The 460430-nt window shown below is 51.4% G+C and overlaps 2 protein-coding genes across 4 annotated transcripts in view; both read left to right on the top strand.

Moving 5' to 3' along the window:
- Nucleotides 1-157050: 157050 nt before the first annotated feature.
- On the top strand, nucleotides 157051-402634 carry acsf3 (acyl-CoA synthetase family member 3). 2 transcript variants are annotated; one of them, XM_085991957.1, is made up of 10 exons: nucleotides 157051-157089; nucleotides 164959-165735; nucleotides 177152-177307; nucleotides 248608-248771; nucleotides 250097-250242; nucleotides 289653-289765; nucleotides 346474-346600; nucleotides 389751-389885; nucleotides 399989-400100; nucleotides 402045-402634. In XM_085991957.1, the coding sequence occupies exons 2-10, from the start codon at nucleotides 165010-165012 to the stop codon at nucleotides 402169-402171; spliced, it is 1806 nt and encodes a 601-aa protein (XP_085848083.1). In that variant the 5' UTR covers nucleotides 157051-157089; nucleotides 164959-165009; the 3' UTR covers nucleotides 402172-402634. The 2 variants fall into 2 exon arrangements, with proteins under 2 accessions (XP_085848083.1, XP_085848084.1); XM_085991958.1 differs by lacking the exon at nucleotides 157051-157089 and adding an exon at nucleotides 163408-163440.
- Nucleotides 402635-453733: 51099 nt separating this feature from the next.
- Nucleotides 453734-460430, top strand: part of cdh15 (cadherin 15, type 1, M-cadherin (myotubule)) — a 92365-nt gene continuing 85668 nt past the window's right edge. For both annotated transcript variants that reach the window (XM_085991959.1, XM_085991960.1), the window contains exon 1: nucleotides 453734-453928. In XM_085991959.1, coding sequence (XP_085848085.1) covers nucleotides 453854-453928 — 75 coding nt within the window. In that variant the 5' untranslated portion in view covers nucleotides 453734-453853. The remainder of the gene's footprint in view (nucleotides 453929-460430) is intronic.

Here is a 460430-nt window from a genome sequence, read left to right on the forward strand (position 1 = left end):
ACACGACCAATGGGAGTTCCACAAGACAAGCAGCTCGGCCAATGGAAGCCCTAGTTAATTAATTATTCGTCGGCTGGCTGGGGTGGGCGGGGCTGCGGCAAGAACGCCCGAAGCCGGGAGAGAGGGAGAGAGGAGGGGAGGGAGAGGGAGAGAGGAGGGGAGGGAGAGGGGGAGAGAGGAGGAGGGAAGAGAGGAGCGGGGAAGGAGGGAAGAGGAGGGGAGAGGGAGGAGGAGTGGGAGGAGGAGGGAGGGTGGAGGAGGAGGGAGGAGGGAGCGAAGAGGAGGATGAGGGAGGAGGGAGGGGGAAAGGGGGAGGGAGGAGATGGGGGAAGGGAGGAGATGAGGGGGGAGAGGAGGAGGAGGAGGGGGGAGGAGGAGGGAGCGAAGAGGAGGGGGGAGGGAGGGAAGGAGGAGGAGGGAGGAAGGAGGGGGAGGGAGGAAGGAGGAGGAGGGGGGAGGAAGGAGGAGGAGGGATGAAGGAGGATGGGGAGGGGGAGGAGGAGAGAGGGGGAGGGGAGGGGGAGGAGGAGAGAGGGGAGGGGGAGGAGGAGAGAGGGGGAGGGGAGGGGGAGGGGGGAGGAGAGAGGGGGAGGGGAGGAGGAGGGGGGGAGGAGGAGGAGGGAGGGGGGGGAGGGAGGGAGGAAGAGGGGGGAGGGAGGAGGTGAGGGAGGAGGAGGGGTGAGGAGGGAGGGAGGAGGAGGAGGGGGGAGGAGGAGGAGGGAGGGTGGAGGGGGAGGAGGAGGGAGGGTGGAGGAGGAGGGGGAGGGTGGAGAAGGGGGAGGGAGGAGGAGGAGGAGGAGGGAGGGTGGAGGAGGAGGGGGCGAGGAGGGAGGGAAGGGAGGAGGAGGGGAGGAGGAGGAGGGAGGGAGGAGGAGGGGGAGGAGGAGGAGGGGGAAAGAGAGGAGGGAGGGAGGAGGAGGGGGAGGGGGGGAAGAGAGGAGCGGGGAGGGGGGAAGAGAGGAGTGGGGAGGGAGGGGGAGGGAGGAAGGAAGGAGGGAGGGGAGGAGGGGGAGGGAGGGGAGGAGGGGGGAGGGAGGGGGGAAGAGAGGAGTGGGGAGGGAGGGGGAGGGAGGAAGGAAGGAGGGAGGGGAGGAGGGGGGAGGGAGGGGAGGAGGGAGGGAGGAGATGGGGGAGGAGGAGGATGGAGGGGGGAGGGGGAGGAGGGGGAGGAGGAGGATGGAGGGGGAGGGGAGGAGGAGGGAGGGAGGAGGGGGAGGGAGGAGGGGGGGAAGAGACGGGGAGAGGAGGGGGGAAGAGAGTAGCGGGAAGGAGGGGAAGAGAAGAGGGGGGAGCGAGGAGGAGGAGGAGGGGGAGGGAGGGAGGAGGAGGAGGGGGGAGGGAGGGAGGGAAGAGGAGCGGGGAGGGAGGAGGAGGGGGAGGGAGGGGGAGGGAGGAGGAGAGGGAGGGAGGGAGGAGGAGGGGGAGGAGGAGGGAGGGTGGAGGAGGAGGGGGATGGATGGGGGAGGGAGGGGAGGGAGGAGGAGGGGGGAGGAGGGAGGGAGGAAGGAGGAGGGGAGAGGGAGGAGGAGGGGAAGAGATGGGGAAGGGGAGGAGGAGGAGAGGAGGAGGAGGGGAGGGAGGAAGGGAGGGGGAGGGAGGGGGGGGTAGAGAGGGGGGAGGGGTGTGGGGAGAGAGGAGGAGGGGGAGGGAGGAGGAGGGGGGAGAGAGGAGGGGGGATGGCGGGGGGGAGAGAGGGGGAGGGGGGAAGAGAGATGGTGTTAAGCTAGAAAATACCGCAAATGGGTCCAAAATGAAAATTAACACACCAGGAGACAGGGCAACCACGACTGTCAACGTATACAATACCGGAACAATATTAGTGCAAGGCAACCTCGACAAATTTGTAACGGCCTTCAGAACACTGAAAAGATTAACTAAGAGGGGAAGGAACAGCCTCAGAGTGGCCCGCACTCCCCCCAACATTGACAACTTAACAGGAGGAAATCTGCCTGGTCAGGAGGTGAACGAGCCACACAGTTCAAACCAGACACTAACCCCGGGGACCCACAGCCACACGATACAACTGACAAACCCCAGCATAACTACCAGGGAGGAAGCCACACATAGTCCCCCTACCAATTCCAGCTTACCAAGAGAAGAGCAGCATAGCCAGGAAGTGAGTTAGCCTTCCAGGGCCGACCAGACACATACCCCGGGATCACACAGCCAGATACAACTAAAAGATAAATTTAATCAATTAGAGATAGAGATGGTTAAACTTAGAGAGGAGTTCCTCAAAATGAATCACGAACAAAAGCAGGAGAGGGAGAGACACAAGAGAGAGCTGAATCTACTTGAGAACCAGGTGAATCTACTTGGGAATCGGGTGAAAGAGCTGCAGGAAAAAGAAGAGAGCCATAGAAGAGAGATAACACCATTAGACCAGCAACCAGAGGCTAGAGATAAGACAAGACAGAGCCGGACGGAACGGCTGCACTCCCACACGGAACAAACGCAGCAGACACACAATACAAGGGGTGCCACACAGACCGACCAGCATACTGATTCTCAATCTTCCCCCACCACCGTGGAACCACAAGCGAGCCGCTCACAAGAGGAACGCACACACCAGACACCCCAGCCCAGCACACACACTATGAGTCCAGGCGAAAGCCACCAGACAGTAACCACAAACAAGGCTGACATCGTAATACTCATAGACTCAAATGGGAAATTTCTATGGGAGAAAAAGCTCTTCCCTAGAAGTAAAGTAGAAAAGATCTGGTGCCCAACAACAGACAGAGCCATGGGATGGCTGACCAAAGCCCGATTAGGCTCCCCCCAACACATAATAATACACACGGGCACAAATGACCTAAAGGCCCAACAGAAAGAGGTAGCAACATCGCTCAGAGCAATGATTAGGAAGGCAAGCAGTACATTTCCAAACACTAGAATCACTGTTTCCACAATATTGCCGAGAACAGACTTTAACAGCAACACAATTCATGAGATAAATGCCAGCATAGCAAGAGACTGTGAATCAAAACACAACGTGCACCTGGCCCAACACCCCACCCTCGATGAGGAATGTCTTTACGACCACGTCCACATCCAAAGGAAAAGAATATCGATCTTTGCTAAAGCCCTGAAGGACGTCGCTTTTAACCGGGTCCATACCCAGACTCCAAGAGGACCCCCCCCCCGACCACCAGAGATCAGCGGGGTACATATCAGGACCACTACAAAGACCACCACCACACCAACCGAGACCAGAGAGGATCCCCATGCAAAACAACAATATCAGACCTGCACCACTCCTGTCCCACAGGGGAACAGGACCGCTCCCAGCCAGACAGAGGGAGAGATGCACAGGACGTACGCAATACCTCAGACAGAGACAATCCATTAAGAGACAATAAGCAGATGTGCAGCAGCATCTACTTCCGCCTTATGGATCAAGGACTAATTAATAGAAAGAATTGTAACCAAATAGTATTAACTTTTATAGACAACTGAAGTGATCTTTTTTTCCCACACTTAGACACGACAAACACATACCACTCTTTAACCTATCATAGTAAGAGATCAAACTTAACATGAAATCCTTATATATTTCGACCTGGAATATCCAAGGTCTACGCTCTTCGGTGCTAGACGTGAAGAGTAGGACCCCAGAGTTCATAGATGAAACTAAAGATCTAGATATTATCATTTTACAGGAAACTTGGTATAAAGGAAAAGGACACACTGGCTGTCCCCAAGGGTACACTGAGCTGGTGGTCCCCTCCAATAAATTACCAAGTGTAACCCAAGGCAGAGACTCCGGAGGCATACTGATCTGGTTTAAAACAGAACTTAAGAATTACATCAAACTTATAAAAAAGGGCAAAAACCACATGTGGCTAAAAATTGAGAGGGAGATTATCTCAAACACCCAAGATGTTTACATTTGCGCACTTTATATCCCTCCAATTGATTCCCCGTACTTTAAAGAGGACACCTTCTCCAACATAGAGGGGGAAATTATCCAATACCAGGCCCAGGGGAACGTGTTGATCTGTGGGGACCTCAATTCAAGAACGGGCGAAGAACCAGACTTCACCAATAATCAGGGAAACAATTACGTATTCGGGAATAACCACTTTGACATCCCTTCCCTTCCATACAGGCATAACTGCGACAAGCAGACAAATACCAACGGAAAACAGCTACTACAGCTCTGTCGAAACCTGGGTCTGTACATTGTCAATGGTAGGTTCATAGGAGACCTCCTCGGAAGATCGACCTATTGCTCACCTCTTGCCTGCAGCACAGTAGACTACATGATTACAGATTTGGACCCATCCTCTTTCAGAGCATTCACAGTCAAACCACAAACAACACTGTCAGATCACAGTCAAATTACTATGTATCTCAAAAAGACAGAAACAAACAACATAGAAACACAACCCAGTAAACTGTACAACACCAAAAAATCGTACAGATGGGCCAAAAACGACACGGAAAAATACCAGAAAACAATTAGCAATGCATCAACTCAAGCTCTCTTGGACACCTTTCTGGATAACATATACACTCACAATAAAGAAGGCGTAAACCGGGCAGTTATTAACCTAAACAATATTTTTGATAATTTGGCAACAAGTGCAAACTTGAAAGCTCGCAAGAACAAACCCAAAACAAAAAACTATGAAAAATGGTTTGACCCAGATTGCCATAACATGAGGAAAAAACTTAGAAAAATATCAAACCAAAAACACAGACATCCAGAAAACGAGGAATTACGCCTTACTTATTGTCAGACACTAACACAATACAGAAACACACTCAGAACCAAAAAAGAGCAATATATTAAGAATACACTCAGCTCCATGGAGGAATCCATTGATTCCAATTGTTTCTGGGACAACTTGAATACACTACACAAAAAACAACATGACGCATTGGCCATTCAAAATGGGGACACATGGGTAAACCACTTTGAAAAATTATACCAGAAAAACGCACTAAGACCAGAGCAACACCAAATATGCAAAAAACTGGAAAAGCTAGAAATGGCCATAAAAGATAACCAAAACCCGCTAGACTCCATAATAACAGAAAAAGAACTTTATGAAAAACTCAAGGACCTGCGACCAGGAAAAGCTTGCGGGACAGACGGCATACTAAACGAGATGATTAAACACACAGACGACAAAATGAAACTGGCTATCCTAAAACTCTTCAACTTGGTTCTGAGTGTCGGTTATTTCCCTGATATCTGGAACAAAGGACTCATAACGCCCATATACAAAAGTGGGGACAAAATCGACCCAAACAACTATCGAGGCATCTGTGTAAACAGTAACCTGGGGAAGGTATTCTGTAGCATCATAAACAAAAGACTTATAAACTTCCTTGAGGAGCACAATGTCTTGAGTAAAAGCCAAATTGGATTCCTGCCAAACTATAGAACATCAGATCATATCTTCACCCTACAGACCCTAATTGACAAACACGTTCACCATAACAAAAGCAAAATCTACGCATGCTTTATAGATTTCCAGAAGGCTTTCGACTCCATCTGGCATGACGGTTTATTCCTGAAACTTATCGAAAGCGGGGTAGGAGGAAAAACATATGATGTAATTAAATCAATGTATACAAACAACAAATGTGCAGTTAAGATTGGAGACAAACAAACAAAATACTTCCCACAGAGGCGGGGGGTGACGCAGGGCTCGCCAATCTCACCGACACTCTTTAATATTTACATAAATGAATTGGCAAAACTACTTGAACAATCCACAGCACCCGGCCTCACCCTATATGAATCCAAGGTTAAATTCCTCCTCTATGCAGACGACCTGGTTCTGCTGTCACCAACTAAGGAGGGTCTACAGCAGAACCTGGACCTGCTGGAGTCGTACTGCCAGACTTGGGCCCTGACAATAAATCCCCAAAAAACCAAAGTCCTTGTGTTCCAGCAAAGATCCAAACATCAGGGACCCAAAATAAATTTCACACAAGGAACAACCAAAATTGAACAAACCACTAACTACACATACTTGGGCTTAAAAATCAGTTCTACGGGAAACTTCAAACTGGCTGTGAATGAACTGAAAGACAAAGCAAGAAGGGCTTTCTATGCCATCAAAAAATCAATCCAAATAGAAATCCCAATTAGCATTTGGCTCAAAATTTTCAAATCAGTAATTGAACCAATTGCACTCTATGGCAGTGAGGTATGGGGACCGCTAACACAGCAAGAATTTGCGAAATGGGACAAACACCCAATTGAGATCCTACATGCAGAATTCTGTAAAAGTATCCTCCGGACTCAAAGGAAAACAGTAAACAATGCATGCAGGGCAGAACTAGGCCAATATCCATTAATAATCACTATCCAAAAAAGAGCCACCAAATTTTGGAATCACCTACAAATGAGCAACCCCCAATGCTATCACTACGACGCCCTGAAATGCCAAGAGCTGACCATAAAGAAGAATACCCTCAGTCAACTAGTCCTGGGACTCAGTGAAGTAACTACTAACAATACGAACAACAACCAGCCCCAGGACAGTGACTGGGTAACACAAAGAATTCGACCCAACACAATCGTCGCTAAGCAAAAGGAAAAATATCTGACATATTGGGCAGAAACAACAAAAACCCAAAGCAAACTCAATTGCTACTTGGCCCTAAACAGACAATACAACATAGCTGATTACCTGACCATGGTAAAGGATAACAAACTGAGAAGAACCTTGACAAGGTACAGACTTAGCAAACATAGCCTAGCGATCGAAAAAGGCAGACACAGGCAGACCAGGCTGCCAAGAGAAGACAGGATATGCTCTCACTGCAGTCAGGGAGTAGTGGAGACAGAGATGCACTTCCTCACAGCCTGTGGAAAATATCAGGGCATCAGGGAGAATTTCTACCAAAAATTCTCACAAATATGCCATGAATTCAGAAATCTGAATGACAACCAAAAACCCCCATACCTACTGGGGGAGGAGAGAAGCTGTGTAACACTGGCGGCACACTATGTTACAGCTTGCCATGAACAGAGGAACAACCAGTAAACTAAGAAAAGAGTATATATAAATAATGCGATTGTATATTTATACACTCAGGGATACACCTGTTTATACACTGTATGAATAGAACTGCGTTTATGTGTTCAACCATAAATGTATTATGATGCTTTGGCAACATAAGATGTACCTTATCATGCCAATAAAGCGATTTGAATTTGAATTGAGTGAAGAGGGGGGGAGAGAGGAGGGGGAGAGAGTGGGAGGAAGGAGGAGAAAGGAGGAGGGGGGAGGGAGGGAGGGGAGCGAGGAGGGAGGGAGGGGGAGAGAGGAGGCGGGGGGAGGGAGGAGAGGAGGAGAGGGAGGAGGGGAGGGGGAGAGAGGAGGAGGGGGAGGGGGGAGGGGAGGGGGGAGAGAGGAGAAGGGGGAGAGAGGAGGAGGGGGAGAGAGGAGGAGGGGGAGGGATGGGGAAGAGGAGGGGGGAGAGAGAGGAGGAGGGGGAGAGAGGAGGAGGGAGGGAGGGGGAGAGAGGGAGGGAGAGGGAGGGGGGGAGAGAGGAGAGGGAGGGAGGGAGGGGGGAGAGAGGGGAGGGAGGGGGGGAGAGAGGAGAGGGAGGGAGGGGGGAGAGAGGGGGGAGAGAGGGAGGGAGGGAGAGGGAGGGGGGAGAGAGGGAGGGAGGGAGGGGAGAGAGAGGGAGTGAGGGGGAGAGAGGAGGGGGAGGGAGGGGAGAGAGGAAGGGGAGGGAGGGAGGGGGGAGAGAGGAAGAGGGGTGAGAGAGGAGGAAGAGGGGGGAGAGAGGAAGGGGAGGGGGAGAGAGGAAGGGGAGGGGGAGAGAGGAGGGGGAGGGGGTTGAGAGGGGGGAGGGGGAAGAGAGGGAGGGGAGGGAGGGGGGAGCGAGGAAGGGGAGGGAGAGAGGAGGGGGAGGGAGAGGGGAGAGAGGAGGGGGAGGGAGAGAGGAGGGGGAGGGAGAGAGGTGGGGGAGGGAGAGGGGAGAGAGGAGGGGGTGGGAGAGAGGAGGGGAAGGGAGAGGTGAGAGAGGAGGGGAGAGAGGAGGAGGAGGGGGAGAGAGAGGAGGGGGAGGGAGAGAGGAGGGGGGAGGGAGAGAGGAGGGAGAGGGGAGAGAGGAGGGGGAGGGGGAGCGGAGGGAGAGAGGAGGGAGAGGGGAGAGAGGAGGGGGAGGGGGAGCGGAGGGGGAGGGAGAGGAGGAGGAGGGGGAGAGGAGGGGGTGGGGGAGGGGAGAGGAGGGGGAGGGACAGGGGACAGAGGGGGAGAGAGGAGGGGGAGGGAGAGGGGAGAGAGGAGGGAGAGGGGAGAGTGGAGGGAGAGGGGAGGGGTAGGAGAGAGGGGAGGGAGTGGGGGAGTGGAGTGGAAGGGGAGAGAGGAGGGGAGGGGAGTGGGGAGAGAGGAGGGGGAGGGAGGAGGGGGGTAGGGGAGAGAGGAGGGTGGGAGGGGGAGAGGGTGGTGGGGGGTGAGGGGTGGGGAGGAGGAGGGGAGGGTGGGTGGGTGAGGAGGGTGTGGGTGGGAGGAGAGGGGGAGGTGGTGGGGTGAGGTGGGGGAGTGGAGTGGGGAGGGGGAGGGAGAGGGGTGGGGTGTGGAGTGGGAGGGGTGGGGGAGGTGGAGGGAGGGGGAGGGTGGGAGGGTGGAGGGTGGGTGGGGGGAAGGGAGTGGAGGGGGGGAAGGGAGAGGAGGGGGGAGGGGGGGAAGGGAGAGGAGGGGGAGGGGGGGAGGGGAGGGGGAAGGGTGGGAGGGGAGGGGGGAGGGGAGGAGAGGGGGGAAGGGAGAGGAGGGGAGGGGGGAAGGGAGAGGAGGGGGAGGGGGGGAAGGGAGAGATGGGGGGGGAAGGTGTAGTGTTCTACCTTTAAGAGAACTATTGTATGTAACCGTCCACCTTTAAGAGAACTATTTTAGGTGTGGCACTACTTTATCCTGGCTGCTGTATACTGTAATACCGACGGTGACCACACCGGTATATAAGTGCTGTGGCAGAATTTATTGGGCAGATTCGCCCTGACCTTCGAATAGTAAAGTCCTGTTTAAGTTACTCTTGTAGTCTGTGTATTACTTCGCTATACAACCCACAGACTTTACAGTGGCGACGAGTTCGATCTTACCCTGCGGCAACAATACTTCTGAAGAAGTAAACGAGCGTCGAAAAGAGGCACCCGCCCTCGTCGTTTTGCTGAGAGAAAACTCGAGTCTGCAGACCAAGAAAGGAGGAAGATTTCAAACACGAAGTCTTCCATCAGCAACAGGCACGGATTGTCCATTCTGCCACGGTGGTGAGTGAGCCGATCAACACGAGAAGCAAGTCGGCCACGGTGACTGTGAGTAAAGGGAAAATAAAAAAAAATAAACGGAGGATAAGGGCAGTGAACTCGACCACGGTCGAGGGGGAAAGGAGCCGGACAGAAGTCGGGCCCAGAGGCGCTGAGACGGGGCAGCGTGGAGCACGGAAGCCGCGGTACAAGCGGGCTGGGGAGCGTTGTGAGACGACTAGACCGCGACGGCGAAAAAGGCCGGACAACTACCGCGACCACGAGGCGCTGCGACCGGGATCGTAAGGCACGGGAAGATATAAAAATAAATAAGCCACGGAGAACTCAGCCGCAGCCGGGGAGGAAAGCACCGGACTGCGAGAGGGCTGGGAGGCGCAATTGGAGCGAAAAAGGCCGGGCACCTACCGAGGCCGCGAGGCGCTGCGACCGGGATCATAAGACGCGGAGGCAATAAATAAATAAATAACTAAATAACCCGCGAAGAATCAGCCGCAGCCGGGGAGGAAAGGACCGGACTGCGGGAGGTCAGGGAGAGGCGTTTAAAGCCGCTGAGGGAGAGCCGCGCGAGCGGGAGAGACAGAGCCCGAGAGGGAGCAAGCGAGAGCCGAGCGAGCGGGAGAGACAGAGCCCGAGAGAGAGACCGAGCGAGGTTCCGGCCAGCGGCTTGCAGCAGCTGCCGTAAAGGACCAGGAGCTGGATCTGTCTGACGCCAACTGGTTGTCCCCAGCGCCGGTTGCCCCTGCCAAAAAGAAGAAGGGGGGGGGAACAAGGAACGCGATTGGCTTTTCTAGCGCGCGCTTCAGAATAAACTGAAGCCGGCGCACAGGCTACAAACCCCGTAAACCAGCGGTCGTCGCCCGAGGGCAAAGCTTACCCCTCCCACCAGAGGAAGAAGTCAGGAGCGGGAAACCGCCATTTTGCCAGTAGGCGGGGAAGAAGACAAGCGCGGGAAACCGCCATTTTTGAAAAAAAAAGGAAAAGTTAAAAAGTTAAAGAGAAATCCTGTTGTTTCGCAGAAAGATAGTGGGAGATAGTGAAGATGCCTAAGCATGGTAACATCAACAACTTCGATGCCGAGGTGGAAGATTGGGCCACGTACGTAGAACGTATCGAGATATATTGTGAGGCCAATAAAATAGAAGATGATGATAAAGCTATAACCTTGCTAAACTCGATGGGCGCGAAGACATACGGGTTATTGAAGCATCTTCTATCACCAGCTAAACCGGCGGATCAGACTTTCGATAATATTGTTGCTGTTCTGAAGGATCACTTGAACCCCACACCGCTGATGTTGGCGGAACGATTCAAATTTTATGCGAGAACGCAACGGAAAGAGGAAAGCAACGCGGAATACTTGGTCGAACTGCGTAGACTAGCGAAATACTGCCAGTTTGGAGGAAATCTGACAGAGGCATTGTGAGACAAGTTCGTGTGCGGGCTGTCGAAGGAAGGAACGCAAAAGCGACTACTCGAAGAGAACGACCTTACACTTGAGAGGGCTGTCCTTATTGCAGCATCGCACGAAGCCGCAGCGAAAGGAACTGCGGAAATGCAGCTAAAGGCAGCGGTACTCAGTGTGGATCAAATTACTTCGGGTACAACGAAATGTTATCGTTGTGGGAAGACAACACACGACCAGAACCAATGCTGGTTTAAAAACCAGGAATGTAGAAAATGTGGCAAACTGGGTCACATAGCTAAAGTATGCCGGTCAGGAAAGAAGATCAACAACCAAAAAAAGCCATCACAGGGAAAGTACAACAAAGTACACAAGGTGGCTGAGAAGAGTTCAGACGAACAGAATTCGGATTCAGACCCAAACGGCCAGGAACTGGGTAGTCTGAGAATTCACAATGTGAGTAAGAAAGCTGACCTACAAACTATCTGGGTCATGCTAAAAATAGCCGGAGTCCAAGTGAAAATGGAGTTGGACACTGGATCAGCCCTATCAGTCATAAATCGAAGGGATTACAACCGGCTATTCTCACATATACCCTTGAGAGATACCAAGTTCGTATTGCAGACATACATGGGACATAAAGTATACCCCATGGGGAAGATAAGAGTCAAGGTGAGAGACAGGGGCAAAGAACACCCAGGAATGGACTTATATGTACTACCTGAGGGAGGACCACCACTTCTAGGACGGGAGTGGATCAAGAAAATAGACATGGAATGGCACTACCTAAAAGCAATAACGAGTGAGGACTCGGTGCAGACAATCAGCTCAGACTCTGAAACGGATGACGATGAGACCAGCCCAAGTATGAAAGACAAGTCTAAAATGAACTTGCTGACTGAGGTTGGAAAAACGAAGGCGTGCATAAAGGCTTATGCTCCAGAGGAGAACAAAGTTTCAGAACAGAATTCCACTGAACAACAACAACATAGTTTGACAGAGAATTCTGAGTCTGTCCAGTTTACAGACATATACATTACTGAGGAACACCGAGCTCAAACTCAACTTTATTTCAAATTACAATAGCAATTAGAACAATTGAGTTGCCGTCTTGAGCAAGAGACAACAGCAATGAAAAAGTTCTTGGACACAGAGTGGGAGAATCTGGAAAGACAACAGAAGCAGCTGGGGGAGAAAATGGAGCAGGAGCACACAAACCGTCTGCGCGAGGAGGCCAAACGAATCAAAGCTGATTCGGTCTCTGAAGGTGCGTGCTCTAATCTGGTGGAGCAAGCTGTTCAGCAACTGAAGGCGCTTGTTAGCAGGTTGCAGGCAGAAAAGGCTGATTTGGTCGCCATGAATTCCGAGCTCCTACTGAAGTCGGGTGCAGCATCACCGGACGATTCATTTGTGGAAATTCGAATGGTGGAGGCTGCGGATGATGGCGAAGTAGAAGCAGCAAAGGGACCCCAGTGCAAGGTTCTAAACAGCCCTGCAGCTAATGGGAAAGGGATGGTGGCAGAAGAGTTAACAGTCAGCCAACTCATTCATATGCTGAGGGATAAAACTCTAAAATGGGAAAAACTTAAATACGAGCCTCAATCTTCAAAGGGAAGGGAGCTCTCAAAAGTCATTGTAAGAGCTGAGGTGGCAACCCAGACTGAGAAGTCTGCAGCAGAACAGCCCTTGGATGCCAAAAGTACGCTGACGCACGGCAATGTAGAACAACAGAATACTGAAACAGCTACTTCAGTAGAGGGATTGAATAGTCGATCAATCAATCTCCGAATGAAGTTGAAGTATTGAAATCACAAATGAGGTCATTAGTAAAAGACTTGCAGGAAGCCCAGAAAAAGCGGGATGAATCTGAATGCATGATGAAGTCTCTTCAGGATAGATGTCGGGATTTGGAACAAAAGTCGGCTAACGTCCAGCTGGGTAAGGAGGAAATAGAAGACCCTCTCGCTGGCCTAGCTCAGGACGACACCGAATATTACCATGATCTGTTGAGTGACACTGAATATTACGAGGACCTGGTCTGCCCAGCTTGTGCCGAGAACTCCCAAAGTGCCGAAATCAGGATGAATCACTTAAAGTCTAAGGAACATAGGGAGATGGTGGCGTTACAGCTGGCAGCTGACAATGGAGCTCCGAGAGTCTCCAAGAAGCAAAAAAGGAAAAGACGAAGCAGAAGATGATAACCATCTAAACCATTATTACCTCTACCCGATCACACACGTGGTCCCCCGAACGGAGCCAAATCAGTTGGAAGGTAGGAAAATTTCCCAAGGCAATCCAACTGTTTTTTGTTTGTTTTAAAAAGTCAGCAATGCTGGTTCAGAAGTGATGGAAATAAAGCTGTTAAGTCTAGGGAAGGACTATGGGATGAGTCCCTCTAGCAAGGTGACCCGACTACACCACGGAGGCGTGGTCCGGACCGAGTCAAGAAGATCAGAGACTGAATCTGTGAACTGTTTCCCGCAGAGACTGAATCTGAACTGTTTCCGCAGAGACTACCTCTGTGAACTGTTGTAACATGAAGTTCGATATGTTATGATGTTATGTTAATGGGGAATAAGTATGTTGTAAGCTAAAAAGGGAGGATTGTAGTGTATGTAACTGTTCTACCTTTAAGAGAACTATTGTATGTAACCGTCCACCTTTAAGAGAACTATTTTAGGTGTGGCACTACTTTATCCTGGCTGCTGTATACTGTAATACCGACGGTGACCACACCGGTATATAAGTGCTGTGGCAGAATTTATTGGGCAGATTCGCCCTGACCTTCGAATAGTAAAGTCCTGTTTAAGTTACTCTTGTAGTCTGTGTATTACTTCGCTATACAACCCACAGACTTTACAGAAGGGAGGGAGAGGAGGGAGGGAGGGGGGGGGAGAGAGAGGGAGGGGGAGAAAGAACATAAGAAATAGGAGCAGGAGTAGGCCAATCGGCCCCTCGAGCCTGCTCCGCCATTCAATAAGATCATGGCTGATCTGATCCTAACCGCCAATCTACGATCACAGAACCATCTCCTGAATCTAACAGAATTAGACACCCGAAATAGGAGAAAGATCAGGCTACACGGCCCCTGGGCCCACTCCGCTACCCACAGGGCCATGTCCGATCCGAACCTAGACTCATGTCCAAATTCCTGCCCGCTCCCCGTACCCCTTAATTCCCTTTACTTCTAGGAAACTGTCTATTTCTGTTTTAAATTTATGTAATGATGTAGCTTCTACAGCTTTTTGGGCCAGCATATTCCATGGACCTACCACCCTCTGAGTGAAGTAGTTCCTCCTCGTCTCAGTTTTGAAAGTGCAGCCCCTTATTCTAAGACTATACCCCCTAGTTCTAGTTTCACCCATCATCGGGAACATCCTCCCCGCATCCACCCGATCCAACCCCTTCACAATCTTATATGTTTCAATAAGATCGCCTCTCATTCTTCTGAACTCCAATGAGTAGAGTCCCAATCTACTCAACCTCTCCTCATATGTCCATCCCCTCATCCCCGGGTTTAACCGAGTGAACCTTCTTTGTACTGACTCGAGAGCAAGTATGTCTTTTCTTAAGTATGGACACCAAAACTGTATGCAGTATTCCAGGTGCGGTCTCACCAATACCTTGTACAACTGAAGCAATACCTCCCTATTTTTATATTCTATCTCCCTAGCAATGAAAGCCAACATTCCATTGGCCTTCTTACTCACTTGCTGCACCTGCATACTAACCTTTTGAGTTTCGTGCACCAGGACCCCCAGATCCCTTTGTACTTTAGTACTTTCCAGTTTCTTGCCATTAAGATAATAACTTGCTCTACGATTTTTCCTGCCAAAGTGCATAACCTCACACTTTCCAGCATTGTATTCCATCTGCGAAATCTCTACCCACTTACTTAGCCTGTCTATGTCCCCTTGCAGGTTTTTTATGTCCTCCTACTTTCCCTCCCATCTTAGTATCATCTGCAAACTTTGATATGTTACACTCGGTCCCCTCCTCCAAATCGTTCATATAGATTGTAAAGAGTTGGGGACCCAACACTGACCCCTGTGGAACACCACTAGTTACTGATTGCCAGTCTGAGAATGAACCATTTATCCCAACTCTCTGCCTTGTTAGATAGCCAATCCTCTATCCATGCCAGATTATTACCCCCAGTCCCGTGATTTTTTATCTTAAGCAATAATCTTTTGTGTGGCACCTTGTCAAATGCCTTTTGGAAGTCTAAATACACTACGTCCACTGGTTCCCCTTTATCCACCCTATATGTTACTTCCTCAAAGAACTCCAGCAAATTTGTCAAACATGACTTCCCCTTCACAAAACCATGCTGACTTTGTCCTATTAAATTATGATTATCCAAATGTCCTGTTACTGTCTCCTTAATAATGGACTCCAAAATTTTACCTACCACAGATGTTAGGCTAACCGGTCTATAGTTTCCAGCCTTCTGTCTACTGCCCTTTTTAAATAAGGGTGTTACATTAACAGTTTTCCAGTCTGCCGGGACCTTTGCCGAGTCCAGGGAGTTTTGGAAAATTATTACCAATGCATCCACAATCCCTACTGCCACTTCCCTCAAGACCCTAGGATGTAAGCCATCAGGTCCAGGTGATTTATCCGCCTTGAGTCCCATTATTTTACCGAGTACCACTTCCTTAGTGATTTTGATCATGTTTAGCTCCTCCCCCCCTTTAGCCCCCTGTTTGTCCAGTGTTGGGATATTCTTAGTGTCCTCTACTGTAAAGACTGATACAAAATATTCATTCAGTGTTTTTGCCATCTCCATATTTCCCACCATTAATTTCCCGGTCTCATCCTCTAAGGGACCAACATTTACTTTAGCCACCCTTTTTCTTTTTATATAACTATAAAAACTCTTACTATCTGTTTTAATATTTTTTGCTAATTTACTTTCATAATCTATCTTCCCTTTCTTAATCAATCTTTTTGTTATTTTTTGCTGTCTTTTAAAGTTTTCCTAATCCTCTATCCTCCCACTAGATTTGGCTACCTTATATGCCCTTGTTTTTAGTCGAATACTATCCTTAATTTCTTTACTTAGCCACGGATGGCTGTCTTTTCTTTTACACCCTTTTCTTCTCAGTGGAATATATTGTTTTTGCAAGTTGTAAAATAACTCCTTAAATGTACACCACTGATCATGTATCATCTTACCCTTTAATTTATTTTCCCAATCCACTCTACTCAATTCCGCTCTCATACCTTCATAGTCTCCTTTATTCAAGCTTAGCACGCTTGTTTGAGATCCAACCTTCTCACCCTCTAATTGAATATGGAATTCAACCATGTTATGGTCACTCATTCCAAGGGGATCCTTTACTAGGACATTTTTAATTAATCCTGTCTCGTTACACAGGACCAGATCTAAGGTTGCTTGCCCCCTGGTCGGTTCAGTTACATACTGCTCAAGAAACCCATCCCTAATACACTCAATGAACTCATCCTCAAGGCAGCCCTGCCCAATTTGATTTGTCCAATTAATATGATAGTTAAAATCCCCCATAATTATAGATGTTCCCTTATTACAAGCCTCAACTATTTCCTGATTGATACCCCGTCCAACAGAATTGCCACTGTTCGGAGGCCTATAGACTACGCCCACTAGTGTTTTTTTCCCCTTATTATTCCTTACCTCCACCCAAACTGTTTCATTATCCTGATCTTTTGACCCAATATCATTTCTCTGTATTACAGTGATTCCTTCCTTTATTAACATAGCCACCCCACCTCCCCTTCCTTCCTGCCTGTCCTTCCTGATCGTTAAATAACCTGGTATGTTTAATTCCCAGGCATTGTCACCCTGCAGCCATGTTTCTGTAATGGCCACAAGATCATACCCATATGTAGTTATTTGTGCCATTAACTCATCTATTTTGTTACGAATGCTACGTGCATTCAGATAGAGAACTTTCAAATATGTTTTGTGACACTTAGTTCCTGCTTTTGCCCTTTTTATTACTTTACCTTTTACTCCATACCTTCTGCCCCTTCCTGACACGCTCTAGTTTTTAATTTCCCCACTGCTACCTAAGTCTATGACCTTCTCTGTTGTCATTTTTATTATTTGCTCTCTAGGAACCTACCCCCCACTAGTTAGTTTAAAGCCCTCTCTACAGCCCTAGTTATATGATCCGCCAGGACTCTAGTCCCAGCACTGGCCAAGTGAAGCCCGTCCCAACGGAACAGCTCCCTCCTGCCCCAGTACTGGTGCCAGTGTCCCAGGAAGCAAAACCCATTTCTCCCACACCAGTCTTTGAGCCACGCATTTAACTCTCTAATTTTATTTGTCCTAGCCAAATTCGCTCGTGGCTCAGGTAATAATCCAGAGATTATTACCCTTGAGGTTCTGTTTTTTAATTTGACCCCTAGCTGCTCATACTCCTTTAACAGAACCAGCTTCCTAGTCCTATCTACATCGTTTGTACCAACATGGACCACGACAACTGGATCCACCCCCTCCCACTGCAAGTTTCTTTCCAGCCCAGAGGAGATGTCCTTAACCCTGGCACCGGATAGGCAACACAGCCTTCGGGACTCTCGTTCTCGGCCGCAGAGAACTCTATCTATCCCCCAAATAATACTATCCCCTTCCACTACAACATTTCTATTTACTCCCCCCTCTTGAATGGCCCCCCATTCCACGGTGCTGTGGCCAGGTTGCTCATCCTCCCTGCAGTCCCTGCTCCTGTCCCCACAGGGAGTAAGAACCTCGAACCTGTTGGACAAGAGCAAGGGCTGCGGCTCCTCCAGCTCTACCTCCTGGATCCCCGTACCTGCCTCACTCGTAGTCACACCGTCCTGTCCCTGACCATGGGCTACATCTGAATTAATTAACTTCATAGGTGTGACCACCTCCTGATACACAGAGTCCAGGTACACAGGGGCAGCACGGTGGCATAGTGGTTAGCACTGTTGCCTCACAGCGCCAGAGACCCGGGTTCGAATCCGGCCTCGGGTGACTGTCTGTATGGAGTTTGCACATTCTCCCCGTGTTTGCGTGGGTTTCCTCCGGGTGCTCCGGTTTCCTCCCACAGTCCAAAGATGTGCGGGTTAGGTTGATTGGCTATGATAAATTGACCCTTAGTGTTAGGGGGATTAAATACGTGGGGTTACGGGGATAGGGTGGGATATGTGATGGTGTAGGGGTTATGGGGATCGGGTGGGATATGTGTCGGTGCAGGCTCGATGGGCCGAAATGGCCTCTATCTGCACTGTGGGGTTTCTGTGATTCTGTGATTCTCCCCCTCCCTGATGTGTCGCAGTGCCTGAAGCTCAGACTCCAGCTCATCAACACGGAGCTGGAGTTCCTGTAGCAGCAGACACTTGTCACAGACGTAATCACCGTGAGCCTCAATGGGGTCCACCGGCTCCCACATCTCGCAACAGTAACACATCACCTGCTCCATTCTATGTAATTAATTAAATTTTTTATTGTTAGTTATGGACATCCTCTGCCCGATTTTAGATGCTAGCATCCCCCTTAATTAATTGAATTTAAATTAAATCAATCCCTCTAATTACACCAGTTAAATGGTTTACCAACAGTCACTCTGCACCAGAAAGGCCTTATTAACTACAACCCACAGAGTTAAAGTTTGAAAAGAGCACCTAACACCCCACTTACCCTAACTCACACTTACCCAAACTCATAGCACTCTCTGCTGACTCGCACTCTTGCTCACACTAGCCTGGTCTTTTTATACTGTTTGTTTGTTTACAGCCAAATGAGTCACCCCTGCTGATTGGGTAGAAAACTGGTTTCCACTGCCTGCTGTGCCAATTTACTTCTACTGCAGTGTAACCTTGTTTTACTCTTCTTAAACCAACAGAATCCCAAATATTTAACTTTTCCCCTTTACTTAAACTGCTTAAGTAATCTTATCAAGAATGATTTAAAGAGAAATAACAATTAAAGAACTCTCACACTTACCCAAACTCACAGCACTCTTTGATGACTTGCACTCACACAGAGAGGGAGGGGGAGAGAGAGGGAGGGGGGAGAGGGAGGGGGGAAGGGGGGAGAGAGGGAAGGGGGAAAGAGAGGGAGGGGGAGAGGGAGGGGGGAAGGGGGGAGAGAGGGAAGGGGGGAAGGGGGAACGGGGAGAGAGGGAAGTGGAGAGGGAGGAGGGAGGAAGGAGGGAGGGGGGGAAGGAGGGGGGAGGGAGGGGGGAAAGGGGGGGAGGGAGGGGGGTAAAGGGGGGGAGGGGGGGGAAAAGGGGGGAGGGGGGAAGGAAGGGAGAGAGGGAGGGGGGGAAAAGGGGGGAGGGGGGAAGGAAGGGAGAGAGGGAGGGGGGAGAGGGGTAGGATAGGGAGGAGGGTCCGAGCCCAGACAGAGGGAAAGGGAGAGTCCGAGCCTAGACAGGGGGAGTGGGGTGGGGGAGAGGGAGCTGGACCCTGGACATGCTCTTTTTTAGTAGTTTAGCTCCCAATGCCATGGCACTAAATGCATTAAATGCCAGCCTTCCTGTGAATGAATAAAAAATAAAAACCCTGCGCAGCTGCGGCTAATTGACCAGCTGCCCGTGGAAGGGAGCCGCTGACTGCTGTCTGATGGCTGGTAAATGCAGTGGGTCCAGACATCCTATCTTGGAGCAGCTCGGTGTGATAAAGGACGCGCTTCTGTAAATGAGACTTTCAGTGGGAATGCGGACTCCAGGATATAACCGGGACTCCACAGTCTCGGTCACTGTGGGCTTCCTCACCAGTCATACAGCAGTTCCACCCCGCCAGATTCCAAAAGGTGGGATAATTTACACAGTTTTAATAAACTCCCTGCATGATTTCCTCACTTAGAGCTTGAGCCACCTGGCAGGGGGCTGAACCAGGAGCACAGCAGCTCTTAAAGGGCTGCTGACCTTTTTTTTTTAAAGAATTGCATTTATTTAGCGCCTTTCACAACCACCGGATGTCCCAAAGTGCTTTACAGCCAATGAAGTATTTTTCTGAAGTGTAGTCACTGTTGTAATGTAGGAAACACGGCAGCCACAGCAAGCTCCCACAAACAGCAATGTGATAATGACCAGATAATCTGTTTTTTAGTGATATTGATTGAGGGATAAATATTGGCCAGGACACTCGGGATAACTCCCCTGCTCTTGTTAGAAATAGTGCCATGGGATCTTTTACGTCCACCTGAGAGAGCAGACAGGGTTTTAACATTTCATCCGAAAGACGGCACCTCCGACAGTGCAGCGCTCCCTTAGTACTGCACTGGAGTGTCAGCCTAGATTTTTGTGCTCAAGTCTCTGGAGTGGGAATTGAACCCACAACCTACTGACTCAGAGGCAAGAATGCTGTCCACTGAGCCAAGGCAAGGGAGGCAGCAGCATTTATTTCTCAGGCTGACTTTCTGGCAGCATGTTTGGAGGAGCAGCCAGGAATGTCCCATTCAGTGAAGAGAGTCTGGGGGTTTAATTGGAGGAGGTGGCCATTTTTGGGGCCAAAGGGAAATCCTCCAATCAAAGCTGGTGTACAACAGGTATCACAGGAGGTGGCTGTAATGTATATACCTTTAAAGGGGGAACTATCTTTTACAGCTCATGTATACTGTAGTACCGGCAGTGACCACACTTGTATATAGCACTGAGTGGTAATCTGTACAGATCAGTTCTCGTGTGAGCCACATTGAGTAAACACCTGTTGTACCGTTCTCCTGCAGTCTGTGTCTTATTATACACAGACACAACATTGGTGACAAGGCAAGTTCGAACCTACCTGCAACTCTGCATCACCTCCTGGGGATTCATTCCTGGAGATCAGTGGGTTGGAGGTCAAGGCCAGAGACTCGGGCGTCGACCACGGGCAACCGCCCAGTCATCCAGCAGAGACTCGAGAATTGCGGGAGAGGCTGTCGAGAGCCAGGCTTGGCTTTCCAGTCGAGGTGGTCCAGCGAAACGTGCTGGCAACAGGTAGTGCGCAGACCCTTCCCGGACAGCGGCGGGTTAGAGCCCGACCGAGCGGCACAGAAAAGGGCCGAGCAGCATCGACGGGGGAGAGAGAGAGAGGGCAGCAGCGCAGGAGAAGCGCGCGAAACCTACAGGGCGCCGCCATTGCCACGAGAACCGCCGGGAGCGGCATTGGCAGCAGCGCAGGAGAAGCGCGCAAAACCTACAGGGTGCCGCCATTGCCACGAGAACCGCCGAGAGCGGCGTTGGCAGCAGCGGGGGAGGAAGGGAAGCGCGGGAGACGCCATTTTAAGCCATTGGGAGACGCCATTTTAAACCACACCCAAAATGCCGAAGAGTGGCAGTATCACCGCATTTGACAATGAAGTCGAAGATTGGACTACATATGTCGAACGAATAGAGGTATACTGCAAGGCAAATGAGGTATCAGATGACAAGAAAGCGTCGGTATTGTTAAATTTAATGGGTGCAAAGACGTATGGTTTATTACGAAATCTAGTAACCCCAACGAAGCCAATGGAAAAGAGTTTTGAAGACATAGTAACGATACTAAAGGAACATTTAAACCCCACACCGCTGCTGATAGCAGAAAGATTCAAGTTTCACAAACGGAACCAGCATAAGGATGAAAACAATGCTGATTATTTAACAGAACTGCGCAAACTATCGAAACACTGCCAGTTTGGAGTGGGACTGCCAGATACCTTAAGGGACAAGTTTGTGTGTGGGCTTCAACGTGAAGGAACCCAGAAACGGCTTTTATCTGAAAAGGACCTTACGCTGGAAAAGGCTTTCAGCATTGCGGTATCATATGAAGCAGCAGCACAGGGCGCTGCAGAGATACAACAGACACCGCAAGAATATGGCACAAACGAAATGTCATATGGAACAGAGAAGTGCTATCGCTGCGGCAGAACAACACACGACCAGAATGATTGCTGGTTCAAAGGCAAAGTGTGCAGACAGTGTGGAAAAGTAGGACACATAGTACGAGTCTGCAGGTTGGGAAAGAAAACCAGCAATAAGAAACCTACCAAAGGTACATAAGATGACGGAGAATAATTCAGACGAACAAAAGAGTGATAACGACTCCAAAAGCAGGGAACTGAGTTGTCTGAAACTACATAATGTGATCACAACGGAGGATCACCGAACCATTTGGGTCACTCTCAAGATAGCAGGAGTCCAGGTAAAGATGGAATTGGACACAGGATCAGCCCTAACAGTCATAAACCAACGGGACTACGAGCGGCTATTCTCACACATACCCTTGAGAGACACAAAAATTATTTTGAAGACGTACACGGGGCAAAAAGTCTACCCCAAAGGAAAAATAAGGGTGACCGTTATATATAACGGTAAGGAAACACCAAAACTAGACCTGTATGTATTGCAAGATGGAGGACCACCATTACTGGGACATGAATGGATCCCGAAAATACAACTGGATTGGCATTCCATACAGGCACTGACTGTGGCTGACAAAAAGGATGACGATGTCACACCTGGGCGACTGTCAAAGATCCTAACTGACGCGAAAGAAGTGTTCCAGCAAGGACTCGGAACACTAAAAGGCATGACAGCGATGATTAAAATTGAAGAAAACGCAAGCCCAAAATGTTTTAAGGCCAGACCGGTACCTTATGCGATCTGCCCAGCCGTCAAAGCAGAGCTGGAGAGTCTGGAATGTTCAGGTGTACTGTCCAAGGTAGACTGGAGCGAGTGGGCTATACCCATCGTCCCTGTGATGAAAAAGTCATTGAGCAGCACGCCTGGGGAACCAAGGAAGGTTTGCATCTGAGGGGACTTTAAGGTAACAGTGAACCCGGTCCTTCACACTGTACAATATCCACTTCCGCGGATTGAAGATATTTTCGCCTCGCTATCTGGAGGGAAATGCTTCACTAAGATTGATCTGGCCCAGGCGTATCTGCAAATGGAGGTAGAAGAAGCATCAAAAAAATACCTCACAATCAACACCCATAAAGGTCTCTACCAATACAACTGGCTGGTATTCGGGGTAGCATCAGCTCCGGCTATTTGGCAGAGGGCAATGGAACAAGTCCTGCAAGGGATCCCAGGGACCCAGTGTTATTTGGACGACATCCTGGTCACAGGCGAAAATGACAGTGATCACCTTGCCAACCTGGAGCAGGTGCTCACTAGGTTGCAGGAATATGGGCTCCGAGCTAACCGCCCCAAATGTGAGTTTTTTAGAAAACAGATCTCGTATTGTGGCCACGTTATCGATAAAGAGGGGTTACATAAGCCTACTGCGGAGGAAGCACCAGCAGTGGATCCTGTCGAAATATTCCATTCAACTATAGTTGAATACCTACCGGTAACTAACGCATGTATCGAAAAGGAAACCCGAAATGACCCGACAGTGTCTCGGGTATATGATTTGACAGTGAAGGGATAGCCAGCACATGGCGACTCACTGTTGCCAGCATTCTCGACAAGGAGAGAACAGCTGTCAGTGTGCCGGGGGACCTTGATGTGTGGATCCCGAGTGGTAATTCCACCCAAGTTAAGGGATAGAGTGCTCAATGAGCTTCATGAGGGTCATCTGGGAGGGGTAAAAATGAAAAGCCTAGCCAGGGCTTATGTGTGGTGGCCAGGAATCGATAAACAAATCGAGGACCTGACCAAGAGCTGCTCAGGATGCCAGAAAGTCCAAAATGCACCACCACAGGCCCCTCTACACCCATGGGAGTGGCCCTCATCTCCATGGCAACAGGTGCATATTGATTTTGCTGGTCCATTCATGGACTCAATGTTTTTAATAGCCGTGGATGCGCACTCGAAATGGCCTGAGGTCATCAAAATGTCCTCCACCACCACAGAGAAAACTATTGCAGTCCTACGGACCATTTTTGCCAGGAATGGCTTGCCACAACAGATTTGCTCCGACAACAGACCACAGTTTGTGTCCGAACAGTTCCGGAGGTTCTTGAAAAAGAATGGGGTAAGGCATTATACATCCGTCCCGTATCATCCAGCCACAAATGGATTGACTGAGAGGTTCGTACAAACCTTTAAGAAGGCAATAAAGGCTATGTACAATGACAACATTCCGCTGCAGCACAAGGTGGACAATTTCCTGTTCGCCTACCGGAATGCGACACATGCAGTCACCAACCAGGCCCCAGCCATGATGTTCTTTAACCAAAGGTTAAGATCTCGCCTGGATTTGCTCAGACCAAACGTACGAAGAGATGTTGAGAGTAAGCAATTCCAGCACATCCATGAGAAGCCAACAAGGAGCTTCAATGTAGGGCAACCAGTCTTGGCCCACGACTGCTGAACAGAAAAATGGCAGCCAGGAACGATATGCACACGGCAGGGCCCACTAATGTACACAGTGGACGTTGGGGAGAGCATCGTGAGACGCCATGCTGACCAGATCCTAGAGTCACAGGAACAAGTCAACCCCATGCCTTGCCCATACGTACCTGATGATGAACCCGATGTACAGGTCGCATCTACCCGAGAAACAGTAGCATCGGAAGCTGATGAACCAACCGACGACAGGGGGCCAGAATCGCCTCCGCACCAAGAGCAAGACACTCAGGAAAGACGCTATCCAGAAAGGATCAGGAAGCCTCCCCAAAGACTGAATATATAAATGGACTATTTTCAGCTAATGTTGCATGTTAAAAGTGTTAATTGTAATTAGTTTGATATTTAATTGTTAAATGAGTGTTATGGTACTGTTAATCTAAAAGGGGAGGAATTGTAATGTATATACCTTTAAGGGGGGAACTATCTTTTACAGCTCATGTATACTGTAATACCGGCAGTGACCACACCTGTATATAGCACTGAGTAGTAATCTGTACAGATCAGTTCCCGTGTGAGCCATGTTGAGTAAACACCTGTTGTACCGTTCTCCTGCAGTCTGTGTCTTATTATACACAGACACAACAGTGGCCAATCATGTGAACACTGTCTCCTCTGATCCAAGCAAGGGAATGGCTGGACTTTGCATGGAGCACACACTCAGCCCACACGATGCTACCACATCTGCACTGGAGCCGGAAAACAACTGGCCCCAACTCTCATTGCTTAAGCCTCCCAAATATCTACAGATGCACCTCCAACTTGGTGCAGTCAAAGGGATCGATGTCTTCTCACTCACAGCTCTGCCATTATTTGCCTCCCAGATCTCCTTGCACACTCTCTGACAATCCTTTCACACAAGCTGCATTATAGGCTGTTTATTGGAGTGCTCCTCCTGTTATGTTTCAATGCTCAAAATGCACTCTTTGTTCTTTTTAAATACACATAATATAGCAGTCTAATCCCGCTCTCCTGCTCACTCCCCATACCCTTTAATATCCCGCTCTCCTGCTCACTCCCCATACCCTTTAATATCCCACCCAGTCTAATCCCGCTCTCCTGCTCACTCCCCACACCCTTTAATATCCCGCTCTCCTGCTCACTCCCCATACCCTTTAATATCCCGCTCTCCTGCTTGTTAAGTATGTGTATTGTATTGAACAATTAACACAAAGACTTAAACGTATAACTCAAACAGGTCTTTACTGGTTGGAGGTAGGGACTACACGTAGGTCTTTACTTCATGCCCACAGGCGGGAACTGAGGGGAGATCAGTACCCACAGTACTATTTATACCCCTATGGCCAGGAGTGGTACTGCGTATCACTACGCCCTACAAGTAGTGCAGTCCTGTCCATAGGTTTAAAGTAGCACACATATTACATACACAACATTCCTCCCTTCTTAGCTTTACAGTCATCTCCCCATTTAACATAACGTAATAACATATATACATATATAACTTCAGGTTTACATAACAGAATAACATAGATACATAGACAACTTCATGTCAAAACAGATCACAGATTCAGTCTCTGCGGAAAACAGTTCACAGATTCAATCTCTGCGGAAAATAGTTCACAGATTCAGTCTCTGTGGTGTAGTTGGTTCACGTTGCTGGAGTGACTCATTCAATAGTCCTTCCATGGATTTAACAGCTTGAACTTCCGAACTGATTTGGCTCCGTTCGGAGGGACCACGTGTGTGATCTGGTAGAGGTGATAATGGTTCAGATGGGTCATCTTCTGTTTTTACTTTTCCTTTTCTGCTTCTTGGAGACTCTCTGGGCTCCATTGTCAGCTGCCACAGCTGCCAGCTGCATGCGCAGTTCCTCCTTCTCTTCCTCCTGTTTCCGTCGTAGAGCCAGCTTCTCCCGATGTTCCGTAGACTTTTGGTGCTCCTCCATGATTTCTGCACTTTGGGAGTCGAAGTTACAAGCTGGGCAGGACAGGACATCGTAATATTCGGTGTCGTCCACCAGGTCATGGTAATATTCGGTGTCGTCCTGAGCTAGACCAGTGAGAAGGTCGTCTATTTCCTCCATACCCAGCTGGACGTTAGCCAGCTCTTGTTCCAAATCCAGACATCTTTCCTGAAGAGACTTCTTCATGTGTACCTCTGCACCCAGCTTTTTCTGGGCTTTCAGCAAGTCGTTTACTAGTGACCTCATTTGTGATTTTAATACTTCAACTTCCTTTGGAGATTGATTGATCGGACTATGCAATCCCTCTACCGGAGCAGCTGTTTCAGCGGTCTGTTGTTCTACATTGACGTGAGTCAGCGTACTTTTGGCATCCAATGGCTGCTCTGTTGCAGTCGTTTCAGTCTGTGTCGTCACATCAGCCATCTCAATGACTTTTGAGAGCTCCGAACCCTTTTCCTTTGAAGATCGCAGCTCGTGTTCAAGTTTTTCCCATTTCAGAGTCTTGTCCCTCAGCATATGAAGGAGTTGGCTGACCGTTAACTCTTCTGACACCAGATTATGGCACGCACCTTCAGAACCTGAATCAGCTTTGATTCGTTTGGCCTCCTCGCGCAGATGGTTGGTGTGCTCCTGCTCCATTTTCTCCATCAGTTGCTTCTGTTGCCTTTCCAGATTCTCCCACGCTGTAACAAAGAACTTTTTTATTTCATTCATCTCTTGCTCAAAACGGCGAATCATTTGTTCTAATTGCTGTTGTAGTTTGAAATGGAGTTGAGTTCGAGCCCAGTGTCCCTCAAAAATGTGCATATCAGTAGACTTGACAGACTCAGAATTCTCTGTTAAACTATGTTGTTGTTGCTCAGTGGAATTCTGTGCTGAAACTTTGTCTTTTGCACATGGGTTGGTCTTACCATCATCAGTTCTAGAGTCTGGGCTGATTATCTGCACCGAGTTCTCACTCTTTATGGCTTTTAGCGAATGCCAGTCCATATTTATGTTTCTAAACCACTCCCGGCCTAGTAGTGGTGGACCTCCCTCCGGTAGCACATATAAGTCCATTATTTGACTTCCTTCGCCCTTGTTGGCCACTGCAACCTTTATTGTCCCGATGGGGTACACTCTCTGCCCCGTGTAGGTTGTCAATATAATCTCCGTATCCTGTAGGGGAATATGTTGGAATAACCTTCTGTAATCTTTCTGATTCATGACCGACAATGCCGATCCAGTGTCCAATTCCATTTTTACTTGGACTCCTTCTATCTGAAGAGTAACCCAAATTGTCTGGAGGTCTGCACCCTTACCAACGTTGAGTACCCTTAAGCTAGCCAGTTCAATACTGCTTAAGCCAGCCAGTTCATTACTGCTAGCGTCTGAATCGGACTCCTGTTCGGCCACCTTGTGTACTTTTGCGTATTTTCCTTGCGGTGACTTCTTGTTGCTGGTCTTCTTCCCTGACCTGCATACTCTAGCTATGTGTCCAAGCCTACCACAAGTTCTACATTCTTGGTTTTTAAACCAACACTGGTTCTGATCATGCGTTGTCTTTCCACAACGATAACATTTGCCAGAACTCACACCCAATTTGTGTGCACTGAGCTCCGGTGACCGTAGCTGCATTACTGCCGTGCCTCTCGCTGCGGCTTCGTGTGCTGCTGCCATAGTGACCGCCTTCTCAAGCGTCAGCTCATTCTCCTCAAGCAGTCGCTTTTGTGTATCCTGTTTAAATAAACCACACACAAATTTGTCTCGTAGTGCATCTGTCAGTCCCGTTCCAAACTGGCAATATTTCGCTAATTTACGCAATTCCAGCAAATATTCAGCATTGCTTTCATGCTGTAGCTGCCTTCTGTCGTAAAATTTAAATCGTTCCGCTAGCATCAGCGGCGTGGGGTTTAGATGATCTTTCAGGACAGTAACAATCTCATCGAACGTCTTATCCGCCGGTTCATCTGGTGATAACAGGTGTTTCAATTGCCCGTATGTCTTCGCACCCATTAAATTTAATAATGTTAGAGCTTTATCTTGGTCACGAATTTTATTGGCCTTACAATAATTTTTTACTCTTTCAACATATATGGCCCAATCTTCGAGGTCACTATCAAAGGTGCTAATATTCCCGTGTTTAGGCATTGTAGATTTGCAATTTCTCAGATTTTCTTTTCTTTACTTGTTATCAAAGATGGCGGCTTCCCGCTCTTGCCGTCGTCCTCCGCCCACAAAATGGTGGTTTTCCCACGCTTGGCGGTCTTCACCCGTCCCCCGACGCCGTCTCCCTTCAGCCCCCGAGTGCGGCCCTTATCAGCGGATGCGATCGCTGGATCGCGAAGTGGCTCCCGACCGAAGCGGCTCTCGGCCCTTATCTTCTGTGCGATCGATAGCCCGCGCTGTGCACCGCGGCTCTCGCACCTTGAGCTTCTGCAGCCGCCGCGCCTTTCAGTCCGAGTGCGGCCCTTATCTTTGGTCCCGATCGCTGGCCCGCGCTGCGCCTCGCACTTGAAAGCGGCCCGGCCTTATCTCCGATCGCGATCGATGGCCCTTATCTCCTCCGACTTCCCCAGCCCTGTCTTTGCAGCCAACGCTGCACGGCTTACCCCACCACCTAGGTTGAACAAGGAAACTGCAGAAAGACTTCTGTCAGTCGCTGGAAGCTGTCAGGATGGCTGCTGCACTCCAGTGCTCAGTCGCTGATGGAGGCTTCAGAGTCCTAAAGCCTGTCGCTTCTAGTGGGGTGGTGAGGTTTGAAACCTCTCTTCAACTGCCGCAGGGTAAGAACCTGACTCATCGCCAGTGTTAAGTATGTGTATTGTATTGAACAATTAACACAAAGACTTAAACGTATAACTCAAACAGGTCTTTACTGGTTGGAGGTAGGGACTACACGTAGGTCTTTACTTCATGCCCACAGGCGGGAACTGAGGGGAGATCAGTACCCACAGTACTATTTATACCCCTATGGCCAGGAGTGGTACTGCGTATCACTACGCCCTACAAGTAGTGCAGTCCTGTCCATAGGTTTAAAGTAGCACACATATTATATACACAACACTGCTCACTCCCCATACCCTTTAATATCCCACCCAGTCTAATCCCACTCTCCTGCTCACTCCCCATACCCCTTAATATCCCACCCAGTCTAATCCCGCTCTCCTGCTCACTCCCCACACCCTTTAATATCCCGCTCTCCTGCTCACTCCCCATACCCTTTAATATCCCGCTCTCCTGCTCACTCCCCATACCCTTTAATATCCCACCCAGTCTAATCCCACTCTCCTGCTCACTGCCCACACCCTTTAATATCCCACCCAGTCTAATCCCGCTCTCCTGCTCACTCCCCACACCCTTTAATATCCCACCCAGTCTAATCCCACTCTCCTGCTCACTGCCCACACCCTTCAATATCCCACCCAGTCTAATCCCGCTCTCCCCCTCACTCCCCATACATAGGATATACAGCACAGAAACAGGCCATTCGGCCCAACCAGACTATGCCGGTGTTTATGCTCCACTCGAGCCTCCTCCCGTCTTTCCTCATCTAACTCTATCAGCGTAACCCTCTATTCCCTTCTCCCTCATGTGCTTGTCCAGCCTCCCCTTAAATGCATCGATACTATTCGCTTCATCCACTCCCTGTGGTAGCGAGTTCCACATTCTCACCACTCTCTGGGTAAATAAGTTTCTTCTGAATTCCCTATTGGATTTCTTGGTGACTATCTTATATTGATGGCCTCTAGTTATGCTCTTCCCCACAAGTGGAATCACTCTCTCTGTATTCACTCTATCAAAACCTTTCATAATTTTAAAGACCTCTATTAGATCACCCCTCAGCCTTTTTTCAAGAGAAAAGAGACCCAGCCTGTTCATCCTTTCCTGATATGTACACCCTCGCATTTCTGGTATCATCCTTGTAAATCTTCTCTGCACCCTCTCCAGTGCCTCTATATCCTTTTTCTAATATGGAGCCCAGAACTGTACGCAGTACTCCAAGTGTGGTCTAACCAAGGTTCGATACAGGTTTAGCATAACTTCCCTACTTTTCAATTCTATCCCTCTAGAAATAAACCCCAGTGCTTGGTTTGCCTTTTTTATGGCCCTGCTAACCTGTGTCGCTACTTTTAGTGATTTGTGCATTTTTACTCCGAGATCCCTTTACTCCTCTACCCCATTTAGATTCTTATTTTCCAAGTAATATGTGACGACCTTATTTTCTTACCAAAATGTAATTCCTCACATTTATCTGTGTTGAAATTCATTTGCCAATTATATGCCCATTATTATGCAAGTTTATTAATGCCTTCTTGTAATGTGTTGCAGTCCTCCTCAGTATTGACTATCCCCCCCAATTTGGTATCATCTGCAAATTTAGAAATTATGTTTTTGATTCCAAAGCCTAAATCATTAAAATAAACTGTGAACAACAGTGGTCCCAGCACTGATCCTTGTGGGACCCCACTTTCCACCTTCTGAATAGCCACCCTTTACCCATACTCTTTGCTTTCTGTCTTGCATTCTGCTACTTGTCCCCTGATTCTGCATGCTCTGACCTTATTCATTAATCTATTATATGGCAACTTACTGAAGGCTTTTTGCAAATTACTAAATAAATTACATCTACTACATTACCCTTGTCTACTCTCTCTGTAACCTCTTCAAAGAATTCAATGAGGTTGGTCAAGCAAGACTTTCCCTTTTGAAATCCATGCTATTCATTATTATATTTTTGGTTTCTAGATGTTTTTCTATTTTCTCCTTTAGTAGGGATTCCATTATTTTTCCTACCACCAATGTTAAGCTGACTGATCAATAGTTCCTGGAACATGTTCTATCTTCCTTCTCAATAAATATAGATATAATGTTAGCTGTCCACCAGTCCTCTGGCACTATACCTTGTTCTAACTAATTATTAAATATGTGTAACAGTACCTCTGCTCTCTCTTCATTAGATTCTTTTAAAATGCACTCCCCACACCCTTTCTCCCACACACAGCCCCTAGATCCTGGTCCACTGCTCAGTTGTCAGTGCGGATTTTTTTTTAAATCGTGCATGGGATGGGCATCGCTGGCAAGGCCAGCATTTATTGCGCATCCCTAATTGCCCTTGAGAAGGTACTGGTGAGCTACCTTCTTGAACCGCTGCAGACTTTGTCGTAGTGGTTTGGTACAACTGAGTGGCATGCTAGGCCATTTAAGAGTCAACCACATTGCTGAGAGTCTGGAGTCACATGTAGGTCAGACCTGGTTTCTGTTAAATCCGTGAATCTTAAGGTATGGTGTTCTTCAATAAATAGACGGAAACTGCAGATGAACAATCAACAGGTGTTTACTGGATGAGGGTATTCTAAAAACTAACAGTACAGATCCCTACTCAGGGTTTATATACAGGTGTGGTCACTGCCGGTACTACAGTATACAGGAGCTGTAAAAGTAGTTCTCCTCTTAAAGGTACACACACTACAATTCCTCCCCTTTTAGATTAACAGTACCGTAACATTCAATTAACAGTTAACACTTTTAACATGCACATTAACTGAAATAGTCCATTTATAGATTCAGTCTTTGGGGCGGCTTCCTGATCCTTTCTGGATAGCGCCTTTCCTGAGTGTCTTGCTCTTGGTGCAGAGGCGATTCTGGCCCCCTGTCGTCGGTTAGTTCATCAGCTTCCGATGCTACTGTTTCTGGGGTAGATGCTACCGGTATGTCGGGTTCATCACCAGGTACGCGAGACATGGGGTTGACTCGTTCCTGTGATGCTAGGATCTGGTCGACATGGCGTCTCACAATGTTCTCCCCAACATCCACTGTGTACATTAGTGGCCCCTGCCGTGTGCATATCGTTCTTGGTTGCCATTTCTCTGTTCGGTAGTCGCGGGCCAAGACTGGTTGTCCTACACTGAAGCTCCTTGTCGGCTTCTCATTGATGTGCTGGAATTGCTTATTCTCAACATTTCTTCATACATTTGGTCTGAGCAAATCCAGACGAGATCTCAACCTTCAGTTAAAGAACATCATGGCCGGGGTCTGGTTGGTAACTGCATGTGTCGCATTTCTGTAGGCTAACAGGAAATTGTCCACCTTATGCTGCAGTGGAATGTCGTCATCGCACATGGCCCTTACTGCCTTTTTAAAGGTTTGTACAAACCTCTCAACCAATCCATTTGTGGCTGGATGATACGGGGCGGATGTGTAATGCCTTACCCCATTCCTTCTCATAAATTTCCGAAACTCTTCGGACACAAACTGTGGTTCGTTATCAGAGCAAATCTGTTCTGGCAAGCCATTCCTGGCAAATATGGTCCGTAGGACTGCAATCGTTTTCTCCGTAGTGGTGGAGGACATTTTGATCACCTCAGGCCATTTCGAGTGCGCATCCACTGCTATTAAGAACTTTGAGTCCATGAATGGACCAGCAAAATCAATATGCACCCGTTGCCATGGAGAGGAGGGCCACTCCCATGGGTGTAGAGGGGCATGTGGTGGTGCATTTTGGACCTTCTGGCATCCTGAGCAGCTCTTTGTTAGGTCCTCGATTTGTTGATCGATCCCCGGCCACCACACATAAGCCCTAGCAAGGCTTTTCATTTTCACCCCTCCCAGATGACCTTCGTGAAGCTCATTGAGCACTCTATCCCTTAACTTGGGTGGAATTACCACTCGGGATCCACACATCAATGTCCCCTGGCATACTGACAGCTGTTCTCTTCTGGATGAGAATGCTGGCAACAGTGAGTCGCCATGTGTTGGCCATCCTTTCACCGTCAAATCATATACACGAGACAGTGTCGGATCATTTCGGGTCTCCTTCTCTATATCCGCGTTAGTTACTGGCAAGCGTTCAATTATAGTTGAATAAAATATTTCGACAGGGTCCACTGCTGGTACTTCCTCCGCCGTAGGCAGTGGCAGGCGTGATAGCCCATCAGTGTTTCCATGCTGTTTCGTGCCCTTATACTCTATTTCATATTGGTTCGCCCCTAGAAAAAGGGACCATCTTTGTAGCCGTTGCGCAGTCATCACCGGAACGCCCTTCTTTGGATTAAAGATGGAGACAAGTGGTTGGTGGTCAGTCAGCAAGGTGAACTTCTGCCCGTGCAGATAGTGGTTGAACTTTTTCACTCCCCATACTAGGCTGAGGGCCTCCCTGTCAATCTGGGCGTAGTTGCGCTCGGCTGAGGTTAGTGACCGAGACGCAAAGGCTACTGGCCTCTCCAACCCGTCTGGGAATTTGTGCGACAGCACCGCTCCAATACCATAGGGTGATGCATCACACGCCAACCGAATTGGTAGTGCTGGGTTGAAATGAGCCAACACCTCTTTTGATGTGATCAATTCTTTGCACTTCTGGAAAGCTCGTTTACATTCGTCATTCCACTTCCATGGTACCCCCGTTTGCAGTAGGGTGTTCAGTGGGTGTAATACTGTAGACAAATTTGGTAAGAACTTATGGTAGTAGTTCACCAGCCCGAGGAACGACCTCAGTTGTGACACATTTTCCGGTGCTGGAGCCTTGACTACTGCCTCAATCTTTTCAGGGGACTTATGTAACCCCTCTTCATCAATAACGTGGCCACAATACGAGATCTGCTTCTGGAAAAACTCGCATTTGTGGCGATTAGCTCGGAGCCCATATTCCTTCAATCTAGTGAGCACCTGCTCCAGGTTGGCGAGGTGATCACTGTCATTTTCGCCCGTGACCAGGATGTCGTCCAAATAACACTGGGTCCCTGGAATCCCTTGCAGGACTTGATCCATTGCCCTTTGCCAAATAGCCGGAGCTGATGCTACCCCGAACATCAGCCGGTTGTATTGGTAGAGACCTTTGTGAGTGTTGATCGTGAGGTATTGTTTCGAGGCTTCTTCTACCTCCATTTGCAGGTACGCCTGGGCCAGATCAATCTTAGTGAAGCATTTTCCTCCAGATAGCGAGGCAAAAATATCTTCAATCCGCGGAAGCGGATATTGTACCATGTGAAGGACTGGGTTCACTGTCACCTTAAAGTTCCCACAGATGCGAAACTTCTTTGGTTCCCCAGGCGTATTGCTCAATGACCTCTTCATTACAGGAACGATGGGTGTAGCCCACTCGCTTCAGTCCACTTTGGACAGTACTCCTGAACGTTCTAAACCTTCCAGCTCTGCTTCGACGGCTGGGCGGATCGCATAAGGCACCGATCTGGCCTTAAAAAACTTTGGGCTTGCATTTTCCTCTATTTTGATCGTCGCTGTTATGTCTTTTAGTGTTCCGAGTCCCTCCTGGAACACTTCTTCTGCGTCAGTTAGCATTTTTGACAGTCATCCAGGTGTGACGTTGTCATCCTTTTTGGCATCTACAGTCAGTGCTTGTATGGAATGCCAATCTAACTGTATCTTCCAGATCCATTCACGTCCTAGTAGTGGTGGTCCTCCATCTGGCACTACATATATGTCCATTTTTGGTATTTCCTGGCCGTTGTATATCACGTTCACCCTTATTTTTCCTTTGGGGTAGACTTTTTGCCCCGTGTACGTCTTCAAGACAATCTCTGTATCTCTCAAGGGTATATGTGAGAATAGCCGCTTGTAGTCCCTTCGGTTTATGACTGTTAGGGCTGATCCTGTGTCCAATTCCATTTTCACTTGGACGCCGTCTATCTTGAGCATGACCCAGATAGTTTGGTGATCCTCCATTTTGATTACATTATGTAGTTTCAGACAACCCAGCTCCTTGCTTCCGGAGTCTGTATCACTCTTCTGTTCGTCTGAACTACTCTCCGTCACCTTATGTACCTTTTTGTACTTCTCCTGTGGAGATTTCTTGCTGCTGGTTTTCTTTCCCGACCTGCAGACTCTTGCTATGTGTCCTGCTTTTCCACACTGTCTGCACACTTGGTCCTTGAACCAACAATCCTTCTGGTCGTGTGTTGTTCTGCCGCAGCGATAACACTTCACTGCTCCATATGACATTTCATTGGTGCCATATTCTTGCAGTCTCCGTTGTATCTCTGCAGCGCCCCGTGCGGCTGCTTCGTGTGATACTGCCATGCTGAAAGCCTTGTCCAGCGTAAGATCCTTTTCTGATAGAAGCCGTTTCTGGGTTCCTTCACTTTGAAGCCCACACACAAACTTGTCCCTTAACGTATCTGCTAGTCCCATTCCAAACTGGCAGTGTTTCGATAGCTTGCGCAGTTCCGTTAAATACTCAGCATTACTTTCGCCTTTATGCTGGTTCCTTTTGTGAAACTTAAATCTTTCTGCTATCAGCAGTGGTGTGGGGTTTAAGTAGTCCTGTAGGATTGCCACTATGCTTTCAAAATCCTTATCCACTGGCTTCTCTGGGGTTACTAGGTTTCGCAGTAAGCCATACTTTTTTGCACCCATTAAATTTAACAATACCGACGCTTTCTTGTCATCTGACACCTCATTTGCCTTGCAGTATACCTCTATTCATTCGACATATCGTGCTTCACCCGCTCTCTCTTTTTGTTTTCCGTCAACGCCGCTCGGTCTTCAACCCCGGCTGCGCCCTGTGCGCTTTACCCTCTCTCTTACCCCGTCGACGCTGCTCGGCCTTTTCTGTGCCGTCGGTCGGCTCCAGCCGCCGCTGTCCGGGAAGGGTCTGCGCCGTACCTGTTGCCAGCCTGTTGCGCTGGATTGTCGTGACTGGAGAACCAAGCCCAGCTCTCAACAGCCTCCCCTGTGATGCTCACTCTCTGCTGGATGACTGGGCGGTTGCTCGTGGTCGACACCCGTGCTTCTGGCCTCGACTTTCTTCCACTGTCCTCTAGGAGCGAATCCCTGGGAGGAAATGCAGAGTTGCAGGTAGGTTCGAATCTGCCTCGTCGCCACTGTTAAATCCATGAATCTTAAGGTATGGTGTTCTTCAATAAATAGACGGAGACTGCAGATGAACAATCAACAGGTGTTTACTGGATGAGGGTATTCTAAAAACTAACAGTACAGATCCCTACTCAGGGTTTATATACAGGTGTGGTCACTGCCGGTACTACAGTATACAGGAGCTGTAAAAGTAGTTCTCCTCTTAAAGGTACATACACTACAGTTTCCTTCCATAAAGGACATCAGTGAAACCCGATGGGTCTGAGTTCATTACATATTCAAATCAGAGTGCCTGCACTCATTACAGATTCAAATCAGAGTGCCTGAGCTTATTATATATTCAAATCAAAGTGCCTGAGCCCATCGCATATTCAAATAAGTGTCTGAGCTTCTTCCATATTCAAATCAGTGACTGGGCTCATTACATATTCAAATCAGAGTGCCTGAGCTTATTACATATTCAAATCTGAGTGTTTGACTAAGGTGGCAGTGTGAGAGAGCATTCCATGCAGTAAGGTCTTTACAGGATAGGATTGAAATAAATTCCATCTGTTGAGGCATCTGGAGCCAGTGTACCGCGACACAACAGATGTCTTCTAACCACTACCACTGGCAGTAATCTCCTGATTAACTTGGGGTTGTCATATAATGTATTGTATTTGAAAATATGATCTTTATCTTCCAATATATTCATTATAATTTAAACCTGCCTTCTCAGTGCACATACCTACTTTTAAGAACATAAGAATTAGGAGCAGGAGTCGGCCATACAGCCCCTCGAGCCTGCTCCGCCATTCAATAAGATCATGGTGTGGAGATGCCGGAGTTGGACTGGGGTGGACAAATGTAAGAAGTCACACAACACCAGGTTATAGTCCAACAGCTTTATTTGAAATCACAAGCTTTCGGAGCGCTGCTCCTTCATCAGGTGAAGTGGAGAAATGCATAAAGACACAGTTTATATAGTCAGAGAATAATGTCAGATGCTTACAGGTAATATTTCCAACTGCCATTTATCACACTTCGGCAGAGAGATAATCACAGCAATCAAAGGTGTGAATGGTGTCCAAACAGGTCAGTCAGGAAAACATTACATCAAAGAACAATGAGGTGGGGTCACAAGGGGTCAAATATTGCAGATGCTGGGGTCTGTATGAAAAACAAAAAAAAAGACAAAAAACATTTTTTTTGCTGGAAGTCACAGCAGGTCCGGCCGCATCTGTGCAGCGAGAACAAGCCAATGTCGACTCGAGTCTGGATGACCCTACGTCAGGTGGGGTTACATGTAGCGTGACATGAACTCAAGATCCTGGTTGAGGCCGTCCTCATGGGTGCGGAACTTGGCTATCAGTTTCTGCTCGACGATTTTACGTTGTCATGTGTCTTGAAGGCCGCCTTGGAGAATGCTTACCCGAAGATCGGAGGCTGAATGCCCTTGACTGCTGAAGTGTTCCCCGACTGGGAGGGAACACTCCTGCCTGGTGATTGTTGCGCGGTGTCCGTTCATCCGTTGTCGCAGTGTCTGCATGGTCTCGCCGATGTACCATGCTCCGGGGCATCCTTTCCTGCAACGTATGTGTAGTGTATGTGCCTTTAAGAGCCCCTGTGTACTGTAATGCCGGTAATGGCCACTCGGGCTATATAAGCCTGTATATTGTGTTGTATCAGTTAGTCGACCTCCAGACTTTGTTCAGTAAACACCTGTGAAACCAACTCCTGCCTTCAGTGTCTCTATTAACACACGGACACAACAGCGGCGACGAATTGGAAACTGACTTACCTGCAATTTGGCAGCACCTCAAGGACATTGATTCCTCAGACGTCCAAAGTCGAAGAAAAGCAAGAAAAAGAAAAAGCTGTGGTTTCACCAGCTAGCCAGGCTGGTGGCAGGTACTGCAATAATCCTTCCTGGGCGTCGGGCTGGGGCTCCATCGGCTGGCTCTGCAGGTAGGCCAAGCAGCGAAGGCGGAGGCAAGCAGTAACAGATGGGAAGGGAGCACTCGGGAGACGGCCGGTGCTGCAAGCAGGTCGGCGTTCAGACCTAGCAGAGAGAGTCCAGCGGGAACGAGTCTCCACCTGTAAATAAATTTATTTTTTTTAAAACGCGGAAAACAGCGTTGTCATCAGCAGCAGCGGCGGGGAAGCGCGGGAAGCGCCATATCTTTTCTGCAGGAAAGAAAGAAAAGCGCGGGAAGCGCCTTTTTTTCCAGGATGCCTAAGGCTGGCAATATTGATGCTTTTGATAACGATATAGAGGATTGGACCACATATGTGGAAAGAATGGAGGTATATTGCACTGCAAATGGAATAGAAAATGATAAAAAAGCGTCAGTACTTCTAAATCTAATGGGCGCAAAGACATACGGGCTGTTACGAAACTTAATCACTCCAGCCAAACCAAAGGACAAGAATTTTAAGGAAATTGTTGATACCCTACAGGAGCACTTAAACCCAACACCGCTGCTGATAGCGGAACGATTCAAATTCTTCAAGAGGAATCAACACAAGAATGAAAGTAACGCTGATTACCTCACTGAATTAAGAAAGCTATCAAAGCACTGCCAATTCGGGACAGGACTAGCAGATTATCTTCGAGACAAATTCGTCTGCGGTCTCCAAAGTGAAGGAACACAGAAAAGGCTGCTTTCTGAGAAAGATTTGACACTGGACAAGGCTTTCAGTATGGCTGTATCATACGAAACAGCCGCAAGAGGAGCTGCAGAGATACAACAAAAGGCACAGGACTTCGGCACCCATGAAATGACACAGGGTTTCGAGAGATGTTATCGCTGCGGCAGATCCACCCATGACCAGAGGGACTGCTGGTTCAAGGGCAAAGCATGCAGGCAATGCGGAAAGATTGGACACATTGCACGGTTATGCCGATCTGGACAAAAAAAATCCACGGACAGGAAAAAAAAATCAATAAAGAAAAGTACAGAAAGGTACAAATGATGACGGACAGTAGCTCCGAAGACCAGAAGAGCGATAGCGACTCCGAAAACAAGAGACTAAGCTGTCTCAAATTACATAATGTAATTGCCAAAGAAGATTACCAGACCATTTGGGTTACCCTCACGATAGCAGGGTCCCCAGTTAAAATGGAGCTACATACAGGATGAGCTCTGACCGTCATAAATCGACGGGATTACGAGCGGCTATTTCCGCATATACCTTTAAAAGACACATCCATTATCTTGAAAACATATACGGGGCAGAAAGTATACCCCAAAGGAAAAATAAGGGTACCTGTTGTATACAACGGCAAGGAAATACAGAAGTTGTATTTATACATTCTACAAGATGGTGGTCCACCGCTGTTGGGACGTGAATGGATCAGGAAAATACGTTTAGACTGGCACTCCATTCAGGCACTGACGGTGACCAGTAAGGAGAAAAATGAGGATGACGTCATACCTGAACGATTAAAAGACATCTTGGCCAACGCCAAGGAAGTGTTTCAAGAGAAACTAGGAACCTTGAAAGGCATCACTGCCTCAATAAAAGTGGAAGATGCGGCAATTCCCAAGTTTTTTAAGGCAAGACCGGTGCCATACGCAATTCGTCCAGCAGTCGAGGCAGAGCTGGAGAATTTGGAAAAGGCAGGCGTGTTATCCAAAATAGATTGGAGCGAGTGGGCAACACCCATCATCCCGGTCATGAAGAAAACGTTGAATAATGATAAATCTGAAGAACAGAGAAAAATTCGCATCTGTGGAGACTTCAAGGTGACTGTAAACCCGGTCCTTCACACGGTACAGTATCCTCTTCCGAGGATAGAAGATATTTTCGCCTCACTATCCGGAGGGAAACGTTTCACCAAAATTGACTTGGCACAGGCATATCTGCAGATGGAGGTTGAAGAGGCCTCTAAAAAGTATCTCACGATAAATACACACAAAGGCCTGTACCAGTACAATCGACTGGTTTTCAGAGTAGCATCCGCTCCAGCTATCTGGCAAAGAGCTATGGAGCAAGTCCTCCAAGGGATTCCGGGGACTCAATGCTACCTAGACGACATCCTTGTAACAGGAGAAAACAACAACGAGCACCTTGCCAATTTGGAGCAGGTGCTCACTAGGCTGAGAGAACGGGGCCTACGAGCAAATCGCCCCAAATGTGAATTTTTCCAGAATCAAATATCCTATTGTGGCCACATAATTAATAAGGAAGGGTTGCATAAGTCACCTGAAAAAATTGAAGCGGTCATAAAAGCCCCAGCACCTGAAAATGTTTCACAATTAAGGTCGTTCCTGGGATTAATAAATTACTATCATAAATTTTTACTGAACTTATCAACTCTTCTGCACCCTCTTAATGAACTGCTACAAACAGGAGTAATTTGGAAATGGAGCGAAGACGGTAAACGTGCCTTCCATAAATGCAAAGACTTAATCACGTCCAAAGAAGTTTTGGCTCATTACAACCCATCACTGCCAATCAGACTGGTGTGCGATGCATCCCCTTACGGCGTAGGAGCGGTATTATCGCATAGATTCCCTGATGGCTCGGAACGGCTGATAGCTTTTGCGTCACGCTCATTGAACTCAGCTGAGCGTAACTATGCCCAAATCGACAGGGAAGCACTCAGCCTGGTATGGGGAGTGAAGAAATTCAACCATTACCTACACGGACAAAAATTTACCTTGTTGACTGACCATCAACCCCTCATCTCCATATTCAACCCTAAAAAGGGTGTTCCCATTATGACAGCGCGAAGGCTACAGAGGTGGTCCCTTTTTCTAGGGGCACACCAATATAACATACAATACAAAGGATCAAAACAGCATGGGAATGCTGACGGTTTATCGCGCCTACCATTGCCAACGGTAGAAGAGGCACCTACCGTAGACCCAGTGGAGATTTTCCACTCTACCATAGTCGAATGTCTACCAGTAACAAATTCTGCCATTGAAAGGGAAACTAGAAATGACCCGACTCTCTCGCGAGTCTACGATTTAACAGTGAAGGGATGGCCAGCACATGGCGAACCACTGTTGCCAGCATTCTCGCAAAGAAGAGAACAGCTGTCAGTGTGCCGAGGAACCTTGATGTGTGGATCCAGAGTGGTGATTCCACCCAAACTCCAGGATAAAGTTCTAAAGGAGCTTCACAAGGGGCATCTGGGTGGAGTGAAAATGAAGAACCTAGCCAGGGCGTTTGTATGGTGGCCAGGTATCGATGGAGACATCGAAGAAATGACCAAGAGCTGCCTAGGATGCCAGAAGGTCCAAAACGCTCCACCACAAGCCCCTCTACATCCATGGGAGTGGCCCTCATCTCCATGGCAAAGGGTACACATTGACTTTGCTGGTCCATTTATGGATTCAATGTTCTTAATCGCGGTTGATGCACACTCCAAGTGGCCGGAGGTAATAAAGATGTCCTCCACCACCACGGAAAAAACCATCACAGTATTAAGGACCATATTTGCCAGGAATGGGCTGCCTGAACAGATCTGTTCTGATAATGGACCGCAATTTGTGTCCGAAGAATTCAGGAAGTTCTTAAAAAACAATGGGGTTAAGCACTACACGTCCGCCCCATACCATCCCGCCACCAATGGATTGGCTGAAAGGTTTGTCCAGACCTTCAAGAAGGCCATAAAGGCCATGGGTAATGAAGACATAAAACTTCAGCACAAGGTGGATAACTTCTTGTTCGCATACAGGAATGCAACACATATGGTTACAAACCAAACTCCCGCCATGATGTTCTTCAATAGAAGCCTAAGATGCCGGCTGGATTTGATCAAGCCAAACATCAGAAGGGACGTGGAGAACCGGCAATTTCAAGGCATGAATGAAAGGCCAACTAGAACCTTCCAGATAGGTCAACAAGTTTTGGCCCGGGACTACCGTACCGAGAAATGGCAGCCTGGAACTATCTGCACACGACTAGGACCGCTGATGTATACCGTGGACATTGGAGAAAGCATAATAAGGCGCCATGCTGACCAAATTATAGAGTCATCCGAAAAGGGACAACCTACATCACAACTCTATACGCCTAATGATGAAGTAGAGATACCCATAGTATCTAGTACGATAGCAAAATACTGCAGATGTTGGAAATCCGAAATAACAACAGAAAATGCTGGAAAAACTCAGCAGGTCAGGCAACATCCGTGGAGAGAAATTTGAGTTGACGTTTCGGGTTGGACCCTTCTTCAAAACTGGAAAGAAAAGAAACTAGATCGGAGGCAGGGCTGCAATCGGACAAAAGAATAAAAGAAACAAAAGAAGTAAAAGAGATTAGAAGCTAGACGAGATGGTAATAGGCTGGGATTAGGTGTAAAGTGTGCTGGCAGGGCAAAAGATAGCTGCCAGGTGTGAGAGAGAAACAAAAGGAAAGGGGGGGGGGGGGAAAGGAGTGGAACAATTACAAGAGAAAATGAAATGGGGGCCGAGCTTATGATCTGAAATTGTTGAACTCGATATTGAGTCCGGAAGGCTGCAGACTGCCTAATCGGAAGATGAGGTGCTGTTCCTCGAGTTTACGTTGAGCTTCCGTGGAACAATAGAAGAGGCCAAGGACGGTGAGGTCCGAGTGGGAATGGAGCGGTGAATTAAAATGACAGGCGACCGGAAGCTCGGGGTCACCCTTACGGACTGAACGGAGGTGTTCTGCAAAGCGGTCACCCAATCTGCGTTTGGTCTCCCCAATGTAGAGGAGACTGCATTGTGAGCAGCGAATACAGTATACTAGATTGCGAGAAGTACAAGTAAATCGCTGTTTCACCTGGAAGGGGTGTTTGGGGCCCTGGACAGTGGGAAGGGGGGAGGTATAGGGGCAGGTGTTACATCTCCTCCGCTTGCACGGGAAGGTGCCAGGTGAAGAGGAAGGGCTGTTTGGGGTGATAGAGGAGTGGACTAGGGTGTCTCGGAGGGAGCGGTCCCTGCGGAATGCTGAAAGGGGAGGGGAGGGGAAGATACGTTTGGTGGTGGGATCACTTTGGAGGTAGCGGAAATGCCGGAGGATGATCCGTTGAATGTGGAGGCTGGTGGGGTGAAAGGTGAGGACAAGGGGAACCCTATCGTGGTTCCGGGAGGGAGGGGCAGGGGTGAGGGCAGAAGTGCGGGAGATAGAACTGACACGGTCGAGGGCAGTGTCAACCACAGTAGAGGTTCCTCGACTTCTCCGTCTCCATCTCTGGGGATAGGTTATCGACCAATATTTACTACAAGCCCACTGACTCCCACAGCTACCTGGACTACACTTCCTCCCACCCCGCTTCCTGTAAGGACTCTATTCCATTCTCCCAGTTTCTCCGCCTCCGCCGTATCTGCTCCGACAACGCCACCTTCCACACCAGTGCTTCAGACATGTCTTCCTTTTTCCGCAACCGAGGATTCCCCTCTACTGTGGTTGACACAACAGTATGTGGTAGACAACGTTGGCCGAGTCACATGAGCATGTACCATGTACCTGGTGGGTGGTGTCCTCACGTGTGATGATGGTATCTGTGTTGATGATCTGGCATGTCTTGCAGAGGTTGCTGTGGCAGGGTTGTGTGGTGTCGTGGTCGCTGTTCTCCTGAAAGCTGGGTAATTTGCTGCGAACGATGGTCTGTTTGAGGTTAGGCGGCTGTTTGAAAGCGAGTAGTGGAGGCGTGGGGATGGCTTTAGCGAGGTGTTCGTCGTCATCGATGACATGTTGAAGGCTGCGAAGAACATGGCGTAGTTTCTCCGCTCCAGGGTGTAAAGTCTGTGGGTTGTTTAGTTAATTAATACACAGACTCCAAGAGTAACTTAAAACAGGACTTTACTATTCGAAGGTCAGGGCGAATCTGCCCAATAACTCCTGGCACAACACTTATATACTGGTGTGGTCACCGTCGGTATTACCGTATACAGAAGCCAAACAAAGTAGTGCCACACCTAAAATAGTTCTCTTAAAGGTGAACGGTTACATACAATAGTTCTCTTAAAGGTAGACTGGTACATACACTACAATCCTCCCTTTTTAGCTTACAACATACTTATTCCCCATTAAACATAACATATAATCAACTTCATGTAAAACAATTCACAGATATAGTCTCTGCGGGAAACAGTTCACAGATTCAGTCTCTGCGGGAACAGTTCACAGATTCAGTCTCTGGTCTTGACTCGGTCCAAACAACATCTCTGTGGTGTAGCCGGTTCACATTTCTAGCGTGACTCATCCAATAGTCTTTCCCTTGGCTTAACAGCTTGAACTTCCGTCCTGCTGAACCAGCAGTGCTGACTTTTACAAACAGCTGGACTGCCTTGGTAATTTTTCCTACTTTCCAACTGATTTGGCCCCCTTCATGGGGCCCACGTGCATGATCTGATAGAAGTGATAATGATTTAGATGGTTATCGTCTTCTGCTTCGTCTTTTTCTTTTCTGCTTCTTGGAGACTCTCGGGGCTCCCTTATCCGCTGCCAGCTGTAGCGCCACCATCTCCCTATGTTCCTTAGACTTTAAGTGCTTCATCCTGATTTCTGCACTTTGGGAGTTTTCATCACAAGCTGGGCAGACCAAGTCATCGTAATATTCCGTGTCACTCAACAGGTCATGGTAATATTCGGTGTCGTCCTGAGCTAGTCTAGCGAGAGGGCCTGCTACTTCTTCCGTACCCAACTGGACGTTAGCCGACTGTTGTTCCCTCCCTAGACATCTTTCCTGAAGAGACTTCTTCATGCGTTCATATTCATCCCGCTCTTCCTGGGTTTCCTGCAAATCCTTCACTAATGACCTCGTTTGTGATTTCAACACTTCCCCTTCCCTCGGGGATTGATTGATCAGGCTATTCAATCCTTCTACTGGAGCAGCTGTTTCAACATTCTGCTGTTCACAGTGACGTGATTCAGCGTACTTTTGGCATCCCTGTAAAATCTGTGTTGCAACCTCAGCTATTTCCATAACTTTTGAGAGCTCCGAACTCCTTCCCTTTGAAGATTGAAGCTCGTGTTCAGATTGTTCCCATTGTAGAGTCTTGTCCTTCAGCATATGAAGGAGTTGGCTGACCGTTAACTCTTCCACAGGAACACTGTGGGTCAGAGTCTTCTCCATTTCATCCACCTTTTCCTCCAATGCTTTCACCTTCTTTTCCTCTTGTACTTTGGCTTCCAGCGCTCGGAGAAGTTGCGCCTTGATGCTCTCTAGCTCATGTTCAGAGGCCATTCTTACAGTCTCTGTGTTTCTTACAGTTCCCTTTTCTTCCACTGAACGGATTCCCAGTTGAATCTGTTCTTCAAGTTGTTGAATCTCGGTCATTGCCGCCCCATATTTGTCTTGGGTTTCCTTTAATATTTTTATGAGTTCTTGTACATCTTGTCTTTCATGTTCTGCCATGTCTTTCACCTCTAATTTCTCATCTATGGATGGAACTTCTACCGATGAGTCTGTCTTGGCCTTGAGCTCATCAAGAATTTCCTGCAGCCTTTGGACTTCTTGCTCATGTTCAACCTTCAGTTGCTCATATGCTTCCACTGAAACTAGCTTTTCGGAGGTTGCCGAGTTAACCCCTTCCAGAATTGTAGCCTGGGCCTGTTCATACTGTTCTTTCAACTTCTCACACTCTGCTTGTAAGGAGTCGTAGAGAAGAACTGGAATAAAATCCTGGCTTCCTGAAGATTCCTCTTCATTTGCTTCTTCCTGCAAATATTCTAACTCCTGAACAGCATAAGGGAGATGTGATCGGTAATTGGTCACGATGGCTCTATGGTCGCTCTCTGCTTGAGCTAGCTGCTTCTGTTGTCTTTCCAGATTCTCCCATTCGGTGTCATAGAACTTTTTCATTGTTTTCATCTCTTGTACGAGACGGTAACTCAATTGTTCTAATTGTTGTCGTAATTTGAAATAAGTTTGAGTCCGAGCTCGGTGTTCTTCCGTCATGGATATGTCCGTAACTTGAACAGGCTCAGAATTTTCTGTCAAACTAGGTTGTCGTTGTTCGGTGGAGTTCTGTTCTGAAACTTTGTTCTTCTCTGGAGCATAAGCCTTTATGCATGCCTTCGTTTTTCCAACCTTCGTCGGCAAGTCCATTTCAGCCTTGTCTTTCATATTTGGGTTGGTCTTATCGTCATCCGTTTCAGAATCTGAGCTGATTGTCTGCACCGAGTCCTCACTCGTTATGGCTTTTAGATAGTGCCATTCCATGTCTATTTTCTTGATCCACTCCCGTCCTAGGAGTGGTGGTCCTCCCTCATGTAGTACGTATAAGTTCATTCTTGGGTGTTCTTTACCCCTATCTCTCACTTTGACTCTTATCTTTCCCATGGGGTATACTTTATGCCCCGTGTATGTCTGCAATACGAACTTGGTATCTCTTAAGGGTATATGTGAGAATAGCCGGTGGTAATCCCTTCGATTTATGACTGATAGAGCTGATCCAGTGTCCAACTCCATTTCCACTTGGATTCCAGCTATTTTTAGCATGACCCAGATAGTTTGTAGGTCAGCTTCCTTACTCACATTGTGAATTCTCAGACTACCCAGCTCCTGGCCGTTTGGGTCTGAGTCTGAATTCTGTTCGTCTGAACTCTTCTCAGCCACCTTGTGTACCTTGTTGTACTTTTCCTGTGATGGCTTCCTTTGGTTGTTGGTCCTTTGGTTGTTGGTCTTCTTCCCTGACCGGCATACCTTAGCTATGTGACCCAGTTTGCCACATTTCCTACATTCCTGGTTCTTAAACCAGCATTGGTTCTGGCCGTGTGTTGTCTTCCCACAACGATAGCATTTTGTTGTTGTCGAGGTAATTTGATCCACACTTAGTGCTGCTGTCTTTAGCTGCATTTCCGCAGTTCCCTTCGCTGCGGCTTCGTGCGATGCTGCAATAAGGACAGCCCTGTCAAGTGTAAGGTCGTTCTCTTCGAGTAGTCGCTTTTGCGTTCCTTCCTTTGCCAACCCGCACACGAACTTGTCTCGCAATGCCTCTGTCAGATTCCCTCCAAACTGGCAGTATTTCGCTAGTCTACGCAGTTCGACCAAGTATTCTGCGTTGCTTTCGTCTTTCCGTTGCGTTCTCGCATAGAATTTGAATCGTTCCGCCAACATCAACGGTGTGGGGTTCAAGTGATCCTTCAGAACAGTCACAATATCATCGAAAGTCTGCTCCGCCGGTTTAGCTGGTGATAGTAGATGCTTCAAGAGCCCGTATGTCTTCGCGCCCATCGAGTTTAGCAAGGTTATAGCTTTGTCATCTTCTTCTATTTTATTGGCCTCACAATAGATCTCGATGCGTTCCACGTACGTGGCCCAGTCTTCTACCTCGGCATTAAAATCGTTGATGTTACCACGCTTAGGCATCTTCCTCTCTTTCTGATAACACCCCGAATTATTTCTTTAACTTTTTTTTTCTAAGATGGCGGTTTTCCCGCGAAAATGGCAGTTTCCCGCGCTTATCTTCTCTCCCCGCCCACTTCAATGGCGGTTTCCCACTTCTGTCTTCTTCCCCGCCTAATGGCGGCTTCCCGCGTTTCTTCCCTAGCGGGAGGGGTACACTTTCCCCCACAGGCGACTGCCGCTGGCTTTCAGATTCACAGCCTGCGCGTCGGCTTCAGTGCTTTCCCTTTTCTCGGCAAGGCAACCGGCGCTGGGTACACCCCGTTGACGGCGAACAGGTTCAGCCGCTGGGCTAGCTCTCGCTCAGTTCCCCTTGCTCGGGCTCGGTCTCTCTCCCGCTCTCTCGGCTCTACCGGCGCTGGGTACACCCCGTTGACGGAGAACAGTTTCAGCCGCTGGACTGGCTCTCGCGCAGTCTCCCTTGGTCGGCTCTGCCTCTCCCGCTCGCTCGGCTCTACCGGCGCTGGGTACACCCCGTTGACGGAGAACAGTTTCAGCCGCTGGACTGGCTCTCGCGCAGTCTCCCTTGGTCGGCTCTGCCTCTCCCGCTCGCTCGGCTCCCAAACGCCTCTCCCAGCCGTCTCGCAGTCCGGTGCTTCCCTCCCCGGCTGCAGCTGAGTTTTTATATCTTCCCGCGCCTACGCTCCCGGTCGCAGCGCTTCGTGGCTTCGGTCGCTGCCCGGCCTTTTTCGCCGGTCGCGGTCTAGCTGTCTCACGACGCCGTTGCGTCCCCAGCCTGTCTGTACCGCGGCTTCCTTGCTCCACGCTGCCCCAGTCTCAGCGCCTCTGGGCCCGACTTCTGTCCGGCTCCTTTCCCCCTCGACCGTGGTCGAGTGCACCGCCCTTATCCTCCGGTTATTCTTTTTACTTTTCCCTTACTCACAGTCACCGTGGCCGCCTTGCTTCTCGTGCTGATCGGCTCACTCCTCACCGTGGCAGAAGGGACAGTCAGTGCCTGTTGCTGATGGAAGTCTTTGTCTCTGAATTCTTCCTCCTTTCCGGCTCTGCAGACTCGAGTTTTCTCCCAGCAGAATGACGAGGGCGGTTGCCTCTTCTCGACGCTCGTTAACTGCTTCGGAATTATTGTTGCCGCAGGGTACGATCGGACTCGTCGCCACTGTAAAGTCTGTGGGTTGTTTAGTTAATTAATACACAGACTCCAAGAGTAACTTAAAACAGGACTTTACTATTCGAAGGTCAGGGCGAATCTGCCCAATAACTCCTGGCACAACACTTATATACTGGTGTGGTCACCGTCGGTATTACCGTATACAGAAGCCAAACAAAGTAGTGCCACACCTAAAATAGTTCTCTTAAAGGTGAACGGTTACATACAATAGTTCTCTTAAAGGTAGACGGGTACATACACTACACAGGGAAGTACTGGACGACGAAGGGTACTCTGTTGGTTGTGTCCCGTGTTTGTCTTCTGAGGAGGTCGGTGCGATTTTTCGCTGTGGCCCGTCGGAACTGTCGATCGACGAGTCGAGCGTCATATCCCGTTCTTACAAGGGCGTCTTTCAGTGTCTGTAGGTGTCCATCGCGTTCCTCCTCGTCTGAGCAGATCCTGTGTATTCACAGGGCTTGTCCATAGGGGATGGCTTCTTTAACGTGGTTAGGGTGGAAGCTGGAGAAGTGAAGCATCGTGAGGTTGTCCGTGGGCTTGCGGTAGAGTGAAGTGCTGAGGTGTCCGTCTTTGATGGAGATTCGTGTGCCCAAGAATGAAACCGATTCTGAGGAGTAGCCCATGGTGAGTTTGATGGTGGGATGGAACTTGTTGATGTTATCGTGTAGTCTTTTCAGTGATTCTTCGCCGTGGGTCCATAGGAAGAAAATGTCGTCGATGTATCTGGTGTATAGCGTTGGTTGGAGATCCTGTGCAGCGAAGAAGTCTTGCTCGAACTTGTGCATGAAGATGTTTGCGTATTGGGGTGCGAATTTGGTCCCCATGGCTGTTCCGTGTGTTTGGGTAAAGAACTGGTTGTCGAAGGTGAAGACATTGTGGTCAAGGATGAAGCGGATGAGTTGTAGGATGGCGTCTGGAGATTGGCTGTTGTTGGTGTTGAGTACTGAGGCTGTCGCAGCGATGCCGTCATCGTGGGGGATACTGGTGTAAAGTGCCGAGACGTCCATCGTGGCGAGGAGTGTTCCTGGTTCAACTGGTCCGTGGGTGCTGAGTTTCTGTAAGAAGTCTGTAGTGTCGCGACAGAAGTTGGGGGCTCCCTGTACGATGGGTTTCAGGATGCCCTCAACATATCCAGAGAGGTTCTCACACAGGGTTCCGTTGCCTGATGCGATAGGACGTCCGGGTGTGTTGGCTTTGTGTATCTTTGGGAGGCAGTAGAAGTCTCCCACGCGGGGAGTACGTGGGATGAGAGCATGTAGGATGCTTTGAAGGTCTGGATTGAAGGACTTGATCAGTCTGTTGAGTTGGCGGGTGTGTTCTTTGGTCGGATCTGTGGGTAACTGTCTGTAGTGTTCCTGGTTGTCCAGTTGTCGGTATACTTCTTTGCAATAGTCCGTTCTGTTCTGTATGACGATGGCGCCTCCTTTGTCTCCTAGTTTGATGACGATGTTGCGGTTGGCCTTGAGAGCGTGGATGGCATTGCGTTGTGCTCGGGTGACATTCTGGACTGTCTTGTGAGTGCGGCTGATGAATCTGGCGTTGATGCATCTCCTGACAGCTTGAGCATACATGTCAAGCTTAGGGCAGCGACCCTCCGGAGGGGTCCAATTTGACTCTTTCTTCTTCGGTTGCTGCACTGCGGATCCCTCTGTCTGCTGTTCCGGATCATTGATTGTCTCATTGGGTTCGCTGCTGACATCTTGGGATTTGTGGAAGAATTCCCGGAGCCTCATTCTCCTGATGAATTCCTCTGTGTCTGCCGCGAGACCGATGGGGTCCATTTTGGTGGTGGGGCAGAAATTGAGCCCTCGGCTGAGAACTTCAATTTTGTCTGGTTGAAGGGTGTGGTCGGACAGGTTGACGATGGATTTCCCTGTGGTTTCAACCGTGGTACCGGGGGAGGCTTGGTTGCTGCTGCTGGTGATGCCGAGTTTCTCAAGCTTCCTGTTCTTGGTGTGCATGTAGGCAGCGTAGTTCCGTTGCCTTGTTTGTTTGGCGGTGTCTCGTAGCTGGTCTGCTGTGTCCTGAGCACAGGCTGAGAACATGGACTCCATCTTGGTTTCGAGGTTGCGGCATCTGCTGTAGAGCTGGTGTACGAGATGGTTGAGGAGTGTGCGAGAGGTGCGACGGCAGAGTCTCTCAGCGTAGTCTGTGTTGTAGGTCAACTTGAGTGGGTTCGTGATCTGTAGTCCTTTCGGGATCTTGTCTGCTTTCTTGCATCTCTGTAGAAACTTGATGTCTGTGTCGATATGCGCGATCTTCTTGGAGAACCTCTCCACTTTGAGCCGGCAGTTTGTGGTGTTGATAGTAGCCATGGTGTGGAGATGCCGGAGTTGGACTGGGGTGGACAAATGTAAGAAGTCACACAACACCAGGTTATAGTCCAACAGCTTTATTTGAAATCACAAGCTTTCGGAGCGCTGCTCCTTCTTCAGGTGAAGTGGAGAAATGCATAAAGACACAGCTTATATAGTCAGAGAATCATGTCAGATGTTTACAGGTAATCTTGCCAACTGCCATTTATCACGCCGAGGTGTGATAAATGGCAGTTAGAAACATTACCTGTAACGATCTCAGCCTTGAATCTACTCAACGACTGAGCATCCCCAGCCCTCTGGGGCAGAGAATTCCAAAGATTCACAACCTGAGTAAAGAAATTCCTCCTTATCTCAGTCTTAAATGGCCGACCCCTTATCCTGAGACTATGCCCCCTAGTTCTAGACTCTCCAGCCAGGGGAAACAACCTCTCAGCATCGACCCTGTCAATCCCCTTCAGAATCTTAAATGTTTCAGTGAGATCACCTCGCATTCTTCTAAACTCCAGAGTACAGCCCCAATCTCCACAATCTCTCATCATAGGACAGCCCTCTCATCTCAGGGATCAATCTAGTGAACCTTCGTTGCACCGCCTCCAAGGCAAGTATATCCTTCCTTAGATAAGGAGACCAAAACTGTGCACAGTACTCCAGGTGTGGTCTCACCAAGGCCCTGTACAATTGTAGCAAGACTTCCTTACTTTTGTACTCCAATCCTCTAGCAATAAACGCCAACGTGCCGTTCGCCTTCCTAATTACTTGCTGTACCTGCATGCTAACTGTAAAGTCTGTGGGTTGTTTAGTTAATTAATACACAGACTACCAGAGTAACTTAAAACAGGACTTTACTATTCGAAGGTCAGGGCGAATCTGCCCAATAAATCCTGACACAGCACTTATATACCGGTGTGGTCACCGTCGGTATTACAGTATACAGAAGCCAACAAAGTAGTGCAACACCTAAAGTAGTTCTCTTAAAGGTGGACGGTTACATACAATAGTTCTCTTAAAGGTAGACGGGTACATACACTACAATCCTCCCTTTTTAGCTTACAACATACTGATTCCCCATTAAACATACATTATAACATATATACAACTTTATGCAAGACAGTTCACAGGTTCAGTCTCTCTGGAGGTTTCCGGACTCTGTCCAGATAACGCCTCAGTGGTGTCGTAACTCCCGGCGGGGTAGTAGGTGCTTCTGGCAAGGTCGATTCAGCTTGAAGGACAGTGTCAGGTTCATCTGATTCCAGTATTACCAGATCGGAGGTAGGTGTTCTGGGTATCTCTGTCTCAACATTAACCATGTAAGGTGGTGGAGTAGGTTGGCCATTTGTGGCTGACCCTATGATCTGGTCAACATGGCGCCTTATTATACTGTCCCCAATGTCCACCGTATACATCAACGGCCCTAGCCTTTTTCCAATAGTTCCAGGCTGCCATTTCTCGGTACGGTAGTCCCGGGCCAAAACTTGTTGACCTATCTGAAAAGATCTAGTTGGCCTTTCATTCATGCCCTGGAATTGCCGGTTCTCTACGTCCCTTCTGACGTTTGGCTTAAGCAAATCCAGCCGGCATCTTAGTCGTCTATTAAAAAACATCATGGCGGGAGTTTGATTTGTGACCGCATGTGTTGCATTCCTGTACGCCAACAAGAAGCTATCCACCTTATGTTGTAAGTTAATGGCTTCATTACCCATGGCCTTTATGGCCTTCTTGAAGGTCTGGACAAACCTTTCAGCCAATCCATTGGAGGCGGGATGGTATGGGGCTGACGTGTAGTGCTTAACCCCATTGCTCTTTAAGAATTTCTTGAATTCTTCGGACACAGATTGCGGTCCATTATCAGAACAGATCTGTTCCGGCAGCCCATTCCTAGCAAACATGGTCCTTAACACTGTGATGGTTTTTTCCGTGGTGGTGGTGGACATCTTTATTACCTCCGGCCACTTGGAGTGTGCATCCACCGCTATTAGAAACATTGAGTCCATAAATGGACCAGCAAAGTCGATGTGTACCCTTTGCCAAGGAGATGAGGGCCACTCCCATGGATGCAGAGGAGCCTGTGGTGGCGCGTTTTGGACCTTCTGGCATCCTAGACAGCTCTTAGTGATTTCTTCGATGTCCCCATCAATGCCTGGCCACCACACAAACGCTCTTGCTAGGTTCTTCATTTTCACTCCACCCAGATGTCCCTCGTGCAGCTCCTTTAACACCTTCTGTTGAAGTTTGGGTGGAATCACCACTCTAGATCCACACATCAGGGTTCCTCGACACACTGACAGCTGTTCTTTTCTCTGCAAAAATGCTGGCAGCGTTGGTTCGCTCTGTGCTGGCCATCCCTCCACCGTTAAATCATAGACTCGTGAGAGAGTCGGGTCATTTCTTGTTTCGTTTTCGATCATCAAATTTGTTACTGGTAGACATTCCACTATGGATGAGTGGAACATCTCTACCGGGTCCACTGTAGTCGCTTCTTCTACTATCGGCAATGGCAAGCGCGATAACCCATCAGCATTTCCATGCTGTTTGGACCTTTTGTATTCGATGTCATATTGGTGTGCCCCAAGTAACACGGACCACCTCTGTAACCTTTGCGCTGTCATGGTGGAAACGGCCTTGTTAGGGTTGAATATGGACACCAACGGCTGGTGGTCTGTCAGTAATGTGAACTTCTTGCCCTGCAGGTAATGATTGAATTTCTTTACGCCCCACACAAGGCTGAGGGCCTCCCTATCTATTTGAGCATAATTTCGCTCCGCGGAGGTCAATGATCGGGACGCGAATGCCACTGGCCTTTCCGAGCCATTTGGTAACTTGTGTGAAAGTACTGCTCCAATTCCATAGGGGGAAGCATCACAAGCTAGACGAAGAGGTAACGTTGGGTTGAAATGAGCCAACACTTCTTCAGAGGTAATCAACGCCTTGCTTCTGCGAAAGGCCTTTTTACATTCCTCACTCCACTTCCATGGTACTTCTTTCTGCAACAGAGCATTCAGCGGATGCAGCACCGTGGATAGATTCGGCAGAAACTTATGATAATAATTAATCAACCCCAAGAATGATCTTAACTGTGATACATTTTCCGGAGCGGGGGCCTTCACGACAGCTTCTATTTTGTCAGGTGACTTGTGCAGCCCCTCTCGGTCAATGACATGACCGCAGTACGAGATCCGTTTTTGGAAGAACTCACATTTCTTGCGATTAACTCGAAGGCCATATTCCTTCAACCTAGTGAGCACCAGTTTCAAATTTGTGAGGTGTTCTTCCTCGTCTTCTCCCGTAATCAGGATATCGTCTAAGTAACACTGCGTGCTTGGAATTCCTTGTAATACCTGCTCCATGGCCCTCTGCCAAATTGCTGGAGCCGAAGCTACCCCAAAAACCAGTCTATTATAACGATACAAGCCTCTGTGTGTGTTGATGGTGAGGTACTGATGCGACTCTTCCTCGACTTCCATTTGTAAGTATGCCTGTGCCAGGTCTATCTTGGTGAAGTGTTTCCCTCCAGCCAACGAAGCAAAGATATCTTCAATCCGCGGAAGCGGGTATTGTACCGTGTGAAGCACCGGATTCACTGTGATCTTGAAGTCTCCGCAGATGCGGACATTCCCCGGTCCCCCTGGCTTGTTACTTGGTGAAGACTTCATGACGGGAACAATGGGTGTGGCCCACTCACTCCAGTCCACTTTTGACAGTACCCCTGATCGTTCAAGTTCTTCCAGTTCTGCCTCCACAGCAGGTCGTATCGCGTAAGGTACCGATCTGGCTTTGAAAAATTTTGGGCTTGCATGTTCTGCAATCTTAACCTTTGCTTTAATTCCTCGCAGTGTTCCCAGTCCTTGCTGGAATACCTCTTTAGCTTCGTCCAATATTCTGGACAACCGTTCAGGTTTGACATCTTCCTTTCCGGAATCTACCGTCATGGTGTTTAGTGAATGCCAGTCTATCTTTATTTTCCTGATCCACTCCCGTCCCAGAAGTGGTGGACCTCCCTCAGGCAACACATACAGGTCCATCCTTTGGTGATCTTTGTCCTTGTATCTCACCTTGACTTCTATCTTTCCGATGGGGTATACTTTGTGCCCCGTGTATGTCTGCAATACTAGTTCCGTATCCCGTAGGGGAATATGCTTGAATAACTTTTTATAATCATGCTTATTCATGACCGTCAACGCCAATCCGGTGTCCACTTCCATTTTCACTTGGACTTTTGCAATCTGTAGTGTGATCCAGATAGCTTGTCGGTCAGCTTCATTACTCACATTGTGAATTCTCAGACTATCCAGTTCCTTGCAGTTGGAGTGTGAGTCCGAATTCTGTTCTTCCGGACTCTTCCTAGTCACCTCATGTACCTTTCTGTACCTCTTTTGTGGTGACTCATTATTGTTGGTCTTCTTTCCTGACCGGCATACCTTAGCTATGTGACCGAGCTTGCCACATTTTCTACATTCCTGGTTTTTAAACCAGCATTGGTTCTGGTCGTGTGTTGTCTTCCCACAACGATAGCATTTTGTTGTACCTGAGGTAATTTGCTGCACACTGAGTGCCGCTGCCTTTAGCTGCATTTCCGCCGTTCCTTTCGCTGCGGCTTCGTTCGATGCAGCAATAAGGACAGCCTTATCAAGTGTAAGATCATTCTCTTCGAGCAGTCGTTTTTGTGTTTCTTCCTTCGACATTCCGCACACGGATTTGTCTCTGAGTGCCTCTGCCAGATTTTCCCTAAACTGACAGTGTTTCGCTAGCCTACGCAGTTCAATCAGGTACTCCATGTTGCTTTCCTCTTTCCGTTGCGTTCTCGTGTAAAATTTGGATCGTTCCACTAACATCAGTGGTGCGGGGTTAAAATGATCCTTCAGGACAGCAACAATATCATCGAAAGTCTGATCCGCCGGTTTAGCTGGTGCTAGTAGATGCTTCAAGAGCCCGTATGTCTTCGCGCCCATCGAGTTTAGCAAGGTTATGGCTTTGTCATCTTCTTCTATTTTATTGGCCTCACCATAGATCTCAATGCGTTCCACATACGTGGCCCAGTCTTCTACCTCGGAATTAAAATCGTTGATGTTACCACGCTTAGGCATCTTCCTCTCTTCCTGATAACACCACGGATTATTTCTTTAAATTTCCTTATTTTTTTTTTCTTCAAGATGGCGGTTCCCGCGAAAATGGCGGTTTCCCGCGCTTAGCTTCTCTCCCCGCCCACTTCAATGGCGGTTCCCCGCTTCTGTCTTCTTCTCCGCCTAATGGCGGCTTCCCGCGTTTCTTCCCCTGGCGGGAGGGGTACACTTTCCCCACGGGCGACGGCCGCTGGCTTTCAGGTTCACAGCTTGCGCGTCGGCTTCAGTGCTTTCCCTTTTCTCGGCAGGGCAACCGGCGCTGGGTACACCCCGTTGACGGCGAACAGTTTCAGCCACTGGGCTGGCTCTCGCTCAGTTCCCCTTGCTCGGGCTCTGTCTCTCTCCCGCTCGCTCGGCTCTACCGGCGCTGGGTACACCCCGTTGACGGCGAACAGTTTCAGCCGCTGGACTGGCTCTAGCTCAGTCTCCCTTGGTCGGCTCTGCCTCTCCCGCTCGCTCGGCTCCCAATCGCGCCTCCCAGCCCTCTCGCAGTCCGGTGCTTCCCTCCCCGGCTGCGGCTGAGTTTTTATATCTTCCCGCGCCTACGCTCCCGGTCGCAGCGCTTCGTGGCTTCGGTCGCTGCCCGGCCTTTTTCGCCGGTCGCGGTCTAGCTGTCTCACGACGCCGTTGCGTCCCCAGCCTGTCTGTACCGCGGCTTCCTTGCTCCACGCTGCCCCAGTCTCAGCGCCTCTGGGCCCGACTTCTGTCCGGCTCCTTTCCCCCTCGACCGTGGTCGAGTGCACCGCCCTTATCCTCCGGTTATTCTTTTTACTTTTCCCTTACTCACAGTCACCGTGGCTGGCTTGCTTCTCGTGCTGATCGGCTCACTCCTCACCGTGGCAGAAGGGACAGTCAGTGCCTGTTGCTGATGGAAGTCTTTGTCTCTGAATTCTTCCTCCTTTCCAGCTCTGCAGACTCGAGTTTTCTCCCAGCAGAATGACGAGGGCGGTTGCCTCTTCTCGACGCTCGTTAACTGCTTCGGAAGTATTGTTGCCGCAGGGTACGATCGGACTCGTCGCCACTGTAAAGTCTGTGGGTTGTTTAGTTAATTAATACACAGACTACCAGAGTAACTTAAAACAGGACTTTACTATTCGAAGGTCAGGGCGAATCTGCCCAATAAATCCTGACACAGCACTTATATACCGGTGTGGTCACCGTCGGTATTACAGTATACAGAAGCCAACAAAGTAGTGCAACACCTAAAGTAGTTCTCTTAAAGGTGGACGGTTACATACAATAGTTCTCTTAAAGGTAGACGGGTACATACACTGCACTAACTCTCTGTGTTTCCTGTACGAGGACACCCAAATCGCTCTGAACACCAACATTTAATAGTTTCTCACCATTTAAAAATATTCTGTTTTTCTATTCTTCCTACCAAAGTGAATAACCTCACATTTCCCCAGATTATACTCCATCTGCCACCTTACTGCCCACTCACTTCACCAGTCTATATCCCTTTGCAGCCTTTGTGTCCTCCTCACAGTTTACTGTCCCACCTCGCTTTGTATCGTCAGCAACTTGGATACATTTGTTTTTAAATATTATTTCAGTAAATAACACAACTTTATGAGACATTTAAAATCCTTTTATATTGGAAACAATCTCCCAATGACAGGAAACAGGCCTCTCCCTAACTTACCACCTACATTCTATAGATGAGGGCTCTGTAAGGGGAGGGGTACCAACCCCAACCCAGCCACCCCCACAACCTCAGTCTGTAGTTCTGAAACTGTGAAACGGGAGCCATATCCTTCAACCACTGTGTCTCCGCCTGCACCCTGTGCTGCCTTGTATAGCACAACATGCCAAACCCATGTGCTCCTGACAGTCGTGAACTTCAGGCTCCTTCTCTAACCAAACAAAAAGCACGGAACACAACTGGGTGTAACCACGTGGGTGTGTCAGGACACCGACTAAAAACAAGGGCATATAAGGTAGCCAAATCTAGTGGGAGGATAGAAGATTGGGAAGTCTTTAAAAGACAGCAAAAAATAACTAAAAGACTGATTAAGAAAGGGAAGATAGATTATGAAAGTAAATTAGCAAAAAATATAAAAACGGATAGCAAAAGTTTCTATAGTTATATAAAAAGAAAAAGGGTGGCTAAAGTAAATGTTGGTCCCTTAGAGGATGAGACTGGAAAATTAATGGTGGGAAACATGGAGATGGCAAAAACGCTGAACAAATATTTTGTATCAGTCTTTACGGTAGAGGACACTAAGAATATCCCAACACTGTACAAACAGGAGGCTCTAGGGGGAGAGGAGCTAAATACGATTAAAATCACTAAGGAAGTGGTACTCGGTAAAATAATGGGACTTAAGCTGGATAAATCCCCTGGACCTGATGGCTTACATCCTAGGGTCTTGAGGGAAGTAGCGGTAGGGATTGTGGATGCATTGGTAATAATTTTCCAAAACTCCCTGGATTCAGCAAAGGTCCCGGCAGATTGGAAAACTGCTAATGCAACACCCTTATTTAAAAAGGGTAGTAGGCAGAAGGCTGGAAAGTATAGACCTGTTAGCCTAACATCTGTGGTAGGTAAAATTTTAGAGTCCATTATTAAGGAGAGAGTAACGGGACATTTGGATAAACATAATTTAATAGGACAAACTCAGCATGGTTTCATGAAGGGGAAGTCATGTTTGACAAATTTGCTTGAGTTCTTTGAGGAAGTAACATACAGGGTGGATAAAGGAGAACCAGTGGACGTAGTGTATTTAGACTTCCAAAAGGCATTTGACAAGGTGCCACACAAAAGATTATTGTTCAAGATAAAAAATCACGGGATTGGGGGTAATATTCTGGCGTGGGTGGAGAATTGGCTCTCTAACAGAAAGCAGAGAGTTGGGATAAATGGTTCATTCTCAGACTGGCAATCAGTAACTAGTGGTGTTCCGCAGGGGTCAGTGCTGGGTCCCCAACTCTTTACAATCTATATTAACAATTTGGAGGGGGGGACCGAGTGTAACATATCAAAGTTTGCAGATGATACAAAGATGGGAGGGAAAGTAGTGAGTGAGGAGGACATAAAAAACCTGCAAAGTGACATAGACAGGCTAAGTAAGTGGGCAGAGATTTGGCAGATGGAATACAATACTGGAAAGTGTGAGGTTATGCACTTTGGCAGGAAAAATCATAGAGCAAGTTATTATCTTAATGGCAAGAAACTGGAAAGTACTGCATTACAAAGGGATCTGGGGGTCCTGGTGCACGAAACTCAAAAAGTTAGTATGCAGGTGCAGCAAGTGATCAAGAAGGCCAATGGAATGTTGGCTTTTATTGCTAGGGGGATAGAATATAAAAACAGGGAGGTATTGCTGCAGTTATACAAGGTATTGGTGAGACCGCACCTGGAATACTGCATACAGTTTTGGTGTCCATACTTAAGAAAAGACATACTTGCTCTTGAGTCAGTACAAAGAAGGTTCACTCGGTTAATCCCGGGGATAAGGGGGTGGTCATATGAGGAGAGGTTGAGTAGATTGGGACTCTACTCATTGGAGTTCAGAAGAATGAGAGGTGATCTTATTGAAACATATAAGATTGTGAAGGGGCTTGATCGGGTGGATGCGGTGAGGATGTTCCCAATGATGGGTGAAACTAGAACTAGGGGGCATAATCTTAAAATAAGGGGCTGCTCTTTCAAAACTGAGATGAGGAGAAACTTCTTCACTCAGAGGGTGGTAGGTTTGTGGAATTTGCTGCCCCAGAAAGCTGTGGAAGCTACATCATTAAATAAATTTAAAACAGAAATAGATAGTGATGCGCTATCAATTACTGAGAAAGACTGGAAATTAAGAGAGTAACAAACAGGCTTTTATTAGCTAAAGAACGAAGGCATGCCTCTAGTGGTCGACCGGTCCTGAATGCCTGGGGAACTGCAGAGCAGCCGCCTTTATACCAGGGCATATGGGTGGAGCCAGGGGCGGAGCCAGCTGAGGCATGCACAGACAGGTACAACAATGGGCAAGAGTGAACAACAGTGAAGTGAACAACAGTGAACGACAGTGGAGTGAACAACAGTGAACAACAGTGGTTTACCACATTCACCCCTTGCTCAAAAAATGAGTCCGACGGGGTGAAGTGTATTAAAAGTTCGTATAATGAAGTCTTTCTGGGGGTCTTGTATGCTGTCGTGATCGTCGTGGCGACGGCTGAGGTGGTGCAGCTTCCGACGCCGAGTCCCGCGTGGGCCGGAGCACTGGCGTGTCATCCTCATGGGTGTTGAGTTGGTTGGTGATCAATGACGGGTCACGGGGCCACGGCGTGCCGTCTACAGGGGTTAGGTATGGGTCCGTTGCTGCCGGTGCATTGTGGGTAGCGGTGAAGGGCAATGGTAGTGGGTAGTGGGTGATGTTGGTTTCAGGGTCCCCCGAGGGTGCGAGGTCTCGTATGGAGACTGTGTCCTCCCGCCCGTCCGGGTACGCAACGTAGGCATACTGAGGGTTGGCGTGGAGGAGGTTGACCCTCTCAACCAGGGGGGCCGTTTTATGGGTCCTCATGTGCTTCTGAAGTAGGACGGGCCCTGGAGACATCAGCCATGGTGGTAGCGAGGTCCCCGATGTGGACTTCCTAGGGAAGCCGAACATTTTTTCGTGAGGGGTGGCGTTAGTGGCAGTACAGAGCAGTGACCGAATGGAGTGGAGCGCATAGGGGAGCACATCCTGCCAGCGGGAGGTTGGAAGGCCCTTAGATTTTAAGGCTAGCAGGGCGGCCTTCCAAACTGTCGCGTTCTCCCTTTCTACCTGTCCATTCCCCCGGGGGTTGTAGCTGGTGGTCCTGCTCGTGGCAATACCTCTCACAAGCAGGTACTGGCGGAGTTCGTCGCTCATAAACGATGAGCCCCGGTCGCTATGGATATAGCTGGGGAAACCGAACAAGGCGAAGAGGTCATTCAGGCATTCAATGACCGTAGCACTGGTCATGTCTGGGCAGGGGATGGCAAACGGAAAACGGGAGTACTCGTCGATGATAGTGAGGAAGTACGCGTTGCGGTCAGAGGAGGGGAGGGGCCCTTTAAAATCGACGCTCAGGCGCTCAAAGGGGCGAGTGGCTTTTATCAGGTGTGCTCTGTCTGGCCTATAAAAGTGCGGTTTGCACTCGGCACAGACTTGGCAGTTCCTGGTCATGGTCCTGACCTCCTCGATGGAGTAAGGCAGGTTGCGGGCCTTGATGAAATGGAAGAACCTGGTGACCCCCGGGTGGCAGAGGTCATTGTGGAGGGCCCGCAGTCTATCAACCTGTGCGTTGGCACATGTACCTCACAATAGAGCATCCGGGAGCTCATTGAGTTTCCCGGGCCGGTACAAGATATCGTAATTGTAGGTGGAAAGTTCAATTCTCCACCTCAAAATCTTGTCGTTTTTGATTTTGCCCCTCTGCTTGTTATTAAACATAAAAGCAACTGAACGCTGGTCAGTGAGTAGGGTGAATCGTTTTCCGGCCAGGTAATGCCTCCAACGTCGCACAGCTTCCACAATGGCCTGGGCCTCCTTTTCGACAGAGGAGTGTCTGATTTCGGAGCCTTGGAGGGTTCGTGAAAAGAAGGCCACGGGCCTTCCCGCCTGGTTAAGGGTAGCGGCCAGGGCAAAGTCGGACGCATCGCTCTCCACCTGGAAAGGGATGGACTCGTCCACCGCGTGCATGGTGGTTTTAGCAATGTCCTCTTTGATACGATGGAAGGCTAAGCGGGCCTCTGCCGCCAGGGGAAAAGAGGTGGACTTGATAAGTGGATGGGCTTTGTCCGCATAATTAGGGACCCACTGGGCGTAGTAGGAGAAAAACCCCAGGCATCTCTTCAGGGCCTTGAGGCAGTGGGGCAGGGGAAGGTCCATAAGGGGACGCATCCGGTCGGGGTCGGGGCCGATGACTCCGTGTTCCACAACACAGCCAAGGATAGCGAGGCGGGTTGTGCGGAATATGCACTTCTCCTTGTTATACGTAAGGTTTAGGAGTTGGGCAGTGCGGAGGAATTTGTCGAGGTTGGCGTCATGGTCCTGCAGGTCATGGCCGCAGATGGTCACATTGTCCAGGTAGGGAAAAGTGGCCTGCAACGCATTCTGGTCGACCATCCGGTCCATCTCCCTTTGGAAAATGGAGACCCCGTTGGTGACGCCGAAGGGAACCCGAAGGAAGTGGTAGAGGCGGCCGTTTGCCTCGAAGGCAGTATACTGGCGGTCCTCATAGTGGATAGGGAGTTGGTGATATGCTGACTTAAGGTCAATGGTGGAGAATATGCGGTATTGTGCGATCTGATTGACCATATCAGATATGCGGGGGAGGGGGTATGCGTCCAGTTGGGTATATCGATTAATTGTTTGGTGTAGTCAATGACCAGGCGCTGCTTCTCGCCGGTCTTGACGACCACAACCTGGGCTCGCCAGGGGCTGGTGCTAGCTTTAATAATCCCCTCCTTCAGGAGCCGCTCCACCTCAGATTTAATAAAAACTCTGTCACCAGCGCTGTATCGCCTGCTTTTGGTGGCGATGGGCTTACAGTCGTGGGCGAGGTTAGCGAACAACGGGGGGGGGGTGACTTTAAGCGTGGAGAGGCTGCAAAAGGTGCGCGGCGGGCAATTTGAAAACTGCTGGTTGCAGACTGTGAGTGGGGGAAGGGGTCCACCGTACGCCATCGTGACACTCTTAAGGTGGCACTGAAAATCCAACCCCAGTAGAACGGCAGCGCAGAGATGGGGCAGGACAAGCAGTTTAAAGTTTCTGTACTCTGTGCCCCTCACCGAAAGGGTCACCATGCAGTAGCCGCCGACGTCCGCTGAATGGGACTTGGAGGCCATAGAGACCCGGTGGCGCGCTGGCAGGAACGGGAGAGAGTAACGCCGCACCGTGTCGGGGTGGATAAAGCTCTCTGTGCTCCCGCAGTCGAAAAGGCAGGTCGTGGCGCGGCCGTTTACCTTAATGTCCATCATGGACCTGGCTAGTTGGTGAGGTCTAGATTGGTCCAGTGTAACGGAGGCCAGCGTAGGGTCAGGCGTGTCGCTGCAGTCATCAGGTGAGGCGGTGGGTGAGTCGGGGGCCCGTTGCAAAAATGGCGGCCGGAACGGATCACCCACGGTCGAAGGCGTCCAAGATGGCGTCCAAGATGGCGGCGCCCATGATCCACACGCGGCTGGAGGCGTACAAGATGGCGTCCAAGATGGCGGCATCCAAGATGGCGGCCCGCTCGGCCCACACGCGGCACTGCTGGAGTTTGGGGTAGGTTTAGCCTTGCAGACGCTGGCGTAGTGCCCTTTCTTCCCACAACCAGAGCAAGTAGCGTTTTTCGCCGGGCAGCGCGCTCTGGGGTGTTTGGCTTGGCCACAGAAGTAACACTTTGGGCCCCGGGACATCGCTGCAGAAGTTGGGCCGTTGGCGGGATGTGACGGGGGTGGCGCGGCGCAGGGTGGCGGTCCTACCGTGTCCCAGGATGGCGGCGCCCGCGCCATCCACGATGCAGCCGCGCGGTCAGGGGAGTAGGCGTCCATATTCCGGTGGGCCACGTCTAGCGAGAGTGCGAGGGCCGTGGCCTTCTTCAGGTCGAGTTCACCCTGCTCCAACAGTCTCTGCCGGGTGTAGTTGGACCTGAGGCCCGCGACGAAGGCGTCCCGGACAAGTTCCTCCGTGTACACCGCGGCCGACACCTGTTTACATTTGCAGGCCTGGCCGAGCACCTTCAGCGCCCGTAGGTATACCTCCATCGATTCCCCGGGTTGCTGTTTGCGGGACCCCAGGAGGTGTCTGGCGTAAACCTCATTTACCGGGCGTGCGTACTGTTCTTTAAGGAGGTCGAGAGCACCCTTGTAGGTAGTCGCATCTTGGATGAGCGAATAAGCTTGGTGGTTCACCTTGGAGGTCAGAACCCTTAGTTTGTCGCCATCATTTTGAACAGTTTCGACGGAGGCTTCTAGGAAAAATTCGAAGCATCGCAGCCAGTGTGTGAACTTGGTAGATGAATCCGCCTCTTGAGGGTCTAGTTCCAGGCATGCTGGTTTGAGGATTTGCTCCATCGAAAAAAAAGTTTAGCTAATAAAATTGATGCGCTATCAATTACTGAGAAAGACTGGAAGTTAAGAGAGTAACAAACAGGCTTTTATTAGCTAAAGAACGAAGGCATGCCTCTAGTGGTCGACCGGTCCTGAATGCCTGGGGAACTGCAGAGCAGCCGCCTTTATACCAGGGCATATGGGTGGAGCCAGGGGCGGAGCCAGCTGAGGCATGCACAGACAGGTACAACAATGGGCAAGAGTGAACAACAGTGAAGTGAACAACAGTGAACGACAGTGGAGTGAACAACAGTGAACAACAGTGGTTTACCACAGATAGTTTCCTAGAAGTAAAGGGAATTAAGGGTTACGGGGAGCGGGCAGGAAATTGGACATGAGTCTAGGTTCGGAATGGTCATGGCCCTGTGGGTAGTGGAGCGGGCCCAGGGGCCGTGTAGCCTGGTTCTGCTCCTACTTCTTGTGTTCTAATTCTGTGTTAGATTTCAGGAGATGGTTTTATTCCTGTTCCTGGCTGGGGTGGAGATCGCCTTTACAGAAGGTAAGTACTGTAGAAAATATAGGGACAGAGTGATCTCCTGGAAGAGTTTCGATCGTCTAGATGGGTCGGAGAGGAATTTCCCAGATTTTTTCTCCCAAATTGGCCATTGGGTTTTTATCTGGTTTTTCGCCTCTCCCGGGAGATCACATGGGTTCGGGTGGGATGGAGAGTGGTAGAAGATTTGAGGTTAGGATCAGATCAGCTATGATCTTATTGAATGGTGGAGCAGGTTCGAGGGGCCGATTGGCCTACTCCTGCTCCTATTTCTTATGTTCTTATAGTGCAGTGTCAGAGTTGCTCAGCCTGGTGCACGAACTCACACCCGTGCAACAGGGCCCTGGGTTGGTGCACACAGGAAGACACAGCTGGGGAGCTCAAAACAGCAAAGACTTGAATGCATTAAATGCCCAAGGCATTTCCAAGAGGAGACCCAGATGCTGAGTAGCAGCAGGATAGTTAGGGCCAATGTCCTATTACACAGTTGTAGGATTTGAGGAGGTTCTTGGAAGCGGGGAGAGAGGCAGCAAGATGTTGAGGGAGCGAGTTCCAGATGGTTGAGATGGTTAAGGCTCTGCCAACAACCGGTGGGAACTCAAGATGGAAGACTGAAGGGTAAGGGCCGGGATGGGGCTGGAAGGTGTTGCAGAGATAGGATAGGGTGAGCTTGTAGAGATTTGAGGTTGCAGGCAATGTTACCCCTAATTTTTTTTTGGGTGCGCGTCCCTTTAAGGGACTGTATGGCCCATTCAAAATTTCACATTCGAAAAGCCAGTCCCGGGCTGCACGGGACCAGCAGACAGCTGTGCAGCCACGATGCTTAGAGGGAAGGTGGTTTCATGAAAAGGACCCTGGTAGGACAGGATGAAGGGCGAGAGCATGGGACGGGACGGTGTTCAAGAGGTCGAGTCTGGACATAATGTAGATTCATTCCTCATCTAATCGATGATGTACCTGCTCTGGGAGTGTTGAATACATGAGTTCCAACAACAACAGGAACTTGGTGGCAAAACAGGAAGACAGATTATTATCTGAACGGCAATAGATTGGGAAAAGGAGAAGTGCAACGAGACCTGGGTGTCCTTGTGCACCAGTCGCTGAAGGTAAGCATGCAGGTGCAGCAGGCGGTTAGGAAGGCAAATGGTATGTTGGCCTTCATAGCGAGAGGATTCGAGTACAGGAGCAAGGATATCTTGCTGCAGTTGTACAGGGCCTTGGTGAGACCACAACTTGAGTATTGTGTGCAGTTTTGGTCGCCTTATCTGAGGAAGGATGTTCTTGCCATGGAGGGAATGCAGCAAAGATTCACCAGGCTGATACCTGGGATGGCAGGAATGACGTAAAATTGGGTTGATTAGGCTTATATTTGCTAGAGTTTAGAAGAATGAGAGGGGATCTCATTGAAACTTATAAAATTCTAACAGGACTAGACAGACTAGATGCAGGAAGGATGTTCCCGATGGTGGGGGAGTCCAGAACCAGGGGTCACAGTCTAAGGATAAGGGGTAAGCCATTTAGGACTGAGATGAGGAGGAATTTCTTCACCCAGAGAGTGGTGAACCTGTGGAATTCTCTACCACAGAAGGCAGTTGAGGCCAATTCATTAAATATATTCAAGAAGGAGTTGGATATATTTCTTAAGGCTAAAGGGATCAAGGGATATGGGGAGAAAGCAGGGACAGGGTACTGAATTTGGATGATCAGCCATGATCTCATTAAATGGCGGAACAGGCTCGAGGGGCCGAATGGCCTACTCCTGCTCCTATCTTCTATGTTTCTATGTAACAACATTGCATTTATATAGCGCCTTTAACGTAGTAAAAAGTCCCTCTCCCTCTATCTCCCTCTCTCTCTCCCTCTATCTCACTCTCTCTGTCCCTCTATCTCAGTCTATCTAGAAGGTATGAGGAGTGAGTTGGCTATGATAGATTGGGGAGCTTCATTAAAAGGTATGACAGTGGATAGGCAATGGCTAACATTTAAGGAACGAATGCATGAATTGCAACAGTTATACATTCCTTTCTGGCGCAAAAACACAAAAGGAAAAGCGGCCCAACCATGGCTAACAAAAGAAATTAAGGATAGTATTAGATACAAAGAGGAGCCATATAAAGTTGCCAGTAAAAGTAGCAAGCCTCAGGATTGGGAGCAGTTTGGAGTTCAGCAAAAAAGGACCAAGAGATTGATTAAGAGGGGAAAAATAGAGTATGAGAGTAAACTTGCAAGGAACATAAAAGCGGATTGTAAAAGCTTCTACAAGTATGTAAAAAGAAAAAGATTAGTGAAGACAAATGTAGGTCCCTTAGTCAGAAACAGGAGAATTTATAATGGGGAACAAGGAAATGGCAGAGCAATTAAACAAATACTTGGTTCTGTCTTCACGGAAGAGGACATAAATAACTTCCCAGAAATGCGAGGGAACCAAGGGTCTAGTGAGAAGGAGGAATTAAAGGAAATTAGTATTGGTAAAAAAATAGTGCTGGAGAAATTAATGGGACTAAAAGCTGATAAATCCCCAGGGCCTGATAATCTGCATCCCAGAGTACTGAAAGAGGTAGCCATGGAAATAGTGGATGCATTGGTTGTCATCTTCCAAAAATCTATAGATTATGGAACAGTTCCTGCAGATTGGAGGGTGGCAAATGTAACCCCACTATTTAAAAAAGGAGAGAGAGAGAAAACTGGGAACTACAGACCGGTTAGCCTAACATCAGTAGTAGGGAAAATGCTAGAGTCTATTATAAAGGATGTGATAACAGGACACTTAGAAAATATCAACGGGATTAGACAAAGTCAACATGGATTTATGAAAGGGAAATTGTGTTTGACAAACCTACTGGAGTTTTTTGAGGATGTAACTGGTAGAATAGACAAGGGAGAACCAGTGGATGTGGTGTATTTGGATTTTCAGAAGGCCTTTGATAAAGTTCCATATAAGAGGTTAGTGTGCAAAATTAAAGCACACGGGATTGGGGGTAATATACTGGCATGGATTGAAAATTGGTTAACAGACAGGAAACAGAGAGTAGGAATAAATGGGTCTTTTTCGGGGTGGCAGGCGGTGACTAGTGGGGTACCGCAGGTATCAGTGCTTGGGCCCCAGCTATTCACAATATATATCAATGATTTGGATGAGGGACCCAAATGTAATATTTCCAAGTTTGCTGACGACACAAAACTAGGTGGGATTGTGAGTTGTGAGGAAGATGCAAAGAGGCTTCAAAGCGATTTAGACAAGTTGAGTGAGTGGGCAAATACATGGCAGATGCAGTATAACGTGGATAAATGTGAAGTTATCCACTTCGGTCGGAAAAACAGAAAGGCAGGGTATTATTTAAATGGTGATAGATTGGGAAATGTTGATGTACAAAGGGGCCTTGTATACCAGTCACTGAAAGCAAACATGCAGGTGCAGCAAGCAGTTAGGAAGGCAAATGGTATGTTGGCCTTCACTGCAAGAGGATTTGAGTACAGGAGCAAGGATGTCTTCCTACAGTTATACAGGGCCTTGGTGAGACCACACCTGGAGTACTGTGTGCAGTTTTGGTCTCCTTACCTAAGAAAGGATATACTTGCCACAGAGGGAGTGCAGCGAAGGTTCACCAGACTGATTCCTGGGATGGTAGGACTGTCGTATGAGGAGAGATTGGGTCGACTAGGCCTGTATTCACTAGAGTTTAGAAGAATGAGAGGGGATCTCATTGAAACGTATAAAATTCTGACAGGGCTAGACAGACTGGATGCAGGGAGGATGTTTCCTCTGGCTGGGGGATCTAGATCGAGGGGTCACAGTCTCAGGATACGGGCAGGACATTTAGGACTGAGATGAGGAGAAATTTCTTCACTCAGAGGGTGGTGAACCTGTGGAATTCTCTACCACAGAAGGCTGTGGAGGCCAAGTCACTGAATATATTTAAGAAGGAGATAGATAAGATTTCTAGATGCAAAAGGCGTCAAGGGGTATGGGGAGAGAGTGGGAATATGGTATTGAGATAGAGGATCAGCCATGATCATATTGAATGGCAGAGCAGGCTCGAAGGGCCGAATGGCCTACTCCTGCTCCTATTTTTCTATGTTTCTATGTGTCTATCTCTCTCTGTTTCTCTCTCATTCTCTCTCTATTTCATTCTCTCTGGCTCTGCCTTTCTCTGTCTCTGTCTCTCTCTCTCCCTGTCTTGGACTGTCCCTTTCTCCAGTGCCTCTGCTTGCTGCAGCATCGAATGCCAGACACACGCTCTCAGTAATTAATGGGCTGCCCAGCCGGAGATTGACCGCTCGGCTGCAATCACATCCCCATTAGTTCCCATCAATCGCCTCTGACAGGTATGAACTAAACCTGCAGAGCAACTGTGCAGCAGTGAACAGCTGACATCTACTGATTAATGGCTTTTGAATTTGAGTTAATTATCCTGGAAGTGAGAAAGAGCTCGAGATGAAGAAATGCCGAGGCGGAACGATTCAGCGGAGAGGAGCCGTCATTGCCCCACCCCCCCAGACCCCGCGGGGACTATTAGTGTAAAGCTCAACTCCCCCTCCAGTCAGTCTGCTCACAAAAACAGACATTGGCACTGACAGAGCTCCCATCACCACACTGAACAAGTGTGGGAATAACAGGGGGGTTAGGAGTGAGAGACAGAGAGAGAGAGAGGGAGAGAAATTATGAGGTTAAACTGAGGACAAGTTGCGTAATTTTGGCTTGGTCTTCCTTGAGTTTAGATGTGTAGTGTATGTACTTTGCAGAAGGAACTATATTCTGCAGCCCCTGTATACTGCAGTACCAGTAGTGACCACCCCTGTATATAAGCCTGTGTAGTAACTTTGCATAGTAGTTCCAGTTTGTCTCCACTCAGTAAACACCTGTTGTAACCAGCTCCTGCAGTCCGTGTCTCAATTACACATGGACATAATACTGGCGACGAGCAGATCCGAACTTACCTACAGTCTGCACCACCTCATGGGGATCCATCCCTGAAGCGAAGTTGTCAGAGGTCGAGGCCAGAAGGAAGAAGGAACGAAAGAAAAAAAAACAAACAAACAGAAGAAACGAGCGTCGACCGTGGGCAACCGCCTCTGATTCATCGGAGTTGAAGATTGCAGGAGAGGCTGTCGAAAGCAGGGCTTGGTTATCCTGTCGATGGTGTTCCAGCTAATCGGGCTGGTGGCAGGTAGTACACTGATCCTTCCTGGGCTGCGGCGGGCTAGAGCTCGATCGGGTGGCTTTTCAACGGGGCCGAGTAGCGTTGTCAGGAAGAGGAGAGAGAGAGAGAGGGTGGAGCACACAGGGCGCGGCCGGTGCTATGAAGCCGGGCAGCGTACAGACCCGAGAAGAGGGAGGAAAGTGTCCCGTAGGGTTAGCTCTGACGATGGGAAAATAAAAGAAATTAGAAGCGCAGAAAGCCGCGAGGAGCTGCAGTTGCCACGGGGACCGCGAAGAGCGGCGTTGGCAGCAGCGCGGGGGGGCAAGTGCGTGAAGACCATAGGGCGTCACCATCAAGGCATAAAAACGCCAGCAACAGCGCTAGCAGCAGCGGAGAAGACAGAAAGCGTGGGAGGCGCCATCTTAATCCAGCGGGGAAGAAGGCAAAGCGCAGGAGGCGCCATTTTGTTAAATTGGGGAAGAAGGCAAAGCGCGGGAGGCGCCATCTTAGATTTCCAAGATGCCGAAGACTGGCAATATCATTGCCTTCGATAATGCAATAGAAGACTGGACCACGCATGTGGAAAGAGTCGAAGTATATTGCAAGGCAAACGAAGTAGCCGATGAGAAAAAGGCATCGGTACTACTAAACTTAATGGGCGCAAGAACGTACGGCCTATTGCGGAACCTGATCACTCCAGCCAAACCAATGGCGAAGAGTTTTAACAAAATTGTTGATATCCTACAGGAACACCTAAATCCTACACCGCTGCTGATAGCAGAAAGATTTAAATTCCACAGGAGAAATCAGCATAAAGATGAGAGCAATGCTGATTACCTTACGGAACTATGCAAGCTATCAAAGCACTGCCAGTTCGGAGCAGGACTGACAGACACTCTACGGGACAAATTTGTCTGTGGACTTCTGAGTGAAGGAACCCAGAAGAGGTTACTCTCAGAGAAAGAGCTGACGCTGGATAAGGCTTTCAGCTTGGCAGTATCGTATGAAGCAGCAGCAAGGGGAGCTGCGGAAATACAGCAAAAGCCACAGGAATACGGCACCCATGAAATGACACGGGGTTTGAAAAATGTTATCGCTGCGGCAGAACAACCCATGACCAGAAGGACTGCTGGCCCAAGGACAAAATATGCAGGCAGTGCGGAAAGATGGGACAGCAGAGGCCCGGCTTAAAAACCGGCGCCAAAGCAGAAGCCCGACCAGTTCGGGCAGGGAGCAGCAGCGGAGAGCAGCAGAGGCCCGGCTTAAAAACCGGCGCCAAAGCAGAAGCCCGACCAGTTCGGGCAGGGAGCAGCAGCAGAGGCCCGGCTTAAAAACCGGCGCCAAAGCAGAAGCCCGACCAGTTCGGGCAGGGAGCAGCAGCGGAGAGCAGCAGAGGCCCGGCTTAAAAACCGGCGCCAAAGCAGAAGCCCGATCAGTTCGGGCAGGGAGCAGCAGCGGAGAGCAGCAGAGGCCCGGCTTAAAAACCGGCGCCAAAGCAGAAGCCCGATCAGTTCGGGCAGGGAGCAGCAGCGGAGAGCAGCAGAGGCACCGACCAAATCAACATCAGAGGAGAGAGGTAAAAAATAATCAGAGTGTGACGTCACCAGGGAGCACGTAAGTGATTGGTTGGTGAGTATTTCTCTCTTTTCAGTACAAGCTTGAATTCTGTGGTGTTAAATTTCTCGGGATTAAGGTGTAGTGGGGACAGTTGGTAAATAAAGCGCCCTAGAGTATACCTGTAACTGGGGTATTGAATTAATTTTTAAATTAATTAAAGGAGTAAGTCATGGCAGGAGAGCTCAGACCCGTGTTCTGCTCCTCTTGCTCCATGTGGGAAATCAGGGACGCTGCCAGTGTCCCTGACGACCATGTGTGCGGGAAATGCATCCAGCTGCAGCTACTTGTAGACCGCATTGCGGCGCTCGAGCTGCGGGTGGATGGGTTGTGGAGCATGCGCGATGCTGAGAGGCTCGTGGATACCACGTTTAGCGAGTTGTGCACGCCTCAGGGTAGGGCAGCACAGGGAGTGACCATCAGGCGGAGCAACAAAGGCAGGCAGGTAGTGCAGGAAACCCCTGCGGACATCCCCCTTTCAAACAGGTATACCGCTTTGGATACTGTTGAGGGGGATGACTCACCAGGGGAAGGCAGCAGCAGCCAACTTCCTGGCACTGGGGGTGCTCCTGCTGCCCAGGAGGGGGGGAAAAAGAGTGGGAGAGCAATAGTGGTAGGGGATTCTATAGTAAGGGGAACAGATAGGCGTTTCTGTGGCCGCAAACGTGACTCCAGGATGGTTTGTTGCCTCCCTGGTGCCAGGGTCAAGGATGTCACTGAGCGGCTGCAGGGCATTCTGGAGGGGGAGGGTGAACAGCCAGTGGTCGTGGTCCACATTGGTACCAACGACATAGGTAAAAAGAGGGATGAGGTCCTGCATCAAGAATTTAGGGAGCTAGGTAACAGATTAAAGGGCAGGACCTCAAAGGGTGTAATCTCTGGATTACTCCCGGTGCCACGTGCTAGTAAGTATAGGAATGGGAGGATAGAGCAGATGAATGCGTGGCTAAAGAGTTGGTGTAGGGGGGAGGGTTTTACTTTCCTGGATCACTGGGCCTGCTTCTGGGAAAGGTGGGACTTGTACAAGTCGGACGGGTTGCACCTGAACCAGAGCGGGACAAATATCCTTGCGGGGAGGTTTGCTAGCACTGTCGGGGGAGGTTTAAACTAACTTGGCAGGGGGATGGGATACAGAGGGGAGCTGAAATAGGGGGGGATGTGCTGCCAATTATGGAGGAAAAAACAAGTCAGCTTGGTAGACAGGGCAAATATATAAGGGCAAGGCTGGATGGCATCTATTTTAATGCAAGGAGTCTTGCAAATAAGGTGGATGAACTGAAGGTGTTGATAAACACATGGGAGTATGATATTGTTGCTATCACGGAGACATGGTTGAGGGAGGGGCAAGACTGGCAGCTCAATATTCCGGGGTACAGAATCTTCAGGCGAGACAGAGGGGGAGGTATAAGAGGAGGGGGTGTCGCAATATTAATTAAGGAGTCAATTACTGCACTAAGGAGGGATGATATATTAGCAGGGTCCTCTAATGAGGCCATATGGGTGGAGCTTAAAAACAAAAAGGGGGCAAGCACTTTGCTGGGAGTGTACTATAGGCCTCCAAACAGTCAGGGGGAGATAGAGGAACAGATATGTAGGCAAATCTCAGAGAAATGTGCAAATAATAGGGTAATAATAATGGGGGATTTCAACTTCCCCAATATTAACTGGGATAGTCAAAGTGTGAAAGGCTCAGAGGGTGTAGAATTCTTAAAGTGCATCCAGGAGAGCTTTTTGAGCCAGCATGTAGAAAGTCCTACAAGAGAGGGGGCGGTACTGGACCTAATTCTAGGGAATGTGGCCGGCCAAGTGGAAAAAGTGCTAGTAGGTGAGCACTTTGGTGATAGTGACCATAATATGGTAAGATTTAAGGTGGTCATGGAAAAGGACAGGGATGGGCCGGAAATAAAGGTTCTAAATTGGGGGAAGGCCGATTTTAATAGGATAAGGCAGGATCTGGCCAAAATGGACTGGGATCAGCTACTTGTAGGAAAATCCGCATCGGAGCAATGGGAGGCTTTCAGAAGGGAGATTGAGATCATACAAGGGCAACATGTTCCCATAAAGGTCAAGAGTGGTTCCAAAAACCACAGGGAACCGTGGATGTCAGGGGATATACGGGAATGGATTAGGAAAAAAAGGAGGGCTTTTGGTAGATACAAAAGGCTAAAGACAGAGGAAGCCCTAGAGGAGTACAAAAAGTGCAGGGGGATACTTAAAAAAGAAATTAGGAGATCAAGGAGGGGCCATGAAATAACACTGGCGAGCAAAATAAAGGAAAATCCGAAGATGTTTTATAAGTATATTAAGGGTAAAAGGATAACTAGGGAAAAAATAGGGCCCATTAGGGACAAAAGTGGCAATCTGTGTGTGGAGCCGGAAGATGTAGGAGGGGTTCTAAATGAATTTTTTGCATCTGTTTTCACTATGGAGAAGGACGATGTAGACATAGAAATAGGGCGGGGGGACTGTGATATGCTCGAACATATTAACATCGAGAGGGAGGAGGTATTGGCGGTTTTAGCTGGCCTAAAAATGGATAAATCCCCAGGCCCGGATGAAATGTACCCCAGGCTGCTGTGTGAGGCAAAGGAGGAGATTGCGGGGGCTCTAACACATATATTCAGGACCTCTCTGGCCACAGGGGATGTGCCAGAGGACTGGAGAACCGCTAATGTCGTACCATTATTCAAGAAGGGTAGTAGGGAAAAACCGGGGAACTACAGGCCAGTGAGCCTAACATCAGTGGTAGGAAAATTACTGGAAAAAATCCTGAGGGACAAAATTTGTCTCCACTTGGAGAGGCAAGGATTAATCAGGGATAGTCAACATGGCTTTGTCAAGGGAAGATCATGTCTGACTAATTTGATTGAATTTTTTGAGGGGGTGACTAGGTGTGTGGATGAGGGTAACGCAGTGGATGTGGTATACATGGATTTCAGTAAGGCCTTCGATAAAGTCCCGCACAGGAGACTGGTCAAGAAGGTAAGAGCCCATGGAATCCAGGGTGCCTTGGCACATTGGATACAAAACTGGCTTAGTGGCAGAAGGCAGAGGGTGATGGTCGAAGGTTGTTTTTGTGACTGGAAACCTGTGGCCAGTGGGGTACCACAGGGATCGGTGCTGGGTCCCTTGCTGTTTGTGGTCTACATTAATGACTTGGATATGAATGTAAAGGGTATGATCAGTAAATTCGCGGATGATACTAAAATTGGTAGGGTGGTAAATAGCGAGGAGGGTAGCCTCAGTCTGCAGAACGATATAGATGGGTTGGTCAGATGGGCGGAACAGTGGCAAATGGAATTTAACCCGGAAAAGTGCGAGGTGATGCACTTTGGGGGGTCTAACAAGGCAAGGGAATACACAATGAAGGGAAAGACCCTAGGCAAGACGGAGGGTCAGAGGGATCTGGGTGTGCAGGTACACAGATCCCTGAAGGCGGCGGAACAGGTGGATAAGGTGGTAAAAAAGGCATATGGGATACTTGCCTTCATTAGCCGAGGCATAGAATATAAGAGCAAGGAGGTTATGATGGAGCTGTATAAAACACTGGTTAGGCCACAGCTGGAATACTGTGTGCAGTTCTGGTCGCCACACTACAGGAAAGATGTGATCGCGTTAGAGAGGGTGCAGAGGAGGTTCACCAGGATGTTACCAGGGCTGGAGCGCTTCAGCTATGAAGAGAGACTGGGCAGATTGGGTTTGTTTTCCTTGGAGCAGAGGAGGCTGAGGGGGGACATGATTGAGGTGTACAAAATTGTGAGGGGCATAGATAGGATGGATGCTGAGGAGCTTTTCCCCTTAGTAGAGGGGTCAATAACTAGGGGGCATAGATTCAAGGTAAAGGGCGGGAGGTTTAGAGGGGATTTGAGAAAGAACTTTTTCACCCAGAGGGTGGTTGGAGTCTGGAACTCACTGCCTGAAAGGGTTGTGGAGGCAGAAACCCTCACAACATTTAAGAAGCATTTGGATGAGCATTTGAAATGCCATAGCATACAAGGCTACGGGCCAAATGCTGGAATATGGGATTAGATTAGACAGGGCTTGATGGCCGGCATGGACACGATGGGCCGAAGGGCCTCTATCCGTGCTGTATTACTCTATGACTCTATGACATTGCACGAGTTTGCAGGTCTGGAAAGAAGACTAACGACAACAAAAAGGCTACTAAGGAACAGTACAAAAGATGACGGACAGTAGTTCCGAAGACCAGAAGAGCGATAGTGAATCCGGGAACAAGAGACTAAGCTGTCTCAAACTTCACAACGTAATCACGAAAGAGGATCACCGAACCATTTGGGTCACCCTCACGATAGCAGGGTCCCAAGTCAAAATGGAATCGGATACAGGATCAGCCCTGACCGTCATGAATCGACGAGACTACGAGCGGCTATTCTCACACATACCCTTGAAAGAGACATCCATTGTCTTGAAGACGTATACGGGGCAGAAAGTATACCCCAGTGGGAAAATAAGGGTGCCTGTCGAATACAACGGCAAAGAAATACAGAAATTGTATCTGTACATGCTGCAAGATGGTGGACCACCGTTATTGGGACATGAATGGATCAGAAAGATAAGTTTAGACTGGCACTCCATTCAGGCACTGACTGTGGCTGGTAAAAAGGATGACGACGTCACACCTGGACGATTGTCAAAAATCTTAGCTAACGCTAAAGAGGTATTTCATCAAAAACTGGGAACTCTTAAAGGCGTAACTGCCTCGATAAAAATAGAAGAGAATGCAATCCCCAAGTTTTTCAAAGCAAGACCGGTACCGTATGCAATTCGCCCAGCTGTCGAGGCAGAGCTGGAGAATCTGGAGAATGCAGGCGTGTTATCTAAGGTAGACTGGAGCGAGTGGGCGACACCCATCGTTCCTGTCATGAAAAAAATGTTAAACAATAAGTCTGAGGAGCCAAGGAAGGTTCACATCTGTGGGGACTTCAAGGTGACGGTGAACCCAGTCCTTCACACAGTACAGTATCCTCTTCCGAGGATAGAAGATATTTTCGCCTCACTATCTGGAGGGAAACGTTTTACAAAAATTGACCGAGCACAAGCATATTTGCAGATGGAGGCTGAAGAATCCTCTAGGAAGTATCTCACGATAAACACTCACAAAGGTCTTTACCAGTATAATCGACTGGTATTCGGAGTAGCATCAGCTCCGGCAATATGGCTAAGAGCGATGGAACAAGTCCTGCAAGGGATTCCGGGGACCCAGTGTTACTTGGACGACATCCGAGTGACAGGTGAAAATGACAGTGAACACCTTGCCAACCTAGAGCAGGTGCTCACTAGACTAAGAGAACACAGGCTACGAGCCAATCGCCCCAAGTGCGAGTTTTTTAAGAAACAGATATTGTATTGTGGCCACGTGATTGACGAAGAGGGGTTACATAAGTCCCCTGACAAAATTGAAGCAGTAGTTAAGGCTCCAGCGCCTGAAAATGTGTCGCAACTGAGGTCATTCCTAGGATTGGTGAATTACTACCATAAGTTTTTGCCGAATTTGTCCACAATTCTGCACCCACTGAACGCTCTACTACAAACTGGAGTAACTTGGGAATGGAGTGATGAATGTAAGCGGGACTTTCAGAAGAGTAAAGACCTAATCACTTAAAGAGAAGTATTGGCTCACTACAACCCATCACTACCGATAAGACTGGCGTGTGATGCGTCTCCCTACGGCATTGGAGCGGTACTGTCACATAAACTCCTTGATGGTTCAGAGAGGCCGATAGCTTTTGCGTCACGCTCGTTAACTTCAGCCAAGCGTAACTACGCCCAGATTGACAGAGAGGCCCTCAGCCTGGTGTTGGGGGTGAAGAAGTTCAATCACTACCTGCACGGTCAGAAATTTACACTACTAACTGATCATCAACCTCTTGTCTCCATTTTCAACCCTCAGAAGGGCGTCCCGATAATGACAGCACAACGGCTACAGAGGTGGTCCCTTTTCCTAGGGGCACACCAATATGACATCGAGTACAAAGGAACTAAACAGCATGGGAATGCTGATGGATTGTCGCGCCTACCGTTGCCGACGGTGGAAGAAGCACCTGCAGTGGATCCTGTGGAGATATTCCACTCGACCATAGTCGAATGTCTACCTGTGACGAATGCAAACATAGAAAAGGAAACACGAAATGACCCGACACTCTCCAGGGTCTATGATTTAACGGTGAAGGGATGGCCAGCACATGGCTGACCACTGTTGCCAGCATTCTCGCCAAGAAGAGAACAGCTGTCAGTGTGCCGAGGAACCTTGATGTGTGGATCCAGAGTAGTAATTCCACCCAAATTGAAGGATAGAGTGCTCAATGAGCTTCATGAGGGTCATCTGGGAGGGGTAAAAATGAAGAACTTAGCCAGAGCGTTTGTGTGGTGGCCGGGAATCGATAGAGAAATCGAAGAGATGACCAAGAGCTGTACAGGATGCCAGAAGGTCCAAAACGCCCCACCACAAGCCCCTGTACATCCATGGGAGTGGCCCTCATCTCCATGGCAAAGGGTACACATTGATTTTGCTGGTCCATTTATGGACTCGATGTTTTTAATTGCGGTGGATGCACATTCAAAGTGGCCAGAGGTAATAAAAATGTCCTCAACCACCACAGAAAAAACTATCACAGTCTTACGAACCATATTCGCCAGAAATGGGCTGCCTGAACAGATTTGCTCCGACAATGGACCACAGTTCGTGTCTGAAGAGTTCCGGAGGTTCTTAAAGAACAATGGTGTTAAGCATTACACATCCGCCCCATATCATCCAGCCACCAATGGATTGGCTGAGAGGTTCGTTCAAACATTCAAGAAGGCTATCAAGGCAATGTGTAATGAAGACATACCCCTACAACACAAGGTGGATAACTTCTTGTTTGCCTGCCGGAATGCGACACATGCGGTTACCAACCAAACTCCAGCCATGATGTTCTTCAATCGAAGACTACGATGCCGCTTGGATTTGGTTAAGCCAAACATCAGAAGAGATGTGGAGAACAGGCAGTTTCAGAATATGAATGAAAGGCCAACCAGGAGTTTTAAGATAAGTCAACCAGTTTTGGCCCGGGACTACCGCACAGAGAAATGGCAGCCAGGAACGATCTGCACACGGCAAGGACCTCTAATGTATACCGTGGACGTTGGAGAGAGCATTGTAAGACGCCATGCTGACCAGATTCTAGAGTCACTGGAAAACGTCAATTCCACACCACAATCCGATACACCTGGTGATGAAACCGAAGTACCAATTGCATCTACCTCAGAATCGGTGATATTGGAAGCAGACGAACCAAACAAGGACGTTGATCCCGAATCAACTTTGCCAGAAGAACCGGATACCCCAAAGAGGCGTTATCCAGACAGAATCAGGAAGCCTCCTCAAAGACTGAACTTATAATTGCTTAACTTCAGCTAATGTATCTAGCAACTGTAATTGTAAATATGTTATTTAATTATTAATCGAATGTTATGTACTGTTTAGCTAAAAGGGGAGGAATTGTAGTGTATGTACTTTGCAGAAGGAACTATATTTTGCAGCCCCTGTATACTGCAGTACCAGTAGTGACCACCCCTGTATATAAGCCTGTGCAGTAACTTTGCATAGTAGTTCCAGTTTGTCTCCACTCAGTAAACACCTGTTGTAACCAACTCCTGCAGTCCGTGTCTCAATTACACACGGACATAATAAGATGGTTGCGGGGTGGTCTAACTGAGGGGTTTAAAATTATAAAAGGATTCAATAGGGTAGACAGTGAGAAGCTACTTCCTCTGGTGGGGGGGAGTCCAGAACAAGGGGACAGAACCTTAAAATTAGTTCAGGGGTGAAGTCAGGAAGCACTTCTTCACACACAGGGTAGTGGAAATCTGGAACTCTCTCCCCGGAAAGGCCGTTGAGGTTGGGGCAATTGGAGCTTTCAACACTGAGGTAGATAGATTTTTGTTAGATATCAAGGGATATGGAGCAAAGGCGGGAAAATAGGGTTGAGATACAGAGCAGCCATGATCCAACTGAATGGTAGAGCAGGCTCAAGGGGCTGAATAGCCTCCTCCTGTTTACTACCCAAGCCACGTGCTAATTGGCATAGGAATAAGCAGATTAGGGAGGTGAACACATGGCTCAATGGAAAAGAGGTGTTCCATTTCATGGGACACTGGCACCAGTACTGGGACAGGAGGGAACTGTTCTGTTGGGACAGGCTCCATCTGAACTGGACTGGGGCCAAGGTCCGAGCAGGAAGGATCAATAGGGCGGTCACAAGGACATTAAACTAGTAAATGGGGGGGGTGCTCAGGTGGAAAAAGTAGTATAAATAATCATTCTAAAATAAATGAAAAGGAAGAGAGTAGAGAAATAGTCAGAAATTGTGCGGTAGGCACTGCAGGTAAAGGGAAAACTAAAATATGTAAAGTTATTAAATCAGGAGAGAGAAATAAGAAATGTGTGAGAAAAACATTCAGGGCAGAAGGACAGGTTCGGGTGTGTGGCCCAAATAAGTGTTTTTTATACAAATGCACAGTCTATAAGGAATAAATTGAATGAATTGCAGGCTTAGAGGGTACAACTTGGTTGCAATTACTGAGACATGGTTATAATGTCTACAGGAAGGATTGAAAATCTTGCAGAGGGGGAGGAGTAGTATTAATGATTAAGGAAGACATTACTTCTATGATAAGAGATGATATAACAAGAGGTAAGCAGGCCGTGAAGACGTTATGGGTAGAATTAAGGAATTGGACAGGCTCAAGGGGCTAAATGGCCTACTCATTTCCTACATCCTTATGTTCTGATGTACAGTACCACTCTACATTCCAGCAAAAGTCTTCAAGGCGGTGTCTGAGATCTGATACATTCTCCAGGTGTAGTGTCAGGTATTTCAGGCCAGTGACATTCACAGACCCAACCTGATAGGTCGGTTGGTCAGGACACAAACCACAGCCCTGGCTCTGGAGCTGGGAGAGGTCCCACAGACAGTGCGATACTGCTAGCTTCCGCGGGACAGACATCTACTGTCAGGGAAAGGTCACCTACCCCACAGCAGCAAACTCATCATAATACAGGCACGATCCCACGCATTATTTTCACCAATCCCCTTCAATCTCCAAATCACCCCCATCAAACACTACCAATCACAAAACCCGCAGCAGTGATAGGGTGGTGAAAGAAACATGAGGGAAAAACCTACTTGACCTCATCCTCACCAATCTACCTGTCGCAGATGCTTCTGTCCATGACAGCATTGGTAGCAGTGACCACCGCACAGTCATTGTGAAGACAAAGTCCCGTCTTCACACTGAGGACACCCTCCATCGTGTTGTGTGGCACTACCACCGTGCTAAATGGGATAGATTCAGAACAGATCTAGCAGCTCAAAACTGGGCATCCATGAGGTGCTGTGGGCCACCAGCAGCAGCAGAATTGTATTCCACCACAATCTGTAACGTCATGGCCCGGCATATTCCTCACTCTACCATTACCACCAAGCCAGAGGACCAACCCTGGTTCAATAAGGAGTGTAGAAGAGCATGCCAGGAGCAGCACCAGGCGTACCTAAAAATGATGTGCCAATCTGGGGAAGCTGCAACACAGGACTACATGCATGTTAAAAAGCGGAAGCAGCATGCTATAGACAGGGCTAAGCGATCCCACAATCAACGGATCAGATCAAAGCTCTGCAGTCCTGCCACATTCAGTCGTGAATGGTGGTGGACCATTAAACAACTAACGGCAGGAGGTGGGTCCATGAATATCCCCATCCTCAATGATGATGGAGCCCAGCACATGAGTGCAAAAGACAAGGCTGAAGCGTTTGCTACCATCTTCAGCCAGAAGTGTCAAGTGGATGATCCATATCGGCCTCCTCCCGAGGTCACCACCACCACAGAAGCCAGTCTTCAGTCAATTCGATTCACTCCACGTGATATCAAGAAACGGCTGAGCGCATTGGATACAGCAAAGGCTGTGGGCCCGACAACATCCCGGCTGAATACTCCAGAATGAGCCGCGCCTCTAGCCAAGCTATTCCAGTGGCATTTATCCGACAATGTGGAAAACTGCACAGGTATGTCCTGTCCACAAAAAGCAGGACAAATCCAATCTGGCCAATTACCGTCCCATCAGTCTATTCTCAATCATCAGCAAAGTGATGGAAGGTGTCGTCGGCAGTGCGATCAAGCAACACTTACTCACCAATAACCTGCTTACTGATGCCCAGTTTGGGTTCCGCCAAGACCACTCGGCTCCAGATCTCATTACAGCCTTGGTCCAAACATTAGCAAAGGAGCTGAATTCCAGAGGTGAGGTGAGAGTGACTGCCCTTGACATCAAAACAGCATTTGACCGAGTGTGGCATCAAGGAGCCCTAGTAAAACTGAAGTCAATGGGAATCAGGGGGGAAACTCTCCACTGGCTGGAGTCATACCTAGCACAAAGGAAGATGGTTGTGGTGGCTGGAGGTCAATCGTCACAGCCCCAGGACATCGCTGCAGGAGTTCCTCAGGGCAGTGTCCTAGGCCCAACCATCTTCAGCTGCTTCATCAATGACCTTCCCTCCAACATAAGGTCAGAAATGGGGATGTTCGCTGATGACTGCACAGTGTTCAGCGCCATTCACAACTCCTCAGATAATGAAGCAGTCCATGCCCGCATGCAACAAGACCTGGACGACATTCAAGCTTGGGCTGATAAGTGGCAGGTAACATTCGCGCCACAGAAGTGCCGGGCAATGACTATCTCCAACAAGCGAGAGTCTATCCACCGCCCCTTGACATTCAATGGCATTACCATCGCCGAATCCTCCACCATCAACATCCTGGGGGTCACCGTTGGCCAGAAACTTAACTGGACCAGCCACATAACTACTGTGGCAACAAGAGCAAGTCAGAGGCTGGGTATTCTGTGGCGAGTGTCTCACCTCCTGACTCCCCAAAGCCTCTCCACCATCTACAAGGCACAAGTGAGGAGTGTGACGGAATACTCTCCACTTGCCTGGATGAGTGCAGCTCCAACAACACTCAAGAAGCTCTACATCATCCAGCACAAAGCAGCCCGCTTGATTGGCACCCCATCCACCTCCTTAAACATTCACTCCCTCCACCACCAGCGTACCATGACTGCAGTGTGTACCATCTACAAGATACACTGCAGCAACTCGCCAAGGCTTCTTCGGCAGCACCTCCCAAACCCGCAACCCCTTCCACCTAGAAGGACAAGGGCAGCAGGCGCATGGGAACACCACCAACTCCAAGTTCCCCTCCAGGACACATGCCATCCTGACTTGGAAATATATCGCCGATCCTTCATCGTTGCTGGGTCAAAATCCTGGAACTTCCTTCCTAACAGCGCTGTGGGAGTATCTTCACCACATGGACTGCAGCGGTTCAAGGCGGCGGCTCACCACCACCATCTCGAGGGCAATTAGGGATGGGCAATAAATGCTGGCCTTGCCAGCGACGCCCAGATCCCTTGATCGAATTTAAAAAAAAGTGATAGGGTGCGCAGCCTTTCAGATTTCTTACAACAGTGCTGCAATATTCACTGTACCAGCAGAGGGAGACATAGCAATGTGAGGGGGTAAATCAGGGTTTTCCGAGAGTGAGGTGTGTTGGGGTATATCAGAGTGTTACAGTGAGGGGTGTGGAGTATATCAGAATGTTACAGTGAGGGGTGTGGTGTATATCAGAATGTTACAGTGAGGGGTGTGGAGTATATCAGAATGTTACAGTGAGGAGTGTGGGGTATATCAGAATGTTGCAGTGAGGAGTGTGGGGTTTATCAGTGTTACAGTGAGGGGTGTGGAGTATATCAGAATGTTGCAGTGAGGAGTGTGGGGTATATCAGAATGTTACAGTGAGGGGTGTGGAGTATATCAGAATGTTACAGTGAGGAGTGTGGGGTATATCAGAATGTTGCAGTGAGGAGTGTGGGGTTTATCAGTGTTACAGTGAGGGGTGTGGAGTATATCAGAATGTTACAGTGAGGGGTGTGGTGTATATCAGAATGTTACAGTGAGGAGTGTGGGGTATATCAGAATGTTGCAGTGAGGAGTGTGGGGTTTATCAGTGTTACAGTGAGGGGTGTGGAGTATATCAGAATGTTACAGTGAGGGGTGTGGAGTATATCAGAATGTTGCAGTGAGGAGTGTGGGGTATATCAGAATGTTACAGTGAGGGGTGTGGAGTATATCAGTGTTACAGTGAGGAGTGTGGGGTATATCAGAGTGTTACAGTGAGGGGTGTGGTGTATATCAGAATGTTGCAGTGAGGAGTGTGGGGTATATCAGAATGTTACAGTGAGGGGTGTGGAGTATATCAGAATGTTACAGTGAGGAGTGTGGGGTATATCAGAGTGTTACAGTGAGGAGTGTGGGGTATATCAGTGTTACAGTGAGGAGTGTGGGGTATATCAGTGTTACAGTGAGGGGTGTGGGGTATATCAGAGTGTTACACTGAGGAGTGTGGGGTACATCAGAGTGTTACACTGAGGAGTGTGGGGTACATCAGAGTGTTACAGTGAGGGGTGTGGGGTATATCAGTGTTACAGTGAGGGGTGTGGGGTATATCAGAGTGTTACAGTGAGGAGTGTGGGGTACATCAGAATGTTACAGTGAAGAGTGTGGGGTATATCAGAGTTCCAGTGAGGGGTGTGGGGCATATCAGTGTGTTACAGTGAGGGGTGTGGGGTATATCAGTGTTACAGTGAGGAGTGTGGGGTATATCAGTGTTACAGTGAGGGGTGTGGGTATATCAGTGTGTTACAGTGAGGGGTGTGGGGTATATCAGTATTACAGTGAGGGTTGTGGGGTATATCAGTGTGTTACAGTGAGGGGTGTGGGGTACATGAGTGTTACAGTGAGGGGTGTGGGGTACATCAGTGTTACAGTGAGGGGTGTGCGCTATATCAGAGTGTTACAGTGAGGGGTGTGGGGTATATCATTGTTACAGTGAGGGGTATATCAGTCTTACAGTGAGGGGTGTGGGGTATATCAGTGTGTTATAGTGAGAGGTGTGGGGTATATCAGTGTTACACTGAGGGGTGTGGGATATATCAGTGTTACAGTGAGGGGTGTGGGGTATATCAGTGTGTTACAGTGAGAGGTGTGGGGTATATCAGTGTTACAGTGACGGGTGTGGGGTATATCAGTATTACAGCGAGGGGTGTAGGGTATTTAAGTGTTATAGTAAGGGGTGTGGGGTATATCAGTGTTACAGTGAAGGCTGTGGGGTATATCAGTGTTATCGTGAGGGGTGTGGGGTATATCAGTGTTACAGTGAGGGGTGTGGGGTATATCAGTTTTACAGTGAGGGGTTTGGGGTATATCAGTCTTACAGTGAAGTGTGTGGGGTATATCAGTGTTACAGTGAGGGGTGTGGGGTATATCCGTGTTACAGTGAGGGGTGTGGGGTATATCAGTATTACGGTGATGGGTGGAGGGTATTTAAGTGTTATAGTGAGAGGTGTGGAGTATATCAGTGTTACAGTGAGGGGTGTGGGGTATATGAGTGTTACACGGAAGGGTGTGGGGTACATCAGTGTTACAGTGAGGGGTGTGGGGTATATCAGAGTGTTACAGTGAGGGGTGTGGGGTATATCATTGTTACAGTGAGGGGTATATCAGTCTTACAGTGAGGGGTATATCAGTGTGTTATCGTGAGAGGTGTGGGGTATATCAGTGTTACACTGAGGGGTGTGGGATATGTGAGTGTTACAGTGAGAGGTGTGGGGTACATCAGTGTTACAGTGAGGGGTGTGGGGTATATCAGAGTGTTACAGTGAGGGGTGTGGGGTATATCATTGTTACAGTGAGGGGTGTGGGGTATATCAGTGTTACAGTGAGGGGTGTGGGGTATATCAGTGTGTTACAGTGAGGGGTGTGGGGTATATCAGTGTTACAGTGAGGAGTGTGGGGTATATCAGTGTTACAGTGAGGGGTGTGGGTATATCAGTGTGTTACAGTGAGGGGTGTGGGGTATATCAGTATTACAGTGAGGGTTGTGGGGTATATCAGTGTGTTACAGTGAGAGGTGTGGGGTATATCAGTGTTACAGTGAGGGGTGTGGGGTATATCAGTGTTACAGTGAGGGGTGTGGGGTACATGAGTGTTACAGTGAGGGGTGTGGGGTACATGAGTGTTACAGTGAGGGGTGTGGAGTATATCAGTGTTACAGTGAAGGGTGTGGGGTATATCAGTATTACAGTGAGGTGTGTGGGGTATATCAGTGTTACAGTGAGGGGTGTGGGGTATATCAGTGTGTTACAGTGAGAGGTGTCGGGTATATCAGTGTTACAGTGACGGGTGTGGGGTATATCAGTATTACAGCGAGGGGTGTAGGGTGTTTAAGTGTTATAGTAAGGGGTGTGGGGTATATCAGTGTTACAGTGAAGTGTGTGGGGTATATCAGTGTTATAGTGAGGGGTGTGGGGTATATCAGTGTTACAGTGAGGGGTGTGGGGTATATCAGTTTTACAGTGAGGGGTTTGGGGTATATCAGTCTTACAGTGAAGGGTGTGGGGTATATCAGTGTTACAGTGAGGGGTGTGGGGTATATCCGTGTTACAGTGAGGGGTGTGGGGTATATCAGTATTACGGTGATGGGTGGAGGGTATTTAAGTGTTATAGTGAGAGGCGTGGGGTATATCAGTGTTACAGTGAGGGGTGTGGGGTATATGAGTGTTACACGGAGGGGTGTGCGGAACATAAGTGTTACAGTGAGGGGTGTGGGGTATATCAGAGTGTTACAGTGAGGGGTGTGGGGTATATCATTGTTACAGTGAGGGGTATATCAGTCTTACAGTGAGGGGTGTGGGGTATGTCAGTGTGTTATAGTGAGAGGTGTGGGGTATATCAGTGTTACACTGAGGGGTGTGGGATATGTGAGTGTTACAGTGAGGGGTGTGGGGTACATCAGTGTTACAGTGAGGGGTGTGGGGTATATCAGAGTGTTACAGTGAGGGGTGTGGGGTATATCAGAGTGTTACAGTGAGGGGTGTGGGGTATATCATTGTTACAGTGAGGGGTGTGGGGTATATCAGTGTTACAGTGAGGGGTGTGGGGTATATCAGTGTGTTACAGTGAGGGGTGTGGGGTATATCAGTGTTACAGTGAGGGGTGTGGGGTATATCAGTGTTACAGTGAGGGGTGTGGGTATATCAGTGTGTTACAGTGAGGGGTGTGGTGTATATCAGTATTACAGTGAGGGTTGTGGGGTATATCAGTGTGTTACAGTGAGAGGTGTGGGGTATATCAGTGTTACAGTGAGGGATGTGGGGTATATCAGTGTTACAGTGAGGGGTGTGGTGTATATGAGTGTTACAGTGAGGGGTGTGGGGTATATCAGTATTACAGTGAGGGGTGTGGGGTATATCAGTGAGTTACAGTGAGGGGTGTAGGGTATTTAAGTGTTATAGTGAGGGGTGTTGGGTATATCAGTGTTACAGTGAGGGGTGTAATGATCAATAACATGTCATTCTGGAGTGGTACACTAGATGGAGCCGTAGAGCTGTATAGAGCTGTATATTTAGTTGTATGTGTTTAAGACTACACTACCCATGATGCACTAGGCTACCCAGAAGGCAGTAGTCAAGATGGCTGCCTGCACATAGAGCACACATGCTGGATCTCCACAGATGCTGTACCTAGAGAACGTCGACTGAATAAATGTCTAGCTAGAAGCTAGCTGTTCATAATAAGATTGTCTAGTTATTAATGAACATAACATGGTACCAGGATTGGTGAAGATCTGCTGAAAATTGTGAAACGCGACATGGAGTCTTTGAAGCTACCAGGAGGTTTGAATCTCACGGGAAATGTCGACTACAATTGGCGGGCCTTCAAACAACAATTCGAACGCTACATTGCTGCCATCGGGTTCGGTACGAAGCCAGACGCAAGGAAGGTAGTGTTGCTGCTCACGGTTGCAGGCCCACAGGCGATAGAGGTATTTAATACATTTGTATTTAATCCAGAGGAGAACAGAGAAAATTTAGACGATGTGCTAAAGAAATTTGATACACATTGTTCTCCCAAAAAGAATGAGACCTATGAAAGATACGTGTTCTGTTCAAGGACACAGCAGCAAAATGAGACTTTTGATAGCTTTGTGACTGATCTGAAACTGAAAGCACAGACATGTAATTTCTCTGAGCTGAAAGCATCCATGATTTGTGCCCAAATTGTGTTTGGTATTCATGGTAAAAAGGTCAGGGAACGTCTGTTGAGAGAAACCGAACTAACATTGGAAAATGCTGCGACAATATGCTAAGCCAGCGAGCTAGCTCAAAAGCATGCGAAGACTTTCAGTGAAATCAATAATGATGCGATTGTAGTAAGTGCTGCTGTCGGTGCTGTGTCCTACAAAGGGAAGAAACATGGGCAGAACAGACATGAAAAGCAATCGGAGGAAGGAAATTTTAATTGTAAACGCTGCGGTTACAAACACCAGTTAAGACAATGCCCAGCGTTTGGAAAAATGTGCACAAAATGTCATGGAAAGAATCACTTTGCCAAACAATGCTTTTCAAAAGTAATAATAAAGAAAGGGCAACAAGTCAATATGATTGAGGACACTGATTTAAGTGAGACATTTTTTGTAGGAATGGTGTCATGTGACAATATAGAAAAGGATACAGAAAATGTGCAGCCCTCAGGAATAAACAATGCTGAACATAACGTCAATGCAGTAAAAGAGGACAAATGGATGATCCCACTGCAGGTAAATGGAGCATTAGTAACATTGAAACTGGTCACTGGGGCGAAAGCAAACTTAATCAATATGAGTGACATTAAAAACATGAAAGAAAAGCCCAAAATACAGAAAAAGTCAGTACTACTGAAGAGCTATAATGGACAGAAAATAGATAGCTTAGGTGTATGCAGACTTAAAGTGACAGTCAAAGACAAAGTGCATCATCTCATGTTTTCTGTTGTGGCTGAAGGACTTGATTCACTACTGGGTGACAAAGCTTGTGAGGACTTAGAACTGGTCAAGAGAGTCTACCATATAAACTGTGCCATAAGCAGACCAGATGACTCAGTGGATTCTGTAGTGAGTAATTTCCAGGATGTGTTCAAAGGATTTGGAGTTCTACCATTCACATACAAGATCCAGCTAAAGGAGGATGCTCAGCCAGTGGTACATGCTCCACGAAGAGTTCCAGCACCCCTGCGTGACCGGCTCAAGAAAGAACTGGACAGAAAAACCACACTAGGAGTCATCAGGAAAGTCGAAGAGCCAACAGACTGGGTTAACTCCATGGTATGTGTAAAGAAAAAGAACAATGATCTAAGAATATGCATGGATCCAAAGGACTTAAATGCAAACATAAAACGTGAACACTACCAGATTCCCAAGCGAGAAGAAATCACCAGTGAAATGTCAGGTGCCAGATACTTTACAAAGCTCAATGCCTCACAAGGATTTTGGCAACTAAAACTGGATGAAGAGAGCACCAAATACTGTACCTTCAACACACCATTTGGCTGGTATTGTTTCCTCAGAATGCCTTTCGGGATAATATCTGCATCTGAAATCTTTCATAGAGCGATGGAACACATAATTGAAGGTCTGGAAGGAGTCCGGGTCTATGTTGATGACATCATCATCTGGGGCTCCACACTGAAAGAACACAATGAGCGACTGACTAAAGTGCTACAGAGCATACGCCGGAATGGACTGAAGCTCAACAAAGCCAAGTGTCAGTTTGGTGTCCAGGAAGTCACTTTCCTAGGAGATATTCTATCTGGTAAAGGAATAGAGCCAGATATGGAAAAAGTAAACGCCATACTCAAAATGCCCCGACCCACTGACAAAATAGGAGTACTACGCATCATGGGGATGATAAACTTCATTGGAAAGTTCATTCCTAACTTGTCAGCCAAGACAACCTGTCTGCGAGACCTGTTACATAAAACAAATGAGTTCACATGGACAGAAAGACATGAACAAGAGTGGATGAATCTCAAAACAGTGCTGACAACCACACCTGTACTCACCTTCTTTGACCCAACAAAGAGAATCAAAGTGTCAACGGATGCATCAAAGGATGGCCTAGACGCAGTCTTGCTACAGGCAGAGGGTGAAGATTGGAAGCCTGTTGCCTATGCCTCCAGGTCTATGACTGATTCTGAGTGTCGATACGCCCAGATTGAAAAGGAATGTCTAGGCTTGGTAGTTGGACTAGAAAAGTTTCATGGCTACATATATGGACTTCCCACCTTCACAGTTGAGATAGACCACAGACCACTGGTTGCCATCATAAAAAAAAAATCTGAATGAGATGTCTCCAAGGATTCAACGACTCATGATGAAGCTGCAAAGATATGACTTTGAACTGATCTACACACCAGGCAAATACATAGTGTTAGCAGATGCACTATCCCAAGCACCCAGAATGAGTCATGTGAGCTCTACTGAAGAAGACGTGGATGTTCATGTGAGTATGGTCACTCCTGCGCTGCCCGTGTCAGACACAAAATCAAAGCAAATAGCAGAAGAAACAGTAAAAGATACAGTGTTACAAACAGTAATAGAAAACATTCATCATGATTGGCCAAAAGGTTCCTGTCCAAAATACTTTCACATCAGGTCAGAATTGAGTGTCGCAAGTGGACTATTACTAAAACAGAACAGAATAGTCGTTCCACAGGCTCTACGTCAAGACATGCTCAAAATGATTAATGAGGGACACCTCGGAATTGAAAAATGCAAAAGGAGAGCAAGAGACACTGGCCTAGAAATTGAGTTTTGGCGCAGCCAGGGCTTTAGCGCCAGAAGTTAGTGCCGGCGCTAAGTCCCCCTGCGCGCGCCAAAAATTCAGTAGCGCCGCGCCCAAACGGCTGCCGGCGCTACTGGAGGGTTTCAGCGCCTCCCAATGGGCGCTAACTGCCCCATTGCGGCGCTGTTCCGGCGCTGCGGCACCCGATGCGGTGCAGCAGGCTGGGGACGTGCAGGCCTCCTCCTCCCGTTAAGGAGGAGCTGCCTGCACCCGGCCGCGGCCCGCGCAAATCAGCTTAAAAATGAGCCCGGCACCTCGGACAAGTGCCGGGCTTGCATCTGTTCCGGGGGGGGGGGCGGGGAGAAGTCCGGGGAGGGAGCTGCGGGCAGGCGGCCGGCGGGAAAGTGGCTGGCCGCCGCGGGGCCTTTAATGCGCCGGCGCAAACTGGAGTAAGGCACCTCTGACAGAACGTTGCTTGCGGCTGCCACGGGCGAGGCGGCCGCAACTCAATTTCGGAGTTCGGGCGGGTTACCACGGCAACCGGGACGCTGCGCACACCGATGACGTCATCGGTGCCGGCGCAGCGCTACCGGTGCAACGCCGATTTAGGGCCCCAGGGAATTTTTAAACTGGCCATAACTCTGGCGCTAGTCCCTCTAGCGCCTCAAAAGCGGCGCTAAGGCAACTGAATTTCTAGGCCACTGTTTATTGGCCTGGCATAAATAAGGACATTGAGAACATGATAGGCAAATGTGAGACATGTCAGAAACACCAAAACAAACAAACAAAGGAACCAATGATAGTAGCTGACTTACCAACAGCACCATGGCAAAAGGTTGGTGTGGACCTCTTTCATTTAAATGGTAAAGAATATCTAATAGTGATTGACTACTATTCTAACTATCCTGAGATGGCGCTGCTCTCAAGCACATCAGCAAGCAGTGTCATAATGTGAAATCCATCTTCGCCAGAGATGGAATTCCCAGGATTGCCATTAGCGACAATGGTCCGTGCTTCAACTGTAAAGAGTGGCAACAGTTTGCAGCACAGTATGACTTTCAGCACATCACATCCAGTCCTTTGTATGCTCAGTCAAATGGTAAGGCAGAGAAAGGTGTTCAAGTTCTCAAGCAGCTACTGAAGAAAGCGACAGAAAGCAAGTCTGATCCTTATCTCGCCCTGCTGAGCTACCGAGCCTCACCTTTAGACTGTGGTTCTTCACCTGCTGAACTACTAATGGGTCGCAAGTTGCGCAACACGCTACCCTGCTGTGCAAAAGAACAGCAAAGTAAGGAACTGAGACAGAGACTTCAACTGTTAAAGCTGAAACAGAAATCATACTATGACAAGTCATCCAAAACTCTAAAACCATTGACAAGGGATGATGTCAGGATTGAGGATCCAGATGCATGGAACAGAAAAGCTACAGTTCTTGAGGAAGTATGACCAAGATCATATACTGTTAGAACTGAGGAAGGACAGATTCTCAGGAGGAACCGCCGTTCCCTCCTGAAAACACAAGAAACTATCCAAGAGCAGATTGATGACAATGCCGCAACTGAATCTTGTCATTCACCACCAGAACAATCTCATGAAAACACATCAGACTTACCCGTGCTGAGAAGACCCACATGTGTAGTAAAAAAGCCTGATAGACTTAATGTTTGAGTACAAAGAAAAACTATATTGAAAGTGTATTGACTGTTGTGAAAATGTTTATGTTTATAGAGCACCAACAAAAGTGTTACTGATATCATCTTTATCGTTTTTCTTGAAAGTTGATTGATATTGATTTTGTTAACCTCAAAGAAAGGGGGATGTAATGATCAATAACATGTCATTCTGGAGTGGTACACTAGATGGAGCCAAAGAGCTGTATAGAGCTGTATATTTAGTTGTATGTGTTTAAGACTACACTACCCACGATGCACTAGGCTACCCAGAAGGCAGTAGTCAAGATGGCTGCCTGCACACACAAGCTGGATCTCCATAGATGCTGTACCTAGAGAAAGTGTACTGAATAAATGTCTAGCTAGAAGCTAGCTGTTCATAATAAGAATGTCTAGTTATTAATGAACATAACAAGGGGTGTGGGGTATTTAAGTGTTACAGTGAGGGGTGTGGGGTATATCAGTGTTACAGTGAGGGGTGTGGGGTATATCAGTATTACAGCGAGGGGTGTAGGGTATTTAAGTGTTATAGTAAGGGGTGTGGGGTATATCAGTGTTACAGTGAAGGGTGTGGGGTATATCAGTGTTATAGTGAGGGGTGTGGGGTATATCAGTGTTACAGTGAGGGGTGTGGGGTATATGAGTGTTACAGTGAGGGGTGTGGGGTATATGAGTGTTACAGTGAGGGGTGTGGGGTATATCAGTGTTATAGTGAGAGGTGTGGGGTATATGAGTGTTACAGTGAGGGTTGTGGGGTATATGAGTGTTACAGTGAGGGGTGTGGGGTACATCAGTGTTACAGTGAGGGGTATAATCAGAGTGTTACAGTGAGGGGTGTGGGGTATATCATTGTTACAGTGAGGGGTGTGGGGTATATCAGTGTTACAGTGAGGGGTGTGGGGTATATCAGTGTGTTACAGTGAGGAGTGTGGGGTATATCAGTGTTACAGTGAGGGGTGTGGGGTATATCAGTGTTACAGTGAGGGGTGTGGGGTATATCAGAGTGTTACAGTGAGAGGTGTGGGGTATATCAGTGTTACAGTGAGGGGTGTGGGGTATATCAGTGTTACAGTGAGGGGTGTGGGGTATATCAGTGTGTTACAGTGAGGAGTGTGGGGTATATCAGTGTTACAGTGAGGGGCGTGGGGTATATCAGTGTTACAGTGAGGGGTGTGGGGTATATCAGTGTGTTACAGTGAGAGGTGTGGGGTATATCAGTGTTACAGTGAGGGGTGTGGCGTATATCAGTATTACAGTGAGGGGTGTAAGCTATTTAAATGTTACAGTGAGGGGTGTGGGGTATATCATTGTTACAGTGAGGGGTGTGGGGTATATCATTGTTACAGTGAGGGGTGTGGGCTATATCAGTTTTACAGTGAGGGGTGTGGGGTATATCAGTGTGTTACAGTGAGGGGTATATCAGTGTTACAGTGAGGGGTGTGGGGTATATCAGAGTGTTACAGTGAGGGGTGTGGGGTATATCAGTGTTACAGTGAGGGGTGTGGAGTATATCAGTGTTACAGTGAGGGGTGTGGGGTATATCAGTGTGTTACAGTGAGGGGTGTGGGATATATCAGTGTTACAGTGAGGGGTGTGGGGTATATCAGTGTTACAGTGAGGGGTGTGGGGTATATCAGTGTTACAGTGAGGGGTGTGGGGTATATCAGTGTTACAGTGAGGGGTGTGGGGTATATCAGTGTTACAGTGAGGGGTGTGGGGTATATCAGTGTGTTACAGTGAGGGGTGTGGGGTATATCAGTGTTACAGTGAGGGGTGTGGGGTATATCAGTGTTACAGTGAGGGGTGTGGGGTATATCAGTGTTACAGTGAGGGGTGTGGGGTATATCAGTGTTATAGTGAGGGGTGTGGGGTATATCAGTGTTACAGTGAGGGGTGTGGGGTATATCAGTGTTACAGTGAGGGGTGTGGGGTATATCAGTGTTACAGTGAGGGGTGTGGGGTATACCAGTGTTACAGTGAGGGGTGTAAGGTATTTAAATGTTATAGTAAGGAGAGCATCAGACGGGTGTCAGGCAACGTTTGCCTGTGTGTTTATTCCATGTTACAATTCTGCCAGTCTGAGCAGTGCCGAATTTCTGAGGTTTTGTGGCAGATGTTCATGGCTCACAACATTGCTCTGCTAATTAAAAATTCATGCACACACTATTTGCTACATGATGGCCTTTTGCAATTTCAGAGCCAGTCGAGTTTTTCCATTCGTGACTTGTTTCTGAACGAGCTGGGGGGCTGGAGGAGGATCTGGGGTACTTGGGGACGGGAGAGGACTGGGGAAACGAGGGGTACTGGGGGGCCATGGATTTGGGGGGTGGGGGAAGCTGAGGGGACAGGGGGAGGACACAAATAACCTCCCAGAGATGTCGGGGAACATAGGGTCTAATGAGAGGGAGGAACTGAATGAAATCAGTATTTGTAGGGAAATGGTGTTAGGGAAATTGACGGGATTGAAGGCGGATAAATCCCCAGGGCCTGATAATCTACATCTTAGGGTACTTAAGGAAGTGGCCCTAGAAATAGTAGATGCATTGCTGGTCATCTTCCAAAATTCTATACACTCTGGAACAGTTCCCATGGATTGGAGGGTAGCTAATGTTACCCCACTGTTCAAAAAAGGTGGTACAGAGAAAATGGGGAATAATAGACCGGTGAGCTTGACATCGGTAGTGGGGAAAATGCTAGAGTCCATTATAAAAGATGTAATAGCAGAACACTTGGAAAACAGTGACAGGATCGGACAAAGTCAACATGGATTTACAAAAGGTAAATCGTGCTTGACTAATCTACTGGAATTTTTTGAGGATGTAACTGGTAGAATCGATACGGGAGAACCAGTGGATGTGGTGTATTTAGACTTTCAGAAGGCTTTCGATAAGGTCCCGCATAAGAGATTAGCGTGTAAAGTTATGGCACAAGGGATTGGGGGCAAGGTACTGACTTGGATAGAGAACTGGTTGGCAGACAGGAAACAAAGAGTTGGAATAAACGGCTCTTTTTCCGAGTGACAGGCAGTGACTAGTGGGGTATGCAGGGATCGGTCCTAGGACTCCAGCTATTCACAATATATATTAATGATCTAGACAAGGGAACTAGATGTAGTATCTCCAAGTTTGCAGACGACACAAAGCTGGGTGGGCGTGTGTGCTGTGAGGATGCCGAGAAACTCCAGTATGATTTGGACAGGTTGGGTGATTGGGCATGGCAGATGCAGTATAATGTGGATAAATGCAAGGTTATCCACTTTGGTGTCAAAAACAAGAAGGCAGATTATTATCTGAACAGCAATAGATTGGCAGAAGGGGAAGTGCAATGAGTCCTGGGTGTCCTTGTGCACCAGTCGCTGAAGGTAAGCATGCAGGTGCAGCAGGTGGTTAAGAAGGCAAATGGTATGTTGGCCTTCGTAGCGAGAGGGTTTGAGTACAGGAACAAGGATGTCTTGCTGCAGTTGTACAGGGCCTTGGTGAGACCACACCTTGAGTATTGTGTGCAGTTTTGGTCACCTTATCTGAGGAAGGATGTTCTTGCCAAAGAGGGAGTGCAGCGAAGATTCACCAGACTGATACCTGGGATGGCAGGAATGACGTATGAGGAGAGATTGGGTCGATTGGGCTTATATTCGCTGGAGTTTAGAAGATTGAGAGGGGATCTCATTGAAACTTATAAAATTCTAACAGGACTAGACAGACTAGATGCAGGAAGGATGTTCCCGATGGCGGGGGAGTCCAGAACCAGGGATCACAGTCTAAGGATAAGGGGTAAGCCATTTAGGACAGAGATGAGGAGGAATTTCTTCACCCAGAGAGTGGTGAACCTGTGGAATTCTCTACCACAAAAGGCAGTTGAGGCCAATTCATTAAATATATTCAAGAAGGAGTTAGATAGATTTCTTAAGGCTAAAGGGATCAAGGGATATGGGGAGAAGGCAGGGACAGGGTACTGAATTTGGATGATCAGCCATGATCTTATTAAATGACGGAGCAGGCTCGAGGGGCCGAATGGCCGACTCCTGCTCCTATCTTCTATGTTTCTATGGAACTGGGAACAACGGGGGGAGGGGTGACTGAGGGGACGGGGGAACTGGGAACAACAGGGGGAGGGGTGACTGAGGGACAGGGGGGAGACTGAGGGGACGGGGGAACTGGGAACAACGGGGGGAGGGGTGACTGAGGGACAGGGGAACTGGGAACAACGGGGGGAGGGGGGTGACTGAGGGACAGGGGAACTGGGAACAACGGGGGGAGACTGAGGGGACGGGGGAACTGGGAACAACGGGGGGAGGGGGGTGACTGAGGGGACGGGGGAACTGGGAACAACGGGGGGAGGGGGGTGACTGAGGGACAGGGGAACTGGGAACAACGGGGGGAGACTGAGGGGACGGGGGAACTGGGAACAACGGGGGGAGACTGAGGGGACGGGGGAACTGGGAACAACGGGGGGAGGGGTGACTGAGGGGACGGGGGAACTGGGAACAACAGGGGGAGGGGTGACTGAGGGGACGGGGGAACTGGGAACAACGGGGGGAGGGGGGTGACTGAGGGGACGGGGGAACTGGGAACAACGGGGGGAGACTGAGGGGACGGGGGAACTGGGAACAACGGGGGGAGACTGAGGGGACGGGGGAACTGGGAACAACGGGGGGAGACTGAGGGGACGGGGGAACTGGGAACAACGGGGGGAGGGGTGACTGAGGGGACGGGGGAACTGGGAACAACGGGGGGAGGGGTGACTGAGGGGACGGGGGAACTGGGAACAACGGGGGGAGGGGTGACTGAGGGGACGGGGGAACTGGGAACAACAGGGGGAGGGGTGACTGAGGGACAGGGGGGAGACTGAGGGGATGGGGAACTGAGAACAACGGGGGAGGGGGGGTGACTGAGGGACAACGGGGGAACTGGGTGAGCAAGGGGGGGGGACAGGGGACGAGGGACTGGAGGGTCCCGGGAGACCGGGGGCCGGGGAGAGTGGTGCGGGGTGGAAGCGGGAACTGGAGTATGGTGGGTCGGGGTCTGGCAGAGAACTGGGGCTCTCTGGAACTGGGGGACGGGGAGACTGGGGGCTCTTACTTGTCAAGAGCCCAATGTACCCGAGACAGGACTGGGGGGAACGAGCAGTCAGTGGATCCTTGGCACTCTCAGGAAAGTCTGAACAGAGGGGAAAAACAGCGGGAATACCGACCAAGAAAAAGCATTATATACCTGTCCCAATATCTCCTGATGTGGCTCAGTGTCAAATGTTGTCTGATAACGCTCCTCTGAAGCACCTTGGGATGTTTTACTACGTTAAAGGCACTATATAAATGCAAGTTGTTGTTGTTTTTGTACTCTATGTCTCTATTTATAAAGCTAAGTATCATGTATGCCTTTTTAACAGCCTTATCAGCTCTCTTTTCCTCCGCCCCCTTTAAAATTGTACCATTTAGTTTATAATGCTACTCCTCATTCTTCCTTCCAAAATGAATCACTTCGCACTTCTTTGTATTAAATTTCATCTCCCATTTTTCCTGTCTGTGTCCTCCTGAAGTCTGTTACTATCCTTCTCGTTGTTGACTACATTTCTGAGTTTCATGTTAAACTTTGAAATTCTACCCTGTATACATAAGTCCAGGTCATTAATATATATCAAAGAGCAGTGGTCCTAATACTGACCCCTGGAGGACACCACTGTACACTTCCCTCCAGTCTACAACCGGTCACCACTACTCTCTGCTTTCTGTCCCTTAGCCAATTTTGTATCTACACTGCCACTGCCCCTTTACTCCCAATTTTGCTAACAAGTCTATTATGTGGCAGTTTATCAAATACCTTTTGAAAGTCCATATACACAACATCAACCGCACAACCCTCATCAACCCTCTCCATGACTTCATCAAAGAAGTGTGTGTTCGACAGCACTGGGGTGAGAGGTCTGTATTAAACCCTGAACACATGCAGCGATGCACGAGAAAAACGTAATCTTTCAACATTGGAGAAGGTCTGGAATTATGGAGTGTTGACCTGAGCTAGCGGTTGGAGTAGGGTTGACACTTTAAGCGTTGGGAGATTGGATTTGGGAACAGCACCATCTATGCCCAGCTCCTGCCCGGCACCTTGCTGCAATCTGTATGTAAAAGGCATTCCACTGGGAGAGGCTGGACAGACTACAGGGAAATCACATCCGAACAGAAATTGCTTCAATGGCTGATGACTTGTACGGAAATAAAAATAATTGGGCAGAGAGCTGATATTGGAGCGAAGTGCGTGATGTAGAGGTGGAAGGAGGATTCAGGTCTTGGCTACAAGTGTCATTCATTTAAATGAAAGCACAGCTCTTATAGGTCAGGTGTTGCTGCTGATTATTTCAATGTTCAGGGGAAGGAGGAACCAAGATTTTGAACAGAGCTTATTGGCACAGGACTTGGTTCACTGTAGAACCTGAGCAAATCCCAAGTAACAGTCCTGCAACTTGGAGCAACCAGGCACTTCTCATCAATCAGACTGCAAGCCAGCGATCAGCTCCTGCACCAATGGGTGAATGGTACAGTGCCTGGATGTACCAATGGGTGAACGGTACAGTGCCTATGTGTACCAATGGGTGAACGGTACAGTGCCTGTGAGCACCAATGGGTGAACGGTACAGTATCTGTGTGTACCAATGGGTGAACGGTACAGTGCCTGTGAGTACCAATGGGTGAACGGTACCGTGTCTGTGTGTACCAATGGGTGAACGGTACAGTATCTGTGTGTACCAATGGGTGAACGGTACAGTGCCTGTGAGTACCAATGGGTGAACGGTACAGTATCTGTGTGTACCAATGGGTGAACAGTACAGTGCCTGTGTGTACCAATGGGTGAATGGTACAGTGTCTGTGTGTACCAATGGGTGAATGGTACAGTGCAAGTGAGTACCAATGGGTGAACGGTACAGTGCCTGGATGTACCAATGGGTGAACGGTACAGTGCCTGGATGTACCAATGGGTGAACAGTACAGTGCCTGTGTGTACCAATGGGTGAACGGTACAGTGTCTGTGTGTGCCAATGGGTGAATGGTACAGTGCCTGTGTGTTCCAATGGGTGAACGGTACAGTGCCTGTGTGTACCAATGGGTGAAAGGTACAGTGCCTGTGTGTACCAATGGGTGAACGGTACAGTGCCTGTGTGTACCAATGGGTGAACAGTACAGTGCCTATGTGTACCAGTGGGTGAATGGTACAGTGCCTGTGAGTACCAATGGGTGAACGGTACAGTGCCTGTGTGTACCAATGGGTGAACGGTAGAGTGCCTGTGTACACCAATGGGTGAACGGCGCAGTGCCTGTGTGTACCAATGGGTGAACGGTACAGTGCCTGTGTACACCAATGGGTGAACGGTACAGTGCCTGTGTGTACCAATGGGTGAACGGTACAGTGTCTGTGTGTACCAATGGGTGAACGGTACAGTGTCTGTGTGTGTACCAATGGGTGAACGGTACAGTGCCTGTGAGTACCAATGGGTGAACGGTACAGTGCCTGTGAGTACCAATGGGTGAACGGTACATTGCCCGTGTGTACCAATGGGTGAACGGTACAGTGCCTGTGTATACCAATGGGTGAACGGTACAGTGCCTGTGTGTACCAATGGGTGAACGGTACAGTGCCTGTGTACACCAATGGGTGAACGGTACAGTGCCTGTGTGTACCAATGGGTAAACGGTACAGTGCCTGTGTGTACCAATGGGTGAACGGTACAGTGTCTGTGTGTGTACCAATGGGTGAACGGTACAGTGCCTGTGAGTACCAATGGGTGAACGGAACAGTGCCTGTGTATACCAATGGGTGAACGGTACAGTGCCTGTGTGTACCAATGGGTGAAAGGTACAGTGCCTGTGAGTACCAATGGGTGAACGGTACAGTGCCTGTGAGTACCAATGGGTGAACGGTACAGTGCCTGTGAGTACCAATGGGTGAACGGTACAGTGCCTGTGTGTACCAATGGATGAACGGTACAGTGCCTGTGTGTACCAATGGGTGAACGGTACAGTGCCTATGTATACCAATGGGTGAACGGTACAGTGCCTGTGAGTACCAATGGGTGAACGGTACAGTGCCTGTGTATACCAATGGGTGAACGGTACAGTGCCTGTGTGTACCAATGGGTGAACGGTACAGTGGCTGTGTATACCAATGGGTGAATGGTACAGTGCCTGTGAGTACCAATGGGTGAACGGTACAGTGCCTGTGAGTACCAATGGGTGAACGGTACAGTGCCTGTGAGTACCAATGGATGAACGGTACAGTGCCTGTGTGTACCAATGGGTGAACGGTACAGTGCCTCTGTGTACCAATGGGTGAACGGTACAGTGTCTGTGTGTACCAATGGGTGAACGGTACAGTGCCTGTGAGTACCAATGGGTGAATGGTACAGTGCCTGTGAGTACCAATGGGTGAACGGTACAGTGCCTGTGTGTACCAATGGGTGAACGGTACAGTGTCTGTGTGTACCAATGGGTGAACGGTACAGTGCCTTTGAGTACAAATGGGTGAACGGTACAGTGCCTGTGAGTACCAATGGGTGAACGGTACAGTGCCTGTGAGTACCAATGGGTGAACGGTACAGTGCCTGTGAGTACCAATGGGTGAACGGTACAGTGCCTGTGAGTACCAATGGGTGAACAGTACAGTGCCTGTGTATACCAATGGGTGAACGGTACAGTGTCTGTGTGTACCAATGGGTGAACGGTACAGTGCATGTGTGTACCAATGGGTGAACGGTACAGTGCCTCTGTGTACCAATGGGTGAACGGTACAGTGTCTGTGTGTACCAATGGGTGAATGGTACAGTGCCTGTGCGTACCAATGGGTGAACGGTACAGTGCCTCTGTGTACCAATGGGTGAACGGTACAGTGTCTGTGTGTACCAATGGGTGAAAGGTACAGTGCCTGTGTGTACCAATGGGTGAACGGTACAGTGCCTGTGTGTACCAATGGGTGAACGGTACAGTGCCTGTGTGCACCAATGGGTGAACGGTACAGTGCCTGTGAGTACCAGTGGGTGAACGGTACATTGCCTGTGTGTACCAATGGGTGAACAGTACAGTGCCTGTGTGTACCAATGGGTGAACGGTACAGTGCCTATGTGTACCAATGGGTGAACGGTACAGTGCCTGTGAGTACCAATGGGTGAACGGTACAGTGCCTGTGTGTGTACCAATGGGTGAACGGTACAGTGCCTGTGAGTACCAATGGGTGAACGGTACAGTGCCTGTGAGTACCAATGGGTGAACGGTACAGTGCCTGTGTGTACCAATGGGTTAACAGTACAGTGCCTGTGTATACCAATGGGTGAACGGTACAGTGCCTGTGTACACCAATGGGTGAACGGTACAGTGCCTGTGTGTACCAATGGGTGAACGGTACAGTGTCTGTGTGTACCAATGGGTGAACGGTACAGTGTCTGTGTGTGTACCAATGGGTGAACGGTAGAGTGCCTGTGAGTACCAATGGGTGAACGGTACAGTGCCTGTGAGTACCAATGGGTGAACGGTACAGTGCCTGTGAGTACCAATGGGTGAACGGTACAGTGCCCGTGTGTACCAATGGGTGAACGGTACAGTGCCTGTGTATACCAATGGGTGAATGGTACAGTGCCTGTGTGTACCAATGGGTGAACGGTACAGTGCCTGTGTACACCAATCGGTGAACGGTACACTGCCTGTGTGTACCAATGGGTGAACGGTACAGTGTCTGTGTGTACCAATGGGTGAACGGTACAGTGTCTGTGTGTGTACCAATGGGTGAACGGTACAGTGCCTGTGAGTACCAATGGGTGAACGGTACAGTGCCTGTGTATACCAATGGGTGAACGGTACAGTGCCTGTGTGTACCAATGGGTGAACGGTACAGTGCCTGTGAGTACCAATGGGTGAACAGTACAGTGCCTGTGAGTACCAATGGGTGAACGGTACAGTGCCTGTGTATACCAATGGGTGAACGGTACAGTGCCTGTGTGTACCAATGGGTGAACGGTACAGTGCCTGTGAGTACCAATGGGTGAACAGTACAGTGCCTGTGAGTACCAATGGGTGAACGGTACAGTGCCTGTGAGTACCAATGGGTGAACGGTACAGTGTCTGTGTGTGTACCAATGGGTGAACGGTACAGTGCCTGTGAGTACCAATGGGTGAACGGTACAGTGTCTGTGTGTGTACCAATGGGTGAACGGTACAGTGCCTGTGAGTACCAATGGGTGAACGGTACAGTGCCTGTGTATACCAATGGGTGAACGGTACAGTGCCTGTGTGTACCAATGGGTGAATGGTACAGTGCCTGTGTGTACCAATGGGTGAACGGTACAGTGCCTGTGATTACCAATGGGTGAACGGTACAGTGCCTGTGTGTACTAATGGGTGAACGGTACAGTGCCTGTGTATACCAATGGGTGAACGGTACAGTGCCTGTGTGTACCAATGGGTGAACGGTACAGTGCCTGTGTGTACCAATGGGTGAACGGTACAGTGCCTGTGAGTACCAATGGGTGAACGGTACAGTGTCTGTGTGTACTAATGGGTGAACGGTACAGTGCCTGTATGTAGCAATGGGTGAACGGTACAGTGTCTGTGTGTACCAATGGGTGAACGGTACAGTGCCTCTGTGTACCAATGGGTGAACGGTACAGTGCCTGTGTGTACCAATGGGTGAACGGTACAGTGTCTGTGTGTACCAATGGGTGAACAGTACAGTGCCTGTGTGTACCAATGGGTGAACGGTACAGTGCCTGTGTGTACCAATGGGTGAACGGTACAGTGCCTGTATGTACCAATGGGTGAACGGTACAGTGCCTGTGAGTACCAATGGGTGAACGGTACAGTGCCTGTGTGTACCAATGGGTGAACGGTACAGTGCCTGTGTTTACCAATGGGTGAACGGTACAGTGCCTATGTGTACCAATGGGTGAATGGTACAGTGCCTGTGTGTACCAATGGGTGAACGGTACAGTGCCTGTGAGTACCAATGGGTGAACGGTACAGTGTCTGTGTGTGTACCAATGGGTGAACGGTACAGTGCCTGTGTATACCAATGGGTGAATGGTACAGTGCCTGTGTGTACCAATGGGTGAACGGTACAGTGCCTGTGTACACCAATGGGTGAACGGTACAGTGCCTGTGTGTACCAATGGGTGAACGGTACAGTGTCTGTGTGTACCAATGGGTGAACGGTACAGTGTCTGTGTGTGTACCAATGGGTGAACGGTACAGTGCCTGTGAGTACCAATGGGTGAACGGTACAGTGCCTGTGTATACCAATGGGTGAACGGTACAGTGCCTGTGTGTACCATTGGGTGAACGGTACAGTGCCTGTGAGTACCAATGGGTGAACGGTACAGTGCCTGTGAGTACCAATGGGTGAACGGTACAGTGCCTGTGTATACCAATGGGTGAACGGTACAGTGCCTGTGTGTACCAATGGGTGAACGGTACAGTGCCTGTGTATACCAATGGGTGAACGGTACAGTGCCTGTGAGTACCAATGGGTGAACGGTACAGTGCCTGTGTATACCAATGAGTGAACGGTACACTGCCTGTGTGTACCAATGGGTGAACGGTACAGTGCCTGTGTATACCAATGGGTGAACGGTACAGTCCCTGTGAGTACCAATGGGTGAACGGTACAGTGCCTGTGTGTACCAATGGGTGAACGGTACAGTGCCTGTATGTACCAATGGGTGAACGGTACAGTGTCTGTGTGTACTAATGAGTGAACGGTACAGTGCCTGTGTATACCAATGGGTGAACGGTACAGTGCCTGTGTGTACCAATGGGTGAACGGTACAGTGTCTGTGTGTACCAATGGGTGAACGGTACGGTGCCTGTGTGTACCAATGGGTGAACGGTACAGTGTCTGTGTGTACCAATGGGTGAACGGTACAGTGCCTGTGTGTACCAATGGGTGAACGGTACAGTGTCTGTGTGTACCAATGGGTGAATGGTACAGTGCCTGTGTATACCAATGGGTGAACGGTACAGTGCCTGTGTGTACCAATGGGTGAACGGTACAGTGCCTGTGTGTACCAATGGGTGAACGGTACAGTGCCTGTGAGTACCAATGGGTGAACGGTACAGTGCCTGTGTGTACCAATGGGTGAACGGTACAGTGCCTGTGTATACCAATGGGTGAACGGTACAGTGCCTGTGTGTACCAATGGGTGAACGGTAGAGTGCCTGTGTACACCAATGGGTGAACGGCGCAGTGCCTGTGTGTACCAATGGGTGAACGGTACAGTGCCTGTGTACACCAATGGGTGAACGGTACAGTGCCTGTGTGTACCAATGGGTGAACGGTACAGTGTCTGTGTGTACCAATGGGTGAACGGTACAGTGTCTGTGTGTGTACCAATGGGTGAACGGTACAGTGCCTGTGAGTACCAATGGGTGAACGGTACAGTGCCTGTGAGTACCAATGGGTGAACGGTACATTGCCCGTGTGTACCAATGGGTGAACGGTACAGTGCCTGTGTATACCAATGGGTGAACGGTACAGTGCCTGTGTGTACCAATGGGTGAACGGTACAGTGCCTGTGTACACCAATGGGTGAACGGTACAGTGCCTGTGTGTACCAATGGGTAAACGGTACAGTGCCTGTGTGTACCAATGGGTGAACGGTACAGTGTCTGTGTGTGTACCAATGGGTGAACGGTACAGTGCCTGTGAGTACCAATGGGTGAACGGTACAGTGCCTGTGTATACCAATGGGTGAACGGTACAGTGCCTGTGTGTACCAATGGGTGAAAGGTACAGTGCCTGTGAGTACCAATGGGTGAACGGTACAGTGCCTGTGAGTACCAATGGGTGAACGGTACAGTGCCTGTGAGTACCAATGGGTGAACGGTACAGTGCCTGTGTATACCAATGGGTGAACGGTACAGTGCCTGTGTGTACCAATGGGTGAACGGTACAGTGCCTATGTATACCAATGGGTGAACGGTACAGTGCCTGTGAGTACCAATGGGTGAACGGTACAGTGCCTGTGTATACCAATGGGTGAACGGTACAGTGCCTGTGTGTACCAATGGGTGAACGGTACAGTGGCTGTGTATACCAATGGGTGAATGGTACAGTGCCTGTGAGTACCAATGGGTGAACGGTACAGTGCCTGTGAGTACCAATGGGTGAACGGTACAGTGCCTGTGAGTACCAATGGATGAACGGTACAGTGCCTGTGTGTACCAATGGGTGAACGGTACAGTGCCTCTGTGTACCAATGGGTGAACGGTACAGTGTCTGTGTGTACCAATGGGTGAACGGTACAGTGCCTGTGAGTACCAATGGGTGAATGGTACAGTGCCTGTGAGTACCAATGGGTGAACGGTACAGTGCCTGTGTGTACCAATGGGTGAACGGTACAGTGTCTGTGTGTACCAATGGGTGAACGGTACAGTGCCTTTGAGTACCAATGGGTGAACGGTACAGTGCCTGTGAGTACCAATGGGTGAACGGTACAGTGCCTGTGAGTACCAATGGGTGAACGGTACAGTGCCTGTGAGTACCAATGGGTGAACGGTACAGTGCCTGTGAGTACCAATGGGTGAACAGTACAGTGCCTGTGTATACCAATGGGTGAACGGTACAGTGTCTGTGTGTACCAATGGGTGAACGGTACAGTGCATGTGTGTACCAATGGGTGAACGGTACAGTGCCTCTGTGTACCAATGGGTGAACGGTACAGTGTCTGTGTGTACCAATGGGTGAATGGTACAGTGCCTGTGTGTACCAATGGGTGAACGGTACAGTGCCTCTGTGTAGCAATGGGTGAACGGTACAGTGTCTGTGTGTACCAATGGGTGAAAGGTACAGTGCCTGTGTGTACCAATGGGTGAACGGTACAGTGCCTGTGTGTACCAATGGGTGAACGGTACAGTGCCTGTGTGCACCAATGGGTGAACGGTACAGTGCCTGTGAGTACCAATGGGTGAACGGTACAGTGCCTGTGTGTGTACCAATGGGTGAACGGTACAGTGCCTGTGAGTACCAATGGGTGAACGGTACAGTGCCTGTGAGTACCAATGGGTGAACGGTACAGTGCCTGTGTGTACCAATGGGTTAACAGTACAGTGCCTGTGTATACCAATGGGTGAACGGTACAGTGCCTGTGTACACCAATGGGTGAACGGTACAGTGCCTGTGTGTACCAATGGGTGAACGGTACAGTGTCTGTGTGTACCAATGGGTGAACGGTACAGTGTCTGTGTGTGTACCAATGGGTGAACGGTAGAGTGCCTGTGAGTACCAATGGGTGAACGGTACAGTGCCTGTGAGTACCAATGGGTGAACGGTACAGTGCCTGTGAGTACCAATGGGTGAACGGTACAGTGCCCGTGTGTACCAATGGGTGAACGGTACAGTGCCTGTGTATACCAATGGGTGAACGGTACAGTGCCTGTGTGTACCAATGGGTGAACGGTACAGTGCCTGTGTACACCAATCGGTGAACGGTACACTGCCTGTGTGTACCAATGGGTGAACGGTACAGTGTCTGTGTGTACCAATGGGTGAACGGTACAGTGTCTGTGTGTGTACCAATGGGTGAACGGTACAGTGCCTGTGAGTACCAATGGGTGAACGGTACAGTGCCTGTGTATACCAATGGGTGAACGGTACAGTGCCTGTGTGTACCAATGGGTGAACGGTACAGTGCCTGTGAGTACCAATGGGTGAACAGTACAGTGCCTGTGAGTACCAATGGGTGAACGGTACAGTGCCTGTGTATACCAATGGGTGAACGGTACAGTGCCTGTGTGTACCAATGGGTGAACGGTACAGTGCCTGTGAGTACCAATGGGTGAACAGTACAGTGCCTGTGAGTACCAATGGGTGAACGGTACAGTGCCTGTGAGTACCAATGGGTGAACGGTACAGTGTCTGTGTGTGTACCAATGGGTGAACGGTACAGTGCCTGTGAGTACCAATGGGTGAACGGTACAGTGTCTGTGTGTGTACCAACGGGTGAACGGTACAGTGCCTGTGAGTACCAATGGGTGAACGGTACAGTGCCTGTGTATACCAATGGGTGAACGGTACAGTGCCTGTGTGTACCAATGGGTGAATGGTACAGTGCCTGTGTGTACCAATGGGTGAACGGTACAGTGCCTGTGATTACCAATGGGTGAACGGTACAGTGCCTGTGTGTACTAATGGGTGAACGGTACAGTGCCTGTGTATACCAATGGGTGAACGGTACAGTGCCTGTGTGTACCAATGGGTGAACGGTACAGTGCCTGTGTGTACCAATGGGTGAACGGTACAGTGCCTGTGAGTACCAATGGGTGAACGGTACAGTGTCTGTGTGTACTAATGGGTGAACGGTACAGTGCCTGTATGTAGCAATGGGTGAACGGTACAGTGTCTGTGTGTACCAATGGGTGAACGGTACAGTGCCTCTGTGTACCAATGGGTGAACGGTACAGTGCCTGTGTGTACCAATGGGTGAACGGTACAGTGTCTGTGTGTACCAATGGGTGAACGGTACAGTGCCTGTGAGTACCAATGGGTGAACGGTACAGTGCCTGTGTGTACCAATGGGTGAACGGTACAGTGCCTGTGTTTACCAATGGGTGAACGGTACAGTGCCTATGTGTACCAATGGGTGAATGGTACAGTGCCTGTGTGTACCAATGGGTGAACGGTACAGTGCCTGTGAGTACCAATGGGTGAACGGTACAGTGTCTGTGTGTGTACCAATGGGTGAACGGTACAGTGCCTGTGAGTACCAATGGGTGAACGGCACAGTGCCTGTGAGTACCAATGGGTGAACGGTACGGTGCCTGTGTGTACCAATGGGTTAACGGTACAGTGCCTGTGTATACCAATGGGTGAATGGTACAGTGCCTGTGTGTACCAATGGGTGAACGGTACAGTGCCTGTGTACACCAATGGGTGAACGGTACAGTGCCTGTGTGTACCAATGGGTGAACGGTACAGTGTCTGTGTGTACCAATGGGTGAACGGTACAGTGTCTGTGTGTGTACCAATGGGTGAACGGTACAGTGCCTGTGAGTACCAATGGGTGAACGGTACAGTGCCTGTGTATACCAATGGGTGAACGGTACAGTGCCTGTGTGTACCAATGGGTGAACGGTACAGTGCCTGTGAGTACCAATGGGTGAACGGTACAGTGCCTGTGAGTACCAATGGGTGAACGGTACAGTGCCTGTGTATACCAATGGGTGAACGGTACAGTGCCTGTGAGTACCAATGGGTGAACGGTACAGTGCCTGTGTATACCAATGAGTGAACGGTACACTGCCTGTGTGTACCAATGGGTGAACGGTACAGTGCCTGTGTATACCAATGGGTGAACGGTACAGTCCCTGTGAGTACCAATGGGTGAACGGTACAGTGCCTGTGTGTACCAATGGGTGAACGGTACAGTGCCTGTATGTACCAATGGGTGAACGGTACAGTGTCTGTGTGTACTAATGAGTGAACGGTACAGTGCCTGTGTATACCAATGGGTGAACGGTACAGTGCCTGTGTGTACCAATGGGTGAACGGTACAGTGTCTGTGTGTACCAATGGGTGAACGGTACAGTGCCTGTGTGTACCAATGGGTGAACGGTACAGTGTCTGTGTGTACCAATGGGTGAACGGTACAGTGCCTGTGTGTACCAATGGGTGAACGGTACAGTGTCTGTGTGTACCAATGGGTGAATGGTACAGTGCCTGTGTATACCAATGGGTGAACGGTACAGTGCCTGTGTGTACCAATGGGTGAACGGTACAGTGCCTGTGTGTACCAATGGGTGAACGGTACAGTGCCTGTGAGTACCAATGGGTGAACGGTACAGTGCCTGTGTGTACCAATGGGTGAACGGTACAGTGCCTGTGTATACCAATGGGTGAATGGTACAGTGCCTGTGTGTACCAATGGGTGAACGGTACAGTGCCTGTGTACACCAATGGGTGAACGGTACAGTGCCTGTGTGTAGCAATGGGTGAACGGTACAGTGTCTGTGTGTGCCAATGGGTGAACGGTACAGTGTCTGTGTGTGTACCAATGGGTGAACGGTACAGTGCCTGTGAGTACCAATGGGTGAACGGTACAGTGCATGTGTATACCAATGGGTGAACGGTACAGTGCCTGTGTGTACCAATGGGTGAACGGTACAGTGCCTGTGAGTACCAATGGGTGAACGGTACAGTGCCTGTGAGTACCAATGGGTGAACGGTACAGTGCCTGTGTATACCAATGGGTGAACGGTACAGTGCCTGTGTGTACCAATGGGTGAACGGTACAGTGCCTGTGTATACCAATGGGTGAACGGTACAGTGCCTGTGAGTACCAATGGGTGAACGGTACAGTGCCTGTGTATACCAATGAGTGAACGGTACAGTGCCTGTGTGTACCAATGGGTGAACGGTACAGTGCCTGTGTATACCAATGGGTGAACGGTACAGTCCCTGTGAGTACCAATGGGTGAACGGTACAGTGCCTGTGTGTACCAATGGGTGAACGGTACAGTGCCTGTATGTACCAATGGGTGAACGGTACAGTGTCTGTGTGTACTAATGAGTGAACGGTACAGTGCCTGTGTATACCAATGGGTGAACGGTACAGTGCCTGTATGTACCAATGGGTGAACGGTACAGTGCCTGTGTGTACCAATGGGTGAACGGTACAGTGTCTGTGTGTACCAATGGGTGAACGGTACAGTGCCTGTGTGTACCAATGGGTGAACGGTACAGTGTCTGTGTGTACCAATGGGTGAATGGTACAGTGCCTGTGTATACCAATGGGTGAACGGTACAGTGCCTGTGTGTACCAATGGGTGAACGGTACAGTGCCTGTGTGTACCAATGGGTGAACGGTACAGTGCCTGTGAGTACCAATGGGTGAACGGTACAGTGCCTGTGTGTACCAATGGGTGAACGGTACAGTGCCTGTGAGTACCAATGGGTGAACGGTACAGTGCCTGTGTGTACCAATGGGTGAACGGTACAGTGCCTGTATGTACCAATGGGTGAACGGTACAGTGCCTGTGAGTACCAATGGGTGAACTGTACAGTGCCTGTGTGTACCAATGGGTGAACGGTACAGTGCCTATGTGTACCAATGGGTGAACGGTACAGTGCCTGTGTGTACCAATGGGTGAACGGTACAGTGCCTGTGAGTACCAATGGGTGAACGGTACAGTGCCTGTGTGTACCAATGGGTGAACGGTACAGTGCCTGTGTGTACCAATGGGTGAACGGTACAGTGCCTGTGTGTACCAATGGGTGAGCGGTACAGTGTCTGTGTGTACCAATGGGTGAACGGTACAGTGCCTGTGTGTACCAATGAGTGAACGGTACAGTGCCTGTGTGTACCAATGCGTGAACTGTACAGTGCCTGTGTGTACCAATGGGTGAACGGTATAGTGTCTGTGTGTACCAATGGGTGAATGGTACAGTGCCTGTGTGTACCAATGGGTGAACGGTACATTGTCTGTGTGTACCAATGGGTGAACGGTGCAGTGCCTGTGTGTACCAATGGGTGAACGGTACAGTGCCTGTGTGTACCAATGGGTGAACGGTGCAGTGCCTGTGTGTACCAATGGGTGAACGGTACAGTGCCTGTGTATACCAATGGGTGAACGGTACAGTGCCTGTGTGTACCAATGGGTGAACGGTACAGTGTCTGTGTGTACCAATGGGTGAACGGTACAGTGCCTGTGTGTACCAATGGGTGAACGGTACAGTGTCTGTGTGTACCAATGGGTGAACGGTACAGTGCCTGTGTGTACCAATGTGTGAATGGGGATGATGGGTGAATGGGATGCTGTGAGTTAGGACACGGGCAGCAGAGTTCTGGATGGGCTCAAGTTTAAGAGTCAAAGATGGAAGGCCAGCCAGGAGAGCTTTGGAATAGTCAAGTCTGGAGGTAAAAATGGATGCGGGTTTTAGCAGCAGACGAGCTGAGGCAGGGGCAGAGATAGACGATGTTACGGAGGTGGAAATAGGCGGTCTTAGTGATGGAGAGGATATGGGCTCGGAAGCTCAGCTCACGGTCAAATATGACACCAAGGTTGCGAACAGTGTTGTTCAGCCTCAGACAGATGTTAGGGAGAGGGATGGAGTCGGTGGCGAGGGACCGGAGTTTGCGGCGGGGAAAGAAGAAAATGGTCTTCCCAATATTTAATTGGAGGAAATTTCTGCTCATCTAGGACTGGGTTAGAGACAGTGGAAGTGTCAAGAGAGGTGGTGGTGGGTAGAGCTGGGTGTTGGCAGTGTACATGTGGAACCTGACATTACGTTTTCAGATGATGTTGCCGAGGGGCAGCATGTAGATGAGAAATAGGCTGCTTGGGGATTCTGAAAGACCCTTCTTCGAATAAATTAATTAGATCAGAGTTTGTCGAGCGATCACAGGCCACTCCCAAGCAGACACTCTGACTGTAACAGCATATTAGACCATGCTAATATCTTCATAATTGCCCCTTGCAGCTGTTAAACAAAGAGCGGCCAAGACAGGCTGTAATTATTTCTTGTTATCTTACATTAAATATTAAACGCGTGTCCTGTCTTCCGGCAGATTTACTGTCATTTCAGATAATGTCAAAGGACGCGATTTAAATGTGTAAAGTCATTCACATTCCAGCACTGCCTGAGCTCTGCAATTAGTGTCAGATATTATTGTGCTCCCTCTAATCTTAAAGGTACAGAAATACATTAAAAAGTTGCTCTGATCTAATTGAAATGTGAAGTGAATTGCTTGTCTAGTTGCAGGTCTCACTTCCGAAGTGCAGACTCCAGTATCTCCCCTCAATCTTCATTGAGCCCATCACCCCTGGTGTTCGGGCCGAGAGAGATCACTTCAAGCTTGCAGGGACGTTTCACGTTATTGCCATGGCTTGCTCCATCTGCGGTGTGGGCTCTCAAGTGTATGGTGTAGTCTACTGGGTCTTCTCTGCTGATGCGCCTTTACCAGCTCTGGGAGATTGTTCTCACTCTCACTGGGCAGGAGGAAACTCAAATTGCTCATTCAGCACAATATTGAACAGGGATCTCCAGTTTGGCAGTGTGTGCACCAGGGACTGCAGGGCTGCATGGGTGCTGAGATATCGATAACGTTCCTCACTGCACTCTTTCTCTGACTCTCAAACCCTTCCTATAATGGGGAGCCCAGAACTGCAGACAATACTCCAACTGCATATCTTGTCCAAATTCAACGTCACTTCCTGGTACACTCCAGATACTTGAGCACATAATCCAGGCCAACACACCAGTGTAGTACTGAGGGAGCACTGCACTGTCAGAGAGGCAGTACTGAGGGAGCACTGCACTGTCGGAGGGACAGTACTGAGGGAGCGCTGCACTGTCGGAGGAACAGTGATGTGCCTCAATAAATCCGAGACTCAATGTTAGCGGAACAAAACAAGGCTTTTATTAACTTAGAAGGTAACACACAGTGGAGAGGTATCTTCCATCCAGCGGTCTGCTGTACTGGATGCAAGGCAGGCTGAGCCAGCTTACATAGGGGCCAGGTATGGGCGGAGCCCTACACACAATACATTACAATACAATACAATGGTGAGGAAACGGAACTGAGGTAAGGGAAATGAAACCGAAACTAAACCACAGTCACAGGCAGAGAATACTGTGAGTGATGAATGGCATATTTCATCACAAACAGTACAGAGGGAGTGCTGCACTGTCAGAGAGGCAGTAGTGAGAGAGCGCTGCACTGTCTGAGGGGCAGTACTGAGGGAGCACTGCACTTTCTGAGGGGCAGTACTGAGGGAGCACTGCACTGTCAGAGGAGCACTACTGAGGGAGCATTGCACTGTCGGAGGGTCAGTACTGAGGGAACACTGCACTGTCAGAGAGGCAGTACTGAGGGAGCACTGCACTGTTGGAGGTGTAGTACTGAGGGAGCGCCGCACTGTCAGAGCGGCAGTACTGAGGGAGCGCTGCATTGTTGGAGGGGCAGTACTGAGGGAGCGCCGCACTGTCGGAGCGGCAGTACTGAGGGAGCACTGCACTGACGAAGGGTCAGTACTGAGGGAGCGCTGCACTGTTGGAGGTGCAGTACTGAGGGAGCGCTGCACTGTTGGAGGGGCAGTACTGAGGAAGCACTGCACTGTCGGAGGATCAGTACTGAGGGAGCGCTGCACTGTCAGAGGGGCAGTACGGAGAGAGCGCCGCACTGTCGGTTGGTCAGTACTGAGGGAGCGCTGCACTGTCAGAGGGGCAGTACGGAGAGAGCGCCGCACTGTCGGTTGGTCAGTACGGAGAGAGCGCCGCACTGTCGGAGGGGCAGTACTGAGGGAGCGCCGAGCTTTCGGAGGGGCAATACTGCGAGAGTGATGCACTATCAGAGGGGCAGTACTGAGGGAGCAATATACTGTCGGAGGGTCTCTGGAGTGAGACTTGAACCCACAACCCTCTGACTCAGAGGCGAGTGTGCTAACAACTGAGCCACAGCTGACACTATTACAAGAAGAGCAGGGGAGTTTTCCCCGATGACCTGGCCAAAGGTCAGAGAATGCGGAGTCAGGGGACAAGTAGCAGAATGGATTGCTGGCTGGCTTCAGGACAGAAAGCAGAGAGTAGGAGTAAAGGGTAGCTACTCACAGTGGCAGAAGGTGGGTAGTGGTGTTCTAGAGGGATCAGCGCTGGGACCACTGCTGTTCACAATTTACATTAACGATTTAGACTTTGGAATCAGAAATACAATTTCTAAATTTGCGGATGACACCAAATTGGGGGTTATAGTCAATACTGAGGAGGACTGCAACAAATTACAGGAAGACATTAATAAACTTGCAGAATGGGCATATAATTGGCAAATGAAGTTCAACACAGATAAATGTGAGGTATTACATTTTGGTAGGAAGAATAGGGAGGTCACTTATCACTTGGAGGGTGGGAGTCTAGGTGGGGATGAGGAACAAAGGGATCTCGGAGTACAAATACACAAATCACACTTCTCTTCTTAGGCAGTCCCTCGGAACTGAGGATGACGTGCTTCCACATTAAAAATGAGCTCGCAGGTGGCTGATTAGTCCAATGCGGGACCTACAGTCTCTGTCACAGGTGGGGCAGACAGTGGTTTAAGGGGCGGGTGGGTGGGGTGCTTGGGTTGACGTGCGCTCCTTGCGCTTGGCTTCCGCTTGCTCCCGGTGAAGAGACTCGAGGTGTTCGGCGCCTTCCCGGATGCTTCTCCTCCACTTTGTGCAGTCTTGGGCCAGGGATAACCAGGTGTCGGTGGGGATGTTGCACTTTTTCAAGGAGGCTTTGAGGGTGTCCTCGAAGCGTTTCCTCTGCGCACCTGGGGCTCTCTTGCCATGTTGGAGTTCCGAGTAGAGCGCTTGTTTTGGGAGTCTTGTATCGGGCATGCGGACAATGTGACCCGTCCATCGGAGCTGATTGAGCATGGTCAGAGCTTCGATGCTGGGGATGTTGGCCTGAGCAAGAACACTGACGTTGGTGCGCCTATTCTTCCAATGGATTTGCAGGATCTTGCGGAGGCAGCGTTGGTGGTACTTCTCCAGTGCTTTGAGGTGCCTGCTGTACATGGTCCATGTCTCTGAGGCATACAGCAGGGCAGGTATCACTGCTGCCCTGTTGACCATGAGCTTAGTGCCGGGTTTGAGGTCCTGGTCTTCAAACGCTCTCTTCCTCAGGCGACCGAAGGCTGCACTGGCACACTGAAGGCGGTATTGGACTTCGTCGTCGACGTCTGCCCTTGTTGACAGTAGGCTCCCAAGGTATGGAAAGTGGTCCACGTTGTCCAAGGCCTTGTCGTGGATTTGCGTCGATGCTTAAGAACATAAGAAATAGGAGCAGGAGTAGGCCAATCAGCCCCTCGAGCCTGCTCCGCCATTCAATAAGATCATGGCTGATCTGATCCTAACCGCCAATCCACTATCACAGAACCATCTCCTGAATCTAACAGAATTAGACACACGAAATAGGAGCAGGATCAGGCTACACGGCCCCTGGGCCCGCTCCGCTACCCACAGGGCCATAACCGATCCGAACCTAGACTCATGTCCAAATTCCTGCCCGCTCCCCGTAACCCTTAATTCCCTTTGCTTCTAGGAAACTGTCTATTTCTGTTTTAAATTTATGTCTGTGCTCACTCGGAGGTCGAACTCCAAACCATCGTAAACACCTTCACCGAAGCATACGAGAGCATGGACCTTACACTAAACATCCGTAAGACAAAGGTCGTCTACCAACCTACCCCCGCCACACAGTGCTGCCCCCCGATTATCAAAATCCACAAATCACTAAAAGTTGCAACACAGGTTAGCAAGGCCATAAAAAAAGCAAACCAAGCACTGGGGTTTATTTCTAGAGGTATAGAATTGAAAAGTAGTGAAGTTATGCTAAACCTGTATCAAACCTTGGTTAGACCACACTTGGAGCACTGTGTACAGTTCTGATCGCCATATTATAAAAAGGATATAGAGGCACTGGAGAGGGTGCAGAGAAGATTTACAAGGATGATACCAGAAATGCGAGGGTATGCATAGCAGGAAAAGATGGACAGGCTGGGTCTCTTTTCTCTTGAAAAAAGGCTGAGGGGTGACCTAATGGAGATCTATAAAATTATGAAAGGTTTTGATAGAGTGGATACAGAGAGAGTGATTCCACTTGTGGGGAAGAGCATAACTAGAGGCCATCAATATAAGATAGTCACCAAGAAATCCAATAGGGAATTCAAAAGAAACTTCCTTACCCAGAGAGTGGTGAGAATGTGGAACTCGCTACCACAGGGAGTGGTTGAGGCGAATAGTATCGATGCATTTAAGGGGAGGCTAGACAATCATATGAGGGAAAAGCGCCAGAGCGGAAGATTGGGAACAGTTTAAGATAGAGCAAAGGAGGGCAAAGGGCATGATCAAGAGGGGCAAAATAGCTTACGAAAACAAGCTGGCGGAAAATATAAAAACTAACTCCAAAAGCTTTTATAAATATATCAAAAGGAAAAGACTGGTGAAAACCAAAGTTGGTCCATTGCAGTCAGATACGGGGGAATATATAATGGGAAATAAGGAAATGGCAGATCAACTAAATGCATACTTTGGGTCAGTCTTTACGAAGGAAGACACAAAAAACCTCCCTGGGATATCGGGAAAAATAGGGACATTGGCAAAGGAGGAACTGACGCAAATCAATATCTCTAAGGATATGGTGTTAAGGAAGCTAAAGGGATTGAAGGTGGACAAATCCCCAGGGCCTGATAACATGCATCCTAGGGTACTGAAGGAGGTGGCCCTAGAGATAGCGGATGCACTAAGGATGATTTTTCAGAATTCATTAGACTCGGGAACAGTGCCGATGGATTGGAGGGTAGCTAACGTTACCCCACTATTCAAGAAGGGGGGTAGGGAAAAAGCAGGTAATTACAGACCTGTAAGCCTTACATCAGTTGTGGGCAAAATGCTGGAGTCCATCATTAAGGATGAAATAGCGGAGCACTTAGCAAATGGGGACAGGATAGGACAGAGTCAACATGGATTTACAAAGGGTAAATCGTGCTTGACTAATCTATTGGAATTTTTTGAGGGAGTAACTGGTAGAATAGATGGGGGAGAGCCAGTAGATGTGGTGTACCTGGACTTCCAAAAGGCCTTCGATAAGGTCCCACATAAAAGATTAGCATGGAAAATTGAGGCTCATGGGATAAAGGGGAAAGTTTTGGCGTGGATAGGGAACTGGCTGTCAGATAGAAAACAGAGAGTTGGAATAAACGGCTCATTTTCTGAATGGCAGGCAGTAACAAGTGGGGTACCACAGGGATCTGTCCTGGGCCCCCAGCTGTTCACAATTTACATTAATGACCTGGATCAGGGAGTCGGATGCAGCATTTCCAAATTTGCAGACGACACTAAACTAGGAGGTGGGGTGGGCTCAGAGGAAGAGACCAGGAAGCTCCAGAGCGATTTGGACAGACTGGGCGATTGGGCGGATAAATGGCAGATGCACTATAATGTGGACAAGTGCGAAGTTATCCACCTTGGGTGCAGGAACGGGAGGGCAAATTATTATTTAAATGGCAATAGATTGGGAGAGGGGGAAGTACAGAGAGACCTGGGTGTTCTTGTACACCAGTCACTGAAGGCGAGCATGCAGGTGCAACAGGCGGTCAAGAAGGCAAACGGTATGCTGGCCTTCATAGCAAAAGGGTTAGAATACAGGAACAGGGATACCTTGCTGCAGCTGTACAGGGCACTGGTGAGACCACACCTCGAGTACTGTGTACAGTTTTGGTCGCCTCATCTGAGGAAGGATGTTCTTGCCATGGAGGGGGTGCAGCGGCGATTCACCAGGCTGATACCAGGAATGGCGGGAATGACCTATGAGGAGAGACTATGTAGTTTAGGGATGTACACACTGGAGTTTAGAAGATTGAGAGGGGACCTCATAGAAGTGTATAAAATTCTGACAGGTCTAGACAGACTGGATGCAGAAGGAATGTTTCCCTTGGCGGGTGAGAACAGAACTAGAGGACATAATTTAAGGATAAGGGCTAAACCATTTAGGACAGAGATGAGGGGGAATTTCTTCACTCAGAGAGTGGTGAACCTGTGGAACTCATTGCCACAGAGGGCAGTGTACGCCAGCTCATTAAATATATTTAAGAGGGAATTAGATATATTTCTACGGGCAAAAGGGGTTAAGGGTTACGGAGAGAAGGCGGGGACGGGATACTGAATTAAAGGATCAGCCATGATCTCATCGAATGGCGGAGCAGGCACGAAGGGCCGAATGGCCTACTCCTGCTCCTATCTTCTATGTATCTATGTATCTATGTAAGGGAATAGAGGGTTACACTGATAGATTTAGATGAGGAAAGACAGGAGGAGGCTCGTGTGGAGCATAAACGCCGGCATAGACTGGTTGGGTAGAATGGCCTGTTTCTGTGCCGTATATCCGATGTAATATTTATCCCTGAATCAACCAAAACAGATTATCTGGTCATTATCACATTGCTGTTTGTGGGACCTTGCTGTGCGCAAATTAGCTGCCGCGTTTCCTACATTAGAACAGTGACTACACTTCAAAAGATCTTCATTGGCTGTGAAGCGCTTTCGGAAGTCTGGAGGTCGTGAAAGATGCTATATAAATGCAAGTCTTTCTTATTTTTTTTTAAATGGCCCTTTGTACAAAACCCAGAATCCCATCTACCATTTTGCAGCCCATACTCCCTGCAGTCCCATCTATGTTGGATCACAAAATATAGATTTAAATTAGTAAATATTATAGTTAAAGCTGATATCTTTACTCAAAGAGTGAGAAATGTTTGGAATAATCTGACAGCCAGGGTAATAGGGACAAAACATTTGGACCATTCAGAATGCAGCTGGATATATGAGAGAATTAGGGTACCCCAGAGGGATGGGCTTTGATAGGGCGGGGGAGGTTGAACTTGGATGTTCTAATCTATACAGCTGTCTTGTACACAGAGTGGTGCTTCCTCTCCCTGGGACAGCGAAGAAGTTCCAGCACAACAGCTAAATATAGCAGGAAGTCCCGAGTCACTGCTCCTCTCTGTATTACGCAGTGTCGTGGTCCATTAACACACTGCTCACACATGGTGCTGTGTGTCAGGATTGCCCAGTCTTGCTGAAGATGTACCTTCTTCTTCTTAGGCAGTCCCTCGGAACCGAGGATGACTTGCTTCCACATTAAAAATGAGTTTGCAGGTGACTGATGAGTCCAATGCAGGACCTACAGTCTCTGTCACAGCTGGGGCAGACGGTGGTTGAAGGGGTGGGTGGGTGGGGTGCTTGGGTTGACGTGCGCTCCTTGCGCTGCCTGCGCTTGACTTCCACTTGCTCCCGGCGAAGAGACTCGAGGTGTTCGGTGTATTGATTTCTTTGTGGGTTCAATAACGAGACATTTATGAAAGAGAATGTCTTTTAATCTAAAGCTTGTTCAACTCTTTATAACAGCATTTACAGGAGACATCAAGCTAATGATGCATCTAGAATGAAACTGAAACTAAACTAAACTGCTTGTCTCTGTCACATGACCTCTGCTGGTCAGGCATAAGTAATCAATCAGGCAACTATGCTGGTAAGACATGATAATCAAACAGGCAAATAACATCACTATTTGCTGATATCATTACATCTCCTTTTCTTAAAACAAAAGTATTTTACTTTTAACTAACAACATGTTTTCTTTATATTAATCTGCATTTTAACTGTAACACTGAATGAACTTACATTATCATGATCAAGATTTTTTTTAACCTTGCTTTGTGTGTTCACATGAAATATGTCAATACACTAGAACTTGAAGAAAGAATAAGATAACATTACTTCCTTCTATAACAATAGTCCTTAAATTTGCTCAATGAGTCTCTCAGGAGGCTTCACGTGTCTTGAGGATTTTCTGATTGATTGTCCTTGAATCTGAGTTGTTGCCTCAGATGGTTGGTTCTCAGCTGTGTGATCAGGTTGTTCAACAGTATCAGTCTCTTGACCTGCTGTGGCTGATCCCATGAGAAGATCTCGACGATTTCTTCTCAGAACAGCACCCTCATCTGTCTGAATGGTGTATGATCTTGGTTGAACTTCACTCAGGACAGTTCCCTTCTGAGTCCATGTGTTTGTTTTGTCTTTCAACCTTACTTGGTCACCAGTGTGGAGTTCAGGTAGGTTTTGTGTTCCTCTGTCATAGTAGTACTTTTGCTTTTCTTTCTGTTCTCCTTTGAACTTCCTCACTTTCTCCCCCTCTTTTGTTTTCAGGAGGTTCTCCGGGATGGGTAGGTTTGACCTTAGCCGACGTCCCATAAGGAGTTGGGCTGGTGACATACCACACTCGAGCGGCGTTGTGCGGTATACAAGCATGCTCTGGTAGAAGTCAGTTCCACTGTCTTTTGCCTTGTACATCAGTCTTTTCACTGTGTTTGCGGGCTCTCCTGGGTCAACAGCTCTGGACAACGTGTCTGCTGTATACATCAGCTTACCCGGTGTGTACGCAACATTCCGTTCATCATAGACTTTCTCTCCTTCGCTTTCCACAACGAGGACTCTCTTTACCAGGTTCAGTCTCTCACAGGCTTTTAAACCTAGTATGGCTTGCACATCCTTTGGCACCACGATTAATGCTAGCGTGTGCTCTCTGTCCTTGTGTGTTACTTTGACAATGCATCTTCCTTTCACTGGTATATCAGTACCTGAGTATCCTGTCACTTTCACTTTTATTACATGTATCTTTGGTCTGGGTCTAATTTTCTTAAAATCAGTCTCTGATATCACATTAACTTGTGCTCCAGTATCCAATTTAAATGGAATGTGTATGTCATTCACTTTTAGTGTCAACATCCAGTCTCTTTCTTCTTTTTTGTTTTCAGACACAACATCTACATAGAACTCCTCTATGTCGCTTTCATCTACTGCATGGACCTTGCTTTGTTGCACTTGGTTCTTGCAGCAACGGGCATAATGGTTGTTTTTGTTGCAACTGTTGCATGTTTTACCATATGCTGGACACTTTTTTGGTGGATGCTGTGTACCGCATCGACTACATGACTTTTGATTGTCCCTTTCATTTTCGTTCGCTGGCCACGCCTCTTTTTTCACATTGGCGCTCTTTTTGTTAAACGGTTTGTATCCGTTCTTTCTCACTGCATCCACGTTGCAGCTATTGTCACTGAACAGCTCCTTTGCCTGCAACTTCACAGTCTCTGTAGCCCTACACAGTGCTATGGCTTTTCCCAGGTCTAGATCTTGCTCTCTTAGCAGTCTTTCCCTTAGACCATTAACCGGAATACCACACACCAGTCTGTCTTTTATCAGCGAGTCTGCCAGTCCCCCAAATTCACACGATTTGCTTCTGTTTCTCAGTTCAGTCACATACTGATCAATAGTCTCACCCGTTTTCTGTACACATGTGAAAAATCTGTGCCTCTCAAACGTCACGTTACGTTTAGGTATGCAGTAGGCCTCAAACCGTTCCATTATTTTATCTAGTTTCATTTTGTCTCCATCAACAGCGAATGTGAAGTTATTATACACCTCCAGCGCTTCATCACCCACGACATGCAAGAACAGTGACGATTTCCTTTTATTACTTTTCTCGTCAGCTCCGATTGCTGATAAATACAACCCCACACGTTGTTTGAACTTTCTCCAATTTTCAGCCACATTACCTGTCAACTGAAGCGTCGCCGGTGGGAGTAAACCTTCCATTTTTCATTTCGTTAGCTAGTCTCTAATGGTAAGTAACGATGTTCTCTTTTGGCTTGCTAATATGTGGAGAGCTGATTTAGCTTCAGATTTTTTCTCTTCATCTCTTTCAATCCCACTTCTGACACCATGTATTGATTTCTTTGTGGGTTCAATAACGAGACATTTATGAAAGAGAATGTCTTTTAATCTAAAGCTTGTTCAACTCTTTATAACAGCATTTACAGGAGACATCAAGCTAGTGATGCATCTAGAACGAAACTGAAACTAAACTAAACTGCTTGTCTCTGTCACATGACCTCTGCTGGTCAGGCATAAGTAATCAATCAGGCAACTATGCTGGTAAGACATGATAATCAAACAGGCAAATAACATCACTATTTGCTGATATCATTACATTCGGCGCCTTCCCGGATGCTTCTCCTCCACTTTGTGCGGTCTTGGGCCAGGGATTCCCAGGTGTTGGTGGGGATGTTACACTTTTTCAAGGAGGCTTTGAGGGTGTCCTTGATGCGTTTCCTCTGCCCACCTGGGGCTCTCTTGCCGTGCCGGAGCTCCGAATAGAGCGCTTGTTTTGGGAGTCTCGTATCGGGCATGCGGACAATGTGACCCGTCCATCGGAGCTGATTGAGCGTGGTCAGAGCTTCGATGCTGGGGATGTTGGCCTGAGCAAGAACACTGACGTTGGTGCGCCTATCCTGCCAATGGATTTGCAGGATCTTGCGGAGGCAGCGTTGGTGGTACCTCTCCAGTGCTTTGAGGTGCCTGTTGTACATGGTCCATGTCTCTGAGGCATACAGCAGGGCTGGTATCACTGCTGCCCTGTAGACTGTGGTAAACCACTGTTGTTGTTGTTGTTGTTGTTGTTACACACTGTTGTACCTATGCATGCCTCAACATGTCTCGGCTGGCTCCACCCACACAGGCCCAGGTATAAAGGTGATTGACCTGCAGCCCCCTGCCTTCTTGGAACCCAGTCAACCACGAGAGGCATGCTCTGTTCTTTGCTAATAAAAGCCTTTAGTTACTCTCTTAACTCTCAGTCTTTTATGAGTAATTGATAGCGCATCAATTTTATTAGCAAAAACAAAATGTCGACATTTGCTGAACAGCAGGCTGCTGCACCAAACGCTGAACAGCAGGCTGCTGCACCAAACGCTGAACAGCAGACTGCTGCACCAAACGCTGAGCAACAGGAGCTGCTGCGAGCCCTCAGACCAACATGCCTGGACCTAGACCCCCAAGAGGCGGGTTCGGCTACCAAATTCGCGCATTGGCTGCGTTGCTTCGAAGCCTACCTGCAAGCCTCAACTGTGACCCTGGACGAAAACAAGTTGGAAATCCTGGCCTCAAAGGTGAGCCACCAAGTTTATACAATAATCCAGGACGCGACGACCTATGCGGCGGCTATTGGTCTGCTAAAAGGGCAATACGCACGCCCGGTAAATACGGTCTATGCCCGGCACCTCTTAAGATCCCGCAGACAGCAGCCCGGGGAATCGGTGGAGGCCTTCCTACGGGCACTACGGATACTCGGCCGAGACTGCGACTGCAAAGAAGCATCAGCCGCAGCACACACGGAGGGACTGATCCGAGATGCTTTCGTTGCGGGTCTAAGGTCCGACTACTCCCGGCAGAGACTGTTGGAAAAGGGAGAAATGGACCTGAGAAAGGCAGTGTCCCTTGCGCTCTCGCTCGACGCGGCCCACAGGAATATGGACGCCTTCTCCCCTAACCGCTCCGCAACGTGGACGCTACAACCTTGGGTTATGGGACCGCCACCTTCAACTGCTGCTGCGATGTCCAAGGCACAGAAATGTTATTTTTGTGGCCAGGCAAAACACCCCAGAGCACGCTGCCCGGCGAGAAACGCTACCTGCTCCGGCTGCGGGAAGAAAGGACACTATGTCAGCGCCTGCAAAGGTAAAACCGCTAACGCCAGCAGCGCCGCGTGCGAAACGTGGGGGCAGCCATCTTGTCCGCCATCTTGGGCTCCCCCAGCCGCGTGGGGATCGGGACCATGGGCGCCGCCATTTTGTCCGCCATCTCGGACGTCTCCAACTTCAACCACGGGGGACCCGGACTCAACCACCGCCTCATCTGACGACCACATCGACTCGCTCGACCATACGCTGGCCTCCGTGACGCTGGACCAATCTCTCCCTCATCAACTGTCCAGGTCCATGATGGACATTAAGGTAAACGGCCGCGCCACTACCTGCCTTTTTGACAGCGGGAGCACGGAAAGCTTTATCCACCCCGACACGGTGCGGAGTTACTCTCTCCCGGTCCTGCCGACGCGACATCAGATCTCTTTGGCTTCCAAAGCCCAGTCAGCGGACGTCGGTGGCTACTGTGTAGTGACACTTTCAGTAAGGGGCACGGAATACAAAAATTTTAAACTCCTGGTCCTGCCCCATCTTTGCACTGCCGTTCTACTGGGGTTGGATTTTCAGTGCCACCTTAAGAGTGTCACATTAGCGTATGACAGACCCCTCCCCCCACTCACGGTCTGCAGCCAGCAGCTTTTAAATCGCCCGCCGCGCACCATTTGCAGCCTCTCCACCCTTAAATTCCCCCCCCCCTCCTTGTTCGCTAACCTCACCCGCGACTGTAAGCCCATCGCTACCAAAAGCAGGCGTTACAGTGCTGGGGATAGGAGCTTCATTAAATCCGAGGTAGCAAGACTCCTGAAAGGAAGGGATTATTGAAAGTAGCACCAGCCCATGGCGAGCACAAGTGGTGGTAGTGAAGACTGGCGAAAAACAGCGCCTAGTTATTGTGGTAAACCACTGTTATAGTTATCACTGTATATTGTTCTCACTGTTCTCACTGTCACATCACTACACGAGGTCGCCTCTTGTCGCACTGTTATACCTGGGCTGACCACCTCCGACTCCGCCCATTACCTGCCCAGGTATAAAGGTAGCTGACTGGCTAGTATTCCTCCCTGTTGGATCGGATCACCCACGAGGGTGGGCTCTGTTATTTAGCCAATAAAAACCTTCAGTTACGTTCTTAACTCGTCGCCTTTTATTGGACTAATTGATAGGCATATCAATTTTATTGGCTAAATTTTAAAGATGTCTGATAATGAACAGCAACAGCAAGGAGCTCACCCAGCAGCACAGCAACAGCAGCCTCCAGACAACGGGCCACACCAGCCGGCTTGGCTGCAAGCCTTGAAACCACCATACCTGGATCTAAACCCACAGGCACCAAACGCAGCCCTCAACTTCAAACACTGGCTGGACTGCTTCGAATCCTACCTGGAAGAATCCGGCGCCCCGCAGAGATCCAAACTAAGACTTCTGAACGCCCAAGCGAGCCCGAGAGTATACGCACTCATACAGGACACGACTACGTACGAGGCCGCTATCAACCTACTGAAACAGCAGTACCGCAGCCCGGTAAATTACATGTACACCAGGCACCTCCTAAGATCCCGCCCGCAACAGCCAGGAGAGTCTGTAGCTGAATTTTTACGGGCGCTAAGAGCACTCGGCAGGAACTGTGACTTTAAAGCGGTGACGGCTGTTGAAAATACGGAAGATAATATCCGCGATGCCTTTGTGAAAGGCCTACGGTCCGACTACTCACGTCAAAGACTGCTTGAAGCTAAAGACCTCGACCTGGACAAAGCTGAAGCCCTCGCTCTCTCCCTGGAGGTGGCCCATCAGGACCAGGAGGCGTTTTCCAGGTACTGCTCGCGACCCTGGGACTCGGGCCCGACCCCTACCGCAATACCCTTCGCAGCGCCGCCCCCGGGACCTACCTCAGCGTCGGCGTCCCGGACCCGACCGGGCCCGCCACCGGCTCCGACATCGGGCACCCGCGATCGGGCCGCCGGCTGCTTCTTTTGCGGCCAGGAGAAGCACCCGAGGTCGCGCTGCCCAGCCAGGAACTCTACCTGCACAACCTGCAGGAAGAAAGGCCACTTCTCTAAGGCCTGCAGGAGCGGATCTTCAGAGGCCAGCAGTGCCTCATGCGAACTGTGGGGGCGGCCATCTTCTTTCACGGCAACTGAGGCCAGTATCCCCACACGTGAGTCATGGGGGCGGCCATCTTTGATCAAGGCAACCGACCCCAATAGTGCCTCATGTGAGTTATGGGGGCAGCCATCTTCTCCGCCATTTTGTCCTACCTCGTGGGAGACGCCATTTTACACACCACGCCCGACTGCCACCGGGCCCCCGGACCCGACGACCGCCTCGCCCGCAGACGACAACGACTCGCTTACCTACACGCTAGCCTCCGTCACTCTGGATCAAGCCCGCCCACACCACCTGTCCAAGTCGATGATGGACATCAAAGTAAACGGCCACGCCACGACCTGCCTGTTCGACAGCGGAAGCACGGAGAGCTTCATCCACCCAGACACGGTGAGCCACTACTCCCTCCCTGTCCTGCCAACGCGCAACCGAATCTCGATGGCATCGAGGTCCCACGCCACGGACATTAGCGGCTACTGTGCTGTGACCTTGTCGGTTAAGGGTACAGAGTATAAAAACTTTAAACTCCTCGTCCTCCCCCAGCTCTGCGCTGCCGTCCTACTAGGGCTGGACTTCCAATCCCACCTCCAAAGTGTAACCCTAGCATACGGTGGACCCCTCCCCCCACTCACAGTCGACAACCAGCGAAGGTTAAACCGCCCACCGCGTAACACCTGCAGCCTATCCACCCTCAAGGTGCCGCCACCTTCCCTGTTCGCTAACCTCACCCCCGACTGCAAACCCGTCGCTACCAAGAGCAGGCGGTACAGCGCTGGGGACAGAGCTTTCATTAGTTCTGAGGTGCAGCGTCTCCTGAAGGAGGGCATCATCGAGGGGAGCAACAGCCCCTGGCGTGCCCAGGTCGTGGTCGTTAAGACCGGCGATAAAAATCGCCTGGTCATCGACTACAGCCAGACCATAAACAGATACACCCAGCTGGACGCATACCCCCTTCCCCGCATATCTGACATGGTCAATCAGATTGCACAATACCGCGTATTCTCGACCATCGACCTTAAGTCGGCCTACCACCAACTCCCTATCCACCCCGAGGACCGCCAGTACACCGCCTTCGAGGCGAATGGGCGCCTATACCACTTCCTTAGGGTCCCCTTCGGTGTCACCAACGGGGTCTCGGTCTTCCAAAGGGAGATGGACCGGATGGTTGACCAGAACGGACTGCAGGCCACATTCCCCTACCTAGATAACGTCACCATCTGCGGCCGCGACCGGCAGGACCACGACGTGAATCTGGAGAAATTCCTCCGTACGGCCCAACGGCTGAACCTCACCTACAATAAGGAGAAATGCGTGTTTAACACAGCGCGCCTTGCCATCCTTGGCTGTGTAGTAGAGAACGGAGTCATCGGCCCCGACCCCGAAAGAATGCGCCCCCTCATGGAGCTACCCCTCCCCCACTGTCCAAAAGCACTTAGGAGAACCCTGGGGCTTTTCGCCTACTATGCCCAATGGGTACCCAATTATGCGGACAAAGCCAGACCCCTCCTGAAAACCACATCCTTCCCCCTCACGGAAGAGGCGTGCGCGGCCTTCTCCCTCATTAAGGGAGACATAGCCAAGGCCACAATGCACGCAGTGGATGAGTCAATCCCCTTCCAAGTGGAGAGCGATGCATCCGACTTCGCCCTAGCCGCTACCCTTAACCAGGAGGGTAGGCCGGTAGCCTTCTTCTCAAGGACCCTACAGGGCCCCGAGACCCGACACTCGTCGGTCGAGAAGGAAGCCCAGGCAATTGTGGAGGCAGTACGGCGCTGGAGGCACTACTTGGCAGGCAAACGATTTACCCTCCTCACCGACCAACGCTCGGTTGCCTTCATGTTTAATAACAAGCTGAGGGGCAAGATCAAGAACGACAAAATCTTGAGGTGGAGAATCGAGCTTTCCACCTATGATTATGAGATCTTGTACCGGCCCGGTAAACTGAACGACCCCCCTGATGCTCTTTCACGCATTACATGCGCCAGCGCGCAAAGTGATAGACTTCAGACCCTCCACAATGACCTCTGCCACCCCGGAGTCACCAGACTCTACCATTTCATTAAGGCCCGCAACCTGCCATACTCCATCGAGGAGGTCAGGACCATGACCAGGAACTGCCAGATCTGTGCTGAGTGCAAACCGCACTTCTATAAGCCGGACAGAGCAAGCCTGATCAAGGCCACCCGCCCCTTCGAGCGTCTGAGCATCGACTTCAAGGGGCCCCTACCGTCATCCGACCGTAATGTGTACTTCCTCAACATCGTTGATGAGTACTCCCGTTTCCCCTTTGCCTTCCCCTGCCCAGACATGACCAGTAACACGGTCATTAAATGCCTGAACAAACTCTTCGCCTTGTTCGGGTTCCCGAACTATATACATAGTGACCGGGGCGCCTCCTTCATGAGCGAGGAACTCCGTCAGTTCCTATTGGAGAGGGGTATTGCAGCAAGCAGGACCACCAGCTACAACCCCCGAGGGAACGGCCAGGTGGAAAGAGAGAACGCGACGGTATGGAAGGCCACCCTCTTAGCCTTAAAGTCTAAGGGCCTCCCAACCTCCCGCTGGCAAGAGGTCCTCCCGATTGCGCTGCACTCCATCCGGTCACTACTTTGCACTGCCATTAACACCACCCCCCATGCCCGAATGTTTGTCTTCCCCAGGAAGTCGACTACGGGAACCACCCTACCAACCTGGCTGACCTCTCCGGGACCCGTCTTGCTGCGAAAGCACGTGAGGGCCCATAAAACGGACCCCCTGGTCGAGAAGGTGAACCTCCTGCACGCCAACCCCCAGTACGCCTATGTGGCTTACCCAGACGGACGGGAGGACACTGTCTCCTTACGAGACCTCGCACCCTCACCCCCCCCTCCCAACCCCCCGAGTCCAGCCGAGGTAGACGGCATGCCGGAACCCCACGAGCCTTTGCCGACTACGCAGACACCAGCTTTAACACCGGATAATGTAACACCGCCGCTGCGACGATCGGAGAGGCTAACGAAGCCTCCGGACAGACTGACATACCAGAGCTGGTAATACACTTCACCCCGCCGGACTCTAATCTAAACAAGGGGTGAATGTGGTAAACCACTGTTATAGTTATCACTGTATATTGTTCTCACTGTTCTCACTGTCACATCACTACACGAGGTCGCCTCTTGTCGCACTGTTATACCTGGGCTGACCACCTCCGACTCCGCCCATTACCTGCCCAGGTATAAAGGTAGCTGACTGGCTAGTATTCCTCCCTGTTGGATCGGATCACCCACGAGGGTGGGCTCTGTTATTTAGCCAATAAAAACCTTCAGTTACGTTCTTAACTCGTCGCCTTTTATTGGACTAATTGATAGGCATATCAGTTATTGACTACAGCCAGACGATCAATCGCTACACCCAGCTAGATGCATACCCACTCCCCCGCATATCTGACATGGTCAATCAGATAGCACAATACCGGGTGTTCTCGACGATTGATCTGAAGTCGGCATACCACCAGCTCCCCATCAGGGCTGAGGACCGCCAGTACACAGCTTTTGAAGCTGACGGTCGTCTCTACCACTTCCTCAGAGTTCCCTTCGGCGTCACCAACGGGGTTTCAGTCTTCCAACGGGGGAGGGACCGGATGGTCGACCAGAACGCGCTCCAGGCCACTTTCCCCTATCTAGACAACGTCACCATCTGCGGCCGCGACCAGCAGGACCATGATGTTAATCTAGAGAAATTCCTCCGTACGGCCCAGCGGCTGAACCTAACATACAAGGACAAATGTATGTTTCGTACCAAGCGCCTTGCCATTCTTGGCTGTGTAGTGGAGAACGGAGTCATCGGCCCCGACCCCGACAGGATGCGCCCCCTTATGGAGCTCCCCCTCCCCCACTGCCAAAAAGCACTGAAGAGATGCCTGGGGTTTTTCTCGTACTATGCTCAGTGGGTGCCCAACTATGCGGACAAAGCCAGACCCCTCATCAAGTCCACCTCCTTCCCCCTGACAGCAGAGGCCTGTGCAGCCTTCACTCTCATAAAAGGAGATATTGCGAAGGCCACAATGCATGCAGTGGATGAGTCCATCCCTTTCCAAGTGGAGAGCGACGCTTCTGACTTTGCCCTAGCTGCAACCCTTAACCAGGCGGGGAGACCCGTGGCCTTTTTCTCAAGGACCCTCCAGGGCCCCGAGATTCGACACTCCTCTGTCGAAAAGGAGGCCCAGGCCATTGTGGAAGCTATGCGACATTGGAGGCATTACCTGGCCGGAAAACGATTTACCCTGCTCACTGACCAGCGTTCAGTAGCTTTTATGTTTAATAATAAGCAGAGGGGCAAAATCAAGAACGACAAGATCTTGAGGTGGAGAATCGAACTCTCCACCTACAATTACGATATCTTGTACCGGCCCGGGAAACTCAATGAGCCCCCAGATGCCCTATCACGTGGTACATGCGCCAACGCACAGGTCGATAGACTGAAGACCCTCCACAATGACCTCTGCCACCCGGGGGTCACCAGGTTTTTTCACTTCATCAAATCCCGTAACCTGCCCTACTCCATCGAGGAGGTCAGGACCATGACCAGGAACTGCCAAATCTGTGCCGAGTGCAAACCGCATTTTTATAGGCCAGACAGAGCAAGCCTGATCAAAGCCACGCGCCCCTTTGAACGGCTGAGCGTCGATTTTAAAGGGCCCCTCCCCTCCTCCGACCGCAATGTGTACTTCCTCAACATAATTGATGAGTACTCCCGTTTCCCGTTTGCCATCCCTTGCTCAGACATGACCAGTACCACGGTCATTAAATGTCTGAATGACCACTTCGCCTTGTTCGGTTTCCCTAGCTATATTCATAGCGACAGGGGCTCATCCTTTGTGAGCGACGAACTCCGGCAGTGCCTGCTCTCGAGAGGTATCGCTACAAGCAGGACCACCAGCTACAACCCCCGGGGGAATGGCCAGGTGGAAAGGGAGAATGCGATGGTCTGGAAGGCAGTCCTTTTAAACTTGAAATCTAAGGGCCTCCCGACCTCTCGCTGGCAGGAAGTCCTCCCTGCGGCGCTCCATTCCATTCGGTCACTGCTCTGTACAGCCACCAATGCTACCCCCCACGAGAGAATGTTCTCCTTCCCCAGGAAGTCCACATCGGGGACCTCGTTACCGACATGGCTGACTTCTCCAGGACCCGTCCTACTGCGGAAGCACGTGAGGTCCCATAAGACGGACCCCCTGGTCGAGAGGGTGAGCCTCCTCCATGCCAACCCTCAGTATGCTTACATGGTGTACCCGGACGGGCGGGAGGACACAGTCTCCATACGAGACCTCGCACCTTCGGGTGCTCCCGAAACACCCCCCTCGCCATCCACCACTACCCACGCCTACCCCCAGTACGCTTACGTAGCGTACCCGGACGGGCGGGAGGACACAGCCCCCACACGAGATCTCGCACCTTTGGGTGCCCCTGAAACACTACCATTGCCATCCACCACTACCCACAACCCAACCCCGCTAGACGGCATGCCGCAGCCCCAGGACCCGTCATTGACCACCCAACCACTCAATGAGACGCCAGACTCAACGTTGGATGCTGCACCATCACCGCCGCCACCACGACGATCAGGACGGCATACAAGGCCACCTGATAGACTTACTTACACGAACCTTTAGTACACTTCACCCCGCCGGACTCAATTTTAAACAAGGGGTGAATGTGGTAAACCACTGTTGTTGTTGTTGTTGTTACACACTGTTGTACCTATGCATGCCTCAACATGTCTCGGCTGGCTCCACCCACACAGGCCCAGGTATAAAGGTGATTGACCTGCAGCCCCCTGCCTTCTTGGAACCCAGTCAACCACGAGAGGCATGCTCTGTTCTTTGCTAATAAAAGCCTTTAGTTACTCTCTTAACTCTCAGTCTTTTATGAGTAATTGATAGCGCATCATAGACCATGAGCTTAGTGCCGGGTTTGAGGTCTTGGTCTTCAAACACTCTCTTCCTCAGGCGACCGAAGGCTGCACTGGCACACTGAAGGCGGTGTTGGACTTCGTCATCGACATCTGCCCTTGTTGACAGTAGGCTCCCGAGGTACGGAAAGTGGTCCACGTTGTCCAAGGCCTTGTCATGGATTTTGATAATTGGGGGGCAGCACTGTGTGGCGGGGGCAGGTTGGTAGAGGACCTTTGTCTTACGGATGTTTAGTGTAAGGCCTATGCTCTCGTATGCTTCGGTGAAGGTGTTTACGATGGTTTGGAGTTCGACCTCCGAGTGAGCGCAGACGCAAGCATCGTCTGTATACTGTAATTCGATGACAGAGGATGGGACGACCTTGGATCTGGACTGGAGGCGACGGAGGTTGAACAGTTTCCCGTTTGTTCTGTAAATTAGCTCCACTCCAGTGGGGAGCTTACTGAGGGTGAGATGGAGCATTGCAGCAAGGAAGATTGAGAAGAGCGTTGGTGCGATGACACAGCCTTGCTTGACCCCGGTTCGTACGTGAATTGGGTCTGTGCTGGAACCATTGGTCAGGATCACGGCTTGCATGTTGTCGTGAAGCAGGCGGAGGATAGTGTCAAACTTTTGAGGGCAGCCGAATTTGAGGAGGACACTCCATAATCCCTCACGGTTGACAGTGTCGAAGGCCTTTGTGAGATCAAAGAAGGCCATGTACAGCGGTTGGTGCTGTTCCCTGCATTTCTCTTGTAATTGACGTGCGGTGAAGATCATGTCCATTGTGCCCCTTAGTGGGCAGAATCCGCATTGCGACTCTGGGAGGAGCTCTTCGGCCACTGGGGGAAGGCGATTGAGGAGGATTCTTGTGATGACACTATGCTGCACCGTGGACTGATCTACAAAACAACACTCCCTGCGGGGGATTTCCAACTCCCGAACCTTGTGCAGTGATAACTTTTCAATCACCCCCACCTGATGTGCTTCAGCTAATTGATCAGGAGTCACGTGACACCCAACTCGCAAGCTCTGTGGATGGGCCTTTGCCCCAGAGATCTGAATAAAGTGACATATGTTCAGGAGCACAGCCTCTATGTATCACTCTGTCTCTCTCTCCTTCTGTGCATCTCTCAGTCTCTTTGTCTCTCTCTCTGGGCGGGGTGAATGATAACTGCATGTAATCTCTCACCCCCTCATTTCCCTGTGGGGAGTGAAACGGAGTTAAGGCAGGAGGATCAGGCGGTGAAGCTGAAGGATCAGCAATCAGATCCCTGGTGTCTGTGGCTCGTTGGTTTGATGCAGTCCCAGGAGAGGGTGAGTCACTGAAGTGCGACTGGTCCAGCTGTACAGAGACAGCATTCCGCCACATAACTCTCTCACCAGCAGAATGCAGCTCCCCCCTGGGCGGTCAGAGCAAATCCCCAGGGGAGAGTGTCCACGCCACAATCTGTTCACACACGCACTCACCGTTAAAGGGACGCCTCTCACCCTCACAGGCACTGTGCAATTCTTGAAACAGAGAAGAATGATTCTGGGAATTATTGAGGAGATAATCCCAGCTCTGAGACTGTTTAAATGCTGCTTCACGCCTCTCCCCATGATTATTCTACCTCAGTCCACAGTCAGGTTTAATCTGGTCCCAGGCCTCTGTAACTGGCTGGGGGAGTAGCAAGGCTGCGGCACATTCCGTGGGTTCCTCATTGTACAGTCGGGATCCGGATCTAACGGGCTCAAGAGCCGAATGTCTTCCTCCTGTTCCTGTGTAGAAACCATCAAACATTATCTTTAAAAATCTCGACACCAGAAGCCTGCGGGGACTGAGAGTTGCAGAAAGCACTGAATGTTGGGGGAGGGGGGGAACAAGGCTCAGGAGAACCCCCACCTCTAAATTCATGAGTATTAATAATTACAGGATTAAAAGCCTAAATGCCATCACCACTCCTGATGTTACAGTTTTCATCTGTCTGCTGTTGGCACGAGGAATGTGTGTTTAATTGCCCCCCGGTCACAGCTGGACTGCAGCCCTAACCCGATTCGATTCTATTTTACATTAACACATTTGGTTAATACAGGCCTGTTAAATATTCATCTATTTTGTGGCAGAACCACTGAATGACTCTGGCTAACTGTATATAATTCTCTTTAATGATGTTCTAACACCAGCCTAAACCTGTACCATCGTGTTAGGCATTACTGTGTTTTGTATATAGAGTTTGCATGTACGGGGCGTGGCCCCTTTAAGAGCGCGGGCAAACGCGATGACGTCACGTCGCAAACCATGGGACTGCCCAGCCAGTCCTCGTGGCATCTCCTTTGAGTAAAGACCTGTTTGATTGTTCTCGTGTCGATCTCCGTTATTCGTAGGAATCCATTAATTCCTACATTGGTGACCCCGTTTTTGTGAACGTTTTCACAGAAGAAGAGCACAGCATGGAAGCAAACGCCGTTTCGCTAAAGCTACCGCAGTTCTGGGAGCAGCAAGCGCCCTCGTGGTTTATTCAGGTTGAGGCCCAGTTCGCCCTGAGGAACATCGATGCGGATCAGACCAAGTACCTTTATGTGGTCTCCGCACTCGACAGCTCTACCGCCTCTCGGATCGTCAGCCTCCTCGAAAACCCCCCAACGGAGCGCAAGTATGAAACCCTCAAAGCGCGGTTACTGCAGGTTTTCAGGCTCACAAAATCAGAGCGTGCCCGTCGATTACTCGCTATGCCCGGGCCCGGGGACGCCAAGCCTTCAGAGTTGATGAGCCAAATGCTCACATTCCTGGGCTCAGAACAGGAATGTTTCCTATTCCGCGAGATTTTCCTCAGCCAACTGCCTGAACAGGTACAAGCTGCCCTGGCCAGCTCTGAAATTGAAGACTGCGCAACACTCGCTGCTGAGGCCGACAACATTTTCTCTGTAACTCGGCAGTACTGCGCCGCCACAAGGCACCCATCCCCCGCAGACACCGCCCCAGCTCGTCCGCCTGCTGGGCTGTGTTTCTACCACGCGCAGTTCGGCGCGAAAGCGAAGCGTTGCCGCCCTCCCTGCAGTTTACCCCAAAAAAACCAACGACTGACACTGCGACCACCGAGGAACGGGTCTAACGGGCACCCCACGGTCGCGATGGCGATCGGCAACGCGGGAAAATTGCTCTTCATCACTGATACTCTCTCCGGTCGTCGTTTTCTGTGCGACACCGGAGCGCAGTGCAGCATTTTACCCGCGTCCGCCCTCGATGTGCAGACAGGGAATCACGGCCCTGCCCTTGAAGCGGCCAATGGCGGAACAATTTGGACCTTCGGCAGACGGCGAGTGGAGTTGTGCCTTGGGGGGCAACGTTTTCACTGGGAGTTTGTTACGGCCAAAGTTTCCCAGCCCCTCCTCGGCGCGGATTTCCTGTGCGCCAACAGCCTCCTGGTCGACGTTAGAAACCGGCGGCTGATCAACGCAGCAACTTTTCATTCTCTTCCGTGTTACCGCAGTAACACTACGTCACGCACCGTCTCCTGTGCGTTCCCGACTCCTGATGAGTTCGCTCGCCTGCTCAGCGAATTCCCCGACCTGACAAGACCCACGTTCTCCTCCACAGCCACGAAACATGGTGTGGAACATCACATCACCACCAACGGCCCCCCGGTCTACGCGCAGGCCCGGCCCTAGAACCTGGCAAGCTGGTGGTCGCAAAGGCGGAGTTCGCAACCATGGAACGGTTAGGGATTATTCGCCGGTCGAATAGTCCCTGGTCTTCACCCCTCCATATTGTCCCGAAGCCTGGCGGCGGATAGCGGCCATGCGGCGACTATCGACGACTAAACAACGCCACCACTCCTGATCGGTACCCGATCCCCCACATTCAGGATTTCTCTGCCCATTTGGCAGGGAACACCGTGTTCTCAAAAGTCGACCTCGTCTGGGGCTACCACCAGGTCCCAGTTCATCCACAAGACGTCCAGAAGACCGCAGTCATCACCCCATTCGGCCTCTTCGAGTTTTTACGGATGCCGTTTGTGATAATAATAATAACCTCCGGGAAGTTATGTGTCACTTCCTGTGAACTGTGAACTTTGTACATACATCACTTCCTGTCATACGTCACTTCCTGTTGGACTGGTATAAATACTGAACTGCTCAGTATTGCAAAGGGGCTTCTACCAGAGGCATGGTGAAGACCTCTCTTGTATATAGTGTGATTATAAGTTGCTTAAAACTTACTTTAAAGTTACTTGATGTGTGAGACTCCTTTTTCTTACATCACCGTTTGGGTTAAAGAATGCCGCCCAGGCTTTCCAACGCCTGATGGATTCCGTGCTGCGGGACCTCAAGTTCCTCTTCGTCTACCTGGACGATATTCTAATTGCCAGTCCTACTAAGGAAGAACATACCTGTCACCTACGCACCCTTTTTCGACGCCTCAGCCAACATGGCCTGATTATCAACCCGGCCAAGTGTCAGTTTGGCATGCACCAAATTGACTTCCTGGGGCATCGCATCACCTCAGAGGGAGCGGTTCCTTTACCTTCGAAGGTAGAGGCGGTGACATCCTTTCCACGCCCGCAGAACATAAAGGCCCTGCAGGAATTCCAAGGCATGGTTAACTTTTACCACCGTTTCGTGCCTAAGGCGGCACTGCTCATGCGGCCCCTGTACGAGGCCCTCAAGGGCAAGACTGGCAAGAACCCGGTAGACTGGACGGATGACATGGCCCGAGCGTTCCCCGACACCAAAAGCGCCTTAGCCAATGCGACTATGTTGGTGCACCCGCTGCCAGGAGCCACCATCGCCCTCACCACCGACGCATCGGACTACGCAGTCGGTGCCGTGCAACAGCATTCTTCAGCCGTCAACTACGGCAGAACGAGAGAGCATACAGCACGTTCGACTGGGAGTTGCTCGCCCTTTTTCTGGCCATCTGCCATTTTCGGTTCCTTCTGGAAGGACGTCCTTTCACTGCTTTTGTGGACCATAAGCCGCTGACCTTTGCAATGTCCAAGACCGCCGAACCGTGGTCAGCCCGACAGCAGCGTCAACTGACCTACATATCCGAATTCACCACGAATATACGGCACGTAGCCGGTAAGGACAACCTGGTGGCAGACTGCCTCTCCCGCGCGATCATCAATACGGTTCATTTGGGCATCGACTACGCCCTCATGGCAGCGGACCAAGCCTCAGACCCGGAAGTCCAAGCTTACCGAACGGCCATCACTGGCCTCCAGTTGGCCGACGTCAAGTTCCATTCGGCAGGTACCACGCTGTTGTGTGACGTCTCCGTACAGGATCCTCGCCCTGTCGTGCCGGTCGTCTGGCGCCGCAAAGTGTTCAACGCCATACATGGGTTGTCACACCCTGGAATGAAGGCCTCTCAGAAACTGATGTCAGCGAAATTTGTATGGCATGGCATGCATAAAGATGTCCGCGACTAGGCCAACACCTGCGTGGTCTGCCAAAAGGCCATGGTACAGCGCCACATCAAAGCTCCGTTGGCCGCCTTCACAGTTCCGGAGCGACGTTTTGACCACGTCAACGTGGACCTGGTAGGACCACTCCCACCCTCCCATGGTTTTTCACACATCCTGACCATGGTTGACCGCACCACCAGATGGCCAGAGACGGTCCCCCTGTCATCCACTACTTCGGCGGACGTGGCCAGGGCGTTCATTTCCTCCTGGATCGCCCGTTTCGGAGTACCTGCCGATATTTCGTCAGACAGGGGACCGCAGTTTTCCTCCGAACTCTGGAATGCAGTGGCCCAAGGACTTGGTGTCAAATTACACCGCACCACAGCCTACCACCCACAGGCGAATGGCCTCTGCGAACGCTTCCGCCGGTCAATGAAGGCCGCCCTGAGAGCCAGCCTCCAGGACGCTGGATGGGCAGACAAGCTATCGTGAGTCCTGTTGGGCCTTCGCACGGCCCCCAAAGAAGACCTTCACTCTTCATCAGCGGAGCTTGTGTATAGTCAGCCGCTGCGGGTCCCAGGGGACATCCTACCAACATCGACGGAGCAATGGTCCGCGTCTGCCCAGCTTGCTAGTCACCAAGCGGCGGCCAGATGTTTCGCACCGGTGCCCACTTCGCACCACGGGCCACAGAGGTCACACGTTCCCACGGAGCTTCACAAGGCTGAATACGTTTTTATTCGCCATGACGCACATAGGGATCCGCTCAAGGCCCCATATACCGGTCCCTTCCGCGTGTTGGAAGCAGGGGACAAAACCTTCACGGTAGATGTCGGTGATAAACCGGACCACATTTCGGTCGATCGCTTAAAGCCAGCACATTTGGACCTCGACCGCCCCGTCGAGACAGCACAACCGCCGAGATCGGGTCAGCCACCCGTCGTCGTTACGGCAGACCAAGTGCGACCGCCCACCAGACCGCCAGCCGTCCAGCAGCCTCCGCCTCAAGAGTACAGGAGTCGTTCTGACAGGCTCGTCAGACCCCCTCACTGTTTGACTTTGTCCGTTAAAGCGAATTCTGGGGGGGCGCATGTGGCAGAACCACTGAATGACTCTGGCTAACTGTATATATTCTCTTTAACTATGTTCTAACACCAGCCTAAACCTGTACCATTGTGTTAGGCATTACTGTGTTTTGTATATAGAGTTTGCATGTACGGGGCGTGGCCCCTTTAAGAGCGCGGGCAAACGCAATGACGTCACGTCGCAAACCACGGGACTGCCCAGCCAGTCCTCATGGCATCTCCTTTGAGTAAAGACCTGTTTGATTGTTCTCGTGTCGATCTCCGTTATTCGTAGGAATTCGTTAATTCCTACAATTTAACAGATACCTGTTCTTCAATTTGTTTTGGGGATGTGGACAACACTGGCAAGCCAACATTTATTGCCCATCCCACACAGGACAACCACACAGTGTGGGCCTGGAGTCACGTGGAGACCAGACCGGGTAAGGGCAGCAGCTTCCCTTCCCTGAAGGACATTAGTGAACCCGTTGGGTTTTGACGACTATCTGACAGGTTTCATTGTTATTTTTTCTGGTGCCAGCCCACAAATCGCCAGATTTATTTAATTTAATTTAATAATTTAGGATGGTGGAAATTGAACCATAACCATAAGGCTACTGAACCCTGTTTAATATTCGTCTATTAATACACGCCTGTTTAAGATTTGTCTATTTAATACACCTGTTTAATATTCATCATTCAATATACACCTGTTTAATAAACACCTGTTTAACACATGCTTCTTCAATGCACATCTGTTTAATACACATCTGTGCAATGCACCTGTTTAAAACATGCCCGTTTACTGGAGACTGTCACTTTGTAAAGATCCTTTGAGATAAATGAGCAGGGATTTCACTTTTAAACACATCCTTCATGCCAGCCAGTGTACAGATACAGTAAAGTGTGACGTGGAAAGGTTTAACTAATGAATGAGCCATGAACATTAGCACGGCCCTTTCTTTCAGCCAGTTTGAGAGTAAAAGCTGCCAAACATTCAGCTAGTGACTAAGATCATTGCTTCCTAATGGTGCCAAAGATCTGCACTGCAGATGGGAAAAGAATTGAGAATATATGCTTGTGTATATCACACCTGACATCTGCTGCGATTCTGAGTGTCACAGATTCTGCCTGCTCTCTGCACTTCACACTCATTGAGTCAACGATGGGATTAACAGCATCGTCAGCAGCCTGCGGTCAGTGTCAAACATTGACAGGCACTAAAGGCCTCGATTTTCCCTCCATTTACTGTCCATTTTGTGTTGGATTTTTGTGGCTGGAAGAGGAAAATGGACTGGGGAAGGGGAGCACTGAATCCCCGTCTGTGAACCCCCCAATCCCTGCCTGTCCGCCCGATTGAAATCATCCTGCGCCCGAGGTGCGTGCACACCACCACGAACCCCACTACAAACCCGCACACCACCGCGACCCCCACCACAAACCCCGCACACCACCACGACCCCCACCACAAACCCCGCACACCACCACGACCCCCACCACAAACACCGCACACCACAACCCCCGCCCACCACCACGACCCCCACCACAAACACCACACCACAACCCCCGCCCACAACCCCCACCACAAACCCCGCACACCACCACGACCCCCACCACAAACCCCGCACACCACCACGACCCCCACCACGACCCCCACCACAAACCCCGCACACCACCACGACCCCCACCACAAACCCCGCACACCACCACGACCCCCACCACAAACCCCAGCACGACCCCCACCACAAACCACGATCCCCACCACAAACCCCGCACACAACCACGACCCCACCACAAACCCCGCCACAAACCCCGCACACCACCACGACCCCCACCACAAACCCCGCACACCACGACCCCCACCACAAACCCCAGCACGACCCCCACCACAAACCACGACCCCCACCACAAACCCCAGCACGACCCCCAACACAAACCACGACCCCCACCACAAACCCCGCACACAACCACGACCCCACCACAAACCCCACCACAAACCCCGCACACCACCACGACCCCCACATCAAACCCCGCACACCACCATGACCCCCACTACAACCCCGCACACCACCATGACCCCCACCACAAACCCCGCACACCACCACGACCCCACCACAAACCCCGCACACCACCACGACCCCACCACAAACCCCGCACACCACCACGACCCCACCACAAACCCCGCACACCACCACGACCCCACCACAAACCCCGCACACCACCACGACCCCACCACAACCCTCACCCACGACCCCACTACAAACCCCGCACACCACCATGACCCCCACCACGACCCCCACCACAACCCTCACCCACGACCACGACCCCCACTACAAACCCCGCACACCACCATGACCCCCACCACAAACCACGCACAACACGACCTCTGCTTCCTAATGGTGTCAAAGATCTGCACTGCAGATGGGAAAAGAATTGAGAATATATGCTTGTGTATCTCACACCTGACATCTGCTGCGATTCTGAGTGTCGCAGATTCTGCCTGCTCTCTGCACTTGACACTCATTGAGTCAGCGATGGGATTAACAGCATCGTCAGCAGCCTGCGGTCAGTGTCAAACATTGACAGGCACTAAGGGCCTCGATTCTCCCTCCGTTTACTGTCCATTTTGTGTTGGATTTTTGTGCTGGAAGAGGAAAATGGACTGGAAAAGGGGAGCACTGAATCCCCGTTTGTGAACCCCCCAATCCCTGCCTGTCCGCCCGATTAAAATCATCCTGCGCCCGAGGTGCGTGCACACCACCACGACCTCCACCACAAACCCCGCACACCACCGCGACCCCCACCACAAACCCCGCACACCACCACAACCCCCACCACAAACCCCACCCACCACGACCTCTGTACTGAGGAGGATTGGGAGGAATACGCAGGGCCACCAGGCTGATCATAGGTGCAGATGCCCACACCTCCGTGTACACAGACCCAGGCGGTCATATCTGAACCTTACGACGCGGCATTGTTTGAGAAAGCTTTGCTTCCCTCGCGAGACTCAGAGCTCTAGCCATGGAGCCCACCTCTACCACAGCTTGCAAATGGTTCCTTTCAGGTGGCATCCGCTGCTGAAACCCTCATCATTGCCTTTTTTATTTGTTCTTTGGATGTGAGTGACGCTGCAGGGCAATAGTTATTGGCTATTTCTAGTTGCCCGGGTGGAATGAAGAGTCAGTGTGGTACAGGAGTCAGCGTGGTACAGGGGTCAGCGTGGTACAGGGGTCAGCGTGGTACAGGGGTCAGCGTGGTACAGGGGTCAGCGTGGTACAGGGGTCAGCGGGGTACAGGGGTCAGCGGGGTACAGGGGTCAGCGGGGTACAGGGGTCAGCGGGGTACAGGGGTCAGCGGGGTACAGGGGTCAGCGGGGTACAGGAGTCAGCGGGGTACAGGAGTCAGCGGGGTACAGGAGTCAGCGGGGTACAGGAGTCATGTGTAGCTAGACTGGGCAAGGGATGACAGGTTCCCATCAGGTTACCAGTTGGCCTTGTACGACAATCCGGCAGCTTTCATGGTGCCACCCACAAGAGGTCAATAATCAGGGGGCATAGATTTAAAGTTTACATCAGATATACAGCACAGAAACAGGCCATTCGGCCCAACCAGTCCATGCCGGCGTTTATGCTCCACTCGAGCCTCCTCCCGTCGTTCCTCATCTAAATCTATCACCATAACCCTCTATTCCTTTCTCCCTCATATGTTTGTCTAGCCTCCCCTTAAATACATCGATACTATTCACTTCAACCACTCCCTGTGGTAGCGAGTTCCACATTCTCACTGTTGTGTCTGTGTATAATAAGACACAGACTGCAGGAGAACGGTACAACAGGTGTTTACTCAATGGGGCTCAGACTGGAACTGATCTGTACAGATTACTACTCAGTACTATATACAGGTGTGGTCACTGCCGGTACTGCAGTATACATGAGCTGTAAAAGATAGTTCCCCCCTTAAAGGTATATACATTACAATTCCTCCCCTTTTAGATTAACAGTACCATAACACTCATTTAACAATTAAATATCAAACTAATTACAATTAACACTTTTAACATGCAACATTAGCTGAAAATAGTCTATTTATAAATTCAGTCTTTGGGGAGGCTTCCTGATCCTTTCTGGATAGCGCCTTTCCCGAGTGTCTTGCTCTTGGTGCGGAGGCGATTCTGGCCCCCTGTCGTCGGTTGGTTCATCAGCTTCCGGTGCTACTGTTTCTGGGGTAGATGCGACCTGTACGTCGGGTTCATCACCAGGTACGTATGGGCGAGGCATGGGGTTGACTTGTTCCTGTGACTCTAGGATCTGGTCAGCATGGCGTTTCACGATGCTCTCCCCAACATCCACTGTGTACATTAGTGGGCCCTGCCGTGTGCATATCGTTCCTGGCTGCCATTTTTCTGTTCGGTAGTCGCGGGCCAAGACTGGTTGCCCTACATTGAAGCTCCTTGTTGGCTTCTCATGGATGTGCTGGAATTGCTTGCTCTCAACATCTCTTCGTACGTTTGGTCTGAGCAAATCCAGGCAAGATCTTAACCTTCGGGTAAAGAACATCATGGCTGGGGCCTGGTTGGTGACTGCATGTGTCGCATTCTGGTAGGCGAACAGGAAATTGTCCACCTTGTGCTGCAGTGGAATGTTGTCATTGTACATAGCCTTTATTGCCTTCTTAAAGGTTTGTACGAACCTCTCAGCTAATCCATTTGTGGCTGGATGATACGGGGCGGATGTGTAATGCCTTACCCCATTCTTTTTCAAGAACCTCCGGAACTCTTCGGACACAAACTGTGGTCCGTTGTCGGAGCAAATCTGTTCTGGCAAGCCATTCCTGGCAAAAATGGTCCGTAGGACTGCAATAGTTTTCTCCGTGGTGGTGGAGGACATTTTGATGACCTCAGGCCATTTCGAGTGCGCATCCACAGCTATTAAAAACATTGAGTCCATGAATGGACCAGCAAAATCAATATGCACCCATTGCCATGGAGATGAGGGCCACTCCCATGGGTGTAGAGGGGCCTGTGGTGGTGCATTTTGGACTTTCTGGCATCCTGAGCAGCTCTTGGTCAGGTTCTCGATTTGTTTATCGATTCCCGGCCACCACACATAAGCCCTGGCTAGGCTTTTCATTTTTACCCCTCCCAGATGACCCTCATGAAGCTCATTGAGCACTCTATCCCTTAACTTGGGTGGAATTACCACTCGGGATCCACACATCAAGGTCCCCCGGCACACTGACAGCTGTTCTCTCCTTGTCGAGAATGCTGGCAACAGTGAGTCGCCATGTGCTGGCCATCCCTTCACCGTCAAATCATATACCAGAGACAGTGTCGGATCATTTCGGGTTTCCTTTTCGATACAAGCGTTAGTTACCGGTAGGTATTCAACTATAGTCGAATGGAATATTTCGACAGGATCCACTGCTGGTGCTTCCTCCGCAGTAGGCAGTGGCAGGCGTGATAGCCCATCAGCATTTCCATGCTGTTTCGTGCCCTTATATTCAATCTCATAGTGGTGCGCCCCTAGAAAGTGACCATCTTTGTAGTCGTTGCGCAGTCATCACCGGAAGGCCCTTCTTCGGATTAAAAATGGAGACAAGAGGCTGGTGATCAGTCAGTAAGGTGAATTTCTGCCCGTGCAGATAGTGATTGAACTTTTTCACTCCCCACACTAGGCTGAGGGCCTCCCTGTCAATCTGGGCGTAGTTACGCTTGGCTGAGGTTAGTGATCGTGACGCAAAGGCTATTGGCCTCTCTGAGCCGTCCGAGAATTTGTGCGACAGCACCGCTCCAATGCCGTAGGGTGATGCATCACATGCCAACCGAATTGGTAATGCTGGGTTGTAATGGGCCAATACCTCTTTCGATGTGATTAGTGTTTTGCTCTTCTGGAAAGCTCGTCTACATTCGTCACTCCACTTCCATGGCACCCCAGTTTGCAGTAGGGTGTTCAGTGGGTGTAGTATTGTAGACAAATTTGGCAAGAACTTATGGTAGTAGTTTACCAGCCCGAGGAACGACCTCAGTTGTGACACATTTTCTGGTGCTGGAGCCTTGACTACTGCCTCAATCTTCTCTGGGGACTTATGTAACCTCTCTTTATCGATAACGTGGCCACAATACGAGATCTGTTTTCTAAAAAACTCGCATTTCGGGCGGTTAGCTCGGAGCCCATATTCCTGCAATCTAGTGAGCACCTGCTCCAGGTTGGCAAGGCGATCACTGTCATTTTTGCCCGTGACCAGGATGTCGTCCAAATAACACTGGGTCCCTGGGATCCCTTGCAGGACTTGTTCCATTGCCCTCTGCCAAATAGCCGGAGCTGATGCTACCCCGAATACCAGCCGGTTGTATTGGTAGAGACCTTTATGGGTGTTGATTGTGAGGTATTTTTTTGATGCTTCTTCTACCTCCATTTGCAGATACGCCTGGGCCAGATCAATCTTAGTGAAGCGTTTCCCTCCAGATAGCGAGGCGAAAATATCTTCAATCCGCGGAAGTGGATATTGTACGGTGTGAAGGACCGGGTTCACTGTTACCTTAAAGTCCCCACAGATGCGAACCTTCCTTGGTTCCCCAGGCGTGCTGCTCAATGACTTTTTCATTACAGGGACGATGGGTGTAGCCCAGTCGCTCCAGTCTACCTTGGACAGTACACCTGAATGTTCCAGACTCTCCAGCTCTGCTTCGACGGCTGGGTGGATCGCATAAGGTCTGGCCTTAAAAAATTTTGGGCTTGCGTTTTCTTCAATTTTAATCATCGTTGTCATGCCTTTTAGTGTTCCGAGTCCTTGCTGGAACACTTCTTTCGCGTCAGTTAGGATCTTTGACAGTTGCCCAGGTGTGACATCGTCATCTTTTTGGCAGCCACAGTCAGTGCCTGTATGGAATGCCAATCCAGTTGTATTTTCTGGATCCATTCATGTCCCAGTAATGGTGGTCCTCCATCTTGCAATACATACAGGTCTAGTTTTGGTGTTTCCTTACCGTTATATATAACGGTCACCCTTATTTTTCCTTTGGGGTAGACTTTTTGCCCCGTGTACGTCTTCAAAATAATTTTTGTGTCTCTCAAGGGTATGTGTGAGAATAGCCGCTCGTAGTCCTGTCGGTTTATGACTGTTAGGGCTGATCCTGTGTCCAATTCCATCTTTACCTGGACTCCTGCTATCTTGAGAGTGACCCAAATGGTTCGGTGATCCTCCGTTGTGATCAGATTATGTAGTTTCAGACAATTCAGTTCCCTGCTTTCGGAGTCGTTATCACTGTTTTGTTCGTCTGAACTATTCTCCGTCATCTTATGTACCTTCTTGTACTTTTCTTTGGTAGGTTTCTTATTGCTGGTTTTCTTTCCCGACCTGCAGACTCGTGCTATGTGTCCTACTTTTCCACACTGTCTGCACACTTTGTCTTTGAACCAGCAATCATTCTGGTCGTGTGTTGTTCTGCCGCAGCGATAGCACTTCTCTGTTCCATATGACATTTCGTTTGTGCCATATCCTTGCGGTCTCTGTTGTATCTCTGCAGCGCCCCGTGCTGCTGCTTCATATGATACCGCAATGCTGAAAGCCTTTTCCAGCGTAAGGTCCTTTTCAGATAAAAGCCGTTTCTGGGTTCCTTCACTTTGAAGCCCACACACAAACTTGTCCCTTAAGGTATCTGCCAGTCCCGCTCCAAACTGGCAGTGTTTCGATAGTTTGCGCAGTTCTGTTAAATAATCAGCATTGCTTTCATCCTTATGCTGGTTCCGTTTGTGAAACTTGAATCTTTCTGCTATCAGCAGCGGTGTGGGGTTTAAATGTTCCTGTAGTATCGTTACTATGTCTTCAAAACTCTTTTCCATTGGCTTCGTTGGGGTTACTAGATTTCGTAATAAACCATACGTCTTTGCACCCATTAAATTTAACAATACCGACGCTTTCTTGTCATCTGACACCTCATTTGCCTTGCAGTATACCTCTATTCGTTCGACATATGTAGTCCAATCTTCGACTTCATTGTCAAATGCGGTGATACTGCCACTCTTCGGCATTTTGGGTGTGGTTTAAAATGGCGTCTCCCAATGGCTTAAAATGGCGTCTCCCGCGCTTTCCTTCCTCCCCCGCTGCTGCCAACGCCGCTCCCGGCGGTTCTCGTGGCAATGGCGGCGCCCTGTAGGTTTCGCGCGCTTCTCCTGCGCTGCTGCCAACGCCGCTCTCAGCGGTCCACGTGGCAATGGCGGCGCCTCGTGGGTTTCTGTGCGTCTCTCTCTCCCTCTCTTCGACGCTGCTTGGCCCCTGAACACCGGCTGCGCCCTGTGCGCTCTGCCCTCTCTCTCTCTCTCTCCCCCCCCCCCCCCTGTCGACGCTGCTCGGCCCTTTTCTGTGCCGCTCGGTCGGGCTCTAACCCGCCGCTGTCCGGGAAGGGTCTGCGCACTACCTGTTGCCAGCCCGTTTCGCTGGACCATCTTGACTGGAAAGCCAAGCCTGGCTCTCAACAGCCTCCCCCGCAATTCTCGAGTCTCTGCTGGATGACTGGGCGGTTGCCCGTGGTCGACGCCCGAGTCTCTGGCCTTGACCTCCAATCCACTGATCTCCAGGAACGAATCCCCGGGAGGTGATGCAGAGTTGCAGGTAGGTTCGAACTTGCCTTGTCGCCAATGTTGTGTCCGTGTATAATAAGACACAGACTGCAGGAGAATGGTACAACAGGTGTTTACTCAACGGGCCTCACACTGGAACTGATCTGTACAGATTACTACTCAGTGCTATATACAGGTGTGGTCACTGCCGGTACTGCAGTATACATGAGCTGTAAAAGATAGTTCCCCCCTTAAAGGTATATACATTACACTCACCACTCTCTGGGTAAATAAGTTTCTTCTGAATTCCCTATTGGATTTCTGGGTGACTATCTTATATTGATGGCCTCTAGTTATGCTCTTCCCCACAAGTGGAAACATTCTCTCTGTATCCACTCTATCAAAACCTTTCATAATTTTCAAGACCTCTATTAGGTCACCCCTCAGCCTTCTTTTTTCAAGAGAAAAGAGACCCAGCCTGTTCATCCTTTCCTGATATGTATACCCTCGCATTTCTGGTATCATCCTTTTAAATCTTCTAAGCACCCTCTCCAGTGCCTCAATGTCCTTTTTATAATATGGCGACCAGAACTGTACGCAGTGCTCCAAGTGTGGTCTAACCAAGGTTCGATACAGGTTTAGCATAACTTCCCTACTTTTCAATTCTATACCTCTAGAAATAAACCCTAGTGCTTGGTTTGCTTTTCTTATGGCCTTGCTAACCTGTCGTAACTTTTAGTGATTTGTGTATTTGTACTCCGAGATCACTTTGTTCCTCTACCCCACCTAGACTCGCACCCTGCAAATAATATGTAACCTCCCTATTCTTCTTACCAAAATGTAAAACCTCACACTGATCTGTGTTAAACTTCATTTGCCAATTATTTGCCCATTCTGCAGGTTTATTAATGTCCTCCTGTAATTTGTTGCAGTCCTCCTCAGTATTGACTATCCCCCCCAATTTGGTGTCATCCGCAAATTTAGAAATTGTTTTTTTTGATTCCAAAGTCTAAATCGTCAATGTAAATTGTGAACAACAGTGGTCCCAGCACTGATCCTTGTGGAACACCACTACCCACCTTCTGCCACTGTGAATAGCTGCCCTTTACCCCTAATCTCTGCTTTCTGTCTTGAAGCCAGCCAGCAATCCATTCTGCTACTTGTCCCCTGGCTCCGCATTCTCTGACCTTGTTCATCAGTCTATTATGGGGTACCTTATCGAAGGCCTTTTGAAAATCTAGATAAATTACATCTACTGCATTACCACTGTCTACTCTCTCTGTTACCTCTTCAAAAAATTCAATGAGGTTGGTCAAGCAAGACTTTCCATTTTGAAATCCATGCTGACTATTCATTATTATGTTTTTGGTTTCGAGATGTTCTTCTATTTTCTACTTTAGTAGGGATTCCATTATTTTTCCTACCTCCGATGTTAAGCTGACTGGTGTATAATTTCCTGGACATGTTCTATCCCTCTTCTTAAATATCGGTATCGTTAGCTGTCCACCAGTCCTCTGGCACTACACCTTTTTCTAACGAATTATTGAATATGTGTAGTAGTGCCTTTGCTATCTCTTCCCTAGATTCTTTTAAAAATGCGTGGATGCAATCCATCCGGACCAGGGGTTTTATCTTTGAGTTTGATTAATTAATATATCCCCTCTTTTTATTTTAAATGCACTTATCTCATTACTAATTTCATCATCCAATGGCATGTCCACCTGTTCTATCTCCCTGGTAAATACTGAAGCAAAATAATTAAGTAGTATTTCTGCCATCTCTCTATCGTTACCTGAAGTATTATCCTGTCTGTCCCTTAATGGTCCTATTCCAATCCCAACCTTCCTTTTTTTATTGATGTGCCTGTAAAATATATTCCTTGATAATTTAATTTCCTAGTTCCTCTTTGCCTTCCTATCTGTTTTTTTGATTTCTCTCATCTCTTCATATTCTCCCTTATCATGCATGCCCCTGCTGTCTGTGTACTTAATGTATGCCTCAATGTATCGAAATCAGTATTTGTAGGGAAATGGTGTTAGGGAAATTGATGGGATTGAGGGCCGATAAATCCCCAGGGCCTGATAATCTACATCCTAGGGTACTTAAGGAAGTGGCCCTAGAAATAGTAGATGCATTGCTGATCATCTTCCAAAATTCGATAGACTCTGGGACAGTACCCATGGATTGGAGGATAGCTAATGTTACCCCACTATTCAAAAAGGGTGGTAGAGAGAAAACGGGGAATTACAGACTGGTAAGCCTGGCATTGGTAGTGGGGAAAATGCTAGAGTCCATTATAAAGGATATAATAGCAGAGCACTTGGAAAAAAGTGACCGGATCGGACAAAGTCAACATGGATTTACAAAAGGTAAATCGTGCTTGACTAATCTACTGGAATTTTTTGAGGATGTAACTGGTAAAATAGATAAGGGAGAACCAGTGGATGTGGTGCATTTGGATTTTCAAAAGGCTTTCGATAAGGTCCCACATAAGAGATTAGCGTGTAAAATTAAGGCACATGGGATTGGGGGAAAGGTATTGACTTGGATAGAGAATTGGTTGGCAGACAGAAAGCAAAGAGTTGGAATAAACAGCTTCCCCCCCCCCCCGAGTGGCAGGCAGTGACAAGTGGGGTACCGCAGGGATCGGTCCTTGGACCCCAGCTATTCACAATATATATTAATGATCTGGATGAGGGAACTAGATGTAATATCTCCAAGTTTGCAGATGACATAAAGCTGGGTGGGCATGTGTGCTGTGAGGAGGATACCAAGAAACTCCAGTATGATTTGGACAGGTTGGGTGATTGGGCAGAAGCATGGCAGATGCAATATAATTTGGATAAATGCGAGGTTATCCACTTTGGTGTCAAAAACAGGAAGGCAGACTATTATCTGAATGGCAATAGATTGGGAGAAGGGGAAGTGCAACGAGACCTGGGCGTCCTTGTGCACCAGTCGCTGAAAGTAAGCATGCAGGTGCAGCAGGCGGTTAAGAAGGCAAATGGTATGTTGGCCTTTGTAGCGAGAGGGTTTGAGTACAGGAACAAGGATGTCTTGCTGCAGTTGTACAGGGCCTTGGTGAGACCACATCTGGAGTATTGTGTGCAGTTTTGGTCGCCTTATCTGAGGAAGGATGTTCTTGCCATGGAAGGAGTGCAGCGAAGATTCGCCAGGCTGATACCTGGGATGGCAGGAATGACGTATGAGGAGAGATTGAGTCGATTGGGCTTGTACTCGCTGGAGTTTAGAAGAATGAGGGGGGATCTCATCGAAACTTATAAAGTTCTAACAGGACTAGACAGACTAGATGCTGGAAGGATGTTCCCGATGGTCGGGGAGTCCAGAACCAGGGGTCACTGTCTAAGGATAAGGGGTAAGCCATTTAGGACAGAGATGAGGAGGAATTTCTTCACCCAGAAAGTGGTGAACCTGTGGAATTCTCTACCAAAGAAGGCAGTAGAGGCCAATTCATTAAATATATTCAAATCAAAATCAAATCAACTTTTATTGTCATTGTTAGTGCACAAGTGCAGTACAACGAAATGTAGGCTTGCGGCTCCCGAGAGTGTACAATTTGGATTAGGACACTTAAACATTTCAACATACATTTGTACATATATATTAGCATAAATATGACCATAATAAAGTGCATCGGCAGATGTGCAGGCTTTAGTGTTTATTTGTGGAGTTCAGTAGGATGACAGCCCTAGGAAAGAAGCTGTTCCTAAATCTGGTCGTACAGGTGCGAATGCATCTGTAGCGTCTTCCAGATGGTAGGAGGGCGAACAGACTGTGGCTGGGGTGGGTAGGGTCTTTGATGATGGACCGTGCCCTCCGTAGGCAGCGTTTCTGATATATATGTTCTATGGTCGGTAGCCGGGTGCCGGTAATGCGTTGGGCAGTTTTGACTACCCGCTGCAGGGCTTTCCGGTCATGGAGTTCAAGAAGGAGTTGGATATATTTCTTAAGGCTAAAGGGATCAAGGGATGTGGAGAGAAGGCAGGAACAGGGTACTGAATTTGGACAATCAGCCATGATCTCATTGAATGGCGGAGCAGGCTTGAGGGGCCGAATGGCCTACTCCTGCTCCTATCTTCTATGTTTCTATGTTTCTTTCCTTACCCTTAGTTGTTGCCTTATAGCTTTATTCATCCATGGAGTCTCATTAGTGTTTAGTTTGTTCTTTCCTTTTAGTGGAATATATTGTTCCTGCGCTCTGTTGAACACCATTTTAAATGTTCCCCATTGCTGTTCTACATCGTTGTTTGCCAATATTGTTGCCCATTTTATTTTCGCAAGTTCTATTCTCAGCCCCTCAAAAATCAGCTTTTCTCCAATCTATTACCCTGGTTTTTAGTCATACTTATGTCCTTCTCAATTATCATCTTAAAGCGTATTATATTATGGTCACTTGCCTAGATGTTCCCCTACTTTTACTTCTCTTATCTGCTCTGGTTCATTCCCCATTACTAGATCTAATAGCGATTCCTCCCTCGTTGGGCTTTTTACATACTGGGTTAGAAAGGAGTCCTGTAGACATTGTAGGAACTCCATTCCCTTATCCCCTTTACCTACCTCTTCTGTCCAATTAATATCGGGGTAGTTGAAATCCCCCATGATTATTAGTCTATGTTTTTTACTCATTTCCCTTTCACTATTAGGTGGTCTGTAGACTACCCCTATTAGTGTGATTGATCCTTTATTATCTTTTATCTCGATCCATATGGATTCTATTTTTGTCTTGCCGATACCTGCGTCACTTTTTTCTCCTGCCGTTATGAACAGCTGCTCCACCTCCCCTTGTTCCCTCTCTATCTTTTCTAAATATGTTATACCCTGCAATGTTCAGTTCCCAGTCCTGATTTTTCTATAGCCATGTCTCAGTAATCCTTACTATGTCTGGTTCCTTGCAACGCATGAGTGCCTCCAGGTCCCGTTTTATTACGGACACTGTGTGCATTGCTGTACAGACAGTTTAATTCATTTTTAATAGGATTTCCTCTCCCTTTATGTTTAACCAGCCTTTTAGACTCCTGTTCTATAACTCTATTTATTCCCTTGCCATCAATGTCCTCCCTTACTTTATTCTTTCTTATGCTCTCTTTTCCTGTTTTGTTTATAATTAGGCTGGTTACGTTTCTTGTAGATCCCTCCCCCCCATCTGACTAGTTTAAAGCCTTTGCCACCTCCCTATTTACCCTTTCTGCTAGGACACGTGTCCCATCTCGGTTCAGGTGGAGCCCGTCTCATCGGTACAACTCCTTCCTGTCCCAGAACTGGTGCCAGTGTCCCATGAAAAGGAACCCCTCTTTCCCACACCAGCCCTTTAGCCACGAGTTAATTCTCCTGATCTGTCTGCTTCTATGTCAATCTGCACGTGGCTCAGGCAATAATCCAGAGATTATTACCCTCGAGGTCCTGCTTTTTAATTTAGAGCCTAACTCCTGATACTCTTTCAGCAGGACCTCCTCCCTGTTCCTACCCATGTCGTTTGTTCCAACATGGACCACGACAACTGGATTTAGCCCCTCCCTTTCCAAGTTCTTCTCCAGCTGCTGTGAGATATCACTGTAGGACAGAGAATAAATGAAGAAATAATAGAGGCTTGTAAGAAAGGTACGGCTATAATCGTGGGAGATTTTAATTTTCATATTGATTGGACAAAGCAAATTGGCAAAGGTAGACTTGAGGAAGAGTTCTTAAGAGTGTATACGGGATGATTTCTTGGAACAATATGTTGTGGAACCAACCAGGGAGAAGACTATTTTAGATCTGGTAATGTGTAACGAAGCTAGATTAATTAATGATCTCGAAGTGAAGGATCCTCTTGGGAAGAGTGATCATAGCATGGTAGAATTTCAAATTCAGTTTGAGGGTGAGAAAGCTAGGTCTCAAACTAGTGACCTGAACTTAAACAAAGGTAATTACAAAGGTATGAAGGCAGACTTGGTTAAAGTGGACTGGGAAAATATATTACAGGGTAAGACTGTAGAAAAGTAATGGCAAACATTTAAGGAGATATTTCATAACTCTCAGCAAAGATATATTCCAGTGAGAAAGAAAGACTCGAAGAGAAGGATAAACCATCCGTGGCTAACTAAGGAAGTTAAGGATGGTATCAAATTCAAAACAAAAGCATACAATGTTGCGAAGAATAGTGAAAGGCCAGAGGATTGGGAAATTTTAAAAACCAGCAAAGGACAACTAATAAAATGATAAAGAGAGAAAAGATAGCTTATAAGAGTAAGCTAGCAAGAATTATAAAAACAGACAGTAAGAGCTTCTACAGGTATAAAAAAAGGAAGAGAATAGCTGAAGTAAACATTGGTCCCCTAGAGAATGAGTCTGGGGAATTAATAACGGGAAACAGGGAAATGGCGGAGACCTTGAACAAATATTTTGTATCGGTCTTCACGATAGAAGACACTAAAAGCATCCCAATAATGGATAATCAAGGGGCTATTGGGGTGGGGGGAACTTAAAACAATCACTATCACTAGAGAGAAAGTACTCGGTAAACTAATGGGACTAAAGGTGGACAAGTCCCCTGGACCCGATGGCCTGCATTCTAGGGTCTTAAAAGAAGTGGCTGCAGAGATGGTAGATGCATTGGTTGTAATCTAACAAAATTCCCTGGATTCTGGAGAGGTCCCAGCGGACTGGAAAACCGCAAATGTAACGCCCCTATTCAAGAAAGGAGGGAGACAGAAAGCAGGCAACTATCGACCAGTTAGCCTAACATCTGTCATTGGGAAAATGCTGGAGTCCATCATTAAGGAAGTGATAGCAGGACATTTAGAAAATCATAATATAGTCAAGTAGAGTCAGCATGGTTTTATGAAAGGGAAATCATGTTTGACAAATTTGCTGGAGTTCTTTGAGGATGTAACGAGCAGGGTAGATAAAGGGGAACCAGTAGATGTCGTGTATTTGGATTTCCGGAAGGCATTCGATAAGGTGCCACATAAAAGGTTACTGCACAAGATAAGAGCTCACGGGGTTGGGGGTAATATATTAGCATGGATAGAGGATTGGCTAACTAACAGAAAACAGAGTCGGGATAAATGGGTCATTTTCTGGTTGGCAAACTGTAACTAGTGGGGTGCCGCAGGGATCAGTGCTGTAGCCTTGAAATAAAGAGATTTGCCTTTCTAAATCTAGGCTTTATTAACCTTAAAAACCCAGCAGCACATCTTCAACACCCAGTCCCAACCAAGGCTGTAGAGAACTGAATTTAAGATGGCCACCACAAATCACATGACATCAACTACCAATGAGTTTACAGCATATATCTCAAGGCAGGAAACAGGCAACCAATTACAACGCTTCTTACGAAACAAGAATAATCACCACAAGCCTCAACTATTTACAATCTATATTAATGACTTGGATGAAGGGACCGAGTGTAATGTAGCCAAATTTACTGATGATACAAAGATAGGTGGGAAAGCAAATTGTGTGGAGGATGCAAAGAATCTCCAAAGGGATATAGATAGGCTAAGTGAGTGGGCAAACATCTGGCAGATGGTGTTTAATATGGGAAAATGTGAGGTTATCCACTTTGGTAGGAAAAAAAAGCAAATTAGTATTTAAATGGGGAGTGATTACAAAATGCTGAGGTACAGAGGTATCTGGGGGTCCTTGCACATGAATCACAAAAAGTTAGCATGCAGGTACAGCAAGTAATTAGGAAGGCAAATGGAATGTTGGCCTTTATTGCAAAGGGAATGGAGTATAAAAGTAGGGAAGTCCTGTTACAACTGTACAGGGCATTAGCGAGACCACACCTGGAGTACTGCGTACAGTTTTGGTCTCCTTATTTAAGGAAGGATATACTTGCATTGGAGGCAGTTTAGAGAAGGTTCACGAGGTTGATTCCGGAGATGAAGGGGTTGTCTTATGAAGAAAGGTTGAGCAGGTTGGGCCTATACTCATTGGAGTTTAGAAGAATGAGAGGGGATCTTACTGAAACATATAAGATTCTGAAGGGGCTTGACAGGGCAGATGCAGAGAGGATGTTTCCCCTCATGGGGGAATCTAGAACTGGGGGCATAATTTCAGAATAAGGTGGCACCCTTTTAAATCGGAAATGAGGAGGAATTTGTTCTCTCAGAGGGTCATGAATCTTTGGAATTCTCTTCCCCAGAGAACTGTAGAGGCGGAGTCATTGAATATATTTAAGGTGGAGATAGACAGATTTTTGAACGATAAGCGAGTGAAGGGTTATGGGGAGCGGGCAGGGAAGTGGAGTTGAGGCCAAGATCAGATCAGCCATGATCTTATTGAATGGCGGAGCAGGCTCGAGGGGCCGAATGACCAACTCCTGCTCCTACGTCTTATGTTCTTACCCTGGGACCGGGTAGGCAACACAGCATCGGGATTCTTGTTTTTGGCTGTAGAGGACACTATCTATCCCCTTAATTATAGAGTCCCCTATCACTACCACACCTCTATTCTGCTCTTCCCCCTCTTGGATAGCCTTCTGAGCCACGGTGCCTTGGTCTGCATTGTGGCTGTCCTCCCTGCAGTCTCTCCTTGTCCTCACAGGTAGCGAGTACTTCGTACCTGTTGGACAAGACCAGGGTCTGCAGGACCTCCTTCTCAACCTCCCCTAAATCCCCACTACTCGGCTCCCTAGTAGTTACACCCTCCCCTTCCTGAACCTGTGCTTTCCTCTGGGGTGTGACTGCATTCTGGATAAAACCATCCAGAAATTCCTTCCCCTCCCTTATATGTCAGAGTGTCTCCAACTCGCACTCCAGCTCAGTGACTGAGATGGAGAGATTCAAGATGGAGACATCCCCTGCAGATGTGTTCGCTCGGGACAGTCTCGCTGTCCACAAACTCCCACATACTGCTGTCCAGACACACAACTTGCCCTGCCATATCTTAGTCTAGCCTTACTTTATTTATTTAATTATTTAAAGCCTTTATTCAATGATTATTTATCGTTATATTAATTAGTTCAACTAGTTAATCTAAATACAGTACTTTGTAGTTTCCCGCATCTAGTTTAAACCACTATCCTCGGTTAGAGAAAAAAAACCTTAATACTCACCAACCAATCACCTACCTGCTGTCCTGTGATGTCACTCCTTGTTTTTTTTTTAATTATCGAAGGTTCGACCGCAGCTGATACCGCCTCCAATTAAGTAATTGGTCGGAGGTTTAGAGGGGATTTGAGGAGAATTTTTTTTCACCCAGAGGGAGGTGGGGGTCTGGAACTCACTGCCTGAAAGGCTGGGAGAAGCAGAAACCCTCACCGCATTTAAAAAGTACTTGGATATGCGCTTGAAGTGCCGTAACCGACAGGGCTACGGACCAAGAGCTGGACAGTGGGATTAGGCTGGAAAGCTGTTTGTCGGCCAGCACAGACACGATGGGCCGAATGGCCTCCTTCTGTGCCGTAAATTTCTATGATTGTGTGAGTGACCAAAATTATTGGAGTCAACTTGAAACTTGCCTCGGTTGGATTGGATCTCCTGTCCTTTGGGACCCGGTTCCCGCGAGCACCCGGTGTCCTGGACCAATAATTATCCCTCAACCCACATCACTAAAACAGATGATCTGACCTTTATCACTTTGCTGTTTGTGGGAGCTTGCTGTGCGCAAATTGGCTGTGCGTTTCCAACATTAGAACAGTGACTACACTTCACAAATATCTGTTGGGCTGAGCCGGAGGATGCGCCCGGCGCTGCAGGAATGCCGAGTCCTCGTTCGCCAGACCTTGCTGAAGGCCCCGAGCCTCCCTGGGCTGCGGCACCGAGGCCTGGACCCTGTCGGCGGGCCCCGGACCCCGGACACTGTCGGCGGGCCCCGGACCCCGGGCTCTGTCGGCGGGCCCCGGACCCCGGGCTCTGTCGGCGGGCCCCGGACCCCGGGCTCTGTCGGCGGGCCCCGGACCCCGGGCTCTGTCGGCGGGCCCCGGACCCCGGGCTCTGTCGGCGGGCCCCGGACCCCGGGCTCTGTCGGCGGGCCCCGGACCCCGGGCTCTGTCGGCGGGCCCCGGACCCCGGGCTCTGTCGGCGGGCCCCGGACCCCGGGCTCTGTCGGCGAGCCCCGGACCCCGGGCTCTGTCGGCGGGCCCCGGACCCCGGGCACTGTCGGCGGGCCCCGGACCCCGGGCACTGTCGGCGGGCCCCGGACCCCGGGCACTGTCGGCGGGCCCCGGACCCCGGGCACTGTCGGCGGGCCCCGGACCCCGGGCACTGTCGGCGGGCCCCGGACCCCGGGCACTGTCGGCGGGCCCCAGACCCCGGGCACTGTCGGCGGGCCCCAGACCCCGGGCACTGTCGGTGGACCCCGGGTACTGTCGGCGGGCCCCGGGTAATGTCAGCGGGCCCCGGGCACTGTCGGCGGGCCCCAGACCCCGGGCACTGTCGGCGGGCCCCAGACCCCGGGCACTGTCGGCGGGCCCCAGACCCCGGGCACTGTCGGTGGACCCCGGGTAATGTCGGCGGGCCCCGGGCCCCGGGCACTGTCAGCGGGCCCCGGGTAATGTCGGCGGGCCCTGGGCCCCGGGCACTGTCGGTGGACCCCGGGTAATGTCGGCGGGCCCCGGGCCCCGGGCACTGTCGGTGGACCCCGGGCACTGTCGGCGGGCCCCGGGTAATGTCGGCGGGCCACGGGTAATGTCGGCGGGCCCCGGGCACTGTCGGCGGGCCCCGGACCCCGGGCTCTGTCGGCGGGCCCCGGACCCCGGGCACTGTCGGCGGGCCCCGGACCCCGGGCACTGTCGGCGGGCCCCGGACCCCGGGCACTGTCGGCGGGCCCCGGACCCCGGGCACTGTCGGCGGGCCCCGGACCCCGGGCACTGTCGGCGGGCCCCAGACCCCGGGCACTGTCGGCGGGCCCCAGACCCCGGGCACTGTCGGTGGACCCCGGGTACTGTCGGCGGGCCCCGGGTAATGTCAGCGGGCCCCGGGCACTGTCGGCGGGCCCCAGACCCCGGGCACTGTCGGCGGGCCCCAGACCCCGGGCACTGTCGGCGGGCCCCAGACCCCGGGCACTGTCGGTGGACCCCGGGTAATGTCGGCGGGCCCCGGGCCCCGGGCACTGTCAGCGGGCCCCGGGTAATGTCGGCGGGCCCCGGGCACTGTCGGTGGACCCCGGGTAATGTCGGCGGGCCCCGGGCCCCGGGCACTGTCGGTGGACCCCGGGCACTGTCGGCGGGCCCCGGGTAATGTCGGCGGGCCACGGGTAATGTCGGCGGGCCCCGGGCACTGTCGGCGGGCCCCAGGTAATGTCGGCGTGCCCCGGGCGCTGTCGGCGGGCCCCGGACCCCGGGTAATGTCGGCGGGCCCCAGACCCCGGGCACTGTCGGCGGGCCCCAGACCCCGGGTAGTGTCGGCGGGCCCCGGGCACTGTCGGCGGGCCCCGGACCCCGGGTAGTGTCGGCGGGCCCCGGGCACTGTCGGCGGGCCCCGGGTAATGTCGGCGGGCCCCGGACCCCGGGTAATGTCGGCGGGCCCCGGGCACTGTCGGCGGGCCCCAGACCCCGGGCACTGTCGGCGGGCCCCGGGTAATGTCGGCGGACCCCGGGCACTGTCGGCGGGCCCCGGGTAGTGTCGGCGGACCCCGGGTAGTGTCGGCGGGCCCCGGGCACTGTCGGCAGACCCCGCGTAGTGTCGGCGGGCCCCGGACCCCGGGTAATGTCGGCGGGCCCCAGACCCCGGGCACTGTCGGCGGGCCCCGGTGACAGGTGGTCCGCGCCGATCCGCCTCCCCCGGACCGTTTCTCCGGCTCCTTTTTCCGCCCGGACGCTCGGTGGCGGTTTCACTTCCGGTCCGACGGATTCTGAGGTAAATTAATTCGCGGAAAATAACCAAAAAGAGGAGTGAGGGAGCATCGCCAGCACTGCTCAGCCCGCACTCTCCAATTGCAGTCTCCGATATCATGGAGGGGTTCCTGTAAATTTATATCCCCGCCCCAAATCATTCCTCCCCTCCCGGAGGTTGTACCCGATTTGTGCACAGCAAGATCCCAGAAATGGAATGAGGGATAAATATTGGCCCGGACACTGGAGAAAACTCCCTTGCTGCTCTTTTGTTAGGAAAAATGAGGAGAGACCATACACACTAAATGGTACAATTTTAAAGGGAGTGCAAGAAGAGAGAGACCTGGGGGTGTTTGTGCACAAATCTTTCAAGGTGGCAGATCAGGTTAACAAAGCAGTTAATAAAGCAAACGGGATCCTGGGCTTCATCAATAGAGGCAGAGGCATATAGTGCAAAAGGCAGAACGATGTGCTAAACCTGTATAAAACACTAGTTCGGCCCTATATTTCCTAAGGAGGCTGAAGGGATATAACCTGTCACCCCTGATCCTCTCTAACTTTTACCGCTGCACAATTGAGAGCATCCTGATGAACTGTATCACAGTATGGTATGGCAGCTGTAGCTACTATGACCGGAAAGCCCTGCCCAGTCAAAACTGCCCAACGCATTACCGGCACCCGGCTACCGACCATAGAGCACATCTACCAGAAACGCTGTTTACGGAGGTCACGGTCCATCATCAAAGACCCTACCCACCCCAGCCATAGTCTGTTCGCCCTCCTGCCATCTGGGAGATGCTACAGATGCATTCGCACCCGAACGACCAGATTTAGGAACAGCTCCTTTCCCAGGGCTGTCATCCTACTGAACTCCACAAATAAACTCTAAAGCCTGCACATCTGCCAATGCACTTTATTATGGTTATGTTTATGTTAATGTATTACAAGCCAAATGAATGTTGAATGTTTAAATGTCTTAATCTAAATGTACACTCTCGGGAGCCGCAAGCCTACATTTCATTGTACTGCACTTGTGCACTAACAATGACAATAAAGTTGATTATTATTATTATTAGCTGGAGTATTGCGTCCAATTCTGGGCACTACACTTTCGGAAGGATGTGAAGGCTTTGGAGAGGGTACAGAAGAGATTTACTAGAATTGTTCCAGGGATGAGGGACTTCAGTTACGTGGATAGACTGGAGAAGCTGGGGTTGTTCTCCTTCGAGCAGTGAAGGCTAAGAGGTGTTTAAAAAATGAAAGGTTTAGATAGAGAGAAACTGTTTCCAATGGCTGAAGGGTCCATAACCAGAGGGCACAGATTTAAGATGATTGGCAAAAGAACCACAGGCACCATGAGGAGAAACATTTTTACACAACAAGGGGTTCGGATTTGGAATGCACTGCCTGATAGGGCGGTGGATACAGATTCAATAGTAGCCTTCAAAAGGGAATTGGATAATACTTGAAGGTGAAAAAATTGCAGGGCTATGGGGAAAGAGCAGGGGCGTGGAAATAACTGGATTGCTCTTCGAAAGAGCTGGTGCAGACTCAATGGGCCTTCCTTCTGTGCTCAATGATTCTATGATTCTTTGAATAGTGATCTTTTACAAATATAAACAGAAAATGCTGGAAATACTCAGCAGGATTGTCGTAAAAACCCATCTGCTTCATTAATGTCCTTTAGGGAAGGAAATCTGCTGTCCTTACCTGGTCTGCCTATATGTGACTCCAGACCCACAGCAATGTGGTTGACTCTTAACTGCCCTTTGAAATGGCCGAGCCAGCCACTCAGTTGTATAAAACTGCTATGAAAAACAAGAATAATAAAACTGGATGGACCACCCGGCATTGACCTAGGCACCAGCTACGGACACGACAACGGCGCACCCAGCCCAGTCAACCCTGCAAAGTCCTCCTCATTCACATCTGGGGACTTGTGCCAAAATTGGGAGAGCTGTCCCACAGACTAGTCAAGCAACAGCCTGACATAGTCATACTCACAAAATTATACCTTTCAGCCAATGTCCCAGACTCCTCCACCACCATCCCTGGGTATGTCCTGTCCCACCGGCAGGACAGACCCACCAGGGGTGGCGGCACAGTGGTATACAGTTGGGAAGGAGTGGCCCTGGGAGTCCTCAACATTAACTCTGGACCCCATGAAGTCTCATGGCTTCAGGTCAAGCATGGGCAAGGAAACCTCCTGCTGATTACCACCTACTGCCTTCCTTCAGCTGATGAATCAGTACTCCTCCATGTTGAACACCACTTCGAAGAAGCACTGAGGGTAGCAAGGGCACAGAATGTACTCTGGGTGGGGGACTTCAATGTCCATCACCAAGAGTGGCTCGGTAGCACTACTACTGACCGAGCTGGCCGAGTCCTGAAGGACATAGCTGGCAGACTGGGCCTGCGGCAGGTGATGAGCGAACCATCACGAGGAAAAAACCTACTTGACCTCGTCCTCACCAGACTACCTGTCGCAGATGCATCTGTCCATGACAGTATTGGTAGAAGTGACCACAGCACAGTCCTTGTGGAGACGAAGTCACGTCTTCACACTAAGGACACCGTCAATCATGTTGTGTGGCAATACCACCGTGCTAAATGGGATAGATTCAGAACAGATCTAACAGCTCAAAACTGGGCATCCATGAGGCGCTGTGGGCCATCAGCAGCCGCAGAATTGTATCCCACTACAATTTCTAACCTCATGGCCCAGCATATCCCTCATTCTACCATCATCATGCCAGGGGACAACCCTGGTTCAATGAGGAGTGCAGAAGAGCATGCCATGAGCAGCACCAGGCGTACATAAAAATTATGTACCAACCTGGGGAAGCTGCAACACAGGACTACATGCTAAAAAGCGGAAGCAGCATGCTATAGACAGGGCTAAGCGATCCCACAACCAACGGATCAGATCAAAGCTCTGCAGTCCTGCCACATCCAGCCGTGAATAGTGGTGCACAATTAAACAACTAATGGGAGGAGAAAGCTCCATGAATATCCTCATCCTCACTGGTGACGGAGCCCAGCACGTGAGTGCAAAAGACAAGGCATCTTCAGCCAGAAGTGCCGAGTGGATGATCCATCTCAGCCTCCTCCTGAGGTCCCCACCATCACAGAAGCCAGTCTTCAGCCAATTCGATTCACTCCACGTGATATCAAGAAACGGCTGAGCGCACTGGATAAAGCAAAGGCTGTGGGCCCCGACAACATCCTGGCTGTCATGCTGAAGATTTGTGCTCCAGAACTAGCTGCGCCTCTAGCCAAGCTGTTCCAGTACAGCTACAACACTGGCATCTACCCGACAATGTGGAAAACTGCCCAAGTATGTCCTGTCCACAAAAAGCAGGACAAATTCAATCTGGCCAATTACAGGAAACTTTCTGGTATCCGGCACTGACGGGACCGAGCTGGTGCCGTACCATCAAAACTGCCGTAGAAACCAGCGCTAATGTTAAAACATACGGAGCTTTTGAGCTCCATGTGAATCAACAAACCCTGTTGCTTAGCAACAGCTTCAAAACAGTCGGCTGCAGCTTAAAAGCGTCTCTGTAGCTAAGCAACAGCTTCAGCGAGACCTTGCAGAGCCTGACTGGAAAAAAAAAGCAACGAGAAATAAAAAAACTTATAGGAAACGGCTCCTGAATTTTGCCGGTAGATAGAGCTTTCCGGACATTTAACCTCCGGTTAAACGAAAGTTTCCTGTATTACCCCATCAGTCTACTCTCAATCATCAGCAAAGTGATGGAAGGTGTTGTTGACAGTGCTATCAAGCGGCACTTACCAATAACCTCCTCACCGATGCTCAGTTCGGGTTCTGCCAGGACCACTCGGCTCCAGACCTCTTTATAGCCTTGGTCCAAACATGGACAAAAGAGCTGAATTCCAGAGGTGAGGTGAGAGTGACTGCCCTTGACATCAAGGCAGCATTTGACCGAGTGTGGCATCAAGTAGCCCTAGTAAAATTGAAGTCAAAGGGAATCAGGAGGGAAACTCCCCACTGGCTGGAGTCATACTTAGCACAAAGGAATAACAACAGAAAATGCTGGAAAAACTCAGCAGGTCAGGCAACATCCGTGGAGAGAAATTTGAGTTGACGTTTCGGGTTGGACCCTTCTTCAAAACTGGAAAGAAAAGAAACTAGATCGGAGGCAGGGCTGCGATCGGACAAAAGAAGCTTTGCGGAACACCTCCGTTCAGTCCGTAAGGGTGACCCTGAGCTTCCAGTCGCCTGTCATTTTAATTCACCGCTCCATTCCCACTCGGACCTCACCGTCCTTGGCCTCTTGTATTGTTCCACGGAAGCTCAACGTAAACTCGAGGAACAGCACCTCATCTTCCGATTAGGCAGTCTGCAGCCTTCCGGACTCAATATCGAGTTCAACAATTTCAGATCATAAGCTCGGCCCCCATTTCATTTTCTCTTGTAATTGTTCCACTCCTTTTCCCCCCCCCCCTTTTCCTTTTGTTTCTCTCTCACACCTGGCAGCTATCTTTTGCCCTGCCAGTACACTTTACACCTAATCCCAGCCTATTACTATCTCGTCTAGCTTCTAATCTCTTTTACTTCTTTTGTTTCTTTTATTCTTTTGTCCGATCGCAGCCCTGCCTCCGATCTAGTTTCTTTTCTTTCCAGTTTTGAAGAAGGGTCCAACCCGAAACGTCAACTCAAATTTCTCTCCACGGATGTTGCCTGACCTGCTGAGTTTTTCCAGCATTTTCTGTTGTTATTTCGGATTTCCAACATCTGCAGTATTTTGCTATTAGCACAAAGGAAGATGGTTGTGGTGGTTGGAGGCCAATCATCATAGCCCCGCTGCAGGAGTTCCTCAGGGCAGTGTCCTGGGCCCAACCATCTTCAGCTGCTTCTTCAATGACTTCCTCTCCATCATAAGATTGGAAGTAGGGATGTTCGCTGATGATTGCACAGTGTTCAGTTCCATTTGCAACTTCTCATAATGAAGCAGTCCATGCCTGCATGCAGCAAGACCTGGATGACATTCAGGTTTGGGCTGATAAGTGGCAGGTAACAATTGCGCCACAGAAGTGCCAGGCAATGACTATCTCCAACAAGCGTGTGTCTAACCATCGCCCCTTGACATTCAATGGCATTACCATCGCCGAATCCCCCACCATCAACATCCTGGGGGTCACCATTAACCAGAAACTTAACTGGACCAGCCACATAAATACTGTGGCTACAAGAGCAGGTCAGTGGCTGGGTATTCTGCGGTGAGTGTCTCACCTCCTGACTCCCCAAAGCCTTTCCACCATCTACAAGGCACAAGTCAGGAGTGTGATGGAATACTCTCCACTTGCCTGGATGAGTGCAGCTCCAACAACACTCAAGAAGCTCAACACCATCCAGGACAAAGCAGCCCGCTTGATAGGCACCCCATCCACCACCGTAAACATTCACTCCCTCCACCACCGGCGTACCGTGGCTGCAGTGTGTACCATCTACAAGATGCACTGCAGCAACTCGCCAAGGCTTCTTCGACAGCACCTCCCAAACCTGCGACCTCTTCCACCTAGAAGGACAAGGGCAGCAGGCGCATGGGAACACCATCCCCTCCAATTTCCCCTCCCAAGTCACACACCATCCTGACTTGGAAATATATCGCCGCTCCTTCATCGCCGCTGGGTCAAAATCCTGGAACTCCCTCCCTAACAGCACTGTGGGAGCACCTTCACCACACGGACTGCAGCGGGTCAAGGCGGCGGCTCACCACCACCTTCTCAAGGGCAACTAGGGATGGGCAATAAATGCCGGCCTTGCCAGCGACACCCACATCCCAGGAATGAATAAAAAAAGTCAGGCAGCATCTGTGGAGAGGGAAACAGAGTTAATGTTTGAGGTCAGTAACATATCGTCAGTGATCTTTTATGTCCACCTGAGAGGGCAGACAGGGCCTTGGTTTAACATCTCATCCGAGAAATGGCATCTCCGACAGTGCAGCAGTGTTAACTTAGTTTTTCTACGCAAGTCTCACAGAGTGGGCCTCGAAGCCACAACTGTTTGACTCGGGCGAATGTGCTGCCCACTGAGCCGCGGCTGACACAAGGTTTTTCATACATTATTGTAGATAGATATGGGAATGTGCTGATACTACATTTTTTCTATGAATATGTATTTCTACCATTCATTTGTATTTGTCAGTTATTCCAAATGTTTGGAATTCAGTCGAGGGCTGAGTCGCCCGATTATTCATTTTTTGTCAATTCAGCTCCCACTTGCCATGAAGAGTGGATAGTGAGACTCTCTGCCGAGCTGTGCTTGTGTTTGTTCAAGCGAGAGATTGTCATACTCGGGACTAAAATCTTTATTTCCTTTACATCACCAGGGAGCGTCAGGAGCCACCAGGTGAGCTGTCATGGGATGGATGCTGCACAGAGACCACCTCCCCCGCATCAGCTGACTGTGCAATGTCCCAGCCTTAGAGCAATGGTCTGATTGTATGAGGCTGAGCTGCTTTCAGATCTTGAGGGCTGTGAATGTCTCCCTTGGGAGGCACGTTACGTTTGTCCAAGTACATTTGAGTTAGGACCGTGAATGAGCTAGACTGTGAGACGAGACTTTCCTCCATTCAAGCTAAGGTCCCAGAGGTCAATGGGCAGCTCCTGACCCACTGCCCAGCTCCTGACCCACTGCCCAGCTCCTGACCCACTGCCCAGCTCCTGACCCACTGCCCAGCTCCTGACCCACTGCCCAGCTCCTGACCCACTGCCCAGCTCCTGACCCACTGCCCAGCTCCTGACCCACTGCTCAGCTCCTGACCCACTGCCCAGCTCCTGACCCACTGCCCAGCTCCTGACCCACTGCCCAGCTCCTGACCCACTGCCCAGCTCCTGACCCACTGCCCAGCTCCTGACCCACTGCCCAGCTCCAGACCCACTGCCCAGCTCCTGACCCACTGCCCAGCTCCTGACCCACTGCACCCTCCAGCTCCTGACCCACTGCCCAGCTCCTGACCCACTGCCCAGCTCCTGACCCACTGCCCAGCTCCTGACCCACTGCACCCTCCAGCTCCTGACCCACTGCCCAGCTCCTGACCCACTGCCCAGCTCCTGACCCACTGCCCAGCTCCTGACCCACTGCCCAGCTCCTGACCCACTGCCCAGCTCCTGACCCACTGCCCAGCTCCTGACCCACTGCCCAGCTCCTGACCCACTGCCCAGCTCCTGACCTACTGCCCAGCTCCTGACCCACTGCCCAGCTCCTGACCCACTGCCCAGCTCCTGACCCACTGCCCAGCTCCTGACCCACTGCCCAGCTCCTGACCCACTGCCCAGCTCCTGACCCACTGCCCAGCCCCTGACCCACTGCCCAGCTCCTGACCCACTGCCCAGCTCCTGACCCACTGCCCAGCTCCTGACCCACTGCCCAGCTCCTGACCCACTGCCCAGCTCCTGACCCACTGCCCAGCTCCTGACCCACTGCACTCTCCAGCTCCTGACCCACTGCCCAGCCCCTGACCCACTGCCCAGCTCCTGACCCACTGCCCAGCTCCTGACCCACTGCCCAGCTCCTGACCCACTGCCCAGCTCCTGACCCACTGCCCAGCTCCTGACCCACTGCCCAGCTCCTGACCCACTGCCCAGCTCCTGACCCACTGCCCAGCTCCTGACCCACTGCCCAGCTCCTGACCCACTGCCCAGCTCCTGACCCACTGCCCAGCTCCTGACCCACTGCACCCTCCAGCTCCTGACCCACTGCCCAGCTCCTGACCCACTGCACCATCCAGCTCCCAAGAGAAAAGAGATCTTCACCCCCTGTGTCTGAGTGGATTTAGGCTCAGAGCCCTGAGGTGAACAGACACATTCAGATTCCCCATCCGTCAGTATTCTTGTAAATCTAACTCGTCTTTTTCTAACTCAGCAGAAAGGGCGTGTTATCCGAGGCCCGAGACAGCTGAGGATCGTGGATTGTAGAATGCTGTCCAGTTTCCTGCGACGCACTCCTGGATCAGTATTTCGACTCTGTGTCTATTGTTGGGGCCAACACACTTGTGCTTTCAGGAGTGTAAAGACGCATAAAAGTTTATGGAGGAACCTGGGTACAACAACATCCTCATTCACAAGAACAGAACAGGTCTTCACCAGAGCTGCCAACTTCGCAGACAGACTTGCAATTGTAGATGATAATGGGCAGCACACATACAGGGATCTGTACATACACAGCCTGCGCCTTTCAAGGAAGATTCAAAGTGCATTGGGATGTTCTGATGGCGACATCAAGGAGCAGAGAATTTCAATCCTGTGTCCCAATGATGTTTCTTATGTGGTTGCCCAGTGGGCCTCTTGGATGAGTGGTGGTATAGCAGTGCCCCTGTGCAGAAAGCATCCGGCTCCAGAGCTGGAGCATGTTGTTCAGGATTCTCAGAGTGCTTTAATCATTGTGGAGGAAGATTACGTGGAGCTGGTGACTCCAGTCGCTGACAGACTGGGTGTGAAATGCCTTCTGTTACCGAGTTACAGTCTGTCCCAAGAATCTTCCCCTGATACTGTACAACCGAAGCGATGTGCTGATGTTCCTGTGGCAGATGCCGGTTATGTTGTCACAGACTGGAGTTCCAGAGGAGCCATGATAATGTACACCAGCGGGACAACAGGGCGGCCCAAAGGTGTCCTCACCACCCATGGCATCATACGCAGTCAGGTGACTTCCTTCCTTCGCTGTTTTCTTCCTTCCACAATCCATTGCCTGAGCTTTTCAGCTGGTTACCAGGAGGTGTGTTCAAACACACGGCCCTGATTCAGTAGCCTCCATATTAATCCCTCCACCACGGGCGGGAGAGGGTAAAAATAAAAAAAGGGGGAACGCGACCCCAACCTGCCGCATACACAGCCATTGCCGATTTCATGGTGCCGAGGCCTCCATGGTGGGGCAATTCATTAACATATTTAAATCGGGCTCTCACAGTGCAATTGGGAGTCTGATTTAAATGTTACAGTTGCGTGGGATTCCCAGGTATCGGGAAACCTGGCAGTGAAAGGGAGGCGGGAGCTGCCTTTTACAGCACTCCTTGGGGACCAGGAGGCCTCCCCTTTGCCGATTGTGGCCTCTCCCTCCCCCTTGCTGCGATCGCCAACACCCCCCACCTCCCAAATCCCAATGGCCTCTCTCAACAAGTCTTGATTGCGGCCAACAACCCTGCCTCCCGATTTCCAGGAACCGTCCCCAGCAGCGACCTCCTGCCGCTGGTTTTCCCACCCGAATTTGGCAGGTTACTGGGCGGGAAACGGAAGATAAACTGTTAATGAGTTCCTGCCATTAAATTCAACTGTATCTCCCCACCCCCCCCTCCCGTCCCATCCCCAGCCTTGCCGGGTTCCTCAGCCTCTCTTCCCCCGCCCCCCATCTTCTGCCTTGCTGGGTTCCTCAGCCTCTCCCCCGTCCCGTCCCGTCCCATCCGTCCCCAGCCTTGTCGGGTTCCTCAGCCGTTTTCAGCCTCTCCCGCACCTCCCTGCAAAAATTGGAGCTAATGTGTCTGTGCTAAAATACCATGTCACTGGCAACCCACTCCCGGGTATCTGTTATTCTATATATAAACCCCCCCGAACTCGATTAGATTCCAGCCTGTAACTCACTCCCAGGTATCTGTTATCTATTCTATCCTTCCGTCTGTCTGTCTGTCCGGCTATACACTCAAAAGTTATAGAGCGTACCTACACGTGCGTTACATCAAAAGAAAGCTTACCATTCCGGAACGGTCATAAGCGTATTTACTTTTTGGTCGGACAAAAATTGTGCCCACGGTATCAAAAAAAGTTCAAAATTCCGCTCATTATCCGCTCATTAGCATCGAGTGACGTCAAGGTCGACCAATCGTACAGTCGAGCGACCCGACGGTCGACCAATCGCTGCATCGCAGGGGCGGGTTCATGGCGCGTGCCGTCCTAGAGTCGAGTGACAGGATGATTGAACAATCCTACACTTCAGTGACCTGACGGTTGACCAATCGGTGCATGTGTAGGCAGGCCTAATCATTCTGAACCGAGGTGAGTGGCCACCATCTTGATTCCAAACTCTTCATTTCTTTTTCCCGCTTTCTGCGTGTTTCTTTTCAAATCTACATTTCCAGCAAAAAAAAAGTTGCTTTTAAAACACAAATTGTTTTAAAAAAAAGTTAATTAATTTGTACATCTTTTCTCTAACCTCTATAATTTTCCTACCATTCACCGTTTTTGCAGGCCTGGAAGCCTGGGCCTCTGTTGCCCAGCCACGCCCGAGCTAGGCACCGCCCCGCGATCGCCGCCATCTTGGTAAAGGCTGGTGGCGCAGGACTGGGCCGAGCGTAGCCATCACCGCCATTTTGGTAAAGGCTGACGGGGCGGGCGGGAGGTGAGTTGCGGTCACCGCGGGGCTTGGGCTCAGCTGATCGGGCGCTCATCAGGGGTCGGCCCGCAACACATCGACCGGAGGAGCGGCGGCTCACTCTCTCCTTCCCCCCTGCGGCTCGGGCGGGCGGGGCTCGGCAGGTCGGGGTTCGGGAGAGCGGGAAGGGGGGGGAAGGGTTACCCCGGCAACCGTGCCCGGCCCTCTCTCACAGCCTCAAGCCGGCTCACGCCCATTCCCGCGGCTTGGCTCCAGCGCAGGCCCAGCTGTAATCGGCGGTCTTGAAGCCGGGGCTCGGGAGAGCGTGGGGCGGGGCTCGGCTGGGCCATGTCAGTGCGTGGGGCGGCACGGAGCTCCGCGGAGCCATCGCCGGCAGAGGGGAGAGGGTCTGCTGGCTCCCTTTCTCCCCCCCTCCCTTCCTCCCTCCCTTTCTCCCTTCCCCCCGCCCCCCTCCTTCCCCCACCCTTTCCCCCCACACCCTTCCCACCCCCCCTTTCTCGCCCCCACACACCCCCTCCCCCACCCCCCTTCCCCCTCCCCCCCTTGCCTCCCCTCCCTCCCTCCACTCCCTTCCCCTCCTCCCCCTTCCCACTCCCCCCCTCCCCCCTTTCCCCTCTCCCCCTCACCCTCCCCCTACCCCCCCAGTCGCTCTCTCTCTTCCCCCCCCAGTCGCTCTCTCTCTTCCCCCCCAGTCGCACTCTCTCTTCCCCCCAGTCGCTATCTCTCTTCCCCCCAGTCGCTCTCTCTCTTCCCCCCAGTCGCTCTCTCCCCCCCCCAGTCGCTCTTTCTCTTCCCCCATCGCTCTTTCTCTTCCCCCCGTCGCACTCTCTCTTCTCCCCAGTCGCTCTCTCTCTTCCCCCCAGTCGCTCTCTCCCCCCCGTCGCTCTTTCTCTTCCCCCCGTCGCTCTTTCTCTTCCCCCCAGTCGCTCTCTCTCTTCCCTCCAGTCGCTCTCTCTCTTCCCCCCAGTCGCTCTCTCTCTTCCCCCCAGTCGCTCTCTCTCTTCCCCCCAGTCGCTCTCTCTCTTCCCCCCAGTCGCTCTCTCTCTTCCCCCCCAGTCGCTCTCTCTCTTCCCCCCAGTCGCTCTCTCTCTTCCCCCCAGTCGCTCACTCTCTTCCCCCCAGTCGCTCTCTCCCTTCCCCCCAGTCGCTCTCTCCCTTCCCCCCAGTCGCTCTCTCCCTTCCCCCCAGTCGCTCTCTCTCTTCCCCCCAGTCGCTCTCTCTCGTCCCCCCAGTCGCTCTCTCTCGTCCCCCCAGTCGCTCTCTCTCTTCCCCCCAGTCGCTCTCTCTCGTCCCCCCAGTCGCTCTCTCTCGTCCCCCCAGTCGCTCTCTCTCTTCCCCCCAGTCGCTCTCTCTCTTCCCCCCAGTCGCTCTCTCTCTTCCCCCCAGTCGCTCTCTCTCTTCCCCCCAGTCGCTCTCTCTCGTCCCCCCAGTCGCTCTCTCTCGTCCCCCCAGTCGCTCTCTCTCTTCCCCCCAGTCGCTCTCTCTCTTCCCCCCAGTCGCTCTCTCTCTTCCCCCCAGTCGCTCTCTCTCTTCCCCCCAGTCGCTCTCTCTCTTCCCCCCAGTCGCTCTCTCTCTTCCCCCGAGTCGCTCTCTCTCTTCCCCCAGTCGCTCTCTCTTTCCCCCAGTTGCTCTCTCTCTTCCCCCCAGTCGCTCTCTCTCTTCCCCCCAGTCGCTCTCCCTCTTCCCCCCCAGTCGCTCTCTCTTCCCCCCCAGTCGCTCTCTCTTCCCCCCAGTCGCCCTCTCTCTTCCCCCCAGTCGCTCTCTCTCTTCCTCCCCAGTCGCTCTCTCTCTTCCTCCCCAGTCGCTCTCTCTTTTCCCCCCAGTCGCTTTCTCTTTTCCCCCCAGTCGCTCTCTCTCTTCCCCCCAGTCGCTCTCTCTCTTCCCCCCAGTCGCTCTCTCTCTTCCCCCCAGTCGCTCTCTCTCTTCCCCCCAGTCGCTCTCTCTCTCTCTTCCAACAACAACATGCCCTCAAAAAAGCCTCGGCACCGCCGGGCACTCCAGCTAGTATATATAAAACGGTATGTCTCTGTCTGTCTGTCCGGCTATACAATCAAAAGTTATAGAGCGTACCTACACATATGTTATATCAAAAGAAAGCTTATCATTAGGGGACTCTCGTAGGCGTATTTACTTTTTCGTCACACAAAAATTGTTAGGACAATATACAAAAAATATTAAAAAATCCTACCTGTGATTAGCATTGACTGACGTCCTGCTTGACCAATCCTACAGTTCACTCACCTGATGGTTGACCAATCAGTGTGTCACGGGCGGGTCCTAATCCTCCACTCTCCCTAAACTTTGCTGCCATTTTTTCCATCCCCACAGTGACAGCAGCACCAAAACAAACCCCCACATTCCGGCTCCCGATCCTGCTCCCGCCCCGCCGGAGCGGCAGGTAAGTTTGGCTCACTCGGGCCGTGCCTCGCAACCGCTCGGCCCGACACACACAGCGGTCGGGGGAGCCGCAGCGGCCGGCCATCAGCCGCGCGATCCGCTGGGGAGCTCAGCTCGGGTCCGTCTCGGCCCGACAGCCTGGCCGCGCCTCAACCACTAGGCCCCGCACGGCCGCTATCACAACGGCACCGGGGCCTCATGCGCTAGACACGGAGAGGGGAGGGAGGGAGAGGATAGCACAGGGAGACCAGGAGAGGGACAGAGAGGGGGGACAGACAGGGTCACGGAGACCGCACGGCTCAAAATTGCCCTGGCAACGCCGGGCTCCCCTGCTAGTGTTTCTATATATAAACTACCCGAACCCCTCGATTAGATTCCAGCCTGTAACTCACTCCCAGGTATCTGTTATTCTATATATAAACTACCCGAACCCCTCGATTAGATTCCAGCCTGTAACTCACTCCTGGGTATCTGTTATTCTATATATAAACACCCCCGAACCCCTCGATTAGATTCCAGCCTGTAACTCACTCCTGGGTTTCCGTTGATTTTTCAAGCGCATTGATGGCATGAATCCTGCCTGCCGGGTGTGTAGATCGGGAATATAGGAACAGGAGGAGGCCATTCAGCCCCTCAATTCTGTTCTGCCATTCAAGTAGTTCATGGTTTATCTGTACGTCCACTCCATTTACCCGCCTTTGCTCCACATCCCTTGACCTCTTTGTGTCTAAGATTGAGACCATCTGTTCAGCTGCCTCTGCCACTTTCCTTCCTTCCCCTAGCCCACTGGGCCAAACTTCCTCTAAGGTTCCCCCCTGCCCTAGCCCTGAACTCACATCTTTCTCCAGTTTCTCTCCGATCTCCCCTCATGACCTCTCCGTGCTCATCTTGTCCATGAGACCCACTTCCTGCTCCCCCGACCGTATTCCAACCAAACTGCTGACCACCCAACTTCCTTTTCTGGCTCCCATGTTAGCTGACATTGTTAACGGTTTTCTCTCCTCAAGTAATGTCCCCCTCTCCCTCAAATCTGCCATCATCACCCCTCCTCAAAAAACCAACCCTTGATCCCTCCGTCCTTGCAAACTTCCGCCCCATCTCCAACCTCCCTTTCCTCTCCAAAGTCCTTGAACGTGTTGTCGTCTCCCAAATCCGTGTCCACCTTTTCAGCAATTCCATGTTTGAATCGTTCCAATCAGGTTTCCGCCCTTGCCACAGCCCTCCTCGTCCTTCTAGACTTGTCTGCAGCCGCTGACACAGTTGACCACTCCATCCTTCTCCAACACCTCTCCACCGTCGTCCAGCTGGGTGGGACTGCACTCGCCTGGTTCCATTCTTATCTATCTAATTGTAGCCAGAGAATCAACTACAACGGCTTCTCCTCCCACTCCCACACCATTACCTCTGGGGTCCCCCAAGGATCTATCCTTGGCCCTCCTATTTTTCATCTACAATTGTTCTTAGAAAGAGCCGGCGCAGACTCGAAGGGCCGAATGGCCTCCTTCTGTGCTGTACTATTCTATGAATCTATGAATTCTATGAATTTATGTTGTCCCTTGTTGACATCATCCAAAAACACAGTGTCAGTTCCCACATGTACGCTGACGACACCCAGCTCTACCTCACTACCACTTCTCTTGATCCCTCCATGGTCTCTAAATTGTCAGACTGCTTGTTCGACATCCAGTTCTGGAAGAGCAGAAATTTTCTCCAATGAAACATTGGGAAGACCGAAGCCATTGTTTTCGAACCTGCCACAAACTCTGTTCCTGAGTCACTAACTCCATCCCTCTCCTTAACATCTGTCTGAGGCTGAACCACACTGTTCGCAACCTTGTTGTCATATTTGACCCTGAAATAAGCTTCCGACCACATATCCGTGGCATAACAAAGACCGCCTATTTCCACCTCCGTAACATCACCCGTCTCCACCCTTGCATCAGCTCATCCGCCGCTGGAACCCTCATCCATGCCTTTGTTACCTCTAGACTTGACTATTCAAATGCACACCTGGCTGGCCTCCCATATTCCACCCAACGTAAATTTGAGGTGATCTAAAACTTGGCTGCCCGTGTCCTAACTCGCACCAAGTCCCGTTCGCCCATCACCCCTGTGCTCGCTGCCCAGTGTCCTAACTCGCACCAAGTCCCGTTCACCCATCACCCTCTGTGCTCGCTGCCCCGTGTCCTAACTCACACCCAGTCCCGTTCACCCATCACCCCCTGTGCTCACTGCCCCGTGTCCTAACTCACACCCAGTCCCGTTCACCCATCACCCCCCTGTGCTCACTGCCCCGTGTCCTAACTCTCACCCAGTCCCGTTCACCCATCACCCCCCTGTGCTCACTGCCCAGTGTCCTAACTCGCACCAAGTCCCGTTCGCCCATCACCCCCTGTGCTCGCTGCCCCGTGTCCTAACTCACACCCAGTCCCGTTCCCCCATCACCCCCTGTGCTCACTGCCCCGTGTCCTAACTCACACCCAGTCCCGTTCACCCATCACCCCCTGTGCTCGCTGCCCCGTGTCCTAACTCACACCCAGTCCCGTTCACCCATCACCCCCTGTGCTCACTGCCCCGTGTCCTAACTCACACCCAGTCCCGTTTACCCATCACCCCCTGTGCTCACTGCCCCGTGTCCTAACTCGCACCAAGTCCCATTCACCCATCACCCCCTGTGCTCACTGCCCCGTGTCCTAACTCACACCCAGTCCCGTTCACCCATCACCCCCTGTGCTCGCTGCCCCGTGTCCTAACTCACACCCAGTCCCGTTCACCCATCACCCCCTGTGCTCACTGCCCCGTGTCCTAACTCACACCCAGTCCCGTTCACCCATCACCTCCTGTGCTCGCTGCCCCGTGTCCTAACTCACACCCAGTCCCGTTCACCCATCACCCCCTGTGCTCACTGCCCCGTGTCCTAACTCACACCCAGTCCCGTTCACCCATCACCCCCTGTGCTCACTGCCCCGTGTCCTAACTCACACCCAGTCCCGTTCACCCATCACCCCCTGTGCTCACTGCCCCGTGTCCTAACTCACACCCAGTCCCGTTTACCCATCACCCCCTGTGCTCACTGCCCCGTGTCCTAACTCGCACCAAGTCCCATTCACCCATCACCCCCTGTGCTCACTGCCCCGTGTCCTAACTCACACCCAGTCCCGTTCACCCATCACCCCCTGTGCTCGCTGCCCCGTGTCCTAACTCACACCCAGTCCCGTTCACCCATCACCCCCTGTGCTCACTGCCCCGTGTCCTAACTCACACCCAGTCCCGTTTACCCATCACCCCCTGTGCTCACTGCCCCGTGTCCTAACTCGCACCAAGTCCCATTCACCCATCACCCCCTGTGCTCACTGCCCCGTGTCCTAACTCACACCCAGTCCCGTTCACCCATCACCCCCTGTGCTCGCTGCCCCGTGTCCTAACTCAAACCCAGTCCCGTTCACCCATCACCCCCTGTGCTCACTGCCCTGTGTCCTAACTCACACCCAGTCCCGTTCACCCATCACCCCCTGTGCTCACTGTCCCGTGTCCTAACTCACACCCAGTCCCGTTCACCCATCACCCCCCTGTGCTCAATGCCCCGTGTCCTAACTCGCACCCAGTCCCGTTCACCCATCACCCCCTGTGCTCACTGCCCCGTGTCCTTACTCGCACCCAGTCCCGTTCACCCATCACCCCCTGTGCTCGCTGCCCCGTGTCCTAACTCACACCCAGTCCCGTTCACCCATCACCCCTGTGCTCAGTGCCCCGTGTCCTAACTCACACCCAGTCCCGTTCACCCATCACCCCTGTGCTCACTGCCCCGTGTCCTAACTCACACCCAGTCCCGTTCACCCATCACCCCTGTGCTCGCTGACCTACATTGGCTCCCGGTTAAGCAACGCCTCGATTTCAAAATTCTCATCCTTGTTTTCAAATCCCTTCATGGCCTCGCCCCTCCCTATCTCTGTAATCTCCTTCAGCCCCACAACCCCCTGAGATATCTGCACTTCTCTAATTCTGCCCTCTTGAGATTCCCTGATTTTAATCGCTCCACCATTGGTGGCTGTGCCTTCAGCTGCCTGGGCCCTAAGCTCTGGAATTCCCTCCCTAAACCTCTCCGCCTTGCTACCTCTCTCTCCTTCTTTAAGACGCTCCTTAAAACCTACTTCTTTGACCAAGCTTTTGGTCACCTGCCCTAATTTATCGTTATCTGGATTAGTGTCAGATTTTTTTGTCCTATAACACTCCTGTGAAGCGCCTTGGGACGTTTTACTACGTCAAAGGCGCTATATAAATACAAGTTGTTGTTGTTGATACCCTTACCTGATAAAAATCTCAATCTTGAACATTTCCATTGACCCCCAGCATCCACAGCCTTTGGGGGAGAGAATTCCAGGTTTCCACTGCCGTTTGTGTGGAAAAAGTGGGGAATTCCAGATGCAATCTCCATGATTTTCCAAGCTCAGTGCCCCTCAGTCAGTGACAGTGGGGCTTCTGTGAGCACCTGTGTTTTGCTGGAACATCTCCAGTGGTTGCTGCACAGATTGGGGAGTTTGCAATATTCCCCGTGTGGACTTGTTATCAGAGGTATCATTTTCATTTTGTCCTGATGACTTATTCCAAAGTGTTTTTATGGTGAAGTTCCTTTAAAGGGTTCTGTCCGGTCAGAGTTCCAGGTAAGGCTTAGCCCCAACTATCCCAGTGCAGAATCTGCATGTGTAGTACGTGTGAAGTTTTGCTGTGAAATCAACCTATTCCACAAGTTATCTGTCCTCAATTTTACCCTGGGGGATGACAGTGGTGGCCAGCGGTTTAAATATGTCGGGTACTGGCCTCCCCACAGCCTCCTCTCCCCCTGGGCAGTAAGTGTAAAGATCACATTACCCCTATCGACCGCCATAACATCTTGTCTGCTGAATAATTTACGCTCTATGATGTACAAAACCACTACCCCGCTACCTAAAAATCAAACCATCGCAGTTTCTGATCTTGGATCGAACAATCGGCATGTCCTTCAATATTCATGACATCGTGAATCCTCTCGTCTTTTTACTGCTTTTGTGGCTACTGGTGATATCACACCTTCAGTGCAGCAAATGAGTCCAGAGAGAAGAAGGTGTGAATCTTTGCGCACAGTATGTTTTTAAGGCTGAGAGGTTGTGAGCTTTCATACATGTGTGCTGTGTATTGTCTGAAGTCAGGTTCTAACTGATAACCAAGTGACTATATCACTGATCATGTTGAGAGCAGATCAGACACTTACCGTCAGCTTAACCCTGGGGGTCTCATTAATATTCATCACATTATCCACGCTCCTGAAAGCGATGTTCCAGCCGAACAGTCACAGCACGGAGCCCTCACACAACCTGACTACACAATGGAACTGCAGATAGAGTCAACACAAATCCCTCGCATATTTTATGCAGTGAAATGACAGCTGAACACAAGCTGTACACACGAGCTGGTATTACAGTGTGTACACGAGCTGGTATTACAGACTGTACACGAGCTGGTATTACAGACTGTGTACACGAGCTGGTATTACAGTGTGTACACGAGCTGGTATTACAGTGTGTACACGAGCTGGTATTACAGTGTGTACACGAGCTGGTATTACAGTGTGTACACGAGCTGGTATTACAGACTACACGAGCTGGTATTACAGACTGTGTACACGAGCTGGTATTACAGACTGTGTACACGAGCTGGTATTACAGACTGTGTACACTAGCTGGTATTACAGACTGTGTACACGAGCTGGTATTACAGACTGTGTACACGAGCTGGTATTACAGACTGTGTACACGAGCTGGTATTACAGACTGTGTACACGAGCTGGTATTACAGACTGTGTACACGAGTTGGTATTACAGACTGTACACGAGCTGGTATTACAGACTGTGTACACGAGCTGGTATTACAGTGTGTACACGAGCTGGTATTACAGACTGTGTACACGAGCTGGTATTACAGACTGTGTACACGAGCTGGTATTAAAGTGTGTACACGAGCTGGTATTACAGACTGTGTACACGAGCTGGTATTACAGACTGTACATGAGCTGGTATTACAGACTGTGTACACGAGCTGGTATTACAGACTGTGTACACGAGCTGGTATTTCAGACTGTGTACATGAGCTGGTATTACAGACTGTGTACACGAGCTGGTATTACAGACTGTGTACACGAGCTCGTATTACAGACTGTGTACACGAGCCGGTATTACAGACTGTGTACACGAGCCGGTATTGCTGACTGTGCACGGGCTGGTATTACAGTGTGTGTTTTGGGGCACTAACAGTGTGTGTTGTGGGGCACTAACGGTGTGTGTTGTGTGACACTAACGGTGTGTGTTGTGAGGCACTAACGGTGTGTGTTGTGGGGCACTAACGGTGTGTGTTGTGGGGCACTAACGGTGTGTGTTGTGAGGCACTAATGGTGTGTGTTGTGAGGCACTAACGGTGTGTGTTGTGGGGCACTAACGGTGTGTGTTGTGGGGCACTAACGGTGTGTGTTGTGGGGTACTAACGGTGTGTGTTGTGAGGCACTAACGGTGTGTGTTATGGGGCACTAACGGTGTGTGTTGTGAGGCACTAACGGTGTGTGTTGTGAGGCACTAACGGTGTGTGTTGTGAGGCACTAACGGTGTGTGTTATGGGGCACTAACGGTGTGTGTTGTGGGGCACTAACGGTGTGTGTTGTGGGGCACTAACGGTGTGTGTTGTGAGGCACTAACGGTGTGTGTTGTGAGGTACTAACGGTGTGTGTTGTGAGGCACTAACGGTGTGTGTTGTGGGGCACTAACGGTGTGTGTTGTGGGGCACTAACGGTGTGTGTTGTGAGGCACTAACGGTGTGTGTTATGGGGCACTAACGGTGTGTGTTGTGAGGCACTAACGGTGTGTGTTGTGAGGCACTAACGGTGTGTGTTGTGAGGCACTAACGGTGTGTGTTATGGGGCACTAACGGTGTGTGTTGTGGGGCACTAACGGTGTGTGTTGTGGGGCACTAACGGTGTGTGTTGTGAGGCACTAACGGTGTGTGTTGTGAGGTACTAACGGTGTGTGTTGTGAGGCACTAACGGTGTGTGTTGTGGGGCACTAACGGTGTGTGTTGTGGGGCACTAACGGTGTGTGTTGTGAGGCACTAACGGTGTGTGTTGTGTGACACTAACGGTGTGTGTTGTGGGGCACTAACGGTGTGTGTTGTGAGGTACTAACGGTGTGTGTTGTGGGGCATTAACGGTGTGTGTTGTGAGGCACTAACGGTGTGTGTTGTGGGGCACTAACGGTGTGTGTTGTGAGGCACTAACGGTGTGTGTTGTGAGGCATTAACAGTGTGTGTTTCTCTTAAGGTGACCTGCCTGGTGAAGGAGTGGGAATGGAGCAAGGACGATGTGATTCTACACGTGCTGCCACTACATCACCTCCACGGAGTCCTCAATAAACTGCTGTGCCCTCTCTGGGTGGGGGCTACCTGTGTGATGCTACCAGAATTCAATGCCCAGCGGGTAAGTCAGAAACAATGCAAGCACAATTGTAAAAGAATGAAGTGGAACGAATGTTTGGGGAATGAGTTCTGGAATGGAATTCACTAATGGTTAAAAAACACTGTTTGCTTTAGTAATCGACTTTCCTGGAGCATGTCGAGCGCAACCAGCTACGCTGGAGGAAGTGACAGTGCATCAAATATAGTGCAGTGAGGGTTCGCTCTGTGTCACTGGGTGAATATTGTGCAGTGTGTGCAGTGAGGGTTCGCTCTGTGTCTCTGGGTGAATATTGTGCAGTGTGTCCAGTGAGGGTGCGCTCTGTGTCTCTGGGTGAATATTGTGCAGTGTGTGCAGTGAGGGTTCGCTCTGTCTCTGGGTGAATATTGTGCAGTGTGTGCAGTGAGGGTTCGCTCTGTGTCACTGGGTGAATATTGTGCAGTGTGTGCAGTGAGGGTTCGCTCTGTGTCTCTGGGTGAATATTGTGCAGTGTGTGCAGTGAGGGTTCGCTCTGTGTCTCTGGGTGAATATTGTGCAGTGTGTCCAGTGAGGGTTCGCTCTGTGTCACTGGGTGAATATTGTGCAGTGTGTGCAGTGAGGGTTCGCTCTGTGTCACTGGGTGAATATTGTGCAGCGTGTGCAGTGAGGGTTCGCTCTGTGTCTCTGGGTGAATATTGTGCAGTGTGTGCAGTGAGGGTTCGCTCTGTGTCTCTGGGTGAATATTGTGCAGTGTGTGCAGTGAGGGTTCGCTCTGTGTCATTGGGTGAATATTGTGCAGTGTGTGCAGTGAGGGTTCGCTCTGTGTCTCTGGGTGAATATTGTGCAGTGTGTGCAGTGAGGGTTCGCTCTGTGTCACTGGGTGAATATTGTGCAGTGTGTGCAGTGAGGGTTCGCTCTGTGTCACTGGGTGAATATTGTGCAGTGTGTGCAGTGAGGGTTCGCTCTGTGTCACTGGGTGAATATTGTGCAGTGTGTGCAGTGAGGGTTCGCTCTGTGTCTCTGGGTGAATATTGTGCAGTGTGTCCAGTGAGGGTTCGCTCTGTGTCATTGGGTGAATATTGTGCAGTGTGTGCAGTGAGGGTTCGCTCTGTGTCTCTGGGTGAATATTGTGCAGTGTGTGCAGTGAGGGTTCGCTCTGTGTCTCTGGGTGAATATTGTGCAGTGTGTGCAGTGAGGGTTCGCTCTGTGTCTCTGGGTGAATATTGTGCAGTGTGTGCAGTGAGGGTTCGCTCTGTGTCACTGGGTGAATATTGTGCAGTGTGTCCAGTGAGGGTTCGCTCTGTGTCACTGGGTGAATATTGTGCAGTGTGTGCAGTGAGGGTTCGCTCTGTGTCACTGGGTGAATATTGTGCAGTGTGTGCAGTGAGGGCTCGCTCTGTGTCACTGGGTGAATATTGTGCAGTGTGTGCAGTGAGTGTTCGCTCTGTCTCTGGGTGAATATTGTGCAGTGTGTGCAGTGAGGGTTCGCTCTGTGTCTCTGGGTGAATATTGTGCAGTGTGTCCAGTGAGGGTTCGCTCTGTGTCTCTGGGTGAATATTGTGCAGTGTGTCCAGTGAGGGTTCGCTCTGTGTCTCTGGGTGAATATTGTGCAGTGTGTGCAGTGAGGGTTCGCTCTGTGTCTCTGGGTGAATATTGTGCAGTGTGTCCAGTGAGGGTTCGCTCTGTGTCTCTGGGTGAATATTGTGCAGTGTGTGCAGTGAGGGTTCGCTCTGTGTCTCTGGGTGAATATTGTGCAGTGTGTCCAGTGAGGGTTCGCTCTGTGTCACTGGGTGAATATTGTGCAGTGTGTCCAGTGAGGGTTCGCTCTGTGTCACTGGGTCAATATTGTGCAGTGTGTGCAGTGAGGGTTCGCTCTGTCTCTGGGTGAATATTGTGCAGTGTGTGCAGTGAGGGTTCGCTCTGTGTCTCTGGGTGAATATTGTGCAGTGTGTGCAGTGAGGGTTCGCTCTGTGTCTCTGGGTGAATATTGTGCAGTGTGTGCAGTGAGGGTTCGCTCTGTGTCACTGGGTGAATATTGTGCAGTGTGTGCAGTGAGGGTTCGCTCTGTGTCTCTGGGTGAATATTGTGCAGTGTGTGCAGTGAGGGTTCGCTCTGTGTCTCTGGGTGAATATTGTGCAGTGTGTGCAGTGAGGGTTCGCTCTGTGTCTCTGGGTGAATATTGTGCAGTGTGTCCAGTGAGGGTTCGCTCTGTGTCACTGGGTGAATATTGTGCAGTGTGTGCAGTGAGGGTTCGCTCTGTGTCACTGGGTGAATATTGTGCAGTGTGTGCAGTGAGGGTTCGCTCTGTCTCTGGGTGAATATTGTGCAGTGTGTGCAGAGAGGGTTCGCTCTGTCTCTGGGTGAATATTGTGCAGTGTGTCCAGTGAGGGTTCGCTCTGTGTCTCTGGGTGAATATTGTGCAGTGTGTCCAGTGAGGGTTCGCTCTGTGTCTCTGGGTGAATATTGTGCAGTGTGTGCAGTGAGGGTTCGCTCTGTGTCTCTGGGTGAATATTGTGCAGTGTGTGCAGTGAGGGTTCGCTCTGTGTCTCTGGGTGAATATTGTGCAGTGTGTGCAGTGAGGGTTCGCTCTGTGTCTCTGGGTGAATATTGTGCAGTGTGTGCAGTGAGGGTTCGCTCTGTCTCTGGGTGAATATTGTGCAGTGTGTCCAGTGAGGGTTCGCTCTGTGTCTCTGGGTGAATATTGTGCAGTGTGTCCAGTGAGGGTTCGCTCTGTGTCTCTGGGTGAATATTGTGCAGTGTGTGCAGTGAGGGTTCGCTCTGTGTCTCTGGGTGAATATTGTGCAGTGTGTGCAGTGAGGGTTCGCTCTGTGTCTCTGGGTGAATATTGTGCAGTGTGTGCAGTGAGGGTTCGCTCTGTGTCTCTGGGTGAATATTGTGCAGTGTGTCCAGTGAGGGTTCGCTCTGTGTCTCTGGGCGAATATTGTGCAGTGTGTGCAGTGAGGGTTCGCTCTGTGTCACTGGGTGAATATTGTGCAGTGTGTGCAGTGAGGGTTCGCTCTGTGTCTCTGGGTGAATATTGTGCAGTGTGTGCAGTGAGGGTTCGCTCTGTGTCTCTGGGTGAATATTGTGCAGTGTGTCCAGTGAGGGTTCGCTCTGTGTCACTGGGTGAATATTGTGCAGTGTGTGCAGTGAGGGTTCGCTCTGTGTCACTGGGTGAATATTGTGCAGTGTGTGCAGTGAGGGTTCGCTCTGTGTCACTGGGTGAATATTGTGCAGTGTGTCCAGTGAGGGTTCGCTCTGTGTCACTGGGTGAATATTGTGCAGTGTGTGCAGTGAGGGTTCGCTCTGTGTCTCTGGGTGAATATTGTGCAGTGTGTCCAGTGAGGGTTCGCTCTGTGTCACTGGGTGAATATTGTGCAGTGTGTGCAGTGAGGGTTCGCTCTGTGTCTCTGGGTGAATATTGTGCAGTGTGTGCAGTGAGGGTTCGCTCTGTGTCACTGGGTGAATATTGTGCAGTGTGTCCAGTGAGGGTTCGCTCTGTGTCTCTGGGTGAATATTGTGCAGTGTGTGCAGTGAGAGTTCGCTCTGTGTCAATGGGTGAATATTGTGCAGTGTGTGCAGTGAGGGTTCGCTCTGTGTCTCTGGGTGAATATTGTGCAGTGTGTCCAGTGAGGGTTCGCTCTGTGTCACTGGGTGAATATTGTGCAGTGTGTCCAGTGAGGGTTCGCTCTGTGTCTCTGGGTGAATATTGTGCAGTGTGTGCAGTGAGGGTTCGCTCTGTGTCACTGGGTGAATATTGTGCAGTGTGTGCAGTGAGGGTTCGCTCTGTGTCTCTGGGTCAATATTGTGCAGTGTGTCCAGTGAGGGTTCGCTCTGTGTCTCTGGGTGAATATTGTGCAGTGTGTCCAGTGAGGGTTCGCTCTGCGTCTCTGGGTGAATATTGTGCAGTGTGTGCAGTGAGGGTTCGCTCTGTGTCACTGGGTGAATATTGTGCAGTGTGTGCAGTGAGGGTTCGCTCTGTGTCACTGGGTGAATATTGTGCAGTGTGTGCAGTGAGGGTTCGCTCTGTGTCTCTGGGTCAATATTGTGCAGTGTGTCCAGTGAGGGTTCGCTCTGCGTCTCTGGGTGAATATTGTGCAGTGTGTCCAGTGAGGGTTCGCTCTGCGTCTCTGGGTGAATATTGTGCAGTGTGTGCAGTGAGGGTTTGCTCTGTGTCACTGGGTGAATATTGTGCAGTGTGTGCAGTGAGGGTTCGCTCTGTGTCTCTGGGTGAATATTGTGCAGTGTGTCCAGTGAGGGTTCGCTCTGCGTCTCTGGGTGAATATTGTGCAGTGTGTGCAGTGAGGGTTCGCTCTGTGTCACTGGGTGAATATTGTGCAGTGAGGGTTCGCTCTGTGTCTCTGGGTGAATATTGTGCAGTGTGTCCAGTGAGGGTTTGCTCTGTGTCTCTGGGTGAATATTGTGCAGTGTGTCCAGTGAGGGTTCGCTCTGTGTCTCTGGGTGAATATTGTGCAGTGTGTGCAGTGAGGGTTCGCTCTGTGTCTCTGGGTGAATATTGTGCAGTGAGGGTTCGCTCTGTGTCACTGGGTGAATATTGCGCAATGTGTCCAGTGAGGGTTCGCTATGTGTCTGGGTGAATATTGTGCAGTGTGTGCAGTGAGGGTTCGCTCTGTGTCACTGGGTGAATATTGTGCAGTGTGTGCAGTGAGGGCTCGCTCTGTGTCACTGGGTGAATATTGTGCAGTGTGTGCAGTGAGGGTTCGCTCTGTGTCACTGGGTGAATATTGTGCAGTGTGTCCAGTGAGGGTTTGCTCTGTGTCTCTGGGTGAATATTGTGCAGTGTGTGCAGTGAGGGTTCGCTCTGTGTCACTGGGTGAATATTGTGCAGTGTGTGCAGTGAGGGTTCGCTCTGTGTCTCTGGGTGAATATTGTGCAGTGTGTGCAGTGAGGGTTCGCTCTGTGTCACTGGGTGAATATTGTGCAGTGTGTGCAGTGAGGGTTCGCTCTGTGTCTCTGGGTGAATATTGTGCAGTGTGTCCAGTGAGGGTTCGCTCTGTGTCACTGGGTGAATATTGTGCAGTGTGTGCAGTGAGGGTTCGCTCTGTGTCTCTGGGTGAATATTGTGCAGTGTGTCCAGTGAGGGTTCGCTATGTGTCTCTGGGTGAAGATTGTGCAGTGTGTGCAGTGAGGGTTCGCTCTGTGTCTCTGGGTGAATATTGTGCAGTGTGTGCAGTGAGGGTTCGCTCTGTGTCACTGGGTGAATATTGTGCAGTGTGTGCAGTGAGGGTTCGCTCTGTGTCTCTGGGTGAATATTGTGCAGTGTGTGCAGTGAGGGTTCGCTCTGTGTCTCTGGGTGAATATTGTGCAGTGTGTCCAGTGAGGGTTCGCTCTGTGTCACTGGGTGAATATTGTGCAGTGTGTGCAGTGAGGGTTTGCTCTGTGTCACTGGGTGAATATTGTGCAGTGTGTGCAGTGAGGGTTCGCTCTGTGTCTCTGGGTGAATATTGTGCAGTGTGTGCAGTGAGGGTTCGCTCTGTGTCTCTGGGTGAATATTGTGCAGTGTGTGCAGTGAGGGTTCGCTTTGTCTCTGGGTGAATATTGTGCAGTGTGTGCAGTGAGGGTTCGCTCTGTGTCTCTGGGTGAATATTGTGCAGTGTGTGCAGTGAGGGTTCGCTCTGTCTCTGGGTGAATATTGTGCAGTGTGTGCAGTGAGGGTTCGCTCTGTGTCTCTGGGTGAATATTGTGCAGTGTGTGCAGTGAGGGTTCGCTCTGTGTCTCTGGGTGAATATTGTGCAGTGTGTCCAGTGAGGGTTCGCTCTGTGTCACTGGGTGAATATTGTGCAGTGTGTGCAGTGAGGGTTCGCTCTGTGTCACTGGGTGAATATTGTGCAGTGTGTGCAGTGAGGGTTCGCTCTGCGTCTCTGGGTGAATATTGTGCAGCGTGTGCAGTGAGGGTTCGCTCTGTGTCACTGGGTGAATATTGTGCAGTGTGTGCAGTGAGGGTTCGCTCTGTGTCATTGGGTGAATATTGTGCAGTGTGTGCAGTGAGGGTTCGCTCTGTGTCTCTGGGTGAATATTGTGCAGTGTGTGCAGTGAGGGTTCGCTCTGTGTCACTGGGTGAATATTGTGCAGTGTGTGCAGTGAGGGTTCGCTCTGTGTCTCTGGGTGAATATTGTGCAGTGTGTGCAGTGAGGGTTCGCTCTGTGTCTCTGGGTGAATATTGTGCAGTGTGTGCAGTGAGGGTTCGCTCTGTGTCACTGGGTGAATATTGTGCAGTGTGTCCAGTGAGGGTTCGCTCTGTGTCTCTGGGTGAATATTGTGCAGTGTGTGCAGTGAGGGTTCGCTCTGTGTCTCTGGGTGAATATTGTGCAGTGTGTGCAGTGAGGGTTCGCTCTGTGTCTCTGGGTGAATATTGTGCAGTGTGTGCAGTGAGGGTTCGCTCTGTGTCTCTGGGTGAATATTGTGCAGTGTGTGCAGTGAGGGTTCGCTCTGTGTCACTGGGTGAATATTGTGCAGTGTGTGCAGTGAGGGTTCGCTCTGTGTCTCTGGGTGAATATTGTGCAGTGTGTGCAGTGAGGGTTCGCTCTGTGTCTCTGGGTGAATATTGTGCAGTGTGTGCAGTGAGGGTTCGCTCTGTGTCACTGGGTGAATATTGTGCAGTGTGTGCAGTGAGGGTTCGCTCTGTGTCACTGGGTGAATATTGTGCAGTGTGTGCAGTGAGGGTTCGCTCTGTGTCACTGGGTGAATATTGTGCAGTGTGTCCAGTGAGGGTTCGCTCTGTGTCATTGGGTGAATATTGTGCAGTGTGTCCAGTGAGGGTTCGCTCTGTGTCACTGGGTGAATATTGTGCAGTGTGTGCAGTGAGGGTTCGCTCTGTGTCTCTGGGTGAATATTGTGCAGTGTGTGCAGTGAGGGTTCGCTCTGTGTCTCTGGGTGAATATTGTGCAGTGTGTGCAATGAGGGTTCGCTCTGTGTCTCTGGGTGAATATTGTGCAGTGTGTCCAGTGAGGGTTCGCTCTGTGTCTCTGGGTGAATATTGTGCAGTGTGTGCAGTGAGGGTTCGCTCTGTGTCTCTGGGTGAATATTGTGCAGTGTGTGCAGTGAGGGTTCGCTCTGTGTCTCTGGGTGAATATTGTGCAGTGTGTCCAGTGAGGGTTCGCTCTTTGTCACTGGGTGAATATTGTGCAGTGTGTGCAGTGAGGGTTCGCTCTGTGTCTCTGGGTGAATATTGTGCAGTGTGTGCAGTGAGGGTTCGCTCTGTGTCTCTGGGTGAATATTGTGCAGTGTGTGCAGTGAGGGTTCGCTCTGTGTCACTGGGTGAATATTGTGCAGTGTGTGCAGTGAGGGTTCGCTCTGTGTCACTGGGTGAATATTGTGCAGTGTGTGCGGTGAGGGTTCGCTCTGTGTCACTGGGTGAATATTGTGAATTGTGTGCAGTGAGGGTTCGCTCTGTGTCTCTGGGTGAATATTGTGCAGTGTGTCCAGTGAGGGTTCGCTCTGTGTCACTGGGTGAATATTGTGCAATGTGTGCAGTGAGGGTTCGCTCTGTGTCACTTGGTGAATATTGTGCAGTGTGTGCAGTGAGGGTTCGCTATGTGTCTCTGGGTGAATATTGTGCAGTGTGTGCAGTGAGGGTTCGCTCTGTGTCTCTGGGTGAATATTGTGCAGTGTGTGCAGTGAGGGTTCGCTCTGTGTCACTGGGTGAATATTGTGCAGTGTGTGCAGTGAGGGTTCGCTCTGTGTCTCTGGGTGAATATTGTGCAGTGTGTCCAGTGAGGGTTCGCTCTGTGTCTCTGGGTGAATATTGTGCAGTGTGTGCAGTGAGGGTTCGCTCTGTGTCTCTGGGTGAATATTGTGCAGTGTGTGCAGTGAGGGTTCGCTCTGTGTCACTGGGTGAATATTGTGCAGTGTGTGCAGTGAGGGTTCGCTCTGTGTCTCTGGGTGAATATTTTGCAGTGTGTCCAGTGAGGGTTCGCTCTGTGTCATTGGGTGAATATTGTGCAGTGTGTGCAGTGAGGGTTCGCTCTGTGTCTCTGGGTGAATATTTTGCAGTGTGTCCAGTGAGGGTTCGCTCTGTGTCATTGGGTGAATATTGTGCAGTGTGTGCAGTGAGGGTTCGCTCTGTGTCACTGGGTGAATATTGTGCAGTGTGTGCAGTGAGGGTTCGCTCTGTGTCACTGGGTGAATATTTTGCAGTGTGTCCAGTGAGGGTTCGCTCTGTGTCATTGGGTGAATATTGTGCAGTGTGTGCAGTGAGGGTTCGCTCTGTGTCTCTGGGTGAATATTGTGCAGTGTGTGCAGTGAGGGTTCGCTCTGTGTCACTGGGTGAATATTGTGCAGTGTGTGCAGTGAGGGTTCGCTCTGTGTCACTGGGTGAATATTGTGCAGTGTGTGCAGTGAGGGTTCGCTCTGTGTCACTGGGTGAATATTGTGCAGTGTGTGCAGTGAGGGTTCGCTCTGTGTCTCTGGGTGAATATTGTGCAGTGTGTGCAGTGAGGGTTCGCTCTGTGTCTCTTGGTGAATATTGTGCAGTGTGTGCAGTGAGGGTTCGCTCTGTGTCTCTGGGTGAATATTGTGCAGTGTGTCCAGTGAGGGTTCGCTCTGTGTCTCTGGGTGAATATTGTGCAGTGTGTGCAGTGAGGGTTCGCGCTGTGTCTCCGGGTGAATATTGTGCAGTGTGTCCAGTGAGGGTTCGCTCTGTGTCACTGGGTGAATATTGTGCAGTGTGTGCAGTGAGGGTTCGCTCTGTGTCTCTGGGTGAATATTGTGCAGTGTGTGCAGTGAGGGTTCGCTCTGTGTCACTGGGTGAATAGACAGAGTGAATATACACACTGAAGATGGGCTGCTGAATTTTTAGTGTTTTTAGTGTTTAAAGTGGGGGAAAAAAAGGTTCATTTCAAGTTTAAAAAGGTTTTAAAGTTAAATTTAGTTCTAGTTAAGTTAGTTTAGTTTGTTTAGTTAAGTTTAAGTTTAGTTTAGTCTAGATTAAGCAAGGAAGGAAAAGACCACCAAAGAGACCACCAAAGGAAAAAAAACCCAGAGGAAATTAGAAAAAAAAAGCCAAAGAAAAAAAAGAAATAAGGGAAGAAAAAAAATATACAAACCAAAGAACAGCGGCCGCACGGGGCCACAGCAGCAGCAGAAGCGAGGTGACTCGGCCGCATCGGGAACCAAGGCGCGAAGGCCGCACGGAGACGCAGCGGCAGCCGGAGCGAGGAGACTCGGGGAGGCCGCTTCGGGAAACGAGGCGAATCGGGGAGGCCGCACGGAGACGCAGCGGCAGCCGGAACGAGGTGACTCGGGGAGCCTGAGCGGCGAACGAGACACGGCCCGATCGGCGGCCGCAGTCCAGCACCCGAGCGACGACCGCAGTCCAGCACCCGAGCGACGGCCGCAGTCCAGCACCCGAGCGACGACCGCAGTCCAGCATTCGAACGGCGAACGAGGCACAGCCCGAGCGGCGGCTGGGCTAGAAAGCCCGGGAAAGGCCCGAGGAGCCAGGCCGAGACAGAGGCACAGAGACCTCTGAGGGGGAGGGGAACAGCCCGAAGGCACCGGGAAACAGTGGCTCACAGACCCAGACCTGAGAAGGGTGAACCCAGAAGCCGAGGCCCAGGGACCACGGGGTCGGAGAGGGGGACCGGGAAAGTTCGCGAACAGGGAGAGGGAAACACCAAACCCGGGGCCCCAGAAAAGCTTATTCTAAGATCAACAATACTTTACCAAAAATGAGCGAATCAGAAGATCCACAACAGCCCCGCTTCCAGATTCCCCCCAACACCGCAAAAAAAGCTATAAAAGCGATCAAGCATGAGCAGATGAGAGAAAAACCAGAAACACCTTTTGCTGACTGTTACAACAATGGGACAAAAAGTAACCTCATTTTCTACTCAGATCAGCCAGTGGCTTGGATCACAGCAATAAAATCACACTATACCAATGTTAAGCTAGAAAATACCGCAAATGGGTCCATAATGAAAATTAACACACCAGGAGACAGTTCAACTACGACGGTCAACGCGTACAATACCGGAACAATATTAGTGCAAGGCAACCTCGACAAATTTGCAACGGCCTTCAGGACACTGAAAAAATTAACTAAGGGGGGAAGGAACAGCCCCAGAGTGGCCCGCACTCCCCCCAACATTGACAACTTACCAGGAGAAAATCTGCCTGGTCAGGAGGTGAACGAGCCACACAGTTCAAACCAGACACTAACCCCGGGGAACCACAGCCACACGATACAACTGACAAATCCCAGCATAACTACCAGGGAGGAAGCCACACATAGTCCCCCTACCATTCCCAGCTCACCAAGAGAAGAGCAGCATAGCCAGGAAGTGAGTGAGCCCTCCAGGGCCGACCAGCCTAGCCAGGAAGTGAGTGAGCCTTCCAGGGCCGACCAGACACATACCCCGGGATCACACAGCCAGATACAACCAAAAGATAAATTTAATCAATTAGAGATAGAGATGGTTAAACTTAGAGAGGACTTCCTCAAAATGAATGACGATCAAAATCAGGAGAGGGAGAGACACAAGAGAGAGCTGAAGCTACTTGAGAACCAGGTGAATCTACTTAGGAATCAGGTGAAAGAGCTGCAGGAAAAAGAAGAGAGCCATAGAGGAGAGATAACACCATTAGACCAGCAACCAGAGGCTAGAGATAAGACAAGACAGAGCCGGACGGAACGGCTGCACTCCCACACGGAACAAAAGCAACAGACACACAATACAAGGGGTGCCACACAGACCGACCAGCATACTGATTCGCAATCTTCCCCCACCACCGTGGAACCACAAGCGGGCCGCTCACAAGAGGTACGCACACACCAGACACCCCAGCCCAGCACACACACTATGAGTCCAAGCGAAAGCCACCAGACAGTAAACACAAACAAGGCTGACGTTGTAATACTCATAGACTCAAATGGGAAATTTCTATGGGAGAAAAAGCTATTCCCTAGAAGTAAAGTAGAAAAGATCTGGTGCCCAACAACAAACAGAGCCATGGGATGGCTGACCAAAGCCAGATTAGGCTCCCCCCGACACATAATAATACACACGGGCACAAATGACCTAAAGACCCAACAGAAAGAAGTAGCAACATCGCTCAGAGCAATGATTAGGAAAGCAAGCAGTACATTTCCAAACACTAGAATCACTGTTTCCACAATATTGCCGAGAACAGACTTCAACAACAACACAATTCATGAGATAAATGCCAGCATAGCAAGAGACTGCGAATCAAACCACAACGTACACCTGGCCCAACACCCCACCCTCGATGAGGAATGTCTTTACGACCACGTCCACATCCAAAGGCAAAGAATATCGATCTTTGCTAAAGCCCTGAAGGACGTCGCTTTTAACCGGGTCCATACCCAGACTCCAAGAGGACCCCCCCGCGACCACCAGAGATCAGCGGGGTACATATCAGGAACACTACAAGGACCACCAACACACCAACCGAGACCAGAGAGGATCCCCATGCAAAACAACAATATCAGACCTGCACCACTCCTGTCCCACAGGGGAATAGGACTGCTCCCAGCCAGACAGAGGGAGAGATGCACAGGACGTACGCAATACCTCAGACAGAGACAATCCATTAAGAGACAATAAGCAGATGTGCAGCAGCATCTACTTCCGCCTTATGGATCAAGGACTAATTAATAGAAAGAACTGTAACCAAATTGTATTAACTTTTGTAGACAACTGATGTGATCTTTTTTTCCCCACACTTAGACACGACAAACACGTACCACTCTTTAACCTATCATAGTAAAAGATCAAACTTAACATGAAATCCTTATATATTTCGACCTGGAATATCCAAGGTCTACGCTCTTCACTGCGAGAAGTGAAAAGTAGGACCCCAGAGTTCATAGATGAAACTAAAGACCTAGATATTATCATTTTACAGGAAACTTGGTATAAAGGAAAAGGACACACTGGCTGTCCCCAAGGGTACACTGAGCTGGTGGTCCCCTCCAATAAATTACCAAGTGTAACCCAAGGCAGAGACTCCGGAGGCATACTGATCTGGTTTAAAACAGAACTTAAGAATTACATCAAATTTATAAAAAAGGGCGAAAACCATATGTGGCTCAAACTTGAGAGGGAGATTATCTCAAACACCCAAGATGTTTACATTTGCGCACTTTATATCCCTCCAATCGATTCCCCGTACTTTAAAGAGGACACCTTCTCCAACATGGAGGGGGAAATTATCCAATACCAGGCCCAGGGGAACGTGTTGATCTGTGGGGACCTCAATTCAAGAACGGGCGAAGAACCAGACTTCACCAATAATCAGGGAAACAATTACGTTTTCGGGAATAACCACTTTGACATCCCTTCCCTTCCATACAGGCATAACTGCGACAAGCAGTCAAATACCAACGGAAAACAGCTACTACAGCTCTGTCGAAACCTGGGTCTGTACATTGTCAATGGTAGGTTCATAGGAGACCTCCTAGGAAGATCGACCTATTGCTCACCTCTTGGCTGCAGCACAGTAGACTATATGATTACAGACTTAGACCCATCCTCTTTCAGAGCATTCACAGTCAAACCACAAACAACACTGTCAGATCACAGTCAAATTACTATGTATCTCAAAAAGACAGAAACAAACAACATAGAAACACAACCCAGTAAACTGTACAACACCAAAAAATCGTACAGATGGGCCAAAAACGACACGGAAAAATACCAGAAAACAATTAGCAATGCATCAACTCAAGCTCTCTTAGACACCTTTCTGGATAACATATACACTCACAATAAAGAAGGCGTAAACCGGGCAGTTAGTAAACTAAACAATATTTTTGATAATTTGGCAACAAATGCAAACTTGAAAGCTCGCAAGAACAAACCCAAAACAAAAAACTATGAAAAATGGTTTGACCGAGATTGCCATAACATGAGGAAAAAACTTAGAAAAATATCAAACCAAAAACACAGACATCCAGAAAACGAGGAACTATGCCTTACTTATTGTCAGACACTAACACAATACAGAAACACACTCAGAACCAAAAAAGAGCAATATATTAAGAATACACTCAGCTCCATGGAGGAATCCATTGATTCCAATTGTTTCTGGGAAAACTTGAAAACACTACACAAAAAACAACACGACGATTTGGCCATTCAAAATGGGGACACATGGGTAAACCACTTTGAAAAATTATACCAGAAAAACACACTAAGACCAGAGCAACACCAAATATGCAAAAAACTGGAAAAGCTAGAAATGGCCATAAAAGATAACCAAAACCCGCTGGACGCCATAATAACAGAAAAAGAACTTCTTGAAAAACTCAAGGACCTGCGACCAGGAAAAGCCTGCGGGACAGACGGCATACTAAACGAGATGATTAAACACACAGACAACAAAATGAAACTGGCTATCCTAAAACTCTTCAACTTGGTTCTGAGTGTCGGTTATTTCCCTGATATCTGGAACAAAGGACTCATAACGCCCATATACAAAAGTGGGGACAAAATCGACACAAACAACTATCGAGGCATCTGTGTAAACAGTAACCTGGGGAAGGTATTCTGTAGCATCATAAACAAAAGACTTATAAACTTCCTTGAGGAGCACAATGTCTTGAGTAAAAGCCAAATTGGATTCCTGCCAAACTATAGAACATCCGATCATATCTTCACCCTACAGACCCTAATTGACAAACACGTTCACCATAACAAAAGCAAAATCTACGCATGCTTTGTAGATTTCCAGAAGGCTTTCGACTCCATCTGGCATGACGGTTTATTCCTGAAACTTATCGAAAGTGGGGTAGGAGGGAAAACATATGATGTAATTAAATCAATGTATACAAACAACAAATGTGCAGTTAAAATTGGAGACAAACAAACAAAATACTTCCCACAGGGGCGGGGGGTGACGCAGGGCTCGCCAATCTCACCGACACTCTTTAATATTTACATAAATGGATTGGCAAAACTACTTGAACAATCTACAGCACCCGGCCTCACCCTATATGAATCCAAGGTTAAATTCCTCCTCTATGCAGACGACCTGGTTCTGCTGTCACCTGCTAAAGAGGGGCTACAGCAAAACCTGGACCTGCTGGAGTCGTACTGCCAGACTTGGGCCCTGACAATAAATCCCCAAAAAACCAAAGTCCTTGTGTTCCAGCAAAGATCCAAACATCAGGGACCCAAAATAAATTTCACAGTAGGAACAACCAAAATTGAACAAACCACTAACTACACATACTTGGGCTTAAAAATCAGTTCTACGGGAAACTTCAAACTGGCTGTGAATGAACTGAAAGAGAAAGCAAGAAGGGCTTTCTATGCCATCAAAAAATCAATCCAAATAGAAATCCCAATTAGCATTTGGCTCAAAATTTTCAAATCAGTAATTGAACCAATTGCACTCTATGGCAGTGAGGTATGGGGACCGCTAACTCAACAAGAATTTGCAAAATGGGACAAACACCCAATTGAGATCCTACATGCAGAATTCTGTAAAAGTATCCTCCGGACTCAAAGGAAAACAGTAAACAATGCATGCAGGGCGGAACTAGGCCAATATCCATTAATAATCACTATCCAAAAAAGAGCCACCAAATTTTGGAATCACCTACAAATGAGCAATCCCCAATGCTATCACTACGACGCCCTGAAATGCCAAGAGCTGACCATAAAGAAGAATACCCTCAGTCAACTAGTCCTGGGACTCAGTGAAGTAACTACTAACAATACTAACAATAACCAGCCCCAGGACAGTGACAGGGTAACACAAAGAATTCGACCCAACACAATCGTCGCTAAGCAAAAGGAAAAATATCTGACATATTGGGCAGAAACAACAAAAACCCAAAGCAAACTCAATTGCTACTTGGCCCTAAACAGACAATACAACATAGCTGATTACCTGACCATGGTAAAGGATAACAAACTGAGAAGAACCTTGACAAGGTACAGACTTAGCGAACATAGCCTAGCGATCGAAAAAGGCAGACACAGGCAGACCAGGCTGCCAAGAGAGGACAGGATATGCTCTCACTGCAGTCAGGGAGTGGTGGAGACAGAGATGCACTTCCTCACAGCTTGTGGAAAATATCAGGGCATCAGGGAGAATTTCTACCAAAAATTCTCACAAATATGCCCTGATTTCAGAAATCTGAATGACAACCAAAAACTCCCATTCCTACTGGGAGAGGAGAGAAGCTGTGTAACACTGGCGGCACACTATGTTACAGCTTGCCATGAACAGAGGGACAACCAGTAAACTAAGAAAAGAATATATATAAACAATGCGAATGTATATTTATACACTCAGGGATATACCTGTTTATACACTGTATGAATAGAACTGTGTTTATGTGCTAAACCATAAATGTATTTTGATGCTTTGGCAACATAAGATGTAACTTATCATGCCAATAAAGCTATTTGAATTGTGAATTGTGAATTGTGTGCAGTGAGGGTTCGCTCTGTGTCACTGGGTGAATATTGTGCAGTGTGTGCAGTGAGGGTTCACTCTGTGTCACTGGGTGAATATTGTGCAGTGTGTGCAGTGAGGGTTCGCTCTGTGTCTCTGGGTGAATATTGTGCAGTGTGTCCAGTGAGGGTTCGCTCTGTGTCATTGGGTGAATATTGTGCAGTGTATGCAGTGCGGGTTCGCTCTGTGTCTCTGGGTGAATATTGTGCAGTGTGTCCAGTGAGGGTTCGCTCTGTGTCTCTGGGTGAATATTGTGCAGTGTGTGCAGTGAGGGTTCGCTCTGTGTCTCTGGGTGAATATTGTGCAGTGTGTCCAGTGAGGGTTCGCTCTGTGTCACTGGGTGAATATTGTGCAGTGTGTGCAGTGAGGGTTCGCTCTGTGTCTCTGGGTGAATATTGTGCAGTGTGTGCAGTGAGGGTTCGCTCTGTGTCTCTGGGTGAATATTGTGCAGTGTGTGCAGTGAGGGTTCGCTCTGTGTCTCTGGGTGAATATTGTGCAGTGTGTCCAGTGAGGGTTCGCTCTGTGTCACTGGGTGAATATTGTGCAGTGTGTGCAGTGAGGGTTCGCTCTGTGTCTCTGGGTGAATATTGTGCAGTGTGTGCAGTGAGGGTTCGCTCTGTGTCTCTGGGTGAATATTGTGCAGTGTGTGCAGTGAGGGTTCGCTCTGTGTCTCTGGGTGAATATTGTGCAGTGTGTGCAGTGAGGGTTCGCTCTGTGTCACTGGGTGAATATTGTGCAGTGTGTGCAGTGAGGGTTCGCTCTGTGTCACTGGGTGAATATTGTGCAGTGTGTGCAGTGAGGGTTCGCTCTGTGTCTCTGGGTGAATATTGTGCAGTGTGTGCAGTGAGGGTTCGCTCTGTGTCTCTGGGTGAATATTGTGCAGTGTGTGCAGTGAGGGTTCGCTCTGTCTCTGGGTGAATATTGTGCAGTGTGTGCAGTGAGGGTTCGCTCTGTGTCTCTGGGTGAATATTGTGCAGTGTGTGCAGTGAGGGTTCGCTCTGTCTCTGGGTGAATATTGTGCAGTGTGTGCAGTGAGGGTTCGCTCTGTGTCACTGGGTGAATATTGCGCAGTGTGTGCAGTGAGGGTTCGCTCTGTGTCTCTGGGTGAATATTGTGCAGTGTGTGCAGTGAGGGTTCGCTCTGTGTCACTGGGTGAATATTGTGCAGTGTGTGCAGTGAGGGTTCGCTCTGTGTCACTGGGTGAATATTGTGCAGTGTGTGCAGTGAGGGTTCGCTCTGTGTCACTGGGTGAATATTGTGCAGTGTGTCCAGTGAGGGTTCGCTCTGTGTCACTGGGTGAATATTGTGCAGTGTGTGCAGTGAGGGTTCGCTCTGTGTCTCTGGGTGAATATTGTGCAGTGTGTGCAGTGAGGGTTCGCTCTGTGTCTCTGGGTGAATATTGTGCAGTGTGTGCAGTGAGGGTTCGCTCTGTCTCTGGGTGAATATTGTGCAGTGTGTGCAGTGAGGGTTCGCTCTGTGTCTCTGGGTGAATATTGTGCAGTGTGTGCAGTGAGGGTTCGCTCTGTCTCTGGGTGAATATTGTGCAGTGTGTGCAGTGAGGGTTCGCTCTGTGTCACTGGGTGAATATTGCGCAGTGTGTGCAGTGAGGGTTCGCTCTGTGTCTCTGGGTGAATATTGTGCAGTGTGTGCAGTGAGGGTTCGCTCTGTGTCACTGGGTGAATATTGTGCAGTGTGTGCAGTGAGGGTTCGCTCTGTGTCACTGGGTGAATATTGTGCAGTGTGTGCAGTGAGGGTTCGCTCTGTGTCACTGGGTGAATATTGTCCAGTGTGTGCAGTGAGGGTTAGCTCTGTGTCTCTGGGTGAATATTGTGAAGTGTGTGCAGTGAGGGTTCGCTCTGTGTCACTGGGTGAATATTGTGCAGTGTGTCCAGTGAGGGTTCGCTCTGTGTCACTGGGTGAATATTGTGCAGTGTGTGCAGTGAGGGTTCGCTCTGTGTCACTGGGTGAATATTGTGCAGTGTGTCCAGTGAGGGTTTGCTCTGTGTCACTGGGTGAATATTGTGCAGTGTGTGCAGTGAGGGTTCGCTCTGTGTCTCTGGGTGAATATTGTGCAGTGTGTCCAGTGAGGGTTCGCTCTGTGTCACTGGGTGAATATTGTGCAGTGTGTGCAGTGAGGGATCGCTCTGTGTCTCTGGGTGAATATTGTGCAGTGTGTGCAGTGAGGGTTCGCTCTGTGTCTCTGGGTGAATATTGTGCAGTGAGGGTTCGCTCTGTGTCTCTGGGTGAATATTGTGCAGTGTGTGCAGTGAGGGTTCGCTCTGTGTCTCTGGGTGAATATTGTGCAGTGTGTGCAGTGAGGGTTCGCTCTGTCTCTGGGTGAATATTGTGCAGTGTGTGCAGTGAGGGTTCGCTCTGTGTCTCTGGGTGAATATTGTGCAGTGTGTGCAGTGAGGGTTCGCTCTGTGTCACTGGGTGAATATTGTGCAGTGTGTGCAGTGAGGGTTCGCTCTGTCTCTCTGGGTGAATATTGTGCAGTGTGTGCAGTGAGGGTTCGCTCTGTGTCTCTGGGTGAATATTGTGCAGTGTATGCAGTGCGGGTTCGCTCTGTGTCTCTGGGTGAATATTGTGCAGTGTGTCCAGTGAGGGTTCGCTCTGTGTCTCTGGGTGAATATTGTGCAGTGTGTGCAGTGAGGGTTCGCTCTGTGTCTCTGGGTGAATATTGTGCAGTGTGTCCAGTGAGGGTTCGCTCTGTGTCACTGGGTGAATATTGTGCAGTGTGTGCAGTGAGGGTTCGCTCTGTGTCTCTGGGTGAATATTGTGCAGTGTGTCCAGTGAGGGTTCGCTCTGTGTCTCTGGGTGAATATTGTGCAGTGTGTCCAGTGAGGGTTCGCTCTGTGTCACTGGGTGAATATTGTGCAGTGAGGGTTCGCTCTGTGTCTCTGGGTGAATATTGTGCAGTGTGTGCAGTGAGGGTTCGCTCTGTGTTCCTGGGTGAATATTGTGCAGTGTGTGTAGTGAGGGTTCGCTCTGTGTCACTGGGTGAATATTGTGCAGTGTGTGCAGTGAGGGTTCGCTCTGTGTCTCTGGGTGAATATTGTGCAGTGTGTTCAGTGAGGGTTCGCTCTGTGTCTCTGGGTGAATATTGTGCAGTGTGTGCAGTGAGGGTTCGCTCTGTGTCACTGGGTGAATATTGTGCAGTGTGTGCAGTGAGGGTTCGCTCTGTGTCTCTGGGTGAATATTGTGCAGTGTGTTCAGTGAGGGTTCGCTCTGTGTGTCTGGGTGAATATTGTGCAGTGTGTGCAGTGAGGGTTCGCTCTGTGTCACTGGGTGAATATTGTGCAGTGTGTGCAGTGAGGGTTCGCTCTGTGTCACTGGGTGAATATTGTCCAGTGTGTGCAGTGAGGGTTCGCTCTGTGTCACTGGGTGAATATTGTGCAGTGTGTGCAGTGAGGGTTCGCTCTGTGTCATTGGGTGAATATTGAGCAGTGTGTCCAGTGAGGGTTCGCTCTGTGTCTCTGGGTGAATATTTCTTTTAAAATTTGTTTATGGGATCTGGGCATCGTTGGCAAGGCCAGCATTTATTGCCCATCCCTAGTTGCCCTTGAAAAGGTGGTGGTGAGCCGCCTTCTTGAACCACTGCAGTCCCTGTGGTGATGGTACTCCCAGAGTGCTGTTAGGTAATCAGCACCAGTGAAGAGACGCTCGGTCACTCGACCAGGAAACACCAAGACTGGTTTGACGAGAATGACCAGGAGCTAATAAGCCGCAAGTGCAAGGCGTTCCTGATCTGGAAACAGCAACACAACTCGAGAGCAAGAAAGCAGCTCTACAGACGCGTGAAGGCCGAGGTCCAACAAAAAACTCGCGACCTAAAGAACAGATGGTGGGTGGAGGCTAAGGATAAGGGGTAAGCCATTTAGGACAGAGATGAGGAGGAATTTCTTCACCCAGAGAGTGGTGAACCTGTGGCATTCTCTACCACACAAGGCAGTTGAGGCCAATTCATTAAATATATTTAAGAAGGAGTTTAGATATATTTCTTAAGGCTGAAGGGATCAAGGGACATGGGGAGAAAGCAGGGACCGGGTACTGAATTTGGATGATCAGCCATGATCGCATTAAATGGCGGAACAGGTTTGAGGGGCCGAATGGCCTACTCCTGCTCCTATCTTCTATGTTTCTATGAAAGCGCAGGAGATCCAGCAGCTAGCCGACAACCACGACGTGCGTGGATTCTTTAGCGCAGTCAAGACCGCCTACCGCCCAAGCACCCAAGGTCCTACCCCACTGTGAGATAAGAATGGAGACGTACTAATCAAGGACAGGTAGGCAGTCAGTGCGCTTCGAAGATCTCCTTAACCGAGACTCTGTCTTCGACGCGAGTGTCCTCAACTCCATCCCGCAGTATGCTATCCGCCACCATCTCAGCACAACCCCAGCCCGGCATGAGGTTGAAAAGGCCATCCGACAACTGAAGAACAACAAGGCCTCAGGGGCAGATGGAATCCCTGCCGAGGCGCTAAAGCATGGCGGAGAAGCACAACTGGCGCAAATTCATGAACTCATTTCTCTTATCTGGAAGGAGGAGAGCATGCCAGGGGATCTCAGAGATGCTGTAATTGTGACCATCTTCAAGAAAGGTGACAAGTTCGATTGCGGTAATTACAGAGGAGTTTCCCTGCTGTCTGCCACAGGGAAAGTCATCGCAAGAATCCTCCTCAATCGCCTTTTCCCAGTGGCTGAAGAGCTCCGCTCAGATTCGCAATATGGATTCCGCTCACTAAGGGGCACAATGGACATGATCTTCACCGCACGTCAATTACAAGAGAAATGCAGGGAACATCACCAACCGCTGCACATGGCCTTCTTTGACCTCACAAAGGCCTTTGACACTGTCAACCGTGAGGGATTATGGAGTGTCCTCAAATTCGGCTGCCCTCAAAAGTTTATCACCATCCTCTGCCTGCTACACGACGATATGCAAGCCATGATCCTGACCAACGGTTCCACCACAGACCCAATTCATGTATGGACCGGGGTCAAGCAAGGCTGTGTCATCGCACTAACGCTCTTCTCGATCTTCCTTGCGGCAATGCTCCATCTCACCCTCAATAAGCTCCCCACTGGAGTGGAGCTAATTTACAGAACAAACGGGAAACTGTTCAACCTCCATCGCCTCCAGTCCAGATCCAAGGTCGTCTCTTCCTCTGTCGTCGAATTACTGTATGCAGACGACGCTTGCGTCTGCACACACTCGGAGGTCGAACTCCAAACCATCGTCAACACCTTCACCGAAGCGTATGAGAGCATGGGCCTTACACTAAACATCTGTAAAACAAAGGTTCTCTACCAACCTGCCCCCGCCACACAGTACTGCCCCCGATTATCAAAATCCACGACAAGGCCTTGGACAACGTGGACCACTTTCCATACCTCGGGAGCCTACTGTCAACAAGGGCAGACATCGATGACGAAGTCCTACACTGCCTTCAGTGTGCCAGTGCAGCCTTCGGTCACCTGAGGAAGAGAGTGTTTGAAGACCAGGACTCAAACCCGGCACTAAGCTCATGGTCTACAGAGCAGTAGTAATACCCACCCTGCTGTATGCCTCAGAGACATGGACCATGTACAGCAGGCACCTCAAAGCACTGGAGAGGTACCACCAACGCTGCCTCCGCAAGATCCTGCAAATCCATTGGCAGGATAGGCGCACCAACATCAGTGTTCTCGCTCAGGCCAACATCCCCAGCATTGAAGCTTTGACCACGCTCGATGAGCTCCGATGGACGGGTCACATTGTCCGCATGCCCGATACGAGACTCCCAAAACAAGTGCTCTACTCAGAGCTCCGACACAGCAAGAGAGCCCCAGGTGGGCAGAGGAAACGTTTCAAGGACACCCTCAAAGCCTCCTTGAAAAAGTGCAACATCCCCACCCACACCTGGGAATCCCTGGCCCAAGACCGCACAAAGTGGAGGAGAAGCATCCGGGAAGGCGCCGAATACCTCGAGTCTCTTTGCTGGGAGCAAGCAAAAGCCAAGCGCAAACAGCGGAAGGAGCGCATGTCAACCCAAGCACCCCACCCACCCACCCCTTCAACCACCGTCTGCCCCACCTGTGACAGAGACTGTACATTCCACATTGGACTCATCAGTCACCTGAGAACTCATTTTTAATGTGGAAGCAAGTCATCCTCGGTTCCGAGGGACTGCCTAAGAAGAAGAAGTAGGGAGTTCCAGGATTTTGACCCAGCGACGATGAAGGATCGTCGATATACTTCTAAGTCAGGATGGTGTGTGACTTGGAGGGGAACTTGGAGGTGGTGGTGTTCCCATTCGCCTGCTGCCCTTGTCCTTCTAGGTGGAAGAGGTCGCGGGTTTGGGAGATGCTGCCGAAGAAGCCTTGGCGAGTTGCTGCAGTGCACCTTGTAGATGGTACACACTGCAGCCACAGTGCGCCGGTGGTGGAGGGAGTGAATGTTTAAGGTGGTGGATGGGGTGCCAATCAAGCGGGCTGCTTTGTCCTGGATGGTGTCGAGCTTGTTCAGTGTTGTTGGAGCTGCACTCATCCAGGCAAGTGGAGAGTATTCCATCACACTCCTGACTTGTGCCTTGTAGATGGTGGAAAGGCTTTGGGGAGTCAGCAGGTGAGATACTCGCTGCAGAATACCCAGCCTCTGACCGGCTCTTGTAGCCACAGTATTTATGTGGCTGCTCCAGTTAAGTTTCTGGTTAATGGTGACCCCCAGGATGTTGATGGTGGGGGATTCGGCGATGGTAATGCCATTGAATGTCAAGGGGCGGTGGTTAGACTCTCGCTTGTTGGAGATAGTCATTGCCTGGCACTTAGAGTCATAGGGGAAAAATTCAGTTGGTAGCGCCACCCGTTAGCGCCTTAAGAGGGCGCTAAGTGGGGCGCAAACCAACTAGCGCCCGGGCGCGGCGATATCTGCGCCTCTCGCAAAATTGACCGGACATTTTGCGGCGGCGCTAAACACTACCACCACGATCTCCTGCGCCGGCAGATCGTGACGTCAGTCGAGGGCGCAACGCCCCGGTAGTGCCCCGGATTGGAAATTGAGTGGCGCCCCCTGCCTTACCACCTGCCGCTAGCAACAACAGGTTGAGGGGAGCGTTTTGCAGTCGGGAAGGGACTGGGGGAGCGCTATTTAAAGGCGACCGCTTCCTGCCTTTTTTTGTTGGTGACATTTTTGCACCATGCATTCTGAGAGAGAGAGAGAGACTTCGGGAGAGATTGAACGCTGTGTGAAGGAGTTTTGCCTACTGAGCAGCACTTTGCAGGTTGGTTTTGATTTGCCCTTGTATCGATTTAGAAGAGACTATGGGGGCTGCACTCTGAGCTCTTTCCCTGGGCCTCTCCATTGTTCTTTCCAGCAGATTTGATGTACAGGTCTCTCCAGGTCGAGACTCAAGGCTGCAATGAACAGGATGTGGATGGAGACCAAGATAAACCCTCCCCTTTAAGATAAAAACAGAAAATGCTGGAGAAACTCAGCAGGTCAAGCAGGAGAAACAGAGTTAACGTTTCAGGTCGATGACCATTCATCAGAACTCCCCTTTAAGAATTGGCCGGTGCCAGTGTGTCTGTGTTCCATTGCTGACTGACATCACATGAGATTTGCCAGCGCTGTGAGGTAACGCCTCGCTCCTTGGCCTTTGCGCCTTAAGACAGATGTGAAGCGCCTGATTTAGCGCTCCAATCACCTCCAGGGGCGATAAAAGCCAAGTTTGCAGTCGGAGGCGATAATTAGCGCCAGGCACTAATCTTTGCGCCCGGCCGATAATTGTGCCCCAAATGGGGCGATACCGAATTTCTCCCCCATAGAGTTATACAGCATAGAAAGAGGCCCTTTGGCCCATCCTGTCCACGCCGGCCATCAAGCCCTGTCTATTCTAATCCCATTTTCCAGCACTTGGTCCGTAGCCTTGTATGCTATGGCATTTCAAGTACTCATCTAAATGCTTCTTGAATGTTGTGAGGGTTCCTGCCTCTACCACCCTTTCAGGCAGTGAGTTCCAGATTCCAACCACCCTCTGGGTGAAAAAGTTTTTCCTCAAATCCCATCTAAACCTCCTGCCCCTTACCTTGAAACTATGCCCCCTGGTTATTGACCCCTCTACTAAGGGGAAAAGTTACTTTCCATCTACCCGATCTATGCCCCTCATAATTTTGTACACCTCAATCAGGTCCCCCCTCAGCCTTCTTTGCTCTAAGGAAAACAACCCCAGCCTGTCCAGTCTCTCTTCATAGCTGAAGCACTCCAGCCCAGGTAACATCCTGGTGAATATCCTCTGCACCCTCTCCAATGCAATCACATCCCTCCTATAGTGTGGGAACCAGAACTACACACAGTATTCCAGCTGTGGCCTAACTAGCATTTTGTACAGCTCCATCATCACTTCACTGCTCTTGTATTCTATGCCTCGGCTAATGAAAGCAAGTATTCCATACACCTTCTAACCGCCTTATCTACCTGTTCTGCTGCCTTCAGGGATCTATGTACATGCACACCAAGGTCCCTCCGATCCTCTGCCCTTCCTAGGGTCCTACCATTCATTGTGTATTCCCTTGCCTTGTTAGTCCTCCCAAAATGCATCACCTCACACTTTTCAGGGTTAAATTCCATTTGCCACTGTTCTGCCCATCTGACCAACCCGTCTATATCGTCCTGTAACCTGAGGCTTCCCTCCTCGCTATTTACCACTCCACCAATTTTCGTGTTATCTGCGAACTTACGGATCATACCTCCTACATTCATATCTAAATCATCAATGTACACTACAAACAGCAAGGGACCCAGCACCAATCCCTGCGGTACACCACTGGACACAGGCTTCCAGTCACAAAAACAACCTTCGACCATCACCCTCTGCCTCCTGCCACTAAGCCAATTTTGGATCCAATGTGCCAAATTACCCTGGATCCCATGGGCTCTTACCTTCTTGACCAGTCTCCCATGCTGGACTTTGTCAAAAGCCTTAATGAAGTCCATGTAGACTACATCAACTGCACTACCCTCATCCACACACCTAGTCACCCCCTCGAAAAATTCAATCAAATTGCTTAGACATGATCTCCCCCTGACAAAGCCATGCTGACTATCCTTGATTAATCCTTGCCTCTCCAAGTGGAGACTAATTCTGTCCCTCAGAATTTTTTCCAATAATTTCCCTACCACTGATGTTAGGCACACTGGCCTGTAATTCCCTGGTTTATCCCTACTACCCTTCTTGAATAATGGTGCTACGTTAGCTGTCCTCCAGTCCTCTGGCACCTCCCCTGTGGCTAGAGAGGTTCTAAAAATTTGTGTCAGAGCCCTGCAATCTCCTCCCTCGCCTCACACAACAGCCTGGGATACATCTCGTCTGGGCCTGGGGATTTATCCACTTTTAAACCCGCTATAACCGCTAGTACCCCCTCCCTCTCAATGCTAATTTGTTCAAGTACTGTATATCACAATCCCCCTGCCTGATTTCTATGCCTACATCGTCCTTCTCCATAGTGAACACAGATGCAAAATATTAATTTAAAACCTCACCCACATCTTCCGGCTCTACACACAGATTGCCACTTTGGTCCCTAATGGGCCCTATTCTTTCCCTGGTTATCCTCTTGCCCTTAATATACTTATAAAACACCTTGGGATTTTCCTTTATTTTGCCTGCCAGTGTTTTTTCATGCCCCCTCTTCGCTCTCCTAATTTCTTTTTTAAGTATCCCCCTGCATTTCCTATACTCATCTAGGGTTTCCACTGTTTTTAGTCCTTTGTATCTGCCAAAAGCCTCCTTTTTTTTCCTAATCCATTCTTGTATATATTCTCACCGAATTATGGTCACTGTCACCAAAATGCTCTCCTAATGACACTTCTACCACTTGCCCAGCTACATTCCCTAGAATTAGGTCCAGCACCGCTCCCTCTCTTGTAGGACTTTCTACATGCTGGCTCAAAAAGGTCTCCTGGATGCACTTTAAGAATTCCGCACCCTCTAAGCCTTTCACACTCTGACTATCCCAGTTAATATTGGGGAAGTTGAAATCCCCTACTATTATTACCCTATTATTTCTGCACTTCTCTGAGATTTGCCTATATATCTGTTCCTCTATCTCCCCCTGGCTGTTTGGGGACCTATAGTACACTCTCAGCAAAGTGCTTGCCCCTTTTTTGTTTTTAAGTTCTACCCATATGGCCTCATTAAAGGAACCTGCTAAGATATCATCCCTCCTTACAGCAGTAATTGACTCCTTGATTAATATTGCGACACCCCCTCCTCTTTTACACCCCACTCTGTCTCGCCTGAAGACTCTATACCCCGGAATATTGAGCTGCCAGTCCTGCCCTTCCCTCAACCATGTCTCTGTGATAGCAACAATATCATACTCCCATGTGTTCATCAACACCTTCAATTCATCTGCCTTACTCGCAAGATTCCTTGCATTAAAAAAAATGCCATCCAGCCTTGCCCTACACCCTTGTGCCGTTAGATATTTGCTCTGCCTTCCAGGATGACTTGTTTTTTCCTCTATATTTAGCTGTGCATCACCCCCTACTATAGCTCCACTTTGTATCCCATCCCCCCTACCTAGTTAGTTTAAACCCCCCACAACAGTACTAGCAAACCTCCCCACAAGGATGTTGGTCCTGTTCCGGTTCAGGTGCAACCCATCCGACTTGTACAGGTCCCACCTTTCCCAGAAGCAGACCCAGTGATCCAGGAAACTAAAGCCCTCCCTCCTGCACCAACTCTTATACTCACTAGCACGTGACACCGGGAGTAATCCAGAGATTACAACCTTTAAGGTCCTGCTTTTTAATCTGCTACCTAGCTCCCTAAATTCTTGTTGCAGGACCTCATCCCTCTTTCTACCCATGTCGTTGGTACCAATGTGAACCACGACCTGTGACTGTTCGCCCTCCCCCTTCAGAATGCCCTGCAGCCGTTCAGTAACATGCTTGACCCTGGCACCAGGGAGGCAACATACCATCCTGGAGTCACGTCTATGGCCACAGAAACATCTATCTGTTCCCCTTACGATAGAATCCCCTATCACTATTGCTCTCCCACTCTTTTTCTTCCCCCTCCTGTGCAGCTGAGCCACTCGTAGTGCCGCGGACTTGGCTCTTGCTGCATTCCCCCGAGAAACCATCTCCCCCTTCAGTATCCAAAACGGAAAATTGGTTGGAGAGGGAGATGGACCCAGGGGACTCCTGCACTACCTTCCTAGCTCTTTTACTCTGTCTGGTGGTCACCCATTCCCTGTCTGCCTGTGCACTCTTTACCTGCGGTGTGACCACCTCGTTAAACGTGCTAGCCACAAAGATCTCAGCTTCGCGGATGCTCCACAGTGACTCCAGCCGCAGCTCCAGCTCCGAAACGCGGCTTTCGAGTAGCTGCAGCTGGAGACACTTCCTGCACATGTGTTCGCCCTGGACACTGAAAGTGTCCCTGACGTTCCATATATCACAGGAGGAGCACTCCACGCTGCCGAGCTGCCCTGCCATGTCCTACCCTTAATTTACTCCCTTTACTTCCTTTAAATTAAAGAATATTAAATACACTAGGGACTTTACTTCCCTTTAAACACTACTCACTCTAAACTAGAGACCTTAATTTTACTTTAACGACTGGACTGTAGAAATACTCACCAGGTCCTACTTACCAATCAGCTCCTTCCCTGGTTGTGACGTCACTTTAACGGTTTTGCAGTTGTTGTTGTTTGACTGCTCCCGTTCTCGGACTCTTTCCCAACTCGCAGTTGTCGGGCCTCCTCTGCCGCGCTCTTTTATGGCCGCTCCACCTTCTCTCAGGTCCCGCTGCCGCTCCCACACAAGTCCGCCTCCTCTGGTCATCACTGAATCCCCCACCATCAACATCCTGGGGGTCACCATTGACCAGAAACTTAACTGGACCAGCCACATAAACACTGTGGCAACAAGAGCAGGTCAGTGTCTAGGCATTCTGTGGCAAGTGTCTCACCACCTGACGCACCAAAGCCTTTCTACCATCTACAAGGCACAAGTAAGGAGTGTGATGGAATACTTTCCACTTGCCTGGATGAGTGCAGCTCCAACAACACCATCCAGGACAAAGCATCCCACTTGATTGGCACCCCATCCACCACCGTAAACATTCACTCCCTCCACCACCAGTGCACCGTGGCTGCAGTGTGTACCATCTATAAGATGCACTGTAGCAACTCGTCAAGGCTTCTTCGGCAGCACCTCCCAAACCCGAGACCTCTACCACCTAGAAGGACAAGGGCAGCAGGCGCATGGGAACACCACCAGCTCCAAATTTCCCTCCAAGTCACACACCATCCTGACTTGGAAGTATACCACTGTTCCTTCATCATCGCTGGATCAAAATCCTGGAACTCCCTCCCTAACAGCACTGTGGGAGTACCTTCACCACACGGACTGCAGCGGTTCAAGAAGGTGGCTCGCCACCACCTTCTCAAGGGCAATTAGGGATGGACAATAAATGGTGGCCTTGCCAGCAATGCCCACATCACATGAACGCATTAAAAAAAAAGCTCATGTTACATCGGCCTGGTTATGTATTAATTAATGAGATACATATTTCCTGGTAGCAGGGAATAAGTTGGAGACAATTGTAAGGAGACCAGGGACAAAGCCAACGTAAGCAGGATGGAGCCAGCACAGAGCATCGACGAACCGCTGTCCGAAGCAGGCAAGTGACGTCCAGAAGCTATTTGAAGGGTAGAGGTTTCGAGAATGGAAGTTGTTGCCGTAAGAATGAGCGTCGGTAGTGGTGCAGAAAGATGATGGCGAAATTGGTGCAAGTTGGAGGTCACCATAGATCAAAGTGGTGGAGAAAAAGTAAAACCACAAGCCAGCGACCAGCAAAGCTGAAAACCAGTAGAATTAGCCACTGGACCACAGGTGAAACAGCAGCTGCTAGCTAGAAGCCAACAAAGCAGTTTAGCAGAGACTCAGCCGCAGTTTAAAAGTTATTTTAAAAAAATCTTTTAGCAGCAGAGATAGAGAAACAGCAGGTAAGTCTTACAGTGTAATCCAGTGCAGAAGCGTAGTGGTGTAATCCAGTGTAGTTCAAAGCAGTAACGTAGTCTAGATGTCCAGAGATGTCCAGGAGATCGGAAACTTGAAGCGACTGAAAAGCAGAGCAGAGTCACAGCAGCTGAGTCAAACAGTGTAGTCAGTAGAGCAGCTTATTCCTGTTGGCGGAGGAATCCAGGTGATGGAAGTCAAGTTTCAGCAGAGTTCCAGCAGTTGAAAGAGCTCAGTGAGAACAAAGACACGCAGGATCAGGGGATGGGCATGGACCCTGCAGGGGGAGCTTTGAACTTGTCGTTTGGGCTGAAATGCCTTCACTATCAGAGCCATGGTATCTTAAGCAATGGAAGAGAGGAGATTGGGGAAGAAAGGGCAAAGGATGGCAGTGGATGGCAATGGATGAGCAAGGATGGATGAAGAGAAGAGCAGCTCAGTAAGGAGCTGCCAGCGCAGGTGCCATAAGAACATAAGAAATAGGAGCAGGAGTCGGTCATACAGCCCCTCGAGCCTGCCCCGCCATTCAGTAAGATCATGGCTGATCATCGATTTCAACTCCACTTTCCCGCCCGATCTCCATATCCCTCGATTCCCCATGAGTCCAAAAATCTATCGATCTCAGCCTTAAATATACTTAAAAACTCAGCATTCACAACCCTCTGGGGCAGAGAATTCCAAAGATGCACAACCCTCTGAGTAAAGAAATTCCTCCTCATCTCGGTCTTAAATGGCTGACCCCTTATCCTGAGACTGTGACCCCTAGTTCTAGACACTCCAGCCAGGGGAAACATTCAGAATCTTGTATGTTTCAATGAGATCACCTCTCATTCTTCTAAACTCCAGAGAGTATCGGCCCATCCTACACAACCTCTCATCATAGGACAGCCCTCTCATCCCAGGAATCAATCTAGTGAACCTTTGTTGCACCGCCTCCAAGGCAAGTATATCCTTCCTTAGATAAGGAGACCAAACCTGTGCACAGTACTCCAGGTGTGGTCTCGCCAAGGCCCTGTACAATTGGAGCAAGACTTCCTTACTCTTATACTCCAACCCCCTTGCAATAAAGGCCAACATGCCATTTGCCTTCCTTATTGCTCGCTGTACCTGCATGCTAGCTTTCTGTATTTCTTGCATGAGGACACCCAAATCTCTCTGAACACCAACATTTGAAAGTTTCTCACCATTTAAAAAATATTCAGTTTCTCTATTCTTCCTACCAAAGTGAATAACCTCACATTTCCCTACATTATACTCCATCTGCCACCTTACTGCCCACTCACTTCGTCTATCTATATCCCTTTGCAGACTCTTTGGCCTAGAAATTCGGTGGGCTGTGCCACCAGTTAGCGCCCAAAGAGGGCACTTCGTGGCTTTAGCGCCACTGGCCACGCCCCCCGCGAAATTTAGCGGGGCGCTAATGGCGGCGTTAGCCGGTAGCGCTGTGCCGCCACCGATGACATCATCGGTGTGCGCAGCGCCCCGCTGCCGCCCCGAACGCGATATTGGGTCGCGCCCCCCCCCCCCATCGTAGCGCCGGTCGCAATTCGCAACCGGTTCAGGGGGGCCTACCTGCGGTGGTCGTGACGCTAATTAAAGGGGAGCTGCGGGGCGGCCATTTTTTTTGCTGGCCTCCTGCCAGCACCTCCTCGCGCCGCCATCCCCGGGCAGTGCTGGCTGTGTCCCAAGAGCCCGGCACTTCCCCAGGCGAGCTTGGCGCCCGGGGCGCCACTGAATTTCTAGGCCTTTGTGTTCTCACAGCTTACTGTCCCACCTAACTTTGTATCATCAGCAAACTTGGATACCTTACAATCAGTCCCTTCATCTAGGTCATTAATATAGATTGTAAATAACTGAGGCCCCAACACTGATCCTTGCGGCACCCCACTAGTTACAGTCTGCCAACCTGAAAAAGATCCGTTTATCCCTACTCTCTGTTTTCTGTCCATCTTGGATCTCTTACAACAGATTTATTTCTCTGTTTCCTGTGCTTGGTGTGAGGAGCACTGTTCTTGCTGTTGATAATAGCGGCGTGATCTGGTGCCCCAGTCACCGTGTTCGTGGCTGAGAAAGAGCTGGGGTTCAGCACTGGTATATAAACTGATTCATATGCACAGAGCAAGCTCAGGCCAAGCACTGCAGTCGTGGATTTTGAATGGAATTAGTAATGGTGAGGGATAGAGCAGCACAGGAGCATGTGGCTACTCGGTGTGTTGGAGGCTGGTGATTGATTGCTCTCTGTAGTCGAGCTCTTGACTGTGCTGCTTGGTGACACAGGCGGATCAATGCGCTGACATTGAGCAACAAGGCTGTGTCAGGGTCTCGGCGCGTTATTTAAAGCCAGCAGGGTGATTGACAGGAAAGGGCACAGAGAGAAAGCAATTTAGACAAAGTGCGTTGACACTGCAGGTGTCTGTGGGCTGAGGCCCTCGGGAGACCTTTTATGATGTGGAATAGGTAAGCTGCCTTTTCCTGACCTTTTCTCAGGTGAGATTGAACCAGTGAAGGACACAAATTGCCTTTGTAGAAGCTTCCCCTTGGACAGATACTGTACTTCACTGGAAAAACTAGGCTAAAGCAAAGTTTACTTCCCAGTGTACTGCAGTAGGCTTCTAATAACTCATTGTGGAGTATTGCCTTGTCTCCCTGGTAATTGCTCTATAATTAAATACAGATTTACAGGGTGTACGCTATAGAATAATTGGGACCTGGCACAGATCAATTGAGCGCTTCCTGCAGAAGTGAAGTTTTGCAGTTTGTGAACAGTCTCTCAAGTTGACATTGAATGAAAGTCTTTAACTCAGTCCCAGTGATTGATTGCTTCATACACTATATAGAGAGAACTCTTTAAATTATGTGCTTTAAAAGGACTTGCCTTCATATAGTGCCTTCTCACATCTCTCAGGAACGTCTCAAACTGCTTCACATATACTGACTTACTTTACCAATATAGTCACTGTTATGTAGATAAATACAATAGGCTTTGTGCACTCCCTCAGTACTGCCCCTCCGACACTGCAGTGCTCCCTCAGTACTGCCCCTCCGACAGTGCAGCGCTCCCTCAGTACTGCCCCTCCGACAGTGCAGCGCTCCCTCAGTACTGCCCCTCCGACAGTGCAAGGCTCCCTTAGTACTGCCCCTCCCACAGTGCAGGGCTCCCTCAGCACTGCCCCTCCGACAATGCAGCGCTCCCTCAGCACTGCCCCTCCGACAGTGCAGAGCTCCCTCAGTACTGCCCCTCCGACAGTGCAGGGCTCCCTCAGTACTGCCCCTCCGACAGTGCAGCGCTCCCTCAGTCCTGCCCCTCTGACAGTGAGGCGCTCCCTCAGTACTGCCCCTCCGACAGTGCGGCGCTCCCTCAGTACTGCCCCTCCGACAGTGCGGCGCTCCCTCAGTACTGCCCCTCTGACAGTGCGCCGCTCCCTCAGTACTGCCCCTCCGACAGTGCAGCGCTCCCTCAGTACTGCCCCTCTGACAGTGCGGCGCTCCCTCAGTACCGCCCCTCCGACAGTGCGGCGCTCCCTCAGTACTGCCCCTCCGACAGTGCGCCGCTCCCTCAGTACTGCCCCTCCGACAGTGCGGCGCTCCCTCAGTACTGCCCCTCCGACAGTGCGGCGCTCCCTCAGTACTGCCCCTCCGACAGTGCGGCGCTCCCTCAGTACTGCCCCTCCGACAGTGCGCCGCTCCCTCAGTACTGCCCCTCCGACAGTGCGCCGCTCCCTCAGTACTGCCCAAGTCCTGGCGTGAGGCTTGAACCCACAGTCTTCTGACTCCGTGCTACCAACTGAGCCAAGCTAACACTTACGGTAAAGCGGTGGGAATGCTCAGTCTGAGGCAGTGGTGTCCGGGTGAAGCATTCCTGCTCATTGTGCTGTGGGAGCTGGAAGCTCCTCGGCTCACCCGATGGTACCTGATGCTTCAGAAAGACTCGTTTTGCTTCTCTAAATATAACTGAAGCAAAACAATTCAGATTTATAATGTGGAATTCAGTAACACGTACCACATCTTACTATTATTTCCACTGCAATGGGGAGGCTGTCCCGCCGTTTTGTGAACACTGGAGATGGAGGATCCAAGAACACTGGGTAAGAACTGGGATCACTGGGAAAGGGATCTGGGATCTACGGGTATTGGAGAGGTTTGTCTCGGGGTCCTAGAGTAGTGGGAGCTGGTTTCAGGATCTGTGTGGAAGTGGTGGGATAGTGGTCTTGGCATGGTAGAGCATAGAGATGGCAGTGGTGGGTGTGGGAGCATTGGGGAGCGGAATACTGGATATAGCACTGCTGGGAACAATGGCGGGGTGGGCGTCCAGGGATCTGGGAGCAGTGGGAGGCGGAGGTTGGGGATTGGGAACAATGGACCGGGTGCTGGGGTCTACAGGTATTGGGGAAGGGAATGCCTAGGAATTCGGGGTGCTAGGGTCTGGGAGAATCCCAGGATATGGGTGTCGCTGCATGTTATGAGAGTCCTGCTGAGGGGTGTCTGATGGTATAGGGAATTGCAGAGAGTTGTTTTAGAGCCCGAGCATTGGAACTATTGGGAGTATCCTAGGAAGTGCAAGCGTTTCCTACATTACAACAGTGACCACACTTCAAAAGTACTTCTTTGGCTGTAAAGTACTTTGGGACGTCCTGAGGTCGTGAAAGGCGCTATAGAAATGCAAGTCTTTATTCCAGTGTTGGGAATTCTGGAATCAGGCAGGGATCAGTGATGCACTTTGAAAGGAAGAATGAGGAGAGACAGTATAAACTAAATGGTACAATTTTAAATGGGGTGCAGGAACAGAGAGACCTGGGGGTTCACATACACAAATCTTTGAAGATGACAGGACAAGTTGATAAAGCTGTTTAAAAAAAACATATGGGATCCCGGGCTTTATTAATAGAGGAATAGAGTACAAAAGCAAGAAAGTTATGCTAAACCTTTATAAATCACTGATTCGGCCTCAGCCGGAGTATTGTGTCCAATTCTGGGCACGGCACTTTAAGAAGGATGGCAAGGCCTTGGAACGGGTGCAGAAGAGATTTACAAGAATGGTACCAGGGATGAGGGACTTCAGTTATGTGGAAAGACTGGAGAAGCTGGGGTTGTTTTCCTTAGAGCAGGGAAGGTTAAGGGGAAATTTAATTGAGGCGTTCAAAATCATGAGCGATTTTGATAGAGTAGTTAGGGAGAAACTGTTTCCAGTGGCAGGAGGGTCGGTAACCAGAGGACACAGATTGAAGATAATTAGCAAAAGAACCAGATTGTGTCGATTGGGCTTATACTCACTGGAGTTTAGAAGATTGAGAGGGGATCTCATCGAAACCTATAAAATTCTGTCAGGCCTGGACAGACTAGATGCAGGAAGGATGTTTCTGATGGCGGGGGAGTCCAGAACCAGGGCTCACAGTCTAAGGATAAGGGGTAAGCCATTTAGGACAGAGATGAAGAGGAATTTCTTCACCCAGAGAGTGGTGAACCTGTGGAATTCTCTACCACAGAGGGCGGTGGAGGCCAATTCATTAAATATATTCAAAAAAGAGTTGGATATATTTCTTAAGGCTAAAGGGATCAAGGGATATGGGGAGAAGGCAGGGACAGGGTACTGAATTTGGATGATCAGCCATGATCTCATTGAATGGCGGAGCAGGCTCGAGGGGCCGAATGGCCTACTCCTGCTCCTATCTTCTATGTTTCTATGAGGAGAATGTTTTTACGCAGCGAGTTGTTGTGAACTGGAATGCGCTGCCTGAAAGGGCGGTGGAAGCAGATTCAATAGTAACTTTGAAAGGGATTTGGATAAATACTTGCAAAGGAAAAATTTGCAGGGCTCTGGGGAAAGAGCAGGGGAGTGGAATTAGTTGGATCGCTCCTTCAAAGAGCCGGCACAGGAACGATGGGCCGAATGTCCTCCTTCAGTGCTGCATCATTCTAAGTATAATTATATTATCAGTTTAGCTAGTGATGGGGAGCGTCTTTTCCATGAAAACCCAGTGAATGTTTGGGGCCCGAGTGAGGAGCAGCAGGTTTAGTTCAGGGTGTTGCTCAGGGATGTTCTACGTTGGGCTTTTGCCTGTGTCTCCCTCCTGCGACGCTTGTCCAAATGCAGGGAAGTCACAACACATTGAGCTGGGTGTTATTGTCCTGAGGCAGCAGCGAGGCAGTGAAGTGGAAAGGAATGAAATTGAGCTGGAGAGGAGGGCTGAGGGGAGATTTTTTTCAGCGCTGCAGTCCCAGGGGGGCGGGATGAAGGAGAACCTGTCATTCACCTTCAATTAATTCATGCTTTCTCACTGCCGTACAGGGCCCTGGGCGCTGGAGCGTGGAGGGGTGATCCTGTCAGCAATGGTTAGAAAATACATTTGTCAAAAAGGGGGATGGTACCTGCACAAGAAGCAAGACGCTGCACAATTTAAAGAGGTCTCTTACTGTTCCTGTGGTTTACAGGAGGTGGGGGCGTGAAATATCTTCACCAAATGGAAATAAACCATCAGACCTGGGCTCGAGCCTGAGCCTGGCTTGTAAATTCATGGGGCTCTTTTCATTAGAACAAAGAAGATTAGAGATGTGATAGAAGTGTTCAAACTTCTGAGGGGTTTTGATAAGATAAATCAGAAACAAACTATCTCCACTGGCCGGCATGCTGGTAACGAGAGGACATAAATTTAAAACCATCATCCAAAGACAGGAGAGGCCACGCAAAAAAAATTACAGAGACACTTGTCAGGACATCGAACAATGGTAGAAGAATAATCTTAAATAACCTTTTAAATAATAGCTTTTAAAAGGGATATGGATAATTATTTGCAAATGAAACATTTAAAAGGGTGAGAAGAAAGGCCAGTCAATTGGACTAAGGGGCAGCTCTTTCAGAGAGCGAGTATAGACACGATGGGCCTAGTGGGCTCTTTCTGTGCTGTGAAATCATGACTAAATCCCGGAAGGTTTCTGAAAAGGAGGCTGTTTTTCAGCTACTGATGCTGCAGATGGACGATGGTCTCGCTGATTAGGGGATGTGGGTGCCAATCCCACCCTCACTACAGCACAGTGCCAATCCGACCCTCACTCCAACACAGTGCCAATCTCACCCTCACTACAACACAGTGCCAATCCGACCCTCACTCCAACACAGTGCCAATCCCACCCTCACTCCAACACAGTGCCAATCCCACCCTCACTCCAACACAGTGCCAATCCCACCCTCACTACAACACAGTGCCAATCCGACCCTCACTCCAACACAGTGCCAATCCCACCCTCACTCCAACACAGTGCCAATCCCACCCTCACTCCAACACAGTGCCAATCCCACCCTCACTCCAGCACAGTGCCAATCGCACCCTCACTCCAACACAGTGCCAATCCCACCCTCACTCCAGCACAGTGCCAATCCCACCCTCACTACAACACAGTGCCAATCCGACCCTCACTCCAACACAGTGCCAATCCCACCCTCACTCCAACACAGTGCCAGTCCCACCCTCACTCCAGCACAGTGCCAATCCCACCCTCACTCCAGCACAGTGCCAATCGCACCCTCACTCCAACACAGTGCCAATCGCACCCTCACTCCAACACAGTGCCAATCTCACCCTCACTCCAACACAGTGCCAATCCCACCCTCACTCTAGCACAGTGCCAATCCCACCCTCACTCCAGCACAGTGCCAATCCCACCCTCACTCTAGCACAGTGCCAATCCCACCCTCACTCCAACACAGTGCCAATCTCACCCTCACTCCAACACAGTGCCAATCCCACCCTCACTCCAGCACAGTGCCAATCTCACCCTCACTCCAGCACAGTGCCAATCTCACCCTCACTCCAACACAGTGCCAATCCCACCCTCACTCCAACACAGTGCCACTCCCACCCTCACTCTAGCACAGTGCCAATCCCACCCTCACTCCAGCACAGTGCCAATCTCACCCTCACTCCAACACAGTGCCAATCCCACCCTCACTCCAGCACAGTGCCAATCTCACCCTCACTCCAACACAGTGCCAATCTCACCCTCACTCCAACATAGTGCCAATCCCACCCTCACTCCAACACAGTGCCAATCGCACCCTCACTCCAACACAGTGCCAATCCCACCCTCACTCCAACACAGTGCCAATCCCACCCTCACTACAACACAGTGCCAATCCCACCCTCACTCCAACACAGTGCCAATCTCACCCTCACTCCAGCACAGTGCCAATCTCACCCTCACTCCAACACAGTGCCAATCTCACCCTCACTCCAACACAGTGCCAATCTCACCCTCACTCCAGCACAGTGCCAATCCCACCCTCACTCCAGCACAGTGCCAATCTCACCCTCACTCCAGCACAGTGCCAATCCCACCCTCACTCCAGCACAGTGCCAATCTCACCCTCACTCCAGCACAGTGCCAATCTCACCCTCACTCCAACACAGTGCCAATCCCACCCTCACTCCAACACAGTGCCAATCTCACCCTCACTCCAGCACAGTGCCAATCTCACCCTCACTCCAGCACAGTGCCAATCCCACCCTCACTCCAGCACAGTGCCAATCTCACCCTCACTCCAACACAGTGCCAATCTCACCCTCACTCCAGCACAGTGCCAATCCCACCTTCACTCCAACACAGTGCCAATCTCACCCTCACTCCAGCACAGTGCCAATCCCACCTTCACTCCAACACAGTGCCAATCTCACCCTCACTCCAGCACAGTGCCAATCCCACCCTCACTCCAGCACAGTGCCAATCCCACCCTCACTCCAGCACAGTGCCAATCTCACCCTCACTCCAGCACAGTGCCAATCCCACCTTCACTCCAACACAGTGCCAATCTCACCCTCACTCCAGCACAGTGCCAATCCCACCCTCACTCCAACACAGTGCCAATCTCACCCTCACTCCAGCACAGTGCCAATCCCACCCTCACTCCAGCACAGTGCCAATCTCACCCTCACTCCAGCACAGTGCCAATCCCACCTTCACTCCAACACAGTGCCAATCCCACCCTCACTCCAACACAGTGCCAATCCCACCCTCACTCCAGCACAGTGCCAATCCCACCCTCACTCGAGCACAGTGCCAATCCCACCCTCACTCCAGCACAGTGCCAATCGCACCCTCACTCCAACACAGTGCCAATCCCACACTCACTCCAACACAGTGCCAATCCCACCCTCACTCCAACACAGTGCCAATCTCACCCTCACTCCAACACAGTGCCAATCCCACCCTCACCCCAACACAGTGCCAATCGCACCCTCACTCCAACACAGTGCCAATCCCACCCTCACTCCAGCACAGTGCCAATCCCACCCTCACTCCAACACAGTGCCAATCTCACCCTCACTCCAGCACAGTGCCAATCTCACCCTCACTCCAGCACAGTGCCAATCTCACCCTCACTCCAACACAGTGCAAATCTCACCCTCACTCCAACACAGTGCCAATCCCACCCTCACTCCAACACAGTGCCAATCGCACCCTCACTCCAACACAGTGCCAATCCCACCCTCACTCCAGCACAGTGCCAATCCCACCCTCACTCCAACACAGTGCCAATCTCACCCTCACTCCAGCACAGTGCCAATCTCACCCTCACTCCAGCACAGTGCCAATCTCACCCTCACTCCAGCACAGTGCCAATCCCACCCTCACTCCAACACAGTGCCAATCTCACCCTCACTCCAGCACAGTGCCAATCTCACCCTCACTCCAGCACAGTGCCAATCCCACCCTCACTCCAACACAGTGCCAATCTCACCCTCACTCCAACACAGTGCCAATCTCACCCTCACTCCAACACAGTGCCAATCTCACCCTCACTCCAGCACAGTGCCAATCCCACCCTCACTCCAGCACAGTGCCAATCTCACCCTCACTCCAGCACAGTGCCAATCTCACCCTCACTCCAGCACAGTGCCAATCTCACCCTCACTCCAACACAGTGCCAATCTCACCCTCACTCCAGCACAGTGCCAATCTCACCCTCACTCCAACACAGTGCCAATCCCACCCTCACTCCAACACAGTGCCAATCTCACCCTCCAGCACAGTGCCAATCTCACCCTCACTCCAGCACAGTGCCAATCCCACCCTCACTCCAGCACAGTGCCAATCCCACCCTCACTCCAACACAGTGCCAATCTCACCCTCACTCCAACACAGTGCCAATCCCACCCTCACTCCAGCACAGTGCCAATCCCACCCTCACTCCAGCACAGTGCCAATCCCACCCTCACTCCAGCACATTGCCAATCCCACCCTCACTCCAGCACAGTGCCAATCCCACCCTCACTCCAGCACAGTGCCAATGCCACCCTCACTCCAACACAGTGCCAATCCCACCCTCACTCCAACACAGTGCCAATCTCACCCTCACTACAACACAGTGCCAATCCCACCCTCACTCCAGCACAGTGCCAATCTCACCCTCACTCCACCACAGTGCCAATCCCACCCTCACTCCACCACAGTGCCAATCCCACCCTCACTTCAGCAGAGTGCCAATCTCACCCTCACTCCAACACAGTGCCAATCTCACCCTCACTCCAACACAGTGCCAATCTCACCCTCACTCCAGCACAGTGCCAATCTCACCCTCACTCCAGCACAGTGCCAATCGCACCCTCACTCCAGCACAGTGCCAATCCCACCCTCACTCCAGCACAGTGCCAATCCCACCCTCACTCCAACACAGTGCCAATCCCTCCCTCACTCCAGCACAGTGCCAATCCCACCCTCACTCCAGCACAGTGCCAATCCCACCCTCACTCCAGCACAGTGCCAATCTCACCCTCACTCCAGCACAGTGCCAATCTCACCCTCACTCCAGCACAGTGCCAATCCCACCCTCACTCCAACACAGTGCCAATCTCACCCTCACTCCAACACAGTGCCAATCTCACCCTCACTCCAGCACAGTGCCAATCCCACCCTCACTCCAGCACAGTGCCAATCTCACCCTCACTCCAACACAGTGCCAATCTCACCCTCACTCCAGCACAGTGCCAATCTCACACTCACTCCAGCACAGTGCCAATCTCACCCTCACTCCAGCACAGTGCCAATCCCACCCCCACTCCAGCACAGTGCCAAACCCACCCTCACTCCAGCACAGTGCCATTCCCACCCTCACTCCAACACAGTGCCAATCTCACCCTCACTCCAACACAGTGCCAATCTCACCCTCACTCCAGCACAGTGCCAATCCCACACTCACTCCAACACAGTGCCAATCTCACCCTCACTCCAACACAGTGCCAATCTCACACTCACTCCAGCACAGTGCCAATCTCACCCTCACTCCAGCACAGTGCCAATCCCACCCTCACTCCAGCACAGTGCCAATCCCACCCTCACTCCAACACAGTGCCAATCCCACCCTCACTCCAACACAGTGCCAATCCCACCCTCACTCCAACACAGTGCCAATCCCACCCTCACTACAACACAGTGCCAATCTCACCCTCACTCCAGCACAGTGCCAATCTCACCCTCACTCCAACACAGTGCCAATCTCACCCTCACTCCAGCACAGTGCCAATCCCACCCTCACTCCAGCACAGTGCCAATCTCACCCTCACTCCAGCTCAGTGCCAATCGCACCCTCACTCCAGCACAGTGCCAATCTCACCCTCACTCCAACACAGTGCCAATCTCACCCTCACTCCAACACAGTGCCAATCCCACCCTCACTCGAGCACAGTGCCAATCCCTCCCTCACTCCAACACAGTGCCAATCTCACCCTCACTCCAGCACAGTGCCAATCCCACCCTCACTCCAGCACAGTGCCAATCTCACCCTCACTCCAGCACAGTGCCAATCTCACCCTCACTCCAACACAGTGCCAATCCCACCCTCACTCCAACACAGTGCCAATCTCACCCTCACTCCAGCACAGTGCCAATCCCACCCTCACTCCAACACAGTGCCAATCCCACCCTCACTCCAACACAGTGCCAATCGCACCCTCACTCCAGCACAGTGCCAATCCCACCCTCACTCCAACACAGTGCCAATCTCACCCTCCAGCACAGTGCCAATCCCACCCTCACTCCAGCACAGTGCCAATCCCATCCTCACTCCAGCACAGTGCCAATCTCACCCTCACTCCAGCACAGTGCCAATCCCACCCTCACTCCAACACAGTGCCAATCTCACCCTCACTCCAACACAGTGCCAATCTCACCCTCACTACAACACAGTGCCAATCGCACCCTCACTCCAGCACAGTGCCAATCCCACCCTCACTCCAACACAGTGCCAATCTCACCGTCACTGCAACACAGTGCCAATCCCACCCTCAATCCGACACAGTGCCAATCCCACCCTCACTCCAACACAGTGCCAATCCCACCCTCACTCCAACACAGTGCCAATCTCACCCTCACTCCAACACAGTGCCAATCTCACCCTCACTCCAACACAGTGCCAATCTCACCCTCACTCCAACACAGTGCCAATCTCACCCTCACTCCAGCACAGTGCCAATCTCACCCTCACTCCAACACAGTGCCAATCTCACCCTCCAGCACAGTGCCAATCCCACCCTCACTCCAGCACAGTGCCAATCGCACCCTCACTCCAACACAGTGCCAATCCCACCCTCACTCCAGCACAGTGCCAATCCCACCCTCACTCCAACACAGTGCCAATCTCACCCTCACTCCAACACAGTGCCAATCCCACCCTCACTCCAACACAGTGCCAATCTCACCCTCACTCCAACACAGTGCCAATCGCACCCTCACTCCAACACAGTGCCAATCGCACCCTCACTCCAACACAGTGCCAATCTCACCCTCACTCCAGCACAGTGCCAATCCCACCCTCACTCCAACACAGTGCCAATCTCACCCTCACTCCAACACAGTGCCAATATCACCCTCACTCCAACACAGTGCCAATCTCACCCTCACTCCAGCACAGTGCCAATCCCACCCTCACTCCAGCACAGTGCCAATCTCACCCTCACTCCAGCACAGTGCCAATCTCACCCTCACTCCAGCACAGTGCCAATCTCACCCTCACTCCAACACAGTGCCAATCTCACCCTCACTCCAGCACAGTGCCAATCTCACCCTCACTCCAACACAGTGCCAATCCCACCCTCACTCCAACACAGTGCCAATCTCACCCTCCAGCACAGTGCCAATCTCACCCTCACTCCAGCACAGTGCCAATCCCACCCTCACTCCAGCACAGTGCCAATCCCACCCTCACTCCAACACAGTGCCAATCTCACCCTCACTCCAACACAGTGCCAATCCCACCCTCACTCCAGCACAGTGCCAATCCCACCCTCACTCCAGCACAGTGCCAATCCCACCCTCCAGCACATTGCCAATCCCACCCTCACTCCAGCACAGTGCCAATCCCACCCTCACTCCAGCACAGTGCCAATGCCACCCTCACTCCAACACAGTGCCAATCCCACCCTCACTCCAACACAGTGCCAATCTCACCCTCACTACAACACAGTGCCAATCCCACCCTCACTCCAGCACACTGCCAATCTCACCCTCACTCCACCACAGTGCCAATCCCACCCTCACTCCACCACAGTGCCAATCCCACCCTCACTTCAGCACAGTGCCAATCTCACCCTCACTCCAACACAGTGCCAATCTCACCCTCACTCCAACACAGTGCCAATCTCACCCTCACTCCAACACAGTGCCAATCTCACCCTCCAACACAGTGCCAATCTCACCCTCACTCCAACACAGTGCCAATCTCACCCTCACTCCAGCACAGTGCCAATCTCACCCTCACTCCAGCACAGTGCCAATCGCACCCTCACTCCAGCACAGTGCCAATCCCACCCTCACTCCAGCACAGTGCCAATCCCACCCTCACTCCAGCACATTGCCAATCCCTCCCTCACTCCAGCACAGTGCCAATCCCACCCTCACTCCAGCACAGTGCCAATCCCACCCTCACTCCAGCACAGTGCCAATCCCACCCTCACTCCAGCACAGTGCCAATCTCACCCTCACTCCAGCACAGTGCCAATCCCACCCTCACTCCAGCACATTGCCAATCCCTCCCTCACTCCAGCACAGTGCCAATCCCACCCTCACTCCAGCACAGTGCCAATCCCACCCTCACTCCAGCACAGTGCCAATCTCACCCTCACTCCAACACAGTGCCAATCTCACCCTCACTCCAGCACAGTGCCAATCTCACACTCACTCCAGCACAGTGCCAATCTCACCCTCACTCCAGCACAGTGCCAATCCCACCCTCACTCCAGCACAGTGCCAATCCCACCCTCACTCCAGCACAGTGCCAATCTCACCCTCACTCCAGCACAGTGCCAATCTCACCCTCACTCCAGCACAGTGCCAATCCCACCCTCACTCCAACACAGTGCCAATCTCACCCTCACTCCAGCACAGTGCCAATCTCACCCTCACTCCAGCACAGTGCCATTCCCACCCTCACTCCAACACAGTGCCAATCTCACCCTCACTCCAACACAGTGCCAATCTCACCCTCACTCCAGCACAATGCCAATCCCACCCTCACTCCAACACAGTGCCAATCTCACCCTCACTCCAACACAGTGCCAATCTCACACTCACTCCAGCACAGTGCCAATCTCACCCTCACTCCAGCACAGTGCCAATCCCACCCTCACTCCAGCACAGTGCCAATCCCACCCTCACTCCAACACAGTGCCAATCCCACCCTCACTCCAACACAGTGCCAATCCCACCCTCACTCCAACACAGTGCCAATCCCACCCTCACTACAACACAGTGCCAATCTCACCCTCACTCCAGCACAGTGCCAATCTCACCCTCACTCCAACACACTGCCAATCTCACCCTCACTCCAGCACAGTGCCAATCCCACCCTCACTCCAGCACAGTGCCAATCTCACCCTCACTCCAGCTCAGTGCCAATCGCACCCTCACTCCAGCACAGTGCCAATCTCACCCTCACTCCAACACAGTGCCAATCTCACCCTCACTCCAACACAGTGCCAATCCCACCCTCACTCGAGCACAGTGCCAATCCCTCCCTCACTCCAACACAGTGCCAATCTCACCCTCACTCAAGCACAGTGCCAATCCCACCCTCACTCCAGCACAGTGCCAATCTCACCCTCACTCCAACACAGTGCCAATCCCACCCTCACTCCAGCACAGTGCCAATCCCACCCTCACTCCAGCACAGTGCCAATCCCACCCTCACTCCAGCACATTGCCAATCCCACCCTCACTCCAGCACAGTGCCAATCCCACCCTCACTCCAGCACAGTGCCAATGCCACCCTCACTCCAACACAGTGCCAATCCCACCCTCACTCCAACACAGTGCCAATCTCACCCTCACTACAACACAGTGCCAATCCCACCCTCACTCCAGCACAGTGCCAATCTCACCCTCACTCCACCACAGTGCCAATCCCACCCTCACTCCACCACAGTGCCAATCCCACCCTCACTTCAGCACAGTGCCAATCTCACCCTCACTCCAACACAGTGCCAATCTCACCCTCACTCCAACACAGTGCCAATCTCACCCTCACTCCAACACAGTGCCAATCTCACCCTCCAACACAGTGCCAATCTCACCCTCACTCCAACACAGTGCCAATCTCACCCTCACTCCAGCACAGTGCCAATCTCACCCTCACTCCAGCACAGTGCCAATCGCACCCTCACTCCAGCACAGTGCCAATCCCACCCTCACTCCAGCACAGTGCCAATCCCACCCTCACTCCAACACAGTGCCAATCCCTCCCTCACTCCAGCACAGTGCCAATCCCACCCTCACTCCAGCACAGTGCCAATCCCACCCTCACTCCAGCACAGTGCCAATTTCACCCTCACTCCAGCACAGTGCCAATCTCACCCTCACTCCAGCACAGTGCCAATCCCACCCTCACTCCAACACAGTGCCAATCTCACCCTCACTCCAACACAGTGCCAATCTCACCCTCACTCCAGCACAGTGCCAATCCCACCTCACTCCAGCACAGTGCCAATCTCACCCTCACTCCAACACAGTGCCAATCTCACCCTCACTCCAGCACAGTGCCAATCTCACACTCACTCCAGCACAGTGCCAATCTCACCCTCACTCCAGCACAGTGCCAATCCACCCTCACTCCAGCACAGTGCCAAACCCACCCTCACTCCAGCACAGTGCCAATCTCCCCCTCACTCCAGCACAGTGCCAATCTCACCCTCACTCCAGCACAGTGCCAATCCCCACCCTCACTCCAACACAGTGCCAATCTCACCCTCACTCCAGCACAGTGCCAATCTCCACCCTCACTCCAGCACAGTGCCATTCCCACCCTCACTCCAACACAGTGCCAATCTCACCCTCACTCCAACACAGTGCCAATCTCACCCTCACTCCAGCACCAGTGCCAATCCCACACTCACTCCAACACAGTGCCAATCTCACCCTCACTCCAACACAGTGCCAATCTCACACCTCACTCCAGCACAGTGCCAATCTCACCCTCACTCCAGCACAGTGCCAATCCCACCCCTCACTCCAGCACAGTGCCAATCCCACCCTCACTCCAACACAGTGCCAATCCCACCCTCACTCCAACACAGTGCCAATCCCACCCTCACTCCAACACAGTGCCAATCCCACCCTCACTACAACACAGTGCCAATCTCACCCTCACTCCAGCACAGTGCCAATCTCACCCCTCACTCCAACACAGTGCCAATCTCACCCTCACTCCAGCACAGTGCCAATCCCACCCTCACTCCAGCACAGTGCCAATCTCACCCTCACTCCAGCTCAGTGCCAATCGCACCCTCACTCCAGCACAGTGTCAATCTCACCCTCACTCCAACACAGTGCCAATCTCACCCTCACTCCAACACAGTGCCAATCCCACCCTCACTCGAGCACAGTGCCAATCCCTCCCTCACTCCAACACAGTGCCAATCTCACCCTCACTCCAGCACAGTGCCAATCCCACCCTCACTCCAGCACAGTGCCAATCTCACCCTCACTCCAGCACAGTGCCAATCTCACCCTCACTCCAACACAGTGCCAATCCCACCCTCACTCCAACACAGTGCCAATCTCACCCTCACTCCAGCACAGTGCCAATCCCACCCTCACTCCAACACAGTGCCAATCCCACCCTCACTCCAACACAGTGCCAATCGCACCCTCACTCCAGCACAGTGCCAATCCCACCCTCACTCCAACACAGTGCCAATCTCACCCTCCAGCACAGTGCCAATCCCACCCTCACTCCAGCACAGTGCCAATCCCATCCTCACTCCAGCACAGTGCCAATCTCACCCTCACTCCAGCACAGTGCCAATCCCACCCTCACTCCAACACAGTGCCAATCTCACCCTCACTCCAACACAGTGCCAATCTCACCCTCACTACAACACAGTGCCAATCGCACCCTCACTCCAGCACAGTGCCAATCCCACCCTCACTCCAACACAGTGCCAATCTCACCCTCACTACAACACAGTGCCAATCCCACCCTCAATCCAACACAGTGCCAATCCCACCCTCACTCCAACACAGTGCCAATCCCACCCTCACTCCAACACAGTGCCAATCTCACCCTCACTCCAACACAGTGCCAATCTCACCCTCACTCCAACACAGTGCCAATCTCACCCTCACTCCAACACAGTGCCAATCTCACCCTCACTCCAGCACAGTGCCAATCTCACCCTCACTCCAACACAGTGCCAATCTCACCCTCCAGCACAGTGCCAATCCCACCCTCACTCCAGCACAGTGCCAATCGCACCCTCACTCCAACACAGTGCCAATCCCACCCTCACTCCAGCACAGTGCCAATCCCACCCTCACTCCAACACAGTGCCAATCTCACCCTCACTCCAACACAGTGCCAATCCCACCCTCACTCCAACACAGTGCCAATCTCACCCTCACTCCAACACAGTGCCAATCGCACCCTCACTCCAACACAGTGCCAATCGCACCCTCACTCCAACACAGTGCCAATCTCACCCTCACTCCAGCACAGTGCCAATCCCACCCTCACTCCAACACAGTGCCAATCTCACCCTCACTCCAACACAGTGCCAATCTCACCCTCACTCCAACACAGTGCCAATCTCACCCTCACTCCAGCACAGTGCCAATCCCACCCTCACTCCAGCACAGTGCCAATCTCACCCTCACTCCAGCACAGTGCCAATCTCACCCTCACTCCAGCACAGTGCCAATCTCACCCTCACTCCAACACAGCGCCAATCTCACCCTCACTCCAGCACAGTGCCAATCTCACCCTCACTCCAACACAGTGCCAATCCCACCCTCACTCCAACACAGTGCCAATCTCACCCTCCAGCACAGTGCCAATCTCACCCTCACTCCAGCACAGTGCCAATCCCACCCTCACTCCAGCACAGTGCCAATCTCACCCTCACTCCAACACAGTGCCAATCCCACCCTCACTCCAGCACAGTGCCAATCCCACCCTCACTCCAGCACAGTGCCAATCCCACCCTCACTCCAGCACATTGCCAATCCCACCCTCACTCCAGCACAGTGCCAATCCCACCCTCACTCCAGCACAGTGCCAATGCCACCCTCACTCCAACACAGTGCCAATCCCACCCTCACTCCAACACAGTGCCAATCTCACCCTCACTACAACACAGTGCCAATCCCACCCTCACTCCAGCACAGTGCCAATCTCACCCTCACTCCACCACAGTGCCAATCCCACCCTCACTCCACCACAGTGCCAATCCCACCCTCACTTCAGCACAGTGCCAATCTCACCCTCACTCCAACACAGTGCCAATCTCACCCTCACTCCAACACAGTGCCAATCTCACCCTCACTCCAACACAGTGCCAATCTCACCCTCCAACACAGTGCCAATCTCACCCTCACTCCAACACAGTGCCAATCTCACCCTCACTCCAGCACAGTGCCAATCTCACCCTCACTCCAGCACAGTGCCAATCGCACCCTCACTCCAGCACAGTGCCAATCCCACCCTCACTCCAGCACAGTGCCAATCCCACCCTCACTCCAACACAGTGCCAATCCCTCCCTCACTCCAGCACAGTGCCAATCCCACCCTCACTCCAGCACAGTGCCAATCCCACCCTCACTCCAGCACAGTGCCAATCCCACCCTCACTCCAGCACAGTGCCAATCTCACCCTCACTCCAACACAGTGCCAATCTCACCCTCACTCCAGCACAGTGCCAATCTCACACTCACTCCAGCACAGTGCCAATCTCACCCTCACTCCAGCACAGTGCCAATCCCACCCTCACTCCAGCACAGTGCCAATCCCACCCTCACTCCAGCACAGTGCCAATCTCACCCTCACTCCAGCACAGTGCCAATCTCACCCTCACTCCAGCACAGTGCCAATCCCACCCTCACTCCAACACAGTGCCAATCTCACCCTCACTCCAGCACAGTGCCAATCTCACCCTCACTCCAGCACAGTGCCATTCCCACCCTCACTCCAAGACAGTGCCAATCTCACCCTCACTCCAACACAGTGCCAATCTCACCCTCACTCCAGCACAGTGCCAATCCCACCCTCACTCCAACACAGTGCCAATCTCACCCTCACTCCAACACAGTGCCAATCTCACACTCACTCCAGCACAGTGCCAATCTCACCCTCACTCCAGCACAGTGCCAATCCCACCCTCACTCCAGCACAGTGCCAATCCCACCCTCACTCCAACACAGTGCCAATCCCACCCTCACTCCAACACAGTGCCAATCCCACCCTCACTCCAACACAGTGCCAATCCCACCCTCACTACAACACAGTGCCAATCTCACCCTCACTCCAGCACAGTGCCAATCTCACCCTCACTCCAACACAGTGCCAATCTCACCCTCACTCCAGCACAGTGCCAATCCCACCCTCACTCCAGCACAGTGCCAATCTCACCCTCACTCCAGCTCAGTGCCAATCGCACCCTCACTCCAGCACAGTGCCAATCTCACCCTCACTCCAACACAGTGCCAATCTCACCCTCACTCCAACACAGTGCCAATCCCACCCTCACTCGAGCACAGTGCCAATCCCTCCCTCACTCCAACACAGTGCCAATCTCACCCTCACTCAAGCACAGTGCCAATCCCACCCTCACTCCAGCACAGTGCCAATCTCACCCTCACTCCAGCACAGTGCCAATCTCACCCTCACTCCAACACAGTGCCAATCCCACCCTCACTCCAACACAGTGCCAATCTCACCCTCACTCCAGCACAGTGCCAATCCCACCCTCACTCCAACACAGTGCCAATCCCACCCTCACTCCAACACAGTGCCAATCGCACCCTCACTGCAGCACAGTGCCAATCCCACCCTCACTCCAACACAGTGCCAATCTCACCCTCCAGCACAGTGCCAATCCCACCCTCACTCCAGCACAGTGCCAATCCCATCCTCACTCCAGCACAGTGCCAATCTCACCCTCACTCCAGCACAGTGCCAATCCCACCCTCACTCCAACACAGTGCCAATCTCACCCTCACTCCAACACAGTGCCAATCTCACCCTCACTACAACACAGTGCCAATCGCACCCTCACTCCAGCACAGTGCCAATCCCACCCTCACTCCAACACAGTGCCAATCTCACCCTCACTACAACACAGTGCCAATCCCACCCTCAATCCAACACAGTGCCAATCCCACCCTCACTCCAACACAGTGCCAATCCCACCCTCACTCCAACACAGTGCCAATCTCACCCTCACTCCAACACAGTGCCAATCTCACCCTCACTCCAACACAGTGCCAATCTCACCCTCACTCCAACACAGTGCCAATCTCACCCTCACTCCAGCACAGTGCCAATCTCACCCTCACTCCAACACAGTGCCAATCTCACCCTCCAGCACAGTGCCAATCCGACCCTCACTCCAGCACAGTGCCAACCTCACCCTCACTCCAACACAGTGCCAATCCCACCCTCACTCCAACACAGTGCCAATCTCACCCTCACTCCAACACAGTGCCAATCGCACCCTCACTCCAACACAGTGCCAATCGCACCCTCACTCCAACACAGTGCCAATCCCACCCTCACTCCAGCACAGTGCCAATCCCACCCTCACTCCAGCACAGTGCCAATCTCACCCTCACTCCAGCACAGTGCCAATCCCACCCTCACTCCAACACAGTGCCAATCCCACCCTCACTCCAGCACAGTGCCAATCCCACCCTCACTACAACACAGTGCCAATCCCACCCTCACTCCAGTACAGTGCCAAACTCACCCTCACTACAACACAGTGCCAATCTCACCCTCACTCCAGCACAGTGCCAATCTCACCCTCACTCCAGCACAGTGCCAATCCCACCCTCACTCCAACACAGTGCCAATCCCACCCTCACTCCAACACAGTGCCAATCGCACCCTCACTCCAGCACAGTGCCAATCCCACCCTCACTCCAACACAGTGCCAATCTCACCCTCCAGCACAGTGCCAATCCCACCCTCACTCCAGCACAGTGCCAATCCCATCCTCACTCCAGCACAGTGCCAATCTCACCCTCACTCCAGCACAGTGCCAATCCCACCCTCACTCCAACACAGTGCCAATCTCACCCTCACTCCAACACAGTGCCAATCTCACCCTCACTACAACACAGTGCCAATCGCACCCTCACTCCAGCACAGTGCCAATCCCACCCTCACTCCAACACAGTGCCAATCTCACCCTCACTACAACACAGTGCCAATCCCACCCTCAATCCAACACAGTGCCAATCCCACCCTCACTCCAACACAGTGCCAATCCCACCCTCACTCCAACACAGTGCCAATCTCACCCTCACTCCAACACAGTGCCAATCTCACCCTCACTCCAACACAGTGCCAATCTCACCCTCACTCCAACACAGTGCCAATCTCACCCTCACTCCAGCACAGTGCCAATCTCACCCTCACTCCAACACAGTGCCAATCTCACCCTCCAGCACAGTGCCAATCCCACCCTCACTCCAGCACAGTGCCAATCGCACCCTCACTCCAACACAGTGCCAATCCCACCCTCACTCCAGCACAGTGCCAATCCCACCCTCACTCCAACACAGTGCCAATCTCACCCTCACTCCAACACAGTGCCAATCCCACCCTCACTCCAACACAGTGCCAATCTCACCCTCACTCCAACACAGTGCCAATCGCACCCTCACTCCAACACAGTGCCAATCGCACCCTCACTCCAACACAGTGCCAATCTCACCCTCACTCCAGCACAGTGCCAATCCCACCCTCACTCCAACACAGTGCCAATCTCACCCTCACTCCAACACAGTGCCAATCTCACCCTCACTCCAACACAGTGCCAATCTCACCCTCACTCCAGCACAGTGCCAATCCCACCCTCACTCCAGCACAGTGCCAATCTCACCCTCACTCCAGCACAGTGCCAATCTCACCCTCACTCCAGCACAGTGCCAATCTCACCCTCACTCCAACACAGTGCCAATCTCACCCTCACTCCAGCACAGTGCCAATCTCACCCTCACTCCAACACAGTGCCAATCCCACCCTCACTCCAACACAGTGCCAATCTCACCCTCCAGCACAGTGCCAATCTCACCCTCACTCCAGCACAGTGCCAATCCCACCCTCACTCCAGCACAGTGCCAATCTCACCCTCACTCCAACACAGTGCCAATCCCACCCTCACTCCAGCACAGTGCCAATCCCACCCTCACTCCAGCACAGTGCCAATCCCACCCTCACTCCAGCACATTGCCAATCCCACCCTCACTCCAGCACAGTGCCAATCCCACCCTCACTCCAGCACAGTGCCAATGCCACCCTCACTCCAACACAGTGCCAATCCCACCCTCACTCCAACACAGTGCCAATCTCACCCTCACTACAACACAGTGCCAATCCCACCCTCACTCCAGCACAGTGCCAATCTCACCCTCACTCCACCACAGTGCCAATCCCACCCTCACTCCACCACAGTGCCAATCCCACCCTCACTTCAGCACAGTGCCAATCTCACCCTCACTCCAACACAGTGCCAATCTCACCCTCACTCCAACACAGTGCCAATCTCACCCTCACTCCAACACAGTGCCAATCTCACCCTCCAACACAGTGCCAATCTCACCCTCACTCCAACACAGTGCCAATCTCACCCTCACTCCAGCACAGTGCCAATCTCACCCTCACTCCAGCACAGTGCCAATCGCACCCTCACTCCAGCACAGTGCCAATCCCACCCTCACTCCAGCACAGTGCCAATCCCACCCTCACTCCAACACAGTGCCAATCCCTCCCTCACTCCAGCACAGTGCCAATCCCACCCTCACTCCAGCACAGTGCCAATCCCACCCTCACTCCAGCACAGTGCCAATCCCACCCTCACTCCAGCACAGTGCCAATCTCACCCTCACTCCAACACAGTGCCAATCTCACCCTCACTCCAGCACAGTGCCAATCTCACACTCACTCCAGCACAGTGCCAATCTCACCCTCACTCCAGCACAGTGCCAATCCCACCCTCACTCCAGCACAGTGCCAATCCCACCCTCACTCCAGCACAGTGCCAATCTCACCCTCACTCCAGCACAGTGCCAATCTCACCCTCACTCCAGCACAGTGCCAATCCCACCCTCACTCCAACACAGTGCCAATCTCACCCTCACTCCAGCACAGTGCCAATCTCACCCTCACTCCAGCACAGTGCCATTCCCACCCTCACTCCAAGACAGTGCCAATCTCACCCTCACTCCAACACAGTGCCAATCTCACCCTCACTCCAGCACAGTGCCAATCCCACCCTCACTCCAACACAGTGCCAATCTCACCCTCACTCCAACACAGTGCCAATCTCACACTCACTCCAGCACAGTGCCAATCTCACCCTCACTCCAGCACAGTGCCAATCCCACCCTCACTCCAGCACAGTGCCAATCCCACCCTCACTCCAACACAGTGCCAATCCCACCCTCACTCCAACACAGTGCCAATCCCACCCTCACTCCAACACAGTGCCAATCCCACCCTCACTACAACACAGTGCCAATCTCACCCTCACTCCAGCACAGTGCCAATCTCACCCTCACTCCAACACAGTGCCAATCTCACCCTCACTCCAGCACAGTGCCAATCCCACCCTCACTCCAGCACAGTGCCAATCTCACCCTCACTCCAGCTCAGTGCCAATCGCACCCTCACTCCAGCACAGTGCCAATCTCACCCTCACTCCAACACAGTGCCAATCTCACCCTCACTCCAACACAGTGCCAATCCCACCCTCACTCGAGCACAGTGCCAATCCCTCCCTCACTCCAACACAGTGCCAATCTCACCCTCACTCAAGCACAGTGCCAATCCCACCCTCACTCCAGCACAGTGCCAATCTCACCCTCACTCCAGCACAGTGCCAATCTCACCCTCACTCCAACACAGTGCCAATCCCACCCTCACTCCAACACAGTGCCAATCTCACCCTCACTCCAGCACAGTGCCAATCCCACCCTCACTCCAACACAGTGCCAATCCCACCCTCACTCCAACACAGTGCCAATCGCACCCTCACTGCAGCACAGTGCCAATCCCACCCTCACTCCAACACAGTGCCAATCTCACCCTCCAGCACAGTGCCAATCCCACCCTCACTCCAGCACAGTGCCAATCCCATCCTCACTCCAGCACAGTGCCAATCTCACCCTCACTCCAGCACAGTGCCAATCCCACCCTCACTCCAACACAGTGCCAATCTCACCCTCACTCCAACACAGTGCCAATCTCACCCTCACTACAACACAGTGCCAATCGCACCCTCACTCCAGCACAGTGCCAATCCCACCCTCACTCCAACACAGTGCCAATCTCACCCTCACTACAACACAGTGCCAATCCCACCCTCAATCCAACACAGTGCCAATCCCACCCTCACTCCAACACAGTGCCAATCCCACCCTCACTCCAACACAGTGCCAATCTCACCCTCACTCCAACACAGTGCCAATCTCACCCTCACTCCAACACAGTGCCAATCTCACCCTCACTCCAACACAGTGCCAATCTCACCCTCACTCCAGCACAGTGCCAATCTCACCCTCACTCCAACACAGTGCCAATCTCACCCTCCAGCACAGTGCCAATCCGACCCTCACTCCAGCACAGTGCCAACCTCACCCTCACTCCAACACAGTGCCAATCCCACCCTCACTCCAACACAGTGCCAATCTCACCCTCACTCCAACACAGTGCCAATCGCACCCTCACTCCAACACAGTGCCAATCGCACCCTCACTCCAACACAGTGCCAATCCCACCCTCACTCCAGCACAGTGCCAATCCCACCCTCACTCCAGCACAGTGCCAATCTCACCCTCACTCCAGCACAGTGCCAATCCCACCCTCACTCCAACACAGTGCCAATCCCACCCTCACTCCAGCACAGTGCCAATCCCACCCTCACTACAACACAGTGCCAATCCCACCCTCACTCCAGTACAGTGCCAAACTCACCCTCACTACAACACAGTGCCAATCTCACCCTCACTCCAGCACAGTGCCAATCTCACCCTCACTCCAGCACAGTGCCAATCCCACCCTCACTCCAACACAGTGCCAATCTCACCATCACTACAACACAGTGCCAATCCCACCCTCACTCCAACACAGTGCCAATCTCACCCTCACTCCAACACAGTGCCAATCTCACCCTCACTCCAGCACAGTGCCAATCCCACCCTCACTCCAGCACAGTGCCAATCTCACCCTCACTCCAACACAGTGCCAATCCCACACTCACTCCAGCACAGTGCCAATCTCACCCTCACTCCAGCACAGTGCCATACCCACCCTCACTCCAATACAGTGCCAATCGCACCCTCATTCCAGCACAGTGCCAATCGCACCCTCACTCCAGCACAGTGCCAATCGCACCCTCACTCCAACACAGTGCCAATCTCACCCTCACTCCAGCACAGTGCCAATCCCACCCTCACTCCAGCACAGTGCCAATCTCACCCTCACTCCAGCACAGCGCCAATCCCACCCTCACTCCAACACAGTGCCAATCTCACCCTCACTCCAGCACAGTGCCAATCTCACCCTCACTCCAACACAGTGCCAATCGCACCCTCACTCCAACACAGTGCCAATCTCACCCTCACTCCAGCACAGTGCCAATCTCACCCTCACTCCAGCACAGTGCCAATCTCACTCTCACTCCAGCACAGTCCCAATCTCACCCTCACTCCAGCACAGTGCCAATCTCACCCTCACTCCAACACAGTGCCAATCCCACCCTCACTCCAGCACAGTGCCAATCCCACCCTCACTCCAGCACAGTGCCAATCCCACCCTCACTCCAGCACAGTGCCAATCCCACCCTCACTCCAACACAGTGCCAATCCCACCCTCCAGCACAGTGCCAATCCCACCCTCACTCCAGCACAGTGCCAATCCCACCCTCACTCCAACACAGTGCCAATCTCACCCTCACTCCAACACAGTGCCAATCCCACCCTCACTCCAACACAGTGCCAATCTCACCCTCACTCCAACACAGTGCCAATCCCACCCTCACTCCAACACAGTGCCAATCTCACCCTCACTCCAACACAGTGCCAATCCCACGCTCACTCCAGCACAGTGCCAATCTCACCCTCACTCCAGCACAGTGCCAATCCCACCCTCCAGCACAGTGCCAATCTCACCCTCACTCCAGCACAGTGCCAATCTCACCCTCACTCCAACACAGTGCCAATCCCACCCTCACTCCAACACAGTGCCAATCTCACCCTCACTCCAACACAGTGCCAATCCCACCCTCACTCCAGCACAGTGCCAATCCCACCCTCCAGCACAGTGCCAATCTCACCCTCACTCCAGCACAGTGCCAATCTCACCCTCACTCCAACACAGTGCCAATCCCACCCTCACTCCAACACAGTGCCAATCTCACCCTCACTCCAACACAGTGCCAATCCCACCCTCACTCCAGCACAGTGCCAATCTCACCCTCACTCCAGCACAGTGCCAATCCCACCCTCACTCCAACACAGTGCCAATCTCACCCTCACTCCAGCACAGTGCCAATCCCACCCTCACTCCAACACAGTGCCAATCTCACCCTCACTCCAACACAGTGCCAATCTCACCCTCCAGCACAGTGCCAATCTCACCCTCACTCCAGCACAGTGCCAATCCCACCCTCAATCCAACACAGTGCCAATCGCACCCTCACTCCAGCACAGTGCCAATCCCACCCTCAATCCAACACAGTGCCAATCGCACCCTCACTCCAACACAGTGCCAATCTCACCCTCACTCCAGCACAGTGCCAATCCCACCCTCACTACAACACAGTGCCAATCCCACCCTCACTCCAGTACAGTGCCAATCTCACCCTCACTACAACACAGTGCCAATCTCACCCTCACTCCAACACAGTGCCAATCTCACCCTCACTCCAGCACAGTGCCAATCTCACCCTCACTACAACACAGTGCCAATCTCACCCTCACTCCAGCACAGTGCCAATCTCACCCTCACTCCAGCACAGTGCCAATCCCACCCTCACTCCAGTACAGTGCCAATCTCACCCTCACTACAACACAGTGCCAATCTCACCCTCACTACAACACAGTGCCAATCTCACCCTCACTCCAGCACAGTGCCAATCTCACCCTCACTCCAGCACAGTGCCAATCTCACCCTCACTCCAGCACAGTGTCAATCCCACCCTCACTCCAACATAGTGCCAATCCCACCCTCACTCAAGCACAGTGCCAGTCGCACCCTCACTCCAGCACAGTGCCAATCTCACCCTCGCTCCAGCACAGTGCCAATCTCACCCTCACTCCAGCACAGTGCCAATCCCACCCTCACTCCAACACAGTGCCAATCTCACCCTCACTCCAACACAGTGCCAATCTCACCCTCCAGCACAGTGCCAATCCCACCCTCACTCCAGCACAGTGCCAATCCCACCCTCACTCCAGCACAGTGCCAATCCCACCCTCACTCCAACACAGTGCCAATCTCACCCTCCAGCACAGTGCCAATCCCACCCTCACTCCAACACAGTGCCAATCCCACCCACACTCCAGCACAGTGCCAATCTCACCCTCACTCCAACACAGTGCCAATCGCACCCTCACTCCAGCACAGTGCCAATCCCACCCTCACTCCAGCACAGTGCCAATCGCACCCTCACTCCAACACAGTGCCAATCCCACCCTCACTCCAACACAGTGCCAATCTCACCCTCACTATAACACAGTGCCAATCTCACCCTCACTCCAACACAGTGCCAATCCCACCCTCACTCCAGCACAGTGCCAGTCCCACCCTCACTCCAGCACAGTGCCAATCCCACCCTCACTCCAGCACAGTGCCAATCTCACCCTCACTCCAACACAGTGCCAATCTCACCCTCACTCCAACACAGTGCCAATCTCACCCTCACTCCAACACAGTGCCAATCTCACCCTCACTCCAACACAGTGCCAATCTCACCCTCACTCCAGCACAGTGCCAATCTCACCCTCACTCCAACACAGTGCCAATCCCACCCTCACACCACCACAGTGCCACTCTCACCCTCCAGCACAGTGCCAATCCCACCCTCACTCCAGCACAGTGCCAATCTCACCCTCACTCCAACACAGTGCCAATCTCACGCTCACTCCAACACAGTGCCAATCTCACCCTCACTCCAACACAGTGCCAATCCCACCCTCACTCCAGCACAGTGCCAATCTCACCCTCACTCCAGCACAGTGCCAATCTCACCCTCCAGCACAGTGCCAATCCCACCCTCACTCCAGCACAGTGCCAATCTCACCCTCACTCCAACACAGTGCCAATCCCACCCTCACTCCAACACAGTGCCAATCCCACCCTCACTCCAGCACAGTGCCAATCTCACCCTCACTCCAACACAGTGCCAATCCCACCCTCACTACAACACAGTACCAATCTCACCCTCACTCCAACACAGTGCCAATCCCACCCTCACTCCAGCACAGTGCCAATCCCACCCTCACTCCAGCACAGTGCCAATCCCACCCTCACTCCAGCACAGTGCCAATCCCACCCTCACTCCAGCACAGTGCCAATCTCACCCTCACTCCAATACAGTGCCAATCTCACCCTCACTCCAACACAGTGCCAATCCCACCCTCACTCCAGCACAGTGCCAATCTCACCCTCACTCCAACACAGTGCCAATCCCACCCTCACTCCAGCACAGTGCCAATCCCACCCTCACTCCAGCACAGTGCCAATCCCACCCTCACTCCAGCACAGTGCCAATCCCACCCTCACTCCAGCACAGTGCCAATCTCACCCTCACTCCAATACAGTGCCAATCTCACCCTCACTCCAACACAGTGCCAATCCCACCCTCACTCCAGCACAGTGCCAATCGCACCCTCACTCCAACACAGTGCCAATCCCACCCTCACTCCAACACAGTGCCAATCTCACCCTCACTCCAACACAGTGCCAATCCCACCCTCACTCCAGCACAGTGCCAATCCCACCCTCACTCCAACACAGTGCCAATCCCACCCTCACTCCAACACAGTGCCAATCCCTCCCTCACTCCAACACAGTGCCAATCCCACCCTCACTCCAACACAGTGCCAATCTCACCCTCACTCCAGCACAGTGCCAATCCCACCCTCACTCCAGCACAGTGCCAATTTCACCCTCACTCCAACACAGTGCCAATCCCACCCTCACTGCAACACAGTGCCAATACCACTGTAAACGGCACAATTCAGAGCTCGTTCTGAAGAGACACACTCGGCACTGAGTGCAGTTTTGGGGAGCTCAGTGAACAACTGCATAAGAACATAAGGAACATAAGAAATAGGAGCAGGAGTAGGCCAATCGGCCCCTCGAGCCTGCTCCACCATTCAATAAGATCATGGCTGATGTGATCCTAACCTCAAATCTTCTATCACTCTGCATCCACCCGAACCCATGTGATCTCCCGGGAGAGGCGAAAAACCAGATAAAGACCCAATGGCCAATTTGGGAGAAAAAAATCTGGGAAATTCCTCTCCGACCCATCTCGGCGATCGAAATTCTTCCAGGAGATCACTCTGTCCCTATATTTTCTACAGTACTTACCTTCTGTAAAGGCGATCTCCACCCCAGCCAGGAACAGGAATAAAACCATCTCCTGAAATCTAACAGAATTAGAACACAGTAGGAGCAGAACAAGGCTACACGGCCCCTGGGCCCACTCCACTACCCACAGGGCCATGACCATTCCGAACCCAGACTCATGTCCAATTTCCTGCCCGCTCCCCGTAACCCTTAATTCCCTTTACTTCTAGGAAACTATCTATTTCTGTTTTAAATTTATTTAATGATGTAGCTTCCACAGCTTTCTGGGGCAGCAAATTCCACAAACCTACCACCCTCTGAGTGAAGAAGTTTCTCCTCATCTCAGTTTTGAATGAGCAGCCCCTTATTTTAAGATTATGCCCCCTAGTTCTAGTTTCACCCATCATTGGGAACATCCTCACCGCATCCACCCGATCAAGCCCCTTCACAATCTTATATGTTTCAATAAGATCGCCTCTCATTCTTCTGAACTCCAATGAGTAGAGTCCCAATCTACTCAACCTCTCCTCATATGACCACCCCCTCATCCCCGGGATTAACCGAGTGAACCTTCTTTGTACTGACTCGAGAGCAAGTATGTCTTTTCTTAAGTATGGACACCAAAACTGTATGCAGTATTCCAGGTGCGGCCTCACCAATACCTTGTACAACTGCAGCATTACCTCCCTGTTTTTATATTCCAACCCCCTAGCAATAAAAGCCCACATTCCATTGGCCTTCTTAATCACTTGCTGCACCTGCATACTAACTTTTTGAGTTTCGTGCACCAGGACCCCCAGATCCCTTTGTACTACAGTACTTTCCAGTTTCTTGCCATTAAGATAATAACTTGCTCTGTGATTTTTCCTGCCAAAGTGCATAACCTCACACTTTCCAGTATTGTATTCCATCTGCCAAATCTCTGCCCACTTACTTAGCCTGTCTATGTCCCTTTGCAGGTTTTTTATGTCCTCCTCACTCACTACTTTCCGTCCCATCTTTGTATCATCTGCAAACTTTGATATGTTACACTCGGTCCCCTCCTCCAAATCGTTAATATAGATTGTAAAGAGTTGGGGACCCAGCACTGACCCCTGCGGAACACCACTAGTTACTGGTTGCCAATCTGAGAACGAACCATTTATCCCAACTCTCTGCTTTCTGTTAGAGAGCCAATCCTCCACCCACGCCAGAATATTACCCCCAATCCCGTGATTTTTTATCTTGAGCAATAATCTTTTGTGTGGCACCTTGTCAAATGCCTTTTGGAAGTCTAAATACACTACGTCCACTGGTTCCCCTTTATCCACCCTGTATGTTACTTCCTCAAAAAACTCAAGCAAATTTGTTAAACATGACTTCCCCTTCATGAAACCATGCTGAGTTTGCCCTATTAAATTATGTTTATCCAAATGTCCCGTTACTGTCTCCTTAATAATGGACTCTAACATTTTACCAACCACAGATGTTAGGCTAACAGGTCTATAGTTTCCAGCCTTCTGCCTACTACCCTTTCTAAATAAGGGTGTTACATTAGCAGTTTTCCAATCTGCCGGGACCTTTGCTGAGTCCAGTGAGTTTTGGAAAATTATTACCAATGCATCCACAATCCCTACCGCTACTTCCCTCAAGACCCTGGGATGCAAGCCATCAGGTCCAGGGGATTTATCCGCCTTGAGTCCCATTATTTTACCAAGTACCACTTCCTTAGTGATTTTAATTGTATTTCGTTCCTCCCCCCCTAGAGCCCCCTGTTTGTCCAGTGTTGGGATATTCTTAGTGTCCTCTACTGTAAAGACTGATACAAAATAATTGTTCAGTGTTTTTGCCATCTCCATGTTTCCCACCATTAATTTCCCGGTCTCATCCTCTAAGGGACCAACATTTACTTTAGCCACCCTTTTTCTTTTTATATAACTATAGAAACTTTTACTGTCTGTTTTTATATTTTTTGCTAATTTACTTTCATAATCTATCTTCCCTTTCTTAATCAATCTTTTTGTTATTTTTTGCTGTCTTTTAAAGACTTCCCAATCTTCCATCCTCCCACTAGATTTGGCTACCTTATATGCCCTTGTTTTTAGTCGGATACTATCCTTAATTACTTTACTTAGCCACGGATGGCTATCTTTTCTTTTACACCCTTTTTTCCTCAGTGGAATATATTTTTTTTGGAAGTTGTAAAATAACTCCTTAAATGTACACCACTGGTCATGTACCGTCTTACCCTTTAATCTATTTTCCCAGTCCACTCTAATTAATTCCGCTCTCATACCTTCATAGTCTCCTTTATTCAAGCTCAGCACGCTTGTTTGAGATCCAACCTTCTCACCCTCTAATTGAATATGGAACTCAACCATGTTATGGTCACTCATTCCAAGGGGATCCTTTACTAGGACATTTTTAATTAATCCTGTCTCATTACACAGGACCAAATCTAAGGTTGCTTGCCCCCTGGTCGGTTCAGTTACATACTGCTCAAGAAACCCATCCCTAATACACTCAATGAACTCTTCCTCAAGGCTGCTCTGCCCAATTTGATTTGTCCAGTTAATATGATAATTAAAATCCCCCATAATTATAGCTGTTCCCTTATTACAAGCCTCAACTATTTCCTGATTAATACTCCGTCCAACAGAGTTGCAACTGTTCGGAGGCCTATAGACTACACCCACTAGTGTTTTTTTCCCCTTATTATTCCTTACCTCCACCCAAACTGTTTCACTATCCTGCTCCTTTGACCCAATATCATTTCTCTGTATTATAGTGATTCCTTCCTTTATTAACATAGCCACCCCACCTCCTCTCCCTTCCTGCCTGTCCTTCCTGATTGTTAAATAACCTGGTATGTTTAATTCCCAGTCATGGTCACCCTGCAGCCATGTTTCTGTAATGGCCACAAGATCACACCCATATGTCATTATTTGTGCCGTCAACTCATTCATTTTGTTACGAATGCTACGTGCATTCAGATAAAGAACTTTCAAATATGTTTTGTAACACTTAGTTCCTGTTTTTTCCCTTTTTAGTACTTTACTTTTTACTCCATACCTTCTGTCCCTTCCTGACACATTCTGTTTTTTAATTCCCCCACTGCTACCTAAGTCTATGACCTTCTCTGTTGTCATTTCTATTATTTGCTCTCTCGAAACCTCCCCCCGACTAATTAGTTTAAAGCCCTCTCTACAGCCCTAGTTATATGATTCGCCAGGACTCTAGTCCCAGCACTGGCCAAGTGGAGTCCGTCCCAACAGAACAGCTCCCTCCTGTCCCAGTACTGGTGCCAGTGTCCCAAGAAGCAAAACCCATTTCTCCCACACCAGTCTTTGAGCCACGCATTTAACTCTTTAATTTTATTTATCCTAGCCAAATTCGCTCGTGGCTCAGGTAATAACCCAGAGATTATTACCCTTGAGGTTCTGTTTTTTAATTTGACCCCTAGCTGCTCATACTCCTTTAACAGAACCGTCTTCCTTGTCCTATCTACGTCGTTTGTACCAACATGGACCACGACAACTGGATCCTCCCCCTCCCACTGCAAGTTTCTTTCCAGCCCAGAAGAGATGTCCTTAACCCTGGCACCAGGCAGGCAACACAGCCTTCGGGACTCCCGCTCTTGACTGCAGAGAACCCTATCTATCCCCCTAATGATACTATCCCCTACCACTACAACATTTCTTTTTACTCCCTCCACTTGAATGGCCCCCTGTACCACGGTGCTGTGGCCAGGTTGCTCATCCTCCCTGCAGTCCCCGCTCCCGCCCTCACAGGGAGTAAGAACCTCGATCCTGCTGGACAAGAACAAGGGCTGCGTCTTCTTCAACACTACATCCTGGATCCCTGTACCTTCCTCACTCGTAGTCACACCGTCCTGTCCCTGACCACGGACTACATCTGCAGTAATTAACTTCATAGGTGTGACCATCTCCTGAAACATAGAGTCCAGGAACTTCTCCCCCTCCCTGATGTGTCGCAGTGTCCGAAGCTCGGTCTCAAGCTCCATAACATGGAACTTGAGTTCCTCTAGCAGCAAACACTTGTCGCAGATGTAATCACCGTTAGCCTCAATGGGGTTCAACGGCTCCCACATCTCGCAACAGTAACACATCACCTGCTCCATTCTATATAATTAATTTAATTTCTTATTATTAGTTATGAAGACCCTGCCCGGATATATATGATAATATCACACCACTATTCAATAGGACTTACCAACTTAAAGGTATGAAAGAGAAGAGAAGGAAGAAAACCAACCAGCTGATCACCAACCTCCTCCTTGAATACTGTCTGTGGAGCCTGTTTGGTTGACTCGTCTCGCTGCTCCGCCTCCGCAGTGCTGTCTAAGCCTGGGAGTGGGGAATAAAACAGAGCAAAAAACACACCCTCACCTCCCACTTATCCGAACTCTCCCACTTAGCAAAACTCCAACAGCACTCAATGCACAAAGCACTCTTTGTGCATCTGTAACAGCACAAACTTCAACTTAAATCTCTGCAATGGATATTTCAGAAATGGCAGGCAGCTCCGCCAATCACCCAGTGGGTAGCTGTGGTGCCTTTAATGGTGGAATAACCTGCTGACACTCACTGTCTACACTGATTGGCCAGTTGAGTGAGATACCAGAGGGCTACCAGTGCCTGTGGGACTGCACCCCAGCCTGCTGAGGAAGCCTGGAAAGAGCCCCCAGTAACATAAAACAAAACATTTAAAACTGTGTTTAAGAGTGCAGGAAAAATATATTCTGCTAAAAGGAAAGAACAAACTAAATAATAATCAGACTGCAAGGATGAATAAAGCCATAAGGGAACAATTCAGGGTAAGCAAAGAGGCATACACTAAGTACACAGACAGCAGGGGCGTGCATGATAAGAGAGAATACGAAAAGATTAGGAGAGAAGTCAAAAGAACAATTAGGGAGGCAAAGAGGAACTATGAAATTAAATTATCAAGGAACGTAAAACAAAACAGTAAAATATTTTAAAGGCACATCAATAAAAAAAGGAAGGTTGGGATGGGAATAGGGCCAGCAAGGGATAGTCAGGACAATACCACAGGTAACGATGGAGAGATGGCAGAAATATTAAATAACTATTTTGCTTCAGTATTTACCAGGGAGATAGAACAGGTGGACATGACATTGGATGATGAGATTAGTAATGAGGTAAGTGCATTTAAAATAAAAAAGGGGATATATTAAATAAATTAATCAAACTCAAAGAGGATAAAACCCCTGGTCCGGATGGATTGCATTCACGCATTTTAAAAGAATCTAGGAAAGAGATAGCAGAGGCACAACTGCATATTTAATAATTTGTTAGAATAAGGTATAGTGCCAGAGGACTGGCAGATAGCTAATGCAATACCGATATTTAAGAAGGGGGATAGATCATGTCCAGGGAATTATAGACCAGTCAGCTTAACATTGGTGGTAGAAAATATAATGGAATCCCTACTAAAGGAGAAAATAGAAGAATATCTAGAAACCAAAAGTATCATAATGAATAGTCAACATGGATTTCAAAAGGGAAAGTCTTGCTTGACCAACCTCATTGAATTTTTTGAAGAGGTAACAGAGAGAGTAGACAAGGGTAATGCAGTAGATGTAATTTATCTGGATTTTCAGAAGGCCTTCGATAAGGTACCCCATAATAGACTAATGAACAAGGTCAGAGAATGTGGAGTCGGGATAAGTAGCAGAATGGATTGCTGGCTGGCTTCAGGACAGAAAGCAGAGAGTAGGGGTAAAGGGCAGCTATTCACAGTGGCAGAAGGTGGGTAGTGGTGTTCCACAAGGATCAGTGCTGGGTCCACTGCTGTTCACAATTTACATTAACGATTTAGACTTTGGAATCAAAAACACAATTTCTAAATTTGCGGATGACACCAAATTGGGGGGATAGTCAATACTGAGGAGGACTGCAACAAATTACAGGAGGACATTAATAAACTTGCAGAATGGGCATATAATTGGCAAATGCAGTTCAACACAGATAAATGTGAGGTATATTTTGGTAGGAAGAATAGGGAGGTCACTTATCACTTGGAGGGTGCGAGTCTAGGTGGGGTAGAGGAACAAAGGGATCTCGGAGTACAAATACACAAATCACTAAAAGTAGCAACACAGGTTAGCAGGGCCATAAAAAAGGCAAATCAAGCACTAGGGTTTATTTCTAGAAGTATAGAATTGAAAAGTAGGGAAGTTATGCTAAACCTGTATCAAACCTTGGTTAGACCAGACTTAGAGTACTGTGTGCAGTTCTGATCGCCATATTATAAAAAGGATATAGAGGCACGAGAGAGGGTGCAGAGAAGATTTACAAGGATGATACCAGAAATGCGAGGGTCTACATATCAGGAAAGGATGAACAGGCTGGGTCTCTTTTCTCTTGAAAAAAGAAGGCTGAGGGGTGACCTAATAGAGGTCTTTAAAATTAAGAAAAATTTTGATAGAGTGGATACAGAGAGAATGGGGTCGATTTTCCTAAAGCTGTCGGGAAGGAGGCAGGACTACAACTTTCGGGTTTTAGTCCCGCCTACATCGACGTTCGGCCAATCCACGCGATGTTCCCTTGATTGACCTTGTTAAGCCCGCCCAGCGGGCTCAGCAGGCCAATTAAGGGCCACCCGGCAACAGGTGATGTCACAGACTGAAATTTCATCTGTCAAAAGGTCTTGGCAGATGTAATAGCAGTGTTTCACAGCTGTTTGAAGCTGTCACACTGACAGTCTGACTTCTAACCTGAGTCCTTCTACACAGACTCAGTTAGAACTGTCACTGGCAATGAAAGCTGAAGGCTGTCACTTTTGACAGATCGCAGCCGTTCAGCTTTCAGTGCCGGCTGAGTGATGGACTCCCGAAACCTAGAGGAAGAAAGGCTGTTAAGGAAAGTACAGGTAATTTAAACTTCTTTACACACTTTAGACACACCAAACACACTTACCTTTGCACTCATGCACACATCACTCACCTGAGCACCGACATCGCGACCCCTCCAAGTCCTTCAACCCGACGGCCCGACTCCTCTAACCTGGCGTGGTTTGGAGCCGTCGGGAATCCCACACGATACCCCTCAAAATAGGGATTAGGCTAAAAACTGCCTGTTAACTACCTGTTAACAGGCAGTTAATTGGCACTAATCCCTTCCCGCCTCGGGTCGGTGGGTCCCAGTGCGGGGCGAGTACCCGCCTCTCCTGAAACTTACGTGGAGGCGGGTTTTGGGCGGGATAGTGTTGGGACCCCCGAAATTGGGATTTCCCCCCCCCCCACACGCCTGAAACCCCGCCTGACGGCTCCAGGAAAATCTACCGCAATGTTTCCACTTGTGGGGAAGAGCAAACCTAGAGGCCATCAATATAAGATAGTCACCAAGAAATCCAATAGGGAATTCAGAAGAAACTTCTTTACCCAGAGAGTGGTGAGAATGTGGAACTCGCTACCACAGGGAGTGGTTGAAGCGAATAGTATCGATGCATTTAAGGGGAGGCTGGACAAACATATGAGGGAGAAGGGAATAGAGGGTTATACTGATAGATTTAGATGAGGAAAGACGGGAGGAGGCTCGAGTGGAGCATAAACGCCGGCATGGACTGGTTGGGCCGAATGGCCTGTTTCTGTGCCGTATATCCGATGTGTGTAAAACTGGTTCTTTTCCTCAAATATCCGTGGCTCTCCAGAAATGTTTAGACTCTATTCCAATGTGAGTCTGTTGTATTAATGTAACTGTTCTCGGTCTCTCTGTGCGTTACTCCTTGCCTCCTGCTCCCCTTGTTCTAGGATCTTTCCTTTTTTTCTCTTCTATGCTTCTCTGGTTTTGCTAAACTTTTGTTCAGCTTCTCATTTTGGGTTTCTGGTTCATTGTGGTTTTTTTTGTCTCACTTTTTTCTCATTTTATTTTCAAATGATTTCATTTGAAGTGTTGTTTCTTTCCTGTGTAACTTGTATCTGTGTGAAGCTCCTGGGACTGGTTTCGGTGTTGTAGGCGTTGTGTATATAAATGCAAGTTCCTTGGTCCACCTCCTACTCACTTCCTGGCGTCCAATCGAATGGCAGGGCAGCAGAAATAGAGAGGGGTCCTTCACAGATACTCTTCCTGTTACCATAGAAGGACAGGTAAAACAAAGCTGATATACTTATCAATTCGTCCAATAAAAAGCGACGAGTTAGGAACGTAACTAAAGGTTTTTATTGACTAAATAACAGAGCCCACCCTCGTGGGTGATCGGGTCCAACAAGGAGGAATACCAGCCAGTCGACTACCTTTATACCTGGGCAGGTAGGTGGAGCCATGGGCGGAGTCGGAGGTGGTCAGCCCAGGTATAACAGCGCGACAAGAGGCGACCTCGTATAGTGATACAACAGTGAGAACAGTGAGAACAATACAACAGTGATAACTATAGTGTAACGATAGTGAACGATAAAAGTGGTTTACCACATTCACCCCTTGTTTAGATTTGAGTCCGGCGGGGTGAAGTGTACTACCAGTTCTGGTATGTCAGTCTGTCCGGAGGCCTCGTAAGCCTCTCCGATCGTCGCAGCGGCGGTGCTGCATTATCCGGTGTTAATGCTGGTGTCTGCGTGGTCGGCGAAGGCTCGTGGGGTTCCGGCATGCCGTCTACCTGGGCTGGAATTGGGGGGGTGGTGGGGGGGGGTAAAGGTGGTGTCTCCGGAGTGCCCGAGGGTGCGAGGTCTCGTAAGGAGACAGTGTCCTCCCGCCCGTCTGGGTAAGCCACGTAGGCGTACTGGGGGTTGGCGTGCAGGAGGTTCACCCTCTCGACCAGGGGGTCCGTTTTATGGGCCCTCACGTGCTTTCGCAGCAAGACGGGCCCCGGAGAGGTCAGCCAGGTTGGTAGAGTGGTTCCCGTAGTCGACTTCCTGGGGAAAACAAACATTCGTTCATGGGGGGTGGCGTTAACGGCAGTGCAAAGTAGTGACCGGATGGAGTGCAGCGCTGTCGGGAGGACTTCCTGCCAGCGGGAGGTTGGGAGGCCCTTAGACTTTAAGGCTAAGAGGACGGCCTTCCATACCGTCGCGTTCTCTCTTTCCACCTGGCCGTTCCCTCGGGGGTTGTAGCTGGTGGTCCTACTTGCTGCAATACCTCTCGCTAGTAGGAACTGACGGAGTTCCTCGCTCATGAAGGAGGGGCCCCGGTCACTATGTATATAGTTCGGGAACCCGAACAAGGCGAAGAGGTCGTTCAGGCACTTGATGACCGTGGTACTGGTCATGTCTGGGCAGGGGAAAGCAAAAGGGAAACGGGAGTACTCATCAACGATGTTGAGGAAGTACACATTGCGGTCAGATGACGGTAGAGGCCCCTTAAAGTCGATGCTCAGGCGCTCGAAGGGGCGGGTGGCCTTGATCAGGCTTGCTCTGTCCGGCCTATAGAAGTGCGGTTTGCACTCGGCGCAGGTCTGGCAGTTCCTGGTCATGGTCCTGACCTCCTCGATGGAGTAGGTCAGGTTGCGGGCCTTAATGAAATGGTAAAGTCTGGTGACCCCGGGGTGGCAGAGGTCGTTGTGGAGGGTCTGAAGTCTATCAATATGCGCGCTGGCGCATGTAATTCGTGAAAGAGCATCAGGGGGTTCGTTCAGCTTACCTGGCCGGTACAAGATATCATAATCGTAGGTGGATAGCTCGATTCTCCACCTCAAGATCTTGTCATTCTTGATTTTGCCCCTCAGCTTGTTATTAAACATGAAAGCAACCGAACGTTGGTCGGTGAGGAGGGTAAATCGTTTGCCTGCCAGGTAATGCCTCCAGCGCCGTACCGCCTCCACAATTGCCTGGGCTTCCTTCTCGACCGACGAGTGTCGGATCTCGGGGCCCTGTAGGGTCCTTGAGAAGAAGGCCACCGGCCTCCCCTCCTGGTTAAGGGTAGCGGCTAGGGCGAAGTCGGATGCATCGCTCTCCACTTGGAAGGGGATGGACTCATCCACTGCGTGCATTGTGGCCTTGGCTATGTCTCCCTTGATGAGGGAGAAGGCCGCGCACGCTTCCTCCGTGAGGGGGAAGGATGTGGACTTCATGAGGGGTCTGGCTTTGTCCGCATAATTGGGCACCCATTGGGCATAGTAGGCGAAGAGCCCCAGGGTTCTCTTAAGTGCCTTAGGGCAGTGGGGGAGGGGTAGCTCCATGAGGGGGCGCATTCTTTCGGGGTCGGGGCCGATGAGTCCGTTCTCTACTACACAGCCAAGGATGGCAAGGCGCGAGATGTTAAACACACATTTCTCCTTATTGTAGGTGAGGTTCAGCCGTTGGGCCGTACGGAGGAATTTCTCCAGATTCACGTCATGGTCCTGCCGGTCGCGGCCGCAGATGGTGACGTTATCTAGGTAGGGGAATGTGGCCTGCAGTCCGTTCTGGTCAACCATCCGGTCCATCTCCCTTTGGAAGACCGAGACCCCGTTGGTGACACCGAAGGGGACCCTAAGGAAGTGGTATAGGCGCCCATTCGCCTCGAAGGCGGTGTACTGGCGGTCCTTGGGGTGGATAGGGAGTTGGTGGTAGGCCGACTTAAGGTCGATGGTCGAGAATACGCGGTATTGTGCAATCTGATTGACCATGTCAGATATGCGGGGAAGGGGGTATGCGTCCAGCTGGGTGTATCTGTTTATGGTCTGGCTGTAGTCGATGACCAGGCGATTTTTATCGCCGGTCTTAATGACCACGACCTGGGCACGCCAGGGGCTGTTGCTCCCCTCGATAATGCCCTCTTTCAGGAGGCGCCGCACCTCAGAGCTAATGAAGGCTCTGTCCCCAGCGCTGTACCGCCTGCTCTTGGTAGCGACGGGTTTGCAGTCGGGGGTGAGGTTAGTGAACAGGGAAGGTGGCGGCACCTTGAGGGTGGATAGGCTGCAGGTGTTACGCAGTGGGCGGTTTAACATTCGCTGGTTGTCGACTGTGAGTGGGGGGAGGGGTCCACCTTATGCTAGGGTTACACTTTGGAGGTGGGATTGGAAGTCCAGCCCTAGTAGGACGGCAGCGCAGAGCTGGGGGAGGACGAGGAGTTTAAAATTTTTATACTCCGTACCCTTAACCGACAAGGTCACAACACAGTAGCCGCTAATGTCCGTGGCGTGGGACCTCGATGCCATCGAGATTCGGTTGCGCGTTGGCAGGACAGGGAGGGAGTAGTGGCTCACCGTGTCTGGGTGGATGAAGCTCTCCGTGCTTCTGCTGTCGAACAGGCAGGTCGTGGCGTGGCCGTTTACTTTGATGTCCATCATCGACTTGGACAGGTGGTGTGGGCGGGCTTGATCCAGAGTGACGGAGGCTAGTGTGTAGGTAAGCGAGTCGTTGTCGTCTGCGGGCGAGGCGGTCGTCGGGTCCGGAGGCCCGGTGGCAGTCGGGCGTGGTGGGTAAAATGGCGTCTCCCACGAGGTAGGACAAAATGGCGGAGAAGATGGCTGCTCCCATAACTCACATGAGGCACTATTGGGGTCGGTTGCCTTGACCAAAGATGGCCGCCCCCATGACTCACGTGTGGGGATGCTGGCCTCAGTTGCCTTGAAAGAAGATGGCCGCCCCCACAGTTCGCATGAGGCACTGCTGGCCTCTGAAGATCCGCTCCTGCAGGCCTTAGAGAAGTGGCCTTTCTTCCTGCAGGTTGAGCAGGTAGAGTTCCTGGCTGGGCAGCGCGACCTCGGGTGCTTCTCCTGGCCGCAAAAGAAGCAGCCGGCGGCCCGATCGCGGGTGCCCGATGTCGGAGCCGGTACCGGGGGTGGCGGTCCCGGTCGGGTCCGGGACGCCGACGCTGAGGTAGGTCCCGGGGGCGGCGCTGCGAAGGGTATTGCGGTAGGGGTCGGGCCCGAGTCCCAGGGTCGCGAGCAGTACCTGGAAAACGCCTCCTGGTCCTGATGGGCCACCTCTAGGGAGAGAGCGAGGGCTTCAGCTTTGTCCAGGTCGAGGTCTTTAGCTTCAAGCAGTCTTTGCCGTGAGTGGTCGGACCGTAGGCCTTTCACAAAGGCATCGCGGATATTATCTTCCGTATTTTCAACAGCCGTCACCGCTTTAAAGTCACAGTTCCTGCCGAGTGCTCTTAGCGCCCGTAAAAATTCAGCTACAGACTCTCCTGGCTGTTGCGGGCGGGATCTTAGGAGGTGCCTGGTGTACATGTAATTTACCGGGCTCCGGTACTGCTGTTTCAGTAGGTTGATAGCGGCCTCGTATGTAGTCGTGTCCTGGATGAGTGCGTATACTCTCGGGCTCGCTTGGGCGTTCAGAACTCTTAATTTGGATCTCTGAGGGATGCCGGATTCTTCCAGGTAGGATTCGAAGCAGCCCAGCCAGTGTTTGAAGTTGAGGGCTGAGTTTGCTGCCTGTGGGTTTAGATCCAGGTACGGTGGTTTGAGGGCTTGCAGCCAAGCCGGCTGGTGTGGCTGGTGTAGCCTGGTGTCTGAAAGCTGCTGTGGCTGTGCTTCTGGGAGGGCTTCTGGCTGGCCAGTAGTAGACATCTTTAAAATTTAGTCAATAAAATTGATATACCTATCAATTCGTCCAATAAAAAGCGACGAGTTAGGAACGTAACTAAAGGTTTTTATTGACTAAATAACAGAGCCCACCCTCGTGGGTGATCGGGTCCAACAAGGAGGAATACCAGCCAGTCGACTACCTTTATACCTGGGCAGGTAGGTGGAGCCATGGGCGGAGTCGGAGGTGGTCAGCCCAGGTATAACAGCGCGACAAGAGGCGACCTCGTATAGTGATACAACAGTGAGAACAGTGAGAACAATACAACAGTGATAACTATAGTGTAACGATAGTGAACGATAAAAGTGGTTTACCACAAAAGCGCTGGCTCACAAACCATGTTTTCAATCTTTTTATTTTCTCCCAAGGTTTGGGAGTATCTGCTGAGGACTGATTCCATCGGAGTTCCACGGATCAATGTGTTCATGGCAGTGCCGACTGTATATGCCAAACTCATTGAGTACCACACCAAGCACTACACACAGAGCCATGTGAAGGACTTCATCCACAGTGTGTGTCAGAGCAACATCAGGTAAGAGAATAATCCCAGGCACCAGCATCTGGGGTAGGATTGGAGGCTGGAGAATGACAGTACTTTATCTCCGGGTAACTTTAACAGACATCACTGAGTGTTACACAGGTTTAAATCACATCACTGAGTGTTAGATGGGTTTAAATTATAGAATCATAGAATAGTACAGCGCAGAATGAGGCCATTTGGCCCATCGAGTCTGCACCGGCTCTTTCGAAGAGCAATCCAGTTAGTCCCACTCCCCTGCTCTTTCCCCATATCCCTGCAATTTATTTTTCTTCAAGTATTTATCCAATTCCCTTTTGAAGGCTACTATTGAACCTGTTTCCACCGCCCTATCAGGCAGCGTATTCCAAATCCTAAATACTCATTGTGAAAAGTTTTCCCTCATGTCGCCTCTGGTTCTTTTGCCAATCACCTTAAATCTGTGCCCTCTGGTTATCGACCCTTCAGCCACTGGAAACAGCTTCTCTTTATTTACTCTATCTGAACCCTTCATGATTTTAAATACCTCCAACAAATCTCCTCTTAGCCTTCTCTGCTCTAAGAAGAACAACCCCAACTTCTCCAGTCTATCCACGTAACTGCAATCCCTCATCCCTGGAACCATTCTAGTAAATCTCTTCAAAGCCTTCACGACCTTCCTAAAGTGCGGTGCCCAGAATTGGACACAATACTCCAGCTGGGGCCGATCTAGTGTTTTATACAGGTTTAGTATATCATTCTGCCTTTTGTATTCTGTGCCTCTATTGATAAAGCCCAGGATCCCGTTTGCTTTATTAACTGCTTTGTTGACCTGTTCTGTCACCTTCGGAGATTTGTGCACAAACACCCCCAGGTCTCTCTCATCTTGGACCCCCTTCAAAATTGTACCATTTAGTGTGTATGGTCTCTCCTCATTCTTCCTAACAAAATGTATCACCTCACATTTTTCTATGTTGAATTCCATCTGTCATGAGTCTGTCCATTCCACCAGCCTGTCTATACCCTCTTCAAATCTATTACAGTACTATCTTCCTCACTGTTTACTACACTTCCAAGTTTCAATTCATCTGCAGATTTAGAAATTGTGCCCTGTACCCGCAAGTCCAAGTCATTAATGTTTATTAAAAACAGCAGTCGTCCTAGTACTGAACCCTGGGGAACTCTACTGTATACCTCCCTCTAGTCCGAAAAACAGCCAGTCACCACAACTCTCTTTTCTATCCCTTAGCCAATTTTGTATCCATGCTGCTACTGCCCCTTTAATCCCATGGGCTTCAATCACATCACGTGGCTGAGTATTGCTGTATGATAGGTGTTAACTATATTTTTCTGTTTTTTAGGTTAATGGTTTCAGGATCTGCTGCTCTTCCTCAGCCAATCCTGGAGAAATGGAACGAAATCAGTGGTCACACATTGTTGGAGCGGTACGGGATGACGGAGATCGGAATGGCTCTGTCGAACCCGGTGCGTGGAGCCCGTGTGCCAGGTAAGCTCAGAGTAATGTGTTAAAAGGCAATGATGCACTTGAGTGCCTGAGAGCTCATGTCCCAGAAAGTGCCAAAAGTTTTGACCATTGATTGTCCCCAGGCCCCAGGGGTTTGTACAGGCTGGTGATTGGTTAGCACCACCACAATCTGATCCAGGGTCTGAAAGAGCTAGCTAAAGAGTGCCAGGCTCATGTAAGAAAGACGGACTTGCACTTATACATTCGCTTACCAGCAAAACCTCAAACCACTTTGCTTATAATAAATAAATTTGCAATACAGTGAATGTTTTTGTGTCAGAAAATGTGTCAGCCATCTACGCACAGCAAGATCCCACACATATCGATGAGATGAATGACATGTTAATCTGTTTTTGCTGATATGGGTTGAGGGAGGAATGTTGGTCACGACATTGGGAAAACTCCCTGGAGTCGTACTGTAGGATCCTGAACATCTGATCTGAAGGACAGCAGCACAGCACTCCCTCAGTACTGCCCCTCCGACAGTGCGGTGCTCCCTCAATACTGCCCCTCCGACAGTGCAGCACTCCCTCAGTACTGCCCCTCCGACAGTGCGGCGCTCCCTCAGTACTGCCCCTCCGACAGTGCGGCGCTCCCTCAGTACTGCCCCTCCGACAGTGCGGCGCTCCCTCAGTACTGCCCCTCCGACAGTGCGGCGCTCCCTCAGTACTGCCCCTCCGACAGAGCAGCGCTCCCTCAATACTGCCCCTCCGACAGTGCGGTGCTCCCTCAATACTGCCCCTCCGACAGTGCAGCACTCCCTCAGTACTGCCCCTCCGACAGTGCGGCGCTCCCTCAGTACTGCCCCTCCGACAGTGCGGCGCTCCCTCAATACTGCCCCTCCGACAGTGCGGTGCTCCCTCAGTACTGCCCCTCCGACAGTGCGGCGCTCCCTCAGTACTGCCCCTCCGACAGTGCGGCGCTCCCTCAATACTGCCCCTCCGACAGTGCGGCGCTCCCTCAATACTGCCCCTCCGACAGTGCGGTGCTCCCTCAGTACTGCCCCTCCGACAGTGCGGCGCTCCCTCAATACTACCCCTCCGACAGTGCGGTGCTCCCTCAGTACTGCCCCTCTGACAGTGCGGCACTCCCTCAATACTGCCCCTCCGACAGTGCGGTGCTCCCTCAGTACTGCCCCTCCGACAGTGCGGCACTCCCTCAATACTGCCCCTCCGACAGTGCGGTGCTCCCTCAGTACTGCCCCTCCGACAGTGCGGTGCTCCCTCAGTACTGCCCCTCCGACAGTGTGGCGCTCCCTCAGTACTGCCCCTCTGACAATACTGCCCCTCCGACAGTGCAGCACTCCCTCAGTACTGCCCCTCTGACAATACCGCCCTTCAGACAGTGCAGAGCTCCCTCAGTACTGCCCCCCTGACAATACTGCCCCTCAGACAGTGCTGCGCTCCCTCAGTACTGCCCCTCAGACAGTGCTGCGCTCCCTCAATACTGCCGCTGCGACGGTGCAGCGCTCCCTCAGTACTGCCCCTCTGACAATACTGCCCCTCAGACAGTGCAGCGCTCCCTCAGTACTCCGATATTGCAGCACTCCCTCAGTACTGCCCCTCCGACCGTGCAGCGCTCCCTTAGTACTGCCCCTCTGACAGTACTTCCACTCCGACACTGCTGCGCTCCCTCAGTACTGCCCCTCCGACAGTGCAGCACTCCCTCAGTACTGCCCCTCCGACAGTGCAGAGCTCCCTCAGTACTGTCCCTCCGACAGTACAGCACTCCCTCAGTACTGCTCCTCCGACAGTGCAGCACTCCCTCAGTACTGCTCCTCCGACAGTGCAGCGCTCCCTCAGGACTGCCCCTCCGACAGTGCAGCGCTCCCTCTGTACTGCCCCTCCGACAGTGCAGCGCTCCCTCAGTACTGCCCCTCCGACAATGCAGCGCTCCTTCAGTACTGCCCCTCCGACAGTGCAGCGCTCCCTCAGTACTGCCCCTCCGACAGTGCAGCGCTCCCTCAGTACTGCCCGTCCGACAGTGCAGCGCTCCCTCAGTACTGCCCCTCCTACAGTGCGGCGCTCCCTCAGTACTGCCCCTCCGACAGTGCAGCGCTCCCTCTGTACTGCCCCTCCGACAGTGCAGCGCTCCCTCAGTACTGCCCCTCCGACAGTGCAGCGCTCCCTCAGTACTGCCCCTCTGACAGTGCAGCACTCCCTCAGTACTGCCCCTCCGACAGTGCAGCGCTCCCTCAGTACTGCCCCTCCGACAGTACAGCGCTCCCTCAGTACTGCCCGTCCGACAGTGCAGCGCTCCCTCAGTACTGCCCCTCCGACAGTGCAGCGCTCTCTCAGTACTGCCCCTCCGACAGTGCAGCGTTCCCTCAGTACTGCCCCTCCGACAGTGCAGCGCTCCCTCAGTACTGCACTGGAGTTTCAGCTTGTGTTTTATGCTCAAGTGCTGGAGCGAGGCTTGAAAGCATAGCTTTCTGAGTCAGAGACGAGAGTGTTACCCACTGGAATATGCCCCTTTATGTTGATCAGGTGCTTCCAAACAATGCCTCTTAGTGCTCAACAGTATTCACATGTCCTGTGTATAAGAAACATAGAAAAATAGGAGCAGGAGTCGGCCATTCGGCCCTTCGAGCCTGCTCCACCATTCAATATGATCATGACTGATCCTCTATCTCAATACCATATTCTCACTCTCTCCCCATACCCCTTGATGCCCTTTATGTCTAGAAATCTATCTATCTCCTTCTTAAATATATTCAGTGACCTGGCCTCCACAGCCTTCTGTGGTCGAGAATTCCACAGGTTCACCACCCTCTGAGTGAAGGAATTTCTCCTCATCTCAGTCCTAAATGTCCTACCGAGTATCCTGAGACTGTGACTCCTTGCTCTAGACCCCCCAGCCAGGGGAAACATCCTCTTATTTTTTTACAATAATTTCTTATAATTACAGCTTAAGGAAATAGCAGATGCAACCATTAGCACATAAGCAGAAGGTTTTAAAATGATGAAGCGTTTTGGTGGAATGAACAGGAAAGTTATTTGCAGTTACTGGTTGGGGAGTCTGTGCTGAGGGGACATCAATTTAAAATTGTCACTCAGTGAGGAGCGAGGATAGGAAACATTTGTTCACACAGTTGGAGCATGGAATGCGTTTCCACAGGGAGTGTTTGAGGAAGAGTCCCTTGCATCATTTAAGGGAAAATTGGATCAATATTTGAAGACAGGAGTGCATGGGGCAGTGGGATTAGTTTTGGATTGTTCTAGCAGAAAGCCAGCACATGCACGATGGGCTGAATGACATCCTGTGCTGCAAACCTCTGTGTTTCTATGCCTGTTTTGGAGTTTCTCACCTCAGCCCAGTTCAAATGATTGCAGTCTACAGCCTGTAAGAACCTCGGCAGCTGTACAATACTTGGACGCCTCACTCAATGGCGATTGCCCAGCCTGAAGGTGACAGCAGCCCACCTCCGATTGATGGTTTAATTGTTCAAACCACGAACTCCCTTCTTCAGTCTGCTGTGGGCTCTGTGTCTGACACTTCTTTTCACAGTTTGCAGCGATGAGTAAATAGTTACTTGTTGAACGATTAGTCACATCCTATACTTAATTTTTATCCTGTTGCAGCAAGTTCCCAGGATATTTTAAATTATAAATGGACAGTTTCAGCAGTTGATAGCAATTGGATCTCAATTTGTTACCTTGCAGTCGTGGGTTTGAGTCCCAGCCCTGTCGGACACTCTGATCCCCCTCACCCGTGAGTTTCCTCAGTCTCTGCCCTGTCGGACACTCTGATCCCCCCTCACCCGTGAGTTTCCTCAGTCTCTGCCCTGTTGGACACTCTGATCCCCCCTCACCTGTGAGTTTCCTCAGTCTCTGCCTGGTTGGACACTCTGATCCCCCCTCACCCGTGAGTTTCCTCAGTCTCTGCCCTGTCGGACACCCTGATCCCCCTCACCTGTGAGTTTCCTCAGTCTCTGCCCTGTCGGACACTCTGATCCCCCCCTCACCTGTGAGTTTCCTCAGTCTCTGCCCTGTCGGACACTCTGATGCCCCTCACCTGTGAGTTTCCTCAGTCTCTGCCCGGTTGGACACTCTGATCCCCCCTCACCCGTGAGTTTCCTCAGTCTCTGCCCTGTCGGACACTCTGATCCCCCTCACCTGTGAGTTTCCTCAGTCTCTGCCCTGTCGGACACTCTGATCCCCCCTCACCCGTGAGTTTCCTCAGTCTCTGCCCTGTCGGACACTCTGATCCCCCCTCACCTGTGAGTTTCCTCAGTCTCTGCCCTGTCGGACACTCTGATCCCCCTCACCTGTGAGTTTCCTCAGTCTCTGCCCTGTCGGACACCCTGATCCCCCCTCACCTGTGAGTTTCCTCAGTCTCTGCCCTGTCGGACACTCTGATCCCCCCTCACCTGTGAGTTTCCTCAGTCTCTGCCCTGTCGGACACTCTGATCCCCCCTCACCTGTGAGTTTCCTCAGTCCCAGCCCTGTCGGACACTCTGATCCCCCTCACCTGTGAGTTTCCTCAGTCTCTGCCCTGTCGGACACTCTGATCCCCCCTCACCCGTGAGTTTCCTCAGTCTCTGCCCTGTCGGACACTCTGATCCCCCCTCACATGTGAGTTTCCTCAGTCTCTGCCCTGTCGGACACTCTGATCCCCCTCACCTGTGAGTTTCCTCAGTCCCAGCCCTGTCGGACACTCTGATCCCCCTCACCTGTGAGTTTCCTCAGTCTCTGCCCTGTCGGACACCCTGATCCCCCCTCACCTGTGAGTTTCCTCAGTCTCTGCCCTGTCGGACACTCTGATCCCCCTCACCCGTGAGTTTCCTCAGTCTCTGCCCTGTCGGACACCCTGATCCCCCTCACCCGTGAGTTTCCTCAGTCTCTGCCCTGTCGGACACTCTGATCCCCCCTCACATGTGAGTTTCCTCAGTCTCTGCCCTGTCGGACACTCTGATCCCCCTCACCTGTGAGTTTCCTCAGTCCCAGCCCTGTCGGACACTCTGATCCCCCTCACCTGTGAGTTTCCTCAGTTTCTGCCCTGTCGGACACCCTGATCCCCCCTCACCTGTGAGTTTCCTCAGTCTCTGCCCTGTCGGACACTCTGATCCCCCTCACCCGTGAGTTTCCTCAGTCTCTGCCCTGTCGGACACCCTGATCCCCCTCACCCGTGAGTTTCCTCAGTCTCTGCCCTGTCGGACACTCTGATCCCCCTCACCTGTGAGTTTCCTCAGTCTCTGCCCTGTCGGACACTCTGATCCCCCCTCACCTGTGAGTTTCCTCAGTCTCTGCCCTGTCGGACACTCTGATCCCCCCTCACCTGTGAGTTTCCTCAGTCTCTGCCCTGTCGGACACTCTGATCCCCCCTCACCTGTGAGTTTCCTCAGTCTCTGCCCTGTCGGACACCCTAATCCCCCTCACCCGTGAGTTTCCTCAGTCTCTGCCCTGTCGGACACCCTGATCCCCCTCACCTGTGAGTTTCCTCAGTCTCTGCCCTGTCGGACACTCTGATCCCCCTCACCTGTGAGTTTCCTCAGTCTCTGCCCTGTCGGACACTCTGATCCCCCTCACCCGTGAGTTTCCTCAGTCTCTGCCCTGTCGGACACTCTGATCCCCCCTCACCCGTGAGTTTCCTCAGTCTCTGCCCTGTCGGACACTCTGATCCCCCCTCACCTGTGAGTTTCCTCAGTCTCTGCCCTGTCGGACACCCTGATCCCCCTCACCCGTGAGTTTCCTCAGTCTCTGCCCTGTCGGACACTCTGATCCCCCCTCACCTGTGAGTTTCCTCAGTCTCTGCCCTGTCGGACACTCTGATCCCCCTCACCTGTGAGTTTCCTCAGTCTCTGCCCTGTCGGACACTCTGATCCCCCTCACCTGTGAGTTTCCTCAGTCTCTGCCCTGTCGGACACTCTGATCCCCCCTCACCTGTGAGTTTCCTCAGTCTCTGCCCTGTCGGACACTCTGATCCCCCCTCACCTGTGAGTTTCCTCAGTCTCTGCCCTGTCGGACACTCTGATCCCCCTCACCTGTGAGTTTCCTCAGTCTCTGCCTGTCGGACACTCTGATCCCCCCTCACCTGTGAGTTTCCTCAGTCTCTGCCCTGTCGGACACTCTGATCCCGCTCACCTGTGAGTTTCCTCAGTCTCTGCCCTGTCGGACACTCTGATCCCCCTCACCTGTGAGTTTCCTCAGTCTCTGCCCTGTCGGACACTCTGATCCCCCCTCACCTGTGAGTTTCCTCAGTCTCTGCCCTGTCGGACACTCTGATCCCCCCTCACCTGTGAGTTTCCTCAGTCTCTGCCTGTCGGACACTCTGATCCCCCCTCACCTGTGAGTTTCCTCAGTCCCAGCCCTGTCGGACACTCTGATCCCCCCTCACCCGTGAGTTTCCTCAGTCTCTGCCCTGTCGGACACTCTGATCCCCCCTCACCTGTGAGTTTCCTCAGTCTCTGCCCTGTCGGACACTCTGATCCCCCTCACCTGTGAGTTTCCTCATTCTCTGCCCTGTCGGACACTCTGATCCCCCCTCACCTGTGAGTTTCCTCAGTCTCTGCCCTGTCGGACACCCTGATCCCCCCTCACCTGTGAGTTTCCTCAGTCCCAGCCCTGTCGGACACTCTGATCCCCCTCACCCGTGAGTTTCCTCAGTCTCTGCCCTGTCGGACACTCTGATCCCCCCTCACCTGTGAGTTTCCTCAGTCTCTGCCCTGTCGGACACTCTGATCCCCCTCACCCGTGAGTTTCCTCAGTCCCAGCCCTGTCGGACACTCTGATCCCCCCTCACCTGTGAGTTTCCTCAGTCTCTGCCCTGTCGGACACTCTGATCCCCCCCTCACCTGTGAGTTTCCTCAGTCTCTGCCCTGTCGGACACTCTGATCCCCCTCACCTGTGAGTTTCCTCAGTCTGTGCCCTGTCGGACACTCTGATCCCCCTCACCTGTGAGTTTCCTCAGTCTCTGCCCTGTCGGACACTCTGATCCCCCTCACCTGTGAGTTTCCTCAGTCTCTGCCCTGTCGGACACCCTGATCCCCCTCACCTGTGAGTTTCCTCAGTGTCTGCCCTGTCGGACACTCTGATCCCCCCTCACCCGTGAGTTTCCTCAGTCTCTGCCCTGTCGGACACTCTGATCCCCCCTCACCTGTGAGTTTCCTCAGTCTCTGCCCTGTCGGACACTCTGATCCCCCCTCACCTGGGAGTTTCCTCAGTCTCTGCCCTGTCGGACACTCTGATCCCCCTCACCTGTGAGTTTCCTCAGTCTCTGCCCTGTCGGACACTCTGATCCCCCCTCACCTGTGAGTTTCCTCAGTCTCTGCCCTGTCGGACACTCTGATCCCCCCTCACCTGTGAGTTTCCTCAGTGTCTGCCCTGTCGGACACTCTGATCCCCCCTCACCTGTGAGTTTCCTCAGTCTCTGCCCTGTCGGACACTCTGATCCCCCTCACCTGTGAGTTTCCTCAGTCTCTGCCCTGTTGGACACTCTGATCCCCCCTCACCTGTGAGTTTCCTCAGTCTCTGCCCTGTTGGACACTCTGATCCCCCCTCACCTGTGAGTTTCCTCAGTCCCAGCCCTGTCGGACACTCTGATCCCACTCACCTGTGAGTTTCCTCAGTCCCAGCCCTGTCGGACACTCTGATCCCCCTCACCTGTGAGTTTCCTCAGTCCCAGCCCTGTCGGACACTCTGATCCCCCTCACCTGTGAGTTTCCTCAGTCCCAGCCCTGTCGGACACTCTGATCCCCCTCACCCGTGAGTTTCCTCAGTCTCTGCCCTGTCGGACACTCTGATCCCCCCTCACCTGTGAGTTTCTTCAGTCTCTGCCCTGTCGGACACTCTGATCCCCCTCACCTGTGAGTTTCCTCAGTCGCTGCCCTGTCGGACACTCTGATCCCCCTCACCTGTGAGTTTCCTCAGTCTCTGCCCTGTCGGACACTCTGATCCCCCTCACCTGTGAGTTTCCTCCGTCTCTGCCCTGTCGGACACTCTGATCCCCCCTCACCTGTGAGTTTCCTCAGTCTCTGCCCTGTCGGACACTCTGATCCCCCCTCACCCGTGAGTTTCCTCAGTCTCTGCCCTGTCGGACACTCTGATCCCCCCTCACCTGTGAGTTTCCTCAGTCTCTGCCCTGTCGGACACTCTGATCCCCCTCACCTGTGAGTTTCCTCAGTCTCTGCCCTGTCGGACACTCTGATCCCCCTCACCCGTGAGTTTCCTCAGTCCCAACCCTGTCGGACACTCTGATCCCCCTCACCTGTGAGTTTCCTCAGTCTCTGCCCTGTCGGACACTCTGATCCCCCCTCACCTGTGAGTTTCCTCAGTCTCTGCCCTGTCGGACACTCTGATCCCCCCTCACCTGTGAGTTTCCTCAGTCTCTGCCCTGTCGGACACTCTGATCCCCCCTCACCTGTGAGTTTCCTCAGTCTCTGCCCTGTCGGACACCCTAATCCCCCTCACCCGTGAGTTTCCTCAGTCTCTGCCCTGTCGGACACCCTGATCCCCCTCACCTGTGAGTTTCCTCAGTCTCTGCCCTGTCGGACACTCTGATCCCCCTCACCCGTGAGTTTCCTCAGTCTCTGCCCTGTCGGACACTCTGATCCCCCCTCACCCGTGAGTTTCCTCAGTCTCTGCCCTGTCGGACACTCTGATCCCCCCTCACCTATGAGTTTCCTCAGTCTCTGCCCTGTCGGACACCCTGATCCCCCTCACCCGTGAGTTTCCTCAGTCTCTGCCCTGTCGGACACTCTGATCCCCCCTCACCTGTGAGTTTCCTCAGTCTCTGCCCTGTCGGACACTCTGATCCCCCTCACCTGTGAGTTTCCTCAGTCTCTGCCCTGTCGGACACTCTGATCCCCCTCACCTGTGAGTTTCCTCAGTCTCTGCCCTGTCGGACACTCTGATCCCCCTCACCTGTGAGTTTCCTCAGTCCCAGCCCTGTCGGACACTCTGATCCCCCCTCACCTGTGAGTTTCCTCAGTCTCTGCCCTGTCGGACACTCTGATCCCCCATCACCTGTGAGTTTCCTCAGTCTCTGCCCTGTCGGACACTCTGATCCCCCCTCACCTGTGAGTTTCCTCAGTCTCTGCCCTGTCGGACACTCTGATCCCCCCTCACCTGTGAGTTTCCTCAGTCTCTGCCCTGTCGGACACCCTGATCCCCCTCACCCGTGAGTTTCCTCAGTCTCTGCCCTGTCGGACACTCTGATCCCCCCTCACCCGTGAGTTTCCTCAGTCTCTGCCCTGTCGGACACTCTGATCCCCCCCTCACCTGTGAGTTTCCTCAGTCTCTGCCCTGTCGGACACTCTGATCCCCCTCACCTGTGAGTTTCCTCAGTCTCTGCCCTGTCGGACACTCTGATCCCCCCTCACCTGTGAGTTTCCTCAGTCTCTGCCCTGTCGGACACTCTGATCCCCCTCACCTGTGAGTTTCCTCATTCTCTGCCCTGTCGGACACTCTGATCCCCCCTCACCTGTGAGTTTCCTCAGTCTCTGCCCTGTCGGACACCCTGATCCCCCCTCACCTGTGAGTTTCCTCAGTCCCAGCCCTGTCGGACACTCTGATCCCCCTCACCCGTGAGTTTCCTCAGTCTCTGCCCTGTCGGACACTCTGATCCCCCCTCACCTGTGAGTTTCCTCAGTCTCTGCCCTGTCGGACACTCTGATCCCCCCTCACCTGTGAGTTTCCTCAGTCTCTGCCCTGTCGGACACTCTGATCCCCCCTCACCTGTGAGTTTCCTCAGTGTCTGCCCTGTCGGACACTCTGATCCCCCCTCACCTGTGAGTTTCCTCAGTCTCTGCCCTGTCGGACACTCTGATCCCCCTCACCTGTGAGTTTCCTCAGTCTCTGCCCTGTCGGACACTCTGATCCCCCCTCACCCATGAGTTTCCTCAGTCTCTGCCCTGTCGGACACTCTGATCCCCCCTCACATGTGAGTTTCCTCAGTCTCTGCCCTGTCGGACACCCTAATCCCCCTCACCCGTGAGTTTCCTCAGTCTCTGCCCTGTCGGACACCCTGATCCCCCTCACCTGTGAGTTTCCTCAGTCTCTGCCCTGTCGGACACTCTGATCCCCCTCACCCGTGAGTTTCCTCAGTCTCTGCCCTGTCGGACACTCTGATCCCCCCTCACCCGTGAGTTTCCTCAGTCTCTGCCCTGTCGGACACTCTGATCCCCCCTCACCTGTGAGTTTCCTCAGTCTCTGCCCTGTCGGACACCCTGATCCCCCTCACCCGTGAGTTTCCTCAGTCTCTGCCCTGTCGGACACTCTGATCCCCCCTCACCTGTGAGTTTCCTCAGTCTCTGCCCTGTCGGACACTCTGATCCCCCTCACCTGTGAGTTTCCTCAGTCTCTGCCCTGTCGGACACTCTGATCCCCCTCACCTGTGAGTTTCCTCAGTCTCTGCCCTGTCGGACACTCTGATCCCCCTCACCTGTGAGTTTCCTCAGTCCCAGCCCTGTCGGACACTCTGATCCCCCCTCACCTGTGAGTTTCCTCAGTCTCTGCCCTGTCGGACACTCTGATCCCCCATCACCTGTGAGTTTCCTCAGTCTCTGCCCTGTCGGACACTCTGATCCCCCCTCACCTGTGAGTTTCCTCAGTCTCTGCCCTGTCGGACACTCTGATCCCCCCTCACCTGTGAGTTTCCTCAGTCTCTGCCCTGTCGGACACTCTGATCCCCCCCTCACCTGTGAGTTTCCTCAGTCTCTGCCCTGTCGGACACTCTGATCCCCCTCACCTGTGAGTTTCCTCAGTCTCTGCCCTGTCGGACACTCTGATCCCCCCTCACCTGTGAGTTTCCTCAGTCTCTGCCTGTCGGACACTCTGATCCCCCTCACCTGTGAGTTTCCTCAGTCTCTGCCCTGTCGGACACTCTGATCCCCCTCACCTGTGAGTTTCCTCAGTCTCTGCCCTGTCGGACACTCTGATCCCCCTCACCCGTGAGTTTCCTCAGTCTCTGCCCTGTCGGACACTCTGATCCCCCCTCACCTGTGAGTTTCCTCAGTCTCTGCCCTGTCGGACACTCTGATCCCCCTCACCTGTGAGTTTCCTCATTCTCTGCCCTGTCGGACACTCTGATCCCCCCTCACCTGTGAGTTTCCTCAGTCTCTGCCCTGTCGGACACCCTGATCCCCCCTCACCTGTGAGTTTCCTCAGTCCCAGCCCTGTCGGACACTCTGATCCCCCTCACCCGTGAGTTTCCTCAGTCTCTGCCCTGTCGGACACTCTGATCCCCCCTCACCTGTGAGTTTCCTCAGTCTCTGCCCTGTCGGACACTCTGATCCCCCTCACCCGTGAGTTTCCTCAGTCCCAGCCCTGTCGGACACTCTGATCCCCCCTCACCTGTGAGTTTCCTCAGTCTCTGCCCTGTCGGACACTCTGATCCCCCCCTCACCTGTGAGTTTCCTCAGTCTCTGCCCTGTCGGACACTCTGATCTCCCTCACCTGTGAGTTTCCTCAGTCTCTGCCCTGTCGGACACTCTGATCCCCCTCACCTGTGAGTTTCCTCAGTCTCTGCCCTGTCGGACACTCTGATCCCCCCTCACCTGTGAGTTTCCTCAGTCTCTGCCCTGTCGGACACTCTGATCCCCCCTCACCTGTGAGTTTCCTCAGTGTCTGCCCTGTCGGACACTCTGATCCCCCCTCACCTGTGAGTTTCCTCAGTCTCTGCCCTGTCGGACACTCTGATCCCCCTCACCTGTGAGTTTCCTCAGTCTCTGCCCTGTTGGACACTCTGATCCCCCCTCACCTGTGAGTTTCCTCAGTCTCTGCCCTGTTGGACACTCTGATCCCCCCTCACCTGTGAGTTTCCTCAGTCCCAGCCCTGTCGGACACTCTGATCCCCCTCACCTGTGAGTTTCCTCAGTCCCAGCCCTGTCGGACACTCTGATCCCCCTCACCTGTGAGTTTCCTCAGTCTCTGCCCTGTCGGACACTCTGATCCCCCCTCACCCGTGAGTTTCCTCAGTCTCTGCCCTGTCGGACACTCTGATCCCCCCTCACCTGTGAGTTTCCTCAGTCTCTGCCCTGTCGGACACTCTGATCCCCCCTCACCTGTGAGTTTCCTCAGTCTCTGCCCTGTCGGACACTCTGATCCCCCTCACCCGTGAGTTTCCTCAGTCTCTGCCCTGTCGGACACTCTGATCCCCCCTCACTCCTGGTAACCATTCATGTTTTCCCTATAACCTGTGTATTTGTGAAGCTAGATTACATCTATCAGTTAAAATTTTTCAGAATAAATTCCTTTTTGCACTGCATTGCACTTCATATCTATTCCTAATAGGGGAGATCATGATAAGAGAAAATACGAAAAGATTAGGAGAGATGTCAAAAAACAATTAGGGAGGCAAAGAGGAACTGTGAAATTAAATTATCAAGGAAGGTAAAACAAAATAGTAAAATATTTTAAAGGCACATCAATTAAAAAAGGAAGATTGGGATGGGAATAGGGCCAATAAGGGATAGTCAGGACAATACCACAGGTAACGATAGAGAGATGGCAGAAATATTAAATAACTATTTTGCTTCAGTATTTATCAGGGAAATAGAACATGTGGACATGACATTGGATGATGAGATTAGTAATGAGATAAGTGCATTTAAAATAAAAAAGGGGATATATTAAATAAATTAATCAAACTCAAAAGAGGCTAAAACCCCTGGTCTGGATGGATTGCATCCACGCATTTTAAAAGAATCTAGGGAAGAGATAGCAGAGGCATTACTACACATATTTAATAATTCGTTAGAAAAAGGTGAAGTGCCAGAGGACTGGCGGATAGCTAACGTAATACCGATATTTAAGAAGGGGTATGGAACATGTCCAGGGAATTATAGACCAGTCAGCTTAACATCGGTGGTTGGAAAAATAATGGAATCCCTACTAAAGGAGAAAATAGAAGAACATCTAGAAACCAAAAATATCATAATGAATAGTCAGCATGGATTTCAAAAGGAAAAGTCTTGCTTGACCAACCTTATTGAATTTTTTGAAGAGGTACCAGAGAGAGTAGACTATGGTAATGCAGTAGATGTAATTTATCGAGATTTTCAGAAGGCCTTCGATAAGGTACCCCATAATAGACTGATGAACAAGGTCAGAGAATGCGGAGTCAGGGGACAAGTAGCAGAATGGATTGCTGGCTGGCTTCAGGACAGAAAGCAGAGAGTAGGGGTAAAGGGTAGCTATTCACAGTGGCAGGAGGTGGGTAGTGGTGTTCCACAAGGATCAGTGCTGGGACCACTGCTGTTCACAATTTACATTAACGATTTAGACTTAGGAATCAAAAATACAATTTCTAAATTTGCGGATGACACCAAATTGGGGGGATAGTCAATACTGAGGAGGACTGCAACAAGTTACAGGAGAACATTAATAAACTTGCAAAATTGGCAAATGAAGTTCAACACAGATAAATGTGAGGTATTACATTTTGGTAGGAATAATAGGGAGGTCACTTATCACTTGGAGGGTATGAGTCTAGGTGGGGATGAGGAACAAAGGGATCTCGGAGTACAGATACACAAAAAAAGTTGCGATGCATGTTAGCAAGGCCATAAAGAAAGCAAACCAAGCACTAGGGTTTATTTCTAGAGGGATAGAATTGAAAAGTAGGGAATTTATGCTAAATCTGTATCAAACCTTGGTTAGACCACACTTGGAGTACTGCGTACAGTTCCGGTCGTCATATTATAAAAATGATATAGAGACACTGGAGAGGGTGCAGAGAAGATTTACAAGGATGATACCAGAAATGCGAGGATATACATATCAGGAAAGGATGAACAGGCTGGGTCTCTTTTCTCTTGAAAAAAGGCTGAGGGGTGACCTAATTGAGGTCTTTAAAATTATGAAAGGTTTTGATCGAGTGGATACAGAGAGAATGTTTCCACTTGTGGGGAAGAGCATAACTAGAGGCCATCAATATAAGATAGTCACCCAGAAATCCAATAGGGAATTCAGAAGAAACCTATTTACCCAGAGAGTGGTGAGAATGTGGAACTGGCTACCACAGGGAGTGGTTGAAGTGAATAGTACAGATGCATTTAAGGGGAGGCTGGACAAGCATATGAGGGAGAAGGGAATAGAGGGATATACTGATAGATTTAGATGAGGAAAGACGGGAGGAGGCTCGAGTGGAGCATAAACGTCGGCATGGACTGGTTGGGCCGAATGGCCTGTTTCTGTGCTGTATATCCTATGTAATCCTATATGTAATGCTAAGGTTGCATAGGAACAAAAGTAGACCATTCAGCCCCTCGTGTCTGTTCTGCCATAAGGTCATGGCTGATCTGTATCTTAACTCCATCTACCCGCCTTGGTTCTGTAATCCTTAAATTGGGGGTAATATGGATAGAGGATTGGCTAACTAACAAAAAACAGAGTCGGGATAAATGGGTCATTTTGCAGTTGGCAAACTGTAACTAGTGGGGTGCCACAGGGATCAGTGCTGGGGCCACAACTATTTACAATCTATATTAATGACTTGGATGAAGGGACCGAGTGTACTGTAGCCAAATTTGCTGATGATACAACGATAGGTGGGAAAGCAAGTTGTGAGGAGGACACATTGGCCCAGAAATTCGGGTCGGAGGCTTCCCGCGGGTGCAAGTCTCCGACTTGCACTTACCTAGCGCGCCAGCCGTTGTGCTGTGGGCCCGCGTGGGATTCCGATCCTGGGCCTGCACCAGCTGCCGGCGCGCAGTGCTTGCGTATCCCAGCGGCGAAGTTAGTTTGAAGCATCCCCTGGGATCACGTGGGCCATGGAGAGCCAATCGTAGCAGGGAATCTCTATTCATAGATTTGACAGGAAGACCTGTCAAATCTATGAAATAGAGATCAGCCCCAAAACATAACTAAACTTCAAATAATTTTTTTTTTTAATCACATTTTTAAAATAACTATAAATTACATAAAATAACTATTTTAAACAATAATTTAAATTTTTGAAAAATTTAATTACAGTTTTTAACAGGGCTAAAAATAAACTTACCTTTCTTTAAAGTATTTAAAAATAATAAACCTGTGGAAAAAATGTTTTAATTTTACTTAATTCACCACTTACCTTGTTAAAAGCAGGCCTTGTGACTGCTTTTTAAAAGTGTAGCTCCTGGAGACTTACCCTCCCGGAGAAACCTGCAAAAAAACGGAAGTTCCACGCGTACGCGCTGCCTCTCCGGCGCACGCGTTCGACCTCTGAACCCCATCCTTTAAGGGAACGGACGTTCCGGTTTCCCGCGTATGCGCAGTGCATGCACAAAACCGGCACTTTCGTTGGCCCCATGCGTGAGTACCCCGTGCGTACTCACCCGTGGGGACCCGAATTTCTGGCCCAAAGAGTCTGCAAAGGGATATAGAGAGGTTCAGTGAGTGGGCAAAAATTTGGCAGATGGAGTATAATGTGGGGAAATGTGAGGTTATGCACTTTGGTAGGAAAAATAAAAAAGCAAATTATTATTTAAATGGAGAGAGGCTACATAATGCTGAGGTACAGAGGGATCTGGGGGTCCTCATACATGAAACACAAAAAGTTAGCATGCAGGTTCAGCAAGTAATTAGGAAGGGAAATGGAATGTTGGCCTTTATTGCAGGGGGGATGGAGTATAAAAGTAGGGAAGTCTTGCTACAACTGTACAGGGCGTTGGTGAGACCACATCTAGAGTACTGCGTACAGTTTTGGTCTCCTTATTTAAGGAGGGATATACTTGCATTGGAGGCAGTTCAGAGAAGATTCACTCGGTTAATTCCTGAGATGAAGGGGTTGTCTTGTGAAGAAAGGTTGAGCAGGTTGGCCCTATACTCATTGGAGTTTAGAAGAATGAGAGGTGATCTTATTGAAACATAAGATTCTGAGGGGGCTCGACAGGGTAGATGCAGGGAGGATGTTTCCACTTATGGGGGAATCTAGAACTAGGGGGCACAGTTTTAGGCATCTCCACACCATTTAAAATGGAGATGAGGAGGAATTTTCTTCCCTGAGGGTCGTGAATCTTTAGAATTCTCTATCCCAGAGAGCTGTGGAGGCGGAGTCATTGAATATATTCAAGGCAGAGATAGACAAATATTTGAGCAACAGGGGAGTCGAGGGTTATGCGGAGCGGGCGGGGAAGTGGTGTTGAGGCCAAGATTGGATCAGCCATGATCTTATTGAATGGCGGGGCAGGCTCGAGGGGCCGAATGGCTACTCCTGCTCCTATTTATGTTTTTATGTTCTTATACACATGCCGAACAAATATCTATCAATCTCAGTTTTGACATTTTCTACTGACCCCGCAGCCCCCAGAGATTTCCAGATTCCAACTCCCCTTTGTGTGAAGAAGTGCTTCCTGACATCACCCCTGAACGGCCTGGCTCTAAGTTGTGCCGCCTTGTTCTGGATTCCCCCCACCAGAGGAAATAGTTTCTCTCTATCTACCCGATCGAATCCTTCAAACATCTCAAGCACCTGCATTAGATCACCCTTTAATCTTCTATAATCGAGGAAATACAAGCCTAGTTTGTGCAACCTGTTCTCATAAGTTTGGGGAAGTGAATAGTACAGGAGAGCAATGTTCTCTTTAAGCTGCGCGGCTGTGCAGCGTTCCAGGGATCCCGCGCGGCCGGTGAGCCGGCTTTTACACTGAAACAAACGTGCATGCGCGGTCTTTTGAGTGGGCTGTGCAGCACATTAAAGGGGCCGTGCGGCCCAAAAAAACTGCAGGAGAGCATTGGCTTGTGAATGATCACTGCTGAACGCCAATCCTTCATTTTTATTGTTTCAACCACTGCAAACAATAAACCAACAAAAACAGTTCAAATACCCCAGCATCCCGTCAACATACCATGTCAGCTTGGCCGAAAGGTAGCACTCTCGCCTCCGAGTCCGAAGGTTGTGTGGTTGAGGCCCACTCTAGGCCTTGACCACTTGATCTGGACTGACACTCCAATGCATTTCTGAGGAGAGCTTGCATTTCTCTCCACTCACGTCCCCCTTCCAACCCCCACTTCCTTCTGCATCTGCCCCTTGAAAATACTCTCCCCAAAGTCACTTACAATGGTACTTTTAAACTCCCAACTGTCGAGCCTTTGGCCCTCCATTCGCCATAATATTTCTACAGCTACCGATCTGCTCAATCACACCCTCACCTCAACCTTTGATGCCACTTCCCCCAGTAAAACCTTTACTCTCTTCCACCCTGATCATTACCCCTGGCACAGCTCTTGTCTCCAATCCTCAAGTCCAAGGGACGCAGACTTGAACATTTATATCGGACAACTATTTAGCCATTCACCGCCAGATCTGGCTGGACCACAGAAAGCACTATCAGGTCCCGCTCTCCTCTGCCAAAACTGCTCACTACTCCAGGATCATCCTGGAATGCAAAGATAACCATGGCTTCTCTTCTCCGCTACCAACCGCCTTCTTAAACCCCTCTTCCCTGCCCCCTCCATCCTCACAAGTGTGAGGAGCTCATGGACTTCTTTATCATTAAGATTGAGACCATCCGTTCAGCTGCCGCCCTGAACTCGCATCTTTCATTAGTTTCTCTCCTACCTTCCCTTATGCCCTCTCCAAAGGAATGTGATGTCACCTCCCAAATCCGTGCCTCCCTAATCCGTGCCTCTCTTCCCACAACTCCATATTTGAACTACTCCAATCAGGTTTCTGCCCTGTCACAGCACTGAAACTGCCCTTTTCAAAGTCACAAATGACTTCCTATGTGACCGCCTTGGGACGTTTTGCTACATCAAAGGCACTATATAAATGCAAGTTGTTGTTGCTGAATTCTCAGGTTCCTTTCTGTGGCTGAGACATGAAATCAAGGCCTCTTCTGCCTTTTCAGGTGGATGTTGAAGATCCCATGACACTGTTTGAGGAAGAGCAGAGAGTTCTCTTGGTGTGTTGGCCAGCATTTTGTCCATAACCCATATCGCCAAAGTATGATTAATTGGTCAAGGAAGGGGAGAAGAATACGCCAGCTGACTATAGACCAGTTAGTTAGGCCAATGTTAGTTACAGGTAAAATCTTAGAATCCATAATTTTTGAACCAATTAGTGAGCATTTAGAGATGTATGGGGCAATCATGGACAGTCAGCATAGATTTGTTAAAAGCTTGACAGATTTAATAGAGTTTTTCGAAAAAGTGGACAATTGGATAGATAAAGGGAATGCAGTAGATGTAGTGTTTATGCATTTTCAGAAGTTTTTTTTTCACCCCACAGTGCACATAGAGGCCATTTCGGCCCATCGAGCCTGCACCGACACATATCCCACCCAATCCCCGTAACCCCTACACCAACACATATCCCCATTTAATCCCCCTAACACTAAGGGTCAATTTATCATAGCCAATCAACCTAACCCGCACATCTTTGGACTGTGGGAGGAAACCGGAGCACCCGGAGGAAACCCACGCAAACACGGGGAGAATGTGCAAACTCCACACAGACAGTCGCCCGAGGCCGGATTCGAACCCGGGTCCCTGGCGCTGTGAGGCAACAGTGCTAACCACTATGCCACCGTGCGTTGTTCGATAAGTCTCAGGAGGTTTGTTAGAAAAATGTGTCTGTGTGTATGTGACTGTGTGTGTGTGTTTGTGTGAGACTGTGTGTGTGTTTGTGACTGTGTCTTATTCTGTGTGCATGTTTGTGTGACTGTGTGTGTGTGTTTGTCTGATTTTGTGTCTGTGTTTCAGTATGTGTGTGAGACTGTGTGTGTGTGTCTGTGTGAGAGAGACTCTGTGTGAGTCTCTGGCCCCGATTTTCCCCCAGGCGGGCGGGGGCTGAAAAAAAATGTTTTTTTTTAATCGCAGAAATAGGGGGTCGCGACCCCCCCCGCCCGATTCCCCGCCCCGCCCGACTTTCACCCCCGTGTTTCAGCGTGACCCGAATCAGTCCCGCCCGCAGCAGGCAGGAATGGTCGGCGGGAGCCTAATGATCAATTATTGGCATGTTTAATCCTATTTTCAGGGTCCCTTGCAATTTTCAGCCTTTCCCCACGTAAAACACGCCTGGTGGGAACACCACTGATGAAACCTGGCGTGAACAAAGTTGGCTTGCTTGCTTTCAGCTGCAGGTCAATCAGGACTGAAGAGATTTAATCAGACAGCATTTGCAGGTTGCAGGACCTTGTTGCTGAAGGCTTGGGGCAACTTGTTGAAGGCTTAGGCACAGCTGTGGAAGGTTGGAGCCTCACACACTTCTCCAGTGTGAGCTCCTGGGAAGCCCCTCTCACCAGCCTAACTTAGCGCCTCCTCAACGGAGGCATCTGCCAGAAGTATGGGAGGCCTTTTGTTCCTTCCCTTCCTGGCATTAGAGGATCTCCAACAGCAGAGGAGGCTGGAGCAACTCCAGCAACAGCAGCACCAGCAGGAGCGACAGGCTGCGGCTCAGCCACCTGAGGCAGCACAGGCCAGAAGGGGCCAGCGCATGGAAGGCCGTCGGCGCAGGAGATACCCCCCAAACAGGGTCTACAGACACAGGCTCAGCTACCTCAACATGACTGAGCAGCAGTGCCAAAGGCGGCTCCGACTTTCGCGAGAGGTTGTGACTGACATCTGCGCAATGCTGCAGAAAGACCTGGAGCCCAGAGCACCAGGTCCACACTCCTTACCAGTGGCCATCAAAGTCACCACCGCACTCAACTTTTATGCCTCAGGCTCCTTCCAGGGATCAGCAGCAGACATCAGCGGCATCTCCCAGGCGGCTGCACACACTTGCATCAAACAGGTCACCGATGCCCTCTTTGCCCTCGCGCACAATCACATCCATTTCACCAGGGATCGCGCAAGTGTGAGGGCGCGAGCGCTTGGATTAGCTCAGCTGGCAGACTTTCCAAGGGTGCAGGGCGTCATTGACTGCACACATGTGGCCCTTAGGGCACCCCACCGCAATCCAGGAGTTTTTGTCAACCACAAGGGCTTCCACTCCCTTAACGTTCAGCTGGTGTGTGACCACAAGAAGGTGATTTTGCATGTTTGTGCCAGGTACCCTGGCAGCTGCCATGACTCCTTCATACTGCGCCAGTCTACTGTGCCTCCGCTATTCAGTCCGCCAAACGAACTTCAAGGATGGCTACTTGGAGACAAGGGATATCCCCTGCGCTCTTGGCTAATGACGCCGTTGAGGAGACCAGCCAGCGAAGCTGAGGAGCGCTACAACTCCAGCCACATTACCACCAGATGCATTATCGAGCAAACCATCGGATTGCTGAAGATGCGCTTCAGATGCCTCGATAGATCAGGAGGAGCCCTACAGTACTCATCAGCCAGGGTCTCCAAAATCGTCGTGGTATGCTGTGTGCTTCACAACATGGCACAGCGTCGTGGCTTGCCGATTCCGCAGGACAAAGAGGCTCCTCACAGAGCTGCCTCGGATGAGGATGATGCTGAGGAGGAGGAGGAGGACGGAAACAATCATCCTGCAGAGGCCCGCCAACCAGCGGCACCAGTGCGCGAGAACATTGCTGGGCGGAATGCAAGGAACGCACTCATCCTGGGCAGATTTGCGTAGCCTGGTACATCAAACACTGCAGCCTCACTGCTTCTTAACTGACCATGGACAGTGGCCCATGCCTGCACATTCCTACCTATTTGACCAGCTTGCTGACATCTGCAAGTTATCCTAAGGCCTCTATGTGATATCCCCATTCGCCAAATGACAGACGCCATAACTGCAGCAGTTGCCACCGGATTTTTTATGTACAGGAAAATGATGGCATTAAAACTATTTACAAGACTTTTCACCCAAGTGACTACCCTTGTGATTAGTGGTGCTTTATTTTTCTCTTACGCGTGCTCCTACGTAGTGGTACCCCTGTGGCTTCAGCAGATGTGGAGGCCCCTTGCTCACTTTCCTGCTGCGCCTGTCTCGACAACTTTGGCGGGCGTCCTCTGGGGTGGCGAGCCTGTGAGGGCTCGCCACCAGTCTGCTGCTCCTGCGGCTGTGCAGGGCTTGAGACTCCTATCTCACTGTGGACTCCGGCGGGGCTCTGACCGAGGGCTCTGAAGTGGCATGGAAGTGTGAGCGCGTGGAGAGGAGCCCCCACTTCCTTGAGGTGTGCCAACAACCTCCCTCTCATGGGTCAGCTCCCCCTCAGCGCCTGCAAGTGGCTGGAGAGCACCTTGCTGCACATCAGGGGGGCCATGGGGACCCGTCTCAGCACTGGAAGTCCTGCTCAGAGGGACTTCCATGAAGGTCTGGTTTCGGTGCTCAATAGATGCCCATCGCTCCTCAAGAGATGCCATTCTATTCAGAGCACTCACCATGTTTTCGATACCCTGGCGAGTAAGCTCCTCCATGGCCGCAGCCCTCCTCTCCTCGGCCACAGCCCTCCTCTCCTCGGCCGCAGCCCTCCTCTCCTCAGCTGCAGCCCTCCTCTCCTCGGCCACAGCCCTCCTCTCCTCGGCCACAGCTCTCCTCTCCTCGGCTGCAGCCCTCCTCTCCTCGGCAGTAGCCAGCCTTACCACGGAGGTTGCCAACCTTTCCGTGGTGATGCTATCATGCACCAATGACTCCAATAAGGCTCTGCTCATGCTCGCCATGGACTCCTCCATTCGCTCCACACTCGCAGCGACCCTGGAGACAAAACCTGCCAGAGACTCCTGCATCTGTGCATGGAGATCCATCACCTCCTCTCTTGCGGATGGACCCAGAGGCATAGGGTCGACATGCAGCTGAGCTGAGCTGGCAGAGGCCTGCGCCCTCCGACAAGGCCTCTCCACTGCTGTCCCTGTCTCCACACTCTGCTGATGCTCACTTGTGAGCTGTGATACACCAGGTGACAACACTTCTCTATGTCCCGAAGGTCCCACCGAGGTGTGAGTGTCTGCGCTGGTGCTGGGTGCGCTTACTTCTGCTGACGCTGCGCCCTCAGAGGCTGGAGCTTCCTCTGAGGAGTCTGGCTGCAAAGCCTCTTCCTCCTTGGCAGTGGCGACGGGGGCTCCGGATGGTCCTGTGGGGGAGTAAAGGAAAGAGTTAGAGATGTGATGCCAAGGCTACTTGCACATTGGATTTGGCAGATGCTCATAAGTCCAAATGATGTGGCTTCAGAATCATATCAGCAACTCATGCTATGTCAATGAGAGAGATGGGGAACTATTCTGTCACCAGCTTGCGGGCTTGCTCCTGTCTCTCCTGCCCCAGCATCCACAGGCACGTCAGCCCCAGCAATCTCGATCGCAGCTTCCTCCCAGGGGCTCAGGTGGGCGATTGAGGGTGGTCCTCCTCCAGTCCTCGCACGCTCTCGTCTATTGTGAGCTCTCTTTTCCTGCAATGAGGGAGACAAGTGGAGTTTGAGTGAGAGTGCAGGAGTGAGTGTAGAGATTGCATACCATAGATACTTAGAAGGAGACAAAGATGTTGTGAGGCTGCAAGACCAAGGGCCCTCCCTGTGTGTTGTCAGTTGTGTTCCAAGCATCAGAGTGAGAGGCAGTGTGAGGGCTGCATGGTGGAATAGTTATTTGAATGTGAGCATAGAGAGATAGGGAATGGGTAAGGGTGCATGGATGTGACTGTGAAATGGGATGTGGAGGAAGAGATTGCTGAAGCTGAGTGCTGTTGGGGAAAGGCAATGGGGATCAGGTTGAGGGTGATGGAAACTTCGTACTTACTTTCCCTGTGCGGTGAAGGTCATGGAAGCACTTCCTGCACTGCATCCAGGTGCGACGGGTGACTCCCAGAGAGTTTACCTCTGCAGCCAAGTCCATCCAGGCAGCCCTGGTCTCTTTGGGAGGCCTCTTCCTCCCTGAGCGAGGGTAGAGGACCTCCCTGTGGGCCCTTACCCCATCCACCAATGTCTGGAGTGACGTCTCGTCGAATTTGGCGGCAGCTCGGCCTCTGCCGCTGGCAGCAGCTGGTGCAGGCTCCTCTGCCATTCTGCAAGACTGGTTGAGAAGCCTGCAGAGGTTGAGAAGCTTGCTGGACACTTTAAAAGCACCACGAATGATGACATCATACTGTGGGGCTTTCTGACTGGAAATGGACAATTAGCAAGGGTGCCCACACGCTGGAACGTAATTGGCCACTTGAGAGAAAATTGCGTGCAGCTGGCTGACCCATGTTTTTTCGGGTCGGAACCCGACATTCGGGGAACCCGAACATTTCCCGCATGATCGGGAAAATCGGGGCCTCTGTGTGTCTGTGAGAGAGACTCCGTGTATACATTGGATGAGGACAGCAGTGAGCTCGGCTATGAAGTCCCTGCCCCTATTGGTGAGATATTGGCCTGAACTCCACCAAGGACTCGACACCCTAAGGAGAGAGGATGTTAAAATGATAAAAATGAAGATTTTTACATGATGAAATGTTCATCCTTTTGTCATTTTAATTTGTCTTTGCCTCTCGTCCCTATAGGGAACAAAAGCTGGAGTTTATTTTTTTTGCCATTTTTATTCCCTTTTCACTCGGGGCTGACGCTTCCCGTAGCTCGCCCAAGGGCCAGTGAAAGAATTAGAATTCTCCATGTGTGAGACTGAACAGTGAATGTTGGTGATGCGCTATCAATTACTCATAAAAGACGGAGAGTTAGGAGAGTAACTAAAGGCTTTTATTAGCAAAGAACAGAGCATGCCTCTCGTGGTTGACTGGGTTCCAAGAAGGCAGGGGGCTGCAGGTCAATCACCTTTATACCTGGGCCTGTGGGTGGAGCCAGCCGAGACATGTTGAGGCATGCATAGGTACAACAGTGTGTAACAACAACAACAACAACAACAGTGGTTTACCACATTCACCCCTTGTTTAAAATTGAGTCCGGCGGGGTGAAGTGTCATAGAGTCATAGAGTTTTACAGCACAGAAAGAGGCCCTTCGGCCCATCGTGTCTGCGCCGCCCATCCATCCCTGTCCAGTCTAATCCCATTTTCCAGCATTTGGTCCATAGCCTTGTATGCAATGGCATTTCAAGTGCTCATCCAAATGCTTCTTGAATGTTGTGAGGGTTCCTGCCTCTACCACCCTTTCAGGCATTGAATTCCACATTCCAACCACCCTCTGGGTGAAAAAGTTCCTCCTCAAATCCCCTCTAAATCTCCTGCCCCTTACCCTGAATCTATGCCCCCTTGTTATTGACCCCCCCACTAAGGGGAAAAGTTCCTCTTTATCTACCCTATCTATGCCCCTCATCATTTTGTACACCTCAATCAGGTCCCCCCTCAGCCTTCTCTGCTCCAAGGAAAACAACCCCAGCCTGTCCAGCCTCTCTTCATAGCTGAGGCGCTCCATCCCAGGTAACATCCTGGTGAATCTTCTCTGCACCCTCTCCAAAGCAATCACATCCTTCCTATAGTGAGGCGACCAGAACTGCACACAGTACTCCAGCTGTGGCCTCACCAGCGTTTTGTACAGCTCCATCATAACCTCCCTGCTCTTATATTCTATGCCTCGGCTAATGAAGGCAAGTATCCCATATGCCTTTTTAACCACCTTATCTACCTGCTCCGCTGCCTTCAGGGATCTATGTACATGTACACCAAGGTCCTGTAGTGTCCGTGTGTAGATAAAGACACTGAAGACAGGAGTTGGTTCATAGGTATTTACTAAGCAAGTCTGGGGGGGGGGTTCTAAAGGATATACACAATACACAGGCTTATATAGCCCAAGTGGCAATTACCGGCATTACGCACACCTGGGGCTCTTAAAGGCACATACACCACAATTGCTCTTAAAGGCACATACACCACAATTCCTCCCCTTCTAGCTAACTAGTACATCATATTTTAAGTAATTATTAATTACATGTTATATGCAAAATAATATACATTGCTGTATTAATTAATTATAAGTTAGTCTCTCAGGAGGCTTCCTGACTCGGTCCGGATAACGCCTCGGGGGTGTAGTAGTTTCTGGTGGTGTAGTAGGTTCTTCTGGCAAGGCTGATTCGGCTTGAAGGCCAGTGTCGGGTTCATCGGGTTCCAGTATCACCGGATCGGTGGTAGATATGGGTATCTCTACTTCATCGTTAGATGTATAGCGTGGTGGTGTAGGTTGTCCCTTTTCGGATGACTTGATGATTTGGTCAGCATGGCGCCTTATTATGCTTTCTCCGATGTCCACGGTATACATCAGTGGTCCTAGTCGTGTGCAGATAGTTCCAGGCTGCCATTTCTCGGTACGGTAGTCCCGGGCCAAAACCGGTTGGCCTATCTGGAAGGCCCTAGTTGGCCTTTCATTCATGCCCTGAAACTGCCGGTTCTCCACGTCCCTTCGGATGTTGGGCTTGACCAAATCCAGCCGGCATCTTAGGTTTCTATTGTAGAACATCATGGCGGGAGTTTGGTTTGTAACCATATGTGTTGCATTCCTATATGCAAATAAGAAGTTATCCACCTTGTGCTGAAGTTTTATGTCTTCATTACCCATGGCCTTTATGGCCTTCTTAAAGGTCTGGACAAACCTTTCAGCCAATCCATTGGTGGCGGGATGGTATGGGGCGGACGTGTAGTGCTTTACCCCATTGTTTTTTAAGAACTTTCTGAATTCTTCGGACACAAATTGCGGCCCATTATCAGAACATATCTGTTCCGGCAGCCCATTCCTGGCAAATATGGTCCTTAATACTGTGATGGTTTTTTCCGTGGTGGTGGAGGACATCTTTATTACCTCCGGCCACTTGGAGTGTGCATCAACTGCGATTAAGAACATTGAGTCCATAAATGGACCAGCAAAGTCGATGTGCACCCTTTGCCAGGGAGATAAGGGCCACTCCCATGGATGTAGAGGGGCCTGTGGCGGAGCATTTTGGACCTTCTGGCATCCTAGGCAGCTCTTGGTCATGTCTTCGATGTCTCCATCGATACCTGGCCACCATACAAACGCCCTAGCTAGGTTCTTCATTTTCACTCCACCCAGATGCCCCTCGTGAAGCTCCTTTAGCACTTTATCCTGGAGTTTGGGTGGAATCACCACTCTGGATCCACACATCAAGGTTCCTCGGCACACTGACAGCTGTTCTCTTCTTTGCGAGAATGCTGGCAACAGTGGTTCGCCATGTGCTGGCCATCCCTTCATTGTTAAATCGTAGACCCGTGAGAGAGTAGGGTCATTTCTGGTCTCCCTTTCAATGGCAGAATTTGTCACCGGTAGACATTCCACTATGGTAGAGTGGAATATCTCTACTGGGTCTACTGTAGGTGCCTCTTCTATCGTTGGCAACGGCAGGCGCGATAAACCATCAACATTCCCATGCTGTTTTGACCCTTTGTATTCAATGTTGTATTGGTGTGCCCCTAGAAAAAGGGACCACCTCTGTAGTCTTTGTGCCGTCATAATGGGGACACCTTTCTTAGGGTTGAATATGGAGATGAGGGGTTGATGGTCAGTCAGCAAGGTAAATTTTTGTCCGTGTAGGTAATGGTTGAATTTCTTCACTCCCCATACCAGGCTGAGTGCTTCCCTGTCTATCTGGGAATAGTTACGCTCAGCTGAGTTCAATGAGCGTGACGCAAAAGCTATCGGCCGTTCCGAGCCATCAGGGAATCTATGGGACAATACCGCTCCTATGCCGTAAGGGGATGCATCGCACGCCAGTCTGATTGGTAGTGATGGGTTGTAATGAGCCAAAACTTTCTCGGATGTGATTAAGTCTTTACATTTATGGAAGGCACGTTTACAGTCTTCGTTCCATTTCCAAATCACTCCTGTGTGTAGAAGATCATTAAGAGGGTGTAGAATAGTTGATAAGTTCGGTAAAAATTTATGATAGTAATTTATTAATCCCAGGAATGACCTCAATTGTGAAACATTTTCAGGTGCTGGGGCTTTTATAACTGCTTCAATTTTTTCAGGTGACTTATGCAACCCTTCCTTATTAATTATGTGGCCACAATATGATATCTGATTTTGGAAAAATTCGCACTTGGGGCGATTTGCTCGTAGGCCCCGTTCTTTCAGCCTAGTGAGCACCTGCTCCAAATTGGCAAGGTGCTCATTGTCGTTTTCTCCTGTTATAAGGATGTCGTCTAGGTAACACTGAGTTCCCGGAATCCCTTGCAGGACTTGCTCCATAGCTCTTTGCCAGATAGCTGGAGCTGATGCTACTCCAAAAACCAGTCGATTGTACTGGTACAGGCCTTTGTGTGTGTTTATTGTGAGATACTTTTTAGAGGTCTCCTCAACCTCCATCTGTAGATATGCCTGTGCCAAGTCAATTTTTGTGAAACGTTTTCCTCCGGATAGTGAGGCGAAAATATCTTCTATCCTCGGAAGAGGATACTGTACCGTGTGAAGGACCGGGTTTACAGTCACCTTAAAGTCCCCACAGATGCGAATTTTTCTCTGTTCCTCAGAGTTATTTTTCAATGCTTTTTTCATGACTGGAACGATGGGTGTTACCCATTCGCTCCAATCTATTTTGGATAATACGCCTGCCTTTTCCAAATTCTCCAGCTCTGCCTCGACTGCCGGACGTATTGCGTATGGCACCGGTCTTGCCTTAAAAAATTTTGGAATTGCTGCATCTTCCACTTTTATTGAGGCGGTGATGCCTTTCAAGGTTCCTAGTTTCTCTTGAAACACTTCTTTGGCGTTGGCCAAGATGTCTTTTAATCGTTCAGGTATGATGTCATCCTTGTTTTTTTCCTTACTGGTCACCGTCAGTGCCTGAATGGAGTGCCAGTCTAAACGTATCTTCCTTATCCAGTCACGTCCCAACAACGGTGGACCACCATCTTGTAGAATGTATAAATACAACTTTTGTATTTCTTTGCCGTTGTATACCACAGGCACCTTTATTTTTCCTTTGGGGTATACTTTCTGCCCCGTATATGTTTTTAAGATAATGGATGTGTCTTTTAGAGGTATATGCGAAAATAGCCTCTCGTAATCTCGTCGATTTATTACGGTTAGAGCTGATCCTGTATCTAGCTCCATTTTAACTGGGGACCCTGCTATTATGAGGGTAACCCAAATGGTCTGGTAATCTTCATTGGCAATTACATTATGTAATTTGAGAGAGCTTAGTCTCTTGTTCCCGGAGTCGCTATCGCTCTTCTGGTCTTTGGCGCTACTGTCCGTCATCATTTGTACCTTTCTGTGCTTTTCCTTATTGATTCTTTTCCCGTTAGTGGATTTTTTATTTTCAGATCGGCATACACGTGGAATGTGTCCCATCTTTCCGCATCGCCTGCATGCTTTTTCTTTGAACCAGCAATCCCTCTGGTCATGGTTGGATCTGCCGCAGCGATAACATCTCTTGAAACCCCGTGTCATTTCATGGGTGCCGAAGTCCTGTGGCCTTTGCTGTATCTTTGCCGCTCCTATTGCACTGAAAGCCTTGTCCAGTGTTAAATCTTTTCCAGAAGATACCTTTTTTTGTGTTTCTACACTTAGAGGATCGCAGATGAATTTGTCTTGCAGAGAATCTGCCTCGAATTGGCAGTGTAGGGTAGCAACAATCTCCTCAAAATTCTTGTCCATCGGTTCGGCTGGAGTGATTAAGTTGCGTAACAGCTTGTATGTTTCTGCGCCCATTAGATCCAGAAGCACTGAAGCTTTTTTTTCATCTTCTATTCCATTTGCGGTGCAAAACACCTCCACTCTTTCTACATATGTGGTCCAATTCTCTATCTTGTTATCAAAAACATCAATATTGCCAAAGTTAGGCTCTGTTTCGTTATCAAAAGCATCCATATTGCCAGACTTAGGCATTTCAAAAAAAAGATATGGCACTTCCCGCGCTTTTTTTTCTCTGTAGCAACGATATGGCGCTTCCTGCGCTTTCCGTCGCTGCTACTGATAACAACGCTGTTTTACTGTGGTTTCCGTTTATTCACTGTTGGAGACTCGTTCCCGACGGAGGTCTAAACGCTGACCTGCTTGCCGCGCCGGCTGTCTCCCGAGTGCACCCTCCCAGTCCGTTATTGCTTGCCTCCGATTTCGCTGCCTGTCTCAGCTATAGAGCCCGACGCTGGAGCCCCAGCCAGACGCCCAGGAAGGATTAGCGCAGTACCTGCCACCAGCTTGGACAGCTGGTGAAACCACAGTTTCTATAACTTCCTTGAGTCTTCTGGACACTGGAGGAATCGATGTCCTTGAGGTGCTGCCGAATTGCAGGTAAGTCCGTTTCCACTTCGTCGCCACTGTAGTGTCCGTGTGTAGATAAAGACACTGAAGACAGGAGTTGGTTCATAGGTATTTACTAAGCAAGTCTGGGGGGTGGTTCTAAAGGATATACACAATACACAGGCTTGTATAGCCCAAGTGGCAATTACCGGCATTACGCACACCTGGGGCTCTTAAAGGCACATACACCACAATTGCTCTTAAAGGCACATACACCACAGGTCCCTCTGACCCTCTGTACTTCCTAGGGTCCTACCACTCATTGTGTATTCCCTTGCCTTATTTGTCCGTCCAAAATGCATCACCTCGCACTTTTCAGGGTTAAATTCCATTTGCCACTTTTCCGCCCATCTGACCAACCCGTTTATATCGTCCTGTAGCCTGAGGCTTTCCTCCTCGCAATTTACCACCCCACCAATTTTCGTGTCATCTGCGAACTTACTGATCATACCTTTTACATTCTCATCCAAATCATTTATGTAGATCACAAACAACAAGGGACCCAGCACCGATCCCTGAGGTACCCCACTGGACACAGGCTTCCAGTCACAAAAGTAACCTTTGACCATCACCCTCTGCCTCCTGCCACTCAGCCAGTTTAGGATCCAACGCGCCAAGGCACCCTGGATCCCATGGGCTCTTACCTTCTTGACCAGTCTCCTATGCGGGACTTTGTCAAAAGCTTTACTGAAGTCCATGTAAACCACATCCACAGCATTTCCCTCATCCACCCCCGTAGTCACCCCCTCGAAAAATTCAATCAGATTTGTCAGACATGATTTACCCTTGACAAAGCCATGCTGACTATCCCCGATTAATCCTTGCCTCTCCAAGTGGAGATTAATTTTGTCCCTCAGAATTTTTTCCAATAATTTCCCCACCACAGATGTTAGACTCACTGGCCTGTAATTCCCTGGTTTATCCCTGCTACCCTTCTTGAATAATGGTACTACGTTAGCTGTTCTCCAGTCCTCTAGTACATCCCCTGTGGCCAGAGAGGTTCTGAAAATTTGTGTCAGAGCCCCTGCAATCTCCTCCTTTGCCTCCCACAGCAGCCTGGGATACATCTCGTCCGGGCCTGGGGATTTATCCACTTTTTGGCCTGCTAAAACCGCTAGCACCTCCTCCCTCTCGATGCTAATATGTTCAAGTATGTCACAGTCCCCTTGCCCGATTTCTATGTCTGCATCGTCTTTCTCCATAGTGAACACAGATGCAAAAAATTCATTTAAAACCCCGCCTACATCTTCCGGCTCTACACACAGATTGCCACTTTGGTCCCTAATGGGCCCTACCCTTTCCCTGGTTATCCTCTTGCCCTTAATATACTTATAAAACATCTTAGGATTTTCCTTTATTTTGCTCGCCAGTGTTATTTCATGGCCCCTCCTCGCCCTCCTAATTTCTTTTTTAAGTATGCCCCTGCACTTTTTATACTCCTCTAGGGCTTCTTCCGTCTTTAGTCTTTTGTAACTGCCAAAAGCCCCCCTTTTATTTCTAATGCATTTTTGTATATCCCTTGTCATCCAAGGTTCCCTTTGCTTGTTGGTCCCACCCTTGACCTTTACAGGAACATGTTGGTGTTGCACTCTCTCTATTTCCCTTCTGAAAGTCTCCCACTGTTTTGATGTGGATTTTCCTATAAGCAGCTGCTCCCAGTCCACTTTGGCCAGATCCTGCCTTATCATATTAAAATCGGCCTTCCCCCAATTTAGAACCCTTATTTCCGGGCCGTCTTTGTCTTTTTCCATGACCACCTTAAATCTCACCGAATTATGGTCACTGTCGCCAAAATGCTCTCCTACTGACGCTTCCACCACTTGCCCGGCTACATTCCCCAGAATTAGGTCCAGTACCGCCCCCTCTCTTGTAGGACTTTCTACATGTTGGCTCAAAAAGCTCTCCTGGATGCACTTTAAGAATTCTGCACCCTCTAAGCCTTTCACACTCTGACTGTCCCAATTTATATTGGGGAAGTTGAAATCCCCCACTATTATTACCCTATTATTTTCGCACTTTTCTGAGATTTGCCTACATATCTGTTCCTCTATCTCCCCCTGACTGTTTGGGGGCCTATAGTACACTCCCAGCAAAGTGCTTGCCCCCTTTTTGTTTTTAAGTTCTACCCATATGGCCTCATTAGAGGAACCCGCTAATATATCATCCCTCCTTACAGCAGTAATTGACTCCTTAATTAATATTGCAACACCCCCTCCCCTTTTACACCCCCCTCTGTCTCGCCTGAAGATTCTATACCCCGGAATATTGAGCTGCCAGTCCTGACCCTCCCTCAACCATGTCTCCGTGATAGCAACAATATCGTACTCCCATGTGTTCAACAACAACTTCAGTTCATCCACCTTATTTGCAAGACTCCTTGCATTAAAATAAATGCCTTCCAGCCCTGCCATATTCTCTTTTGCCTTCACATATTTGCTCTGCCTTCCCAGCTGACTTGTTTTTCCCTCTGTATTTGGCTGTAAATCACCCCCTACTATAGCTCCACTCTGTACCCCAACCCCCTGCCAAGTTAGTTTAAACCCTCCCCAGCAGTGCTAGCAAACCTCCCCGCAAGGATATTGGTTCCCCTCTGGTTCAGGTGTAAACCGTCCGACTTGTACAAGTCCCACCTTTCCCAGAAGCAGACCCAGTGATCCAGGAAACTAAAGCCCTCCCCCCTGCACCATCCCTTTAGCCACGCATTCATCTGTTCTATCTTCCTATTCCTATACTTACTAGCACGTGGCACCGGGAGTAATCCAGAGATTACAACCCTTGAGGTCCTGCTCTTTAATCCTTCACCTAGCTCCCTAAATTCTTGCTGCAGGACCTCATCCCTCTTTTTACCTATGTCGTTGGTACCAATGTGGACCACGACCACTGGCTGTTCACCCTCCCCCTCCAGAATGCCCTGCAGCCGCTCAGTGACATCCTTGACCCTGGCACCAGGGAGGCAACAAACCATCCTGGATTCACGTCTACGGCCACAGAAACGCCTATCTGTTCCCCTTACTATAGAATCCCCGACCACTATTGCTCTCCCACTCTTTTTCCCCCCTAAAGGTTTGTGTAAGTAAGTCTATCAGGTGGCCTTGTATGCCGTCCTGATCGTCGTGGTGGCGGCGGTGATGGTGCAGCATCCAACGTTGAGTCTGGCGTCTCATTGAGTGGTTGGGTGGTCAATGACGGGTCCTGGGGCTGCGGCATGCCGTCTAGCGGGGTTGGGTTGTGGGTAGTGGTGGATGGCAATGGTAGTGTTTCAGGGGCACCCAAAGGTGCGAGATCTCGTGTGGGGGCTGTGTCCTCCCGCCCGTCCGGGTACGCTACGTAAGCGTACTGGGGGTAGGCGTGGGTAGTGGTGGGTGGCGAGGGGGGTGTTTCGGGAGCACCCGAAGGTGCGAGGTCTCGTATGGAGACAGTGTCCTCCCGCCCGTCCGGGTACACCACGTAAGCATACTGAGGGTTGGCATGGAGGAGGCTCACCCTCTCGACCAGGGGGTCCGTCTTATGGGACCTCACGTGCTTCCGCAGTAGGACGGGTCCTGGAGAAGTCAGCCATGTCGGTAACGAGATCCCCGATGTGGACTTCCTGGGGAAGGAGAACATTCTCTCGTGAGGGGTAGCATTGGTGGCTGTACAGAGCAGTGACCGAATGGAATGGAGCGCCGCAGGGAGGACTTCCTGCCAGCGAGAGGTCGGAAGGCCCTTAGATTTCAAGTTTAAAAGGACTGCCTTCCAGACCGTCGCATTCTCCCTTTCCACCTGGCCATTCCCCCGGGGGTTGTAGCTGGTGGTCCTGCTTGTAGCGATACCTCTCGAGAGCAGGTACTGCCGGAGTTCGTCGCTCATAAAGGATGAGCCCCTGTCGCTGTGAATATAGCTAGGGAAACCGAACAAGGCGAAGAGGTCATTCAGACATTTAATGACCGTGGTACTGGTCATGTCTGAGCAAGGGATGGCAAACGGGAAACGGGAGTACTCATCAATTATGTTGAGGAAGTACACATTGCGGTCGGAGGAGGGGAGGGGCCCTTTAAAATCGACGCTCAGCCGTTCAAAGGGGCGCGTGGCTTTGATCAGGCTTGCTCTGTCTGGCCTATAAAAATGCGGTTTGCACTCGGCACAGATTTGGCAGTTCCTGGTCATGGTCCTAACCTCCTCGATGGAGTAGGGCAGGTTACGGGATTTGATGAAGTGAAAAAACCTGGTGACCCCCGGGTGGCAGAGGTCATTGTGGAGGGTCTTCAGTCTATCGACCTGCGCGTTGGCGCATGTACCACATGATAGGGCATCTGGGGGCTCATTGAGTTTCCCGGGCCGGTACAAGATATCGTAATTGTAGGTGGAGAGTTCAATTCTCCACCTCAAGATCTTGTCATTCTTGATTTTGCCCCTCTGCTTATTATTGAACATAAAAGCTACTGAACGCTGGTCAGTGAGCAGGGTAAATCGTTTTCCGGCCAGGTAGTGCCTCCAATGTCGCACAGCTTCCACAATGGCCTGGGCCTCCTTTTCGACAGAGGAGTGTCGAATCTCGGGGCCCTGGAGGGTCCTTGAGAAAAAGGCCACGGGTCTCCCCGCCTGGTTAAGGGTTGCAGCTAGGGCAAAGTCGGATGCGTCGCTCTCTACTTGGAAAGGGATGGACTCATCCACTGCGTGCATTGTGGCCTTCGCAATATCTCCTTTTATGAGAGTGAAGGCTGCACAGGCCTCTGCTGTCAGGGGGAAGGAGGTGGACTTGATGAGGGGTCTGGCTTTGTCCGCATAGTTGGGCACCCACTGAGCATAGTACGAGAAAAACCCTAGGCATCTCTTCAGTGCTTTTTGGCAGTGGGGGAGGGGGAGCTCCATAAGGGGGCGCATCCTGTCGGGGTCGGGGCCGATGACTCCGTTCTCCACTACACAGCCAAGAATGGCAAGGCGCTTGGTACGAAACATACATTTGTCCTTGTTGTATGTTAGGTTCAGCCGCTGGGCCGTACGGAGGAATTTCTCTAGATTAACATCATGGTCCTGCTGGTCGCGGCCGCAGATGGTGACGTTGTCTAGATAGGGGAAAGTGGCCTGGAGCGCGTTCTGGTCGACCATCCGGTCCATCTCCCGTTGGAAGACTGAAACCCCGTTGGTGACGCCGAAGGGAACTCTGAGGAAGTGGTAGAGACGACCGTCAGCTTCAAAAGCTGTGTACTGGCGGTCCTCAGCCCTGATGGGGAGCTGGTGGTATGCCGACTTCAGATCAATCGTCGAGAACACCCGGTATTGTGCTATCTGATTGACCATGTCAGATATGCGGGGGAGTGGGTATGCATCTAGCTGGGTGTAGCGATTGATCGTCTGGCTGTAGTCAATAACTAGGCGCTGTTTTTCGCCAGTCTTCACTACCACCACTTGTGCTCGCCATGGGCTGGTGCTACTTTCAATAATCCCTTCCTTCAGGAGTCTTGCTACCTCGGATTTAATGAAGCTCCTATCCCCGGCACTGTAACGCCTGCTTTTGGTAGCGATGGGCTTACAGTCGCGGGTGAGGTTAGCGAACAAGGAGGGGGGGGGGGGACTTTAAGGGTGGAGAGGCTGCAAATGGTGCGCGGCGGGCGATTTAAAAGCTGCTGGCTGCAGACTGTGAGTGGGGGGAGGGGTCCGTCGTACGCTAATGTGACACTCTTAAGGTGGCACTGAAAATCCAACCCCAGTAGAACGGCAGCGCAAAGATGGGGCAGGACCAGGAGTTTAAAATTTTTGTTTTCTGTGCCCCTTACTGAAAGGGTCACTACACAGTAGCCACCGACGTCCGCTGACTGGACTTTGGAAGCCAAAGAGATCCGATGTCGCGTCGGCAGGACCGGGAGAGAGTAACTCCGCACCGTGTCGGGGTGGATAAAGCTTTCCGTGCTCCCGCTGTCAAAAAGGCATGTAGTGGCGCGGCCGTTTACCGTAATGTCCATCATGGACCTGGACAGTTGATGAGGGAGAGATTGGTCCAGCGGCACGGAGGCCAGCGTATGGTCGAGCGAGTCGATGTGGTCGTCAGATGAGGCGGTGGTTGAGTCCGGGTCCCCCGTGGTTGAAGTTGGAGACGTCCGAGATGGTGGACAAAATGGCGGCGCCCATGGTCCCGATCCCCACGCGGCTGGGGGAGCCCAAGATGGCGGACAAGATGGCTGCCCCCACGGTTCGCACGCGGCGCTGCTGGCGTTAGCGGTTTTACCTTTGCAGGCGCTGACATAGTGTCCTTTCTTCCCGCAGCCGGAGCAGGTAGCGTTTCTCGCCGGGCAGCGTGCTCTGGGGTGTTTTGCCTGGCCACAAAAATAACATTTCTGTGCCTTGGACATCGCAGCAGCAGTTGAAGGTGGCGGTCCCATGACCCAAGGTTGTGGCGTCCACGTTGCGGAGCGGTTAGGGGAGAAGGCGTCCATATTCCTGTGGGCCGCGTCGAGCGAGAGCGCGAGGGACACTGCCTTTCTCAGGTCCATTTCTCCCTTTTCCAACAGTCTCTGCCGGGAGTAGTCGGACCTTAGACCCGCAACGAAAGCATCTCGGATCAGTCCCTCCGTGTGTGCTGCGGCTGATACTTCTTTGCAATCGCAGTCTCGGCCGAGTATCCGTAGTGCCCGTAGGAAGCCCTCCACCGATTCCCCGGGCTGCTGTCTGCGGGATCTTAAGAGGTGCCGGGCATAGACCGTATTTACCGGGCGTGCATATTGCCCTTTTAGCAGACCGATAGCCGCCGCGTTGTGAGGGTGCCAGTCAGTTCCTTTTTGTAACCTCTAGATGGCACCTTCACTTGTTTGTTCCTTTGTTAATTGTCCTAGTCTCCGGTGTTAATTGTTCCTAACCCTCTCTTTTTATTCAACCAAAAACAAGTTCACAAATAAACTGACAAGAAACCAATAACCCATTTAAATAACCCTCCACCAATCAAATTATTGTTCTTAACCCTGTGTTAGTTTTTAAACAGCCTGTTAGCTGTTTATGGGTGGCACCTGGTTTTCTTGGTATATAAGTTCTGTTGTTGTTTCACTCAGTGCTCAGTCCTCACTAGGGTGAACCAGGGAGTTAGTCTTGACAATGTTCCTTGTCTTGACTAGGTGCTCTGTGTGACTAGCCTTTGCTCTATGGCAGCTTGCCTTCACAAGCTGGCTGCCATAGTTCTCTCGAGCTATGTATCTAAGTCTGTGTTCTAGTTCTCTCGAGCTATGTACCTAAGTTTGTGTTCTAGTTCTCTCGAGCTATGTATCTAAGTCTGTGTTCTTGTCTCTGGATATAAGATGTATTTAAGTCTGTTGTTCTGTTAAGTTGCTTGTCTTGGTAAGGTGCTGTTTGGACTAGCGTGTTGCTATGTGGGAGCCGTTGGGATCTTGTCTTGAGCTTTGCATTGATAAGCCGATTACCCTTGGGGTAGCTTGTCTGGAGTTTAGCCTCGGCAAGCCAGTTGCCCCTTGTGGTAGCTTGTCGCAAGCTCAGTATAGACAAGTGGGCTTCCTCATGGAAGCTGTCCTGAGTTCCTATCTTGACTAGCTGTTTTGTAACTTGTCTCTAGTTTTTATGTTTCTGTCTCGAGTTCTCTTGTCTCTAGTTCTTATGTATATTGCTGTGTTAATCTAGTTATGTGTGAATCTAGTAAAGTTCAAACAAAGTACTGTATATTTGTCTCTTGTTTGGTTTCTGCACTTGGGTCCAGAACCTACTTCGCCCGGAGAGCACGGCCTCGTATTTATACGGCCCCGTGGCTCCCCAACCCTGACACGCGTAGGTCGTCGCGTCCTGGATTATTGTACAAACTTGGTGGCTCACCTTTGAGGCCAGGATTTCCAACTTGTTTTCGTCCAGGGTCACAGTTGAGGCTTGCAGGTAGGCCTCGAAGCAACGCAGCCAATGCGCAAATTTGGTAGCCGAACCCGCTTCTTGGGGGTCTAGGTCCAGGCATGTTGGTCTGAGGGCTCGCAGCAGCTCCTGCTGCTCAGCGTTTGGTGCAGCAGCCTGCTGTTCAGCGTTTGTCGACATTTTGTTTTTGCTAATAAAATTGATGCGCTATCAATTACTCATAAAAGACGGAGAGTTAGGAGAGTAACTAAAGGCTTTTATTAGCAAAGAACAGAGCATGCCTCTCGTGGTTGACTGGGTTCCAAGAAGGCAGGGGGCTGCAGGTCAATCACCTTTATACCTGGGCCTGTGGGTGGAGCCAGCCGAGACCTGTTGAGGCATGCATAGGTACAACAGTGTGCAGCAACAACAACAACAACTGGTTTACCACAGTTGGCAAGCTGTTTATATACGGGAGATCCCGGCTGAGCTTGACCCTGTCCTTGCCTGACATCCATACACGCATTCTCCAGCAGGACCCACTGGCTGGTGCCTCCCTCCCTCCTTCAGTGGCACTGGGGCCGATTGAAGTGTGCAGCTACAATGTCCGGCCGAGATCAGCTAACGCCACAGACCAGGAAGCCATCTGGTCTGTCGGACTTGGACATATGCTGCCTTGACCAGCTGCGCCCTTGTGGAGCTGCTGGGGATTTTTACTCTAAATAAATGACCCACAAGGCCATCAGAAGAACGCAGAGAGCTGTGGTCATCATCCTTCCCTGGTATGTGCGCTGTCTCAGAATTTGTTCTGACTCCGTGGCACATTGTGCTGGAGGTGTGAGACTACAATCTTGTCAAACAGAGGCCCAGCTCATTCTGTTATATTACATTCACATGCTGGGGGAAAATGGCTGCTTCTTGACTAGTAGGAACGAGACAAACAGAACGGAGATAAATTTATCTCAACAGGATGCTGCTGATGACTCCCCTTCTCCAGGTGGAGACCAGCCTCCCAGCCCTGACAGGCAGCTCCTGGCTGAGACTGCTCCTAGAATCCCATTGGCAATTGGCCCCGTTTAGATCGCAAGATTGATGCAGGTTCCTCCTCCTGAAGATGCAGTGATGTGCTTGCAGCCGTTAATTGTTTAAAGGCTTTATTGAGGTCCTTGAATCCAGTGGTGCTCTGCATGTTCGTTAACTCCGGTTTATTTTTCTTGTTTTTATTACCTCCTATCACCTTGGTAGCAGCAACGATCAAAGATAAATTATTCATGTGTTGTGCACGCCTCACTGGACCCATTCGGTTCTTTTAATTTGGGTTTTAGATGGTTTTCTGACTAGGGTTTGCTAATAGGCCGTACAGAGAAGACTCATTGTGCTGTTGACAGCCCGGGTGCTCGAGGTCCCAAAGTCTTGCCTGTAGATCCCTCCGAGGTGCTACCACCCAAAACAGCATTAAACGTATCCTGCAGGAGCCAGTCCAGCAATTAAATACATTAACAAGTAGTGACAGCTCATCAAACTGCTATCAGGCAGATGAGGAGCTTAATCCAGGGTCCACTACTGTATGGGTAGAATCAGCCACAACAACTTGCATGTATATAGCGCCTTTATAACATAATAAAATGTCCCAAGGTGCTTCACAGGAGCGTAATCAGACAGAACTTGACACAGAGCCAAAGAAGGAGAGATTAGGAATGCCACCCACTCAGTTTCCAGATGTAAATTTCTTTCACCACACCTGGCCCAGGCTCCTCAGTACAGAACCGCAATCTTCATTCTGCACAAAGCTGCCTTCTTCCTCGCACTAGTGCTCAGTTTAATAGTGTAAAGTCAACAAGCTGTTTTCTTGCAGCTTCAGTTGGAGTTTGTGATGTGCAAGTCTCTGATAAGGTTTGAAAGGAGTGATTGTAGTCACTGAATTAACACTTGACTAAAACACCCTCCCTTCTGGGTGTAAGAGGCTGAGATTTGGTATTTTCCTGCAGGACTCCTATGAAGTGAGATTGTCACTCATTAATCAGCCCTGCTTTTAACTGGACTGTACAAGGATGCAGATGATATGAGAGGCTGCAAATGGAGAAATATGCAATAAAAAATCAAACTCTGCAACTTATTGTATTGGCTTGTGACAAGATCAGCTCAAGCTGCACTGATGTAACCTGTGACAACATCAGTTGTGGCACTTCCTTCACACTTCTCCATGTGGGCTGTTTCTGGGTCTGGGCAAGTCTGCTACTCTGATAATGGCTGTGACCTAGTTAGCTGAGTGCTTCAATAATACAGACACAACAATTGAGATCAGGCAGAAAATCTGCCAAACCCTGACTAAACATTGATGTATTAGAGCAGATGGTGTTGTCAGGTGTCTAACCAGGCCAGTTCAGAGGAGGAATGCTGGAGGAGAAGTGTTCTCACCTATTGAATCTGGGGAGGGGTATTTACAGGGGGTTTCTCACCTATTGAATCTGGGGAGGGGTATTTACAGGGGGTTTCTCACCTATTGAATCTGGGGAGGGGTATTTACAGGGGGTATCTCACCTATTGTATCACGGGAGGGATATTTACAGGGGAGTTCTCTATATTACTGAATGTTTGTTTTGTATCTAGGGGCTGTTGGGAACCCACTGCCAGGAGTGGAGGTGCGCATTGCAATGGAAAACTCCACAAGGAACCATTCTTCCTACACTGTCATTGCTGAGGGGAACAGTAGAGAGACTAAGGTAAGGGCAGCATGAGCTCGCAGTCAGGCTGTGGGCTGCACACATGGTGTAAAGAGGCTAATATATACGGTCACTTGTCCAATGTTGTCAGAGCCATTTTCATCTTGTGGTTAATTTCATTGGATAGTTCTAACTAGTATTCAGAGCTGTGCGTGTGCAGAGTCAGTGTGTCTGTTGGTGCGTGATTCTGTGCAGTGTATCTGTCAGTGACTGGATATGGTACTTGGTTCTGTTATGGTGCATTTACATAGAATTACATCGAGTCTACAGCACAGAAACAGGCCATTTGGCACAACTGGTCTATGCCCACATTTGTGCTCCACATGACTGGTTCGGTTATGGTGTATTTGGCAGTGAGTGATTCGGTTATGGTATATTTGGCAGTGAGTGATTCGGTTATGGTATATTTGGCGGTGAGTGGTTCAGTTATGGTGTATTTGCAGTGACTGGTTCGGTTATGGTGTATTTGGCGGTGACTGGTTCGGTTATGGTGTATTTGCAGTGACTGGTTCTGTTATGGTGTATTTGCAGTGACTGGTTCGGTTATGGTGTATTTGCAGTGACTGGTTCTGTTATGGTGTATTTGCAGTGACTGGTTCGGTTATGGTGTATTTGGCGGTGAGTGGTTCGGTTATGGTGTATTTGCAGTGACTGGTTCGGTTATGGTGTATTTGGCAGTGACTGGTTCTGTTATAGTGTATTTGGCAGTGACTGGTCCTGTTATGGTGTATTTGCAGTGACTGGTTCGGGTATGGTGTATTTGCAGTGACTGGTCCTGTTATGGTGTATTTGCAGTGACTGGTTCGGTTATGGTGTATTTGCAGTGACTGGTTCGGTTATGGTGTATTTGCAGTGACTGGTTCGGTTATGGTGTATTTGGCAGTGACTGGTTCGGTTATGGTGTATTTGCAGTGACTGGTTCGGTTATGGTGTATTTGGCGGTGACTGGTTCGGTTATGGTGTATTTGCAGTGACTGGTTCGGGTATGGTGTATTTGCAGTGACTGGTCCTGTTATGGTGTATTTGGCGGTGACTGGTTCGGTTATGGTGTATTTGCAGTGACTGGTTCGGTTATGGTGTATTTGCAGTGACTGGTTCTGTTATGGTGTATTTGCAGTGACTGGTTCGGTTATGGTGTATTTGCAGTGACTGGTTCTGTTATGGTGTATTTGCAGTGACTGGTTCGGTTATGGTGTATTTGGCGGTGAGTGGTTCGGTTATGGTGTATTTGCAGTGACTGGTTCGGTTATGGTGTATTTGGCAGTGACTGGTTCTGTTATAGTGTATTTGGCAGTGACTGGTTCTGTTATGGTGTATTTAGCAGTGACTGGTCCTGTTATGGTGTATTTGCAGTGACTGGTTCGGTTATGGTGTATTTGCAGTGACTGGTTCGGTTATGGTGTATTTGCAGTGACTGGTTCGGTTATGGTGTATTTGGCAGTGACTGGTTCGGTTATGGTGTATTTGCAGTGACTGGTTCGGTTATGGTGTATTTGGCGGTGACTGGTTCGGTTATGGTGTATTTGCAGTGACTGGTTCGGGTATGGTGTATTTGCAGTGACTGGTCCTGTTATGGTGTATTTGGCGGTGACTGGTTCGGTTATGGTGTATTTGCAGTGACTGGTTCGGTTATGGTGTATTTGCAGTGACTGGTTCGGTTATGGTGTATTTGGTGGTGACTGGTTCTGTTATGGTGTATTTGGCGGTGACTGGTTCGGTTATGGTGTATTTGCAGTGACTGGTTCTGTTATGGTGTATTTGCAGTGACTGGTTCGGTTATGGTGTATTTGCAGTGACTGGTTCGGTTATGGTGTATTTGCAGTGACTGGTTCGGTTATGGTGTATTTGCAGTGACTGGTTCGGGTATGGTGTATTTGCAGTGACTGGTCCTGTTATGGTGTATTTGGCGGTGACTGGTTCGGTTATGGTGTATTTGCAGTGACTGGTTCGGTTATGGTGTATTTGCAGTGACTGGTTCGGTTATGGTGTATTTGGTGGTGACTGGTTCTGTTATGGTGTATTTGGCGGTGACTGGTTCGGTTATGGTGTATTTGCAGTGACTGGTTCTGTTATGGTGTATTTGCAGTGACTGGTTCGGTTATGGTGTATTTGCAGTGACTGGTTCGGTTATGGTGTATTTGCAGTGACTGGTTCGGTTATGGTGTATTTGGCGGTGACTGGTTCGGTTATGGTGTATTTGCAGTGACTGGTCCTGTTATGGTGTATTTGGCGGTGACTGGTTCGGTTATGGTGTATTTGCAGTGACTGGTTCGGTTATGGTGTATTTGCAGTGACTGGTTCGGTTATGGTGTATTTGCAGTGACTGGTTCGGTTATGGTGTATTTGGCGGTGACTGGTTCGGTTATGGTGTATTTGCAGTGACTGGTCCTGTTATGGTGTATTTGGCGGTGACTGGTTCGGTTATGGTGTATTTGCAGTGACTGGTTCGGGTATGGTGTATTTGCAGTGACTGGTCCTGTTATGGTGTATTTGGCGGTGACTGGTTCGGTTATGGTGTATTTGGCAGTGACTGGTTCGGTTATGGTGTATTTGGCGGTGAGTGGTTCGGTTATGGTGTATTTGCAGTGACTGGTTCTGTTATGGTGTATTTGCCGTGACTGGTTTGGTTATGGTGTATTTGCAGTGACTGGTTCGGTTATGGTGTATTTGGCGGTGACTGGTTCGGTTATGGTGTATTTGCAGTGACTGGTCCTGTTATGGTGTATTTGGCGGTGAGTGGTTCGGTTATGGTGTATTTGGCGGTGAGTGGTTCGGTTATGGTGTATTTGCAGTGACTGGTTCTGTTATGGTGTATTTGCAGTGACTGGTCCTGTTATGGTGTATTTGGCGGTGACTGGTTCTGTTATGGTGTATTTGGCGGTGACTGGTTCGGTTATGGTGTATTTGCAGCGACTGGTTCGGTTATGGTGTATTTGCAGCGACTGGTTCGGTTATGGTGTATTTGCAGTGACTGGTTCGGTTATGGTGTATTTGCAGTGACTGGTTCGGTTATGGTGTATTTGGCAGTGACGGTTCTGTTATGGTGTATTTGCAGTGACTGGTTCGGTTATGGTGTATTTGCAGTGACTGGTTCTGTTATGGTGTATTTGGCAGTGACTGGTTCTGTTATGGTGTATTTGGCGGTGAGTGGTTCGGTTATGGTGTTTTTGGCAGTCTCTGGTTACAGTGGTACCACAGTCTGTGTACCTCAATGCACTAAGGCCAGACCCAATACTGTGGCACAATCTTTAAAAAGCTGTGTTGTTGATATGAACTGTGACGTCAGTGCGATCTTATCTAAACCGGAATACAAACTAACCCAAATGATAATGAAGATTAGAGTTGAATTCCCTTTTAAACTCTACATTGGCTGGTTAATCTGGCAGCAAGGAGGATGGGCTCTCAGGCTTGCCAAGCAGCGGGTACCCTCTGGCATTTGCCCCAGGAGCTGTGGAGAAGGTTGGGACACAATCCAGATGTTTATCTTTGTTACAGCTGCAGCTGGAGGGGAGCCAGAGGTGCTGGAGGGGCAAATGTTGAGCTTGTTATCATCAAATAATAAATCAGGCAAAGAAAGAGGCTGTGTGACTGGACTCTGCAAGGTGTGTGATCACACATTAGAGATTCATATTCAACTGTGTAGTTAATATTAAACTAGAATGATATTAAATTACTGGGCTATTTTAAATGACTGATAATAAATTAGCACCACATTAATATTACATTTCTGTGATATTAATGTTAACCAATGCTATAATAAATCAATATGATATGATTAAACTAGTGGGATAGTAATACTTAATCAGTCTGATACTGTAACTGGACAGAGCTGAGAGTGTCCCAGTCCATGCCAGGTTAGTGAGTGGAGCTGAGAGTGACCCAGTCCATGCCAGGTTAGTGAGTGGAGCTGAGAGTGACCCAGTCCATGCCAGGTTAGTGAGTGGAGCTGAGAGTGACCCAGTCCAGGCCAGGTTAGTGAGTGGAGCTGAGTGTGACCCAGTCCATGCCAGGTTAGTGAGTGGAGCTGAGAGTGACCCAGTCCAGGCCAGGTTAGTGGGTGGAGCTGAGAGTGACCCAGTCCATGCCAGGTTAGTGGGTGGAGCTGAGTGTGACCCAGTCCAGGCCAGGTTAGTGGGTGGAGCTGAGTGTGACCCAGTCCATGCCAGGTTAGTGGGTGGAGCTGAGAGTGACCCAGTCCATGCCAGGTTAGTGGGTGGAGCTGAGAGTGTCCCAGTCCATGCCAGGTTAGTGGGTGTGTGGTAAACCACTGTTTGTATTCCTGTTTGTCCTGTTTGTATTCCACTGTGTACATGCCTGGACATGCCTCGGCTGACTCCTCCCACAGGTCCTAGTATAAAGGTGACTGCTCCCCAGCCCTTGGTATCCTGGACCGGTCGACCACTCGAGGCAGACCTCCATTCTGTTGTTAATTAAAGCCTTTGGTTACTCTTCTAACTCTCAGTCTTTTATGAGTAATTGATAGCGCATCAATTTTATTAACAACATTTTTATAATGGAGAAGATCCTCACACCAGCATGCCTGGACTTAGATCATCGGGAGGCGGACTCATCCACCAAGTTTACTCACTGGCTTAAGTGTTTCGAAAAATTCCTGACCGCCTCCGAAGCAATCAAATCGGACGAGGACAAACTGGATGTCCTGACCTCCAAAGTGAACCACCGAGTGTACTCGGTCATCCAAGACGCGACCTCGTACGCGGATGCTATCAAGCTCCTCAAGGACCAGTACACGCGCCCAGTGAACGAAGTGTACGCCAGGCACCTCCTGGGGAGTCGTAAACAACAACCTGGGGAATCGACCGTGGAATACCTTCAGGCACTGTCTGTGCTTGGCCGGGCCTGTGGTTGTAAGGATGTAAAGGCCGCCGTGTACACAGAGGAACTTATCCGGGACGCTTTTGTAGCGGGCCACAGATCCAATTACACACGACAGCGACTGTTGGAGCAGAGTAACCTCGACCTCAACAAGGCCTCTGAACTCGCACTATCGTTGGATGCAGCCTACCAGGGCATGGATGCCTACTCCTCTGCACCGTGGACGCCGCGGGGAATGACAGCCTGGGACACGGTAGGACCGCCTCATAGCGCCGTGCCACCCCAGCCACACCCCAACAACGGCCCAACTACCGCAGCAGTGTCCCAAGGCCAGACAGCAGTGCCCCAAGGCCAGAAATGCTACTTCTGTGGCCAGGCAAAACACCCCAGAGCGCGCTGCCCGGCGAAAAACGCGATCTGCTCGGGCTGCGGGAAGAAGGGACACTACGCTAGCGTCTGCAGGGCCAAAGCCACCCCGAACCCCAGCAGCGCCGCGTGTGGGCCATGCGGGCCGCCATTTTGGACCTCCCCGGCCGTGTGCGAATCACCGGTACAGCAGCCATTTTGGACGCCTCCAGCCACATGGGGATCATGGACGCCGCCATCTTGGACGACAGCCGGGACGCAGCAGGCCCCCGACACCGCCTCATCTGATACCCGCAGCGACACACCGACCCCTACGCTGGCATCCGTTACACTGGACCAAGCGAGACCGCACCAACTGGCCAGTTCCACAATGGACATTAAGGTAAATGGTCACGATACAATCTGCCTTTTTGACTCCGGGAGCACGGAGAGCTTCATCCACCCCGACACGGTGCGGCGTTGCTCTCTCCCAGTCCTGCCTGCGCAACAGCGGATTTCTATGGCCTCCGAGTCCCAGTCGGCGGACATCGGCGGCTACTGCGTGGTGACACTCGTAGTAGACGGGACCGTGTACGATCATTTTAAACTTCTGGTCCTGCCTGACCTCTGCGCTGCCGTCCTGCTGGGGTTAGATTTTCAGTGCCACCTTAAAAGTGTTACGATGGCGTACGGTGGACCCCTACCCCCACTCACAGTCCGCAGCCAGCAGCTTCCAAATTGCCCGCCGCGCACCAGGTGCAACCTCTCCACACTCAGAGTCACCCCCCCACCACTGTTTGCTAACCTCACCCCCGACTGTAAGCCCATCGCCACAAAGAGCAGGCGATACAGTGCCGGGGACAGGGTTTTCATTAAAACCGAAGTGGAGCGGCTCCTGAAAGAAGGGATTATTGAGGGCAGCACCAGCCCCTGGCGAGCCCAGGTTGTGGTCGTTAAGACCAGCGAGAAGCAGCGCCTGGTCATCGACTACAGCCAGACAATAAATCGCTACACCCTGCTGGACGCCTACCCACTCCCCCGTATAGCTGATATGGTCAACCAGATCGCGCAGTACCGCGTCTTCTCGACCATTGACCTGAAATCAGCGTACCACCAGCTCCCCATCCGCCCTGAGGACCGCCAGTACACTGCCTTTGAGGCAAACGGCCGCCTCTATCACTTCCTTAGGGTTCCCTTTGGCGTCACCAACGGGGTCTCCGTCTTCCAAAGGGAGATGGACCGGATGGTAGATCAAAATGCGTTGCAGGCCACTTTCCCATATCTGGACAATGTGACCATCTGCGGCCGTGACTTGCAGGACCATGACGCAAACCTCGAAAAATTCCTCCGCACCGCCCAACTCCTAAACCTGACATATAACAAGGAGAAGTGCATATTCCGCACAAACCGCCTCGCCATCCTTGGCTGTGTTGTGGAACACGGAGTCATCGGCCCCGACCCCGACCGGATGCGTCCCCTTATGGAACTTCCACTGCCCCACTGCCTCAAGGCCCTGAAGAGGTGCCTAGGGTTTTTCTCCTATTACGCCCAGTGGGTCCCCTACTATGCGGACAAGGCCCGTCCGCTGATCAAGTCCACCTCTTTTCCCTTGACGGCAGAGGCCCGCTTAGCCTTCCACCGTATCAAGGAGGACATTGCCAAAGCCACCATGCACGCAGTGGACGAATCCATCCCCTTCCAGGTGGAAAGCGACGCGTCCGACTTTGCCCTGGCCGCTACCCTCAATCAGGCGGGGAGACCCGTGGCCTTCTTTTCACGAACCCTCCAAGGCCCGGAGACCAGACACTCCGCTGTTGAGAAGGAGGCCCAGGCGATTGTGGAGGCTGTGCGTCATTGGAGGCACTACCTGGCCGGAAAACGATTTACCCTGCTCACTGACCAGCGTTCAGTTGCTTTTATGTTTAACAACAAGCAGAGGGGCAAAATCAAAAATGACAAGATCTTGAGGTGGAGAATCGAACTTTCCACCTACAACTACGAGATCTTGTACCGGCCCGGGAAGCTAAATGAACCCCCGGATGCGCTATCGCGTGGCACCTGCGCCAGCGGGCAGATCGATAGACTACGGGTCCTCCACAATGACCTCTGCCACCCGGGGGTCACCAGGTTCTTCCACCTCATCAAGGCCCGCAACCTGCCTTACTCTATTGAGGAGGTCAGGACCATGACCAGGAACTGCCAAGTCTGCGCTGAGTGCAAACCACACTTTTATAGACCAGACAGGGCCCACCTGATAAAAGCCACTCGCCCCTTCGAGCGCCTGAGCGTTGATTTTAAAGGGCCTCTCCCCTCCTCCGACCGCAATGTGTACTTCCTCAATATTATTGATGAGTACTCCCATTTCCCGTTCGCCTTCCCCTGCCCGGACATGACCAGTGCCACGGTCATTAAATGTCTGAACAACCTCTTCACCCTGTTCGGCTTCCCCAGCTATATCCATAGCGACCGGGGCTCATCGTTTATGAGCGACGAACTCCGTCAGTACCTGCTAACTAGGGGTATTGCCACAAGCAGGACCACCAGTTACAACCCCCGGGGGAACGGACAGGTGGAAAGAGAAAATGCGACAGTTTGGAAGGCCGTCCTGCTAGCCTTAAAGTCTAGGGGCCTTCCAACCTCCCGCTGGCAGGATGTGCTCCCCGATGCGCTCCACTCTATTCGGTCACTGCTCTGCACTGCCACTAACGCCACCCCTCATGAGAAAATGTTCATCTTCCCAAGGAAGTCCACATCAGGGACATCGCTACCGCCATGGCTGACGTCCCCAGGGCCGGTCCTACTGAGAAGACACGTGAGGACCCATAAAACGGACCCCCTGGTCGAGAGGGTCGACCTCCTCCACGCCAACCCCCAGTATGCTTACATCGCATACCCGGACGGGCGGGAGGACACAGTCTCCATAAGAGACCTTGCACCCTCGGGGACCACAGTAACCCACTACCCACTACCACCCCCCCCCACGATCCGATATCCAGCCCCAGCAGACGGCAGGCCTGGGCCCCGCGACCCGCTCGACATCTACGAGGACGACACGCCTGTGCCACAGCCTACGCTGGACTCGACGCCGGAAGCTTCACTACCCCTGCCGTCGCCACGCCGATCACAGCGGCAGACAAGACCTCCGGAGAGACTCCAATACACTAACTTTTAGTACACTTCGCCCCGCCGGACTCAATTTTGAACAAGGGGTGAATGTGGTAAACCACTGTTTGTATTCCTGTTTGTCCTGTTTGTATTCCACTGTGTACATGCCTGGACATGCCTCGGCTGACTCCTCCCACAGGTCCTAGTATAAAGGTGACTGCTCCCCAGCCCTTGGTATCCTGGACCGGTCGACCACTCGAGGCAGACCTCCATTCTGTTGTTAATAAAAGCCTTTGGTTACTCTTCCAACTCTCAGTCTTTTATGAGTAATTGATAGCGCATCAGGGTGGAGCTGAGTGTGACCCAGTCCAGGCCAGGTTAGTGGGTGGAGCTGAGAGTGACCCAGTCCAGGCCAGGTTAGTGAGTGGAGCTGAGAGTGTCCCAGTCCATGCCAGGTTAGTGGGTGGAGCTGAGAGTGACCCAGTCCATGCCAGGTTAGTGGGTGGAGCTGAGAGTGACCCAGTCCATGCCAGGTTAGTGGGTGGAGCTGAGAGTGACCCAGCCCAGGCCAGGTTAGTGGGTGGAGCTGAGAGTGACCCAGTCCATGCCAGGTTAGTGGGTGGAGCTGAGAGTGACCCAGTCCATGCCAGGTTAGTGGGTGGAGCTGAGTGTGACCCAGTCCATGCCAGGTTAGTGAGTGGAGCTGAGAGTGACCCAGTCCAGGCCAGGTTAGTGAGTGGAGCTGAGAGTGACCCAGTCCGTGCCAGGTTAGTGGGTGGAGCTGAGTGTGACCCAGTCCAGGCCAGGTTAGTGGGTGGAGCTGAGTGTGACCCAGTCCAGGCCAGGTTAGTGGGTGGAGCTGAGTGTGACCCAGTCCAGGCCAGGTTAGTGAGTGGAGCTGAGTGTGACCCAGTCCATGCCAGGTTAGTGAGTGGAGCTGAGAGTGACCCAGTCCAGGCCAGGTTAGTGAGTGGAGCTGAGAGTGACCCAGTCCATGCCAGGTTAGTGGGTGGAGCTGAGAGTGACCCAGTCCATGCCAGGTTAGTGAGTGGAGCTGAGTGTGTCCCAGTCCATGCCAGGTTAGTGAGTGGAGCTGAGAGTGACCCAGTCCAGGCCAGGTTAGTGAGTGGAGCTGAGAGTGACCCAGTCCATGCCAGGTTAGTGGGTGGAGCTGAGTGTGTCCCAGTCCATGCCAGGTTAGTGGGTGGAGCTGAGTGTGTCCCAGTCCATGCCAGGTTAGTGGGTGGAGCTGAGAGTGACCCAGTCCATGCCAGGTTAGTGGGTGGAGCTGAGAGTGACCCAGTCCAGGCCAGGTTAGTGAGTGGAGCTGAGTGTGACCCAGTCCAGGCCAGGTTAGTGAGTGGAGCTGAGAGTGACCCAGTCCAGGCCAGGTTAGTGGGTGGAGCTGAGAGTGACCCAGTCCATGCCAGGTTAGTGAGTGGAGCTGAGAGTGACCCAGTCCCGGCCAGGTTAGTGAGTGGAGCTGAGAGTGACCCAGTCCAGGCCAGGTTAGTGAGTGGAGCTGAGAGTGACCCAGTCCATGCCAGGTTAGTGGATGGAGCTGAGAGTGACCCAGCCCAGGCCAGGTTAGTGAGTGGAGCTGAGAGTGTCCCAGTCCAGGCCAGGTTAGTGGGTGGAGCTGAGAGTGACCCAGTCCATGCCAGGTTAGTGGGTGGAGCTGAGAGTGACCCAGTCCATGCCAGGTTAGTGGGTGGAGCTGAGAGTGACCCAGTCCATGCCAGGTTAGTGAGTGGAGCTGAGAGTGTCCCAGTCCATGCCAGGTTAGTGAGTGGAGCTGAGAGTGACCCAGTCCAGGCCAGGTTAGTGGGTGGAGCTGAGAGTGACCCAGTCCATGCCAGGTTAGTGGGTGGAGCTGAGAGTGACCCAGTCCATGCCAGGTTAGTGGGTGGAGCTGAGTGTGACCCAGTCCATGCCAGGTTAGTGGGTGGAGCTGAGAGTGACCCAGTCCATGCCAGGTTAGTGGGTGGAGCTGAGAGTGTCCCAGTCCAGGCCAGGTTAGTGAGTGGAGCTGAGTGTGTCCCAGTCCATGCCAGGTTAGTGGGTGGAGCTGAGAGTGACCCAGTCCAGGCCAGGTTAGTGGGTGGAGCTGAGAGTATAATTGGCTGTAAAGCGCTTTGGGACATCCTGAGGTGGTGAAAGATCCTAATGTATAAGTAAGTCTTGTCTCACAGCCAAACCGGTCATTAATAATGATTCTCATCATCAGTTAAGAGTTTCTGTGCTGTAGTCAGATGCAGGAACCTGACGCTATTTAAACTGAGCAATTTACTTGCTTGGCAAAGCCCAGAGCACACAAGTGGGAATGTGCTACATCAATCCCACACTTGGCACAGTTACAAAGCCATGCCACTGCTTTGTAGATTATGTCATTGTTCTCCCATATGCAAGCTGTCTCTTGGACAGCAAACCTTGTAGCCTCGTTTCCCCGCACCATCTGGCGAGGTACTCGCCCAAACAGCTGTTAGAGCGAAGCAGGAGGAACAGCAAGGCATAGGAGAACAAGAAAGAAAGAATGCGTTCACCAGCCTCATTCCGACTCTCAGCTGTCACTCCAGATGATGACTGTAGAGATTTTGACACCAACACGGATACTGTCCTGTCAGCACCGGGCAAACACCTGCATAGGTCCATACCAGCGCCTCTCGTTCTAGGAGAGAATTGGTGGCAGGAGAGTGACAGGTGTTTTAGTTATTGGTAGAATTTGGGAGAAACCATGAGTTTAGAGACAGACAAACAGGCAGCTTGGGACCGAGTGCCCCAGGTTCAGTGTGTACGGGTGGACCGAGTGCTCCAGGTTCAGTGTGTACGGGGGGACCGAGTGCTCCAGGTTCAGTGTGTACGGGTGGACCGGGTGCTCCAGGTTCAGTGTGTACGGGTGGACCGAGTGCTCCAGGTTCAGTGTGTACGGGTGGACCGGGTGCTCCAGGTTCAGTGTGTACGGGTGGACCGGGTGCTCCAGGTTCAGTGTGTACGGGTGGACCGAGTGCCCCAGGTTCAGTGTGTACGGTCGGACCGAGTGCTCCAGGTTCAGTGTGTACGGGTGGACCGAGTGCTCCAGGTTCAGTGTGTACGGGTGGACCGAGTGCTCCAGGTTCAGTGTGTACGGGTGGACCGAGTGCTCCAGGTTCAGTGTGTACGGGTGGACCGAGTGCTCCAGGTTCAGTGTGTACGGGTGGACCGAGTGCTCCAGGTTCAGTGTGTACGGGTGGACCGAGTGCTCCAGGTTCAGTGTGTACGGGTGGACCGGGAGCTCCAGGTTCAGTGTGTACGGGTGGACCGAGTGCTCCAGGTTCAGTGTGTATGGGCGGACCGAGTACTCCAGGTTCAGTGTGTACGGGCGGACCGAGTGCTCCAGGTTCAGTGTGTACGGGCGGACCGAGTGCTCCAGGTTCAGTGTGTACAGGCGGACCGAGTGCTCCAGGTTCAGTGTGTACGGGTGGACTGAGTGCTCCAGGTTCAGTGTGTACGGGTGGACCGAGTGCTCCAGGTTCAGTGTGTACGGGTGGACCGAGTGCTCCAGGTTCAGTGTGTACGGGTGGACCGGCTGCTCCAGGTTCAGTGTGTACGGGTGGACCGAGTGCTCCAGGTTCAGTGTGTACGGGTGGACCGGGAGCTCCTGGTTCAGTGTGTACGGGTGGCCCGAGTGCTCCAGCTTCAGTGTGTACGGGTGGACCGGGTGCTCCAGGTTCAGTGTGTACGGGCGGACCGAGCGCTCCAGGTTCAGTGTGTACGGGTGGACCGGGAGCTCCAGGTTCAGTGCTGTTGGAGTTTTGCTTAGTGGGAGAGTTCGGATAAATGGGAGGTGAGGGTGTGTTTTTTGCTCTGTTTTATTCCCCACTCCCAGGCTTAGACAGCACTGCGGAGGTGGAGCAGCGAGACGAGTCAACCAAACAGGCTCCACAGACAGTATTCAAGGAGGAGGTTGGTGATCAGCTGGTTGGTTGGTTTTCTTCCTTCTCTTCTCTTTCATACCTTTAAGTTGGTAAGCCCTATTGAATAGTGGTGTGATATTATCATATATATCTGGGCAGGGTCTTCATAACTAATAATAAGAAATTAAATTAATTATATAGAATGGAGCAGGTGATGTGTTACTGTTGCGAGATGTGGGAGCTGGTGAACCCCATTGAGGCTCACGGTGATTACATCTGCGACAAGTGTTTGCTGCTAGAGGAACTCAAGTTCCATGTTATGGAGCTTGAGACTGAGCTTCGGACACTGCGACACATCAGGGAGGGGGAGAAGTTCCTGGACTCTATGTTTCAGGAGATGGTCACACCTTTGAAGTTAATTACTGCAGATGTAGTCCGTGGTCAGGGACAGGACGGTGTGACTACGAGTGAGGAAGGTACAGGGATCCAGGATGTAGTGTTGAAGGAGACGCAGCCCTTGTTCTTGTCCAGCAGGATCGAGGTTCTTACTCCCTGTGAGGGCGGGAGCGGGGACTGCAGGGAGGATGAGCAACCTGGCCACAGCACCGTGGTACAGGGGGCCATTCAAGTGGAGGGAGTAAAACGAAATGTTGTAGTGGTAGGGGATAGTATCATTAGGGGGATAGATAGGGTTCTCTGCAGTCAAGAGCGGGAGTCCCGAAGGCTGTGTTGCCTGCCTGGTGCCAGGGTTAAGGACATCTCTTCTGGGCTGGAAAGAAACTTGGAGTGGGAGGGGGAGGATCCCGTTGTCGTGGTCCATGTTGGTACAAACGACGTAGATAGGACAAGGAAGACGGTTCTGTTAAAGGAGTATGAGCAGCTAGGGGTCAAATTAAAAAACAGAACCTCAAGGGTAATAATCTCTGGGTTATTACCTGAGCCACGAGCGAATTTGGCTAGGATAAATAAAATTAAAGAGTTAAATGCGTGGCTCAAAGACTGGTGTGGGAGAAATGGGTTTTGCTTCTTGGGACACTGGCACCAGTACTGGGACAGGAGGGAGCTGTTCTGTTGGGACGGACTCCACTTGGCCAGTGCTGGGACTAGAGTCCTGGCGAATCATATAACTAGGGCTGTAGAGAGGGCTTTAAACTAATTAGTGGGGGGGAGGTTTCTAGAGAGCAAATAATAGAAATGACAACAGAGAAGGTCATAGACTTAGGTAGCAGTGGGGAAATTAAAAAACAGAATGTGTCAGGAAGGGACAGAAGGTATGGAGTAAAAAGTAAAGTACTAAAAAGGGAAAAAACAGGAACTAAGTGTTACAAAACATATTTGAAAGTTCTTTATCTGAATGCACGTAGCATTCGTAACAAAATGAATGAGTTAACGGCACAAATAATGACATATGGGTATGATCTTGTGGCCATTACAGAAACATGGCTGCAGGGTGACCATGACTGGGAATTAAACATACCAGGTTATTTAACAATCAGGAAGGACAGGCAGGAAGGGAGAGGAGGTGGGGTGGCTATGTTAATAAAGGAAGGAATCACTATAATACAGAGAAATGATATTGGGTCAAAGGAGCAGGATAGTGAAACAGTTTGGGTGGAGATAAGGAATAATAAGGGGAAAAAAACACTAGTGGGTGTAGTCTATAGGCCTCCGAACAGTTGCAACTCTGTTGGACGGAGTATTAATCAGGAAATAGTTGAGGCTTGTAATAAGGGAACAGCTATAATTATGGGGGATTTTAATTATCATATTAACTGGACAAATCAAATTGGGCAGAGCAGCCTTGCGGAAGAGTTCATTGAGTGTATTAGGGATGGGTTTCTTGAGCAGTATGTAACTGAACCGACCAGGGGGCAAGCAACCTTAGATTTGGTCCTGTGTAATGAGACAGGATTAATTAAAAATGTCCTAGTAAAGGATCCCCTTGGAATGAGTGACCATAACATGGTTGAGTTCCATATTCAATTAGAGGGTGAGAAGGTTGGATCTCAAACAAGCGTGCTGAGCTTGAATAAAGGAGACTATGAAGGTATGAGAGCGGAATTAATTAGAGTGGACTGGGAAAATAGATTAAAGGGTAAGACGGTACATGAGCAGTGGTGTACATTTAAGGAGTTATTTTACAACTTCCAAAAAAAATATATTCCACTGAGGAAAAAAGGGTGTAAAAGAAAAGATAGCCATCCATGGCTAAGTAAAGTAATTAAGGATAGTATCCGACTAAAAACAAGGGCATATAAGGTAGCCAAATCTAGTGGGAGGATGGAAGATTGGGAAGTCTTTAAAAGACAGCAAAAAATAACAAAAAGATTGATTAAGAAAGGGAAGATAGATTATGAAAGTAAATTAGCAAAAAATATAAAAACAGACAGTAAAAGTTTCTATAGTTATATAAAAAGAAAAAGGGTGGCTAAAGTAAATGTTGGTCCCTTAGAGGATGAGACCGGGAAATTAATGGTGGGAAACATGGAGATGGCAAAAACACTGAACAATTATTTTGTATCAGTCTTTACAGTAGAGGACACTAAGAATATCCCAACACTGGACAAACAGGGGGCTCTAGGGGGGGAGGAATTAAATACAATTAAAATCACTAAGGAAGTGGTACTTGGTAAAATAATGGGACTCAAGGCGGATAAATCCCCTGGACCTGATGGCTTGCATCCTAGGGTCTTGAGGGAAGTAGCGGTAGGGATTGTGGATGCATTGGTAATAATTTTCCAAAACTCACTGGACTCAGCAAAGGTCCCGGCAGATTGGAAAACTGCTAATGTAACACCCTTATTTAAAAAGGGTAGTAGGCAGAAGGCTGGAAACTATAGACCTGTTAGCCTAACATCTGTGGTTGGTAAAATGTTAGAGTCCATTATTAAGGAGACAGTAACGGGACATTTGGATAAACATAATTTAATAGGACAAACTCAGCATGGTTTCATGAAGGGGAAGTCATGTTTGACAAATTTGCTTGAGTTTTTTGAGGAAGTAACATACAGGGTGGATAAAGGGGAACCAGTGGACGTCGTGTATTTAGACTTCCAAAAGGCATTTGACAAGGTGCCACACAAAAGATTATTGCTCAAGATAAAAAATCACGGGATTGGGGGTAATATTCTGGCGTGGGTGGAGGATTGGCTCTCCAACAGAAAGCAGAGAGTTGGGATAAATGGTTCGTTCTCAGATTGGCAACCAGTAACTAGTGGTGTTCCGCAGGGGTCAGTGCTGGGTCCCCAACTCTTTACAATCTATATTAACGATTTGGAGGAGGGGACCGAGTGTAACATATCAAAGTTTGCAGATGATACAAAGATGGGACGGAAAGTAGTGAGTGAGGAGGACATAAAAAACCTGCAAAGGGACATAGACAGGCTAAGTAAGTGGGCAGAGATTTGGCAGATGGAATACAATACTGGAAAGTGTGAGGTTATGCACTTTGGCAGGAAAAATCATAGAGCAAGTTATTATCTTAATGGCAAGAAACTGGAAAGTACTGTAGTACAAAGGGATCTGGGGGCCCTGGTGCACGAAACACAAAAAGTTAGTATGCAGGTGCAGCAAGTGATCAAGAAGGCCATTGGAATGTTGGCTTTTATTGCTAGGGGAATAGAATATAAAAACAGGGAGGTATTGCTGCAGTTGTACAAGGTATTGGTGAGACCGCACCTGGAATACTGCATACAGTTTTGGTGTCCATACTTAAGAAAAGACATACTTGCTCTCGAGTCAGTACAAAGAAGGTTCACTCGGTTAATCCCGGGGATGAGGGGGTGGTCATATGAGGAGAGGTTGAGTAGATTGGGACTCTACTCATTGGAGTTCAGAAGAATGAGAGGTGATCTTATTGAAACATATAAGATTGTGAAGGGGCTTGATCGGGTGGATGCGGTGAGGATGTTCCCAATGATGGGTGAAACTAGAACTAGGGGGCATAATCTTAAAATAAGGGGCTGCTCTTTCAAAACTGAGATGAGGAGAAACTTCTTCACTCAGAGGGTGGTAGGTTTGTGGAATTTGCTGCCCCAGAAAGCTGTGGAAGCTACATCATTAAATAAATTTAAAACAGAAATAGATAGTTTCCTAGAAGTAAAGGGAATTAAGGGTTACGGGGAGCGGGCAGGAAATTGGACATGAGTCTAGGTTCGGAATGGTCATGGCCCTGTGGGTAGTGTAGTGGGCCCAGGGGCCGTGTAGCCTTGTTCTGCTCCTACTGTGTTCTAATTCTGTTAGATTTCAGGAGATGGTTTTATTCCTGTTCCTGGCTGGGGTGGAGATTGCCTTTACAGAAGGTAAGTACTGTAGAAAATATAGGGACAGAGTGATCTCCTGGAAGAATTTCGATCGCCTAGATGGGTCGGAGAGGAATTTCCCAGATTTTTTTCTCCCAAATTGGCCATTGGGTCGTTATCTGGTTTTTCGCCTCTCCCGGGAGATCACATGGGTTAGGTTGGATGCAGAGTGATAGAAGATTTGAGGTTAGGATCAGATCAGCCATGATGTTATTGAATGGTGGAGCAGGCTCGAGGGGCCGATTGGCCTACTCCTGCTCCTATTTCTTATGTTCTTATGTACGGGTGGACCGAGTGCTCCAGGTTCAGTGTGTACGGGTGGACCGAGTGCTCCAGGTTCAGTGTGTACGGGTGGACCGGGTGCTCCAGGTTCAGTGTGTACGGGTGGACCGAGTGCTCCAGGTTCAGTGTGTACGGGTGGACCCAGTGCTCCAGGTTCAGTGTGTACGGGTGGACCGAGTGCTCCAGGTTCAGTGTGTACGGCGGGACCGATTGCTCCAGGTTCAGTGTGTACGGGTGGACCGGGAGCTCCAGGTTCAGTGTGTACGGGTGGACCGGGAGCTCCAGGTTCAGTGTGTACGGCGGGACCGAGTGCTCCAGGTTCAGTGTGTACGGGTGGACCGAGTGCTCCAGGTTCAGTGTGTACGGGTGGACCGGGTGCTCCAGGTTCAGTGTGTACGGGTGGACCGAGTGCTCCAGGTTCAGTGTGTGCGGGTGGACCGGGAGCTCCAGGTTCAGTGTGTATGGGTGGATCGAGTGCTCCAGGTTCAGTGTGTAAGGGTGGACCGAGTGCTCCAGGTTCAGTGTGTACGGGAGGACCGAGTGCTCCAGGTTCAGTGTGTACGGGTGGACCGGGAGCTCCAGGTTCAGTGTGTACGGGTGGACCGAGTGCTCCAGGTTCAGTGTGTACGGGTGGACCGAGTGCTCCAGGTTCAGTGTGTACGGGGGGACCGAGTGCTCCAGGTTCAGTGTGTACGGTTGGACCGGGAGCTCCAGGTTCAGTGTGTACGGGTGGACCGAGTGCTCCAGGTTCAGTGTGTACGGGTGGACCGAGTGCTCCAGGTTCAGTGTGTACGGGTGGACCGAGTGCTCCAGGTTCAATGTGTACGGGTGGACCGAGTGCTCCAGGTTCAGTGTGTACGGGTGGACCGAGTGCTCCAGGTTCAGTGTGTACGGGTGGACCGGGTGCTCCAGGTTCAGTGTGTACGGGTGGACCGAGTGCTCCAGGTTCAGTGTGTACGGGTGGACCCAGTGCTCCAGGTTCAGTGTGTACGGGTGGACCGAGTGCTCCAGGTTCAGTGTGTACGGGTGGACCGAGTGCTCCAGGTTCAGTGTGTACGGGTGGACCGGGTGCTCCTGGTTCAGTGTGTACGGGTGGACCGAGTGCTCCAGGTTCATTGTGTACGGGTGGACCGGGAGCTCCAGGTTCAGTGTGTGCGGGGGGACCGAGTGCTCCAGGTTCAGTGTGTACGGGTGGACCGAGTGCTCCAGGTTCAGTGTGTACGGGCGGACCGGGAGCTCCAGGTTCAGTGTGTACGGGTGGACCGAGTGCTCCAGGTTCAGTGTGTACGGGTGGACCGGGTGCTCCAGGTTCAGTGTGTACGGGTGGACCGAGTGCTCCAGGTTCAGTGTGTACGGGTGGACCGAGTGCTCCAGGTTCAGTGTGTACGGGTGGACCGAGTGCTCCAGGTTCCGTGTGTACGGGCGGACCGGGAGCTCCAGGTTCAGTGTGTTCGGGTGGACCGGGAGCTCCAGGTTCAGTGTGTACGGGCGGACCGGGAGCTCCAGGCTCAGTGTGTACGGGTGGACCGGGAGCTCCAGGTTCAGTGTGTACGGGTGGACCTAGTGCTCCAGGTTCAGTGTGTACGGGTGGACCGAGTGCTCCAGGTTCAGTGTGTACGGGCGGACCGAGTGCTCCAGGTTCAGTGTGTACGGTTGGACCGAGTGCTCCAGGTTCAGTGTGTACGGGCGGACCGAGTGCTCCAGGTTCAGTGTGTACGGGCGGACCGAGTGCTCCAGGTTCAGTGTGTACGGGTGGACCGAGTGCTCCAGGTTCAGTGTGTACGGGTGGACCGAGAGCTCCAGGTTCAGTGTGTACGTGTGGACCGAGTGCTCCAGGTTCAGTGTGTACGGGTGGACCGAGTGCTCCAGGTTCAGTGTGTACGGGTGGACCGAGTGCTCCAGGTTCAGTGTGTACGGGCGGACCGAGTGCTCCAGGTTCAGTGTGTACGGGTGGACCGAGTGCTCCAGGTTCAGTGTGTACGGGTGGACCAAGTGCTCCAGGTTCAGTGTGTACGGGCGGACCGGGAGCTCCAGGTTCAGTGTGTGCGGGTGGACCGGGAGCTCCAGGTTCAGTGTGTGCGGGTGGACCGCGTGCTCCAGGTTCAGTGTGTACGGGCAGACCGGGAGCTCCAGGTTCAGTGTGTACGGGTGGACCGGGAGCTCCAGGTTCAGTGTGTACGGGTGGACCGGGAGCTCCAGGTTCAGTGTGTACGGCGGGACCGAGTGCTCCAGGTTCAGTGTGTACGGGTGGACCGAGTGCTCCAGGTTCAGTGTGTACGGGTGGACCGGGTGCTCCAGGTTCAGTGTGTACGGGTGGACCGAGTGCTCCAGGTTCAGTGTGTACGGGTGGACCGAGTGCTCCAGGTTCAGTGTGTACGGGAGGATCGAGTGCTCCAGGTTCAGTGTGTACGGGTGGACCGGGAGCTCCAGGTTCAGTGTGTACGGGTGGACCTAGTGCTCCAGGTTCAGTGTGTACGGGTGGACCGAGTGCTCCAGGTTCAGTGTGTACGGGGGGACCGAGTGCTCCAGGTTCAGTGTGTACGGGTGGACCGGGAGCTCCAGGTTCAGTGTGTACGGGTGGACCGAGTGCTCCAGGTTCAGTGTGTACGGGTGGACCGAGTGCTCCAGGTTCAGTGTGTACGGGTGGACCGAGTGCTCCAGGTTCAGTGTGTACGGGTGGACCGAGTGCTCCAGGTTCAGTGTGTACGGGTGGACCGAGTGCTCCAGGTTCAGTGTGTACGGGTGGACCGGGTGCTCCAGGTTCAGTGTGTACGGGTGGACCGAGTGCTCCAGGTTCAGTGTGTACGGGTGGACCCAGTGCTCCAGGTTCAGTGTGTACGGGTGGACCGAGTGCTCCAGGTTCAGTGTGTACGGGTGGACCGAGTGCTCCAGGTTCAGTGTGTACGGGTGGACCGGGTGCTCCTGGTTCAGTGTGTACGGGTGGACCGAGTGCTCCAGGTTCAGTGTGTACGGGTGGACCGGGAGCTCCAGGTTCAGTGTGTGCGGGGGGACCGAGTGCTCCAGGTTCAGTGTGTACGGGTGGACCGGGTGCTCCAGGTTCAGTGTGTACGGGTGGACCGAGTGCTCCAGGTTCAGTGTGTACGGGTGGACCGAGTGCTCCAGGTTCAGTGTGTACGGGTGGACCGAGTGCTCCAGGTTCAGTGTGTACGGGCGGACCGGGAGCTCCAGGTTCAGTGTGTGCGGGTGGACCGGGAGCTCCAGGTTCAGTGTGTGCGGGGGGACCGAGTGCTCCAGGTTCAGTGTGTACGGGTGGACCGAGTGCTCCAGGTTCAGTGTGTACGGGCGGACCGGGAGCTCCAGGTTCAGTGTGTACGGGTGGACCGAGTGCTCCAGGTTCAGTGTGTAGGGGTGGACCGGGTGCTCCAGGTTCAGTGTGTACGGGTGGACCGAGTGCTCCAGGTTCAGTGTGTACGGGTGGACCGAGTGCTCCAGGTTCAGTGTGTACGGGTGGACCGAGTGCTCCAGGTTCAGTGTGTACGGGCGGACCGGGAGCTCCAGGTTCATTGTGTTCGGGTGGACCGGGAGCTCCAGGTTCAGTGTGTACGGGCGGACCGGGAGCTCCAGGTTCAGTGTGTACGGGCGGACCGGGAGCTCCAGGTTCAGTGTGTACGGGTGGACCGAGTGCTCCAGGTTCAGTGTGTACGGGTGGACCGGGTGCTCCAGGTTCAGTGTGTACGGGTGGACCGAGTGCTCCAGGTTCAGCGTGTACGGGTGGACCGAGTGCTCCAGGTTCAGTGTGTACGGGTGGACCGAGTGCTCCAGGTTCCGTGTGTACGGGCGGACCGGGAGCTCCAGGTTCAGTGTGTTCGGGTGGACCGGGAGCTCCAGGTTCAGTGTGTACGGGCGGACCGGGAGCTCCAGGTTCAGTGTGTACGGGTGGACCGGGAGCTCCAGGTTCAGTGTGTACGGGTGGACCGAGTGCTCCAGGTTCAGTGTGTACGGGTGGACCGAGTGCTCCAGGTTCAGTGTGTACGGGCGGACCGAGTGCTCCAGGTTCAGTGTGTACGGTTGGACCGAGTGCTCCAGGTTCAGTGTGTACGGGCGGACCGAGTGCTCCAGGTTCAGTGTGTACGTGCGGACCGAGTGCTCCAGGTTCAGTGTGTACGGGTGGACCGAGTGCTCCAGGTTCAGTGTGTACGGGTGGACCGAGAGCTCCAGGTTCAGTGTGTACGTGTGGACCGAGTGCTCCAGGTTCAGTGTGTATGGGTGGACCGAGTGCTCCAGGTTCAGTGTGTACGGGTGGACCGAGTGCTCCAGGTTCAGTGTGTACGGGCGGACCGAGTGCTCCAGGTTCAGTGTGTACGGGTGGACCGAGTGCTCCAGGTTCAGTGTGTACGGGTGGACCAAGTGCTCCAGGTTCAGTGTGTACGGGCGGACCGGGAGCTCCAGGTTCAGTGTGTGCGGGTGGACCGGGAGCTCCAGGTTCAGTGTGTGCGGGTGGACCGCGTGCTCCAGGTTCAGTGTGTACGGGCGGACCGGGAGCTCCAGGTTCAGTGTGTACGGGTGGACCGGGAGCTCCAGGTTCAGTGTGTACGGGCGGACCGAGTGCTCCAGGTTCAGTGTGTACGGGGGGACCGAGTGCTCCAGGTTCAGTGTGTACGGGTGGACCGAGTGCTCCAGGTTCAGTGTGTACGGGTGGACCGAGTGCTCCAGGTTCAGTGTGTACGGGTGGACCGAGTGCTCCAGGTTCAGTGTGTACGGGTGGACCGGGTGCTCCAGGTTCAGTGTGTGCGGGCGGACCGAGTGCTCCAGGTTCAGTGTGTACGGGTGGACCGAGTGCTCCAGGTTCAGTGTGTACGGGTGGACCGGGTGCTCCAGGTTCAGTGTGTACGGGCGGACCGAGTGCTCCAGGTTCAGTGTGTACGGGTGGACCGAGTGCTCCAGGTTCAGTGTGTACGGGTGGACCAAGTGCTCCAGGTTCAGTGTGTACGGGCGTACCGGGAGCTCCAGGTTCAGTGTGTGCGGGTGGACCGGGAGCTCCAGGTTCAGTGTGTGCGGGTGGACCGCGTGCTCCAGGTTCAGTGTGTACGGGCAGACCGGGAGCTCCAGGTTCAGTGTGTACGGGTGGACCGGGAGCTCCAGGTTCAGTGTGTACGGGTGGACCGGGAGCTCCAGGTTCAGTGTGTACGGCGGGACCGAGTGCTCCAGGTTCAGTGTGTACGGGTGGACCGAGTGCTCCAGGTTCAGTGTGTACGGGTGGACCGGGTGCTCCAGGTTCAGTGTGTACGGGTGGACCGAGTGCTCCAGGTTCAGTGTGTACGGGTGGACCGAGTGCTCCAGGTTCAGTGTGTACGGGAGGATCGAGTGCTCCAGGTTCAGTGTGTACGGGTGGACCGGGAGCTCCAGGTTCAGTGTGTACGGGTGGACCTAGTGCTCCAGGTTCAGTGTGTACGGGTGGACCAAGTGCTCCAGGTTCAGTGTGTACGGGCGGACCGGGAGCTCCAGGTTCAGTGTGTGCGGGTGGACCGGGAGCTCCAGGTTCAGTGTGTGCGGGTGGACCGCGTGCTCCAGGTTCAGTGTGTACGGGCGGACCGGGAGCTCCAGGTTCAGTGTGTACGGGTGGACCGGGAGCTCCAGGTTCAGTGTGTACGGGCGGACCGAGTGCTCCAGGTTCAGTGTGTACGGGGGGACCGGGAGCTCCAGGTTCAGTGTGTACGGGTGGACCGAGTGCTCCAGGTTCAGTGTGTACGGGTGGACCGAGTGCTCCAGGTTCAGTGTGTACGGGTGGACCGGGTGCTCCAGGTTCAGTGTGTGCGGGCGGACCGAGTGCTCCAGGTTCAGTGTGTACGGGTGGACCGAGTGCTCCAGGTTCAGTGTGTACGGGTGGACCGGGTGCTCCAGGTTCAGTGTGTACGGGCGGACCGAGTGCTCCAGGTTCAGTGTGTACGGGTGGACCGAGTGCTCCAGGTTCAGTGTGTACGGGTGGACCAAGTGCTCCAGGTTCAGTGTGTACGGGCGTACCGGGAGCTCCAGGTTCAGTGTGTGCGGGTGGACCGGGAGCTCCAGGTTCAGTGTGTGCGGGTGGACCGCGTGCTCCAGGTTCAGTGTGTACGGGCAGACCGGGAGCTCCAGGTTCAGTGTGTACGGGTGGACCGGGAGCTCCAGGTTCAGTGTGTACGGGTGGACCGGGAGCTCCAGGTTCAGTGTGTACGGCGGGACCGAGTGCTCCAGGTTCAGTGTGTACGGGTGGACCGAGTGCTCCAGGTTCAGTGTGTACGGGTGGACCGGGTGCTCCAGGTTCAGTGTGTACGGGTGGACCGAGTGCTCCAGGTTCAGTGTGTACGGGTGGACCGAGTGCTCCAGGTTCAGTGTGTACGGGAGGATCGAGTGCTCCAGGTTCAGTGTGTACGGGTGGACCGGGAGCTCCAGGTTCAGTGTGTACGGGTGGACCTAGTGCTCCAGGTTCAGTGTGTACGGGTGGACCGAGTGCTCCAGGTTCAGTGTGTACGGGGGGACCGAGTGCTCCAGGTTCAGTGTGTACGGGTGGACCGGGAGCTCCAGGTTCAGTGTGTACGGGTGGACCGAGTGCTCCAGGTTCAGTGTGTACGGGTGGACCGAGTGCTCCAGGTTCAGTGTGTACGGGTGGACCGAGTGCTCCAGGTTCAGTGTGTACGGGTGGACCGAGTGCTCCAGGTTCAGTGTGTACGGGTGGACCGAGTGCTCCAGGTTCAGTGTGTACGGGTGGACCGGGTGCTCCAGGTTCAGTGTGTACGGGTGGACCGAGTGCTCCAGGTTCAGTGTGTACGGGTGGACCCAGTGCTCCAGGTTCAGTGTGTACGGGTGGACCGAGTGCTCCAGGTTCAGTGTGTACGGGTGGACCGAGTGCTCCAGGTTCAGTGTGTACGGGTGGACCGGGTGCTCCTGGTTCAGTGTGTACGGGTGGACCGAGTGCTCCAGGTTCAGTGTGTACGGGTGGACCGGGAGCTCCAGGTTCAGTGTGTGCGGGGGGACCGAGTGCTCCAGGTTCAGTGTGTACGGGTGGACCGGGTGCTCCAGGTTCAGTGTGTACGGGTGGACCGAGTGCTCCAGGTTCAGTGTGTACGGGTGGACCGAGTGCTCCAGGTTCAGTGTGTACGGGTGGACCGAGTGCTCCAGGTTCAGTGTGTACGGGCGGACCGGGAGCTCCAGGTTCAGTGTGTGCGGGTGGACCGGGAGCTCCAGGTTCAGTGTGTGCGGGGTGACCGAGTGCTCCAGGTTCAGTGTGTACGGGTGGACCGAGTGCTCCAGGTTCAGTGTGTACGGGCGGACCGGGAGCTCCAGGTTCAGTGTGTACGGGTGGACCGAGTGCTCCAGGTTCAGTGTGTAGGGGTGGACCGGGTGCTCCAGGTTCAGTGTGTACGGGTGGACCGAGTGCTCCAGGTTCAGTGTGTACGGGTGGACCGAGTGCTCCAGGTTCAGTGTGTACGGGTGGACCGAGTGCTCCAGGTTCAGTGTGTACGGGCGGACCGGGAGCTCCAGGTTCATTGTGTTCGGGTGGACCGGGAGCTCCAGGTTCAGTGTGTACGGGCGGACCGGGAGCTCCAGGTTCAGTGTGTACGGGCGGACCGGGAGCTCCAGGTTCAGTGTGTACGGGTGGACCGAGTGCTCCAGGTTCAGTGTGTACGGGTGGACCGGGTGCTCCAGGTTCAGTGTGTACGGGTGGACCGAGTGCTCCAGGTTCAGCGTGTACGGGTGGACCGAGTGCTCCAGGTTCAGTGTGTACGGGTGGACCGAGTGCTCCAGGTTCCGTGTGTACGGGCGGACCGGGAGCTCCAGGTTCAGTGTGTTCGGGTGGACCGGGAGCTCCAGGTTCAGTGTGTACGGGCGGACCGGGAGCTCCAGGTTCAGTGTGTACGGGTGGACCGGGAGCTCCAGGTTCAGTGTGTACGGGTGGACCGAGTGCTCCAGGTTCAGTGTGTACGGGTGGACCGAGTGCTCCAGGTTCAGTGTGTACGGGCGGACCGAGTGCTCCAGGTTCAGTGTGTACGGTTGGACCGAGTGCTCCAGGTTCAGTGTGTACGGGCGGACCGAGTGCTCCAGGTTCAGTGTGTACGGGCGGACCGAGTGCTCCAGGTTCAGTGTGTACGGGCGGACCGAGTGCTCCAGGTTCAGTGTGTACGGGTGGACCGAGTGCTCCAGGTTCAGTGTGTACGGGTGGACCGAGAGCTCCAGGTTCAGTGTGTACGTGTGGACCGAGTGCTCCAGGTTCAGTGTGTACGGGTGGACCGAGTGCTCCAGGTTCAGTGTGTACGGGTGGACCGAGTGCTCCAGGTTCAGTGTGTACGGGCGGACCGAGTGCTCCAGGTTCAGTGTGTACGGGTGGACCGAGTGCTCCAGGTTCAGTGTGTACGGGTGGACCAAGTGCTCCAGGTTCAGTGTGTACGGGCGGACCGGGAGCTCCAGGTTCAGTGTGTGCGGGTGGACCGGGAGCTCCAGGTTCAGTGTGTGCGGGTGGACCGCGTGCTCCAGGTTCAGTGTGTACGGGCGGACCGGGAGCTCCAGGTTCAGTGTGTACGGGTGGACCGGGAGCTCCAGGTTCAGTGTGTACGGGCGGACCGAGTGCTCCAGGTTCAGTGTGTACGGGGGGACCGGGAGCTCCAGGTTCAGTGTGTACGGGTGGACCGAGTGCTCCAGGTTCAGTGTGTACGGGTGGACCGAGTGCTCCAGGTTCAGTGTGTACGGGTGGACCGGGTGCTCCAGGTTCAGTGTGTGCGGGCGGACCGAGTGCTCCAGGTTCAGTGTGTACGGGTGGACCGAGTGCTCCAGGTTCAGTGTGTACGGGTGGACCGGGTGCTCCAGGTTCAGTGTGTACGGGCGGACCGAGTGCTCCAGGTTCAGTGTGTACGGGTGGACCGAGTGCTCCAGGTTCAGTGTGTACGGGTGGACCGAGTGCTCCAGGTTCAGTGTGTACGGGCGGACCGAGTGCTCCAGGTTCAGTGTGTACGGGTGGACTGGGAGCTCCAGGTTCAGTGTGTACGGGTGGACCGAGTGCTCCAGGTTCAGTGTGTACGGGTGGACCGGGTGCTCCAGGTTCAGTGTGTACGGGTGGACCGAGTGCTCCAGGTTCAGTGTGTACGAGTGGACCGAGTGCTCCAGGTTCAGTGTGTACGGGTGGACCGAGTGCTCCAGGTTCAGTGTGTACGGGTGGACCGAGTGCTCCAGGTTCAGTGTGTACGGGTGGACCGAGTGCTCCAGGTTCAGTGTGTACGGGTGGACCGAGTGCTCCAGGTTCAGTGTGTACGGGTGGAGCGAGTGCTCCAGGTTCAGTGTGTACGAGTGGACCGAGTGCTCCAGGTTCAGTGTGTACGGGTGGACCGGGAGCTCCAGGTTCACTGTGTACGGGTGGACCGAGTGCTCCAGGTTCAGTGTGTACGGGTGGACCGGGTTCTCCAGGTTCAGTGTGTTCGGGCGGACCGCGTGCTCCAGGTTCAGTGTGTACGGGTGGACCGAGTGCTCAAGGTTCAGTGTGTACGGGTGGACCGGGAGCTCCAGGTTCAGTGTGTACGGCGGGACCGAGTGCTCCAGGTTCAGTGTGTACGGGTGGACCGGGAGCTCCAGGTTCAGTGTGTACGGGTGGACCGGGAGCTCCAGGTTCAGTGTGTACGGCGGGACCGAGTGCTCCAGGTTCAGTGTGTACGGGTGGACCGAGTGCTCCAGGTTCAGTATGTACGGGTGGACCGGGTGCTCCAGGTTCAGTGTGTACGGGTGGACCGAGTGCTCCAGGTTCAGTGTGTACGGGTGGACCGAGTGCTCCAGGTTCAGTGTGTACGGGAGGATCGAGTGCTCCAGGTTCAGTGTGTACGGGTGGACCGGGAGCTCCAGGTTCAGTGTGTACGGGTGGACCTAGTGCTCCAGGTTCAGTGTGTACGGGTGGACCGAGTGCTCCAGGTTCAGTGTGTACGGGGGGACCGAGTGCTCCAGGTTCAGTGTGTACGGGTGGACCGGGAGCTCCAGGTTCAGTGTGTACGGGTGGACCGAGTGCTCCAGGTTCAGTGTGTACGGGTGGACCGAGTGCTCCAGGTTCAGTGTGTACGGGTGGACCGAGTGCTCCAGGTTCAGTGTGTACGGGTGGACCGAGTGCTCCAGGTTCAGTGTGTACGGGTGGACCGAGTGCTCCAGGTTCAGTGTGTACGGGTGGACCGGGTGCTCCAGGTTCAGTGTGTACGGGTGGACCGAGTGCTCCAGGTTCAGTGTGTACGGGTGGACCCAGTGCTCCAGGTTCAGTGTGTACGGGTGGACCGAGTGCTCCAGGTTCAGTGTGTACGGGTGGACCAAGTGCTCCAGTTTCAGTGTGTACGGGTGGACCGGGTGCTCCTGGTTCAGTGTGTACAGGTGGACCGAGTGCTCCAGGTTCAGTGTGTACGGGTGGACCGGGAGCTCCAGGTTCAGTGTGTGCGGGGGGACCGAGTGCTCCAGGTTCAGTGTGTACGGGTGGACCGAGTGCTCCAGGTTCAGTGTGTACGGGCGGACCGGGAGCTCCAGCTTCAGTGTGTGCGGGTGGACCGAGTGCTCCAGGTTCAGTGTGTACGGGTGGACCGGGTGCTCCAGGTTCAGTGTGTACGGGTGGACCGAGTGCTCCAGGTTCAGTGTGTACGGGTGGACCGAGTGCTCCAGGTTCAGTGTGTACGGGTGGACCGAGTGCTCCAGGTTCAGTGTGTACGGGCGGACCGGGAGCTCCAGGTTCAGTGTGTGCGGGTGGACCGGGAGCTCCAGGTTCAGTGTGTGCGGGGGGACCGAGTGCTCCAGGTTCAGTGTGTACGGGTGGACCGAGTGCTCCAGGTTCAGTGTGTACGGGCGGACCGGGAGCTCCAGGTTCAGTGTGTACGGGTGGACCGAGTGCTCCAGGTTCAGTGTGTACGGGTGGACCGGGTGCTCCAGGTTCAGTGTGTACGGGTGGACCGAGTGCTCCAGGTTCAGTGTGTACGGGTGGACCGAGTGCTCCAGGTTCAGTGTGTACGGGTGGACCGAGTGCTCCAGGTTCAGTGTGTACGGGCGGACCGGGAGCTCCAGGTTCATTGTGTTCGGGTGGACCGGGAGCTCCAGGTTCAGTGTGTACGGGTGGACCGGGAGCTCCAGGTTCAGTGTGTACGGGCGGACCGGGAGCTCCAGGTTCAGTGTGTACGGGTGGATCGAGTGCTCCAGGTTCAGTGTGTATGGGTGGACCGAGTGCTCCAGGTTCAGTGTGTACGGGTGGACCGAGTGCTCCAGGTTCAGTGTGTACGGGTGGACCGAGTGCTCCAGGTTCAGTGTGTACGGGTGGACCGAGTGCTCCAGGTTCAGTGTGTACGGGCGGACCGAGTGCTCCAGGTTCAGTGTGTACGGTTGGACCGAGTGCTCCAGGTTCAGTGTGTACGGTTGGACCGAGTGCTTCAGGTTCAGTGTGTACGGGCGGACCGAGTGCTCCAGGTTCAGTGTGTACGGGCGGACCGAGTGCTCCAGGTTCAGTGTGTACGGGTGGACCGAGTGCTCCAGGTTCAGTGTGTACAGGTGGACCGAGAGCTCCAGGTTCAGTGTGTACGTGTGGACCGAGTGCTCCAGGTTCAGTGTGTACGGGTGGACCGAGTGCTCCAGGTTCAGTGTGTACGGGTGGACCGAGTGCTCCAGGTTCAGTGTGTACGGGCGGACCGAGTGCTCCAGGTTCAGTGTGTACGGGTGGACCGAGTGCTCCAGGTTCAGTGTGTACGGGTGGACCGAGTGCTCCAGGTTCAGTGTGTACAGGCGGACCGGGAGCTCCAGGTTCAGTGTGTACGGGTGGACCGGGAGCTCCAGGTTCAGTGTGTGCGGGTGGACCGAGTGCTCCAGGTTCAGTGTGTACGGGGGGACCGAGTGCTCCAGGTTCAGTGTGTACGGTTGGACCGGGAGCTCCAGGTTCAGTGTGTACGGGTGGACCGAGTGCTCCAGGTTCAGTGTGTACGGGTGGACCGAGTGCTCCAGGTTCAGTGTGTACGGGTGGACCGAGTGCTCCAGGTTCAGTGTGTACGGGTGGACCGAGTGCTCCAGGTTCAGTGTGTACGGGTGGACCGAGTGCTCCAGGTTCAGTGTGTACGGGTGGACCGGGTGCTCCAGGTTCAGTGTGTACGGGTGGACCGAGTGCTCCAGGTTCAGTGTGTACGGGTGGACCCAGTGCTCCAGGTTCAGTGTGTACGGGTGGACCGAGTGCTCCAGGTTCAGTGTGTACGGGTGGACCGAGTGCTCCAGGTTCAGTGTGTACGGGTGGACCGGGTGCTCCTGGTTCAGTGTGTACGGGTGGACCGAGTGCTCCAGGTTCATTGTGTACGGGTGGACCGGGAGCTCCAGGTTCAGTGTGTGCGGGGGGACCGAGTGCTCCAGGTTCAGTGTGTACGGGTGGACCGAGTGCTCCAGGTTCAGTGTGTACGGGCGGACCGGGAGCTCCAGGTTCAGTGTGTACGGGTGGACCGAGTGCTCCAGGTTCAGTGTGTACGGGTGGACCGGGTGCTCCAGGTTCAGTGTGTACGGGTGGACCGAGTGCTCCAGGTTCAGTGTGTACGGGTGGACCGAGTGCTCCAGGTTCAGTGTGTACGGGTGGACCGAGTGCTCCAGGTTCCGTGTGTACGGGCGGACCGGGAGCTCCAGGTTCAGTGTGTTCGGGTGGACCGGGAGCTCCAGGTTCAGTGTGTACGGGCGGACCGGGAGCTCCAGGCTCAGTGTGTACGGGTGGACCGGGAGCTCCAGGTTCAGTGTGTACGGGTGGACCTAGTGCTCCAGGTTCAGTGTGTACGGGTGGACCGAGTGCTCCAGGTTCAGTGTGTACGGGCGGACCGAGTGCTCCAGGTTCAGTGTGTACGGTTGGACCGAGTGCTCCAGGTTCAGTGTGTACGGGCGGACCGAGTGCTCCAGGTTCAGTGTGTACGGGCGGACCGAGTGCTCCAGGTTCAGTGTGTACGGGTGGACCGAGTGCTCCAGGTTCAGTGTGTACGGGTGGACCGAGAGCTCCAGGTTCAGTGTGTACGTGTGGACCGAGTGCTCCAGGTTCAGTGTGTACGGGTGGACCGAGTGCTCCAGGTTCAGTGTGTACGGGTGGACCGAGTGCTCCAGGTTCAGTGTGTACGGGCGGACCGAGTGCTCCAGGTTCAGTGTGTACGGGTGGACCGAGTGCTCCAGGTTCAGTGTGTACGGGTGGACCAAGTGCTCCAGGTTCAGTGTGTACGGGCGGACCGGGAGCTCCAGGTTCAGTGTGTGCGGGTGGACCGGGAGCTCCAGGTTCAGTGTGTGCGGGTGGACCGCGTGCTCCAGGTTCAGTGTGTACGGGCGGACCGGGAGCTCCAGGTTCAGTGTGTACGGGTGGACCGGGAGCTCCAGGTTCAGTGTGTACGGGTGGACCGGGAGCTCCAGGTTCAGTGTGTACGGCGGGACCGAGTGCTCCAGGTTCAGTGTGTACGGGTGGACCGAGTGCTCCAGGTTCAGTGTGTACGGGTGGACCGGGTGCTCCAGGTTCAGTGTGTACGGGTGGACCGAGTGCTCCAGGTTCAGTGTGTACGGGTGGACCGAGTGCTCCAGGTTCAGTGTGTACGGGAGGATCGAGTGCTCCAGGTTCAGTGTGTACGGGTGGACCGGGAGCTCCAGGTTCAGTGTGTACGGGTGGACCTAGTGCTCCAGGTTCAGTGTGTACGGGTGGACCGAGTGCTCCAGGTTCAGTGTGTACGGGGGGACCGAGTGCTCCAGGTTCAGTGTGTACGGGTGGACCGGGAGCTCCAGGTTCAGTGTGTACGGGTGGACCGAGTGCTCCAGGTTCAGTGTGTACGGGTGGACCGAGTGCTCCAGGTTCAGTGTGTACGGGTGGACCGAGTGCTCCAGGTTCAGTGTGTACGGGTGGACCGAGTGCTCCAGGTTCAGTGTGTACGGGTGGACCGAGTGCTCCAGGTTCAGTGTGTACGGGTGGACCGGGTGCTCCAGGTTCAGTGTGTACGGGTGGACCGAGTGCTCCAGGTTCAGTGTGTACGGGTGGACCCAGTGCTCCAGGTTCAGTGTGTACGGGTGGACCGAGTGCTCCAGGTTCAGTGTGTACGGGTGGACCGAGTGCTCCAGGTTCAGTGTGTACGGGTGGACCGGGTGCTCCTGGTTCAGTGTGTACGGGTGGACCGAGTGCTCCAGGTTCAGTGTGTACGGGTGGACCGGGAGCTCCAGGTTCAGTGTGTGCGGGGGGACCGAGTGCTCCAGGTTCAGTGTGTACGGGTGGACCGGGTGCTCCAGGTTCAGTGTGTACGGGTGGACCGAGTGCTCCAGGTTCAGTGTGTACGGGTGGACCGAGTGCTCCAGGTTCAGTGTGTACGGGTGGACCGAGTGCTCCAGGTTCAGTGTGTACGGGCGGACCGGGAGCTCCAGGTTCAGTGTGTGCGGGTGGACCGGGAGCTCCAGGTTCAGTGTGTGCGGGGGGACCGAGTGCTCCAGGTTCAGTGTGTACGGGTGGACCGAGTGCTCCAGGTTCAGTGTGTACGGGCGGACCGGGAGCTCCAGGTTCAGTGTGTACGGGTGGACCGAGTGCTCCAGGTTCAGTGTGTAGGGGTGGACCGGGTGCTCCAGGTTCAGTGTGTACGGGTGGACCGAGTGCTCCAGGTTCAGTGTGTACGGGTGGACCGAGTGCTCCAGGTTCAGTGTGTACGGGTGGACCGAGTGCTCCAGGTTCAGTGTGTACGGGCGGACCGGGAGCTCCAGGTTCATTGTGTTCGGGTGGACCGGGAGCTCCAGGTTCAGTGTGTACGGGCGGACCGGGAGCTCCAGGTTCAGTGTGTACGGGCGGACCGGGAGCTCCAGGTTCAGTGTGTACGGGTGGACCGAGTGCTCCAGGTTCAGTGTGTACGGGTGGACCGGGTGCTCCAGGTTCAGTGTGTACGGGTGGACCGAGTGCTCCAGGTTCAGCGTGTACGGGTGGACCGAGTGCTCCAGGTTCAGTGTGTACGGGTGGACCGAGTGCTCCAGGTTCCGTGTGTACGGGCGGACCGGGAGCTCCAGGTTCAGTGTGTTCGGGTGGACCGGGAGCTCCAGGTTCAGTGTGTACGGGCGGACCGGGAGCTCCAGGTTCAGTGTGTACGGGTGGACCGGGAGCTCCAGGTTCAGTGTGTACGGGTGGACCGAGTGCTCCAGGTTCAGTGTGTACGGGTGGACCGAGTGCTCCAGGTTCAGTGTGTACGGGCGGACCGAGTGCTCCAGGTTCAGTGTGTACGGTTGGACCGAGTGCTCCAGGTTCAGTGTGTACGGGCGGACCGAGTGCTCCAGGTTCAGTGTGTACGGGCGGACCGAGTGCTCCAGGTTCAGTGTGTACGGGTGGACCGAGTGCTCCAGGTTCAGTGTGTACGGGTGGACCGAGAGCTCCAGGTTCAGTGTGTACGTGTGGACCGAGTGCTCCAGGTTCAGTGTGTACGGGTGGACCGAGTGCTCCAGGTTCAGTGTGTACGGGTGGACCGAGTGCTCCAGGTTCAGTGTGTACGGGCGGACCGAGTGCTCCAGGTTCAGTGTGTACGGGTGGACCGAGTGCTCCAGGTTCAGTGTGTACGGGTGGACCAAGTGCTCCAGGTTCAGTGTGTACGGGCGGACCGGGAGCTCCAGGTTCAGTGTGTGCGGGTGGACCGGGAGCTCCAGGTTCAGTGTGTGCGGGTGGACCGCGTGCTCCAGGTTCAGTGTGTACGGGCGGACCGGGAGCTCCAGGTTCAGTGTGTACGGGTGGACCGGGAGCTCCAGGTTCAGTGTGTACGGGCGGACCGAGTGCTCCAGGTTCAGTGTGTACGGGGGGACCGGGAGCTCCAGGTTCAGTGTGTACGGGTGGACCGAGTGCTCCAGGTTCAGTGTGTACGGGTGGACCGAGTGCTCCAGGTTCAGTGTGTACGGGTGGACCGGGTGCTCCAGGTTCAGTGTGTGCGGGCGGACCGAGTGCTCCAGGTTCAGTGTGTACGGGTGGACCGAGTGCTCCAGGTTCAGTGTGTACGGGTGGACCGGGTGCTCCAGGTTCAGTGTGTACGGGCGGACCGAGTGCTCCAGGTTCAGTGTGTACGGGTGGACCGAGTGCTCCAGGTTCAGTGTGTACGGGTGGACCGAGTGCTCCAGGTTCAGTGTGTACGGGCGGACCGAGTGCTCCAGGTTCAGTGTGTACGGGTGGACTGGGAGCTCCAGGTTCAGTGTGTACGGGTGGACCGAGTGCTCCAGGTTCAGTGTGTACGGGTGGACCGGGTGCTCCAGGTTCAGTGTGTACGGGTGGACCGAGTGCTCCAGGTTCAGTGTGTACGAGTGGACCGAGTGCTCCAGGTTCAGTGTGTACGGGTGGACCGAGTGCTCCAGGTTCAGTGTGTACGGGTGGACCGAGTGCTCCAGGTTCAGTGTGTACGGGTGGACCGAGTGCTCCAGGTTCAGTGTGTACGGGTGGACCGAGTGCTCCAGGTTCAGTGTGTACGGGTGGAGCGAGTGCTCCAGGTTCAGTGTGTACGAGTGGACCGAGTGCTCCAGGTTCAGTGTGTACGGGTGGACCGGGAGCTCCAGGTTCACTGTGTACGGGTGGACCGAGTGCTCCAGGTTCAGTGTGTACGGGTGGACCGGGTTCTCCAGGTTCAGTGTGTTCGGGCGGACCGCGTGCTCCAGGTTCAGTGTGTACGGGTGGACCGAGTGCTCAAGGTTCAGTGTTTACGGGTGGACCGGGAGCTCCAGGTTCAGTGTGTACGGCGGGACCGAGTGCTCCAGGTTCAGTGTGTACGGGTGGACCGGGAGCTCCAGGTTCAGTGTGTACGGGTGGACCGGGAGCTCCAGGTTCAGTGTGTACGGCGGGACCGAGTGCTCCAGGTTCAGTGTGTACGGGTGGACCGAGTGCTCCAGGTTCAGTATGTACGGGTGGACCGGGTGCTCCAGGTTCAGTGTGTACGGGTGGACCGAGTGCTCCAGGTTCAGTGTGTACGGGTGGACCGAGTGCTCCAGGTTCAGTGTGTACGGGAGGATTGAGTGCTCCAGGTTCAGTGTGTACGGGTGGACCGGGAGCTCCAGGTTCAGTGTGTACGGGTGGACCTAGTGCTCCAGGTTCAGTGTGTACGGGTGGACCGAGTGCTCCAGGTTCAGTGTGTACGGGGGGACCGAGTGCTCCAGGTTCAGTGTGTACGGGTGGACCGGGAGCTCCAGGTTCAGTGTGTACGGGTGGACCGAGTGCTCCAGGTTCAGTGTGTACGGGTGGACCGAGTGCTCCAGGTTCAGTGTGTACGGGTGGACCGAGTGCTCCAGGTTCAGTGTGTACGGGTGGACCGAGTGCTCCAGGTTCAGTGTGTACGGGTGGACCGAGTGCTCCAGGTTCAGTGTGTACGGGTGGACCGGGTGCTCCAGGTTCAGTGTGTACGGGTGGACCGAGTGCTCCAGGTTCAGTGTGTACGGGTGGACCCAGTGCTCCAGGTTCAGTGTGTACGGGTGGACCGAGTGCTCCAGGTTCAGTGTGTACGGGTGGACCAAGTGCTCCAGTTTCAGTGTGTACGGGTGGACCGGGTGCTCCTGGTTCAGTGTGTACAGGTGGACCGAGTGCTCCAGGTTCAGTGTGTACGGGTGGACCGGGAGCTCCAGGTTCAGTGTGTGCGGGGGGACCGAGTGCTCCAGGTTCAGTGTGTACGGGTGGACCGAGTGCTCCAGGTTCAGTGTGTACGGGCGGACCGGGAGCTCCAGCTTCAGTGTGTGCGGGTGGACCGAGTGCTCCAGGTTCAGTGTGTACGGGTGGACCGGGTGCTCCAGGTTCAGTGTGTACGGGTGGACCGAGTGCTCCAGGTTCAGTGTGTACGGGTGGACCGAGTGCTCCAGGTTCAGTGTGTACGGGTGGACCGAGTGCTCCAGGTTCAGTGTGTACGGGCGGACCGGGAGCTCCAGGTTCAGTGTGTGCGGGTGGACCGGGAGCTCCAGGTTCAGTGTGTGCGGGGGGACCGAGTGCTCCAGGTTCAGTGTGTACGGGTGGACCGAGTGCTCCAGGTTCAGTGTGTACGGGCGGACCGGGAGCTCCAGGTTCAGTGTGTACGGGTGGACCGAGTGCTCCAGGTTCAGTGTGTACGGGTGGACCGGGTGCTCCAGGTTCAGTGTGTACGGGTGGACCGAGTGCTCCAGGTTCAGTGTGTACGGGTGGACCGAGTGCTCCAGGTTCAGTGTGTACGGGTGGACCGAGTGCTCCAGGTTCAGTGTGTACGGGCGGACCGGGAGCTCCAGGTTCATTGTGTTCGGGTGGACCGGGAGCTCCAGGTTCAGTGTGTACGGGTGGACCGGGAGCTCCAGGTTCAGTGTGTACGGGCGGACCGGGAGCTCCAGGTTCAGTGTGTACGGGTGGATCGAGTGCTCCAGGTTCAGTGTGTATGGGTGGACCGAGTGCTCCAGGTTCAGTGTGTACGGGTGGACCGAGTGCTCCAGGTTCAGTGTGTACGGGTGGACCGAGTGCTCCAGGTTCAGTGTGTACGGGTGGACCGAGTGCTCCAGGTTCAGTGTGTACGGGCGGACCGAGTGCTCCAGGTTCAGTGTGTACGGTTGGACCGAGTGCTCCAGGTTCAGTGTGTACGGTTGGACCGAGTGCTTCAGGTTCAGTGTGTACGGGCGGACCGAGTGCTCCAGGTTCAGTGTGTACGGGCGGACCGAGTGCTCCAGGTTCAGTGTGTACGGGTGGACCGAGTGCTCCAGGTTCAGTGTGTACAGGTGGACCGAGAGCTCCAGGTTCAGTGTGTACGTGTGGACCGAGTGCTCCAGGTTCAGTGTGTACGGGTGGACCGAGTGCTCCAGGTTCAGTGTGTACGGGTGGACCGAGTGCTCCAGGTTCAGTGTGTACGGGCGGACCGAGTGCTCCAGGTTCAGTGTGTACGGGTGGACCGAGTGCTCCAGGTTCAGTGTGTACGGGTGGACCGAGTGCTCCAGGTTCAGTGTGTACAGGCGGACCGGGAGCTCCAGGTTCAGTGTGTACGGGTGGACCGGGAGCTCCAGGTTCAGTGTGTGCGGGTGGACCGAGTGCTCCAGGTTCAGTGTGTACGGGTGGACCGGGTGCTCCAGGTTCAGTGTGTACGGGTGGACCGCGTGCTGCAGGTTCAGTGTGTACGGGCGGACCGGGAGCTCCAGGTTCAGTGTGTACGGGTGGACCGGGAGCTCCAGGTTCAGTGTGTGCGGGTGGACCGGGAGCTCCAGGTTCAGTGTGTGCGGGCGGACCGCGTGCTCCAGGTTCAGTGTGTACGGGCGGACCGGGAGCTCCAGGTTCAGTGTGTACGGGTGGACCGGGAGCTCCAGGTTCAGTGTGTACGGGCGGACCGAGTGCTCCAGGTTCAGTGTGTACGGGGGGACCGGGAGCTCCAGGTTCAGTGTGTACGGGTGGACCGAGTGCTCCAGGTTCAGTGTGTACGGGTGGACCGAGTGCTCCAGGTTCAGTGTGTACGGGTGGACCGAGTGCTCCAGGTTCAGTGTGTGCGGGCGGACCGAGTGCTCCAGGTTCAGTGTGTACGGGTGGACCGAGTGCTCCAGGTTCAGTGTGTACGGGTGGACCGGATGCTCCAGGTTCAGTGTGTACGGGCGGACCGAGTGCTCCAGGTTCAGTGTGTACGGGTGGACCGGGTGCTCCAGGTTCAGTGTGTACGGGTGGACCGAGTGCTCCAGGTTCAGTGTGTACGGGTGGACCGAGTGCTCCAGGTTCAGTGTGTACGGGTGGACCGGGTGCTCCAGGTTCAGTGTGTACGGGTGGACCGAGTGCTCCAGGTTCAGTGTGTACGGGTGGACCGAGTGCTCCAGGTTCAGTGTGTACGGGTGGACCGAGTGCTCCAGGTTCAGTGTGTACGGGTGGAGCGAGTGCTCCAGGTTCAGTGTGTACGAGTGGACCGAGTGCTCCAGGTTCAGTGTGTACGGGTGGACCGGGAGCTCCAGGTTCACTGTGTACGGGTGGACCGAGTGCTCCAGGTTCAGTGTGTACGGGTGGACCGAGTGCTCCAGGTTCAGTGTGTACGGGTGGACCGGGAGCTCCAGGTTCAGTGTGTACGTGTGGACCGAGTGCTCCAGGTTCAGTGTGTACGGGTGGACCGGGTTCTCCAGGTTCAGTGTGTACGGGTGGACCGAGTGCTCCAGGTTCAGTGTGTACGGGTGGACCGAGTGCTCCAGGTTCAGTGTGTACGGGCGGACCGAGTGCTCCAGGTTCAGTGTGTACGGGTGGACCGAGTGCTCCAGGTTCAGTGTGTACGGGTGGACCGCGTGCTCCAGGTTCAGTGTGTACGGGTGGACCGAGTGCTCAAGGTTCAGTGTGTACGGGTGGACCGGGAGCTCCAGGTTCAGTGTGTACGGCGGGACCGAGTGCTCCAGGTTCAGTGTGTACGGGTGGACCGGGAGCTCCAGGTTCAGTGTGTACGGGTGGACCGGGAGCTCCAGGTTCAGTGTGTACGGGTGGACCGAGTGCTCCAGGTTCAGTGTGTACGGGTGGACCGAGTGCTCCAGGTTCAGTGTGTACGGGTGGACCGGGAGCTCCAGGTTCAGTGTGTACGGGTGGACCGGGTGCTCCAGGTTCAGTGTGTACGGGTGGACCGAGTGCTCCAGGTTCAGTGTGTACGGGTGGACCGAGTGCTCCAGGTTCAGTGTGTACGGGAGGATCGAGTGCTCCAGGTTCAGTGTGTACGGGTGGACCGGGAGCTCCAGGTTCAGTGTGTACGGGTGGACCTAGTGCTCCAGGTTCAGTGTGTACGGGTGGACCGAGTGCTCCAGGTTCAGTGTGTACGGGGGGACCGAGTGCTCCAGGTTCAGTGTGTACGGGTGGACCGGGAGCTCCAGGTTCAGTGTGTACGGGTGGACCGAGTGCTCCAGGTTCAGTGTGTACGGGTGGACCGAGTGCTCCAGGTTCAGTGTGTACGGGTGGACCGAGTGCTCCAGGTTCAGTGTGTACGGGTGGACCGAGTGCTCCAGGTTCAGTGTGTACGGGTGGACCGAGTGCTCCAGGTTCAGTGTGTACGGGTGGACCGGGTGCTCCAGGTTCAGTGTGTACGGGTGGACCGAGTGCTCCAGGTTCAGTGTGTACGGGTGGACCCAGTGCTCCAGGTTCAGTGTGTACGGGTGGACCGAGTGCTCCAGGTTCAGTGTGTACGGGTGGACCGGGTGCTCCTGGTTCAGTGTGTACGGGTGGACCGAGTGCTCCAGGTTCAGTGTGTACGGGTGGACCGGGAGCTCCAGGTTCAGTGTGTGCGGGGGGACCGAGTGCTCCAGGTTCAGTGTGTACGGGTGGACCGAGTGCTCCAGGTTCAGTGTGTACGGGCGGACCGGGAGCTCCAGGTTCAGTGTGTGCGGGTGGACCGAGTGCTCCAGGTTCAGTGTGTACGGGCGGACCGGGTGCTCCAGGTTCAGTGTGTGCGGGGGGACCGAGTGCTCCAGGTTCAGTGTGTACGGGTGGACCGGGTGCTCCAGGTTCAGTGTGTACGGGTGGACCGAGTGCTCCAGGTTCAGTGTGTACGGGTGGACCGAGTGCTCCAGGTTCAGTGTGTACGGGCGGACCGGGAGCTCCAGGTTCAGTGTGTGCGGGTGGACCGGGAGCTCCAGGTTCAGTGTGTGCGGGGGGACCGAGTGCTCCAGGTTCAGTGTGTACGGGTGGACCGAGTGCTCCAGGTTCAGTGTGTACGGGCGGACCGGGAGCTCCAGGTTCAGTGTGTACGGGTGGACCGAGTGCTCTAGGTTCAGTGTGTACGGGTGGACCGAGTGCTCCAGGTTCAGTGTGTACGGGTGGACCGAGTGCTCCAGGTTCAGTGTGTACGGGTGGACCGAGTGCTCCAGGTTCAGTGTGTACGGGCGGACCGGGAGCTCCAGGTTCATTGTGTTCGGGTGGACCGGGAGCTCCAGGTTCAGTGTGTACGGGCGGACCGGGAGCTCCAGGTTCAGTGTGTACGGGTGGACCGGGAGCTCCAGGTTCAGTGTGTACGGGTGGATCGAGTGCTCCAGGTTCAGTGTGTACGGGTGGACCGAGTGCTCCAGGTTCAGTGTGTACGGGTGGACCCAGTGCTCCAGGTTCAGTGTGTACGGGTGGACCGAGTGCTCCAGGTTCAGTGTGTACGGGTGGACCGGGAGCTCCAGGTTCAGTGTTTACGGGTGGACCGAGTGCTCCAGGTTCAGTGTGTACGGGTGGACCGAGTGCTCCAGGTTCAGTGTGTACGGGTGGACCGAGTGCTCCAGGTTCAGTGTGTACGGGCGGACCGGGAGCTCCAGGTTCAGTGTGTTCGGGTGGACCGGGAGCTCCAGGTTCAGTGTGTACAGGCGGACCGGGAGCTCCAGGTTCAGTGTGTACGGGTGGACCGGGAGCTCCAGGTTCAGTGTGTACGGGTGGAGCGAGTGCTCCAGGTTCAGTGTGTACGGGTGGACCGGGAGCTCCAGGTTCAGTGTGTACGGGTGGACCGAGTGCTCCAGGTTCAGTGTGTACAGGCGGACCGGGAGCTCCAGGTTCAGTGTGTACGGGTGGACCGGGAGCTCCAGGTTCAGTGTGTGCGGGTGGACCGAGTGCTCCAGGTTCAGTGTGTACGGGTGGACCGGGTGCTCCAGGTTCAGTGTGTACGGGTGGACCGCGTGCTGCAGGTTCAGTGTGTACGGGCGGACCGGGAGCTCCAGGTTCAGTGTGTACGGGTGGACCGGGAGCTCCAGGTTCAGTGTGTGCGGGTGGACCGGGAGCTCCAGGTTCAGTGTGTGCGGGTGGACCGCGTGCTCCAGGTTCAGTGTGTACGGGCGGACCGGGAGCTCCAGGTTCAGTGTGTACGGGTGGACCGGGAGCTCCAGGTTCAGTGTGTACGGGCGGACCGAGTGCTCCAGGTTCAGTGTGTACGGGGGGACCGGGAGCTCCAGGTTCAGTGTGTACGGGTGGACCGAGTGCTCCAGGTTCAGTGTGTACGGGTGGACCGAGTGCTCCAGGTTCAGTGTGTACGGGTGGACCGAGTGCTCCAGGTTCAGTGTGTGCGGGCGGACCGAGTGCTCCAGGTTCAGTGTGTACGGGTGGACCGAGTGCTCCAGGTTCAGTGTGTACGGGTGGACCGGGTGCTCCAGGTTCAGTGTGTACGGGCGGACCGAGTGCTCCAGGTTCAGTGTGTACGGGTGGACCGGGTGCTCCAGGTTCAGTGTGTACGGGTGGACCGAGTGCTCCAGGTTCAGTGTGTACGGGTGGACCGGGAGCTCCAGGTTCACTGTGTACGGGTGGACCGAGTGCTCCAGGTTCACTGTGTACGGGGGGACCGAGTACTCCAGGTTCAGTGTGTACGGGTGGACCGAGTGCTCCAGGTTCAGTGTGTACGGGTGGACCGAGTGCTCCAGGTTCAGTGTGTACGGGTGGACCGAGTGCTCCAGGTTCAGTGTGTACGGGTGGACCGAGTGCTCCAGGTTCAGTGTGTACGGGTGGAGCGAGTGCTCCAGGTTCAGTGTGTACGAGTGGACCGAGTGCTCCAGGTTCAGTGTGTACGGGTGGACCGGGAGCTCCAGGTTCACTGTGTACGGGTGGACCGAGTGCTCCAGGTTCAGTGTGTACGGGTGGACTGGGTTCTCCAGGTTCAGTGTGTTCGGGCGGACCGCGTGCTCCAGGTTCAGTGTGTACGGGTGGACCGAGTGCTCAAGGTTCAGTGTGTACGGGTGGACCGGGAGCTCCAGGTTCAGTGTGTACGGCGGGACCGAGTGCTCCAGGTTCAGTGTGTACGGGTGGACCGGGAGCTCCAGGTTCAGTGTGTACGGGTGGACCGGGAGCTCCAGGTTCAGTGTGTACGGCGGGACCGAGTGCTCCAGGTTCAGTGTGTACGGGTGGACCGAGTGCTCCAGGTTCAGTGTGTACGGGTGGACCGGGTGCTCCAGGTTCAGTGTGTACGGGTGGACCGAGTGCTCCAGGTTCAGTGTGTACGGGTGGACCGAGTGCTCCAGGTTCAGTGTGTACGGGAGGATCGAGTGCTCCAGGTTCAGTGTGTACGGGTGGACCGGGAGCTCCAGGTTCAGTGTGTACGGGTGGACCTAGTGCTCCAGGTTCAGTGTGTACGGGTGGACCGAGTGCTCCAGGTTCAGTGTGTACGGGGGGACCGAGTGCTCCAGGTTCAGTGTGTACGGGTGGACCGGGAGCTCCAGGTTCAGTGTGTACGGGTGGACCGAGTGCTCCAGGTTCAGTGTGTACGGGTGGACCGAGTGCTCCAGGTTCAGTGTGTACGGGTGGACCGAGTGCTCCAGGTTCAGTGTGTACGGGTGGACCGAGTGCTCCAGGTTCAGTGTGTACGGGTGGACCGAGTGCTCCAGGTTCAGTGTGTACGGGTGGACCGGGTGCTCCAGGTTCAGTGTGTACGGGTGGACCGAGTGCTCCAGGTTCAGTGTGTACGGGTGGACCCAGTGCTCCAGGTTCAGTGTGTACGGGTGGACCGAGTGCTCCAGGTTCAGTGTGTACGGGTGGACCGGGTGCTCCTGGTTCAGTGTGTACGGGTGGACCGAGTGCTCCAGGTTCAGTGTGTACGGGTGGACCGGGAGCTCCAGGTTCAGTGTGTGCGGGGGGACCGAGTGCTCCAGGTTCAGTGTGTACGGGTGGACCGAGTGCTCCAGGTTCAGTGTGTACGGGCGGACCGGGAGCTCCAGGTTCAGTGTGTGCGGGTGGACCGAGTGCTCCAGGTTCAGTGTGTACGGGTGGACCGGGTGCTCCAGGTTCAGTGTGTACGGGTGGACCGAGTGCTCCAGGTTCAGTGTGTACGGGTGGACCGAGTGCTCCAGGTTCAGTGTGTACGGGCGGACCGGGAGCTCCAGGTTCAGTGTGTGCGGGTGGACCGGGAGCTCCAGGTTCAGTGTGTGCGGGGGGACCGAGTGCTCCAGGTTCAGTGTGTACGGGTGGACCGAGTGCTCCAGGTTCAGTGTGTACGGGCGGACCGGGAGCTCCAGGTTCAGTGTGTACGGGTGGACCGAGTGCTCCAGGTTCAGTGTGTACGGGTGGACCGAGTGCTCCAGGTTCAGTGTGTACGGGTGGACCGAGTGCTCCAGGTTCAGTGTGTACGGGTGGACCGAGTGCTCCAGGTTCAGTGTGTACGGGCGGACCGGGAGCTCCAGGTTCATTGTGTTCGGGTGGACCGGGAGCTCCAGGTTCAGTGTGTACGGGCGGACCGGGAGCTCCAGGTTCAGTGTGTACGGGTGGACCGGGAGCTCCAGGTTCAGTGTGTACGGGTGGATCGAGTGCTCCAGGTTCAGTGTGTACGGGTGGACCGAGTGCTCCAGGTTCAGTGTGTACGGGTGGACCCAGTGCTCCAGGTTCAGTGTGTACGGGTGGACCGGGTGCTCCAGGTTCAGTGTGTACGGGTGGACCGAGTGCTCCAGGTTCAGTGTGTACGGGTGGACCGGGAGCTCCAGGTTCAGTGTGTACGGGTGGACCGAGTGCTCCAGGTTCAGTGTGTACGGGTGGACCGAGTGCTCCAGGTTCAGTGTGTACGGGTGGACCGAGTGCTCCAGGTTCAGTGTGTACGGGCGGACCGGGAGCTCCAGGTTCAGTGTGTTCGGGTGGACCGGGAGCTCCAGGTTCAGTGTGTACAGGCGGACCGGGAGCTCCAGGTTCAGTGTGTACGGGTGGACCGGGAGCTCCAGGTTCAGTGTGTACGGGTGGAGCGAGTGCTCCAGGTTCAGTGTGTACGGGTGGACCGAGTGCTCCAGGTTCAGTATGTACGGGTGGACCGGGTGCTCCAGGTTCAGTGTGTACGGGCGGACCGAGTGCTCCAGGTTCAGTGTGTACGGTTGGACCGAGTGCTCCAGGTTCAGTGTGTACGGGCGGACCGAGTGCTCCAGGTTCAGTGTGTACGGGTGGACCGAGTGCTCCAGGTTCAGTGTGTACGGGTGGACCGAGTGCTCCAGGTTCAGTGTGTACGGGTGGACCGAGAGCTCCAGGTTCAGTGTGTACGTGTGGACCGAGTGCTCCAGGTTCAGTGTGTACGGGTGGACCGAGTGCTCCAGGTTCAGTGTGTACGGGTGGACCGAGTGCTCCAGATTCAGTGTGTACGGGTGGACCGGGTGCTCCATGTTCAGTGTGTACGGGTGGACCCAGTGCTCCAGGTTCAGTGTGTACGGGCGGACCGAGTGCTCCAGGTTCAGTGTGTACGGGCGGACCGAGTGCTCCAGGTTCAGTGTGTACGGGTGGACCGAGAGCTCCAGGTTCAGTGTGTACGTGTGGACCGAGTGCTCCAGGTTCAGTGTGTACGGGTGGACCGGGAGCTCCAGGTTCAGTGTGTACGGGTGGACCGAGTGCTCCAGGTTCAGTGTGTACGGGTGGACCGAGTGCTCCAGGTTCAATGTGTACGGGTGGACCGGGAGCTCCAGGTTCAGTGTGTACGGGCGGACCGAGTGCTCCAGGTTCAGTGTGTACGGGCGGACCGAGTGCTCCAGGTTCAGTGTGTACGGTTGGACCGAGTGCTCCAGGTTCAGTGTGTACGGGCGGACCGAGTGCTCCAGGTTCAGTGTGTACGGGTGGACCGAGTGCTCCAGGTTCAGTGTGTACGGGTGGACCGAGTGCTCCAGGTTCAGTGTGTACGGGTGGACCGAGAGCTCCAGGTTCAGTGTGTACGTGTGGACCGAGTGCTCCAGGTTCAGTGTGTACGGGTGGACCGAGTGCTCCAGGTTCAGTGTGTACGGGTGGACCGAGTGCTCCAGATTCAGTGTGTACGGGTGGACCGGGTGCTCCATGTTCAGTGTGTACGGGTGGACCCAGTGCTCCAGGTTCAGTGTGTACGGGCGGACCGAGTGCTCCAGGTTCAGTGTGTACGGGCGGACCGAGCGCTCCAGGTTCAGTGTGTACGGGTGGACCGAGAGCTCCAGGTTCAGTGTGTACGTGTGGACCGAGTGCTCCAGGTTCAGTGTGTACGGGTGGACCGGGAGCTCCAGGTTCAGTGTGTACGGGTGGACCGAGTGCTCCAGGTTCAGTGTGTACGGGTGGACCGAGTGCTCCAGGTTCAGTGTGTACGGGTGGACCGAGTGCTCCAGGTTCAGTGTGTACGGGTGGACCGAGTGCTCCAGGTTCAGTGTGTACGGGTGGACCGAGTGCTCCAGGTTCAGTGTGTACGGGTGGACCCAGTGCTCCAGGTTCAGTGTGTACGGGTGGACCGGGAGCTCCAGGTTCAGTGTGTACGGGGGGACTGAGTGCTCCAGGTTCAGTGTGTACGGGGGGACCGAGTGCTTCAGGTTCAGTGTGTACGGGGGGACCGGGTGCTCCAGGTTCAGTGTGTACGGGGGGACCGAGTGCTCCAGGTTCAGTGTGTACGGGGGGACCGAGTGCTCCAGGTTCAGTGTGTACGGGGGGACCGGGTGCTCCAGGTTCAGTGTGTACGGGTGGACCGAGTGCTCCAGGTTCAGTGTGTACGGGTGGACCGAGTGCTCCAGGTTCAGTGTGTACGGGGGGACCGAGTGCTCCAGGTTCAGTGTGTACGGGTGGACCGAGTGCTCCAGGTTCAGTGTGTACGGGTGGACCGAGTGCTCCAGGTTCAGTGTGTACGGGGGGACCGAGTGCTCCAGGTTCAGTGTGTGCGGGTGGACCGGGAGCTCCAGGTTCAGTGTGTACGGGTGGACCGGGTGCTCCAGGTTCAGTGTGTACGGGCGGACCGAGTGCTCCAGGTTCAGTGTGTACGGGTGGACCGAGTGCTCCAGGTTCAGTGTGTACGGGTGGACCGAGTGCTCCAGGTTCAGTGTGTACGGGTGGGATGTAGAGCTGTTAAGTCAGCCTGTTAGATTCTGGAATATGAAAACCTGAGGAGGGGAGATAATTTTTTATAATAACGAATGTTGTGGATAGTTAGAATTTCGATCAAACATTCATCTCATTAGACGGTGTAGAAATGAAAGAAAGATTTATATAGTACCTTTGACGTCTGCAGGATATAGCAAATTATTGCAGGCAGTGCATTACTTTTGAGGTATGATCACTAGGTGTGATCACTAGTTGTGATCACTCGGTGTGATCACTCGGTGTGATCACTAGGTATGATCACTAGGTGTGATCACTAGTTGTGATCACTCGGTGTGATCACTCGGTGTGATCACTAGGTATGATCACTAAGGTGTGATCACTCGGTGTGATCACTAGTTGTGATCACTCGGTGTGATCACTAGGTATGATCACTAGGTGTGATCACTAGGTGTGATCACTCGGTGTGATCACTAGGTATGATCACTAGGTGTGATCACTGGGTATGATCACTAGGTGTGATCACTGGGTGTGATCACTAGTTGTGATCACTCGGTGTGATCACTCGGTATGATCACTAGGTGTGATCACTAGGTGTGATCACTAGGTGTGATCACTAGGTGTGATCACTAGGTATGATCACTAGCTGTGATCACTGGGTATGATCACTAGGTGTGATCACTAGGTGTGATCACTAGTTGTGATCACTCGGTGTGATCACTCGGTATGATCACTAGGTGTGATCACTAGGTGTGATCACTAGGTGTGATCACTCGGTATGATCACTAGGTGTGATCACTAGGTATGATCACTAGGTGTGATCACTAGGTGTGATCACTAGGTGTGATCACTAGGTATGATCACTAGCTGTGATCACTGGGTATGATCACTAGGTATGATCACTAGGTATGGAGGCCAATTCGCACACAGCAATGAGATAAATGACCAGTTAATGTGTTTGGGAGATGTTTGTTGAAGGGAATGGCGGCCAGGGCACCGGGAAGCTCCCTGCTCTTCGTCAACTGGTGCTCTCGGTCCTTTTACATCCACCTGAACAGGCAGGCGGGCCCTCAGTTTAACAACAACAACTTGTATTTATATAGTGCCTTTAAAGTAGTAAAATGTCCCAAGGCGCTGCACGGGAGTATTTTAAGACAAAAAAATTGACACCGATCCAGGCAACAGAAGGCATGGCCACCAAAGGTTGAGCGATTATAATCAGGGATCCTCAAGAAGGCAGAATTCGAGGAGCACAGATATCTCGGCGGGGCGGCGGGGGTGTTGTGGGGCTGAAGGAGATTACAGAGATAGGGAGGGGCGAGGACATGGAGGGATTTGAAAACAAGGATGAGAATTTTGAAATCTCATCTGAAAGACTCCCTCAGTGCTACACTAAAGTGTCAGCTGAGACTATGTGCATTGAATAAAGTTATGACTACGGTTCTGTTTTAACTATGGGTCTCCATTATAATGCTGTGATTTTTCTAATGGAGAGGCTGCTGTACCCTGTCAATAAACATTCTCTGATACTATCTGCATTTGGATAAGTTGGAGTTTATTGAGGGTGGATGATCAAAGGCCAGTGAGGGGAATGTTGGAGTAATCGAGTCTGGAGGTGACAAAAGCGAGGAGTGGGTCTGTGTACAGGCACTGTAGTGAGGAGTGACTCTGTGTACAGGCTGTGTAGTGAGGAGTGGCTCTGTGTACAGGTTCTGTGTACAGGGTCTGTAGGGAGGAGCGGGGCTGTGTACAGGGTCTGTAGGGAGGAGCGGGGCTGTGTACAGGGTCTGTAGGGAGGAGCGGGGCTGTGTACAGGGGCTGTGTACAGGGTTTGTAGGGAGGAGCGGGGCTGTGTACAGGGTCTGTAGGGAGGAGTGGGGCTGTGTACAGGGTCAGTAGGGAGGAGCAAGGCTGTGTACAGGGGCTGTGTACAGGGTTTGTAGGGAGGAGTGGGTCTGTGTACAGGGGCTGTAGAGAGGAGTGGGTCTGTGTACAGGGCGTTCCAGAGCCATGTCACGATTCAAAAAGTGACGCGGGCAAGAGGAAGCAGCTGATTGGGTGAGCACAGCCAGGTGAGTATTTATACTACTCTATAGTTTGACAGTTACGGTTAATAGTTTATAAAGTTTAGAAGGTCTTAATTTTTGTAGTTATAGTTTCTGGGGTCTCTGTTGTGTAGAGGGGAGTGCTAGTAAACAAGGGCCCTTGAGTATATCATTTAATTGTAGTGTAATTAGTGGTATTGATTTGATTTAATTTAAATTAATTAAAGGGTAAGTCATGGCAGCACAGCTCGGCCCCGTGGCATGCTCCTCCTGCACTATGTGGGGAATCAGGAACACTTCCTGTATCCCTGATGACCATGTATGCGGGAAGTGTGTCCAGCTGCAGCTACTGGCAGACCGCATTGCTGAGGACGTCGTGCATATCACGTTTAATGAGTTGGTCACACCGCAGGTAAAGGCTGCACAGGCAGGAAGGGAATGGGTGACCGCCAGGCAGAGTAGTAGGCGCAGGCAGGTAGTGCAGGGGTGCCTTGTGGCCATCCCCCTCTCAAACAGATATACCGCTTTGGATACTGTTGGGGGAGACGGCTTATCGGGGGAAGGCAGCAGCAGCCAACTTCCTGGCACCAGGTGTGGTTCTGCTGCACAGGACGGGAGGAAAAAGAGCGGGAGAGCTATAGTGATAGGGGGTTCTATTGTAAGGGGAATAGATAGGCATTTCTGCAGCCGCAAACGAGACTCCAGGATGTTGCCTCCCTGGTGCAAGGGTCAAGGATGTCTCAGAGCGACTGCAGGGCATTCTGGAGGGGGAGGGTGAACAGCCAGTTGTCATGGTGCATATAAGTACCAACGATATAGGTAAAAACTGGGATGAGGTCCTAAAAGCTGAATATAGTGAGTTAGGAGGTAAATTAAAAAATAGGACCTCAAAGGTAGTCTCTCTCTTAGGCAGTCCCTCGGAACCAAGGATGACTTGCTTCCACATTAAAAATGAGTTCTCAGGTGAGTGATGAGTCCAACGCGGGACCTACAGTCTCTGTCACAGGTGGGGCAGATGGTTGTTGAAGGGGCGGGTGGTTGGGGTGCTTGGGTTGACGTGCGCTCCTTGCGCTTGGCTTCCGCTTGCTCCCAGCAAAGGGACTCGAGGTGTTTGGCACCTTCCCGGATGCTTCTCCTCCACTTTGTGCGGTCTTGGGCCAGGGATTCCCAGGTGTCGGTGGGGATGTTACACTTTTTCAAGAAGGCTTTGAGGGTGCCCTTGAAGCGTTTCCTCTGCCCACCTGGGGCTCTCTTGCCGTGCCAGAGCTCCGAGTAGAGCGCTTGTTTTGGATTCTCGTATCGGGCATGTGGACAATGTGGCCCATCCATCGGAGCTGATTGAGCGTGGTCAAAGCTTCGATGCTGTGGATGTTGGCCTGAGCAAGAACACTGACGTTGGTGCGCCTATCCTGCCAATGGATTTGCAGGATCTTGCGGAGGCAACATTGGTGGTACCTCTCCAGTGCTTTGAGGTGCCTGCTGTCCATGGTCCACGTCTCTGAGGCATACAGCAGGGCGGGTATCACTGCTGCTCTGTAGACCATGAGCTTAGTGCCGGGTTTGAGGTCCTGGTCTTCAAACACTCTCTTCCTCAGGCGACCGAAGGCTGCACTGGCACACTGAAGGCAGTGTTGGACTTCGTCGTCGACGTCTGCCCTTGTTGACAGTAGGCTCCCGAGGTGTGGAAAGTGATCCACGTTATCCAAGGCCTTGTCGTGGATTTTGATAATCGGGGGGCAGTACTATGTGGCGGGTAGTAATCTCAGGATTGCTACGAATGCCACGTGCTAGTCAGAGTAGAAATAGAAGGGTATTTCAGATGAATACGTGGCTAGAGGAATGGTGCAAGGGGAAGGGATTCAAATTCCTGGGACATTGGAACCGGTTCTGGGGGAGGTGGGACCAGTACAAACTGGACGGTTTGCACCTGGGCAGGACCGGGACCGATGTCCTAGGGGGAGTGTTTGCTAGTGCTGTTGGGGAGGGTTTAAACTAAAATGGCAGGTGGTTAGGAACCTGTGCAGGGAGATGGAGGAAAGGGAAGCAAGGATAGAAGCAAAAGACAGGAAGGAGAAAAGCAAAAGTGGCAGTCAGAGAAATCAAGGGTGTAAATCAAACATGGCCACAGTAAATAATAATTCTAAAAGGTCTAACAGTGTTAAAAAAACAAGCCTGAAGGCTTTGTGTCTTAATGCGAGGAGCATTCGTAATAAGGTGGATGAATTAGCTGCGCAAATAGATGTAAACGGATATGATATAATTGGGATTACGGAGACATGGCTCCAGGGTGACCAGGGCTGGGAATTCAACATCCAGGGGTATTCAATAGTCAGGAAAGACAGGCGAAAAGGAGGTGGGGTAGCATTGCTGGTTAAAGAGGAGATTTGTCAGGGTTGCTGTCGCGGGGCCGTGTAGACACGGGGCCGTGCTGTCCGGGCGAGGCTGGTTCTGGACCCAAGTGCAGACAGACGAGGCGAGAAGCAGATATGCAGTCTTAAATAACAGTACTTTACTCGAATCACACAGGTAAACAGTTACAAAACATAGGAGCTCAAGACAAGCTACCACATAGGCAAACGGCTAGTCAAGATAGGAACTCAAGACAAGCTACCATGAGGCAACCGGCTTGTCAAGACTGAGCTCAAGACAAGCTACCACAGGGCAACCGGCTTGTCCAAACTGAACACCTTGTCAAGACTAAGCAACTTGTCAGCACCTTGTCAAGACCGAGAACAAAGGGAAGAACCACAGAACTTAAATACAAGCAAAAACATAACACAGATAAACAGTTATAGACATAGGAGCTCAAGACAAGCAACCACTAAGGCAAACGGCTTGTCAAGACTTAACCCAAGACAAGCTACCCCTAGGCAACCGGCTTGTCAAGGCAAGCTACCACAGGGCAACCGGCTTGTCAAGACTGAGCTCAAGACAAGCTACCACTGGCAACCGGCTTGTCAAAACTGAGCACCTAGTCAAGACTGACTCCCTTATCAGGACTGAGCCCAGAGGGAAGAAACCACAGAACTTAAATACAAGCAAAAACAGGTGAAACCAATAAACCTGATAAAAGGCAGTTAAGTAATAAACACAGGAGAAACTAGTACAATTAACAAAGGGAAACAAACAAGTGAAGGTGCCATCTAGGGGTTACTGAAGGAACTGACCGGCACCCTCACAGATTAACACAATAGTAAGGAAGGATATTAGCTCTGATGATGTGGAATCTGTATGTGTAGAGCTGAGAAATACCAAGGGGCAGAAAATGTTAGTGGGAGTTGTATACAGACTCCCAAACAGTAATGCCGAGGTTGGGGATGGCATTAAACGGGAAATTAGAGATGCGTGCAATAAGGGCACAGCAGTTACCATGGGTGACTTTAATCTACATATAGATTGGGCTAACCAAATTAGTAACAATACCGTGGAGGAGGAATTCCTGGAGTGTATACAGGATGGTTTCCTGGACCAATATGTCGAGGAACCAACTAGAGATCAGGCCATCTTAGACTGGGTATTATGTAATGAGAAAGGATTAATTAACAATCTTGTTGTGCGAGGCCCCTTGGGGAGGAGCGATCATATTATGATAGAATTCTTTATTAAGATGGAGAGTGGAGTATTTGGCTCAGAGACTAGGGTCCTGAATTTAAATAAAGGAAACTATAATGGTATGAGGCGCAAGTTGGCTAGGATGGATTGGGGAACGTTACTTAAAGGGTTGACGGTGGATAGGCAATGGCAAACATTTAAAGATCGCATGGATGAACTACAGAATTTGTTCATCCCTGTTTGGCATAAAAATAAAACAAAACAGGTGACTCAACCGTGGCTAACCAGGGAAATTAGGGATAGCATAAGATCCAAGGAGAGGACATATAAATTGGCCAGAAAAAGCAGCAAACCTGAGGATTGGGAGCAGTTTAGGATTCAGCAAAGGAGTTCAAAGGGATTCATTAAGAGGGGGAAAATAGAATATGAGAGTAAGCTTACAGGGAACATAAAAACTGACTGTAAAAGCTTCTATAGATATGTGAAGAGAAATAGATTGGTGAAGTCAAGCATAGGTCCCTTGCAGTCAGAATCAGGGGAATTTATAATGGGGTACAAAGAAATAGCAGGCCAGTTAAATACATACTTTGGTTCTGTCTTCACAAAGGAGGACACAAATAACCTCCCAGAGATGTCGGGGAACATAGGGTCTAATGAGAGGGAGGAACTGAATGAAATCAGTATTTGTAGGGAAATGGTGTTAGGGAAATTGATGGGATTGAAGGCCGATAAATCCCCAGGGCCTGATAATCTACATCCTAGGGTACTTAAGGAAGTGGCCCTAGAAATAGTAGATGCATTGCTGGTCATCTTCCAAAATTCTATAGACTCTGGAACAGTTCCCATGAACTGGAGGGTAGCTAATGTAACCCCACTATTTAAAAAAGGTGGTAGAGAGAAAACAGGGAGTTATAGACCGGTAAGCCTGGCATTGGTAGTGGGGAAAATGCTAGAGTCCATTATAAAAGATGTAATAGCAGAGCACTTGGAAAACAGTGACAGGATCGGACAAAGTCAACATGGATTTACAAAAGGTAAATCATGCTTGACTAATCTACTGGAAATTTTTGAGGATGTAACTGGTAGAAAAGATAAGGGAGAACCAGTGGATGTGGTGTATTTGGACTTTCAGAAGGCATTCGATAAGGTCCCGCATAAGAGATTAGCGTGCAAAGTTAAAGCACATGGGATTGGGGGTAAGGTACTGACTTGGATAGAGAACTGGTTGGCAGACAGGAAGCAAAGAGTTGGAATAAACGGGTCTTTTTCCGAGTGGCAGGCAGTGACTAGTGGGGTACCACAGGGATCGGTGCTAGGACCCCAGTTATTCACAATATATATTAATGATCTAGACGAGGGAACTAGATGTAATATCTCCAAGTTTGCAGATGACACAAAGCTGGGTGGGCGTGTGTGCTGTGAGGAGGATGCAGAGAAACTCCAGTATGATTTGGACAGGTTGGGTGATTGGGCAAAGCATGGCAGATGCAGTATAATGTGGATAAATGCGAGGTTATCCACTTTTATGGCAAAAACAGGAAGCCAGATTATTATCTGAATGGCAATAGATTGGGAAAAGGGGAAGTGCAACGAGACCTGGGTGTCCTTGTGCACCAGTCGCTGAAGGTAAGCATGCAGGTGCAGCAGACGGTTAAGAAGGCAAATGGTATGTTGGCCTTCATAGCGAGAGGATTCGAGTACAGGAGCAAGGATGTCTTGCTGCAGTTGTACAGGGCCTTGGTGAGACTACACCTTGAGTATTGTATGCAGTTTTGGTTGCCTTATCTGAGGAAGGATGTTCTTGCCATGGAGGGAGTGCAGCGAAGATTCACCAGACTGATACCTGGGATGGCAGGAATGACGTATGAAGAGAAGTTGGGTCGATTGGGCTTGTATTCGCTAGAGTTTAGAAGAATGAGAGGGGATTTCATTGAAACTTATAAAATTCTAACAGGACTAGACAGACTAGATGCAGGAAGGATGTTCCCGATGGCGGGGGAGTCCAGAACCAGGGGTCACAGTCTAAGGATAAGGGGTAAGCCATTTAGGACAGAGATGAGGAGGAATTTCTTCACCCAGAGAGTGCTGAACCTGTGGAATTCTCTACCACAGAAGGCAGTAGAGGCCAATTCATTAGATATATTCAAGAAGGAGTTGGATATATTTCCTAAGGCTAAAGGGATCAAGGGATATGGGGAGAAAGCAGGGACAGGGTACTGAATTTGGATGATCAGCCATGATCTCATTAAATGGCGGAACAGGCTCGAGGGGCCGAATGGCCTACTCCTGCTCCTATGTTTCTATGTCTGTAGGGAGGAGCGGGTCCGTGTACAGGGGCTGTTGGGAGGAGCGGGGCTGTGTACAGGGGCTGTAGGGTGGAGCGGGTCCGTGTACAGGGGCTGTAGGGAGGAGCGGGGCTGTGTACAGTGGCTGTCGGGAGGAGCGGGGCTGTGTACAGGGGCTGTAGGGAGGAGCGGGGCTGTGTACAGGAGCTGTAGGGAGGAGCGGGGCTGTGTACAGGGGCTGTCGGGAGGAGCGGGGCTGTGTACAGGGGCTGTAGGGAGGAGCGGGGCTGTGTACAGGGGCTGTCGGGAGGAGCGGGGCTGTGTACAGGGGCTGTAGGGAGGAGCGGGGCTGTGTACAGGGGCTGTCGGGAGGAGCGGGGCTGTGTACAGGGGCTGTAGGGTGGAGCGGGGCTGTGTACAGGGGCTGTCGGGAGGAGCGGGGCTGTGTACAGGGGCTGTCGGGAGGAGCGGGGCTGTGTACAGGAGCTGTAGGGAGGAGCGGGGCTGTAGGGAGGAGCGGGGCTGTAGGGAGGAGCGGGGCTGTGTACAGGGGCTGTAGGGAGGAGCGGGTCTGTGTACAGGGGCTGTAGGGAGGAGCGGGGCTGTGTACAGGGGCTGTAGGGTGGAGCGGGGCTGTGTACAGGGTCTGTAGGGAGGAGCGGGGCTGTGTACAGGGGCTGTAGGGAGGAGCGGGGCTGTGTACAGGGGCTGTCGGGAGGAGCGGGGCTGTGTACAGGGGCTGTAGGGAGGAGTGGGGCTATGTACAGGGTCTGTAGGGAGGAGCGGGGCTGTAGGGAGGAGCGGGGCTGTAGGGAGGAGCGGGGCTGTGTACAGGAGCTGTAGGGAGGAGCGGGTCTGTACGGAGGAGCGGGGCTGTGTACAGGGGCTGTAGGGAGGAACGGGGCTGTGTACAGGGGCTGTACGGAGGAGCAGGTCTGTGTACAGGGGCTGTACGGAGGAGCGGGGCTGTGTACAGGGGCTGTAGGGAGGAGCGGGGCTGTGTACAGGAGCTGTCGGGAGGAGCGGGTCTGTAGGGAGGAGCGGGGCTGTGTACAGGAGCTGTAGGAAGGAGCAGGGCTGTGCACAGGAGCTGTAGGGAGGAGCGGGGCTGTACGGAGGAGCGGGGCTGTGTACAGGGGCTGTAGGGAGGAGCAGGGCTGTGTACAGGAGCTGTAGGGAGGAGCGGGGCTGTACGGAGGAGCGGGGCTGTGTACAGGGGCTGTAGGGAGGAGCGGGGCTGTGTACAGGAGCTGTAGGGAGGAGCGGGTCTGTAGGGAGGAGCGGGGCTGTAGGGAGGAGCGGGTCTGTGTACAGGAGCTGTAGGAAGGAGCAGGGCTGTAGGGAGGAGCGGGTCTGTAGGGAGGAGCGGGTCTGTAGGGAGGAGCGGGGCTGTAGGGAGGAGCGGGGCTGTAGGGAGGAGCGGGGCTGTAGGGAGGAGCGGGGCTGTGTACAGGAGCTGTAGGGAGGAGCGGGGCTGTACGGAGGAGCGGGGCTGTGTACAGGGTCTGTAGGGTGGAGCGGGACTGTGTACAGGGGCTGTAGGGAGGAGCGGGTCTGTAGGGAGGAGCGGGGCTGTACGGAGGAGCGGGGCTGTGTACAGGGTCTGTAGGGAGGAGCGGGTCTGTAGGGAGGAGCGGGTCTGTGTACAGGGGCTGTAGGGAGGAGCGGGTCTGTAGGGAGGAGCGGGTCTGTGTACAGGAGCTGGAGGAAGGAGCAGGGCTGTGTACAGGAGCTGTAGGGTGGAGCGGGTCTGTAGGGAGGAGCGGGGCTGTACGGAGGAGCGGGGCTGTGTACAGGGTCTGTAGGGTGGAGCGGGGCTGTGTACAGGGGCTGTAGGGAGGAGCGGGGCTGTGTACAGGGGCTGTAGGGTGGAGCGGGGCTGTGTACAGGGGCTGTAGGGAGGAGCGGGGCTGTGTACAGGGGCTGTAGGGAGGAGCGGGGCTGTGTACAGGGGCTGTAGGGTGGAGCGGGGCTGTGTACAGGAGTTGTAGGGAGGAGCGGGGCTGTGTACAGGGTCTGTAGGGAGGAGTGGGTCTGTGTACAGGGTCTGTAGGGTGGAGCGGGGCTGTGTACAGGAGTTGTAGGGAGGAGCGGGGCTGTGTACAGGGTCTGTAGGGTGGAGCGGGGCTGTGTACAGGGTCTGTAGGGTGGAGTGGGTCTGTAGGGTGGAGCGGGGCTGTGTACAGGGTCTGTAGGGAGGAGTGGGTCTGTAGGGAGGAGCGGGGCTGTGTACAGGGTCTGTAGGGAGGAGCGGGGCTGTGTACAGGGTCTGTAGGGAGGAGTGGGTCTGTAGGGAGGAGCGGGGCTGTGTACAGGGTCTGTAGGGAGGAGTGGGTCTGTAGGGAGGAGCGGGGCTGTAGGGAGGAGCGGGGCTGTGTACAGGGGCTGTAGGGAGGAGCGGGGCTGTAGGGAGGAGCGGGGCTGTGTACAGGGTCTGTAGGGAGGAGCGGGGCTGTGTACAGGGTCTGTAGGGTGGAGCGGGGCTGTGTACAGGGTCTGTAGGGAGGAGTGGGTCTGTAGGGAGGAGCGGGGCTGTGTACAGGGGCTGTAGGGTGGAGCGGGGCTGTGTACAGGGTCTGTAGGGTGGAGCGGGGCTGTGTACAGGGTCTGTAGGGTGGAGCGGGGCTGTGTACAGGGTCTGTAGGGAGGAGTGGGTCTGTAGGGAGGAGCGGGGCTGTGTACAGGGTCTGTAGGGTGGAGCGGGGCTGTGTACAGGGTCTGTAGGGAGGAGTGGGTCTGTAGGGAGGAGCGGGGCTGTGTACAGGGGCTGTAGGGTGGAGCGGGGCTGTGTACAGGGGCTGTAGGGAGGAGCGGGGCTGTGTACAGGGGCTGTAGGGTGGAGCGGGGCTGTGTACAGGGGCTGTAGGGTGGAGCGGGGCTGTGTACAGGGGCTGTAGGGAGGAGCGGGGCTGTGTACAGGGTCTGTAGGGTGGAGCGGGGCTGTGTACAGGGTCTGTAGGGAGGAGTGGGTCTGTAGGGAGGAGCGGGGCTGTGTACAGGGGCTGTAGGGAGGAGCGGGGCTGTGTACAGGGGCTGTAGGGTGGAGCGGGGCTGTGTACAGGGGCTGTAGGGAGGAGTGGGGCTGTGTACAGGGGCTGTAGGGTGGAGCGGGGCTGTGTACAGGGGCTGTAGGGTGGAGCGGGGCTGTGTACAGGTGCTGTTGTAAAGACTGATCTCAATGAGCTGGATGCCCTTTCCTAGACATGACTGGAGTGTTATTCCTATTTTATGTAAATGAGTTCCTAAAATGGTTTGGTGGTAAGGGTGTGTAATTCTGCACCATCTGTACCTGTAGCGGAGGAGCTGTTAAAAGGCCCACAGTGTGACTGTGTTAGAATGTGCTGCAAATGATTTCCTACTTACAGAGAGAGCTGAACACTCCAGCTGCCAGCAACACATTCATCAAATCAGAATTCAGCTGTCCCACTTTAATTTAGCTCTGAGATGTTTTCTATTGACTGGAACAGCAGTGGTTCGAAACACCTGCTTCACTTCGGAACGGCTTCAGATCCGTTCCAACCCCACAGCAAAGTGGAGTCAGTGACCAGAATATCACAGCATGAGGTGCAGTGGTGACCCCAGCAGCAGCGTGAAGGTGGCAGTGGGGCACAATGATTGAAAGAGTTTCACAGATGTGTAATTTTGTGATATGATTACAGTGGAAGGTTGTAAGCAGGAGAGGTCCCCTGGGGGCCAGGTCATCCCTTTATCCAACCATCTCCTATCAACAAACACTGCAATGTATGCAGAGAAAATGAGTGTCTAAGTACAGGCTCTGTTTGCTTTATTCAATCCCCTTCTCCGCAATGTCTGTGTTAATGCTCTCCAGCCAGGGATTCTGACCTACATTGACTCCAGGTCCGTCAAGGCCTCAGATTTAAAATTCTCATCCTTGTGTTCAAATCCCTCCATGGCCTCACCCCTCCCTATCTCTGTAATCTCCTCCAACCCTACAAACCCCCGTGATACCTGCGCTCCTCTAATTCTGGCCTCTTGCGCATTCCCGATTTTAATCGCTCCACCATTGGTGGCCGTGCCTTCAGCTGCCTAGGCCCTAAGCTCTGGAATTCCCTCCCTAAACCTCTCCGACTCTCTACCTCTCTCTCCTTAAAGACGCTCCTTAAAACCTACCTCTTTGACCAAGCTTTTGGTCACCTGTCCTAATATCTGCTTATGTGGCTCAGTGTCAAACTTTGTTTGATAACGCTCCTGTGAAGTGCCTTGGGACGTTTTACTACGTTAAAGGCGCTATATAAATGTAAGCTGTTGCGATGGACATGCCTCTTACACAGTTCAGGGTTCCTTTTCAGCAGTGACACTAAGTCACACATGATCTAACAACACACTATATGAATGAATTGCCAGCTTTTACCCATCTGCTACTCTATAACTGCCCGAGTGGCACTGAATCCGTGCAGACTTTGAGGTGACACTGTGCTTTGTGTTGATAGGTGAGACCTGGAATGGAAGGCAAGGAGGGAGAACTGCTGGTTAAAGGACCTTCAGTCTTTCAAGAATATTGGAACAGAACAAACGAAACAAAGGAATCATTTACATCGGATGGCTGGTTCAAGACAGGTACTGTGCAGAGCTATCTGACAACTCAACCCTCCCTTTGAGCAGTTCCACTGACATGGATCCTCTGGGCACTCAGAACATGGAAATAAGACTCTGACATTGGGTTTCAGTATCAGCACAGGAGGCAAACATAGTGGCCCCAATTTTCGGCTTGTGTGGGAAATGGTCGGGTTTCCCCGAATGTGGGGTTTCTGATACACATAAAAAAGTGTCAGCCAGCTCCACGCAATTTTCCTTCAAGTGGCCAATTAATTCCCAGCATGTGGGAAGCCTTGCTAATTGTCCAATTCGAGTCAGAAATCCCCACAGTATGATGTCATCATTCGTGGTGCTTTCAAGGTCCATAGCAAGCACTGCATCCTCTGAAGGCTTCCAAACGAACCATACAGGATGGCAGAGGAGCCTGCAGCAGCTGTGGCCAGTGCCAGACTCCGAGCTGCCTCCAAATTCGACGAGGCTTCACTGCAGGCATTATTGGATGGGGTAAGTGCCCACAGGGAGGTCCTCTTCCCTAGGTCAGGGAGGAAGAGGCCTCCCACTGAGACCAATGCTGCATGGATGCAGGTGTCAGAAGATGCCAACTCGCTGGGAGTCACCAGAAGAACCTTGGCATTACATCTCTAACTCCTTCCTTTACTCCCCCACAGTGCCAGCCAGAGTCCCCGTCCTCACTGTGGAGGAGGAAGAGGCTGTGCAGCCAGACTCCTCAGAGGAAGCTCCAACCTCAGAGGGCGCAGCGTCAGCAGAAGTAAGCACACCCAGCACTAGCGCAGACACTCACACCTCGGGGGTGCCTTCAGGACATAGAGTAGTGTTGTCACCTGGTGTTTCACAGCTCACAAGTGAGCCTCAGCAGATTCTGGAGACAGGGACAGCAGTGGAGAGTCCTCGTCGGAGGGCGCAGGGCTCTGCCAGCTCAGCTCAGCTGCGCTGCATGTCGACCCTCTACCTCTGGGTCCATCTGCAAGAGAAGAGGTGATGGATCTCCATGCACAGATGCAGGAGTCTCTGGCAGGTTTTGTCTCCAGGGTCGCTGCGAGTGTGGAGCGAATGGAGGAGTCCATAGCGACCATGAGCAGAGCCTTTGTGGAGTCATTGGCGCATGAACGCATCACCATGGAAAGGTTGGCAACCTCCATGCAGGAGATAACTCGCCAGGGTACGGAAAACATGGTGAGTGCTCATAAGAGAATGACATCTCTTGAGGAGCGTTGGCCATCTGTTGAACAGAGAAACCAGATCTTCATGGAAGTCCTTCTGAGTAGGACTGCCAGTGCAGAAACGGGTCCCCATGGCCCCCTAAAGCGCAGCAAGGTGCTCTCAAGCCACTTCCAAGCGCTGGCCCCTTCTGGCCTGTGCAGCTTCAGGTGAGTGAGCAGCAGCCTGGTGCTCCTGGTGCTCATCCTGCTGTTCCTGGTTCTGCTGCTGCCGCCTCTGCTGTTGGAGATCCTCTAATGCCAGGAAGGGAAGGTACCAAAGGCCTCCCATGCTTCTGGCAGATGCCTCCGTTGAGGGGGCGCTGAGTTAGGGTGGTGAGAGGGGCTTCCCAGGAGCTCACACTGGAGAAGTGTGTGAGGCTCCAACTTTCTACAGCTGTTCCTAAGCCTTCAAAAAGTTCCCCCAAGCCTTCATCAACAAGGTCCTGCAGTCTGCAAATGCTGCCTCTTTAAATCTCTTCAGCCCTCATTGACCTGCAGCTGACAGCAAGCAAGCCAACTGTTTTCACGCCAGCTCTCATCAGCGGGGTTCCCCGCAGGCGTGTTTGATGTGGGGAAAGCCCCAAAGTCGCATCGGCCCCGGAAAATCTACCTCAACAAGGAGATAATTGCTCATTACTGCTCCGACGACCAGTCCCGCCAGCGGCAGCCAGGACTGAGGCGGGTCGCGTAGAAACGGCGGTCCGAAAGTCGGATGGGTTGGGGAATCAGGCGGGGGGGGGGTCCCGACCCGCTTTTTCGCTGATTTTCGGCCCCCGGCCGCCTGGAAAGCCGCCCAACGGCGGCCAGAAAATCGACCCCAGTGTGTCACATATCAAGGATCAGCATGTATCAGAGAGCATTATGGTGTGGGGTATATCAGAGTGTAACAGTGTGGGGTATATCAGTGTTACAGTGCGGGGTGTGGGGTATATCTGTTACAGTGAGGGGTGTGGGGTATATCAGCGTGTTACAGTGTGGGGTGTATCAGAGTGTTACAGTGAGGGGTGTGGGGTATATCAAAGTGTTACAGTGAGGGGTGTGGGGTATATCAGCGTGTTACAGTGAGGGGTATGGGGTATATCAGTGTTACAGTGAGGGGTATGGGGTATATCAGTGTTACAGTAAGGGTTGCGGAGTATATCAGTGTTCCAGTGAGGGTTGCGGAGTATATCAGTGTTACAGTGAGGGGTGTGGGGTATATCAGTGTTACAGTGAGGGTTGCGGAGTATATCAGTGTTACAGTGAGGGGTGTGGGGTATATCAGTGTTACAGTGAGGGTTGCGGAGTATATCAGTGTTCCAGTGAGGGTTGCGGAGTATATCAGTGTTACAGTGAGGGGTGTGGGGTATATCAGTGTTACAGTGAGGGTTGCGGAGTATATCAGTGTTACAGTGAGGGGTGTGGGGTATATCAGTGTTACAGTGAGGGTTGCGGAGTATATCAGTGTTACAGTGAGGGTTGCGGAGTATATCAGTGTTACAGTGAGGGGTGTGGGGTATATCAGTGTTACAGTGAGGGGAGTGGGGTTTATCAGTGTTACAGTGAGGGGTGTGGGGTATATCAGTGTTACAGTGAGGGTTGCAGAGTATATCAGTGTTACAGTGAGGGGTGTGGGGTATATCAGTGTTACAGTGAGGGTTGCGGAGTATATCAGTGTTACAGTGAGGGTTGCGGAGTATATCAGTGTTAAAGTGAGGGGTGTGGGGTATATCGGTGTTACAGTGAGGGTTGCGGAGTATATCAGTGTCACAGTGAGGGGTGTGGGGTGTATCAGAGACTGTACATACACTGTCCTATCGGTGTATCGGGGACCCTCTCCCATACATACACAGTTTCCACTGTGATTGGTATAGTTTCAAGTGTGAGATTTCGTAAGAAGCAGCAGCGGTCAGTAACCGGGAGGCTCAGCCCTGGATAACCTATTTATCTTCCTTTGTTTTGCTATCTCCATCACTGTGTATGCCTCGTTCAGATTCAGCTAAATACAGTAGAAATTAATTCTATTTATGCGTTGCTCTGGTTACACAACACAGAAACCTCAGCTGTCGCTCTGCCCCAAGGTACCAGTCGTGACCTCATTAGTTAATTGACTGTGGGCTGACTGAAGGCATAGATTTCGCTCTGTGCACAAACGACAGTCACATTCCCATTTTCTGTTCTAATGGTGCACTGTGAAGGTACCAAGAGCACAAGGTCAGTTGGTAATATAAGAAGCATCTCATTGATAATGCGCGCACCTCACAGCTTTGTGAGTAAAACACGGCCACACATTACTGCACTCATGTAATCACAGTACTCTCGTCACCCAGTGAGACTGTCCCTCGCTCCCCCATCACCCAGTGAGACTGTACCTCGCCCCTGTCACCCAGTGAGACTGTACCTCGCCCCCCCGTCACCCAGTGAGACTGTACCTCACCCCCGTCACCCAGTGAGACTGTACCTCACCCCCGTCACCCAGCGAGACTGTACCTCACCCCGTCACCCGGTGAGACTGTACCTCACCCCCATCACCCGGTGAGACTGTACCTCACCCTCGTCACCCAATGAGACTGTACCTCGCCCCCCCGTCACCCAGAGAGACTGTACCTCGCCCCCGTCACCCAGTGAGACTGTACCTCGCCCCCGTCACCCGGTGAGACTGTACCTCACCCCCGTCACCCAGTGAGACTGTACCTCGGCCCCGTCACCCAGTGAGACTGTACCTCACCCCCGTCACCCAGTGAGACTGTCCCTCGCCCATCGTCACCCAGTGAGACTGTACCTCACCCCCGGTCACCCAGTGAGACTGTCCCTCACCCCGTCACCCAGTGAGACTGTCCCTCGCCCCCCGTCACCCAGTGAGACTGTACTTCACCCCCGTCACCCAGTGAGACTGTACCTCGGCCCTGTCACCCAGTGAGACTGTACCTCACTCCCGTCACCCAGCGAGACTGTACCTCACCCCCGTCACCCAGTGAGACTGTACCTCACCCCGTCACCCAGTGAGACTGTACCTCACCCCCGTCACCCAGCGAGACTGTACCTCACCCCCGTCAACCGGTGAGACTGTCCCTCACCCCCGTCACCCAGCGAGACTGTACCTCACCCCCATCACCCGGTGAGACTGTACCTCGGCCCCGTCACCCAGTGAGACTGTACCTCACCCCCGTCACCTAGCGAGACTGTACCTCACCCCCATCACCCAGTGAGACTGTACCTCGCCCCCATCACCCGGTGAGACTGTACCTTGCCCCCATCACCCAGCGAGACTGTCCCTCACCCCCGTCACCCAGTGAGACTGTACCTCGCCCCCATCACCCGGTGAGACTGTACCTTGCCCCCATCACCCAGCGAGACTGTCCCTCACCCCCGTCACCCAGTGAGACTGTACCTCGCCCCGTCACCCAGTGAGACTGTACCTCACCCCCGTCGCCCAGTGAGACTGTACCTCACCCCCGTCGCCCAGTGAGACTGTACCTCACCCCCGTCACCTAGCGAGACTGTACCTCACCCCCGTCACCCGGTGAGACTGTACCTTGCCCCCATCACCCAGCGAGACTGTCCCTCACCCCCGTCACCCAGTGAGACTGTACCTCGCCCCGTCACCCAGTGGGACTGTACCTCACCCCTGTCACCCAGCGAGACTGTACCTCACCCCCGTCTGAGACTGTACCTCACCCCCGTCAACCGGTGAGACTGTCCCTCACCCCCGTCGCCCAGTGAGACTGTACCTCACCCCCGTCACCCGGTGAGACTGTACCTCACCCCCGTCACCCAGTGAGACTGTACCTCGGCTCTGTCACCCGGTGAGACTGTACCTCGGCCCCGTCACCCAGTGAGACTGTACCTCGCCCCCGTCACCCAGTGAGACTGTACCTCACCCCCGTCACCCAGTGAGACTGTACCTCGCCCCCGTCACCCAGTGAGACTGTACCTCACCCCCGTCACCCAGTGAGACTGTTCCTCGCCCCCGTCACCCAGTGAGACTGTACCTCGGCCCCGTCACCCGGTGAGACTGTACCTCGCCCCTGTCACCCAGTGAGACTGTACCTCACCCCCGTCACCCGGTGAGACTGTACCTCGGCCCCGTCACCCGGTGAGACTGTACCTCGGCCCCGTCACCCGGTGAGACTGTACCTCACCCCCGTCACCCGGTGAGACTGTACCTCGGCCCCGTCACCCAGTGAGACTGTACCTCGGCCCCGTCACCCGGTGAGACTGTACCTCGGCCCCGTCACCCGGTGAGACTGTACCTCGGCCCCGTCACCCGGTGAGACTGTACCTCACCCCCGTCACCCGGCGAGACTGTACCTCGCCCCCGTCACCCAGTGAGACGGGTCGAACCTGAGCTAAGCTTTAAACCCCACATCCTACCTGTGACAAAGACCGCTTACATTGACCTCTGCAATATCACTTACCTTGTTTCTTCCCCCAGCCACCCTGCTGCTATGACCATTACCCATGCCTTTGTTATCTCCAGACTTGATTATTCAAACACTCTCCACCCAATATAAACTCTACCTTGTCCAAACATCTGTTGGACTTTTCCCATCCCATACTAAGTCCTGCTCACCCATCACCACAAAAAGTGACATCGGCACAAGGGAAGGAGCTGATTGGTGAATAGCTGGTGAGTGTATTTTTTTTAATTTTATACATTTATTTCTGCTGGGTTAGTTCTTAGTCTATTAAATAGAGGCATGGCAGGGCAGCTCAGTCCCGTGGAGTGCACATCCTGTGCCATGTGGGAAGTCCTGGACGCTTCGCGTAGCCTAGATGATCACGTGTGGGAAGTATCACCAGCTACAGCAACTTGAGCTTCAGGTTTCGGAGCTTGAGCGGCGGCTGAAGTCACTGCGGTGCATCCGCGAGGCTGAGAGTTACGTGGATAGCTGGTTTCTAGAGGTGGTCACCCCGCAGCTTAAGAGTGTGCAGGCAGAGAGGGAATGGGTGACTGCTAGACAGAAGAGGAGGACCAGGCAGATAGTGCAGGAGTCCCCAGAGAACATCACGCTCTCCAACCAGTATTCTGTTCTGAGTACTGGTGACGGCGATGGTTTCTCTGGGGAGTGCAGCCAGAGCCAAGTCCACGGCACCACGGGTGGCTCAGCGGCGGGGGGGAGGAAAAAGAGTGGAAGAGCAATAGTAGTAGGGGATTCAATAATTAGGGGAGCAGACAGGTGTTTCTGCGGCTGTAGACATGACTCCAGGATGATATGTTGCCTCCTTGGTGCCAGGGTCAAGGATGTCACTGAGCGGCTGTAGGACACTCTGTGGGGGGATGGTGAACAGCCAGAGGTCGTTGTCCATATCGGTATCAGCGACATAGGCAGAAAGAGGGATGAGGTCCTGCAGGCAGAGTTTAGGGAGCTAGGAAAGAGATTAAAAAGCAGGACCTCAAAGGTAGTAATCTCTGGATTACTCCCAGTGCCACGTGCTAGTGAGTACAGGACTAGGAGAATAGAACAGATGAATGCGTGCTGGAGAGATGGTGCAGGAGGGAGGGCTTTAGATTCCTGAGGCATTGGGACCGTTTCTGGGGAAGGTGGGACCTGTACAAGTCGGACGGGTTACACCTCAACAGAGCCGGAACCAATATTCTTGCGGAGAGGTTTGTTAGTGCTGTTGGAGAGGGTTTAAACTAGCTTGGCAGGGGGATGGGCACCAGCGTATAGAAGTAGAAAAGAGGAAAAAGGTGCATAAAAGAGTGAGTGTGTTGGATAGTACTAGAGAAGATAGTACTAGAGGCGGAACTAGTACCATATTAGATAGGAGCAGACTAAGAAAGACAACGAAAAATTCAAAAATGGGTTTAGAATGCATGTACGTAAACGCACAAAGTGTGGTGAATAAGGTTGGTGAGCTACAAGCACAATTAGCTGTGTGGCAATATGATGTGGCAATAATGGAAACGTGGCTTAAAAACAGTGAGGACTGGGCACTTAATATTCAAGGGTACAAGGTGTTCAGAAAAGATAGGGAAGGAAAAAAGGGAGGTGGGGCGGCAGTGCTGATTAAGGAAGACATTGTAGTGTTGGAAAGGGAGGATGCTCTTGAGGGGACAAGGACAGAATCCATTTGGTTAGAGTTGAGGAGCAAAAAGGGTTTGATCACGCTATTGGGGGTATTCTATAGGCCTCCAAATAGTGAGAGGGAGGTAGAGGAGCAAATTTGCAGGGAAATCGCAGAGATATGCAAGAGCTATAGAGTGGTGATATTGGGGGACTTTATTTACTCAAATATCGATTGGGATAATGCTAGGGTAAAGGGAAAGGAGGGGGAGGAATTTCTGAAATGTGTTCAGGAGAATTTCCTTGACCAGTATGTTCTTGGCCCAACGAGGAAGGAGGCATTGTTGGATCTGGTGCTGGGGAATGAGGTGGGCCAGGTCGACCAAGTGTCTGTGGGAGAACACTTGGGTACGAGTGACCATTGTATCGTAAGATTTCGATTAGCAATGGAGAGGAGCAAGGAACAACCTAGAGAGAAACTTCTAAACTGGAATAGGGCTAACTTCAATGGGATGCGAAAGGATCTAGCCAGGGTAAAATGGAACCAAAGACTGACAGGAAAAACTAACGGAACAATGGGTGATCTTTAAGGAGGAGATGTTATGGTTGAGTTCCATATTCAATTAGAGGGTGAGAAGGTTGGATCTCAAACAAGCGTGCTGAGCTTGAATAAAGGAGACTATGAAGGTATGAGAGCGGAATTAATTAGAGTGGACTGGGAAAATAGATTAAAGGGTAAGACGGTACATGACCAGTGGTGTACATTTAAGGAGTTATTTTACAACTTCCAAAAAAAATATATTCCACTGAGGAAAAAAGGGTGTAAAAGAAAAGATAGCCATCCGTGGCTAAGTAAAGTAATTAAGGATAGTATCCGACTAAAAACAAGGGCATATAAGGTAGCCAAATCTAGTGGGAGGATGGAAGATTGGGAAGTCTTTAAAAGACAGCAAAAAATAACAAAAAGATTGATTAAGAAAGGGAAGATAGATTATGAAAGTAAATTAGCAAAAAATATAAAAACAGACAGTAAAAGTTTCTATAGTTATATAAAAAGAAAAAGGGTGGCTAAAGTAAATGTTGGTCCCTTAGAGGATGAGACTGGGAAATTAATGGTGGGAAACATGGAGATGGCAAAAACACTGAACAATTATTTTGTATCAGTCTTTACAGTAGAGGACACTAAGAATATCCCAACACTGGACAAACAGGGGGCTCTAGGGGGGGAGGAACTAAATACAATTAAAATCACTAAGGAAGTGGTACTTGGTAAAATAATGGGACTCAAGGCGGATAAATCCCCTGGACCTGATGGCTTGCATCCCAGGGTCTTGAGGGAAGTAGCGGTAGGGATTGTGGATGCATTGGTAATAATTTTCCAAAACTCACTGGACTCAGCAAAGGTCCCGGCAGATTGGAAAACTGCTAATGTAACACCCTTATTTAAAAAGGGTAGTAGGCAGAAGGCTGGAAACTATAGACCTGTTAGCCTAACATCTGTGGTTGGTAAAATGTTAGAGTCCATTATTAAGGAGACAGTAACGGGACATTTGGATAAACATAATTTAATAGGGCAAACTCAGCATGGTTTCATGAAGGGGAAGTCATGTTTAACAAATTTGCTTGAGTTTTTTGAGGAAGTAACATACAGGGTGGATAAAGGGGAACCAGTGGACGTAGTGTATTTAGACTTCCAAAAGGCATTTGACAAGGTGCCACACAAAAGATTATTGCTCAAGATAAAAAATCACGGGATTGGGGGTAATATTCTGGCGTGGGTGGAGGATTGGCTCTCTAACAGAAAGCAGAGAGTTGGGATAAATGGTTCGTTCTCAGATTGGCAACCAGTAACTAGTGGTGTTCCGCAGGGGTCAGTGCTGGGTCCCCAACTCTTTACAATCTATATTAACGATTTGGAGGAGGGGACCGAGTGTAACATATCAAAGTTTGCAGATGATACAAAGATGGGACGGAAAGTAGTGAGTGAGGAGGACATAAAAAACCTGCAAAGGGACATAGACAGGCTAAGTAAGTGGGCAGAGATTTGGCAGATGGAATACAATACTGGAAAGTGTGAGGTTATGCACTTTGGCAGGAAAAATCATAGAGCAAGTTATTATCTTAATGGCAAGAAACTGGAAAGTACTGTAGTACAAAGGGATCTGGGGGTCCTGGTGCACGAAACTCAAAAAGTTAGTATGCAGGTGCAGCAAGTGATTAAGAAGGCCAATGGAATGTTGGCTTTTATTGCTAGGGGGTTGGAATATAAAAATAGGGAGGTATTGCTGCAGTTGTACAAGGTATTGGTGAGGCCGCACCTGGAATACTGCATACAGTTTTGGTGTCCATACTTAAGAAAAGACATACTTGCTCTCGAGTCAGTACAAAGAAGGTTCACTCGGTTAATCCCGGGGATGAGGGGGTGGTCATATGAGGAGAGGTTGAGTAGATTGGGACTCTACTCATTGGAGTTCAGAAGAATGAGAGGCGATCTTATTGAAACATATAAGATTGTGAAGGGGCTTGATCGGGTGGATGCGGTGAGGATGTTCCCAATGATGGGTGAAACTAGAACTAGGGGGCATAATCGTAAAATAAGGGGCTGCTCATTCAAAACTGAGATGAGGAGAAACTTCTTCACTCAGAGGGTGGTAGGTTTGTGGAATTTGCTGCCCCAGAAAGCTGTGGAATCTACATCATTAAATAAATTTAAAACAGAAATAGATAGTTTCCTAGAAGTAAAGGGAATTAAGGGTTACGGGGAGCGGGCAGGAAATTGGACATGAGTCTGGGTTCGGAATGGTCATGGCCCTGTGGGTAGTGGAGTGGGCCCAGGGGCCGTGTAGCCTTGTTCTGCTCCTACTGTGTTCTAATTCTGTTAGATTTCAGGAGATGGTTTTATTCCTGTTCCTGGCTGGGGTGGAGATCGCCTTTACAGAAGGTAAGTACTGTAGAAAATATAGGGACAGAGTGATCTCCTGGAAGAATTTCGATCGCCTAGATGGGTCGGAGAGGAATTTCCCAGATTTTTTTCTCCCAAATTGGCCATTGGGTCTTTATCTGGTTTTTCGCCTCTCCCGGGAGATCACATGGGTTCGGGTGGATGCAGAGTGATAGAAGATTTGAGGTTAGGATCAGATCAGCCATGATCTTATTGAATGGTGGAGCAGGCTCGAGGGGCCGATTGGCCTACTCCTGCTCCTATTTCTTATGTTCTTATGTTCCAAGTACAGGCTAGGTACATTCCAACAAGAGGGAAGGGTAAGGGAACCAAATCAAGGGCTCCTTGGATGACGAGGGAGATAGAGAAGATGATGAAACAAAAAAAGAGGGCGTATGATGCATGTCAGGTGAATTCTTCAAGAGAGAACCAGACCAAATACAATAAGTTGAGAGGAGATGTGAAGATGAAAATAAGATTGGCAAAGAGAGAATATGAGAGTAGAATGGCGGTTAACATAAAAGGGAACCCAAAAATCTTCTACCGGCATGTAAACAGTAAGCGGGTAATAAGAGGCGGGGTGGGGCCTATTAGAGACAAAGAAGGTGATGTATGCTTAGAGGCGCAGGGCAAGGCTAGAATACTCAATCAGTACTTTGTATCGGTGTTTACTAAGGAGGTGGATGCTGACAAAATATTGGTAGCAATGGAAGGGGTGAAAATTGATAAACAGGATGTACTAGAAAGGCTGGGCATGCTTAGAGTGGACAAGTTGCCTGGTAAAGATGGCTTGCATCCCAGGTTGCTAAGGGAATTGGGGGAGGAGATAGTGGAAGCGCTTGCCATAATTTTCCAATCTTCCCTAGATGCGGGGGAGGTGCCTGAGGATTGAAAGTGCCAAATGTGACACCATTGTTCAAGAAAGGGTGTAAGAACAATCCTAGTAACTACAGGCTGGTCAGTTTAACATCAGTGGTGGGTAAAGTTTTAGAAACAATAATCAAGGAAAAAATTAACGGGCACTTGGAGACGTTTAAGCTAATTAAGGAGAACCAGCATGGGTTTGTAAAAGGCAGATCGTGTTTGACTAATCTAATTGAATTTTTTGATGAAGTAACAGAGAGGATTGATGAAGGGAATGCAGTGGATGTTGTCTACATGGATTTTCGGACGGCGTTTGACAAAGTACCACATAGAAGGCTGGTTAACAAAATTGAGACTCATGGAATAGGTGGGTCAGTGGCAGCTTGGATAAGGAATTGGCTTAAGGACAGAAAACAGCGAGTTGTGGTAAATGGCTGTTTTTCGGACTGGAGGATGGTAGACAGTGGAGTTCCCCAAGGGTCAGTGCTGGGGCCACTGCTTTTTTTGATATATATAAATGACCTGGATATTAGAATACAGAGTAGAATTTCTAAATTTGCCGATGACACCAAATTTGGGGGTGTGGCAAACAGTGATGATGATACCAATCGACTGCAACAGGACATAGAAAGGCTAGCAGAATGGGCAGACAAGTGGCAGATGGAATTTAATACAGAGAAGTGTGAGGTGATGCATTGTGGCAGAAGGAACAGGAAGAGGCAATATACACTTAATGGCACAGTTTTAAACAGCGTGCAGGGACAGAGGGACCTGGGAGTTAATGTGCATCGGTCCCTGAAGGTGGCAGGACGTATTGAGAGAGTGGTTAACAAAGCATATGGGATCTTGGGCTTCATAAATAGAGGTATTGAGTACAAAAGTAGAGAAGTTATGTTGAACCTTTATGAAGCGCTGGTTAGGCCACAGCTGGAGTATTGCGTCCAGTTCTGGTCACCACACTGTAGGAAGGATGTGAAGGCCCTTGAGAGGGTGCAGAGGAGATTTACCAGAATGGTTCCAGGGATGGGGGATCTTAGCTACAAGGACAGGTTGGAGAAGCTGGATTTGTTTTCATTCGAGCAAAGGAGGTTGAGGGGTGATTTGATAGATGTACAAGATTAGGACGGGTTTGGATAGGCTAGACGGGAAAAGGCTGTTCCCACTAGTTAATGGTACAAGGACTAGGGGACACAGATTTAAGGTTTTGGGCAAGAGATACAGGGGGGATATGAGGAAAAACTTTTTTACGCAGTGAGTGGTGATGACCTGGTGGAAGTGGAGACACTCAATGTTTTCAAGGGGAGACTGGATAGGCACTTGAGGGAAATAAACTTGCAGGGCTACGGGGATAGAGCGGGGGAATGGGACTGACTGGATTGCTCTACAAAGAGCCGGCACGGACTCGATGAGCCGAATTGCCGCCTTCTGTGCCGTTATGACTCCATGACCCTTGTTCTCACTGACCTACATTGGCTCCCTAGCCCCAAAGTATTACATTTAAAGTCCTGTCTGTAAATCTCTCCATGGCCTTGTCCCACCTTATCCCTGCAATCTCCTCCAGACCTATCTCCCCCCCTGAGTGCACTGATCCTCTGACTCTGGCCTTTTGCACATCCTTTCCATTTCTTCACACTGGAAAAGCTTTCAGCCACCTGAGTCCTATTCTCTGGAACTCCATCCCTACATAAGAACGTAATAAATAAAGCAGGAATAGGCCTTAGGGCCTGCTCCGTCATTCAATAAAATCATGGCTGAACTTCTATGTCAACTCCACTCTCCCGCCCTATCCTACACTACTCTGCATGTCTCTCCACCGCTTTCCACTTTAGAAAACCTTCTCAAAACCATCTCTGGTGGCCTCTCCTAATCCCTCCCCCAGGCTCTGTTTGTGGAACACATTGGGACTAGTTTCTTTACCTTGTAGGTGCTGTCTGACTGGCTCAGCTCCTCACTGAATGAAGCCCCTGTGCTGGAGGAGAGCCCTCGGTCCTGTTCCTCATCGGCTAACTAGCTCTATCTTTGGCCCAGCACTAACTACTGTTACTTGGTCTGTTATACATCACTACCATGTAAGAAAGAAAAATCCTTCCTATTTTGTTCTCAGTTTCTGTGCTCACCGTCCAAATTAAATAGCTGCAAGAAAGGAGGGGAGAAAACTAGAAAACAATCCTCAACTCCCCCACTGCCTTGACACATTCCCCATTTGATTTATTTGAGCTTTTCTCCTAACATAAAGGCACCTGCTGAGCTCTGTGTGCAACACTATCTGACTTAACAAAGGCATGTGAGAGGGAGCTCGTCCTGCTGGGACCCAGCTCCCCTATTAGCATTTATTATTTGCACTGAGGCTTGAGAAAAACAAAGAGCGTGCTGTTATTTAGCAAGGCTCACAAAGAACACCTCAGCGAGGGCAGGGGCCATGGGACTGAGGTTCACTCAGGTTCCTGTGAACCAGCAGCCAGAGGCGGAACTGTTTGTATTCTCATTGCAGGGAAAGTGAGAAAAGAACATTGGTGAGGGGGATGGACAAATGCAGACAGGTGGGATTCTGTAGTGTGCGGTGTGTTAATGATTTTACACACTTACATCACCGTGGATGTGAGTTAATTTGTAAATGTGTGCGTAGATGCCTGGATACCATGTGATGTTCACAAGAAGGAGGATGATAGCACGGTCTGACTTGTCTCTACACCCCCCTCCCCCTGCACCATTACCTTTGGTGTCCCCCGAGTAGCTATCCTTGGCCCGCCTCCTATTTCTCATCTACATGCTGCCCCTCAGTGACATCATCCGAAACAGAACGTCAGGTTCCACATGTACACTGACAATACCCAGCTCTAACTCACCACCACCTCTCTTGACCCCTCCATTGCCTCTGTTTTGTCACACTGCTTGTCTGACATTGGCTCCCGGTCCAGCAACACCTCAATTTTAAAATTCTCATCCTTGTGTTCAAATCCCTCCATGGACTCGCCCCTCCCTATCTATGTAACCTCCTCGAGCCCGCGTTCCTCCAATTCTGGCCTTTTGCATATCCACAATTTCCTTCACCCCACCATTGGCGGCCGTGCCTTCAGCCGCCTGGGCCCTAAGCTCAGGAATTCCCTCCCTAAACCTCTCCGCCTCTCTTCCTCTCTCCTCCTTTAAGACGCTCCTTAAAACCGACCTCTTTGACCAAGCTTTTGGTCACCTGACCTAATATCTCCTTATGTGGCGCGGTGTCTGATAACGCTCCTGTGAAGCGCTTTAGGACGTTTTACTGCGATAAAAGCGCTATATAAATGCAAGTTGGTGTTGTTGTTATACACAGGACTGTGCTGGGGTTAAGAAGGATACAATTCCCTCTCTGCAGTGACAATCAACTGGAGGCAGACCCACTGCATCTCATCTGAATATGGCATTTCCTGCCCAAAAACAGAAAATGCTGGAAATACTCAGCAGGTCAGGTGTTCTGACGAAAGGTCATCGACCAGAAGCTTTAATTCTGTTTCTCTGTCAGCAGATGCTGCCTGACCTGCTGAGAGTTTCCAGCATTTTCTGTTTTTATTTCAGATTTCCAGCATCCGCAGTATTTTGATTTTTGCCTTTTCTGTCCAGTTGGTCAAAAAGGCAGGCATGCAGAATCACAGTTCTGAAGGAAGAGACACTGTGAACCATTTCATTCACTCCATTTAGGGGAGTCTGTCCCCTTCTCACTCCCACCCCCAAGGAATGTTCCCTTCTAATACTGACCCTGAGAAATTGTCGAGGCTTAACGCGAGCAGGTTAGAGCTAAGATGACATATGGGAAGTTTAGGTGATTTAATCTAGAATTCACAGCTTGTGATGTGGGTAATTTTCAGCTTGGTTCAAATGGTGAGCAACATTGTGCATGGTAATTACTGAGAATAGCTGAGGTCTTGAAGAAGCAAATGATTTTCAATATTGTGCAGGCAGGGGTTGTGTTTAATTGCCTCCCAGGAGGAAGGGCTGTGGAATGACAACCCTTTGTCACAGACCATTAGTGATGGAACTCTTAAAGACTTAGTAATGAGCAGCACAGTTAAACTCACATCTGCAGTCCCCTCAGTCTGACTCTCCTGGAATCACATGCCTGCAGTTTAGCAGTCAAAGAATCCTGACTTATTCAGGAGGAGGCTGGCTGCAGTGTGTTAGAATGCAGCACTTTCACCTCTGGGATTCATGGCCCAATCTAACCCATGATGAAATGAGGGACTCCCTATCTGATAGAGGAATTGGTTGCAAACTGGCCTTTCATTTCTGGGAGCTGAATTCTAATTTAAGTTAATATCCCCTCTTGCTGATCAGGGACCATCTGGCACACGCGGTAGAAAGGAATATAAACTAAAGCTGCTGGAATTGTACAGCCCATCTCTCAGAATCTGTAACAGGAAAAGGCAGGTTAATGTTTCGGGTGTAGACCCTTCACCAGGACTGGAAGATCTGACCTTGTGTGACCCTGAGCTCCCTGTCACTTGTCACTTTAGCTACCCTTCGGTGATTGCTAAACCTCCAGGACTATCCTGGAGTTTCCAGAAATTCAAGATTAATCTCAGCCGTGAGCAACTCGGGATAAATTCAGGCATTAAAAGAAAATGGTATGTTTTCTTTGAACACTTGTGTTTATTAGTTGTAAAAATATTGGAGATGGAAAAAAAGGCTGTTTGACGGTCAGTCACAAATCGTCCAATCAGGTAACAGAGTCTGTTCATTTTCCAATAGACTTGGGAAGGCAGGGCACCGCGAGGATGGATCTGTCGGGCGACCAATGGCGGGAGAGAGGGGGCGCGGCGGTTGGAGGTGGGACGTCTTGTGATGAAACTTCTGGAGATGGCTACCCTCGTTACCTTTCCGACTTCCACTCTGACCGCTCTGCCTTTGGCCCACCATACTGTTCCAGTCAAGCTCAGCACAAGCTCGACAAACAGCACCGTATCTTTCTGTGAGGCACTTTGTAGCCCTCTGGCCTCAATATTGACTCTAATAACTTCAAACCTTATCGATAGCTCCCACTTCTTAGGCAGGGAGTGCTGGCGATGTGGGACGGGTGGACTAAAGTTTTTGTGGCGGGGAGTGTGTGGAACAGGGTGCAGCTTGGGGTGGGGACTCCGTGTGCAGTAAAAACAGACTCTGGGAATGGGAATTTCACACTGGACAGTAAGGATGGGCTCTGGGAATGGGAATTTCACACAGGACAGTAAGGATGGGCACTGGGAATGGGAATTTCACACTGGACAGTAAGGATAGGCTTTGGGAATGGGAATTTCACACTGGACAGTAAGGATAGGCTCTGGGAATGGGAATTTCACACTGGACAGTAAGGATGGGCTTTGGGAATGGGAATTTCACACTGGACAGTAAGGATGGGCACTGGGAATGGGAATTTCACACTGGACAGTAAGGATAGGCTCTGGGAATGGGAATTTCACACTGGACAGTAAGGATAGGCTCTGGGAATGGGAATTTCACACTGGACAGTAAGGATAGGCTCTGGGAATGGGAATTTCACACTGGACAGTAAGAACAGAGTTTGGGAACAGGAATTTCACTCTGGGAATTTTAATCTGGGCAGTAAGAATTCCCTCTAGGATTGGGAATTGCTTTGGTGATCAGGTGTTACACTGAGCCACAACAAGCAGAGCAGACATGCCAATTTAAGAAATTGTGGCAAATTTGTGGATAATCTGCCTTCATGTTTCATTGCTCTGTGTCTGGATCTTTATAGACTGGTTTAACGATAATTAATTTTTGGAGAGCACTTTTTGCCTCTTTGTAACTTGTGTCATTATTTCACACTATGACTGGATCATGCTAAATTATTAATCAGAGCAAGAGTGTTTTATAATCAAGGTATCAGAGAGAAGGAAGCTCTTTACTTATAATTGTGGGGCAATTAAAGCAAAGTGAACATTAACGAACATTGGAGTAGATAAATCATTTCAAATACAATCTGAATTACACTGTGACTTCCTGTAATATATCCTCAGCCATCTTGCAGTGTATAGTCTGTGGGCCTGTGAGCATTGATTTATGAAATTGTTACCTTTATTACTAATCAGTTTTCTGTGTTGTGCATGCAACCGACACGCAATCTCAATCCCTGCTAGTGTGGGAAGTGAAACGATGCAGTATAATGTGGATAAATGTGAGGTTATCCACTTCGGTGGCAAAAACAGGAAGACAGATTATTATCTTAACGGCAATAAATTGGGAGAAGGGGAAGTGCAACGAGACCTGGGTGTCCTTGTGCACCAGTCGCTGAAGGTAAGCATGCAGGTGCAGCAGGCGGTTAAGAAGGCAAATGGTATGTTGGCCTTCGTAGCGAGAGAATTGCTGCAATTGAACAGGGCCTTGGTGAGACCACATCTTGAGTATTGTGTGCAGTTTTGCTCGCCTTATCTGAGGAAGGATGTTCTTGCCATGGAGGGAGTGCAGCGAAGATTCACCAGACTGATACCTGGGATGGCAGGAATGACGTATGTCATAGAGTCATAGAGTAATACAGCACGGATAGAGGCCCTTCGGCCCATCGTGTCCGCGCCGGCCATCAAGCCCTGTCTAATCTAATCCCATATTCCAGCATTTGGCCCGTAGCCTTGTATGCTATGGCATTTCAAGTGCACATCCAAATGCTTCTTAAATGTTGTGAGGGTTTCTGCCTCCACAACCCTTTCAGGCAGTGAGTTCCAGACTCCAACCACCCTCTGGGTGAAAAAGTTCTTTCTCAAATCCCCTCTAAACCTCCCGCCCTTTACCTTGAATCTATGCCCCCTAGTTATCGACCCCTCTACTAAGGGAAAAAGCTCCTCAGCATCCATCCTATCTATGCCCCTCATAATTTTGTACGCCTCAATCATGTCCCCCCTCAGCCTCCTCAGCTCCAAGGAAAACAAACCCAACCTGCCCAGTCTCTCTTCATAGCTGAAGCGCTCCAGCCCTGGTAACATCCTGGTGAACCTCCTCTGCACCCTCTCTAACGCGATCACATCCTTCCTGTAGTGTGGCGACCAGAACTGCACACAATATTCCAGCTGTGGCCTAACCAGTGTTTTATACAGCTCCATCATAACCTCCTTGCTCTTATATTCAATGCCTCGGCTAATGAAGGCAAGTATCCCATATGCCTTTTTTACCACCTTATCCACCTGTTCCGCCGCCTTCAGGGATCTGTGTACTTGCACACCCAGATCCCTCTGACCCTCCGTCTTGCCTAGGGTCTTTCCATTCATTGTGTATTCCTTTGCCTTGTTAGTCCCCCCAAAGTGCATCACCTCGCACTTTTCCGGGTTAAATTCCATTTGCCACTGTTCCGCCCATCTGACCAACCCATCTATATCGTCCTGCAGACTGAGGCTACCCTCCTCGCTATTTACCACCCTACTAATTTTTGTATCATCCGCGAACTTACTGATCATACCCTTTACATTCATATCCAAGTCATTAATGTAGACCACAAACAGCAAGGGACCCAGCACCGATCCCTGTGGTACCCCACTGGCCACAGGCTTCCAGTCACAAAAACAACCTTCGACCATCACCCTCTGCCTTCTGCCACTAAGCCAGTTTTGTATCCAATGTGCCAAGGCACCCTGGATTCCATGGGCTCTTACCTTCTTGACCAGTCTCCTGTGCGGGACTTTATCGAAGGCCTTACTGAAATCCATGTATACCACATCCACTGCGTTACCCTCATCCACACACCTAGTCACCCCCTCAAAAAATTCAATCAAATTAGTCAGACATGATCTTCCCTTGACAAAGCCATGTTGACTATCCCTGATTAATCCTTGCCTCTCCAAGTGGAGACAAATTTTGTCCCTCAGGATTTTTTCCAATAATTTTCCTACCACTGATGTTAGGCTCACTGGCCTGTAGTTCCCTGGTTTTTCCCTACTACCCTTCTTGAATAATGGTACTACATTAGCGGTTCTCCAGTCCTCTGGCACATCCCCTGTGGCCAGAGAGGTCCTGAATATATGTGTTAGAGCCCCCGCAATCTCCTCCTTTGCCTCACACAGCAGCCTGGGATACATTTCATCCGGGCCTGGGGATTTATCCATTTTTAGGCCAGCTAAAACCGCCAATACCTCCCCCCGCTCGATGTTAATATGTTCGAGCATATCACAGTCCCCCCGCCCTATGAGGAGAGATTGGGTCGATTAGGCTTATATTCGCTAGAGTTTAGAAGAATGAGAGGGGATCTCATTAAAACTTATAAAATTCTAGCAGGACTAGACAGACTAGATGCAGGAAGGATGTTCCCGATGGCGGGGGAGTCCAGAACCAGGGGTCACAGTCAAAGGATAAGGGGTAAGCCATTTAGGACTGAGATGAGGAGGAATTTCTTCACCCAGAGAGTGGTGAACCTGTGGAATTCTCTACCACAGAGGGCAGTTGAGGCCAATTCATTAAATATATTCAAGAAGGAGTTGGATATATTTCTTGAGGCTAAAGGGATCAAGGGATATGGGGAGAAGGCAGGGACAGGGTACTGAATTTGGATGATCAGCCATGATCTCATTAAATGGTGGAACAGGCTCGAGGGGCCGAATGGCCTACTCCTGCTCCTATCTTCTATGTTTCTATGATGCACTCTGGTGCTGAGGCACATTTTTGTAGAGAGTAGTGCTTCTTGAAACTGCAGTTGGCCACGCGGTACCTGACCTGCGAGTGCTCGACGCTGACACTAAGTGACATCCCTCACCAAGAGCTCAAAATTCACCTTAAAAAAGGAATAGCTGGCACTATGCGATCTCGCTTTAAATGAGTGAACTTGGTATCCTGGCCACTGGTTCATCAGAATATACTGCCCTGGAGAAACAAATAGCCAGAAATAGGATTATCTTGTTGACATTTTGGAGAACTTGACTTCAAAGGAATCCTGCCTGGCAGTGATCAGTTAATTAGCAAATATGTGCAGTGAGTCAGAACATCACAGCGGAGGAGAGCTGTTTATAGAAGCCCTTGTCAATCGGGGACACAGTCTCAGGGACACAGTCTCAGAAACAGTCTCGGAGACACAGTCTCGAGGACACAGTCTCGAGGACACAGTCTCGAGGACACAGTCTCAGAAACAGTCTCGGAGACACAGTCTCGAGGACACAGTCTCGAGGACACAGTCTCGAGGACACAGTCTCAGAAACAGTCTCGGAGACACAGTCTCGGAGACACAGTCTCGAGGACACAGTCTCGAGGACACAGTCTCAGGGACACAGTCGAGGACACACAGTCGAGGACACAGTCTCGGGGACACACAGTCGAGGACACAGTCTCGGGGACACAGCCTCAGGGACACAGCTCTGCATTGGAAAAATATTCTAAAACATTTTTGTGAATTTAGAAATGACCTGTAATTTTTCACCATCCTTTCATTCTGTTTTATAAAATGTGATATTAGAAAGTGCAGGTTGTAACCCACAGGTGGGTGGGTGTGTGTGTGAGAGAGTTTTAGAAGTTCTGTGGGTGTCAGTTCTCGGACTACACACCTCATTTCACTGAGATGATGTAGTGAGGAACCTGAGCCAATGCGCCCCCTCCTCCCCATTCCCTGCCCCTCCTCCCCTTCCCTACTTCCCTCCCCCTCCTGCTTCCTCTCCCCTCCCCCACATCTACCCCTCATCCTCCTCCCCTCCTCTCCACCTGCTCCCCTCCCATACCTCGTCTTCTCTAGCTCCCCTTTCTCCCCTCCCCTCCACCACCTCTACCCTTCCTCCTCTTCTCATCAACTCCTACTCCTCCCGCTCCCTCTCTTCCCCGCCTCTCGCTCCCCTTCTTCCTCTCCCATCCTCCACTCCCTCATCCCCACTCCCTCCCCTCCACCTCCTTCCCCTCTCCCTCTCCCTCTCCCTGTCTCCTCCTCCTCCTGCTCCCACTCCCCCATCTCCCCTCCCCCTCCTCACCCACCTCCCCTCCCCCTCCTCACCCACCTCCCCCCCTCCTCGCGCCAGCTCCTGCAGTGTGGGGTTCTGCACAGTCAGGGTGTATCAGTCACTGTAGGTGGAACTAGAGCAGAAAGGTTCGAAGGATCTCTGTTTGTTCACTGTATCAATCTTGCTTAATAGCCTGGCCCACGGCTGGCTGAGTGGTGCCGAGCTGTATTGATGGAGTGTGTTTCTCAGCAATCGGTCGGGGTGATGTATAATGAAATATTTATGATTTATTCCAGCTAATAAACTGAAATGAAGTGTATGATTCATGCGAGCAGATGGGCTCCATTGATGCAGCACTCAGTGATGTCTTACAGTCAGATGCAGCCCACAACATAAAACATGCAGAAGCTTCTCATTGGCACCGTTCCAGACAGTCGGTGAGACTCACGGGACCAAGGGAACCCTCACAACCCGCACTGGCATCCTTACACCAGGCTGCAGGATCGGCACTGCGTGTCCGCCTTGCGTGTCCTCCCCGCGAGTCTATCCTTAGAGCTGATAGTTATGGTCCTTTTTTTTAAAATGGCGTCCGCCTCGCTTCTGCCCACTTCCAGTGTGGCCTGTGCTGTTCGCCATCTTGGTGAGGGCGATAGCGCGAGCGGTAGGTGCGTGCACCGGCGGTATGCAGAGTAGGCAGATCGTGATGTTAGTCAGCATGTAACTCTGATTTGACGCACGACTTGCCCTTTTGGATGATGCCGCTCCATTCAGCGCCTTCTCCTAAACACGTACAGCAGAACATGCGTTCAGCTGCACGAGGGACCCCCCACCAGCGCTACTTAAAGGGATATATCCAACTTGCAGGTAAGTTGCTTATTGCTTTTGTACTGGCTCTTGCAGAGTTTGTATGAGTACTGGGTTGCTGGAAGACATTTAAAAAGTGTGTAGGGAGTGCTGCTGGATGTTGGGAAGGCGTTGGCTGCTATGGAAGGCCTCCGAGTACACCACACTTCCCAGTCATGGGGGATCTACTCGCAGTCCCCCTCACGCTGCAGCATGACAGGGAGATGGAGCAGAGGCAGCAAAGACCAGCTGCTCACAGAGGGAGGAGGAGGAGGAGGGCTCTCAGCAGGAGGCCTTACCCACCTAGGGTCTTCAGGGAGCCCTTCTCCCTGCACCTAAGCCAGGAGCAGTGTATTCGAAGGCTCTGCTTCACCAAGGAGGTGGTCACAGAACTCTGCCACCTCTTGGCACCAGACCTACAGTCATAAAGCACCACCACCACGGCTCTGCCAGTGGCCTTCAAGGTGACCGTGACCTGAAATTAATTCACCAACGGATCCTTCCAGGCTGCAACAGGCGACATAGAAAAACATCTCGCAGTTCGCCGTTCATCACTGCATACGAGAGGTCACGGAGGCTCTGTACTCTAGGAGAGGGGATTTCATTGTCTTCTCTCTAAACAGAGAGAAGCAGGAGGAGCACACACATGGCTTTGCCAGGATATCGGACTTCCCCATGTCACAGGGTTCCATCAACTGCACACGTGGCTTTGTGGCCGCCGCCTCTCAATGGTGAGATGTTCCGTAACCGCAAAGGGTACCACTCACTTAATGTGCAGTTGGTGTGCGACCGCGCCCAGCACATCATGATGGTGAATGCCCGGTAACCTGGCAGCAGTCATGATGCCTTCATCCTGCGCCAGTCCGCTGTGCCAACAATCTTCCAGCCACCACGTCGAACCTGAGGGTGGCTGCTCGGCGACAAGGGCTATCCACTCTACACCTGGCTGATGACTCCCGTCCCCAACCCCATCACTCGTGGCCAGCACTCCATATAATGAGAGCCATGTTCCCATCATCATCGAGCAGACCATCGGAGTGCTCAAGCAACGGTTCCGCTGCCTTGACTGCTCGGGAGGAGCCCTCCACTACTCACATGAATGGGTGTCCCAATTCATGGTGGTCTGCTGCATCCCCCACAACTTGGCCATCATGAGGGCGCAATCCTTGCCACACGGGTTTTGTGACCACCTCAGGAGGAGGAGGAAGGGAGAAAGCAGCCTGCACACCCACGGATCCAGACGGGCTGTCCGTGAGTGCATCATCAGACTCCGCTTCCCCTGAATGAAACCCCAGATCCCTGTTGCTCAACACTTCCCAACCTACCATCCCTCTGTCACGGAACGTCAGAGGATCCTCTTGGCCACAATGCTGAAATGAGAGCCACCACAAAACAAACATCGCAAATCACATTTATAAATCATTCAATCCAATACTACATAACAAAGTCAACGAATCACCCCTGTGCATTTCCTTAGCACCTGTCTTCCGTGTGCCTTTTCCTGTCCTCGTGCTCCTACGAAGTGCTACCCCAGTGGCTGCAGCATGGCTGGTGGAAGGCTGCTGACTTCCAGTGGGGGAGACTGCAGATGGCCTTGCAGGACGACCTTGAGCAGCTCTGGGCTTAGAAGTGTAGGCAGTGCAATGTAGACTCACAGTGTAGACGTTCAGTATTTTACACACAGCAAGATCCCACATACAGCAGGGAGGTGAATGGCCAGTTAATCTGTTTTAGTGACATTGGTTGAGGCAGGAATCTTAGCTATAGTCATAGAGATAGAGTCATAACGGCACAGAAGGAGGCCATTTGGCCCATCGAGTCCGTGCCGGCTCTCTGTAGAGCAATCCAGTCAGTCCCATTCCCCCGCTCTATCCCCATAGCCCCGCAAGTTTATTTCCCTCAAGTGCCTATCCAGTCTCCCCTAGAAAACATTAAGTGTCTCCGCTTCCACCACTTCCGTCAGCAGCGAGTACCAGGTCCTCACCACTTGCTGCGTAAAAAAGTTTTTCCTCACGGCCTTCCTGTATCTCTTGCCCAAAACCTTAAATCTGTGTCCCCTAGTCCTTGTACCATCAACTAATGAGAACAGCCTTTCCCCGTCTAGCCTATCCAAAGCTGTCATAATCTTGTACACCTCTATCAAATCACCCCTCAACCTCCTTTGCTCTAATAATAACAAATCCAGCTTCTCCAACCTATCCTTGTAACTAAGATCCCCCATCCCTGGAACCATTCTGGTAAATCTCCTCTGCACCCTCTCAAGGGCCTTCACATCCTTCCTAAAGTGTGCTGACCAGAACTGGTCGCAATACTCCAGCTGTGGTCTAACCAGCGCTTTATAAAGGTTCAGCATAACTTCTCTACTTTTGTACTCAATACCTCTATTAATGAAGCCCAGGATCCCATATGCTTCGTTAACCACTCTCTCAATATGTTCTGCCACCTTCAGGGACCTATGCACATTAACTCCCAGGTCCCTCTGTCCCTGCACACTCTTTAAAACTGTGCCATTAAGTGTATATTGCCTCTCCCTGTTCCTTCTGCCAAAATGCATCACCTCACACTTCTCTGTATTAAATTCCATCTGCCACTTGTCTGCCCATTCTGCTAGCCTTTCTCTGTCCTGTTGCAGTCGATTGGTATCTTCATCACTGTTTGCCACACCCCCAAGTTTAGTGTCATCGGCAAAATTAGAAATTCTACTCTGTATTCCAATATCCAGATCAATTACATATATCAATGACCTGGATATTGGCCCGGACACCAGGAAATCTCCCTGCTCTCTTGTGCTATGGGATATTTAACACCCATCTGAACAAGCATGTGGCGCTTCTGAAGAATTGCCCCTCCGACAGTGCAGCACTCCCTCAGTATTGCCCCTCCGACAGTGCGGCGCTCCCTCAGTACTGCCCTTCCGACAGTGCGGTGTTCCCTCAGTACTGCCCCTCCGACAGTGCGGCGTTCCCTCAGTACTGCCCCTCCGACAGTGCGGCACTCCCTCAGTACTGCCCCTCCGACAGTGCGGCACTCCCTCAGTACTGCCCCTCCGAAAGTTCAGCACTCCCTCAGTTCTGCCCCTCTGACAGTGCAGCACCCCCTCAGTGCCACCCCTCCGACAGTGCAGCGCTCCCTCAGTACTGCCCCTCCAACAGTGCAGCATCCCCTCAGTACCACCCCTCCGACAGTGCAGCGCTCCCTCAGTTCTGCCCCTCCAACAGTGCAGCACCCCCTCAGTACCGCCCCTCCAACAGTGCGGCGCTCCCTCAGTACTGCCCCTCCGACAGTTCAGCGCTCCCTCAGTACTGCCCCTCCGACAGTGCAGCACCCCCTCAGTACCACCCCTCCGACAGTGCGGCGCTCCCTCAGTACTGCCCCTCCAAAAGTGTAGCATCCCCTCAGTACCACCCCTCCGACAGTGCGGCGCTCCCTCAGTACTGCCCCTCCAACAGTGCAGCATCCCCTCAGTACCACCCCTCCGACAGTGCGGCGCTCCCGCAGTGCTGCCTCTCCGACAGTTCAGCACTCCCTCAGTGCTGCCTCTCCGACAGTGCAGTGCTCCCTCAGTACTGCCCCTCCGACAGTGCGGTGCTCCCTCAGTACTGCCCCTCAAACAGTGCGGCGCTCCCTCAGTACTGCCCCTCCGACAGTGCAGCGCTCCCTCAATACTGCCCCTCCGACAGTGCAGCGCTCTCTCAGTACTGCCCCTCCGACAGTGCGGCTCTCCCTCAGCACTGCCCCTCCGACAGTGCGGCACTCCCTCAGTACTGCCCCTCCGACAGTGCGGCACTCCCTCAGTACTGCCCCTCCGACAGTGCAGCGCTTCCTCAGTACTGCCCCTCCGACAGTGCGGCACTCCCTCAGTACTGCCCCTCCGACAGTGCGGCGCTCCCTCAGTACTGCCCCTCCGACAGTGCGGGCGCTCCTTCAGTACTGCCCCTCCGACAGTGCGGCGCTCCCTCAGTACTGCCCCTCCGACAGTGCGGCACTCCCTCAGTACTGCCCCTCCGACAGTGCGGCACTCCCTCAGTACTGCCCCTCCGACAGTGCGGCGCTCCCTCAGTACTGCCCCTCCGACAGTGCGGGCACTCCTTCAGTACTGCCCCTCCGACAGTGCGGCGCTCCCTCTGTACTGCCCCTGCGACAGTGCAGCGCTTCCTCAGTACTGCCCCTCCGACAGTGCGGCGCTCCCTCAGTACTGCCCCTCCGATAGTGCGGCGCTTCCTCAGTACTGCCCCTCCGACAGTGCAGCGCTTCCTCAGTACTGCCCCTCTGACAGTGCGGCACTCCCTCAGTACTGCCCCTCCGACAGTGCGGCGCTCCCTCAGTACTGCCCCTCCGACAGTGCGGGCGCTCCCTCAGTACTGCCCCTCCGACAGTGCGGCGCTCCCTCAGCACTGCCCCTCCGACAGTGCAGCGCTTCCTCAGTACTGCCCCTCCGACAGTGCGGCGCTCCCTCAGTACTGCCCCTCCGATAGTGCGGTGCTTCCTCAGTACTGCCCCTCTGACAGTGCGGTGCTCCCTCAGTACTGCCCCTCCGACAGTGCGGCGCTCCCTCAGTATTGCCCCTCCGACAGTGCGGGCGCTCCCTCAGTACTGCCCCTCCGACAGTGCGGCGCTCCCTCAATACTGCCCCTCCGACAGTGTGGCGCTTCCTCAGTACTGCACTGGAGTGTCAGCCTAGATTTTTGTGCTCAAGTGTCTGGAGTGGGACCCACAAACTTCTGACTCAGAGGCGAGAGTGCTACCAACTGAGCCACAGCTGACACTTCATATTGACATATTTTGCAGTAGCCGGACATTTTCACCTAAGATCAGTTTTATCACGAATCTAAACATCATTCAGGTGACCTTACAAGCCTCTGCTTCACATGGGGACAGACACCGGTGATGGTCATTCGAGTGTTAGCGAGAGGGCTTCAGTGTACAGCACATTCTGTGAGGGAAATTAGTACCATAAAGGAATAATGATCTTAAATGCACCCTGCTGCCTTCTAGCCCATCACTGTTTGTTTGAGGGACGTTACACCAGTCTGCACCTCCCTCCCTGTGCCTCTTCCACTTCTTTCCCTCGTTTGACAGATATTTTTCTGCTTCACTGGAAGCTCACTAATGAAGTCTCTCTTGTTTTGAATGATCCAACAGCCTCGATAACTAAACCGTATGTTGGGGAAGTAATTAACAAGGCACCCTGCATCCTGCTCCCAGCAAATTACCCAGGGACTTTTCATCAGGCTGTCTGCATTATTATCAGAGTTAATCAAACACACAGAGAAGGAGAACAAATGGGGGAATAGTGTGGTGCAGAATGGCACTGAGGGCGGATTCATGGGGCTTAGTACAAGGTGGCATCAGAGATTGAGCTTTGCTAATAGTAACAGTACGACATGGGAATCTAATAGAAAAATAGGAGCAGGAGCAGGCCATTCGGCCCTTCGAGCCTGCTCCGCCATTCAATATGATCATGGCTGACCCTCTATCTCAATACCATATTCCCACTCTCTCCCCAGACTCTTTGATGCCTTTTGTGTCGGGAATAGAATGCGAGATTGAAGGAATTTACCATGGGATTTTGGTACATGGTTTCTTGGGAGTTTAGCATGAGGTAACATAGAAACATACAAGATAGGAGCAGGAGTAGGCCATTCGGCCCCTCGAGCCTGCTCTGCAATTCAATGAGATCATGGCTGATCATCCAAATTCAGTATCCGGTCCCTGCTTTCTCCACATACCCCTTGATCCCTTTAACCTTAAGAAATATATCCAACTTCTTCTTGAATATATTTAATGTATTGGCCTCTACTGCCTTCTGTGGTGGAGAATTCCACAGGTTCACCACTCTCTGGGTGAAGAAATTCCTCCTCATCTCTGTCCTAAATGGCCTACCCCTTATCCTTAGACTGTGACCCCTGGTTCTGAACTCCCCGACCATTGGGATCATCCTTCCTGCATCTAGTCTGTCCAGTCCTGTCAGAATTTTATAAGTTTCAATGAGATCCCCTCTCATTCTTCTAAACTCCAGCGAGTACAAGCCCAATCGACCCAATCTCTCCTCGTGCGTCATTCCTGCCATCCCAGGTATCAGCCTGGTGAATCTTCGCTGAACTCCTTCCATGGCAAGAACATCCTTCCTCAGATAAGGCGACCAAAACTGCGCACAATACTCAAGGTGTGATCTCACCAAGGCCCTGTACAACTGCAGCAAGACATCCTTGTTCCTGTACTCGAATTCTCTCGCTACGAAGGCCAACATACCATTTGCCTTCTTAACCGCCTGCTGCAATGCATGCTTACCTTCAGCGACTGGTGCACAAGGACACCCAGGTCTCGTTGCACTTCCCCTTCTCCCAATCTATTGCCATTCAGATAATCTGCCTTCCTGTTTTTGCCACCAAAGTGGATAACCTCACATTTATCCACGTTATATTGCATCTGCCATGGTTCTGCCCAATCACCCAACCTGTCCAAATCATACTGTAGTTTCTCGGCATCCTCCTCACAGCACACACGCCCACCCAGCTTTGTGTTGTCTGCAAATTTGGAGATATTACATCTAGTTCTCTTGTCTAGATCATTAATATATATTGTGAATAGCTGGGGTCGAAGGACCGATCCCTGCGGTACCCCACTAGTCACTGCCTGCCACTCGGAAAAAGACCCGTTTATTCCAACTCTTTGCTTTCTGTCTGCCAACCAGTTCTCTATCCAAGTCAATACCTTGCCCCCAATCCCATTTAAGAGATGTTGTGATTTGGAATGCGCTGCCTGAAAGGGTGGTGGAAGCAGATTCAATTATAACTTTCAGAAGGGTATTGGATAAATACCTGAAGGGGAAAAATGTGCAGTGGTATGGGGAAAGAGCAGGGGAGTGGGACTAATTGGATAGCTCGACCAAAGAGCTGGTACAGGCATGATGGGCCGAATGGCCTCCTTCTGTGATATATCATTCTGGGATGTGGGGCATAATTTTATGGCCTGTTGCCCAGCGGAACCAGGGCAGACTTCTCAAACCCTGTCCGGATCATTTGGGAAGCTGAGATTCCCAGTCCGGATTGTTTCGAAAGTGGAGATTCCCTGTCCGGATTAGAATCTTAGAATCTTACAGCACAGAAGGAGGCCATTCGGCCTGTCGTGCCTGTGCCGGCTCTTTGAACGAGCTGTCCAATTTAGTCCCACACCCCAGCTGTTGCCCCATAACTCTGCAAATTAGTCCTCTTCAAGTACATGTGTCCCAGATCTTAACAACCCTCTGTGTGAAGAAATTTCTCATTTCCCCCTCTGGTTCTTTTGCTAATTATTTTAAATCTGTGAACTCTGGTTACCGACCCACTGGGCAGAGGAAACACTTTCTTCCTACTTGTTCTATCAAAACCCCTCATAATTTTGAATACCTCTATTAGGTCTCCCTCTAACCTTCTCTGCTCTAAGGAGAACAATCCCAGCTTCCCCAATCTCTCCACATAACTGAACTCCCTCACCCCTGGTATCATCCTGGTAAACCCCCTCTGTACCCTCCCCAGGGCCTTAACATCCTTCCTAAACTGTGATGCCCAGAATTGAACACAATACTCCAGCTGAGACCTAACCAGAGATTTGTAAAGGTTTACCATGACTTCCTTGTTTTTGTATTTAATGCCCCTATTTACAAAGCCAAGTATCCCGTACACTTTCTTAACCACCTTCTCAACTTGTCCTGCCACCTCCAAGGCTTTGTGACTATGCACCCCCAGGTCCCTCTGCTCTTGCACCCCCTCAAAATAGTACCATTGCGATGATACTGCCTCTCCATGGCGTTCCTCCCAAAGTGCATCACTTCACACTTCTCTGCATTAAATTGCATCTGCCACGTGTCTGCCCATTTCACCAGTCTGTCTATGTCCTCCTGAAGTCTGCTACTATCCTCCTCACTGTTTACTACACTGCCAAGTTTTGTATTGTCTGCAAACTTTAAACTTGTACTCCCTGTACCCAAGTATTTATATATAACAAGATAAGCAACGGTCTTAATACTGAGCCCTGGGGGTCCCCACTGCATACTTCCCTCCAGTCAGTATTGTTTGGGAACACTATCATTCCCTGTCCGGATGTTTTGGGAACACTGTCACTCCCTGTGCGGATGGGCTGGTAACGCTATCATTCCCTGTCCGGATGTTTTGGGGATGCTGTCATTCCCTGTCTGGATGGTTTGGGAACACTGTCATTCCCTGTGAGGATGGTTTGGGAACACTATCATTCCCTGTGAGGATGGTTTGGGAACACTGTCATTCCCTGTGCGGATGGTTTGGGAACACTGTCATTCCCTGTCTGGATGGTTTGGGAACACTGTCATTCCCTGTGAGGATGGTTTGGGAACACTATCATTCCCTGTGAGGATGGTTTGGGAACACTGTCATTCCCTGTGCGGATGGTTTGGGAACACTGTCATTCCCTGTGCGGATGGTTTGGGAAGGCTATCATTCCCTGTGCGGATGGTTTGGGAACGCTATCATTCCCTGTGCGGATGGTTTGGGAACACTGTCATTCCCTGTGCGCATATTTTGGGAACACTGCCATTCTCTGTGTGGATGGTTTGGGAACACTATCATTCCCTGTGAGGATGGTTTGGGAACACTGTCATTCCCTGTGCGGATGGTTTGGGAACACTGTCATTCCCTGTGCGGATGGTTTGGGAACACTGCCATTCTCTGTGTGGATGGTTTGGGAACACTATAATTCCCTGTCCGGATGGTTTGGGAATGCTGTCATTCCCTGTGCGGATGGTTTGGGAATGCTGATATTCCCTGTGCGGACAGTTTGGGAATGCTATCATTCCCTGTGCGGATGGTTTGGGAACGCTGTCATTCCCTGTGCGGATGGTTTGGGAACGCTGTCATTCCCTGTGCGGATGGTTTGGGAACGCTATCATTCCCTGTGCGGATGGTTTGGGAACGCTGTCATTCCCTGTGTGGATGGTTTGGGAACACTGTCATTCCCTGTGCGGAGGGTTTGGGAACGCTATCATTCCCTGTGCGGATGGTTTGGGAACAGTCATTCCCTGTCCGGGTGGTTTGGGAACGCTGTCATTCCTTGTGCGGATGGTTTGGGAACGCAGTCATTCCCTGTGCGGATGGTTTGGGAACGCTGTCATTCCTTGTGCAGATGGTTTGGGAACGCTGTCATTCCCTGTGCGGATGGTTTGGGAACGCTGTCATTCCTTGTGCGGATGGTTTGGGAACGCTGTCATTCCTTGTGCGGATGGTTTGGGAACGCTGTCATTCCCTGTGCGGATGGTTTGGGAATGCTGTCATTCCCTGTGCGGATGGTTTGGGAACGCTGTCATTCCCTGTGCGGATGGTTTGGGAATGCTGTCATTCCCTGTGCGGATGGTTTGGGAACGCTGTCATTCCCTGTGCGGATGGTTTGGGAACGCTGTTATTCCCTGTGCGGATGGTTTGGGAACGCTGTCATTCCCTGTGCGGATGGTTTGGGAACGCTGTCATTCCTTGTGCGGGTGGTTTGGGAACGCTGTCATTCCCTGTGCGGATGGTTTGGGAACGCTATCATTCCCTGTGCGGATGGTTTGGGAACAGTCGTTCCCTGTGCGGATGATTTGGGAACGCTATCATTCCCTGTGCGGATGGTTTGGGAACGCTATCATTCCCTGTGCGGATGGTTTGGGAACGCTATCATTCCCTGTGCGGATGGTTTGGGAACGCTATCATTCCCTGTGCGGATGGTTTGGGAACGCTATCATTCCCTGTGCGGATGGTTTGGGAACGCTGTCATTCCCTGTGCAGATGGTTTGGGAACGCTATCATTCCCTGTGCGGATGGTTTGGGAATGCTGTCATTCCCTGTGCGGATGCTTTGGGAACACTGTCATTCCCTGTGCGGATGGTTTGGGAACGCTGTCATTCCCTGTGCGGGTGGTTTGGGAATGCTATCATTCCCTGTGCGGATGGCTTGGGAACGCTCTCATTCCCTGTGCGGATGGTTTGGGAACACTGTCATTCCCTGTGCGGATGGTTTGGGAATGCTATCATTCCCTGTGCGGATGGTTTGGGAACGCTCTCATTCCCTGTGCGGATGGTTTGGGAATGCTGTCATTCCCTGTGCGGATGGTTTGGGAACACTGTCATTCCCTGTGCGGATGGTTTGGGAACACTGTCATTCCCTGTGCGAATGGTTTGGGAATGCTATCATTCCCTGTGCGGATGGTTTGGGAACGCTCTCATTCCCTGTGCGGATGGTTTGGGAACGCTCTCATTCCCTGTGCGGATGGTTTGGGAACGCTATCATTCCCTGTGCGGATGGTTCGGGAACGCTGTCATTCCCTGTCCGGGTGGTTTGGGAACGCTATCATTCCCTGTGCGGATGAGCTGTTCTGTCTTAATGCGGGATAGATGAGGCAGTGGCTTCTTTTATTTCGTGGGGTTCTAATCTTTTCCTGGTGGGTGATTTATTAGTGACCTCACACAATCATCCCCGCTCTGAATACACGGTGGAATTAGCTGGTGTATTTAACACAGGGGATCGCCGAACATTGTGGCTCCTCTCAGAGGGTTAACAGCAGCCTGTACATTGCTGACCAGCTCCGATCTCAGAGCCAGCAGCAACTCTTGTGTTGAAGTAAGGGTTTGATTAATCTGCTGCAGAGATGTTGCAAGTTAGATTTGCTTGCATCTGGACAGGGGTCATTTATAATAACGCACTTGGAATATGTTAAAACCCAGCTAGCCAGCTGTGCTTAAGAAAATATCAATTTGGAGCCTCCAGCTGCTTTCTAATGACATTTATTTCAATGGACTATGTGACCCATCCTCCCTTGAGTTTCCCCTGATTAGATAATTCCACCCAGTGTCAGCATCGAATGCACAGGCAGCCGCTGTAATCAGCCTCTGCTGAGCGCCTTCAGGTTTGCTTCTGCGTGGTTTGGGGAGGGGATGGTTGCAAGTTTCCTCCATTTACTGTCCATTAACCTGTGATATTGGGCTGCTGTGATTGTTGGGGTATCTCCCGTTAACCTGTGGCGGGTCAGATGGCTCTGCTTCCAACTGCATCAACTTGTCACCTCGTCAAGTGTATACATCCGGCTACTGAGGCTTCAAACTCTTTTACACACTGCTCCAAATTGTTTTGTGCCAGGCTGTGCTTATTTCATGATAATCCCAGTGTATCCTGTGCTGTATCTTTTTCCCAGTGTCCCGGGGTCTCGCCCAGTGTCCCCGGGTCTCGCCCAGTGTCCCGGGGTCTCGCCCAGTGTCCCGGGGTCTCGCCCAGTGTCCCGGGGCCTATCCCAGTGTCCCGGGGTCTCGCCCAATGTCCCGGGGCCTATCCCAGTGTCCCGGGGCCTATCCCAGTGTCCCCGGGGTCTCGCCCAGTGTCCCCGGGTCTCGCCCAGTGTCCCGGGGTCTCGCCCAGTGTCCCGGGGTCTCGCCCAGTGTCCCGGGGCCTATCCCAGTGTCCCGGGGTCTCGCCCAGTGTCCCAGGGCCTATCCCAGTGTCCCGGGGCCTATCCCAGTGTCCCCGGGGTCTCGCCCAGTGTCCCCGGGTCTCGCCCAGTGTCCCGGGGTCTCGCCCAGTGTCCCGGGGTCTCGCCCAGTGTCCCGGGGCCTATCCCAGTGTCCCGGGGTCTCGCCCAGTGTCCCGGGGTCTCGCCCAGTGTCCCGGGGTCTCGCCCAGTGTCCCGGGGCCTATCCCAGTGTCCCGGGGTCTCGCCCAATGTCCCGGGGCCTATCCCAGTGTCCCGGGGCCTATCCCAGTGTCCCCGGGGCCTATCCCAGTGTCCCCGGGGTCTCGCCCAGTGTCCCCGGGTCTCGCCCAGTGTCCCCGGGTCTCGCCCAGTGTCCCGGGGTCTCGCCCAGTGTCCCGGGGCCTATCCCAGTGTCCCGGGGTCTCGCCCAGTGTCCCAGGGCCTAGCCCAGTGTCCCGGGGCCTATCCCAGTGTCCCCGGGGTCTCGCCCAGTGTCCCGGGGTCTCGCCCAGTGTCCCGGGGTCTGTCCCGGGGTCTCGCCCAGTGTCCCGGGGTCTCGCCCAGTGTCCCGGGGTCTCGCCCGGTGTCACGGGGTCTCGCCCGGTGTCTCGGGTCTCGCCCGGTGTCTCGGGGTCTCGCCCAGTGTCCCAGGGTCTCGCCCAGTGTCCCGGGGTCTCGCCCAGTGTCTCGGGGTCTATCCCAGTGTCTCGGGGTCTCGCCCAGTGTCCCGGGGTCTCGCCCAGTGTCCCCGGGTCTCGCCCAGTGTCCCCGGGTCTCGCACAGTGTCCCGGGGTCTCGCCCAGTGCCCCGGGGTATGTCCCGGGGTCTCGCCCAGTGTCCCAGGGTCTCGCCCAGTGTCACGGGGTCTCGCCCAGTGTCTCGGGGTCTCGCCCAGTGTCCCGGGGTCTCGCCCAGTGTCCCCGGGTCTCGCCCAGTGTCCCGGGGTCTCGCCCAGTGCCCCGGGGTCTGTCCCGGGGTCTCGCCCGGGGTCTCGCCCAGTGTCCCCGGGTCTCGCCCAGTGTCCCGGGGTCTCGCCCAGTGTCCCGGGTCTATCCCAGTGTCCCGGGTCTATCCCAGTGTCCCGGGGTCTCGCCCAGTGTCCCGGGGTCTCGCCCAGTGTCCCGGGGTCTATCCCAGTGTCCCGGGGTCTATCCCAGTGTCCCGGGGTCTATCCCAGTGTCCCGGGTCTATCCCAGTGTCCCGGGTCTATCCCAGTGTCCCGGGTCTATCCCAGTGTCCCGGGGTCTCGCCCAGTGTCCCGGGGTCTCGCCCAGTGTCCCGGGGTCTCGCCCAGTGTCCCGGGGTCTCGCCCAGTGTCCCGGGGTCTATCCCAGTGTCCCGGGGTCTATCCCAGTGTCCCGGGGTCTATCCCAGTGTCCCGGGTCTATCCCAGTGTCCCGGGGTCTCGCCCAGTGTCCCGGGTCTATCCCAGTGTCCCGGGTCTATCCCAGTGTCCCGGGGTCTCGCCCAGTGTCCCGGGGTCTATCCCAGTGTCCCGGGGTCTCGCCCAGTGTTCCCGGGTCTATCTCAGTGTCCCGGGTCTATCCCAGTGTCCCGGGTCTATGCCAGTGTCCCGGGTCTATCCCAGTGTCCCGGGGTCTATCCCAGTGTCCCGGGGTCTCGCCCAGTGTCCCGGGTCTATCCCTGTGTCCCGGGTCTATCCCTGTGTCCCGGGTCTATCCCAGTGTCCCGGGTCTATCCCAGTGTCCCGGGGTCTCGCCCAGTGTCCCGGGGTCTCGCCCAGTGTCCCGGGCTCTCGCCCAGTGTCCCGGGTCTATCCCAGTGTCCCGGGTCTATCCCAGTGTCCCGGGTCTATCCCAGTGTCCCGGGGTCTCGCCCAGTGTCCCGGGGTCTCGCCCAGTGTCCCGGGGTCTATCCCAGTGTCCCGGGGTCTATCCCAGTGTCCCGGGTCTATCCCAGTGTCCCGGGTCTATCCCAGTGTCCCGGGTCTACCCCAGTGTCCCGGGTCTACCCCAGTGTCCCGGGTCTATCCCAGTGTCCCCGGGGTCTCGCCCAGTGTCCCGGGGTCTCGCCCAGTGTCCCGGGGTCTCGCCCAGTGTCCCGGGTCTATCCCAGTGTCCCGGGGTCTGGCCCAGTGCCCCGGGGTCTGGCCCAGTGTCCCGGGTCTATCCCAGTGTCCCGGGTCTATCCCAGTGTCCCGGGGTCTCGCCCAGTGTCCCGGGGTCTCGCCCAGTGTCCCGGGTCTATCCCAGTGTCCCGGGTCTATCCCAGTGTCCCGGGTCTATCCCAGTGTCCCGGGTCTATCCCAGTGTCCCGGGTCTATCCCAGTGCCCCGGGGTCTCGCCCAGTGTCCCGGGGTCTATCCCAGTGTCCCGGGTCTATCCCAGTGTCCCGGGGTCTCGCCCAGTGTCCCGGGTCTATCCCAGTGCCCCGGGGTCTCGCCCAGTGCCCCGGGGTCTCGCCCAGTGTCCCGGGGTCTATCCCAGTGTCCCGGGTCTATCCCGGGGTCTCGCTCGGGGTCTCGCCCAGTGTCCCGGGGTCTATCCCAGTGTCCCGGGGTCTCGCCCAGTGTCCCGGGGTCTATCCCAGTGTCCCGGGGTCTCGCCCAGTGTCCCGGGGTCTATCCCAGTGTCCCGGGCTCTCGCCCAGTGTCCCGGGGTCTCGCCCAGTGTCCCGGGTCTATCTCAGTGTCCCGGGTCTATCTCAGTGTCCCGGGGATTCGCCCAGTGTCCCGGGTCTATCCCAGTGTCCCGGGTCTATCCCGGGGTCTCGCTCGGGGTCTCGCCCAGTGTCCCGGGGTCTATCCCAGTGTCCTGGGGTCTATCCCAGTGTCCCCGGGTCTATCTCAGTGTCACTTGGTTGAGGGGTAAGTAGAGAAGGGTTCGAGGGACTTGATGTATCAGAAAGGGGCGCAGGCTCTTTTCTCTGTTCTCTCTCGGCTTCAATCCACCCCTTTAATCAAATGATTAAGTTTAATAAACTTTTGTTCGTGATGAAAACAAACCGCTCGTGACAACTGAGAGAACAGAAACCAACAGCCTGTCCCTCAGAGGATGTGAGGACAGACTCGCTGCATGTTTCACTGCCCCGTTCCCTCCATTATCTCCTTAAATTGAACACGGGAGCTCAGCAGTTCATACACGTGGAGATAGACCAGGCATTTGCAGCTGCTCACACTCACATATACACAGACATGTGCACTTTGTTGCAGACCAGTCCAGTGCAGTGGTTGTGATTATGACCTGGGTTTGTGTTGTGTAGGGGACACGGTGGGTTACAGGGACGGTGTTTACTGGTTGTGTTTGTGTTGTGTAGGGGACACGGTGGGTTACAGGGACGGTGTTTACTGGTTGTGTTGTGTAGGGGACGCGGTGGGTTACAGGGACGGTGTTTACTGGTTGTGTTTGTGTTGTGTAGGGGACACGGTGGGTTACAGGGACGGTGTTTACTGGTTGTGTTTGTGTAGGGGACGCGGTGGGTTACAGGGACGGTGTTTACTGGTTGTGTTTGTGTTGTGTAGGGGACACGGTGGGTTACAGGGACGGTGTTTACTGGTTGTGTTTGTGTTGTGTAGGGGACACGGTGGGTTACAGGGACGGTGTTTACTGGTTGTGTTTGTGTTGTGTAGGGGACACGGTGGGTTACAGGGACGGTGTTTACTGGTTGTGTTTGTGTTGTGTAGGGGACACGGTGGGTTACAGGGACGGTGTTTACTGGTTGTGTTGTGTAGGGGACACGGTGGGTTACAGGGACGGTGTTTACTGGTTGTGTTTGTGTTGTGTAGGGGACACGGTGGGTTACAGGGACGGTGTTTATTGGTTGTGTTTGTGTTGTGTAGGGGACACGGTGGGTTACAGGGACGGTGTTTACTGGTTGTGTTGTGTAGGGGACACGGTGGGTTACAGGGACGGTGTTTACTGGTTATGTTTGTGTTTGTGTAGGGGACACGGTGGGTTACAGGAACGGTGTTTACTGGTTGTGTTGTGTAGGGGACGCGGTGGGTTGCAGGGACGGTGTTTACTGGTTGTGTTTGTGTTGTGTAGGGGACACGGTGGGTTACAGGGACGGTGTTTACTGGTTGTGTTTGTGTAGGGGACGCAGTGGGTTACAGGGACGGTGTTTACTGGTTGTGTTTGTGTTGTGTAGGGGACACGGTGGGTTACAGGGACGGTGTTTACTGGTTGTGTTTGTGTTGTGTAGGGGACACAGTGGGTTACAGGGACGGTGTTTACTGGTTGTGTTTGTGTTGTGTAGGGGACACGGTGGGTTACAGGGACGGTGTTTACTGGTTGTGTTGTGTAGGGGACACGGTGGGTTACAGGGACGGTGTTTACTGGTTGTGTTTGTGTTTGTGTAGGGGACACGGTGGATTACAGGGACCTTGTTTACTGGTTGTGTTGTGTAGGGGACACGGTGGGTTACAGGGACAGTGTTTACTGGTTGTGTTTGTGTAGGGGACACCGGTGGGTTACAGGGACGGTGTTTACTGGTTGTGTTGTGTAGGGGACACGGTGGGTTACAGGGACAGTGTTTACTGGTTGTGTTTGTGTTGTGTAGGGGACACGGTGGGTTACAGGGACAGTGTTTACTGGTTGTGTTTGTGTTGTGTAGGGGACGGTGTTTACTGGTTGTGTTGTGTAGGGGACACGGTGGGTTACAGGGACGGTGTTTACTGGTTGTGTTTGTGTAGGGGACACGGTGGGTTACAGGGACGGTGTTTACTGGTTGTGTTTGTGTTGTGTAGGGGACACGGTGGGTGACAGGGACGGTGTTTACTGGTTGTGTTGTGTAGGGGACACGGTGGGTTACAGGGACGGTGTTTACTGGTTGTGTTTGTGTTGTGTAGGGGACACGGTGGGTTACAGGGACGGTGTTTACTGGTTGTGTTGTGTAGGGGACACGGTGGGTTACAGGGACGGTGTTTACTGGTTGTGTTTGTGTTGTGTAGGGGACACGGTGGGTTACAGGGACGGTGTTTACTGGTTGTGTTTGTGTTGTGTAGGGGACACGGTGGGTTACAGGGACAGTGTTTACTGGTTGTGTTTGTGTTGTGTAGGGGACACGGTGGGTTACAGGGACGGTGTTTACTGGTTGTGTTGTGTAGGGGACACAGTGGGTTACAGGGACGGTGTTTACTGGTTGTGTTTGTGTTGTGTAGGGGACATGGTGGGTTACAGGGACGGTGTTTACTGGTTGTGTTTGTGTAGGGGACACGCTGGGTTACAGGGACCGTGTTTACTGGTTGTGTTTGTGTTGTGTAGGGGACACGGTGGGTTACAGGGACGGTGTTTACTGGTTGTGTTTGTGTTGTGTAGGGGACACGGTGGGTTACAGGGACGGTGTTTACTGGTTGTGTTTGTGTCGGGGACACGGTGGGTTACAGGGACGGTGTTTACTGGTTGTGTTGTGTAGGGGACACGGTGGGTTACAGGGACGTTGTTTACTGGTTGTGTTTGTGTAGGGGACACGGTGGGTTACAGGGACGGTGTTTACTGGTTGTGTTTGTGTTTGTGTAGGGGACACGGTGGGTTACAGGGACAGTGTTTACTGGTTGTGTTTGTGTTTTGTAGGGGACACGGTGGGTTACAGGGACAGTGTTTACTGGTTGTGTTTTGTGTAGGGGACACAGTGGGTTACAGGGACTGCGTTTACTGGTTGTGTTTGTGTTTTGTAGGGGACACGGTGGGTTACAGGGACAGTGTTTACTGCTTGTGTTTGTGTTTGTGTAGGGGACACGGTGGGTTACAGGGACAGTGTTTACTGTTTGTGTTTGTGTTGTGTAGGGGACACGGTGGGTTACAGGGACGGTGTTTACTGTTTGTGTTTGTGTAGGGGACACGGTGGGTTACAGGGACAGTGTTTACTGTTTGTGTTTGTGTTGTGTAGGGGACACGGTGGGTTACAGGGACAGTGTTTACTGGTTGTGTTTGTGTTTTGTAGGGGACACGGTGGGTTACAGGGACGGTGTTTACTGGTTGTGTTTGTGTTGTGTAGGGGACACGGTGGGTTACAGGGACGGTGTTTACTGGTTGTGTTGTGTAGGGAACACGGTGGGTTACAGGGACGGTGTTTACTGGTTGTGTTTGTGTTGTGTAGGGGACACGGTGGGTTACAGGGACAGTGTTTACTGGTTGTGTTTGTGTAGGGGACACGGTGGGTTACAGGGACGGTGTTTACTGGTTGTGTTGTGTTGTGTAGGGGACACGGTGGGTTACAGGGACGGTGTTTACTGGTTGTGTTTGTGTAGGGGACACGGTGGGTTACAGGGACGGTGTTTACTAGTTGTGTTTGTGTTGTGTAGGGGACACGGTGGGTTACAGGGACAGTGTTTACTGGTTGTGTTGTGTTGTGTAGGGGACACGGTGGGTTACAGGGACAGTGTTTACTGGTTGTGTTTGTGTAGGGGACACGGTGGGTTACAGGGACAGTGTTTGCTGGTTGTGTTTGTGTTGTGTAGGGGACACGGTGGGTTACAGGGACAGTGTTTACTGGTTGTGTTGTGTAGGGGACACGGTGGGTTACAGGGACGGTGTTTACTGGTTGTGTTTGTGTAGGGGACACGGTCGGTTACAGGGACAGTGTTTACTGATTGTGTTTGTGTTGTGTAGGGGACACGGTGGGTTACAGGGACGGTGTTTACTGGTTGTGTTGTGTAGGGGACACAGTGGGTTACAGGGACGGTGTTCACTGGTTGTGTTTGTGTTGTGTAGGGGACACGGTGGGTTACAGGGACAGTGTTTACTGGTTGTGTTGTGTAGGGGACACGGTGGGTTACAGGGACGGTGTTTACTGGTTGTGTTTGTGTTGTGTAGGGGACACGGTGGGTTACAGGGACGGTGTTTACTGGTTGTGTTGTGTAGGGGACACAGTGGGTTACAGGGACAGTGTTTACTGTTTGTGTTTGTGTTGTGTAGGGGACACGGTGGGTTACAGGAACGGTGTTTACTGGTTGTGTTTGTGTTGTGTAGGGGACACGGTGGGTTACAGGGACGGTGTTTACTGGTTGTGTTTGTGTAGGGGACACGGTGGGTTACAGGGACGGTGTTTACTAGTTGTGTTGTGTAGGGGACACGGTGGGTTACAGGGACGGTGTTTACTGGTTGTGTTTGTGTTGTGTAGGGGACACGGTGGGTTACAGGGACGGTGTTTACTGGTTGTGTTTGTGTTGTGTAGGGGACACGGTGGGTTACAGGGACGGTGTTTACTGGTTGTGTTTGTGTTGTGTAGGGGGACACGGTGGGTTACAGGGACAGTGTTTACTGGTTGTGTTTCTGTTGTGTAGGGGACACGGTGGGTTACAGGGACGGTGTTTACTGGTTGTGTTGTGTCGGGGACACGGTGGGTTACAGGGACGGTGTTTACTGGTTGTGTTGTGTAGGGGACACGGGTTACAGGGACGGTGTTTACTGGTTGTGTTTGTGTTGTGCAGGGGACACGGTGGGTTGCAGGGACAGTATTTACTGGTTGTGTTTGTGTTGTGTAGGGGACACGGTGGGTTACAGGGACAGTGTTTACTGGTTGTGTTTGTGTTGTGTAGGGGACACGGTGGGTTACAGGGACGGTGTTTACTGGTTGTGTTTGTGTTGTGTAGGGGACACGGTGGGTTACAGGGACGGTGTTTACTGGTTGTGTTTGTGTTGTGTAGGGGACACGGTGGGTTACAGGGACGGTGTTTACTGGTTGTGTTTGTGTAGGGGACACGGTGGGTTACAGGGACGGTGTTTACTGGTTGTGTTTGTGTTGTGTAGGGGACACGGCGGGTTACAGGGACGGTGTTTACTGGTTGTGTTTGTGTTGTGTAGGGGACACGGTGGGTTACAGGGACGGTGTTTACTGGTTGTGTTTGTGTTGTGTACGGGACACGGTGGGTTACAGGGACGGTGTTTACTGGTTGTGTTTGTGTTGTGTAGGGTACACGGTGGGTTACAGGGACAGTGTTTACTGGTTGTGTTTGTGTAGGGGACACGGTGGGTTACAGGGACGGTGTTTACTGGTTGTGTTGTGTAGGGGACACGGTGGGTTACAGGGACGGTGTTTACTGGTTGTGTTCGTGTTGTGTAGGGGACACGGTGGGTTACATGGACAGTATTTACTGGTTGTGTTTGTGTAGGGGACACGGAGGGTTACAGGGACGGTGTTTACTGGTTGTGTTTGTGTTGTGTAGGGGACACGGTGGGTTACAGGGACAGTGTTTACTGGTTGTGTTTGTGTAGGGGACACGGTGGGTTACAGGGACGGTGTTTACTGGTTGTGTTTGTGTTGTGTAGGGGACACAGTGGGTTACAGGGACGGTGTTTACTGGTTGTGTTTGTGTTGTGTAGGGGACACGGTGGGTTACAGGGACAGTGTTTACTGGTTGTGTTTGTGTAGGGGACACGGTGGGTTACAGGGACAGTGTTTACTGGTTGTGTTTGTGTTGTGTAGGGGACACGGTGGGTTACAGGGACGGTGTTTACTGGTGTTGTGTAGGGGACACGGTGGGTTACAGGGACGGTGTTTACTGGTTGTGTTGTGTAGGGGACATGGTGGGTTACAGGGACGGTGTTTACTGGTTGTGTTGTGTTGTGTAGGGGACACGGTGGGTTACAGGGACAGTGTTTACTGGTTGTGTTTGTGTTGTGTAGGGGACACGGTGGGTTACAGGGACGGTGTTTACTGGTTGTGTTTGTGTTGTGTAGGGGACACGGTGGGTTACAGGGACGGTGTTTACTGGTTGTGTTGTGTAGGGGACACGGTGGGTTACAGGGACGGTGTTTACTGTTTGTGTTGTGTAGGGGACACGGTGGGTTACAGGGACGGTGTTTACTGTTTGTGTTTGTGTTGTGTAGGGGACACGGTGGGTTACAGGGACGGTGTTTACTGGTTGTGTTTGTGTTCTGTATGGGACACGGTGGGTTACAGGGACAGTGTTTACTGGTTGTGTTTGTGTTGTGTAGGGGACACGGTGGGTTACAGGGACAGTGTTTACTGGTTGTGTTTGTGTTGTGTAGGGGACACGGTGGGTTACAGGGACAGTGTTTACTGGTTGTGTTTGTGTTGTGTAGGGGACACGGTGGGTTACAGGGACAGTGTTTACTGGTTGTGTTTGTGTTGTGTAGGGGACACGGTGGGTTACAGGGACGGTGTTTACTGGTTGTGTTTGTGTAGGGGACACGGTGGGTTACAGGGACGGTGTTTACTAGTTGTGTTGTGTTGTGTAGGGGACACGGTGGGTTACAGGGACGGTGTTTACTGGTTGTGTTTGTGTTGTGTAGGGGACACGGTGGGTTACAGGGACGGTGTTTACTGGTTGTGTTTGTGTAGGGGACACGGTGGGTTACAGGGACAGTGTTTACTGGTTGTGTTTGTGTTGTGTAGGGGACACGGTGGGTTACAGGGACGGTGTTTACTGGTTGTGTTTGTGTTGTGTAGGGGACACGGTGGGTTACAGGGACGGTGTTTACTGGTTGTGTTGTGTAGGGGACACAGTGGGTTACAGGGACGGTGTTTACTGGTTGTGTTTGTGTTGTGTAGGGGACACGGTGGGTTACAGGGACGGTGTTTACTGGTTGTTTGTGTAGGGGACACGGTGGGTTACAGGGACAGTGTTTACTGGTTGTGTTTGTGTTGTGTAGGGGACACGGTGGGTTACAGGGACGGTGTTTACTGGTTGTGTTTGTGTTGTGTAGGGGACACGGTGGGTTACAGGGACGGTGTTTACTGGTTGTGTTTGTGTTGTGTAGGGGACACGGTGGGTTACAGGGACGGTGTTTACTGGTTGTGTTGTGTAGGGGACACGATGGGTTACAGGGACGGTGTTTACTGGTTGTGTTGTGTTGTGTAGGGGACACGGTGGGTTACAGGGACGGTGTTTACTGGTTGTGTTTGTGTTTGTGTAGGGGACACGGTGGGTTACAGGGACGGTGTTTACTGGTTGTGTTTGTGTTGTGTAGGGGACACGGTGGGTTACAGGGACGGTGTTTACTGGTTGTGTTTGTGTTGGGGACACGGTGGGTTACAGGGACGGTGTTTACTGGTTGTGTTTGTGTTGTGTAGGGGACACGGTGGGTTACAGGGACGGTGTTTACTGGATTCTGGGCCGCACCTCTGTTGACATCATTAAGAGCAGTGGATACAAGATCAGCGCGCTGGACGTTGAGCGCCACCTCCTGGCACATCCTGATATTGCAGGTTAGAATCCTTTGATTAAAATGCAAACCTGCTTTTCAACCGGAGCGATCTTCCGTGATTTAAGTTTGTAACTTGGTTACCCGTTCTAGTGTGTCAACTCTTACAATCAACAGGTGTGCTCTGTCCTCGCACACAGCCCTGCACACTCGCTCACACACACAGCCCTGCACACTCGCTCACACACACAGCCTTGCACACTCGCTCACACACACAGCTCTGCACACTCGCTCACACACAGCTCTGCACACTCACTAACACACAGCCTTGCACACTCGCTCACACACACAGCTCTGCACACTCGCTCACACACAGCTCTGCACACTCGCTAACACACAGCCCTGCTCACACACACAGCCCTGCACACTCGCTCACACAGTTCTGCACACTCGCTAACACACACAGCCCTGCACACTCGCTCACACACACACAGCCCTGCACACTCGCTCACACACAGCTCTGCACACTCGCTAACACACAGCCCTGCACACTCGCTCACACACACAGCTCTGCACACTCGCTCACACACAGCTCTGCACACTCGCTAACACACAGCCCTGCTCACACACACAGCCTTGCACACTCGCTCACACACACAGCCCTGCACACTCGCTCACACACAGCTCTGCACACTCGCTAACACACACAGCCCTGCACACTCGCTCACACACACACAGCCCTGCACACTCGCTCACACACAGCTCTGCACACTCACTAACACACAGCCCTGCTCACACACACAACCCTGCACACTCGCTCACACACACAGCCCTGCACACTCGCTCACACACACAGCTCTGCACACTCGCTCACACACAGCTCTGCACACTCGCTAACACACACAGCTCTGCACACTCACTCACACACAGCTCTGCACACTCGCTAACACACAGCCCTGCTCACACGCACAGCCCTGCACACTCGCTCACACACACAGCCCTGCACACTCGCTCACACACAGCTCTGCACACTCGCTAACACACACAGCTCTGCACACTCACTCACACACAGCTCTGCACACTCGCTAACACACAGCCCTGCTCACACGCACAGCCCTGCACACTCGCTCACACACACAGCCCTGCACACTCGCTCACACACAGCTCTGCACACTCGCTAACACACACAGCCCTGCACACTCGCTCACACACACACAGCCCTGCAAGCTCGCTCACACACAGCTCTGCACACTCGCTAACACACAGCCCTGCTCACACACACAGCCCTGCACACTCGCTTGCACACTCGCTCACACACACAGCTCTGCACACTCGCTCACACACAGCTCTGCACACTCGCTAACACACACAGCTCTGCACACTCGCTAACACACACAGCCCTGCACACTCGCTAACACACACAGCCCTGCACACTCGCTCACACACACAGCCCTGCACACTCGCTCACACACAGCCCTGCACACTCACTCACACACAGCTCTGCACACTCGCTAACACACACAGCCCTGCACACTCGCTAACGCACACAGCCCTGCACACTCGCTCACACACACAGCCCTGCACACTCGCTCACACACACAGCCCTGCACACTCGTTCACACACAGCCCTGCACACTCGCTCATACACACAGCCCTGCACACTCGCTCACACACAGCTCTGCACACTCGCTCACACACAGCCCTGCACACTCGCTCATATACACAGCCCTGCACACTCGCTCACACACACAGCCCTGCACACTCGCTCACACACACAGCCCTGCACACTCGCTCACACACACAGCCCAGCACACTCGCTCACACACACAGCCCTGCACACTCGCTCACACACACAGCCCTGCACACTCGCTCACACACACAGCCCTGCTCACTCGCTCACACACACAGCCCTGCACACTCGCTCACACACACAGCCCTGCACACTCGCTTACACACACAGCCCAGCACACTCGCTCACACACACAGCCCAGCACACTCGCTCACACACACAGCCCTGCACACTCGCTCACACACACAGCCCAGCACACTCGCTCACACACACAGCCCTGCACACTCGCTCACACACTGATGTGCCAAATAACTGCCTAAATCCATGAGGTTACAACTTAAAACTAAAGGCTTTTATTAAGTAAGAATCTTGGCATCAAGTTAACACAGGGCAACCATCATTCATCACCGACCCAGCCCTTATGAGTAAAACCCAGCTCTTATAAATAAGACTCACACCAATCAGGAGGATCCATAAAGGCGGAGCTAGGGAGGAACATTAGTGGTTACACCTGTAAAACATTTACAGACATTAACAAGTACAACAACAGACAATCCAGAACACAGCTATTTCATCACACACACAGCCCTGCACACTCGCTCACACACACAGCCCTGCACACTCGCTAACACACAGCCCTGCTCACACACACAACCCTGCACACTCACTCACACACACAGCCCTGCACACTTGCTCACACACACACAGCCCTGCACACTCGCTCACACACACACAGCCCTGCACACTCGCTCACACACACAGCCCTGCACACTCGCTCACACACACAGCTCTGCACACTCGCTCACACACACAGCCCTGCACACTCGCTCACACACACACAGCCCTGCACAGTCACTCACATACACAGCCCTGCACACTCACTCACACACACACAGCCCTGCACACTCGCTCACACACACAGCCCTGCACACTCGCTCACACACACACAGCCCTGCACACTCGCTCACACACACAGCCCTGCACACTCACTCACACACACACAGCCCTGCACACTCGCTCACACACACAGCCCTGCACACTCGCTCACACACACACAGCCCTGCACACTCGCTCACACACACAGCCCTGCACACTCGCTCACACACACACAGCCCTGCTCACTCGCTCACACACACAGCCCTGCTCACTCGCTCACACACACAGCCCTGCACACTCGCTCACACACACACAGCCCTGCACACTCGCTCACACACACAGCCCTGCACACTCGCTCACACACACAGCCCTGCTCACTCGCTCACACACACACAGCCCTGCACACTCGCTCACACACACAGCCCTGCTCACTCGCTCACACACACACAGCCCTGCACACTCACTCACACACACAGCCCTGCACACTCTCACACACACACAGCCCTGCACACTCGCTCACACACACAGCCCTGCACACTCGCTCACACACACACAGCCCTGCACACTCGCTCACACACACAGCCCTGCTCACTCGCTCACACACACAGCCCTGCACACTCGCTCACACACACAGCCCTGCTCACTCACTCACACACACAGCCCTGCTCACTCGTTCACACACACAGCCCTGCACACTCGCTCACACACACAGCCCTGCACACTCGCTCACACACACACAGCCCTGCACACTCGCTCACACACACAGCCCTGCACACTCGCTCACACACACAGCCCTGCTCACTCGCTCACACACACACAGCCCTGCACACTCGCTCACACACACAGCCCTGCTCACTCGCTCACACACACACAGCCCTGCACACTCACTCACACACACAGCCCTGCACACTCGCTCACACACACAGCCCTGCACACTCGCTCACACACACAGCCCTGCACACTCGCTCACACACACAGCCCTGCACACTCGCTCACACACACAGCCCAGCACACTCGCTCACACACACAGCCCTGCACACTCGCTCACACACTGATGTGCCAAATAACTGCCTAAATCCATGAGGTTACAACTTAAAACTAAAGGCTTTTATTAAGTAAGAATCTTGGCATCAAGTTAACACAGGGCAACCATCATTCATCACCGACCCAGCCCTTATGAGTAAAACCCAGCTCTTATAAATAAGACTCACACCAATCAGGAGGATCCATAAAGGCGGAGCTAGGGAGGAACATTAGTGGTTACACCTGTAAAACATTTACAGACATTAACAAGTACAACAACAGACAATCCAGAACACAGTTATTTCATCACACACACAGCCCTGCACACTCGCTCACACACACAGCCCTGCACACTCGCTAACACACAGCCCTGCTCACACACACAGCCCTGCACACTCACTCACACACACAGCCCTGCACACTCGCTCACACACACACAGCCCTGCACACTCGCTCACACACACACAGCCCTGCACACTCGCTCACACACACAGCCCTGCACACTCGCTCACACACACAGCTCTGCACACTCGCTCACACACACAGCCCTGCACACTCGCTCACACACACAGCCCTGCACACTCGCTCACACACACAGCCCTGCACACTCACTCACACACACACAGCCCTGCACAGTCACTCACATACACAGCCCTGCACACTCACTCACACACACACAGCCCTGCACACTCGCTCACACACACAGCCCTGCACACTCGCTCACACACACACAGCCCTGCACACTCGCTCACACACACAGCCCTGCACACTCGCTCACACACACACAGCCCTGCACACTCGCTCACACACAGCTCTGCACACTCGCTAACACACACAGCTCTGCACACTCACTCACACACAGCTCTGCACACTCGCTAACACACAGCCCTGCTCACACGCACAGCCCTGCACACTCGCTCACACACACAGCCCTGCACACTCGCTCACACACAGCTCTGCACACTCGCTAACACACACAGCCCTGCACACTCGCTCACACACACACAGCCCTGCAAGCTCGCTCACACACAGCTCTGCACACTCGCTAACACACAGCCCTGCTCACACACACAGCCCTGCACACTCGCTTGCACACTCGCTCACACACACAGCTCTGCACACTCGCTCACACACAGCTCTGCACACTCGCTAACACACACAGCTCTGCACACTCGCTAACACACACAGCCCTGCACACTCGCTAACACACACAGCCCTGCACACTCGCTCACACACACAGCCCTGCACACTCGCTCACACACAGCCCTGCACACTCACTCACACACAGCTCTGCACACTCGCTAACACACACAGCCCTGCACACTCGCTAACGCACACAGCCCTGCACACTCGCTCACACACACAGCCCTGCACACTCGCTCACACACACAGCCCTGCACACTCGTTCACACACAGCCCTGCACACTCGCTCATACACACAGCCCTGCACACTCGCTCACACACAGCTCTGCACACTCGCTCACACACAGCCCTGCACACTCGCTCATATACACAGCCCTGCACACTCGCTCACACACACAGCCCTGCACACTCGCTCACACACACAGCCCTGCACACTCGCTCACACACACAGCCCAGCACACTCGCTCACACACACAGCCCTGCACACTCGCTCACACACACAGCCCTGCACACTCGCTCACACACACAGCCCTGCTCACTCGCTCACACACACAGCCCTGCACACTCGCTCACACACACAGCCCTGCACACTCGCTTACACACACAGCCCAGCACACTCGCTCACACACACAGCCCAGCACACTCGCTCACACACACAGCCCTGCACACTCGCTCACACACACAGCCCAGCACACTCGCTCACACACACAGCCCTGCACACTCGCTCACACACTGATGTGCCAAATAACTGCCTAAATCCATGAGGTTACAACTTAAAACTAAAGGCTTTTATTAAGTAAGAATCTTGGCATCAAGTTAACACAGGGCAACCATCATTCATCACCGACCCAGCCCTTATGAGTAAAACCCAGCTCTTATAAATAAGACTCACACCAATCAGGAGGATCCATAAAGGCGGAGCTAGGGAGGAACATTAGTGGTTACACCTGTAAAACATTTACAGACATTAACAAGTACAACAACAGACAATCCAGAACACAGCTATTTCATCACACACACAGCCCTGCACACTCGCTCACACACACAGCCCTGCACACTCGCTAACACACAGCCCTGCTCACACACACAACCCTGCACACTCACTCACACACACAGCCCTGCACACTTGCTCACACACACACAGCCCTGCACACTCGCTCACACACACACAGCCCTGCACACTCGCTCACACACACAGCCCTGCACACTCGCTCACACACACAGCTCTGCACACTCGCTCACACACACAGCCCTGCACACTCGCTCACACACACACAGCCCTGCACAGTCACTCACATACACAGCCCTGCACACTCACTCACACACACACAGCCCTGCACACTCGCTCACACACACAGCCCTGCACACTCGCTCACACACACACAGCCCTGCACACTCGCTCACACACACAGCCCTGCACACTCACTCACACACACACAGCCCTGCACACTCGCTCACACACACAGCCCTGCACACTCGCTCACACACACACAGCCCTGCACACTCGCTCACACACACAGCCCTGCACACTCGCTCACACACACACAGCCCTGCTCACTCGCTCACACACACAGCCCTGCTCACTCGCTCACACACACAGCCCTGCACACTCGCTCACACACACACAGCCCTGCACACTCGCTCACACACACAGCCCTGCACACTCGCTCACACACACAGCCCTGCTCACTCGCTCACACACACACAGCCCTGCACACTCGCTCACACACACAGCCCTGCTCACTCGCTCACACACACACAGCCCTGCACACTCACTCACACACACAGCCCTGCACACTCTCACACACACACAGCCCTGCACACTCGCTCACACACACAGCCCTGCACACTCGCTCACACACACACAGCCCTGCACACTCGCTCACACACACAGCCCTGCTCACTCGCTCACACACACAGCCCTGCACACTCGCTCACACACACAGCCCTGCTCACTCACTCACACACACAGCCCTGCTCACTCGTTCACACACACAGCCCTGCACACTCGCTCACACACACAGCCCTGCACACTCGCTCACACACACACAGCCCTGCACACTCGCTCACACACACAGCCCTGCACACTCGCTCACACACACAGCCCTGCTCACTCGCTCACACACACACAGCCCTGCACACTCGCTCACACACACAGCCCTGCTCACTCGCTCACACACACACAGCCCTGCACACTCACTCACACACACAGCCCTGCACACTCGCTCACACACACAGCCCTGCACACTCGCTCACACACACAGCCCTGCACACTCGCTCACACACACAGCCCTGCACACTCGCTCACACACACAGCCCAGCACACTCGCTCACACACACAGCCCTGCACACTCGCTCACACACTGATGTGCCAAATAACTGCCTAAATCCATGAGGTTACAACTTAAAACTAAAGGCTTTTATTAAGTAAGAATCTTGGCATCAAGTTAACACAGGGCAACCATCATTCATCACCGACCCAGCCCTTATGAGTAAAACCCAGCTCTTATAAATAAGACTCACACCAATCAGGAGGATCCATAAAGGCGGAGCTAGGGAGGAACATTAGTGGTTACACCTGTAAAACATTTACAGACATTAACAAGTACAACAACAGACAATCCAGAACACAGTTATTTCATCACACACACAGCCCTGCACACTCGCTCACACACACAGCCCTGCACACTCGCTAACACACAGCCCTGCTCACACACACAGCCCTGCACACTCACTCACACACACAGCCCTGCACACTCGCTCACACACACACAGCCCTGCACACTCGCTCACACACACACAGCCCTGCACACTCGCTCACACACACAGCCCTGCACACTCGCTCACACACACAGCTCTGCACACTCGCTCACACACACAGCCCTGCACACTCGCTCACACACACAGCCCTGCACACTCGCTCACACACACAGCCCTGCACACTCACTCACACACACACAGCCCTGCACAGTCACTCACATACACAGCCCTGCACACTCACTCACACACACACAGCCCTGCACACTCGCTCACACACACAGCCCTGCACACTCGCTCACACACACACAGCCCTGCACACTCGCTCACACACACAGCCCTGCACACTCGCTCACACACACACAGCCCTGCACACTCACTCACACACACACAGCCCTGCACACTCGCTCACACACACAGCCCTGCACACTCGCTCACACACACACAGCCCTGCACACTCGCTCACACACACAGCCCTGCACACTCGCTCACACACACACAGCCCTGCTCACTCGCTCACACACACAGCCCTGCTCACTCGCTCACACACACAGCCCTGCACACTCGCTCACACACACACAGCCCTGCACACTCGCTCACACACACAGCCCTGCACACTCGCTCACACACACAGCCCTGCTCACTCGCTCACACACACACAGCCCTGCACACTCGCTCACACACACAGCCCTGCTCACTCGCTCACACACACACAGCCCTGCACACTCACTCACACACACAGCCCTGCACACTCGCTCACACACACACAGCCCTGCACACTCGCTCACACACACAGCCCTGCACACTCGCTCACACACACACAGCCCTGCACACTCGCTCACACACACAGCCCTGCTCACTCGCTCACACACACAGCCCTGCACACTCGCTCACACACACAGCCCTGCTCACTCACTCACACACACAGCCCTGCTCACTCGTTCACACACACAGCCCTGCTCACTCGCTCACACACACAGCCCTGCTCACTCGCTCACACACACAGCCCTGCTCACTCGCTCACACACACAGCCCTGCACACTCGCTCACACACACAGCCCTGCACACTCGCTCACACACACACAGCCCTGCACACTCACTCACACACACACAGCCCTGCACACTCGCTCACACACACAGCCCTGCACACTCGCTCACACACACACAGCCCTGCTCACTCGCTCACACACACAGCCCTGCTCACTCGCTCACACACACACAGCCCTGCACACTCACTCACACACACACAGCCCTGCACACTCGCTCACACACACAGCCCTGCACACTCGCTCACACACACACAGCCCTGCTCACTCGCTCACACACACAGCCCTGCACACTCGCTCACACACACACAGCCCTGCACACTCGCTCACACACACAGCCCTGCACACTCGCTCACACACACAGCCCTGCTCACTCGCTCACACACACACAGCCCTGCACACTCGCTCACACACACAGCCCTGCTCACTCGCTCACACACACACAGCCCTGCTCACTCGCTCACACACACACAGCCCTGCACACTCACTCACACACACAGCCCTGCACACTCTCACACACACACAGCCCTGCACACTCGCTCACACACACAGCCCTGCACACTCGCTCACACACACACAGCCCTGCACACTCGCTCACACACACAGCCCTGCTCACTCGCTCACACACACAGCCCTGCACACTCGCTCACACACACAGCCCTGCTCACTCACTCACACACACAGCCCTGCTCACTCGTTCACACACACAGCCCTGCTCACTCGCTCACACACACAGCCCTGCTCACTCGCTCACACACACAGCCCTGCTCACTCGCTCACACACACAGCCCTGCTCACTCGCTCACACACACAGCCCTGCTCACTCGCTCACACACACAGCCCTGCACACTCGCTCACACACACAGCCCTGCACACTCGCTCACACACACACAGCCCTGCACACTCGCTCACACACACAGCCCTGCTCACTCGCTCACACACACAGCCCTGCACACTCGCTCACACACACAGCCCTGCTCACTCACTCACACACACAGCCCTGCTCACTCGTTCACACACACAGCCCTGCTCACTCGCTCACACACACAGCCCTGCTCACTCGCTCACACACACAGCCCTGCTCACTCGCTCACACACACAGCCCTGCTCACTCGCTCACACACACAGCCCTGCTCACTCGCTCACACACACAGCCCTGCACACTCACTCACACACACAGCCCTGCTCACTCACTCACACACACACAGCCCTGCACACTCGCTCACACACACAGCCCTGCTCACTCGCTCACACACACACAGCCCTGCTCACTCGCTCACACACACAGCCCTGCTCACTCGCTCACACACACACAGCCCTGCTCACTCGTTCACACACACAGCCCTGCTCACTCGCTCACACACACAGCCCTGCACACGCGCTCACACACACAGCCCTGCACACGCGCTCACACACACACAGCCCTGCACACTCGCTCACACACACACAGCCCTGCACACTCGCTCACACACACACAGCCCTGCACACTCACGCGCTCACTCACTCACTCTCACATGCTATTTGCCATTGCAGATGTTGCAGTTATCGGTGCCTCTGATATAACCTGGGGTCAGAAGGTGGTAGCAGTTGTTCAGCTACAAGAAGGATGTTCGCTGTCCCTGAAGGAGCTGAAAGAATGGGCCAGGTAAGAGGGAGGGGTCTGGGAGACACTGAGCTTTAGTTCCAGTGCACACCGAGAGGCTGAAGGTCTCCTTTCTCTGATTGTGGCTCGTGGCAGGAGTGACAGCCTTTCCTCCACTGCCAGCCAATGCGTCTAGCCCCCGCCAGCCAGAGTGTCTGGCCCCCGCCGCCAGAGCTGTCATATCTCACTGATCCCCAGCCACTTATCACAGAAATCACAGAAACCCCACAGTGCAGATAGAGGCCATTTCGGCCCATCGAGCCTGCACCGACACATATCCCACCCGATCCCCGTAACCCCTACACCAACACATATCCCACCCTATCCTTGTAACCCCATGTATTTAATCCCCCTAACACTAAGGGTCAATTTATCACAGCCAATCAACCTAACCCGCACATCTTTGGACTGTGGGAGGAAACCGGAGCACCTGGAGAAAACCCACGCAAACACGGGGAGAATGTGCAAACTCCACACAGACAGTCGCCCGAGGCCGGATTCGAACCCGGGTCTCTGGCGCTGTGAGGCAACAGTGCTAACCACTATGCCACCGTATGGAACACAGTAGCTGCGGACATGGTTAGCGTTACTTGTACTCCTCTACAACTGATGTGTGGTTTGTGGTGTGGGTATGTGGTGTGGGTATGTGGTGTGGGTTGTGTGTGGGTATGTGGTGTGGGTATGTGGTGTGGGTATGTGGTGTGGGTTGTGTGGTGTGGGTTGTGTGTCGGTATGTGGTGTGGGTTGTGTGTGGGTATGTGGTGTGGGTTGTGTGGGTATGTGGTGTGGGTATGTGGTGTGGGTTGTGTGGGTATGTGGTGTGGGTATGTGGTGTGGGTTGTGTGGGTATGTGGTGTGGGTATGTGGTGTGGGTTGTGTGGTGTGGGTATGTGGTGTGGGTTGTGTGTGGGTATGTGGTGTGGGTATGTGGTGTGGGTTGTGTGTGGGTATGTGGTGTGGGTTGTGTGTCGGTATGTGGTGTGGGTTGTGTGTGGGTGTGTGGTGTGGGTATCTGGTGTGGGTGGTGTGTCGGTATGTGGTGTGGGTTGTGTGTGGGGGTGTGGTGTGGGTATGTGGTGTGGGTTGTGTGGTATGTGGTGTGGGGTGTGTGGTGTGGGTTGTGTGGGTATGTGGTGTGGGTGTGTGGTGTGGGTATCTGGTGTGGGTTGTGTGTGGGTATGTGGTGTGGGTTGTGTGGTGTGGGTTGTGTGTGGGTATGTGGTGTGGGTTGTATGTGGTGTGGGTGTGTGGTGTGGGTTGTGTGGGTATGTGGTGTGGGTTGTGTGGTGTGGGTTGTGTGGTGTGGGTTGTGTGGTGTGGGTTGTGTGTGGGTATGTGGTGTGGGTTGTGTGTGGGTATGTGGTGTGGGTTGTGTGGTGTGGGTTGTGTGTGGGTATGTGGTGTGGGTTGTGTGGTGTGGGTTGTGTGGTGTGGGTTGTGTGTGGGTATGTGGTGTGGGTTGTGTGGTGTGGGTTGTGTGGTGTGGGTTGTGTGGTGTGGGTATCTGGTGTGGGTTGTGTGGTGTGGGTTGTGTGGTGTGGGTGGTGTGTGGGTATGTGGTGTGGGTATGTGGTGTGGGTTGTGTGTGGGTATGTGGTGTGGGTTGTGTGGTGTCGGTATGTGGTGTGGGTTGTGTGTGGGTATGTGGTGTGGGTTGTGTGTGGGTATGTGGTGTGGGTTGTGTGTGGGTATGTGGTGTGGGTTGTGTGGTGTGGGTATGTGGTGTGGGTGGTGTGTGGGTATGTGGTGTGGTTTATTCTATAATGCGACTGGACATTGACACCAAGGCGCTCACCTCGAGTTACCAGAGAGGGTGACGGGTCGTCCTATGTGGCACGGGGGTCGTGCGGAGGTCGCAGGCACACTTCCAGTTCAGGGCAGGGTTAAAGTAGTGACTGCAGCGCTGGTTCCCATGGTGATGGATTGTTAATTGTATTTTGATTACAGGGAGCATATGGCCATGTACAGTCTCCCCTCGGAGCTCATCCTTGTGGAGGAGATACCTCGCAACCACATGGGAAAAGTGAACAAGAAAGATCTGCTCAAACGCTTCTACCCCCTGCCCAGCAAATAGACGGCTGGCTTCCTCCATGTCGCAGTTTCCGGGACCTTGCTGCGATCCTGTCACATCACCAGCTTGCTGGGGGACCAAAACTGACTCAAATTCCAGCTTAGGCTGAATCTTTCCAATCACGGCCAATAGGGGTCAGATAGCAGATCGATAACGTTTTGGGGGAGGATGGGTGATCGGAGACAGGATGAATTGTCTTTCATTTCCCTAGGGAGAGAACGTGTTTCCAGTCCCATTTTATGGTCGAGGGTGTAGCACTTTATCCACTGTTCAGCTCTCCGGTGTCCAGTTCCAGGTTTGACAGTATCCTAACTGTCAGGACTAAGGCATTTGCCAACAAAAGAGATATTTGAATCATCAGCGATCGCTGTGATCTCTGTCCAATTTCTTGATCTGTTTTTATTTTTTATGTTCGTTCTCCATTAATCTTTCAAGAGCTCCATTAAATTATTGTTAACTCTCCCTTCCCTTTAGTGCAAGACTCGAAGTTTCCTGTGTCACTGGTTTTGTTTGAGATAAATTGACAATGTGGCTTCCGAAAATCTAGGTCGTGCCTAACAAATTTGATCGGGTTTTTTGAGGAAGTCTCTCGGGTGGTGGATGAGGAAAATCCGGTCGACATTGTCGGTATCTGTAGGAATGTGAAACGCTGGATTGGAAATTGGCTCCAATCCCGCAGCCAAAAAGTTGCAGTTAACGGATGTGGTTTAGCTTGAAGACATGTTACTGGTGGTGTCCCCTGGGGATCGGTCTGAGGCCCGCTACACGTTATGGTCTTTATTACTGACCTGCAGAGTGGTGTTGGGAGTATGGTCAGCAAGTTTGCAGTTGACACCAAAATCTGAGCAATGTCTTCAAGCTGAAAAGGAGGTTGGGTAGCTCTGTTAATAAAGGATGAGATCAGTGCAGTGGTGAGAAATGATACTGGCTCAGAAGATCAAGATGTAGAATCAGTTTGGGTGGAGATAAGAAATAGTAAGGGAAAGAAGTCACTGGTGGGAGTAGTCTATAGGCCCCCTAACAGTAGCTAAACTGTAGGACAGAGTATAAATCAAGAAATAAATGTGGCTTATAAGAAAGGTACTGCGATAATCATGGACGATTTTAATCTTCATATAGATTGGACAAATCAAATTGGCAAGGGTAGCCTTGAGAACGAGTTCATAGAATGTATTCGGAATGGTTTCTTAGAACAATACGTTGTGGAACCAACCAGGGAGAAGGCTATTTTAGATCTGGTAATGTGTAATGAGACAGGATTAATTAATGATCTCATAGTAAAGGATCCTCTAGGGAAGAGTGATCATAGCATGGTAGAATTTCACATTCAGTTTGAGGCTGAGAAACTTGGGTCTGAAACTAGTGTCCTAAACTTAAATAAAGGCAATTACAAGGGTATGAAGACAGAGTTGGCTAAAGTAGATTGGGAAAATAGATTAAACGGTAAATGATAGATAAGCAGTGGCAGACATTTAAGGAAATATTTCATAACTCTCAGCAAAGGTTTATTCCAGTGAGAAAGAAAGACTCTACGAGAAGGATGAACCATCCGTGGCTAACTAAGGAAATTAAGGATGGAATCAAATTGAAAGAAAAGGCATACAATGTTGTGAAGATTAGTGGTAGGCCAGAGGATTGGGAAATTTTTAAAAACCAGCAAAGGATGACTAAAAAAATAATAAAGAGGGAGAAGATAGATTAAGAAAGTAAACTAGCAAAAAATATAAAAGCAGACAGTAAGAGCTTCTACAGGTATATAAAAGGGAAGAGAGTAGCTAAAGTAAACGCTGGTCCCTTAGAGGATGGAACTGGGGAATTAATAATGGGAAACAGGGAAATGGCAGAGACTTTGAACAAATATTTTGTATCAGTCTTCACGGTAGAAGACACTAAAAACATCTCAATAATAATTGATAATCAAGGGGCTATAGGGAGGGAGGAACTTAAAACAATGACTATCACTAGAAAAAAAGTGATGTGCCTCAATAATCCCGAGACTCGATGTTAGCGGAACAAAACAAGGCTTTTATTAACTTAGAAGATAACACGCAGTGGAGAGAGGTATCTTCCATCTGGAGCTCTGCAGTACTGGATATGAGGCCAGACTGAGCTGGCTTACATAGAGGCCAGGTATGGGCGGAGCCCTACACACAACACATTCCATACATTCCAATATACAATACAATGGTGAGGAGAAACCTGAAACCAACCACAGTCACAGGCAATACAATGGTGAGGGGAAACCTGAAACCAACCACAGTCACAGGCAGTGATGAATGGAATATTTCATCACATTCACCCCTTCTATAGATTTAGCCTGTTCGGGGGTTTGGTAGTCCTCTGCGACCGACGTGGCTGTTGTGGTGTCGCGGGTGTCGGCTGGGTGTCCCCGGTGGCCTCCTGGGTCTCTGCCGGGGGTGCCGCCAGGGTTGTTGAAGGGGTAGTTGGTGGGGGTGCCGTTGGTCGATGTTCTTCCGGGGGTGATGAAAGAGTAGTGGGTGGGTAAGAGTTGCTGTGGTCGTTGTTGCTGCTATTGCCGTGGTTGTTGTCGTTACCGGCTGGGGCGACGTCTTTTATTGACACGGTGTCCTCCCTTCCGTCGGCGTGCCGGACATACGCGTATTGGGGGTTGGCGTGGAGTAGGTGCACTGGCTCCACGAGAGGGTCCGTCTTATGGCCCCTCACATGCCTTCGCACGAATACCGGACCTGGGTTGGAGAGCCATGACGGCATGGATACGCCTGAGGTGGATTTCCGGGGAAAGCTAAACATTCGTTCATGAGGCGTGGCATTAGTGGCAATACACAATAGCGACCGTATCGAATGGAGCACATCTGAGAGGACTTCCTGCCAGCGGGAGATAGGGAGGCCCTTGGTCCTTAGAGCTAGAGTGACTGCTTTCCATACTGTCCCGTTCTCTCGCTCCACTTGACCGTTACCCCGGGGGTTGTAGCTGGTGGTACGGCTCGTGGCGATACCCCTGGACAGCATGTACTGGCGTAGCTCTTCACTCATGAAGGACACCCCCCCTATCCGTGTGGATGTAGCTCGGCATACCGAACAGGCAGAACAGGCTGTTGAGGCATTTAATGACCGTGGCGCTGGTCATGTCTGGGCAGGGGAAGGCGAATGGGAACCGGGAGTATTCATCCACAATGTTCAGGAAGTAAACATTGCGGTCGACGGACGGGAGGGGGCCCTTGAAATCTAAGCTGAGCCGCTCAAAGGGCCGTGTAGCTTTGATTAAGTGGGCTCTATCAGGGTGGTAGAACCAAGGCTTGCACTCAGCGCAAGTGCGGCAGTTCCTGGTCAGAGACCGAACTTCCTCAATCGAGTAGGGTAAGTTGCGGGACTTTATGAAGTGGAACAGCCGCGTGACCCCTGGGTGGCAGAGGTCGTTGTGGAGGGTCTGTAGCCGATCCCCGGTGGCGCTGGCACACATCCCTCGTGAGAGGGCATCTGGGGATTCGTTAAGGGCCCCTGGCCGGTAAATGATGTCATACTCGAAGGTGGAGAGCTCGATCCGCCACCTAAGAATCTTATCATTTTTGATCTTCCCCCTCTGTTTATTATTGAACATAAACGCTACCGACCGCTGGTCGGTAAGTAGGGTGAAGCGTTTGCCGGCTAGGTAGTGGCGCCAGTGGCGCACTGCCTCCACGATGGCTTGGGCCTCCTTTTCCACGGAGGAGTGTCTGATCTCGGGCCCTTGGAGGGTCCTCGAGAAGAAAGCTACGGGCCGCCCCGCCTGGTTGAGGGTGGCCGCCAAAGCAAAGTCAGACGCATCACTTTCCACTTGAAATGGAGTGTTCTCGTCCACTGCCTGTAGCGTGGCCCGCTCAATATCCTGCTTAATGCTTTTGAAGGCGGCGTGGGCCTCAGCAGAGAGCGGAAAAGAGGATGCTTTCAAGAGGGGGCGGGCTTTGTCGGAGTAGTTGGGGACCCATTGGGAATAATAAGAAAATAACCCCAGGCACCTTTTCAGGGCTTTGGGAGTGTTGGGCAGGGGCAGCTCCCGTAGGGGGCGCAATCGGTCGGGGTCTGGTCCGATTTCCCCATTCTCCACCACGCTGCCTAGTATGCAGAGGCGCGTGGTGTTGAAAACGCACTTATCCTCGTTGTAGGTGAGGTTGAGTTTTTGTGCGGTTTTCAGGAACCTCTCGAGGTTCGAGTCGTGATCCTGCTGGTTGTGACCGCAGATGGTGACGTTGTCGAGGTAGGGGAAGGTTGCCTGCAAGTGGTGGTCATCGACCATGCGATCCATCTCCCTCTGGAAGACCGAGACCCCATTCGTCACCCCAAAGGGGACTCTGAGGAATTGGTAGAGGCGTCCGTTCGCATCGAAGGCGGTGTACGGGCGGTCCTCTGGTCTGATAGGGAGCTGGTGGTACGCTGACTTGAGGTCGATGGTGGAGAACACCCGGTATTGGGCGATTTGGTTCACCATTTCTGATATGCGGGGTAGCGGGTAGGCGTCTAGTTGGGTGTACCTGTTGATCGTTTGGCTATAGTCGATCACCATCCGTTTCTTCTCGCTACCCCTTACCACCACCACTTGGGCGCGCCACGGGCTATTGCTGCATTCAATAATGCGCTCTTTCAGGAGCCTGTCTACCTCGGTCGCGATAAACCGCCTGTCCTCCCAGCTGTACCTCCTGCTTTTGGTCGCTATTGGCCGGCAGTTAGGGGTAAGGTTCGCGAATAGCGAAGGCGGCTTTACCTTCAGGGTAGCCAGGCCGCACACTGTGAGGGGCGGCTGGGACCCACCGTACTTGAGCGTGATGCTTTGGTGGTTGCACTGGAAATCCAGGCCCAAGATCACGCTCGCGCATAGATTCTTCATGATTAATACTTTAAAATTATCGTATACAGTCCCGTTAACGGACAATTGTACCGTGCAGTAACCCAGAATGGTCGATGTCTGGGTTTTATCAGCCATAGAGATGGTACCCCGAGTAGGGACCACCTTTAGGGAGAGTTGTTGTGCCAGTTCAGGGTGGATAAAACTCTCCGTGCTTCCGCTGTCAATTAAACATTTAACCCGGCACCCGTTTACCTCGATGTCCACCATTGATTTGGATAGCGGGTGGGGCCTGGTCTGGTCCACTGTGACCGATGCCACTGTAGGGCCCTGATCGAGACAAGATGGCGTCCACGCTGTCTGCTCACAAGATGGCAGACCCCACGAGGTCGGGCAAGATGGCGTCCAAGATGGCCGCTCCCACGGCGCACACGCGGCGGTGGCGGGTTTTGGTTTTCCGGCGGGGTTCCCTCTGCACATCTTCCCGAAGTGCCCCTTCTTACCGCACTTAAAGCAGGTGGTGCCTTTCGCCGGGCACAGGTTTCTGGTGTGCTTTGGCTGCCCGCAGAAGTAGCAGTTGGGTCCCCGACGCGTCGCGGCTGTCGTAGGGCTTCTGGGGGGAGAGCGGGGCCCCGACAGTTTCGGGCTGCCGGGCGGGGAAGATGCCTTCCAAGATGGCGGCGCCCTTGGTGCACACGTGGCGGCGTGGACGGCGCGGGCTGAAGAGTAGGCGTCCGAGTTTCTCTGGGCCACATCCAGGGATCGTGTGGTGTCCGCAGCCTGTTTCAGGTCCAATCCCGTTTTTTCCAGCAGTCTTTGCCGGATGTAAGTGGAGCTGAGGCCTGTGATAAAGGCATCGCGAACAAGCTCGTCGGTGTACACTGCGGCTTTTACATCTCGGCACTTGCAGTCTTTGCCAAGCATTTTCAGGGTGCCTAGGAACTCCTCCACCGATTCCCCAGGTCGCTGTGCGCGAGTGGCGAGCAGATGCCTAGCATACACCTCATTCGTAGGCTGCTGGTAATGCGCCTTTAAGATGTCGCAGGCGGCCAGGTACGTGTCGGCGTCTTGGACGAGGGGGTAAACCCGGTGGCTTACCCAATTCCGCAGAATTCCGAGTTTCATACTCGCAGCGTCCGTAGCGTCTTTGACGGCTGCGGAATTGTCCAGGAAGAATTCCATACACATAAACCAGTGTCCGAAGCGTGCTGATGCGTCCGGAGCATGCTGATCCAAATCCAAACGTTCGGGTTTCAGGAGTTGATCCATTGTGTTGAAAAATAAGTTAATAAAATTGATGTGCCTCAATAATCCCGAGACTCGATGTTAGCGGAACAAAACAAGGCTTTTATTAACTTAGAAGATAACACGCAGTGGAGAGAGGTATCTTCCATCTGGAGCTCTGCAGTACTGGATATGAGGCCAGACTGAGCTGGCTTACATAGAGGCCAGGTATGGGCGGAGCCCTACACACAACACATTCCATACATTCCAATATACAATACAATGGTGAGGAGAAACCTGAAACCAACCACAGTCACAGGCAATACAATGGTGAGGGGAAACCTGAAACCAACCACAGTCACAGGCAGTGATGAATGGAATATTTCATCACAAAAAGTACTAGGCAAACTAATGGGACTAAAGGCTGACAAGTCCCCTGGACCAGATGGCCTACATCCTAGGGTCATAAAAGAAGTGGCTGCAGAGATAGTGGATGCGTTGGTTGTAATCTACCAAAATTCCCTGGATTCTGGAGAGGTCCCAGCGGATTGGAAAACCGCAAATTTAACGCCCCTATTCAAGAAAGGGAGGCAAAAAGCAGGAAATTATAGGCCAGTTAGCCTAACATCTGTCATTGGGAAAATGCTGGAATCCATTATTAAGGAAGTAATAGCAGGACATTTAGAAAATCATAATACAATCAAGCAGAGTCAACATGGTTTTATGAAAGGGAAATCGTGTTTGACAAATTGACTAGAGTTCTTTGAGGATGTAACGAGCGGGGTGGATAAAAAGTAACAGCACTAATATGTGGCCAGTGAAAATCAAAAGCAAGAACTCCAAATGCTTGAATTACACAAGAGGTGTGTCAGCACTGGTACAGAGAGCGATTCATGGTGTTTCAGGTGGTGTAACTCTTCAGTGTGTCGATGCTGAGTTGTGCAGTTGTGCACAGTATGCGGAGGCATTCATGGATTACAGAAATTAGCCCTGGGAAGCGTCACTGATATTCTGTCGTGTGTGTGTGGATCACTCCGGGAGCTCAGAGTCTAGCTGCAGACACTGGGAAGTGTTGGAGAAAGAGCGCCAGTAATTGTAGCTGTCCGATCATTGAGTTATGAAGTTAGATGGGAGACGTTACATCAACTCTCACTGCAATAAAATCAATAGATATCGAATCCAGGTTAATGAAACAATGCAAGGAATTGAAATGTAGATTATTTGGATAGAAGCAGATTATGAGTTGAAGAAGCTAGTTAGAGAACACATGGCGAATACTCCCACTGAGAATTAACTAATTAGAACATTAAGCCACAGTTAGAATAATGTGTCCCATTTTGGGCAGCCTATTTTGGGAAGGATGTCAAGGCCATTTGGAAGCTGCAAAAGAGATTCAGAAAGATGATCCCAGGGACAAGAGGGTTTTATGAGGTGAGACAGGAGAATCTGGGGCTCTTTTCATTCTTCTTCTTCTTAGGCAGTCCCTCGGAACTGAGGATGACTTGCTTCCACACTAAAAATGAGTTCTCAGGTGACTGATGAGTCCAATGCGGGACCTACAGTCTCTGTCACAGGTGGGGCAGACGGTGGTTGAAGGGCGGGTGGGTGGGGTGCTTGGGTTGACGTGCGCTCCTTGCGCTTGCTCCCGGCGAAGAGACTCGAGGTGTTCGGCACCTTCCCGGATGCTTCTCCCCCACTTTATGCGGTCTTGGGCCAGGGATTCCCAGGTGTCAGTGGGGATGTTGCACTTTTTCAAGGTTCCACCAATTGGTTCCACCAATTTTCATTAGAGTGGAGAAGGTTACCTGACAAAAATCTTTAAATGATGAGAGGTTCTGATAAAGGACATCAGGAAGAACTATTTCCACTGGTCCATGTGTTGGTAACTCAAGAGCTGAAATTTCAATTTTTCTCCAAAAGAAAGCAGAGGGAGAGATTGGGATAATATTTTTTTAATCACTAAGACTGTTGGTTATGGGTGCGAAAGACTCGTGGTTATCGTACTGAAAATGATCAAACACAACCAGGGCAAGTTGTGAATTTGTGCTGTGAAACCATGAACCAAAGATTGTCGTAAAAACCCAACTGGTTCACGGAAGTCCTTCAGGGAAGGGAACCTGCCGACCTTACCCGGTCTGGCCTATACGTGACTCCAGCCACACGCTGTGATTGACTCCTAATGCCCTCAGGGCACCTACATGTGGGCAATAAATGCTGCCTTGCCAATCTTACCCACATCCCAAGAACAAATTTAAAGAAATATGAATGCCCAACCTGAAATAGTGTTAGAAAAAGAGAGATTGCAAAGGGGTATGGGGAAAAGGCAGTGGGGTGGAAGTAAGTGGAGAGCTGGCTCAGGAGCCAGTACTGAGAGAGGCCACGGACTAATTCCAAGTTCAAAAGGAAGACAAGTGAGTGAAGCAGAATCGCAGCAACTACAGGCTCCAACACGGATCGGGCTGTAAAACGTTCTTTGTGAAGGTGATGTTCGTGTCAGCACAGCTTCTGATAAAGTGAGCTGATGAACTGCTCCTTCTAAATGCATATTGTACCTTCTTGACCTGAGCCTGTTCCAATGGACAAAGAAATCTTCAGCATCGTAAGAGGAAGGAATAAATCGGGAAAGGTTAAAGCAGGACCTGCAGAGAACGTAAAGCTCAGAACAAACTGAAGATTGGAACGGCTTTGTTACTGTACACAAGTACCTGCTGTAACCTTCCTCCCTCCTGGGGCCTGATTAGCAACAACCACAATCCATCTTCTGGACAGTAGTGAATGAGAATGTGGATGGACGGGGAATGAGAGGAGATGTGTCAGGAGGGCCAGTGAAGTGTGGCGGATCAACTGCTGGCATCACAAGCGGATTACAGACTGTCTGCTCCCATCTCCCATGGCTAGAAAGAGTTGTCTAACCTTCCACGTGGCACTGTGCTCTGTGAGGGAGGTGACATTTAACCCTGTGACCCCTCACCCCAGACATTATAAAGCAGCAGCATCAAATACTTCTCTCGTTCAGACACCATTTCTGGTGGAATTTAAAATGTTGCTAATTTTAAAGTGTGTTTGATGAATGGCCAAAATCATCTGGAGTTCACCCAGACTGTCAGTGTGTGGTGTACAGTCTCCCCCGCCTGTTTCTGCCTGTGTGGTGTAGAATTTCCCCCGACTGTTCCTGTCACTGTGTTGAAGTCGGGGAGTTGGGATGGGGGAATAAGTGTCTGGCGGAGGGGTTGGGGGGGGCTGGCGGGAGGGGAGTCTGACGAGGGATGTGGGGGGGGGGGTTCAAGGCTGACCTAACAGCCAGTCCTGAATCTTGCTGCTGTACGCCAATCTGGGATCAGCAGACCAGTGATCTATCCCAGGGTGATTGGGTCCCTCCAATAGAAGCCAGTGCACCGCAGTTAGTAAAACTCACTTGGCTTCAGTTCTTACCACGTTCCTCCTGTTCCTGGGGGGGGAAGTGGGAATGGGGGAGGGGGGGAAATGGGGAGGCGGGAAGGAGGGGGAAAGTGGGGAGAGACATAATGGAGATGCTGGGAAAGGGATGGTGGGAGAGTAATGGGGAGTGGGGGAAATGGGGCTGGGATATGTTAAGCCAGTTCCACTCCCAGCTCTCTGCCCTGATATCCAGTGAATGTGGGAGTGACGGCAGGAATGGTGCGATGACATCATATCCCACCACCACTGGCAGTAAAATGGATGGAATTACAGGGTGCGATTTACCCAAAAGAACTGCAAGAATCCAGGAATCCCACCCAATAAAGACAGAATTTGACCGGAATTCTAGTCTGTTTCTTTCGGCAACCTCCAACCAGCACACAGGAGGGGCCTGGGAATAAATCACACTAAAACCCCATGATGATCCATCATTCTAGACAACTCCAGGCTCTCGGAGAGCGAACCCTGGCAGGATCATTAATGCAAGTCGGTGGGACCACTATTGATTGATTTGATGGATGAGCACGGTGAGAAATACAAGCACCTGAGATTCAGCTCCCAGCCAACAACCCCATCAAACTACAGACCCTTTCAACAAGTACCGACGGCAAGAAAGATTTCATCTAATCTACAAACTGTCAACAACCATCTCAAATATATTTCATTTTCCAGCTGCCCTTTCAGCACCTCCATATCGGAACTGTTACACACTGACACACTGCAGGTAGACATGGTCAGAAAGGACAACTTCTCTGTCACTCCCGTCTGGTACTGTATGGCCCGTGTGTGTCTCAGTGTCAGCTCCTGTACATGTACAGTACACAGCGGCTAAACATAGAAAAATAGGAGCAGGAATAGACCGTTCGGTCCTTCGAGCCTGCTCCGCCATTCAATATGATCATGGCTGATCCTCTATCTCAATACCATATTCCCGCTCTCTCCCCATACCCCTTGATGCCTTTTGTGTCTAGAAATCTATCTACTTAAATATATTCAGTGACTTGGCCTCCACAGCCTTCTATGGTAGAGAATTCCACAGGTTCACCACCCTCTGAGTGAAGAAATTTCTCCTTATCTCAGTCCTAAATGTCCTATACCGTATCTGTGACTGTGACCCCTCAGACCCCCCAGCCAGGGGAAACATCCTCCCTGCATCCAGTCTGTCTAGCCCGTCAGAATTTTATACATTTCAATGAGATCCACTCTCATTCTTCTAAACTCTAGTGAATACAGGCCTAGTCAACCCAATCTCTCCTCTTACGACAGTCCTGCCATCCCAGGAATCAGTCTGGTGAACCTTCGCTGCACTCCCTCTATGGCAAGTATATCCTTTCTTAGGTAAGGAGACCAAAACTGCACACAGTACTCCAGGTGTGGTCTTACCAAGGCCCTGTACAACTGTAGTAAGACATCCTTGCACCTGTACTCATATATTTTTGCAATGAAGGCCAACATACCATTTGCCTTCCTAACTGCTTGCTGCACCTGCATGTTTGCTTTCAGTGACTGGTGTACAAGGACACCCAGGTCCCTTTGTACATCAGCATTTCCCAATCTATCACTATTTAAATAATACTCTACCTTTCTGTTTTTCCTACCAAAGTGGATAACTTCACATTTATCCACGTTATACTGCATCTGCCATGTATTTGCCCACTCACTCAACTTGTCTAAATCGCCTTGAAGCCTCTTTGCATCCTCCTCACAACTCACAATCCCACCTAGTTTTGTGTCGTCAGCAAACTTAGAAATATTACATTTGGTTCCCTCATCCAAATCATTGATATATATTGTGAATAGCTGGGGCCCAAGCACTGATACCTGCGGTACCCCACTAGTCACCGCCTGCCACCCCGAAAAAGACCCATTTATTCCTACTCTCTGTTTCCTGTCTGTTAACCAATTTTCAATCCATGCCAGTATATTACCCCCAATCCCATGTGCTTTAACTTTGCAGACTAACCTCTTATGTGGGACTTTATCAAAGGCCTTCTGAAAATCCAAATACACCACATCCACTGGTTCTCCCTTATCTATTCTACCAGTTACATCCTCAAAAAACTCCAGTAGGTTTGTCAAACATGATTTCCCTTTCATAAAACATGTTGGCCTAGAAATTGAGTTTGCGCTGCGCCGGGGCTTAACGCTGGAAATTTAGCGCCGGTGCTAAGTCGCGCTGTGCGCGCCAAAAATTCAGTAGCGCCGCGCCCAAACGGCTGCCGGCGCTACTGAAGGCTGTTTGCGCCTGAAAACTGGCGCTACGCGCCGCATTGCGGCGCTTTTCCGGCGCTGCGGCGCCCGATGCGGTGCGGCAGGCTCGGGAAGTGCAGGCCTCCTCCTTCAGTTAAGGAGGAGCTGCCTGCACCCGCCCGCTGGCCGGTTAAATTGCCACAAAAATGAGCCCGGCACCTCGGGGAAGTGCCGGGCTCGCAGCCGAGAAGCATCTGTTCCGCGGGGGGGGGGGTGGGGGAGTCCGGGGAGGGAGGTGCGGGCAGGCGGCCGGCGGGAAAGCGGCAGGCCGCCGCTCCACCTTTATGCGCCGGCGCAAAGTCGTGTAAGACTCTGTTGCCAGAGTCTTAGTTGCGGCTGCCACGGGCGAGGCAGCCGCAACTGAATTCCGGCGCTGGGGCCCGTCACCACGGCAACCGGGACGCTGCACACATCGATGACGGCATCGGTGCCGGCGCAGCGCTACCGGTGTAACGCCGATGTTGGGCCCTAGTCAATTTCAAAACCGGCTGTAAGTCCAGCGCAATGCCCTCTAGCGCCGCAAAATGGGCGCTAAGCCCACTCAATTTCTAGGCCGTTGACTTTGTCTAATCCCGTTGATATTTTCTAAGTGTCCTGTTATCACATTCTTTATAATAGACGCTAACATTTTCCCTACTACTGATGCTAGGCTAACCGGTCTGTAGTTCCCTGTTTTCTCTTCCATCTTTTTTAAATAGTGGGGTTACATTTGCCACCCTCCAATCTGCAGGAACTGTTCCATAATCTATAGAATTTTGGAAGATGACAACCAATGCATCCACTATTTCCATGGCTACCTCTTTTAGTACTTTGGGATGCAGATTATCAGGCCCTGGGGATTTATCAGCTTTCAGTCACATTTTCTCCAGCACTATTTCTTTTACTAATACTAATTTCCTTCAATTCCTCCTTCTCATTGGACCCTTGGTTCCCTAGCATTTCTGGGAAGTTACTTGTGCCTCTTCCGTGAAGACAGAGCCAAAGTATTTGTTTAATTGCTCTGCCATTTCCTTGTTCCCCATTATAAATTCTCCCGTCTCTGACTGTGAGGGACCTACATTTGTCTTCACTAATCTTTTTCTTTTTACATACTTGCAGAAGCTTTTACAATCTGCTTTTATGTTCCTTGAAAGTTTACTCTCATACTCTATTTTCCCCTCATAATCTCCTGGTCCTTTTTTACTAAACTCTAAACTGCTCCCAATTATCAGACTTGTGACTTTTTTTGGCAACTTTATATGACTCCTCTTTGAATCTAATACAATCTGTAAATTTCTTTTGTTAGCCATGGTTGTGCCGCTTTTCCTTTTGTGTTTTTGCGCCAGAAAGGACTGTATAACTATTGCAATTCATGCATTCGTTCCTTAAATGTTAGCCATTGCCTATCCACCATCATGCCTTTTAATATGAAGCTCCCCAATAGCCAACTCACTCTTCATACCATCGTAGTTTCCTTTATTTAGATTTAGGACCCTAGTTTCGGATTGGACTTCTTCACTTTCCATTTTAATGAAGAATTCTATCATGTTATGGTCACTCTTCCCTAAAGGACCCCTCACAACAATATTATTAATTAACCCCTTCTCATTGCACAATACCCAATCTAGGATAGCCTGTTCCCTAGTTGGCTCCTCAATGTACTGGTCTAAATAATAATCTCGTACACACTCCAGGAATTCATCCTCCACAGTATTATTGCTAATTTGGTTTGGCCAGTCTATATGTAGATTAAAGTCACCCATGATTACTGTAGCACCCTTGTTACATGCATCTCTAATTTCCTGTGTGATAGAAACATAGAAGATAGGAGCAGGAGTAGGCCATTTGGCCCCTCGAGCCTGTTCCGCCATTTAATGAGATCATGGCTGATCATCCAAATTCAGTACCCTGTTCCTGCTTTCTCCCCATATCCCTTGATCCCTTTAGCCTTAAGAAATATATCTAACTCCTTCTTGAATATATTTAATAAGTTGGCCTCAACTGCCTTCTGTGGTAGAGAATTCCACAGGTTCACCACTCTCTGGGTGAAGAAATTCCTCCTCATCTCAGTCCTAAATGGCTTACCCGTTATCCTTAGACTGTGACCCCTGGTTCTGGACTCCCCCGCCATCAGGAACATCCTTCCTGCATTTAGTCTGTCTAGTCCTGTTAGAATTTTATAAGTTTCAATGAGATCCCCTCTCATTCCTCTAAACTCTAGTGAATATAAGCCTAATTGACCCAATCTCTCTTCATACGTCATTCCTGCCATCCCAGGTATCAGTCTGGTGAATCTTCGCTGCACTCCCTCCATGGCAAGAACATCCTTCCTCAGATAAGGCGACCAAAACTGCACACAATACTCAAGGTGTGGTCTCAACAAGGTCCTGTACAACTGCAGCAAGACATCCTTGCTCCTGTACTCGAATCCTCTCGCTACGAAGGCCAACATACCATTTGCCTTCTTAACCACCTGCTGCACCTGCATGCTTACCTTCAGCGACTGGTGCATAAGGACACCCAGGTCTCGTTGCACTTCCCCTTTTCCCAATCTATTGCCGTTCAGATAATAATCTGCCTTCCTGTTTTTGCCACCAAAGTGGATAACCTCGCATTTATCCACATTATACTGCATCTGCCATGCATCTGCCCAATCACCCAACCTGTCCAAATCATACTGGAGTTTCTCTGCATCCTCCTCATAGCACACACGCCCACTCAGCTTTGTGTCGTCTGCAAACTTGGAGATATTACATCTAGTTCCCTCGTCTAGATCATTAATAAATATTGTGAATAGCTGGGGTCCTAGCACCGATCCCTGCAGTACCCCATTAGTCACTGCCTGCCACTCGGAAAAAGACCCGTTTATTCCAACTCTTTGCTTCCTGTCTGCCAACCAGTTCTCTATCCAAGTCAGTACCTTACCCCCAATCCCATGTGCTTTAACTTTGCACGCCAACCTCTTATGCGGGACCTTATCGAAAGCCTTCTGAAAGTCCAAATACACCACATCCACTGGTTCTCCCTTATCTATTCTACCAGTTACATCCTCAAAAAATTCCAGTAGATTAGTCAAGCATGATTTACCTTTTGTAAATCCATGTTGACTTTGTCCGATCCTGTCACTTTCGAAGTGCTCTGCTATTACATCTTTTATAATGGACTCTAGCATTTCCCCACTACTGGTGTCAGGCTTACTGGTCTATAATTCCCCCTTTTCTCTCTACCACCTTTTATAAATAGTGGGGTTACATTAGCTACCCTCCAATCCATGGGATGCCATCCCCTACATTACCACTAATGTTTGGAGGCCTATAGACAACTCCCACCAATGTTTTCTGCCCCTTGGTGCTTCTTAGCTCCACCCAGACTGATTCTACATCTTGATTTTCTGAGCCAATATCCTTTCTCACTATTGCTCTGATTTCATCCTTTACTAACAAGGCCACCCCACCTCCTTTGCCTTTTTGTCTGTCCTTCCTAAATATCGAATATCCTTGGATATTGAGCTCCCAGCCTTGGTCACCCTGCAGCCATGTTTCCGTAATCGCAATTATATCGTATCCGTTTACATCTAGTTGCGCTGTTAATTCGTCTAACTTATTACAATCACTTCATGCATTCAGATACAGTGCCTTTAGATTTATCTTAACATTTTTAGACATCTTAACATGTTTTTGTACTATGGCCCTATTTGTCACATTGCCATTTTTTCTTACCCGGACTCTATTTGTTCGTGCACTCCTTTGTACCAGGGAACGGTCTGTGAGTCTGTAACCCTATCAGGAAGGATATATTGATTGGCCTTGGAGGGGGTGCAGCGCAGAGTCAACAACAACAACTTGTGTTTATATAACGCCTTTAATGTAGTAAAATGTCCCATGGCGCTGCACAGGAGTATTTTAAGACAAAAAATTTGACACCGATCCACATAAGGATAAATTAGGGCAGATGACCAAAAGCTTGGTCAAAGAGGTAGGTTTTAAGGAGCGTCTTAAAGGAGGAAAGAGAGGTAGAGAGGTTTAGCGAGGGAATTCCAGAGCTTAGGGCCTCGGCAACAGAAGGCACAGCCACCAAAGGTTGAGCGATTATAATCAGGGATGCTCAAAAGGGCAGAATTAGAGGAGCGCAGAGATCTCGGGGTTGTGGGGCTGGAGGAGATTACAGAGATAGGGAGGGGCGAGGTCATGGAGGGATTTGAAAACAAGGATGAGAATTTTGAAATCGAGTCGCCAGAATAATACCGGGGCTAAAAGGGTTAAATTATGAGGACAGGTTGCACAGACTAGGTTTGTGTTCCCTCGAGTATAAAAGATTAAGGGATGATCTAATTGAGGTGTTTAAGATGATTAAAGGATTTGATACGTTCGATAGAGAGAAACGATTTTCTCTGGTGGGGGGAGTCCAGAACAAGGGGGCAGAACCTTAAAATTAGAGCCAGGCCGTTCAGGGGTGATGTCAGGAAGCACTTCTTCACACAAAGGGTGGTGGAAATCTAGAACTCTCCCCCCCAAAAAGCAATTGACAATTTCAAAACTGAGATTAATAGATTTTTGTTGGGTATTAAGGGTTACAGAACCAAGGCAGGTCGATGCAGTTAAGATACAGATTGTGATAAAAATAATAACTTCCGGGAAGTTATGTCATCACTTCCTGTGAACTGTGAACTATGAACTATGAACTGTGTACATACCTCACTTCCTGTCATGTGTCACTTCCTGTTGGACTGGTATAAATACTGGTCTGTTCAGTATTGTAAGAGGCTTCTACCAGAGGCATGGTAAAGACCTCTCTTGTATATAGTGTGTTTATAAGTTACTTAAAGCTTACTTTAAAGTTACTTGATGGTAAGCCTCCTTTTTCTTACATCAATTTAAGTAACTTAGTATTTACACTCACGAATACTAGACCTTCGGACAAACTCGGAATTAAGGATCCAGGGAACCACCCATCATGGAGAAAATCCTTAGACCTATTCGTCTGGACTTGGACCCGAATGCACCAGCAGCTGGCAGGGTATGGAAGCATTGGTACCGTACTTTTGAGAATTTTCTGGATGAATGTGAAGCGGATGCTCCTGCTAGATTGAAGATACTTATCAATTATGTGACCCCAAAAGTGTTCGAATATGTTGATGAATGGGATAATTACGATGAGGTGATTCGGGCACTTAAGAAACTGTATGCCAAGACCCCAAATGAGGTCTATGCTAGACATCTACTGGCCACAGCCCGACAAGGGCCAGGGGAATCAATTGACGAATTCCTGCAAGAACTTCGCAGGCTCAGCGTAGATTGTAACTTTCAGGCAGCCTCAGCTGAGCTGTACCGCCAAGAAATGATTCGTGATGCTTTCATCTGCGGGATTGCCTCTCCATTTATACGCCAGCGTCTACTAGAAAGTAAAACACTTGAGCTACAAAAAGCTTTTGACCTAGCTTGTTCACTGGATTTGGCAAAGAGAAATGCAGACCTCTATCAGCTGCCCAGATCTCGATCTGCTGCTGTAGCTGCAACCAGACAATTCAAGCGGTCTCAGGTGAACCCTATCATGGGGGAATCTAATTCTGATAATTCTGATGAAGAAGAGGAGGACGACCCCACTTTAGCAGCCTCTTGGCAATCTAGGAAGGAATGCTTCTTTTGTGGAGATGCTTTTCACCCTAGGAAAGCCTGCCCTGCTCGCAATGCAATCTGCAGTTATTGCGGGAAAAAAGGACACTTTGCTAAAGTTTGCCTATCAAGGGCCTCTACGAGGGCCAATCCAGCTAAGGCCTACCGAACTGCCCCAATTAGGGCCTATCAAGATGCTCCAGCTAGGACCTATCAAGCTTCCTCTCGAGCTCTCTCCCGAAGAAGCACACCGAGAGTTTTAGCCACTCTCTGTGCAACGACACCAATTACAGCTGCTTGCCCACAGAACCTGTCTCATGCTGCCACAAAAATTTCAATTAAAGGGCATACCTTAGATGCCTTAATTGACTCAGGAAGTACTGATAGTTTCATTAAGGAACAGATTGTTGCGAAATTGAAACTACATGTCTTCCCATCGGACCAGGCAATTGCGATGGCCCAGTCATCACTTAATACCAGAATCTCCGGCTTTTGTGTTGTTGATATGACACTTCATGGTCGTATGTATCCCTCCACCCGACTTTCGGTGCTCAAGGACTTATGTAGTGATCTCCTCTTAGGACTGGACTTCCAAAAACAGCATAAGAAACTCACCATTGAGTTTGGTGGATCCAAACCCGGACTTACTATTTCTAATATACCGTCTAAATTACCATTTTGTGCATTATCAGCAGCTTCACTTGAAGAACCCTCATTATTTGCCAGTATTCCGCCTCAATGCCAACCGATAATAACGAAATCGCGGCGCTTTAATCAGGAAGACAAATCTTTTATTGCGGCTGAAATCTCTCGACTTCTAGCAGAGGATATCATTGAACCATGTTCGTCGCCCTGGCGGGCTCAAGTCGTCATTGTCAAGAACCCTCTAAAACCTCACAAACAGCGACTATGCATCGATTATTCGCAAACCATCAATCAATATACCGACTTGGACGCCTACCCATTGCCACGCATTGATGATATGGTTAATAAACTGGCCGAATACAAAGTGTTCTTAACTTACGATTTAAAAAGTGCCTATCATCAGTTACCCTTGAAGGTCTCAGATAAGCAGTACACAGCCTTTGAGGCTAATGGACGGCTGTACCAATTTCGTCGCCTCCCATTCGGGGTTACTAATGGAGTGGCTGTCTTTCAACGGGCAATGGATGGCCTGGTTAAGCAGGAAAACCTAAGGGACACTTTTCCCTATCTTGATAACATTACCATTGCAGGTCACGATCAACAGGAACACGACTCCAACCTCCAAAAATTTCGGGATGCCCTCCATCGCCGTAATTTGACCCTGAATGAATCCAAATCTGTTGAGTCGCAACCGACCATCAACATCCTTGGCTACTGCGTAGGCAATGGTATCATTAAGCCAGACCCAGAAAGACTTCGCCCGCTCCAAGAGCTCCCGTCACCTAAGAATCCGGCTTCTTTACGTCGGGCTCTCGGTCTGTTTGCATACTACGCTAAATGGATTCCTCATTTTTCGGACAAAATCCAACCCTTGCTGCATGCTAGATAATTTCCACTGGGAACAGCGGCTGTTGCAGCCTTTAACCTTCTCAAAAAACAGTTGGAGAAAGCGGCTCTTCACTCCATTGATGAGAATCTCCCTTTCGTGGTTGAATGTGATGCCTCGGAGGTGGCGATCTCGGCTACTCTGAATCAGGAAGGTCGTCCTGTAGCATTTATGTCCAGGACCTTACAAGGTGCCGAGCTACATTATCCTCCGGTTGAGAAAGAAGCCACAGCCATCATAGAGGCAGTACGGAAGTGGAACCATTTTCTAGCTCGCCAGCACTTTACATTGATCACGGACCAACGATCAGTCGCCTTCATGCTCGATAATCGAAAACGAACCAAAATTAAGAATAATAAAATACAACTTTGGAGGATGGAACTGGCCTCTTTTGGTTATACCATTCTCTATCGGCCTGGCAAGGAGAATGTGGCCCCGGACACCCTCACACGGGCATTCTGCTCCACTATGTCATCCTCCACCCTCATGGATGTCCACAATGGTTTGTGCCATCCTGGCGTTACGCGCATGCTACATTTCGTACGATCACGGAATCTCCCTTTTTCCACTGGAGATGTAAAGAAAATATGCTCAGAATGCCGGCTTTGTGCGGAATTAAAACCTCAGTTCTTCCGCCCCTCAGATGGTATACTCATACATGCAACCCAACCGATGCAATGACTTAGCATCGATTTTAAGGGCCCAGTGCCCTCTTCAACTCGGAACACATATTTGCTCGCCATGATCGACGAATATTCACGTTTTCCGTTTGCCTTCCCCTGCTCCAATATGCTGGCGTCCACCGTAATCTGCTGCCTTGAGCAGGTATTTTCTCTCTGTGGCATGCCGGCTTATATTCACTCAGATCGGGGTCCATCCTTTATGTTGAGGGAACTCAAGGACTACCTCTCAGAACGGGGAATTGCTACAAGCAAAACAACACCATACCATCCCATCGGAAATGGGCAGGTAGAGAGGTATAACGGTATCATCTGGAATTCCGTATGTCTCGCTTTAAGATCTCGGGGCCTACCAGACCAGCAATGGGAAACAGTGCTTCCGGATGCATTGCACTCTATACGGTCCCTGCTTTCTACAGCCACAAATACTACACCTCATGAGCGGTTCTTTGGATTCCAGCGTCGCTCATCTCATGGGACATCACTCCCGTCATGGCTAACTACTCCTGGACCTGTATTACTCCGAAGATACGTTCGGACGTCTAAAAATGACCCTCTTGTAGACGAGGTCGAACTAACCGATGCCAACCCCACCTATGCAAACATACGATATTCCGACGGCCGAGAATCTACCGTATCATTACGGGATCTGGCTCCCTGCCCACCAGGACCTAGTGGGACATCGGGTGATGGCATTTCACCAGGAAACTCTTGGGACCTATCGGGTACCCCTCTCCAGGATCCTGATCGGACACCAACTAGCTTGGTGCCGGTAGAACCCCGTGCTCAAGGTTGCGACCCTCCCAGTACCACGCATGAAAGTACTGGTCTGCCACAGACCAGCTCTGCACCTCCCTCTGAACAGAGGCAGTCTGACTTTGAACCTATTGGGGCTCGTACTCGAAGCCATGATCTCCCCGACCCTTCACAGGGCAATCCAGGCCACACGGACTCTGGCCAATGGCCAACCGCATGTAAGCGGACCAGCGACCCTCTACGACGGGAATCCAAACGGGTGCGACTCTTCCTTGTTCGGCGGCTGCGGACCAAAAGGTAGACCACAGCCTCCTAAACCTGCAGGAGGGAAGAATGTGATAAAAATAATAACTTCCGGGAAGTTATGTCATCACTTCCTGTGAACTGTGAACTATGAACTATGAACTGTGTACATACCTCACTTCCTGTCATGTGTCACTTCCTGTTGGACTGGTATAAATACTGGTCTGTTCAGTATTGTAAGAGGCTTCTACCAGAGGCATGGTAAAGACCTCTCTTGTATATAGTGTGTTTATAAGTTACTTAAAGCTTACTTTAAAGTTACTTGATGGTAAGCCTCCTTTTTCTTACATCACAGATCAGCCATGATCTCATTGAATGGCCTCCTGTTCCTATGTATCTGTACCTCTAGATCTATGTCCCACTGCTCCGTGGAGAGTTCTACTGTTTAGGGTATATTCCCTGCATTTGCCACGTTTCAGCCTCTCCCTGTCGATGGCCTTCAGCCGTTCCCTGCATTGCTGCCCTGGTATTGCACGGCTCCTGTCCGTCTGCTGTGGGTGGGAAGGAGCGATTGTCTCTGCCTCGCCTGGTGGGGCCGTGTGTTTCAGTCTGATTGCCCTGTCCGAGGCCGGTGTTGCTCAGTATTAATCACACGGCCCCAGTTCAGAGTACGATGTGAATGGCCCTTCAGCTCCTCTGTAATCAGCTGCAGTCCCCCTTCACTGGCACTTGGAGCGGAGGCTGGGCTCACTCAGGCTGCCATTTCACTCCTCTCACATTCACACACTCCTCTTCACTCATCAACCCTGCCAAGAGAATCCTTCAGACAACATGGCAAGTTCTCCAAAATGCTAGACGTCAATTAATTCATTACTGCACCTCCAACTCCTCCCGAATCTCAATAAACCCGGGAGACAGAGAGCGCTCGCCTGGATCAGCTCATCGATTGCTGATCAGAGTTTGGATATTTTAATCCTGCATTTTGACGCTTCTAATGAGGTTCGCTGGATTCCGGGTCTGATTTTTTTAGAAGCAGGGCTGGAGCTGATTGTGTCTCACCCGGAGTGAACATTCTGGAGAGCCCTGGATAATTCCCAGTGCCTCTTAAAGTGTCCCTTTCCCAACCAGACAGTCCGGGTCTCGAACCAGTGACCCAGGCCCGGTCTCTAACTAGTGGCTGATCTGTGTCTTAACTTCATTTTCCTGCCTTGCTTCCATATCACTTAATATCCTTTCCCAACAAAGATCTATTGATCTCAGTCTTGAAAACTCCAATTGACCCCCAGCCTCAACAGCCCTTTGTGTGAAGAAGTGCTTCCTGACATCACCCCTGAACGGCCTGGCTCTAATTTTAAGGTTATGTTCCTTTGTTCTGGACTCCCCCCACCAGAGGAAATCGTTTCTCTCGATCTACTCTATCAAATCTCTTTATCATTTTAAACTTCTTCTTCTTCTTCTTAGGCAGTCCCTCGGAACCGAGGATGATTTGCTTCCACATTAAAACTGAGTTCTCAGGTGACTGATGAGTCCAATGCAGGACCTACAGTCTCTGTCACAGGTGGGGCAGACGGTGGTTGAAGGGGCGGGTGGGTGGGGGGCTTGGGTTGACGTGCACTCCTTGCGCTGCCTGCGCTTGGCTTCCGCTTGCTCCCGGCGAAGAGACTCGAGGTGTTCGGCGCCTTCCCAGATTTTAAACACCTCGATTAAATCACTCCTTAATCTTCTAAACTCACGGGAACACAAGCCCAGCCTGTGCAGCCTGTCTTTGTGATTTAACCCTTTTAGTCCGGGTACCATTCTGGTGAATCTGCGCTGCACCTCCTCCAAGGCCAATATATCCTTCCTGAGGTGCGATGCCCAGAACTAAACGCAGTGTCCAGATGGGGTCTAACCAGAGCTTTACATAAACTGTAACATAACTTTGTATTCCAGCCCCCTTGCAATAAAAGGCAATATTCCATTCGCCTTTTGATTAGGTTTTGTACAGTGCACGAGCGTTTAATGATTTATGCACTTGGACGCCCAACTCCCTTTGCTCCGACACACCTCCTTGTCTCTAAAAAAAAATACACTGATCGATCTTTCTTGGATCTAAAGTGGGTAACCTCACACTTCCCCACGTTGAACTCCATCTGCCAGTTTTGCCCACTCACTAAATCAGTCTGTGCCCCATGTAAATTTCTGCTCTCATTTACACAACTTACTGTACCTCCGAATTCAGTGTCATCTGCAAACTTGGAAATCCTACTCTCAATTCCTTCATCCAAGTCATTGCCCCACAGATTTCCCTTCCACTCCGGGAAGATCTGTAGGGTTAGTGTAAAGCTCCTGTCTGATTTCCCGTTGTGTGTTCTGCCCCACAATGCTCAACATCCAGGGGGTAAAGGCAAAATTCTACCTAATTAAAAATCAGAAATGGTGTGTGGGTTTGAACAGTGAGGTTGTAGGAAAGAGTGAGTGTTAATCGGAGATCTGGATCTTGCTGCTTCCTGATAAGAACATAAGACATAGGAGCAGGAGTAGGCCATTCGGCCCCTCGAGCCTGCTCCGCCATTCAATAAGATCATGGCTGATCTCGTTTTGGCCTCAACTCCACTTTCCTGCCCGCTCCCCATAACCCTTGACTCCCCTGTAGTTCAAATATATATCTACTCCGCCTTAAATATATTCAATGACTCCGCCTCCACAGCTCGCTGGGGTAGAGAATTCCAAAGATTCACGACCCTCTGAGAAGAAATTCCTCCTCATCCCCATCTTAAATGGGCGACCCCTTTGTGATGAAATATTCCATTCATCACTGCCTGTGACTGTGGTCGGTTTCAGTGTCATTTCCCTTCCCCCAGTCCTCATTGTATTGTTTATTGGAATGTGCTGGAATGTGCTGTGTGTGTAGGGCTCCGCCCATACCTGGCCCCTTTTGTAAGCTAGCTCAGTCTGGCCTCAGTCTCCAGAAGGAAGATACCTCTCTCTCTTACGTGTTACTTTCTAAGTTAATAAAAGCCTTGTTTTGTTTCGCTAACATCGAGTCTCGGAATTATTGAGGCACATCACCCTTTATTCTGAAACTATGCCCCCTCATTCTAGATTCCCCCATGAGGGAAAACATCCTCTCTGCATCTACCCTGTCAAACCCCCTCAGAATCTGATATGTTTCAATAAGATCACCTCTCATTCTTCTAAACTCCAATGAGTTTGTGGAGAGCTGGGGGTTTATTCCCCGTGTGCTGGGATCAGCTCTTGCGCGTGTCTTGTTCATTTTTTAATAAGCAAAGGCCCAGTGGCAGAGAGCATCTGTCAATCCGGCCCCTGCCACACTCAGTTAGGGTCAGTGTGGTACAGTCAGACCCCAGCAGCCTGTACTGCCCACTGGGAGGGCCAAGGGTTCAGGATTACACCAGCCAAGGAGAATGAGCTGTTCGTTGTCTTTAGTGTTAGATGTAACCCTAAGTCACCCTGACAGGAAGGAAGGCAGAGAGAGAGACAGAGACAGAGAAGAAAGAAAGAGAGAGATAAAGAGACAGAGAGATAAGAATATAATCACAGAGAGTCCTACTCAGTGAGCTTCTTATAAAAGATGTAATAGCAAAGCACTTGGAAAACAGTGACAGGATCGGACAAAGTCAACATTGTTTTACAAAAGGTAAATCGTGCTTGACTAATCTGGAATTTTTTGAGGATGTAACTGGTAGAACAGTTAAGGGAAAACCAGTGGATGTGGTGTATTTGGACTTTCAGAAGGCTTTCGATAAGGTCCCGCATAAGAGATTAGCGTGCAAAGTTAAAGCACATGGGATTGTGGGTAAGGTACTTCTTGGATAGAGAACTGGTTGGCAGACAGGAAGCAAAGAGTTGGAATAAATGGGTCTTTTTCCGAGTGGCAGGCAGTGACTAGTGGAGTAAACATAGAAACATAGAAGATAGGAGCAGGAGTAGGCCATTCGGCCCCTCGAGCCTGCTCCGCCATTCAATGAGATCATGGCTGATCATCCAAATTCAGTACCTTGTCCCTGCCTTCTCCCCATATCCCTTGATCCCTTTAGCCTTAAGAAATATATCCAATTCCTTCTTGAATATATTTAATGAATTGGCCTCCACTGCCTTCTGTGGTAGAGAATTCCACAGGTTCACCACTCTCTGGATGAAGAAATTCCTCCTCATTCTCTGTCCTAAATGGCTTACCCCTTATCCTTAGACTGTGACCCCTGGTTCTGGACTCCCCCGCCATCGGGAACATCCTTCCAGCATCTAGCCTGTCTAGTCCTGTTAGAATTTTATAAGTTTCAATGAGATCCCCTCTCATTCTTCTAAACTCCAGCGAGTATAAGCCCAATCGACCCAATCTCTCCTCATACGTCATTCCTGCCATCCCAGGTATCAGTCTGGTGAATCTTCGCTGCACTCCCTCCATGGCAAGAACATCCTTCCTCAGATAAGGCGACCAAAACTGCACACAATACTCAAGGTGTGGTCTCACCAAGGCCCTGTACAACTGCAGCAAGACATCCTTGTTCTTGTTTTAATGTTTCTTGCCAGTTTACTCTCATAATTCATCTTCTCTATTATTTTTATAGTCATCCTTTGCTGGTTTTTAAAAATTTCCCAATCCTCTGGTCTCCCATCAATCTTGGCAACATTGTATGCCTTTGTTTTCAATTTGATACCATCCTTTACTTCCTTAGTTAGCCACGGATGGTGCTCCCTTCTCTTAAAATCTTTCTTTCTCCCTGGAATATATTTTTGTTGAGAGTTATGAAATATCTCCTTAAATGTCCGCCACTGCATTTCAACTGTCTTACCCTTTAATTTGTTTTTCCAGTCCACTTTAGCCAGTTCTGCCCTCATGCCATTATAATTGCCTTTGTTGAAGATCAGGACATTGGTTTGGGATACAACTTTCTCACCCTCCAACTGAATTTGAAATTCTACCATGCTATGATCACTCTTTCCTAGAGGATCCTTTACTATGAGATCATTTATTAATTCTGTCTCACTGCATAGTACCAGATCCAAGATCGCCTGCTCCCTGGTTGGTTCCAGTACATACTGTTCTAGGAAAACATCCTGGATGCACTCTATGAACTCCTCCTCCAGGCTACCATGGCCAATTTGATTTGTCCAATCAATATGGAGATTAAAATCACCCATGATTATTACCGTACCTTTTTTACAGGCCTCCATTATTTGTTGATTTACACTCTGTCCAACAGCATTGCTACTGTCTGGGGGCCTGTAGACTACGCCCACCAGAGACTTTTTCCCTTTATTATTTTTTATCTCCACCCAAACCGATTCTACATCTTGATCTTCTGAGCCAATATCACTTCTCACCGCTGCACTGATCCCATCTTTTACCAACAAAGCCACCCCACCTCCCTTTCCTTTCCTTCTATCCTTCCGAATTATCATATACCCTGGAATATTCAGTTCCCAGCCCTGGTCACCTTGCAACCACGTCTCTGTAATGGCGATCAGATCATACCCATTTGTATCTATTTGTGCCGTCAACTCATTTATCTTGTTACGAATGCTGCGTGCATTCAGATATAGAGCTTTTAACTTTATCTTTTTACCATTTTTCCTTGTTTTGGCCTTTTTTTCTGCTACAGTCTTATTTTTAAACACTCTGTCCCTTCCTGTCACACTCTGGTTATTATTTCCTCCATCTCTAGCCTGCTCTATTGCTTTCTCATTTCTCATTGACTTTTTATTTTCCTGCTCACCTGGATCCTCCCCCCCACTATTTAGTTTAAAGTCCTCTCTACAGCCCTAGTTATTTGATTTGCCAGGACTCTGGCCCCAGCATGGTTCAGGTGAAGCCGGTCCAAACGGAACAGCTCCCTCTTATCCCAGTACTGGTGCCAGTGCCCCACGAATCGAAACCCATTTCTCCCACACCAGTCTTTGAGCCTCTCGTTCATTTCTCTGATCTTATTTACCCTATGCAAATTCACTCATGGCTCAGGTAGTAATCCAGAGATTATTACCTTTGTGGTTCTGCTCTTTAATTTAGCCCCTAGCTGTTCATACTCTCTCAGCAGAACCTCTTTCTTTGTCCTACCTATGTCATTGGTATCTACATGGACCACGACAACTGGATCTTCCCCCTCCCACTCCAAGTTTCCAGCCGAGAGGAGATGTCCTTAACCCTGGCACCGGGCAGGCAACACAGCCTTCGGGACTCACGCTCTCGGCTGCAGAGAACAGTATCTATCCCCCTCGCTATACTGTCCCCAATCACTGCAACATTTCTTTTTGCTCCCCCCACTTGAATCGCCCTCTGTACCACGGTGCTGTGGTCAGTTTGCTCATCCTCCCTGCAGTCCCTGGCCTCGTCCACACAGGGAGCAAGAATCTCATACCTGCTGGACAAGGCCAAGGGCTGAGGCTCCTCCACCACTACCTCCTGGATCCCAATACCTGCCTCGCTTGTAGTCACACCCTCCTGTCCCTGACCATGGGCCAAATTGGAAGTAATTATTCTAGTGGGTGTGACTGCCTCCTGGAACATAGTGTCCAGGTAACGCTCCCCCTCCCTAATGTGTCGCAGTGTCTGAATCTCGGACTCCAGCTCATCAACTCTGAGCCGAAGTTCCTCGAGCAGCCAACATTTGCTGCAGATATGGTCGCCCTGGACCTCAATGGTGTCCACCAGCTCCCACAACAACACATTGCCTGGTCTCCCATCTCAATTAATTAATTAGTTTTAAAATTTGGAGCACTTATATCTTTTAATCTACACCAAGGCACTTAAATTTAGACGCTCAAGCTTGGAAAAAAAGCGAGAAATAGAGAAATACTCACCAACCAATCACTTACCTGCTTTCTGGTGACGTCACCCTTCGGTTACTTTTTACTTCTTTACACTCACTTTGTATCTCAGCGTCTCCCGAACTCTCCCGGGTTTTGGCGCTCTCGCTCTGTTCCCGCTGCTTCCGAACTCTCCCGGGTTTTGGCGCTCTCGCTCTGCTCCCGCTGCTTCCGAACTCTCCCGGGTTTTGGCACTCTCGCTCTGCTCCCGCTGCTCCCGAACTCTCCCGGGTTTTGGTGCTCTCCCACTGCTCCCGAACTCTCCCGGGTTTTGGTGCTCTCGCTCTGCTCCCGAACTCTCCCGGGTTTTGGTGCTCTCCCACTGCTCCCGAACTCTCCCGGGTTTTGGTGCTCTCGCTCTGCTCCCGAACTCTCCCGGGTTTTGGTGCTCTCCCACTGCTCCCGAACTCTCCCGGGTTTTGGTGCTCTCCCACTGCTCCCGAACTCTCCCGGGTTTTGGTGCTCTCGCTCTGCTCCCGTTACTTTTGAACTCTCCCGGGTTTTTCTTGAACTCTTACGTTAAGTTCCTCACCCTCATTAGACCCTTGGTTCCCCACCATTTTTTGTGTATCCTACTGTGAAGACAGATACAAAATATTTATTTAACGTTTCTCCCATTTCCTTATTCCCCATAATAATTTCTCCTGTCTCGGCCTCTAAGGGACCAACGTTTACTTTTGCTACTCTCTTCCTTTTTCCATACTTGTAGAAGCTCTTACAATCTGCTTTTATATTTCTTGCTAGTTTTCTCTCATTCTATTTTTTCCTTTTTTAATCTATTTTTTGGTCAACCTTTGCTGGTTTCTGAAACTCTCCCAATCCTTAGGCTTACTATTATTCTTTACAACATTATAAGCTTCTTCTTTCAATCTAATGCTATCCTTAACTTCTTTAGTTAGCCACAGTTGGATCACTTTTCCCGTGGAGTTTTTGTTTCTCAATGCAATGTATTTTTGTTGAGAATTATGAAATATTATTATCCATGACATATTGTCATGAATCTTATCATGACTCATGAAGTAACACTGGGCAGCCAGCTGGTGGCACCGTCCAAGGAGTATAAATAGTCGAGCGTGGGCCCAGCTTGCTCAGGATGTTTCTGTAACCAGGAACTAGTGATTGTAACTAGAAATCTCATGGTTGTGAAACAGTTGATTAAAGCCTTGTTTTATACTCAAACCAAGCACTCAGTAATCTTTTTACATCACATATTGTTCTAGAAAACTGTCCCGAATGCAATCCATGAACTCGTCCTCCAGACTACCTTTGCCAATTTGATTTGTCCAGTCTATATGAAGATTAAAGTCCCCCAAGATTATTGCACTACCTTTGTTGCAAGCTCTTACTGTTTCTTGATTAATATTCTGTCCATTGGTATAGCTACTGTTAGGGGGCCTGTATACTACTCCTACCAGTGTTTTCTGCCCCTTGTTATTCCTTATCTCCACCCATACTGATTCTACTTCCTGATCTTCCGACCAGAGATCTTTTCTCGCTACTGTCCTTATGTCATCCTTTATTATCAGGGCTACTCCCCCTCCTTTTCCATTCTGCCTGTCTTTTCGAAACGTCAAGTACCCTGGAACATTTAGTTCCCAACCTTGGCCACCTTGCAACCACATCTCTGTAATGGCTATTAGATCAAACCCATTTATCTCTATTTGTGCCACTAGTTCGTCTATCTTGTTATGAATGCTTCATGCATTCAGATAAAAAGCCTTTAATTTAATATTTTTACCATTATTCCCTGCTTTGACCTTATTCTCTGCTGCACTGCTACCGTTAAACTCTCTGTCCCTTCCTGTCACACTCTGCTTATTTTTACGCAAATCTCTACACTGCTCTATTGCCTTGACCTTTTTAGATTTCTAAATTTCCCCTCACCTGACCCCTCCCCCTATTTTTTTAGTTTAAAGCCCTATCTACAGCCCTAGTTATTCAGTTCACCAGGATGCTGGTCCCAGCCTGGTTTAAGTGGAGCCCGTCCCGAAGGAACAGCTCCCTCTTTCCCCAGTACTGGTGGCAGTGGCCCATGAATGAAACCCGCTTTTCCCACACCAGTCTTTGAGCCACTCATAAACATCAGCATGGACCAGTTGGGCTGAATGGCCTGTTTCCTTGCTGTACATTCTATGTGATAACACACAAAAGGTGGTAGAAATTTGGAAATTGTTAATTTTAAATCGGAGATTGATAGATTTTTGTTAACCAGAGGTATTAAGGGACATGGGGCAAAGGTGGGTACATGGAGTTCGGCCATAGATCAGCCATGATCACATTGAATGGCAGAACAGGCTCGATGGGCTGAATAGCCTCCTCCTGTTCCTGTGATATAATCACTTCTTCAGTCACTGCACCTTCTGTCCCCTGGAGCTCCCCTAATACCCCCAGCTGAAACCTCCCACCCAGCCCTTCGACCGTGTTATATCCCTCTATCCCCTAAATGGCGCTACCAGTTTCTAACTACAAGTTGTTATTGTTGAATGCCAGGTGTGCAGTGTACTCGTTTCTTGTGTGAAAGTTGGAGACGGGGACAATGGGCGAACTGTCTGTTAAATTGTTTCTCAGTCGCTGGTGTTTGGGGTGAAGATATTCCGGAGTCACTGCACTCGAACCTTGTTTCATAAGTTCTGCCCCCGGGGCTGAGCGGTCAGGACTGACCCAGACAGTCAGACTGAACCAGACAGCGAGACTGACCCAGACAGTAAGACTAAGCCAGACAGTGAGACTGAACCAGACAGTCAGACTGAACCAGACAGCAAGACTGACCCAGACAGCGAGACTAAGTTAGACAGTGAGGCTGACCCAGACAGTAAGACTGGACCAGACAGTGAGACCGAAGCAGACAGTGAGACTGAAGCAGACAGTGAGACCGAAGCAGACAGTGAGACCGAAGCAGACAGTGAGCCTGAACCAGACAGTGAGGCTGACCCAGACAGTGAGGCTGACCCAGACAGTGAGGCTGACCCAGACAGTGAGGCTGACCCAGACAGTAAGACTGGACCAGACAGTGAGACCGAAGCAGACAGTGAGACTGAACCAGACAGTGAGGCTGACCCAGACAGAAAGACTGAGCCAGACCGAAGCAGACAGTGAGACTGAGCCAGACCGAAGTAGACAGTGAGACTGAGCCAGACAGCAAGACTTGAGCCAGACAGTGAGACCGAAGCAGACAGTGAGACTGAGCTAGACAGCGCAGTGCTGCCACCTCCTGGTCAAGGCCTGCTGGTGCTCGAGGTTTGCTGAGAGTTTTTGACTCGTGTGACTCTACCGCCACCCTGTGGGCATGAGATGGTGCCAAGGACTAATCTCCCCCATATATAAAAGTGGAAACAAATCAGACCCAAATAACTACCGCGGCATCTGTGTCAACAGTTGTCTAGGGAAGTTATTCTGCAGTATTCTAAATAGTAGATTACTTGATTTTCTTAACAAACATAATATCCTCAGAAAAAAACAAATAGGCTTTCTTCCAAAACACCGCACCGCCGACCATATCTATACCCTTCACACCCTCATTGAAAAACATATACACCAAACAAAAAATGGGAAAATATTCGCCTGTTTCATCGACTTCAAGAAAGCCTTTGACTCTATATGGCACGAAGGGCTCTATTATAAACTTCTTCAGTGTGGAATAGGGGGCAAAGTCTATGACCTTATTAAATCAATGTATCTGAAAAACAAATGCGGGGTCAAAATTGGAGACAAACGCACCGATTTCTTCACCCAGAGAAGAGGCGTCTGGCAGGGCTGCAATTTGAGCCCGACCCTGTTCAACATATACATAAATGAATTAGCAGACATGCTGGAGCAAAGCGAGTCACCAGGTCTCCGTCTCCTGGATGGAGAAGTGAAATCCCTGTTCTATGCGGACGACCTGGTCCTGCTGTCTCCCACAGAACAGGGATTACAGCAACAACTAGACCTACTCGACAAATACTGCCAAAATTGGGCTCTAACAGTAAATCTAAAAAAAAACAACATCATGATTTTTCAAAAAAGGCCCAAATGTCAGGAAAACAAATACCAGTTTACCCTCAGTGATACCACTATAGGACACACTATGAGCTACACCTACCTTGGTCTAACTATTACAGCATCAGGGAGCTTCAACATAGCAGTGAATGCACTAAAAGAAAAAGCCCGAAGAGCCCTATATGCAATAAAAAGAAAATTCTACAACATCCAAATCCCAATCAAAATCTGGCTCAAAATATTTGACAGCATAATCCTGCCCATTGCACTGTACGGTAGCGAAGTATGGGGCCCGCTAAATCACCAAAGCTACACCAAATGGGAAAAACACACAATAGAAGCCCTACATGCAGAATTCTGCCGAAGCATCCTTCGCATCCAAAGAAAAACGCCAACAAATGCATGCAGAGCCGAACTAGGCAGATACCCACTGATAATAAACATCCAAAAACAAGCACTAAACTTCCTAAATCACCTCAAATCTAGCTCCCCAGACACCCTTCATTTCAAAGCATTTCAGACCCAAGAGCTAAACCCAGAAAAGAGTCCCCTGAGTCAGCTGCTACTGAAACTAAGTACTCAGCCGGACCCTGACCAACCCCAGACCAACACAGCCGTCCAAACACCAATCCGAGTGAACCAAATCATTAAACAATGCAAAGAAACCTACCTGGAATATTGGAACAAAATAACCGAAAGCCAAAGCAGATTAGAATGTTACCGGGCCCTAAAAAGAGAATATGAACTGGCAGACTACCTCACGACCATCAGAGACACAAAACAGAGACAGACCCTCACCAGGTACAGACTAAGCGACCACCAACTGGAAATTGAAAAAGGCAGATACAAGAAATCCTGGCAGCCTAGAGAGAATAGAATATGCGATCAATGTCTGGCCGGCGAGGTTGAAACAGAAATGCATTTCCTCCTAAAATGCGAAAAATTCAACACATCAAGAAACATATTATTCAACAAGCTAAGCCAAACAACCCCAGATTTCAAGGAATTGGATGACCTGTCAAAATTGAGATTAGTCCTGGGAGAAGGAGACAGACCATACCTTGGGGCCAAATATGTAACAACATGTCACAACCTGAGGACTGTTTAAAATTAAGACTGTTTAAAATTAATATTGAACGTACCAAATGAAGTACAAAGACTGTTTAAAATTAATATTGTTTAAAAGTAATATTGTATGTACCCAACAAATGTCAAATCGATTGACACCTACAAAATGTTTGAAAATGTACCTTTTTGCTATGTAAGCTTTGGCAATATGGTTCTCTGTAAACTTTCATGCCAATAAAGCATTTGAATTTGAATTTGAATTTGATTTGGTTTTGCAGGATGGTTGGAAAGTTGAAATTCCGTCGCCGCACTTCAAGTAAACAAGTGACAACTTTTTGAAGCTGTTGTACACCCAAAATAGATGATCAACCCCCTGAACCTCCTGCTCCCCAAATCCTTCCCGTGCTGAAATCCAGAATCCTCCCTCTGACACCTCCAGCCCCATAATGTCCAGTTCCCGGTCTGTAATACAAAATACTGCGGATGCTGGAAATCTGAAATAAAAACAGAAAATGCTGGAAACACTCAGCAGGTCAGGCAGCATCTGTGGAGAGAGAAACAGAGTTAATGTTTCAGGTCGAGACCTTTCATCAGAACTGGAAAAAGTTAGAGATGTAACAGGTTTTAAGCAAGTGTGGGCAGGGAAAGGGGGGGGGGGAAAGAACGAAGGGAAGGTCTGCGATAGGGTGGAAGGCCGGAGAGATTAAATGACAAAAGGGATGATGGTGCGAGGCAAGAGGAGATGGTAATGGGTCAAATAAAGAAACAAAATCTATCAGGAAAGGATGAACAGGCTGGGTCTCCTTTCTCTTGAAAAAAGAAGGCTGAGGGGTGACCTAATAGAGGTCTTTAAAATTATGAAAGGTTTTGATAGAGTGGATACAGAGAGAATGTTTCCACTTGTGGGGAAGAGCATAACTAGAGGCCATCAATATAAGATAGTCACCCAGAAATCCAACAGGGAATTCAGAAGAAACTTCTTTACCCAGAGAGTGGTGAGAATGTGGAACTCGCTACCACAAGGAGTGGTTGAAGCGAATAGTATCGATGTATTTAAGGGGAGGCTAGACACACATATGAGGGAGAAGGGAATCGAGGGTTATGCTGATAGATTTAGATGAGGAAAGACGGGAGGAGGCTCGAGTGGAGCATAAACGCCGGCATGGACTGGTTGGGCCGAATGGCCTGTTTCTATGCCGTATATCCGATGTAATCCGATGTAAAAATATGGGTCTAGAGGGTTAGATGGGAATAGCAGAATCATCAGCAACAGCTGCTGTCCAGAAAATGAGACCAGGGGTTATGATCTGAAATTGTTGAACTCGATGTTGAGTCCAGAAGGTTGTAAAGTATCTAATCGAAAGATGAGGTGCTGTTCCTCGAGCTTACGTTGAGCCTCATTGGAACAGTGTAAGAGGCCGAGGACGGAGAGGTCAGAGTGGGAGTGGAGCGGAGAATTAAAGTGACAAGTGACCGGAAGCTCAGGGTCACCCTTACGGACTGAACGGAGGTGTTCCGCAAAGCGGTCACCCAATCTGCGTTTGGTCTCCCCAATGTAGAGGAGACCACATCGTGAGCAGCGAATACAGTATACTAAATTGCAAGAAGTACAAGTAAATCGCTGTTTCACCTGGAAGGGGTGTTTAGGGCCCTGGACAGTGGGGAGGGGGGAGGTAAAAGGGCAGGTGAGGGGAGGGGGCGAAGGGAGGGGGAGGAGGGCGAGGGAGGGGGCGGAGGGCGAGGGGAGGGGACGGCGGATGGTGAGGGGAGGGGAGGAGGGCAAGGGGAGGGGGGTGAGAGGAGGGGGCAGAGGGTGAAGGCAAGTGGCGGAGGGTGAGTGGAGGGCAAGGGGAGCGGCAGAGGGTGAAGGGAGGGGGCAGAGGGTGGGGGGGAAGGGGCGGAGGGTGAGGGGAAGGGGCCGACTGTGAGGGGAGGGGACGGACTGTGAGAGGAAGGGGCAGAGGGCAAGGGGAGAGGGCGGGGGGAGGGGGCAGACTGTGAGGGGAAGGGGCAGAGGGTGAGGGGAGGGGGCGGAGGGTGAGGGGAGGGGGCTGACTGAAGAGAGGGGGCGGACTGTGAGAGGAAGGGGCAGAGGACGAGGGGGTGAGGGGAGGGGGCGGAGGGCGGGGGGAGGGGGCGGACTGTGAGGGGAAGGGGCAGAGGGTGAGGGGGTGAGGGGAGGGGCAGAGGGCGAGGGGAGGGGGCGGAGGGCGTGGGGAGGGGGCGGAGGGCGGGGGGAGGGGTTGTTCCTGACCACATGTAGAGTCTCAGCTCCAGTGAGCAGTGGTGCCAGGTGCAGACACTCGCTCAGCTTACAGTGAGGACGAGAGGGGAGATCGAACAGCAGCTCTATTGTCAGACAGTCACTGCCCGCATTTCTGATAAACAGCAGCAAGTGGGAGAAACAAAATCCTTCAAACCACAAGCAGTGGGATTGTCTGGACAGCTGATATTCGCCCACCTCCTCGTCATCCAACCTCACGCTTTCCTGGCCAGCCTCCGTCTACTTTTTAAAATTTATTCGTTCCTGGGATGTGAGCGTCGCTGGCAAGGCCAGCATTTATTGCCCATCCCTAATTGCCCTGGAGAAGGTGGTGGTGAGCCACCGCCTTGAACCGCTGCAGTCCGTGTGGTGAAGGTACTCCCACAGTGCTGTTAGAGAGTTTCAGGATTTTGACCCAGTGACAATGAAGGATCGGTGATATATTTCCAAGTCAGGATAGTGTGTGACTTGGAGGGGAACTTGGAGGTGGTGGTGTTCCCATGCGCCTGCTGCCCTTGTCCTTCTAGGTGGTGGAGGTCACGGGTTTGGGAGGTGCTGCAGAAGAAGCCTTGGCGAGTTGCTGCAGTGCACCTTGTAGATGGTACACACTGCAGCCACGGTACGCCGGTGGTGGAGGGAGTGAATGTTTAAGGTGGTGGATGGGGTGCCAATCAAGCGGGCTGCTTTGTCCTGGATGGTGTCGAGCTTCTTGAGTGTTGTTGGGGCTGCACTCATCCAGGCAAGTGGAGAGTATTCCATCACACTCCTGACTTGTGCCTTGTAGATGGTGGAAAGGCTTTGGGGAGTCAGGAGGTGAGACACTCACCACAGAATACCCAGCCTCTGACCTGCTCTTGCTGCCACAGTATTTATGTGGCTGGTCCAGTTAAGTTTCTGGTCAATGGTGACCCCCAGGATATTGATGGTGGGGGATTCAGCAATGGTAATGCCATTGAATGTCATGGGGCGGTGGTTAGACTCTCGCTTGTTGGAGATAGTCATTGCCTGGCACTTCTGTGGAGCGAATGTTACCTGCCACTATCAGCCCAAGCCTGAACATCGTCCAGGTCTTGTTGCATGCGGGCATGGGCTGCTTCATTATCTGAGGAGTTGTGAATGGCGCTGAACACTGTGCAGTCATCAGCGAACATCTACATTTCTGACCTTATGTTGGAGGGAAGGACATTGATGAAGCAGCTGAAGATGGTTGGGCCTAGGACACTGCCCTGAGGAACTCCTGCAGCGATGTCCTGGGGCTGTGATGATTGACCTTCAACCACCACAACCATCTTCCTTTGTGTTCGGTATGACTCTAGCCAGTGAAGCATTTTCCCCCTGATTCCCATTGACTTCAGTTTTACTAGGGCTCCATGATGCCACACTTGGTCAAATGCTGCCTTGATGTCAAGGGCAGTCACTCTCACCTCACCTCTGGAATTCAGCTCTTTTGTCCATGTTTGGACCAAGGCTGTAATGAGGTCTGGAGCCGAGTGGACTTGGTGGAACCCAAACTGGGCATCAGTGAGCAGGTTATTGGTGAGTAAGTGCCACTTGAAAGCACTGTCAACGACACCTTCCATCACTTTGCTGATGATTGAGAGGAGACTGATGGGGCGGTAATTGGCCGGATTGGATTTGTCCTGCTTTTTGTGGACAGGACATACCTGGGTAGCTTTCCACATTGGTGGATAGATGCCAGTGTTGTAGCTGTACTGGAACAGCTTGGCTAGAGGTGCGGCTAGTTCTGGAGCACAAGTCTTCAGCACAATAGCCGGGATGTTGTCGGGGCCCACAGCCTTTGCTGTATCCAGTACGCTCAGCCGTTTCTTGATATCACGTGGAGTGAATCGAATTGGCTGAAGACTGGTTTCTGTGATGGTGGGGACCTCAGGAGGAGGCTGAGATGGATCATCCACTCGGCCCTTCTGGCTGAAGATGGTTGCAAACGCTTCAGCTTTGTCTATTGCACTCCTCAGCATGATAGATTTTTGAATATTAAGGGAATCAAGGGATATGGGGATAGTGCAAGAAAGTGGAGTTGAGGTCGAAGATCAGCCATGATCTTATTGAATGGAGGAGCAGGCTCGAGGGGCTGAATGGCCTACTCCTGCTCCTATTTCTTATGTTCTTATGAACAGGAGGAGGCCATTCAGTCCCTTGAGCCTGTTACGTGGGGACAGGAGGAGGCCATTCAGCCCCTCAAGACTGTTCCCCTATTTCTTCTTCTTAGGCAGTCCCTCAGAACCGAGGATGACTTGCTTCCACATTAAAAATGAGTTCTCAGGTGACTGATGAGTCCAATGCGGGACCTACAGTCTCCGTCACAGGTGGGGCAGACGGTGGTTGAAGGGGCGGGTGGGTGGGGTGCTTGGGTTGACGTGCGCTCCTTGCGCTGCCTGCGCTTGGCTTCCGCTTGCTCCCGGTGAAGAGATGCGAGGTGTTCGGCGCCTTCCCGGATGCTTCTCCTGCACTTTGTGCGGTCTTGGGCCAGGGATTCCCAGGTGTCGGTGGGGATGTTCACTTTTTCAAGGAGGCTTTGAGGGTGTCCTTGAAGCGTTTCCTCTGCCCACCTGGGGCTCTCTTGCCGTGTCGGAGCTCCGAGTAGAGCGCTTGTTTTGGGAGTCTCGTATCGGGCATGCGGATAATGTGACCCGTCCATCGGAGCTGATTGAGCGTGGTCAGAGCTTCGATGCTGGGGATGTTGGCCTGAGCGAGAACACTGACGTTGGTGCGCCTATCCTGGCCAATGAATTTGCAGGATCCTGCAGGATCCTATTTAATTAGATCATGGCTGATCTGCACCTCATTTACCCGCCTTTACTCCAGACCTCTCGATACCCTCACCCAATGGAATCCCTCCCAGCCAATCCTTACTTTTCCTGTTGTGATGATTTTAACATTATTCCCGCTAATTGCCAACTCCCCAACCAGTGGACATTGTTTTTCCCCATTCACTTTATCATAAACCCTTTTATCAGAGATGCTCTTAACCATTAGTACGATAGCAAAATACTGCAGATGCTGGAAATCCGAAATAACAACAGAAAATGCTGGAAAAAGGGTTCGACCCGAAACGTCGACTCTAATCTCTCTCCACGGATGTTGCCTGGCCTGCTGAGTTTTTCCAGCATTTTCTGTTGTTATTTTGCTCTTAACCATATTTGTTCTAATGAACAGATCCTCACTTTCTCTGGTCTCTCCTCAGCACTAGAGCCTCCCGTCCCTGGGATCCTCTCAGTGACTCTCCTGCTCCCTCCCCATGGCCCTGACGTCCCTCCTACAGTCGGGTGACCAAAACTGGACACACTGTTCCAACAGCAGCCAAGTTAGTGATTGTACATGTTTAGCAAAACCTTTTTACATTCATACCCTATACGCTATTTAATAATACTTAATACTCTATACCCTGTAAGATATTAAGGGGAACTGATAGGGTCGATAGAGAGAGACTATTTCCGCTGGTTGGGGATTCTAGGACTTGGGGGGCAGAGTCTAAAAATTAGAGCCAGACCTTTCAGGAATTAAGTTAGGAAACACTTCTACACACAACGGGTGGTAGAAGTTTGGAACTCTTCCGCAAACGGTAATTGATGCTGGGTCAATTGTTAATTTTAAATCGGAGATTGATAGATTTCTGTTAACCAAAGGTGTTAAGTGATATGGGCCAAAGGCGGGTAGATGGAGTTAGGTCGCAGATCAGCCATGATCGCATTGAATGGCAGAACAGGCTCGAGGGGCTGAATGGCCTCCTCCTGTTCCTGTGTTCCTATTTACATTAATACCTATATGATATTTACGTTAATACCCTATGGGGGAAAAATTCAGTTGGTTTGCGCCTCCCGTTGGTGCCTTAAGAGGGCGCTAATGGGGCGCAAAGCAACTGGCGCCCGGGCGCGGCGATGTCTGCGCCGCTCGCGTAATTAACTAGACATTTTGCGGCGGCACTAAACACTACCGCCACGATCTCCTGCGCCGGCAGATCGTGACGTCAGTCAAGTGTGCAACGGTCCGGTAGCGCCCCGGACCGGATATTGAGTGGCGCCCCCTGCCTTACCGCCTGCCGCTAGCAGTCAGAGGCGATAATTAGCACCAGGCGCTAATCTTTGCGCCCGACCGATAATTGCGCCCCAAACGGGATGATACCGAATTTTTCCCCTATGACCCCAATTATATAACAACAACAACTTGTATTTATATAGTGCCTTTAAAGTATCATTGCGCAGTTCAGTAATACGAAGAAAATGAAACAGAACTATTGTTAATGACCCAGGTGTTGTATCAAGACAAGACTAAGGCAATCTCGGCCCAGTCTACCCTGGGCAATCTCGGCCCAGTCTACCCTGGGCAATCTCGGCCCAGTCTACCCTGGGCAATCTCGGCCCAGTCTACCCTGGGCAATCTCGGCCCAGTCTACCCTGGGCAATCTCGGCCCAGTCTACCCTGGGCAATCTCGGCCCAGTCTACCCTGAGCAATCTCGGCCCAGTCTACCCTGGGCAATCTTGGCCCAGTCTACCCAGGGCAATCTTGGCCCAGTCTACCCTGGGCAATCTCGGCCCAGTCTACCCTGAGCAATCTCGGCCCAGTCTATCCTGGGCAATCTTGGCCCAGTCTACCCAGGGCAATCTCGGCCCAGTCTACCCTGGGCAATCTCGGCCCAGTCTACCCTGGGCAATCTCGGCCCAGTCTACCCTGGGCAATCTCGGCCCAGTCTACCCTGAGCAATCTCGGCCCAGTCTACCCTGGGCAATCTCGGCCCAGTCTACCCTGGGCAATCTCGGCCCAGTCTACCCTGAGCAATCTCGGCCCAGTCTACCCTGGGCAATCTCGGCCCAGTCTACCCTGGGCAATCTCGGCCCAGTCTACCCTGGGCAATCTTGGCCCAGTCTACCCTGGGCAATCTCGGCCCAGTCTACCCTGGGCAATCTCGGCCCAGTCTACCCTGAGCAATCTCGGCCCAGTCTACCCTGGGCAATCTTGGCCCAGTCTACCCAGGGCAATCTCGGCCCAGTCTACCCTGGGCAATCTCGGCCCAGTCTACCCTGAGCAATCTCGGCCCAGTCTATCCTGGGCAATCTTGGCCCAGTCTACCCAGGGCAATCTCGGCCCAGTCTACCCTGGGCAATCTCGGCCCAGTCTACCCTGGGCAATCTCGGCCCAGTCTACCCAGGGCAATCTCGGCCCAGTCTACCCTGAGCAATCTCGGCCCATTCTACCCTGGGCAATCTCGGCCCAGTCTACCCTGGGCAATCTCGGCCCAGTCTACCCTGGGCAATCTTGGCCCAGTCTACCCTGAGCAATCTCGGCCCAGTCTACCCTGGGCAATTTCGGCCCAGTCTACCCAGGGCAATCTCGGCCCAGTCTACCCTGGGCAATCTCGGCCCAGTCTACCCTGGGCAATCTTGGCCCAGTCTACCCTGGGCAATCTCGGCCCAGTCTACCCTGGGCAATCTCGGCCCAGTCTACCCTGGGCAATTTCGGCCCAGTCTACCCAGGGCAATCTCGGCCCAGTCTACCCTGGGCAATCTCGGCCCAGTCTACCCTGGGCAATCTCGGCCCAGTCTACCCTGGGCAATCTCGGCCCAGTCTACCCTGGGCAATCTCGGCCCAGTCTACCCTGGGCAATCTTGGCCCAGTCTACCCTGTGGCATTCTCCTTACTAACGCCTGACAACTGGTACCCCAGATTTCTGTGTGCTCATGGAAGCTGCACTCCTTCCCCAGGCAAGTCTTCAGTTGCTCAGATTCTTCTCCAGCCTCCATTCGATGGAGTGCGGCCGATCACCAGGAACTCACCGAGCCCACGTCAACTGCACCTCCCAAATCTGTACACCCAGAGGGACAGGGCAGTAAGCGCGTGGGAACACCATCACCTCCAACATCCCCTCCAACCATCACCTCCAACATTCCCTCCCTGGAGCACAGAGCTGGGTGAATGCCAGTGCAAGCAGAGAGGAAGAATTTGATGAGAGCAGGAATCGGTGGCGAGGAGAAAGGCGGTTGAGACGTCTAACTGAAGAGGAGTGGAGCCACAGAACCCAAGGACTCTAAGTTAATAGGCCCAAGAGCAGACCTGCAGGAGAGCGAGGGGAGCGGCTGGAGATAAAGGAAGGCCCAAAAGCCCAGAGGGAGCGCGAGCGTCAGGGAGCGAGGTGAAAAAACCTAAAGTGATGTCATCACAAGGGAAGGAGCTGATTGGTGAGTAGCTGGTGATTGTTTTTTTTAAGTCTTGAGTTTATTTCTGTTAAGTTAGTTAATGGTCTGTTAAATAGAGGCATGGCAGGGCATCTCAGCCCCGTGGAATGCACATCCTGTGCCATGTGGGAACACCAGGATGCTTCCCGTGTCCTGGACAACCACGTGTGCAGGAAGTGCCGTCGGCTGGAGGACCTCAAGCTCCGGGTTTCAGAGCTTGAGCAGCAGCTGGTGTCACTGCGGAGCATCCGCGAGGCTGAGAATTACGTGGATAGCACGTTTCAGGAGGTGGTCACCCCGCAGCTTAAGAGTGTGCAGGCAGAGAGGGAATGGGTAACCGCCATACAGAAGAGGAGGACCAGGCAGGTAGTGCAGGAGTCCCTGGAGTGCATCTCGCTCTCCAACCAGTATTCTGTTCTGAGTACTGGTGAGGGCGATGGTTCCTCTGGGGAGTACAGCCAGAGCCAAGTCCACGGCACCACGGGTGGCTCAGCTGTACAGGGGAGGAGGAAGAAGATCGGGGAAGCAATAGTGGTAGGGGATTCGATAGTTAGGGAACAGACAGGCATTTCTGTGGCCCTATACGTGACTCCTGGATGGTATGTTGCCTCCCTGGTGCCAGGGTCAAGGATGTCACTGAGCGGCTGCAGAACATTCTGAGGGGGGAGGGTGAACAGCCAGAGGTCATGGTCCACATCGGTGTCAACGACATAGGCAGAAAGAGGGTGAGGTCCTGCAGGCAGATTTCAGGGAGCTAGGAAAGATTAAAAAGCAGGACCTCCAAGGTAGTAATCTCTGGATTACTCCCGGTGCCACTAGTGAGTATAGAAATAGGAGGATAGAACAGATGAATGTGTGGCTGGCGAGATGGTACAGGAGGGAGGGCTTCAGATTCCTGGGGCATTGGGACCGGTTCTGGGGGAGGTGGGACCTGTACCGGCCGGATGGGTTGCACCTCAGCAGAGCCGGTAACAATATCCTCACGGGGAGGTTTGCTCGTGTTGTTGGGGAGGGTTTAAACTAATTTGGCAGGGGGGTGGGCACCAGGATGTAGCATTAGAAAGAAGAAACAAAGTGCACAAAGGATTGGGAGAGACAGATAGCACTAGAGTAAGAAATACTGCGGTATTAGGTGGGATCAGACTAAAAGAGAATACAAGAAGGTCTAAGAGAGGTTTACAGTGCATGTGTGTAAACGTACGAAGTGTGGTAAATAAGGTTGGTGAGCTGCAGGCGCAAATAGATACATGGGAATATGATGTCGCGGCGATAATGGGGACCTGGCTCAAAAAAGGGCAGAATTGGGTATTAAATATTCCTGGATATAAGGGCCTGAAAATTTGGTTGATTTGTGCCTCCTGTTAGCGTCGTAAGAGCACTAACGGGCGCAAAGCAACTAGCGCCTGGGCGCGGCGCCGCAATCACTTCCCATGAAATTCAGCAGGAGGTTAGCGGCGGCGGTAACCGTTAGCGCCCCACGGAGCTGCGCCGCCGGCAATGGTGTCATTGCCATGCGCAGCGCCCCGGCTGCGATCTTCAGTAGCGCCCCCTGACTTACCGCCGGACGCTATGTCCAACGGGGTCAGGGGGGCCTACCTGCGGCCGGGGCGACGCAAATTAAAGGAGGTGCCGGGCGGCCATTTTTGTTGCTGGCCGCCTGCCAACAACTGCCCACTTTGCCGTCCCCAGCCTCCTCTGCAGCCCCCCCCCCCCCCCACAGGATGCCGGCTGCGCTCCAGAGCGCCGGGCTCTTTTGCCGGTACTCCAATCCCTGGTGGCCCAGCTGGGCCCCAGGTCGTGCTGCGCTAGGCCCCTCCCCTTTAATAAGGGGAGGAAGGCCTGCAGTCCCACGGCACGGCGTGCCGCTGAGTGTGGCGCTGTGGCACGTAGCACCGTGATATTCACTCGCAGCGCCCCAAGAGGGAGGCGGGGCGCTTCCAGTAGCTACTGGTGAATTTCGGGCGCAGGGGCTCTAATTTTTTCAGGGTGCTAAAAGTAGCAAAGTTAGCTCCCGAAAGGGGGCATGACCCAATTTTTCCCCCAAGGTGTTCAGGAAAGATCGGGAAGGAAAGGAAGGAGGTGGGGTGGCAGTATTGGTTAAGGAGAATGTTACAGTGCTGGAGAGAGATGATGTCCTGGAGGGGTCAAGGACAGAATCAATTTGGTTAGAGTTGAGAAACATTAGAGGTGCCATTACACTGCTAGGTGTATTCTATAGATCACCAACTCGTGGGAAAGATATAGAGGAGCAAATTTGCAGGGAAATTACAGAGAGGTGCAAGAACTATAGAGTAGTGATAATGGGGGACTTCAACTATCCTAATATAGGCTGAGATAGTAATAGTGTAAAGGGCAGAGAGGGGGAAGAATTTCTGAAGTGTGGTCAGGAAAACTTTCTTGATCAGTATGTTTCCAGCCCAACGGGGAAGGAGGCATTGCTGGATCTGGTTCTGGGGAATGAGGTGGAGCAAGTGTCAATAGGGGAACATTTGGGCAACAAGTGATCATAGTATCAGAAGGTTTAGATTAGCTATGGAAAATGACAGGGAGCAATCTAGAATAAAAATAATTAATTGGAGGAAGGCCAATTTCAGTAGGTTGAGAACGGATCTGGCCCGGGTAAATTGGAATCAAAGATTGGCAGGCAAAACTGTAATCGAAAAATGGGCTGCCTTTAAAGAAGAGAAGGTTCGGGTACAGTCAAGGTACATTCCCACGAGGGGGAAAGGTAGGGCAACCAAAGCCAGAGCTCCCTGGATGACGAAAGAGATAGAGAGTAAGATGAAGCAGAAAAAGGGGACGTATGACAGATGTCAGGTTCAGAATATAAGTGAGAACCAGGCTGAATATAGAAAGTTCAGAGAGGAAGTGAAAAAGGAAATAACAGGGGCAAAGAGAGAGTATGAGAATAGACTGGCAGCGAACATAAAAGGGAATCCAAAAGTCTTCTATAGGCATAAAAGTAGTAAACAGGTAGTAAGAGGGGGGGTGGGGCCGATTAGGGACCAAAATAGAAACCTACGCATGGAGGCAGAGGGTATGGCTGAGGTACTAAATTAGTACTTTGCATCTGTCTTCACCAAGGAAGAAGATGCTGCCAAAGTCATAGTGAAAGAGGAGGTAGTTGAGATATTGGATGGGATAAAAATTGATAAGGAGGAGCTCCTAGAAAGGTTGGCTGTACTTAAAGTAGAAAAGTCACCAGGACTGGATGGGATGCATCCTAGGATGCTGAGGGAAGTAAAGGTGGAAATTACTGAGGTACTGGCCATAATCTCCCAATCCTCCATAGATACGGGGGTGGTGCCAGAGGACTGGAGAATTGCAAATGTTACACCCTTGTTCAAAAAAGGGTGTAAGGATAAACCCAGCAACTACAGGCCAGTTAGTTTATCCTCGGTAGTGGGGAAGCTTTTAGAAATGATAATCTGGGACAAAATTAAAAGTCATTTGGACAAGTATGGATTAATTAAGAAAAGCCAGCACAGATTTATTAAAGGCAAATAGTGTTTAACTAACTTGATTGAGTTTTTTGATGAGCTAACAGACAGGGTTGATGAGGGCAATGCGGTTGACGTGGTGTACATGGACTGCCAAAAAGCATTTGATAAAGTGCCACATAATAGGCTTGCCAGCAAAGCTGAAGCCCATGGAATAAAAGGGACAGTGGCAGCATGGATACGGAATTGGTTAAGTGACAGGAAACTGAGAGTAGTGGTGAACGGTTGTTTTTCAGAATGGAGGAAGGTACACAGAATGAAGAGAGGACGTATAAACTAAAGGGTACAATCCTAAAGGGGTGCACGAACAGAGAGACCTGGGGGTATATGTGCACAAATTGTTGAAGGTGGCAGCGCAGGTTGAGAAAGCGGTTAAAAAAAGCATAGAAAGCGGTTAAAAAAAGCATACAGGATCTTGGATTTCATAAACATAAGAACATAAGAACATAAGAAATAGGAGCAGGAGTAGGCCAATCGGCCCCTCGAGCCTGGCTGATCTGATCCTAACCGCCAATCCACTATCACCGAACCATCTCCTGAATCTAACAGAATTAGACACACGAAATAGGAGCAGGATCAGGCTACACGGCCCCTGGACCCGCTCCGCTACCCACAGGGCCATGACCGATCCAAACCTAAATTCATGTCCAAATTCCTGCCCGCTCCCTGTAACCCTTAATTCCCTTTACTTCTAGGAAACTGTCTATTTCTGTTTTAAATTTATGTAATGATGTAGCTTCTACAGCTTTTTGGGGCAGCATATTCCATGGACCTACCACCCTCTGAGTGAAGTAGTTCCTCCTCATCTCAGTTTTGAAAGAGCAGCCCCTTATTCTAAGACGATGCCCCCTAGTTCTAGTTTCACCCATCATCGGGAACATCTTCCCCGCATCCACCCGATCCAACCCCTTCACAATCTTATATGTTTCAATAAGATCGCCTCTCATTCTTCTGAACTCCAATGAGTAGAGTCCCAATCTACTCAACCTCTCCTCATATGTCCATCCCCTCATCCCCGGGATTAACCGAGTGAACCTTCTTTGTACTGACTCGAGAGCAAGTATGTCCTTTCTTAAGTATGGACACCAAAACTGTACGCAGTATTCCAGGTGCGGTCTCACCAATACCTTGTACAACTGAAGCAATACCTCCCTATTTTTATATTCTATCCCCCAGCAATGAAAGCCAACATTCCATTGGCCTTCTTAATCACTTGCTGCACCTGCATACTAACCTTTTGAGTTTCGTGCACCAGGACCCCCAGATCCCTTTGTACTTCAGTACTTTCCAGTTTCTTGCCATTCAGATAATAACTTGCTCTACGATTTTTCCTGCCAAAGTGCATAACCTCACACTTTCCAGTATTGTATTCCATCTGCCAAATCTCTGCCCATTTGCTTAGCTTGTCTATGTCCCCTTGCAGGTTTTTTATGTCTTCCTCACTCACTACTTTCCCTCCCATCTTAGTATCATCTGCAAACTTTGATATGTTACACTCGGTCCCCTCCTCCAAATCGTTAATATAGATTGTAAAGAGTTGGGGACCCAGCACTGACCCCTGCAGAACACCACTAGTTACTGATTGCCAGTCTGAGAATGAACCATTTATCCCAACTCTCTGCCTTCTGTTAGATAGCCAATCCTCTATCCATGCCAGAATATTACCCCCAATCCTGTGATTTTTTATCTTAAGCAATAATCTTTTGTGTGGCACCTTGTCAAATGCCTTTTGGAAGTCTAAATACACTACGTCCACTGGTTCCCCTTTATCCACCCTATATGTTACTTCCTCAAAGAACTCCAGCAAATTTGTCAAACATGACTTCCCCTTCATAAAACCATGCTGACTTTGTCCTATTAAATTATGATTATCCAAATGTCCTGTTACTGTCTCCTTAATAATGGACTCCAAAATTTTACCTACCACAGATGTTAGGCTAACCGGTCTATAGTTTCCAGCCTTCTGTCTACTGCCCTTTTTAAATAAGGGTGTTACATTAGCAGTTTTCCAGTCAGCCGGGACCTTTGCCGAGTCCAGGGAGTTTTGGAAAATTATTACCAATGCATCCACAATCCCTACCGCCACTTCCCTCAAGACCCTAGGATGTAAGCCATCAGGTCCAGGTGATTTATCCGCCTTGAGTCCCATTATTTTACCGAGTACCACATCTTTAGTGATTTTGATCGTGTTTAGCTCCTCCCCCCCTTTAGCCCCCTGTTTGTCCAGTGTTGGGATATTCTTAGTGTCTTCTACTGTAAAGACTGATATAAAATATTCATTCAGTGTTTTTGCCATCTCCATATTTCCCACCATTAATTTCCCAGTCTGATCCTCTAATGGACCAACATTTACTTTAGCCACCCTTTTTCTTTTTATATAACTATAAAAACTCTTACTATCTGTTTTTATATTTTTTGCTAATTTACTTTTATAATCTATCTTCACTTTCTTAATCAATCTTTTTGTTATTTTTTGTTGTCTTTTAAAGTTTTCCCAATCCTCTATCCTCCCACTAGATTTGGCTACCTTATATGCCCTTGTTTTTAGTCGAATACTATCCTTAATTTCTTTACTTAGTCACGGATGGCTGACTTTTCTTCTACACCCTTTTCTTCTCAGTGGAATATATATTTTTTGGAAGTTGTAAAATAACTCCTTAAATGTATCGTCTTACCCTTTAATCTATTTTCCCAATCCACTCTACTCAATTCCGCTCTCATACCTTCATAGTCTCCTTTATTCAAGCTTAGCACGCTTGTTTGAGATCCAACCTTCTCACCCTCTAATTGAATATGGAATTCAACCATGTTATGGTCACTCATTCCAAGGGGGTCCTTTACTAGGACATTTTTAATTAATCCTGTCTCGTTACACAGGACCAGATCCAAGGTTGCTTGCCCCCTGGTCGGTTCAGTTACATACTGCTCAAGAAACCCATCCCTAATACACTCAATGAACTCATCCTCAAGGCAGCCCTGCCCAATTTGATTTGCCCAATTAATATGATAGTTAAAATCCCCCATAATTATAGATGTTCCCTTATTACAAGCCTCAACTATTTCCTGATTGATACTCCGTCCAACAGAGTTGCCACTGTTCGGAGGCCTATAGACTACGCCCACTAGTGTTTTTTTCCCCTTATTATTCCTTACCTCCACCCAAACTGTTTCATTGTCCTGATCTTTTGACCCAATATCATTTCTCTGTATTACAGTGATTCCTTCCTTTATTAACATAGCCACCCCACCTCCCCTTCCTTCCTGCCTGTCCTTCCTGATCGTTAAATAACCTGGTATGTTTAATTCCCAGGCATTGTCACCCTGCAGCCATGTTTCTGTAATGGCCACAAGATCATACCCATATGTAGTTATTTGCGCCATTAACTCATCTATTTTGTTACGAATGCTACGTGCATTCAGATAGAGAACTTTCAAAGATGTTTTGTGACACTTAGTTCCTTCTTTTGCCCTTTTTATTACTTTACCTTTTACTCCATAACTTCTGCCCCTTCCTGACACACTCTGGTTTTTAATTTCCCCACTGCTACCTAAGTCTATGACCTTCTCTGTTGTCATTTTTATTATTTGCTCTAGAGGCATAGAGTGCAAAAGCAAGGTAGTTATGATGAACCTTTATAAAACACTGGTTCGGCCTCAACTGGAGTATTGTGTCCAATTCTGGGCACCGCACTTTAGGAAGGTTGTGAAGGCCTTCGAGAGGGTGCAGAAAAGATTTACGAGAATGATTCCAGGGATGAGGGACATCAGTTATGTGGATAGACTGGAGAAGCTGGGGTTGTTCTCCTTGGAGCAGAGAAGATTGAGAGGAGATTTGATAGAGGTGTTCAAAATCATGAGGGGTCTGGACAGAGTAGAGAGAGAGAAACTGTTCCCATTGGCAGAAGGGTCGAGAACCAGAGGACACAGATTTAATGTGATTGGCAAAAGAACCAAAGGTGACATGAGGAAAGACTTTTTTACGCAGCGAGTGGTTCGGATCTGGAATGTGCTGCCTGAAAGGGTGGTGGAGGCAGATTCAATCGTGGCTTTCAAAAGGGAGTTGGATAAGCACCTGAAGGAAAAAAATTTGCAGGGCTACGGGGAAAGGGCGGGGGAGTGGGACTAGCTGAAGTGCTCTTGAAAGAGAGCCGGCACGGGCTCGATGGGCTGAATGGCCTCCTTCTGTGCTGTAACCATTCTATGATTCTATTCTACCATCTTCTCAAACCATCACCTCCAACATTCCCTCCAAGTCACACACCATCCTGACTTGGACATACATCATCGTTCCTTCATCGCCGGTGTGGTTCAAGAAGAAGGCCCCGCAATCACTAGGGTGGAGCAGCTCGCTCCCTCCCGTTCAAAGTGATTAAACAAGAAGCAAAGAAGTATTCCAATGCTGAGCTTGTTTGGTGTCAGGAGGGTTGCTATGAGTAGGTGAAGCCATGTATCCATGCCACCACTGGCTGTGGGTCTGGTACGCTGGTCGTGAGCCAGCCTCCGTCCCAGCTACAGGTACAAGAACACTCACGCACAGGCGCTCAAGAGGCTCCTGGAGACCAGATTTAACTTGAATGGTTTCAAGGACCTGGACAATTCGGACCTTGTCTTGGGTTCACTCGAGATCTGATACTTCACCTTCCGCCCTTACTCCTGGGGACTAGGCTGTGCTTGTTACTGAGATCATCTAACTGTACAATTGGTGAGAGGGTTGTTTCTGCAGCATTTATTTCAGATAAAGAAAAAAAACCTCGAATCAATAAAGGAATGATGAAGCAGAAACCAGCTGTGCATAAGCAGGCCACAGACGGACGTGCTTTTGCTTCACCCGCTCCACTTTTTAATGCATTGCTTTGTTTAACCGAGCAAGTGTGTTTTGTAAATGTTGTGAATAAGGAATGTTTCTATTTGTGAACTAGCTGTGGGCTAACTCCCGGTCAGTTTTAGCCTCCTCTCTCCACTGCTACACCAGCTGTGCCCGAGACATTAACGGGTTATCGTTTTTATTTTCAGCCTGAGCCATAATCAGGATGACAATGTTTCATTCACCGGTCTGTGAGGGGAGTTTTATCTCGATTATCACTTCTTGAAACTACGTGGTACAAAAACTGATTTATTTATTTTGGTACAAATAAAGTATTCAACTGAATATAACTTCATCAATAAAAGATGCTAAAAACGCCGCAGACTCGAAGGGCCGAATGGCCTCCTTCAGTGCTGTACTATTCTATGATAAACACCTCTCATTCTTCTAAACTCCAGAGAGTATCGGCCCATTCTCTACACAATCTCATCATAGGACAGCCCCCTCATCCCAGGAATCAATCTAGTGAACCTTCGCTGCACCGCCTCCAGGGCAAGTATATCCTTCCTTAGATAAGGAGACCAAAACTGTGCCCAGTACTCCAGGTGTGGTCTCACCAAGGCCCTGCACAATTGGAGCAAGACTTCCTTACTCTTATACTCCAACCCTCTTGCAATAAAGGCTAACATGCCATTTGCCTTCCTTATTGCTTGCTGTACCTGCATGCTAACTCTCTGTGTTTCTTGTACGAGGACACCTAAATCTCTCTGAACACCAACATTTAAAAGTTTCTCACCATTTAAAAAATATTCTGTTTTTCTATTCTTCCTACCAAAGTGAATAGCCTCACATTTCCCTACATTATAATCCATCTGCCACCGTTTTACCCACTCACTCAACCTGTCTATATCTCTCTGAAGTCTCTTTGTGTTCTCCTCACAGCTTATGTTCCCACCTAGCTTTGTATCGTCAGCAAACTTGGATACATTACACTCGGTCCCTTCATCTAAGTCATTAATATAGATTGTGAATAGCTGAGGCCCCAGCACTGATCCTTGCGGCACCCCACTAGTTACAGCCTGCAAATCTGAAAATGACCCGTTTATCCCGACTCTCTGTTTTCTGTCTGTTAACCAATCCTCTATCCATGCAAGTTCTGACGAAGGGTCTTCGACCTGAAACGTTAACTCTGTTTCTCTCTCCACGGATGTTGCCTGGCCTGCTGAGTTTTTCCAGCGGCTTCTCTTGTTATTTCTCTATCCATGCTAATATATTACCCCCCAACCCCATGAGCCCTTATCTTGCTTAACCTTTTAATGTGGCACCTTATCGAATGCCTTTTGGAAATCCAAATATACTACATCCACTGGTTCCCCTTTATCTACCCTGCTCGTTACATCCTCAAAAAACTCTAATAAATTTGTTAAACACGATTTCCCTTTCATAAAACCATGTTGACTCTTCCTAATCATGTTATGATTTTCTAAGTGCCCTGACACCACTTCCTTCACAATGGATTCCAGCATTTTCCCGACAACTGATGTCAGGCTAACTGGCCTGTAGTTCCCGGCTTTCTCTCTCCCTCCTTTCTTAAATACCACATGGTCAGTTTTACTGAGACCAGTTTATTATTTCCAGATTCTTTAAACTGAATTCAAATTCTCATATTGCCACAGTGGGATGTGAACTCAAGTTCTCTGGACTATTAGTCCAGTAAAGAACTAACTACACGAACGCACCGGATTCATAACAATCCCCTGTGTAACTACATACACACGTACACACGCTCATCAGTCCAGCAAACAATAAACCGTTTGCTGTGAGTCAGAGCACATGGCCGACCGACCCTTTAACCCCTTGCTGTGTGTTTCGCTCTTTCACTCTGCTGTCTCTGATATTGCAACTCACAGGACAAGCTGTCCCTTTACAGACGCTGCCTGACCCACTGTCCATTTCCAGTTCTGGTTTTATTTCAGATTCTGTTTTATGTTTCCTTTATCTCGATTTTCGAGTGATCCCTGTTTGTTCTGTGCAGCCTGCGATACCCCATTCTGTAATATTCAGTGACACACCCTTTATATAGATTCATTTACACAAGAAAATTGATGACAATATGTTCCACCCTGGGTCAGCAGTTGTTGGAACCTGTCACAGGACGGTTAATAATCAGCAACTGTGTGAATATCAACTTGTGCATCAATAATCACATTAATTCACCATCCTGTTCATCAAGTTAAAATGTCAAAATCTGAGTGACTTGCCCGTGTGTGAATGGACTGCGGAGGTGGGGGCAGGGAGGGGAGAGGTCCGGGGGCACTTTGATGGGAGCAGCTGTTTTCTGTCTGCCTCTCTCGCCACAGTTGCTCCGACTGTGTCAGGACACTAATATTTCAGTCCGCCTCTCGCTCTCTCCTCAGCACATGTGCCGTCACTCAATTGCTTTTCCTGCACCCTGTGCAGCTCGTCAGCTGTCAGTTCATTGGTGTCCCAGAGGTAGCTGCTCACACAGACCAGCTCCCACTCACTTCATTTCTGTGGGGGCTTTCTCTCGCTCTCTCGATGTTCTGTCTCTCCAGCATTGGGATGTGGACTGAAACCTGCGGTATTCTCCTGACTGTGGTGGCACTTCTCCAGGTATGTGCTGCATGTGTGTGTGAACATGTGTGTGTGTGTGAACATGTGTGTGTGTGTGTGGGGGGAGTGTGTGTGAGGGGAGTGTGTGTGAGGGGAGTGTGTGTGGGGGGAGTGTGTGAGGGGAGTGTGTGTGGGGGGAGTGTGTCTGAGGGGAGTGTGTGTGGGGGGAGTGTGTGTGGGGAGTGTGTGTGAGGGGAGTGTGTGTGAGGGGAGTGTGTGTGGGGAGTGTGTGTGGGGGGAGTGTGTCTGAGGGGAGTGTGTTTGAGGGGAGTGTGTGTGGGGGGAGTGTGTGTGGGGGGAGTGTGTGTGAGGGGAGTGTGTGTGAGGGGAGTGTGTGTGGGGGGAGTGTGTGTGGGGGGAGTGTGTGTGAGGGGAGTGTGTGTGAGGGGAGTGTGTGTGAGGGGAGTGTGTGTGGGGGGAGTGTGTGTGAGGGGAGTGTGTGTGAGGGGAGTGTGTGTGGGGGAGTGTGTGTGAGGGGAGTGTGTGTGAGGGGAGTGTGTGTGAGGGGAGTGTGTGTGAGGGGAGTGTGTGTGGGGGGAGTGTGTGTGAGGGGAGTGTGTGTGGGGGAGTGTGTGTGGGGGGAGTGTGTGTGAGGGGAGTGTGTGTGAGGGGAGTGTGTGTGAGGGGAGTGTGTGTGGGGGGAGTGTGTGTGAGGGGAGTGTGTGTGGGGGGAGTGTGTGTGGGGGGAGTGTGTGTGAGGGGAGTGTGTGGGGGGAGTGTGTGTGAGGGGAGTGTGTGTGAAGGGAGTGTGTGTGGGGGGAGTGTGTGTGAGGGGAGTGTGTGTGGGGAGAGTGTGTGTGGGGGGAGTGTGTGTGAGGGGAGTGTGTGTGGGGGGAGTGTGTGTGGGGGGAGTGTGTGTGAGGGGAGTGTGTGTGAGGGGAGTGTGTGTGAGGGGAGTGTGTGTGAGCGGAGTGTGTGTGGGGGGAGTGTGTCTGAGGGGAGTGTGTGTGAGGGGAGTGTGTGTGGGGGGAGTGTGTGTGGGGGGAGTGTGTGTGGGGGGAATGTGTGTGAGGGGAGTGTGTGTGGGGGGAGTGAGTGTGAGGGGAGTGTGTGTGGGGGGAGTGTGTGTGGGGGGAGTGTGTCTGAGGGGAGTGTGTGTGGGGGGAGTGTGTGTGAGGGGAGTGTGTCTGAGGGGAGTGTGTGTGAGGGGAGTGTGTGTGGGGGGAGTGTGTGTGAGGGGAGTGTGTGTGAGGGGAGTGTGTGTGAGGGGAGTGTGTGTGGGGGCAGTGTGTCTGTGAGGGGAGTGTGTGGGGGGGAGTGTGTGGAGGGGAGTGTGTGTGAGGGGAGTGTGTGTGGGGGGAGTGTGTGTGAGGGGAGCGTGTGTGAGGGGAGCGTGTGTGAGGGGAGTGTGTGTGAGGGGAGTGTGTGTGGGGGGAGTGTGTGTGAGGGGAGTGTGTGTGGGGGGAGTGTGTGTGGGGGGAGTGTGTGTGAGGGGAGTGTGTGGGGGGAGTGTGTGTGAGGGGAGTGTGTGTGAAGGGAGGGTGTGGGGGAGTGTGTGTGAGGGGAGTGTGTGTGGGGGGAGTGTGTGTGAGGGGAGTGTGTGTGAGGGGAGTGTGTCTGAGGGGAGTGTGTGTGAGGGGAGTGTGTGTGGGGGGAGTGTGTGTGAGGGGAGTGTGTGTGAGGGGAGTGTGTGTGAAGGGAGTGTGTGTGGGGGGAGTGTGTGTGGGGAGAGTGTGTGTGGGGGGAGTGTGTGTGGGGGGAGTGTGTGTGAGGGGAGTGTGTGTGAGGGGAGTGTGTGTGAGGGGAGTGTGTGGGGGGAGTGTGTGTGAGGGGAGTGTGTGTGGGGGGAGTGTGTGTGGGGGGGTGTGTGTGAGGGGAGTGTGTGTGAGGGGAGTGTGTGTGGGGGGAGTGTGTGTGGGGAGAGTGTGTGTGGGGGGAGTGTGTGTGAGGGGAGTGTGTGTGGGGGGAGTGTGTGTGAGGGGAGTGTGTGTGAGGGGAGTGTGTGTGAGGGGAGTGTGTGTGAGCGGAGTGTGTGTGGGGGGAGTGTGTCTGAGGGGAGTGTGTATGAGGGGAGTGTGTGTGGGGGGGAGTGTGTGTGGGGGGAGTGTGTGTGGGGGGAGTGTGTGTGAGGGGAGTGTGTGTGGGGGGAGTGTGTGTGAGGGGAGTGTGTGTGGGGGGAGTGTGTGTGGGGGGAGTGTGTCTGAGGGGAGTGTGTATGGGGGGAGTGTGTGTGAGGGGAGTGTGTGTGAGGGGAGTGTGTGTGGGGGGAGTGTGTGTGAGGGGAGTGTGTGGGGGGAGTGTGTGTGAGGGGAGTGTGTGTGGGGAGAGTGTGTGTGGGGGGAGTGTGTGTGAGGGGAGTGTGTGTGGGGGGAGTGTGTGTGAGGGGAGTGTGTGTGAGGGGAGTGTGTGTGAGGGGAGTGTGTGTGAGCGGAGTGTGTGTGGGGGGAGTGTGTCTGAGGGGAGTGTGTGTGAGGGGAGTGTGTGTGGGGGGGAGTGTGTGTGGGGGGAGTGTGTGTGGGGGGAGTGTGTGTGAGGGGAGTGTGTGTGGGGGGAGTGTGTGTGAGGGGAGTGTGTGTGGGGGAGTGTGTGTGGGGGAGTGTGTCTGAGGGGAGTGTGTATGGGGGGAGTGTGTGTGAGGGGAGTGTGTGTGAGGGGAGTGTGTGTGGGGGGAGTGTGTGTGAGGGGAGTGTGTGGGGGGAGTGTGTGTGAGGGGATTGTGTGTGAGGGGAGTGTGTGTGAGGGGAGTGTGTGTGAGGGGAGTGTGTGTGGGGGCAGTGTGTCTGTGAGGGGAGTGTGTGTGGGGGGAGTGTGTGTGAGGGGAGTGTGTGTGAGGGGAGTGTGTGTGAGGGGAGCGTGTGTGAGGGGAGTGTGTGTGAGGGGAGTGTGTGTGGGGGGAGTGTGTGTGAGGGGAGTGTGTGTGGGGGAGTGTGTGTGGGGGGAGTGTGTGTGAGGGGAGTGTGAGGGGGGAGTGTGTGTGAGGGGAGTGTGTGTGAAGGGAGTGTGTGGGGGAGTGTGTGTGAGGGGAGTGTGTGTGGGGGAGTGTGTGTGAGGGGAGTGTGTGTGAGGGGAGTGTGTCTGAGGGGAGTGTGTGTGAGGGGAGTGTGTGTGAGCGGAGTGTGTGTGGGGGGAGTGTGTGTGAGGGGAGTGTGTGTGAGGGGAGTGTGTGTGGGGGGAGTGGTGTGTGGGGGGAGTGTGCGTGAGGGGAGTGTGTGGGGGGCGTGTGTGTGAGGGGAGTGTGTGTGAGGGGAGTGTGTGTGAGGGGAGTGTGTGTGGGGGGAGTGTGTTTGAGGGGAGTGTGTGTGAGGGGAGTGTGTGTGAGGGGAGTGTGTGTGAGGGGAGTATGTGTGAGGGGAGTGTGTGTGGGGAGAGTGTGTGTGGGGGGGAGTGTGTGTGGGGGGAGTGTGTGTGTGGGGAGTGTTTGTGAGGGGAGTGTGTGGGGGGAGTGTGTGTGAGGGGAGTGTGTGTGAAGGGAGTGTGTGTGGGGGGAGTGTGTGGGGGGAGAGTGTGTGTGGGGAGAGTGTGTGTGGGGAGTGTGTGTGTGGGGAGTGTGTGTGAGGGGAGTGTGTGTGAGGGGAGTGTGTGTGGGGGGAGAGTGTGTGTGGGGAGTGTGTGTGTGGGGAGTGTGTGTGTGGGGAGTGTGTGTGGGGGAGCGTGTGTGAGGGGAGTGTGTGTGAGGGGAGTGTGTGTGAGGGGAGTGTGTGTGTGGGGAGTGTGTGTGTGGGGAGAGTGTGTGAGGGGAGTGTGTGTGAGGGGAGTGTGTGTGTGGGGAGTGTGTGTGAGGGGAGTGTGTGTGGGGGAGTGTGTGTGTGGGGAGTGTGTGTGAGGGGAGTGTGTGTGAGGGGAGTGTGTGGGGGGAGTGTGTGTGAAGGGAGTGTGTGTGAGGGGAGTGTGTGTGAGGGGAGTGTGTGGGGGGAGTGTGTGTGGTGGGAGTGTGTGTGAGGGGAGTGTGTGTGAGGGGAGTGTGTGTGGTGGGAGTGTGTGTGAGGGGAGTGTGTGTGAGGGGAGTGTGTGTGGGGGGAGTGCGTGTGTGAGGGGAGTGTGTGGGGGGAGTGTGTGTGTGGGGAGTGTGTGTGGGGGGAGTGTGTGTGAGGGGAGTGTGTGTGGGGGGAGTGTGTGTGAGGGGAGTGTGAGTGGGGGGAGTGTGTGTGGTGGGAGTGTGTGAGGGGAGTGTGTGTGAGGGGAGTGTGTGGGGGGGGAGTGCGTGTGTGAGGGGAGTGTGTGGGGGAGTGTGTGTGTGGGGAGTGTGTGTGAGGGAGTGTGTGTGGAGGAGTGTGTGTGAGGGAGTGTGTGTGAGGGGAGTGTGAGTGGGGGGAGTGTGTGGGGGGAGTGTGTGTGTGGGGAGTGTGTGTGAGGGGAGTGTGTGTGGAGGAGTGTGTGTGAGGGGAGTGTGTGTGAGGGGAGTGTGATGTGGGGGGAGTGTGTGTGTGGGGAGTGTGTGTGGGGGGAGTGTGTGTGTGGGGGTGTGTGTGTGGGGGAGTGTGTGTGAGGGGAGTGTGTGTGAGGGAGTGTGTGTGGGGGGAGTGTGTGTGAGGGGAGTGGTGTGTGAGGGGAGTGTGTGTGTGGGGGGAGTGTGTGTGGGGGAGTGTGTGTGAGGGGGAGTGTGTGTGGGGGGAGTGTGTGTGAGGGGAGTGTGTGTGGGGGGAGTGTGTGTGAGGGGAGTGTGAGTGGGGGAGTGTGTGTGGTGGGGAGTGTGTGTGTGGGGAGTGTGTGTGGGGGGAGTGTGTGTGAGGGGAGTGTGTGTGTGGGAGTGTGTGTGAGGGGAGTGTGTGTGGGGAGTGTGTGTGGGGGAGTGTGTGTGAGGGGAGTGTGTGTGGGGGGAGTGTGTGTGGGGGAGTGTGTGAGGGGAGTGTGTGTGGGGAGTGTGTGTGAGGGAGTGTATGTGGGGGGAGTGTGTGTGTGGGGAGTGTGTGTGGGGGGAGTGTGTGTGTGGGGGAGTGTGTGTGGGGTGAGTGTGTGTGAGGGGAGTGTGTGTGAGGGGAGTGTGTGTGAGGGGAGTGTGTGTGTGGGGGGAGTGTGTGTGGGGGGAGTGTGTGTGGTGGGAGTGTGTGTGGGGGGAGTGTGTGTGAGGGGAGTGTGTGTGGGGGAGTGTGTGTGAGGGGAGTGTGTGTGGGGGGAGTGTGTGTGGTGGGGAGTGTGTGTGAGGGGAGTGTGTGTGTGGGGAGGAGTGTGTGTGGGGGGAGTGTGTGTGTGGGGAGTGTGTGTGGGGGGAGTGTGTGTGAGGGGAGTGTGTGTGTGGGGAGTGTGTGTGGGTGGAGTGTGTGTGAGGGGAGTGTGTGTGAGGGGAGTGTGTGTGAGGGGAGTGCGTGTGGTGGGAGTGTGTGTGAGGGGAGTGTGTGTGAGGGGGAGTGTGTGTGAGGGGAGTGTGTGTGAGGGGAGTGTGTGTGGGGGGAGTGTGTGTGAGGGGAGTGTGTGTGTGAGGGGAGTGTGTGTGTGGGGAGTGTGTGTGAGGGGAGTGTGTGTGGGGGGAGTGTGTGTGGGGGGAGTGTGTGTGGGGGAGTGTGTGTGTGGGGGGAGTGTGTGTGGTGGGGGAGTGTGTGTGTGGGGGAGTGTGTGTGAGGGGAGTGTGTGTGGGGGGAGTGTGTGTGGGGGGAGTGTGTGTGGGGGAGTGTGTGTGGTGGGAGTGTGTGTGAGGGGGTGTGTGTGGGGGAGTGTGTGTGGGGGGAGTGTGTGTGGGGGGAGTGTGTGTGGGGGGAGTGTGTGTGGAGGGAGTGTGTGTGAGGGGGAGTGTGTGTGAGGGGAGGTGTGTGTGGGGGAGTGTGGGTGGGAGTGTGTGTGGGGGGAGTGTGTGTGGGGGGAGTGTGTGTGGGGGGAGTGTGTGTGGGGGAGTGTGTGGGGGGAGTGTGTGTGGGGGGAGTGTGTGTGGGGGGATGTGTGTGGGGGGAGTTTGTGTGGGGGGAGTGTGTGTGCGGGGGAGTGTGTGTGAGGGGAGTGTGTGTGAGGGGTGTGTGTGTGAGGGGAGTGTGAGAGGGGGGAGTGTGTGTGAGGGAGTGTGTGGGGTGTGTGGGGGGAGTGTGTGTGGGGGGAGTGTGTGTGAGGGGGAGTGTGTGTGGGGGGAGTGTGTGTGGGGGGGGAGTGTGTGTGGGGGGAGTGTGTGTGGGGGGAGTGTGTGTGGGGGAGTGTGTGTGAGGGGAGTGTGTGTGAGGGGGAGTGTGTGTGGGGGAGTGTGTGTGAGGGGAGTGTGTGGGGGGAGTGTGTGTGAGGGAGTGTGTGTGAGGGGTGTGTGGTGTGTGGGGAGTGTGTGTGAGGGGAGTGTGTGTGAGGGGAGTGTGTGTGGAGGGGAGTGTGGTGTGGGGGGAGTGTGGTGTGGGGGGAGTGTGTGTGGAGGGTCTGTGTGTGGGGGGAGTTTGTGTGGGGGGAGTGTGTGAGAGGGGAGTGTGTTGTGTGAGGGAGTGTGCGTTGTGAGGAGGAGTGTGTGTGAGGAGGCTGAGTGTGGGGGAAGTGGTGATGTGGGGGTATGTAGTTGTGTGAGGGGAGTGTGCGTAGGGGAGTGTGTGTGACGGGGATGTGTTGTGTGGGGGAGTGTGTGAGGGGGGTGTGTGTGGGGGGATGTGGGGGGATGTGT

This window comes from Somniosus microcephalus, chromosome 6, assembly GCF_052327205.1.
Source record: "Somniosus microcephalus isolate GS21.2 chromosome 6, FLI_Smic_1.0, whole genome shotgun sequence".
Classification (NCBI taxonomy): Eukaryota; Metazoa; Chordata; class Chondrichthyes; order Squaliformes; family Somniosidae; genus Somniosus; species Somniosus microcephalus.

Coding starts and splice junctions, on each gene's coding strand:
- acsf3 (XM_085991957.1), top strand. CDS start 165,010: ATGCTGTCCAGTTTCCTGCGACGCACTCCTGGATCAGTATTTCGACTC. Junction 248,772..250,096: donor GTGTGTCAGAGCAACATCAG/GTAAGAGAATAA, acceptor TCTGTTTTTTAG/GTTAATGGTTTCAGGATCTG. Junction 250,243..289,652: donor GCGTGGAGCCCGTGTGCCAG/GTAAGCTCAGAG, acceptor TTTTGTATCTAG/GGGCTGTTGGGAACCCACTG.